The sequence below is a fragment of the Dermacentor variabilis genome, chromosome 8 (assembly GCF_050947875.1).
Source record: "Dermacentor variabilis isolate Ectoservices chromosome 8, ASM5094787v1, whole genome shotgun sequence".
Lineage (NCBI taxonomy): Eukaryota > Metazoa > Arthropoda > Arachnida > Ixodida > Ixodidae > Dermacentor > Dermacentor variabilis.
Window position 1 is genome coordinate 33,317,331 of NC_134575.1, and position 503,691 is coordinate 33,821,021.

General features: G+C 45.8%; 8 protein-coding genes, 3 long non-coding RNA genes and 1 other non-coding gene across 31 annotated transcripts in view; 4 read left to right on the forward strand and 8 right to left on the reverse strand.

Annotated features, from left to right (window-relative positions):
• Positions 1-162,056, reverse strand: part of LOC142589954 (ATP-sensitive inward rectifier potassium channel 12-like) — a 164,622-nt gene extending 2,566 nt beyond the window's left edge. Inside the window, exons 1-10 of one of the 4 annotated variants that reach the window (XM_075701690.1) lie at positions 161,879-162,056; positions 70,189-70,275; positions 14,858-15,204; positions 11,126-11,373; positions 9,235-9,489; positions 8,089-8,283; positions 7,125-7,409; positions 5,781-6,128; positions 4,620-4,870; positions 1-3,232 (exon numbers count right to left, since the gene is read on the reverse strand). The exon at positions 1-3,232 is cut by the window's left edge and continues 2,566 nt beyond it. In XM_075701690.1, coding sequence (XP_075557805.1) covers position 3,232; positions 4,620-4,870; positions 5,781-6,128; positions 7,125-7,409; positions 8,089-8,283; positions 9,235-9,489; positions 11,126-11,251 — 1,461 coding nt within the window. In that variant the 5' untranslated portion in view covers positions 11,252-11,373; positions 14,858-15,204; positions 70,189-70,275; positions 161,879-162,056 and the 3' untranslated portion in view covers positions 1-3,231. Of the gene's footprint in view, positions 3,233-4,619; positions 4,871-5,780; positions 6,129-7,124; positions 7,410-8,088; positions 8,284-9,234; positions 9,490-11,125; positions 11,374-14,857; positions 15,205-67,416; positions 67,718-70,188; positions 70,276-161,614 lie in introns of those variants that run through there. The other 3 variants (XM_075701689.1, XM_075701691.1, XM_075701688.1) reach the window with 3 other exon arrangements.
• Positions 162,057-162,925: 869 nt separating this feature from the next.
• Positions 162,926-164,329, reverse strand: EMC8-9 (ER membrane protein complex subunit 8/9). Its single transcript, XM_075701692.1, has one exon. It carries the CDS (start codon positions 164,234-164,236, stop codon positions 163,625-163,627), a length of 612 nt encoding a protein of 203 aa, XP_075557807.1. The 5' UTR covers positions 164,237-164,329; the 3' UTR covers positions 162,926-163,624.
• A 9,409-nt stretch (positions 164,330-173,738) lies between these two features.
• LOC142589960 (uncharacterized) lies at positions 173,739-188,170 on the forward strand. Its single transcript, XM_075701710.1, has 3 exons — positions 173,739-173,826; positions 178,237-178,443; positions 182,966-188,170. The coding sequence occupies exons 2-3, from the start codon at positions 178,251-178,253 to the stop codon at positions 183,847-183,849; spliced, it is 1,077 nt and encodes a 358-aa protein (XP_075557825.1). The 5' UTR covers positions 173,739-173,826; positions 178,237-178,250; the 3' UTR covers positions 183,850-188,170.
• Positions 188,171-195,041: 6,871 nt separating this feature from the next.
• LOC142589965 (uncharacterized) lies at positions 195,042-376,914 on the reverse strand. The gene is made up of 3 exons (XR_012830013.1): positions 376,798-376,914; positions 369,787-369,856; positions 195,042-197,866 (listed from the first exon to the last, which is right to left on the reverse strand). It is a non-coding gene; the product is annotated as an uncharacterized LOC142589965 (long non-coding RNA).
• Positions 206,995-207,067, reverse strand: TRNAS-CGA (transfer RNA serine (anticodon CGA)). Its single transcript has one exon. It is a non-coding gene; the product is annotated as a tRNA-Ser (tRNA).
• Positions 219,348-240,213, reverse strand: LOC142590745 (uncharacterized). Its single transcript, XM_075703172.1, has 5 exons — positions 239,590-240,213; positions 233,269-233,332; positions 230,794-231,429; positions 224,735-224,798; positions 219,348-224,630 (listed from the first exon to the last, which is right to left on the reverse strand). The coding sequence occupies exons 1-5, from the start codon at positions 240,081-240,083 to the stop codon at positions 224,146-224,148; spliced, it is 1,743 nt and encodes a 580-aa protein (XP_075559287.1). The 5' UTR covers positions 240,084-240,213; the 3' UTR covers positions 219,348-224,145.
• LOC142589958 (uncharacterized) lies at positions 262,085-302,705 on the reverse strand. Of its 10 annotated transcripts, none has more exons than XM_075701701.1 (5): positions 297,025-297,604; positions 296,410-296,517; positions 294,728-294,814; positions 292,823-293,029; positions 262,085-267,494 (listed from the first exon to the last, which is right to left on the reverse strand). In XM_075701701.1, the coding sequence occupies exons 4-5, from the start codon at positions 293,013-293,015 to the stop codon at positions 266,104-266,106; spliced, it is 1,584 nt and encodes a 527-aa protein (XP_075557816.1). In that variant the 5' UTR covers positions 293,016-293,029; positions 294,728-294,814; positions 296,410-296,517; positions 297,025-297,604; the 3' UTR covers positions 262,085-266,103. The 10 variants fall into 10 exon arrangements, 8 of the variants coding, with proteins under 8 accessions (XP_075557816.1, XP_075557812.1, XP_075557813.1 ...); XM_075701697.1 differs by lacking the exon at positions 297,025-297,604 and adding an exon at positions 296,910-297,018; XM_075701702.1 differs by lacking the exons at positions 262,085-267,494; positions 294,728-294,814; positions 297,025-297,604 and adding exons at positions 268,786-269,818; positions 279,388-279,476; positions 296,910-297,018.
• LOC142589964 (uncharacterized) lies at positions 305,783-310,038 on the forward strand. Its single transcript, XR_012830012.1, has 2 exons — positions 305,783-309,001; positions 309,076-310,038. It is a non-coding gene; the product is annotated as an uncharacterized LOC142589964 (long non-coding RNA).
• On the reverse strand, positions 316,356-332,065 carry LOC142589959 (vascular endothelial zinc finger 1-like). Of its 7 annotated transcripts, none has more exons than XM_075701708.1 (5): positions 331,918-332,062; positions 331,289-331,396; positions 327,654-327,860; positions 324,366-324,584; positions 316,356-318,016 (listed from the first exon to the last, which is right to left on the reverse strand). In XM_075701708.1, the coding sequence occupies exons 3-5, from the start codon at positions 327,844-327,846 to the stop codon at positions 317,925-317,927; spliced, it is 504 nt and encodes a 167-aa protein (XP_075557823.1). In that variant the 5' UTR covers positions 327,847-327,860; positions 331,289-331,396; positions 331,918-332,062; the 3' UTR covers positions 316,356-317,924. The 7 variants fall into 7 exon arrangements, 6 of the variants coding, with proteins under 6 accessions (XP_075557823.1, XP_075557821.1, XP_075557820.1 ...); XM_075701706.1 differs by having other exon boundaries at positions 316,357-318,016; positions 324,282-324,584; positions 331,918-332,063; XM_075701705.1 differs by having other exon boundaries at positions 316,361-318,016; positions 323,946-324,584; positions 331,918-332,063.
• On the reverse strand, positions 351,351-367,202 carry LOC142589961 (uncharacterized). 2 transcript variants are annotated; one of them, XM_075701711.1, is made up of 4 exons: positions 367,100-367,202; positions 366,471-366,578; positions 360,751-360,957; positions 351,351-357,403 (listed from the first exon to the last, which is right to left on the reverse strand). In XM_075701711.1, the coding sequence occupies exons 3-4, from the start codon at positions 360,941-360,943 to the stop codon at positions 356,688-356,690; spliced, it is 909 nt and encodes a 302-aa protein (XP_075557826.1). In that variant the 5' UTR covers positions 360,944-360,957; positions 366,471-366,578; positions 367,100-367,202; the 3' UTR covers positions 351,351-356,687. The 2 variants fall into 2 exon arrangements, with proteins under 2 accessions (XP_075557826.1, XP_075557828.1); XM_075701713.1 differs by lacking the exon at positions 367,100-367,202 and adding an exon at positions 366,971-367,058.
• Positions 368,247-437,611, forward strand: LOC142589957 (uncharacterized). Its single transcript, XM_075701694.1, has 5 exons — positions 368,247-369,866; positions 377,788-377,895; positions 381,294-381,500; positions 421,064-421,369; positions 434,453-437,611. Exons 3-5 carry the CDS (start codon positions 381,308-381,310, stop codon positions 435,673-435,675), a joined length of 1,722 nt encoding a protein of 573 aa, XP_075557809.1. The 5' UTR covers positions 368,247-369,866; positions 377,788-377,895; positions 381,294-381,307; the 3' UTR covers positions 435,676-437,611.
• A 15,946-nt stretch (positions 437,612-453,557) lies between these two features.
• LOC142589966 (uncharacterized) lies at positions 453,558-468,275 on the forward strand. Its single transcript, XR_012830014.1, has 2 exons — positions 453,558-455,240; positions 462,057-468,275. It is a non-coding gene; the product is annotated as an uncharacterized LOC142589966 (long non-coding RNA).
• The last annotated feature ends 35,416 nt before the right edge of the window (positions 468,276-503,691 follow it).

The window sequence follows — 503,691 nt, forward strand, 5'->3', positions numbered from 1 at the left end:
GCAGATATGCATGAAGATAGTCGAACCTCAATATAACAAACTCGCATATGATGAACGATAGAATATAATGAAGCAAACAATTTTTTTCGTACCAATGTTAACCTGCAACGAATATATGCATATAAAAAATACGGATATAACGAAATCAGTTTCATGTAAAATACGACTTCATTATATAACGACGTTCAGCAAGTAGTACAAAGAACACATTGAAATTTCTTGGACTGTCATTTTGACTTGAGCTATAAGAAAACATTTGAACATAATAAAATATGTCTATTCCATTAATTCCATGTGTTTTTGGAGCATGTTTTATTCTGCATAAAATGTTGCCCAGATTAACAAACTAGGCAAAGAAGGAGCTGTGCGAAAGTTTTTACAGCCTCTCCGTTTCGTTGGCGATACTATCACGCGCAGACAAAAATTAACCAGGGAAAACGTGAAGACAGGAAGCCTTTTTCAAACAGATATGATATATTGGCGGCTATCGATCCTAGCTGCATTAACTTGCGAAGTGAAGCAACAGTCTACCTTAAGGTTAAAAAAACAGGGTGTTACTTTTAGATAACCACGGTGTTACTTTACTTCATCTGCGCTTTTGCAGTTTTTGCTGTTGGTATATGAACTCCCCTATATTATGTTTCACGTGTTCACAACAGTAGATGTGTGTTAGACATGCAACATCAGCTGTTGTACTGCCCATCAACACTGTCCAGTGGTAGTATCACTGGGGTAGTGCCACTGCATAGTACGAACAGCCACTGCCTAGTGTTAGATAGCCCAACTACCCCAGACGGGAACGTTTTCAGGAACGTTTGAAGAGGAAGGTTTTCAGAAAACCGAGGCAATGCTGTCAAACTATTTGTCTTTTCCAATATCATTACACGTACCTCCACTCTCACATGGAGGGAACTAGCATTGCAACAGGTGGCACCTTCAGCGAAAAGAGTGGCAGCAGTGGACCAATACTTGGGGGATATGCGTAACTGGTACGGAGGACCCAATGCACCGCCTTGCCGTGACGTACCGCCAAAGTAAGTGGCGTTGCGAGCCTTTGTCGTGGAGCGACAATCTGGTGAGGCTGGCCTGCACTTGTGTAGTTCGCAAGGCCCACGAATGCTTGGGTGCTTGTCACTTGTTGCAATTTTCTAGTGCCTTGAGCAGTGAAGCGCGTCGCTATTGTGAGAGAGTGGAGCTTTTTGCCAAAGTGATGTTGCTAATAACAGTGTTGCAGAGATGCAGGCTCGTTCAGAACTGCTTGGCGACGCTGGCATCTTGCCCGAGCTTAGATTTAGCTTCGTAGCATTGGTGGACCTGTGCCGTGCATGCTTTTCTTTTTATAGAGTCCATCCAGGCATGATGAAGTGTGCCGAATATATTTGTAAATGTTTTATGTAATACAAGATGCCCCATTTTCAGGCATAGCAAAACCTTGCCTTCAGTGGCAAGGATGTCAAGGAATGCCTTAACAGGCTTTGTTGCGATGGGGAATTTTGTAGTTCAGCATGTCAGTTAAACAGAACTGAAGACGCATATCAAGGTTCATGTTGACCTGCAGGAATTGCATGATTAAATGCATTTATCATCCTTGATTGAACGCTATAAAAAAATTGTCCAAAAGACTTGTGCCCTTGTTGTCACTCGCCTCTTGCCCACTGCAGCAGCCCACAGTGATTGTCTCAGGCATGCATATAGAAAGCAAAGAAAGAAAAAAAAAAGCAATAATCAAGAAATAAAAAGCTACTCGTAAAATGCACCCAAATTGGGTTGTGTATTCACATGAACAATGCTTATATAATAAAGAAAGGGGCAAGAATTTCTTGGCCGATGCTGAAGGAACACGCTCAAGAGCAGGAAGGAGTACAGGCACAGTTAATTGCATCCATTGTATAGAACACAGCAATGGCGAGATAAGTTCAGTCTACATTTAGAAGGCCAGACGGTTGTGTCTTCCTTAGTCTTTTTCATGGTACTCACGGCAAATTTGGGCTACACGCTAGAGCTGTGTGCTTAAATTAGCAAGGGTCTCTCAGCGCACTGGAGTGGCACATTTTAGTGGCTTGCCCTGGTGCAACTTGAGGGTCAGGTCTGGTGCGAGTCCAGCATCTTTCTACCCTCTATTTGAGCGATGGTAGCCTTAATTAAATGTTATCCTCTTCTGAGGCAGCCTGCACCCAGCTAAAATAGCGGAGTCTAACTACTTGACTCACTGCTGTAGATTCTTCCCAGGCCCTCTGCCTAGGTCTCCTCTTTGCGCAGTTAAGTAGAGGAAAAAAAGAAAACATTTGGAACTCGTTAAAACAGAAGAAAAATTAAAAATCTAGCCACAATTTCCTACGCGACTCAACTAAAACGAACCTACCCCAGTTCACAGACGCGACAGCATCACCGCGCAAGTCCGCCGAGGGATTGCGGTCATGTGCAACGCACCACAGAAAGGCATTATCGTTCGCAAACACAACAACAGTCCGGACAACAGCGTATGTGTCAGCTGTTGGAAGGAAGTCTGTGGGTTGCATTTCCATTGCTTTTCATCGAAAGCTGTTCCTCTCGTGCTGAATGACATGCCCCTCGAGACATCTCGTCACAATGTCTCCGTCGTGACATCTCTCTCCGCCACGATCTCCATGCCGCAATGCAGTGACGTGGGCAGCAGCACGCCATGCGCCATGTGCGTTTTTCACCAGACACTGCTTCTTGGTCGGAGAGTCTGACATCCGGTCAAGTGCCCAGTCACTGACAGTGGCCCAACAGCGGGCCATGACCGGCCGTCAAAGAAGAGTCCATTTTAGCGTCTAAACAAATGCACGTTTTCCCAAGCACCGATTCAACGCAGTCCTAATACACACCAAGCAAACAGAGCGGGAGAGTGTCTCTGCTGTCAAGAAAGTGACAGAGTCTTGTTCAGTCCTCACTGGGGAACACAAGAATAAAAAGGAAAACGAAACACGATCATGGCTGCTGTATGCCAGAGCCTGTCGGCAATGTCAAGCCAGTGAAGGGCTTGCAGCAGCTTGTCAAGGCACTTTCGGAGGGACGACTTGTTCGCATCGTTCGGCTGCGAGTGTCAGCGTCGGTGCGGGACCATCACAGCTGCTCCACTCAACTGCCGAATTAGAGGCCACCACTGGTGATGTACATGTCTTGTCATGTTGCATCTTGCAGCAAGATGTACTCCTCAGAGTTGGTCATCACTGGGAAGACTCCGGCACGGAGCCTACGGAAGGTATATCTAGAACAGAGCGTAAGAAAAACAAGTGGTCATCTAGAAAGCATGCACCCAGCCTGAGAAAAGGTTGCAAAAGATAAGCAACTTCCAGACTTATTGATAATGACACAACATTTCTACTCTTATCACTCCTACATCCCCCACTGGGTGTGTGTGCTGTTTGTGTGTTCATGTTGTTGCTGTACCATACTGTAATTGTCACCCAACAACTGAAGTATCATGCCAGGTGATCAGCCAGGCTAACATCTCCAGTACATCATAAAGTCGCGTCTGTCTCTCCTACTTCCTCTGTGACACGCATTATTATTTGCACCGACAGATGTTCGAATTCAATGAACTCTCTTTGTTGAGTTTCGAGATGCAATGTTTAGGGGGCTATGGTGAAAGCAGCACAGAGGGCATTGGCTTGTGGCATCGCTAATGTAGGTGAAAAACTGTCAGCAATGACGTCAGTCAACACATTCTTGACCAGCAGATTGTCTACGGCCATTTCCCACATGGCTAGGAGGTAACAAACAGCACTGAGGTGAAAGTACTGCAGGCACAACACCGAAGAGCAAACAAAATGATACCTATTGTTTTGCGGCAAAAAGTACACTTTTGAAGTTTTAAGCTCCTCAAAAAATTTCTGGTGAGCCTTGCAGGGGTACTGCAACACTTTTGGGACACGGTAAAAAAATTTTCACAATCTACGCACAATGCTGCCACGATCATGCGAGTCAAACATTGTTTCACTTAATGCAGCAAGAAGCTCACGTCACATAAAAGATCGCTTTCTCTTGTCTGCCACTGTTTATGATGTCATTGACCACGTGACAGCCCATAGTTGCCAACCATGGGTGATACTTCACGACTATGAGTTACTAGTCCCAAGCAAAAGTGTGCTCACTCATGTACACCCCTTCAATGCTCTAGCAGAGGACAAAGTGGCAGTTAGTGCATCCTGCCCATCTTGTCACATGTTGCTCTCGGGTACCTTTGTTGGATGCCAACTGATGTCAGATATAATAGGTGCACCGTGGAAAAAAGAAAAAGTAAGAGAAGACCAATTTGGCAGGGCACTGCTATAACCACAGCCCCAGCTGAAAAAAAATGCTGTTGAACTAAGAGGAATGGGGAAGTAAACATTACACTCTGCATTATTCAATTATAATTAGCTTTTTTCCAAAAGCTTCCGCGGAAATACATTCGTCGAAATGAATTGCACTGCCTCTAGTGTGTTTTCAGACTTTAAGAAAAGGTGTTGTGGGCCCTGTTTAAGACGTGTAAATCTTTTAAAAGTGCAGTACTCCTTATAGCCAAGGCTTCACATTATGACGATGTGCCTACAGAAACCATTAGTGCAGCCTCCCATAACTAGTCACTCCCGCAATCACATTGCAATGCTCACCAAAGCTCCTTGGGCAGTTGCAAAGGTATGAGGTGCCCGGCGGTGTTGAGGAACTTTTCTGGTGTGACCCTCTTGAAAGCAGGGTGTTGTTGCTGCTGCTGTTGCTGCTGTTGCTGTGTCAGACCGGACTGGTTGCGGTCGTCGATGGTCATTGGCTGGAGAGGCGTGCCCAGCGTAACCATTCGCGGTGCATTGCGCAGCATCCGCTGGTACTCGTAGAAGTCCCGTGCGCTACACAGAGGCGTCTCCACCTGCAAACAGAGAGAATTGTTACAGGATCGCAACTTTAGTACTATACCGCTACCTTCCGGCGCTCAACCCATTTCTCTGGGTTAAGAATGTCTTGAACATTTAAGTCATCACAAGCCTCTTCACTGGTCCGTGGGTCGCTCAGGAACCCCTTGAATAAGTTTTCTAAACACAGCCATGCAGAAAAGCATGAATGTTAAATGATGCAAAATTTTATACTTCAAATATGCAACAATGCATCAGGAAAAGCTTGCAAAGATGCATGTTTTTGATACGAAACCAGAAGAAAACGTACCACTGCTACTCGCTGACTCGCTGGAAATGGCGTAACGTTGAGAACTAGCACAAATCTGAGCACAACTTCCAATATAAGGTGGCTTCTGTGGCACGCTGAAAATCTTGGAGCAGATTGTCTGGGATTTCCAACATATGTGCTAACTACCAGGTGCCTACATTATCTGGTATTTAAAGGCCATTAACATAAAATTTGCACCATCACCAGCCCTGAAGATTCACCATGACTGCCTTCAATAGTACTACACTGTCCCTTTTTTTTATAATGAAGTCACGTTCAACATACAAATACCATCATTATATTTGTGTTCATTATACCGAGTTTTTGGACCATGGATTGCAAGAGAAGGGAAGCATAGCAGGGGGCAGCAGAAAGTTAAGTGGGCAGATGAGATTAAGAAGTTTGCAGGGACGACGTGGGCACAATTAGCACGTGACCAGGGTAGTTGGAGAAGTATGGGAGAGGCCTTTGCCCTGTAGTGGGCGTAGCCAAGCTGATGATGATGATACCGAGTTTCAAATCAGTGTTGACCCACTTAGAGCCAATTTAGTCGAAGTAAAGTTTCGTCACAGGTGACACAAAAAGAAAAAAAAGCACAGAGTTATCCATGCACCCACCTCGTAGGTGTTGTTGAACTTGCTGTAGTCTACGAGGTACTCGGACGAATCCTTCTGGAAGCGCACCAGCTGCTCAAAGCGGTGTCCCCATAGGAGCTCGGACGGCAGGTAAGAAGACCTGGCCTGGATAGACTGCCCCGTGGACTCGATGGTTCCCTCAAGGATGACCACGATCTCAAACTTCTCACGCAGCACATCCTCCGCAGACATGTTGTAGAAGGGGCTGGTCTCGTTGATTTCATGCACGATGGTGGCAGGCCAGATAAAGAGGATGCTGTCTGTGCCCGCATCAAAGCGTACGTCCAGCTGTGTGTGGTAGTAGGGAATCACCTCACCCTCTGCAGTCACCTGGACAGACAGAAGGGTGCACTTATGTCACAATGTGCACATTATCTCAGGAATATATATACTGCATTTACTCGCCTAATGCTTACACGTGCATGATGGCTGCACCCCCAAATTGGCCATCATAAATTGGAATTCCCCCTCCCCGCCAAGTAATCACCGCACCATAAAAAATTGCTGCAGAGACAGTCGTCTGCTTGATCCGACATCAGTGTTGAAAGTGATTCAGAATAGGTTGGGCCAGAGTCTCATTACTTATTTGTTTAGTGACTCTACACTGAGCTAGTGTTTGCAAATAAAGGGCCTTTGCAGTTCTTACTTGTGGAGAATCTGCACTCTTATTACAAAGGTAAGCGCTATTTTGAAGTACTTACTTGAGTTTGAGTGGCTGGTGCGAGAACCCTAATTTACGGCCCCTTCATTTTCTCATTTCTTATTTTGCCAGGATATTCTCCCCCTCATAGTTATCGCACTCCCCAACTTTGCGTCAATTCTTCATGGGAAAAGTGTGATCATTATGTAAATACAGTAAGCTTCCTTGAAACACACATGCTAAAATGAAACCATATGCGTGCACCATGCACATTCACCATGGAGAGCAGATTTCATTTTGTCACCCATCAGTTGTCAGACTAGTGCTCACTTGATTCAGCAACAATACAACAGAATGCGATACTTTTTAACCGCACCAAATATGCTCAAATTTTTCGAACTTGCAGTGACGTGCAGCTCAACATGCAATGCCTAATTCACGGTAAAAAAGTTAGCGTCATATGGCCCCTTTAATTTCTGGTGAATCTAAGACCTCGGATTGCCGATTATCTGGACTTTTAGGCAGTCCTCAGCTAGTCTGAATGACCAGCCGGCATCTGTATCCGTGTTAAATATGTTGAGATTTGACTTGCTAGTACACCACTACAAGCGTCAATAACTGAACGGGCTATCAGTCTCCAGATTATGATTTTTGCTCAGGCATGGGGGGGAGAAACGGCCACTTACCTTCCTGCGGATAATCTGGGCCGAGATGGAAGTGCCGATGATGTGCGATTTGCGCATGTCGCCCACGCGGAACAGCAGGCAGAGCTTGCCGTCACGCAGGCATACGACGGCATTGCGCGAGAAGAGCAGCGTTTGCGAGCGCTTCTTCGGCCGCGACAGCTTGGCAAACACGATGCCCGCCATGAAGCACTGGATCATGACGCCCGTGATGGACTGCATGCAGAGGATGAACACGGCCTCCGGGCACTCCGGCGTGATCGCACGACTGCCGTAGCCGATGGTGTGCTGCGTGGTGAAGGACGACGATGAGAATAGATTTCTTCATTTATTTACATTTCCCTTTTTGGGAACCCAAACACCATGAATGTAAGTGGTGGCAGAGACACATTATGTACGTGTTCCAATGCCGTGTGTGTGAAGTCATATAGCCCATGACTTTTCAATGTTTATGTCGGAGCGTGGCTGTGCATTATGTCCTTCTTCATCTGTTCTCAACCTCAATCATTACATAGTTATGTTTCCTGAATGAGACGCCGCCCTCACCACATAATGTAAGCAGATAGCAATGTGACGGCCCTGTCTCTCCTTGGGGAGCACACTTACCAAGGATAGAGTAGCCCATTTGGAGCCATAAACTGCCCAATAAACATTTCTCTTGTGCCCTCTGATCCTGTGTTCTCGACCTACAACATAATTCACACACTTTACCACTTTTCCAGAGCACCCTTGGGGAGCTCTGGATCAACTTTGACTGCCCAAGGTACTTTGAAAAGTTTGGTGAAGTAGCTGCAGAGATGCTATCATTTCAAAAACAAATCACTAGATGCTCAATGTTGTGCATGAGGGGTTTCCAGCACATTCAGCTTCTTGCCTCCCCCTTCCCCCAAATCTTGACCTGTTGCATGGATCCTATGTATAAGAACTTTAGCATAGCACACTGTAACAGGTTCAACAGGCACGTTACCTGCGTCTCCAGGGAGAACAGAAATGCAGACGTGAACGAGGTGACTTCAACTATGCAAGGCGTCCACTCTCCCTCGTGTGGGTCAAAGTCGCCGTGTGCAAACATGATGAGCCACCAGATGATGGCGAACACGAGCCAGCTCAGGATGAAGCCCATCGAGAAGACCATGAGGTTCCACCTCCACTGGATGTCCACCTGGGAGCAGACAAGAGCAGAGCAAAAGACCCCATTACAAGAATAACTTTTGTTTATAGTGAAACGCTACAAATATGAGATGAAAAACCTTTCACAGAAATTCTCGAGTGTCACGCAAGAGTGCATCTTTTGTGGATCATGTTTGGTAACTATAAGGAGCATAGGGGATGCAGCATCATGCACACGTGTACTAGTTATGGTCGTGTGTGTGTGCGTGGTTGTAAAAGACAAAGAGCTCACCTCATGCCATGCACATTACACCACATGCTCCGCACTGGGCGAGCATTAGGTCTAGTATGGTGCCAGAAGTAGGATGTGCTGCCCATTGCTCACCTCCTGAAGGACACGTCAAGACTCCATCAGCCCTCACACTGGAGCCTATATACACAATAGTCCATCTAGCAACAACACCGCTGCCGCTGCTTCAGCGATTGACCCTGTCCACCGACACATGGCCATGCCATGTTTGTCAACCCAGTCAGTACGACAGACATAATGGGGGGCTCCAAATTATTTTGACTGCAGTGATTCCTCAATAACACAACTAAATCCATGTACTACACCAGCGTCATTGCATAAGCGTATACTCAATGTGTTAACCTAACTCTGAGCTAGATTTATCGGTATTTTGACGGTCGTCATGGAACGCAATGTGTACGTGTCACACCTAGACGGCGCTTAAGCCTTCAATTGGTAATTCTCTCTCAACGAACTGTTGCGAGCATGCCACTGTGTAGAGACCTGCAGGTTTTCATCCCCATAGGGTTCCTCTATTTAAACCGAGATCTCACAGTGCGTGGCTGCATTGGCACCCTGCCTGCCTCCTTTGAAGGGCAGCCACCTAAATGTCTGGGAATCGAGCCCGAGACTTAGTGCTCAGCAGTTGAGTGCAATGGCTCCAGAGCATCCTAGCTGTGAGTTCACAGTGAGTAAATTATGCCAGCCACTTACCAGTGTTGTAAAGATGTCTTGCAGGTATCGCTGCGAGCGCTTGTAGACGTGCTCTTTGGAGAGGTTGACGCTGCCATTCTTGAAGATGACCCTCTTGCGCACCCGACTTGGGATGATCTTGGCCTTCTGGTAGCGGACCACGGGCGAGTCCTCGGCGCCGTTGCCGCCGTTGCCCGCCGAGTCGGCGCATCGCGGGAAGCCGTTCAGCGACAGGTGCTTGGTCAGGATGCGCCTGCTGCTCGTGCTCGTCTCACCCTACAACAGGAGCAGGAAAGCATTTCACACAGACCACCATTTGCATGCTACAATATCCACTACACTTGAGAGCCTAGTGCAGAAGAATGAGACAGCCTCTTTCGCTTAGCGCTATCAAATAGCCCACTCATGGCTATGCAAATACAGTATTTTACAGCCTATTGCAAGAATGTGAAGGCCACTCAGCAGTTGTCAACAATGGGCAGCTGGCCTTTAATTTATCTATATTTTTGCCTTTTTTTCACAGTAGGGTGTACACTAGCATAAATTGAAGTGCAAACAATTCTGAAAATATTCCAACATATTGTTCCCTTTCCAGCTTAACTGCATTTGCAGCAGTGGCTTACCATAAGACTCGCGTAAGGGCCGCACTTTTTTTTCCATAATTTTGATGAGGTGCGGCGCTTAATGAGACTGAACAACATGGTCAAAATGATGCCGGCACAGCCTTTAACTGTGCACACCCCAGATCTACTCCTGCATCAGAGATTAACACGCAGCTCTTGCCATCTAGTAGTGGCAAGCAGAAGTGCGCAGTGAACGAAAATTCGCCGATGCAGGCGCATGTTACCGGTGCACCGAACACGATTGCTTCTCTGTTGGAAATTCTTTTTTCCGAATTTTTGGCTGCCAAATTGGTGGTGCGGCCTTTACACGGGTGCGGGCCTTACACAAGTGCATAAGGTAATTCAGACTACAAAACATATTCTTATAACTATTCCATGCTTAGAAACCACTAAAATAAAGTAAGTTATTTCCTGTTCGCATTTTAATTTATGCTGAGTGCACATACTTTAGGGTCTAACTTTGTCACGTGATACTCGCCACAAAAATTCAGAGTATCCTTCATTTCTTCAACGCTGTGTACGTTGAACTTTCCAGACAGGAACGCTGCACAGGTTAAATGCTCCCCTAGCAATGTAAACAAGAAAGCACCCAGAACACAGCAGAGGAAGAAAGGGCCACAAGAATCATGATGATAGTAGTTGGGGACAAAATTATCTCACGGGCGCTCGACAAAAACCAGTTTTCATCGACTGGCCATGATTACACTCTAGAGTGCAACATTCTAAAGAATGAATGAGTACCCTGCAACACTCATAAAAAATTTGCACCTTCAACCTCACAAAGCTTAACGTATCCTTTTTCATATGCTGAATTTGTTGATTGAAGTTCTAGAAAAACGAATTTAAAGCCCGTACTGGTGTACTTGCTATGCTGGAGGGAGTTTGCAGTTGTGGATAGTTCAGCAAATTAGTTATTAAATAATTACCCATGCTAATTAAGTTTTATCAAATATTATTTTGCTGTTTTCTTTGAACCAATATATACAGATCTCCACGGATGTGAACGAGTTGCTTTTTCTTTAATGAGACTTGGTGTTCAGGCTTCAAGTGGGGTCAGGGGTGCAACCATGTCAAGGGTCTCATTTCATAGAGGGCATCACGGCGGAACCACGCAGTAAGGGTGTCCCGCATTTAAAGAGTGTTGCAGAAGACCAGATCCCGACTCCCCCCGCTTCCTCGCGGTGCAGCCAACGCCAAGCTATTGAAACCCTCCTGCTTCGGCATAGCAGTGTCGTCAGTCGCGCCCAGAAGGCACGACTTCTTTCACACGTGCAAGGCGCGACACGTACTTGGTTGCTGGGCGTCTCGTAGTCCGAGTCACCGGCCACGCCCCCTCCGCCGGACGAGTGGACGCCGTGGCCACGTGAGATGAGCTGCTGCCACGCCTGGCCATTCTCCATCTCGACAAACTTCATGGCCGGCCGCCGCCGCAGCCAGCACGGCCTGCGCGACCCTCCCCTCCTGCCAGCACGGCCGTCGTGTTGCTGCCCGTCACTGCGGTCACGTGGTTAGGGGCCCACGTCCTGGGTCGCCCTCCCTGGGAATACCGCAAATGGGGGAAGGAAAAAGTGTTAACCCTTTGGTTGGCCACATGTGTTTTAAAAAAAAACATAAGAAGGCATATTCGTTCCTGCGAAGGTCTCCAGAGAAGGGAACTCGAAGTTAGACCTAGGTTACACTACACTAGAACAGTTGCACCCCTTGGCGTGTATATCTGCCACACAACGATAATCGTCATCTGTCCTGCTTGCGTTTCCCTTTTTGAAAACACTGTGCTCGATACTTCCCTGTCGAGACTGCTCTGTCAGGCTGATAACGCGCATGTCGTTCGTGACTTGAAACTACCGGGCTCGAAGCGTTAAAGAAAGATGCAGTCAAGACAGATGGCGATTATTGTTGTGTGGCAAATCTACACCACAAAGGGTGCAACCGTTTGTAGAGTGTATTAAAATAAATTACACCCTTTGGCGCTTATCTTGTCTCACAACGATAATCATCATCCGTACGTCTTACCCGCATTTCCTTTCTTTAACGCTGCGAGCCGCTAGTTCCAAGTAACGAATGGCTTGCGCGTTATTAACAAAACAGCATTCTCGACAGGAAAGTTGCGAGCGCCGAGTTTTCAAGAAAGGAAACAAAAGCAAGGTAGATGACGATTATTGTTGCGGGACAAATATACACCCCAAAGGGTGCAACCGTCTCAAGAGTGTAGGCCCGTTTTTAACAAGTGTTAACAATCGCTGCCACGAACGTATTCACAAAACAGTTCTGAAAGTTATTTAATCTTGCGTTACGTCGTTTGTTAGCAAAGGATATCAGTCTCTAACAATGCATTCGTAAAAAAGGGTGTGAAAGTTAGCTCCACATTGTCACGTGGTAGTGGCGGTGAACAAAGCAGCAAAACTGTGCATGGCGTAACTAGTGCTTTACTGGGCGAGCCTGTGCCCTCAAAAACAGGCTACACTCAAAGCACAACGATAGCGGCGAACACAGTTGGCGATCGTCGAAAATCTGACTTGCCGGTCAAGTGCGTCGGCTTTTATACACGAGTCATCGAAGGTTCCAGAGTAATCGGTGGTACCCGCGTGTCTTCCAGAAAGTTTACACAATTAGCGTCACACGTGCAAACAGATTACACAAGCTTCGGTGACAAAAGAGCGATCGATAACATTCGAGAAACTTCCGATACATGCGGGCGAGTCCCGCGCTGAGCGAAAAAATTTGTTAGGCGGTGAAAAGCACTCACCCGTAAAATATGAACAAGTGCACGTGTCAATACGTTAGCTCCTTTGTAAACAAGTGGCAGCAATCAAGCGGTAACATAAAAGTATTTGGGGAAAAGGAGTGAAAGTTAGTACCGTTTTACACCTTTTGTTAACACGAGGTAACAATCGCTACCAGTGGATCTTCACAAAAGGGGTGTAAATGTTAACTATCTGTTAAGCCCGTCGTTAACAAGCGGTAACAATCGTTGCCGTTGGGATCTTCAAAAAAAGTGGGCTCTGAAACTTACCTAAAGCTAGGTTAGGTCCTTTTTTTAGCAAGCGATAACAATCGTTAGGAAGGTCGTCACAAAAAGGGCGTGACAGTTAATCCTGAGCTATGCCCATCAAGAGGCAGCAATCAACAGTTGCCGCAGGAGTCTTCACAGAAAGTGCGCGAAATTGAAGCGTTATAGACACTTTGTTAAAAAGTGGCAATAATCGCTACCAGGAGGTATTCGCCAAAGGGCGTGAGAGTTAGTCCTGTGTCCCAGCCCTACAGCTGTTAACAAACCGCTACAATAGTTGTCACAAATTAGTTGGCACACTTCGCGAAGCGTTGTCACCGCAACAACAATAACAAACGTGTCGTTTCCAAGCTCTACATGGTTCCCGTCTTACGGAGCTTTCGTTTCCTTTAACGAGTTCAAACGAAATCTCGAAGCCGTGTCTGCACGGACACCCTCTTTGAGGAGCACCGCAAACTTGACGCAGTCTTTACGGGCATACCCTTTTCGGCCACACTTTTCCCTAGCGCCAACTATCATCACCATAATCACGGATAAATGTTTTAATAGAATTGAATTTCTGGGGTTTTACGTGCCCAAACCACGATTTGATTATGAGGCAGGCCGTAGCTGGGGACTCCGCATAAAGTTTGACCACCAGGGGATCTTTAACGTGCCCCCAATGCACAGGACACAGGGATTTCTGCATTTTGCCCGCATTGAAATGGGGCCGCCGCGGCCGGGATTCGATCCCGCGACTTCGTGCTTAGCAGCGCAACGCTATTGCCGCTAGGCCACCGCGGTGGGTAATAACGTTTCCAAGCTTCTACGCAACTTAAAGCGTGCTATTCTTACACGTGCATGTAGGTTTTTTTGAAAGGAAGCGCACGCTGGAAGTGTTGGATGATTGTTACGGTGGAAAGATGCACCAGAAGGAGGTGCAAAGTCTCATGAGAAAGGGAAGTACTATTTGCTGGAGTCAAAATGGTTTGCCTAAAACGTACACGAAAGTGTATTTTTATTAGCACCTTTATAACCTGGGCGACGACACCCATTCTGCGCAAAACACTCGTCTCAAATAAAGCGCGAAAATACTGCAAAGCACTCTAAGGCACTTCCTTAACATATCAGTAGCGCATATTTGCAAATGGCGTTGTAGGGAGGCCGCGTGCCCGTAAACTGCGGCACAATGCCGATGACAATTAATGCTGGCAAAATTACACCCCAATGGGAGTAGTTCGTATGAGCACGCTGCGACACCCCTCGACGATTCCTGCATGCATGAAGAGTCGCTTGAGAAAAGGACTTCCACTTTAGGAATAATTATTTACGCACTGCGAGAAGAGTGCGGAGTGCGAAATAAATTACACCCTTAAAAAGTGAGAAAGGGTGTAAATGTGACTATAACACATCCTTAGGGTGTTATATAAGTGAGACCCTGAGGGTGTGAGTTATAAACACATTTACACCCTTTTTACTTTTAAGGGTGTAAATTATTCTACAGCGTACATGCTAGCACTGGCATTTTAGCGCGTTTTGCCAACACGCAGGCCTACGCTTCAATAGAGATGTATAGATAAGCGGCCACGTTACTGCGCATGCGCAGTACCGTGGCCCCAGGCGCTAGGGGGCCCCAACGTTTGAATCCCCCTAACCTAAAACTCCCTAATAAATCTGTTGGTAGTTTGCGCTCAGGCTTTCTTCATGCTCCTCCTCTTTGTGTTGTCTGTTTCCCTTCGCGCGCAATGAGAATAGGTCTTCAATATCGAATCAACTACAGGCCTGCGCGATGTTCTGTTCAGCTACATACCCTGGTGCTGACAATTCTTGGATGCAAAAAAAAAAGATCAAGCAGATTCTGAATATTCTCACGGTCTGTGCGCAGACACTAGAACATCTGTGAAAGACTTGCTTAGTTCGCGTTAAAAAAATTATAAAAGAAACGAAGGAAAAGAAAATTAGCTTATTCAGCTGGCTTCTTCACTTCTAAAAAAAAAAAAAACACCTTTCGGAAGCTATCACATATGCATACCGTTTCTCCTTAGTCCCCAGAAGCCACGGTCAGCTGGCTGAAGGCGAGTCTCTCAAGATCATGCCGCGCGGGTGATGTCCAAGGCTGCTGTGCACAGCGTTGCCGACGCCTTCGGCCGATCTGCTTCCGCCGAAGCTTCGCCTCCCTGCCGTGCAACTGCAGACGGTGGTTGCTTCCTGGTAGCAGTCGTCCAAGAAATCTGCTTGTAGGGTATCGCGAGACCGGAAGGACGGGGCGAAAAGGGACACCTCTCGGATCAATCAGGCTTTTCAGGCCTGCGCTCCGATTCCTCTGCGAGTTCTACAGAGCAAAGTCTGGGCAACTGTCCGGCCACTGGTAGAAGCGTTCTGAAAAGATGGGTGGTAGAAAAAAGGCAGGGAGGGTACAGGTGTTATCACTTTGCTACGCTTCTTCGCCCTTATACTTAAAAAGAAAACTAGTGCAAGCAGCTACTACGTTTTCGTAGCTTTTGATAATAGTTATTAGAGTTTTTGCACTCGTCCGTAACCTTATTACTGTTTACGGATTCCCTGCTTATACACTCTAGAAACAGTTACACCCTTTGGTATGTATATCTGCCACACAACAATAATCGTCATCTGTCTTGCTTGGCTTCCTCGCTTGAAAACGCTGCGTTCGATACTTTCCTGTCGAGAATGATCTATCATGCTGATAATGCGCATGCTGTTCCTAACTTGGAAGTGCCAGGCTCGCCGTGTTAAAGAAAGGAAACACAAGGAAGACAGATGACGATTACTGCGGTGTGGCAAATTTACAACCCAAAGGGTGCAACCGTTTTTAGAGCGTAGGCTCCACTGATGGCAGTAGCATAAACGGTAGCGACATCCTGTTAAGCTTTAAATTTGTGCAACTATAATGCTTTAAAACGAATTTTCGGTCACGTGAGCGTTGTCGTAGAAAGAAAATCATAAAAAAACCACGTTAAGGATAACGCCGATACCGATGATTTACACCTGCGGTTGGGTGAAATATATGGCAGGTCACTACAGTATTAGCTTTTTGTCCACTCTGGTTAAACTTCCGTCACAGATGTTGCTACCAGCGTTGCTGATGCCGTACCCTTCCTCACCGGTAACCTGGTATTCAGCAAATAGTAATGTGGCTGTGTTCCAACACTCGCCACAGACAGCGCCCATCTTAAGTCTCGTGCCAATTTTGATGAAGACGTCAAAGAAGACAGCTTCGCGAAGACACCACCGAAGTCAGAATCGATACAGTACAGACCACCGTGTAAGAATATTCTTACACTGTGGTACAGACTACGTTGGCGTCCAAACAAGATGGCAGCTGAGCAGAAGGCTTGGAAACTCGACGGGAAGGTCGCCTGGCCACAATAAAACGTAGTCACGCTTTCGGATGCACTTATGTCACGTTGTGCTTTTCATAGGTTCGCGCGCGCAAAGAGCGAAAATACAGAAAGAATTTGTCAACGCGAGACGGCGTCCCATCGCAGAGGCGCCTTCCCATACTCTTCTCGACAGTTCCATACGCGTTCCAAGTGCTGTTTCCTTAGCTGTCATGTAGACTGCCTCAGATGCTGGCCAGAATTGGAACACACCCTACGTTTACGGACAAGCTACAACTTTCTATGATGTTTTCACGACGTACTAACATTTAGCGGGAAAATTTGTAGTTTTGATAACAGTGAAGCAGCTATATTGAAGAAAAAATTTGCAGTTTAGCCTAAAAGGCGAAGCACTGAAAGCGATAGCGTGGCGAAATATTAGACGAGAGTTTTGGCGTGTCCGGTATTCCGGTATAGGCGATGGCGTTTGCCTAACACCGGATTACTGGACGCCGGTAGGTACATATTGTGACGCTTCTACTAACCACAATGCCTTACGGAGACGTTTGCGTGTCAAATGATTTTACTCGTCGAAAGTACACATTTAAAAAGACAACGTGATCGCAATTACGTCGGTGACGAAAATTAACGCCGGCAGCGAAGTAGAACAGACTTAGTAGCTGCAATATCTGTGCTTGTCTCGTTGAGCTCTGCGCCACCGGTTGGCGCCACTAATCCCACCGCTTATCCGCTCACGTTTACGACTCCGGTAACCCGGTAATCCGCAAACGATACCGGCATACCGGACGCAGTGAGACTCTAATATTGCGCGAACGTTGGTAAATTTATGATCAGTACATATCGAGTAAATGTTCGCTTACTAACTAAACACGCGTCTCCAAATAAACACACGAAGAGCGTTCACGCGATGAGTGCAAACACATGTCGGTTACAACGCCGGCTCGGTTATAGGAGCACCGGCAATGGGACAGCACGCATGATTCTCCTCGGAGCGAACGCTCCGTGCTGGCGCTCCATTCGTAATTCCAACTGTGCCACGCCTCCGAAATGGTGAAAAGCATTTATTTTGCTTTATTTACACATGGAGTTGGCGGCTCTTCCGATGGCTTCTTCCATCTTGATTTGCAGGGTTGGTGCCCCTAGTCCAGGGCCCCACTGAGGGTAGCTGCCGTGCGAGCACGCCTTACTAGCCCTTGCTGGACTTTCAGGATGTCGCTGGAAAGCATCCTCCCCCACTGTTCCGCACTCGGGTTTTCGATTGTGGTTATTTCTTTTGCTTTTTGGCAGGCCCACGTGATATGATGAAAGTCGTGCGCATCAAGCGACTTACACCGCATGGCCGGCGCACGAGCCGTCCCACCTGGAACATCACGGCGCCATCAACGGCGGGCGGAACGCGCCTCGAGTGCCCGTATGGTTGCTATCGCACTAAAACAAAATCGGTAGCACATGTATAAAAAATTTTACTGCACGATTTCCAGCCACTTCCTACAGAAACGCTGCTTGGCTCGCAACAGTGAACGCCACGAGATTTCGCTTAGCAATTTACAGCCTGTTTTCCTTAGCGAGCCAGTACGACGTCGCATTGACACTTATTTGGTGCGCTTTTGGGCAGGCTCTGCGATTCTTTAAATAATAACAATATTAATAATATTTGGGGTTTTACGTGCCAAAACCACTTTCTGATTATGAGGCACGCCGTAGTGGAGGACTCCGGAAATTTTGACCACCTGGGGTTCTTTAACGTGCACCTAAATCTAAGCACACGGGTGTTTTCGCATTTCGCCCCCATCGAAATGCGGCCGCCGTGGCCGGGATTCGATCCCACGACCTCGTGCTCAGCAGCCCAACACCATAGCCACTGAGAAACCACGGCGGGTCCGATTATTTAAATGTAAGTAACTTAGCATGTATGCAAATACGCAAATCGAGCGCTGAGACACGTATTAAAACAACACGACTGCATGCACTTCTCGCATATCACGGCTGTCCGTCGTGATGAAGGATAATATCTGAAAGAAGAAATGTTGCTTTCAAGTGTTCATCACACGCCGACTCCAAGAAACTCACGCCAGCAGAGTTTGTCGCAATTTATGTGGATTACGAAAATGCATTAAACTACACGATCACCACGATGCCGGAGCTATAGGTAGAAAAAGAAAATGCGCCTGCCTTGGCTCCTGACGCCGCCACAACACAGGACACAGCGAGTGACAATACAACAAGCACTACCAAGACATCACACGCAGGCGTTTGTACGCAACGCTATCAGATACGATGAGGAGATCAAAACGCAAAAAAAGAACTGTAACAGCCACGCTTTAAGAGGAAGCGTTAGCTCCGGGTCTCCTATCTAAATACATGTAAAATAAGAATCCGTTTTTCTCGGCAACCACTGCACCAAATTTGACGAGGTTTGTTGCATTTAAAAGAAAAACTTAAAATCTAGTGACTGTTGGTTTCATATTTTTGAGTTATGTCGTCAATTTTCTGTTAAAAGTTAGCAAAGATAGAAAATTAAAAAAAAAACGACACTATCAAGTTTACAACTCTGTAACTCAACAACTCAGAATGATAATACAATTCTGTGAATTGCATCTAATAGTACATCTAAAGCGCACAAAATTTATATGTTACACATGAATATAAAAAAAAATTAATAATAGGGAAATACAACTTTTGCAAAACCCTTGTAACAACGTAAAAAACTCACGTAAGATGTAAAATGACATATTGAATTTGTCCGCTTTGAATGAGCTAATGGATGCCGTTTACAGAACCGCGATATTTGTTCTTGATGCAGAGTTATGACATTGTAAACTTCATGCTTCTATTTTTTTCAGACGGTCAAATATTTGAAAATTGTTTTTTAAGAAAATTCAAGCCCTAAATCGAAGTTCCGCTTCCAACAGTCACTAGAATTTAACTTTCTCTTTCACATGCAACAAATTTCATTAAACTTGGTCCAGGGGTTATCTCATAAAAACGTTTTTGCGTTTAACATGTATTTGAATAGGTCGCGTTGGAGTTGGGCCCGAGCTAAAGCTTCCTCTTAATAATCAAACAAGTAAACTGCATCACAAGTAAAAACATTTACTATTACCAAGGAAGAACAAAGGAAAATAATAAAATACAATTCTGATCGTCTTTCTAAAACGAGAGATAAACCATGTTCTATAATATGAATTAATGAAAGTCGCTATTCCAAGCGATCATAATTTGGCGTTTTAATAAATAACTATTAGATAATAAATTTAGGTAATAAATCTTTATTTGTATTAAGTTCTTGCTTCTAAAGGAACCTGTACTTAGCTGTGGTACCGGTGCACAAAAAACAAAGAAGTGTCTTTGCATTACGTTAATTGCATTAATAAGTCCACATGATCATCTGCATGCATGCCATATATGCCTGCACCGAAGCTATAAGGGCAGCGCGGCCGCGTCGTGGTGACGTCACGGCCTGTAGCTTGCGTTTACGTTGACGTCACAACGAGCTTCGCTCGATCTGCCACCACCGGCAGAAACGGCCGCCGGTAGCAGTCGCTGAACTTCACTTGCGCTAGGTTGTTGTTGCTGCCTCAAAACATGTTTGCCGAGTAACGGTCTTCTTTTTTTTTCTTCTTACACTCAAATTCAACATACAAGAATGTTATACAATTGCCAAAACCTACCGAAGCATGTGCACAGAGAGCAGGAACGAGAGAATTCACAACCAATGTCATCAGTTTACACCCTTTATCCTATTTGTCGCATTAACCCCGTGTTACACCTAACAGAGTGCCATGTCTGTTTTCTTTTTTTTTTTTTTTGCCGAAGCAGCAATCGTCACCATTATTACGAGAATTGCATTTCTCTGAATCTTGGTTCCGGCGTCAGGGCGATATAGTGACGCTTATAGAAGTGCTGACAAGCAAAGCACCCGGCATAAGCCTCTGAAGAAAAGGTAGTGAGTGACTACCATTGTTGCACCTATACCGTCGCACCGTACGCGCGGTGCAACACTTGAGTGTAAACTGACACATCGGGGTATATATCGGTGATAGCCGTCAAAATCGCACTCTGTGTAGGGAATATCCGCACGCGCACTGAGCTTGTGGGCCCGTCGCGTGAGCATGCAGACCGTGCTAAATAAAAACCGTGCATAACATCACGACGCAAAACGGGTCGAACACAGAGCCCAGCGTACGTGGATTTCAGCACTGGCGTTCTGCGCACTCTCGAAATCTTCGCACCATTTAGGGTGTCACTGTGCTCCGGATCCACAAGAAAGCAAATTAGTTCAATTATATAAAGATGACAGCACTCGTAAAAAAAAAAAAAAGAATTTGCACCCTTGTCCCCACAAAAGGAATCGTCATCTGCCTTGCTTGCGTTTCCTTCCTTGAGAAACTCTGCGCTCGTTACTTTCCTATCGTCACGCTGATAAAACGCGTGCCGTTGGCGACTTGGAAACACCGGGCGCGCAAGGAAAGGCGCGGGAGATTGATAACGATTGTTGCTTAGGGACAAGGTAAGCTCCCAAGGGTGCAATCTTTATTCTTTATATAGAGCGTGTCGTACGACGAGACGAGATATACTCGAGAAAGTGTCAGAAAGTGCAAGCATTAGGGAAGTGTAAAATAGCACCTCTATACTACAGTTTTATATAAAAAAAAAAAACATCGCCGCCCAAGCGCTCCGTACAGATGGTTAACCAGCGAAGCTGAAACGTGCGGCCCCGGTTTTTATCACTGGGTAAATCCCGACGGCTCATTAAAGTCTTTCTCAATTATTGGTTAATTAACTAACGACTACGACCAACGCGGGAACAGTGGCGCGAGCGCGTGGCGAGGTGCGCCAACGAGCCAGCTGTGGATGAAGACGACGACTCTCGAGCCATTGCTGATGTTAGTTTTTTTTTCTACACATGGACACGATACAGGGGAAGCTAGTCCTAAACAGCTTCGCTGTTAAGTGTTAGACGCGCCTCTGCAGACTAATATTCTGTTCAGCATCTCAACAATCACAATCTTCTGCCCCTTCTTTTTTTTTTTTTTTAACCTCCCAGTACTCTGTGACTAGACTGGTTTTCCCTCAGGATCACCGTGAACGCAGGAAGCGTCCCCAACAGGAAGGACCCGGTGCAAAGGGTCGAATAACTCTCTTACCAGTGCGACACATTTAACCCTTTCTGGTCCAACGACTCCTGTAGGATTCGGAATGCTTTACAGGGTATTGGACAGAAAGAAAAGAATAGTCGAAACTAACTAGAGAAATCAGAAAACCAACGGCTGTAATTACATATTTCATACAAACTTAGTGCTGCAGATCCTTGGTTTTCCCCGAAATTTCGCTAAGGTCCGCAAGTTGAGACAAGGCCTCTGTACTGCATTCTGGGAACCTGAAGCACGTAGCATTTCTCACTGCGGGCTTGTGTGTTCGGTCTCTGTCTCCGTTCTTCGCACGCTCGCGATCAAGATTAATAAGCCTGAAGCAACCCCCCCCCCCCAAATAAAAAAAAAACTCCCTGCAATACATGCTGCCTTCCTGACAGGCACAGACAGCCTCGCTATATCGTGAAAAGCTGATCAGTGAATTCATTTCGTAATCTCTGTTGCTTTCCTCGCCCAAGATCAGCAGAATAGAAGTTATTCGTTACAGCGAGAACAAAATTCGTACAGAAAAGGGTTAAGAGCCGTCGCCCAACGTACCTGGCGTGAGAAGCCGTTCATCTGAGCACCGAGGGTAAAGTGTGACTACACCAGGCTACAAGCACTACTCGTGTTTGGCTTTTCCTTACAAAGAAACGCGCGCTTTTGCTCTCTCTAACCTTTGGCGGGAAATTTTTTTAAACATGCGCGCGCCCCCAGCGCCCTCTGTGCTTCGCAATGCGTACTTCACGCTTTAAGATTGCATCTCGAGGTCGCGCATGCAAGCCTCCAGCACTTTTCTTCTTTTTTTTCGTTCGGATTCTCTCCATACACAACGGGGTCATTGGAAGCTAGCGCAATGCCGGGCAACGTCTCGGTTCCGGTTGGAACCGCACCGGACCGGATCTCAGTCGAAAGTGCAAGGGCACCGCTTCGGTTCGTTAGCACGCCACAAAGAGGCAGTCGCTGCGGTTTCGATCGCTCTGTGCGAGAAGGTCGTCCGGTTGGACGCCTCGATTCGGTCAATCGCAACCGGCATCGAAACGTGCGCTTCTTTTTTTCTCCAGTCTCTTTCGCACGTGATAGCATAGGTGGCTGAATCAATCCTTACTGTCTTGCATCCACGTCGCCGGTGTTTCTATTATGGCGAGGTCTTCCGCGATTTCATGGTCAGCGGTGTTCGAAGCACTCACACTGGAGCGAAAGGAAAGTGAAAATAATTCTGATTAGGGGACTGGCGTTTCGGGCATGTGTGACAGATTGCTGAGTGATCGATACCAGAGTTTTCAGTGTGTTCTCTTTTCCCTGCTGTCCTTGTGTACGGGCGAATGTAAGGTTAGTAGTCTAAAGCTAAATGTGAAAATGTCGTTCCATCATACCTCAACGCAAGTCGGCATAGTTATTCACTTAAAGGTTACTACTCTTCCTTCCAAGATCAATAACAGTATAGCAGTTCTTCCTATGCTTCCAGGAGTCTAATAGATTCAGTCGGCGTTTACATCGCAATGGCTACTCAAACACTCTGGACCAAGCCACTCACACGCTACACGTGCTTGCCATGCTGGTTTACAGTGGACTAAAGTGGCAAGAAATGCAATGCCTTGATTAAGGACGGTGGTAAAAGGCAGCTCATACGCGATACGCACGTGTCGACAGCCTTGCCTCATGACTGCATTACTTTGGTTGCCTCGCTGACTGGTCGGGGAAGGTCACGTGCTCAAGGTCACGTGCCTCGAGGGCGAGCCAATCGCTACCGATTCCCTTGATTTCTCGTCTGCCACGCGCGCACGAACTTCCATTTTCTACACTTCTGCTCCGACGCCCCACGATTTCGGGGTCGTCGTGTGCGCTGGGCTCGAGAACAGACGATCAGGGTGTGCCCAAACGCTCAAGCAGACGACGGCACAGCATTTCCTCACAAATAGGCGACGTATACTTGAGCACAGCGGCAACAACAGACGACAGGATTACCCCACGCTCCGTGGGTGTTTGTGCATGAAGCTTTCAAGGGATTATGCCAGCTTCGTATTTTTTTTTTACGAGCGCTTTTCCGGTACACTGCAATATTTCATGCTCTCTCTCCTCTGTCCCGCGTGGCCTGTCAAACGTTGAGCGGCCGCTAGCGTTTAAAGTATGCGCGAGTACAGAGCCTTCTCCAGCCAGTGTCTACCGGAACTCGAAGAACGTGTCTTACGCAAAGCTTCCCTCGTTCCAATAGATTAGCCTGTCGCCACTGCGCGCCGAGAAGAGTAGAAACACCGGCGCTCATCAAAGTTTCCAAGAATCCGTCGTGTCACATACTGACGTGCTAAAGAAGCGAGAGCAGAAAACAACAAGGGCAGGTAGGACTTGCGGCAAGGACACCGAACGCAGTTTTCCAAAAGAGAAGTGCTCTATATACAGGGCATGCGCCTCTTGGAATCACCTGACTGACTTTCCTCGCCAGCAGCTCATTAGAGCAGGGAGCTCCATAACTTTGCCTCACTCGCGCAGCAGGGGTGATGGGGTGGGAAGGAGGGGGGGGGGCAGGACTGGACGACGTTCTTCGTCTAGACGACTTTCAAGCGAGCGAAAATGTGGAGCGCGAACCGCGATGGCGACGCGGGGCAGTTCAGCGGTTTTTGACAGTCATTCTACCCGAGTATTCACGCGGAACGCATTTCTTCAGGAGTCTTTTGCAATCGGCGAACAATGGGCAATCTGTTTGTTAGCTTCTGTTTGTCGTCGTTCAGAAAAGCGGTGAGAGTTCCCCGATACTGACCACCTGGTGGCATCGGCGTAGCCGGGGTAAAACAACAAGAGCTTCGTGGCGCAACCCACCGCCCCATTCCAAAGAGGACGCTCATGACATCCATACATTCATCCAGGGCACACCAGGCATGTGCGCCAGCAGGGGTGATGCCTGGTGACGCCCGAGATTCCTGTGTGCCTCCCCGTTCCTGGTCAAGTACGTGACATTAACCTCCCCCCCCCCCAATCCACTGGAACAAACTTCTGGCTACACCATTGCCAGATGGCGAACGTTTATAAATACCAAGGTGATAGGTGAATATCTTAGAATGCCAAATTATTCATCCAGTCATGGGTGCTACTTTGGGTATCGTCAAATTCCACCATATTGTCAAATTCTGCAGTGGCGGCATTTTGAGTCAATCAAAGGGACCATAGCAGCCCACTGCAGGCCAATCGGAGCTGACAAAATGGCTAGTCCGACAATGTGGCGGAATTCGACAATGTCCAATAGCACTCTAGGGCCGTATAGAGAACCTCCAGCTTCCAGAAGCGCAGGGGTTCGAAGCTGATTTGAGCGGCTCAACGGTCCAGATAAACAAGAGACGTTTAGAGTATTAGTAGAAGACAAGCAGGGACGAAGCTGGGTTCTGTACAGGCACAGCTGACCTTACAGTACAAAGAAATTATTGAATTCTCAGGCAATTTACGATTTGATTATGAGGCACTCCGGATAAACTTAAATTTGACCACGAGATCTTCGACGTACCCCCAATGAGCGAGACACGGGCGTTTTTGCATTTAGCCCTTATCGATACAACTTAGAGAGAAAAGGAAAACCTCAAGAAGAGGTATAGAAATAATGCTAGCCTGCAATAGATGTAAAACCTGATTAGCGCAAGCTGGTTTACATATATATATATATATATATATATATATATATATATATATATATATATATATATATATATATATATATATATATATATATAGCCTTGATCAGCGTACCGCACATCAAGGCTATAGCCACTGAGCCACTGATCCGGATGAAGTCGCTGAAATGGCCAAGCCAACACGTACAACGACATGTCTCGGCAGATTATTTGCCTTGGCGTAATGCGGTTACCAAGTTACCAAAATGCCACGGTAACCTGCAGCTATTACATGGCGCTACGACGCTGAATACGAGGTCGCATATGATTCAGTCCATGGGGTGCGGCGGCCGCATTTCGACGGTGACCTTGAAATACTGAAATGCAGGCATTCTTGTGTACCGAAAAGTTTCGGCCCACATTAATGAGAATGTGGGATAATTCGATGAGCTCGCCGGTCAGGAGCTCACCAGTTGACAAGCCTGGACGAAATCTCAGGTACCGCGTACTTTCTTTTTTCTCTTTCGAGAAAGACAGAAAAAAAGGTCCGAAGTTTTAGACAGAACAAGATCTAACCGTCTAAAATTTTTTTGTGTAATAGACAGACGATATATTGGTATCTCTGTAAAAGAATTTACAAAAAGCGCTAAATTTCAAAACGTCGAGCTAGAACCGAGCGTCTGGCATAATTAGACCCTTAGACAAAAGCAGAATAGGTGATGCAAAAAACATGGCGGCCAAGATGTCCCTGGTCCTTTCGGCCAAGTGCAAAATCACGACCTTCGATGTATACTCCGTGCGTTACTCTGAGGGGGGCCGTATTTGGGGGGTGGGGAGTGATGTAGGGCACCACTTGTTTCACATTCCGTATCTTCGAATACTCGACTGTTGCTGAATGAAATCGCAATGATTGCTCGAGCCTACGTGGCAAAGGCACCGTGCAACGGTTGCATCAGCCTTGCCGTCGTCGTGTATCAGTTTCATATCGCCGTCGTGTCGCAGTGGCAGAAAAGAAGCGAAGAAGTCGGAGGCCAGAGCAGCATTCGATCCCGCCCACAAAGCCCATCCGGGATTCCATCCTGGCTATATCCCGGTCCAGGATCACACGGTCAGCGATCGTGGTTATATCCCGACGTGCAGGATCACACGGTCAGCGATCCTGGTTATATCCCGATGTCCAGGATCATACGGTCAGCGATCGTGGTTATATCCCGACGTCCAGGATCACACGGTCAGCGATCCTGGCTATATCCCTATGGCCAGGATCATACGGTCAGCGATCGTGGTTATATCCCGACGTCCAGGATCATACGGTCAGCGATCGTGGTTATATCCCGATGTACAGGATCATACGGTCCGCGATCGTGGTTATATCCCGACGTCCAGGATCACACGGTCAGCGATCCTGGTTATATCCCGATGTCCAGGATCATACGGTCAGCGATCGTGGTTATATCCCGACGTGCAGGATCACACGATCAGCGATCCTGGCCATATCCCGATGTCCAGGATCATACGGTCAGCGATCGTGGTTATATCCCGACGTCCACGATCACACGGTCAGCGATCCTGGTTATATCCTGATGTCCAGGATGATACGGTCAGCGATCCTGGTTTTATCCCAATGTCCAGGGCCAAAGATACAGCGACGCGTGAGACACGTATACTTATCTAGGGGATCAGCCGGAAAGGTTGAAAGGACGTAGTTCCTGGTGCTCTACGTCACTTATTATGGGCTAAGGCGCTATGAGTGATGGTAAGGAAAGAAGGCTGATCTTCACGAAAAATAAAATGAAAATAACTAAACGGTGGATGACGGGATGTCGCACTTAAACGCGAGCTTGCAAAAAAATACTGGAATAAACGAAAGATGTGCGAGACCGCTGCGTTGTTATAGCTGTTCGACACTTCAGGAGGGAATATATGTTTGGGCATGTTGGTTATTCATCGTATTAATACTAAAAAACATAGCGCAGTAAGGGACAAAGGACAAGCCGAGACGCTTGTCTTCTCTCTCCACTTGTCTTTTGTGCTTACCGCGCTGTTTTTCAATATTTATTACGCTGTTCGACGCAAACGCGCTGCCTAATTTTTCCGGGTTGTGCGGGAAAACGAAGGTGACGGCGATGCTGCAGATTAGCCTGGCGTTCTTGGCCGCAAATGTTCCGCTGAGCCTCTCTTATAACTTGTTCAGCGTGGGTTGCTGTTAGGAGAAAAAAATTACCTCTCCAGCACGGCGGTGATATCATATATATATATACAGCATGTGTCGACCGCGTCGAATCTGTCGTTTCGATCACATAATATTGGTCATTTCATTCAGCGGTGGCTTTCTAGTCCCTCTCGACGTCTGCTTAAAGGGACACTAAAGAGAAAAATGATTTCTTCCGCATCAGTAAATTACCTTTCTGCGACCCTAAAAACACCAGTCTTACCACGATAAGACGCTTGGTAAGCCAGAAAAGGCGCAAGAACGAAAGACGGGTGGCGACGCCTCCTTGAAGTTCCCTAACCTGGTCGCCGTGACGACATGGATTTTGATGGCATCTTCTAGGGCCTATTTACTTATACAGCGGTACAGATTGACTACATTGTGTTCTAAAGAAACCAAATGTTAAACACAGCAAGTTTCGGGAACTTTTACTCGGCCAGCGCCGCCCGAACGCGAAAAGCATACTTTGGAGTCTCCGACGTCACACTGACGAAGCGGCGTCGGGGTTCCGGCGCGAAATTCAAATACTGATACTTCGACCTTCATTTTCACACCTAATAATCAAACTATTCTTTTGAAATGACTGTCTGCAGGGTTCTCAGACAATGCTTTATTAGTCTGAACTGATTTATTGTTTCGCTTTAGTGTCCTTTTAACGAAATTCAGTTTTCTGACAAGGAAGAAACGTCTGTCCGCGCAGGAGCCGACAGAGCCCTCGACCTGCGCAACACGGAACGGCGCCCCAACCCGAAACAGCTGCTTGAAACATCCCATACACGGCAGTCCCGCACGGCCGTACGTAGTACGTCACTCGTCCGGGCAATACCCGAGGTTCTTGCTGGCCGAGACCGAAACGAGAAAGGCAAGTTCGGTGGAAGGCCCTGGCGCAATGCAGAATAACGCAAACGCAGCACGAGCAGTTCTCGAAAGTAAGCCGCCCACATCGCTGAAGAAAGCGTCTGTGAGTCAGTCAAGGTTACTGTAATAGCGTTCGGCTCAGACGGCGCGGCTGCGCGTTCGGCCATTTTCGCAACGGCATAGTGGAAGCTGCGTACTGCATGCGCTCCCACAGGAAGATGAGGCTGTTTTAATACTCGCCGTAGCTGGCTGAATTGGCAGCAAAGTGGACAGCCAGTGGCCATGTCAAAGGGACTGACAAACAATTTTCATGGTAACCCCCGCCCCCCCCCCTTTTTTTTTTCTTTTTAGTGCAATGGAAAGCTTACCGGTTAGAGTATCTAATCATGAAGTGGTAACGCGGGGGCAAACGCTGTGGAACAATTTTTATCAGAATTTTTTTTCGATCTGTAGTGAGGATGTGTAGTCGTTCACTGGAAGCATGCTGAGAACGCTGACAGGCGAGCGCGATAGCGATTATACGCCGCCATTAGAGGGAGGCAGACGACAAGTGAGGTCCGTAGCTGGCAGAAAGTATCATTTTTGTTTATCAAGCCGATGTTCCCGCGATTCATGTTTTACGATGTGTGAAATTATTTCTCCAATAATACGGCTACGTTATTTCGCGGTTTCCCGTCCAACTCCTTTGGTCATTAACAAGTCAAGAGCGTTCTTCTGCCAAGCCAAGTTTTCGAAAGCGAAACAACGCTTTCAATCGTCACGCGCAGTTCAGCGTGTTGCTGTAGCCACGTGTGAGATAATAGATAATTTTAGTGCGTCCGGTATTCCGGCAAGCGCGGGCGGTTTGCAGGATGAGCGGGAGCGTAAACATGAGTGGCCAGATTGGTGGCGCCAGCTGGTAGTGCGAAGCTCAACCACACAAATACAAAGCGAATTACTACATTCGGCTTAGCTGCTGGTGTATATTTTCGACAGCGGCGTAATCGTGTTCGCAATTCCGCCGCTCCCGAAAATTTGCACCAGCAGTGAAGCAGGATATAGTGGGCTACTGCAATTTTAACTCTGTTTGTCTGGTCGAACGCCACCAGGCGGCTTCACCGCTCCCGCACATCCGGCAATCCGCCCAAAGCGGCCCTGTTTGCCGGAATAGCGGACAGGCTAAATGTCTCTAATAATGTAGTGCCGGCACCCATTTACGGCACAACTAGTCGGCGTCATTTTGTACTCGCAGGGAGACCCCATACACCTCTGTTTACTTGCTCGCAAACTCGCGCGCGTACAACAGCGTGTGCGCCGCGATACAATGTGGGACGCGAGCGCCGCTCGTCAGCGCGGACTTTCTTTACTTTGTAATACGCATAGAATAAAGCTGCGAGCGTCTAGTAATATATTAACTGCAATTTTAAGCAATGAATATGATGTACGTAACAGCGGCCGACTTACGTGCAGTAGTCTTATAGACTACATCCGAGGTGCCAAGATTTCGCCGCCAGGCGGCGCCACTTAATGAGTTTTGATATTTTTCTTTCCTCGCCAACTTAAAATTATAATTCCTACTTAAATCGCGAACAGCAATGCCGGGCTGTATCATTCTAAATCGTGGCGATTTCCGTCAACATCTCGCGACACATTCTGGCGAGTTGTCAGTTCCTTTTAGTTCCAATTCTGAAGAAGTCAAGAGAAAAGCTCGAATTAAAGAAAAAGAAAACTATACTTTGCTACTTTGCCCGTCCAAACAAGATGGCGGCTGAGCAGGATACATAGACGGGAACGTAGCCTGCGCAAGAAAAACTGGTCACGCTTTCTCATACGCTTAACATAAGCCATAATGCAAGCTACGTTGTGTTTTTCGAAGGTTTGCACGCACAAAGTGTCCGAATAAAGCTGTAATATGTATTTTATTTATTTATTTATTAATACCTCAAGGGTCAAAAATAGGACATTACATGAGGGGTGAGCACGTAAAAGGCGGGATTGATGATGAAATTAGAAAGATGAGCCGGAACACTGAACAGCAGATCTAAAGCGCGCTGTATCGCGGATGAGTGCAGTTTGTCTGGGAAGGCCATTCCAGTCTCGGGCGATTCGGACGAAGAATGGCTGCAGGAACGTAGTGGTGCGAGCTTGTGGTAGGATTACTGAGTTCAGATGGCCTGTTCGACGAACACGCTGAGCCAGTTGGACCAGCTGGCTGTCACGAAGTATGGAATAAAAAAAAAACCTGTGATAGAGGCATAGGCGAGAGATGCGACGACGAGAGGCAAGAGGCGATAGGTCTAGTTTAGATTTCAGTGATGAAACGCTAGTGTGATATGAGTAACCTGAAAGAATAAATCTAGCGGCACGGTTCTGAACACTTTCAAGCCTTTAGTGAGATTAGTTTGGTAAGGGTCAAAGATAGCACATGCATATTCAAGTTTTGGTCGCACAAGCGTTTTATAGGCAACTGATTTCACGTGTGGTCGTGCCATGAAGAGATTACGGCGAAGATAACCAAGAATTTTGATAGCTGAATTAATTATGTGGCTTACATCATTTGTCCAAGACAAATCTTTGGATAGGTGAATTCCTAAGTAGTCGGTAGTAGATATAGTGCAGTTCTTAATCTTGTAGGCAGGGGGGGGGGGGTAGTTAGGTCGACGATGGAATGAAATATGCACAGTCTTACTAACGTTTAGGGACATGAGCCATGTAGCACACCAGTCTTGAATATGAAAGAGGTCCTCCTGAAGAGTAGAGACGTCAGCGACGGTATCGAGGGGGCGGTATAGGACACAATCATCAGCGAAAAGACGTATTGCAGAGGTTACAGTGAATGGCAGGTCATTAATGTAGATTGAAACGAGGAGTGGCCCAAGAACAGTGCCCTGAGGTACACCAGATAAAACAGAGGAAACGGAAGATGTAAGGTTGTTAGCATATACAAACTGTTTCCGGTTAGTTAAAAAACACTGGATCCAGTTAAGAACAAGTGGGTGGATGCTTAGGCGTGATAATTTCAGCAAAAGGCGAGAATGTGGAACCTTATCGAAAGCCTTTTCGAAATCTAAAAACAGGGCGTCAGTTGGAATGTTACAGTCGAGGTTTAAATGAATATCATGGATAAATAAATCTAACTGCGTTTCGCATGAGTGATCTTTCCTGAAGCCATGTTGATTAGGGTGAAAGAACTTCACTGAAGTTAGGAAGTTAGCAACATGAGAGTACTTTTCATAGCTTTATTCTCGTCGATGCAAGGTGGCGTAAAGTCGCTTAGACGTCTTCCAAATGCGTTACATTGCTTGGGCTCGAAGCTGTCTTCTTAGGAGACAACGTAGACTGTTTTCTATACTGGCCAGAATTGGAACACGCCCGGTGGAGCATCCGATGAGCAACTCCGAGGAGCACTTATTTGTTCGGCATCTTCTCGGCGAATACAAAAAAGTTACGTCGCTTGTGTTGAGGCACTGATTAACGCAGGATTGCGCAGAATCCTTCGCTTCGCAAAGCGCCCGACGCATGGCTTGGGCTTGAAGCTTTCTTAGGAGACAACGTAGACTGTTTTCTATACTGGCCAGAATTGGAACACGCCCGTTGGAGCATCCGATGAGCAACTCCGAGGAGCACTTATTTGTTCGTTAACTTCTCGGCGAATACAAAAAAGTTACGTCGCTTCTGTTGAGGCACTGATTAACGCAGGATTGCGCAGAATCCTTCGCTTCGCAAAGCGCCCGACGCTATCTGTCCAAACAACACACTCCAATCGAACGGCACGAAGGAGCAGAAAATACGAATAATAGATCATCAACTTTGCACAAGAAGAAAAGGAAGACAGACCGGTATCGGAAGCAGTCTTGGCGGTGGTCATCAGAGGAAGCAGCACAATGCGGCGACACGGTGGCGCTGCTGTCGCCCTTACCTGCACCCTAGTGGTACCTTCCCCGCGCTGTATAGTTGCTGCTTGAGCCACGTGACCACGTTGGGCGAATGGAAGTGCGAGCAGCGCACGGAAAGCAAAACTAGCAGCTCCGCTCGCCGTGGAGGACCGCTCTAAGCTGCAGCGATGTAGTCTGGATTTCTTTTGCGGAGGGGGGGGGGCGGAAGGCACGCACTTGACCGGATAAGGGGAGAGGGGAACGTGGGTGTTTTCGCACGTCTTTTTATGGCAGGTATACGCAGTAATTTACGGGAAATAATGGGGGCATGGGGGGCGGGGGGGGGGGGGGGAGTCGTGTCCCGGTTGCTTGAAAAACGCCTCTCTACATCAAGGCATTTGAGCAGACCGACGACAGACCCTGTTTACAATATCCTCGTTCAGGAATAGTCGCGGAGCGTCAGGACAACGAACTGAACACTTTACACCTGCGGTGATGACGTTGCCAGCACTCTCTACCTGGCAAATGAAAGGAGTGCTCACGATTGTTCGTCATTTCGTCCGTCCGTTTATACATTGCACGGTATACCACAATGTCGGTGTGGTGACGTGTTGGGAGACACGTTCAGCATCATTAATAAAGCTGTATTTTGTCGACAAGCTGCGCCGTAACAGTGCAGCATACATAGGGTAGAAACTCTTTCTCCCTTCCTCGCGGAGAATTTACCCGCTGTATGCGCAGAAATGTGCAGCCTGACGATGTGATGCACATCGCGTGGCCGGGTCAAATATGCGGAACGTTAGCGACCTCCCACCCGCACCTATAGCCGAAACACTGCCTTCGCTGCACCTGGCAGTTGTGGCACACATTCCTGCTCAGCAGCAACGGCTCCGCGATAAACATGCCTCAGCTGCGTTACCGCTGACTGCAGCAAATATCCCGGCGTGCTCCGTGCATGGTTTATGCCTATACGTCCTCGATCCCAAACAGGAGTTTCAGGTATCCTGACAAGGGGTGCTGGCGCTCCGCGGCCCAAATCACGTAGGGCAGAATTGGCTTGTGCCACGATGCGAAAATTCGAACGCAAACAGCAATCTCTGTTACGACCAGCCACACGCGGTACTGCTCTTTAAAAATCTCGAACAGATTGTATAAGCAGTTCTTGCTTATATACCAACCTCGGGATGAATAATAGAACTGTTTACAAAAAGTCCGGCTTGCCAGTTTTGTGCACGATAAAAAGAGTTCATGAACACTGCCCATTAATGAAACTCTTATTTGTTGGACAGCTGCAACAGAATAGTGCAGCAGAACTGGAATTCTTTAAGCCCTCCTCACAGGGAATTCACCACCTGCATTTGCACTGCGTACATATAGAGCCTGACGATGCGTTGCTCTCTAACGATCAAAAGCACAGATGCTTAGCTCTTTTCTTTTTAATTAACGACCTCAGGGTGATTTGAGCGTTGCCCAGAAGACCACCGGGTATAGTCAGTACATGTATGAATAACAGAGTTTGTGACCACTATAAATTCGAAATTCCACGATCAGGAAAATAACAGAGCACACTGAAACCTACATAACATTTACAAAAGCCAGTCTATCACAGTGCGGAGAATTTTGCGCTCACACAAATATGCCATTACCGATGAAAAGGAACGCCACACGCGTACTTATTTCTCCTAGAAATAACATGGTGATGGTGTCACTCACAATTGGATAACACGAGACTCGTGATACGGTCTTTCATGGCATACTGGAACAGCATGCAGTTTCTTTCGCCCACTGGAAGCACTGCTCACCTAACTGCGTTTGTGCGCTTACGCGACTTTGACAGCGAGAAGGGAACTAAAAACGGTTCCACGTAGGCGTGCGTGCTAGAAGGAGTAAGGGCGTGGAAAAACACAGACGGGTAACACTATATCCAGACGTCGTCTGCTGCACGCTGTAACAGAAGACGAAGGCACCAGATACACACCGTGGGGACCAAAATATAAAGGACGCCGTCTGCTGCGGCCGTCAAAACGTCCGTCTGCTACCACGCGCCCGGTTGCGGGCCGCCTGCTCGCCACTTCATTTTTCGTCTGCTATCTCTACGAGCGAAAGCAAGAGTAAGGGAAAGGGAAGTTCGAGGCGTCTGATATTTCTTTCTTGTTTATACATATACTTTGCGTATATATTATTTCTTTCCATATGCGCCTACGCACGTGCTTGACTCGACCATTAGGCAACCTCGCGCGTCCTTTTGTCAAGGCAACATAAGGCGCACAAAACAGACCCTTCGCGCTATATCGTGAAGAGAGCAGAATGGAATGACAGATAGGCTGGTTTCACTCGACTGAGTCCATTCGCTTCCATCCTTTTATGAGGGGGGCGGGGGGGGGGGGGCTTTCTCTCCTCTCTCCCTCTGTGCTTATCTGTCTATCCATCGCAAAGCCTTTCTCCTCGAGCCTCCAATAAGGCCGCGCGAATCTCAGGGGCAAGCGAAAGGACGCAGCCTTGAATATCGCGGGCGCTGACACTGAACTATCGCCACGGTTCGCGGGCACGGTGGCATGCGCAGAGCTCCACACAACTATCAATAGAGGAATGTAGCGGGGGAGTGTAGATGGGCGAAGGGGGGAGGAGGGTGGGCGCTGTTGCACGCGTTCGAATGCCGGGAAGCGGAGGTTTCGGATTGGCACCTTTCGCAGAGCGCAGGAGTGCGTTTTTGGACACTGCCAAATTCTGCCATATTTGTCAAAACCGCCTTCCTGTCCCTTCCGAGTGATCTTACGGGGATACACGATTTCTCTAATTGACTCAAAACGCCAAGTCGCTACATATGACAGTCTTAAAAATCACCCTAAGACACTTGAGGGTGCCGAAGTAGTATGCAAAGTACTTTTTTTATTATTGGGTGAGAACAACCTTTGCTAAAGTATAAAGTGTAAAGTGGAGCTGCTGAGATACGGCGGCGCTGCGGTCGCAGTCAATTTAGGTACAACGAACAAAAAGATATACATATATTCGACAAGCTGTACTGTCAGTTTTGTAGGAAGGCAATATATGACGACGTGTGTCGAGCGCCAGATCGCGGGTTCGACTTCCGACCGCGGAGGAGGCACTTCGATGGGAGACGAAATGCAAAAAACACGCTCGTGCACTTAGATGCACGTAAAGAAGAACCCCAGGCGCGCTCCCAGGTTTGACAGTGGCGCCGACTAGCGCCGTGTCAGGGCAGTCAAATACCTATGGGTTAAACGGGAACAATTTTTCTTCTGTTGTCGCGAGCAAACACCTAAACCCTGTCAAGTAGCATACTCACTGTCCTTTGCTGTTTCATTGCTTCCTTTTAGCTATTCACTTAGTTTGGGAGTAGTTGGGCAAGAAGTTAATATGATGTCATTTGTAAATTCTACAACGAAATTACCTAGTACGTGCACATGCTCTGGACATAGCGCACAACATATTGTGCCACGTCGTCACGTGGGTTTCTGCATTAATGCTCAAATGCCTACATTTCCTCCATCTCACACTCTCTCTCTCTCTCTCTCTCTCTCTCTCTCTCTCCCTCTCTCTCTGGGTGCAACTGCAATGTTCGCAACATACAAACGTCAGTGCGAACTCATGGTCTCTTATCTGCGATATTTCACCGGTTCAATTATTGACGCGCAGTTCGCACAAAAGATGGCGCCACTGCGTGTGTCCTTATCGTTTTCGCGACACGGCTTACCATCGCGGACACTGCCGAATTCCGCCACGACGATGAATTTTGCAACGGCGCCATTTTTAGCCAGCCAGAGCGGCTCATGCGAGCGGCCTCCGACTCTAAGCTCAAAGTGCCGCCATTACCAAATTCGAAAACGTGGCGGAACTTGAGAGCGAAAGTCCCACGGCGAGACGGAAGATTCTGCGAACTGTATACTGTGGGGAAGGGCGAAAGCAGGCAGGAAGGGGGCGATGTTCATTGGAAACAACAGCAGAGGAACCTCCTCTCCCTTTAACTTGGAAACACGGCGTCCAACGGCGCCACTGTCCAACCTGCGTGAGCGGCTTTCCCGCGCTCTCAGCCGTCGTGTAGCTCATATATGCTGAGCGCGACAGTTTGTTATCTGGATTGAGATGACGACGCGTGATCCATTTCTCACGCTATAAACGGATGAATAAGCTTTGTTGAGACGAGCGAATTATTGCGTGTCCCTAGCCTTCAAGTGCTCTCTGGTGTCACAGTTGTCGTTACTACTAATACCGCTGCGATCGCCATTGTCACCTACTGCATTCGTGACATTATAACACGTCCATTTCGTTACCTCCGACGCGAAGTATTGCAAGCAGTCAATTTAGCTTGCTGCCGACAGCTCATGCTTCGAGAAATAACTGTTAGCATTTGGAACGGACGTTGCCCAGCTATTTGCTGAAGTGTATTAAGTCGAAAGCGCACAAAATCACTCATGCTTTTTCAGATGCGGCAAATTTAAGTTCAGTTATATACAACGGCAGGAAGCGACTTGCATGCAGAAACGATCGATTGTCAAAGTGCTTCTGAAAGTGAGCGTCACCGCACTGCAGTTAAGAAGCAGACGTCTTCAGGCAACGCGCGACACCACCACGAACCAGAGTCACGAATGGACAGATGACGGCGATCAGACATCTACGCGGCTCGTCTGCTAGTCGATTTACTTGCCAGCTCGTATAGAGTAAATGTTGGCACGAACGCAAATTTAAAATCGTTTTACCGCCTTCTTGAAGCTGTCATTGTCGTAACCACAAACACCTAAGCAAAAACACATTAGGACCCGATGCAAATGAAACGTTTTTCACGATCGTCTGCTCAGCATCCACACAACCTGATGCCACATGCCACCGTGCACAGCTAACACCCCATCACCGTGTAGTAACCAGACAACCTCTGCCCAGGTTAGTTAACACACCCGCTCCCTAGTAAGTGCAGCCGTTTTCCTTTCATTAGCCATTGCCGTTGAAAGTCACGTTTTGTTTTCGTTCTTCCCGGAAGCCTACTCACGCTCGGACAAACGATTACCACGAACGTCATGACGTCAAACTACATTAACATATTGCGAAACAACGACGTCATTCAGCGCCGTCTGCTCCACCACTCTCACTAAACGCGACGGCACCTTCATATGATGTCCCCGTGACATGTCGTCTGCTTTTATTACACTTAGTCGTCTGGCAGATGTTTTCGTGTCTCTTCTTACAGCGCAGAGAGATCATAACCACACGCGTAGATTTACACGAGGACGTCGATATCGTGCCGAACAATAAAAGCCCGTCTGTCACACTGCTTGACGTCCGTCGAAGTCACCGCATCCAGTGACAACCCTCAAACGCGTTCTCCTGCAGGTGTGGCGGTCTGCTTATTACAGTCGGTGGCCGTAAAAGCCGCGTTTTCCATCGTTTAGTCTTGCAGTTGCAGAAGTCGCGGGGCGCAATCAAGGCCATCTTGCACGTTATGCAGCATCATCCCTCAATTTAGACTGGTCGCTGTAAGACGTAAGGTTTTAGCGCGCTAGCATTCTTAGGGTTCTTCACGTGCTTTCCAGGAGCCAGCCATCCATCTATGTCTGTATCTATTTATGTATGCATGTTCTCCCGGTATTTATGTATGCATGTTCAACCGGTTCTCCCGCCTACCTGGGTCCCTGGGTAGTCCGTGGTCTAATGGATAGCGCATACGGCAAGGGAACAGGGTTCGAAACCAAACGTCGGACCAACCTAGGGTCACCGAGTATCAGGCAATGTGTACATACGTGCGGCTCTTTAACGAACCTCTTTCTCACCGACCTGGGTCACTGTGGATGCGGGGCTCGGTAGGTGCCGCTGTTGGAAGAAACTTTGACGCCGACTTGGAGCACCGGGTATGCGCCACTCGGTCTGTGCTGTACCGACGCGCGACGCTTGTCGTCTCGGAGGTCACGTCCGGACTACTCGGCAGTGCCACTAGATGGCGCTGCGTGTCGAGAAAGAAGCTCGAGAGAGGAGCCCGCGATTGCCGCATGACACGTTTCTCAGCGTTCGCCCGCGGCGCGGCGTGCCACGCATTTCGGAGGCCACGCGCAGGTTTCGCGGCGGGGGCACTAGATGGCACCAGTGGCGTTAGGGAAGCGTGAAAGAGGAATACCGCTGCAGTGCACGCCTCATACGTAACTCGTTTCGAAGGTGGCAATACGATGCGCCGTCATGTTAATTCAATCCTAAACGCATTATCATAGTCAGTCATGGTGAGATGGGTTCAACCGAATCTTTCACGTTCCAAGAATAGGCAGCGGCTGCAAGAGTAGTTGTAATGAGAGGATTCTGCTTAATTATGACTACCAGGGCGGAATGGTTCTGGACATGCAGAGACATCCATTTCTGCCTTCACATGAAAAACAAAAGACTTTGCACTTACTGCTTCTGATGTGTTGGTCAAATTTAGCAGCAAGGTCGCATTTTATGATACGGATCGTTCAGTACAGCCTTTGCAACAGTTACCGATAGAAGCCATCGCTATCAGTAATCACACAAGCTAACATCATTGTTCAAAGCAGAAGACTGCCTCGCAATTAAGCGCCGAGGAATTGGCATACGGTCAGTTTTCAAGGAACGATCGCTAAATCTAATACGGCATCGCACAACAGGACGGCTAACACAGAAGATGACGTCGGTCACAACGGCATTTAGTTAATGCCCTCTCCATCGGTAGTGCTAGAGTACTTTTAAAAAATGGCGAACTGCTGCCAGCCCGCCTCCAGACGACCGTCCCCCGTCGTCTGCGGGCGTCCCTTCTCGCCTGCGAGAGCCGACAGCTCGTGCGATTCGTGACCGTGACCGACAAGACGCACGCCTGAACATTAGACGACGACAAAGCGACCGGCTCGAATCGGGACATGCATGCAGTGTCACGAGAACACCGCGACTTAGCAATATGTCCATCTTTAACGAGGTCTGAAATACGAGTGAATGAGACGAAAAGTTCACAAAAATTAACGTTTTTTGCTAACGAAACTTCAAAAAAGAAGAAGAGCATCAACATTAGGGTTCACCGGAAGTGAAGCATGGCTTCCCGAGATTATAGGTGGCGCCCGAAGCAGGGCCTCTGGCCAGCGGTTGCTCCCGACGCGGTAGAACATCTCAAAGGCAACATGCTTGGACTTACGTAATATCCGCAAACCACCAGGTGTACGCGGCCTTCTGCTCAGGTACAGTTTAAATGCGGCTAATAATTAGGAAAGCAATCTCGTTACCAGCCCTGTAGCTTTGCGAAGGTGGATCCAATAATATAAGCTACTATCTATAACCACTTTGTAGCCAAAGTTTGATGCAGTTGGCCTTTAACGATGTTGTCATCAATAGTTCTAGAGTCACAACATGTAAAAAAGAGAGAGACAGGGAGCAGCCCAGCTTAGGTGTATGGTCAGTCTACAGACTGTCTAAATATTCGTTTTTATAATGGTGTGCTACGGTTGGATGCGGCGCTGGCGTGATTCCTAAGTGTGAGCTCCAGTAAATGCTCGCGTTTTAGCAACGCCCGAGACCCTCTCCTAAGTACAGGCGACCCCAGCACCACCCGATAGGAGTAATTTAGACTACTTACACAGTTCCACTACTGCCCGCTTTGCCACATTTTAGAGTTGAGCTTTTGGGTATAGTATAACGTCCATATGCTACCGGCAGACATATTTTCTCAACAAATCGTACATTCTTCGGTCTATTACAGGTGAACTTCGAGGCGGGCCTTCTGCAGGGAGCTTATCTATAGATTCTAGGTAACAAAATCTTTTAGGCCATAAATCCACACGCTGCCTATAGAACGTTCGTAGACTTTATAAAGAATGTTATAAACTTTCTACAGACCGATAACTTAAATTTTTGTGAGCGCAAGAACTTGCGCTCACAAAAGGTGGCACAAAAGCCCGGAGCCATCTAGGTCACGCTGGGCTACACAACTTTATAGGTCGTCTGCTGCTAAACCATGTCGTCTACTGCCAAACCATGCCGTCTGCCACTCTCTATAGTGTGCCAGCACGCATATTCCGCAAGAATTAACCCTGAGAAGTAGGAGTATCCAGAAGTAAAGCTTCTGTAGACATTTCAGGCTTTCATACGCTGCCCACAGAAGCTTAAGTGACTTATAAAAACTTCTACGCACTACATTATTTTCCTTTAATTTGTGCGAAGCCTCGAGCAGGTTCAAGGTGGGGCTACACGGTTTTGCAACACACGCGGTATAATGCGCCGTCTGCTCCCGAAGTACGTAATGTCGTCTGCCACTCTCTCGCGCGTCGGCGCGCGTTTTCCTACGAGAATTAACGCAGCCGGTACATCGTTTTAGGTGTGTCGTTGTACGCGTGCTACAGCTATCATGTTCATTGCAGGCACGTCAAGTATATGCGCCAAATAACACTTGCGCAAGGCAGCGGCATAGTATACACGCACGACGTCCCACTGCCTACGCGTATAATCGCGGGCCTCGAATTTCTCCCCGCGATTATAATGACCGTGACTCAAGGACATACCAGTGACGTTCAATGTCATCGTGTTACAGAAGCACCGCATAACGGCTGCGCAGTCGTGCTAAACAAATAAGATGAAAAAAAAAAGAAACTCTAGTCGCCCCCATATCTTTGTCATCACGTGATCCACGTGCACACGTCGCGAATCGGAAATACTAAGTGTCGGCACTGTTCCTCGTGCAACTGCGCTGTACAATTTATGCGATCTAATTTTTTTATCTAATTTCATTTGTTTTGAGCTTAAAGGTCTTGCAGCATTACACAAAGGGAGTAACGAACAGAATGCAAAAATAAAGAAAGGAAGACAGAAAACAAAGAAAAGCCCTTTGTTGGAAGATTGTGACAGTATATAGGGTAAACTCGGAAGCAGGAATAGGGAAAGAATACACGAAAGAAAGAGATGCGTTGGAGTGAGGACATTGTAAGACAAGGTTATACAGCGCTAAGAAAGACTAAAATAATAAAAAGCGATATAGCCAGGGTCTGCGCTGCACACTGACTGGCTTCACTGCACCAAAGTACACATGCACGAAAGGCGCACTCACGTCAAAATGCAATACATGACGCGCAATTCAAGTCACCAATTACGCGCTCGCACGACGCATACTCTTGTTCCAGTAGTCAGTTCATACATCAGATCCGAATAGGAAGTGTGCTGTTGCAGCCATCGGCGTGTCGTATTCGAAATGCTTCACATATCTGCCTGCACTGTTGAGCCTCATGCCTACCCATGCCCGACTTCCACGCCTACACTCTATCTATCTATCTATCTATCTATCTATCTATCTATCTATCTATCTATCTATCTATCTATCTATCTATCTATCTATCTATCTATCTATCTATCTATCTATCTATCTATCTATCTATCGATGCGTGCGTGCGTGCGTGCGTGCGTGCGTCAGTCAGTCAGTCAGTCAGTCAGTCAGTCCGTCCGTCCGTCCGTCCGTCCGTCCGTCCGTCCGTAGGTCCGTCCGTCTATTTGCAGCACCGGTAGAATGCAATGATCTATCCATTCGATGACGATAAGAAATGTCTAGGAACCGTAGGCATTTGACGAAATCCACGTTGTAAAACACCACAAAATTTATTGTCGATATTTCAAAACGTATATTTACGTACACATAGCGACTAAATTTTTCAATGGGCCAAAAGTATTAAGGGAAATGAGAATCGACTTCGCGGTTATCTTCGATTTTATTTATATATCAATACGTACCAGGTGACTTTTTTTCCCTAGGCCGTACAGAATTAAAAAAAAAAGTAGCTTCTGCCGTATTGCATAATTCCAATCACTGAGCTGGGTTACTCAAAGAGGTGGACATTACTTGCACGATAAATCGAATTACATAATCGACTAATTAAGAAAAACATAGTTAATTATTTAGTAAGTCACTTAACAGAACCTATTTCAATAGAAGAACTGCACCCGGTGAGTTCGTAAGACGTGTCCATTCGCAACCGTCTTTTCGGGATGACGCCAGTTTCAAGACGATAACCACCATCATCAAGAGCCTATATTTAGGTCCGCCGCAGGACAAAGACCTCTACCGGCGATGTCCAATTACCCCTGTCTTGCGCCAGTTGAATCCGTGCTATTCCTGCAAATTTCCTAATTTCATCACCCCGACCACCTAATCTTTCTGCGGCACTCTACTCCGCTTCCCTTCTCTTGGCACCATTCTGCAACTACAATCGTCCACCAGTTATCTGCCCAACGAATTACATGGCCTGCCCAGTTTCATTGTTTTCTCTTTATGTCAGCTAGAATATCGCCTACACCTCCCCCCCCCCCCCCCCCGTTTGCTCTTTAGTCCACATCGCTCTCTTCTTGTCCGTTAACGTTAGACATATCATTTTTCGTTCCATCGCTCTTTTCGAGTTTCTTTGTTAAGCTCCACGTTTCTGGCCCATATGTTAGCACCGCTAGAATGCGATGACCGTACACTTTTCAACGACAGTGGTAAGCTCCCAGTCAGGATTTGGTAATGCCTGCCATATATCACTGCAAAAAATTTACACCCTTAAATGTTCATAAGGGTGTAAAAATCCGTCTATAACTCACACCCTTACATCCAAAAAAAGTGTAAGGGTGGGAGTTATAGACAGGTCTACAACCTTTTCCACATTTAGGAGTATAAATTATTTTTACAGTGTATGCGTTCCAACCCATTTTCATTCCTTTGTAAGTTTCCTTCTCATAATCAGGTTCCCCGGCGAGTAACTGACCTAGATAAACATATTCTTGCACAGATTGCAAAACCTGACTGCCAGTACTGAATTCTTGTTTTCTTGGCAGGGTATCGGACTTTACCTTTGCCTTCTGCACATTAAACGCTAATCATGGAATTTCTCAGCTAAGGTCCTCAACCGTTTGTTGCAATTCGTCCCCGGCGTTGCTGAACAGGACAATGTCATCTGCAGATAGTAGGTCGTTGAGATATTCGCCATAGATCTTCACTCCTAATCCTTCCCAGCCTTAATAGCTTGAATGCTTCTAAGCATGTATGCATTGGAGACACCCCATAAATGGACAATATTGTGAGATGCCAAATCAGCGCTACAGGCGCTAAAATACTTTTTAAACAAAGGACCATACTATCTGCTCGTGCTGGAAATCGTCGAACTTTATCGCAGTGCCGAGTTAAGTGGCCACGTGATCACCTTTCAATGGGTGCCTAGCCATTGTGGTGTTTTTGGTAATGAACTCGCTGACAGTGCGGCAAGATCGGCCTCCTCTTCCTCTGATGAAGTACGGATTGCCTACTCGCGACCTGACACCAACTCCATGATCAAGGCACTCATGCAGGACCTTACAAAGGCTTACAGAGCCCACTCTGATAACATTCACAGACGTCTACACATGATTGACCCAGACGGTAAATTCTGTTTGCCCCCGAAGCTTACACGGAGCAAAACATCATTGCTACACAGGATTCGGCTCGGCGTTGCTTTCACCCGTCGCTACGCACACCTCATCGGCCAATCGAACAGCCCTGATTGTGTACACTGCCAGATGCCCGAAACACTGCAACACGTACTGTGCGACTGCCCAGCATATATGCTGGAGCGAAGGACGTTAGACAGTTTCTTAGCCAGCGTTGGCAGGCAACTACTGTCGGAGGCAGCTATCCTCGGCCCATGGCCTGACACTGCAATTTCAATGCGTGCAACAAAAGTATTGTTGGAGTTTCTGCAGGACACCAAGCTCGACGAGCGGCTCTAGCGAGGCAACTGTCTCATGTACATAAGCACTCACCACTTCTCTTATCATCATCATCATCCATCCCAATACTTTCACTCCCCTTCCCTCTTCCCCAGTGCAGAGTAGCAGACTAGAGCGCACTAGCTCAGGTCGACCTCTCTGTCTTTCCTATCAATAAATTCTATTCATTCAGTGTCTCCTTGCCTGAGCCCTTTCCTGATCGGTATTTTCCCGAGATATTCAATCAGAAAGTGTGCGGCGGTTTGTTAAAGAAGTATGTGGAACAATAGCGCATTTTTACCGCAAGTTTCGCGGCGCATGTCTCGAAACTCAGGCGATCCTTAGAATTTGCTCGAAGTGGATATGCTTTGCATACTCATTGCAGCTGCGACTCGTAAATTGCAAAATGTGTTGTAAATTCATTAATACCAAAAGTTTGTTAATTTTTGTTCATTGGAAGATTATTCATTTCGATTTTCGTGTCAGTGATGTCTGCTGTGTCAAGGAATCCAGTTCAGGGACTACAATTACGCTATCTGCAACAAGGAATCCTTTAAAGAGTCTCTATGAACCAAAACAGAAAGACGAAAAAAGCACCTCGTATAATCCACTCCCCATAACGAAATCTATTTTCTCAAATCGCTTGATGTCTACACATTTACAAATCGGAACAGGCTGTTAGCAAAAAGCGTACGGTATAAGCAATAGACAGTAGAATATTGTAAGCACTTAAGTCCATGGGCTTTGTATGAATATTCTACAAGCCAGCGTTTATTGGTCAAAAGCAATTTTTTGGGGTGTAAGAATATGACAGGATTATTATTATTATTATTATTATTATTATTATTATTATTATTATTACTTCGTTTAGAAAGATGCATACAAACGAAGAGAAAAGGAAGAAAAGGGGGAAATGGCTGGCAACTGCCACCGAACGAGGCTCCGCGCCAGCTTACCCTATGAGACGAGGGAGATATGAACACTGAAGATCAGAAGAAGGAAGAAGAAGATGACAGACGTCAAAACAGTAAAGTAAAACAACGACAAACAATACAGTACGGCAGGAAACAGAACAGAAATGCAGCACTGGTCGCACTGATTACAAAAGAACAGTAAAATAAGTATAGTGTCGTCTGATCACTCGCACATATACTATTATTATAATACACACTGTAAAACAGTTTACACAATTAAAACTGAATAAGGCTGTAAATCGATCTATAACTCACGCCCTTACACTCTTTTTGAGTGTAAGGGTATCGATTTGTAGCCTTATTGACTTTGATGGGTTGTAAACCATTTTACAGCGAACGCTACAAATGTCAATCCAAAGAAGTTTCTTGTAGAAATGTAAGGATAGAGCGATGGGAGCTTGGTTGCGTCGGGAAACACAACCATTCGACGGGTATTCGGCGAATGAAATGCCCGCAGAGCTAAGTCGAGAAGTTCTACATTCGCATTCGCCATCACCCATTTGATGTACAGTAACTGAATGCGCCACCATTCTCCTTTTGATAAACGTGGAAGGTGTGAACGCGTTTTATCTATCCAATGCACCTCCTTCGTTAAGTTTAACTTACATGCCTACTTCCTGTCTACGATACTGCTTTGATGTAACGCAAAGTCAACTATATATTTCGCCAGCCTACGTCTTAATATCACTTGGTTGCTAGATCATAAAATTAAAGACAAAAAAAGACAACATCGATGCGATTTCCGTAGCTAAAGCGCTTGCGCTTTCCAGCGATCCCCCCCCCCCCCAAAAAAAAAAGAAAAATAAAATAAGAGAGAGACCATCAAGGCTTAGTTGAGGTATATGTCGTCCAAAGAAGCGGGGAAAAAACTTTTCTTTTTTATTACTGATGACAAACGAACGTAATATAAACAACGATTAAGCAACATACACAGAGCCGACGGGGAAGAAAGATCCCTAAGAAAGTTGCGTTCGATGCAGACGCCCCGTGAGTGACGACGATTCGTTCAACAGCAAGAGACAAGCGAAGAGACTCAGCAGGATGTAGGGTTGTGTTTCCCGTGTATTTTTAGCACTGTACGCATATGGCATGTGCTGTTAACAATCATCCAGCATGAATATGCAGACAACCTGCACGGTTCGTTCGAACTAAGCATATCTCTCTCTCTCTCTCTCTCTCTCTCTATCTCTATCTCTCTCTCTCTCTCTCGAATTAAACATCTAGGTTCAGAATGTTTGATCGACTAGTTCATTAATTCATTCAGTGTTTCTCAAACTTCGGGTCATGACCCGCAAACGTGTCGTGAGCCTTTTTCGGGGACTCATGGAAGGTCCAGCTACACATATGTACATCCTGCTCGCCGGAAGAGACATGAACTTTCAATTTTGGTGCCCGTACTCTTTCAGCGCCATGTTTTCTTTAGGAGTAACATAAGCGTGCACACTGTATATATGAGGTTTATTGAGCAGAACGTGACATCAATATTGGCCACAAGATGGACGGCGATACCGGCAGGACAAACAGGGCGATCTAAACTTTTGGTCACCAGAAGGAAGACTTCACCGAATAAAGCCTTCCTACCGCAGCGACTTTTGTCTCAATGAAACTGTAAAATTCGGTGTTCAGCACGTATGGTTGCGTCGAGAAAGAAGATACACATCTTTCTCATTAAAATTCACGAATAAATCAATCCTTGTTAATAAACTTGAACAAGTACTTTTGGTAGCTCTTTGCGCTGTGGTTAATGTATTTTAAATGAATTAATACGTAAATGCATCTGCGTTATTTAGAATAGCTTTCCGAAACTTTATACGGGTAGGGGGTTAGAGGGAGGGTTGCCACGGTAGGATTGATACCACCAAAAATGTTAATAATAATAATAATAATATTTGGGGTTTTACGTGCCAAAACCACTTTCTGATTATGAGGCACGCCGTAGTGGAGGACTCTGGAAATTTTGGCCATCTGGGGTTCTTTAACGTGCACCTAAATCTAAGCACACGGGTGTTTTCGCATTTCGCCCCCATCGAAATGCGGCCGCCGTGGCCGGGATTCGATCCCGCGACCTCGTGCTCAGCAGCCCAACACCATAGCCACTGAGCAACCACGGCGGGTCACCAAAAATGTTCACGATCTCGAAAAGTTTGAGAAACGCTAAACCAATTCATTCATTCTTCACATTAAGGCTTTACAGCTTTACGGAGCAAACAGCAAACAAAACAATATGGGTCAGGAATACAATTAAAAATAAATGAAAATTAATTTACAGGGTATATCATAGAAGTAACTGAACGCGATAAGATACGATGAAACAATAACGCACGAAGATGGCAAAACGTGGCTGTTAATTACAAGAACGCGGTTGATAATTAATGAAGCAAATCGGCTAAACGTAGTCTCGGGCAGGGGATAACGAAATCGGAAATTTAAACGTTTGAGGGAGGCGGCTGCAATCATCGCATGCTTTTACGGAGGGGGAGGGGGAGGGAGGGGAACGCAATTATTTTAGCGCTGCATCTTCGGACAGCAGCTTTCTGAACACGATCAATGCAAAACCACACTGCAAGCTCTTTTCTTTTCGCATTCCCTTTTTTTTTTCTTTCTGATATCTTTCGTCACGATCCTAGTGGCGTACCCGTCGACTCGTCAAAAAACGGGTACACACAAAACGAGAAATTAACCAAGAAACTGCGAGAGAACAACAACTCACCCCGAGAGGCGTTTTGCGAAGGACAGTATGTGTGTACAGAGCCAACATGGCGCGCGCGGCATGACAGAGCGTCGGTCGACGCGCAGGGTTTTCTTTTCTTTTTTCTTTTTTCGACATTAGTATTTTATTCTCGGGCGGTTTATTTCGTTGTTCCGGCGACCGCGCAATTAGGTAGACACATCTGTTCTTCTTCCCGGACGCATGATTCATGACTCGGGCAGGTGCGCATAGGCGCCATGTGAGGGTATCACCGCCGACGTCGCCCATATATACTCGAACGAAACGGTCCCGCGCACGCACGTATAGATATATCCTCCCGAGAGCCGAATACAGCTTTGCGGTACGCTCGCTCTTCAAGCTGTTTTTTTTTATTATTATTATTGCCTACTTGGTACGCTACGAACGCGAAAACGTTCTCTTTCTTTTTTTAAAGTTTAAATACCGCGATCAAAATACCAAAAGCTGCATCTCCACTGTTTAGTAGTGTGGTCTGCTGGGCCAGTTGGTGCATGGTGAACGTATAAAAGGGGTTCCAGCAAGCACTGACGCGAACCCAAGTGAAAGGAACGGACAGGACCAACGCTGGCGTTGTCCTGGCGCCAGGGTTGTCCTGTCCGTTCCTCTTACTGGTCCTGGCGCCAGGGTTGTCCTGTCCGTTCCTCTTACTGGTCCTGGCGCCAGGGTTGTCCTGTCCGTTCCTCTTACTGGTCCTGGCGCCAGGGTTGTCCTGTCCGTTCCTCTTACTGGTCCTGGCGCCAGGGTTGTCCTGTCCGTTCCTCTTACTGGTCCTGGCGCCAGGGTTGTCCTGTCCGTTCCTTTGCACTTGTGATCGCGTCCGTGCTTGCTGGAACCCCTTTTATACCTTCACCATGCATCTCCACGTATACGTAGAAGTAAACAAAAATGACATTCTAGGGGTGGGGTGGGGGAGGGGAGAGTGCCCAAAACCACGAAATAATGGAACCATCTCATCATGTTTGCTTTGGTAAAAAAAAAGAAAAGAGTGCATTTTTCATTGCCTATTATCGTGGAGATGAAGATGGCAACTATTCGTGTATTGCCACGAATATTGCCACGTTGCTTGCTGCATCCTGGATTTTTCCGCGCGCAGTCTCGAAGAATTCGAAACACAACTTTCTACAAGCTTTTGTTTTCCACCGTCAGTGACAACGTGGAGCTCTACGTCAACTTTAGAGTCAAACTTCTCTAAAGAGCACGATAATAATAATAATAATAATAATAATAATAATAATAATAATAATAATAATAATAATAATAATAGTAATAATAATAATAATAATAATAATAAAATTAATAATAATCTAGCACATCTGTAGTTTTCCACACGCACCTGATTTCATATCCAGAATTAATATTTTGAGTAATCGCTTCCCATATCGAACTTTAAAAAAAAATCGAAGCCTCTGTGCAATAAATTGTGTAGAAGTGGTCTCAGGAGGACACTGTTTTTCTCGTCGTGCCATCCAAAACCGGCCGCGTTTTGCTTCGATGCAACCTTTCGCGTTCGCATAGCGGTGCGCTTAATGGAGAGATAGATGGACACAGCTCGATTCGTCGCCTTTGAACATGCTAATTAGTTAAATTCTTTTTTTTTTTACAGCTGCCAAACCCACGCTACGATTACGAGGCACGCCGCAGTATAGCGAGGGGAGGGGTCTCGGGATCAATTTTGACCACGCGTGGGGTTCCTTATAACGTGCGACCCACACAATGCACGCGGACGTTTTATTACCGAGTTTCGCCTGGACCGAAACCCGGTCGGTTGGGATCGAACCCGCGACCTCGAAGCTCAGCAGCGCGACACCGTATATGCGTCACCGTGGGCTATACGCACAGCCTTGGCTGCTTCTCTCGATACTGCGAACTGCTCCGGAACACTGTACGCGTATAGCGTAGTCGGGCACGAATCCATAAAGAAAAATGAAAAATCTTTGGAACTAGCCGAGAATACGCAGGCCGGGCGAAATAATAATTAGCCGGACGTCGTTGCTAGCGAACCGAACGTTCGCGAAACAGATCGTCGCGACCGTGTGCATAACGCCTTTATTATTATTATTTATTTTTTTGTTTTTGCCAGCGACGTTTCACATCAAACAGCTCTTTCGTCGAAGCGTGCAATCCCGCGATCGATTAACCATCTGGACGCACGTTGCACGGCGCAGCTTGGCCGCCGTGGAATTCCGATGCGAGTACACAGGTGGGCTTTATCGGTTTTAGACCGATAAAGCATCCTCTCGAAGCTCAATGTGTCGTTAATAATTTTCTGGTGAGGATTTCATTATTCAAGCAGTGAGACGAAGGGCAAGCATAGGGGAAATTAATTGCAGTTCTTAATTGAATTGTTTTTTCTCTCTGAGTTCTAGATATATGGAAACTGAAGTGGATGAAAAAAACGGGCTGCCGGTGGCACACGAACCCGAGCCTTGGCATTATACGCGTGAGATCGCTCTTAGCAACCAAGTTTGCTGGCTTCTTATGAATGTGACTCTTTCTCTCTCTCTCATTATATATATATATATATATATAGCTTCAGGCAACTGTTTCTCTTATACATTAGTCATTTTTACTGCTGCTATGTGAAAAGCAGTCGCCGTCAATACTGTACATGTAAGGGAACTAAATCTAAGTGTTCTTTTCAGTTTACTTCGAAAAAACAAAGAAAGAAACGAACTAAGAATCTTGGGCCTGTTTTTTTTTTTTTTTTTCGGACAGTTCTGGTTACCTCCGTTCCTTGGCCATGCATAATATTTGAGGGTGAGAAAACCACACCGACTATTTCGCGTGAATTGAGGAGCCAGGCAAACACAGCAAGTATATATTGCCACTGCCGAAATTTGTATACGCGGAAATTACCGCTGTTCAAACGACAACGACTGAACTCGCTAAGCCACGTGATGACGTCGCAGCCAATCAACGCGCACACGTCGGTCGTGCAACTGGTTATGTAACGCCCACTTAGCAAGCGTCACCAAATTTTCGACCACCGGCTGTTAGGCTCAATCTAAAGTGTCCTAAAAATTTTTGCGACGGTTTTTGAAACGATTATTTTCTTTGCTGCTCGCTTTTACCTGGCGCGTGCAGTCGGTCGCGCAGAGCCTGAACATTGGATTACTTAAAGACAGGGGGGGGGGCAATCGCCCCCCTCCGCCCCCCCCCCCACAGCTCCGTGGCGTGCCAAACACGTAATGAGCAACGAGTAAATAACATCTTCTCTCTTAACTATTCGTAGCGCCTCATTACGACATTACCCGTTCAGCACAATCGCTTAAACGGCTTTAGGAACATGACGAGCCGTGCGGCATTAGTCACCTGCCTAACGTCGCCATCTTTCTTCGTCGAACGAACGGCCGTAGTTTCGCACAATTTAGTGCCGCATACGTTTGCGTTCCGGACAAATTAAATGCGCTGCAGTGATGACGCGCGAGATGCGATTAAGATTAGTAATAATAATAAAAAACATTGCAATGCGTCGGGTGACCCCGTCCTTGGCTTCAAGGTTTCCCGTTGACGCTTACAACAGGAAGTTTAAAAAAAATGTCAAACGTCTTTCGTAAAGCGTAATCCCATCATTTCACAACGAAGTTCTCCGGCGTCTACCGTATAAGCACGATTAAAAGGTTATATACCTAAACAACAAAAACTCATTCTCTTAATCTGATAGTCAAAAAGAAGAAGAAGAAAAGAAAATTGGGAGACATTTGCCGACACTAAACAAAACAGACGGTTCCCGCCGCCCTGTTCTTAAAAATGACACACAGAAAATTACACATAAGCCTGCCCCTGTACTTGCAATGGTTAATGGCGTAGTGACACGCCATTTTCGACTTGTCATTTTTTTTTCGCGTTAAGTAGATAAGTGAAAGCCCAAATTCTCTAAACCCGCAGAAATAATTACGGACAAACGTCACAGACCCATGCACAACGCCCTAAAATATATTGTATAATACTTGCGTTGCTGAGCGGAATTAAGGGCTAATGGAAACGATGTGGACAGGGCAGACGTTCACTTACGACTACAGTTTAATCGCTAGTTTCCAAGAAAGAAGCGGAGGGGACGCGCATGCGCATTGGGAAAGTAGATACAAGGCTCCAAACGGGGTCACACACGGGAAAGTTTAAAAAAAAAGACTGCTACATAAATTCTCAGAATTGTCGACTAATGCGTAAGCCTTCATTGGTCCGGCTAGTTTCTTAGCCATTGCTTACTTACGTCGCTAGCTTATGCATGTTTATACACCCACAACTTTTTTCCGGAGCCAAAGAATGCTTGGGAGCAAGACTACCCTGAAGAATCCGTCCCGGCCGCAGAAGAACACAATTACTAGAGCTCAATCAAGTTTTCACTAACAAACTAACCAGGCCATTAGTAGGCAATTCTCCGAATATCTGTAGCACTTTTTTTTTTTTCAAACGAGCGACGTCCTATAAGGTCGTTTTCGAACCACTTCTGAACACCTCCTTCCCACTTCTCACTGTTGATTATCTCCCAATTCCTGTAGGTAAACTCGTTGCTCCTGCCGCCGACTACGATATCCCCGTTGTCGTTCAGCGTTCCCATACGCCACTTCTCCGTCTCACCAATTAAGCTTACGCAGTTCCTTGGTGCCATTGCGAAAACTCACCCACCGTGGTTGCTTAGTGACTACAGTGGTGGGCTGCTAAGCACGGAGGTAGCGGGATCGAATCCCGGCCACGGCGGCCGCATTTCGATGGGGGCTGAAATCCGAAAACACCCGTGTGCTTACATTTAGGTGCACGTTAAAGAAGAATTGGGAAGATAACCGATAATAATAATATTTGGGGTTTTACGTGCCAAAACCACTTTCTGATTATGAGGCACGCCGTAGTGGAGGACTCCGGAAATTTCGACCACCTGGGGTTCTCTAACGTGCACCTAAATCTGAGCACACGGGTGTTTTCGCATTTCGCCCCCATCGAAATGCGGCCGCCGTGGCCGGGATTCGATCCCGCGACCTCGTGCTCAGCAGCCCAACACTATAGCCACTGAGCAACCACGGCGGGTAAGATAACCGATGGTCATTAAGGGTTACGGACTGGATTCCAAGGGAAGGGAAGCGTAGCAGGGGGCGGCAGAAAGTTAGGTGGGCGGATGAGATTAAGAAGTTTGCAGGGACGGCATGGCCACAATTAGTACATGACCGGGGTTCTTGGAGAAATATGGGAGAGGCCTTTGCCCTGCAGTGGGCGTAACTAGGCTGATGATGATGATGATGATGATGATGATGATGATGATGATGATGATGATGATGATGATGATGATGATGATAAAGAACCCCGGCCAGTTGGTCCAAATTTCCGGAGTCCCCTACTACGGCGTGCCTCGTAATCAGAAAGTGGGTTTGGTACGTAAAACCCCATAATTTAATTGCGAGAACAAGTCTCGGGCACACCCGATCCCTTCAAGGCGGTCGTATATAAGATGAGCCTAACCGCCACCCCAACGTTTTCTTTTTTTCTTTTGCCAAACCACATCTATCAATCAGTTATTCTTGTCATTTTATACTTCCTTTATTGCATCAAACGACTATGCCGAGGCGACGGCGACGTGACCAGACTTGTTTTAATCGATCCTAAACCTACCAATCGTCTACAGTTACTCTATTATAACGATTACATGTCTTAACTTGACCAATTACGCACCTATTTCCCCAGTTAGAAGCCATCACGGGAAGGACACGGTTTCTCCGGGGTACTCGCCATAGAATGCTTACGCATTAAAGAAACAATACCTAACGCATAAATACTACTAGATAACTTATTTCTGCTCCCGTCAGCACTACTGACGGGAAGCTTACACACCTGGCTGATTGTGCGCTTATTTGGCCCAGCCTCGATGGTTTCCCTCACCTGTCTAGCTAGTAGCGAACTGTACTTCAACAATTCCAAGGTTCGAGCTGTGGAAAAGTGACAAAGAAGGCGCATTTGCTGTCCTTCAAACGTCGCCATTCAGAGATAAAGCTCGGTCTTAGCGATCGAAGAACTTCGGGCTGCAGGACGTCACCTCTTCTAAGGCTAAGCACAACGCAGTATAGCAGGCCTCCTTCGTATGCATTAAATTTTATTTCACAATTTATTTCACAATTCATTCAGTAGTAAAAATACAGAAAATTACATGTGCGTAGTACACATGAGGAGGTCCCATAGTCAAAGACTGCATCGGGACCTCCTGTTAAAGACACTTAAGATGGTATACAATGTTTAAAGCAACAGTAGCACAGATGAGAGCTAAGAGTAATATCAAAACATGTTTGTAGCATATGAGTAATAAGAACACTTGTTAACAGCATGACAACATGAAAAAAGAAACAGAACTGGAGGGCCTTTGCCAAACAATTAAATATCCTGCAACGGTGATGTCCTCGAGGTATTTTATTCGCCGCAAAAAGAAAAAGAAAAAAAAACGCCCGAAAAGATAGTGTCCGTTCCGCACTCTATGCAAATATAGTCACGGAACATGACTGCTGGCAGCACAACGACAATTCCTTTTTGCAACGCCAATTTTCATCAATGCAAGAGAAATAAAAGAAACACTAACACAGTTCTGACACATGCGTGGAAGAATGAACTTGGGACACCCCGACGCTCAAAAGCCATAAAGAGCTTCCAAGAGCACGCGTTGACCCGAGCGCACGTTTTCCAGTTACGTCCTCGCGACCAAGGACATGTCACGAAGTTGTGCAACCGCTGTCGGATGAAGCGATTAAACGGAAGCAACCCCCACCGCCCTCTTCGCGTGCGAAATCAGAACTCAGCACTCAAATCCCGGTTTATACGTTTCATAACCTAAATTCCGTAATGGCCTCGTTCTGCGCGGCTCCGTTATGCCTGAGCGCAGCTGGTTCTTAAAAAAAACTGAAATGTAAAAAAAAAGAAAACTGACATCGCAGCTCGCGCGCAAAGTGACAATTTTTGCATTTCTGCGACCCTATGTGTTCAGAACGCAATACAGTTACTGTATTTTTTTCCCTAAAAGCCGCTTAACCGTTCCCGGCGAAAGACCTTGAAGAGCAGAGTTCCGTAACTCTGCTTAGAACTCTGGGTGCACTCGTGCATACTCTTGAGCGGCATTACACCCCTTGGGTCGTACCTTGCCAAGCAACATTAATCGCCATCTGTCTTGTCCGCATTTCTTTAACGCTGCGAGCCCGGTATACGTACTTCCAAATCACGAACGGCATGCGCGTTATCAGTACGACAGAGCATTCTCGGCAGGAAAGTAGCGAGCGCAGCGTTTTCAAGAAAGGAAACGCAAGCAAGACTGATGACGATTATCGTTGTGTGGCCAGACGCGACCCAGAGGGTGTACATTCGTTTAAGAGCGTACTTTCTAATCTGATCGAACGTAAAAGGTGCCCATTGGATATACCCAGGGTGTAAATATGTAAAACGGTGTAAATAACCCTTACACCCAATAAAGGTGTAAGGCTGTGAGTTACAGGCATATTTACACCGTTTTTCACTTTAAGGGTGTAAGTTACTCTACAGTGCGTGCCGAGAGTCTGCTCGAAAGTAAAAACATTGCGTTGGTGCGCTCGAAAAAGTGCCGTTGTTTATGCATTTGTCGAATATTGCAGGCTATAGAATGCCCATGAAGGAGGGACGCGGATAGAGAACACAGTAGTTTCAACAGTTCGGGAGGCCAAAGTGTAAAAAGAAAGCACAGAACGCACAAAATACGACAGTGCTAAAACCAAATGTACGGTTGACCGATACAAAGACAGTTACGGAAGCATAAAAAGTCAATTAACAGAGACGCCGATTTCTTCTGCTCATGGAATGCAATGTTCCAGCAAACTTTCCTGTCGGTAACTGGACAATCGGACTGAAGGAATACGTGAACAGGTTTGTCTCTTCAAAAATATGGGGGTTAATAGAGACTTTTAGCTTGTCCGCTATTGCGGTAAACGGGAGCGGTTTGGGCGGATTGCCGGATTTGCGGGGGCGTAAACGTGAGCGGCCAGAGCGGTGCAGCCGCCTGGTAGCATAGAGTTCAACCATACAAACACAGAGCTAAAACTGCAGTAACCCACTATATCCTGCTTCGATACTCGTGCGAATTTTGGCAGCGGCGTAATTGTGAACATGATTACGCCACTGTCGAAAATTTACACCAGCAGCTAAGCAGAATATAGTAACTAGCTTTGTGTTTGTGTGGTTGGGCTTTGCGCCGCCAGCTGGCGCCACCAATCTGGCCGCTCACGTTTACGCCCCCGCTAAACCGGCAAACCGCCCGCGCTTGGCGGAATACGTCCAGGAACATCGCCGCTGACAGTCTCCTGAGGCTTTTTTCGTGTTGAACAGACGAGACAAGATCTATGACGTTGTCTACTGAAGAGCGTCCGCGTCGGAAGCCTGCCATAGCGTCAGGGTATATCTTGTAGTATTCTAGATACCACTCTAGACGTGTAAGCACCCCATCCTCTCCATCACTTTTCCTACACTCTAAAAAATACGCTCTAAAACATGTTTACACCCTTTGGGGCGTATATCTGCCACACAACAACAACCGTCATCTGCCTTGCTTGCGTTTCCTTTCTTGAAAACGCCGCGCCCGCTACTTTCCTGTCGGCAATGCTATGTCATGCTCATAACGCGCATGCCGTTCGTTACTGGGTAGTACCGGGCTCGCGGCGTTAAAGAAAGGAAATGTGGACAAGACAGATCACGTTTATTATTGTGTGACAAGATACAACTCAAAGGGTGTAAACTTTTCTTAGAGTGTAGTGGTACAAAGGTACAGGGTGTAGAGTCCAGCGCAAGTTTCCGGTTCAACGAAGAACTATAGGAATGAGTCCACTGAATGTATACGTCTTCTTCGCAAAGTTATGATTTACGCCACCTTTCATAATCGGCAAGAAATGGCGCCTCAATCACGGTGTATTGCAGAATCGCGTATATGCGGCCTGGCGTTGCCAGTTCTGCCCGCACATGCGGCGGGAAGCAAGAAACCACGTGACCTTGAGGTCCGGGTCAACTGAACTTACCGAATGCTTACCACGGCTTACCCTATGTGGTTGTTGCGCACGTTTCCCTTCACTCTTCTGAGCACAGGTCGGCAGCATAAGCTTAATAACAGTATGCAACTTATAAACCACTAGTGCGCCGATGATTTTGTACGCCATGTAACTCACGTACGCACACACATCGTCAGTCTCTCTTGCTGGTCAGCAGCACTCGTTCGCTTCCGTTAACATTTAGCGGCACCAATTCACGCTCATACAAACGCCAGGCTCCCACACCCCCAACATTCATCTACCCTGTGTACCAGCTAACGTTAAACAGATTGTTCAAAGAAAAAAAAAAGGAAAAGAAGAAAGGTTTAAGTACATGGTGCAAGACACAATTATTGAACCGACTGTGTTAGGCCATCAGCGTACTGACAACCGAACACAATGGGTCATAAAATCTTATTTCGCATCATACTTTTTAGCCTTTTTTGTTTTTGTTTGAACAGCTTGGCTAGCGTTAGCTGGGACACCCTATATACTAACACTACACTGCAGTCAGGGGCTAGCCAGGAGCTTTTTCTTTCTTTCTTTTTGGGCGGGGAGGGCACCCATTTCACCGAGTATGGGGGAGGGGAGGGTATCCGCCAGGTGCGTCCCATGCAGATTTCCGATATTATGCCTCGGAGTAAAATTACCTAACTGAGACGTTTATTGACAGGCCATCATAATTTGTGACTGAGGGTGACATACACGTTGTGGTCTTACTTCGAAAAAAAAAATACTTCAGACTGCCCTTCTCTGATCATTTTTCCCCAGGGACACCAATCTTAGTCTTAGCATGCTATCCGAGTGCAATACTCCTTGTTGTCTATAGTGACGGGCCAGTCAGCCAGCCCCTACTTCCCCCCCCCCCCAGGTTCCACGTTACTCGCCAATCATTGTGTACGGGCTTTGAAACGCGGGGTCTGTAGGGAGTGCACTAAAGTTTCCTACAATAATCCCTAGAGGCCACTGGCGCTGCGATCTTTCGCCCACCATGAGAATGATGCAGTGAGTGGATTTGTCTGATCTTCGTGTTTGTGGCTTCGGACGTTCTCGCGGCTTCGTTTATCATGCTTTATCTGGGCCCAAATAAGGCTAAATTTCAAACTAATTTATACTTCTTTTTTTTTTTAAATGCAGAGGGTAATAAGGAGTCTTCAAGCACGCGTAATCGCTGCTAATCAATTTCAGTGGTTCCGCTTGTCCATGCATGCGTCCGTGGCGCAATCGTTTCCACATCGGGCTTGTGCGCTACCTTGGTTCCGTGTTCGAATGCTGCCGTCGGACAATTTTAGCAACGTTTATTTAGCTATCTATAACGAAAGCCGGTAATATCATTACTAATATGGATGAGATAATTCAAGAGGCTGAGGAGTTCTATAGAGATTTATGCAGTACCAGTGGCATCCACGACGATGATGGAAGAGAGAATAGTCCAGAGGAATTCGACATCCCACAAGTAACGCCGGAAAAAGTAAAGAAAGCCTCGGGAGCTATGCAAATGGGGAAGCCAGCTGGGGAGGACCAGGTAACAGCAGATTTGTTGAAGGATGGCGGGCAGACTGTTCTAGAAAAACTGGCCACCCTGTATACGCAATGCCTCATGACCTTGAGCGTACCGGAATCTTGGAAGAACGCCAACATAATCTTAATTCGTAAAAAAGGGGGACGCCAAAGACTCGAAAAAATTATAGACCGATCAGCCTACTGTCCGTTGCCTACAAAGTATTTACTAAGGTAATCGCAAATAGAATCAGGAACACTTAGACTTCTCTCAACCAAAGGACCAGGCAGGATTCCGTAAAGGCTACTCAACAATAGATCATATTCACACTATCAATCAGGTGATAGAGAAATGTGCGGAATATAAACAACCCTTATATATAGCTTTCATTGATTACGAGAAAGCGTTTGATTCAGTCGAAACCTCAACCAGTCATGGAGGCACTACGGAATCAGGGTGTAGGCGAGCCGTATGTAAAAATACTGAAAGATATCTACAGCGGCTCCACAGCCACCGTAGTCCTCAATAAAGAAAGCAACAAAATCCCAATAAAGAAAGGCGTCAGGCAGGGCGATACGATCTCTCCACTGCTATTCACAACGTGTCTACCGGAGGTATTCAGAGACCTGGATTGGGAAGAATTGGGAATTAGAGTTAATGGAGAATGCCTTAGTAACTTGCGATTCGCTGATGATATTGCCTTGCTTAGTGACTCAGGGGATTAATTGCAATGCACGCTCACTGACCTGGAGAGGCAAAGCAGAAGGGTGGGTCTAAAAATTAATCTGCAGAAAACTAAAGTAATGTTCAACAGTTTCGGAAGAGAACAGCAGTTTACGATAGGTAGCGAGGCACTGGAAGTGGTAAGGGAATACATCTACTTAGGACAGGTAGTGACCACGGATCCGGATCATAAGACTGAAGTAATCGGAAGCATAAGGATGGGCTGGGGTGTGTTTGGCAGGCATTCTCATATCATGAACAGCAGGTTGCCATTATCCCTCAAGAGAAAAGTGGATAATAGCTGTCTTACCAGCACTCACCTACTGGGCAGAAACCCGGAGGCTTACGGAAAGGGTTCTACTTAAATTGAGGATGACGCAACGAGTTGTGGAAAGAAGTATGATGGGTGTAACTTAAAGGTATAAAAAAAGAGCAGATTGGGTGAGGGAACAAATGCGAGTTAATGACATCTTAGTTGAAATCAAGAAAAAGAAAGGGGCACGGGCAGGGAATGTAATGAGGAGGGAAGATAAACGATGGTCATTAAGGGTTGCGGACTGGATTCCAAGAGAAGGGAAGCGTAGCAGGGGCGGCAGGAAGTTAGGTGGGCGGATGAGATTAAGGAGTTTGCAGGGGCAACATGGCCACAATAAGCACATGAGCGGGGTAGTTGGAGAAGTATGGGAGAGGCCTTCGACCTGCAGTGGGAGTAACCAGGCTGAAGAAGCAGAAGAAGAAGAAGAAGATGATGATGATGATGATTATGATGATGATGAACGATAACTCCACAAAGTCGCGATGCCATTTTTTAAAGCCAGAAAGACGAAGTTCAGGCAAAGCCATGTACTATATAGTCATCACTCCCTCGCTGACAGAAGCAGGGCCCTGCTTGCAGGTCATGTATAGACACCATACAGCGCCACAGTTCCCTGTGACGATTGTACGGAACTCTGTGGGGAGTGCAACCGAAATCGCCGCGCAGGGAATCTATTCTATTCCCGTTGAAAGGCTATGCGGGCCCGCAGCCGCGTCGATCGTTGACAGCCGAGGTGCTCGTTCCCCGCTATATGAGAAGCGGCCGTGAGATGACGGCCCCTGCGGAGGAAGCTCGACTTCCGCCACGCATTCGAGGCTTGCCGACGATACCGTCGTACACATCCGTCCCACGCGGGGGAGCGCGAACGTCGTTCGAAAGCGAAAGCCCCGCCGAGCGTATGCATCTGGGTCGGGTACGTAATTGGTGCGCACCCACCACATTCGTTGAACCGAGGTGACAGCGGTCTTTTGTACTTCTGGCTGGTCGGGACCAGTTCCTGCTGCCTCTGTGCTCACATCTATCTATCTATCTATCTATCTATCTATCTATCTATCTATCTATCTATCTATCTATCTATCTATCTATCTATCTATCTATCTATCTATCTATCTGTCTGTCTGTCTGTCTGTCTGTCTGTCTGTCTGTCTGTCTGTCTGTCTGTCTGTCTGTCTGTCTGTCTGTCTGTCTGTCTGTCTGTCTGTCTGTCGCGCGTGCGTGTGTGCGTGCGTGTTTGCTAGCTTGAGGGCTGCTTGAAACTAAAGGACACATCGCGAGGCAACACTGCATGTAACCGAAATCACGTGCCTAGAGTCGGAAACTCGTTCGCGCGAACCGACGTAGCGGCGCATCGCAGACGGCCGAGCGAGCGGCGTAGCGAGTGCCGAAACGTCACGCGACGCCCTGCTCCCACGTGACCACCTTCCTCGTCACGACGGGGCATAAGGCATGCCACACACCTGCCGGGTAACAAAGAGGCAAAATAAAATTGGCTCGTAGAAAAGGCGTCACAGCAGATGGTTTGGGGCGGGTCTGAAGCTCACCAGTGTTATTTTGTATAGGGCTTTGAGGTCGACGACCTTCATTCAACGAAAGAAATATAACGATAATAACGAAAAGTAGAAAATGTGGTGTCGAGTATATAGCTCTAACGCAGGCCTCACAACCGCAGGGCTGGCGGCGATCGCCACCCCGTGATCCGTTTATCAGTGAAACGAGAACTATAGAGAATCACGTGACGCGAATAGTTCCGGCGAAAAAAAAAAACTACTGGAGGTGTTCGACACAAAGCCGACGACCATCCCTTATGTACCGGACGTAGAAAAAAAAAAAGGCGGCCGATGCGATTAATCACACAACGAACACGCATGACTCCTCGTGCAACTTTCCACCGGACAGGCGACACACCGCGCGGATAAGCGGAGACTGCCGGTGTCATCTTCAGCGGCAGCTATATCAGGCTTTTCCGCCTCTCACGTCTTAATAACACGACGGCGCGCTTTAGGGCAATTTCGCGAGCTTCCGCCGCTGGCGAAGATACGTCGAGGCGCCTGCCTACAGATAAGAAACCGTTTCTCGGCTACCCAAACAAACACCTTCTCTATAAGGGGAGTGAAAAATAAAACGGAGCCGAAAGATGGCCCTCGACGAAGCGGCGGATACTGGGCGGAAAAGACACACACACACACTCGGACACTCCTCCCCAGGAGCTCGAATCCATTAGCCTAAGTGCCGAGAAGAGGAAGCGTGCCGTGAGAATGCTCCCTTCGTGATAACAGCCTGCGTCGCCAGCAAGCAGCTTGCATGCTCGAGAACACGCGTCCGGGGCGGGACGGCGCGTGGGTTTGCAATACTACACCCTTCAGTTATCGTTGTATAGTTGTGTGCAGTGGGGTGTACATGCGTAGTAAAGGCATACGCACCTCATTCGTACTCACTTCGCTCGCGCTCGTACTCGCGTATACTAAAACCCTGCGTGACTCACTCACGCCTGTGAAATAAGTGTGAATGAGTGCACTTACGAGTAGAGCCGACGTACACCGGGAAAAAATTTTACACCCTTAAAAGTAAGCAAGGGTGTAAACGCGTCCACAAGTCACGTCCTTGCACCCTTTTTTGGTGTAACGGCATTATTGACATATTTACACCATTATTAACGTGTAAGGCTGTTAATTATTTTACAGTGCATGTGATAAAGGTGGCTGCACTGCATCTACACACGCCATTGTAATCGTCTATATAGTGGCAGCCTGCAGTTCCCGACCCCTGTAGATTATACTTAATGAAAATTAAATTACGGGGCATTACTTACCAAAACCGCTTTCTGATAATGAGTCACGCCGTGGTGGGGGACTCCAGAAATCTGAACCACCCGGGGTTCTTTAACGCGCACCTAAATCTAAGTACACAGGTGTTTTCGCAATTCGCCCCGATAGAAATGCGGCCGCCGTGGCGGCGGGATTAAATCCCACGACCTCGTGCTCAGCAGCCCAACACCACAGCCACAAAGCAAACACGGCGCGGGTTGTAGAGTATACTCCACTTTCTGCTGCATTTAACAAGCGCAGTAACGATGAGCTCGGCTCGTGAAGCCGTTTTTAACGTCTTACGCTGAGGTATACAAGGTAGGAGGGGTACTGTGTTTGGACGCGGGTGTTCGACGGCCTAGAGAGAATGCATTAGATAGGCGTGTGTTGTTTCCGGTGCGAGGTATACACTATCTGTGCCCGCACTTGAATGGAACGCTGAAGACTGCGTAAACCGGCGAACGCAACAATCCCCTCTCAGACGCTAACCAGTATTCCTTTGCTACTTTTTTTTTCTAACAATAACGAGAACGCGGCCTCTAGCAGCAGCCTTCGCACGCGGTGGGAGGCCGCGCTGCTCAGCGCCGCCCTCGAGGATCAACTACGGGCCGCCCAGCGGGCCGAGGATGTCGCCGGGACCCACGAACTCCCGGCCGTCAGCTAGGTGGGGCCTTTGGCCCTCCCCAGCAACTCGCAGGATCGAGACACATTGAAGTTATTTCCTCCTCCTCCTTCGCCCAAACGCTCAACTCGAAGACTAATTAATTTTACTTGTACAGTCGCACACGGACTCACTCACTCGGAAAGCCAACTTGCAGATGCTGTTTGCTGCAGCACGGGGTTCGGTCTATGTAGGTGCGGATATACCGGTTTCATTCGATGTATAACCGAGCGTTTTTTTTTGTTATGTATGTTGTGGCTGCAGCATCCCGGATGTTCAGAAATTGTCGCGTGCAAGAGACGCCTCGATGCAACTTGGTCAGGTATGATCGGATTTTGACTGTAGGCAAGCAAAGACCACCCAGCCACCACAAGGCCCGTGGGACACTGTTTTATGACGTCATGCTAACAGGGCCGAAATCCCTATTGCCAAGCCCGACACGCGAGGAAAGCGGTGGCTCCAATATCACCGTGGCCTACACTCGGGCAGCATTACCGTCACATCCTACGGCAGATCGGACCGATTAGCATGACGTCATAAAGTAGTGCACGGGCCTAGCGCTATCTATGCAGCTGACTCTGATACGACACGCACTTCCTCTCACGCAATGCGCTGTAACCACCGTCCTGCGTCGCCATCAGCTTCGAATTCTCGAACACGATTTCTCGCTTACGCGAGGAATCGCCGCTATCAGCTGCACTGTCTGTCAGCGGGCTCAAAGGAGAAGATCAACAAAACCGAGAAGCCGACACAGGGAGAGGTCGCGGAAGAACGGAAGTCTCCGCCAATCGAGAGGTATCGCGACATCCGGCCGTCGACGTGTTGTGACGTCACTGTATACGCGCGCCAGATTGCGGAGCGTTGCAGAAATGGCCGTTTTGACAACAGCCAGGTGGGGGCCGGCGCCCACGTGATATTTGTTCTCGGTCGGGACGTCACTACTTAATTAAGCGATATATGGGTCTCACGCTCCGAGTGACACAGCATACGGTGCCATAAACCCGAGTCCCGTCACCGTCGTAAGGTGCATATATACCAGCCTGTTCTGTGCGTGCTGCGCACGGCCACGACAATGGCATTGGGTGGAGTTGTTTTTGTTTTGTTTTTGTTGTTTTATACAAATGGAGACAAGCGGGCAAAATAGTATATCTTATAGACGACTATATAACAAACGTTTAGAAAATCAACTCTACGCTCGACGTGATAGGCGTTCTTCTTACGCGTCAGTTTCGCTTGCAGAGAGCCTTCGAGCGTGAAATATATTTGTTCGCGCAGCTCTTGCGAGTGATTGCTTGAAGAAAATTTCTTCGCTCACCTAGCTAATGTCGAGTACGGGCTTCAAACATGCTCATTATCTTTAGGCACATCCATAAGATGAACATCAACATGTTAACGTTAATAACCTTCGTTAAGTAATTGCGCATATAACTGCCCAAATTACGCCTTATCTAGAGGGTGCCAACTGCACACTTTCATGGGGAAGATAACGTCACCTTGACTTATATTGCTTTAATTAAAGACAATGTTGCATCAAGAAAAACAAGAAGAATAGCACCCGGTATAGATTACTACAGAGGCTAGCACACCATTCATGATGTGTCGTAGAAGAATGTTTAGTTTAAGCCTCTCGAAAATGCAATTCGACTGTTTCAAGGAAGTGCGTAGAGTAGAGCGTTCAGAACACACACAAAAATAAAAAAACACACCTCACCACAAAGCCCAAAAATTGTCCAGATTTGCAATCTCAACGGTAGGTCATGTCAAGGGAGACACATAAAGTAAATAGACGCAACCTTTAAGATATTCACAGTAGTCGTCCCACAAAGGGCACCTCAGTCGACAACCTGGCATTCATCAACGTCTAAAAAAAAATGGCCAGGCTTAGCTTGGTTAAGCCAAGAATGCGTTGCATATTGCGCGGTCAGGTGGTGGCTGCGGCCGCGCGCGACCGCGCCAGTTGGGGCCCAGCTTTTCCTCCGTGACGTCACGCGCCGGCGCAGCGCCCCTAGCGGGAGGAGCGGGAGTCAGGTGGTGGCTGCGGCCGCGCGCGACCGCGCGAGTTGGGGCCCAGCTTTTCCTCCGTGACGTCACGCGCCGGCGCAGCGCCCCTAGCGGGAGGAGCGGGAGTCAGGTGGTGGCTGCGGCCGCGCGCGACCGCGCGAGTTGGGGCCCAGCTTTTCCTCCGTGACGTCACGCGCCGGCGCAGCGCCCCTAGCGGGAGGAGCGGGAGTCAGGTGGTGGCTGCGGCCGCGCGCGACCGCGCGAGTTGGGGCCCAGCTTTTCCTCCGGCTGTCGTGACGTCACGTCACGTGGTTGAGCTAAAGGTCAATGGTGGCTGCCCGGCCGCGCCCAAGGGCTGAACTGAGTGATTGCAATATGCAACGCATAAAAGGAACAAAAAAAGAAACATCGCTGCGATTATACGGTGTCGTTGGAGGCTGCCTTCTTTTACGACGGGCCATAGAACCAACACAAATTAAGCAGTCGTACACGAATCTTCATCACCGTGACCACGGCAATCGGGTATCAAGTCGAATGCTACAGCGAAAGCTGAATGGGGAGAGAGCATTGGTGAGAAACTGGCCTCGTTGGCTCCACTGCGTATCAGTGTTAGCCAGCGAAATAAATAAATAAATTCACCGCAGACAACTGTCATGGTCGCTGTTTTCAAGTGTTATTTAAACGAGAGAGAGAGAAAGAGAGAGAGACAGATAGGTTTGGCAGCTACAACTGAGGGGGGACGGGATGGACAGATTAGATAGGAGCTATTGGTGGAGCAGAGATAAATTAAACGGCGTCACTATCGGGTCTGCGGCCGTTATAAGAAGCAAATGGGGGGGAAAAAGACAAAGAAAACAAAAGTTTATGTTTACAGTTTTATCCCCTGACCAGGCGAGGACACCACAGGGCTGTCAGGGGACGATAAGATAACAGTGCAGGTTTGGGGACCGTGAATAGCGCAACGAGGCACGTATAAGGGCGATAACGAAACACCTGTCACGCGATTTAAAAATATAGAAATTACGCATAAGTCGTCCCGGCAATTTCACCGGCAAACGCTATTCCGAGTGCGAGCTCTGATACGTCACGTATACTCCCGTCTATCTCGCATAGCGATCTCCAGTGGCCGACCGGTATATATTCTGCAATAGGAACATACGCGCACACGTCGTACTATTTTAACCCTCTGATACACATGGTTATACAACATGGAGAACATTGAACGAATTGTTGACATTTATTTCTTTCCATGGAGAGTACATACGCAGCAAAAAATATATAGTTGTTTTATTGTAACCTAATTACTGCGCTAATCGACTAATGAGTAGTAATTGGTTTGTAAATTTATCCACAGCTGAAACTTCACTCCCAGCATAGTAAAAAAAAAACGCAACTACGTGTGGGCTTTGCAATGAGGTTTTCCGCGCTTCGTTCGGTATTTCGAGGGTATCAAACTGGGCGTATCACAGCCATACGATACGTTGGCCATTACAGGTATGGTTAGAGCGAAGAGTTCTCAGCGAATCGACCCTCCCAAATTTTGCTGACCCTCGCTGCTGTTGCACTCGCCGAATATAGCTCGACACAGGACAGCGCAAGATATCCCGGATCCCGACTCGGAGGAGGGACCGAACGAAACTTCAATGTCAAAATGATGGCTTTACGGTGGCTCCTTCAGTTGCGGGAGACGACGGGGGTTATGGCCGGCCCGGAGTCCCCGCTCCCTTCGCGGCTGCCTCTTGACCGTCCCGCGACCCAGACCTGAACGTCCGGGCTCGGTTAGCCGAATATTAGTGTGGCCCCCCCAACGCGATACGTGACCACGCGGTCGCGTGTCGACCGTGCAACAATTTGCCTCTATCTACTCGCTCTCCGTCCCGGTCTGTGTGGGCGCCGTGGGCTCGGAAGGCGAAAGCTCGAGCATGTTGGTGCACGGGCGGCCTCATATTGCCTTGGAGTGAGGAGTGGGCCGGGGTCCATAGGATTGGTTAGAGTTAGGTTAGGTTAGAGCGATGGTTACAGTTTTTCGTTGAGAATTTGATCAGCCATTGCGGAAATGCGTCCCTTAGAATAATTCGGAGGCATCCAATGTACATACGGCGTCTTTCATTGTCCTTGCATTTGCCCAATGAGACGTGAAACCGAATCAGTGAATGACTAGATGAATCAATCAGTATGCACCCATTGAAAGACAGATTACTGTACAGTCCGTCTACAAGGTAACGGGACGAAGGAGGTTTGAACGGGATCTATTCTTCCAGCATCTCAAGCGGCCACACGCAGTAAAATATGGGGCCAAATTAACAAAGCTTATCGCTCGTAACTGCTCTCTGCGATTGGCTGATCGTCTATACGCTAATGATATTTCCAGCGTCAGGATTGGCTGGAATTCACTCTTACGAACTATCCTAGCGTGAAAGATATCTGTGAGCACGGGCGCTGCAGGCCATTGGGTTTAAGCCATGCTCAGAACCTAAGCGCAACCATGCTTCGCGCGAACACGAAGAACAAAATTTTGAGGTGGGGAAAAGTGGTTGCTAAGAGCGGAGGGGATCATCCTGTCGCGAATACCGCGCGCTCGAGGCGGTCACCTGAGGCCGAATTCAAGAAGCTATTCGCTCATTAGGGTCATTTGTCACGATCAGCCCGGCCATGTCGACTAACGCTTTGTCCGTCGCGAAGACTGGCTGGCACTACGCTTCCGAACACGGCTTCTGAACTGTTCCACGCCACCAGGGCCGATCGAGCCAACAGAACCAGAAGGTGCGTCCTGCTTCCCCAAGTGCTGACCAAGTATACAACGCATCTTAGTTTGTGTGACTTGAAGGGAATCGACTAAATCAAAAGATTTGGGCGATTGCCTAGTCTGCGGACCCGAAATTGAAAGAAGAAATAGTAGCAGGCGTTCCCGGCAAGATGGACTCTCACTCAAGTACTGACTGAGTGACCTAGGCCCAACGGTGCATATAGCTTTCTGCGATCTCGCGAGATCCAGCGCATTCGGAATCAAGGATGACAGTGGCTCCGATTTTGTCTAAACTTCGGCTGCTGCTAAAAGAAGCCAACATACACGATCGGCTGCATATAGAGCAAGCTGGTGGGGGTCTCAAGGTACCGAACCGCAGGCGCTTGACGACAGCCTTACTCACCAAAATGAAGGAGGAGCTCTATTTCCGTGTCAACCGGCCTTCAAAAGTGGGCCCGGGCTGGCCCTTTCTTCTCAGATGTTTCTCGCAGGTGGCAACGGGGCAACGTCGCAGAAGCAGCGTCCACGTCGCGCGATCAAATGAGCGCGACCACACACCGACGCACAGCAAGCCGGCGTATAAAAAGCAGCGAAACGTCGGGTCGCTCAGCAGCAATCCGCACAAGAGCAAGCTCCCGCGACGGTCGCGTGCAAGCGACAGCGACGACTGTGTGAAGCAGTACCGCGCCCCTGGCATGGATTCACGCGACTTCATCACGGCGCGACGCTAGCCTGCGCTGCAACAAGGTCACGTGACCGCGTACGCGTGCTCCGGCCCCCCTCGTCGTCACGTCTTATCCCTCCGCCTCCTCTCCTCCCAGCTACCTTTCGTCACAGCCAATCGGTGTTTGCTTTCCACTCGGCCTCAGGAAGTAGAGTTCGCTTTTGTGGCGCGGTTCAGAAAACAAACGGCATCAACGTAAAAAGAAAAAAAAAGAAACATAAAAACGAAGGTATGATAGAACGACGAGTCTCGCTGTCTTCTGGAACCCCGTTGCCAGCCAGACGATCGACGTGCTTCTGCAACCCGCTCTCCCCTTTCACGACTCGAGTGCGTCTGCTTGTCGTCGAAACGTCGACGATGTTACGCGCGTCAGACTTGTTTTAGAAAGACAGCTTCGCATATCTATCTATCTGCATGCGTGTGTTTGCTTGCTTGCGTGCAGGTCTCGGTATCAGAGCGGTCGCGTTCTCTGAAAGCGATATAGGAAATGGTCTGATAGAAGGCAGCGTAAGAAACAAAACGCAATCAATAGAAAAATAAACGCAAGAAACGACATCCGTACACGCACCTTATCTCAAAGAAGCGCCGGCCAACCTTCTCCGCTCATCTCATTGGAAAGAAATAAACGCCGTGAAATCGCTGCCAAAGAAATCATGATTACGTGGTATATAGATATATCGTAGTGTTCGGAGCAGTGACATCACGCTCTTAGATCTACACTGGTACCACGACCGTGATGAGACTCTAAGACGAGGCCTATACAAGCATGCCACCCGTAGGGAGGCCAAGGGTTTACTGCTCGGAGCAGTGACGCCCAAACCTTAGGCCTAAAACGGTACCGTCCGCGGCCAAGACAATGCCCACGAAGACACGCGAAGGGTCCTGCCAAAACTGAAGCCACACTGAGCTGACAGTGAGGTGAGAGGGAGACAGCGCAAAAGTAAAAAAAAAAAAAGCAGAGCCAGGATTTTAGGGATTTCGCCGCGTAGCAACAACACAAAGGAGCAGCACCCTCGTGACGTCACACGTCGTGACGTAAGGGACGCGTTCACGCTTCCACCTCGCGCGTCAGGGTGAAGGCTGCGGAGCTGTAGGAGGGCGCCAAGGAGTGCAAGGGGTGTGACGGTGCGTTTAATTGCTTCAGACACCGGCAACACCCCCCCGCTACACCCAGTGCAGTCGGCGATGAGCTGAGAAAATGCGCAGCTATAGGCAAGCCAGGCAAACACACAGCTGTGCGACTCAGAATCCGCACACACCCCTTTCGACGTTTACGTACGCAAGTCCCAAAAGAATTGCCCCGTTTCTCCCTCACGAGAGGTCCGCTGATTTCAACACAACGACTCATTAACCCCTCTAGTGTTGAGCTATGTACACAAATTAATTTTCCCGAGATAACGTTCATTAACGAAGAATCCAACTAATTACTTTACGGGACGTATTGCAATTTACGAATTGCAAGGCGGTGAAGTTCGCAAGGCGATCCGCTTGGAACCAACTCTGAGGACGACACCGGTTTGATGTTTTCAAGTTTTCAAGACGGGCGCCGCCAGAATTGCAGGAAGAATGTGCTGTCGTGTCACTTAGTTTGTTTTTAATGAAACGCCGTTTTACGCACTGAAGCAGGAATGCAACTGGATCACCAGTGTATTCAGTTCGTACTTTGGGAATGTCGGAAGCGTTGTTACCTTCAGAATTTGTTCCAAGAGGGTACGCCTCGCGAACTCACTGGCTTAGGTTCGTAAATTTCGATGCATGTGCAGTGAAATAATTAGTTAAAGCCTTAAGTGATTGTTTTTTCTAATTAGTCGGCTACGCATTTCAGCTGACCGAGCAAGTAATGTACGTCTCTTCCGAGTAATACGGTTGAATGACTAGAATTGTGCTCTCTGTCTCAAGCGATCAAAAATAAATTATGTATAATAAAAAATAAAAATACGGTATACAGGACCTTCAGAACGAAACTGTTACTATACATCCAGTTTCCAAGAAACGTTCGAGTTGCGTACTGTATTACGTAGTGTACCATCGATCTGAAGCGTATATAGGCTTACTGCCTTCCACGACAACATACATACCCCAACTTTTCGAATGCCATGTTCTGACCAGCATGCAGTATATAGGAGGCCGAAAAGATTGACCCCGCGGAATTGTTTTTTTTTTCTTACAAAATAAGGAAATATAAAAGCAGTCAAGTTGAACCGACGAACAGGGTACCGCAGGGGTAAACAAGGTCGAACAAATTGGTTGGGTATACCGCGAATATTCAGCCGTCGTTGGCGAAAGAGCGCACAATCGCGTGTGTACCGTTTTTCTCCCGTTTTCTGACACAGAGGTGAACGATCACTTTGTTTTTTTCGTCACCAGCAAGCGTGCTAGGCGAGGCTGTTGCACCTAGTGGCGAACGGAACAGCTCTTCCAGTAGCGCGTTTACACTTTTCTGCATCGTACCTGTTTACAGTCGGTGAACGTTGTTCAGTCCAAGGCTGTGGCGACCGATTCTTTCTCCGTAACCACAACGGCGGCAGCTGGGTGCACCTGAGAAAAAAAAAAGAAACGGAAAGAAAAAAAAAACTTTTTTTATGCACTGCGTATATAGGGACGTACGTTATGCGCCCTTATACTCTCGTTCAACTCGGTTTCCTGTTACGAGCGGAAAACTTTTTGCAAATATTTTCCACTGACAGTGCTGCAGCGACGACCCACGTAAAAAACTGAAAAAGAAGTGTGGAACGGCGGTTCATACATTGCCATTTTCTTTTTTACTTTTCAGTTACACATGCCAGCGAATACTGAAAGCTTTGCATCCAAGTCCCCGTGCGATGTAGCCGCAGTGGTCCGAGGTGCAGTGTTACAGATACCCGCAACTTTTGTCCGGAACGTTACCTCTATAGCTGGGAACGGTGTTTTCGGCACGTAAGACCCCAGAATGTAATGTCTAATATGCAACAATACTAAAAGTGTACTACTAAAATAAATTAGGCCACACGGGCAGATGTTCGCAGGAAGGTGAAGAACTGAACTGCTGTGCCCTTGCAAGCTGCAAGAGAACGAAACTAAAGAAAGACACTTTCATCTTAGCGTTAATCTTAATCTTCCCGTAATCTCAGTTCCGTTCTCGCGCTGTTTGCGACAGCGTGTGCCTCATAACAATATTCTCAGCTAACCATAACTTTGATAACAATGGTTAGAAGAAGGGATGTCGCTGGAGACAACCATTCCGACAAGAAGACTTAGCCCTCTTTGTCAGTGCGACAAGCTGTTGCTGCACTGATGATGACAGGTCCTATTGTCAAAGCGGTGACTTGAAGATGAGATGGATATCCCTTGTACTAAACACTGTTGATCAATGGACTAAATTAGAGAATTTTAGCAACGTGGGACCCAAAGTTAGTGAACTCTAGCCACCATGCGCACAAGTCACAGCAAGACGAGTTCAAGTTGCTCTGCGCATGCGCGTTAAAACCGCTATTTCGGTATACGCTAGGCAGCTTCCGGTACGCTGTTTTCAAAGACTCCCTATTTAGCACATGCCTCGCCGGTCATACAGGGTCTACCTGCGCACTTAAAAAGAAAGAAAAGCGTGATTAAAATTCTATTCGATATAACTGCAACATTTTTTTCCGCTTTACGCAATAAGGAATGGCGGTCGATGCGACACGTTGCGCAATTATCAACAAGTGAGAGGTTGCTCCGGAGGTTTTCATGCGATGTGTTTCGTTCTTCTTTTCGTTCCTTTTTTTTGTATTATTGTTAGGGAGGGATGCTTTAAGGCACCGTATAAAAAGTTTAAAAGAAAGATGTACAATAACTGCGTTCTCCCGGTGCTAGCATATGGGGCAGAAATTGGAGGCCGACGAATAAGCTCGAGACGTTAAGCGTATCACGTTAAGATACAGCAAGAGAGCAGCGTGGATAAGAGAGAAAACGGACACAACCGATATTGTAATTGATATCAAGAGAGAAAAGAATGAAGCTGGCCAACAGGCCATGTAATGCGCAGACCATTAAGGTTACATAATAATAATAATAATATTTGGGGTTTTACGTGCCAAAACCACTTTCTGATTATGAGGCACGCCGTAGTGGAGGACTCCAGAAATTTTGACCACCTGGGGTTCTTTAACGTGCACCTAAATCTAAGCACACGGGTGTTTTCGCATTTCGCCCCCATCGAAATGCGGCCGCCGTGGCCGGGATTCGATCCCGCGACCTCGTGCTCAGCAGCCTAACACCATAGCCACTGAGCAACCACGGCGGGTGAGGTTACATAATGGGTGCCAAGAGAAGGGAAGCGCAGTCCAGGACGGCAGAGAATTTGGTGGGGCGACGAAATCAGGAAATTTTCAGGCGCAAGTTGGAATCAAGCTAGCGCAAGACAGGGCGCATATGGAGATCGCTGAGAGATGCATTCGTCCTGCAGTGGAAAAAAAATAAGCCGATGATAATAATAATATTTGGGGTTTTACGTGCCAAAACCACTTTCTGATTATGAGGCACGCCGTAGTGGAGGACTCCGGAAATTTTGACCACCTGGGGTTCTTTAACTTGCACCTAAATCTAAGCACACGGGTGTTTTCGCATTTCGCCCCCATCGAAATGCGGCCGCAGTCGCCGGGATTCGATCCCGCGACCTCGTGCTCAGTAGCCCAACACCATAGCCACTGAGCAACCACGGCGGGTAAGCCGATGATAATGATGGTGACGACGACAGCCATCTTGACTTCATTTGCTGGACTCAGCTTGCCGGCCACTACCGATGCCAGACCGCCTCCAAGCAAGAGCCTCCAGATTTGTTGCGTGCCTGCTGGGCAACACTTGACGGTGCATGCACAGACGAAACACGCGTGCGACAGCGACACGCGTGCTCCAACTACTAACCGATCTTCGTTCGAAGGTACACGTACTGTTACGATCGGCCTTCGTGGGCTGGCGATCTTCGGAGAAGCGACCTCCGAACCCTTCCCAGCCTGCTGCGACGGCTCGCTTTGTAAAGACAACAATGCGCCGCCTCAACAGCCCAACGGCGCCGGCATGTTTAGCCACGTTCGGCAGGCCGAGGATTGTTAGCTGATTCGCTGTCGCCTTCACGGTTTGCTTGGAGCGGGGGAACTCCTGGAAGGTGATGTTTTGCGGTTCTTTCCCACTGGCCCCAGAGGTCGTCACAGTCAACGGACAGACGCGGCGGCTACTGAGTGCGGGGTCAGCTCTGTGATCAAGAGGCACCTGCTGGGGTCAAGACCCGTGTTTACAAGAACCCTGTCACCTGGGTGTGCTCAGTGAAACCAAAGTGCGGAAGTGAGTGTGTGAATCCTCCCCCTCAATTGAGGAGGGTTCAATGACTTTGGACGCTCCCACTGGTCGAAGGTGGAACGGCAGTTTTCCCTCACCTAGGTTTCTAGGGAGGACAGTGTTTTTAAGTAGCCGTTCCCGGCTCTTCAGTGTGCATTCCCTTTCAGTCATGCTATAGACTGATGAAATGTAACGTTCTCCACCCTTCATACAGATATTGTAAATAAATCCCATATTCCTCGCTCTCGATGAGAACAAGTCCCTCCCTTCAACCACGTCCTTAGCTTGGATGAGTCGGACGACGGCATGGGCAAGCTACCACCTATTTCATGCCCGGCCCCAACTCTTACAGTACACGCACCCACAAGCGCACCCTGCTTGCCTGGTGATCGTGATCCCCACGGCACAAGTGCGCACCAGAAACTGAAGACTGGCACGCGCATCAACTCGAACTGAGGGAGTCGTTTATAATAGAGGCCAAGCTACAAGCATACGCTTCCCGACGAGCGAAAGTTCGCGCCCGCGCGCATGCGCACACGGCAAAGTACAGATCGTACGCGTCGAAGCGCGGCGCGAGCACGGATATCTTCTCCGGGCAAGTCTCGGTTCTCTGGCTGCCTCACAAAACCACGAAAGTACGCCTACCAAGGCGAAAATGGTGAATGCGCGCGCGCTGGCGCGCGTCTTGTGGCTTCAAACCGCGCCATCCCTCGCGAACCGCGGCGAACGCAAGGCGCGCGGTCGCGAGCTTTTGCGCGTCGGCAAGCGTGTACGTGTAGTTTGGCCTTTAAGTGAGTGAGTGAGTGAGTGAGTGAGTGAGTGAGTGAGTGAGTGAGTGAGTGAGTGAGTGAGTGAGTGAGTGTGCGTGTGCGTGTGTGTATTTGGAATCCGGCGACTGGGAGGCCCGGGCCTGGGGCCGCCTAGATGGCCACTGGGAGCTGGTGCTCCCGTGCGGCCTCCATCGCTCGCTGGACGGCCCAAAGTTGGCAATTCTGATCTTTAAGAACATCGATTTCTTTTTTCCTTCTTCAAGAGACAAGGATGTCACGCTGTCGCACTTTTAACCTTTACGTTTGACGAGATATGCCACTACATAACTTCCCTTTCCATTGTGTCTAGTCCTCTCCCGATCAGCTCGTATCTCTCAAGAACAAGAAAAGCGGGAAACAGGCGCACCCCTTTGGAGTGCGTTGTCCTTAAACTGCCGTATGCATTCTCAAGGTTTAATCTGCGCTGCCACGCCCTATAATAATAATAATAATATTTGGGGTTTTACGTGCCAAAACCACTTTCTGATTATGAGGCACGCCGTAGTGGAGGACTCCGGAAATTTTGACCACCTGGGGTTCTTTAACGTGCACCTAAATCTAAGCACACAGGTGTTTTCGCACTTCGCCCCCATCGAAATGCGGCCGCCGTGGCCGGGATTCGATCCCGCGACCTCGTGCTCAGCAGCCCAACACCATAGCCACTGAGCAACCGCGGCGGGTGCCACGCCCTATGGTAAATCAGTGTACGGTCCGTGCGACGTATGCTTTGCGCAGCTGAGCGCAATTGAACTGATCAACTCCCGTGGTGCACTCGGTGTACTTGGTGGCGTGTTTCGTGACACATGTTAGCTCACACGCTTATGGTGCATTTTAGCACGAATCTTGGAATGCTTGGAGGGAGCCGACATGCCAATGTTCAAGTTATCGACGGCTGGTTATTTTCTTCATAACATGAGACAATGCGTGCCTGTTTAAATGACCTATCTGCACGGCCTTTCTTTCCGTGCTTGTTTCATTCCTGGACGCAGGTGGTCGCACACGGGTGGCGGGCGACGGTTTCCGACACGCCGTCTCTCAGACGTATGTGTGAGTGACTATATGGCAGTTGCTTCGCTACCAGTTCACATACACCTCGTAGTGCATTTCAATTGCCATGAGGTAACACGGCAATCCGGAATGAAAAGTGGAGTTAAGGAGGTGCTGCTGGTTAGGTGAGGCTAGAATCTGTATCTACGTGTTTAGGAAAGGGCGTTTCAATCCGAACAAGATAAATGGACTCTGTCCGCTTACACGGGTTCGCTCGCGGTGCGCGTTTGCACGCGCCTGCCGTATCATCAAACAATTAGTTATTCAGATTCGTAAGGTACGGTTGACGATAAGAACCGAGTGCACGAGGCATTGCGTCCACCACAGAATTACGTTCAGTCTAAGGAGATCAAACGCGTCCTCAGTCGCGCTCCAGAAGTCGCGATATCGTTTATGCAGCGATTGGTGTGGAACAGCTTGGGCTTCTTTTTTTTCTCGAAGATCCAAGTCTCCGTCAGCCCAATCGGGGCACAGATGTTGAATGTTTGTAACGCAAACACGTCCGTGGGGAGAACTATGGCAGCGCATTCATTAACCCACGAAAAAGAAAAACGTTCACTGAAAACTTTTATGATGTTGGGCACGTATCGCGCACAAGCAGATACACCCGACAGCAGCGCACGTAATGGCCGCGGCCTTCGCTGAAGGTCGCCATGTCACGCCAAACCCGAGCCAAACGGCGACGTTGCCAAGTTGGGGGTCAACGAAAAATCGTGACGTCACAACGAGTCTCTTCACCGCGGACGACGACACTGTCACCACGACCCCGAACTCGCGGCCAACTCCTCCCCCTCCTCCCATAGAACAGGCTTTCTCCGTGACGCATAAAGACGGCTTTGTTGACATCGCGAAAGCTTCCACTCTCCCCACCCTCCCCTACGTAAGGACTGTAGGCTGTGGCCTTAGCCAATTAAGCGCCGCACACAACGCGTGAAGTCATGCACCGTCGAGAGGCTGACTGGCCTCGCAGCCACCACGTGACATCACATTGTTTCTACGGTCGCGCGCACCCCTCCCTCCCCCCCCCCCTACACACACACAAATACTGTATAAAGGTCAACTTCAGCAAATACAACCTGTATGCTAGCCAAGATAGCACAGATCTGCGTAAGTGAAATCTTGCACGAGCCAATGTAGAACTGGATGCAGATAGCTTGCCACATGTTAGAACAATCCGTGACAGCTACCTGGGTATGCGCGTGAATTATGGTTCCCTAAGTGTCCAAACGGCTATCCGTGGTCTACAAAGGTCTACATGGTCTACTAATGCGCCGTATGACAAGAATTGGTATGACATGTTAAGAGGTGCATTACAGTGGAGCTGCAGGGTGAGCGCAGTAACGCACTAATGTCATCTCAGTATTCGGTCGTTTTCGCCGCCGGCATCAAAACTGACACTCCGTGCTCAATAGCATAAACCCCTAGGCGACGGGCTGAGGTAAACTGAACCAACACGTCGTTTGTGATAATCACTACCGCCATTTTGGGCCTCCCAGTGAAACTAGCGCAGCATCAGTTGCCAGAAACCGTGAAATTATAGATGAACGCAGACGCGAGTGGATGACGAAGTATACATCAGCACAGCCACGATGCTCGCCGCAACAAAAGACCCGGCGATTATGTTCCGGACTCCAAAAGTCGCGGCTCGCGTCGCCGACAGGCCGCAGCTTATCGTGTATCAGCTATAACCTCGTAGATGTGCTCGTTTGCGGAGGCAAACGTGCACACAGTATCCGGCCTTTTGCCTCCCCGAACTGGTCCTCCAATATGGCGGTCGTGACAACGATGGTTGGATGGATGAATGTTATGAGCGCCCCCTTTGGAACGGGGCAGTGGGTTGCGCCACCAATCTCTCGCTATTATATACCGCCTAGGTCCTACCAAGATTTAAAAAAAAGAACGATCGACGTCAGTGGAGGCCACCTACCGGCCGGCACATGCACTTTTCTTGGCCGCGCACACATCTCGCGCGCGGAGAGCTTCGCGATCGAAGTCGGCCTCCGATTCGCCGACGGCAGATTATAATGGCTCCGACTCCCACGTGACCTTAATAACACTTTAACGGTGTTACGAGTTATGCGAACTTCTGACTTGCGACGGCCCCCAGCCAAACGCAACCGAAGAGCGAACCAAGAGAGAGACGGCGGGCGAGATTGAGCCGTCTGTTTACGCAGCGCAAATTGCCCCGTCACTTAAAAGGGAAGCGCGTCGGCCACTGCGCTAACGAATGGGTAATCCATCACTCAATGTAGACGGCGCCACCAACGACGCTGCCGCTTGTCGACGGTTGCGGGCGACCGGCGCAGCTAGGCAGCGCGTTCGCCTCCTCTCACGCGGAACGAAGCCACCCGGTGTCGTTGACGATAGCGATTCGCGCTTTGTTATCCGCGCTTCGGATTCTTTCTCGGTAAAAAAAAAAAACGCGTCTCTTCTTTAGTTTACTGCCATGGCGGCTCAGACGAAGGGGTAACTCGGGGTGCAGTGAAATTCCTCCCTCGTTGCTTCTGTTTACGTCGAGACAACGAGGTGGGGGAGAGGAGGGATGAAATGCGGCGGGCTCTCTCGCCCCCGAACGTGACGCAATGCGCTCTTTGGCGATTATCGTTTTTAATCACCAATGACCTTTTTCTTTCCTCTTTTTTTTTTGTTCTCCCGCAGAGCTCGGCGGTGTCGAGCATATGTAACAGGTGCATTTAGAACATTTTAGAACACCGTTACACGGCCTTGCATATACCGTTGATGTTACTGGTTACTGCCTAAAGCCATGGCGGCAGCTTCCCACAGCCCTGCCTTCACGTACAGAGCGTGAGCAGTTGTCGAAATACACTGTGATTGTGTGTAGTCAAGACGTTGCAAAGAACGGAAAGAACACGGCGTGCGAAAGAAGGACGGAAGAAGAACGAGAAAGACAACGTAAGCGCGGCGACATTCGCGCTATCCTCCTTGTTCTCCGCGTGTCCGCGTTTTTGGGCGTTTGTCGTTTCCGAACACCGTGAATCACCGTACCACCCTCGCTAAGCATCCTGTCATTCCAAGTTTTAAGAACACTTGGCAACCAGCATGGAAAAGAACCGATTAATTATGTTGAAGAGGTGTGCTTCTTTTATGCACCGCAATTAAAGTATAGTGAAAGAGACTGAAATGGTGGGGGGGGAATTTGTCCTACACTCCAATAGCATGCACATTTATGTATATATATATATATATATATATATATATATATATATATATATATATATATATATATATATATATATATATGTGTGTGTGTGTGTGTGTGTGTGTGGGTTTGTTTGTGTGTACTGTACTGCTGCAGTTACTGTATTCTGACGAAGGCTGGTCCACCAGCCGAAAACTTTCAGTTAACACGTGTTACTTCCAAAAGGTTTGTCGTCTTTTTCCTACACACACACACACACACACACACACACACACACACACACACATATATATATATATATATATATATATATATATATATATATATATATATATATATAATGTGCATGCTGTTGGAGTGTAGGACAAATTCCCCCCCCCCATTTCCATCTCTTTCACTATGCTTTAATTGCGGTGCATAAACGAAGCACACCTCTTGAACATAATTCATTGGTTCTTTTCCATGCTGGTTGCCAAGTGTTCTTAAAACTATATATATATATATATATATATATATAGAACGGGAACCTGTTGGTCCTGGGTTCATTCACCGGACGAGGAGGAATTTTTTAACTTCGAAGCTTGCATATGGGCTTTCCCTTGTAGCCGCGTCCTGTTCAGAGCGAACATGTCGGATGGATGGGCACTTCCACGTGCCATAAACTTCCTCGACATAGCAGATTTCCGTGGAACTGATCTGCCATATTCAGTGAGAGAGACCTCTCGACGGGTGATCTGTACTTATAGCCAGGGTATAGGGGAGTGATGTCAGTAAACGACACAATGTTGCAGTAAATGCGTAGTAATTGCTTTGGTGTGCTCAAATACAAATAGGGTGTTCTAGTTCGTACTGCGACGCACGCCATCTTGTCGGACTCTAATGCGCTCACACCCAGGGAACTGCTAACGGCTGACCGCTACCAGCGGCGGTGGCTCATTAGATGTGGCAGTCTGCTGCTGAGTTTGCGGTCACGAGTTCCATTCCAAGCAGTGGCAACCGCACTACGATGAGGGCGAAGTGCAAGAATACTCGCGTACACTGTAGAGAGAAATTCTACACCCTTAAATCTGATTAACGGTGTAAACCTGTCTATAACTCCCACTCCCTGCATCCATGTAGGGGTGTAAATCTGCCAAGAACTCATACTGGCACCCTTTATAGGGGTGTAAATCTGTCTATAGCTCACATTACACCCTTTTTTAGGTGTAAGAGTATGATTATAGACACATTTACACCTTTGTTCACTTTTACAGGTGTAAACTTCTCTACAGTGAATCAAGCTTTCACGGCACGTTTCAGAGCCGCTAGGTGGCCAAATACCCTCCCCCCCTCCCATGCTCACGCCGCGTTCGACACGAGATCAACGTGCGCGCTGTCGTGCCGACGGCGGCGTCGCGCTTTAATAATAATAATATTTGGGGTTTTACGTGCCAAAACCACTTTCTGATTATGAGGCACGCCGTAGTGGAGGACTCCGGAAATTTTGACCACCTGGGGTTCTTTAACGTGCACCTAAATCTAAGCACACGGGTGTTTTCGCATTTCGCCCCCATCGAAGTGCGGCCGCCGTGGCCGGGATTCGATCCCGCGACCTCGTGTTCAGCAGCCCAACACCATAGCCACTGAGCAACCACGGCGGGTGGCGTCGTGCTTTCGTCGCCGTTGTGCAGTGTTGTCGCTGCCGCTTTCGCTTCCATCGTCACATGCGTCGCCGGCTTTGCCGCAGCCATGCCTTCACGGAGGCGTTCGCCGCAAAGCTGCTCTCTTGTAGCGCTGGTACCGTCGTTGTCGTGGTTATTTTCTGTAGCCGTGCCTTTGCAATTGTATTCGTAGCGGGGACGACTACCGCGGGGACTTGGCGGGAACTTAAAGCGGTACTGAAAAGAAACACTTCATTAGTTAATACGGATCACGCACTTCGAAAACTCAATTTTCGTGAACTTCGCGGTAAGTGGCTTATTATTAGAAGACGAAATGAATGTCAAGATTACGTTTTTGTCTCTCTGGTTTTTGTTTAGTCCCTGACGTTCCCCCTGCGCCGCTACGTTAACACGATGTCACAGATTTCGAAGTATACCTTTTCGTATTATTGGTCCCATTGCGACGCATGCATTAAGAGTTTTTGAAACTTCCTAGAAGGTCAGTATTTGGCTCCTTCCGAATACAACGTAGTCGGTCTTTAGGGATAACAAAATTAATTGGGCCCGCGCACTCGCCATAAAATTACATGACGTCACGGCAAGCTAGTGCGGGAACTTAAAGACGGCGTCGCCGCCTGTCTTGATTTTCTGGTTTACGAAGCCTGCTCTCTGGTTAAGAGTGGCGTTTTCTTTTTTGTGTGTATGGAGGTGTAATTTATTAATACAGCGCTGCCTATGCATTACTTCTTTTGTTTACGTTTGAGGCCTTCGTCGACTCTCCTCCACATTCTTGTTTAAATTGACCCGAAAAAGGCCACGCGAGCTGTAATCTCGGACACGGGAGCTACATAGCGAGTCACGGCCACTGTTAAGGGTCCCAAATCGCACACTCTTGCCACGACCGTCGCTCGAATACCGATTAGGTGTTCCCTTTAACATTATCGCGCCCCACGCACATACACGTTGAAAGGCGAGATGGCGAGAGCAGATCAAATGATCCGAGAGATATCGATCAGCATTCCGTACATGATCGACCGATCAGCATTCCGTACATGATCGACAACACTTGATCCCTGTACTGACCGGTGGCGCACGACCTTTCCGGAAACTGCAGTAGCGTTCCAATGAGCGCGACACACTAATTGACGATTCAGGCATCGCTTAAATGCGTTTGAAAAATCGCAGTGGTGTAAAAAAACAGGAAAGAGTGCCGTATCATAGAGGCTTCATGAAAATTCCAGAATATATAGGTCAAGCTCCCTGACCTTGAACGCAAAAGAAAGGAGAAAGGAAGCTACGTCGTGACTCGTTAATGTCTTTTCGCGCATCGCCTTCGTCCTGGAAGAAGCCTTCACCTAATCCCTATACCATTTATCTTTGTTTGGTTGTTTGTTTGTTTGTTTATTTGTTTATTTATTTGTTTGTTTGTTTGTTTGTTTGTTTGTTTGTTTGTTTGTTTGTTTGTTTGTTTGTTTGCCGCTACGAGAGATGATAACCACCATGGAGGACTGGCGAAGAATCGGGTGAGTTATTCCTGCATTCCTCTTCTTCATACCGAAAGCAAACGGCACAGTTCTCCGATACGTATTTCGTAATTTGTTTTGCTCCCCGCGCATAGCTTAGACATTACGGAGGGGTCTAAAAAATTCGCAGTTTCTCCCCAAGGGCCAAACTTCTCATAAGGTGTTCAGATCACACGCGGGTCCAACAAACGCGGACTCGACATACGCGGCTGCGTCAACATTTTTGTCACCCTTCGTTGCACAGGTACCACGCACGCTGCCCGTAATGAGCCGCGCCTGCAAAGCTACATAACTTTCAGGTTTGAGCGTTGATACTGTTTTGCACTTTTTAATATTTAAGTCTGAGAATATTTAAGACAAAAGGCGTGAGCTATGAACGCAATGTTTCATGACACTTGTCTGTCGGCTGCCATTCTGAAGATTCTGAGGAATAAGTCAGGAACGTAAGACCTCTTGTGAGCAACATGGGCGAATGAATAGCGTAGCAATATAACGCGCACATACGGCATGGAAAAGCATATAGGATACGTATAACTAAATACATATGCGGGGCCCCACGGCGATGCCGGGACGAAAATTCACTTGGAGTGTCCGCATAGTTGTTATCGCAATAAAATCCTTCACAAATGTATGTCTATCTGAGCAACTTGATACATCGAAGACGGCGAAGCTGGATAAGCGAGTTCTCACATATTTCGGAAGTTTAGTGATCCGTTTGCTGGCTCAAAGCCTCTGGAGGAGGAAGGAGGAGGAAAGAGAAAAGAAGAAGGCAGGGAGGTTAACCAGAATAACGTCCGGTTGGCTACCCTACACCGGGGGAATGGGAAAGGGGAAAGCAAAGATCACAGGGAGAGAGAGGAGGGAAGGAAAGAATGAAATTGTGGCAAGTTCGCTGACGCGTGCGGTTTTACAGAAATTGCCGTAATAGTCACAGGTGGTCGCACAAACCCGTCGTCCTTAAGAAACACAAAAGTGCCTTCACCGCTTTATGGGCCGACGGGCGATGGGGGCGGTGTTCCAGCAGCACCTGCACAGAAAGCGGCCGATTGTCCAGTTTTTGGAAAGCTTTGGCAAGTTCTTGTCGCTCTAGGGCATATCTTGGACAGTGGCACAGCAGGTGGTCGATGTTTTCTTCGGTGCCACAGACCTCGCATGCTGCACTGTCAGTCACCCCAATTAATGTAGAGCATGCCTTTGTGAAGGCCACTCCTAACCAAAGGCGACAGAGAAGCGTAGCTTCACGTCGAGGAAGTCCGGGTGGAGGTCGGAGCTGCAGGGAGGGGTTTAGTCGATGTAGTCGTGTAAGTCGTAAGTATTGCGAGTTCCACTCGGTCACTGTGAGGCTACGTGCCAGGTGTCGAAGCTGCCTTGCAGCGTCAGTCCTCGAAAGCGGAATCGGAATGCTGTGCTCTTCTTGATGAGCTGTGCGAGCAGCGTTATCGGCGGACTCATTGCCACTGATTCCACAGTGGCCAGGTACCCACTGAAAAACGACTTCGTGGCCTTTTTGTTGGACATCGTGGTGAAGTTTCACGACTTCGTATGTCAATTGGTCATGACATCCGTGTCGGAGAACTGACTGCGTGCACTGTAATGCCGGTTTTGAATCACAGAACACAGCCCATTTTCTGGGTCTTTCCGAATCAATGAATTCCAGTGCTCGACGCAGGGCCGTTAGTTCTGCCGCCGTTGAGGTCGTGACATGCGATGTCCTGAACCGCAGTGTCATTCCTCGCGTTGGTATAACCACGGCACCAGAAGAACTGAGTTCGTAGTGAGGCAGTGGCTTTGTTCTTAGTGATGGCTCCTACGCAGGCTGCGTTGGAGCACCACGTCGTAAGCTGTAACCGCCGCGGGCGTAGTGCGACTAACTGCGTCAGACTCTTTCGGGCGCAGCGTGTAGCGGCCGCACATGCAGGAGCCCCGAAAGAACGTTGCTCACTCCTCGAGGTTCGCTCCAAGACTGAATGTCCATTGTGAGAGAGATATGGACCGAAAGTAGGAGAGAAAAGGTAAGGCATGTGAAAGACACAAGATCCACGATCCCCGATGGCCGCACCGACGCCTTCGTCAATCTCGCGGGGACACCGCGGCAATTCCACTCAGCATCCGACCGGTTCGCCGAATACATGCGGCACACGGATCAGGTTGCGGGACGGGGCGCCGTGTCGGACTCTGGCCCATCGGAGGAGAGATCTCTTCGTCGCTCCCCCCCCCCCGCCCCCAAAACAACGGGTGCAACAATCGCGCAGCAGTTGCAATTGTCAACACACCTCCAGCGTGGAATCGGTGCGACGCGATGCGAGAAATAAAATTTGCGGATTAATGGAAAAAGAAAGTAATAATAAGGAACACAACATATAACTTGTCTTTTCAGATGCAGTGTGCGCAATGGTAACCTTCAATTTATAATCACTGATCACTGCGTTCTAAAACAAACTAGGGGGAAGAAAGGGGGGAGGGGTGTCCTGACACACACGCTACGCAGCATTTACGTTTCATATCGAACTCTCGCCTTCGCACGAAACCCGTTAGGGAACCCCACGTAACAGCGTCGCTGTAAAGCCCGCTGGCCTGAAGGATGGCCAAATATAGCACTGCTTTTCTGTTACGTAATGTCAACAGTGGAAACATTCCTTTCTATCGGCACGGTTAACAGAAGCGAGTTACTTCACCGGAACATTTCACGTCTCCTGAAATACGCGCGTCCTTAATACAGCTATGTGCCAAACAGAAACTATACATACAAGGTGGCACAGCCTAACACTTCAGTACGAGCTGCGCCCAAAAAACTTGCTGCACATGTGGCGGTTATAAGGGTGTTCAAATAGTGAAATTTCTTAATCGGAGGGAATACGAATGTTCGAGAATCGCGTCGACTTCCGAATATCGGATCGAGCATTATGTGTCTAAATACAGCAAAACATCAGGCTCGCATGGACTCATTAAGAAGAAGCCTTAGCTCGAGGGCGCCTATCTAAATACATGGAAAAAGCAGAAGCCGGTTTTGTCCGTTTTAAATACTCTAACGAATGCACTTTACTCAATGGCGATATCCCCTTTTTGATGCAGAGGGACATATTTGTAAACTTCGAGCTCCATTTTTTGAAAATTACAATTAAAAAAAGATGATAGAAAAAAATATTCACATCGTAAATCGAAATTTCGCTTCGGACGTTCACTATATTTGAAGTTCCTCTTTAAGAATGCAACACATTTCATTAAAATCGGCCCGTGGCTTACCTCAGGAAACGCATTTTTGCGTCTAACACGTATCTCAAAAAATGCAGCATTGGAGTTTGGCTCGAGCTCAATAAAGCTTCCTCCTAAGGGCCGAATTCACACACACGCACTCTCTCTCTCTCTCTCTCTCTCTCTCTCTCTCTCTCTCTCTCTCTCTCACACGCACACACACACACACACACAGCTATTACGCTAGAATTCTTCGCAACGGTAAATTCCAGCCGATGTTGATGCTGGCCGCATAAATAGCGCAGGCGACCATGTCAATGGCGAGGTGCACTTACAAACGTTGTGAATTCGGCCTCGGATACACGTATAGATGAGTGTCGAGTTCGTTCAAGACTGGACTCAGTCTGGTTAACCTCCCTGCCTTTCCTTCCTCTGCTCTCTCTCTCTCTCTGGTTCAAGGAAAGAAGGGTGACACTACACAGCACCACATAAGCGGAGGCGGCAAGGCAGGACGCAGGCACGCCAGACGACTTCTGCTGCATTTTGTATTCCGCGCTGAAACTCGCATTTCGATGACCGTATCTCCGCGCGTGCATTATTTCATCAGCGTGTATTCCTCAGTCTGTTTGCCATGTTCACCGCAGTTTCCATCCAGGCCGCTTGCGCGCGTTTGTGACTCCTCATTACGTACTCAGTGCGTTTCGACTTGCTTTCTGCATTTTATACAGAGTGCTTCAGAAAACACTATCAAAAATCTTTAAAAGTTACCGGTGGCAGATATCACTATTCTTTTCATGAGCTGGTCTACTCGAAGCGGCCGGACAATACTTGCACACAAAATTGAGACGCAAAATCGACGAAGTAGTAAAAATTCACTAATTAAGTTTTTAACTAATTACATTATGGCCCATGCTGCAATATACAAATTATAACCATGGAGTCCGCAAGGCGGATCCACTTGGAAGGAATTTTCAAGATGACACCACCTTCGAGATATAAATTCCGGAACTTTGTGGAGAAATGCATTGGCGTTCCAGCTAATTTGTTAACGAAACGTCGTTTCACGCACTGGAGCACGCAAGTAACTGGAACGCCAATGCATTTCTCCGCGAAGTTCGGGAATTTATATCTCGAAGCTGGTGTCGCCCTGAGAATTTCTTCCAAATGGATCCACCTTACGAAGTCCACTGCTAGAATTTGTAAATTGCAATATGGGCCATAATGTGATTAGTTAAAAACTTATTTAGTGAATTCTTGTTTATTATTCAATTTTGAATTTCAATTTTTTGTGCAAGTAGTGGCCGCCGCTTCGAGTACACCGGCTGATAAACTAGAATTTAGATATCTGCCACAGACAACCTTTAAAAATTTTTGAAAGTAGTCGCTGAAACACCCGGTATAGGACTGTGTGCTACGGATTTTTCGGCCCTATGACGTTGTTTCTTTTTTGCCTTTTCTTACTATGCATGTGTACTTTTATATTATTGCTTCTGTTATATGCAAAAACGAATATCCGTCACCATTTATATAGGGTGACTAAATCTATTTATTTTAATTTCATTATCAAAAAAGCACTTCTGCTGCGCGAGAGGAACAGCTCCCGCTGACAGGTACCAGGCGTCTCAGAATTAATGCTGCCGCTCACAGAAGCACCGGCAGATGGCGCTGCGGTGTTACATCTATGGTCGTCGCGCGCACTTCGATCAAGGAGGATTTATATACTAAAACTTCTGGAGTGGCAGCCGCTGTGGCCGCCTGCGCGAACGAGTAAAGCCACCGGCGGCCATATTGCCGGGGGCAAAAGAGGGCGGGCCCAGCATACAGGCAGCCGCGGAATATGCGCGGCACTCGAGTGCGTTTTTGGTTACCAGATCAAAAATGCACAAAAACGTATTTGCCCTTGTTACATAAATATTTTACTTGCGGTGAGGCAGTTTAGACACAATAATATATATGATACTACATGTCTTTTCTGCGAGAATAAAAGCGTTTTAATCATTAGCTTCTTTTTATGCGTTAGCATCCTTTGGTGAGCACCCCAGTTCAGTCACGCGAAAAGTGTTGTGCCTCATACCTGCACAAGAATGCGTAATTTTCCAAGGGATTTCATCATTATAATAGTCTAAATGTAAACGACTGGTAGCTTTATAAGCGATTATAAACAATTTAAAGCAACAAGAAAATTACCAGAGCGAATACTCATAGAATATTCATGGGCTCCATAGAAATCACATGGGGAAGATATATAGTAGGGGTGGGCCAACTTAATTTAGTAGTGGGTCAACTTGAATTTTGGCGGTGGGCCAACTTAAATTTGGGGTTGGGCCACCCCCAAAGTACAGTTAGCCCCCCCCCCCCCCCAAATTTGAAGTTGGCCAACCTCGAATTTCAGTTAACCTATCCTTACTACAAGCTTCCCCGTGCATATTCTATGGAGCCCTATGAATCCCTACTTGGGTATTCTCTTTGATCAATTTTTCATTGGCTTAAATTGTTTATAACTGCTTATGAAGCTACAATTAAGTCATCTACATTTACACTGCTGCAACTAATTAAATGTCTTAACTTCGCAAATCACGCATCTTTGTGCAGATACAAGGCATTACACTTTTCGCGTGACGAAGCTGGGCCGCGAACTCGCCAAAAAATGCTTACGCATAAAAAAACTAACAATTTTTAAGGCGCATCCTCAGCTGCTTACCAGTACCCAGTAGTACTTAATCGCTCGGCATTGAACCATGTGGACATGTCCATTTCGTCTGCTGCTGAAGTGCTGACTGACTGGGAGCGCCTGCCTCCTTCTGACGCACGCCCGAGCCCAGCCAATCAGAACTTCAGCAGCAGACGAAATGGGCGTGTCCACTAGGTGGACACTTACAGATTACTCTCACACCCACTCACCCCAGTTGGCTGCGTCGCTTTTTGCAGTCAAACTCACTAGTTGCGCGTCTCTGCATGGAGAGCTGTTCAAACATCGGACACGAAATGCGCGCATGCGCCGACGATATAGCAGGACAGCACGACGACGGCGCGAGCACGCCTCGAGTTACCGAGTAACTGATATGCAGAGAAAGGAGTCAGCAGTTTCACACGAGGAACGAAGCATTGACAGCGATCAACGTATAGCGCTGCGCCTGATCTACTCGAGACGATGCTATAACGTCATGCGGGCGCGACGTGGCGCGAAGCAGCACGCAAGGCTATTTCTGAGTGCGGAAGGGACAACACCCTGGCAGCTATACCAGGCGTTTCGAAACGCTACAGCGTCGTGATCGCCACCTGGTGGCGCTGCAGGCGTATCGACGCAGCGCAAGATCACGAGACTCGGTGGTGAGAGCGACGGGAAAACCATTGGCATTATAGTCAGCGCCGAGTGAAACATGAGATTCGTAAAGCGCACCGGCTCCGGTACACACCAGTGAAATTGCATCACTTTCAGATTTCGATGCAGATTTCGCTACGTCCGTCGGTTCGGCGCAGCGAGTTTCGTTATATCGCGAGAACGCTTTAAAACGCACACCTTGCAGCCGGCATCGCGCCGACTGCTGCAGCGCGGTATAGCCGCGTGCGAGCGTTCCCAAAAGCAAGAGGATGCGGCGATTGGGCGCAATCGGACTGTCAATTGGTTGGAAGAGATCCAATTGGGAGTGCCCCCAGACGCCGGGGCATCGATGACAACCAGAGCCAGCTGGCACGCCACCGGGGTGCGCTATGTATATACACATCTAATCAATGTATTTAAAGGCAGTACGCTAGCGCATCGTTTCCGCCACGCTTATGCTCAGGAGGCTTTGTTTGTGATCGCCGTAAGCGCTTTTGCGCTGTATACTCCGTTTTATGCCTGCCAGTTGACGCTGCTGAAGCCAAGGAATTAAAGTAGTTCCGGTCAATGACGTCTCACTCCGCGCGTTTCGCAATGCGCACAGTTGTTTGTGACCGGCGACGCTTTGTACGGAATGGCTACTTCGTATATTAAAAAACTACGTGGAGGTATGGTTACGTCATAAATTCAGCACCACTTGCGCACGTTCGCGCTTCTAGCAAACGGCGCACTGCGTTTCGATCGCGGGAGCATGTGGTGCGCTGTGGCCGCTGGTCGCAGAAACGTATCACTCCGCTGGCTCTGTGGTTAAATATAGCTGCACGTCTGCGGCGCTTTTTCACGCAACAGTCGCGCCATATTTTGTGGCAAGAAAGTGCGAGACCTGCTGATGTTGCGTCGAATCGCGCGACGCGTACCTAAGCCTTCGTTTGATGCGTGACGCACTGTTTCTTTGGTCGCGCGCATTTGGGCAGCGAGAGAAGTCCCTCGGTGTCCTTCGCAGCGTTTCCCGCTATGTAGGAAACAGTGCAGCCCCCTTCCTATATTTTATTGCGGCAGCGGCTGCTCGAAACTGGCTTTACTGTGCGTCTGTCCGTCGGTCCCTTCTGCTGCGGAGTTGTGATCGGAGTTGCGGTGGGTGGTGAGACTGTGTGGTGGGGAGAGGTATTCTGCTAGTGTTCACCTCGTGGACATGTCCATTTCGTCTACTGCTGGAGTTCTGATTGGCTGGGCTATAGGGTACGCGTCAGAAGGGGGACAGGCGCATTTCGGTACTTCAGCAGAAGACGAAACGGACACGTCCACCAGGTGGACACTTACAGAACAGCCCCCCGCAGGTCACCGCTTCCGAAGAAAAGAAAGAAAACTAGTACTTTGCTGGGCACCGCCGCCAGCGGGATTCGGACTCGTTTGCCCCGAGTCAACAACGCAAGTTACGCTCGGTTTTGCACATGCACAGACTTTCAGGGCGCATGCCGCCTGTGCACATATTTCAAAGGCTACGACCCTTGCAGAAATAACGCATGATTTTTCAATTACGCATCAACCCACATTCCGTTAAAGGCAACACCAAGTCATTACAAGCACAACAGTATTTGTATATTGATTTTTGGCGAATCAGTTCTGCGGAGAACAATGCGTTGGCGGGCTAGTTGGTGCGAATCCATAATTACTTTGTTTAGCGCAACACAACGGACACGAGAAAGCCGACCCCCCCCCCCCTCCAGGACAAGGCGCTACTCTCAACTGACATCATTTTATTGCGTCGCTCCTTTATAGAGAACAGAATCTAAAAGAACATGCGCAGCGAGCACCATGTGCTAGGTACCACCAAAATCCAATCACCAGAGCGCACTCACGCGACAGAATAAAAAAAACATATTCAGCGCTTTACAAGGTTAAAGAAGGCACACTAATGCACTGTGACCGCAATGACTGTATGAAGAAAGGTCCCGATAATTCTCCGGCGGTGGTATACCACGGCGCTTTTTCACAATAGCAGTATCACGAAACACAGCTTTGCACTTGCACCTTTTACAATGTTGAGCCATGTTTCGTGATACAACGATTTTGAAAAAGAGCCGTGATACCACCGCCCGAGAATCATCGGAAGCTTTCTTCATACAGTCCTTGGGGTCACAGCGCATCAGTGTGTCTTCTTTAACCTTGTACAGCGCTGAATATGGTTTTTTGAATTCTGTCGCATGAGTGCGTTCTGGTGATCGGATGTTGGTGGTTCCTGCACATGGTGCTCACTGCGCATGTTCTTCTAGATTCTGCGCTCAATAAAGGAGTGACGCAATAAAATGATGTCAGTTGAGATGCCTTGTCCTGCCGTCTTTCTGGTGTCCGTTGTTTTGCGCTAAACAAAGTAATTATCAGTTCGGCGGAACCCCGCAAGCTGGGGGAAGTATCATGAAAAGGAAAAATCGCCATCCAGCCGAATGTAGCGCGAAGCTAACAAAGGAAACACATACAGGTTTCTCAGAAATAGGGCTTCCCAGTTGAGGAAGAAATTCGTCCTGGTCCGGTATTCGAACCCGGGACTAACGCCTTCCCGGTGCGGTGGTCCCGTAAAGGGACTTTTTCTGAGAAACCCGGATGGGTTTCCTTCGTAAAGCTCCGTGCTACATTCGGGTGGTTGACAAATCCTGGTTATACTCAGATGGTAGAGCGACCGCCCGGGAAAGCGTTGGTCCCGGGCGGTCGAATCCCGGACCGGGACGAATTTTTTCTCAACTGCGAAGCCTTTCTTTCTGAGAAACTCGTATGGGCTTCCTTTGTAGCTTCGCGCTACGTTCGCTTGGATGACAGTCCTTCGCTTACGTGTTGATTTTTGTAAGGGCTTAGGTAGTTCGTCGCGAAGTATGTAAAGTTCTCCGGAAAAGATGTTGCGGTGTGGGTTCGAAGGTTGTGGATTCGAAATGCGAAGGTTGTGGTTTCGGTTCCCACCTGCGGCAAGTTGTTTTTTTCATCCACTTTAATTTCCATTAATTTATCGTTTCTTTATTTCATTTGTTAAGCACAAGTAATTTCCCCTATGTTGTCCTTGGTGTCAGTGTTTGTTGGCTTCTCATGATATGACTACAAAATCGGGCCCCTCGGTTAACCCTCTTTCTTCTCGTTTAATACATCAACGAAGATATTCACCCACCGATTAAGAAAGGAAAGAAGAAGCAAAAAAAAACGCCACAGCATTTGGCGTACACTGCTTCGCTTCGTCAACGACACGGCTCATCAATTTGGAAACGGGTCGACTGCCAGCCTATCCGGCAGCGCGCGCCAGTACGCAAGCAGGCGCGGTGTTCGTTTTCAATTCGTCGACCAACTTATCGCCTCGGAATCACGTATTCGCAAAACAAAACTCCGCTTGACAACAACAACACCCCCCTCCGCGCATTTCTGGGCGCCACCCAGTGTGTACACTACACACACATTTGGCGCGGGTTTATTCCACGGAAGGGTACCACCGCCAGTCTAGACGGAAGGAGAAAGAAAAAAAGAAGGAAATTATAAAGAAGCCACTTCTGAGTCAGCCTCGTGTTTTGACGCACGCGGCTACTGCTACTGCTGTTGCTGCAGGGTCGCCGTTTCGACAACCGAAGGTTGCAAGTCCTTGACGCATTTTCGAACTCCACAAAAGCGCATGAGACGTGCTAGGCATCCGTGAGGCGCAAAAGAAAAATAAAGAGGGGGGAGGCTGAACGCCTAACCAAAAAGGGGGGGGGCAGGGGGAGGCTGGTCGCCTAACCCAAAATAGGGGGGGGGCGAAGGGAGGCTGAACGCCTAACCAAAAAAATAAGGGGGGGGGGGCAGAGGGAGGCTGGGCGCCTAACCCAAAATGGGGGGGCGGCGAAGGGAGGCTGAGCGCCTAACCAAAAAAAAGGGGGGGCAGGGGGAGGCTGGGCGCCTAACCCAAAAGGGGGGGGGGAGGCTGGACGCCTAAACAAAACAACGAAACGATAAGTGGGAATCCAGCAGAGCAAACCAGCAGCAAAGGTTGATTGTTGCGTTTGTTGGCACTCTTATACTTCGAAAGCATTGCAGTGTGCAAGCGAGGGGTAACAGGAAAAACTCAAGGACTCGATTTATTCTTATATATAGTTACAACAGTACGAGGCCAGCAATGATACCAAGGAGAAAGTATGAGAGACTTATCTACGTTCCTTCATTTAAATGTAGGAATGGTACGGGAAATCGAAACGAAGGGTGCATTCCAATTCTGATCATCACTGGAGAACAGTCTACTTCGACAGCTAAGAGCACAGCTAAGAGTACAGCTAAGAGGACAGCTAAGAAGACAGCTAAGAAGACAGCCAAGAAGACAGCCAAGAAGACAGCCAAGAAGACAGCCAAGAAGACAGCCAAGAGGACAGCCAAGAGAACAGCCAAGAGAACAGCTGAGGGGACAGCCTAGAGCTCAAGTAACGGAATGTACCTGGAAGGCAGCTCTGCGACTTCGCGCCACCTCACGTAGACAAGAAAAAGCTAAGGAAAACACTTATCATCGCTGTATGTCAATTTTTTTTTAGTACGAACCTACGGAAAACACAACGTAGCTTTCATCAAGCGCTTCAGAAAGCGTGAGCATAGGGGTTCATGTGCGCCAGCTACGACATATCCCGTCGAGTTTCCAATCGTCCTGCTCAGCCGCCATCTTGTTTTGACGGCATCGCGCGCGGTATGCATCGTTTCTTTTTTTTTTTTTTACTTCGTGTCCTCGCGAAGCTGCGCGTCTTTTCAAGGCTTCGTCAAAAACAGAACGAGGCTTATATAGGCCTCTGTTCGTTTATATAGCTGCCTATTTAGCCGTCTATACTGGGAGTATTGGAAAACCAGACTAAAGTGCAAGGCATGCTCGCATGCCGCCTATCGGAGGAGCCAAACACGCAGTGTACACGTGACACGAGCGTTGCTCTAAACCAGTTGAGCTGCGCACTGATTCCTACGTAACTACACGTGCATCCTAACGTCACCGATTTCTATTTAATTTCTTGTATTCTGGCTGTTATGGCGCATGAAAAGCCCTCGTAGTTTGCTAAATGTTGCTTCCTTGGTCTTTCTTTCTTTTTTTTTTTGCAGAATGCAACGTATGGTCCTCGTTAGCCGATAAACATTTAACTAGTTCTAATAGTTCATACGCTTCGCGGGCTGCGCACCAACCGTTCTTTGTGGAAGCCAGCGAAAAAAATAAAAAGGAATGAATTACTTTCAGCAAGTTCCCAATTTGAACGAGCTTTCGAACAGCGCGTTAGATGTGCTAAATGAAAAATACTCGTACTCGGAACAATTCCACTTCGCGAGTCAAAAAGAAAGAAAAAAAATGAAAAAGGAAGAAATTCCAATACCAGATTAAGTACTCCAATCCTGTACTTGCCGAATACTGGTGCAGATCCGACCGGAACCCGAAAATTCCGCTTTTGGAACTCCTCTGGCAAAAGAGGCGATATACAACGAGTGCGCAAAGGAATACGTATTCACGTTGCAGATGCGTGTGCGAAAGCAAAGAAGAAAGAAAAAAAGAAAGAAGAGAAAGCGATAAACCGACAAGCCCGTTTCGAACCGCAATCCCGGTGGTGGAAACAAACTGCGTCCTTGGTGCCGCGCTACGCACAGGCACCGCATCAGACAGCGAATACAAAAAAAAAAAAGAGAAAATGGGGGAAAAAAAAGACGCTTCCCGGCAGTGGAGAAAACAGAAAACTCGTTTTCGTCTCACCGCCACCCAACCCCCCCAACCAGCCGTGCAATAATCGCGCGCTTCATCTAGCATGCACCGGACATCGTGAAAACGAAACTGCGACAGTTGCACACAAGAAGCTGATGGCTAATAGTCGCACCGATTATGAGCAACTATACCCTGGTAACACGGCCGACTTGCACACTTGAGCGTGACTCCGAGATTCGAGGCTTTGCAGGAGCTTTGCACGAACGTAATTACGTGCCGGCGTGTACGTGGAAAAAAAAAAAAGGAAGAATGACACGCGCATCCATCCATTCTTTTCGTCATCCGAGCACGTACGGGCTTACGCTGTGTGTTTACATAATAGCTTGCACGTAAACATCACGTGCGAAGCTTGTCAGTCTCCTTGGTCCTCCATTATGGCGGCTATAGGACGACGTCCGCGCGCGATATTCATTGCCCCCTGGTAACGGGCTTCAATGTCGTGTACCCGCCGTGGTTGCTCAGTGGCTATGGTGTTGGGCTGCTGAGCACGAGGTCGCGGGATCGAATCCCGGCCGCGGCGGCCGCATTTCGATGGGGGCGAAATGCGAAAACACCCGTGTGCTTAGATTTAGGTGCACGTTAAAGAACCCCAGGTGGTCAAAATTTCCGGAGTCCTCCACTACGGCGTGCCTCATAATCAGAAAGTGGTTTTGGCACGTAAAACCCCAAACATTATTATTATTCAATGTCGTGCAGAGACGCGGTCGGAGCGTCTGCTGGCGCCTGCAGGCCAGAACCGTAGTTCTGCCACGGCGCTAGTGATGATGACGCTGAAGACGACGACTGCGTACTTAAACTGCAGGCGACCCGGTGTTTGCTTCATTGCGAACGAGTAACCCGTATGAATTCAACAAAAAATAATAACAATAATAATCACGTTCCCTAGCTTTTGACTTGGTCACACTGATCAATGTTTCTCTTCCATCTCCACTTTGTGCGAACTCGGATTTTAGGTTGCGCGCACAAGTCCAGGGAAAGAAAAGATGAAAAATACGCCCTCCCGTTTGCGGGCAAACGACACGCTCTACCAAAAAAAGAAAGAACAAAAAAAGAAGACATCTCGCTGGAAAGTTTCCCACAGTTTGGCGAGTTGAAACACGGGAGTCCTTTGACCCGGCGATGCCGTGCCTCCCGTCACCGGTGGAAAGACACCAAAAGGGGTCAAGATTCCTCGTTAACCTCGGGGCTAACGAACACTCAGCAGACGGCCGCCCGTGACAAGGGTTAAAACGTCATTTGCGCCGGAAAGCGTTTAACCAGACGATCTTCGAAGAGGGGCGCGACTTCCAGTGGAAACGAACCCGCACGGATGGCAGTGATTGAAAAGCGCCGCTGCAAAAGACCGCAAAAGGTCGAGGAGAGACTGCCGAGAGTTCGGTGGTCCGTCCCGAGTCGGTGATGTCGTGGGTGGATGGAATGGTGGGTGGGCGGACGGATGCCGCGCTACAGGCGGGCGTATATGTTTGATCTGCTGGACCAATGGCGTCATTATCTGCCATGTCTTCGAACTATGACACAGCCTCGCTGCCATGACGTGACCTTCAGCATCTCCAGTCACCCTGCTGGAATTTATTTATTTATTTATTTATTTATTTATTTATTTATTTATTTATTTATTTACTTATTTATTGTACCCTCAGGGCCGAAGCATTACAGAGGGGAGTGGCAAAAAAAAAACATTTTTGTGAAAAGATACACTTATACATGCAGTTATATAATGTACCAATACAAATACAATACTCTAGTTAACAAATCAAATCAATACAAATCACCAAACTACAAGAAAATGACTAGATGATACAGGTAAGCACAAGCAAACAAGAAAACTAGAAATAACATGAGGTAAAGAAGTAATTGGTTACTGTTAGTTAAAGCATATTTGAAACGTTGATGGTCTGTAATTTCTGCAGTAGTGGTAGGAAGATGGTTCCACTCCTCACAAGTGCTGGGAACAAATGAATACTGAAAAGTAGAAGTCTTACAAAAAGGAACGGCTACATTACGTCGGTGGTCAATGCGTGATGATACGTACTGGGGAGTAAAGATGAAATCATCGTGTAGTGAACGATGGTGAAATGTGCGGTGAAAATGACACAAGTATCTAAAGCATGACACAAGAATCTTACGGCGAGACGCTAGTGATGGTAGTTCAAGGCCCGATTTCATATTAGTCACACTTGAGGTTCGAGCATAATTAGACATAATAAAACGTACAGAGTTATTTTGAACCATTTCGAGTGAGTAGATTTGATTGTCACGGAAAGGGTCCCAAACAGAAGCGGCGTATTCCACCTTCGAAAGAATTAGTGTTTTGTAAATTAAGAGCTTGGAGGCATCATGCCTGAAGCTGTGGAACCATACGTGCGTCCTTATATGTAGTTGAACCAAAAAAGACGTTTAGGGTAGATTGCGCAGGCAAAAAAGAAAAGCTATTATGTGCTCAGTTGGGCTCGACTCTTAAGGTCTGACAGTGCTTGCACTAATTCGTGAGGGCCTCTTGTCTGAAGCTTCTTTCTGTGTCATATGTGCCTCCGAGATGTCTATAGTAACGCAACATTTCACTTGCGCAAGTTGCTGCTCGTACGTGTTTGCACTGGTTAGTGCAAACACGTACGAGTAACTCGCCGTCGCAAGCGAAACATTGCGCGGCTGGTTTTTACTGCCGCGTTCTCTGAAGTCCCATGTCTGTCGCGTCTCTGACAACGCACGAAAAATGGGTAAGTGGGAGGCGGAGACAGACAAAATACACAATACGACCACCGACATTAGTTTTATTGATTCAGTGAGTGAGTGAGTGAGTGAGTGAGTGAGTGAGTGAGTGAGTGAGTGAGTGAGTGAGTGAGTGAGTGAGTGAGTGAGTGAGTGAGTGAGTGAGTGAGTGAGTGAGCGAGTGAGTGAGTGAGTGAGTGAGCGAGCGAACGAGCGAGCGAGCGAAAGTGATCTGTCGCTTGACGGACTCACTGCGCTGATCACTCGCTCAGCTTAACGCCCCCAAAGAAATACAGGGCCCGGGGGAGACGGCTGTCGGACGACTGGCGGAGGAGGAGAAGCACGGCAAGGCAAGCGGCCCCGTCGAAACGTGGCCGCGCCGCGGAGACGAGTCGAACCCGTGACCTCGCGCTCAGTAGCGGAGACACCACAGCCACTGCGCCACCACCGCCGGTAACGCAGCCCGATCCGTCACACGCTTCCAACATAAGCAGAAAAAAAAATGCGCGGCAGCACGCCACTCGCCATGCTGTTTCAAAGGGGACAGTCCCAGGAGGCACTTGATCCGTCTGTTGTGAAGGGGCGGCTCGAAATCGAGGCGAGGTTTCTGAGAGACTGGCTCTGCAGCGATAGAAAGGGAAGCCCCATTCCGCCGCCGCCCCCATCACGTGCTTGCCATACGCCGTGTGCACACACTCGCTCGGCGTATAGCCTCTGTTAGCGCACCGCGGCTAAAAGAGCCGCCTAATGATCGCACGCGTTTTCCTCGTGGTCGACGGCGAATAAGGCTCCAACGTGCGGGGACACGCGCAGGCAGCCACTGGACTTCCGCGATCGCGACAGAAGCGCGCGCTTCTCTTTGTAATCTTGCACACTTTTTGTTGATACACCTGTAGGCGACGTCCGCGTACGCTGTGTGCGTGCGTGCGCGCGCGCGCGTGTGTGTGTGTGTGTGTGTGTGTGTGTGTGTGTGTGTGTGTGTGTGTGTGTGTGTTGTGTGTGTGTGTGTGTGTGTGTGTGTGTGTGTGTGTGTGTGTGTGTGTGCGTGTGCGTGTGCGTGTGTGTGTGTGTGCGCGCGCGCGTGTGCGTGCGCGCGCGCGCGTGTGTGTGTGTGTGTGAACGAGAATTGTATATCACGTATCAAGGTGTAGGCCATATAAAGCAGAAGCGTATACTTTGTAGGAACGTTTAAACCATATGAGCGAGAAATGTATGCCCTGGACGAATGTATAGGCCTTACGAGAGAGAAATACATATCCTGTATGAATGCGTATAGGCCACAGAATGAGAAATGCATATCCTGTACGAATGTATATAGGACATATGAACGAGAAATGCATATCCTGTATGATTGTATACAAGCCATATGAACGAGAAATGCGTGTCCTGTAATAATGTATATAGGACATATGAACGAGAAATACATATCCTGTATGATTATACACAGGCCATATGAACGAGAAATGCATGTCCTGTAGGAATGTATAAACCATATGAACGAGAAATGCATGTCCTGTAGGAACGTACAAATCATATGAACGAGAAATTTATGCCCTGTGTCAATGTATGCGCTGTATGAACGAGAAATGCATGTCCTGTATGATTGTATACAGGCCATATGAACGAGAAATGCATGTCCTGTAGGAATGTATAAACCATATGAACGAGAAATGCATGTCCTGTAGGAACGTACAAATCATATGAACGAGAAATTTATGCCCTGTGTCAATGTATGCGCTGTATGAACGAGAAATGCATGTCCTGTATGATTGTACACAGGCCATGTGAACGAGAAATGCATGTCCTGTAGGAATGTATAAACCATATGAACGAGAAATACATGTCCTGTAGGAATGTACAAATCATATGAACGAGAAATTTATGCCCTGTGTCAATGTATGCGCTGTATGAACGAGAAATGCATGTCCTGTATGATTGTATACAGGCCATATGAACGAGAAATGCATGTCCTGTAGGAATGTATAAACCATATGAACGAGAAATGCATGTCCTGTAGGAACGTACAAATCATATGAACGAGAAATTTATGCCCTGTGTCAATGTATGCGCTGTATGAACGAGAAATGCATGTCCTGTATGATTGTACACAGGCCATGTGAACGAGAAATGCATGTCCTGTAGGAATGTATAAACCATATGAACGAGAAATACATGTCCTGTAGGAATGTACAAATCATATGAACGAGAAATTTATGCCCTGTGTCAATGTATGCGCTGTATGAACGAGAAATGCATGTCCTGTATGATTGTATACAGGCCATATGAACGAGAAATGCATATCCTGTAGGAATGTATAAACCATATGAACGAGAAATTTACGCCCTGGTGTCAATGTATGCGCTGCATGAACGAGAAATGCATGTCCTGCATGACTGTATACAGGCCATATGAACGAGAAATGCATATCCTGTAGGAATGTATAAACCATATGAACGAGAAATTTACGCCCTGGTGTCAATGTATGCGCTGTATGAACGAGAAATGCATGTATGTTTGTACTACAGGCCACACTTATGCGCGTTGGCTCCGGCCGCGGGGCGTCACTGTGTACGTGCAAGAGATACATTACTATACCTCGCGGAAAACACTTTCTTTTTTAATTTCATTTCGATGAGCAGTCCCGGCACGTAGACTAGCGTCAAAAAACAGCCGACGTTCCCGCTGTAGACCGCCTAACAACTTATAACGATTATATAAAATTATAATGATGCTGATGACGTCATAACTATATTATGACTTCACTGTTTGAGTTGACTGCACGTGTTAGCGCAGCTTAGGTTTATAGGTTCCGAGTAGACTGCCTTGCCTTCTTAAATTTGTCCTTTCTAAAAAAGTGCTCAGAATAAGTTTAGTACGAGTAGTCGCTTCTTTCTTTATCTATTCATTCATTTGCTTATTTAGTTCGTTGTTTGTTTGTCTGTTTGTTTGTTTGTTTGTTTGTTTGTTTGTTTGTTAACCGGTTGATCTATCGAATGTACGAAGATGCGGCTGCTGCGGCCTCGCGATACCGTCAGCAGGACGCCACACCCACTCAGTCACCGCGCCGAGTGCTTTGATAGTGTCATGTAATAGTTGCCCTTTTGCCACATGATGTACGTGTCTGTAGGCAAGAGTGACGGTCATGCCTATATTTATTGCTGTCACGTGGTGCACAAACACACGGACGGGTTGTGCAAGTAAAAGTTTAAATAAATCCTTCGACAGTAAGTAAATGAGGCCCAGTGGCGTAGCCAGGGGAAGGGGGCTACCGGGTTTGAGCAAGCCCCCCCCCCCCTTCCCCGAATTTCTTCCGGCCGGCCTCCTGCTCCCTTTTATGCCTGGCATGTCGCTATGAACAAAGGAGCATATCCTTCCAACACCCGCCCCATACGAGTACAGGACGGCACACGTCATGCACCAAAGCACGGGAACCTTAACAGGGAATAATTGAACCTTAGCGCTCCCTGAAGAAAGAAGAAAAGATCCTGGTGATGACGCGCCTGATGATGCCACAATTAAGTCCACGAGTGACTTATGCGCACAGTGCGTCGATTTTCTTTAAGCGCGGCTCACAATGCGTCACTAACCAAGGTCGGGCGAAAGCTGGACATAATAAACACCTAAGGCCCGCATATCTCAAACAAGAGAACTCACCAAAGGCATTTTCGAGAAATGGCTGCAACCCTAATTATATATATGTAAATGTAGGTGTAGCGGAACACACGAAACGAAAACTCGAGCGCACAACAGAAACACATTGAAATACAAAGCCACAAAAATACAGCGTGAGAAAGCAAAAAAGAAGAAAAGAAAGACCAGCAGTAGGTTAACATTAGTATGCTTTTAACACCAATTATTATTTTGGCAACGCAGGATGTACCTAGTCATATTTATCCTTTAAGTTTTCTGTTGCCAACGGCTTGCACTAGCTGGCACCAGTCGGCATCGTACGAATCCACCTGACAAAAAAAAAAGGATTGCACCCTGGAGCTGCCGTTCAGGTTTCGGGACTTTGCCTAAACTGTGTAAATAATGTTTTTTTTTTCTTTCTTTTCGGCAGTTTAAAGCATTCACCCGGACACTCCGGCCCTCCCAGTGAACAGGAGACGCGCGCTGACGCTGCGGGTATCTTTTTTTTTTTTCGAGGGGGGAGGGGGGAGTGGGGGTCTGCATAAGATGACCCGCGATAGGTCACTGGAAAACCCCACAGAAGTAGAAGCAGCAGGCGTTCACGTCGCACGGACAAACGCATGCATAACCCTTTGCAAGGCACACCAGAGAAGAGCAGAGACGCCGGCGCGAGGACTGCGTCCGGTTTAGCTTTTCCAAAAGTGCGCCGTGCAGGAAAAGAAATGGGCCGGGGAGTGGGGAGGGAAGGGGGGGGGGGAGTGCTCGTGCTGACAAGCTGGAGAGACCCGACGGGCGCCGCACATATTTCACAGATTCCCACGGCGACATCCCGGCGCCGGCTTTCAGTTGCGGCCCGCCGTAGTGGGGCACGATGCGACACTGCTCGGGCAGGCAGGTATATAGTCGGACCCGCAGTATTACATGTGAACACGCACTAAGGTCCCGCGTCTGATCGTGCCTGCATGATGATGCGCGTCTCGAGCGAAGCCGCGGACCGCTTTTCTCAACGATGATTTTGCAATTTGTACATTCGGAATGCATCGCAAACTTTTGCCATCATTACAGTATGTAGTGTGGCAGCTACATGTATGCGTGGCCAACCAGCTGTGCTTACAAACTGCGACGTCGGGTGCACTTCATACACGACGGGTCGACAAACCGTCGATCGGCGGCCACGGTGCGCGGAAACAAACGAGATGCTCGATATTTTTTAAAGCGTTATAGCTTCGTTGCGATGACCCGAATACTTCAGTCAACGGTCGGGTGCTTGGCTGAGCTCTGACATGCGAGCGATCAGACAAGGGATGCGGCACGGATATGACAAGCCGGTGTTGTGATCGACCTGTCAAGTGTGAGAGACATTCAGGCGCAGGTTCCCACGACAGGACGATTTGCCTCGTCCCAGAGAAAAACTGTTACGGTAAGCCATGTAGGGATGCGCGACTCTCACGCGCCCGGCCGATATGTTGTTTTCTCGCATAGCTACCGTCTCCTGTAATCCGGCTTTGCCGCGTGGCTTTACTGCGGCGGTCGGTATGCTTGCAGGGTAGTACGAGAGATGGCGCGAGTGTTGCTCTGCTAACGCCACCTAACGGCCGGATTACTTGGGCGCGAAAAAAGGAGAACGCTCTTGCTCTTTGGCTCGGGTTCGGCTAGCGGCGCGGACGTCCTGCACGTGCGCCGATCCGTGCTTCTGCGAGACCGTCTCGCGAGGCCTACCCCGGAATGGACGAACACGATCGTTCAAACGCGCCACCGTTCGCGTGACCGTACGCGCGAACGACCAGGCGTTGGCGTCCGGCATGGGGCGAACATATTCGCTCGTTATCCGGTCGCGGTGGGTCGGACTTCCGCGATTTGTCGCACGCCCATCGGCATGTCTTGTGGACAGCAACTCGGCTAGCAGGCATTTGTCTATGAAAGGTGCAACAAATGCCCTTGTGATTGTTTGCACTACTGTGCTGTCGTTCCTTTGTCCCAAGAGGACGGGTGAGAACCCCACAGCCTGGACGTCGACCTGACAAGTGTGAGAAGCGTTTAAGCGGTCGTCCCCGTGTCGATATGATTGCCCTCTTCTCCGAAACAGCGTCACCCTCTTTTATTCACCGAGCTGACACAAAGGAAAACACGATGAGAAGACAAACCAGAAGGGCAGGAGGTCGTCGACGACAGAACCTGACGAAAGCACTAATACTTCGACAGGCTCCCCACGAAGACGTCGACAACCACAGGACCACCAGGGGTTATTTAAGGCCGTCCTGGTCCCCGTGTTAATCAGAACCGCTCGAGACTCGGATAAGAGTCACAACCATGTACCAATAAAGACAATGCAATCTTTTCTACTTTTTTGATGATCACGATGCCCGGCTTCGTCGTCGTTTCCCGATTCTTGCGGTAAAAACACACCTCACCCGGTCGAGATCGTATCACCGGCTTATGTGAAGCCGTCTATGCTGTCCCTGTACAAAAAGTGTCCAACGACCAGCTATGCTCTCCGTATAATTATGCGGAATGAAACGACAAGCGCAGTACACCTAAATATCCTCATTGCAAGAAACGTACGCCTTCTCAACCGCATAAATCCATTATGGATTTTCTCTGCAATCCTCGCTGGTCGCTTTGACGTGTCTGCCCAGGCTCGGTCGAGTGAAGTGGGCCGATCGGGCGGAGGCAGTTAACGTACGCCTTCCCTTCTTCAGTCCTGGTCTTTTGCGCCTTGTTCATTCATTTAAACTGCGGTCACGCGTTGCAGGGTCACGTGGCGGAATCACGTGGTGCAGTCACTGCGTATAGCGCTATCTGTGCTCGTGTGTACCCGGACGTGCGACGCGCTTGACCTTTTACTTCATCGTTCAGGTGACGTATATGAAGTGTCGCCCAACGGAATTACAGCGTATTTCAAGCAGGCTATAAACGCTGTCTTTGAAAATCGTTACCGATGGTTCCAACCGTAATTTTTTTTTGCTGGTGACAGGCACAAGCAACCAAAAGACAATGACAATTATTTTATTTCTCTCTGTGCCTCCATCGGTTTTATTATGCAGTGTATTCACACGGCTGATCCAACACAAACGAAATAAAAGAAAAATTTAGCACCTCGATTTGCGCAATTTGCGTAAGCACCGCAGAGAAACGTTGCGCCTCTTCGATATAGAGCGTAAATCGCCGTACCGGGTTTCGTTATAATCGGGTTTCCTTTTTTTTTTTTATCGCGACTTCTGCGAAGAGAACAGGGCAATAATAAACGCCACGATAACGGCGCGGTGACAATAAAACCTGCGACAGGCGCCGCGACGTCGACGCTGTCAAAGTCGGTTCGACGAGAATTCCGTCTGGTCAGGCGCAGTCACGGGACAGTGAAAAAGTCAAGTTGCAAACCAAAAATGCATTTCGAAGGTCCTTTAGAGGGGGAGAGAGAGCCAGTTTAAGATATGGCGGGTAAGCCTAGTCCGGAGCCTGACGCCAACAGCCTGCTATACACACTGCTTTGCGGGGAGAGGGAAATGGAGAGAACGATGGTCACGTGGGGGTGACGGTGTTTGACAGAGGCCGCGAACACTATCACAACGGAGAGTCAAGCCCAGTGTTGCGCAGGAATAGCAAGTGGTGCGGGTTCCCTTAATCCTTACGGGTTGTCTTGGTAGTGACCAGACAGATCCCGTAAAGGCTACAAAAAAATTTTTTTTTCTTAATGTGAAGCATCCTTCGTCTCCAACCAGACACTTTGCGGTCGGTCAGTCAGTTTCTCTTTTGTCTCGCTTGAGACGCGCTCAATACGAACGCGGTACGCGTCCAACGGTCGGCACCGGACGTAACAAAACATGCTGTAACGCTTCATCACAGGAGCACAATAAATCATGATTGATTGATTGATTGATTGTGTTTATAACGTCTCAAATTAAGGCTAGGGCTAACAGAGACGCCGTAGTAAAGGGCTCTGCATCAATTTTATTCCACCTTGAGTTTTTTTTTTTAACAGTGCACCTAAATCTAAGTACATGATCGTTCTTTTTTGTTGTTGTTTCGGCCGCCATCGAATTGCCGCCTTCGCGGCCGGAAGTCGAACCCGGGACCTCGTACTCAGCAGCGTAACGCCACAGCTGCTCGGCTACCGCGGCGCGTACAACGAATTAGTCGTCGCGCCATCGATATCGTAGTGCGCCGTCGCCTTGCCGCTGTGGTCACACACGCACGCAATTTCTCGCCTTAGGCAAACACGTTGCGCCATCTGGTAACGTTTTTCACAACCCAATATGTGCTGAATGGCCAGCTACCTGCAATGATGATGATGATGATCATGATGATGATATTAGAAGGCACCTACCCACTCGGGGGTATTGGCCAACAGTATCGGGCGTATTTCATAAACGCGCTAGCGCTTCGCATAACATTATTCCCACAATGCCTCCCAAGCTTGGGACGTGCGTAATCTTCCTTTCCATTTTGTTCACAGTCTGCCTCGGCCCAGTGACCGCAACAATTTTCTCCAAAACTCCGCCACCGCTGGCTGCAGTATCCTGAACAGATATCGAGGCGACTAAAAAATCCGAGACAGACCTCCCTCATGGCCTAATTCTGTAAAAGGAGGCCGTTAACAGGAGAAGCGGTGCGGTTAACTGCACAGGCCTGATTGCGTTATCTGCGTCCCGTCGACATCGGAAGGATACTTACAACCCTTTGTTTTCTTCGCCGGACGTTGTACTTCGCCGACGCAGCTGTAGGTTTGCCGCTTCGCTGCTGCTGCAGCAGCATAACGACTTTGCGGTCAATCCTGTTCGTTTTTTTTTTCCTTTCTTTTTGCGTGCTCGACACTGAACTGAGCTTCCATGACCATCAACGCGCATCGCGCACATCTCGGAGCCCACTCACCAAACACGCGAGTTTCTCACAACACACCAAACACTGCGATCTCGGAGGCCATGTACTGAACGCACCTATGCGACACACCACGATAGTCCGTCGCCGCACGAATTCTCAAGACCCGCGCTGACAACGTCCAGACAAGTCTCGGAGGAGGTACTATTTACACCGTTGTAATAAACCAGTCTGAACTTATTATTACAATGAGAGTCCCTCCAAAACACTCGCTACGGGCCCAATTCCTGCCCATCTCCTTTCCTCCCATCCTAACCATCATCATAATAATCATCATCTTTTGTTCCCTTTACCCCGACGTTGAGCCCAGGAGTGAGTGTCAAGTGGCGCCATACTGTCGAATTCGCTAATGACCGCATTCTGAGTCAATAAGAGAGGCCGCGTAGCAGCCCTCTGAGCGCCTCCGATTGGCTCAAACTGCCGCCATTTACAGAATTCAACAATACGGCTGAATTCGCCCATCGTGTCCATCAGAATGGCACCCCAGGCTTACTTTTATGCTCTTCGCTAGCGATAATCTCTCTCCTTGTCTCGCTGTACGGCTAACGAAATTATCACACACGCACAAACCTATTTTTTATTTTCCTAATTACAAAGGACACAGTAAAATAGAGAGAGAGAGAGAGAGAGAGAGAGAGAGAGAGAGAGAGAGAGAGAGAGAGAGAGAGAGGAAGAAAAGATGGCCACAGCAAAGCTGTCCTATCGCGTCGGCGCTTTAACGGAGATTGCAGCAGCACGAACGAATTGGAAACCCAGCTTGCGACTCGGTACTATATGGTTGATGCGAGATTTCGTCAAAAGCGTGGGGGGCTTATCGATTCACAAAAGGCGCCATCCGCACGTGTCTCGGCGCGCGCTTGGCGTATGCAAATGTAAACGTGAGCCCCGGCCAAATAACGAGTTCGCTGTTAATGCGTGTCCCGTGAGCGGAACAGGTTTTGAAGACAACGCCATCAACAGACCGTGTCAGTCCGTACGCTTCGGGGCGAAAGCAGCGCGCACTGGTGGTTCCCGTCAAGGCCACACGTGAAAGAATGAAAAGAAAAAAAAGAAAAGAAAGCGCCACTAAGAATAAATTTCCCGGTGGGCTGGTGCAGATTAGCCTGTGCGCTGTAAACACCCGGGTCACCGAACGGCGAAACAATCGACGTTGACACGTGATTAGCTATAATCCACCGACGTAAGAGAAATGATCGAGGTTAACCCTGTAATGCCCGAACAGAGCTCCGCATCAAGAAAAAAAAATATAGAAGAATTTGTTCCCCTTTATTTCAGGTCACAGAGAGTGCCCTTGTACAAATTAAGATGAAGTGTTATTTCAGTTAACTGTTAATTATCATAGTAATTATTTATCAATTGATTTTTTGAACTACAAACGAATGAAGCTTCGGTCCAGCATATCAACAAAGGTTACTATGTATCTTGCAATATAAGCTTCCCGAGCGTAAATATCAGCGATTTCGAAGTATCAAACTGAGCGTTGAATACATGGACGTATTATGTTAAGGGAAAATGATACATCCACCCAATCGTAGCAACTACTACAAAGGAAACCCATAAGGGTTAATTCCTCAAAAGAAATGCCTCGCAGTTGAAGAAAAATTCGTCCTGGTCCGGAACTCGAACCCGGGACCACCACCTTTTCGGGTCAGCCGCTCCACCATCTCAGCTAACCAGGCGGCTAGCAGATGGCAGGGCCAAGTCGAATTTGTCAACAACTCGAAGAAAAGGCAAGAGTTTGACGTAATAGTTACACGTAAGAGTTTGACGTACTAGTTCTCTCCACCTTGCGGGTTGGCGCAGAACTATCACGTCATACGTATTATACGTTGGGCATTGCAGGGTTAATATCATATCATCCCAATAATATGGCGCGCAATCGGTTAATTAAAGGGACGTTAACGAAGAACGCAAGCTAACGCACTTTAGCTGCTCCGTAGACAAAGAAAATTTACCCTCGTGCAATAGCAAAACGACCCTCCTTGCCATGGAAGGAGATTCGCCAGAATAGATGCAAACAAATTTTTTTTTTCGAAAGCCAGGTGGCGACGCCAGCGTGAAGTTTCCGCACTATAAAGGTCACGGTGACGTCGTCAACTTGGAGAGCGTCAGGCCGCTCGGGTCTAGTTAACTGTTTGACCGGTAAACAAGAACTACGTCGCATTCTAAAGGAACGAAATACTCCATCCATCAAGATCGGGAAACTTTTTTTTTTCTGCAACAGAACGACCTCATTACACGGTACCTCGTGACGTCACACTGACGTGTACCGGCTGCGCTGAGGTTTCCGCGATATATATATATATATATATATATATATATATATATATATATATATATATAAAGAAGAGATGTGAAGTGTGGCGGCTCACATTGTAAAGTAATAATCAACGTTATTTCGTAAAATTCATTATATTTTGGATATTGAAGCATAGTTTATCAGTCAAACCTTATGTAATTTCTGTAATGTCCTCTCGTTCTTTTTTAAAGTAGTACTCACATGACATGTGCGAAATTTCGGCCGCACTGTGTGTTTGCACGCGAACTTTTGGGCGTAGTTCTTCTTTCCGGGAAGCGAAAAAATCGGTTGAAGACTGGCGTCCTTCCCATCCTGTTGTCTTTTCCGTCTTCTTCTAGGGTGCTAACTTTTTTCCCACTAAGCGCTTGAGCCATATGAGAGCGCACGGGGCGGGAAGGGGGGCAAGCTGATCTTTGTGTGACTTTTTTTTGTGTGTGTGATTTCGTTGAATGCGAGTTTAGATTTCTCGGACCAGTAACGTCCGCCTCTCGCAATAACCCAGCTCAAGGGCAAAGAATTATGCTATCAGCCACAGGCGATTTTTTTTTTTTAAATCTCATAAAACTTGCGAAAGAAGTTATCACCGTCCATACTGCACGCGTACACACACGGCGTTTGTAGCGCATGTCAAGGGGAGGGGCGAAGGTCAGCCGGAACGCGTTAATTGGACCGTCGCTTTTTTCGCGCGCACAAGCGGAGGCCGAATGCGGTCCCTCCCATTGTGCGCGTCGCCGGCTTCGGCAGACGACGTGTGTGCATGGAACGCGGGTCCCTCTCAATGGCGCCAGTGTTCGCGCTCCCACGTTCTCGAACTAACCCCTGTCTCACAATCCGCCTCTCAACTCCAATGGGCCGCGTTGTCAAACGCACGCGACGACTGCGGCACCGCGCGAGATACGAAACTGCGGCAGCTGCCAAAAAAAAAAAAAATGGCCGCGCCGTGTATACCACGCAGCGACGGGGGAGACACTGCCTCGGTGGCGTGTGACCTTCGCACGTACGTTTTGTATAGTTGAAAAAAAAAAAAAAAGACGGAAAGGCCTATATACACCACGAAAGGTGTTCTCGCGGGAGTACACACCCAGCAGCGCACGCAAAAAAAAAAAAGAAAAACAATGTGAACGCAAACGCCGTGAACCGATTTGCACCCTTAAATGCGTTTTCTGTCTGTAACAACACGTACCCCCCTAAAGTTGTATAGGTGGGATTTATAGACAGATTTACACCCTTGAGAAGCATTGTGAGTAAATCGGTTTACAGTGCAGGCGTAGAATTACGGCGAGATCGACGTATGCACGCCCGAGACCTTATATAATCTCCTCTTGACATGCCGAGAAAGCTGAGCGATAGAGTCCTATTTTTTTTTTTTCGGGAACATTTACCGCAACGCGCATGATGAATGAAAGAAAATTAAATGAAAGCGTGTACACCCTGCAGGCACTTCTTAGCAATGCGTCCGTTAGCTTACTGTCCGTCAACGGGCGTAGTTTTCAGGTGTGCATCTGCCTTCAGTCCAGCCTTTCTTAGGACGACACATGCATCTTAGGCATGACATATATAATCACATGTTAAGTCAATTCTTCTTACCGACTGCGTATATCACGCACCTGAAAAGAAGAAAAAAACGCTGGTTCCTCAAATACGGCAGTTGGATGCAGAATAACGGTCAAAGACCCCTTACTGTTTATCATGCTTCCCGGCAACTGCAGCTCATGTAACCGTAACGTTTACCGGGAAACGCCGGCTGCGAGCTCTATGCACGAGGGCGAGCTGTCTCGTAGAAGCGCGGCCTCTTGCGTGGGTCAATCACCTGTTATTGTTTCGCGCTTTTAATATTTCAGTCTGAGAAGAGCTAGCATAAAGGACGTGCGCTGTCAGTGTTTGTTTTTTCATTACATTTGTTTGTGGGCTGCCGCTCCCAAAATTTCGAGGAATAACTTTGTAAATAGTGAAAGACAAAGCGCGAGCAACTCTGGTGGTAGAGAAGTGGTTGGGTAGGCGTGGTTCGGAATTTGGTTCGAAATTGTTTTTACCGAAGCGACGTCCAACGCCGACGCGAGACGGCGACATGGGATTTTCTGCCACACGGTCTCCAGTTTAACGCCATCGCGTTAAAGCTACATATCTCCCATTCCCAGTGTAGGGTAGCCAAACAGAGACTGATTTCTGGTTAACCTCTCTGCCTTTCATCTCTCTCTTTCATGCCGCGGGACAGGGTAACCGCCTCCTCGTGCTACATATAAGTCACGATATAAAACCCGCTTTTTCCTTGCCTAAACACGGAGGTTAAGATCTTGAGGTAACATGGCATGTTGGTGCGGCATCCCAGGTCTTTCTTTCTTTGTCATCTCGTGGTATTGAAAACACGCTTCACGGCTGCTCTTCCTATAGTCGTCTCTGACGAAACCGTTGTCTCGATGAAAGGAGCGTCAATATTTCTCGAAATCTGACGGCAAGAACATAATTAAGCTGCATCCGAGCAATTACGCATGCATCCGACTTCATGTGTCCGAGGCGAATATTTTACGCAATCCGTTCCGATCCGAGTTATAAACCTGAAAAACTTATTCAAGGCAAATGTACTATACAGGACTCTCAGGAAGAACATCGGCTTTAAGATCCTTTTCAGATTTAAACTAGACGGGGTGAACGAAACTTGAAGACGGATCCGTGGGGAACCACACGCCCAGTGGTTTAAGGCTATTCTCGCAACCAACTTTCGAGAAAAAAAAGCTGACGCCAATTCGTGTGACACAGTGGTATCGTCACGGACAACAACAACAAAAATGCATTGGCGGTGGTATACGTTTCGAATGTCGCATGACGATGTCGCAACTCGTAATGCAGCATCAACATAAATTGCCACAAGCTGTTGCACGTCTTCGTCGACACGCTATAGGTAAACAAAACGGGTTACTGTCAGAACAAACCAGAGGGTCATGCACTTCATCCACGAACCCGAAAGCACCGCTTCACCGCAGACTGCGATATTCAGACAAACAGTACGTTCCGTTTCGTATTTTGTCATTTTTTTTCTTTGTTCTTTCAGGTTCGTTACGTACCACAGTCGGCAATAAAAGAACTGAGTTTAAAGGAATATTGCGTCTACTTTCGGGCTACGCGAGGATATGAGATGATCATTTTTTTGTGACTTTTTTACGGATTTTTAAAAAGAAATCGCTTGTGGGAGAGATAGCGTAATTCTTGTCCTTGAGCTGTATCATTGGAAGGGCGGACATTACTGGCACGCGATATCGAAGCACCCATATTTAACAAATTAGCTAACACTGACTAATTAATTACCTTACGGCACATATAGCAATTTACGAATGGCAGCCGGTGAGGTTGCAAGACGTGTCCACTCCAAACGAATTCCCAGGATTACTTCAGTTGCCGGAATACTTCCCAAAAGTATGGGACGAAATAGATGGGCGTTTCAGTTGCTTTCGTGCTACAATGCAAAAAAGGGGCGTTTTTCTAAAAAAAGAAAGTGGAACAACAGTGCATTCTCACGGTGAATTTGATGGCACGTATCTCCAAACTGGCGTCATTCTGGAAATTCAGTTCTCAAGACGGCACTAGAATGACAACGAGCAGAACGAGAACAAGATGAAAGCAGGAGCCGACGTTTCGACAAACGGACCTGGTCTCTTCTTTCAGTGCGACTTATACGCCATCTTGTTCTCGTTTTGCTCGTCGTCTTGAAATTCCATCTCCCGCCTTTGCCGCGCTTTCACACGAATAACAAGAGGCTTCTCGGGGGGTGTAGCCTGCCTCGACGAGTTGTTTTGTATAGCAATTCTAAATATTGTCACTGTCCCTTAGACAAGAAAGAAAAGGAAAGAAAGAGAAACGACGAAACTGACGTTTCGCTATATGTCGTCGCACGGACTGGGTCCAAGCGTTCCCAGTCATCCTCACCTTTGAGACCCGACCGACCCCCCCCCCCCCCCTTCCTCGCGGCTTTGGGTTTTATAACTACAGTGTTCGTCACGATGCTACAAACTCTTATATATATACGAGAGAACTTATTACCACGCTCGATATTCTCTTTGCTACCACTATAGGGAAAGAGAAAGCTAAACCAAATTTTCGTTGTTTTTTTGGCACCGTTTTCGTGACGTCACTTTAAGTTGCGCCCCTTACCTATCCCGGGTACAAAAAAAAAAAAAACATGGTGCGGAGGACGAAAGGGAACATGATATAGCGAGATAAAGGAGCTTTGTAAAAAATGGGGAGGGGGGGGGGATGTGAAGCTTCGTGCAGAAAAAAAATGCATCTTCCCACGTGTTCTCCTGCAGAACGCGCGCTCCGAACGTATGCGTACTGTGCGGTACGCGAACGCCCCAGGAAAAATAAATAAAAAGAAACGAAACGAGGGGCGAATCCAATTGAATCTGGCAGCTGGCTACGTGCGCGTCAATGAAGGTCACGACAGGTCGGATCCCAAAAGAAATGTACAAAAAGGAAAAAAAAAGTGAATAGAATAACGACTGATAGTTCCACTCGTGCGCTTGCTCTCGCGTGCACGCGATATGCAGAATCGCGTGCGTATATGCATAGATGCGCATAATATGTTCGCACACGCGCGCACCACAGCCTCCATGGCGGCCAGGTCGAACCGGGCTCTCGCTACTGCTTTCTGCAACTTTTGTAGTGCGACCAAGGGTTATAAACGCCGAATACGCACTCGGCACAGAGTTTCTCGCTATCACACATAAAGGGAAATCTGGCGCCACCGTCTATGGGAGTTTCTTAAGGGGCGCTGTGGCCGTCTTGGGAATGACGGTATACGGGTGTGCGAGACTTGTGCTGGCCGGTGATTGCAAGAGGCTTCGTCCAAAACGTAGATGTGGTTACACAAATAACGCGTTCTTAAAGTGAAATCTTTATAAGGGGTTTTTATTCACCCATACTGCATCTTCCAATGAAGTTTACTCGCCTACGATGCATAAGCAAGCGTGGAAAAGCAAGAACTGAAGCAAGAACGACAAACTGTTTCAAAGCGACCGCGAATTTTGTCTGTCCTGCAACTTTAGCGGGGATACTTTTGACGTTTCATATAATTGTACGTGCAGTAACAAGTTCTCATAATTAAACAAAACCTGTTTTTGTGTAATAATAAAAGCCGACACAGCTTTTTGCGTGCGTTTCAGTAGGAAATGAATGGTTGCGACAGACGGAACGGTGCTTGCCAGGCGTTGTCTTCAAAGCGTCCTGGCTCTCCAAGAACGAAGCCGATCCGAAGTCGCAATATGCCGCCATTCCCGTGCATACCACAGTGCAGCAGCAGCGCCAGATTTCCCTCTAGGTAATATAGTGAGAAACTCTATGCCACACGGCATGAAAGCTATCGGAGTACATATATATAGTCTAGTATATATAGCGTAAAATCAAGTAGAATACAGCATGCAATCTAATGGCGTAGAAATATGCAGAATAATAGCGTAGTATAGTACAGTCTAGTATACAATCTAGCGAATAGTATGTAGTAACGTAGATGCATGCTATAAAATAGCCTACAAGTGGCATAGTAATACCTAATAACGTAATACGAACAGCGTAGTAGTCAGCGGCGTAGCCAGACCTTTTTTTTTTTCGAGGGGGCAAGCATGGGGCAGGACGCATAGTAGGACAGAAATTGCGGGAGGAGGGGGGGACTGACAGGCGCCTGATGTACCCTCCCCCCTCCTGTATAATACGCCACTGAATAGAGTATCAGCATAGTAGCGTGCAACTAGCATAGTAGTGCAATCTTATAGCCCACTAGCGGTTTAATATAGTAACGAAGATGTATGCAATTTAAAAGCGTACTAGAAGCGTAGTACTCCCAATTTTGCGTGCCGTCTAGAAGCGTAGTACTCTACAGTACTGTAGCGTACAAGCAGCGTAGTAGTAGTAGTAGTAGTAGTAGTAGTAGTAGTAGTAGTAGTAGTAGTAGTAGTAGTAGTAGTAGTAGTACAACCTATAGCTTAACAATATATACTAGCATGGCTCTGTGAAATCTAATAGCGTATAGTGGGGGGGGGGCAGTAACACAATTAAGCCCACGATATAGTATCACAATTAGTACACGAGCTAGTACAATCTGAAAATTTAGTATATGCACTTAGTATCGTAAAATCACGAAGCGTGGAAGCAGCCGCAGTAGTAAAATCTACAACAACGTATATCGTATAACCTAGTACATAGGCAGTGTTATACAATCTACATAGTACGGCTAGACGCAACAATGTAACTGCCCGACGGTCAAACCTTCCAGCCCTACGCTGTCCAAGGTACACGCGGCACGTTTGGAGTTAAGCGCAAGAACACTAACCGTTGAGTTGAACGTACGAGGCCGAACCGATTCAGAAACTATACACACTGTTACGTGTGGTTGCATGATCACGCGGAAACGCATAGCGTCGGGCGCGTGAGCGTGGCGTCGTTTGGACAACCGAAGCAGGCTCCGTTTACAGCCCGTTGCGCCACTATATTAACACCAATGAAGTCCAAACACCAACGAAGTATACATACACAAACGAAGTCCACCCCCAACCACGCGAGCAGTAAGCGGCCTGATAAGCTTGTTATTGGTAGCGGCCACAGCATATCGTAGTACGTTGAACGCGTCCGCACGCCGCTGAGCTATCACTCGAATACATTAAAAAAAACAAAATGGTTATGATAGAGTTTGATGCAACCTCATACGAGCATAATGCAGTTATCGTGGTCATGTGAGTCACAGAAGACGGGTGAAAATCGTTATTTGCTTCGTGGCTATCAATAATGTTATTTAGGAAAAAGAGATAAAGAACGACAACGAACGTTAAGTAATTAAATATTCGAAGCACATAACTAAGATCCAGACTTCAAACTGTCGGTACACGTCATCCAAGCACCCTCCAAATGGCCCTCCCATTTTCTCCATATATAATATTGCTGCTGTCTTCAGGTTTCTCATCGCAGGGAGACAGCTTTGTAAAGCGCTGCATTTATGACGCCTCCAAACAGGCAGGAAAACGAGGCTTTAGCAACTATTATTGACCTCCTAATTAAGCCACACACCTCAACACTCGCCTGCACATCACCCGTCTACCCCCCCCCCCCCTCCTCTCTCCTCGCCAACATGTCCCATGTTTCTTCTAAAAATAAACCTGGTGATTGATATAGTCATTCAACACGCCGTAAAAACACGCACACAACGTTTTAGAGCTCTTCTGGTCACACCACCAACTTCATAGTAAAATGTAAATAAAAAGAAGTAAGGCGGGGGTGAGGTACAGCTGGTGCAATCAGTCCCTGAATTTGTCTATAGGCCTTGCCCACACCTTTACCGCGCCCTTTAATACTAGCTGATTCGTATGCGCATTATACTCGAGGAACGTCGGGAGTGATAGATACCACCACATTATGAAATTCGCAATATCGAAATCTCTTATTGGCTCAGGGGGCCGCCACGGCTTCTCTGATTGGCGCAAAAAAGTCGACATAGAGGAATTCGAGAGTCCAGAATAGCAACCCCGGGTACCGCAGACGTAGACGGCAGCAATAGCACCGGCAGCGACAACTCGTGACGCTTTGTTCAACAGCAACGCGTTATAAACTTCTTGTGTGTGTTGTACATGGGTGTCCTCGTCGAAGGAAAAAAAATTTCAAAAATAAATTCACGTCGACGATAACATTGCCGCTGATGCTTTACGCCAGCAGTTAATAGGAAGCTTTAGCTAGGGCGCTCCTATCTAAATACATGTAAAAGGAGAATTCGTTTTTTTCTCGGCAACGACTGCATCAAATTGACGAGGTTTGTGCATTTAAAAGAAGAACTTGGAATCTAGTGACTGTTAGTTTCAAATTTTTGATTTCGGTCGTCAACTGTTTATAAAAAATTGTCAAAAATCGAAAATTTTCATAAAACGAAACCATCAAGTTTACGACTCCGTAACTCAGCAATGAAAAATGATATCACAATTATGTTAATTGCATCTAATAGTACATCTAAAGCGGACAAAATTGATGCGTTACACATGAATCTAAAAAAATGCATTACTACGGAAATATAGATTTTGCAGAACCCTTGTACACAAGGTAACTAGTTCATGTAAGATATAAATTGACATATCCAATTTGTCCGCTTTGAATGATCTAACGGATGCCGTTTATAGAACCGCGATAACTGTTCTTGATGCAGAGCTATTGTAATTTTTTCAGACTTTCGGATTTTGAAATTTTTTAAAACAAAATTCAGGTTTTACATCAAAATTCCGCTTCCAACAGTCACTAGAATTTAACTTTCTCTCTCAAATGCAACCGATTTCATTAATATCGGTCCAGGGGTTATCTCAGACAGACGTTCTTGCGTTTTACATGTATTTGAATAGGCCGCGTCAGAGTTGGGCCCGAGCTAAAGCTTCCTCTTAAGTGGAATGTGCTTGATTGGTCATTGCAGTAATAATTCCGTGGCTTCTGGTTGCAACTCCGCGCCACAAAGGTCGCGCCGGGAAACAGGCTCAATATCAATAATCGCCTTTACGTCTCCGGTGACACGGTACGTACGGACAGGCTAGACAAGTGGACAAGATGTAGCGGAAGGCTTATTTTCCGTTTTACTTGCCAACAGCAAAGGGAGTGCTTGGGATTCCTTCCGAAGGAAGTAATTTCGTTCCAGGCGCAACTGCCATCTTCAAGAGTTTGTACTCCTCGACGTAGCCATCTTCAAGAGTTCAAGAGTACTCCTCGACGTAACTCTGCATGAGCCCCAATGTGACCGAACGTGGCACTGCTGCTTCAATGAATATAACTGTCTAAAATGGAGTACACTGTAAAATAATTTACACCCTTACAAGTGAAAAGGGGTGTTAAATGTGTCTATAAGTCACACCCCTAGGATTTCATATCACACGAAGCCAACAAACACCGACACCAAGGACAACATAGGGGAAATGACAATTGTGCTTAATCAATGAAATAAAGAAACGATAATTAATGGAAATGAAGGTGGATGAAAAAGCAACTTGCCGTATGTGGGGAACGATCCCACAATATTCGTTCCCCACCTGCGGCAAGTTGTTTCATCCACTTTCATTTCCATTAATTTATCATTTCTTCATTTATTACGCACAAGTCATTTCCCCTATGTTGCTCTTGGTGTCGGTGTTTGTTGGCTTCGTATGATATGACTAATAAAAATCGGGCCCCACGGTTAGCCCCCTTTCTTCCCCCCTTAGGATGTCAGTTACATAAATCACACCCGAAGGGTGCGAGTTATAGACGCACTTACACCCTTTCTCACTTTTACGGGTGTAAATGATTTTACAGTGTAAAGCATGAAAATAAAGCACACCAACTCCCTCCAAAAGGGAGTTGCCTGCACTCCCTTTGGCGTGACTCGAGCGAGCCAAGCAAGGGGCCGCGGCGTATAGGCTCCAGGCTTTCGCGCCTGCGGCAGTATGACCCGCGCAGACGCTCGGTTGATATAGTCTCTGAGTTATAAGCATTTACACCCTTTTCCACTTTTACAGGTGTGAGTTACTTTACAGTGTAACGTACGGAAATAAAGCATACCAACTCCCTCCAAAAGGGAGTCGCCTGCACTCCCTTCGGCGTGACTCGAGCGAGCCGAGCAAGAGGCCGCGCCGTATAGGCTCCACGCTCTCGCGCGCCTGCGGCAACAGGACCCGCGCGGACACTCGTTTGATATCGAGTCTCCGCAACCAGCTAATGAGATAACGCCAATCTGTCGCGCCCGCCGCAGTTCACGGTGGAGTCAACGGCTTCTGACTGCGCTCGGCCGTGCAACAAATGACGATAGATGCGGCGGTCGACGGCAGCAGACGCGGGAGGAGACGCCGTGTAGGTGCGAGGCCGCGTGGCGATACACGCTGCGCCACGCGGGGGAGACGGGTGTTCCTGTAGCGGCAGCCGCAGCAACGGAATTGCCGCGATTTCGCTTTTGCAAGTTTACAGAGCGGGGCGAAGCACGGTGGAGTTGCACTAGATATCGAAGAATGCAAAATTAAATTCTGGGGTTCTAAGTGCCACGATTTGATTACGAGGCGCGCCGTAGTGGTGCACGGGGGAGGGACTCCGGGTTAATTTTGACCACTTGACAGACAGACAAGAAACTTTATTTAGTCCTAAGGAACTACGCTGTCGTAGTCGCGGGCCACACCCGTGCCGGAGGCGGAAGACTGATCTTCAGCCCTGTCGCAGGCCCTTTGGACAGCCCGAACCTGGACTTGAAGGTCGTCACACTTGGCGGCTTCTTCCCAGTCTTCTTGCCTGTTGAAAGGCAAGTGGTGCAACGCAGAACCTTGCCACAGCATGTGGTTCACCTGAGGTTCTTTAACGTGCACCGAATGCAATAGACGAAGGCGCGTACGCGAGAAATCATGCGTGTGTGTACGGAAGAGCCCATAGGTGTGTGTGTGCACGAAACGAGCATTTTTTTTTCTTCACGCAGACACCAATCCCATTAAAGAACAAATTGTTCGGCATCGTCATGACCACTGCGGGCATAATGGACATCACCTTGTACATCGTCATCGTCCCTATCTGTTCCGTATCGATATTGCGGGCATCACGGTGACAGCGACGATGATGAAGATGCCCAAATTAACGTGTACGTTCGAAGCGAGCTGAGGCTGCAGACTTACCGACAACGTCATACTGCTTCAAGCCATGAACACCTTGGCGCTAACGAAGGAATCGAAAGAGAAAACCAGTGCGGACTATGGTCCCGTGCCATGGGGACCGATGGATATACGCAGTAGGCCACAAAACATTACGGGACCCGAGGTATATGCGAAAAGACCGATTACCCGCGCAGCTTGGTCACATAGCCTCGAACACAAAGTTTTAGACGGGGGTAAAGCTTTTGAGACCTGCAGTGTGATCCATTAAATGAGTAGTTCCGTGCCTTTACAGCGCAGATTTTGGCACTTGTCGTGGAACTGACGACAGTGGGTTCCAAATTCGTACTCCTTTAAGCAAAATCACACGGACCATGGATTCCGCGATAAACCCGATTTCATTTTCCACCAATGAATCAAACTTGAAATTGAAGAGCTGCAGTCCAACACTTCGGAACTGCGAATTTCCCGGGGTGGTGGTGGTCGTGAAAAGCTTTTATTGATGATAAGGTCATAAGTAAAAACAAATTAAAAAGCAGCGTTGTGGGCACTCGCCAATTTCAGCTTTTTTTGCGTCTGAATGACAAGTACAGTTTTTGTTCGGCCAGCTTGTGCTGAACGTGTACTTTTGGTCGCGGGTGTACTGCGTCACTGAAATCACTGCACGTTTTAAATTTGAACAATTAAGTGTGCCGCAAGGTTGTTCTTGTTTTTTTTTTTTTTTTGCAGGCGACTGTACACGCGCCACCGCGCTTGTCTAGGCATACATGCGGTCACTTCAACTTTCACAGAGCATCAGGATCATCTCACTCCCGCACGTGCGTTGGTGCTATATTAAGAAGCTCACGACGACATCTGGAGATCAGAAAGCATGCCGGTGTATGTATTACAGCTATATCGCACTTTATTTCAGAGCCGCAGGTCGCGCGACGGAGAGGTCAAAACTTTCTCCATATATTCCCAGGAGAGACTGCAGGAGAGAGAACATTCCGTACACACACAGCGTCCCTTGTATGACCTTTCTCCCCTGCAGACAATCTGCAACGACCTGCGACGGACCGAATCAGGCGACGCAGGGATCTGATTTCACTTTTTTCTCTCTTGTTTCGGCACATCGCGAAGGGCGCAGACGGCGGCGGCAATACGGCGGTGGCGCGTTTCCAACGCGGCTTTGATAACGGCCAACGACAACGCGCATGGCCAGTGGTCAGGCGAGGCCCAGACAACGTATGTACAGTGAAGTCCACTGTTAAAGGGGACACTGGAGATGCACTAGTGAACTTGCGAATTCCCCCCTCCCCTCTTGCCAGTGTATATATATATATATACTGTGCATTGGTGCGTCGACATCAGGTTCGGCGCGTGCTCGCAACCGAAAAACGTGCCCGCAGAGTGACAGCCGCACCATTAGTGTTCCCTATAACAATGAACTTCGCTGTACAACCGAACTCTCGCCGAGCCGAGGCGCGTCTATATTGAGGTGAGCGATCGCCGACGGCTTTTGGCACGCGGGTCGCGGAACAAGAACCCGTCCACATGAGCACGATGATGGTGATCAGTGTTCGCAATGAGGCCGCATGGCGCAAGCAAAAACAAACACCGCCTCACAGTGGACAATAGAAATCATTGTTATCACTGGGCAGACCGCACCGTATCACACTGACCACACGGCAAGCAAGAGACGAGCGCTAAAACAATACTAGGGAAAAAATACGGAGAACTCCAAAGCACGAACGGCGGTGTGCGCGTGCGTGCGCACCAAAATATATATGCACGTCTCTGTGGATACGTCAGAAGTACAGGTGTTTGTTTTAGTGCTTGAACGCTTGCGTAATTAACGGTAGTATGTGTAGCACGTTCGTAGCATCAGCGATTGTTTGTACTTGAGCATTCATATACAAGTAGACGCGCTTGTGCGCGTGGGTTATATGCAGCATATACGTACCCGCTTGCGTGTTTGTACGGCTAGTCGTAGTGCGTACTTCCATACGCACTGCGAGCTAATTTGCAACCTTCGGTTAATAATGATGTAAATCGGTCTTGTAACTCACGCCCTCACTCCCTTTTTGGGTGGAAGCGCGGGTTATAGTTGTATACCGATTTACACCCTTATTCAAATTTTTTATTAAGCATGTAACTTAGAAAAAATATGGGCTTTTACCTGCCAAAACCACGATTTGATTACCAGGCACGCCGTAGTGGGGGACTCGGAATTAATTTGGACCACCTGGGGTTTCCTTTAACGTGCGCCTAAATCTAAGTACACACGGGTGTTTTAGCATTTCGCTCCCTTCAAAATGCAGCCGCGCCGCGTCCGGCATTCGATCCCGCGACCTCGTGCTTAGAATAAGCCCAACACCATAGCCACTAAGCAACCACGGCGCGTGACTTATTACAGTGTATTAACTGTAACTTATTTTACAGTGTATGCACGCATGTTTCAGTGGGTGCACAGAGTCACTCGACACTTTTCTTGAGGGACTCCGGGGAGGGGGGGGGGGGAGGCGTCTGCGCGCGCACCTTTCGACTCACGAAGCCTAAAGTGACAGAAAACAGCACGCGTGCGCGGCGAAGCGCTCTAACGGGTTTACCGAAACGGGTTGCGCAGTTAGTTGCTGGTTACTAAGGAAAGCGTAATAGCGCACGACGGAGGAGGAGTGTACGCGAGGACAGCAAAAAAGCCTGGCACGAGACATACACGACGACAGTGTCGTGCCGTGGCCGTCCTTAACGTTGTGCATGCGTCTGCTGCTCACGCTGCGAGCGGTGTATGCGTAGTATAGTAATTTGCTGTCGGCTGCGCTTCAACGACAACAGCGTTCGCTTCGACGTTTGACGCTCCACATGCACTCCGTCTGGAGCTAAAGTCGCGCACAAGTTTTCAAACCGCAACGAAACGCTCGTGTATGCGCTGTAATATAATTGAAACTCTTAAATGTGAACAAGGATGTAAATTTGTCTAGAATGTACACCTTTACACCCCAAAAACAGTAAGAGTAAGTTATAGACGCATTTACACCCTTTACAAAAGGGTCAGTTGTAGACACGTTTATCTTACACCCAAAAAGAGTGTAAGAGCGTGTGTTATAGACACATTTGCAGCCTTATACAAAGGGTGTGTAAGGGTGCGAGTTATAGAGACATATCTACGCGCTTATGTAATTTTAAGGGTGTAAATTATTTCACAGTGTAGTTTGCGCACAAACAACAGTGCTCGCTACCAGCGCGACATTTGTAACAATGCAGTCGGTGACAGCTAAAGAATTACATAACAAGCTCCGCCCATAAAACCGAAGTACACTTGCTCTTCACCTCTGAAAGAGAGCCAAGTCAGACGGAGTCCGCTCGAAGCTTCACGAATTTGCCCTAATATGTGTGAATACTAGGCTATAGCTGGAAAATAAGGGCTAGTTGTTTCAAGCTAAACATCACACGTTTTCATGCGCACCGATATCGGCATCACCCGTAAAATTTGTCAAAGCATCAAGCTTTCATCCCAAAAACCGGTGAAACGAAAGCAGATCTGTACGGAGGAGAAAGTTGTTTTAGACGCACAAAACCGCTTTGAAATTACGGAAGTGCAAAGCTGCTTTGAATTTACGGAAGTAAGCGAACATAATTGGCTGCCGCATAAGTGCCAACTGTGTTCGAGTTTACACAGCTTACATTCTTTATTATTTACAATATTATTGTTTACAACTTTATTATTCTTAGGCTATCGCTAATTATAATACACTTGTGACGCAGTCACTTGTGATCGCGATCGGAGTAGATCCGGATCGAGTTTCCCGATCGCGATCGACAACGATAGCACCTACGCGATTCAACGATCCCAGATCGAGCTTGGGTGAGCAACAGCCATCGCCTGCCGGTCTTGCGGAACTCTCAGAAAACTGCATGGCATCGCGGCTACAAATGCAGTTATGCAAACTGTGCGTACATTTGGATAACATGTCAATTTTTCAGCATAATATTTCTCAGAAAAGAGCTTCTTAAGGTTTTCTTTTGTTGTTGTTTTTAACGTTTTCTGGCACGTTGAGCTAAAGGGCGCGTGCATACGGATCGCGATCAAGGAGCTGGATCGCGATGGACTGTATCCGGATCGAGCAAGATCGCGATCGAAATTTAAGTGACCCTGTGACAGCGGTACAGTACGGAGTCTCGGGGATAAGGGACCCGAAATCGGGGACGCTTATCAGAGTACGGTACAAAACAACGCAGAATGTTTACAAGGTAATTACAAAGTAGTAATTTGCTAGTTTGTCTTCCGCTTTTGCGAATTTCAGGGCTTAAAAGTGTTGTATTTACTGATGTATTCTTTTGATGTCGCTGAATATTTTTCCATTGTGAACCACCTGTATTTTAAGCCCCCTACGATAATTCCGTGCAGGCGATGTAGGTATACCGAATAAAAGAAAGGGGGCTTTGGCCTGCGGATGCACAAAGGCCGCTAGGGGACGCTATTTCTAAGACTCCCTGCTTAAACCAAGCAGGCTAGGTGACTATTTGTCACCACCCCGTTTCAAAGGAGATGCCAATAAATCACCATCGATCATCATCATCATCACCTAACGGTTCTTTAGCAAACCGTCCGATCCGTCGGACGACGCATCGGATAGCTGGCTGCCTCGGCTGTTGGAGCCTCAGTCTAAAGCTTGACGGAACCTTACGCGAACTTGCAAGTGTTTCGCACGCGCTTGCGCACACTAATACATATTAGCGAGAAAGGACACCCGTGTGCGCGCTTGCGACATGCGTATACGCAAGTGTGACGCGATCGTAGACCGTGACGCAATTGAAATGAACGTGGGACTATACGCACGCACAACCCGGCTGGTCTCTCCCCTCCCGAGCACAGTGACCCGTGCTGCGTCTACGGGCCTCGGTGGCCCGTTGAAAACCGGCGTCTCACACACACACACACACTCGGCACGTCATGGGCAAAATGCCCGTCGCGCGCACTATACCACGTGCCTCCGGCAGCCACAGAACCGCCACGCGCCCGTCTCCAAAAACGCCGCTCGCCTCGCAGCTTTCCCGCCGATAGCAGCAAACGTATATCGATAGGGCGCGGGAGGGCGGGGGTGGGGGCGGTATAAACAAAACGAAAGAAGGGCTCGTCCGCCGTCCCATACGCGAGCAGTCGACGGGGAGCTCTTTATCTAGGTGTGTGTGTGTGTGTGTGTGTGTGTGTGTGTGTGTGTGTGTGTGTGTGTGTGTGTGTGTGTGTGTGTGTGTGTGTGTGTGTGTGTGTGTGTGTGTGTGTGTGTGTGTGTGTGTGTGTGTGTGTGTGTGTGTGTATACAGCATGTATAATCGGCCACTCTCCGCAGGACAAGAGGTGGCAGCTGGGAGACGCCGATAACGAATGATCTCCCGGAGCAACAGCCGCCCCCCTCCTGAAACTCGTTCGCATAGTCTGCAGTAACTTGAGGACCGCGCATTTTTTTCAAACCACTTCAAAACCCTCGCAGAGATAGCCGCGCCCAAGGACACGCGTACGTCGTGGCTTCATCTTCGCACGACGCCTGAAACTAAACGGAAGCCATGCAAGGAAGAGGCGACAGCGCGCTGCGACAAGACGGAAACCGCTACGTATCTCCGAACACTGACGCTAAAAGCCTGTGCGATACGACTTGAAATCGCAAAGATCCTGTCACACTGCTTCTGTTGCACGTACGCTCTTGTAACGCAGAGTCGTTTCGTCGCGGACGACAGTTTACATATTCGCTATATAGAAGGCGTTCGTTGCAGATGCATTTGACTGTACATCAGATGACCGCAGCTGTCTCGCCGATAGCGTCGATAGAGCTGCGGTCATCTGATGTACAGTCCATCTGGTGTACAGTCCGCCCCTGCAACAAATGCCTTCTAGGACGAAGTTACCCGCATTACGAAAGATTGACTATGTCCCGGCCAACTTCGTATCTTTTATGTGTATTGTGAATTTTCCTCTACGACAAAGACCACTACAACGATTCGCCTGTACAACGTACAGAGGCGAGACAGCTGCGGTCATCTGGCGGGTGTACAGTCGAACACCTCTGCAGCGAACGCCTTTTGTACCTAAATTACCTGTATTACGAAAGCTTTACTATCAGCCGGCCAAATGGTTATCTTTTAAGCGCATTGCGTATTTTTTTTTCTCTAGGTCAAAGACCACTACAACGAATTTGCCTGTACAACAAAAGAAGTTATACAGGCGTCCCGGACTGGCGTAGTTTCTTGTTTTACCACGAATGGTCAGGCAGCGACGCGGCCACGACCTTCGCAAACGTCACCGAAGTTCGCTCCACGCTAGCGCCAACGGCAGCGCTATAGCGAAGCACTCTAGACGAGAGTGCCGATATCGGTCAGCACAGTCCTGCTGTATACACTGCTCCAGGAATCAATCGCTCAACTCGTAGAACATTACACTTGTAACGCATCTATACGGGTGCGACGCGGCCAGCTGACCAATACGTGGCAGCTAATGACAACACGGTACTGTGTAATCGTACAACTGACGACGGGGACGACGTCTCAAAAGCCATATCTAAGGCGGAAAGACACGCGAACGTCAACGAAGGCGACGAAAAATCCCGCGAACGAGCCAATAACTCTGACGGCGACGAGGGGACGTGACGCCCAGCGACATCCGTCGACCAGCAGCTTTAATATAACATTGCCCAGCGCCCGCGTTTCGCCGCGAAGCGCACACATACTGCGAAAAAAATCGGTGCAGTAAACGTTGGCTGCATTCGCGCATTCTGTCGGACAGTGTGCGCGCAGAAAAAAAGAAAATGGCGACCGACTTCACTGTAGGTCTGTCTCGAATACGTATTAGATCGTCCTTTTGTCAAACGCGTGCTTACGGCCTGTTCTACGTCGGAACGCGGCGCGATATATCTTTACAACGAAGTGACCCGTACAACGAAATGATTCCGGACGTGCCGCGGCCGCTTCGTTATAAGGCCGTTTGACCACAAGTGCTTCGATTACGCGTGGACGCGTTAATGAATTTGACACTTGGGCGAATCGGTATGTATACACGCCGTCTGCGCGCGCGCCCGGAGTACAATTATTATTATTATTATTATTATTATTATTATTATTATTATTATTATTATTATTATTATTATTATTATTATTGTTATTATTGTTGTGGTTGTTGTGGTCGTTGTTGTGGTCGTTGTTGTGGTCGTTATCGTCGTCGTTATCGTCGTCGTCGTCGTCGTCGTCGTCGTCGTCGTCGTCGTTGTTGTTGTTGTTGTTGTTGTTGTTGTTGTTGTTGTTGTTGTTGTTGTTGTTGTTGTTGTTGTTGTTGTTGTTGAAACGTACAAGGACACGAAGGAAACAGGAAGGGAGCAAGGAAAGGAAGGGCAAGAACAAACGAATGTACGCGCTCGCGGTTAGTTCCCTCTATTCATCGCGCCGCACGTGTTGTAGCATGTACGTGCTTCGTTGGCGCATGTGCGTATTTAGCGGCACGCCAGCGACACGCTCCCTTGCACGCGCGCGCAAGGAGTATTTATCCGTATACGTTATAGTGCTTGTTTGCGCGCGTGCGCGTTAGTGTGTTCCTTAACGCGTGCACGCGTATGCACGCGAACACTGCTCGCCTGTGCGTGCACTCGTGCGAGAGTGCGCATGCGTGCTTGTGCGCGTGCCTTCAAGAAATGAATGTAACCGTACGCATAAGTGCTTACATGGGCACGCTGGTGCTTGCTCGAATGTATACGCGCATATATACAGGGATTGTTCGTGCGTCATGGTGCGCGCCTGTGTATAATACACCAGTGCGTATACATCAGTGCGGGTTTGCGCATGCGCAAACACGTACTGACGAGTGCAATTTCCGAGTGCAACGCAGCGTGCTGGCACCCCTGCGTTCTTAAAAAAAATTGTAGGGTTTTGCGTGCCAGAACCACTTTCTGATTATGAGGCACGCCGTAGTGGAGGACTCCGGAAATTTCGACCACCTGGGGTTCTTTAACGCGCACCTAAATCTAAGGACACGGGTGTTTTCGCATTTCGCCCCCAATCGAAATGCGGCCGCCGTGACCCTGCGTTCTTGTATCCGCGAGCATACAGGGTTGGTCAAAAGTTCCCAGGCCACAGCGTGTTCGGCAACGTTCACTCTCAAGCAAGTCGCGGAGCTTGCGAAGTAATTTTGGCGCTAGAAAGGCTGTGGGTGGTGACGAACAGTGTCCCTTACACCCTCTTCACACACACACACACACACAAAAGAAAACCTTGGGGTTCTCATAATTCGATACATGGCACGCCACGTGGGCACGAAGTCAACGCGTTCGCGCAAGCTGTGGCCATGGAAACTTTTGACCAACCCTGTACGTCTGTGCGTACTTGAGTTTGCGCACATGCGTGTGCGTGCGCGCCCAAGTGCGCGCTCGGGACGCGTGCGCGGGCAAATAGATGGTTTATTTATTTATTTATTTATTTATTTATAGTACCCTCAGGGCTTACAATGAAGCATTATAGAGGGGAGGGGCTAATAAATACAGATAAGTATGCAAGAAAGGAGAAAGGAAACACGAATACTAATTAGATGACAATGCATGGTACAACGTAAAAATAACTCGAGAGCGACACAAAAAAACAAAAAAGCATAATGCGGTAAAAATATAATTATACAAAGAAAAAGGGAAAACTTCAGTAATACAGATTAAATATAAATACATGGTATATAGGACAGGTTAGAGTGAGACAATAAGCAAAGAATGATAGAAAATAAAGCATAATACAATACACAATGTTTGCAGATTAGGTAGATAATAAAAAAGAAAGCTTATCAACAATAATATTATATATTAATATTAATATTATATATTATATATTATTATATATTAATAATATTATATGACACGTGTTGGCATCTATAATATGCGTGTGTAACTGTGTGCGCTAGCGTGCCCCGCGCGTGCGTGCACGTGTGTGTACGTGTACACTAGTGCGCGTGCATAATATGTGCACGTTATCGCGTTTCGCGTCTGTGCGCACAAATACGAGTGCGTGCTCGGACGTACGGACGCGAGCGCACAAGGCGCGTTATAGAGCGTAAATCAACGCGCGTGTTCGATAGCGCATTTTTGCACGCGTGCGTGTTTGTATTGCATAGCTTGCGCGCGACCTTGTACACGTGCACGTTATAGCGCGAGCACGCATGTGTGTGTGCGCTTATCAAGTGCGTGTTAGCAGATATGCGCGTTTGAGCGCACGATTAATGCGCAATCGCATGCGCATGCGCGCTATATACGAGTCTGGGTGGACACATTTATGTAATGTGCGTTCGTCCGTATACCTTACAGCGCGCACTTGTACGTATACGCGTTAGCCTGCGCGCACGAGTACGTGCGTATACATGTGCGTACACTGTAAAATAATTTGCACCCTTACAAGTGAAACGCGGTGTAAATGTGTAACTCACACGCTTAGGGTGTATCTAACGGATACCTTTTAACGGATAACTCCCACCCTTAGGGTATCCGTCAGACACACCCTAAGGTGTGTCTGACATTTACACCCTTTCTCGCTTTTAAGGGTGTCAATTATTTTACAGTGTACACATTATAGGAATGCGCTTGCATGCATATGCGCACATGTCAGCACGCACGCGCGACGCGTACACATGCGGTATACGCGACGCGCGTTTTTTTATTATTTTTTTTTTTGTACCTGCACTTTTGTTTACCAAAGTCCGATGCACAATTTTGAGCGTGACGTCACGTGGAAAGGCAGCAGCTTGCACGCAGTTCGAGGGCGGATACAAGCCTACGCCCGCGACGAGCAGGGTCATTTCCAAAGCGCGCGGTTTCTCAACGGAGGCTATAGCTCCGACCTTCCCGTAAGACCACTGTACGCAGCAGTGCGCACGCCCTTGAGCTAGCTATATAGGAGCCAGCGGGTTGGGACGGGTTGTTCCGAAATTATGCAAATAGCACGAAGGCTTAGCAGAGAGGCGGCGCAGTTACCGCGGAGGCACCACTGGAACAACGGGGCGTGAGCATTTTTTCTTAACAAAAAGCACACACGCGCGTCGTATGCATCCTCCACGCGAACGGCGAACGCAATGCTTCACTGCGATAGCAATCAAATTAGGACCTTAGTTCTAAGCGGTGGCGCAAAAACTGAAGAGAGATATCCACGGGTTCAGTAGACGAGCTCCGACTCCCAACCGATCGTGTGGGAGAAGCGATCGATGATGTGCTGGTCGCATAATGGATGTGCAAGGAAACAATGCAAAAATTATGCTTACGTCTCACACATGAGGAGAACTTTCAGAACAAGTTTGGTAGGTACGTCTACTATACCGCCTGCTCTAAGCCGCTTTTCGAACAAGCTGTGTCACTTACCAAAGCTTATGTCGAAAGGCATGTCCACGTCTCGATTCAATTACTCTCTATACACGGCCTTTGGGCTTGTAGTGACACGAAAGAGAAAAAAAAAATAAGTTGACTTATATTATTAATAAATTACCTTTCTAGAATGAAAAAAACTCGCTTTCGTTTTGTGGGGAGGACAACTAACAAGCCAGGAAATATTCAAAAACGACAGACGATAGGAGACCACGCCTTCAATTTTTAAAATTCTTATTTAAAATTCAAATTTATTGAAAATTTTCGCCTCAGCGAGGCGTGACGACATGGATTTTAACGCCGCCTGATCGGTCCTGGTTAATTTTCTTGACGGTAAAGATGGCCAACATTGAGTTCTAAAGGAGCCAAAGATTAAACTCGTCAAGTTTCGAGAACATTTTTTTACTACGCCACAACGGCCCGAATGCGAAGACACATTCTTAAATCCATGACGCCATACCGACGCATACCGGCGAAATTAAAGAGAATAAGTTTGAGCATTTTCTATTGTATAGTAAGCAACCTCTTACCACGATTACTAGTTCTTAAATATGACAGTCAGTCAAAGAACTTCCTTTGAAAGGTCCTGAGAGTTTGTGGGACGGGCAAAAGGTCCCGCCAAGGTGACGGCCACGTCTTCTCGAGCCCTGGCGCCTTCCTAGGCCTGCCTGACAGCCAAAAGTTGATCGTCAAGGCGATCGCGAGAGGCTGCATCCACGTTACTGTTTTTATGCCTCAACATTACCACGGTATATGTTCCAGAGTGGCAGTTTTAAATAAGTAATCAGGTCAAGCTAATTTAGCGTTTTCTTTTTAGGGCGGGGGGGGGGGGGACACTTTATGTAATGACGCTATTTCATGTTCAATAAGATCTACAAACGTGTCCCAAAAAAAATATTAGAAGCGATTCAGCCTCTAGTTGACATCGATGAAAGACAGTGTTGCTGAGCAAGTTGGAGGAGTGTATTGGGTGTACGAATCGAATAATTTATTACGAGAGCCCCGCCGGAAAGGCAACGCACGTTTGATCAATCGACGTCAACCAGACATTAAATCGCCTTCCTTCCATTTTTTTTTTTTGTAATCAGCTATCGTCATCATTGTCATCACATACCAGTGGCCTTAGTTGCGCATACCCTGTGACACACGAACCCAGCGTCACATACACGGCGGCCCTTATAATGGCACGTATGTTTAGACTGCACTATACCTCCGGAATCGGCACCCGACAGGGGTTACAAACATAGAGATACCCCAAAGGTGTGGGTAACTCGCCATGAAAGACTTCGTTAAAAGTTCCATCTTCTAAGTCTGCGGACCTCACCTATGTGTACTTAAGTGCATCAGAGGCGCGTCCTATGCCGACTTTTGTCGATACGCGGAAACATGTTCCGCCTTTATATGACGGGAAGGCAAACGCGCGAGACGTCCGCGCACTGCCCATAATTTCACTTCGACAAAAGCGCATTCAGGCTGCCCACTCTTCCGGGAACACGAAAGTTACCGTTACCGCTTGAAGTTTATACAGAAGTTTAACCCGCCGTTGCTGCCGAGTACGATGACGAAGACCCGATTTCCTGCCCGCAGAAACCGAATTTCGACGGGGCCCCCATCAACGCACGCGCGCGCACACTACATACATACATACATACATACATACATACATACATACATACATACATACATACATACATACATACATACATACATACATACATACATACATACATACATACATACATACATACATACATACATACATACATACATACATACATACATACATACATACATACATACATACATACATACATACATACATACATACATACATACATACATACATACATACATACATACATACATACATACATACATACATACATACATACATACATACATACATACATACATACATACATACATACATACATACATACATACATACATACATACATACATACATACATACATACATACATACATACATACATACATACATACATACATACATACATACATACATACATACATACATACATACATACATACATACATACATACATACATACATACATACATACATACATACATACATACATAGGACATTAAGCTTTAGCTCAGGCCCAACTCCGACGCGGCCTGTTCAAATACACGCAAAATGTGTTAACGTTTTTCTGAGATAACCCTTGGACCGATCTTAATGGAATTTGTTGCACTTCAGAGAGAAAGCTAAATTATAGCGACTGTTGGAAGCGGATTTTCGATTTATGGCCTGAATTTTGTTGAAGGAATTTTCAGAAATTTGGAACTTCGAAAAACAAAGCGCGAAGTTTACAAATAATAGCTCTCCATCAAGAACAGATATCGTGAGTCTTTAAACGGTGTACATTAGGTCATTCAAAGAGGACAATTTCGTTGAAAAGGTTTTAAAAAATTTGGAAGTGTGAAAAAAATAGAAGCACAATGTTTGCAAATTAATAGCTCTGCATGAAAAAACAGGCATCGCGGTTCTGTTAACGGCATCCATTAGATAATTGAAAGCGGACAAATTTGATAGGTCATCTTATATCTTACGTGAATTTGTTACGTTGTGTACGAGGGTTCTGCAAAAGCTGTATTTCCATGTTACTAAGTCTCTTGAGATTCATACATGTGTAACATATCAATTTTGTCCGCTTCAGATGCACTATTAGATGCAATCCACACAACTGTGTTATCCTTTTTTCGTCGCTGAGTTACAGAGTTGTAAACTAGGTAGTTTCGTTTTCTCAAAATTTTCGATTTTTGCCACTTTTTTAATAAAAAAAACTGACCACCTAAATCAAAAATTTCGAACCAACAGCCACTAAGTTCTTAAGTTCTCGTTTTAAATGCAACAAACTTTGCCAAATTCGGTGCAGTGGCCGCCGAGAAAAACGAATTCTCCTTTTACGTGCATTAAGATAGGAGCACCCGAGCTAAAGCTTCCTGCTAAGCGAAATGAATAAATCCGTATAGAGAAAAAGGTGGTCCGAAGACGAGCTGACCTCGTGTAACCGATACGGCACGCCCCCGCAGATATGTAACGGCGCGGTTTATATCAGGAAAGGTGACATGCGGGCTGCGTCCTTGCATTTAGACGTGATAAGAGCGATACCTTGGTTAGATCAGAGCGTTCACACCAGTGTGTTTGCAGTTGGAACGGCCGCCCTTCGCAGACGCCCGAAGCGATTAATGCCTGGGGACCACTGTTGTCACGGCCCGCGAACGTGTGTAATAATCATGCGGCTATTTTCAATATTTCGCGCCTTTTTTTTTCGTCGCTCTCTTTATAACGCGGGAGAAAGAAATATCACGCGACAGGTAGCACACTGAAAACAGCTGAATCGGGTGTTGTTATATCCCAATCACTACTTTTCCATAAAGATTAGCGCCGTCAATTGAGTAATTAAAAAGTTCGTGAATTAATTTCATCTATAATTACCGGCAGTTCGATTACGAAAAGAAATTCTCCCGGTGAATATCCCACCGGTTGCGTCCTCACATATCGTATATTTTTTTTTTATTTTGCAAAAAGCTTAGCTAACGCCAGCTATAGGACACCCCGCATGCATCTACCTCGCTACCCTTTACACATCCCCAACCTGCAGAACGCACATTATGCTCACCGCACCGAAACAACCATCACAGTGACGCGTAAAATCACTCTTATGCCTTACAATATCAGAGTCGGCAAGTAAACGAGACCCCATTCCGGCGTGTCCCGGACATAAAGGATGCAAGAAAAGCACTGCTTACGTAGCCAGCTCCTGCAGCGATAGCTGTACAGCGATAGCGGTATCGTTATCAGTTGTAGCTATCGCTGCTGCAGATACTTCTCAGCTGCACTGCCCGCGCGCGAGCGCCGTATCGATTGTTGCCACGCGCTGGTGTCTAATATAGCTCCAATTAGCTGCCCACCAATGACCATCGTACCACCCATGTCGCCATACCACGAACCAAAATTTTACACTTGACCCGGAAGAAAGAAGGCACCGAATCGGATACCACTCGAGATTTACATTTCTTTTTTAAAACCGACGCTCTATGCCAACTGCGTCAGCAAGACCCGCCGAATGCCGCTGATACAGCTGACACAGTTTTCTTCACAGCTGATAGTGCACGATACAATGCGACTCTTGCTGCGATAAATAACGCGCTATCCACCACGCTACAGCTGTATCGCTATCACCGCGTCACCATTATGAGGTGAGACCCAATTGCGATTCTTTTATTCTTCGCCGCGATGTTTTAGCAGTATAACGCAAACGGGCTTTGAATTGAATTCTGGGGCCTTTCGAGCCACAACCACGATTTGATTACGAGGCACGCCGTAAGGCTAGAGCAGAAACGAGCTTGACCTTTAATCTCTCGATTAGTGTGTAACTGACTGGCGGATTGAGGACACAGCATGCATACAGAGCTGTCAGGTGTGGAGAACGACGTAATCCGTGCAAGAATTTTTTAACTACTATTCCATGCTGTGGGCCATAGGTATATACACTGTCGAGTGAACGAATACCCACCACTTTCGCCAGCGTAAAATACGGCTCAAAGCGTACAAATGTTCACGCCACAACGCGAGCACGTGAACAACGGTTCCCATAAGCCCTTGAGCGTATAACAGTCTATATAATCTTTAAAGAAGCACTAAAAAAAGAAATTACTCAGTTAAGCTGTATTAGTCAAAATCATTCCTGCAGCACCAAAACGGCCGCTCCTGCGGTGAAAGAAAGCTTGGGTAAGCTAGAAAGAAAGAAAAAAATATACACGACGAACCGGTGGCGACGCGACCGCGAAGTTGCCGCACTATGGCAGGTGATCCTGACGTCATCGATTTCGACGGCATCGTCTCGCGCCTATAGTGAATTTTCAAAGCGTTTACAGCTTTCTTTGGGGACTAACCGCTATTTCTCGCGCGTGTCTGACCATTTTCGCTGGCCCATCCCGAAGATATAGTGCGGCCTAGAAAACCTAACTTAACCCGGCGGTAAAAAAAAAAGAGGGAGAACCTCATACGGTATACCACCGTATACCAACCCGTACTGTGGTACCGGTTGTATAACGTGCGGTATACCGTACGACGGCGCGGTGGCAAGGGGAGTGTTCTCGCATTCTTCCCTCGTGACAGCTTGCATTTTGAGACGCCATCGTTGTTGACACGTTGCGCCTCTGGTCGAAGACTCGGACGCGGTCGTCTGAGGCGCTGCTCGGAGTTTCGAAGCGGTCCTTGAGGAATTCGCGCTAGAAGTACCGGTCCGCTCCCGCGCACGGGCACAGTACGGCGGTAAGAGAAGCGCCACACAGCACATACAGTGCAAGGTAGTGCCACAAGATAACCACCTCCCGAAGCATGCTAAACGCATTCTTGGGTAGCAACCGCGGGGGAATTGATTCTTCGATGAGCCAAATACTGAATTTGAAACGTTTCGAGCACTCTTACAGAGCCACAACGGCCCGAATACTGAAAAAGACTGAAATTTTCGTGGCCTGAAACTGGCCCGCAGGCGCTGAAATTCCGGTGCGGATTTTTTTTTTAATTAACAACATAAAGTTTCTCTTCGTGTTCTCTTCGTAATCAACCTCCTGCCGCGAAGGAAAATACAGCTTTTAAGCAATGCTTCGCTATCCCAAACTGGTTCAGTGCTTCTCTTAAATGTTAATTTTAAGAGGGAGTTATATTTCAGTGGGTCAATCAATCAATCAATCAATCCTGAAATTACGTGGTTTCACATTCCGAAACTGTACATTGGGGTATGATGTAATCCGTCCGTATCTATCTATCTATCTATCTATCTATCTATCTATCTATCTATCTATCTATCTATCTATCTATCTATCTATCTATCTATCTATCTATCTATCTATCTATCTATCTATCTATCTATCTATCTATCTATCTATCTATATAAGAGTGGGGCTGAAGATTAATATGCAGAAGACAAAGATATTGATAAATAGCCGGGGAATTAAAGGAACAAGAGTTCAGGATCGCCAGTCCGCCTGTAGAGTCTGCAAGGAGTACGTTTACCTAGATCAATTAATCACAGGGAACCCTGATCATGAGAAGGAAATTCATAGAATAAAAATGGGTTGGATCGCATATGGCAGACATTGTCATTTCCTGACTGGAAGCTTACCATTATCATTGAAAAGGAAGGTGTACAATCAGTGCATTTTACCAGTGCAGACGTGTGGGGCAGAGACTCGGAGACTGACAAAGAAGCTTGAAAACAAGTTAAGGACCGCGCAAAGAGCGATGGAACGAAGAGTGCTAGGCATAACGTTAAGAGACAGAAAGAGAGCGGCTTGGATCAGAGAGCAAACGGGTATAGAGGATATTCTAATTGACATCAAGAGGAAGAAATGGAGCTGGGCAGGTCATGTCATGCACCGGTTAGGTAACCGTTGGACCATTAGGTTTACCGAATGGGTGCCAAGAGAAGTAAAACGCAATCGAGGACGACAGAGGACAAGGTGGAGCGATGAAATTAGGAAATTCGCGGGCACTATTTGGATTCGGTTGGCGCAGGACAGGGGTAATTGGAGACCGCAGAGAGAGGCCTTCATCCTGCGTGGACATAAAATAGGCTGATGATGATCATGATGATGATGATGATGTATCTATCTATCTATCTATCTATCTATCTATCTATCTATCTATCTATCTATCTATCTATCTATCTATCTATCTATCCATCTATCTATCCATCTATCTATCTATCCATCTATCTATCTATCTATCTATCTATCTATCCATCTATCTATCTATCTATCTATCTATCTATCTATCTATCTATCTGTATATATGCCTGTCTGTACATCCACTAATCTATCCTCCTATCTGCCACTTATGCAAACAAGTAACGGCTCTGTTTTAACTAGACGCATACGCCCTAGCGCAACGCCGGGGCAGTCGGGGGGGGGGGGGGGGGGAGGGGCACATCGCACAGCGACGCGACGCCGGCAACAGCACCCCGTCAGGACCGGTCGGTCGAAACCGCGCGGCCTCTCAATTTGCAGTCTCGTGGACGCGTCACACGTTGTCCTCGTCTCGAGAGCGCGGCGCGGCCTTCTCGGTATGGCAACCGCCCGTGTTTTTCTTTGCCGCGCGGGGGCTCCGGTTATCGCGTCCGATTGAGTGCGCCGCACTTCGCCACCATCTCTCTTGGAACCGACCCTCTTCGGCTCATACATGTACACCACAATCAGGAGCCTTTAAGCGCAGCACCATCTCGCGGCTGCTAATAAGGAAGCCTTCTATACGGCAGTGCCCACCGGGCTACCGCGAACGCGCGAAACGAGCGGCCGCGCGTCATACAGTCCTGCGTGGCGTTTGCCCGCCGTTACACACAATGAGCGTTGCGGCCACAACGAGTGTGTACACAGGTTGGCGGCCCTCGCTTATCGGCACTAACTGACATAGACGAAAGGCCGCGAAAACAGCGACGCCGTTACGTTACGGAGAAGCCGAAGACCATGGCCTCCGAAAGCGCTGTTTTAGGTTACCTGCGCGCGCGATCGCCGAGACCACGCATAACATATAACGCATAAGAGATGATGACGATATGTGGTTTTTTAATGGCGCAAGGGCCAGTTATGGCCAAAGAGCGCCATGAGAAATGGCAACTTTGAGGATTTACTGTGAATGGCGTGGACAGTGAATTCATCATGGTAGGTGTGACATGGCTGTATGAGGACCTAAAAATTTTCGCTGTAAATGGCGTAAATATACAGCTACTAAAATAATGGCACTGCTTGGTTATGGACGTGGACGATGGTCAATTGTGTTTCGATAAAAAAGAAAAAAACATGCGAAAACGAAACAACTGTTACACTAGAGAATCAAGACGGTCATCGAATACGAGGGCATGGTAACCACGCGTTAAAATATACTGGCCAAATTGTTCTCAGAGTGTCGATAGGCTAAGAAATCTGAGACTATTTGCAGTTTAAAAAGCGGTTCATAACTAAGAAGAAATGCAGGGTCAAGAGGTATATATTTCCCGATACGCAGAAGGCAAATACTTTTTCCTCTCTGTTTCTATTGCAGGGCACTGGATAAGAACATGGATTACTGTCAGGCTATCGCCGCACCTACGACAAGTAGGAGAACCCCCGCCAGTCAAGAGGTAGGAGTGAGTACTGTAAGTGTGTCCTGTTCTTAATCGGCAAAGAAGTACTTCCTTGTACCGTGCTGTTTTCTCACTTATCCAATTCCGAAGTTTTGGTTTTATAATGTGTAACTTATTCAATGTTTGTGTATCCCACTCTGCTTGCCAATGATTTTTCAATTTACGGCGCAGAAAGGGCTTTAGGTCTGTGGCAGGAATGGGGATATTTCCATCTGTGTCGCTAAATCTCACTGACGTAGCGTATTCGTCCGCAGCTACGTTGCCTCTTGTACCTTTATGGCCAGGTACCCAGCATAGGATAATCGCTTGGTTGCACACATATACGGAGCACAACGAGCTATACAGCTCATTTAAAACGGGATTCTTATGCTTTCGTAAGCTAATTAGGGCTCTCGCGACACTTGATGAGTCTGTAAAGACAACAGCCTCAGCGACATTTCTGCGCCTTATGTGTAGCCGAAAGTATAGCGTATGCTTCTGCCGTAAAGATACTGGTGTCTGGGTTTAGTGGCCCAGATGTTGAAAATGAGGGTCCGAGAGTTGCGTAAGCAACACCAGCAGGAGACTCCGAAGCATCTGTGTAATATTCGTCACAGGAATATTTCTCTTTAAGTTCAAGAAAATGTGATTGTATGTGAGCCTCAGGTGCTTGTTTCGATATTTGTAAGAGATGTCACATTTCATAGTCTGCCACTCCCAAGGCGGTTAAAGCCGTGTGGGAGCCATTAGGACATTGTGTAAAAGAGGGACCCCTGTTTTTTCTGACAGTGCTTCCAACCGGAGGGACAGAGGAGGCCTAGTGGCCGGGCGGTTACGAAACAGCCTGGCCATGGAGGAGTCGTGAATAGTTGAATGACCTGGATGATCCACAGCTGATTTTACCTTCAAGGCATATGAAAGACTTAAATATGTCCTTTGGTATTATAGGGACCATTAGTTAGATTCGACGTAAAAGCTTTGCACAGGACTAGTTCTAAAGGCGCCTGTTGCAAGGCGGATGCCTAAGTGGTGGACAGGATCTAGCATTTTCAGAGTACTAGGTCCAGCAGAATTATAGACTATGGCCCCATAGTCAAGGAGTGTTAATGTTAGACTTTTGTACAACTTCATAAGGCATCTCCTGTCGCTTCCTCAAGCTGTGCGTGACAGCAGCTACAGCAGATTCATAGTCTTGAGGCACTTTGCCTTAAGATACTTCAGGTGTGGCACAAAAGTTAGCTTACTGTCTAGAAGGATCCTTAAGAATTTGTGTTCACAGCTCACAGACAACCGTTCTCCAATGAGATTGATTACGGAGTCCGCCAGTATACCACTCTTGTTAGAGAACAGGACGCACGTACTTTTTTGAGGGTTTAGCTTAAAACCATTTTCGTCCGCCCACTTAGACAATTTATTTATGCAAAGCTGTACGTGTCGCTCGCAGATACTTAGATTACATGATTTAAAACCTATCTGGATGTCATCCACATATACAGAATAAAACATACTACGTGGTATGGCAGTCTGGATCGAGTTCATTTTGACAATAAAAAGAGTGCAGATCAGCACACCTCCTTGTGGAACACCAGCCTCTTGCGTAAACGGACGAGACAGAACGTTACCAGCTCTAACACGGAACGTGCGGTTAGAGAGGTAACTCTCAATCACGTTCAGCAAGATGCCTCGAACTACCATTTCAGGCAGATCACGCAGGATTCCAAAGCGCCAGGTTGTGTCGTATGCCTTCCCCATATCTAAAAATACGGACAAGAAAAGCTGTTTGTGGACAAAGGCATCACGGATATTTGTCTCGATGCGAACAAGGTGACCTGTTGTGGATCTACCCTCCCTAAAACCGCACTGTAAGGGGTCGAGTATCTTGTTGCTTTCCAGAAAATCGATGAGGCGACGGTTAATGATTTTATCAAACAGTTTGCATAGACAACTTGTCAGAGCTATAGGCCAATAAGTGTTGGGTGAGGAAGGGTCCTTGCCCTATTTAAGAATAGGGATTACGATTGCTTCTTTCCAGGTAAGCAGAATGTAGCCGGCGGAGAACATAGAGTTGAAGAGTGACAGTAGTGTTTTTTTGGGTTTCGGAGTGTAAGTGTCTGATCATCTCATACACGATTCTGTCATTTCCTGGAGCGGATTTGTTGCAGCAGTCCAGTGAGGCCTGGAACTCAGTCATTTTAAATGGACGATTGTATACTCCGTTGGATGTGCTTTTCCGATCCAAATTAATCTGTTCTGCTAGTCGCTGGTATTTTAGGAATGTATCTGTGTAATGAGATGTACTGGAAATGTGCTCGAAATGTGATCCTAGGAAATCTGCCTGATCCTCAAGAGTGTCTCCTTGTGTGTTTAATAAAGGTAAGGAATGATGTTCGCGGCCTTTTATGTTGTTCACCCTGTTCCAGGCTTTTCGTTTGTCTATATATGAATTGATGCTGCTTATGTCGTTTTTTCCAACTTTCCCGTTTAGCGCGGCGGCGTGTTCTTCTACCTTTGGACTTGATCGCCTTGAAATTAATTAGATTCTCTGTGGTTGGGGAGTTACGGAGGAGATTCCAAGCCTTGCTTTGCTTTTTCCTGGCTTCCTAATTCCACCATGGAATACGTCGTTTCGAGGGCGACCCTTTTGTTTGTGGGATACATACTGATGCAGCATCAATAATGAACGCTGTTATGTATGCTACTGCGTGGTCTAGGCTAAGTTCACAGATATCATTCCAGGGCAGCTGTGTTAGTTCGCGAAACTTCGTCCAGTCGGCTGAATCAACTTTCCATCGAGGAACATGTGCAGGACACTCACTTTGTTTTTTTTAAGGTTTAGAACGATGGGGAAGTGATCACTGCCATAAGGGTTATTAATGACATCCCACTCCAGATATGGCACAATTGTACTAGACGCTATGCTTAGGTCTGTCGAAGAAAATGTTTTATGTGTAGAGCTGTAAAATGTTGACTTTTTCTTGTTAAGCAAGAAGGAACTTCAAGTGAATAGAATGTTTTCTATAAGGTCCAAACACCCAGCATCGGCTCAACCTCCAGGATCCCCCTTTCCCCAAACACGGCTAAGCCGCGAACGGCTACGCGCGGGAGGGGCCAACCCTCGTTTACTCGGGTAGGTGGTGTCGCAACACACCAAACGACTGCTGCCGCAGACGCCCCTGAGGGGAATGCCGTAAGAGTTCTACTATCTGCAAGCCATAGAATAAAAATCTGGCAGCATATAGTGTCTATGCGAGACTTCTTCAACGAAGCGTCTGTCACTGCACGGCACCCTCACAAAATGCCGTTCTTAATTCTGGCGTCGATTGTCACGCACAAATTTAGTCTTTAATGCGGTTACAGCATTCTTTGGGAACTTCACTCAGCTTGCGGTATACATCTATAGCCTCTTTCACAAAACCAGTGACCGGAGTTGCCTGCTAGCCCGAGCCACTTGCAATAGTACGCGGCGGCTGCTGTGTTGCTAAACAGACGACACGAGCGACCACTGGGTATGCGCACAAACAGACGACAGCTTGCTGATGACTGCTGTTTGGCTTGGTATATAGACTAGGCATGTGCCACTGGGATGTGTGCCTGAACAGACAGCTTGCTGATGACCGCTGTCTGGCTTAGTATATAGACTGGGTATGTGCCATTGGGATATGTGCCTGAACAGACAACGACTTGCTGATGACTGCTGTCTGGCTTAGTATATACAGGGTGTCCCAGCTAACTTTGGCCAGAGTTTAAAAATATGCAAATGCCACGTAGCTGGATAGAACAAAGGTAATGTTCTTTGCCGTCGCTATAGGAAAAACTCAAAACTATTTTTTTTTCATTACGCCTAATCAGATAATTAGTCTTCATTAAGTAATCAACTCCAATATTACAATTAGATGAAAAATGTCAATGAGAAAATTGTAGAGCGACATGAAAACCTCCCGATACCTTTCTGTTCCTCAAAACGTGCTACATAAAAGCGTTTTTCCGAGCGTAAAAGAAGCCCGCGAATACACGCAACGTGCCTGGAGCGGCCAGTCGCGAGGCCATTGCATGACATTTGCATATATTTTAAAACTTTGGCTAAAGTTAGCTGGGAAGTCCTGTATATACAGCTACGACTATTCTCGCTGCTTACGCATCTTCGTGGATTACTACTCTCCTGCATGCTCAGCAACATCGATACTCACATGAGCCTGTGCAGACGGAGACATCTTTGATGATACGGAAAACAAAATTTACAGACTGCTCGCCCACAACCAGTGTCATCACCGAATACGCAGTATACACAGGTTACGGTACGAGCTATCTGCTCTTACGAGAAAACACAAGTACACGCAATCCAAGTTTCGCTTCCTCAGAGAACGCGCATGCGCCATCTTGGGAGTCCTGATCACTGTCAGTCTACAAACAAAGGCACCTGCGAATATTATCGCCAGCATTAACGTTCCTTTCCTTTTTTTGCTCGTGGCATTACGTCAGTGGCGACTAATAGTTCAAGAAATATTTTTTTTTTAGACGGCCCTTTCCTGCGTTTGCTCAGCCCGAGTTCTCCGCTATCGGGAAGGAGACGCCAGAAAGCTGCGCCCGATGGCGCGCTGCAGTCACGTGTTCAACGATGGCAGCGCGCATGCGCGCCTTTGGACCACGTGCTTTTCGCGCGCAGTCGTGTACTTTGCAGGCATATAGTTTTTCACTATATTACCTAGGGAAAGCTGGCGCTGCTGCTGCGCTGTGCACGGGAATTCCTGTATATTGCGACTTCAGATCGGCATCGTTCTCGGGGAACCAGGACGCCTTGAAGACAACGCCTGCCAAGCACCGTTCCGTCTGTCGCAATGATTCATTTCCTACTGAAACGGCACGCAAAAAGCCGTTTTAGCTTTTATTATTACACAAAAACGTGTTTCGCTGAATTACGAGGACTTGTTGTTGGATGTACAATTATATGAAACGTCGAAAGTACGAGCTGGACGCTGAAGTTGCGAAACAGACGACAAGATTCGCACTCGCTTTGGAACAGTTCGTCGTCTGTTCGTGCTTTTCTTCGCTTGGTTGTGCACTGTAGGTGAGCAAACTTCACTGGAAGGTGCAATGTGGGTGATTGAAAACCTTTTATCTACATTTTATTTTAAGAACGCATCATTTGTGTAAACACATCTACGTTTTAGACGAAGCCTCGTACAACACGAGCCAACACAAGCCTCGCACACCCATATACCGTCATTCCCACGACGGCACAGCGCCAGTTAGAAAACTCCCGTACACGGTAGCGCCAGATTTTCCTCTTTATAGTAATAAACTCTGTGCTTGCGAGAGAGGGAGGGAAGCACACGATTGGATCATTGGCACGCAACGATAAATGGCCACTTTCTGAAAGCCTTCTCAGAGTCCGCGGCCAAGATATCCCGCGTGTCAGCTGGCCACGAAGGCCATTGTGGCTTTTATGAGCGAAAGCGATCCACCTCTATGCAGAGTAGCGTGTAGAGGCTACATATATCTATATATACTGGAATAATTCTCTATACTTCAATAAAGAGCTCTCTCTCTCTATCTCTCTATCTCTCTGTGTCTCTCTCTCTGAGAGAAAGTCAGTTCGATATGCGACTGTAATCGTAGTCAATAGGCTTATATATATGCGTCACTTCCGATGGGCGGGAATGGCGGCATTTGCATTGCATTGGCAAACATTTTTCGGAAAACGAAACTATCAAGTTTACAACTCTGTAACTCAGCAACGAAAAAGGATGACACAATTATGTGAATTGCATCTAACAGTACATCTAAAGCGGACAACATTGATGTGTTGTTACACATTAATCTCAAAAAATTTAGTAACATGGAAATGCAGCTTTTGCGGAACCCTCGTACACAGCCTAACAAATTCAAATTATATATATATATATATATATATATATATATATATATATATCACGTGACACCTAGCCGGAACGCACGCAGTCGGCGTCCTCCTCGATGACGTCGACAAACGCAATGCGCGTATATACTTCGCCGCCTTATCTTCATGGAGGCGACGCCTCGATTACGCGCACCTAATCGCGCCACGTCAAAGCGCCGTCGTCGCTCGGCGATGCAAAAGCCTTATCGCCGGGGCTCGCGCGCCTCGTCTAAAATGCGCGTGCTGAGGGCACGGCGAGCCCCCCTGTATGCTTGCTGTCAGTGAAGAAGATAAGATAAAAAAAAAGAAGAGAGATTAGGACATGCGGAGGACCGCAGCCGATTGGAGAAGGGCAGCGCGTTCCCATACTATCGTACTGCCATTCTGACCGTGTACGTTTGATATTCCTACACAAGAATTACTGGAGGAAACGGTGGCGCTACACTGTTAAAAATAAGTTACACCCCTTACGGGTGGGAGTTATTGACAGATCTACACCCTTATTTTTTTTACTTCGGAATGTGTAAATCATTATTTTACAGGATCTGCTTGCGGGAGCTGTAAGTGTCTCGCTTGAACCAGCACGAATTTGCCCTAATGTCGTGGATATATATAGTCGACATTATATCCCCGAACACGTCGCATTGTAAACGTTGACTTCTCTATAGAGTCGTTCCACCACAGGCATCTACCGTATTCTTCTTTTTGTCTAAATCGTCTACGCCTATCTCCACCACTTCTACGAATGTTGATCTACAAAAAAATTATTCAACCGCGAATCCAGAACTTCCGATAACCTACGACCGAAAGACGTCACGGAAGAACTTTGGTACGGCGCGACGGTGCACATGCACGAAACAAACGGACGCGTACATCTAACGCTGAACAAGCGCACGAAAACACACGCGTACACACACGTGCGTGCACACACGTGCAGACACACGAGCACGCACCAGCGGCACACGTCACGTGACGCCTGCTACGCAAACACAGAGAGAGAGAGAGAGAGAGAGAGAGACAGACACGTTTGCGCACGTGCACGCAGACCTGCATGCGTGCACACACGTGCAGACACACGAGCACGCACCAGCGGCACACGTCACGTGACGCCTGCTACGCAAACACAGAGAGAGAGAGAGAGAGAGAGAGAGAGACACGTTTGCGCACGTGCATGCAGACCCGCATGCGTGCACACACGTGCAGACACACGAGCACGCACGAGCGGCACACGTCACGTGACGCCAGCACACCCAAACATACACACACATGTCGACAGATATACGCATACAGACACACGTACACGCACGCAGACACACACGTGCAGACACAGGTGCATGCACAGAGCGGCACGAAGCAAACTTGACGCCGGTGCGTGCAAGCCAGTCCACGGGCGGCAGTGCAAGCTCAGCTGATCCACGCGGTAACGGCCGATCCGCGCGGAAGATAGCATCGGCATAGAGAATGGCATCGGCGCGAGCGGCTCCATCGCGCTTCCTCGCTTTGTTGCAGAAGGGCAAACCGGTTCGCGCCGGTTCGCGCGGTGCGTTCCAGAGGTTTGTTTATCGCTCGCGCCCCTTTCTTTCTTTCTTTTTTTTTCTTCAGCATTGCCTTTTCCGTCATCGCGGTATCGATACGCGCCCCCGCCTACAGCCGCTACAGCGCGGTCACGGATCTGCAGGTGCGTACAAGAGTAGCAACACCCGCCACGGTTGCTCAGTGGCTATGGTGTCGGGCTGCTGAGCACGAGGTCGCGGCATCGAATCCCGGCCACGGCGGCCGCATTTCGACGGGGGGCGAAATGCGAAAACACCCGTGTACTTAGACTCACGTGCACGTTGAAAGAACCCCAGGTGATCGACATTTCTGGAGTCCTCCCCTACGGTGTGCCGCCTCATAATCAGAAGGTGGTTTTGGCACGTAAAACCCGATAATGAATTATTAAGAGTAGCAAAGCCAGCATCCCCTTGGAATTCCAGCTTCAAATCGCGACTGCGCATTACTGAACGAAACGGTTATAGCGCTTAATTAGTAGGCCCGAAGTGGCAGTTCCTCAAGTAGAAGCAACGACGACACATTTGCTAAGTTCATGGAGGAAAAAAAAAAGATTGAGGCCGAAACCTGAGGAGAAGGCACGTTAATGCAGCTACGAGGGGTTATATACACGTGTATACCACAGCAGCAAGGTTCCTTTTCAGCTCCCAGAATGTACGATACGTAACCGGACATGTTCCTATGGGTGGGCAGCGCAACCCGAACGAAGGACGAGAGGAAGTACACAACACGAGCGCAGACTAACAACTGGTTTATTATTTCAAGTTGTTAGTCTGCGCTCGTGTTGTGTACTTCCTCTCGTCCTTCGTCCGGGTTGCGCTGCCCACCCATAGGAACATGTTCAATCCCCAACTCGCCCAGCTCGCCGTCTTAATACGTAACCGGACACAATCCCAAGACACACCACTCGGCTTACACACACAACTTACGGGAGAGCGTTACAGTGCGTTTTTTTCAAACCTTGTTCTCGCGAATTACTCGTTGATTTTAGAACATTTATTCTGTCCTCTAGCGATAGGTGCAGTTTACGGAAATGTGATGTCGTTTTTTTTTAATTATTATTACTATTGCTGAGTTACAAAGGTTTATACTTGATGTCTCAGATCCTTTTTAAGCCTGCAATATTCGATAATTCTTGCAAAAAAAGATAAGAGAGGATGGCCTAATTAAAGCAACTTTCCAGGGTCGGTAAATCTAAACTTTTTTTATTCTTCGCTTAAGTGCAATCATCCTCGTCACAATTGGGGCAGTGGTTGCCCAGAAAAACAATTTCTTCACTCCAGTTATCAGGCAGGAGCTCCTGAGGTAAGGTATCTTCATACATGTTCAATTTCTACAACGCCCGATGAACGATAGATTCGGTCAAGGCCAAAACACGAAGTTCTCGATAATCACGAAAGCCTTTTCACCACGGTCGTTACATTGTCTTCGTGAGAGGTATATGTAGGTCACGTTCCAATGGGGGAGGGGGGAGTTTAGTGCTGTGCTCAGCAAAAGCTATACAATCCCCTGGTCAGCTCACGACGAAGCGGGACGCCCGATGAGGCATTATCCAAGTCCATTAGCAACTCGGCAGAGCAGGACCGACGCAGCAGCTGCAGCATTGACCATGCCACTCTCTCTCTCTCTCTCTTTCTTAGCACGTGTAACTGCAATACGCCATTCCGCCGAGCATGTAGATTACCAGGGTTGCGCCCTGCCGCAGTCAGCTGTAATTGCTAAGGAACAACGGGCAAGAGGGACCACCTAGCCACTCCTCGATAATGAGCCTGTGAACGTTATCGCTCTCCTTATCTCGGTGTACTCGCACCTCTTGGTGTGGCGAGAGTCGCCGTGTTTCTAACAACCCCGTCGCAGCTAGCGCTGGAGGCTTGGTGGAGCCGCAAAAGGAAAGGGGATGGCGAGGAGGAGTGGTTTCTTGGTCGCCACTGCAGCAGCAGTGCCTCCTATTGGCAGAAGCTCTCCGAGGCCGAACTTGTGCAACGTCATTCCAGAATTCGGGGAAAAACACTATTGAAGCGATAGCGTCAAGGGCCCCGTGTCCCAGAAAATCCAGCGTCCCGCATCGACCGTCGTTTTCGGGAATAGTCAATGCGAACTACGCATACCCAATCAGGCAGTCCCTCCGTGTAGCGCGAGTAAGTTACTGAACTAATTAAATTTCTCAAAGTAAAATGCGTCAGAAAAAATTGCAACGTACGACTTACACACAACCTACAGACGTGACAGCGTCGGATTGTAATCTTAACATACCAGAAAACTTGATTCCGTTGCGCGCAAACTCAAACACAAATCCCTATTGACGCGATAGCGTTTTCCAGCTGCCGTTTGAGGTCTGTCTTAGCAGGAGCGGCGCGATCCCCTCGGTTACTTGCCCACCACAAAAAAAAAAAAAAAAAAAAGCTCGCCTTCGTGTATAGCGTTCGCCGCCAACGTTTCCCGGTAAACATTACGGTAAACATTACGGTAAACATACGCTCTAGTTGGCGGGAAACTTGAGAAGCAGTCAGGGATCTTTGAATGTCATCGCATTGCACTCTTATAGGCGGAGCTTAAGCGTCCTCCAAGCTGTTGTTGTTGTTTCCTCTAAATTATCCCCCAGTGTTTCAAGATGCCTTCAGCAAGCAGTGCGCAGCACGTATTACAGGAATGCGCCATTTTTTGAACGACGCCGACGACGAAGGCCGGCGCTGGCGACAACACCGACGGAGGATTTCGTCGTCGTCGTCGTCGTTGTTGTTGTTTAACTTCAATGCATGTTCTGGTATTGGCACGCCGCAAATATAGGGGGGGAGGAGACTCCGAATCAATTTTGATAACTTGACTTAAATCTAAGTCTTCTTTCTTTTTTCTTTCTTTTTTTTTTTTTTGCTTTAACATTACCTCACGCCACGTTCAAGGCTCTGGAGCCGTGAGTATAAACGTATGAATAAATTTACACACGAGCGTATTTGCATTTCGGGCCCGTCGAAACGCGGCGGCAGTCGAACCGGCTACCTCGAACCCAGCAGCGCAACGCCATAGCCACTAAGCTATACCGCGGCGGGTACCGGCGGATGATCGAGCAGGTACCCACTGGGATTGAGTGAATGCCCCCCTCCACGCCCAAAAAAAGAAGAAAGAAACCATGGTGCGACGGCCGCCCCCTCTAAGTTGCATCCGGGATACTGATTCTAGTATGGGTATCGTTCTGGTATTTCAAGCGGACAGCAGGGTAGGGCCAACGTCATCAAGGCAACGACAGATAAGCAAAATTTTTCTGAACCACCCTCGCATACCAACTTATGAGGTACCTCCCATCCTGACACCCCGCTTCCCATTCCCTCATGGCAGAGGAGCGACAGTTCAGAGTGGAAATGCCGTTTAAGAAGTATGATAAAGAAGTTTTTCAAAGGATTTGTGCACTATAGTGAATGTTTGCCAGAAGATAGACGTGGTGTCGCCGAATTAACGAACGAGAGAACGGCCAATGCATTGATCGAGTGGTTACCAGAGTGATTAAGGCATGTGAATAGCCAACGGGCGCTCGTCAAGCTCCTTGGTAAAGTATAGCGTCTAGCGGCTGCTCCATTCTATTTTTTTTTTTTGTTACAAAAGGAAAAATAAAGTATTTGAGTGACTTCATTGAATTGGTGTGCGAAGGGTTGAGTGAGCCAGTGAGTGAGTGAGTGAGTGAGTGAGTGAGTGAGTGAGTGAGTGAGTGAGTGAGTGAGTGAGTGAGTGAGTGAGTGAGTGAGTGAGTGAGTGAGTGAGTGAGTGAGTGAGTGAGTGAGTGAGCGAGTGAGTGAGCGAGCGAGCGAGCGAGCTTCTAACTAGAGGGATCGAATGATTGAGCAAGAAAGCGAGAAAGCTGGCGAGAGTATGGTAGAGGCTTACTTGTAATAGGTTAATGGTTGACAGAGGTTATGGTAAACAGCTTACAACATTGACTCGGTTCGACGACGAGTGATTGGTTGACGTCAGAGTGATCGACGCTGTTAGGCTGTTGTTTACAAGGCCGACTGAACGTGTTAGGGGGCTGACCAAGCTATTGTTCGCAACCTACTCAATGTCGCAACGCAGCTGGCAGGGTACGAAGAAGCTGTAAGTGCTGACAAAAATAGTTAACACCTCTTCTGATGGTAATCAACGACAGGTGACGCCTGGTATCTAGTGCCCGTGTGACAAGGGCCACATGTGTCATTCTACGTGAACTACGTGTCCGTATCGCCTCACTGGCTCTCAGTAAGTTCTTTTCTTCTTTCTCTCGCATTCAGGTGTCGCCCCGAGCCTGAAAAATGTAGTGGTTGGAACGAGAATTCGAACCGATTACCATGGGTGCAGGCACCCGATGCTCCGTACCACATGTTTCAGTGTCGAATGTCTCGGCAGATAAAATGACGTGGTACTCGAGACAAGTTACAATTCTTACTGACCATGTTACACAGCAGCGGAAAAAAACTCATAATTGGCGCGACAGTCACCAATACGGCTATGATTAAATTATAACTTAAATTAATGACTTTATGGGCATGCTGCAATCGCAGAATTGAAATCAGCCAGTTGTGCAACTGCAGTGGGCGAATTTCGCGTAGCCATGACCAACTGTAGCGTGTGCAGAAAGACCAGTTCTCCGTTCTCTTTGGCAGCGCGGATGCATGACTGGATGGATGCTATGAGCGTCCACTTTGAAACGGGGCGGTGGGTTGCGCCAACTAGCTGTTTTTTCTTCGTATTTTGCGTAATGCCTTACCCATCTTTCGATGCGAAAGCATCAAATGGCCCACTGAGCGAAAAAAAAATGCCGCGGCGACGTCTGAAGCAGTGAAACGGCACCAAAATTCCCATTGGCTGAAAGGACACGTCACGAAGCCGCCTCGACGGAGTTCCCATTGGCTGCGACGCCATGCCACGAGCGCACCTCTACGGAAAATAGAGGGGGAAAGGGGCCCACCTGCTGGCACGATAGCGCGCCAGGTGTTGCGTGAGGGGAGAGGGCATCGCCGCGACGCCACGTCACCGTCGCTCTCGGAAGCCGGCGCGCGGTCCGTATCTCTCTCTCTCACTCTCTACGGACCTCACCTCTCACCTCTACGGAAAATAGAGGGGGAAAGGGGCCCACCTGCTGGGACGATAGCGCGCCAGGTGTTGCGTGAGGGGAGAGGGCATCGCCGCGACGCCACGTCACCGTCGCTCTCGGAAGCCGGCGCGCGGTCCGTATCTCTCTCTCTCTCACTCTCTCCCCTCCACTGCGGTTAGCCGCTGCGCGTGCCTGGTTCGGCCTTGGTGACCGCTGCTGCTTCCACGGTCTCTATCCGCGAAGGACGTCGGCGCGTTCGACGTTAGCACCACAGGTTGCCGCTGCTTGGTGGCTCGGGAAGCACGTACACCGCTATGGCACACTACTCGCAGCGCAAAACGCCAGGGACCGCTCTGCGGCGTTCAATTGTACATTAATGCTTCCGCATTCACAGTTCATAAGAAGTGCTTACGGTGTCCTCGGATTTTTTTTTAACGGAATACGAATTCCCAGCATCAAACTTTCTGAATCATGGGAAACTTCATTTTTGTATGCCTCCGTTGTTGGGGATTTCCGAACTTTTCTGCCACAAAATCCCCAATCGCCTTGTACTAATTGTGTTCTCATTGCACGGTTAATAGAACGGCGACGCCGCGGTTGGGGCCGGAGTATAATCCTTATAATTGCTATCGCAGCAATAACGAGAGAGAGAGAGAGAGAGAGAGAGAGAGAGCTATTGGCCTCGAGCTCCACCACTGGAAAATCTGGCGCCACCGTCGGCGTGACGTGCTAGGAGGGATCACGTGGACATAGCGGCCGCATCGGCTGCTTCGGCAGCGCCGAAGCGAGCTGAAAACGAGTTTGAATTCCCTCGTACCCTGCGGTCCTCATTTAGTGGCGAAATTTTCCCGCTTCGAGTGTCTCCTTTACAACGCTTGCAAGCACTACAATAGGTAGTGGCTGCCTTTGAAGGCGCGCAACATGGTAGGCTACTGCTCGGTGCCGCAGGGCCGGACGCACGTAGCGGAGGCCGGTGTCAGCCTTATTCACACGTAGCCGCAGGACAAGAAGCAGCGTGAAGCTTGGCTCGCGAAACATAAAACCGGCAAACAGTCATCGGCTACAACTCGAGTATGCAGCAAGCACAGACGCGAGGAAGATTTCTGCTACGGCGCCCGGTCTGCGATGTTCTGAAAACGCGCACTGAGACGCTCGCCCGAGTCTGCTGCACGACTAATGTTATGACGGTTTGGTCTATCAACTTGTCGATGCTATAGATACTGGCAAGTTCAGTGGAGAGGAAAGGCAGCGGTAAGAAGCACATTTTAAAAAAGCATGGCATATGGTCATGTTTCTGTTATGAATTAATGCACTGGATTACAAAAAAGGAGCAGCGAGAAATTGTACGCTGAGAACACCTATAAACATACAGTGCGACGCAACTCGAAAAATAATATTGAAAAGTCAAAGAATTTAGAAGAAAAAAAAGATTGAATCGTCACGACGCCACATCATAGTCCCTGTAGGCGTCGAAGTCTCTACAATGAAGTTAATTTTGAACAGCTCTGATAGCTCCCACGCAACAATGGTTGCTTGTATACTGTCAAATGCTCATATTCTGCGGCCTAAAGCTCATGGCACGGTGCGAGAACGCGCGCGCGGAGAAAGCGAAACAGTGCGCGGACAAGCATGCAGACGCGCAGTCGGTCGCTGCGAATCTGCGCGATTGCTGCATTGAGGCTTCTTTCTATTACGCTCCATTTAGTTATACAAACACTATAAGAACATATTTCACATAGTTTGCTCTCAGCGTTTACCTACCTTTCAGGCAAGACGCCGGTTCGGGAGACTCCATCGCGGCGACCGCGCGCAGTGGCGTTCACTGTACGTATTCGGTAAAGAGATAGCGTCTGTAAACGATTGTGTGCTTTCAGTTTGCCCAAGATTATTATTTAGACAGTAAACAACTTCTCTCGTTTCGAAAGTACTTACAGAAATGTCCGGGAGAGCTCGCGCGTGGTGTTTTCAGTGAGCGCTGACAGCAAAGCCCATGAGGAGCGCGCCGCGTGATCCCTCATACTACGCCAGCGAGGCGCTTCCGATAGATGGCGACTCCGTAACTCCTCTCCGCCAATAGGCCATCGACACTTCTTCCAAAGAACTCGGGAGAAAAACACATTTATCGCAGCTGGAAAATGCAACGCGTGAGAACTTCACACAGTGTAAATAATGCAAGCGTGCGACAACACGTCGTTTATCTATAGCGCGCGCTTTCCGCGGCAATTACTATTTTTCTTCTCCCGCCTAATTAACACCCACGTGTATTACAGGTGTGGGAAATTCGATGGCTGAATCAAACCCGCCTCTTTCGTGCCGCTCGCGTCGCTTCACGCAATTCCGCCATCCTCCTCCCAGTCGCGCGAAAGTGAGCGAGAATTCGCGAAACCTCCGCTACGTATACGCGCGCCTGCAGAGCCTGCAGAGCGTTTCTAATGCGCGAATAGATTGGCTCCTTGCCAACCGCACGATAATGTGCGATGAAAGCTTCCAAGCACCAAAGTACTAAGCGAAATAAACCCCACGAAGAGAAGTCCGAGAAGAAAATTCCAGAAAGAAAAACACACACAAAAAAAAAACGCCCGACGTGTTTACACTATCGTTCGAGGTGCGAAACGCTATAGCTCAGTGGCGGAAAAAAAAGCCGCGCGCGCCCGCTTCTCAAGCATGCCTCGCTCGATCACTGGAGGAATTCGCTGAACGTGCCAATTACACAGGTGCCGCCTTTCACCAGAAAAATAAAATAATATGCGCTGTATAGGTTTGCGCACGCAAAGAAACCTAAACGTATACGGAGGGGCGGCAGAAGCAATCGCATACTGCAAACCGATTTTGAACCGTGAAGGGTGCTTTCTGTCTACGCTCTTAAAGAAAAAAAAAAAGCTTGCATCCTTTGAGGCTTATGCTGTCCCACAACAACGTAATCGCCTCTCTCGAAAATCAATAAGGCTGATTCGAGGGCTAGTTGGTATACGGTTTACTCGTAGTGGCAACGCCTCTGTCACGTCCCTGTCTTTTTGAATTGCGCCAAAGGCTTTGCTCTTGAAAAAGTTTCCCTTCTTGAAAACTCTGTGCGCTTTGCACCCTTTGGAGCGATTGGCGCCCTTAAGGGTGCAAATCGGTCTACTGTGTATGGTGCTCTGCTGCAGGGAATTATGCAACGCGTAGACTCGATATACTGTAGAATTAAGGGTGGATAACTGGACTGGCATGCAGACACAGTCGAACGGCTTTAAACCGAAGTCTTTGGGACCTCCGAAATCATCGTCATCATCAGCCTGGTTACACCCACTGCAGGGCAAAGGCCTCTCCCCTACTTCTCCAACTAGCCCGGTCATGTACAAATTTTGGCCATGTTGTCCCTGCAAACTTCTTAATCTCATCCGCCCACCTAACTTTCTGCCGGCCCCTGCTACGCTTCCCTTCCCTTGGAATCCTCCGAAATCGTGCACTCTTAAAACAGTTGCATCCTTTGGGGTGATTATTCGACCCACAACGATAACCGTCGCCTGCCTTGCTTGCGTTTCCTTTCTTGAAAACTCGACGCTCGCTACTTTCCTGTCCAGAATGCTCTTCACGCCGATATCGCGCATGCCGTTCGCGACTCGCAGCGTTAAAGAAAGGAGATGCGGGAAAGATAGATGACGATTGCTATTGTGAGACAAGATACAACCCAAAGGGTGCAAACTTTTTTTTAAAGATAGTTCGTTACACAGGTCACTTCGTTGTAAAAGGTTGCGCACTGCACAGCTCACAATAGAACCGGGACAGAGTTATTAATTCGTTAATGCAGGTCATATCGTTGTAGAGGCGTTCGATTGTATTCATGATATGGAAGAGCAAAAACAGAGACCGAGAGAGCACAACCACTGGTCCTGTCTCGGTGGTCCCTGTCTGTTGTTTGTGCTTCGATACCATGACTATCGACGTACTGTTTTTTGCAGTAGCGGCGGATATCAGGAAGTTTTAGCACGCCGCTAGGGCTTCGTTTATCTGCCAGCTTTACAGACGCTCATTTATGCAGGCACAGAAGCGTGCAGTCTGGTACGTTCTACAGTATACGACTTTGCAGTGCGTTACACTCGTTACTGTTTTTGAGGATGTGGTAGATACTAGGTAGTTTTAGCATGCCGCTACGGCTTCGCAGTCACTTGCTAGTTTTCCATGTGATAACTCAAACAAAGAAAAAATCGTATGGTGGATTATATTGTATACGCGGCTTAATTTGCAGTGTGTACGTACTCGATACCGTACATTTTTTCGGTTGCACACGTTAGAGAATTTTAGCTTGTCATTACCGTTTCGCGGTAACCTGCCAGCTTCGCATGTGCTAACTCGCACAGACAAGACACAAGCAATCGTCTGCTGCACTACTGCGTGCGGCTTTCAATGCGTACAGACTCCATACATTTAGCATATCGCCACCGCTTCGCGTCATCGACCAGCTTTGCAGGTGCTAAATGAGTCATGGCACTCGCGCACCTAACGCACTTGAGCGGCAGTGGCATGCTAGAGCGTTCAAACATGCAGCTACCGACATTTTCGCTGCGGTACATATACGGTACCTGAAACGCCACCATCTCAAACTGCGTCTTCGGTTTGCTTCAGTCCGCCTTCCGGCTACACAGGCTCGCGTCGAATTGCTGAAATTTATTAACGACCACAAAACGCGATGGAACAACGTGTGTTACTTTATTAGGATAGCTTTATTAGGAGAGCTTTAGGATAGCGATTCTTCCCTATCCTTTATGTATCTGTCATCTGTCAGATTTGCGCGATAAGCAGGCTGGCGAATGGCGGAAACGGCGGCACAGCGGTAAACTTACCCCGGTATGTCAAAACTCCCTAATAAAACATACAATTAAATTAACAGAGCGGCAGCCTATCACGTACACACATAAAAATCGTACGGGGTGTGGTAGCCCAGCAAGCGCGTAATAGAACTGGTACACAATGCCATTTGCAAGTCGCGAAATAGTGTTGGCATCAACCTGTGCGTATAGTGCCAAACTAAAAAGACACTTGCGTAAGCTGTGAGCACAGAGGTGCGAAGTTCGCAGATCTTCCACAGTTGCAATTTGCAACGTTACACGAGCAAGTGGTGTTGCTGCGAGAATGTAAGTGCGCATGCACAGATAGGGATCGATAGGGATCCCTATAGGGATCCCCCGATCGATAGGGATCGCTGCGACGGATACGCGTAGATAATTGCGTCACCTATGCCATATAAAAGCCGGCAATTACTTTGGTAATAGGTTCAGCTTAACGACTAAGTGTGCCAGATTAACTGTTCACTAAGACCCTCTAATAAAAGAGGACAGTTACCTATCGAGAAAGGGGTCAGACAAGGAGACAATCTCTTAAATGCTATTCACTGCATGCTTAGAAGTATTCGAGCTGTTAGACTTGGGAAGCCTTAGGAGGGAGGACAACGGCGAATATCTCAGTAGCCTTCGGTTCGCAGATGACGTCGTCCTGTTCAGCAACACTGGGGACGAGTTACAGCAAATGATTGAGGACCTTAACCGTGAGTGTGCGGTCGAAGATTAATATGCAGAAGACAACGATACTTTCCAATAGCCTGGCAAGGAAACAAGAATTTAGTATCGCCCGTCAGCTTCTTCAGTCTGTACAGGAGTACGTGCGTCTTGGTCAATAACTCACAGACAAGGGACCCTGATCACGAGAAAGAAATTTACAGAAGAATAAAAATGGGCTGGAGTGCATATGACAGGCATTACCAAATCTTGATTGGGTGCTTACCACTGTCGTTGAAGATAAAAGTGCACAATCATTGCATTCTACCGGTGCTAACATACGCGGGAGCAACTTGGGGGTTAACAAAGAAGATCTAGAACAAGTTAAGGACCGCGCAATGAGCTCTGGAACGAAAAATGTTAGGTGTAACGTTAAGAGACAGGAAGAGAGCAGTATGGCTCAGAGAACAAACGGGGATAGCCGATATTCTACTTCACATTAAGAGAAAAAAAATGGAACTGGGCAGGCCATGTAATGCGTAGGATAGATAACAGGTAGACCATTAGAGTTACAGAATGGGTGCCAAGAGAAAGGAAGTGCAGTCGAGGACGGCAGAAAACGAGGTGGCGCTATGAAATGAGGAAATTTGCAGGCGCAAGTTGGAATCAACTGGCGCAAGTTGGAATCAGCTGGCGCAAGACGCGGTAATTGGTGATCGCAGGGAGAAGCCTTCCACCCTGCAGTGCACATAAACATAGGATGATTAAGATAATGATCCTCTAAAGCCAGTGCCCTTATCTTCAGCGGTGGTTCTTAGAAACACGACATACTGTTCGCAGACCATGGTTGGAAGTTATAGCCACGACAAACGCACGCGATAACTGACCCTGCGTGCGTTTGTCGTCTGTCCACACGGACTGGACACGCGTATATACGCTACCAAATTTACGCCTCGCTACGACTCCCTAATTGTTTGCTTAAAGGGACACTAAAGCGAAACAATAAATCAGTTTAGACTAATGAAGCATTGTTTGAGAACCCTGCAGGCAGTCATTTCAAAAAAAATACTTCGATTATTAGATGACAAAATGAAGGTCCAAGTACCAGTATTTGAATTTCGCGCCTAAATCCAAGCGCCGGTACGTCAGCGTGACGTCAGGGATTCCAAAGTATGTTTTCGCATTTGGGCCGCGTTGGCTGAATAAAGGTTCCCGAAACTTGCCGTGTTTAATATTTTGTTCCTTTAGAACACAACGTAGTGAATCAGTGCCGCTACATATAATTAGTAGGCCCTTGAAGATTCCATCAAAATCCAAGACGTCACAGCCCCCAGGGGAGAGAGCGGGGGGGGGGGGGAACATAAGTAGGCGTCGCCACTAGTATTTCGTTCTTGCGCCTTTTATGGCTTACCAAACGTCTTATTTTGGCAACAGTGGTGTTTTTTGGTGTTGTAGAACGGTAATTTACTGATGCAGAAGAAATAATTTTTCCCTTTAGTGTCCCTTTAAACTAAGGTTCACGAAAACACAACTGGTGAGCGCGTACAACATAGCTCGCCGTTTGTTATCGCTCCCCAATGTATGCAGAGCATATTTTCCTACTAAAATGACTAAAAGGTACCCTGGCGCTGCGATCGTTTAGTCACCATGGATACGTTAGTGAATGGGCGCGTCTCGTACACCTGCCATCGCCATTATTCCTTCGACAATGCCTTCTTTCTCGCTACGCACATACATATATACGTCGCACGCGCTGCATCCTCCTGATTCGACGTTTGCATTTCGACCTAGCTTAATTGTGGACCGTCTATAGCGCATAAACACACACCAAACAAAAAAAATTGCACGGAATTAAAGTTGCGACATTTGTAACGGCTAAACGAACATTGCACCAGGCTCCACGCTGCAGATGTTGTAAGCACCGTCGCTAATTAGTTGCACAGGATTTATTACACACCATTTGACTGTAAACCTTAGCTGCACGTTGATTCCAACATGTGCAGCGGATCTGCATAATTTTGTTGTTTGTCTTCCCTCGACTCGACGAATTTATTTTTTTTCATATGCAAAGCAATGCACGCGCTCGGGAAATATTTCCTAAAATCGAGACATAAATACTTGTCCACGCGCATCGTTTATTGCAAAGTATATAACCGGGATTCACTGCATTTCCGTGGCACTCGCGAATACGTATATAGACATATCGATCGCCAACCTGGAAACGACCCGGTCCGTACGCTTGGCCGGGGCGACGACGCTTACAACGAAGTTGCCGCAATAGCGAAGACTTTCCTGGCATCCGGTGTTTCGTTACAAGGGCGTATACGACTCGTACACAGATCCGGGGGAAAAAAAAAAGCGATTTATAGCTAAAAATCTTAATGAGGTGCTTTGAGGCCTCCAGTGACAATCACAAGTGGCGTTTGGAATATACTTATAAGATAAAAGCACAGCTTAATTATCACGAGGTGTCCGCGCGGCACAACAACAAGAGCAACAAAAAAAGTAAAGCAATTAGGAGTCCAAAATAGAAACCAGAAAAGCTTACGAAAAAGGGGGGAAAGAAGTCTGTTGACCAATGTCCGTGCGTTATCGCCAAACATGGGTACCCTCATCGGGACCTCCTCCCCCTCATCTGGCCTCACCCTCACGTGGTGATGTGAGGGGTGAGGTGAGGGAGGGTGCGACGACGACGTGAGATTAAATAAGGAAACGACGATTCGTGCTGTCGAAGTAGAGAAAAAGTAACTCAGATCGTATGCGTAGTGTGGATTTAAGAGAGAGAGAGAGAGAGCAAGGACAGGAAAGGCAGGGAGGTCAACCAGACGAGCACCCGGCTTGCTACCCTACACTGGGGGTGGAGGAAAGGGGAACAGAAAGAGGAAAATAGGCAGAGAGTAAGCACTGAGTGCGTCTGGGAGGGACACTATACACGGGGGCACTATAAACGGTCTCTTAAGCGTGCATTAGTACAATACTTGAAGTGTGGGTTTAAAGTCTAGCGTGTCGAAGTGCGCTGGCAGGAAGTCTCCTTGGCGCACACGTACGTCGAAGCCCACTTTCAACTGGCTAAAGTCATAAACGGATGTTGATGTCAGCTGTAGCAAAACCTATTGAAAGCTGTAGTCGCTGAAAGCGGCAGCGAGAGCGAGGGGCGATAGCAACTTCTTGGAGTCACTCCGATTTTTTTTTTCACTGATCACCACCGGTGAGCGCGTTTCTTTATTCGAAGTATCCTGGAATTCACCTCTTCTTCCTCTAATTAATTGGACCAAAAATTTGAGTTTGAGGATTTTCGGGCTGATGGCGTTTGTTGACGTAATGAACTAAAAGAAACATCAAGATGAAGGGGAATAATAATAATAATATTTGGGGTTTTACGTGCCAAAACCACTTTATGATTATGAGGCACGCCGTAGTGGAGGACTCCGGAAATTTTGACCACCTGGGGTTCTTTAACGTGCACCTAAATCTAAGCACACGGGTGTTTTCGCATTTCGCCCCCATCGAAATGCGGCCGCCGTGGCCGGGATTCGATCCCGCGACCTCGTGCTCAGCAGCCCAACACCATAGCCACTGAGCAACCACGGCGGGTCAAGATGAAGGGGAAAGAAAGCATGTCGGTAATACAGCTATAGAGCTTGTCTACAGTACAACTAAAAAAAAAACTTGTTTGCTTTAATCTTGAGCTCGCGTGTGGCAATCGACTGGTCGAGTGACTCTTTTTACAGTAAGCATTCAGCTTACAGTAACCTTCCGCCCAGCTTCCACAACGTCGAGCTGTATATTGCAGCGATTCTCAATGATAAGAACAGCAGAATAGTTGAACAGATTAACACGACGTACTTGCTTAGTATACATTCAGGAATTCCGACAAATTCTCTGTTTTCAAATCCAAGTAACCAGCCTGAAACATTCGGCACGAAAAAAACACCGCTAGCGATTTGTTAGAAACGCGACAGCATTCTAGCACATACAATTCACGTTCCATCTAGTTCACCATCCATAGGCATACAATGTAAGAAATAATGGTTAGCTTCATGCTGTAAACAAACATACTTATTGCTGCAAACGAGAAGAAAGGGGGTTAATCGAGGGGCCCCATTTTTATTAGATGGGGAAACGGCGGCGCTGTAGCTCAATTGGTAGAGCATCGCACGCGAAATGCGAAGGTTGTGGGTTCGGTTCCCACCTGCGGCAAGTTGTATTTTCGTCCACTTTAATTTGCATTAGTTTATCGTTTCCTTATTTCATTTATTGAGCACAAGTAATTTCCCCTATGTTGTCCTTGGTGTCAATGTTTGTTGGCTTCTTATGTTATTGCAGCAAAGGCATTCGCTTAGGCATTTCAGTGTATTAATTTAGGCTTATTTAACCACCAGTAAATTGTCGTAATTACTACTGCAGTTTGATTTCTTGTTCGTTTTTGTTTTTTTTAACTTTGCCAACAGACGATATGCGCAGCCGCTGTGGCGTAAGTGGAAGATGAGGCCAAACTCGTGCTTGACAGAAGCAGCGGTGCATAGTTTCCGAGTCACCCCCCGCTGGCACGCGCTCGGAAAAATTCGCCTTTGCTCGACGCGCACGTTCGCACCTTGAGTGGCGTTTCGCATTTCTGCAAATTTCTACAAACTTAACACCGCAGTCGGACGAAGTTTACCGCCACGAAAGCAAGAACGCAACATCGTCATGCTGTTACGCGGTGCTGGTGCATGAACGCGACAACCAGGCAGAGAGAAAGATCGCGGGGTTTGCGATGAACCGCTTCACATGCGATCGATTGGCTGGGCTGTTCGGTACCCCTGTATACATGTATATTCGGTAAACGCATTCTTTCTTTTCCACCGTGAGGGTGAAGTGAGGCCGGATAATTCTTCCTTTTTTTTTTTTTTTAAGGACGATGGTGAGGGAGGGGGGTCAAATTTCTTCAACGGCAGGGTGAGGACGGTACTTATGTCGTGAGGGTGAGGGAGAAAAAAAAAGAAATGAAGTAAGTCATTTGCCCACCTCTCGTACATTACAGTCTGCCAGCGAGGTATACCCCGATTTGACGATGAAATTGCAGTCATTAGGTTGCTAGACTAAAAACATATTTCTTCACGTCAAAAGACAAACAAGGACGCCGACCCTAGAAAAAAAGTGTTCAAATAAATAAATATTAGACGTTTCGGCTTCCGTAAAGCGCAACGTCTAATGCTTATCAACACATCCATGGCCGGCGTCTTTCTCTTTTCTTTTGTCATGAATGTACAACACCACCGGACGAGGTGTCGTCAAACCATCGATTTTAATTCATTACGTCATAATGTGTCTGGTTGTTTCTTCACGCAAAGTATATATATATATATATATATATATATACATACATATATAAAGAGAGAGAGAGAGAGAGAGAGGCGAAGTAGAACATTGAATCGGATGCATCAGATGCTCGACAGTTAAGAGGCCTGCCGCGAAACATCGTCCGTGAAAACCTGATTACGCTTGCGAGTCAGCACCCAACTCATCTCAGCTGTTCAGGAAAACGCATCCACGGGCTTATCGCCGGCGCTCTATAGTGGTTCCTTATCTCTACTGCAAGCTCTGCATTGCAACGACTGCACAGGTCGTTAGAGCGTGACGAAACGCAGGCCTATTTCTTCGCAAGCGTAACGACTTCTTCGCGCGTACGCGTTTCGCACAACTACACCAACAGACCTGCGCGACAGTTTTCTCCCTGTCTCGTGCTCGTACCGTTCTTAGCTGCCTACCCGAAGGCAAACGACGCCTTTTAGCAGCAATTCGCACTGCGGCAGCGCAATTGACGATGTCGTCTGCATCTCGCACGTACGGAAACGCACGAACTTCTGTTTCCGGCACTTGTTTTCCGCGTTTCTCTCCAGGAGGTCACCGATGCGACAAGAATAACGGCGTCGAGATAGACACTCGTGGCGCTCGCGTAATTTGGTCGAAATATATAGCAACACGTTCGCGCGTTCCGCATCAGGAAAGTCGATGTCGTCTGGTAGCTGCTGCACGCCATTGTGTGTCGTCTGCAGTGCTCTGCACCATGCGCGGGAATGCCCCGAACGGCCCGTCGTCTGCTTTAAAAAAAAAAAAAAAAAAACGAAGAAGTGAAGTCGTCTGCGACGCTCGGGCAAAAATACAAAAAAAAAGATCGTCTGCCACTTAGCGCAGACGACGCCAGACTGTGTTCGCGCCATCTTCCTTCAAGGGTCTCGTCCGGCAGCCTAATCTTTTGAGAATGGGGTGCCGCTCCACTACGCGTCATAATGATAGGAGATAGACGCAACGGGGAGACGGGTGTTCGTACGGTGCCAGAGCGCAAAAATGGGAGAAGCGGTGCCATCAAAAAGTGATGCAGCAGAACAGAAGGATGGCCGCCATTTATTTCGTAGAACACTTGGACAGAAGAGAAGCTGCGTAAGCTACTGTTCCATGGATAGAATCCATAAAGAAAAAAAAAACACTTTCGCTTTGTTTCTGCGGGAGGTACGAGCGTTACGGCTTGCCATACACAGCATGCCTTCCCTATAGCTGAGGGTTGTGGGAAAGTCCTCGGCACAGGACGACACAGAAAACTCACTCGCGATGGGCGCAGCGAACGGTACTTCACGGCTTCGACGGTAATGTCGCTCTCCTCTCTTTCCGTTCGAATGTCCGGAGAGAAAAATAAGAAAGAAAGAAAATGTCGCCAGCCCCGTCCTAGATACACGACGCGAGAACCTCTCGTGCACGCTCGTAGTAGTATGTACCCGACCAGCCGCAGCCATCAACACGCACTGGCCCGAGATATCTAGTTAGCGCGACCATTACATTGTGCGCGCTCGCGTCCAAGGACAGATCACTCAGAGCGATATACACTCCTCATGCAGTGGGACGCCGAAGAAGGTATGGCGCGCGCGCTCTCAAGTCAACGTCAGCGAGATAACGGCGTGGCATCAATCCACGTCTGTCGATACTGTGCCATGCACACACGCATGCGCTCACAACATAATCGCATGAGAAGTGACGCAAGGGAGGAATTTGTAGTTGAGAAGTCGTTGGAAATGGGTGGTTCGGCGCGCATCTGCACCAACGTGCTTGCGCAAAGCACGCAACGAAGGAACCAGCAACAAGTGTCTGGGAAAGGAGTCAGCTGCAGAACGTGCACACTAAGCTGGAAATTGTTCTAGAAAGCTCGGTGGCAGACACTTTTGGAGCATCGACTATCGTTTCGTCGGCTCGTGAAAAGCAGACGAAACAAGAACAGACGATCGAGGTGTACTGCGTGAATTCTTGACGTTCTCCGGGCGAGCAGACGAAAAGACGCACACCGCGGCGTGACAATGCATAACTAGTTGTAACGTCAGATTTCACGAAACTGGTAGCGAATGACAAGCAGGAAGCACCGTAAGCGTACGTGAGTGAATCTTTGCTCATGAACCATCCAGTCGTCGGCTTCGACCCTGAAGCACACACATATACAGGCGTCGTCCAGGCGCACGCACGCTTCCAGCTTTCAAAACCAGACAACGCCAACCTTGATGTAACCGAAACTTGCGAGAAATAAGAGAAACTATCACTCACCCCTACACAGCTGCGGCGGCGATCTCGCACTTGCTTTCGCTTGGGAGAAGGCTTCTCTCCGTATTTCTGTTTTTTTGGTCGCGCTTCGTCGAAACGGCACCAGCGCGAGCGCGCTCCGAGGTCGAGCTTCCTTCGAACGAATCCGACGGGACGGTTTCACCCGCGCCGAAGCGAACAGCTGCGCCTAGGCCACGCCGCGACGGGACGGTACGTCCGCGCTCGCTTTACGAACGGGCGCCAGTGGAAGACAAGGCACACACTCACGGTTGCGACGACGCCACGAGGCAAAAGGTTCGTCCCAAGGGCCCATCAACGAGCCAGCGCAGCACTCCAACACCAAACAGAAGACAACAAAACTTGTTCGCTAGAGCAACCCCCACTTCTTCCGGCCGATGGCGCACGAGAAAAACTTTTGCCCCCTCCACTACACCACCACACCAGGCAGCAGCTTCCCTCGGGGCCGAAACTTGCAACGAGGCAGCAACACTGGGAAGCCCGAAGCCGCTCCCCGATTGGCCGAGAGTGGCGCTGACGTCATCGTCCCGCAATCGGCCGTCGTCTGCGAGCGAGGCGCAACAAGTGTGATAGCAGACGACAAAAACGCGGTTCGGCCGTCCCGCTCCCAGTGCGAGTGAGGAAAGGGCTAGAAAGATTGATTTCTCGAGAAAGAGGCGCCGCGTCATTCTATTAAGTGTAGTCTTTTGGACAGCAGCTGATGTTCTCAGCTAAAAGAGAATTGACTCTACAACCAAAATTTTCTTGCAAGTACAGATTGTAACTGTTGCTGACACCTGTGAAGCGTGTTTTCAAAACCTCCGACAAGTATTTTAAATGGGCGGAATTTACTAAGTTTGCTGTATTCTGCATATGTAAGACATTCAAGAGTTCCTGACGGCACGTAGGGTTAGCTTATATAATTCTCAACTCAACTGTCACCACTTCACGAATGATTTCAAGGCTTCTTTTCGGTTCAGTGTGTGCTCGCGACTCCCGCACTTTCTTCTTTTCGCCATTAGGGCGATCTGCGTGCATATAACGCGTAGACAGCAAAGACCATAACGCGTTACGAAACTGCCATCGAAAGCACTTCTCGTCGCAAAGCGCAATGCAAATCGATGCTTCGACTTAGCCTTGGCCCCTACGTTGGTAGGCTTCCTGAAGCGCGCTAATGGGTGGTGCGAGATATTTCTACGCGAAGCTCGACTTTGACAGTTCTAGCCTCACCTTAAATATAGCGGCCACCATTAAAGCGTTATATAGTTACGGATCACAAAAATAAGCACGCATCAACGAAGACATGCAGACAATAAATAGAAGTGCCAATCATTTTAATCATCTCTCAAAACAAACAAGTTATCTAAGAAAACAACAAAAGTTCAACAGACAATAAACAGATCCGGGCAGAGCTGTAAAAGTGCAGCAAGTAGACAACTGTGGATATGAATTGCACCAAGTGTGCACAAATTGTTCTTTGGGTCCCCATGACAACAGAAATTCGTCTGCAACTTATTACAGGCGCTTTCAATCAAGTTCGCTACCAAGTCTGTGTTTCAGTGCCAGTAGATGCGAATAGATTAAAACTACACTTTCGTTCAATGCGGTTAAACTGATAATTTATTTAGTACTCTTTATTAGTTCTTTACACTTACGTACTCAGGCGTCATCTTTACGCTACGCCAGCGAGAAGATGCCGCTCCGTCGCCGGGTCAAGTTGCAGACGGAATCGAAACCACAGCCATTCACACCGTACCCGCCGTTGCGCGCGAGAAAATGTTACCATGTTGAACGCGACGCTCCACAAGCTGTCCTCCCAACAGAGAAACAAAAACGTACAACGAAAGCAGTCCTGGTGTCACATTCCGTGCTTTGACCCCTGCCCCAACACCACCAACATCGGCGAAAGAAAAAAAAAACGAAAATGTTCCTATGAAACCACGCAGTCGCTCCTGCTAGCCACTGCAGACAACTGGTGACGTCTGGTGGTGGCGTCGCGAACTTCATGAGCGGAAACTAGAGGCACCTGGCGATCTCCTCGTTAATCTCGCGATTGCACCAGTCCCGTCGGATGTCGTCCAAGTGGTTATCGAAGTCGGCAAGCGCGCGGTACGCCTTGGCCCGAAGTAGAGACGCCGTCACGCCCAGCGTCTTTTCGGCCAGCGCGAACGGTTTCTCACGCCAGCGACCGTCCTGACTGCCGTACAACACGACGGGCGCCTTGTCGCAGTCCAGCGACACCAACTGGTTGTCGATCATGACCAGGCAGGCGTCCGCGAAGTTCTCGGCCACCTTGTCCGCGACGCGCAGCGCGATTTGGTCGGGTGCCGAGTCCCTGAGGTGCTCGTTGGCCTGGTAGTAGCCGGCGATCACCAGGCCCGCGTTCTTGCAGTGCTGGTCGATTTGTACGAGCGCCACTTCAAGCATCGGCGTCAGTCCTAGGCACTGGTGGAACAGGGGCACGCTGTCTACGATGTGCAGTTGCGACGATGGCTGGTCGCCCGCGCGACGGCGTTCGTCGGCAAGCAGCACGCCGTTGACGGAGCTCTGCGGGTACTTGAGGCAATGCATGATCATCTTGCTGAAGGCGCGGACGCCAAATTGCACGTCCGCGCTGCCGCCGGCCATGTTTCACTCGCGTCGGTGGCCCCGAGGAAAACGGAAGTGACTTCGATTGGGCCAAAAGCAGGAAGTCGATCGCCGGCGTTTGCGGACTAGTTTATCAGACGGCCGCAACAAAATAAATAGGCGCTGATCGTCGTTTGCGATCGTCCTGCTGCCTTGCATATGAATATTAAAAGTCTCAAAAGCGAGAAAACTTATGTGAGATATGTCTCTACACAAATCATTACTTGCCATATACGCATCTGGCCCTTTGTTGAATAGAACGTAAAAAAAAAAAGAAGTCATCTAGGCAAAAATTACGTGCGAAGATAGCAGACGACACTACAGGTTTATAGCAAGACGCGTTCTTGAAAGACTGCACACAGCAGCACAAATATCGTTTCTTTTGTTATTTGAAATGGAGAACACGCCAAGTTCAAAACGTTGTATGGGTGATTGTTTGGCGTGATTCGTAATAAATCGTAAAGCTATCGGACGACCGGCCCTGTGGCGCACTGCATTGTACCTACCGTAGTTTCTCCAGGCAGACAATGTGCTGCAGTTTCTCGACAAATTGTACACAAGCTGAGCAAAATGGAATTTAGCTTCTTCACAGCAATTTTTCACCGAGTAAAAGGGTGTCCCGTTTCATACCTATAAACGTCCGTAAGTACTTTGCGACTTACGTTGTACGCAAACAATAATTACCGACATCTGTCTTAATTGCGTGAGCTTCCTTCCCTTAACACTTTCCTTGCCTGTCAAGAACAGGGTACACAGCGTTAAAAAACATAGCTTTCAGTTCGCTACCCTGCACTGGGGAAGTGGTAATTAAGAGGAGAGAGAAAGACGAACAGGAAAAACATAGATGGCGATTATTGCTTGGGGACAAGCGCCAAAAGGTGAAAACTTTTCTTAGGGTGTATATTAAGCAAGCCTGCTGGCACTATATCAAACGAAAGCGGCTTCAGCAATAAATATTTCATACACAAACATGAATAATGCAGACAAAAGGATGTAGATGAAATGCGTCGAACCGGCATGTCCATATTTGTTGTTCTCGCGACTTCAACATGTTGACATTGAGGAAATTGCTCCACACAATCAAGAGTTAACATAAGGCCGGTTAGACGAAGTGAGTTGCATCGTTACCGTTTCACCTACCGCTGCCCCACCCCTTCCCCAACTACGCATGCGCAGCCGTCAGCAGGCGGCATCGGTAATGTTTTTGTGCTAAAGCATCCTGCTGCCCTCTTTTACTAGTGAATCTGCAACTACTACTTCGCACAGTCGGCCATGACGATGAACCCTTTGTTACACGTGCAGGTCTATACTGCACGTGTAATAAATGCTACTGGCCGAGTCCACAGCTAGTAGCCATCTTTTGTAAGCCCTACTCTATGCCTAGACTTCTACAAGCTAGGTGGTAGCTCAGCTAATGCCCTCTCCACTTATGGCTAGTAGCCACTTTGGCAAGCACGGCTGGAGCTGCGGTGCAGATATTCAATGTGCAGACTTGTTTCAGCTTCGCAGGTGCTATAGTTAGCTCTACTTACCATGTTTACGATCCTGGAAGGTTGAATTCTTATTTTACGCATCACTACAAAAGCACAAGAAAAGCAACGACCACAGTAAAATTATCACTTTGAATGTGGTCAGTGTCTTTCTTGTGACAAGCTAATTTCTAACAAGATGAGCTGTTGTCGAGCCCTTGATTTCGTGCCACTGAATTATTGCACAAATACCAAATTGATAATAATTTAAACAAGTAATAAATACAGTGCAACAGAAAACTTTTAATACAAAGCACCAGTACCGAAATAGTTATCCCAACATTCACAAAGAAATGTATTTGCGCTTTATGTATTGTACTCCCACTCCTTGTAAACTGCTCCTCGTAAACTGCAAGACAATACTTTTAACCTAAGCTCGTGCAAGTATGAGCATTTTCAGTGATCAAATGGCATCAGCACTAACGAACTTCAATGTTGTAAGGGTTGGGGTCGGGCATTAAATTGATGGTAGCTGGCCCAGGCCGTCGTCCAACTCAGCCACGCTGAGGACATTGTTGAAGGGAGAGACTTGTTCTCATCGAGAACGAGGAATATAGGATTTATTTACAGTATCTACATCAGAACGTTACAGTTCACCAGTCTAGCATGACTGAAAGAGAATGCACACTGAACAGCCGACGACGGCTGCTTAAGTATACTCTGTCCTCCCAGGACCCCTAGGTGTCGGAAAGCGGCCGTTCAACCATCGACCGATGGGAGCGTCAAAAGTCATCGTAGCCGACCCGCCTTTGAGGGGGAGGGTTTACGCACTTCCGCACATGTTTCACTGACCACACCGAAGTGAGATGGTTCTTGCAGACAAGGGTACTGCCCCGAGCAGGCGCCTCTTGATCCCAGTGTTGACTCCGCAGACAGTGGTCGCCGCGTCTGTCCATTGACTGACGACTTCTCAGACCCATGAGACGGCGCCGCAAAACACCTTCTTCCAGGAGTACCCCTGCTCCAAACAAACCGTGACAGTGACGGCGAATCCACTAACAATACTTGGTCCACCGACTGCGTCCAGACATACCGGCACCGCTCGCTTGGGGACGCGGCGTATTGTCGTCCTTACAAAGCGAGTAGCCGCAGCAGACATGCCGGCGCCAACGGGTTGTTGACGAGGCGCATTCTTTATTTCCCAAAGCGAGTCATCGCAGCGGGCCGGGCAGAGTTCGACGGTCGCTTCCCCGAAGTTCGCCAGCCCCTGCAGGCCGATCGTATCAATGCGTACCAAAGTTGGCAATGAAACATCATTGGAGGTTTTGATACAACGTATGACATCTGTCGCTACACATGTGCAGCAGAAAAAGCGACTTTTCATTCTTCCCCTTTATTTTTAAGAATTGAAGATAGAGCTTAAAAGAGTGTAGCAGTTCAGCCTAAGCACACACTGAGTGCATATGCCGCATTGCAGTCCACCCATTTTGTTTAGCCATTTTCAACATTCGGCCACCATGCCCGTAAATAGCTCTACCTTTTCATTTTCCAGAGTCAGAAAGGACCATTGTTTTGTGATAGAAGTGTATCAGTATTAGCACACCATACCATGCATGACGGCTATAGCAGCGCACTTAATAAGCATGTCTGTCTAAAATAGTTCAACGATTTTAGACAAACAGATTAGCACGATTCTGTTTCCCTTGTTCCACAGGCCATGAGCAGGTTCCACTGCATGTGCTCCTATCTGCCAGTAGACTTGCACAGGTATGAAAATGCATGGATCCATATGCAAAAACTGCATATACCATTTCCAAGATTAGCACTCTAAACAGTTACATGCAGTACTAATGGCAGCAGAACTGAGTGCAAGTGTGTGGAGAGTGAATTATTAGAAAGATAAAACAGGATTTTGAAAGGCTGTTTGCTATCTCCACACAGACACAACCTTGCACAATGGCCCATAGATGTTTAAGGAAGCAGTAAAAAATGAAGTTTATGTGATTTAGTATGGATGCCATGAATATGACTAGTACAGTGGGCCCTTAGTAAATGCTCCTTCTTTACAGAGAACTTAGAAGTCTTAATTATCAATGCAACAAAAAACAAAAATGTCTTAGTTAACTTGGTAACTAAAATATTTATAAAATGCATACAGGGACCAAGAAGCTTTTTTGAGAGCATTATTAAATGTAGTACACTTGATTTTCAGATAAAGCAAGCAGTGCAGAAAAATAACAGGCTATGACTTTGACAGGACTATTAACTTAAAAGGCTGGAAAGGTGCGTTCACAATGCTCCCTTGAATATATCTTTACAGTCACAAATGTTCTAAAAGACTTATTTTGCTTAAATCATGGCTGTAAAATGCGTACCATTGTCACAATGCACACATAAAGACTGATTTGTGGTGCTTTCAAAATTTACAATTTGGAATTACAACTTAACTGTGGTTGGCCTACCACAAAAAGCTTGTGGGCCCTTGAGTCATGTTTTGATTAGGAGGTCCACTATTTCTGTTCACCAGAAATGCTTGATTTTCACCCTGCAATAAATTGTTGTAATCGTCTACGGACAACTGGAATTTCTATGCAGAAACCTGGTCGATGAAATCACAGCTGCAGATCTTCCTTGGAAAGGTGCAGCTGCTTACACAAGGATTTGCAGGCTCAATGATTTCTAGTATTGTGCACGAGTTAAAACAAGACATCAACAGTATAAAAAAAATTGTGCATCAGAATTATTAGTCTCTTCCAAAATCAATCAATGCACCTAGGAGAAGTTCTTTAAGGGAGTACTGACACAAAAATTTTGTGTCCCACTTTCGTGCTTTTTTAGGCATACAGTTGCCAACTCCACACTTATGACATGGAGCCTCAATTCCTTGACTAGCACAAATAATTATTACCTCACATTTTATGCAGCTAGTTGAAAATGCACTCCAAGTGCAGCACTATTTTCTACGAGAATCAGGAGACTATTCGCGTCACCCAAACCATAGTTTGAGTTCATACGATGTCACAAACAACTCGAGCACGAGACAGTTGACTCAATGCAGTAGTCGTGACAAAAGGCCGTCAAAGTGACCCTTCCAATTGTGTACTTCTTTTTGAAATACAGGAGGACTCTTTCGCTTGTTATCCTGTCGAGTGTTGAAAGATTTCTGTTTTCGCAGCATGTCAGTTGCGTCTGGCACAATGAGACCGCCACATCGAGTATTGGCGACATGAATAGACTGTTACACGTCCAAAGCCGCACTACACTTCGCACATATTTTGAGCTTTCGCACTAAGAGGTAATACATTAATTAATAATATTTCTGTATTATTACACAGGTAATTGAGGCTCCATAGCATAACTACTGAGTTGACGTCTATCCATCCTCGGTATAAAAGCGAGACGAAGAGTTCGTGGTACACTTCTAAAGAACTGCTCTCTCGTCAGCACACACAATGACAAACAACCTTATGATTATTCTTTTGATGTCAAATTCACATTGAATATTGGGGAGTTCAAAATGGAAAGGTCATTCTCTTTACTGACAAATAGCACAACATAAATCTCCCTTTCCTGATGCTGACAGCATTTAAACATTGCAATTTGGCTAGCTAGAGTTCAGACTTATATTTATAACTAACCTTAAAAAACTAGAGGTTCCCCATCGATAAATTCAAGCATCGCTTGCTTTCGAAAATACGCCAGAAAACACAGTAAGAATTCCATGCAACTAAGGTTATAAAAATGCATCACGTTTACATTAGAGGTGCAGATGACGCTCAAGCAGCAGTTTTGTCAACCGGCCTGCCGCTGTTTTGATAGTGTGACAGAATATTATTATTATTATATTCAGAAAAAATTGATCAGCTGATCCAAGCAGCACATACAGCTACTTAAATTAAAACAGCAAACTAATAACACATTGGCTATTAACAGCTTTAAGAGGAAACTTTAGCTCAGGCCCAACTCCAACGCGGCCAATTCAAATACATGTAGAAACAATACAGCAAAAACATTTTTCTGAGATAACCTCTGGACCGATTTCAGTGAATTTTTTGCACTTGAGAAAGTTAAATTCTAGTGACTGTTTGAATCGATATTTCGATTTAAGGCCTAAATTTTGTTTAAAAATTATTAAAAATTTGAAAATTTGAAAATTTGAAAATAATAGAAGCACGAAGTGTACAAATTAATAGCTCTGCATCAAGAACAGATATCGCGGTTCTGTACAGGCATCCATAAGATCATTCAAGACGGACAAATTAGATATGTCAATTTATATTTTAGGCGATTTTGTTACGTTGTGTACAAGGGTTCTGCAAAAGCTGTATTTCCAAATTACTGAATTTTTTTTTAGAATCATGTGTGACATATCGATTTTGTCCGCTTTAGATGTACTATCAGATGCAGTTCACCGAATTGTGATATCATTTTTCTTTGCTGAGTTAGGGAGTTGTAAACTTGATAGTTTCGCTTTCTGAAAATGTTTGATGTTTGCCAATTTTTAATAAAAAATGACAATCTAAATTGAAAATTCGAAACCAACAGTAACTAGATTCTAAGTTTTTCTTTTAAACGCAACGAACTTTGTCAAATTTGGTGCAGTGGCTGCCGAGAAAAACGAATTCTCCTTTTGTATGTATGTAGATAGGGGCACCGGGGCTAAAGCTTCCTCTTAAGCTGCACTGGCTTATGTAAAGGAAACAGATTAAATGTGATGGCTCACTACTCAACAAACAAAATGAACTTTGTTTTGGCCTTGTTTCTTGTCCCAAACTTGTCATTGGTTTTTCTCTGCAGCCAGATTAATCGTACATTACTTCAAGCTCACATTCCATGATAGCTACGAATCCCTTCCTCCAGTGTTTTCCTCTTGCAATGAGAAAGGTAGAATCTCATATGAACAGTGACAGCTTACACAGAAATTCAAATTAGACCTCCGAGTGAAAACAGGTGCTCCGTAAAAAAAAAAAAAAAAAACTTAATATGCTCGGAACAATAAAAATGGAAAAAAATGCAGACTATATTGACCGCACGTTGCACTGTGACAACACTGCGACACAGCTGTCTTGACAGTGATATGGGATAGTGCAGCGAAGAAACCATTCAGTAAAAACAGAACAAGGGTCAACTGATGGTTAGGGTATCTTACATCAGCAAATTTTTCAAAATAAATTATATGCATTCAACCAAACAATACAGACAAAAGTACTCTAAAGTTCACCAGGATTTGCGGATAGGCTTTTCACATTTCAGACCGGAACATTGAAAGAATCACACAGTATTGAATTTATTAACCTTGAAATTGCAAGTTTCATTTAGCTAATGTGCAACGGTGACTTTTTTTTCTTTGCACTCAAAATAGCATGCAGTGCCGGACAAATTTTTTTTATCGACCTTAAAATTTAAATTTTCATAAAATGTTGCATATGCATGCCTTTGAGCTGCTGACGGTTTTGTTTTACTCCCTTGTGGCTTCCCTTGAAACAGCATAACAAACTCATCATCATCATTGTGCAAGAAAGGCCTCAGCTACAGGTGGCTAAGGTGGCCGTTGGCTTTGGCGACTGCACTTGTTTTCGGCCTACCGTTGGTATTATTTGCATTGCCGTAATGCCTACTAATTGGATGGACACCGTTCCATCAGCTAAATGTGGAGTCATTAGCAGTATGCTTTTTTTTTTCCGGTTTGGGGAGGTCAACGAACGGTGTTGCGGCGACTGTCATGCGATATTGTTTTGGTTTCGCTTATTTTCCCTCTGCCTTCGAAGCCTGCACGAGTGTTATTTACGCGATCATGTTTTAAAACAGTGCATGCATCGTGATGAATATAGTGTCACAACCGCATATCGAGTCGGTAACGGAAATACAAAGCTCCCGTCGTAGCCTCAAAGCCAGTACCATATTCAAGTTGCAAAGAGGCAAAAGAAAAAAAAATTGGCAGTGGCTTAGCTCGGATATACGCCAGGATATACGTAGCGAAAGCTAAGGCATAGCATGGTTAGCCTTGGTTAATCTTGATTGCAAGTCCAAGTTAGTCTGGTTGTCTAGCTATGTCGCGGCGTTTAGCCAGTCGTTCGGCGCGCTGTTCGTCTGTTTCCTGGGCGATTCGTTTCCTCTTCATATCGTTCCGATGTCGATTCCAGGCCTCCTCCTGCTTATCAGAATTGTCGCCGTACGTTTTGCCGCCTCAACTGTGGTTACGGCGCACGCGAGCTCTCCTTTTCAATCCTTTGATATGTTATCAGGAATGCGACGCAGCTGGCGAACCGAGCGGAGGCGAGCGCAACGACGAGGAACGCGGTAGGACGTCATACCAACGGCGCCGGCGGAAAGGCGGGGTGCTGCGCAGCGGCGGAACACCTGTGCTACTAGTGGCGCATGACCAGTAGTGACTAGGGAGCCAGAGAGAGAGAGAGAAATGTGCGCGGCGAGGCGCGCGTTGCGACGTCATGTGCCTTCTCGGAGCACCGCCACGGCGAAATCGCAAGTTCGTGGCCAGTAAAGCTTTCACTTTAAGATGCTGCTAAGAAAACGAAAAAAAAAAACCTTGCAATCTGAAACAGCCTTTGAACTCGACAATCCTAAACGTTAACTGACGTTCGTGCCGTATCCCTTCAGTCATGTAATAAGATCACTCACCGAACCGAAATGAAGCGGTGTTGTTGCAGCCGTTCTCGCAAACATGATCCGAAGTTCTTCACTCGAAAACCCATATCACTTTAAGCAAGCGAACAGCACGAATGAACCACCGTCACCGCTGCCGAAAGTTTCAAAATCGGCAAAAAGAGCGCAAAGCGGCACCGTGTGATAGGCGGATGGATGCTATGAGCGTACCCTTTGGAACGGGGCGGTGGGTTGCGCTCCCAAACACTTGTTCTTATATTGCCTAATGCCCTACCTATGTTAAAAAAGAAAAGAATAAGCAAAAAGAATAGCATGGAGAATTCTCATTACCAAACTTTCTGAACGCTTATTGGGAACTTTGTTTATGTACGCCTCTGTTTGTCGTTTCCCTACACACTATAAGAACAGTTTACACCCTTTGGAGTGCCCCTTCTGCCACACAACGATAATCGTCATCTGCCCTGCTTGCGTTTCCTTTCTTGAAACTCGGCGCTCGCTACTTTCCTGTCGAGAATGCTGCGTCACACTGATAACGCGCATGCCGTTCGTAACTGGGAAGTACCGGGCTCGCAGCGTTAAAGAAAGGAAACGCAGGCAAGACAGATGACGATTATCGTTGTGGGACAAGATACGCCCCAAAGGGTGTAAGTTTTTCTAAGAGTGTAAGAAAAGTTTACACCCTTTGGGGCGTATCTTGTCCCACAACGATAATCGTCATCCGTCTTTCCCGCGTTTCCTTTCTTTAACGCTGCGAGCTAGGTACTTCCCAGTCACGAACGGCATGCGCGTTATCAGTGTGACGCAGCATTCTCGACAGGAAAGTAGCCAGAGCCGAGTTTTCAAGAAGGGAAACGCCAGCAAGGCAGACGACGATTATTGTTGTGGGACAAATACATACCCCAAAGGTTGCAGCCGTTTTAAGAGTGTGTAAGCAAATTACACCCTTTTGCCCCTTGGGAATGCCGGCATATTGTGACTTTGGATTAGCGTCGTTCTCGGAGGGCCAGTCCTTACATTTTGGTCCTAATTCATTAATAAGCCTAACGGGAGCGAGCTCGTCTAGCCCTGTGCCTGTGCGCTTAGGAATTTTCACTTTGGCTTTCTTCCAGTTGAAATTTGTCAGCACCAGCTCCTTTTCCACCTGGGTCTCTGTCAGACTCTTTTTTTCTTCAAATACAACCTCGTAATTGCCTTGGAAAGATTCGGCTGTTATTTTTCCGATGTAGTTTAGTGCGGCTTCCCCATCCAGTTTGTTCCAGATTGTCGCCATAGGTGTTCTGTGGCGCCACGTCGCGGCCGCAAATATTTTCCGGATTATCTGCTTCACGCGCGCGCATTGCATGGGCCTCCGCATCGACCTACTGATGATACTCTAGTACACGAGAATTTATTCTATGAGTGAGCTGTCATGCTGTGATGGGCGAGCAGGTAAACAAACTCGCTTCCCTGCTGCTGTCGCTGTTGTAGCAGCACGTTTGTACACACGAAGGAGAAAAGGTGCGGGGGAAGAGGAGGACTTTGTTTTTGCTCTGGCGGCCTCCCTCCATCCAGTGCTTTAGTGCCGAGCCCTCTAAATTGATGCCTCCCGCCTTGTAACAGTATGTCATGCGCGTAACTTTGCATCTGTGGTCGACATTGTAATAACACTAATACGGTATATTACACAGGTAGTCTGTCTGCTGTTTTTAGGACATCTGTTACGAGCTACGCGGACGAACTCTACACACTCGGGATGTTTACAGCTAAAAGAACATTTTTCCTGGTTGCGTGAGGAGCACATGTACTTTGTGGCAGTCACGCGATGAAGTGCTCAAGGCAGACATCCCTGCATGTTTGTACCGTCATTTGTCCAATTTGTTTTACTTTGCCACTGCTGTCGTTACAGCTTCTGCTGATGTTAATTGTGCCCGTCAAGATCTAGCCAATCTTTGCACCGTTGACAACAATTAGCTGCAAGTGCTGATTGCTGCTGGTTGGCTCAGTTCAGAATCTGGCAGGTATATCCATTTGCTCTAGGCATGCTGATGCTTCTAATACTTGAGCTGCTACAATAAAGGAAGGTTGAATTAAATGTTGTTTGAGTGATGCGTGACACCCTATCACTGTTGTGCTATACAGGTGGCAAGGCATCTTCAGATTTAGGCCATGAAGGCTGGCCAGTTATCTGTTGGAAGTTCCCACAATGCATTAAATGCGCATATAAAATTGTCTAGGCCAGAACTCTTATAATACTGTAGTGCCCTTGGTGCCTGATGCCATCACAAAAGAAACTAGAAGAATCCAGAAAATTTGTGTCCAGCGAATAGCTCATGAGGAATCGCATAATACAGGTCTTCAACGTCCTGTGAAAACGCGTACACATTGGCTCCAAGTTCCATGTTCTAAAGTCAGCATGACTTCTCTAGAGCTCTGCACAAGGAAAGGGTCATCTAGGGGTAACTGGCATAAATGGCGCTTCAGGTAGTGCCCTACTTGCATCTGCCATGTCTTCTTCTCTGAGACAATAGCCCTAAATGGGCAGTCAGGCCTCGTGACGGAGTGCTCAGCGCCATTAGGAACAAAATCGAAGACTTTGGTGAAGTTAGCTTCAGTTGTGCAACCGGAGTGAATAGTGGCCAGTTTCTATAACTGTTGAGCTTTTATCTTCATTCCACTGTCGTTAGTTTCAACAACCAACCGTATGTACAACGCAAGGGTATTTGCATTGGATCATCGCTCGCTCCTATTCTTTCAGACATCTTTCTCAGCACCTTTGACAAGTGTGTAAATAGCATTCTGAATCAGTCATGTGCTCCTTCTATAATGAGGTATGTCGATGACTACCTGGTGGTCGTTAACGAGGTTCCAGGGTCTAGGCTAGATGACACTGTAGAATCTATAATTAACACATTTAGACATGTGTCGGAGGCTCTAAACTTAACGTGCAAAAGGCCTTGTGATAACAGCATTCGCTTTCTGGACCTCAATCTCACTCTAATGAACACGCATGTCTGTTTTGAATACCAGCCGAGGGTGAACAAGCAGCTAATTTCATACGACACTGCGCACTCCAAGCTAGTAAAAAGAGGAGTTGCAATGACTTGTCTAATAGAAGCTCTAAATAAGTCTTGCAATCACAAAGTAGAAAGCAGTTTCAATAACCAGGTTTCAAGGCTACGCCTAGCCGGTTTCACTTCACTCTTGATCTCTAGTGTCTGTGATAAGCTTCTTCAAAATATCAAACAGGCAAGAGAGGGCACTAACACAAAAAAGCCATTTGATAGGAAGAGAGTACATGTGATTCCATATTGGCACAGGGTGTCCTTAAGAAGGTGGCGCAGAGGCACAGTGTTGATCTTCTCTTCAGTGCACCGTGTAAGTTGGACAAGATATTCCCTATGCTGACAAAGGCAAAACCCGAACCATGCGTTAAGAAACATGCAGCGCAGTACACGGCTTGCAAAAGTAATGTCGTATATGAGATACCCCCAAGTTGCCAACAGGTTTATGTCGGCCAAACCGGACGGTGTCTTAATGAAAGGGCCCGTGAGCACAATTGGGCCATAAATAACAATGCGGGGGGCCATCTGGCAGAACACTGTAAACATCACAATTGCCGCCCGTATCTTCGTGACACCAGGTTTCTGGCACGGTCTAGAGATAGGCTAGAACGGGAGATATTAGAAGCTTTCTACGTTGCAAAGGCCGAGAGCATGCGAATTAGCTGCCCTTCAGTGACGCTTACCGAAGAGAGCATTTCTAATGAGATAGGGAGGTCGGGATGTCACGATGGGCCATTCTAGGTTCTATCTATTTAAAAGCCTGTTTCTTCAAAAAAACATTTAGTTGGAAGTAGCGCCTTGTCCGCCGTACATGTTCCTCTTTTAGTCCGCATCTTCGTAGCGCTCTTTTCTTCAAGTATGCAAAACCAACTCGCCCACATCAAGCTTCTGCTGCTTCCCCATAGAAAACTTACAAAAGCTTATGGTGCAGCAGCTTTTCATTGTTATAACCGATATATTGTTAAAACCGGTATAGTTATAAGTGGGTTCGACTGTACATCTCTCTTGCGGTGGTGCAAAGTAAAACAAAAGCACTGCGGACATTCGGGCTACATGTTATATTATTTCACTGAACTTTAATTCGTCTCTTGAAACAATAAATTACACAAATAACACATGTTGCCTTGAATAATTCTTGAAGTGTCACTATGAGCAACACCACAGCATACACATGTACGTAGGCACTCTTTTTTTTTGGGGGGGGGGGGGGGGGTTTAAATGCCAAAACCATTTTCTGATTATGAGGCACGCCGTAGTGGAGGACTCCGGAAATTTCGACCACCTGGGGTTCTTTAACGTGCACCTAAATATAAGTACACGGGTGTCTTCGCCCCCATCGAAATGCGGCCGCCGTGGCTGGGATTCGATCCCGCGACCTCGTGCTCAGCAGCCTAACACCATAGCCACTGAGCAACCGTGGCGGGTGTAGGCACTTTTGCTGATATAAGTCATCCCCTCATGTTGGGGCACAGGCCCATGAGGAAAAGGGCAAACGGTGTTTAGTTTGAAATGTGAGGTCTTTCCGCGGTGTGTAGCGATGTAATTTTAGCATCCTTGATTATAAGCGCACATTGTATGCACTGCGCTTGTCAGCTCAAGATGGCCAGACCTCGAGGGGCCCCTTAATGCAAAAGTGAAGGAATATTGGGTGGGGGAACAAGTGACTGGCAATTATGTCATGAACTCTAGAATTAGAAGATGAGAGATGTGGCAGACTTCATGGAAAAAAAATTGCCTTTGAGTTATGAACACTGAACACCTTCTTCTGGAAGGGAAATAACAGGAAGTCGACCTGGAAAAGTCGTAATGGGGACACAGGAAATGAAATAGATTTCATACTCTGTGCCAACCCTAGCATAGTGCAATTTGTAGAAGTGTGAGGTAGGGTAAATAGCAGTGATCATAGTTTAGATAGGTATAGGATTGTCCTCAATTTGAAGAGAGAAAGACCAAATTAGTTAAGAGGAAACAGGCCAGCCAACCTAGACAAAGTCAGGGTAAATGTGGATGACAAGACAGGGGTAATTGGAGATCACTGGGAGAGGCTGCTCAGGGTCATTGAACAATAGCACATACTGAGTGCCGCATACCCAGTGACCCAACCCAGAATCAAAGAAGTTTGTTGAATAGCAGCACATACCCATTGTTACATGCTCAGCGACCGAAGTTGGTCCGGCAGTTAGTTTTGAACCCAGTTCCCAGGGACAGGCGGCAACCAAATGCTCTACCCATTTGACCATAGACTACACACCGACCCAAGTTGGCAGGAAAGAGGGTATGTGTAGTCATAAATACATACGTACAGACCTACCGCTAAGTGGGTAAAGTTCTTAAAGACCGCTGTTGCATTAAAAATGAACTTTGGACAAGCAATGTAATGTGTAGGGCAGGTAACCGACGGCCTATAGGGGTTACTGAATTGGTGCCAACGGAACTGACGTGCAATCGTGGACAGCAGACAGCTAGTGTGAGGAAATAGAAAATTTACTAGCACGGGATGGTATCATCTGGCGCAAGACATGGGGTGACTGGAGAACCTAAAGTTGACATTAAATAGGCTGATGGCAATGACCCTAGGATGTTGCAATAACTTTTCATTAGTTAGACTACACCAATAGCTTTAAAATGCATGAGATGAAAAAGTGTCTCAAATATGTTCTTCTGTCGTAAGCCTTCCACAAGAAAGAGGTTGCCCTGCTTTCGAGTATTCAATGTGGATTGTCCTTAGTAGCCCTTTAGGAATACTGAACCGGAAGGGTTATTTTGTGTTCCTCGGCTATGCATTGCGAAGTTCCCCTGTATTTATTCTATACCTTTTGGTCTGATGCTGTAACAGGACTGCAATCGCCCCACTTGTTTTTTGCAGGCCTCACAAATGCAATGAGCCTAGCTGAAAGTATCACTGCCAAAATGGCATGCCACACCCCTTCAAAGGTCGTTGGTCATGTCGATGTTGGCATGCAGTGCAGCTTGCCTGTGGCTGACAAGTCTGTCGGCTGCTCGTTGAAACCAGGGAGGGAGTCTAGGAGCGTGCAGACTACGGAGGCTGTGGAACAGTTAAGCTCCAGCTCAGGTAGGCAGTGACCGGCACTTACATTCGCTTGCTTGTGTGGTAAATGGCCAAGTCTGCCTAGCTTGGCACGACTTGCTCAAGTGTGTGTGACGTGCTGCTGAGGACAAATTAGCAGGTTTTTTATTCTTGTCTGTATACTTATTGAGGCAAAATGCAAAAATAATGCTCTGCTGAGTACATTGAAGCACCTTAGATTGCAGGGCTTAATGCAGAGCCATCTTGACCTGGTGTTGTTGTAGCCCTTACATCGCTTTATGATAACCTTACACCCAGTGAGTCTCTTAGTTATGTATAGATCGGTGTATGAGTGTAAGAACATGAATATAGATCAATGCAGAATGTAAGCTTACCTCTGGGTTTGATGTGAGTAAAATTCAAACAAATTTATTTAATGCAGTCAACTATAAAACATACCTTGTCTTGTCAATATGCTCATTCATTGAGGGAGGCAAATACTGCTCGGGAAATGTAAGGATTCTTGTCCTGGGACAGGTTTTGGTCATGACATCCTCCAGCACATCATTGGTGATGACTAAGCTGGACTGGCAAGGACTGGCACCCAAGGTGCATGCAAGCAATCACTTCAGGCGACCTGTACAAGTCTTGAGATGAACGCTGGCTATACGTTGGTTTTGGTCCTCTCCCGTCGATAACAGCTTCAGGTTTTCTGTGCCGTGTTTACAGACTGCAGTGGCCGTTGGGACCTCTCTCTCTTTTGGACCACCAGTTTGTCCCAGTGGATAGTTATTCTTCCTCAGCAGTTTTGTTAAAATGTGCTATCAACCTTTGCTGATGTGAAAACGGAAGCCTCTTCCCTCTGAGAAATGGGGCACTAGTGAGCAATTCAAGTGCCTTTGCCATGAATTGAATCTGCCGTCATCAGGAGAACTTGTGCACGGTGCTCACAAAAGAATTCTATCACAGTGTGTTCAAGTTGACTGTCAACAGGGTAGCCTTTTGCACAACAAAGCCTCCAGTGAAAATCGACATTTGCTCTGTTTTACATTCTATTCACAGAAATGGAACGACGCACTGCCACAATCTTGCTTTGCACTTCCAACCATTTTATCACATTGTTTTCAAATGCACTTGTAAAGCCCTGACATTTTATTTGCACCTCTAGCAGTATTAACTTGTGTTTGGAGGGAGAGAGAGAGACAACTTCATGTAGTCGCCTGCAGAACGACACCATGACTAAATGGCGCCGTGACGCGGGCCCTGACGTCTTCTCAGCAGGTGGTCTCTACTCAATTCCAGCGCGTGTTACTCCCGCGGTCGGTCGCCCTGAGGGGCAACGTTCCGTCAGTTTCGCTCGGCCTTTGTCTTTCAAGAGCCGCCGAGACCTGCAGGACGGCCCAGGTTTGACTTTCGTGGTCGTAGCATTCCGCCACAGCCGCGAGTTGCGGCGGAATCGTTGTACTTGTCGAAGCCTCATTGGGGAACTTGGTGCAATCCCATAGGATGTGCGTCAGGGTGGCCCTCTCCCGCTGGCACACGCGGCACACATCACTCACATATAATTTAGGGTATAGATGAGTCATTAACACTGGGGTGGGTAAAGAACCAGTTTGCAATTGTCTGAACAGCACCGCCTCCGCTCGGCTCAGCCCCGGTTGCGGGGGTGGGAAAGTCCTTCGAGCCAGGCGGTGGAACTGTGTAAGTTCATTGAACGTCGTCATGCGGTCCTTTGCACTACACCACGTTGGACGGTCGGTTGCAGCGGTGCGGTTGGTTAGCGCTCGCGCCACTGCGTGTACTGTCTCGTTGTGGTTATCGTGCTTCTCGGACGCATCGTTGCCCGCGTGCTTGGACAGAGTTTGCAAATTTGGCATGTTTGTCACAATAATGACAAGAACGATGATCCTTTCTCCACTTTGACAACTACAAACGAGAAAACATTGTTTTGTTTCGCTGTATACTACATGACAGACACAGGAAGATTGTGCTAGTTATTTTGCGACAACTGACCAAAGCCCAACCCTTCCTTGGTAATTCAGGTGCATGCGGTTGCAGCGTAAGATTTGCAGAAATGTTTACGAAATGTTTAATAAAACAAAGTGGAATTTGAATATGTTCTTTTTCACAGCATAATAATGATACAATCACGGACCGATCTTTTGGACACCCTATATTCTGGGCCTGCCCGAATATTTCGACTGCTATAGTATTGCCACGTACTCCATATAGTGATCACCATGCAAGTGCCGGTGTCCGGTGATGTTTTAAATCAAAAGGCAGAAACTGTAGCGCTTCAGATGAACATTGAGGGTTTTCAACTTAGTGTAAAATGTTAAGGGGCCCCTCACCAGCTGTGGCCATTTTGAGCTGACAAGCACCTTGTATACAATGTGTGCTAGCGATTGTGTCTGCTAAGTATTACATCGCTATGTGCCGCGGAAAGAGCTGAAATTTCAAACCGGACGCTGTTTGCCCTTCTCGCGGGCTTTGCGCTCCCAGCTGGAAAGTTGACGTATATCTCACAAGTGCGCCTACGTACATTGCACTGCTGTAACGTCGCTCATAGTGACGCACGACTCTGTCTGGTCGATGGCAAATTTGTCCAAGAAAGGCGCTCGAGACAAAGAGAGGCCGGCGTGTGACTTAGTGCTAGCACTCAAGCAGGGTGACTCCGATGCGGCACATGGGGTACTCAACTGCGATCGGGATGAAAAGGGGCCAGCGAGCGGGAACACCATGTTGGAGGGGCTAGTAGGCACCTGCTCCACGCGCGCCTCAAAGAGTTGAGGAAACCCGAAATTCGCATGGCTAGGACTAGAGCACACATCCGGGCGGTCGACATGACGAAAGGGCTGTCCAAAGAAGAGATGGCTCCTGGTGGCCGAAAGCAGAGGGTACATACCTCATGCTGTAGGTGTTATCCACGTCGAAGGACATTAAGTCCGTGGCCAGGGGATCAAGCAGGGACGACGGCCGTAAAGGGGCCTGCAGTGATACTTCAGTGAGCACGCTGGAACAGAGTTGGGTGGCAGTTATATGGAAGTGGATCAAAACGACAAGTGCGGCCCAGTTGGTTGGGATTTATAGTAAGGTTTGTTACAGCTCAACACAAGACAAGGACAACGGAAGCTATAAAATGACGACACGGCACTGATTCTCAACTGATATTTTATTGAAGATATGTGTAACATATATGTAGGTGCCATTTGATAACCATGACATGCACAAGATGCAGAGATGCATCGAGGCAACTGTGACAAACTGATGCATAATCAAAATTGACATAGGTAATGCAGTTCCTTGTCATGAAGAGTGATAGATGGTTCACTGATACATGCTTTGTCCCTAATCTTTGTATTGTGAGATTCGGCGTTTTCCCTTGTCAATTGGCTGACGTTTTTAAAAATGACACTAGTTTTTTTAAATTCGGGGCGTCAACCGCACAACTTGCAGTGCTCCGGGAGGTGAAGTGGAGCAACCCCTTGATGAGAGAGCTCATGCTCCCGAAGTCAAACATTCACACATCGCTTTGTGATCACATCGCTACCACAAGATAATAGAATGGCACACACAACCTGCGTAGCAAAAGTCATGTACCTGTTCACATGTTTGACAGTGCATTTTCCCTTCACTTGCTTATCCTTCAGCAAATTATCAACTAACGGGCATATGCAACCTATCTTATGTTTCGCAGAAAAACGAACATTGCTCATTAAGGATAAGAGAGCAAGCTTGGTCCTAGGATTTTTAGCATTTTCTAAGAGTGATAAGAATCCCAGAGAGTAGTTACACACTCCACATTCTCACGATAAGCCATGCTTAATGGCCCAGCACCAGTCTCTGAAAACAGCAAAGCAGAGTCACTGGCTGAAGATACAATGTGGACAAGTTGTTTATCCTCAAATGGATGCAGTTATGGTAAACATCTAAGGGTTGTATGCAGTTATTTCCATATGTTATATGCACATTATTTTTTTCCTTCTGGGCTGTTCTGAAAGAGGATGTAGCTTGTACGTGTTTGTGGGTTATATGGGGAAAAATATGTTATTTCCTAGCCAGCTCCTTGCAATCTCAACTTATGAAAACATTGCCAAAGTTCAATGTGTGATCAAGTGCAAACCCGCTGATGAAGTCTCATACGAGACAAATTTTTTGTGCCAGAGAATCGCAACAACTTTTGCAAGTGCCAAATTAGGCCTCCAGGCCTCAAGTGCTCATTGAGGATAAAAGAGCAAGGTTGGTCCTAGCATTTTTAGTCTTTTCTAAGAGTCGTAGGAATCCATGACAGCAGTTAAACACTCCACATTCCCTCATTTGTGATTTTTTAGCCTTCTGAAAAAAAAAACTTTTTGTAAGCAGACTTCACAACCGGCGACATAAAGCATTCCAAATGCAGAAATATTGAGTAAATTAAAAAGGGCCATTAGTAGTTCCTTGTTTCATCCTACTTAAAATCACCATGAAGATCTCAATAAAAAAAGGCAGCTTGTTATTAAATTTAGCATCTGTGTTCTTTTTTCGCATTTCATAATAACTCGTAAGTGATTTTGTTTTACTTGTGCAGCGTCAAGGCCCTGTATTTCTCCATCCACTGCCAAACGTGACAACTCAAGGCGAGGATGCCTCCACCGATGTCACCTGTGTCACTATGAGGCCGATGAACTATTTCTTCTGGAAGCACATGCCAGCGTCCATACTGCCAAGAAGCCGTTTGAGTGCCCTTCATGCCCTCGGAGGTACTCGGACAAATACAGGTTAAAATTTCACCTGCGCAGCCACCCAGGCAAGAAGCCACATCACTGCCCTTCATGTTCTCGGAGCTTCTCACGCAAGCATAGCCTGAATGCCCATGCAATCACCCACACTGGTGAGAAGCCATATCGGTGCACTTCATGCTCTCGGGGCTTTTTTCTCAAAAGCCGCTTAATTGCTCACATGCACAGCCACACAGCTGAGAAGCCATATCAGTGTCCTTCATGCTCTCGGAGCTTCTCACGAAAGAGCTACCTCAATGACCACCTGCTCATCCACACAGGCGAGAAGCCATTTAAGTGCCCTTCATGCTCCGAGAGCTTCTCACTCAAGGTCCACCTGAAAGCCCACCTGCGCACCCACACAGGCGAGAAGCCATATCAGTGCTCCGTATGCTCTCGGAGCTTCTCGGCAAAGCACCACCTGGAAGTCCACGTGCGCACCCACACAGGCGAGAAGCCATATAAGTGCCCTTCATGCTCTCAGTGCTTCTCACGCAAGTGTTACATCAAAATCCATATGCGCACCCACACAGGCGAGAAGCCATATCAGTGCCCTTCATGCTCTCAGAGGTTCTCATTCAAGTCCAACCTCAGGAGACACATGATGCGGGAAGCCATATCAGTGCCCACTCTGCTTTCAGAGATTTTCGTTACAGAATGCCCTGAAGACACACCACTGCATTCATACAGGTGACTGGCCATATAGTTTCACCATCTGCTCCAGGTCCTCATCACTTGAACAGACTTAAAAGAGCACAGCACCATGATACTGTAGGGTAGGTCAACAATCTCTTTGAACTAGAGTCGCAATTAAAAATCTACATACGTGCAGCATGTTACGTAGTGTTCAACAGCATCAGGTAGCACAAGCGTCTCCACATGCTCCTAAGCGGAAGCTTTCGCTCGGGCCCCACTCCGATGCTGCCTATTTATACGCATGTAAAACACAGTAATGCTTTTCTGAGATAACCAGTGGGCCAATCATAACGAAATTTCTTACATCCGAGACATAAGACTGAATTCTGGCGACTGCCGGAAGGAGATTTTTGGTTGAAGGCCTGAATGTTATAACAAGAATTTACAAAGATTGTTCAGCTTCAAAAAAACATTGAAGCACGATGTTTATAAATTTGTAGCTCTGCACCTGGAATAGGTATCATAGTTCTGTAAGCTGTATATGATAATCATCCAAAGCGTACAAATTTGTTGTATCAATTTATATCTTTCGCAAACTTGTTACATTGTTTACGGGGACTTTGCAAATGTCATCACCATCAGCCTATATTACGTCTACTGCAGGTTGAAGGTCTCTCCCTGCGACCGGCAATTACCCCTGTCCTGCGCCAACCGATTCAAACTAGCGCCTGCGAATTTATTTATTTCATCAGCCCTCTTTGTCTTCTGCCATCCTAGACGGTGCTTCCCTTCTCTTGGTACCCATTCTGTTACCCTAATGGTCCAACGGTTATCTAACACATTGCATGACCTGCCTGGCTCCATTTTTTTCTCTTAATGTGAATTAGAATATCGACTATCCCCATTTGCTCTCTGATTCAAACTGCTCTCTTTCTGTCTCTTAATGGGATGCCTAGCATTCTTTGTTCCATCGCTCTTTGCGCGGTCCTCAACTTATTCTCAAGCTTCTTTTTCAATCTGTAAGTCTCTGCCCCATATGTCAGCACCAGTAAAATGCATCGATTGTGCACCTTCCTTTTCAATGATAAGGGCAAGCTTCCAGTGAGGAGCTGACAATGCTTTCCATATGCAATCCAACCCATTTTTATTATTCTATGAATTTCCTTCTTATGGTCAGGTTTCCTTGTGATTAGTTCACCTAGGTAAACATACTCCTTCACGGACTCTAGAGGCTGACTTGCGATCCTGAACACTTGTTCCCTTGCCAATCTATTCATCATTATCTTTGTCTTCTGCTTATTAATCTTCACCCCAGTTTTACATTCTCCCTGTTAAGGTCCTCAATCATTTGTTGTAACTCGTCTGCTATCTTGCTGAATAGAACAATGTCATTGGCAAACCGAAGGTTGCCGAGGTATTTGCTGTCGATCCTTAATCCTAAGCCTTCCCAGTTTATGCCTTTTCAGTTGGATGAAGCTTGAATGCTTCATCCATGCATGCAGTGGAGAGATTGTTTCCCTTTCTGACCCCTTTCTTAATAGGTTTCTTTCTACTTTTCTTGTAAAGAATCAAGGCAGCTGTGGAATCTTTGTAGATATTTTCCCAAGATATTCACACAATCCTCCTGTACTCCTTGATTATGTAATGCCTCTGTCTGCTCGTGTCTCTGCTGAATCAAATGCCTTTTCGTAACCTATGAAAGTCATGACGGATGTGATCCATTGTATAGAATATCCCTTCCTGAAACCTGCCTGTTCCATTGGTTGACTAAAGTCCAGTGTTGCCCTTATTCTACTGGAGATTATTTTGATGAATATTTTGTATAATACTGGGTGTAAGCTAATGGGCCTATAATTTTTCAATTCTTTAACGTCTCCCTTTCTATAGATTAGTATAATGTTTGCATTCTTCCAGTTTTCTGGGACCCTTGCAGTCGATAGACGCTTTGTATAAAGAACCGCCAGTTTTCCAAGCATTGTGTCGCCTCCACCTTTGATTAAATGGACTGTTACTCTGTCTTCTCTTGCTGCTCATCCTTGTTTCATGTCATGTAAGGCCCTTCTGACTTCATCGCTAGCTATAGGAGGAGTTCCTGTATTCTGTTCATTACTGTTTCTAATTGAGGTATCCTGACTCCTCTGGGTACTGTACAGGTCAGTATAGAATACTTCCGCTGATTTTACTATATCTTCAAGATTGCTGGTGATATTACCCTGCTTATCTTTCAGTGCATATATCTTGGTTTGTCCTATGCCAAGTTTCATTCTCACCGATCTCAGGCTGCATCCATTTTTTATGACTTCTTCAGTCTTTCTCACATTATAGTTTCGAATATCTCTTATTTTCGCTTTTTGATCACTTTTGACAGTTCCACGAATTCTATCCTTTCTCTTGAGTTGGACACTTTCATTTTTTGTCATTTCTTTATTAGGTCCTTTGTTACATGGGAGAGCTCGTCTACTAGTTACGTTGGCGCCTTGCCTCCCACTTTAATTGCTGCATATGCAGCCAACCTAGTTACGGTTTCATTCATTAGCTCTACGTCATCATCATCTCTCTGTTCTAAGGCGGCATATTTGTTTGCAAGTACCAGCCTGAATTTGTCTGCTTTTACCCTTACTGCCTCTAGGTCGATCTGTTGCTTGAGCAATTTAGCTCTTTTTCTCTTCAAATTGAGGTGAATCCTAGCCCTCACTAACCTATTATCACTGCACTTTACCCTACCTATCACTTCTACATCCTGCACTATGATGAGATCAGCAGAATGTATGAAGTCAATTTCATTTCTTGTTTCACCATTATTGCTTTTCCAGGTCCACTTTAACAAGTTAAGGACCGCACAAAGAGCGATGGAATGAAGAATGCTAGGCATAACATTTAAAAGACAGAGACAGAGCGGTTTGAGTCAGAGAGCAAATGGGTATAGGCTATATTTTAATAGACATAGAGGGAAAAAAAATGGTACTAGGCAGGTCATGTAATGCATAGATCAGATAAGCATTGGACCATTAGGGTGACAGAATGGGTACCAAGAGAAGGAAAGCGCAGTAGAGGATGGCATAAGACTACGTGGTGCGACAAAATTAAGAAATTTGCTGGTGCTAGTTGGAATCGTTTGGCACAGGACAGTAGCAATTGCAGATCGCAGGGAGAGGCCTTTGTCCTGCAGTGGACATAAATAGGCTGATGACGATGATGATGACTGGTACCCTCTCATTAATGCTGTAGAATTCATCAATGTTGCCTGCTATGTCCCTATGGATTAGGAATCCCACCTCGTATTGCTTCTTTTCTCGGATGACTTCTATAGCAGAGGACATCGCCGTTATTCATCAATGTATAAGCCTCACCAGCTTTTGTAATCTTTCTGAGGCCGAGGATATGCCAAAAATGTCTGATAGTTCCTCAAAGAGTCCTGCTATGCTAGCCTCACTCGACAGAGCTCGGCTGTTAAATGTTGACAGGGTGCCACTTATTAGTGGCATATTTGAAAGCCTTGCTTATTACATCAATTTTGTCTGTTTTAGATTTCCTATTCGATGCATTTTACAGAACTTCGATATAATTTTCATTGCTGAGTTAGAGTTGTAAACTTGACGGTTTCATTTTCTGAAGATTTGTGATTTTCAACAAGGTTTATTATGAAATTGATGGCCTAAATAAAAATTATGACCAACAGTCACCAGATTGTATTTCCTTTAACTGCAACAAACCTTATCAAGTTTGGTGTAGTAGTTGTCGAGAAAAACGATTTCTTCTTTCCTATGTATTTAGATGGGAGCGCCTGAGCTGAAGCTTCCTCTTAAAGGGTGCCTGAAACACTTTTTTGGAGTCGCGATGTTTTCTCTAGATCTTTTCTCAACATGTTACAGAGCGAAATGAGTTATGAGAACTGATCCACACAAAGGCTTTTATAGCTGAGAAAAATTTCAAAATACAGTTATATCTTGATATTATGAAGTGGATAAAATCAGCAATTTATTTTGTCTTATTGTGGCTTTTCATTATTAGAAAACTAATCGATGTTCTTTCCTATCTCAAAAACTACTGTTTGCATGCCCCTGCAAACTATGTATGTAATTGTATGTTATATTATTTTTACATTACAGATAACTGAATTATCTGCTTTTTGAGCTCTCTTTCTTTTCCCAGTATTCTCATTGTTACCTATGAAATTGTTCTGTTTGACCAATTCAAGTATTTGTTGGCTCTAGGTTCTGGTTTATGTGGTTCATCCTGGAATATTTGGAGCTTATTCTATTCACTTTTTTTTTTTTTACATGTGGGTGCTTTTCTAGTGGAATTGCTTGTTCACTACGTTAAAACTTTCGACTGTCTGTTTCATCAGAGCATCAAATAAATACCAGTGTTTGTTTGTATTCATTGTCTGTTGTTGGTATTTTTATACTTGAATGACAGCATCCAATAAAGGGATGTTAGCATTTTATTGTATCTGGAGCTGGAAGAGAAGTTTAGTGACGACATTTGGAAGTTCATTATTAGCATAAAAAGAAGCTGTTATAAGTAACATAAATGAGTAATTGTAGATTTGAGTCGAATGTCAAGTCCACCATGCCTAATTCATTCATACATTTAATTGCAACTAATGTACCAGGATTTCTTAAGCACTAGTATGACATATATTTGTAGAAATATTTGTATCAACTTGACATTTTGAGTTGGGCTTATAAACCTGCACTGTATAATATGTTCGTGCTCAGAAGGCAAGAAATTGGGCCAATCCTGTTTTTCGAAATTTGAAAAGGTTCTTTGTGAATTCCAGTTGCGCTGGTCTCTCATCAGGAATTTCCTCACCAACAAAATTGTGCACAGGACATGCTTTTCAAATAACAAATACAAGGATTAACTGTTTTGATTAAGGGTGTGCAAATAGTTGATGCTTTATAGTAGGCACTTTGTAATTGCAAATATATCCTAATGGCCTTCAAACACTTAAAAAGATTACCTGTACAGAAATAAACCTCAAATTGAAGCGAAGGCATGCCTTCAGACACACATGCCTTCAGACTGCGGCACATTGGACAGGAAACTACGAAAACATGTGACTATTATTGCACAAATAATTTAACAAATCAGAAAACATGAATCGCAGGAATATAGACTTGACAAACAAAAGTGTACTTTGTTGCAGCTATATCCGCACTTGTCATCTGCCTCTCACCATTGCTGGTGTATAATCGCTTTTGTGCTTACCTATCACTGTTTTCAGCATGCTTCCAGTGAACTACATCCTTAAGGCAGATTGAAAAATTTTGATAAAAGATGTTCCACGGTGTTTTCCACAGTAGCATTTCTTGATTAGACATTCTGACCGGTAAGTTTTCCATTGCACTAAAAAAAAATAAAAAAAATAATGGGTACAATGAACATTGACTGTCAGTCCCTTTAAAGTCAGACCACACACGTGGGGACACTTGGGTGCAACTCTAAAGCAGCTCGTTTCCTTGTGCCTTGCAGTGCGTTTGTGGTCGGTAGATTGGTCGTGTGCAGCTTTTATCTTTTATTGAGTGCTGTTGCTCTTCTTTGTTGAATTTGCCTTTGTGAATGGGGTGCATTCGGGCTTTCAGCTTGGCCAATTTCTTCTCTTACGGTGCAAAGGTTTAAACTGGTTCTTACGCTTGTTGCTATTGTTGCCAATGAGTTTTGTGCATAGATCAAGAAAAAAAAATTTCTCCATTGTGGGGCTTCCTCTTGCAGATAATGCGTGAGTAGGTGAGCGCTTGCAAATTTTAATGGCACTTTATGTAGCATTTATTGCCTGTTTCTTGACTGTTTCTTGCCTTGCATTTCATACTGTTACTCTGTCTATCTCGAATTTTTGTGGCTAGTGAATCGACGACTTGCTTCAGCAACTGCTCGCCATAATGCAAAGGGCACATGTTCAGTAACCCAAATCTAAACAATGAAGGCGAATATTAAGTAATGTGGCCCGACCACTGATTTACTCGAGCTCAATTTCGCTCTAAAGATTTGGCTTTCTTGAAGTCCAAGAAATTTTCTTAGATTTATGCCAGCTAGATTGCTAAGCTGCTATTTAGTATTGCTTCATTTGATGGTGCTATGCAAGATACTATGTTTGCACAATGTTCCTCACATCTTTTATGTGTGAATATGACCGGTGTAGGCTTGTAGGCCCATACCACTCTTTGTGACCGCACAGAAAGACAGACGCCTGACACGCTCAATTCCAATCGAGCAAATGCCCCCTTTATTCTAAGGCCAGTACATATACAGTCAATCAACATCAAGAGGGAGCCACAAACTTTTGGTGTACAAAGCAGTGACATCCTCTACATCTCCCTTGTTAAATACCAGAGGAGAGAGGTGAGGCCAGGAAGCAATTCAAAGTTTAGGTGATCTGGGGAAAAAACGCGTTGGCCACTACTTGTCCACACTACTCGATCACTGTCCATAGAGGACTGTCCCTGCGCAGTTCCTGAACCTGCTGTGCTGGAAGACGGTGGTTCTCGTACTGCAACAAGATGCTGCGGTAGCTCTTGTATACATGGTGAAGTTGTCTGCTGTTCTCTTGCAGGAACACAGATGGCGCCAGTTACGCTGCAGGACACTGCCTCGCTTTGTTTCAACCATGTATCATCATGGCCTTTGGGCCAAGGTCAACACTGTAGCGTGTGCTTGGTTGGGTCACACCTACACCCTCACACCTGTTAGTAGTAGAGGCAGATTTACGGCTCGGTGGCACATATTGAAGTCACTAATCTGCTTGTACTTGTACTCTGTTTGTACTTCTTTTTGCGTTCCCCCTTCCTGTGCACCGTGCTACACACACAACTGCACATTTTGGCCACTAAGAAACAGACATTTTATAGGCGTGCTTTGATTACAAATAATTAAGGAGGGATGTGGCACTGGCTATACTGGTGATGCATGTGACAATGTTGCTCGCCACATCTCCCTTTCTTTAGTGAAAGAAAATGACTTTTGGAACTAAGGCTTCAGTCGCACTCCACATAGCATCGTGGCTTTCGGGAGCACGTGGCTTTCAGCGCTTTCTTGAGCTTCACTTTCGTGCCAGGGGTTGGGGTCCTGTAGGCTGTGACATCGTTGCTGCTGTTGATGTGGAGCTGTGGGAGTGGGGATGCTCTCTGTTGCAACAAAGCTCTTGACCATATTCGTTTGCCACGATGTAGGAACTGGGTATACAGTTTTCTGTGACCACACCTGTTCGGCTGTCACACAGAGCCAGGGTGCAGACTCTCCAGGTCTCTTGCACCTCAGCTGTAGTATGTCTGTTTGCACTGGCATATCTCCTTAAATCTTGCAGTCACTTGCTGGGGTGGCACTGTCTCAAGCTCTAGAAGCTTGGTGTGCTAGGCAGCTGCGTCCTTGTCCTTCCTGTCAGACACTTGACTGGAAACTGCAGGAGCTTGTCTCTTGACATGTTTCTCTTCTCCAATATGGCACTATAGAACTCTGTGGTGTGGTACGGTGTCTTGTTCAGAAGTTTCTTCACCTCTTGGACGGCTCGCTTTGCCATTCTGTTTAAACGGGGGAAGTGTGGGCTCATTGTAGTGTCGATATTGTCAGGTAGCTCCATGTACTCAGCCAACTTGTGTCTCTTAAACGGTCGTTCATTGTTGCTCATAAGGTTGTGGGGAATGCCATGCGTAGCGAAGACCTCTTAACATTACTTAATGACAGCTTCTGCCGTTGTTTCCATACTCCTCTCCCACTCGGTAGAAAAAGGTGATGCCAACTGTTTGCCAGGGGAGTTCGAAAACTTCATGCCTCTTAAGACAACTATGGTATGGTATGAAGAACCTTATTTAGATCCCGAGTAATCAGTCTGGGGACTGATGCGAGCCGCTCCCATGTCGGTACAGAGTGGCCGAGCCCCTCTGCCATGACACCGGCCCTCTGGACAGGCCTGAGTTGGTCCGCCAGCGCTTCACTACATAGCATCTGCTGCCACCGCTGTTCACCTTGAGAACCATCACCGGCCAACGCCAAGCAGCGCCAAAACATGTGTTCCATCAGTGTAGATATTAGGGCTTGTTGGTGTAACATTTTGCTGTTTTTTTTTTCTGTAACAGAAATAGCACAAAGTCTTAGCAGAGAATGCAGGCACACACAGGCGCTAACTTCCAACAACCATTTATTTGCAGGACGGTTGCCACTTTTATACCCTCACTTTCTTCTCCCGCTTTTTTTTGTAAGCATGTATCTACTAACGACGTATTGGAGCAAATGATAGTACAACTCACTTGCAGACTAAGCAAAAACTGTTATCTTTATCGCATGCACAGGAATTTCAGCTCCTTCTTTGATAGTGACATGGACGATTGGCTAACACAAGCATCACCAAACTCTTCGAATTTCGAGCACTTTCATTGATGAGATAAGTTAATTCGCGTTTGCTTCTCCCGATAATAATGTATCTTCAAATTGCGGAACGCATCTGCACTTACGATAACGCATTGCGAGATAGCCATCCGGCAAAGGCTTGTTAACTTTATTGGAGTGCTCTGTAAGCCTGTCATTAATGCATCTGCTGGTTTGTCCTACATAACTCTTTCCACAGGGCAACGTACCCTTTTCTATGCCGCATTTTGCATTCGCCCTTTGTTTTTCTATATGGTCTTGATTTTGCACAAAAGGTGATAAGCTTGTTTGGAGCTTAGGGCGAAATTTTTCTTTTTAACAGACTGCGCTGTCTAACGTTGAGAAACCAGTTAATCCCGACTGTGTTGCTCTCAGCAGTGTTTCAGCAATTGACGCAATCAAACTGTGTGTAAAACCAGCCTCACTCAACCGCAGTACCTGTTGTTGAAAACTGGAAGAAATTAAGAGGTTACAACTTCTTTAGTGCATTGTTCACACATTTTCGCTACATGCCCCTTTTAGTGAAAAAGGCTGTAAGCCTTCAAGGTTATCTGTGTGTTGCGCAGCTTCGTATTTAGTAGATAATTCTTTGTGCGTTGCGCCCGCTGACAAGGAGGGTGGGCTTGCAGCCATGACTCATAGCTCTTTTTTTTTCCTCAAAGGCTAATGAAGCAATCTCAGGCGTGTTTAGGCAAGATAAAAGCGTCTCGTTAGCTAAAGTCCAATAGCTAAAGCCTTTGAAATGTGCAAAAAAACATAAATCTGAATAAGGTTGTAAAAGGCACTGAGAAAAACAGCGGGAAGTGTTTAGAGGTATATTTTAGTGCAAAGGACACACAAAAGTAACGTCCCCTTCAGGCCTTCTGGGTAATCATATATGAGAAAGGGACCTGGCAGAAGTAAATAGCCACTTACCTGCTAAAAATACTAAATCTTCTCAACATTAATGACCCCTTCTTTGTGAAGAGTTCAGAGCGAGTTTTAGAATTTGTTAAAGTGCACTCTGACAAGAGGCTGAATGTATTGTCTGCTGACAGAAAAGGCCTGAATTATTCTATTCCTCAGTCCGACCTGTTAACCTGCATTGAAGAAAGCATTGACAAATGTGGCGCAGTGCGGTTTTACAATGAAGCCGCAACTTCTGCTCAGAGTTTTTTAGCATTACTTGAGCAGTACCTGACCTCAGCGTTTATCCACTGGAATAATGTTCTATTTCTATAGAAACAAGGTGTATGTATCGGGTGTTGTTTGGAACTTGTCCTGCGCAACCTGTATCTTGCAAAAGTAGTGTCTAGGCAGACAGGCATAAGGGAGCCTCAATCTACAGAGCATTGTGATATGTTGATGAATTCCTTTTGTTTCTTGACTGCACTTCTCGTTGTTTTCAAAAAGAATGGGAAAGTGTTAAAAGCATAATTTGCGAATTTCTTAGTCCCCTTGATGTGACCTTCGAAATGCCAATGCTTTTTCGATCTACAATTTGTGTTGTCTGAGGATCACATCTGCTGGTGTTACCAACCTGGAGCTAATAGTAAGCCTTTTTTATCGTACAGCTCTGCTCATTCCAACCTTATTAAAAGGGGCATAACAAAAATGTGTTTGAACAATGTACTAAAGAAGTCGTGCCTACATTTTTCTTCCAGTTTTCAACAGGTGCTGTGGTTGAGTGAGGCTGGTTTTCCAAGCAATTTGATTGTGTCAATTGCTAAAGCACTGCTCAGAGCAACGCAGTCAGCAGAGGCTGGTTTCTCGACGTCAGCTAGTGCAGAGTCTGCTAAAAAGAAATATTTTGCTGTAATTCCTTACATCCACAGCTTATCGCACAACCTGAAGAAGGTAGGATTGTGCGGATAGGTTGACGGTATTCACAGCTCCAAACAGGCGTATCCCCTTGTGTTCAAAAACAAGACCATATAGTAAAACAAAGGATGCATGCAAAAAGCAGCACAGAAAAGGGTACATTAAATGTAGGACCTGTGTTATGTAACAAATTTCACTGTCTTGTGGATAGAGTTATATTAGATAAACCGGCAGATGTATTAATGACAGGTTTAGGGAGCGCTCCAATATAGTTGACAAGCCTTCACTGGATGAGTTCTGTGATTTGAAGATGCAGTTATTATAGAGAGAAGCAAATGCGAATTAACTCGTCTCATCATTGAAAGTGCTCACATTGAAGAGTTTGGCGATAATTGCGTTACCCAGTCGTCCATGTCACTATCAAAGGAGTTGTAATTCCTGCACATGGGTTAAACAGAACAGTTTTTGCCTAGTCTGCAAGTGAGTTGTATTGTCATTTGCGCTGTTGCCTTGTCAGTAGGCATGTTCTTACGAAAAAAAGAGAGAGAAAGAAGTGAGGGTATAAAAGTGGCGTCCATCCCAGAAATAAATTGTTGGAAGTTAGCGCCTGTGTGTGTCTGTTTTGTCTTCAACGTCCTTGTGCTATTTGCGTTACAGGAAAAAGCTGCAACATGTGTTCTAAATCGAGCAAACCCCCACACTTACTACAATAAACTGAAACCCCGCAGTCCGAATTAATATTATTCATGACAACCCGGTTAGGGTATGTTCGTGTCTGCAGAAGCCTTAATGTAACCGCCCGTGGCATACTTAATTTAGAATGTGGCAGGGGGAATGCTCGGTGCGCTAAGTTACAGTGCTTGGTGATCTCGTAGGTTAACAGCAGGTCCCTGAACTCGGGAGCAGGAGATCCAGCCCCTTCAGGGAGTACATGGCACACTAATCCTCGTGCCTCCCTTTGTGCCACCTCGTTGAGGTGTCGGGGCTCCCTCCAGACTCCCTGTGCACCGAGAACCAAGTAACTTAAGTGTATGCGAAGTGATATCTCTACCCTGCAGCAGTCTGTAAGACGGTTCCGCAACGAGTCCCCTCTAGGAGGCTTTAATCGCAGATTGCGAGTCACTAAACACCAAAAGTATTCCTGAATCAGTCAGTGCTGGAGCAATAGCCACCTGCTCAACAATCCCCAGCTCTTTTGTATAAAAAGTAACGGCATTTCGAACGCTCCCTTTGCCATCTACCACCACCACCGAATAAGCATCTTTCCAATTAAAGGTGTGGAGACATCAAAATTTTCGTTCATGCGTTTGTTGATTCAAACGTTGCGTCATGCTTCAGGGAGCACGATACACACAGCGGGATTCATGTATATCCGATAAATAATTTAATAATATCAATATTATACCGAGCGATTTCGGTTTCGGTTTGTGGGCTCCGGGCCAAAATAGACAAACCATGATATTGGTCCTAAGGTTTACATTCAACACGTGTAGCAGTGCCTCATCCTCCAATTGCCACCGATCGTCAATCAATTTCCACCGATCCTCCAATCGACTCCTGCGGATCATCGTCATACCATGTGGCATGTTGAATCTCTGGGCCACGCCAATGGCCGGTGGTATGATTCGTATGATGTCTCCACAGTAGGTTCAGTACTTGTTGGCGAAAAGTCGTACAGTAGTAGTGGTGTGGCATTTGGCTTTTGGTCTCGGTGAACTCTGGTGGTCTGAGACCCGTATTTCTGAAGAATTCAGTGGTGCTGACGATCGAAATATTCAAGTGGCGTAGCGCCTTGGCAGTGCAATTTGCGAACCAGCGCTGTGCAGCAGCGTCACCGTGTTCGCCCTTTTCGGAAGCATGATCACATCGCACATGCACCTTTATTTGGCGGGCGTTGTAGGGAGAGACATTGTACGTGTTTTGCGCCACGACTTACGTGAGTAATATAATAAGGTGGTGTTCACTCACAACTTTTCACGCGTCTTTGAAGTGGGGCAGCGCATGTTTTCAATCGTGTTCAGCGCTAGTGCGCTATCCGTGACTTTATGCGATTTACTTTTATCGTGGGCTTTACCACAGTTATCGCATAGTGCTGTGAACATAACGGAGCTTTAGTGACATCACATGGTCTGCCAGGAATCCACGAACTAAAATGCAGAGTAGATGTTTAATATTATTGGTACTAAGGGCGCGATACACACAGTGAAGTGGAGCTTAATACTGTGCCCTTTACTGTGCCCCGTTTTTCGTGCTCTTAGATTTAGCTATGGCACGCAGGGTTCTGTGCAAAGTTGGGGTGAATGAACGTGTATATGCGTCTGCAATAACTTCACCGCAACACATTTGTGTAATGCGATGAAGGAAACAGTGTATTGCAGTGACGGGATGTATGGCAGCCCTAGTTCCAGCTTTGATGTCCCCGTTGCCCTGAATATACTGCTCCGCCCACTTTACTATAATCTCAGGTACTCTCGAACTCTCTATTTGCCGGTATTTTTATTTTGACATACTGAATGGTCCCACCGCATAACATATATGTAGTGAGGCGAAGCTCATTAAAGTTGCCAAATGCTTTGACAGTGTCAGACCTAACAGTTTTAGAATGACATGGCCAATACAACAGCCAAGACCTTCACTTCAACAATTTTATTGGGACTGTCAAACTAATCTTACAGCACAGAAAAACAATGTAACCACTTCAAGACTTGAACAGTAATAATGTAAAGCACAAGTCTAGTGACCAAGGGTGTAGTGAAGTGCTTTAAACAATCAACTGACATGCCTTAAGTGCTTCGAAATTTCTAGCATATTGATGCAGATTCATCAGACTTACTGTGATATTGGTTGCTTTACAATGAAAATAATAGTAATGGATAAGAGGTGCAAGCAACTCGTGTGCTGCTTGGTTATGCAAACCACACAGGTCCCAGAAATAGCCAAAAGGGCTCTTGTTTATGCATGCTGCTTACGTCCACTAAATCTAAATCTCTCTAACGTCAGCAATATAAAGAGAGGCTGTCAAAATAGGGCTTTGAACTTCACAACTCCAATTTTGTTTCTTCTATACTCATACAATCTAAACACTATGCTGTCGTGACAGCATCTGCCTAGCTCATTGCCACATTTTGTGAAAAAAGCAATGATCACGCAGTTACAGTTGCTTGTCCTAATATTACTCCAAGACTTCTTTAAACCGTTCATTTTTAAGCACTAAGCATGTCATGCCCAACTAAAATATTAGCCAATTAAGGAATAAGCTACTAGAAGTAGCTAAAAAATCTGCAGTCTTCTGAAGTCAACTTGATTAGCAGCTCCTAAAATTGGCTATTACCGAATGAGGGCAGGGAAAGAACAGGTTGAATAAACATATGTCTGATCAGAAAGTTGTGGTGGTGTGCTGCAGGCTAAGGCAGTGAATGCAAGCCGTTTTGGCGTTCGTCTAAGTCTGTCCCAAAACCAGGCACCGCAGCCGAGGCGACATCACTTGGCTTTGACATCTTCAAGTTCGCTTTCCTGAGCACAGAATACTCAGTCGAGGTGAGCTGAACGCACACCACCCACATTGGGGATGCAAAGACGTACGGCCAAGAGGATGCCACCTTGATGAAGCAGACACCACAGACCTGAAATTAACAAATGACACCATCTGTCCCAACTGCCACACCCTCCATTAAAACCAGAAGGGCAGTACACTTACCTAGCATGGGCAACTGGGGCCTTCATTCAGAATGTCAGTGTGACTCTGCCCCAAGAGGCAGCGACCATTATCCAATATAACACTTGATGTCAGTGTGAAAATGTGCCACATTTACAAAATCAGGGTTTCAGGCTGGAACCATTTCTGTGATGCACTTGAGTGTGCAGAATGTGAAGGTGTTGAAGAATCGCTAGCAACACGCTTCCTTTACACACTGCAAAGAGCGACATGTGAACTAGAGTTTACTGGGGCAGCATCCAGCCCTGACAAGCAGCTGCTGCAACTTTGGAGTTGCATACTGCATACTTAATTGTGGCTGCACACAACAAACCCTGATCAATGTTCTGCACAAGCCTGAGCAGGCAAGATGTCATGCTAAGAAATTTGCCAGAGAGTAGTGGATGGACCAATGCACGTCGTTTGAATGTATAGGTCTCGGTAAGCTGTGACACACTCTCGGCTATAACAGGATGAATTAAGTACTGTAATATTATTGAAAACATGCTGCTCGATATTCAGTGCACACATGAGAAATTTGAGGAACAAGCTGCAGATGCTTTCCCCCGACCACTTCACAGTGACCGACCGTCACTAGAGTTGTACGCACCTTACTGACCACTTGCAAAGGAAGGAACGGAAAGCCTCTTTACGATGGCAGAACCTGTTGTTGCTCTCGAACATGTCAGCATTTAAAGTACACGTGGTAAAAATGGAGTCATTTTGCAGATGTTGAGGAATCTTGCCGAAATGAGGAAGCAAGCACTATTGCATGTAATTAATGGAATTTGGAATATTGGAATTCCCCACAGAGTGGAAACACTTGGTCATGATGGCACTACAGAAACCAGGAAGAAACCCGACACCATAGCCAACCTTCGATCAGTCTCACTCACATTGACAGTGTGCAAATTGACTGAAGGAATGTGCCTCGCGAGGCTGAACCACCATATGGGAAAGACAAGACTATTTCCACCTGCGCCAGATTGGTTTCTGGCCTAAGGTTGACATGTGTGACAATAGCCACTTTCTGCATCAAAGCATTGCCAATACCAGCCGCTTCGGAGGAAGGATATATGGGTTCTTAGTTACAGTCGAACCAAGAATGTTGAGCAGTCTACAACGAGGAGGTACTGGTGGCCTTTCGTGAAGCCTGCCCAGGCATTAGGGTTACCAGTGTTGCCAAAGGCTCTTTTGCAGCCAAATGTTTGAAATATGGAGTTACAGTAAACAGCCAGACTTTTACCAACTGCACAGGTGGAAATGCAGGTAAAACCCAGACCAGCACACTTGGGTGCAGGAGTGATTTGATGAGGCAAGAAGGTGACTTAATAGTTGGTGATAAGGTATAGCAAATGCAGGTATGTGCAGTATGTATATGTACTGTTTGGCCGAAACAGATGAATTTCTTCGAAAGCAATATCAAAAGCTCACTTCTTTTTTTCAGGATGCCACTCATGTGCTTTAGGCAAGTGTGGACAGGGTTATATAAAGCTGCATATGCAAAATGATACAACTAGATACAGCTGTTCAGCGTAATATTTTTTTCTGGGCTAAATTCTTGCTCCTTGAACTCATTCGAGATCAATAACTGTAGCACCAAAATAGTGGACCACCACTAGAACAAAGGCATGTAGTGTGCCCATCTCAATTCTTCTGCTTATGCCAGTCTTCTTTTCTAAAACAATAGCTGCTATGGGCTGATTCCCCTGGTTGTTTTGATGTCTACTGGTGGTGTCAATAGAATTCCCAAATTTTTTGCTAGAACATTGCAAATAAAGTTCTCATTCTGCTGTGAGGATTCAAACATACGATCAAAAGATTGGCAGTCCACAATTCTATATTTGAGCCACTCTGCTGAAGGTACAGTCGTGGTAAATACTGATCCTGGAGAGCGCAATCAAACCAACAGGTGCCATGATTGGCTAACACCTGCTCGATGTCTGCATACTGTATATACACTGTAACATACTGTAAGTGGACATACTGTGCTGGGCGATAGCGGCTCCCTCCCACTTTGAGTATGCTTCACCGCGTAACTAAAATGTACTGCACCCGCCGTGGTTGCTCAGTGGCTATGGTGTTGGGCTGCTGAGCACGAGGTCGCGGGATCGAATCCCGGCCACGGCGGCCGCATTTCGATGGGGCCGAAATGCGAAAACACCCGTGTGCTTAGATTTAGGTGCACGTTAAAGAACCCCAGGTGGTCAAAATTTCCGGAGTCCTCCACTACGGCGTGCCTCATAATCAGAAAGTGGTTTTGGCACGTAAAACCCCAAATATTATTATTAAAATGTACTGCGGCGAAAAAGCAGTGAATTTGTATTGAGTGAATAAACCGTTTTTACAACATTACGGAAATAAACGCGCACCATGCATCAGTCTACCATACGGAAGAGCGCCGCAACAAAAGGTAGCCGATTCACACAGGCCGTGTAGCCCACTCATCAATCGTAAAGGGTATTATGCGTAATTCAAAATTTCAGACGCACAGAAATATGTTTATATGTTTACGTTCGTACTCCTTGCGTAGTAAGACTGCCAGAACTTCCACAAGAGAAAGTAATTTACAACATACAAATGCTAATACAGACATATGCCTCGTTTTCAACTCGGTCGTCATGTAAAGGGTATCTAGCAGGGAAGAACGTGAACAAGTTGTGTGCTAGCATCGTAAACTTCATACTAGGCAAGCAGCACACCACAATCCCGCGACAGCCGCTAATTAGACCAAAACGGGAGCACATGTCTGTGAACGCGCAAATGGAGCCCCTAAGCCACTCTGCTCCTCCACCAACCCCGCTGCACGGCCGCACTACTCGTTTCAAGCACAGCACACCAACCACACATTCAGCGCTGAACAGTGGGCGGCCGACGCAGTCGCGTTTACATGACTTGTAGCGAGCAGCACATTCTCGGTGTCCGTTAAGCAAAGTCGGACGCGGCGACGCCGCATCGCGGTTCGTAGAACTTCGCTGCCGAGGCGCTAGACCACTTCGACATTTCAATAGTCAAGGAAGCACGGGACGCACAACGCAGATTCTGTACTGCCCGAACTCACCGAGGCGAAAGCCGCACTGCCGCACTACCACTACTCGCGGCTTTCCGCCAAGTAACACACAGAACCTACAACCAACACACAAGCAACGCAAGCACAATCATATAAGCAACGTTGAACAACGCGCGGTCCGCGCGAGCCGGAGAACGATCACGCCGAAAACGAATACGCCACGGCGTCGCTCGGCGCCATTATCATTCCTTCTCAAAAATCCCTAAACGATCCTGTCCCTAGGCACCTAAGATCAGGTCACGTGAGAGATTTTTGTACGCCTTTTTGTACGGCCTTTGTACGACCAGGCACTGGTACGACCAGGGACCTTAGTACGACCATGGTACGACGCACGCGATGGTTGAACGATCGCAGCGCCATATTTCCCACTAGTTATACTAACATGAAACTCTATGGCCATAACCACGATCTACTGGAACTCCAGACCTGTACAGATATCCGGCTTCTATGGGAGCAGCTTGCGCCCACTTTCGTTCAACCGACGGCCGTAGGTGGCGCTTTTATAACCTGTTCGTCTGCTACGCGGTGGGCGGCTGTGCGGCGTTGTAATTAGTACGGCAGCTGTTGTGTTGTGACGACCTGCTTCTCTAGTTGATGATCTTTGCTAACACAGTGACAGTGATGTCACAAGGCTTTGATCGGTTACTTGGCTCCAAAAGTTGACTGCCGAACCTAAAAAATGTCGGAGCATGTATAGTCCGCTGCTCTCTAAAATAGCGTTAAATAGCCGCTCCTATTGCCTTTTTCAAGCAGATTATTATAAATCACATTGTGTATAGAGTTCGCAACGTACACAACAGTTTCATTGTACACGTTGTAAAATTCGCTTCTGCACTCTTTAGAAACTTGAAGCCACCATAATGTTCGACGACAGAACGATTACCACTCATTTTAACTCTTAAAAGCTGTCCGTGAATGCGTCGCGAGTTCAAAATGTGAATTATGCACACAGCTTCACTGCGTACGTATCTTAAGCACCAACGTTATGCTGCCGCCGTACCACGCAGAAAAGCTAGCTTTACAGTTTGAAAAGAGTTCCGTGACACGATCTTTAAGGCCTGCAGTGCAGCACGTTTAGCACTGGGATCGCTTAATTTTTTGCAAGCTTTCCACTGAGCTAGACATCCAACGACATTAAAAACAAGATGTGCTCACCTTCCCTTGAAACAGAATCGATCAGCCTATTGCACATATCGGGCGGAGGACTTACTCGTGAATACTTTTACTAGATCATCTGCCTTTCACTACGGCACACAGCAGCAAATCCTAATGTCATCTACGACATTAGGCTGTCTGTAATCAACTAAAAAAGGCTAGATTATCCTATGAATTTTTTAAAACAATTTTTCCAGTCTCTTACGGAGGCTAGGAAAGGGAAATTTATGCTGTCGATCTAGCATTGCAGCGGCCACCTATGCTCGTTGTTTACATTTCTTGCACCGCTCCTCCTCTTCTAGTTTCACTATTAAAACGCAAAGCATTCGTAAATATGTCTTCTTTTGTATATTTGTGAATATATTCATTTACCGCCAATAGAAGCGCTCTGTGCCTGCCGAAATGGCAAGACAAGCGCTGAACAGAACGCAGAAGCAGACAACAGCGAACAGGTTATAACTAGCGCCAGTTTGCTCGTACGTTCTTTCCCTAGCGGCAAAAGGGGCGAACTAGACCAGGCGTGCTGGAGGAGGGAGATCTGTGCAGGTCTGGAGTTCAGTAGGTCGTGGCCATAACACGGCCCGCGCTTTCCTTCTTACGGCCTTCGCATTAGCCGCGGAAGCAATGCGAGTTTTTCTCCAGGAGTTACGCCTTTCGCCGCCGCCAGGGGCGCGACCACCCTACTGCTAGGGAACGCTCTCTGCCCGCCTGCTTCTGCGGCGGCGGGCGGTGATCGCCTGGTTTCGTGCTGTGTTTCCGCTGCTTCTTGTTCAACGATTCACGAAAGAAAACGAAAGAAAGCAAAACGCAAATGATTTATCTACATGTCAGCCAATAAGTTCACACCTGAACGGAGTTTTCATAGATAGAAAACTGCGTTCACGTGTTATAATAGATAGATTTCATAGAAATGGCTCAGTAGCTTAGCACTCCAACCACTGAGCCATCGCGGCGGATTCATATAAGTTTCAATGCCGCCATATTCATTGCTTTCTTTCTCTCGCCACATTGTCAAGAAGAGGGGGTATCGTCTCCTGACTCGGCTACCTGACGACGCCATTGTCGCCGCTGCTTCCGCGAACGGCATTCCTCGCAGCTGCGTGTTGAATTATGTCTCGAATTCCGATTCATCCGACTTTACGCTGGTTTTCTAAGAATCCTCCCAAGGTCCGAATTCGCCGATCTTAACAATGTGCAGAAAAGCCTGCCAACTTGACTTCCCTCTTATGTGCGAAGCGCAAACGTCCACGAGACGGTCATTAGAGGAAACGCCAGTTCACGGGATTGGCCAGTCGTTCCAAAACTCTGCCAGGCGAAGATCCACTCGGCCAGGGAAAAGCGAATGCGCACCGAACGGCACCGCGCGGTGGTCAGAGCAACACGAGAAAAACGCATGCGCTCTGGCTGGCTCTGACAGCCCGCGAGTAGGGGAGGGAGGACAAAAAAAAATTAGGAGGCTTAATGTATCCTCGCGAATAAAAGTCGAAGTAGAAAAAATAAGTAAGAACGTAGTTACCCTGGCTGGCTTTGGTTTCTTGATATGGATGCTTTGGCGTAGGTGAGAAAAAAAAAAGACATTTCTTTATGTGTTGGACGGCACAAATGAACCACCACAACGCTTCATCTCATCGGACCTCGCTGCTGGCTTTGTCAACTTGTCTGATAGTGTGTTTATTTGGCTTGTCTCGTGGTATGGTCCGATGTAAGGCTTTAGTAAAGTCAATGCACCTTTGGCGTTCAATATACGAACATTAACCCACAAAGGTCCGCAATTGAAGATCTAAAGCACAACTTTGGAAATGTCAATGCACCTTTCACATCAAAAGTTTATGACGTACAACTTTATACCCATAAACTTCGGAATTGACATCCATGCGCTCCGTGGATTCCGTGGCCTCCGCAAGATGCCGCGGCGAGCCCGTTCGCCATCAAAACGTTCTTGAAACTTTGTACTCGGATGGGGCTGCTTGGCGTTATGTGACTCCCGGTGCATGGGCGTTGCCGCGAAATCCAGCCCGAGTTCGCAATGTTCGTGGTGAAATGTCTTTTCGAGCATGAAAAAGACATTCTAGACAAAATTCAGAATGATTTCCGGCACCGGGGATCGCTTTGGTGGGCGGTGCATAGACAGCACGAAAATATTTCGGGGGGGAGGGGGGCTGAAGCCTCATAAGCCCCCCCCCCCCCTGGCTGCGGCCCTGCAGGGAGGACCTTTTGAGTTTCTGTCATGGAAATGGGTAGTATGGCCACCTAGGCATAAACAAATCGAAGGAAAGATTGCTTATGGAATACTACTGGCCTAGCCGTTTCAAAGACATAGAAAACATTGTAAGATCATGCGACGCCTGCCAGTGCTCGGGTAAACCAGGAGAAACATGGAAAACTCCACTAAAAGTAGTGCCCTTAAGGAAGCTTTACCTCGGGTGTTCCTATCTAAATGCATGTAAAAGGAGAATTCGTTTTTCTCGACAACCACTGCACCAAATTTCACAAGGTTTGTTGCATTTAAAAGAAAAATTTTAAATCTAGTGACTGTTGGCTTCTTATTTTTGATTTAGGTCGTAACTTTTTTAGTAAAATTTGGCAAAAATCGAAAATTTACAAAAAACGGAACTATCAGGTTTACAACTCTGTAACTCAGCAACAAAAATTGATAATACAATTCCGTGAAAAGCAGCTAACAGTACATCTAAAGCGGACAAAATTGATATGTTACACATGAATATAAAGAAAAATTTAGTAATATGGAAATACAGCTTTTGCAGAACCCCTAATTGTAAACAACGTAACAAATTCACCTAAGATGTAAAATCACACATCGAATTGTCTGCTTTGAGTGATCCAATGGATGCCATTTACAGAACCGCGATATCTCTTCTTGATCCAGAGCTATGAATTTGTAAACTTCGTGCTTCTATTTTTTTCAAACGGACGAATATTTGAAAATCTTTTTAACAAAATTCAGGACATATATAGAAATTCCGCGACCAACAGTCACTAGAATTTAACTTGCTCTCTCAAATGCAACAAATTTCATTAAGATCGGTCCAGTGGTTATCTCAGAAAAACGTTTTTGCGTTCTTACATGTATTTGAATGGGTCGCGTCGGAGTTGGGCCCGAGCTAAAGCTTCCTCTTAATTTCAGAACCTTTCAGACCACTTGTGATGGACACGGTAGGGCCTCAACCAAAAACAAAGTCGGGTTACAGGTACTTGTTTACCATGCTGTGTCCGGCTACAATGTTTCCAGAAGCAATCCCTCTGAAAGAGCTCAGCTCCACCGAAGTAGTAGACGCGCTTTTGAAAGTATTCGCACTGGTTTCCAGCCGAAATTCAGGCGGATCAAGGGTCAGTATTCATCAGCGCACTGACTTCTACCTTCTTACAAAAGTGTGGGGTAAAGTTGATACACAGTTCCGTCTATCAGCCTCAGTCAAATAGTGTAGAGAGGTGGCATTCTGTGCTTCAGCGAGTTTTGCGGGCGCTCTGTTACGAGCACAAGGAGGACTGGGAGAATTGTCTTCCGGCCACTTTGTTTGCTTTGAGAACGGTTCCTCATGAGGCTACAGGGTTCTCGCCAGCAGAACTAGTGTATGGGAGGACACTCCGTTCTCCACTGAGAATGTTAAGAGAGATGTGGGAGGAAAGAGGAGAGTCCAACAGTGGTAGAATACGTGCTAAATCTGCAGAACGCCTAAGTGCAACCCAAGAACTAGTCGAAAGGAACATGGGAGCAGTTCAAAAGAACGCCAAATTCTATTACGACAAGAATGCGAGGCTTCGTGCGTTTAACGCCGGAGACCAGGTAATGATCCTCAAACCTTCAAGAAAGAACAAGCTTGAAGTTCACTGGGATGGGCCCGGTAAAGTGTTGCACAAACTTTCAAATACTAACTATGCTCTGAAAATGCCCGGTCGCAGGAAGGAGGTGAGGATATATCACTGCAATTTGATGAAGCCGTATATAGAGCGGAGCGAGGTCGTTAACTATACCATCAAAGAGCAGGACGGCACTAGTACCGAGTTTAATGAGTATAAGGCAAACTCCAACTCTGAAATCAGCCTGGAAGAAGTGGTAAAACATGCGGTAAGCTCGCACGCCCTTAGACCCGAGCAGCTAGATGAGCTGGGAGGGCTGTTAGGGGAATATCTCGATAGGTTCAGGGATCGGCCAGGTAGAACCGAACTAATAACGCATGAAATAGAGCTTACATCAACCGAATCCGTAAGATTAAAGCCTTACAGGGTGTCTCCGCGACAGAGAGAAATTATGGAGGCAGAGATACAGCGCATGCTAGAGTTGGGAGTTATTGAGCCCGCTGAGAGTGACTACACGTCACCGCTAATACTTGTAGAAACCCCTAATAAGGACCCTCGTCCGTGTGTTGACTACAGGAAGTTAAATTCCATCACTAGGGACCAGCTGTACCTGATACCCAACATTGAGGAACGAATTGAAAGAGTTAGCGCTGCGAAATACATTTCAACTATATATCTCCCAGTACCCTTTCAGAAAGTGCCAGCCGCTATGCCGCATTTATCTCGCCTGTAGGCACTTTTCACCATCTCGCTCTCAGCTTCGGACTGAAGAACGCGCCGTTTAGCTTCTCTAAGTTAATGGATATTGCCCTAAAATACTTTCAGGAGTTCGCCTTGCCATATCTTGATGATGTACCAATCTTTTTCGGAGAGCTGGGAACAGCACGTATCGCACCTCAAACAGGTGTTCTCACGGTTGAGGGAAGCCGGCTTAACGATGAAGGTGGATAAGTGCAGGTTTGGCTGCTCGCAGGTTACTTATGTGGGCCTTGTCGGCCAGGGCACGAGTCGGCCGGCCGAGCTGAAAACAGCTGCGACTAGAGATTTTTCACAGCAGCGCACGGAAACAGACATCCGTTCATTTTTGGGACTTGTGGGTTACTATCAACGGTACATTCCGAATTACTCTCAAATAGCAGAGAAGAAAGGGGTTAACCGAGGGGCCCGATTTTTATTAGTTATATCATAAGAAGCCAACAAACACTGACACCAAGGACAACATTGGGGAAATTACTTGTGCTTAATAAATGAAATAAGGAAACGATAAATTAATGGAAATTAAAGTGGATGAAAAAACAACTTGCCGCAGGTGGGAACCGAACCCACAACCTTCGCATTTCGCGTGCGATGCTCTACCAATTGAGCCACCGCGGCGCCGTTTTCCCATCCACTTTCTTGGGTATTTATGTGTCCTAGTAGAACCCTGGGAGTGTTAGCCAGCGCCACCACTCACAGACCTTGGCGGCGGACGTGGAATGTCCTTTTTGCCGCAGGCGTCACGAGAACGTGATCTTTTTGGGCGAAGGCAACTGGTCAATAAACCCACACATATGCTACCTGAAGGCATCAATGTTGCCGGATTCGAGACCCTCGTTATGTAATAAACGAGAAGAAAGGGGTTAACCGAGGGGCCCGATTTTTATTAGTCATATCATACGAAGCCAACAAACACTGACACCAAGGACAACATTGGGGAAATTACTTGTGTTTAATAAATGAAATAAGGAAACGAAAAATTACTGGAAATTAAAGTGGATGAAAAAACAACTTGCCGCAGGTGGGAACCGAACCCACAACCTTCACTTTAATTTCCATTAATTTATCGTTTCCTTATTTCATTTATTAAGCACAAGTAATTTCCCCAATGTTGTCCTTGGTGTCAGTGTTTGTTGGCTTCTTACGATATCTCAAATAGCAAGTCCTTTAACGGACGCCCTCCGAAAGGGAGCACCGAATAGCGTGCACTGGGATAAGGACAAATAGAACGCTTTCCAAAGTTTGAAAACGCTATTGGTTTCTCGTCCTGTGCTTCGCACGCCAGATTACACTACGAAATTCATAGTTCAGTGCGACGCAAGCGACAGAGGTACGGGCGTGGTACTTAGTCAGGTCTGCGACGATAACGAGGAGCATCCTATCCTCTATGCCAGCCGTAAACTAACTGTAAGAGAGGAAGCCTACAGCGCTTCAGAGAAGGAAAGCGCTTGTTTAGTTTGGGCCGCCAAGAAGTTGTCGTGTTACTTGTACGGAGCGAGGTTCATCTTCGAGACCGACCACTGTCCTCTGACGTGGTTCAATCAAATGTCACACAAAAATTGCCGCTTGCTCCGGTGGAGCCTCACTCTTTAAGAGTACAACTTCTCCGTTAGATACAAGAAGTGAAAGTTGCATAGCAATGCGGATGGTTTGAGCAGGCTAATTTGAATTCTGCGTTTAAGGATCCCGCCTAAATATTGGAGTTATGGTTAATTTTGTTAGAAGATGCCCTCTCATTTAGCAGGACTCCATCCATGATTGCTCAATTCGTCAGCACGAAATTCCTTCAAAAATTTGGCGTAGCGAAATACAGCATTTGTTGCTTTTGCACTTATGTTTCTTTCTTTTTTTTTTGAAGCCTAGCGGGTCTAAAGTAAGATCCAAGATACGTCATCTCGGCGCAGAGCCGTGTTGTGCAGTTCGTTTTGCAGTTGCCTGTCCTTGTTGGATGTTTTGGGGCGGTGTCACCATTTCACAGCTGGTCGCTGCAAGCCAAGGCATCCCCCCCCCCTTGCCACCAGCCATTCTCTTCCTGCCCAGCGGTTATCAGCACTGGCCAGTTGAGATTTTTCGGGCCATCGAGGAGTTGTTACGAACGGCCTGCAAGGGTACCGACCTACAAAATTTTCCCAGGCAGCCGCAGTGGCGGGGGTGGCGATATTCAGAGAACCAGACCTTGAAACGCGCTCGGCCTGCTGCAATGACTCGCTCTGGGGAAAACAACAATACGCCGCGTCCCCAAGCGAGCGCCGCCGCTATGACTAAACGCGGCCGGTGGACCAAGTATTGTTCGTGGATTTGCCGTGGCCGTCACGGCTTGTTTGAAGCTGTGGGACTCCTGGGAGAAGATGTCTTGCGGCCGTATCACGGGGCTTAGAAGTCATAGACAGACGCGGCGGCCTTTGTCTGCGGAGTCAACACTGGGATGAAGAGGCGCCTGCTCGGGGCCAGACCCGTGTCTGCGAGAACCCACTCATCTCGGCGTGGTCAGTGAAACCTGTGCGGAAGTGTGTGTAAACCCTCCCCCTCAGAGGCGGGTCGGCTACGATGACTTTGAACGCTCCGAATTGGTAGCAGGTTGAACGGCCGTTTTCCCTCATCTAGGGAGGACATAGTGTATTTGAGGAGCCGTGCATTCCTCTTTCAGTCATGTTAGACTGAAGAACTGTAACATTCTCATGTAAATCCTGTAAATAAATCCCATATTCCTCGTTCTCGATGAGAACAAGTACCCCTTTCAACAACGTCCTCAGAGTGGATAAGTTGGACGACGGCATGGGCCAGCTACCATCTATTTCATGCTCGACTCCAAACATTACAAGGGACATAGAAGAGAAAACAGACACGCACAGGGCACTAACTTCCAGCAATTTATTTACGGGATAGATGCCACTCTCTTTTTTTTATAAGCAAGTGTCTACTGACAAGGTAACAGAGCAAATCATTCTGCAACTCACTTGCAGACAAGGCAAAAGCTATTATGTTTAACGCATTCACATGAATTCCAACTTCTTCTTTGATAGTGGCATGGACCATTGGCTAACAGAAGCATCGCCAAACTCTTCAATGTGAGCACTTTCAATGATGAGACGAGTTAATTCGCATTTACTTCTCTCGATAATAACTGTATTTTCAAATCTCAGAACGTATCCACACTTACGATAATGAATTGCGAGGAAGCCATCCGACGAAAGCCTGCCAACTTTGTTGGAGTGCTCCCTAAACCTATCATTAACACATCTGCCAGATTATCTGATATAACTCTTTTCACAGGTCAATGGAATTTGGTAAATAACACAGGTCCTACACTTAACGTACCCTTTGTTTTACTATATGCACACATCCTACGTTTTATTATATGGTCTTGTTTTTGCACACAAGCTGATAAGCTTGTTTGGAGCTGTGGATACTATGTCAACCTATCCCCGTAGTCCTAGCTTCTTCAGGTTATGCGATAAGCGGTGGATGTAAGGAATTATGGTGAAAATTTTCTTTTTAACAGACTCTACGCTGGCTGACGTCGAGAAACCAGCCTCTCCTGACTGCGTGGCTCTGAGCAGTGCTTCAGGAATTGACACACTCAAATTGCTTGGAAAACAAGCCTCAGTCAACCGCAGTACCTGTTGAAAACTGGAAGAAAATATTCTTTAGTACATTGTTCAAACACATTTTCGCTATGCCCCTTTTAATAAGGTTGGATGAGCAGAGCTGTACGATAAAAGAGGCTTATTAGCTCTAGGTTGGTAACACCAGCAGATGTGATCCTCAGATGACACAAATTGTAGATCGACAAAGCGGATAATCCTATCTGTTGGCATTTCGAAGGTGACATCAAGAGGTCCAAGACATTCACAAATTATGCTTGTAACACTTTCACATTCCTTTTGAAAACAATGAGAAGTGCAGCCAAGAATGAAAAGGAAATCATCAACATATCGGAATGCTCTATAGACTGAGCTTCCCTAAGCCTCTGTGCCTAGACTCTACTTTTGAAAGATACAGGTCGCTGAAGACGGGTGCCAAACAAGATTCAATATATACACCTTGCTTCTGTAGAAACGGAACATTATTCCAGTGGATAAACGTTGAGGTCATGTATTGCTTAAGTAATGCCAAAACACTCTGAACAGAAGTTGCGGTTTCATTGTAATATCACACTGCACCAAATTAGTGAATGCTTTCTTCAACACCGGTTAACAGGTTGGATTGAGGAATAGAATAATAAAGGTCTTTTATGTGTGCAGAGAATACGTTCAGCCTTTTGTCAGAGTGCACTCTAACAAATTCTAAAACTTGGTCTGAACTCTTCACAAAGAAGGGGTCATTGATGTCGAGAAGATTTAGCGTTTTTAGCAGGTAAGTGGATTTACTTCTGCCAGGTCCCGTTCTCAGACATGACTACCCTGAAGCGGACGTTACTTTTGTGCCATCGCGCTAAAAAATACCGCTTAACATTTCCCACTATTCTTCTCAATGCCTTTTACAACATTATTCAGATTTATTTTTCTGCAAATTTCAATGGCATTAGCTTGCACTTTAGCTAACGAGACGCTTTTATGTTGCCTAAACACACCTGAGATGGCTTCGTTAGCGTTTGAGAGAAAAAAAAAGAGCTACGAGTCATGGCTGCAAGCCCACCCTCCTTGTCAGCGGGCGCAACGCACAACGAATTATCTACAAAATACGAAGCTGCGCAACACACACATAACCGTGCAGGCTTACAGCGTTTTTTATTAAAATGGGCATGTAGCGATAATGTGTGAACAATGCACTAAAGAAGTCGTATCCTCTTAATTTCTTCCAGTTTTCAACAACAGGTACTGCGGTTGAGTGAGACTGGTTTTTCACACAGTTTGATTGGGTCAATTGCTGAAACACTGCTCAGACAACACAGTCAGGATAAGCTGGTTTCTCGAGGTTAGACAGCGCAAAGTCTGTTAAAAAGAAAAATTTCGCCGTAATTCTTTACATCCATCGCTTATCGCATAGCCTGAAGATAGGACTACATGGAAAGGTTGTCATAGTATTCACAGCTCCAAACAAGCTTATCACCTTTTGTGCAAAATCAAGACCATATAGAAAAACAAAGGACGCATGCAAAACGCAGCATAGAAAAGGGTATCTTGCCCTGTGGAAAGAGTTATACAGGACAAACCGGCAGACGCATTAATGATAGGCTTAGGGAGCACTCCAATAAAGTTAACAAGCCTTCGCCGGATGGTTATTTCTCAATGCGTTATCGTAAGTGCAGATGCATTCCGCGATTTGAACATACAGTTATTATCGGGAGAAGCAAATGCGAATTAATTCATCTCATCATTGAAAGTGCTCGCATGGATGAGTTTGGCTATGCTTGTGTTAGCCAATCCTCCATATCACTATCAAAGAAGGAGTTACAATTCCTGCGCATGCGTTAAAGATAACAGTTTTTGCATAGTCTGCAAGTGAGTTGTACTATCATTTGCTGTGTTACGTTGTCAGTAGTTATGTGCTTATAACAAAAAAAAAGCAGGAGAAGAAAGTGAAGGTATAAAAGTGGCACCCGTCCCGCAAATAAATTGTTGTTGGAAGATAGCGCCTGTGTGTGTAGGCTTTCTCTTCTAAGTCTCTGTGCTATTTGTGCTACAAGAGAAAAGAGCGAAATGCTACACCAACAAGCCCAAATATCTCACTGATGGAACACATGCTTTGGCGCTGCTTGGCGTTGGCCGGTGATGGTTCTCAAGGTGAACAGTGGTGGCAGCAGATGCTATGCAGTGAAGTGCTGGCGGACCAACTCAGGCCTGCCCAGAGGGCCTGTGTGATGGCAGAAGGCCTCAGCCTCTCTGTACCGACGTGGGAGCAGCCCGCATCAGTTCCAGACCGATTCCTCAGGACCTAAATAATGTTCTTCATACCATAACATAGTTGTCTTAAGAGTCACAACGTCCTCGGACTCCCCTGGCACACAGTTGCCATCACCTTTTTCTACCGAGTGGGAGAGGTGTATGGATGCATCGTTGTCTTTTACCAGTTATATTTTGAGCTTCTGCACTTGAAGCACACAACGGCAGAAGCTTTCATTAAGTAATGCCAAGAGGTCTTCGCTACGCATGGCGTTCCCCGCAAACTTGTGAGCGACAATGAACCACCGTTTAATTAAGAGGCACAAGTTGGCTGAGCACATGGAGCAACCTGACACTATCCACACTACATTGAGCCCACACTACACCGTTTAAACAGAATGGCAGAGCGAGCCATCCAAGAGGCAAAAAAGCTTGTAAGCAAGACACCCTGCCACACCACAGAGTTCTATAGTGCCACACTGGAGTGGAGAAACATGCCATGAGCCAAGCTCCTGCAGTCTCCAGTCAAGCATCTAACTGGAAGGACATGGACGCAGCTGCCTATGCACACCAAGCTTCTAGAGGCTGAGACAGTGCCACCCCAGCAAGTGACTACAAGACTTAAGGAGATACATCAGTGAAAACAGACATACTACAACTGAGGTGCAAGAAACCTGGAGAGTCTGCATCCTGGGTCAATAGTCTGGTTGGGTAGCCAACCAGACTATTGACTGGTTAACATCCCTGCCTTTCCTGAATTCTCCCCTCTCTCTCTCTCTCTCTGCATCCTGGGCCTGTCCAACAGCCGAACCACCAAGTGGTCCCCAGTAGGCGCGGACACACAAAACCTTACACCCAGGCACTACATCACGGCTAACGAACATGGTTAACAGCTTCGTTGCAACAGAGAGCATCTCTGCTCCCACAGCCAAACATCAACAGCAGCAATGATGCCACAGACCACGGGACCCGAACCCCAGGCACGAAGGTGAAGCTCAAGAAAGCGCTGAAAGCCACGTGCTGCCGAAAGCCACGATGCTACGTGGGGTGTGACTGAAGCCCTAGTTCCAACATAGTCAATTTCCTTCACTAAAGAAAGGCACTGTGGCCAGCAACATCGTCATATGCATCACCAGTATAGCCAGTGCCACATCCATCCTTAATTATTTGTAATCAAAGCGAGCCTATAAAATGTCTGTTTCTCAGTGGCCAAAATGTGCAGTTGCCTGTGTAGCAGGGTCTACAGGAAGGGGAAACGTAAAGCAGTACAAGCAGAGTACAAGTAGAAGCAGATTAGCGACTTCAATCTGTGCCACCGAGCTCTAAATCTGACCCCACTACTAACAGGTCAGAGGTTGTAGGGTGCGACACGATCAAGTACATGCTACAGTGTTGAACTTGGCCCAAAGGCCATGATGCCACGTGGTTGAAGCACAGTGAGGCGGCGTCCTGCAGCGTAACTGGCGCCACCTGATCCCCTTAGTTCCTGCCAGAGAACAGCACATGTCTTCATCAGAACGCCAACGCCACCACCGCAGGCCGTGGCACCAGTGCAGCAAAACACAGAGGAGAAAAGCTTTAATGATGAAATCAGGAATTTCATGACTAGCGTGCAAAACCAAATGCAACAGATGCAAAATCAGATGCAACAAACGCAACAAAAGATAGCTCTGCAGGACCAGAGCTTCCGTAACTACGTCAAAAATCAAAACACGCAGAAAACCACTAATGACGCCAGGGATAGGCTATACAATGACAGGAGATTCGGATCAGAAACCCAAGGTACAAGCAACAACAGTAACAACGCAACATGGCAGGACAAAACCAACTAGAAGTATGGCACTGGAACTGCAGAGGGTACAAGCGCAAGCAAGGGCTCCTGCAACAGTTCATATCTACGCGAGAAAATCCACCAGATATAATCATGCTACAGGAAACCAATAATACCCCCGCACTCAGGGGCTACACGTGCCAGGAGAGTGGCCGCACCGCGACTCTCATAAGTAACAAAGTAGTAACCATAGCGCATAAAGAAATCGAGGACACCCAGATAGAACACGTGATCACGGAGGTGATTCCCAAAAGGAAAAGAAAGGCAAGAAGTACGTACATAGTAAACTTATACAGCCCACCTAAACAGACAAAAGGAAACTTTATTAAACTTTTCGCGGAGGCCAAAAAATTGGCGGGACAAAACACCCTAATCATAGCGGGAGACTTTAACGCTAAAAGCCCGCGCTGGGGCTATAAAAAGGAAGACAAGAAGGGACGAGGCATCTGCACGGCGGCAGAAAACACCGGGTGCGAGCTGCTAACCGATGAAAACCAGCCGACTAGACAGGGAAACAGCGTCAGTCCAGACACGTGTCCCGACCTAACCTTTATCAGGGGCGCCAAGCAGGCAGAGTGGGAAAACCTGCTCGAGAACCTTGGCAGCGACCACCACATAATAAGAGTCAGCACGGTGGCAGACAATGTCAAGAGGAAAATTGGTACGGCTCGGCTGACGGATTGGGACGCCTTTAGAGCACACTGTCGACAGCTAAAGGGTAACATTACCTCGGTTGAAGAGTGGAGCCAGCAACTCAAGCAAATTCAGAAAATGTACACGCAAGAAGTGCATAGAACCGAACAAACACCGGAGGTAGACAAGCGGCTCCTCAGGCTCTGGGAGGCTAGACGCGGGCTCACCAAGAGATGGAAAAGACAAAAGCTAAATAAGAAGCTAAAGAAGAAGATAGCGGACATCACTAGGCAGACGGAGGAGTACGCGACGCAGCTGGCCAGACAGGGGTGGCAACAGTTTAGCAACTCGCTGAACGGGACCCTAAGTACGGCCAAAACGTGGCGCATCCTCAAGGCCCTAATGGACCCTAGCAAGAACAAGTCCGAAAGCGGCAAATCGATCCAAAGACTGGTCCACCAGTACGAAGGTTCCGAAGAGCAGCTCCTGAAAGAAGTCCGAGAAAAATGCTACGGGAAAGACCAAATCGAAGGTTACAAAGGAGATTATCTCGGTGAGGAAAACCCGAAAATGGACCGACCCATCACGAGAGAGGAGGTCACCGAGGCCGTGAGAGCGGCCACCAAGAATACAGCGGCGGGAGCGGACAAGATTCGAAACTCGCTCATAAGAAACCTCAGCGACGAGGCAGTCGATCAGCTGACGTCGTACCTCAACACGCTCTGGCAAGAGGGGAAGGTACCGGCGGAATGGAAACACGCCATCGTGGTCATGATACCCAAGCCGGGCAAGAAACTACAGATCGAGAATCTCAGGCCGATCTCGCTTACGTCGTGCCTGGGAAAACTGTATGAGAGAATAGTCACCAGAAGGATCCAGCAGCACCTGGAGAACGGGAGGTGGTACCCTGACAGCATGTATGGCTTCAGGGCCAACCTATCGACGCAGGACGTCCTCCTGCAACTCAAAGAGGAGGTACTCGACACAATGCCCAAGGCGGGTGAAAACGTTGTGATGGCGCTCGACATCAAAGGCGCCTTCGACAACGTCAGCCACGCGGCCATAATGGAGGGCCTCAACAACACCAACTGCGGAAGGAAAGTACACGACTACGTCAAGGACTTCCTAACCGACAGAACGGCAACGGTAGGACTGGGGGAGTTGAGGAGCGACACCTTCTCCACACCGTGTAAAGGCACACCCCAAGGCTCCGTGATATCGCCCGTGCTATTTAATGTGGCGATGATCAGCCTGGCAAAACGACTCGGCGAGATTCAGGGCATCCAACACGCGATGTACGCGGACGACGTCACGGTTTGGGTCACGCAGGGTTCACTGGGAGAAAAACAAGAGAAGCTACAAGAGGCTGCGCGCTGTGTCGAAAAGTACACCAGAGAGAGGGGACTGGTATGCTCCACAGAAAAATCCGAATTACTGAGAGTAGGTAGACACCCCACCCAAGCAACGCTGGAAGTAACGCTTGATGGTCAAAACATCCCGGAAAAGAATATGATCAAAATCCTGGGCATGTGGCTACAGGGCAGCAGAAAATGCAGCCACACCATCAACCTGCTAAGCAAAGTGACGGAGCAGGTGGGCCGGATGATCAACAGGGTCTCCCAAAAAAGATACGGCATGAAAGAGGAAGACACACTCAAACTCGTCGGCAGCCTGGTCGTCAGCCGAGTCATCTACTCGCTACCGTACCACGCGATGACCAAAGGAGAGAGGGAACAGGCGGACACGATAATCAGGAAAGCATAAAAGACGGCTCTCCATCTGCCAAAAAACACTTCAAACGAAAAACTGCTCCAACTGGGCATCAGCAACACTTTCAGCGAACTGGCGGAAGCCCTGCTTGAAACGCAAAAAGCCAGACTCAAAAGCACCCCTGCAGGGAGAGCGCTCCTGACTAGGCTGGGACGGGACACGAGTGGACACGTAGATAGATACGCAGACGTGCCCGACTGCTTAAGAAAAACAATAAGCGTTAGGCCAGTACCTAAGAACATGGACCCCAACCTCCACGAGAGCAGAAGGCAGGCGCGAGCCGAATACGTGGAAAAGACACTCGCGCTACTAGAGAACACGGTGTACACGGATGCTGCCACGTACCCGCGAGAAGGGAAGCGCACGGCCACGGCGGTGGTGGTGGACGGCGACGGGAATCTGATCACATGTGCGACGGCAAAGGCAGCCGACACAGCGGAGGCCGAAGAAATTGCCGTGGCGCTGGCGGCAGTAGAAGGATATAGGACAGGCAGGCCTCTAAACATCTTAACAGACTCAAAGGAAGCGTGCAGAAATTACACGAGGGGCAGGATTAGCAAAGCCGCCCTCAGAATTCTTGGCGGAGCCAACTTCGCCGAGAGGAACGTTACGCACAAGTTAATTTGGATTCCGGCCCACGCAGGCATACAGGGTAACGAAAGGGCAGACAGCCTAGTTCGAGAGACCACGTGCCGAGCAGAGCAGTCGCGCGCCCCGGAGTATCACCCACACGCTTGTGAGGGAGGATACACAGAAATCTTAAAACTTATACAGAGGGACGAGAGCCAAATATCCCCCACCCCACAAAGCTCTAACGCAGGAGGAAGCAACGAGTTGGCGCAGATTGCAGACAAACTCCTTCCCAAATTTATACATCCTAAACAAAATGTACCCAACACAATACAGAGACACCTGCCCGTGGTGCGGGGCCACACCCACACTATACCATGTCACATGGGAATGTAAACACAATAAATCATTCCACCAACACAATAACCCGAGTGCGGAGCAATGGGAGAGTCGGCTTACCAGCTGCGAGCTCACGGCCCAAAGGGCCTTAGTGCAGCACGCTAGTCAGGTAGCTAGGCTCAGTGGAGCCCTGGAATAGGGGCCCACCCTTGCTGGAAGAGGCTCCAAGTCGCCGGCGCCCAAGACGACCGAGACCTCGAGACGCTAAATCCTTGAAGGAACCAAAATAAAGTTTCTCTCTCTCTCTCTCTCTCTCTCTCACCAGGTATACAATAGCCACCACAGCATCTCGTTACAGTCCAAGAACCACTGTTTTCCAGCACAGCAGGGTCAGGAACTGCCCAAGGACATTCCTCTATGGACAGTGATCGAGTAGTGTGGACATGTAGTGGCCAACGTGTCGTTTCCCCACATCACCTACACCTTTGTTTCCTGGCCTCAACTCTCTCCTCTGGTCTTTAAGAGGGGACATGTAGAGGATGCCACTGTTCTCTATGCCAAAAGTTCGTGGTTCCCTCTGGATGTTAGTTGACTGTATACGTACTGGCCTTAGAATAAAAGTCGTACTTCTTCGTTTGGAATTGAGCGTGTCAGGCGTCTGTCTTGCTGTGCGGTCACAACCAGTGGTATGGGCCTACAAGCCTACGCCGGTCATATTTGCGCAAATCCTACATGTACAAAATAGTGCAGGCTCCTGTAATGAACCTACATTGTGTTTGCACAAAAGATGTGAGAAACATTGTGCAAACATGGTATCTCGCATAGCATCATCAAAAGAAGCAACACTAAATAGCAGCTTAGCAATCTAGCTGGAATAAATATAAGAAAATTTCTTGAACTTCAAGACAGCCAAACTTTAGAGCGCAATTGAGCGTGAGAACTAACAGTGGTCGGGTCACATTACTTAATATTCCTTTTCATTGTTTACATTTGGGTTATTGAACACGTGCCCTTTGCATTACGGCAAGCAGTTGCTCAAGCAAGTCTTTGATTCACTAGCCACAAAAATCCGAGATAAACAGGGTAACATTATGAAATGCAAGGCAAGAAACAGCACGTAAACACTACATAGAGTGCCATTAAAATTTGCAAGAGCCCACCTACTCGCGCATTATCTGCAACAGGAAGCCCCACGAAGAAGGAAATTTTTTTTTCACGTTCGATGCGCAAAACCAAGTGGCAACAACAGCAACAAGCGTAAGAACCAGTTTAAACCTTTGCACCGTGAAAGAAGAAAGGCCAAGCTAAGAGCCCACGTGCGCCCCATTCACAATGGCAAACTCGACAAAGAAGAGCAACAGCACTGAATAAAAGATAAATGCTGCACAGGACCAATCTACCGACCACAAACGCACTGCAAGGAACAAGGAAATGAGCTGCTCCAAAGTTTCACCCAAGTGTCCCAATGTGCATGTGGTCTGATTTTAAAGGGACTGACAATCAATGTTCATTGTACCCATATGTTTTAGTGCAATGGAAAGCTTACCGGTCAGAGTGTCTAATCAAGAAGTGCTAATGTGGAAAAAGCCGTGGAACAACGTTTATAAGAGTTTTTCAATCTGCGGTAATGATGTAGTTCACTGGAAGCATGCTGAAAACAGTGATAGGTGAGCGCAAAAGCGATTATACACCGGCAATAGTGGGAGGCAGACGACAATTGTGGCCGTAGCTGTAAGAAAGTACGATTTTGTTTATTAAGTCGATATTCCTGCGATTCATCTTTTCCGAATTGTTAAATTATTTGTGCAATATCTACGTTTTTTCGTAGTTTCCTGTCCAACGTGCCAAAGTCTGAAGGCATGTGCGTCACTGAAATGGCTGAATGGATGTGGAGGTAATCCTTAGGAGAAGAACTTGCAAAGAAAAGAAAGCCTGACACGCTTGTTTATTACATGCAGGTACATTGTCGCGCAATATAGAAATAATGTTCAGATTAAATGGAATAAAATTCTAATAGTGCCAGAAGTGAAACCAATGTAGAATACGTTTAAAATAGTTTTAAGAAATGAACAGCTATTACCAAAATATGCGTGAAACAATGTGCACGTCCTGGTGTTCATAACATTAGCAAGTTCTTTTAGTTTCATTGCACATTATGAAGCACTGTTTATTAAAAGCACAAATGGAGCAGAAGGAATGAATCAGGAAATCACTCACATACAAAAGGCTCTTCAGAGAGTGAAAATGGTCTCTGTATAGCCAGGAAAGTCTAGCTGCCCGAGAAGTGTATCCAGCCTCTACTACGCACGCTCTCATGTGTTATGCCTAGACTATGCCTACGGGGGTGGCATTTATCATGCTTTTGCTTCAATTTGAGGTTTATTTCTGTACACGTAATGTTTTAAGTGTTCGAAGGCTATTGGAAAATGGTTTTATTGACAAAGCGCCCGCTTTAACGTATCAAATATTTGCATGCCCTTAATCAAAACAGTGAATCCTTGTATTTATTATCTTAAAAGCATGTCCTTTGCACAATTTTGTCGGTGAGGAAATTTCTAATGAGAGACTGGCCCAATTTCTTGCCTTCTGCACACAAATGTATTGCACAGTGCAGGTCTATAAGCCAAACTCAAAATGTAATGTTTATACAAACATTTGTACAAATATATGTCATACTAGTGCTTATAGAAATGCCGGTACATTAGTTGAAATTAAGTATAGGAATGAATAAGGCATGGTGGACTTGACATTAGACTAAAAAAAATTGCTCATTTATGTTACTTATAACAGCTTCTTTTAATGCTAATAATGAACTTCCGAATGTCGTCACTAAACTTCTCTTCCAGCTCCAGATACAATAAAATGCTAACATCTCTTATTGCATGCTATCATTCAAATATAAAAATGCCAACAAGAGACTATGAATACTCACAAACACTGGCATTTATTTGATGCTGTGATGAAACATGCCGTCGAAAGCTTTAATTTAGTGAACAAGCAATTCCACTAAAAAAGTACCCATTGGCAAAAAAAAAGATGTGAATAGAATAAGTTCTAAATAATGCAGGATGAACCATGTAAACCAGAACTTAGAGCCAAGAAATACATGAATTGGTCAAACAGAAAACTGTCATATTACCAATGAGAATACTGAACAAAAAACAGCTTAAAAAGCAGATCATTCATACATCTGTAACGTAATAATAATATTACATACAATGACATACATAGTTTGTAGGGGCATGCAAACAGTAATTTTTGAGATAGGAACGAACATCGATTAATTTTCGAATAATGAAAACCCACAACATGACAAACCAAATTGCTGATATTGCCGACTTCAAGAAAAGTGTTTCAGGCACCCTTTAAAAGGAAGCTTCAGCTCCTGGGCTGTTTGAGGAACTATCAGACATTCTTTAGGACATCATCGGCCTAAGACAGATTAGAAACACTGGTGAGGCTGATACATTGATGAATAACGGCCATGTCTTCTGCTATAGAGATCTCCCAGAAAAGAACCAATACGGGGTGCGATTCCTAATCCATAAGGACATGCCGGGCAACATTGATGAATTCTTCAGCATTAATGAGAGGCTAGCAGCAGTCGTAATCAAACTTAATAAGAGGTATAGACTAATGATAGCACAAGCCTATCCTCCCACATCCAATCACGATGTTGAGGAAGTAGACCGGTTTTATAAAGATGTTGAATCAGCAATGAGAAACGTGCACTCAGCATACTGTAGTAATGGGCGACTTCAATGCAACAGGGGGAAAAAGCAGGCTGGTGAACAAGCAACTAGAAACTACGGTGTCGATTCTAGGAACGCTTGAGGAGAGATACCGGTAGAATTGGCAGAAAGGAATAAGCTTCGAATAATGAACACCTTTTTCAGGAAGCGTAATAAAAGAACGTGGACCTCAAAAAGCCCTAATGGTGATAAAAATGAAATTGATTTCACACTTTCTGCCGATCCCAGCACAGTGCGGGATGTAGAAGTAATAGGCAAGGTAAAGTGCAGTGATCATAGCCTAGTATGGACTAGGATTCACTTAATTTGAAGAAAGAAAGAGTAAAATTGGTCAAGAAGAAACAGGTCAACCTAGAGGTAGTAAGGGTAAAAGCAGACGAATTCAGGCTGGTACTTGCAAACAAATATGCAACCTCAGAACAGAGAGATGAAGATGACATAGAGGTAATGAATGAAACCATAACTAGACTGGCTACAGAACCAGCAATTGAAATGGGAGGCAAGGCACCAAGGCAACCAGTAGGCAAGCTCTCCGAAATAACAAAGGACCTAATAAAGAAACGACAAAGAATGAAAGTGTCTAACTCAAGAGATAGAATTCGCGGAACTGTCAAAACTGATCAAAAAGGCCAAAATAAGTGATATTCCAAACTATAACGTGAGAGACTAAGGAAGCCATAAAAAATGAACGCAGCTTGAAATCCGTGATGAAGATACTTGGCATAGGACAAACCAAGATGTATGCACTAAAAGATAACCAGGTTAATATCATCAGCAATCTGAAAGGTATAGTAAAAGCAGCGAAATAATTCTGTACGGACCTGTAAAGTACCCAGGGGAAAAAGAATACCTCCACTCAAACAGTAATGGACAGGATTCAGAAACTCCTCCTATAACTAGCGATGAGGTCAGAAGAGCCTCGCAAGACATGAAACGAGGAAGCGCGGCAGAAGAAGATGGAACAACAGTCAATTTAATCAAAGATGGAGGAGACATAATGCTTGGAAAACTGGCAGCTCTACGTATTTACAAGGTGTCTACCGACTGCAAGGGTTCCAGGAAACTGGAGGAATGCAAACATTATAGCAATCCTCAAAAAGGGAGACGTGAAAGAATTGAAAAATAGGCCTATGTAGCTTACTCCCTTATTTTTTATCATATAAAATATTCACCAAAATAATCCCCAATAGAATAAGGGCAACACTGGACTTTAGTCAACCAAGGAAACAGGCTGGCTTCAGGAAGGGGTGCTCTACAATGGATCACATCCACGTCATTATTCGGGCAACCGAGAAATCCGCCGAATACAATAAGCCTCTCTGTATTGCTATCATAGATTACGAAAAGGCATTTGATTCAGTAGAGATACCAGCAGTCATAGCGGCATGACGTAATCAAGGAGTATAGACCACTTCCGTAAATACCTTGGAAAATATCGAGAGATTCCATAGCTACATTAATTCTACACAAGTAGGAAGGTACCTATAAAGAAAGGGGTCAGAAAGGGAAACAATCTCTCCACTGCGTGCCTGGAAGAGCCATTCAAGCTATTAAACTGGGAAGGCTTAGGAGTAAGGATCGATACCCAATATCTCAGCAACCTTCGGTTTGCTGATGACATTGTTCTATTCAGCAACATAGCAGACGAGTTACAACAAATGATTGAGGACCTTAAGAGAGAGAATGTAAAAGTGGGGTTGAAGATTAATAAGCAGAAGACAAAGATAATGATGAATAAATTGGCAAGGGAACAAGAGTTCAGGATCGCGAGTCAGCCTCTAGAGTCCGTGAAGAAGTATGTTTACTTAGGTCAACTAATCATGGGGAACCCTGATCATGAGGAGAAAATTCATAGAATAATAAAAATGGGTTGGATCGCATACGGGAAGCATTGTCAGCTCCTGACTGGAAGCTTACCATTAACATGGAAAAGGCAGGTGTACAATCAGTGCATCTTACTGATGCTGACATATGGGGCAGAGACTTGGAGATTGACAAAGAAGCTCGAGACCAAATTGAGGACCGCACAAAGAGCGATGGAACGAAGTATGCTAGGCATCACATTAAGAGACAGAAAGAGAGCAGTTTGTATCAGAGAGCAAATGGGGATAGTTGATATTCTAATTCACATTAAGAGAAAAAAATGGAGCTAGGAGGTCATGCAGTGTGTTAGATAACCGTTGGACCATTCGAGTTACAATATGGGTACCAAGAGAAGGGAAACGCAGTGAAGGACGGCAGAAGACTAGGTGGAGCGATGAAATTAGGAAATTCAGATTGATTCGGAGGAAATTGCAGATTGCAGGGAGAGGTCTTGAACCCGCAGTGGACATAAAATAGGCTGATGATGATGACATTTGCAAAGTCTCCGAAAACAATGTAACAAGTTCACGAAAGATATAAATTGATACAACAAATTTGTACGCTTTGGATTATTATCATATACAGCTTACAGGACTCCGATACCTATTCAAGGTGCAGAGCTACAAGTTTATAAACATCTTCAATTTTTTTCAAGCATAACAATTTTTGTAAATGCCTGTTGTAACATTCAGGCCTTCAACCAAAAATCTGCTTCCAACAGTCACCAAAATTCAATTTTTTCTCTCATATGTAACAAATTTTGTTATAAACTGTCCACTGGTTATCTCAGAAAAGCATTGCTGTGTTTTAAAGCATTAAGCGTTTGAATAGGCGGCATGGGAGTGGGGACCGAGCTAAAGCTTCCTCTTAGGAGCATGTGGAGACACTTGTGCTACCTGATGCAGTAGAACACTACGCAACATGCTGTACATTTGTAAATTTTGATTCAGACTCTTCTTCAACATGATCGTTGACCTACCCTACAGTATCATGGTGTAGTGCTCTCATAAGTCTCTTCAAGTGATGAGGACCTGGAGCAGACGGTGCAACTATATGGCGGATCACCTGTATGAACGTGATTGTGTATATTCAGGGCATTCTTCAACGAGTATCTCAGACGGCAGAGTGGGCACTGAAATGGCTTCTCGCCTCGTGTTTCCTAAGGTTACTGCTTTCTGAGAAGCTCTGAGAGCAAGAAGGGCACTGATATGGCTTCTCGCCTGTGTGGGTGCGCAGGTGGCCTTTCAGGTGACCCTTGCGTGAGAAGCTCTGAGAGCATGAAGGACACTGATATGGCTTCTCGCCTGTGTGGCTTCGCAGGTGATCAATAAAGCGGTATCTGTATACAAAGCCACGAGAGCATGAAGCGCACTGATATGGCTTCTCGCTGGTGTGGGTGGTGATCACATGGGTACGCAGCCTACCCTTGCGTGAGAAGCTCTGAGAACATGAAGTGCAGTGATACGGCTTCTCTCCAGTGTGAGTGTGCAGGTGGTAATCCAGAGAACACTTGTGTGTGAAGCTCCGAGCACATGAAGGGCATCGATATGGTTTCTCGCCTGTGTGGGTGCGCAGGTGAACTTTTAAGTTGTATTTGACTCAGAAGCTCCGAGGGCACGAAGGGCACTCAAACCGCTTCTTGGCGGTATGGACGCTGGCATGTGCTTCCAGAAGAAATAGTTCATTAGCCTCATAGTCACACAGGTGACATCCTTGCCTTGAGTTGTGACGTTTGGCAGTGGATGGAGAAACACAAGGCCCTGACGCTGCACGAATAAAACAAAAGCACTTAAGAGTTATTATGAAATGTGAAAAAAAACACAGGTGCTAAATTTAATATCAAGCTGCCTTTTTTATTTAGGAGATCTTCAGGGTGATATTAAGTAGGATGAAACAAACAACTTCTAGTGGCCCTTATTAATTTACTCAATCCTTGTGCATTTGAATGCTTCATGGCGCCGTTTGCGGAGTCCGCTTATAAAAACATTTTTTTCAGAAAGCTAAAAAATCACAAATGAGAGGATTTGGACTGTTTAACTACTCTCTTTTATTCCTAGGATTCTTAGAGAACACTATAAATGCTATGACCAAGCTTGCTCTTTTAACCTCAATTAGCACTTGAGGCCCGCAGGCCATATTTGGCACTTGCAAAACTGGTTGCGATTCGCTTACACAAAAAATTTCTCTCATACGAGACTTCATCAGTGGCTTTCCTCTTGATCACATACTGAACTTTGTCAATGCTTTCGTGAGTTGAGATTGCAAGGAGCTGGCTAGGAAATAACGTATTTTTCCCCATATAACCCACAAACACCCGCATCCTCTTTCAGAATAGCCCAGAAGGAACAAAATAATGTGTGCGTATAATGCATGGAAATAACTGCATACAACCCTCACATGTTTACAATAACAGCATCTATTTGGGGATAAACGACTTGTCCATGTAGCTTCAGCCAGTGACTTAGCTTTACTGTTTTCAGAGACTGGAGCTGGGCCATTAAGATGGGAGGCTACCCTGGAGACCGAACTTTTTTTATTTATTAAGGTATCCGAATTAAACTTTCAGGGTAGGTTCACACCACCGAATTATGAGGAAATGCAAAGTTTCATGAAGATGTCTTTTAGTTCCAGAGTTATTGAGGTCTGACAGGTATGACAAAACATAACTTAAACAGTTGGATTCGACGAGTGACAGCAGTGGCTACACCAATTCAATCAAAGTCATTGCGTGGATGTCAAATAATAGCGCTGTGTACAACCGGAAGCTACAGATAAAAGAATTGAACGGTGATCGAAAGGACTGCATTTTATTTTATTTTTTTCTGTGCGCAAATGGTTGAAGCGTAGCACCAATCGCTGTCCAGGCAACCAGCACCAAAGAAATGCGGGTGAGTGCCTTCAGAACTTGTGCCAGGCGCGCGGCCAACCGCAAGCAACACATGTAACTGGTTGCCTTGGCTACCAAAATACCGGTTCTTTTTTCTCGGCCACCAGCATGATCGTTGCTCCGTGGGCTTGTTACTTTATCTGGTCGCTGCAAACAATGGTGTTTTCACTTCTGAATGTTTCTTGCTCCATGGCTAGGGCTAACCGAGAAGCGGTCAACCAAGTGCAAGAACGAGAGGCCGCGGAAGGAAAGGTCCCACGTAACCACCTCGCTGCGGGCCTTTGAGCACCTTCTGCGGCGATGAAGCGCTCAGAGGAGGAGAGCTCGGGTGGAGAGGGCACCCGGGGGCCGCCACTCGGGAGGCCAATCAGGGCTCGTTCCACTAACCCTTGCTCGCGCAGTGATTCGACCCCAGGAGGGAAAAGCACGGCTTGCGCAGGAAATCAGCTCCAGTGCGCTAGCCGTGTCCGCCACGTTGCCGTTACGGCGGCAGTTCCCGGAGATCGCGCCAAGCACAATGCGCGAGCTGGTGGTCGGGGCACGGGAAGGCACAGATTTGATTGTGTCAATCGCTGACACACTGCTCAGAGCAACACAATCAGGATAAGCTGGCTTCTAGCCGTCAGTCAGCGCAATGTCTGTTAATAAGAAAGTTTCGCCGTAATTCTTTACAGCCACCGCTTATCGCACAACCTGAAGATAGGACTACGTGGAAAGGTTGCCATAGTATTCACAACTCCAAACAAGCTTATCAGCTATTGTGCAAAATCAAGACTATATAGAAAAACAAAAGGACGTATGCAAAACGCAGCACAGAAAAGGGTACATTGCCCTGTGGAAAGAGTTATATAGGACAAACCGGCAGATGCATTAACGATAGGCTTAGGGAACACTCCAATAAAGTTAACAAGCCTTCGCCAGATGGCTACCTCGCAATGCATTATCATAATTGCAGGTGCGTTCTGCGATTTGGAGATACAGTTAATATTGGGAGAAGCAAATGCAAATTAACTCATCTCATCATTGAAAGTGCTCCCATTGAAGAGTTTGACGATGCCTGCGTTAGCCAATCGTCCATGTCACTATCAAAGAAGGAGTTAAAATTCCTGCGCATGTTCAGTTCAGTTTATTACTTTAAAAGTCCCCCGTAGGAGCATTACATAAGGGGTGGGTTTTTATAAGATAGCAAAAACATCGTGAGAAATAATTATTTAACAAGATGGTAGGTTACAAATTCTGTGAACGAAGATGGACAAGTGGTAGTAGCGATGTTGGTGGGAAGGCCGCTCCAGTCTGTGGCGGTAGGGAAGAAAAAGGAGGCGGCGAAGGTGGTTGTCCGTGCACGTGGGCGCGCTACTTGAAGTGGATGGCTGGTGCGATGAGATGTGCGTGCTGCTGCTGTGATGTAAGGCTCTTGATTAAGGGAAGACAAGAAAAACTTGTGGTACAGGGAAAGAATGGAAATGCGACGTCGACATGAAAGCAGTGACAAGCCAGATTCTGATTCCAGAGATGAAACGCTAACGTCGTATGAGTATGAGGTATGAATGAATCACCCTGCCCGATATTAAACTGATTCTAATGCGTCGGTGAGACATGCTTGATGCGGGTTCCAGATGGCTGACGCGTATTCTAGTTTCGGCCTGACAAGTGACTTATATGCTAAAATCTGATGGGACCTGCCATAGATTGTTTTAGAAAACCTAAGGTTTTGTTAGCTGCGGAGATAATGCTAGTGACATGTGCGTGCCAAGACAAATCGCGAGATAGGGTTACACCTAGATATTTATATGATTGTACTGATTCTAATGGTGTGTTATTAATTGTATATGGGAAGAAGGAAGGGTTGCGACGGCGGGAGAAGGACACGAATTTACATTTGTTGGCGTTAAGGGTCATCAGTGAATTGCTGCACCATTCTAAAACACTATGAAGATCGTTTTGGAGAGCCGTATGGTCAGAGGAGTTATTGATAGCGCGGTAGATGACGCAGTCGTCTGCAAACATGCGTATATTACAGGAGACACACTGAGGTAAATCATTAATATATATTAAAAATAACAGGGGACCAAGAACAGATCCTTGGGGCACCCCATAGGTTACTGGGAGGGGACTTGATAGGTTACTGTTGACTAAAACCATTTGTGTGCGATTAGACAAAAATTCCTTTATCCAGATTAGAATTTTAGGGTCCAAGTTCAACAGTTGAAGTTTTATTAGCAAATGTCGGTGGGATACTTTATCAAATGCCTTCGCAAAATCTAAAAAGACTGCGTCAGTTTGTACATTGATGTCAAGGTTAGTATGCAAGTCATGAACGAAAAGAGCTAATTGAGTTTCACAAGAGAAACCTTTGCGAAAACCATGTTGTGAAGGGTGAAAAAAGTGATTACTGTACAAGAAGGCAATGATTTGAGAGTAGATGACATGTTCCATGATTTTGCCCGGCACGCTTGTTAGTGAGATGGGTCGATAATTTAATGGAGAATTCCTATTACCTGTTTGTACACTGGAACGACCTTTCCTACTTTCCAATCACCCGGCATGTTTCCTGAAGAAAGTGACTGTGAGAACAGTAAGGACAAGTATGATGCAGCCATGTGTCTTGTGTTTCTTAGAAGTTTAGAGTTAATTTCATCAATGCCAAATGAAGATGATAGCTTAGTCTTCTGGATTATGGATGAAATTCTGTCAGCACAAAATATGATGCACGGCGTGTGACCTTCAATATTGTACAAACGTGAAGAAATGTTTGCTTCGATTTCTTTCGTGAATACCGTTGCAAATGCGGAATTAAAAGCGTCAGCGCATTAAGTATAGGTAATCGTCTCCTGTGAGTCATTGGTGAGCGTAATAGTGCGAACAGGATGAGGATTTATTACTTGCCAAAATTGCCTTGGGTTAGTGCGCAGCAAATTTGGGAGTTTGGTGCCATAAAAGGAACGCTTTGCGCTGCGGATAGCAATGAGATATTCGTTTTCAGCTTTGTAGTAGATTTCCCATCAATGCGAATTCCCGTTATCTTTAGCCGCTCGGTAAAGGCGTTTATTTTCTAGTTTTTTTAAGGCGTTAGGAAACCATGGTTTTTGATTACTGGGGCGAATGTGAACTTTAGGAATATATTTGTTAGCCAAATCTGTGAACTTATCCGTAAACATCGACCAGTTATCAAATATTGACTGATTGCGATACGCGGCTTCAAACGTGGGGAAGAAGGTCTCAAGTTCGCGGTTAATTGCGTCATAGTCACCCTTTTCCTAAAGCCTTATAGTTTTCTTATGTGTCTTATTTGGTGTTAGAGGAAAAGAGAAAGTAGCATGAATGACATTATGGTCACTAATTCCTCGGAGGTGTGTAATTGATGAGAGGGTACTGGGATTATGAGTCGGAATTAGGTCCAGCATGGTTGCGGATTCTGGTGTGACGCGCGTTGGCGCTGAAACTAATTGTGTCAGATTAAAGTTCAAACAAATGTCGATAAAATTCCTTGTCTCTGGGGGACCTACTATTAAGTTGCTCCAGTCTACGTTTGGGAAATTAAAAGTCCCCGAAAAGTAGGATGGAGGCATTAGGGTAGGTTGTCGTAAGTTGTATTAAATTGTTATTGAACTCCCCACAGAATTCAGGAGTGGCATGGGGAGGCCTGTAGCAAACCCCCAGCAGCACTGTAAGCAGTGATGCGCAATATAATAGCCATGGTATTTCGAGTTTTGATGCGATGTTAATAGCTGAACACAAAAATTGCCGCTGGATTGCTACAAGAACACCGCCGCCCATTGTGCTTAAGCGGTCAGTTCGATAAACTTGGAATTCGGGTAGCTCGGCCAAAACTTCGGTATCAGTGACGTCATTGCGTATATCCAAGTTTCTGTTAGAATGAGCAAGTTGCTGCCTGTTGATGATATGGTGTTAGATACAAGCTCGCGCTTCGGAAGATAACTGCGTGCGTTATTAAAGACTGCGGAAAACGAAAGATCATTTCTAGGTGCAAGTTCTGGTTGATTCTTTTTTTGTAGAGGACGAGAAGATTGCTGCACAATTTCGTTTACAGAGATAGATGATTCGTCAAAAACATATCGTTTAGGACTAATGTACAAGGTTTTATAGCGTAGAGAGTATACAAGTGATTTTGGCGAAATGCAAAAGAGCCTTCCGTGCATTCCGAGTCAGGCGGGAGAAATCTTCACCTACATTATAATTAGTTCCTTTCAGCATTCGGCCTTCTAACAGAAGGGCGTCTTTCGTTTTCCAATGTGCAAATTTTACTATTATTGGACGATTTCGATCTTTGGTGTGTTTTCCTAAGCGATGCGCCCGTTCTATATCTGTGGGGTTGATGTCGGCTTGTAAATGATTACTACGGCAGATCTGAATTATTAATTCTTCAGACTTAGTAAAAGTTTCAGTTGTAGTGGGGTCAGTAATTCTGTAGAAGACCAGGTTATTGCGGTTTTCGGCGGCGTCGAAACGGGCTTCTAACGCTGTGACCAGGCGTGTTGTTTCAGTTGATGTCTGCAGTATTTCTATGTCTTGGTGTAGAGGCATGAGAGCCTGATAATGGGCCTCTAAGTCGGTCATGCGCTTATTCAGGTCGCTGATTGTTTTGTCTGTGGTGGTCAGCTGCAGTTTCAGGCCCTTAAATTTAGCTCCTGCACAAGTGTTGTTTGGCCTGCGGTTAGTTTCTGCAATTCTGCCAGTACAGTGTCTAGGTTGGCAGCACCAGGGTTAGTCTCGACATCACCAGATATGATTAGTAGCAGACGGATGACATAAATGCATTCAATGGCAATCACGACACAGCACCGTGGGCTTGGGAGCTGTACCAGAAGATAATTGCTTGATTTTTTTGCAAGAAGTGCATATGTTTGACTAACCTGCATGGCGAGAGCAAAGCGGTTAGCGAACTGCACCAAGGTATAGTCACCGGGCCCACAGAGCTGTATCGACGGTGGTGGTTGCTTTATAGCTGGTAGGGCTGTCGATGGCGATGATTCTTTCCAAGATGGCTGCAGAACCGGTAGGTCGTATTCAAACGGAGAGGCAGATCGAAATGGTGATGTGTTGAAACCAGGCAAAGCATGACAGGTGGCCGCCCCGTCTCCGTGACAAGGGGAAGCCTGCACTGACGAGGCATCCGACAATGCCCATGCCAGAACAGGAAGCAGCAGGTTGGAGATGAGATAGACGACCATCTGCATGGTGAGGGCAAAGCGGTTAGGGAACTGCACCAAGGTACAGTCACCGGGCCCACATAGCTGCGTCGACGGTGGTTGTTGCTTTATAGCTGGTAGGGCTGTAGATGGCGATGATTCTTTCCAAGATGGCTGCAGAACCGGTAGGTCGTATTCAAACGGTGAGGCAGATCCAAATGGTGATATGTTGAAACCAGGCAAAGGATGGCACGTGGCCGCCCCGTATTCATGACAAGGGGAAGCCTGCACTAACGAGACATCCGAGGATGTGCATGCCAGAACAGGAAGCAGCAGGTTGGAGATGAGATAGACGACCATCTGCATGGCGAGAGCAAAGCGGTTAGCGAACTGCACCAAGGTACAGTCGCCGGGCCCACCTGTGTTAAACATGTGTTAAACATAGTAGTTTATGCCTAGTCTGCAAGTGAGTCTTACTATCATTTGCTCTGATACGTTGTTAGTAGATATGGACGTATAAAAAAAGCGGGAGAAGAAAGTGAGGGTATAAAAGTGGCAACCGTCCCACAAATAAATGCTTGTTGGAAGTTAGCACCTGTATGTGTATGCTTTCTCTTCTAAGTCTTTGTGCTAATTGTGCTACAGGAAAAAACAGCAAAATGTTACACCAACAAGCCCAAATGTCTACACTGATGGAACACATGCTTTGGCGCTGCTCGGCGTTGGCCGGTGATGGTTCTCAAGGTGAACAGTGGTGGCAGCGGATGCTACGCAGTGAAGAGCTGGCGGGCCAATTCAGGCCTGTCCAGAGGGCCCGTGTCATGGCAGAGGGGCTTGGACTCTCTGTACCGACGTGGGAGCGGCTCGCATTAGTCCCAGAATGATTCCTCAGGACCTAAATAAAGTTCTTTGTACCATACCATAGTTGTCTTAAGAGCCATGACATTATCGAACTCCCCTGGCAGACAGTTGGCATCACCTTTTTCTACCGAGTGGGAGAGGAGTATGGAAGCATCGTTGACTTTTACCTGTTATATCTTGAGCTTTCTTGAGCTTCGGCACTTGAAGCACATAACGGCAGAAGCTGTCATTAAGTAATGCCAAGAGGTAAGCGGTAAGTAACGCATGGCGTTCCCCGTAAACTTATGAGCAACAATGAACCACCGTTTAAGAGACACAAGTTGGATCAGCACATGGAGCTACCCGACAATATTCACACTACATTGAGCCCACACTACCACCGTTTAAACTGAATGGCAGAGCGAGACCTGTGCCTACACCGAGCGTACACCCCTGCCTACTTCCGTCTCCCATTATTGTATTTTTTTTCTCTGTCGAAGCTGCCTAGTCATAATAAAATGTGCCTCAGAGTTCCAGAGAGTTCCACAGTGCCATATTGGAGTAGAGAAACATGCCAAGAGACAAACTCCTGTAGTCTCCAGTCAGGCGTCTCATGGGAAGGACAAGGATGTAGCTGCCTATGCACACTAAGCTTCTAGAGCTTGAGACAGTGCCACCCCAGCAAGTGACTGCAAGACTTAAGGAGATATACCAGTGCAAAAAGACATACTACAACTGAGGTGCAAGAGACCTGGAGAGTCTGCACCCTGACTCTGTGCAACAGCCGAACAGGTGTGGTCACAGAAAACCGTATACCCAGTTCCTACATCGTGGCAAACGAACATGGTCAAGAGCTTTGTAGCAACAGAGAGCATCCCCGCTCCCACAGCCCCACATCAAGAGCAGCAACGATGCCACAGCCTACAGGACTCCAAACCCGAATACGAAGGTGTAGTTCAAGAAAGCGCTGAAAGCCACGATGCTACGTGGAGTGCAAATGAAGCCTTAGTTCCAAAATAGTCATTTTCTTTCGCTAAACAAAGGGAGATGTGGCCAACAACATCATCATGTGCATCATCAGTACAACTAGTGCCACATCCTTCCTTAATTACTTGTAAACAAAGCGCACCTATAAAATGTCGGTTTCTTAGTGGCCAAAATGTGAAGTTGCGCATGTAGCAGGGTCCACAGGAAGGGCGAACGCAAAAAGTACAGAGTACAAGTAGAAGCAGATTAGTGACTTCAATATGTGCCACCGAGCCGTAAATCGGCCTCCACTACTAACAGGTCCGAGGGTGTAGGTGCGACCCGACCAAGCACACGCTAGTGTTGAGCTTGGCCCAAAGGCCGTGATGCTACATGGTTGAAGCACAGTGAGGAGGTGTCCTGCAGCGTAACTGGCACCATCAGATCCCCTTTGTTCCTGCAAGAGAACCACAGACAACTTCACCAAGTATACGAAAGCCACCACATCTTGTTGCAGTCCAAGAGCAACCGTCTTCCAGCACAGCAGGTAAAGGAACTGCCTAGGGACAGTCCACTGTGGACAGTGATCGAGTAGTGTGGACATGTAGTGGCCAGTGTGTTGTTTCCCCAGATCACCTCCACTTTAATTGTTTCCTGGCCTCACCTCTCTCCTCTGGTCTTTAAGAGGGGAGATTTAGAGGATGCCACTGTTTTGTGAGCCAAAAGTTCGTGGCTCTGGATGTTGGTAGACTGTATATGTACTGGCCTTAAGAGTAAAAGTGGTACTTGTTCGCTTGGAATTGAGCATGTCAGGCTTCTGTCTCTCTGTGTGGTCACAAGTGGTATGGGTCTACAAACCTACACCGATCATATTTGCACACAAAAGATGTGAAGAACGTTGTACAAACATAGTATCTTGCATAGCACCATAAAACGCAATACTAAATAGCAGCTTAGCAATCTAGCTGGCATAAATCTAGGAAAATTTCTTGAACTTCAAGAAAGCCAAACTTTAGAGTGAAATTGAGCCTGAGTAAAACTATCAGTGGTCGGGTCACATTACTTAATATTCGCTTTCATTGTTTAATTTTTGGTTACTGAACATGTGCCCTTTGCATTATGGCGAGCAGTTGCTCAAGCAAGTCTTCGATTCATAGCCACAAAAATCCGAGATAAACAGGGTAACAGTATGAAATGCAAGGCAAGAAACAGCACATGTAAACACTACATAGAGTGCCAATCAAATTTTAAACAGGTCACGCACCGCGCATTATCTACAACAGCAAGTCCCACGAAGAAGGAAAAATTTTTTTCATGATCGATGCGCAAAACCAAGGGCCAACAACAGCAACAAGCATAAGAACCAGTTTAAACGTTTGTACCGTGAGAGAAGAAAGGCCAAGCTGAGAGCCCACATGCGCCCCATTCACAATGGCAAATTCAACAAAGAAGAGCAACAGCACTGAACAAAAGATAAAAGCTGCACCGGACCAGCGTACCAACCACAAGCGCACTGCAAGGCACAAGGAAATGAGCTGCTCCAGAATGGCGCCCAAGTGTCCCAACGTGTGTGGTCTGACTTTAAAGGAACTGACAATCAATGTTCATTGTACCCATTTTATTTTTACTGCAATGGAAAGCTTACCGGTCAGAGTGTCTAATCATGAAGTGGTGACGTGGAAAAAGCCGTCGAACATCATTTATCACAATTTTTCAATCTGCGGTAAGCATGTAGTTCAATGGAAGCATGCCGAAAACAGTGATAGGTGAGCACAAAAGCGATTATACATCGGCAATAGTGGGAGGCAGACGACAATTGTGGCCGTAGCTATAAGAAAGTAGGATTTTGTTTATCAAGTCTGTATTCCTGCGATTCATATTATGCAAATTGTTCAATTATTTGTGCAATAACAGCTACATGTTTTCGCAGTTTCCTGTCCAACGTGCCACAGTCTTAAGGCAGCCGTGTCACTGAAATGGCTGAGTGTATGTAGAGGTAATTCTTAAGAGTGGAACTTGCAAAAAGAAAAAGAAAGCCTCACAGGTTTTATTATGTGTAGGTACGTTGTTGCCCAATATAGGACTAATTTCTCAGATTGAATACAATAAAAGTGGAATAGCGCCCGAAGTGAAACAAATGTAGAATACGTTTCAAATAGTTTTCAAAAGATGAACAGGTATTATCGAAATATGCGTGATAAGATGTACACGTGCTGGTGTTCATAACATTGGCAAGTACTTGTAGTTCGATCGCACATTAAGAAGCTCTGTTTATTAAAAGCGCAAATGGAGCAGAAGGAATGAATGAGGAAATCACTCGCATACAAAAGGCTCTTCAGAGAGCGAAAATGGTCTCTGAAACAAACTCTCTGAAAGGAGAGATCGTTTTTCTTGACAACTACTGCACCAAACTTGATGAGGTTTGTTGCAGTTAAAAGAAATACAATCTAATGGCTGTTGGCAGTGAATTTTTTACTTAGGCCACCAATCTCATAATAAAAATTGTTGAAGATCACAAATCTTCAGAAAAAGAAACAATCAAGTTTACAACTCAGCAATCAAAATGATATCAAAGGTCTGTAAAACGGATCGAATAGGACATCAAAAGCAGACAAAATTGATGTATTAAACAAGGCTTTCAATTACGTCACTAATTTATGGCACCCTGTCAACGTTTAACAGCCGAGCTCTGTCGAGTGAGGCTAGCATAGCAGGACTCTTTGAGGAACTATCAGACATTCTTTGGGATATCCTCGGCTTTAGAGACATTAGGAAAACTGGCGAGGCTTATACACTGATTAATAACGATGATGCCCTCTGCTATAGAGGTCATAGAAACAATAGAAGGTTGGATTACTAATCCACAAAGACATAGCAGGCAACATTGACGAATTCTACAGCAATGAGAGGGTACCAGTCATCATCATCATCACCAGCCTATATATGGCCACAGCAGGACGAAGGCCTCTTCCTGTGATCTGCAATTACCCCTGTCCTGCACCTACACATTCCAACTAGCACCAGCAAATTTCCTAATTTCGTCGCACCACCTAGTCTTCTGCCATCCTCTACTGCGCTTCCTTTCTCTTGGTACCCATTCTGTCACACTAATGGTCCAACGGTTATCTGATGTACGCATTATATGACCTGCCCAGCACCATTTTTTTTCTCTCCATGTCTATTAGAATATCATCTAAACCCATTTGCTCTCTGATCCAAACCACTCTCTTTCTATCTCTTAAAAGTTATGCCTAGCATTCTTCGTTCCATCGCACTTTGTACGGTCCGTAACTTGTTTTCAAGCTTCTTTGTCAGTCTCCAGGTCTCTGCCCCATATGTCAGCACTGGTTAAATGCAATGATTGTATACTTTCCTTTTCAATGATAATGTGGGTAGCAGCGGTCGTAGTCAAACTTAACGAGCATAGATTAAAGGTAGTACAAGCCTACACGCCAACATAAAGTCACGATAATGAGGAATTAGATCAGTTTTATGAAGATGTTCAATTAGCGATGAGAAAAGTGCAAACTCTATATACTGTAGTAATGGGTGACTTCAATGCAAAAGTGGGGGAAAAGCAGGCTGGTGAACAAGCAATTGGCAACTACGGCATAGATTCCTGGAACGCTAGAGGGGATATCCTGCTGGAATTCGCAGAAAGCTTCGAATAATGAACACCATTTTCAGCAAGCGTAGCAACAGCCCTAATGGTGAAACAAGAAGTGAAATTGACTTCATACTTTCTGCTGATCGCAGCATAGTAAAGGATGTAGAAGTGAAAGGCAGGGTAAAGTGCAGTGATCATAGGCTAGTAAGGGCTAGGATTCACTCCTTTTGGAGAGAGAAAGAGTAAAATTGGTCAAGAAGAAACAGGTCAACCTAGAGGCAGTAAGGGTAAAAGCAGACAAAGTCAGGCTGGTACAATATGCAGCCTTAGAATAAAGATGAAGATGACATAGAGGTAATGAATGAAATCATAACTAGGCTGGTTACAGAGGCAGCAATTGAAATGGGAGGCAAGGCATCAAGGCAATCAGTAGGCAAGCGTTGTGAAGTAACAAAGAACCTAATAAAGAACTGAAAAAGAATAAAAGTGTCCAACTCAAGAGATAAGAAAAACTTTGCAGAACTGTCAAAACTGATCAAAAAGGCGAAAACAAGTGGTATTCGAAACTGTAATGTGAGAAAGACTGAAAAAGCCGTAAAAAATGAATGCAGCCTGAAATCAGAGAGAAAGACACTTGGCATAGGACAAACCAAGATGTATGCACTAAAATATAAGCAGGGTAATATCATCTGCAATCTCAAAGGTATAGTAAAAGCAGCGAAGGAATTCTATACGGACATGTACAGTACCCAGAGGAGACAAGATACCTCCACTGAAACGGTAAAGAACAGGATTCAGAAACTTCTCCTATAACTAGCAATGAAGAAAGAAGAGCCTTGCAAGACATGAAACGAGGAAGCGCGGCAGAAGAAGATGGAACAATAGTCAATTTAATCAAAGATGGAGGAGACGTAATGCTTGGAAAACTGGCAGCTCTACGTATTTACGTGTCTATCGACCGCAAGGGTAGTAGAAAAATGGAGGAATGCAAACATCATACTAATCCACAAAAGGAGAGACGTTAAAGAATTCAAAAATTATACGCACATTAGCTTACTACCAGTATTACATAAAATGTTCACCAAAATAATCTCCAGTAGAGTAAGGGCAACACTGGGCTTTAGTCAATCAAAGGAACAGGCTGGCTTCAGGAAGGGGTACTCTACAATGGATCACCCCCATGTCATTATTCGGGTAATCAAGAAATCTGCAGAGTAAAATAAGCCTCTCTGCATTGCTATCATAGATTACGAAAAGCCATTTGATTCAGTAGAGATACCAGCAGTCATAGCGGCATTACGTAATCAAGGAGTATAGACCGCTTCCGTAAATACCTTGGAAAATATCTTGAGAGATTCCATAGCTACATTAATTCTACACAAGTAGGAAGGTACAGGCGCCCAAATCTTTAACTGGCGTGCGCGAGCGGTGACTTTTCCATGCGTCAGCGCCGTATGACGGGGCGAGGCTAGAAACAGTGTGAGGCAAAGCGCATGCCGACAAAGCGCACTCAGCTAGGCCCATCGTCTGCTAGGCTGTTTCCAGCCTCGCCCCGTCATATGGCGCTGACGCACAGAAAAGTCACCGCTGGCGCACGCCAGTTAAAGATTTGGGCGCCTGTACCTATAAAGAAAGGGGTCAGAAAGGGAAACAATCTCTCCACTGCGTGCTTGGAAAAAGCATTCAAGCTCTTAAACTGGGAAGGCTTAGGATTAAGGATCGAAGCCGAATATCTCAGCAACCTTCGGTTTGTCGATGACGTTGTTCTATTCAGCAACATAGCAGACGAGTTACAACAAATTATTGAGAACCTTAACAGAGAGAATGTAAAAGTGGCGTTGAAGATTAATAAGCAGAAGACAAAGATGATAATGAATAGATTGGCAAGGGAACAAGAGTTCAGGATCGCAAGTCAGCCTCTAGATTCCGTGAAGGAGTACATTTACCTAGGTCAACTAATCGCAGGGAACCCTGACCATGAGAAGGAAATTCATAGAATAATAAGAATGGGTTGGATTGCATACGGAAAGCATTGTCAGCTCCTCACTGGGAGCTTACCATTATCACTGAAAAAGATGGCGCACAATCGGTGCATTTTAGTGGTGCTGACATATGAGGCAGAGACTTGGAGATTGACAAAGAAGCTTGAGAATTTGTTGAGGACTGCGCAAAGAGCGATGGAACGAAGTATGCTAGGCATCACACTAAGCGACAGAAAGAGAGCGGTTTGGAACAGAGAGCAAATGGGGATAGTCGATATTCTAATTCACATTATGAGAAAAAAACGGAGCTAGGCAGGTCATGCAATGTGTTAGATAACCGTTGGACCATTAGGGTTACAGAATGGGTACCAAGAGAAGGGAAACGCAGTCAAATACGGTGAAAGACTAGCTGGAGTGATGAAATTAGGAAATTCACGAGCGCTATTTGGAATCGGTTGGCGCAGGAATGGGGTAATTGCAGATCGCAGGTAGAGGCCGTCAACCCGCAGTGTACATAAAATAGGCTGATGATGATGACATTTGCAAAGTGCCCGAAAACAATGTAACAAGTTCACGAAAGATATAAATTGATACAACAAATTTGTACACTTTGGATTATTATCATATACAACTTTCAGAACTACGATACCTATTCCAGGTGCAGAGCTACAAATTTATAAACATCTTGCTTCAATTTTTTTTCAAGCTGAACAATCTTTGTAAGTTCCTGTTATAAAATTCAGGCCTTCAACCAAAAATCTGCTTCCAGAAATCGCCAGAATTCAATCTTATCTCAAAGACCTAAGGTATTTCCTTACAATCGGCCCACTGGTTATCTGAGAAAAGCATTACTGTGCTTTACATGCGTTTAAATAAGCGTAATCCGAGTGGGGCCCGAGCGAAAGCTTCCCCTTAGGAGCACGTGGAGACACTTGTGCTACCTGATGCTGTAGAACACTACGTAACATGCTGCACATATGTAGATTTTTAATTCAGACTCTAGTCCAACGAGATTGTTGACCTACCCTACAGTATCATGGTGCTGTGCTCTTTTAAGTATGTTCATGTGATCAAGACATGGAGCAGACGGTGCAACTATATGGCCAGTCACCTGTATGAATTCACGGTGTGTCTTCAGGGCATTCTGCAACGAGAATCTCTGAAGGCTGAGTGGGCATTGAAATGGCTTCCCGCTTCATGTGTTTTTGGAGGCTGGACTTCAGTTTGAACCTCTGAGAGCATGAAGGGCACTGATATGGCTTCTCGTCTGTGTGGCTGAGCAGGTGGGCTTCCAGGTGGCCCTTTACCAAGAATGTCTGAGAGCATGATGGGCAATGATATGGCTTCTCATCTGTGTGGCTGCGCATATGGGCTTTCATGTACCACCCGCTTGAGAAGCTCCGAGAGCATACAGAGCACTGATATGGCTTCTCGCCTGTGTGGGTGCGCAGGTGGGCTTTCAGGTGGACCTTGAGTGAGAAGCTTCGAGAGCATGAAGGGCACTTAAATGGCTTCTCGCCTGTGTGGATGCGCAGGTGCTGATTAAGGGTGTTCTTTCGTAAGAAGCTCTGAGAGCATGAAGGACACTGATATGGCTTCTCGCCTGTGTGGCTGCGCATGTGATCAATTAAGCGGTTTTTGTGAAAAAAGCCCCGAGAGCATGAAGTGCACTGATATGGCTTCTCGCCGGTGTGGGTGATCACATGGGCATTCAGGCTAACCTTGTGTGAGAAGCTCCGAGAACATGAAGGGCAGTGATATGGCTTCTCACCAGTGTGGGAGCGCAGGTGCCTATTCAGATAACACTTGTGTGAGAAGCTCCGAGAACATGAAGGGCATTGATGTGGCTTCTTGCCTGTGTGGGTGCGCAGGTGAACTTTTAAGTTGGATTTGACTGAGAAGCTCTGAGAACATGAAGGGCACTCAAACGGCTTCTCGGCAGTATGGACGCTGGCATGTGCTTCCAGAAGAAATAGTTCATCGACCTCATAGTCACACAGGTGACATCGGTGGAGGCATCCTTGCCTTGAGTTGTCACGTTTGGCAGTGGATGGAGAAATACAGGGCCTCGACGCTGCACAAATAAAACAAAAGCACTTAAGAGTTATTGTGAAATGCGAAAAAAGAACACAAATGCTAAATTTAATACTAAGCTGGCTTTTATTTAGATCTTCTGGCCGATTTTAAGTAGGATGAAACAAAAAACTTCTAATTGCCCTTTTTAATTTACTGAATACTTTTGCACTTGAATGCTTCATGTGGCCGTTTGTGAAGCCCGCTTACAAAAAGTATTTTTTTTTCAGAAGGCTAAAGATCACAAATGAGAGAATGTGGAGTGTTTAACTGCTGTCATGGATTCCTACGACTCTTAGAGAAGACTAAAAATGCTAGGACCAAGCTTGCTCTTTTATCCTCAATGAGCACTTGAGGCCTGGAGGCCTAATTTGGCACTTGCAAAAGTTGTTGCGATTCTCTGGCACAAAAAATTTGTCTCGTATGAGACTTCATCAGCGGGTTTGCACTTGATCACACATTGAGCTTTGGCAATGTTTTCATAAGTTGAGATTGCAAGGAGCTGGCTAGGAAATAACATATTTTCCCCGTATAACCCACAAACACTTATAAGCTACATTCTCTTTCAGAACAGCCCAGAAGGAAAAAATAATGTGCATATAACGTATGGAAATAACTGCATACAACCCTTAGATGTTTACCATAACTGCATCCATTTGAGGATAAACAACTTGTCCACGTTGTATCTTCAGCCAGTGACTCTGCTTTGCTGTTGTCAGAGAATGGTGCTGGGCCATTAAGCATGGTTTATCGTGACCCAAGTTATACTTTGCCAGTGCCATGTGCACTATTCACTAACTCCTAAACGCTAAATGGTGACCCATGTAGAGGAGGAAAATGACCGACAGTGCAGGAGGATAGAAGAGATCTTCCACACACAGGTGGGAAAAACTGTGGGGCTACTCAGGATAACAAAAGTGTAGGTAGTAAAGAACTTTGCCCGGAAGAGTGGCTATATGTCAGCGCAGGAGAAGACGACGAAGTCGAAGATTGCGGACGTGCTTCGCATGGGCTCCCGCTTTGAGACCGTTTTTCGGTGGAACTCCCTGTGCTGTGGACTTGCTTTTTGTGGGGTTGTCCACAAGAAGTTGCCCTCTCCCTGCGGACACCTAATTTCGGCAAGTTTGCCCCCTTTTTAGGGGTTTTTCCACGCTTTTCGTGCTCAACCACCGCGCGGCACAGTTAGGCCTCATCATTAGGCCGAGCCGCCGCCGACGGCACCGGGCTCCGGGACGGTGACTTGTGGTTGTGGGCCTCTGTGAGGCTGAAGACAATGGAGTACTCCGTTGAGGGGGAGACTATAACGCCCGAAGAGTTCGAGGCGGGAGAATGGGCCTGGGTTTTGCGGGCTCAAGATAGATTCAAGAAATCTGTATACGGGAACAATCCCGAGAGTAGGCCTAGCGAGAAGCAGGCGGGCAGCGACGGGCGCCAGACGCACGGAGCAGAACAAGTCAAGCGCGGAAAAGCGCCGGTGTGGAAGAAACGGGGACCGTTTCTGAAGATGCCAGCCAAGGACTTCAAGGTTGTGTGCCGACCCAAGAATTGGGACTTGAGTATGGTGACGTCGAGGGAACTCGGATATGCCTTGAGAGCGGCAGCGGAGCTGACGAATGCGACTGCGGCGGAGGAAGACCTGGTGCGGGTCAACGAGACAAATAACACGATGACGGTGAGCACGCCGTGTATGCATCGCTGTGGGGCATATGCGAATGTAAAGACGCTCAAGCTGAGCGGTCATGACCTTGAGATTTCGGCGTACGTGGCGGCGCCGGAGAACTCTGTGCGCGGAGTCATTTACAACGCGTACAACGGATGCCCACTGGCAGAAGTTCGGGCGGGATTCTTGAAGAGGAATGACGGCATAGAAATTTTGGATGCCAGACCTTTGGGAAAGTCGAAGGCGATTCAGATAACGTTCGGGGGGAAGCATGTTCCCTGGCAGGTTATTTACTGGAACTGTTTGTACGCGGTGATTCCGTACAGAGAGTTAGTCGAGACCTGCTATAACTGCAGACGAGTGGGACATCGGGCGGACGTTTGTTATCGTCCGAAGACTAATCTGTGTCGCCGTTGCGGAAAGGATCATCCTGCGCCACCGGAAGGAGAGCCGCTGACCTGCACTCCGGACTGCATCGTGTGCCATGGGGCGCACAACACGGGGAGCCGGAACTGCAAGTTTCGTCTAGCCCGTAAGCAGCTGACGGGCCTGCAGCAGGCCAGTGAGGACAACGGCCAAACTGACAAGGAGGAGCGGCGCTCGAGGCCCAGGAAGCGGTCATCCAGCGGTGCGAGAGACGATAACAAGAGCAGGGACCGGTCCACTTCCTTCCCACCACTGCCCGGACCCGAGCGTGGCAAAGGAGTACAGGGTTCCAGTCATGGAAGAAGTCCCAGTGCCACGAGAAAAAAGGTGAGCTGGCCCTACGTGGCCTCCCAGAGTGAGACTTCTCGAGAGAAGGAGCTACAAAGGCAGGTGCAGCAGCAGGCTGAGACGATTAAAAAGATGGAAGTCAGGATAGCAGAGATGGAACGCGCGCTTAAAAGCGACAAAGGACAAAGGGTACAGACGCCGGTGGTCCAGGCCCCACTGAAAGCGGCACAGGCGACTGCTTCTCGCGAGAGCGAGAGCACAGCTATGGAGGTGGAGAATCGGGGGAAGCTTAAGAGGCCGCCATCGGCGGATGATGGAGCTAATGCAAAAAGAGTGGCAGAAACTTCAACGGCGGACACGCCGCAGCCAGTCGTTAAAGTCACTAGTCTTAGGGGGGAAATGTCTGCCCTTGCGGACAGAATAGGAAAACAGGAGGAAAGACAGGATAGGTTGGAAGCTCGGGTCGACAGGATCGAAGCCAGACTAGACAAGATTGAGGAGCGTCTTGACGCCTTCACCAATGATATGCGGGCTTTCCAAACACAGGTTATGGGCATGTTTCAACAGCTCAATGCTACGCTACAGGCTAGATTGCCTCCCGTAGTCGGCCAAGCGCCGATGTTAGTGAACCTAGTGCCTAATCATGGCCCCTCGCCAGCAAATTGAGGTTTGGCAGTGGAACTGCAGGGGCTTCCGTCGCAAGCGGGGGAACCTGCAATTGCACATACAAAATCTGGACAGTAAGCCTGACATTATAGCTTTGCAAGAGGCTAGTGGCTGGGTGAAATTACCGGGATTTAAGGCATTTACACCGCCAGAGATTGATCGGGGGGGTGTATCGAGCGTCTTCACGGCCGTGCTAGTCCATCGGAACGCCACGGCGATTCAGCATACCATAGATAGCAGCAGAGAGGACTACGTCCTGCTAGAGGTTCTGCCCAAAAGAAAGGACGATAAGAGTCTCTTTGTACTTAATGTATATTCTTCTCCTAAAGATAAAGGGCTGGGCTTGCCAGACCTATTGATAAAGACGCAACGGCTAGCGGCTAGGGCTCAACTCATCGTGGTTGGAGATTTCAACGCGCCTCATCCGGAGTGGGGCTACATCCGAGCCACTCCAAAGGGAAATAGGCTTTGGCGGGTAGCTCAGGACCTACAATGGACAACTTTGAATAACCCGCTCGATCATACGAGGATAGGCAACAGCGTTAGCACAGACACATCTCCGGACCTCACATTTGTTAAAGGTATTAGGGATGCAAAGTGGGTAAACACGGGACAGCCACTGGGCAGTGATCATTATATCCTTTCCACGGTATTTCGTACTGCTAAGCACAAAGACAGGGTAAAAGGAACTAGAGTGACGGATTGGGACAGATTTCGGAAAGTCAGGAAAGACACAGTGAGCGGGGAAATCGAGGACTTGGGAGCCTGGGTTGAGGCGCTCAAGCAGGACGTGAAGGGTACCACAGAAGAGGTTCCGACGGTGGAGGAAGGTTTTACGGCGGACTCTAGACTGTTACACATGTGGGAAGCGCATGCGAGTCTCCTTCGGAGGTGGAAGAAACAAAAGCATAATGGGGTCCTCCGTAGGAAGGTGGCCAAGCTAGAACGAGAAATCGAAACCTACACGTTGGACTTGCAGTGCAAACAATGGGGGCAGATTTGTGACAGGATGAATGGGCAATTCGGATGCAAAAAAACATGGCAGTTGTTGAGGCACCTTTTAGATCCGGCGGCAACCAAATCGGCGCAGAAGGGTCAAATGGCTAGGTTAGTTCATCAGTATCAAGGCACGACTGGGGAGTTCATTCAAGAACTCCGAAGTCGTTACATAAACGGCGAGGCGGGCGGTTTCTTGCCGGATTACTCGGGAGAGGAAAACCTCGAATTAGATGCGGACTTTACGGTGGCGGAGGTGGAGTTTGCAATGGGGCAGCTTCGTACTACGTCGGCAGCGGGTCCGGACGGGGTCACTAATAAAATGCTGAGGAACCTGGATTTCAAGTCAGTGGGGGCGCTCACGGACTTGATGAACAAATATTGGGCGGCCGGGGAGATCCCCGCAGAGTGGAAGCATGCTAGGATTACATTTATTCCTAAACCAGGGAAGAAGATCTGTATTGAGAATCTTCGACCCATCTCGCTGACGTCCTGCTTGGCCAAATTGATGGAGCATGTGGTCCTCAACAGGCTTCAGGGTTATGTGGAGGACAAGGAGTTGATACCTAAAACGATGATTGGCTTTAGGGCTAATTTATCAACGCAGGACGTCATGATACAGCTCAAAAAGGACGTAGTTGATCCTGGGTACGGCACGGGCACCAAGGCTATCTTGGGGCTCGACCTTACAAAGGCCTTTGACAATGTCACCCATGAGGCAATATTAAGGAACCTATCGTACATAGGACCGGGGGGTAGAACCTTCCGATACATCAGATCATTTCTGGAGGATAGGACTGCGGAGATTGTAGTCGGAGAATTTAAATCGGATCCTTTCCCGTTGGGGGGCAGGGGGACACCACAAGGGTCGGTTTTATCGCCGTTCTTGTTTAATCTCGCCTTGATCAAGATACCGCCCAGGCTGGCAATGATATCGGGACTTAAACATACATTTTATGCGGATGACATTACTCTGTGGGTAACAAGGGGAAGCGACGCACAATTGGAGGAAACTTTACAACAGGCAGTGGATATTGTGGAGGAGCTAGCGGGGGAGGCAGGACTCTCGTGTTCTCAGCCCAAGTCCGAGCTTTTTGTGCTTAGGCATAAACCAAGAGGGATACATGCGAGGCACTATGTGCCGCCACCACCGCTGAAGGTGAAAGTGGGGGGTGCACCGGTCGCTGAGGTCCAAACGATCAGGATCCTGGGGCTGTATCTGCAGACTAACAGGAAGAATAGGGAGGCCTTGGAAAGGCTCAAAAATACTGTCAATGCTACCGTGAGACTTATCAGGAGAGTCGCCAATCGTAAACAAGGCGTCAAGGAAAAGGACTTGTGTAAGCTGGTACAGGCGTTTGTGCTCAGTAGAATAGTGTATGCGACGCCTTATATGAAGATGGACGCGACGGAGAAAGGCAAGGTGGAGGCTATGATTAGACAGGCGTATAAGGCGGCCCTTGGGTTGCCTAACAATACTTCTACCGAAAGGCTGCTGGGATTAGGGGTGCACAACACCTTGGAAGAACTGCGGGAGGCACACTTGGCGATGCAACTCAGTAGACTTTCCAAAACGAAAGTAGGGAGGGATATATTGGAAGGGATCGGCATTGGAGTTGATCCTCCAGCTGGGGACATGAAAATTCAGGTGAAGCGAGAAATGCACAAGGGCTTGTACATAAAACCTTTACCTAAAAATATGCATCCGATACATCACGAGAACCGTAGGAGGGCAAGAGCCAGAGCTTTACATGCTAAGTACGGGAAGTACAACGGGGCAGTCTACGTAGATGTCGCCGAGTATAAGAACAAGGACGCATTTGCAGTTGCGGTGGTGGACGGCCGGGGACGCTTACTCACCTCTGGATCAGTCAAAACCCGCTCCTCAGAAACTGCAGAGGAGGCGGCGATAGCGCTAGCTATAGGTAATACTGAAGCTGACCTGATTTTCAGCGACTCTAAAACAGCCATCCGAAATTTGGCGAGGGGCAGAATCTCTGCCACAGCGGCAGGATTACTAAATCGGGCCACGGGGCGAGGGACTACGGAGGTAGAAATTGTCTGGGTACCGGCCCACTCTGGGAACCCTGGGAACGAGGCGGCTCACATGAATGCTCGAGGTTTCGTCAGCCGAGCAGGTGAGCCGGACGTTCCAGGGAGGTCCACGAGAGATGGGCTGGTGTCCTTTCACGACATTACTAACCATTACAAACTTGAGCGGCGAATTTACCCTCCACCGGACAAGCAATTGGTGAAGGCGCAGGAAAGCGTCTGGCGAAGATTGCAGACGAGATCTTTCTATAGCCCATACGTGTTAAACAAAATCTACCCGGACGTTCAGCCGGAATGCAAATGGTGCCAGGAACTGGCCACCTATGACCACATATTATGGAGCTGTAGCATAGCGCCGCCACCGGCGGATATTATGCGTGATCCTTCTCTCGAGCAGTGGGAGGCCGTGTTGGCCAGCTCAGACCCGGTCGTCCAGACCAGGGCCGTGGAGTGGGCCACCCAGGTCGCCGTCAGCCATGAGCTGATGGCCATCTAGCACGGAATCGTCCGCACATGCGTTCTGACGAAAATAAAGTTTTTCCATCCATATATGTCAGCGCACATTGCACTGCCATGGACCCACACCTCAAATCCAAATCCCAGTACTTCATACCCTGATCCTCACCTCACAGTAAAATTTTTCCGTTGTTTGGTGTGGGTTATAGGTGCACAAATAGAGCAACATCTTTTTGCTCTGCCATCACAAAATAGTGCCAAATGATTGCTGGCACCGACAAGGAATAGTGCAGGTCAACCGCTCCCTTTGCAAAGCGCAATGCATTTTAACACACTAACAGGTGAAAGTACTGTAGTATTTTCAAAGGGAGGAACCGACCACCGTCGGTGGCTCCGACGGAACGACATGTACACTAGTTTCATACCCCGCGCCCAACTTACCCCTGAGTTGCAGTGATATATATATATATATATATATATATATATATATATATATATATATATATATATATATATACGCGGATCGACCCAGAATTAAGCTTTCCATCAATTTTATAAATAGACAACATTGTTTATTCTCATAGAAATTTATATCATTGGAAAAATGAAACTTTCCTCTATTTTCAGACATAATCGGCATCTCTCTCTCGGCATTTTTGTAAAAGGTGCTCCAATTTCTGTATCCCAATGTCACAGAACTCTGCCACAAACCCGTTGAGGCGTTTCACCTCTTCTTTGACTTCATAGTCACCACAGAAGCGTTGGCCATTCAAATGTTCCTTTAACTTGGGCAACAAGTGATAATCGCTAGTCAGGAGGTCTGGACTGTACTGTGAGTGGGGCATGACAGTCCACCCAAAGTTTGTCAAAATGTCATGGGTTTGATGGGAGAAGTGAGGTCGGGCGTTGTTGTGAAGCAGCATTACACCGGCTGCCAGTCGTCCTCGCTGGCAGTTCTGGATAGCTCGCCCGAGTTTCATTAGTGTTGCACAATAACTGTCCTGAGTTGACTGTTGCCCCACGTTCGATGAAATCCATCAGCAGTATCCCGTTACGGTCCCAAGAAACACTGGCCATGACTTTGCCAGCAAAAGGAGTTCATTTGAATTTCTTTGCGACTGCCGACTCTGGGTGACGCCACTGTTTGGACTTTTGTTTCGTTTCAGCCACATTTCGTCTCCCGTGACAATCGAGTAACTACACTTCCTTATCTTCTTGACACTCTTGAAGAAACTGGCAAGCACAGTCAAAGCATTTCTTCTTGTGGTCTGATGTCAATAGCCATGGTACCCATTGAGCACAACACTTGTGATACCCCAATTTTTCAGTCAAAGCACTTTGCACTGTACTGTAAGAACTCCCAGGAATCTGAGCAACAAGTTCACGGACGCTGATCCTTCTGTTTTGAAGCACTTCGCATTGGATCATATTGATAACAGCCTCCTAAACTGATGGTCTTCCACTCCGTTCTTCATCGTGGACTTCCTTCCGACCGGCACTAAACTCCGTGCACCACTTTCGGACCTGTTGAATGGACGTACAATTGTCGCCATACACCTCAGACAACTGACGATGAATATCCACGGGTGGAGTCCCTTTGGCGTGCAAAAAGCGAATTACAGAACGAATCTCACACTTGGCGGGATCAACAATGGGAACCTCCATATCGCACGGTTGCTGAGCCAAGAATGAGCCGCCCAGCGAAGCGTGGCCAGGGAAAATCGAGAGTGGGGGAACAGCTGCGAGTAGCAGTGTTGCCAGACTTCACCTTGCACCTTAAGTATACAACAGGTATAACAAAACATGACCTAGACAGTTGGATAAAAACAAGGGAGGCAATTGTAGGCAGTGATGGAAGTGGCACTTGGTCTTTTTCAGCAGCTTCCAGCGAAAAAAATCACAGTTTGGAGCAGAAATATATGCTTTTAGAGCAAGAAAAGAATGCTTTTGAGCAGCAACTTACTACTTCAGTGCAAGGAAGACACACTGTGTAAGTCAGTACTATCTGAAACATTGCATACAACACGTATTATGCTGAGATGCCAGTATTTTTTCTGCAACTTGCTGTTCCATATTTTTTTATACAAGATGGTGAAGATAAGTGCTAGCTTAATCCTAATTCACAGTTAAATCTGCATTCAAATGAAGAGTTAACCTCCCCATCAAGCCACGCATCATAATTGGGTGGCTGTACCATATCGACACTATATATCTCTACCATTGAAATTACTAGCTGAGCAAGTTGGTAGATGATCAGAAGAATGACTTAGCAGTGAAAATACAGATGGAACAGAAACAATCATGTTATTTTAACTGCCTTCGCAGGAATATATTCAACAGCGTCTGTGTTGCGTGATTTGTACACCCATGCCTACCTCCGTCTCCCATTATTGTATTTTTTTTCTATGTCGAAGCTGCCTAGTCATAATAAAATGTGCCTCAGAGTTCCAGAGAGTTCCACAGTGCCATATTGGAGCAGAAAAACATGCCAAGAGACGAGCTCCTGCATTCGCCAGTCAAGCGTCTCATGGGAAGGACAAGGACGCAGCTGCCTATGCACACCAAGCTTCTAGAGCTTGAGACAGTGCCACCCCAGCAAGTGACTGCAAGACTTAAGGAGATACGCCAGTATTAACAGACATACTACAACTTAGGTGCAAGAAACCTGGAGAGTCTGCACCCTGGGTCTGTGCGACAGCCAAACAGGTGCGGTCACAGAAAACCGTACACCCAGTTCCTACATCATGCCAAACGAACATGGTCAAGAGCTTTGTTGCAACAGGGAGCATCCCCGCTCCCACATCCCCACATCAAAAGCAGCAACAATGTCACAGCCTACAGCACCCACACCTCTGACACGTACGTGAAGCTCACGAGAGTGCCGAAAGCCACGTGCTGCCGAAAGCCACGATGCTGCGTGGAGTGCGACCAAAACCTTAGTTACAAAATAGTTATTTTCTTTCACTAAACAAAGGTATAGATGTGGCCAGCAATATCGTTATAAGCATCACCAGTATATCTAGTGCCACATCCCACCTTAATTAGTAGTAATGAAAGCGCAGCTATAAAATGTCTGTTTCTCAGTGGCCAGAATGTGCAGTTGCGTGTGTAGCACAGTCCACAGGATAGGGAACGCAAAAAGAAGTACAAACAGAGTACAAGTAGAAGTATATTAGTGACTTCAATATGTGCCACCGAGCCATAAATCTGCCTCCACTACTAACAGGTCCGACGGTGTAGGTGCGACCCGACCAAGCACATGCTACAGTGTTGAGCTTGGCCCAAAGGCCGTGATGCTACATTGTTGAACACAGCGAGGCGGTGCCCTGCAGCGTAATTGGTGCCATCTGATCCCTTTTGTTCCTGCAAAAGAAGCGCAGACAACTTCACCAGGTATACAAGAGCCACCGCAGCATCTTGTTGCAGTCTGAGAACCACCGTCTTCCAGCACAACAGGTTCAGGAAATGCCCAGGGACAGTCCTCTATGGACAGTGATCGAGTAGTGTGGATATGTAGTGGCCAACGTGTTTCTTCAGATCACCTACACCTTTACTTGGTTCCTGGCCTCACCTCTCTCTGCGGGTCTTTAAGAGGGGAATGCCACTGTTCTGTACACCAAAAGTTCGTGGCTCCCTCTGGATGTTGGTTGACTGTATATGTACTGGCCTTAGAATAATTGGTACTTGTTCATTTGGAATTGAGCGTGTCAGGCGTCTGTCTTTCTGTGCGGTCACAACAAGTGGTATGGGCCTACAAGCCTGCACCGGTCATATTCACATGTAAAAGATGTGAGGAACCTTGTGCAAACATAGTAGCTTGCATAGCACCATCAAACGAAGCAATAATAAATAGCAGCTTAGCAATCTAGCTGTCATAAATCTAGGAAAATTTATTGGACTTCAAGAAAGCCAAACTTTAGAGCAAATTTGAGCCTGAATAAAACTATCAGTGGTCGGGCCATATTACTTAATATTTGCTTTCATTGTTCACATTTGGGTTACTGAACATGTGCCATTTGCATTATGGCGAGCAGTTGCTCTAGCAAGTGTTCGATTCATAGCTGCAAAAATCCGAGATAAACAGGGTAAAAGTACGAAATACAAAGGAAGAAACAGTGCATGTAAACGCTAGATAGAGTGCCATTAAAATTTGCAAGAGCCCACCTACTCGCGCATTATCTGCAACAGGAAGCCCCACGAAGAAGGAAATTTTTTTTTGACGTTCGATGCGCAAAACCAAGTGGCAACAACAGCAACAAGCGTAAGAACCAGTTTAAACCTTTGCACCGTGAAAGAAGAAAGGCCAAGCTGAGAGCCCACGTGCGCCCCATTCACAATGGCAAACTCGACAAAGAAGAGCAACAGCACTGAATAAAAGATGAATGCTGCAAGCGACCAATCTACACACCACAAACGCACTGCAAGGCACAAGGAAATGAGGTGCTCCAGAGCTTCACCCAAGTGTCCATGCGTGCATGTGGTCCAACTTTAAACGGACTAACAATCAATGTTCATTGTACCCATTTTATTTTTACTGCAACGGAAAGCTTACCGGTCAGAGTGTCTAATTATGAAGTGTTAACATGGAAAAAGCCGTGGAACATCTTTCATCAAAATTTTTCAATCTACGGTAAGCATGTAGTTCACTGGAAGCATGCTAAAAACAGTGATAGGTGAGCACAAGCGCGATTATACACCGGCAATAGTGGAAGGCAGATGACATGTGTGGCCGTAGCTGTAAGGAAGTACAATTATGTTTATCAAGTCTATATTCCTGTGATTCATGTTTTGCAAATTGTTAAATTATTTGTGCAATAACAGCTACATGTTTTCGCAGTTTCCTGTCCAACGTGCCACAGTCTGAAGGCAGCCGTGTCACTGAAATGGCTGAGTGTATGTAGAGGTAATCCTTAAGAGTGGAACTTGCAAAAAGAAAAAGAAAGCCTCACAGGTTTTATTATGTGTAGGTACGTTGTTGCCCAATATAGGACTAATTTCTCAGATTGAATACAATAAAAGTGGAATAGTGCCCGAAGTGAAACAAATGTAGAATACGTTTCAAATAGTTTTCAAAAGATGAACAGGTATTATCGAAATATGCGTGAAACAATGTGAACGTCCTGGTGTTCATAACATTGGCAAGTTCTTGTAGTTCCTTCGCACATTATGAAGCACTGTTTATTAAAAGCACAAATAGAGCAGAAAGAATGAATGAGGAAACCATTCGCATACAAAAGGCTCTTCAGAGAGTGCAAATGGTCTCTGTATAGCCAAGAAGGTCTAGCTGCCTGAGTGTATCCAGCCTCTACTACGCACGCTCTCAGGTGTTATGCATATACTATGCCTTCGGGGGTGGCATTTATCACGCTTTTGCTTCCATTTGAGGTGTTTATTTCTGCACAGGTAATGTTTTACGTGTTTGATGGCTATTAGAATATATATGCAATTACAAAGTGCCTACTTTAAAGCAACAAATATTTGCACACCATTAATCAAAACAGTTAATCCTTGTATTTGTAATCTGAAAAGCGTGTCCTGTGCACAATTTTGTTGGTGAGGAAATTCCTGATGAGAGACTAGCTCAACTGCAATTCAGAAAGAATAATTTCAAATTTTGAAAAACAGGACTGGCCCAATTTCTTGCCTTCTGCACACAAATGTGTTACACAGTGCAGGTCTATAAACCCAACTCAAAATGTAAAGTTTATACAAACATTTTTACAAACTTGGAAAGCATATTTAGCGCCAGCAAGCAAGCACAGATGGGAGACGACACCACAATGCGCTTGTGGTGTCGCATTGTGGTGTTGTCTACCTCTGTCCTTGTTTGCTGGTGCTAAATATGCTTTCCAAGTCAGTTTACCAACACACCCAACAAATGACAATGCTGAAATTTCTACCAATATATGTCATAGTAGTGCTTATAGAAATGCTCGTACATTAGTTGCAGTCACATGTGGGAATGAATTAGGCATGGTGGACTTGCCATTCGACTCAAAACTTAAATTACTCATTTATGTTACTTATAACAGCTTCTTTCTATGCAAATAATGAACTTCCAACTGCCGTCACTCAACTTCTCTTGCAGCCCCAGATACAAGAAAATGCTAACATCACTATATTGCATGCTGTCATTCAAGCATAGAAATACAGTACAGTAAAACCTCGTTAAACCGTACCTGCTTAAACAGTAGTTTCGTTTTAAAAGTAGTAAAGTCAAATCCCCGACTCAGCGGACATTGAACATAATGTGTTTTGTATCTGCATAAACCGTACCAGCTTATTGCGTACGGATCGGTTAAAACGTAGCGTTTGAACTTTTCGTAGCGCAAACACGGCGGTGCGCAGTCTCCATCGGGCGGCCCGGCAGAACAAGCCTCAGAGATCAAAACAACGGCCTCCAAGCGCCCTGTTCGTTTGCGCGTGAAGCCACATCAACATCAACATCATGTCGACGCCGTGCCACGTGGAGACGGAGCCGAGACGGACGGATGCCGACAGCTAAGTTCTATTTCTATTTTTATTTCTAAATGCAGCGGCGGGAAATCTGAATGGAGATAGGGCCAGCATAGAAACGTAGGTTGCAGAGAATTGGAGCACTGCGAAGCCAGAACACTTAGCCAAAGTAGGGCGATAAAGTAGGTCGTGGCCAACACATAACAGTTAGGGCTAATGGTTTAGTAATTAGGGCTAAAAGGGTTTTTTTTTCCTATTTTTTCTGTTTTCCCCTGGTTATTGGTTTGGTTATTTTACTAGCTGTCTTTATTCTTCTAGAGATTCCCAGTGGTCTTTATTATAGTTAATTTTTTCCTCGCTTGTACACTGTTAAATAACAGTAGGACAAGAGAATTCATGGGACGGCCGTCTAGAAAAGCCAAGGAGGAAGGTGGGGACCTCGTCCAGTGTGAGAGGTGTGAACGATGGTGTTATTTGGATGAAACGACATTCAAAACCGTGGCGGAGGCGGAAGGGAATGGCTTCGTGTGCAGGCTGTGTAAGGTGATTGAGAAATTGGAGAAGCAGCTAAAGAGTGAAATGGCGAGGACAAAGGAGGAACTCGAGAAAGAAAAAACGAAACGCGCAGAGTTTGAGGAAAGGGTCGAGAGGGAGTGGGCCTCAAGAATGGAGGCTGTAGAACGGAAATGGAGTGACGAGCGAGAGAAAGGGCAGCAATTGTAAAAACAATTGAAAGAGATGAGAGAGAAGCTGAGAGGGAGGCACAGCAGGAACTGAAGGAAAAGGAAGCAGGAGTATCACCCAGTGGAGCAGAATTGGGGGCGGACACGTTAACGTGGGGACCGCGGGAGACGCAGGTACAGAGGGATGAGACGACAGGAGGCACAGAAGGCAAGGAGGCAGGGAAGACCCAGCCGACAGAGACAGGAGGGAGGCAAGATTTGCTTGAAGACAGAAAGGTCTGGGTCGTTGGAAGCTCCAACGTATCACGAATGCAAACAGCACTCCTCAGAACAGTGCAGTATGACAGACGAGTGAAGGTCAAATGCATGCCGGGGGCTCGATTCGAAGCAGTGGCGAAGAGAGCCAAAAGCAAACTGAATGAAAACAGAGAGGGAAGAAACCTGGTAATTTTGCACGCTGGGGTGAATGACGTCCTGCAGAATAGGGGGCGAATGCTGGGCAGACAAATTCAAGAGGGAGTGGCGAAATTAAGGGCGACCTCTGAGGCGGTGCACATTGCCCTATGTACTGTCCCAGATATCAGGGGACAGGGCTCTTTCATTGAAGAACAGGTAGTTGCGGCAAATGTAGTGATTAGGGAGTTTGGGCGAGCCCTCAAGTGTGATGTGGTGGAGGTGAACAGAATGATTGGGGGGAAAAACTCCCCCCCTTTCGGCCCGGATGGCATTCACTACACTACACCGGCGGGATGGCAGGTAGGAACGAGGGTGGGTTGTAGGGCTCAGGCTTTTTTGCAGGCACACAGGGCGACCCTGCAAGCCAAAACGTAAAAGATGAAGGACGGGGGGGGGGGGGGGGGGCAGGACAGGAGCACGGAGGAGGAAGAGGAAGAAGAAGGCAGTAAATGTGGGGTTCATCAACATGCAGGGGGGAAGAAATCGAATTAAGTGGGACGAAATAGAAGAACAGTTACAAAAGGAAAATTTTCAGGTATATGGAGTTGCCGAAACCCATTTAAGAGATGAGGATGAGCCACCATTCATTGCGGGATTCACCTGGGTTGGGTGCAACAGAAAAAGGAAACAACACAGAGGAGGAGGCCTTGGGGCGCTAGTGAAGGGACAGGACTGGGAAAGGGTAAGGGAGAGCTGCAGTGAGCACATGTGGCTCAAGGGCACCGTAGGGAATGTTGAGACAATCCTGGGAGTTGTTTATCTGAAAACGGGGAATGAGTCGAAAGAGGAGAATGCAAAACATTTCAAATGTATGTCCAAGGACATCAGGGAGTTAGCTATGAAACGGGAGATAATCATCCTAGGGGACATGAATGCACATTTGGAATACTTTGATGGGGCGACAGATACAACAGGGCAGATGTTAGTTGATTTTTGTGAGGCTCCTGATTTTGTGATAGTTAATACTGAAATTAAATGCGACGGGAAAGTAACATGGGAAAGAAATAACACCCACTCGACAATCGACTACTGCCTAATGTCCCACAAGCTGTATGAACGGTTGGGATGTATGGAAATTGATGAGGAAGGTAGAAAAAGCCTGGGGAGTGATCACAAACGAATCAAAATCAGTTTTGGAAGGACAGTACCACTCGTAGAAACTAAAGAAAGGAAAGGTATGAGCAAATTGAATGACAGGCAGCTACAAGAAGTGGCCAAAAACATTGAAAGCATGGTATCCAAGCAACCGCAAAGGGCATGGACATACGACGAGTTAATAGGTATTTTTAAACGAGAGCTAGAGAAGGGACAGATTAGGAAACTAGGAAGTAAACAGGGAAAATATAAACCGAAAAGCTGGTGGGACCGAGAAGTTAAGGAGGCCATAGAGCAACGCAAAGATGCGTGCAGAAAACACAGAGCAGCGAAGAAAAGGGGAGCCACACCAGAAGAGGTGGAGACAAAATGGGAGGATTACCTTGCAATGAAAAGAGAAGCATTGGCATTAATTCAAGCCAAGATAGCAAAAGTTGGGGTACAGTGGATGTTAGAGATACGAAAAAAAGACAGAAATGCCTCTAAGAAATTTTGGGAACACATAAAGCAACAGAGTAAGAAGACAGAGGTGGTTCAGCACTCACTGACCACACCAGGAGGAACAAAGGTAGAGGGAGAGGAAGCTCAGGAATATATTAGGTTAACAATAGAGGCAGCATTTGCAGAGCCAGTGGGTAGCAAAATGGAGAACAATGACAACAGCAGGACAGAATTAGAGGAGGAGTACAGAAGGATGACAAGTAAGGAATGGGACAGAATTGAACACAAGGTTCCCGTGGGAACAGCGACAGGACCTGATGGCATACCTATGAAAGTGATAAGCATATTAGGCCAGAAAAGTAAATTAAAATTACGACAACTTATTGAACAAATAGTAGTAGGGGGAGATGTTCCACAGGACTGGAAATCAAGCAGAATGATATTAGTTTACAAAGGTAAGGGAAGCAAGGACAACATTAAATCCTACAGGCCAATAACTATCACATCAGTCATATACAGAGTAGCAATGCAGATGGTGAAAAAGAGAATGGAGGAATGGGCAGAACGTGAAGAGATCTTGGGAGAACTGCAGAATGGATTTAGAAGGAACAGAAGGCTAGATGATAATTTATTTGTTATAACACAGTGCATAGAGATAGCGACAGCCAGGCAGAAACTGCTATGGATAGCTTTTTTAGACATTAGAGGAGCCTATGATAATGTAAACCGAGAAAAGTTATGGAGCCAGTTGAGGGAATATGGTCTAGATAGAAAGATGATTGAGTTCCTACAACAAGTTTATACAGATGAGGTAGAGATAACATGGGAGGGGGAAACTACAAAGCCAGCTAAAATAAGAAGAGGTCTCAGGCAGGGCTGTCCATTGTCGCCTCTGCTTTTTATGATCTACATGAGCCAAATGGAAAAGAGACTAGAACAGAGCACAATAGGAACTGACATAAGCTATATGCTGGAAGGGCAGAAGGTAGCTCAAGTACTAGCCGGACTGATGTATGCAGATGATATTGTACTGCTTGCTGACACCCGAGTAGGGCTACAGGAAGTAATGAGTATATGTGGAGAGGAGGGAGAAAAATTGGGACTGCAATTCAGTAGAGAGAAGTCTGGGATAATAGTATACAATGAATAAAAGGGGGAACCATTGGAAATACAAAGCACTAAGATTGATAATGTTGAAAAATACAAGTATTTGGGCATATGGCTAAACGAGGGCAAAAAGTACTTGGAAGAACAGGAAAAAATTATGATTGAAAAAGTGAAAAGGAACTCAGCTGTAATGAAACACAAGGCACTTTGGAACTATAATAGGTACGAGGTGGTTAGGGGCGTATGGAAAGGGGTTATGGTACCTGGCCTCACATTCGGAAGTCAGTTGCCGCTTGACGAGGAAACGAAGAACATATTGGTCGTAAACACTCCGAAAGGCCTGTTTTGCTTTAATAGGCTTCCTTTTGGTGTAGCCTCTGCTCCTGCGATTTTTCAGAGACGTATGGACGGCATCCTGCAAGGCATTCCGGTCATTCAAGTATATTTGGACGATGTGGTAGTCGCGGAGAAACGCGACAACTGCGAGACGCTGCGTGAAGTTTTCAGACGTTTCCGGCAACACGGTGTCAAGCTGAATCCGCAGAAATGCAAGTTCCGACAAGCAGAAGTTGAATTTCTGGGACATCGTATAAATACGAACGGATTGTTGCCTAAGATGGACAACATTGCTGCAATAATGAAAATGCCGAAGCCAACCGGTGTAGCGGAACTACGGGCGTTTTTGGGCTTTGTGACCTACTACCACTCATTTCTGGGAAACCTGGCTACTGTTCTAGAGCCGCTGCATGAACTGCTAAGGAAGAACACACGCTGGCAGTGGGGAGCGAGACAAGATAACGCGTTCCGAGCAACAAAGCGGCTGCTAGAGGAAGCTAAGTTCTTGACGCACTACGATCCAAGTAAGCCGCTTATCTTGGAAACCGATGCGTCGTCGTGTGGCGTCGGCGCAGTGCTATATCACAGAGTAAATGGGCAAGATTGACCAATTGGGTTCCGGTCGCGAACGCTTTCAGCTGCTGAGCGTAATTACGTGCAAATTGAAAGAGAGGCATTGGCAGTTGTCTTCAGGGTTACAAACTTCCGGGGATATCTGCTCGAGAATCATTTCACGCTTGTTACAGATCACAAACCTCTTCTGAGCCTTTTCAGCCCCGACAAGCCCATTCCCGCCATGGTTGCTGCCCAGATTCAGTGTTGGTCCCTCTTGCTAAGCGCCTACAACTACAAAATTCAGTTCAAGTCAGGAAAGACGTTGAATCCTGCAGACACCCTCAATCGTTTACCGGTGCGGCAGGAGCATAAGAACACTAAGGCTGCAGAATATGACGCTCGTGAGTATGTTCTTCTGACTGATCATCTCAATACCTGTCCTCTGTCGGTGAGTGACTTGGCTAAAATGACTGTTGACGACAGCGACCTTGCACATGTCCGCGATTACATTCAGAATGGCTGGCCACGGTACTTGCAACCGGCTCAGGAGCCGTTACGCGTGTACATGCACAGGAAACACGAACTGACGTACAGCCATGGAATTGTGTACTGGGGCCATCTAGCGGTTATTCCAACAAGTGCGCGGCAGTCAATGCTGCGTATGCTGCATGATGCACATCAAGGGATAACGGCTATGAAGAACCTGGCACGTTCTGTTTTCTGGTACCCAGGGCTCGATCTGGACATTGAGAAGCTGGTCAACGCGTGTCCAACATGCATAGAATGGGGCAGCATGCCCCCTGCCCAACAACCCGTGCCTTGGCCAGACACAGAGGAGCCATGGTCTAGGGTCCATGTCGATTTTGCGGGTCCTGTAGAAGGTAACATGTTGTTGATCGTGGTTGATTCCCATATGAAATGGATTGAGGTTACCGCCATGAAGACCGCCAGTTCGGCAAAGACAATTGATGCACTGCAGACTGTGTTCAGCCGGTTCGGTTTGCCGAGGCCCCTGGTGACGGACAACGGGCCGCAGTTTACTAGCGAAGAGTTCAGGGCATTTATGAAGCACAATGGCATCGCTCATTTGCGGACAGCTCCCTACAAACCGCAGTCTAATGGCCTGGCGGAAAGAGCAGTATGGACTGTCAAACAGGGGTTAAACAAAAACACACGCGGCAGTTTGCAAGCTCGGCTGGACCACATTCTTTCGCATTATCGGCACACTCCCTTGCCAAATAGGCAAACCCCAGCTTCTATGCTTCCCGGATATCAGCCACGTTCTTTATTGCACAACGTCGTGTCACGACCATTCCCTTCTGCAGGTGCGTACAACAGTGGCCCACCGCTGAGCAAAGACGTCTGGTTCAAGAACTACGGAGTGGGTGACAAATGGAAACCAGGCGCGGTTGAGTCCACCGAAGGCTCGCGAATGGCAACGGTAAAGACTGCAGATGGGGAGCAACATCGCCGCCACCTCGACTAGCTAAAAACCAGGAGGACCAGCGTGGGAGGAGAAGCGGTGGAACCCAAGGCCCCCATGCAAGTACCAACGACTAAACGCAGCCAGAATGCAGCGGCAGACTCGCAGTCTCAAGGACACGACAGTAGTCACAGTCAGGCTCAAGTAGGCACTGTTGCGTTTCGCCTGCGACACGTGGTTTTGCCGGCGCGACTGCGGCGGGGCGGCAGACATTTTGGCCCGATCGTCGTCGCCGCAACACTCATCGGCAGGTGTTTCCAGGCGCGACTGCGGCGATGCGACCGCAAAGGATCACCCTCTCATTCCAGTCATTGTGCCCGAAACAGGCGATGCCAAAGCAGGGATCATCCTCTCATTCCAGTCATTGTGCCCGAAACAGGCGATGCCAAAGCAGGGATCATCCTCTCATTCCAGTCATTGTGCCCGAAACAGGCGATGCCAAAGCAGGGATCATCCTCTCATTACAGTCATTGTGCCCGACCGGCAGCGCTACAACAGGGTGCTACGAGATCGTGCTCGACATGGTGCTACGGCAGCGCTACAACAGGGTGCTACGAGATCGTGCTCGACAGGGTGCTACGAGATCGTGCTCGTCATGGTGCTACGGCATCGCTACGACAGTGTGCGTCACCATTAGCCCATTGTTCATTCACGTGCTCGTCTTTTGAGGGGTTCCTTCTTGCCCTCAACTGCGAGAGTATAAAAACAGCTGCCCCCGGACGCCAAAAGGAGGGCTCCGATTTCTTCTGTTGAGTGAAGTGCTCTCCCGTCTCTCTACTTCGGTCAAACCTGACCGCCGACTCTTTGCGATGTTAAAATAAACAAGTTGTTTTGTTGTTACCAGTCGACTCATGCTTTGCCGGGACCTTCGGATGCTTCCAGTTGTACCCCAGGCCGCCAGGCCAACGCTACCCTTGGGGCTTGCGACCCAGGTACAACCACGGGCGTCAGCGCCGAGTTCCCAACCGATCGCTCCAGTGTCGCGATCCAAAACAGCACCGACATTCGAACGCCGTCAGACGGGCGGGCTGAAGCCGAGGTTGCTACCAGCGAGCCGCAAGTGACTAACCGGGCTGAAGTGACACTGTGTAGGTTGAAGCGGAAGCCCCGGCCCCCAGACTGCTTCACTCCTTAAGGGGGAAGAATTGTTGTGAATCGGCATGCGCCGCTGACACGTGTTTGTTTTGTTAGATTCACCGGCCATGGCTCTTGTGAATCGGCAGTGGCTTCGGTGATGTCACAAGATAAAGACTATAAAAGCTACACTAACCTTTAATAAAGCGTTTGTTCTTTGCCAACTGCTTCTCGAGTTACTTCACGAACTCCGGCACCCGGCAATGAAAAAGGCACCCCCGGGACTTCTGCAGCACTCGTGCGCGCGTGCACGGACAATACGTAACCCCAACGAGGAATCTGCCATGCGAGTGTTTGCCGAGAAGACGGGGCTGGCTGAAAAGCTGGCACGCAGCTTCAGTAAGTATGAGGCCGCTGTCGTCGTCGTGCTAGGCCGCGCGACATCAAACGAAAATAACACTTATGTCACGCGAAGTGAATAAATACTGCATGTTTTTTCCCCTTTCATCGCACTCTCTCTGAGTTCCGTTTTCTACAGGTAAGTGGGCGATCTCATGCTATTCAGTTAAACAGTACTACCGTTTAGTACGTACCTTTTCCGAGCTCCGGTCAACTACGGTTTAACGAGGTTTCACTGTACCAATAACAGACAACGAATACTCACAAACACTGGCATTTATTTGTTCCTCTGATGAAACAGAGAGTCGAATGCTTTAACTTAGTGATCAATCAATTCCTCTAAAAAAGTACCTATTCGTAAAAAAAAAAAAAAGAGATGTGAATAGAATAAGCTCAAAATAATCCAGGGTGAAGTAAGAAAATCAGAACCTAGAGCCAACCAATACATGAATTGGTCAAACAGAACAATTTATAGGTACCAATGAGAATACTGGAAAAAATAAACAAACATAGAATTACATATATAGTTTAAACGGGCATGCAAACAGTAATTACTCAGATAGGAACAAACATAGATTACTTTTCAAATAATGAAAAGCCAGAATATGACAAAGCAAATTGGTGATTTTACAGACTTCATAATATCAAGGTTTAACTGTATCTTGAAATTTTTCTCAGCTAGAAAAGCCTTTGTGTGGACCAGTTCTCATAACTCATTTTGCTCTGTGCTCTGTAACGTGTTGAGAAATGATCTAGAGAAAATATGGCGACTCCAAAAAAGTGTTTCAGGCACCCTTTAAGCTTCAGCTCAGGAGTTGCCGTCTAAATACGTGGGAAAAAAGAGATAGCTTTTCTCGACAACTACTGCACCAAACTTGATGATGTTTGTTGGAGGTAAAAGAAATACAATCTAATGGATGTTGGTAGTGAATTTTTTATTTAGGCCACCAATCTCATAACAAAAATTGATGAAGATTACAAATTTTCAGAAAACAAAACCATGAAGTTTACAATTCAGCAATGAAAATGACATCAAAGTTCTGTAAAATGCATCGAATAGGACATCTAAAGCAGACAAAATTGATGTATTAAACAAGGCTTTCAACCGTGCGGTTAATTACTGGCACCCTGTCAACGTTTAACAGCCGAGCTCTGTCCAGTGAGGCTAGCATAGCAGGACTCATTGAGGAACTATCAGCCATTCTTTGGGGTATCCTCGGCCTTAGAGAGATTAGAAAAACCAGTGAGGCTTATACATTGATGAATAACGGCCAAGTCCTCTGCTATAGAGGTCATCCCAGAAAAGAAGCAATACGTGGTGGGATTCCTAATCCATAAGGACATAGCGGGCAACATTGACGAATTCTACAGCATTAATGAGAGGGAAGCAGTCATCTTCATCAACAGCCTATTTATATCCACTGCAGGACGAAGGCCTCTCCCTGTGATCTGCAATTACCCCTGTCCTGCGCCAACCGATTCCAACTGGCACCAGCAAATTTCCTAATTTCGTCACACCACCTAGTCTTCTGCCGCCCTCTACGGCCCTTCCGTTCTCTTGGTACCCATTCTGTCACCCTAATGGTCCAACGGTTATCTGATATGCGCATTATATGACCTGCCCAGCGCCATTCTTTTCTCTTGATGTCTGTTAGAATATCGTCTGTACCCGTTATCCAAACTGCTCTCTTTCTTTCTATTAAAAGTTATGCCTAGCATTCTTCGTTCCATCGCTCTTTGTGTGGTCCTTAACTTGTTCTCAAACTTCTTTGTCAGTCTCCAGGTCTCTGTCCCATATGTCAGCACTGGTAAAATGCCCTTATTGTATACTTTCCTTTTCAATGATAATGGGGGTAGCAGCGGTCATAATCAAACTTAACAAGAGGTATAGATTAAAGGTAGTACAAGCCTACACTCCAACATCAAGTCCCGATAATGAAGACGTATATCAGTTTTATGAAGATGTTCAATTAGCGATGAGAAAAGTGCAAACTCAATATACTGTAGTAATGGGCGACTTCAATGCAAAAGTGGGGAAAAAGCAGGCTGGTGAACAAGCAATTGGCAAGTACGGCATAGATTCTAGGAACGCTACAGCAGATATCCTAGTAGAAATCGCAGAAAGCTTCGAATAACGAACACCTTTTTCAGCAAGCGTAGCAACAGCCCTAATGGTGAAACAAGAAGTGAAATTGAATTCATACTTTCTGCTGTCGCAGCATGGTGCAGGATGTAGAAGTGATAGGCAGGGTAAAGTGCAGTGATCATAGGCTAGTAAGGGCTAGGATTCACTCCATTTGAAGAGAGAAAGAGTAAAATTGGTCAAGAAGAAACAGGTCAACCACGAGGCAGTTAGGGTAAAAGCATACAAATTCAGGCTGGTACTTGCAAATAAATATGCAGCCTTAGAACAGAGAGATGAAGATGACATAGAGGTAATGAATAAAACTATAACTAGGCTGGCTATTGAGGCAGCAATTGAAATGGGAGGCAAGGCACCAAGGCGATCAGTAGGCAAGCGCTCCGAAGTAACAGAGGACCTAATAAAGGAACGACAAAGAATGAAAGTGTCCAACTCAAGAGATAAGATAGAATTCGAGGAACTGTCAAAACTGACCAAAAAGGTGAAAATAACTGCTATTCGAAACTATAATGTGAGAAAGACTGAAGAAGCCATAAAAAATGGATGCAGCCTGAAATCAGTAAGAAAGAAACTTGGCATAGGACAAAGCAAGATGTATGCACTAAAATATAAGCAGGGTAAATATCATCAGCAATCTCAAAGGTATAGTAAAAGCAGCGCAGGAATTCTATAAGGTCACGTACAGTACCCAGAGGAGACAGGATACCTCCACTCAAACAGTAATGAACAGGATTTTGAAACTCGTCCTATAACTAGCAATGAGGTCAGAAGAGCCTCGCAAGACATGAAACGAGGAAGCGCGGCAGAGGAAGGTGGAATAACAGTCAATTTAATCAAAGAGGGAGGAGACAATGCTTGGAAAACTGGCAGCTCTACGTATTTACAAAGTGTCTATTGACTGCAAGGGTCCCAGAAAACTGGAGGAATGCAAACATTATACTAATCAACAAAAAGGGAGACGTTAAGGAATTCAAAAATTATGCGCCCATGAGCTTACTCCCAGTATTACATAAAATATTCACCAAAATAATCTCCAATAAAGTAAGGGCAACACTGGACTTTAGTCAACCAAGGGAACAGGCTGGCTTCAGGAAGGGGTACTCTACAATGGATCACGCCCACGTCATCATTCGGGTAATCGAGAAACCTGCAGAGTACAATAAGCCTCTCTGTATTGTTATCATAGATTACGAAAAAGCATTTGTTTCAGTAGAGATACCAGCAGTCATAGCGGCATTACGTAATCAAGGAGTATAGACCGCTTCCGTAAATACCTTGGAAAATATCTTGAGAGATTCCATAGCTACATTAATTCTACACAAGTAGGAAGGTACCTATAAAGAAAGGGGTCAGAAAGGGAAACAATCTCTCCACTGCGTGCTTGGAAAAAGCATTCAAGCTATTAAACTGGGAAGGCTTAAGATTAAGGATTGAAGGCGAATATCTCAGCAACCTTCGGTTTGTCGATGACGTTCTATTCAGCAACTTAGCAGACGTGTTATAACAAATGATTGAGAACTTTAACAGAGAGAATGTAAAAGTGTCGTTGAAGATTAATAAGCAGAAAACAAAGATAATGCTGAATTGATTGGCAAGGGAACAAGAGTTAAGGATCGCAAGTCAGCCTCTAGAGTCCGTGAAGGAGTACGTTCACCTAGGTCAACTAATCACAGGGAACCCTGACCATGAGAAGGAAATTCATAGAATAATAAAGATGGGTTGAATTGCATACGGAAAGCATTGTCAGCTCCTCACTGGGAGCTTACCATTATAATTGAAAAGGATGGTGCACAATCTGTGCATTTTACTGGTGCTGACATATGAGGCAGAGACTTGGAGATTGACAAAGAAGCTTGAGAATTTGTTGAGGACTGCGCAAAGAGCGATGGAACGAAGTATGCTAGGCATCACATTAAGAGACAGAAAAAGAGCAGTTTGGATCAGAGAGCAAATGGGGATAGTCGATATTGTAATGCACATTAAGAGAAAAAAATGGAGCTAGGCAGGTCATGCAATGTGTTAGATAACCGCTGGACCATTAGGGTTACAGAATGGGTACCAAGAGAAGGGAAACGCAGTCAAATATGGTAAAAGGCTAGGTGGAGCGATGAAATTAGGAAATTCGCAGGCGCTAGTTGGAATCGGTTGGCACAGGAATGGGGTAATTGCAGATTGCAGGGAGAGGCCTTCAACCCACAGTGGACATAAAATAGGCTGATGATGATGACATTTGCAAGGTCCCCGAAAACAATGTGACAATTTCACAAAAGATATAAATTGATAAAACAAATTTGTACACTTTGTATTATTATCATATACAGCTTACAGAACTACAATACCAATTCCAGGTGCAGAGCTACAAATTTATAAACATATTGCTTCAATTTTTTGTTTCAAGCTGAACAAACTTTGTAAATTCCTGTTATAACATTCAGGCCTTAACCAAAAATCTGCTTCCAGCAATCGCCAGAATTCAATCTAATCTCTCAGATGTAACAAATTTCCTTATAATCAGTCCACTGGTTATCTCAGAAAAGCATTACTGCGTTTTACATGCGTTTATAGGCGGCATCGGAGTGGGGCCCGAGCGAAAGCGTCCGCTTAGGAGCATGTGGAGACACTTGTGCTACCTGATGCTGTTGAACACTACGTAACATGCTGCACGTATGTAGATTTTTAACTGAGACTAGTTCAAAGAGATTGTTGACCTACCCTAGAGTATCATGGTGCTGTGCTCTTTTAAGCCTGTTAAAGTGATGAGGACGTGGAGCAGAGGGCGAAACTATATGGACACTCATCTGGATGAAGGCACTGGTGTGTCTTCAGGGCATTCTGCAACGAGAATCTCTGAAGGCTGAGTGGGCATTGAACAGGCTTCCCGCTTCATGTGTTTTTGGAGGCTGGACTTGAATGAGAACCTCTTAGAGCATGAAGGGCACTGATATGGCTTCTCGCCTGTGTGAGAGCGCATATGGACTGTCATGTGACTCTTGCGTGAGAAGCGCTGAGAGCATGAAGGGCACTGATATGGCTTCAAGCCTGTGTGGGTGTACAAGTGGGATATCAGTTGGCCCTTTAACACGAATCTCTGAGAGCATGAAGGGCACTTAAATGGCTTCTCGCCTGTGTGGGTGCGCAGGTGCTGATTGAGGGCGTTCTTTCGTGAGTAGCTCCGAGAGCATGAAGGACACTGATATGGCTTCTCGCCTGTGTGGCTGCGCATGTGAACAATTAAGCGGCTTTTGTGAAAAAAGCCCCGAGAGCATGAAGTGCACTGATATGGCGTCTCGCCTGTGTGGGTGTACAGGTGGGCTTCCAGTTGGCCCTTTACCAAGAATCTCTGAGGGCATGAAGGGCACTTAAATGCCTCCTCGCGTGTGTGGATGGGCAGGTGCTTATTGAGGGCGCTCTTTCGTGAGTAGCTCCGAGAGCATGAAGGACACTGATATGGCTTCTCGCCTGTGTGGCTGCGCATGTGAACAATTAAGCGGCTTTTCTGAAAAAAGCCCAGAGAGCATGAAGCGCACTGATATGGCTTCTCGCCTGTGTGGGTGTACAGGTGGGCTTCCAGTTGGCCCTTTACCAAGAATCTCTGAGAGCATGAAGGGCACTTAAATGGCTTCTCGCGTGTGTGTTTGCGCAGGTGCTGATTGAGGGTGCTCTTTCGTGTGAAGCGCTGAGAGCATGAAGGACACTGATATGGCTTCTCGCCTGTGTGGCTGCGCATGTGAACAATTAAGCGGCATTTCAAGAAAAAGCCACGAGAGCATGAAGTGCACTGATATGGCTTCTCGCCGGTGTGGGTGATCACATGGGCATTCAGGCTAACCTTGTGTGAGAAGCTCCGAGAACATGAAGGGCAGTGATATGGCTTCTCACCAGTGTGGGAGCGCAGGTGATTCTCTAATTTGGATCTGTAGACGAAGCCCTTAGAACAGAAAGAGCACTGATATGGCTTCTCGCCGGTGAGGTTGTTGATCACATGGGCTTGCAGGTGACCCTTGCTTGAGAAGCTCTGAGAAAATGAAGGACACTCAAACGGCTTCTCGGCAGTATGGACACTGGCATGTGCTTCCAGAAGAAATAGTTCATTAGCCTCATAGTCACACAGGTGACATCGGTGGAGGCATCCTTGCCTTGAGTTGTCACGTTTGGCAGTGGATGGAGAAATACAGGGCCTCGACGCTGCACAAATAAAACAAAAGCGCTTAAGAGTTATTATGAAATGCGAAAAAAGAACACAGATGCTAAATTTAATAACAAGCCGCATTTTTTTTATTTGAGATATTCTGGGTGATCTTAAGTGGGATGAAACAAAAATCTTCTAATGGCCCTTTTTAATTTACTCAACATTTTTGCACTTGAATGCTTCATGTCGCCGTTTGTGAAGTTCGCTTACAAGAAGTATATTTTCAGAAGGCTAAAAAATCGCAAATGAGAGAATGTGGAGTGTTTAACTACTCTCTTGGATTCCTACGACTCTTAGAGAAGAATAAAAATGCTAGGATCAAGCTAGCTCCTTTATCCTTAATGAGCACTTGAGGCCTGGAGGCCTAATTTGGCACTTGCAAAAGTTGTTGCGATTCTCTGGCACAAAAAATTTGTCTCGTATGAGACTTCATCAGCGGGTTTCCACTTGATCACACACTGAACTTTGGCAATGTTTTCATAAGTTGAGATTGCAAGGAGCTGGCTAGGAAATAACATATTTTTCCCCATATAACCCACAAACACGTACAAGCCGTATCCTCTCTCAGAACAGCGCAGAAGGAAAAAAATAATGTGTGTATATAACGTATGGAAATAACTGCATACAACCCTCAGATGTTTACAATAACAGCATCCGTTTGGAGATAAATGACTTGTCCACGTAGTATCTTCAGCCAGTGACTCTGCTTTGCTGTTTTCAGAGACTGGAGCCGGGCCATTAAGCATGGCTTATTGAGACCCAAGTTATACTTTGCCAGTGCCATGTGCACTATTCACTAACTGCTAAACGCTAAATGGCGACCCATGTAGAGGAAGAAAATGAAAATGAAAGTGCCGGAGGGGAGAAGCGAGCTTCCACACAGAGGTGGGAAAAACTGTGGGGCTCCTCAGGAGATAACAAAAGTGTGGGTAGTCAAGAAATTTGCCCGGAAGTGTGGCTTTATGGCAGCGCACATTGCACTGCCATGGACCCGCACCTCAAATCGAAATCCCAATAATTCATACGCTGATCCTGTCCTCACAGTAAAATTTTTCCGGGAACCGACAAGGAATAGTGCAAACCAACCGCTCCCTTTGCAAAGTGCAATGCATTTTAACATACTAACAGGTGAAGGTATTGTAGTGTTTGCGCAGGGAGGCACCGAGCACCGTCGGTGGCTCCAAAGGAACGACATCCACACTAGTTTCATACCCTTCGCCCAACTTATATATATATATATATATATATATATACGACGATCGATCCAGAATTAAGGTTTCCATGAATTTTATAAATAGACAACATTTGCTATTAGCATAGAAATTTACATCATTGGAAAAATGAAACTTTGCTCTATTTTCATACATAATCGCCATCTCTTTCTAGGCATTTTTGTAAAAGGTGCTCCAATTTCTGTATCCTAGTGTCGTAGGACTCCGCCGCCAACCTGGTGAGGAAGCGTTTCACCTCTTCTTTGGCTTCATAGTTGCAACAGAAGCGTTGGCCATTCAAATGTTCCTTTAACTTGGGGAACAAGTGATAATCGCTAGGCGCAAGGTCTGGAGTGTACAGTGAGTGGGGCAAGACAGTTCACCCAAAGTTTGTCAAAACTACGTGGCTTTGATTGGAGAAGTGAAGTCGGGCGTTGTCGTGAAAAAGCATTACACCGGCTGCCAGTCGTCCTCGCTGGCAGTTCTGGATAGCTCGCCCGAGTTTCATTAGTGTTGCACAATAACTGTCCTGAGTTGACTGTTGCCCCACGTTCGATGAAATCCATCAGCAGTATCCCGCTACGGTCCCAAGAAACACTGGCCATGACTTTGCCAGCAAAAGGAGTTCGTTTGAATTTCTTTGCGACTGCCGACTCTGGGTGATGCCACTGTTTGGATTTTTGTTTCGTTTCAACCACATTTCGTCTCCCGTAACAATCGAGTAACTACACTTCCTTATCTTCTTGACACTCTTGAAGAAACTGGCAAGCACAGTCAAAGCATTTCTTCTTGTGGTCTGATGTCAATAGCCATGGTACCCATTGAGCACAACACTTGTGATACCCCAATTTTTCAGTCAAAGCACTTTGCACTGTACTGTAAGAACTCCCAGGAATCTGAGCAACAAGTTCACGGACGCTGATCCTTCTGTTTTGAAGCACTTCGCATTGGGCCATCCGAAACTGACAGTCTTCCACTACGTTCTTCATCGTGGACTTCCTTTCGACCGGCACTCAACTTCTTGCACCACTTTCGGACGTGTTGAATGGCCATACACTTGTCACCATACACCTCTGATAACTGACGATGAATATCCACAGGTGGAGTCCCTGTGGCATGCAAAAAGCGAATTACGAAACGAATCTAACACTTGGCAGAAATCAATAATGGAAACCTCCATATCGCACGGCTGCTCAGCCAAGAATGAGCCAACAGCGAAGCGTGGCCGGGGGGAATCAACAGTGGGGGAACAGCTGCGCGCAGCAGTATTGCCAGACTTCACCTTGCGCGTTAAATATGCAACAGGTATAACAAAACATAACCTAAACAGTTGGATAAAAGGAAGGCAGGCAACTGTAAGCAGTGATGGAAGTGGCACTTGGTCTTTTTGAACAGCTTCCAGCAGAAAAAAATCGCAGTTTGGAGCAGAAATAGATGCTTTTAGAGCAACAAAAGAATGCTTTTGAGCAGCAACTTACTACTCCAGTGCAAGAAAGACACACTGTGTAAGTTAGTACTTTCTGAAATATTGCATACAACACGTGTTATGCTAAGATGCCAGTATTTTTTCTCCAACTTGCTCTTCCATTTTTTTTTTATACAAGACGATGAAGATAAGTGCTAACTTAATCCTATTTCACAGTTAAATCTGTATTCAAACGAAGAGTTAATCTCCCCATCAAGCCACGCATCATAATTGGGTGGCTGTACCATATCGACACTATATATCCCTACCATTGAAATTACTAGCTGAGCAAGTTGGTAGATGATCAGAAGCATGACTTAGCAGTGAAAATACAGATGGAACAGAAACAATCATGTTATTTTAACTGCCTTCGCAGGAATAGATTCAACAGCATCTGTGTTGCGTGATTTGTACACCCGTGGCTACCTCCGTCTCCCATTATCGTATTTTTTTTTCTATGTCGAAGCTGCCTAGTCATAATAAAATGTGCCTCAGAGTTCCACAGAGTTCCACAGTGCCATATTGGAGTAGAGAAACATGCCAAGAGACGAGCTCCTGCCACTCTAGTCAAGCATCTCACGGGAAGGACAATGACGCAGCTGCCTATGAACACCAAGCTTCTAGAGCTTGAGACAGTGCCACCCCAGCAAGTGACTGCAAGACTTAAGGAGACACGCCACTGCAAACAGACATACTACAACTGAGGTGCAAGAGACCTGGAGAGTCTGCACCCTGGGTCTGTGCGACAAGTGAACAGGTGCGGTCACAGAAAACCGCACACCCAGTTCCTACATTGTGGCAAATGAACATGATGAAGAGCTTTGTTGCAACAGAGAGCATCCCCGCTCCCACAGCCACACATCAACAGCAGCAATGATGTTACAGCAGACAGGACCCCAACCCCGGGCACGAAGGTGAAGCTCAAGAGAGTGCTGAAAGCCACGTGCTGCCGAAAGTCACGATGCTACATGGAGTGCGGCTAAAGCCTTAGTTACAAAATAGTAATTTTTTTTCACTAAACAAAGGTAGATGTAGCCAGCAACATCGTCATACACATCACCAGTATAACTAGTGCCACATCCCTCCTTAATTAGTTATAATCAAAGCGCACCTGTAAAACGTCTGTTTCTTAGTGGCCAAAATGTGCAGTTGCGTGTGAAGCAGGGTCCACAGGATAGGCAACGCAAAAAGAAGTACAAACAGAGTACAAGTAGAAGCAGATGAGTGATTTCATAATGTGCCACCGTGCTGTATATCTGCCTCTACTACTAACAGGTACAAGGCTCAAGGTGTGACCCGACCAAGCACACACTACAGTGTTGAGCTTGGCCCAAAGGCCATGATGCTACATGGTTGAACACAGCGAGGCGGTGTCCTGCAGCGTAACTGGTGCCACCTGATCCCCTTTGTTGCTGCAAGAGAACCGCAGACAACTTCACCAGGTATGCAAGAGCCACCGCAGCATTTTGTTGCAGTCCGAGGACCACCGTCTTCCAGCACAACAGGTTCAGGAACTGCCCAGGGACAGTCCTCTATGGACAGTGATCGAGTAGTGTGGACATTTAGTGGCCAACGTCTTCTTTCCCCAGATCACCTACACCTTTGTTTCCTGGCCTCACCTCTCTCCTCTGGTGTTCCAAGAGGGGAGATGTAGAGGATGCCACTGTTCTCTATGCGAAAATTTCGTGGCTCCCTCTGGATTTTGGTTGACTGTATATGTTCTGGCCTTAGAATAATTGGTACTTGTTCATTTGGAATTGAGCGTGTCAGGCGTCTGTCTTTCTGTGTGGTCACAACAAGTGGTATGGGCCTACAAGCCTACACCGGTCATATTCACACATAAAAGATGTGAGGAACATTGTGGAAACATAGCATCACGCATAGCACCATCAAAAGAAGTAGCACTAAATAGCAGCTTAGCAATGTAGCTGGAATAAGTCTAAGAAAATTTCTTGGACTTCAAGACAGCCAAACTTTAGAGCGCAATTGAGCGTGAGTAGAACTATCAGTGGTTGGGCCACATTACTTAATATTCACCTTCATTGTTTACATATGGGTTACTGAACACGTGCCCTTTGCATTACGGCGAGCAGTTGCTGAAGCAAGTCTTCGATTCTCTAGCCACAAAAATCCGAGATAAACAGGGTAACAGTATGAAATGCAAGGCAAGAAACAGTACATGGAAACGCTACATAGAGTGCCATTGAAATTTGCAAGAGCTCACCTACTCATGCATTATCTGCAACAGCAAGCACCACGAAGAAGGAAAATTTTTTTTAATGATCGATGCGTAAAACCAAGTGGCAACAACAGCAAGAAGCGTAAGAACCAGTTTAAACCTTTGCACCGTGAGAGAAGAAAGGCCAAGCTGAAAGCCCAAATGCACCCCATTCACAATGGCAGATTCAACAAAGAGCAACAGCACTCAATAAAAGATAAAAGCTGCACACAACCAATCTACCAACCACAAACGCACTGCAAGGGACAAGGAAACAAGCTGCTCTAAAATTGCACCCAAGTGTCCCAACGTGCGTGGTCTGACTTTAAAGGGACTGACAATCAATTTTCATTGCACCCTTTTTTTATTTTACTGCAATGGAAAGCTTATCAGTCAAAGTCTGTAATCATGAAGTGCTAACATAGAAAAAGCCATGCACCAACTTTTATCAAAATTTTTCAATCTGCGGTAAGCATGTAGTTCACTGGAAGCATGTTGAAAACAGTGAAAGGTGAGCATACGCGCGAGTATACACCGGCAATAGTGGGAAGCAGACGACAAATGTGGCCGCAGCCATAAGGAAGTATGATTTTGCTTATCAAGTCTATATTCCAGCGATTCATGTTTTCTAAATTATTAAATTATTTGTGCAATAACAGCTACATGTTTTCGCAGTTTCCTGTCCAACGTGCCACAGTCTTAAGGCAGCCGTGTCACTGAAATGGCTGAGTGGATGTAGAGGTAATTCTTAAGAGTGGAAATTGCAAAAAGAAAAAGAAAGCCTCACAGGTTTTATTATGTGTAGGTATGTTGTTGCGCCATATAGGACTAATTTCTCAGATTGAATACAATAAAATTGGAATATTGCCCGAAGCGAAACAAATGTAGAATATGTTTCAAATAGTTTTCAAAAGATGAACAGGTATTACGAAATATACCTTACAAAGAGATTAAAGATGCCAATGATCAAGTGATCCTGAGTAAGTCTTACTGCGATTTCTGACTGGTGCGACACCTGGGAAATGAAACTTATTGAAGAAAAAACGGTTTTTATGCGCATTACCTACAAAAAACACCCTCTAGCATATCAATACACTATTAATCAATCCGCGGTCTCTGAAACAGACTCCTTTAAATATTTGGGTGTAACCATCAACAATCGTCTAACCTGGTCGCAACATGATAATGTTTGTGCGTCTGCTCGACGTAAACTCGGCCTACTGAGACACAAGCTGAAACATTCTCCTCAGTCCGTGAAACAATTGGCATTCGACACACTAGTAAGGTTTCGAATAGAATATGCTTGCATCGTCTAGAACCCATTCATGAAAAAAAATGTTTAAAAACTGGAAAACAAACAGGCTTGCCGTCCACTACATATATACTTCTTATGGACGTTACGACTCCCCCTCTCAATTGATTAATGAAAATAATATTGCCACCCTAGAATCCCGAAGAAAGGTAGCACGCCTAATGTTGCTTTTCCACCTTTGGAAAAGGGAACTACAAATTTGTCATTCACCCTTTCTCCAGCCGCTACCAGCTAGAGGTACCAGAAATTATCACCCCGACAAGATAACCCCTATTTTCGCGAGTACAAATTGCTTTAAATATTCCTTTTTTCCTAGAACAATCAATGACTGGAACTCTCTGCCGGCCGATGTATTCCTGTCCAATAACATATTACATGCCATTCAAAAACTGCATTTCAAATAAATGTGTGACCGCATGAGTAGTTTCATGCATGTTAGCATGAAAAAAAAAAAGAAACCTGCGTGAAAACTGTGTAATCTGGTACTGTAAATATTTCTCTCCTTTCAATTCAATCCCTTGCATTGTATGCTTGTAGAATGTGTTTTTTATGGATTTATATCATCCTTCAATGTATCTCATATTTCATATGCACTTCTTTTTTTTTTAACGTATTTAATTGCATTACTGTATGAACGAATTCCCTCCTGCCTGGGTCACAAGCTGGCCTGCAGTATTCTGTAAATAAAGAAATAAAAATAAAAAAGAAACTATGTGCACGTCCTGGTGTTCATAACATTGGCAAGTTCTTTTAGTTCCATCGCACATTATGAAGAACTGTTTATTAAAAGCACCAATGGAGCAGAAGGAATGAATGAGGAAATGACTCGCATACAAAGGATCTTCAGAGATTGCAAATGGTCTCTGTATAACCAGGAAAGTCTAGCTGCCGCAGAAGCATATACAGCCTCTACTACGCGCGCTCTGATTTGTTATGCCAATACTATGCCTACGGCGGTGGCATTTATCACGCCTTTGCTTCCATTTGAGGTTTATTTCTGTACATGTAATCTTTTTAAGTGTTTGAAGGCTATTAGGATATATTTGCAATTACAAAGTGCCTACTATAAAGCATCAACTATTTGCACACCCTTAATGTAAACAGTTAAGCCTTGTATTTGTTATCTTAAAAGCATGTCCTGTGCACAATTTTGTTGGTGAGGAAATTCCTGATGAGAGACCAGCGAAACTGGAATTCACAAAGAACCTTTTCAAATTTCAAAAAGAAAGGATTGGCCCAATTTCTTGCCTTCTGAGCACAAACATATTATACAGTGCAGGTTGATAAGCCCAAATCAAAATGTCAAGTTGATACAAATATTTCTACAAATATATGTCATACTAGTACTTAAGAAATGCTGGTACATTAGTTGCAATTAAATGTATGAATGAATTTGGCATGGTGGACTTGACATTCGACCCAAACTTAAATTACTTATTTATGTTACGTATAACAGCTTCTTTCTATGCTAATAATGAACTTCGAAATGTCGTCCCTCAACTTATCTTGAGCCCCAGATACAATCAAATGCTAACATCGCTATATCGCATGCTGTCATTCAAGCATAGAAATACCAACAACAGACAATGATTACTCACAAACACTAGCATTTATTTGATGCTCTGATGAAACAGACAGTCGAAAGCTAACTTAGTGAACAATCAATTCCTCTAAAAAAGTACCCATTTGTAAAAAAAAAAACATGTGAATAGAATAAGCTCAAAATAATCCAGGGTGAGGCAAGAAAACTACAACCTAGAGCCAACCAATACATGAATTGGTCAAACAGAACAATTTCATAGGTACCAATGAGAATACTGGAAAAAATAAACAGAGCTTAAAAAGCAGATCATTCAGTCATCTGTAATGTGAAAATAATACAACATACAATTACATGCACAGTTTGCAGGGGCATGCAAACAGTAATTTTTGAGATAGGAACAAACATAGATTACTTTTAAAATAATGAAAAGTCACACTATGACAAAGCAAATTGGTGATTTTACAGACTTCATAATATCAAGGTTTAAATGTATCGTTAAATTTTTCTCAGCTATAAAGGCCTTTGTATGGATCAGTTCTCATAACTCATTTTGCTCTGTGCTCTGTAACGTGTTGAGAAACTATCTAGAGAAAATATGGCGACTCCAATAAAGTGTTTCAGCCACCCTTTAAGAGGAAGCTTCAGCTCAGGGGCTCCCATCTAATTACATGGGAAAGAAGAAATCGTTTTTCTCGACAACTACTGCACCAAACTTGATGAGGTTTGTTGCAGTTAAAAGAAATACAATCTAATGGCTGTTGGCAGTGAATTCTTTACTTAGGCCACCAATCTCATAATAAAAACTGTTGAACATCACAAATCTTCAGAAAACGAAACCACAAGGTTTACAACTCAACAATGAAAATGATATCAAAGTTCTGTAAAATGCATCGAATAGGACATCTAAAGCAGACAAAATTGATGTATTAAACAAGGCTTTCAAATATGCCACTAATAAGTCGAGCTCTGTTGAGTGAGGCTACCACAGCAGGACTCTTTCAGGAACTATCAGACATTCTTTGGTATATCCTCGGCCTTAGAGAGATTAGAAAAACCGGTGAGGCTTATACATTCATGAATAATGGCCATATCCTCTGCTATAGAGGTCATCCCAGAAAAGAAGCAATATGAGGTGGGATTCCTAGTCCATAAGGACATAGCAGGCAACATTGGCGAATTCTACAGCAATAATGAGGGGGAAGCAGTCATCATCATCATCAGAGTATTTATGTCCATTGCAGGACGAAGGCCTCTTCCTCTGATCTGCGATTACCCCTGTCCTGCGCCAACCGATTCCAACTAGCACCAGAAAATTTTCTAATTTCGTTGCACCACCTAGTCTTCCGCCATCCTCTAGTGCGCTTCCTTTCTCTTGGTACCCATTCTGTCACCCTAATGGTCCAACGGTTATCTGATCTACGCATTATATGACCTGCACAGCATCATGTTTTTCTCTCCATGTCTATTAGAATATTGTCTCTACCCGTTTGCTCTCTGATCCAAATCACTCTGTTTCGGTCTCTTAAAAGTTATTTGCCTTGCATTCTTCGTTCCATCAATCTTTGTGTGGTCCTTAACTTGTTCTCAAGCTTCTTTGTCAGTCTCCAGGTCTCTGCCCCATATGTCAGCACTGGTAAAATGCACTCATTGTACCCTTTCCTTTTCAATGATAATGAGGGTAGCAGCGGTCGCAATCAAACTTAACAAGAGGTATAGAATAAAGGTAGTACAAGCCTATGCTCCAACATCCAGTCACGATGATGAGGAAGTAGATCAGTTTTATGAAGATGTTGAATCAGCAATGAGAAAAGTGCAAACTCAATATAGTGTAGTAATGGGCGACTTCAATGCAAAAGTGGAGGAAAAAGCAGGCTGGTGAACAAGCAATTGGCTACTACGGCATAGATTCTAGGAACGCTAGAGGAGATATCCTGGTAGAATTTGCAGAAACCTTGGAATAATGAACATAATAATGAGCAAAATAATAATGAGCAAGCGTAGCAACAGCTCTAATGGTGAAACAAGAAGTGCAATTGACTTCATACTTTCTGCTGATCGCAGCATAGTGCAGGATGTAGAAGTGATCGGAGGGTAAAGTGCAGCGGTCATAGGCGAGTAAGGGCTAGCATTCACTTCATTTGAAGAGAGAAAGAGTAAAATTGGTCAAGAAGAAACAGGCCAACCACGAGGCAGTAAGGATAAAAGCAGACAAATTCAGGCTGGTACTTGCAAACAAATATGCAACCTTAGAACAGAGAGATGAAGATGACATAGAGGTAATGAATAAAACTATAACTAGGCTGTCTATTGAGGCAACAATTGAAATGGGAGGCAAGGCACTAAGGCAATCAGTAGGCAAGCGCTCCGAAGTAACAGAGGACCTAATAAAGAAACGACAAAGAATCAAAGTGTCCAACTCAAGAGATAAGATAGAATTCGAGGAACTGTCAAAACTGATCAAAAAGGCGAAATAAGTGCTATTCGAAACTATAATGTGAGAAAGACTGAATAAGCCATAAAAAATTGATGCAGCTTGTGATCAGTGAGAAGGAAACTTGGCATAGGACAAACCAAGATGTATGCACTAAAACATAAGCAGGTTATTATCATCACCGATCTCAAAGGTATAGTAAAAGCAGCGAAGGAATTTTATACGGACACGTGCAATACCCAGGAGACAGGATACCTCCACTGAAACAGTAACGAAAAGAATTCAGGAACTCCTCCTATAACTAGCAATGAGATCAGAAGAGCTTCGCAAGACATGAAACAAGGAAGCACAGCAGAAGAAGATGGAACAACAGTCAATTTAATCAATAATGGAGGATACACAATGCTTGAAAAACTGGCAGCTGCACGTATTTACAAAGGGTCTATTGACTGCAAAGGTCCCAGAAAACTGGAGGAATGCAAACATTATACTAATCCACAAAAAGGGAGACATTAAAGAATTGAAAAATTATATGCCCATTAGTTTATTCCCAGTATTATATAAAATATTGACCAAAATTATCTACAATACCACAAGGGCAACACTGGACTTTAGTCAACTAAGGGAACAGGCTGGCTTCAGGAAGGGGTACTCTACAATGGACCACGCCCATGTCATTATTCGGGTAATTGAGAAATCTGCAGAGTACAATAAGCCTCTCTGTAATGCTATCATAGATTACGAAAAGGCATTTGATTCAGCAGAGATACCAGCAGTAATAGTGGCATTACGTAATCAAGGAGTACAGATCGCTTACGTAAATACTTTGGAATATATCTAGAGAGATTTCACAGCTCCATTAATTATACAAAAGAAAAGTAGGAAGATACCAATAAAGAAAGCAGGCAGAAAGGGAAACAATCTCTTCACTGCGTGCTTGGGAGAAGCATTCAAGCTTGGGAAGGCTGGGAAGGCTTAGGCTGGGAAGGCTTGGGAAACTGGGAAGGCTTAGGATTAAGGGTCGAAGCCGAATATTTCAGCAACCTGCGGTTTGTCGATGACGTTCTTCTATTCAGCAACATAGCAGACGAGTTACAACAAATGATTGAGAACCTTAACAGAGAGAATGTAAAAGTGGGGTTGAAGATTAATAAGCAGAAGACAAAGATAATTATGAATAGATCGGCAAGGGAACAAGTGTTCAGGATCGTGAGTCAGCCTCTAGAGTCCGTGAAGGAGTATGTTTACCTAGGTCAACTAATCACAGGGAACCGTGACCATGAGAAGAAAATTCATAGAATAATAAAGATGAGTTCGATGGCATACGGAAAGCATTGGCAGCTCCTGACTGGACGCTTACCATTATAATTGAAAAGGAAGGTGCACAATTGGTGCATTTTACTGGTGCTGACATATGAAGCAGATACATCGAGATTGACAATGAAGCTTGAGAACAAGTTAAGGACCGTGCAAAGAGCCATGGAACGAAGAATACTAGGCATCACGTTAAGAGACAGAAAGAGAGCAGTACTCAGAAAGCCCTGAGAGCATGAAGCGCACTGATATGGCTTCTCGCCAGTGTGTGTGTTGATCACATGGGCTTGCAGGTGACCCTTGCTTGAGAAGCTCTGAGAACATGAAGGACACTCAAACGGCTTCTCGGCAGTGTGGACACTGGTATGTGCTTCCAGAAGAAATAGTTCATTAACCTCATAGTCACACAGGTGACATCGGTGGAGGCATCCTTGGCTTGAGTTGTCACATTTGGCAGTGGATGGAGAAATACAAGGCCTCGAAGCTGCACAAATAAGACAAAAGCACTTAAGAGTTATTATGAAATGCGAAAAAAGAAGACAGATGGTAAATTTAATAACAAGCTGCCTTTTTTTTAATTTAGGAGATCTGGGTGATTTTAAGTAGGATGAAATAAAAAGGTTCTATTGGCCCGTTTTATTTTACTCAATACTTCTGCATTTCAATGCTTCATGTCGCCGTTTGTGAAGTTCACTTACAAGAAGTATTTTTTCAGAAAGCTAAAAAATCCCAATGAGAGAATGTGGAGTCTCTCTTGGATGGCTACGGCTCTTAGAGAAGACTAAAAATGCTAGGACCAAGCTTGCTCTTTTATCCTCAATGAGCACTTGAAGCCCCGAGGCCATATTTGGCACTTGCAAAAGTTGTTGCAATTTTCTGGCACAGGAAATTTGTCTCGTATGAGACTTCATGAGTGGGTTTCCACTTGATCCCGCACTGAACTTTGGCAATGTTTTCGTAAGCTGAGATTGCAAGGAGCTGGCTAGGAAATAATGTATCTTCCCCATGTAACCCATAAATACGTACAACCCGCATGCTCTTTCAGAAAAGCCCAGAAGGAAAAAAATAATGTGTGCATATAACGCGTGAAAATAACTGCATACAACCCTCATATGTTTACAATACCAGCATCCATTTGGAGATAAACGAGTTGTCCATGTAGTATCTTCAGCCAGTGACTCTGCTTTGCTGTTTTCAGAGACTGGTGATAGGCCATTAAGCATGGCTTATCATGACCCAAGTTATACTTTGCCAGTGCCTTGTGCACTAGTCATCGTCATCAGCAGCAGCAGAACCCTGGTTATGCCCACTGCAGGGCAAAGGCCTCTCCCATACTTCTCCAACTATCCCGGTCATGTACTAATTGTGGCCATGTTGTCCCTGCGAACTTCTTAATCTCATCCACCCACCCAACTTTCTGCGCGCCCCCTGCTACGCTTCCCTTCCCTTGGAATCCATTCCGTAACCCTTAATGACCATCGGTTATCTTCCCTTCTCATTACATGTCCTGCCCATGCCCATTTCTTTTTCTTGATTTCAACTAAGATGTCTTTAACTCGCATTTGTTCCCTCACCCAATCTGCTCTCTTCTTATCTCTTAACGTTACACCCATCATTCTTCTTTCCATAGCTCCTCCAGTCGTCCTCAATTTATCTTTATTTCACAATGCGCATCGCACCTTATATTCTTCCTCCTACACGCATATCTCACTGCACCAGCCATCAGCTACAGGTTGCCCGTCCACGATCACGCACTGTCATGTTTTCAAATTCCTTTTTTTCTCGCACAGCTGCAGACTGGAACGGCCTTCCTAACGACATTGCTGTCATGTGCGCACCGAAGTTCATCGAAAATGTAAAAAACTTCCTGTTATTGTAACTATGTATTTTTATTCTTGCCACCCCTTATGTAACGTTCCATTTATTGGAGCCTTTAAGGTAATAAAATGAAATTAAATGAAATGTAGAACCCTTTTCATAAGCCTCTAGGTTTCTGCCCCATACATGAGACACCATCTCATCCAGTTGTTATACAGTTTTCTCTTGAGGGATAATGGTAACCTGCTGTTCATGATCTGAGAATGCCTGCCAAACGCACCCCAGCCCATTCTTATTCTTCTGATTATTTCAGTCTCATGATCCGGATCTGCAGTCACTACCTGCCCTAAGTAGATGTATTCCCTTACCGTTTCCAGTGCCTCGCTACCTATAGTAAACTGCTGTTCTCTTCCGAGACTGTTAAACATTAGTTTAGTTTTCTGCAGATTAATTTTTAGACCCACCCTTCTGCTTTGCCTCTCCAGGCCAGTAAGCATGCATTGCAGTTGGTCCCCTGAGCTTAATTATTAAGCAAGGCAATATCATCAGCGAATCGCAAGTTACTAACGTATTCTCCATTAACTCTTATCCCCAATTCTTCCCAATCCAGGTCTCTGAATACCTCCTGTAAATACGCTGTCAATTGCATTGGAGAGATCGTATCTCCCTGCCTGACGCCTTTCTTTATTGGGATTTTGTTGCTTTTTTATTGACGACTACAGTGGCTGTGGAGCCGCAATAGATATCTTTCAGTATTCTTACATACGGCTCGTATACAGCCTGATTTCGTAATGCCTTTATGACTGCTGAGGTTTCGACTGAATCAAACGCTTTCTCGTAATCAATGAAAGCTATATATAGGGGTTGGTTATATTTTGCACATTTTTCTATCACCTGATTGATAGAGAAATGTGCGGACTATAACTGCTAAACGCTAAATGGCAATCCATGTAGAGGAGCAAAATGACCAACAGTGCAGGAGGGGAGAAGGGAGCTTCCACACACAGGGGAGAAAAATGATGCGGCTCCTCAGGAGATAACAAAAGTGTGGGTAGTCGCGAACTTGGCCCGGAAGTGTGGCTTTGTGGCAGCGCACGTTGCACTGCCATGGACCCACACCTCAAATCGAAATCCAAAGTAATTTACACACCGAGCCTGGCCTCACAGTAAAATATTTCCGGTGTTTGGTGTGGTTTACAGGTGCAAAAATATGGCAGCTTCTTTTTGCTCTGCCATCACAAAATAGTGGCAAATTATTGCTGGAACCGACAAGGAATAGTGCAAAGAAACCGCTCCCTTTGCAAAGCGCAATGCATTTTAACACACTAACAGGTGAAGGTATTGTAGTGTTTGCAAAGGGAGGCACCGAGCACCGTCGGTGGCTCCGAAGAAACGACATCCACACTAGTTTCATACCCCGCGCCCAACTTGCCCCTCGGTTACAGTGAGAACGTTAATATATTAGGCCCCACTACAGAACAGCTGCTAAAAGAGCTTATTGATGGTCAAAACAGCATTCATCAAAGATTCGACAACATCGAAGCTGAACTAAAGGAGGTCGAAGCGTCTGTGGCAATAGCGAAGGAAGCTGGGGTGAAAGTTTGTTGCCTCGAGAAAGCTATACAAGACGTGGAGAGAAAACTAGTGGATGTGGAAGACAGAAGCCGCCGAAATAATCTTTTTCTCTTTGGCATCCCCGAGTGTACAGAACAAACAACGGCATCCCTGACAGATACCGCGGTTACTGCCTGATTTATGGACACACTCGGTATTCAGGTATCCTTGGTTGAGAGAACACATTGGTTTGGCAGGAAAAGGTTGAGCAAACCACGACCAATAATATTGAAGCTAATTGACTACCGAGAAAAAGTAAACGTGTTGAGAAACAGCTCAAAGCTAAAGGGAAAGAACATATCCATATCGGGAGACTTTTCTGCTACCACTAGGTCAATTAGGAAGAAATTTTGGGATAGCACAGCTGAAGTTAGGAAAGAGGGTGGCAAAGTAAAACTCATCTACAACAGAATTAAAATTGGCAATGATACGTTTCAATGGGACTGTTCCAAAATGCAAAGAGTATGTGCCTTCAGGGAAGCACCCACTCACGACCAGTCGCCACGACCCGCGAACCTCACAACATTCTGTTGCCTTAATATAAATGCTAAAAGCATAGTTAACAAAAGAGCCTACCTTGAAAGTTCTCATTATTGCACACAAACCACACTTCTCAGTTATCACCGAGACATGGTTACATCAAGACGTTGCCGATTTCGAGATTACACCTACTGGCTACGGCATTTACTGAAAAGACCGAGATTCCAGAGGCAGTGGTGTTGCAATAATTTTCGAAGAGTCATTAACTGTGTTTCGGTTGCCTGATATTGCAGGAATTGAATGCGTTATCTTGAAGGCCAACTTGCACAATTCGTGTTTAATTATCGGAGCTTTTTATCGCCCTCCAACCGCTAAAGCAATTTCTTTGAAAGCCTAAACGAGTTTTTGTGTGGGCACAGGAATAATTCGAGTTACATTTTGTTGGCCGGCGACTAATGTCTCAGATGTTAACTGGTCAGACGAATTTCCCGAGGCACTTTCACAAACGGCCGAACACCTTATCGACATCGTTCTGCTTCACGATCTGTCACAATTGGTCAAGCTGCGAACAGTAAAATACCACTTGAACGAACTTCATTTAAACGAAGTATTCAGTTGTACGAACTATTTTTAAAACCCTCACTGTCGCGCCATTGAACCCTATGCAAACGCCCTTCAGTTTAACGAAATTCAGTGCACTGCGCATTTCACTTCTACGAACAGTTTCCGAGGCGTCATGCCATGTCTCCTAGGTCATACTGAGCACTTCAACAAGTATAAACCGCCCTTATTGCCGCGCTTTTTTACGTTGAGAACCGCGCCGACCACGCTCCATTACTGCGTTACCGCTTACCGCCGCCATTTAGCGGTTTAGCTTTGAACTGGATTGGCTACCTAAGCCGTAGGCAGCTGAAACTATTGCTTTTTTTTCACGTTTAGTGCGTTTAGTTGGCTCCACAGCCATAGCTAGCCATAGCGAGAGCCAGCCACAGCTTCAGCCGTAATAGCCCTTTGTCTTTTGAGGAGTATGCCGCCTGTGACACCATGTTGGAGACATGCGCTGCACTCACTACGGAAGATATTGTAGCAAGTGCATTACCTGAAGAAGGCAAAGACAAGGAAGATTCTACCAGTGATGATGAAGCGCCAAATATATCTGCCAAAGAGGCACTAATCGCCCTGGAAAAAGTTAAAGCCACTGCTGCCCAGCAGCCCGCTCTAGTCCCATTCTGCAGGCTGTCACAGCGCACCTGTACAAGAGAGCAACTCCGCGGCAAAAGTATGACGTCGTCCGCGGCAATACGTAAGCGAGGTTGTTGTTGCTTCTGATGGGTGACATCTGAACTCGTGGCAAATGTGACGCTTCTGTTAATCACGGTGCCGTACTCACGTAGGAAATCCATGCCCAATATAAGTTCTTTACAACACTCAGTAAGGATGACGAGGGTGGCGACGAAGGTTGAACCGGCGATTAAGAGTCGGGCCGTGCATTTCCCGACAGGTGTCATCAACTGACCTCCGGCAGTTCTTATGTTGGGCCCGTGCCACGGTGTCTTCACCTTCCTTAGTTTGTCGGCGACCTGTAAGCTTATGATTGAAAAATGGGAGCCAGTGTCAACCAGAGCGGCTACTTCGTGGCCGTCAATGCAAACGATGAGCTCGGCGCCGACAATATCAGTTACGTCTTTCGTACTTGTATCCGTCGTATTCGTCGTATTTGTCGTATTTGTCGTTGTACTGGGCGTCTTTTTCGTCAACGTAGTCTTCACGTCGTCGTTCGTCGATAATGGGGGATATGGAGAAGTTAGAGTATTGGCAACCTCACGCCCGGAGGTCGCTGCGGCTAGTTTCCCCGTCGAGCGCTAGGGGATCTGCCCCTAGTGCCATCGAGAAAACTGCGATGAGTTGGCGAATTGTAGCGCGCCAAAGATGGAGAAGGCGAATGTGGTCTGGGAGTCGTCGTATTTTGTGGCTGACTGTTCACAGGAGCGTCGTTGTAAGCGCGTCGACCGTCGTATGGAGAATAAGCATAGTTGGCAGGAAAGCTTGGAAGTTGAGCGGCGTGACAGTTGTTCCATTTGTGGCGAACTCTATAGACATGTCCAGCTTCACCACAATGGTAGCACACTGGTCGACGGTCGACGGTGCGCCACAAATCGGTTTTCCGACGCGGATAGTTCGGCGGTAACTCTCCATGGAGCCAAGGAGTGGCGTGAGCATGACGAAAATACGGCATTGTTTGTGCTGGCATGATCAGCGGGGTCGGTAGAGTCGACAAGGGTGAAGATGTTGGCCCTGTTTGTGGCATAGGTGGTGTTGTAGTTATGGGTGTCAACGGCGTTGAAGTTGCGTTGAGTGGACGGCGAACAGCCTCCGCATAAGTGAGGCGCCGCGGAACGTTCCCACAGTCTGGTGCTGAAAAAGCTTGCCAGACTTCCTCCCGGATCACATCAGCAACAAAAGATAACGCTGGCATCGGTTCCGTAGGTGCAACAACAAAGCCGAGCTGCCAAAGCTCTTCTCGCACCACCTCTCGGACAACTTCACGCAGAGACATGTCGTTACTCGAACACGAAGTGTTCGCCACCGAGTTACTTGTCACGCTGGCGGTATCGTTGCTGCAGGGCCCGTTCAATGGCTGTAGCCTCTTTTGTGAACTGTGCTACTGTTGTCGGTGGATTTCTCACAAGGCCAGCAAACAGTTGCTCCTTCACTCCTCGCAAGAGATATCGCAGCTTTCTTTCCTTTGGCATGTCTGGGTCTGCCCTACGGAAAAGGGAAATGACAGGCCGTGTCTTCCGAGAACATAGTAACACTCTCGTTGGGTTTTTGAACGCGGATTTCAAGGAGACGCTGCGCGTTTTCCCTTCTGTCGATGCTTGAAAAGGTCTCCAGCAGCTGTGCACGGAAGTTGTCCCACGTGGCAAAGCTCCTCTTCCGGTTTACGTACCACGTACGAGCATTGTCCTTTAATAGAAATAGACACTCGAGAGTTTGTCCGCTGAGCTGGTCTTATAGTTGTACTGGGCGACGCGTTCGAACTGGTCTAGCCAATCTTGGACGTCTTCAAAGGCATCACCATGAAAGCTCTCCGGGACCATAGAATTCTGTAGTGTTACTTGCAATGGAGCTGCGGTGGCCATGTTATTTGTAGGAGGCAAACATTTTTTCGAAGTTTCTTGCAGGGGACTGGACTCGGGCGCTAAGCCTAGCAGGCGACGAATGAACCGGTGGACCGGTGTTTCGATGCGCGATGGTGATTCCAGGCTTGATCGTCGGCTCTGCGAAGGGGTGCCAAGCATGAAGAATACCCCGCACCTCCACCAGAGTAACGACGTGGGATCGACGAGTATGCGGAGCAGCACCGCCAGGAAATACACTTTATCAGTCGTCCAAGGGAAAACGTCTTCTTCGTTTCCTCGCTTCACCTAAAAACCCGCGCTACTTCAGCGTCGTCCCCACTGGCGCATACCCGCTGCATTATGGTTGTGCCAAATATAGTGTCAATATATATATATATATATATATAGTGGGGAGCCCCTGGGGCCATCCAATATAACAAAGTACTAAAATATACAACAGGCATGACAAAACATAACCTGAACAGTTGGATAAAAACAAGGGAGGCAATTTTGCACAGCATGTAGCAGGATTTTCTTCCTGACACAATCAGCGCAGCAATTCAATCACTGACAATGTTAGTTTCTGGATACATTTGGGTCCACCCTCATGCTTGGTTTTTGCAAGGCATAGTTGACCAATGAGCACTTAAAATTTTGTTGCATCTTCACATGAAGAAATGCAACATGAACATGGCAGCTAGAATGGCAAAAAAGCATTGGCTTGACTTGTATACTACCAAAGCAGTTGAACAGGAAATGACAACTTAATGCAGCCGTTATGCAGCAGTTCAGAAGTTTTCACCCACATGAACATCACCTCAATAAAAAGAAAGATTAATTTGCTATGGCTAGACCACATTCATCATATACTTCTCCCCGTCTGATATTGCTCGATTCTTATCACACTCAGCTCTACCAACTGTGGAGATGGGTTTCACATGAGACTCACCCTACCGGCAATTGGTCAGGAAAAGGCACGACACTCCTCCACTCCACAATGCACAAAGGCGTAACAGCAGGGTTCGTCGACTCTCTGACACATGGCGCAGAGAAGGCTCTAGAGTCAAATCACCAACAAGCATGGGTTTATTCACCCAAGATACAGCACAGTGCGACAGTTACAGTGCTTAAGGGCAAAGGCCCACCGCAACACAGATCAAGTATGTGCGCCAGCTGCACCAGGGCCATGGAGGAATATTTAGGAGTTGAAACTCCTGTCAGCAAGGGCACGTGCACGCGACCAGATAGTAAGAAAAATAGCACACGCAGACAAGGGCACATGAAGTGGCGGTGCCTTCCGGCGCATCATGCAAGCCACAGTGGAAAAAAAAAAAAGCAGATGCCCGAGGGGGCAGCGTCGGCATGCTCTCTCTAGTGGCATCCATGTCTTCTGATCAAAGCAGACAAGCAGACACAGATTTTCGCTTCAGCGGGCACATCGTAACGTTGTTTCTTCGCCCTTAAGTCAAACAGTAACAGTGTCTGTTAGAGCGCCGTTATATTAACAGCGCTGCTAGGTGCAAATGCCCTTCTTCAATATTTACTAGCATAAGACAGGACGCAGGTGATTCACTGAAAACTGCAAAAGGGGGTACAACCCTTGGAGCGAAAAGGTGAGCATCTTGAAGGCACCAAATCAATCAATCAATCAATCAATCAATCAATCAATCAATCAATCAAAGGAACTTTTATTTCTCCACAAGATTATGGAAGTGAGTGGGGAAAAGCCGCTAACTGCCACTTGTCAAGGCTGCCACCCCCTAGAAAGTCCAGCAGCAAATGAACCACGGTAACAGTTCTAAATAAATGTGAATGGCAAACAACTAAACATATTTATTGAAAAAAGATGCAATTTGACAAAAGATAAACAAATAACCTATAATTTACACAAACAAGGAGCAGAATGGTTTTCAATTTTTCATACAAATTGGGAATATTAGAAGTACAGGATCAAAATGAATGGCAAAGTTGTGAAATAAGAATGAACATATAATAAATAAGTAAAAAAAGTATCACAATATAAGTGGTTGAAGAATCAGTGTCATATTGAGCGTGTGAAATCTAAAAACGGAAAGAGGCAACACAAACATTTTGCCATTTGCAAGAATAGAGATCAAGAAAACGCCAGAAAGACCCATAGTAGTAAGTTAGTACCACGAAAAAATAAAAAACAGTTTTCAAGAAAAAGGAATGAGACAGTCATTGACAAATACATGTGCTACAAGTACAATTGATAGCGTACTGTGACTGCTGAGATAAATAATACAAAGTGTAACCGAAACTAAGCAAGCAGAAGGCAGCAAAACGGCTTGATGGGTATGTAAACAAAATGATACCTTGACCTGATAAGAACAAATAAAACGTGCACATGGATGAAGTCTCAGTGATTATCCCGCGTTTGGCATATCTGTTTAAGGGCACAGGTAGTTGGAATCATAGCGACTGATTTCCGTAATTTGTGCGGCATAATCGCTGAAGCCAAGGATCCTGAATTCTTGTGTTGTATAGATAGTGTCGCTTTGCTAAACGAAAGGAACCGATAAAGTCAGTGTTATTGGTTTTAAGCTTGAATCGCTAGTGATGACAAATCACTTTGTTTAGTGTGAGCGCTGCAGCCATCATTCGTGCACGTCTTCAATGGCAGAAGTGAAAGCGTCAGTAAATAAGTTTAAATCACTCAACTTTCCTAACTTATATCGCAGAGTCATTAATGATCCCAACTCATAAGCTCTGTTCAGTGTCCTTGTACTTGTATGTGTCGTAGCGTCATGAACGTCAAACAAAAAAACTTTTTTAAACATAGATTCAGTTATGATAACTAGGAGATGCAGTAATGCAGTCACTAGTGATCACGGATCACATATTTCTTTATGACAGTGGCAGACATCCCTCGTGCAAGTCCTCATTGGTATCTATCAAAATGTCATTACATGAGGACTTTCTTCTGCTACCACTGGTAACTGATAATGCAGACGGATTAGTCATCAGTAGTGATAAGCTCCGTTCTGTGTTTTTGTACTTTTACACAGCATAAAGTCATGGGTATGAAATTAAAGATGAGCCAAATGACTATTCAAGTTTAATCCCTAGGAGATGCTAGGGCTTTGTCACTAGTAATCACGAACCACTTTGTTTGGTGTGATAGCGGTAGCCATCAATCGTAAACATAGTCATCAATATCTATCAAAATGTCATTAAAGAAGCACTTCTGCGACCACTGCTACCTGATTATGAATAATGTTTAGTGACCACTAGCTATAAGCTCAGTTCAGTATTCTCTTACTGTTAATAGTGTCAACGAGGTCAAATGACAAGTAATTTGAATGGCAATTCAGAATTAATAATTGGGAGATGCTAAGAATTAGTCACTAGTTATCTCGAATCAGTTTGTTTGGTAAGACAGCGGTGGCCATCATTTATTCATTTTGCCACACGTATGGGCATGTTTCTTCAGAAACTTTCCTTTATTTAATATTGCAGATGTGGTCGAAACAGTGGTGCTCACTAGTGATTATGTTCACTTCAATTTTCCCAACTACTTGCAAATCAGAGCGTCAAGACCATAAAGTGAAAGGTCGTTTAAAAGGCGATTAAATTATGCGAATTAGGAACTGAGTAGTTTGGGCCAGTAGTAAATATCAATAACATTCTCACCGTGATAGTATTTACTTCTACATGCTACTGTTGAGTAGAACAAAGTGTCGATACACCAGCGGTTAGCTGAAGAATATAAAGAATATCAGCTAATCATTAGTGACAAGCATTGATTTTGCACAGCTCTGTGTTGTTGGCATTTACAATCCTTCACTGTAAGGGTTTCACATGAACATTCGTTTACAGGGTTATTAAATTATGTCATGTAGGATCTCATATGCTTAAGTCCATAGAGATGACAAGTGAACACAGCATTGATGGTGCTTTGCAGTGCAGATGGCAGCTGTGATGCGTACAGGACTATTTTGCAAGTCTCGTATGTTCAGAGAATGGTGGCCGATTTGACCTTTTCGTATTATAAATTTCTTGAAATGGCGTATGGTGCGAAGCAGTAAAAAGGTGAAAACAAAGGATGAAATGCCCAATAGGTCTGTAAGGAATGAAGCGACTGCATGACTAAGTTATGATTGCTCGGTGCGACTGCTCTAATGGAACCCCGTTTTGCCTGGCCTGTGCAAATGGTTATTTCACACTTGTTCTGTTCACAACACGCTGCTACGTGTGAGGAAATGGACGATTCGGTCGATTATGCGAGTGCTCCTTCTATTTGATGTTGTTCAGTTAGCTGTGGATGAGGAAGTCCTTGACATTGTCCACATTTTCTTGGTGGCTTCTTTAAGCGCATTGTCCTTACAAAGTTCTTCAGGTGCGGGCAGTTGAATCGGTGCAAGTTGTACCTGCTCTCTTTGTTACTTCTCGAGTCTGCAACAGGCTGACATGCTCGCTGCGGTGGCGACTGCGGTACCTACTGGCGTCCCACCAGACTGGAAGGGAAGCCCAGCAATTACGTGACAGTGTCCGAGCAACCGCAGAGTTGTTAGAGGGGTTTGTTTCCTTTTCTTTTCAGACCAGTTCATCAATAGCAGGTCGTCCATGTCATTCTTGTTCTCGACTTAGGTGCCAGGAAGATGTCCGCTGATACACCAGCATGACAATCTGCTGTACATCATGACAGTACCGCAGCACTTTCGATCAAACTTGACTTAAGTTGTCTAACGTTGAGTCGTTGGCGCCTTTGGCGGTAGTGGACTCTGCGGTGCAGTTCGCGGAAAATACCTCTGCCAATCGATAAAGGTGATCCTTTTGGTCAAATAATGATGTGGGGATTGAGGTGCCTTTCCGCACCTCATCCCCCAGTTCCCGCGCTGTGTTTATCTTGATCTCCAAGAACCGCCACCGTAACAGTAACATGGCTGACAAAGCTAGCGCGCTGAAGCTAATTTCCTGCGCAAACTGTGCTTCTCCCTCCCAGAGTCGAATCACCGGGCGAGCTAGTGTCACCAAGACGCGCCCCAATCGGCCTCCCGAGTGGTGGTCCCCGGGCACCCTCTCCACCCAAGCTCCCTTCCACTGAGTGCTTCATTGCCACGGAAGATGCTCACAGGCCTGCAACGAGCTGGTTACAAGGACCTTTTCTCCCAAAATTTCTCGTTCTCACGCTTGGTGCACCACTTCCCAGTTAGCCCTAGCGCAGCGGCCGCGCATACTCGATCAGTCTTGCATTTAGCCGTTGACCATAAGAGCAATGACTGTCATACTGTGCTCTACCTTGGTTGAATAAACCCGTGCTTGTTGGCAATCTGACTCTGGAGCCTTGTCTGCGCAGCATCAGAGTCGATGAAGCCTACCCAAGTGCCTTTGTGCGTTGCGGAGTGGAGGAACATCGTACCCTTCGCTGACCGTCGCTTGTAGAGTGAGCCTTGTGCAAATGCACTTCCACATTCATAGTAAGGTTTGTTATGGCGCAACACAAGACAAGGACAACAGGAGGTATAAAACGACGACACGATGCTGACTCTCAACTGATATTTTATTGAAGATATGTCTAACATATATATAGGTGGCATTTGATAACCATGACATGCACAAGATACAGAGATGCATCAAGGCAACTGTGACAAACTGATGCATAATCAAAATTGACGTAGGTAATGCAGTTCCTTGTCATGAAGAGTGATAGACGGTTCACTGATACACGCTTTGTCCCTAATCTTTATATTGTGAGCTTCGGCGATTTCCCTTGTCAATTGGCTTAAGTGTTTAAATATGTCACTAGTCTTTTAAAATTCGGGGCGACAACCGCACGACTTGCAATGCTCAGGGAGATGAAGTGGTGCAACCCCTCAAAGAGAGAGCTCATGCTCTTAAGTCGAACATTCACACATCGCTTCGTTTGTCCCACGTACTCTACCACAAGATAATGGAATGGCATACAGAACATGCTTAGCACAAGTGATGTATCTGTTCACATGTTTGACAGTGCATTTTCCCTTCACTTGCTAATCCTTCAGCAAATTATCAACGACCGGGCATATGCAACCTATCTTATGTTTCGCAGAAAAATGAGCAGGCTTTTCTTTTGAGGAACCCGTATGGGTTTCCTTTGTAGCAAATGCTACGAATGACTGGATGTCCGATTTTCCCTTTATTAATTACTTCTCTTCACCTTGCGGATTTCCGCAGAACTACTACGTCAAACACTTGCCTTTGTCTCGTGTTGTCCACAAATTCGACTTTGCCCTGCCATCTGCTAGCTGCCTGGCTAGGTCAGATGGTAGAGCGGCTGCCCCAGAAAGGTGGTGCTCCCGGGTTCGAGTCCCGGACCAGGACGAATTTTTCTTCAACTCTGAGGCTTTTCTTTCGAGGAACCCACATGGGTTTCCTTTGTAGCAATTGCTACGAACGGGTGGATGTCTGATTTTCCCTTTATTTATTAAACCCGGAGGTCAGCTTACATTCTGCATTGATCTATATCTTCTTACACTCATACACCGATCTCTACATAACTAAGGGACTCACTGGGTGTAAGGTTATCATAAAGCGATGTAAGGGCAACAACGACACCAGGTCAAGATGGCTCTGCATTAAGCTCTGCAATCTAAGGTGCTTCAATGTGCTCAGTAGAGCATTATTCTTGCATTTTGCCTCACTCAGTATACAGACAAGAATAAAAAAACTGCTAATTTGTCCTCAGCAGCACGTTACACACACTTGAGCAAGTCGTGCCAAGCTAGGCAGACTTGGCCATTTACCACACTCACTCAAGCAAGCGAATGTAAGAGAAGTGCCGGTCACTGCCTACCTGAGCTGGAGCTTAACTGTTCCACAGCCTCCGTAGTCTGCACGCTCCTAGACTCCCTCCCTGGTTTCAACGAGCAGCCGACAGACTTGTCAGCGAGAGGCAAGCTGCACTGCATGCCAACATCGACATGACCAACGACCTTTGAAGGGGTGTGGCATGCCATTTTGGCAGTGATGCTTTCAGCTAGGCTCATTGCATTTGTGAGGCCTGCAAAAAACAAGTGGGGCAATTGCAGTCCTGTTACAGCATCAGACCAAAAGGTATAGAATAAATACAGGGGCACTTCACAATGCATAGCCAAGGAACACAAAATAACCCTTCCGGTTCAGTATTCCTAAAGGGCTACAAAGGACAATCCACATTGAATACTCGAAAGCAGGGCAACCTCTTTCTTGTGGAAGGCTTACGACAGAAGAACATATTTGAGACACTTTTTCGTCTCATGCATTTTAAAGCTATTGATGTAGTCCAACTAATGAAAAGTTATTGCAACATCCTAAGGTCATTGCCATCAGACTTCTGATGTCAACTGCAGAATCTCCAACCACCCCATGTCTTGCGCCAGATGATACCATCTCGTGCTAGTAAATTTTCTATTTCCTCACACTACCTGTTTGCTGTCCACGATTGCACGTCAGTTCCAGTGGTACCAATTCAGTAGCCCTGATAGGCCCTACACATTACAATGCTGGTCCAGAGTTCATTTTTAATGCAACAGCATTCTTGAAGAACTTTACCCACTTAGAAGTAGGTCGGTACGTATGTATGTATGATCGCACATAACCTCTTTCCTGCCAACTTGGTGCGGTGTGTAGTCTATGCTCAAATGGGTAGAGCATTTGGTTGCTGCACTGTCCCTGGGAACTGGGTTTAAATCTAACTGCTGGCCCAACTTCAGTCGCTGAGCATGTAACAATGGGTATGTGCTGCTATTCAACAAACGTCTTTGATGCTAAGGTGGGTCACTGGGTATGTGCCATTGTTCAATAACCCTGAGCAGCCTCTCCCAGTGATCTCCAATTACCCCTGTCTTGTCATCTACATTTACCCTGACTGTGTCTAGGTTGGCTGGCCTGTTTCCTCTTAACTAACTTTCTTCAAATTGAGAACAATCCGAGAGGTCTCTAACCTATGATCACTGCTATTTACCCTACCTCACACTTCTACAACTTGCACTATGATAAGGTTGGCACAGAGTATGCAATCTATTTCATTTCTTATGTCCCCATTACGACTTTTCAAGGACCACTTCCTGTTATTCCACTTCCAGAAGAAGGTGTTCATAACTCGCAGGCAATTTTTTCCATGAAGTCTGCCACATCTCTCATCTTCTAATTCTAGAGTTCATGACATAACTGCCAGTCACTTGCTCCCCCACCCAATTTTCCTTCACTTTTGCATTAAGGGGCCCCTCGAGGTCTGGCCATTTTGAGCTGACAAGCGCAGTGCATACAATGTGCGCTCATAATCAAGGATGCTAAAATTACAGCGCTACGCACCGTGGAAAGAGCTTAAATTTCGAACTAAACACTGTTTGCCCTTTTCCTCACGGGCCTGCGCCCCAAGATGAGGGGATGACATTATATCAGCATAAGCGCCTACGTACATGTGTATGCTGTGATGCTGCTCATAGTGACATGTGACACTTCAAGAATTATTCAAGGCAGCATGTGTTATTTGTGTATTCTGTTGTCTCAAGAGACGACTTAAAGTTTAGTGGAATAATATAGCACGCAGACCGAATGTCTGCAGTGTTATTGTTTTACTTTTCACCACAGCAAAAGTACGGGTACAGTCGAAACCACTTATAACTATACCGGCTTCAACAATATATCGGTTATAACAATGAAAAGCTGCTGCACCATGAACTTTTTTAAGTTTTCTATGGGGAAATAACCTGCTTACTTCAATGTCCTCATGACGCCTTTTCATTTATAACCACGAGGTATGGTTGCTGGGCGTCCATACCGAAAGGTAATGGAATGCGAAATCCTTGAAAAGAAAAAATAGAAAAGTGAAATAAGAGCCGGTGCATGATCGCCCGGCACCCCAAGTGCCGTCTCATGCTTCTCTTCATGAGATGCACACCAGCCTTGCGCGCATTTCTTCCGGCGCCCTTCCACCCCTCCGAACACAAATGGACTCTGCCCATAGCGCTGTACTGCACCACCCTACAAAACACAAACATACCGTGCCAAACACGCTGACAACGCTGCCGGCGGTGCTCCTAGATTGCTCACTCGGTCCTCACAATTGGTTCTTTATTCTTTGGCCCTCATTCTGAGCAGTTCTACTAACGGATTAAGCCACTCGTGCTTCTCTTTGTTCGTTGCATTGAAGTCATTCCTGACTACATTGTTTCTCAGCCTTGTTTGACTTGCCACTGAAATGGGAGATGGCTGATCCACCCGCTGATCATCAGCAATGCACGACATTGCCGGTGAAAAGAAAGTGTACTGCTATAGATTTGGAAACGAAGTGGTTTCTGTAGTAACAGTGGGTTGACAAAACTTTATCAAAAATGTGCAACGTTAGCAAGCAAGAGTGGAAGTCCTGAGCTATTGTTGGTAAGGTTGCTGGCAAATTAGAGTGTGAACTTGAGTGAAGAAAATGTGCAGGAACCATAGATGATGACTGTCAATGTAAGCAAATAGCCTAAAGGAATGAAAGGGTGAACAAACAAAAGAACAAGCAGATGAAAGAACAAGAAAGAGCGAAAATGTTTTCCTTGCAGAGTCAGACCACCAAGCAACAACGAAAATGGTCGAAAGAGCCAAAGAAATTCACTTCAAAAGGTTTCACTGCAGCCACACGACCATGTAAGAATGAAATGCAGAGTACACCACACTGCTACACATGAAGCCCAGAGCAAGTGGCAAAGTTTAAATAATATACCACCATAAGAACAATACAGCAACAGTTGCCCATCACAACTCAGACAAACACCGAAACATACATCTAAGCATACCTACAGGCTAGCAGAGCTATTTCTGATGCTGAAACAATTTAAGCAATTGTTTCGGCCGACTGGCATTTCCTATGTATGAGACCTAATCTATACTAACATTTTCACCACCACTCACAGGCATCACTTGTGGTGCAGGAACTGCATTGTACAGATAGACAGTCTTACGGCAATGAGTCAGACAGTGAGGATGGAACTTGCAAGTGATAATGCACCTGACACAAAAGATGTTGGAAAGCAACAGTATTCCCACAGGGAAATTACTCACAGCTGCAGATGCTCAGTCGTAGTTCGCAACACAATTATTTCTGTACAATTTATTGTCTTGAGACAGCTCTACACAAATTTTCTGGATTCTTCTAATTTCTTTTGTGATGGCATTAGGCACCAAGGGCACTACAGTATTGCTAGAGTTCTGGCCTAGACAATTTTATATGCACATTTAATGCATTGAGGGAACTTCCAACAGATAACTAAATCTGAAGATGCCTTGCCACCTCTATAGCACAACAGTGATAGGGTGTCACGCATCGCTCAAACGACATTTAATTCAATCTTTCTTTACTGGAGCAGCTCAAGTATTAGAAGCATCAGCATGCCTTAAGCAAATGGATATACATACCAGATTCTGGACTGAGCCACCCAGCCGCAATCAGCACTTGCAGCTAATTGTTGTCAACGGTGCAAAGATCGGCTAGATCTTGACGGGCACAATTAACATCAGCAGAAGCTGTAACGACAGCAGTGGCAAAGTAAAACCAATTAGACTAATGACGGTACAAACATGCAGGGATATCTGCATTGAGCACTTCACCGCGTGACTGCCACAAAGTGCAACATGTGCTCCTCGCGCAACCAGGAAAAATGTTCTTTTAGCTGTAAACATCACGAGTTTGTAGAATTCGGCCGCGTAGCTCGTAATAGATATCCTAAAAACAGCAGACAGACTACCTGAGTAATATACCGTATTAGTGTTATTACAATGTCGACCACAGATGCAAAGTTACGCGCATGACATACTGTTACAAGGCGGGAGGCATCAATTTAGAGGGCTCGGCACTACAGCACTGGATGGAGCGAGGCCGGCAGAGCAAAAACAAAGTCCTCCTGTTTCCACCGCACCTTTTCTCCTTCGTGTGTACAAACGTGCTACGACATGCTACAACACCGCCACCCTTGACCGAGCGCTTCAATGAAACCAACGGACGTAGGTATGATAAGCTAAAGCACGACCTACTGCATAAAGGGCGACCTGCGCATCCCGTGGTCGCCTACGGCAGCGCGCGGCCCAAGAAATACCACGTGATCATTGAGTAGGGACCAAGCGTGCCGGTAGAGGCCTCCAGTGCTCATCCTCACAGCAACGCCCGAAACGCTCCGGCCCTGTCTTTAGAGTACGGCGATGACGGTGATAATTCGCAGAGGAGCTGCAGTAAACTCGGCATTTCACATTATTGACAGGGTGCGGCTAGAAAAATCCGCGTCGATACATGCGATACATGCCCCAGATATTTGGTATCTTTCGCTGTGCAGTGCAATGAAATTTTAAACTACGTTGAAGGCGCGGCCGCGCGGCTGCTAGGATTGAAATAGTGCATAATCCCTTAGAGCTTTTTTTTTTTTCCCTCATTGTCTGCTAAAATGTTGGTTAGTGCTGTGGTGCCAATAAGGTCTGGTGCGCACTTTCCGCGCTAGCCGAGGTCTGAGCGCGCCCGCACTTCATTCTCCCGTAGGTTTCGCTAGTCCCGAGCCGGACGCAATGAACGCACTACGTACCGCTTTGCAGGGCCCACGCGTTCCTTTGCTGCATTCGACACATTCACTGAAGTGACGTGCCGTTGAGAGCGCGGCAGAACGTGAGCTGTGAGTGCATGCCACAATCGTAAAAATGTGCTGTATTGACGTATTTATTTAGGCCACTTTACCAAATGATAACGAAAGTCTACCTTGAAAAATTCCAAGGGCGCTTATTGTGCCATTACACAGATAGTCACTACACTTTAAGCACTTTTCTGGAGTTGGGCTTTTGAAACGAAAAGCTTCGCGCGAGCCGGCGTACGTCGGAATTGGCTCCGTAAGCGTGTTCGGAGTCGGCGCAGGTGGCCACTGCCGCGCGCTATGCGTCGTCGTTTGACGTTCGCCGCAAGCGCGTGTTTATCGCGGAGGCCGACTATATAACCGCTTGCCAGAGAACAGGCGTGCGCATTCAACATGGAACGAGAAGAGAGTGACACTACCGATACAGAGAGCTGTGTTTATGGCTGTACAGAAATCGCAAGACAATGTGCCCAACAACGATGAATAAAGATTAATAATCCTGCATAACTTATGGTATATATCATTCATAAGCAATTTGCATCACTACACAAGGCACACGTATAGCATAACCATAAGCTTACCAAAGCATATATCCATAAGTGAAACCATAAGCATATCCATAAGTTAAACCGTAAGCATATCCATAGGCTAAATCATAAAGCATAACCATAAGCTAAACCGTAAGAATAATCATAGGCTCATAAAGCATAACTATAAGCTAAACCATAAGCACCACCGAACCTTTTCGCTTCGAGATATCCAGGCTTAACCTTAGCCAAGCCCCAGCCATTTTTTTTTTGTTGTTGTTGTTCAGGTTTCAACCATTGGTTTCTAATATCGGTCACGGGGAACTCATGAAATCAAATTCCTCTTGATGCTCGGCCGCTTGACTTTCACAACGGTATGTAGAAGTAAACCATTGTGCATGAAGAAGCCGCAAACGCGAAAGCCGGCGCCCACGGGGCTGAGAATCACAGTGTCACTGAAATAGAATCTGGTAATCAAGACCTAGCGACACCAACAGATCACCAAGCACTCAGCTAATCGATTGTTTCGCGCGCGTGCGTTTGCGTACGTCCTTCCGTGCTCTCGCTGAAAATGCTTGCTGCCCGTGCGTGCGGCCGGCCACGGGGTTGGGGGTAGGTGGGGGTGAGCACTAGCGCCACTGTTCGCGGCGGCGGTTTGGAAAACTCAAAAAAGCCACACAAGCAAAAGCAAATCAGCGGCGCTGGCGCAGCGCCGCACGCGCAGGTCCGTGAGCTAAAGCACGACCTACTGTATGACATGAGCTAAAGCAACACTGAGTTGAGTGTCACACATTACTCACCCTATGGTGGCTTACTCACACGAGACTGGCCAATCCCGTGAACTGGCGTTTCCTCTAATGACCGTCTCGTCAAACGTCCATGTTGGTCTGCGCTTGCTTTTTCTTTTTTTTTTTTTTTCCGAGCCTCGCATATATCTCTCTTGGACGGGGAGTGCTGTCATCGCACTGTGTGCCGGCAGGCAGCGTGGCCTTTAGTGTGAGCGCTGGTGCACATTTCTACCCGTTTCTTCCACGGATTAAGTTATTTGCTGTGCGACGGTGTTTATTGCCCGCCGTTGATCATCCAGTATGCTAGATTATGCTAGAAGGGCATACTCACCCCCCGCTCCTTTGGCTCTGGGTTGGGTTGGCGCGGCTCGCTACGTGCTTGCGCGCGCTTTTTTGAGCGCGGATTGCTGTACGCCTGGTTTCTGCACTGCGCTTTTGTACAGTTGCTTTTTCGAGCGCAGATCGGTGTGCGTCTGGTTCTTGCACTAGGCTTTTATACGATCGCTTGTCGCTGCTTTCCATTCGGCGCTGTTTTGTGCAGGCGCACAGACTTGGTGCGCGCCTGCTTTTTGCGCTGGTCTTTGAACACATCGCTCGCTGCTCGCACTTATATATTAATACGAAGTGAGCGTCGCTTAGCGCGGAAGTGCTGCGCCGCGGGCGTACCGTGTATGTAAGCGCGCAGCAATGCCGGGCAACATTCATGCAAAAGCAAAGGGTCAGGAAACTGCGCTTTGTTTTCCATTACTTTGTCATGTACCTTCACACTGCGTAGCGCCGAGCGATCGCAACGAACGCAGAAATAAGTCTTTGCAGCGCGTGTGGCCATTAATTGGCTCCCACCCCACAGCCATATGCGAGGTGCGACTCCAGCAGCGGTGCATGCGCAGTTACCCTGCAGCTGGCTGAGAGGAGGTGGCGATTCAGTTTCTGCATGCCAATAACATTCCATTTTTTTGCGTGTCAACGCCCGTGATTGGGTCCACAAAGTTCACACTGTGGTTTAGTTTCCCATTGCAGATTGAGGCTCGCTCCGTTAGCATCCACTAAGTTCGGCATGCAGTTGTATTCACTGTGGATGGTCGTCCCCGGTTCGACGTAGGCTGCAATAATGGGGCCTAGCGTCGCCGCGTCTCGTCTGTCGACTTTAGTCGGAGCTGCCCGGTGGTCACGCAGATTATGCCGAATACCCATGCATGGTCCACGATCTGCAATGCCGCCGTGATTTTGGCGGCTCGGCGGAACGTTGTCGCCCGTCATCAGGCGGCCTCGATTGTATTTTCGCTTGCCGCGAAGGAGGCATTCATCAATTTGCACAATCCTCCCGGGGCCACAGAGTGGGGGTCGCGCCAGCAGCTCATCCCGCACAACCTCACGAGCTATCACGGGCGTGCAGCAAGCAAAAAAATATATATATATATATAATATATATATATATATATATATATATATATATATATATATATATATATATATATATATATATATATATATATATATAGATAGATAGAAAGTTATTGGCAGAAAGTGAAGCGCCACCTCCTCTCCGCCGGCTGCAGAGTAACTGCACCGCTGCTGGAGTCGCACCTCACATGGCTGTGGGGTGGGAGTCATTTAATGGCCACACGCGCTGCAAAGACTCATTTCTGCGTTTGTTAGAAGCGATCGCTCGGCGCTACCCAGAGTGAAGGTACATGACAAAAATGGAAAACAAAGCGCAGTTTTCTGACCCTTTGCTTTTGCATGAATGGTTCCCGGCATTGCTGCGCGCTTACATACACGGTACGCCCGCGGCGCAGCACTTCCGCGCTAAGCGACGCTCACTTTGCTCACTTCGTATTAATATATACGTGCGAGCAGCGAGCGATGTGTTCAAAGACCACAGTGCAAAAAGCAGGCGCGCACCAAGTCTGTGCGCCTCTACCAAGCGGCGACGAATGGAAAGCAGCCACAAGCGATCGTATAAAAGCCTAGTGCAACAACCAGACGCACACCGACCTGCGCTCAAAAAAGCGCGCGCAAGCACGTAGCGAGCCGCGCCAATCCAATCCAGAAGCCAGAGCAGGGGGTAAAGTCATAGAGTTTCTCACTATAATACCTAGAGGGTAATCTGGCGCCACCGTCTATGGGAGTTTCTTTAGGGGGCACCCATAGAGTTTCTCATTATTACCTAGAGGGAAATCTGGCGCTGCTGCGCTGTGGTATGCATGGGAATGCCGGTATATTGTGACTTCGGATTGACATCGTTCTCGGAGAGACAAGACACCTTGAAGACGCGCCTGGCAAGTACCGTTCAGTCTGTCACAACGATTCATTTTCTACTAAAACAGCGCGTAAAAAGCTGTTTTAGCTTTATTATTACGCGAAAACATGTTTTGTTTAACTATGAAAACTTGTTATTGCGTGTACGACTATACGTCACGTAAAAAATATCAGCGGGCCGCTAAAGTTGGAGGACAGACGACAAGGTTCGCGTTCGCTCTGAAACAGTTGGTCGTCTGTTCTTGCTTTTCTTCGCTTGGCACCCGCCGTGGTTGCTCAGTGGCTATGGTGTTGGGCTGCTGAGCACGAGGTCGCGGGATCGAATCCCGGCCACGGCGGCCGCATTTCGATGGGGGCGAAATGCGAAAACACCCGTGTACTTAGATTTAGGTGCACGTTAAAGAACCCCAGGTGGTCAAAATTTCCGGAGTCCTCCACTACGGCGTGCCTCATAATCAGAAAGTGGTTTTCGCACGTAAAACCCCAAATATTATTATTATTATTTCTTCGCTTGGTGATGCAGTGCGGGTGAGTAAAGATGTAATATGCGTGAATGGAAACATTTCATTAAGATTTTACTTTGAGAACGCGTTATTTATGTAGCCATATCCACGTTTTAGACGAAGCCTCTTACAACACCAGCCAACACGAGCCTCGCAGACACATATACCGTCATTCCCATGACGGCACGGTACCCCCTTAAGAAACTCCCATAGACGGTGGCGCCAGATTTCCCTCTAGGTATTATGGTGAGAAACTCTATGGGGGCACCGTGCCGTCATGGGAATGACGGTATGTGTCTGCGAGGCTCGTGTTGGCTGGTGTTGTAAGAGGCTTCGTCTAAAACGTGGATATGGCTACGCAAATAACGCGTTCTCAAAGTAAAATCATAGGTAAAATCTTCATAAAATGTTTCCATTCACGCATATTACATCTTTACTCACCCACAATCCATGAACAAGCGAAGAAAAGCAAGAACAGACGACCAACTGTTTCAAAGCGAGCGCGAACCTTGTCGTCTGTCCTCCAACTTTAGCGGCCCGCTGATACTTTTTACGTAACATATAATCGTACACGCTATAACAAGTTCTCATAGTTAAACAAAACATGTTTTCGCGTAATAATAAAGCTAAAACTGCTTTTCATGTGTGTTCTAGTAGAAAATGAATCATTGTGACAGACGGAACGGTACTTGCCAAGCGCGTCTTCAAGGTGTCCTGTCTCTACGAGAACGATGCCAATCCGAATCCACAATATACCGGCATTCCCATGCATACCACAGCGCAGCAGCGCCAGATTTCCCTCTAGGTAATGTAGTGAGAAACTCTATGGGTAAAGTTATGTGTAACCATGTGTGTGACACTACATGTGATTGTCTAGAAAGCGCAACCAATGTTCCCTATTACAATGAACCAACTTGCCCAACAACGCATCCTGCTAAACTAAGCTCAGTGTTATCATAAGCTAAATCTTGAGCTGATCCATATTTACCTCTGAAGGTGCTCGTAAGCGACATCAGCAGGGAACTGAGTTTGTTTACCTGCTCGCTCACCACCATATGCTCACCACGTACTTAAACACAGCATGACAGCTCGCTCACAAAATAAATGATAGTGTACTAAAGTAGCACAGTGGATCGATGGAAAGGCGCATGCAATGCGCGCGCATATTTGCGGCCGCGATGCGGCGCCACAGAACACTTATGGCCACGGCCGGTCTCGAGGGGAGCGCGCGCTACTCTTCTTACGGCCTTCACAATGGGGGTCTGTTTCCGCCTCCCACCGCACCGCGGTGGGGTCGCCACTGCCCTACTGCTCGCCGCTACGACCGCCGTTCTATAGTGCCTAGAATATACCGGCTAGTGTGCCGTCCGCGGCCTCCCGGGTGGCACCAAATGCAATGAATGTCGGCGGCTGCCGCTAGGGGCGCTGCAGTGCAGGTGGGTGCCGCGGCACCATCTGGTCTTCGTAGCCCGCCGTGTTTCCACAGCATCGGCAAGCGGGCTGCTGTGCTTTTTGTTTTTATTAAGCTGTAGCAGCAGCACAGTTCTAATGTGGGCAGCTGATTTATAAATCAGGGTTTGTTTTGATTACAACAGGCTTCTATAGCGCTTGTCGCTTGCACGAAAAGCGTGTGCTAGCTCAGCTGGGCTTCGAGCGGGGAACTTGATGTGTTTCTATGCTGGCGAAGAGAAAACGTAATTTTTAAGGCAAATGCCTTGATCTCCATGTTCCAAGGCCGTGTTGCGAGCTACAGAACATATCACACGATCCAAGGAAGGCCAGAAACGAACGAAAGCATGTCCAGCCGTGTATAAGAGATGCTATAATCATTAGCAAATTTTATTATTGATTATAGTGATTGGATTAAGGGGGATTAGGCTGAATTAGAGGGATTAAGGTGTATTAATTAAGGAGGATTAGGGTGGATGAAGGAGGACTAGAGTGAATTAGAGTAGGCTTTACAAGGCGTTCGCCTTCGTACGTGTACGTCTCTTCGGCGATAGATAAGGACACCTGTTTTTTTATTCTAGCGATGATTGCAACGTAATTTTTTAAGGGTAAGTTTTAGGTTACATTTTTCATTCTAATAAAGTAAAGGAATATTAATGCATAACCATTCAAAACCGCTGTAACCGATCATCTTTTGAAATGACTTTAATTTCTCTGTTCTTTCTTTTTATTTTATTTGCTGCTATTTCTGCCTATTATCTTATTGTTGTCCTCATAGGTTTGAATGTTTTCGATTGTTTGTAAATCATGTACCCATCTCATTATAATTCCCATTGGGCCCCGAGGATAGGATAATATGCAAAAAAAAAAAGTTGCCTGTAAAAGGGACTGCACGTGGTGTTCCGTGTACTATACATTTTTTTATACTTGGTAAATACGTGCAAATTTCTTTTTATATGTCTGATATACGTGAACAAAAATAGGAAACAGATCTTTCATTAAAGTGTAACAAAGATTTTATTTATGCGTAACAACAGTCAAACGCAGGCATATAAGACAGCCCTAGATGGGATAATGCACACATACATGAAGAAAATAGATCGCGCAGTGACGCAGTTTAAGGAGCTTCTGCCGTTGCCTTTGCGCTTCCCTCTCTTTGTTGATGCCTTTTACAAAAAAACCGAAACCTCAAGAAAACAAAGAAGTTTGCAAGCGCTGTCAAAGCTGGCTTTTCAAATATATGCTCTGGGCACCCTACTTGGGGAAAGGCCAGCTGTCTGCAGCTGACCTGAAAAATCAGCTACACTCGCTACATGTAACTTGTTTCTGCTGAAGAACACAGTAAAATCATCTTCCACGGCCTTCACAGCGGTTGACAACGTCTGGCTAAGATAGACAAGCAAGGCCTCCATTGTCAAAATGGGAAGTGCAATATAATGAAGCAGCGTCGTTACTAGCTTCAGCTTTACTTACGCAAAGGAAGCCTGCACAATTTGGTCAAGAATTTTGGGCAGTGATCTTTCGTGCAACATAACCTGCAGTATAGTAGATCAAAGCACTACTGCTCGTTTTTTCTTGTTTTTTTTCCCTGGTACTCAGGAAAAGTAAGCTGAATGCTTAGCATACTCAGGGAATATCGTGGGTATAGCTTAAGGTTTCAGGCGTGGTCACGATGGAAGAATACTTCCACCGTGGGCGTGTTTTATCGCGGGGAATCTCGTGGACAACGTCATTCACGGTGATAGAGAACGCGCGCTCGACTAACCTGTTTTCGAAATGTTTTTCACAAACCGCAGCAGTTGGTGCCGGACTTCTGTCCGTTCTCCTGATCATTCTTGCCCATTCTGCTGCCGGTTCGTATCAGATGGTAGAGTGAACAAGGATACACGCCCTTTGTTCGTGCGGTAACCGGTTCTACACAACGGCACAAAGCAGGTCCTCTCCTTGCACTGTTTCTATAGCTTCGGCATTTTTTCACCGCCGCCGCATGATTCTCGCAATGACAGGCACACGAACATAACAGCCACGCACTCACTCTTTGACAACACCAAGAACAAGAACGCAACGCTGCTATAACACTGAAAACGCGAACACAGAAACCGACGCAACAGCTGCGAAACTGATATGCGAAGCAGACGACACGCGCAGTCTGCACCCACCCGTGTGGCAGCGACCTCTGCCGGCCATAGTGGGCATTCATTGCAGGCGGCGCCACGCTCGTCCATTGAAAAGAGCTGGTGCACGGCACACTAGCCAGTATATTCTAGGCACTATAGCCGTTCACGCGGAAGGAAAACGCGCGCCCGCTCCAAGTCCGTCCCGCGAGAGTGGTAACCGTCAGGTCCTGATATTTCACCCATATGCATTACGCAAAGACCGCGCAATCAGCCTCTTCGATTTGACAGCTAATGGCGTTTTTCACTGGTCGATCTGGAGCGGGTTCGCGCGTTCCACTGGTCGTTTCGGATGAACTCGCTCCGCGCCGGATCGCTCTCACTTGCTCCGCCGCCGAGGCGCGGATTCGGGCGGAAATAGCTCGCGTCACTTCAGTTTTCAAGGGAAATCGGTACCCGGTTTGTACGCACAACATTGTGTTGCTTCGCAAAATGGCTGCGTTCGGTGCGAAGGCCGTAAGAAGGAAAGCGCGGGCCGTGTTGTGGCCATAGAGTTTCATGTTAGTATAACTAGTGGGAAATATGGCGCTGCGATCGTTCAACCATCGCGTGCGTCGTACCATGGCCGTACTAAGGTCCCTGGTCGTACCAGTGCCTGGTCGTACAAAGGCCGTACAAAAAGGCGTACAAAAATCCCTCACGTGACCTGATCTTAGGTGCCTAGGGACAGGATCGTTTAGGGATTTTTGAGAAGGAATGATAATGGCGCCGAGCGACGCCGTGGCGTGTTCGTTTTCGGCGTGATCGTTCTCCGGCTCGCGCGGACCGCGCGTTGTTCAACGTTGCTTATATGATTCTGCTTGCGTTGCTTGTGTGTTGGTTGTAGGTTCTGTGTGTTACTTGGCGGAAAGCCGCGAGTAGTGGTAGAGCGGCAGTGCGGCTTTCGCCTCGGTGAGTTCTGGCAGTACAGAATCTGCGTTGTGCGTCCCGTGCTTCCTTGACTATTGAAATGTCGAAGTGGCCTAGCGCCTCGGCAGCGAAGTTCTGCGAACCGCGATGCGGCGTCGCCGCGTCCGACTTTGCTTAACGGACATCGAGAATGTGCTGCTCGCTACAAGTCATGTAAATGCGACTGCGTCGGCCGCCCACTGTTCAGCGCTGAATGTGTGGTTGGTGTGCTGTGCTTGAAACGAGTAGTGCGGCCGTGCAGCGGGGGTATGTGGAGGAGCAGAGTGGCTTAGGGGCTCCATTTGCGCGTTCACAGACATATGCTCCCGTTTTGGTCTCATTAGCGGCTGTCGCGGGATTGTGGTGTGCTGCTTGCCTAGTATGAAGTTTACGATGCTAGCACACAACTTGTTCACGTTCTTCCCTGCTAGATATCCTTCACATGACGACCGAGTTGAAAACGAGGCATATGTCTGTGTTCTTTGCATTTGTATGTTATAAATTACTTTCTCTTGTGGAAGTTCTGGCAGTCTTATTACGCAAGGAGTACGAACGTAAACATATAAACATATTTCTGTGTGTCTGAAATTTTGAATTACACATAATACCCTTTACGATTGATGAGTGGGCTACACGGCCTGTGTGAATCGGCTACCTTTTGTTGCGGCGCTCTTCCGTATGGTAGACTGATGCATGGTGCGCGTTTATTTCCGTAATGTTGTAAAAACCGTTTATTCACTCAATACAAATTCACTGCTTTTTCGCCGCAGTACATTTTAGTTACGCGGTGAAGCATACTCAAAGTGGGAGGGAGCCGCTATCGCCCAGCATAGTATGTCCACTTACAGTATGTTACAGTATATATACAGTATGCAGACATCGAGCAGGTGTTAGCCAATCATGGCACCTGTTGGTTTGATTGCACTCTCCAGGATCAGTATTTACCACGACTGTACCTTCAGCAGAGTGGCTCAAATATAGGATTGTGGACTGCCAATCTTTTGATCGTATGTCTGAATCCTCACAGCAGAATGAGAACTTTATTTGCAATGTTCTAGCAAAAAATTTGGGAATTCTATTGACACCACCAGTAGACATCAAAACAACCAAGGGAATCAGCCCATAGCAGCTATTGTTTTAGAAAAGAAGACTGGCATAAGCAGAATTGAGATGGGTACACTACATGCCTTTGTTCTAGTGGTGGTCCACTATTTTGGTGCTACAGTTATTGATCTCGAATGAGTTCAAGGAGCAAGAATTTAGCCCAGAAAGAAATATTACGCTGAACAGCTGTATCTAGTTGTATCATTTTGCATATGCAGCTTTATATAACCCTGTCCACACTTGCCTAAAGCACATGAGTGGCATCCTGAAAAAAAGAAATGAGCTTTTGATATTGCTTTGGAAGAAATTCATCTGTTTCGGCCAAACAGTACATACTGCACATACCTGCATTTGCTATACCTTATCACTAACTGTTAAGTCACCTTCTTGCCTCATCAAATCACTCCTGCACCCAAGTGTGCTGGTCTGGGTTTTACCTGCATTTCCACCTGTGCAGTTGGTAAAAGTCTGGCTGTTTACTGTAACTCCATATTTCAAACATTTGGCTGCAAAAGAGCCTTTGGCAACACTGGTAACCCTAATGCCTGGGCAGGCTTCACGAAAGGCCACCAGTACCTCCTCGTTGTAGACTGCTCAACATTCTTGGTTCGACTGTAACTAAGAACCCATATATCCTTCCTCCGAAGCGGCTGGTATTGGCAATGCTTTGATGCAGAAAGTGGCTATTGTCACACGTCAACCTTAGGCCAGAAACCAATCTGGCACAGGTGGAAATAGTCTTGTCTTTCCCATATGGTGGTTCAGCCTCGCGAGGCACATTCCTTCAGTCAATTTGCACACTGTCAATGTGAGTGAGACTGATCAAAGGTTGGCTATGGTGTCGGGTTTCTTCCTGGTTTCTGTAGTGCCATCATGACAAAGTGTTTCCACTCTGTGGGGAATTCTAATATTCCAAATTTCATTAATTACATGCAATAGTGCTTGCTTCCTCATTTCGGCAAGATTCCTCAACATCTGCAAAATGACTCCATTTTTACCACGTGCACTTTAAATGCTGACATGTTCGAGAGCAACAACAGGTTCTGCCATCGTAAAGAGGCTTTCTGTTCCTTCCTTTGCAAGTGGTCAGTAAGGTGCGTACAACTCTAGTGACGGTCAGTCACTGTGAAGTGGTCGGGGGAAAGCATCTGCAGCTTGTTCCTCAAATTTCTCATATGTGCACTGAATATCGAGCAGCATGTTTTCAATAATATTACAGTACTTAATTCATCCTGTTATAGCCGAGAGTGTGTCACAGCTTACCGAGACCTATACATTCAAACGACGCGCATTGGTCCATCCACTACTCTCTGGCAAATTTCTTAGCATGACATTTTGCCTGCTCAGGCTTGTGCAAAACATTGATCAGGGTTTGTTGTGTGCAGCCACAATTAAGTATGCAGTATGCAACCCCAAAGTTGCAGCATCTGCTTGTCAGGGCTGGATGCTGCCCCAGTAAACTCTAGTTCACATGTCGCTCTTTGCAGTGTGTAAAGGAAGCGTGTTGCTAGCGATTCTTCAACACCTTCACATTCTGCACACTCAAGTGCATCACAGAAATGGTTCCCGCCTGAAACCCTGATTTTGTAAATGTGGCACATTTTCACACTGACATCAAGTGTTATATTGGATAATGGTCGCTGCCTCTTGGGGCAGAGTCACACTGACATTCTGAATGAAGGCCCCAGTTGCCCATGCTAGGTAAGTGTACTGCCCTTCTGGTTTTAATGGAGGGTGTGGCAGTTGGGACAGATGGTGTCATTTGTTAATTTCAGGTCTGTGGTGTCTGCTTCATCAAGGTGGCATCCTCTTGGCCGTACGTCTTTGCATCCCTAATGTGGGTGGTGTGCGTTCAGCTCACCTCGACTGAGTATTCTGTGCTCAGGAAAGTGAACTTGAAGATGTCAAAGCCAAGTGATGTCGCCTCGGCTGCGGTGCCTCGTTTTGGGACAGAGGTAGACGAACGCCAAAACGGCTTGCATTCACTGCCTTAGCCTGCAGCACACCACCACAACTTTCTGATCAGACATATGTTTATTCAACCTGTTCTTTCCCTGCCCTCATTTGGTAATAGCCAATTTTAGGAGCTGCTAATCAAGTTGACTTCAGAAGACTTTCCTTGGCTAATATTTTAGTTGGGCATGACATGCTTAGTGCTTAAAAATGAACGGTTTAAAGGATTCTTGGAGTAATATTAGGACAGGCAACTGTAACTGCGTGATCATTGCTTTTTTCACAAAATGTGGCAATGAGCTAGGCAGATGCTGTCACGATAGCATAGTGTTTAGATTGTATGAGTATAGAAGAAACACAATTGGAGTTGTGAAGTTCAAAGCCCTATTTTGACAGCCTCTCTTTATATTGCTCACGTTACAGAGATTTAGATTAGTGGACGCAAGCAGCATGCATAAACAAGAGCCCTGTTTGGCTATTTCTGGGACCCATGTGGTTTGCATAGCCAAGCAGCACACGAGTCGCTTGCATCCTCTTATCCAATACTATTATTTTAATTGTAAAGCAACCAATATCACAGTAAGTCTGATGAATCTGCATCAATATGCTAGAAATTTTGAAGCACTTAAGGCATGTCAGTTGATTGTTTAAAGCACTTCACTACACCCTTGGTCACTAGACTTGTGCTTTACATTATTACTTACTGTTAAACTCTTGAAGTGGTTACATTGTTTTTCTGTGCTGTAAGATTAGTTTGACAGTCCCAATAAAATTGTTGAAGTGAAGGTCTTGGCTGTTGTATTGGCCATGTCATTCTAAAACTGTTAGGTCTGACACTGTCAAAGCATTTGGCAACTTTAATGAGCTTCGCCTCACTACATAAATGTTATGCGGTGGGACCATTCAGTATGTCAAAATAAAAATACCGGCAAATAGAGAGTTCGAGAGTACCTGAGATTATAGTAAAGTGGGCGGAGCAGTATATTCAGGGCAACAGGGACATCAAAGCTGGAACTAGGGCTGCCATACATCCCGTCACTGCAATACACTCTTTCCTTCATCGCATTACACAAATGTGTTGCGGTGAAGTTATTGCAGACGCATATACACGTTCATTCACCCCAACTTTGCACAGAACCCTGCGTGCCATAGCTATCTAAGAGCACGAAAAACGGGGCACAGTAAAGGGCACAGTATTAAGCTCCACTTCACTGTGTGTATCGCACCCTTAGTACCAATAATATTAAACATCTACTCTGCATTTTAGTTCGTGGATTCCTGGCAGACCATGTGATGTCACTAAAGCTCCGTTATGTTCACAGCACTATGCGATAACTGTGGTAAAGCCCACGATAAAAGTAAATCGCATAAAGTCACGGATAGCGCACTAGCGCTGAACACGATTGAAAAGATGCGCTGCCCCATTTCAAAGACGCGTGAAAAGTTGTGAGTGAACACCACCTTAAGCATTATATTACTCACGTAAGTCGTGGCGCAAAACACATACAATGTCTATGCCTACAACGCCCGCCAAATAAAGGTGCATGTGCGATGTGATCATGCTTCCGAAAAGGAGCGAACACGGTGACGCTGCTGCACAGCGCTGGTTCGCAAATTGCACTGCCAAGGCGCTACGCCACTTGAATATTTCGATCGTCAGCACCACTGAATTCTTCAGAAATACGGATCTCAGACCACCAGAGTTCACCGAGACCAAAAGCCAAATGCCACACCACTACTACTGTACGACTTTTCGCCAACAAGTACTGAACCTACTGTGGAGACATCATACGAATCATACCACCGGCCATTGGCGTGGCCCAGAGATTCAACATGCCACATGGTATGATGATGATCCGCAGGAGTCGATTGGAGGATCGGTGGAAATTGATTGAGGATCGGTGGCAATTGGAGGATGAGACACTGCTACACGTGTTGAATGTAAACCTTAGGACCAATATCATGGTTTGTCTATTCTGGCCCGGAGCCCAGAAACCTAAACCGAAATCGCTCTGTATAATAATGATATTAAATTATTTATCGGATATACATGAATCCCGCTGTGTGTATCGTGCTCCCTGAAGCATGACGCAACGTTTGAATCAACAAACGCATGAACGAAAATTTTGATGTCTCCACACCTTTAATTGGAAAGATGCTTATTCGGTGGTGGTGGTAGATGGCAAAGGGAGCGTTCGAAATGCCATTCCTTTTTATACAAAAGAGCTGGGGATTGTTGAGCAGGTGGCTATTGCTCCAGCACTGACTGATTCAGGAATACTTTTGGTGTTTAGTGACTCGCAATCTGCGATTAAAGCCTCCTAGAGGGGACTTGTAGCGGAACCGTCTTACAGACTGCTGCAGGGTAGAGATATCACTTCGCATAGAGTTATGTTACTTGGTTCTCGGTGCACAGGGAGTCTGGAGGGAGCCCCAACACCTCAACAAGGTGGCACAAAGGGAGGCACGAGGATTAGTGTGCCATGTACTGCCTGAAGGGGCTGGATCTCCAGCTCCCGAGTTCAGGGACCAGCTGTTAACCTACGAGATCACCAAGCACTGTAACTTAGCGCGCCGAGCATTCCCCCTGCCACATTCTAAATTAAATATGCCACGGGCGGTTACATTAAGGCTTCTGCAGACACGAACATACCCTAACCCGGTTGTCATGAATAATATTAATTCGGACTGCGGGGTTTCAGTTTATTGTAGTAAGAGTGGGGGTTTGCTCGATTTAGAACACATGTTGCAGCTTTTTCCTGTAACGCAAATAGCACAAGGACGTTGAAGACAAAACAGACACACACAGGCGCCAACTTCCAACAATTTATTTCTGGGATGGACGCCACTTTTATACCCTCACTTCTTTCTCTCTCTTTTTTTCATAATAACATGCCTACTGACAAGGCAACAGCGCAAATGACAATACAACTCACTTGCAGACTAGGCAAAAACTGTTCTGTTTAACCCCTGCGCAGGAATTACAACTCCTTTGATAGTGACATGGACGACTGGGTAACGCAATTATCGCCAAACTCTTCAATGTGAGCACTTTCAATGATGAGACGAGTTAATGCGCATTTGCTTCTCTCTATAATAACTGCATCTTCAAATCACAGAACTCATCCAGTGAAGGCTTGTCAACTATATTGGAGCGCTCCCTAAACCTGTCATTAACACATCTGCCGGTTTATCTAATATAACTCTATCCACAGGACAGTGAAATTTGTTACATAACACAGGTCCTACATTTAATGTACCCTTTTCTGTGCTGCTTTTTGCATGCATCCTTTGTTTTACTATATGGTCTTGTTTTTGAACACAAGGGGATATGCCTGTTTGGAGCTGTGAATACTGTCAACCTATCCGCACAGTCCTACCTTCTTCAGGTTGTGCGATAAGCGGTGGATGTAAGGAATTACAGCAAAATTTTTCTTTTTATCAGACTCTGCACTGGCTGACGTCGAGAAACCAGCCTCTGCTGACTGCGTTGCTCTGAGCAGTGCTTCAGCAATTGACACAATCAAATTGCTTGGAAAACCAGCCTCACTCAACCACAGCACCTGTTGAAAACTGGAAGAAAAATGCAGGCACGACTTCTTTAGTACATTGTTCAAACACATTTTTGTTATGCCCCTTTTAATAAGGTTGGAATGAGCAGAGCTGTACGATAAAAAAGGCTTACTATTAGCTCCATGTTGGTAACACCAGCAGATGTGATCCTCAGACAACACAAATTGTAGATCGAAAAAGCATTGGCATTTCGAAGGTCACATCAAGGGGACTAAGAAATTCGCAAATTATGCTTTTAACACTTTCCCATTCTTTTTGAAAACAACGAGAAGTGCAGTCAAGAAACAAAAGGAATTCATCAACATATCACAATGCTCTGTAGATTGAGGCTCCCTTATGCCTGTCTGCCTAGACTCTACTTTTGAAAGATACAGGTCGCTGAAGACGGGTGCCAAACAAGATTAAATATATACACCTTGCTTCTGTAGAAACGGAACATTATTCCAGTGGATAAACGTTGAGGTCATGTATTGCTTAATTCATGCCAAAACACTCTGAACAGAAGTTGCGGTTTCATTGTAATATCGCACTGCACCAAATTAGTCAATGCTTTCTTCAACACAGGTTAACAGGTCGGACTGAGGAATAGAATAATTCAGGTCTTTTCTGTCAGCGGACAATACATTCAGCCTCTTGTCAGAGTGCACTTTAACAAATTCTAAAACTCGCTCTGAACTCTTCACAAAGAAGGGGTCATTAATGTTGAGAAGATTTAGTATTTTTAGCAGGTAAGTGGCTATTTACTTCTGCCAGGTCCCTTTCTCATATATGATTACCCTGAAGGCCTGAAGGGGACGTTACTTTTGTGTGTCCTTTGCACTAAAATATACCTCTAAACACTTCCCGCTGTTTTTCTCAGTTCCTTTTACAACCTTATTCAGATTTATGTTTTTTTGCACATTTCAAAGGCTTTAGCTATTGGACTTTAGCTAACGAAACGCTTTTATCTTGCCTTAACACGCCTGAGATTGCTTCATTAGCCTTTGAGAAAAAAAAAGAGCTATGAGTCATGGCTGCAAGCCCACCCTCCTTGTCAGCGGGCACAACGCACAAAGAATTAACTACTAAATACGAAGCTGCGCAACACACAGATAACCTTGAAGGCTTACAGCCTTTTTCATTAAAAGGGGCATGTAGCGAAAATGTGTGAACAATGCACTAAAGAAGTTGTAACCTCTTAATTTCTTCCAGTTTTCAACAACAGGTACTGCGGTTGAGTGAGGCTGGTTTTTCACACAGTTTGATTGCGTCAATTGCTGAAACACTGCTGAGAGCAACACAGTCGGGATTAACTGGTTTCTTAACGTTAGACAGCGCAGTCTGTTAAAAAGAAAAATTTCGCCCTAAGCTCCAAACAAGCTTATCACCTTTTGTGCAAAATCAAGACCATATAGAAAAACAAAGGGCGCATGCAAAACGTGGCAGAGAAAAGGGTACGTTGCCCTGTGGAAAGAGTTATGTAGGACAAACCAGCAGATGCATTAATGATAGGCTTAGAGAGCACTCCAATAAAGTTAACAAGCCTTTGCCGTATGGCTATCTCGCAATGCGTTATCGTAAGTGCAGATGCGTTCCGCAATTTGAAGATACATTATTATCGGGAGAAGCAAACGCGAATTAACTTATCTCATCATTGAAAGTGCTCGAAATTTGAAGAGTTTGGTGATGCTTGTGTTAGCCAATCGTCCATGTCACTATCAAAGGAGGAGTAGAAATTCCTGTGCATGCGATAAAGATAACAGTTTTTGCTTAGTCTGCAAGTGAGTTGTACTATCATTTGCTCCGATACGTCGTTAGTAGATACATGCTTACAAAGAAAAGCAGGAGAACAAAGTGAGGGTATAAAAGTGGCAACCGTCCTGCAAATAAATGGTTGTTGGAAGTTAGCGCCTGTGTGTGCCTGCTTTCTCTGCTAAGACTTTGTGCTATTTCTGTTACAGAAAAAAAAACAGCAAAATGTTACACCAACAAGCCCTAATATCTACACTGATGGAACACATGTTTTGGCGCTGCTTGGCGTTGGCCGGTGATGGTTCTCAAGGTGAACAGCGGTGGCAGCAGATGCTATGTAGTAAAGCGCTGGCGGACCAACTCAGGCCTGTCCAGAGGGCCTGTGTCATGGCAGAAGGGCTCGGCCACTCTGTACCGACATGGGAGCGGCTCGCATCAGTCCCCAGACTGATTACTCGGGATCTAAATAAAGTTCTTCATACCATACCATAGTTGTCTTAAGAGCCATGAAGTTTTCGAACTCCCCTGGCAGACAGTTGGCATCACCTTTTTCTACCGAGTGGGAGAGGAGTATGGAAACACAACGGCAGAAGCTGTCATTAAGTAATGCTAAGAGGTCTTCGCTACGCATGGCATTCCCCACAAACTTATGAGCAACAATGGACAACCGTTTAACAGACACAAGTTGGCTGAGTACATGGAGCTACCTGACAATATCGACACTACAATGAGCCCACACTTCCCCCGTTTAAACAGAATGGCAAAGCGAGCCGTCCAAGAGGTGAAGAAACTTCTGAACAAGACACCGTACCACACCACAGAGTTCCATAGTGCCATATTGGAGAAGAGAAACATGCCAAGAGACAAGCTCGTGCATTTTCCAGTCAAGTGTCTGACAGGAAGGACAAGGACGCAGCTGCCTAGCACACCAAGCTTCTCGAGCTTGAGGCAGTGCCACCCCAGCAAGTGACTGCAAGATTTAAGGAGATATGCCAGTGCAAACAGACATACTACAACTGAGGTGCAAGAGACCTGGAGAGTCTGCACCCTGGCTCTGTGTGACAGCCGAACAGGTGTGGTCACAGAAAACCGTATACCCAGTTCCTACATCGTGGCAAACGAACATGGTCAAGAGCTTTGTTGCAACAGAGAGCATCCCCGCTCCCACAGCTCCACATCAACAGCAGCAACGATGTCACAGCCTACAGGACCCCAACCCCTGGCATGAAAGTCAAGCTCAAGAAAGCGCTGAAAGCCACGTGCTCCCGAAAGCCACGATGCTATGTGGAGTGCGACTGAAGCCTTAGTTCCAAAAGTCATTTTCTTTCACTAAAGAAAGGGAGATGTGGCCAGCAACATTGTCACATGCATCACCAGTATAGCCAGTGCCACATCCCTCCTTAATTATTTGTAATCAAAGCACGCCTATAAAATATCTGTTTCTTAGTGGCCAAAATGTGCAGTTGTGTGTGTAGCAGGGTGCACAGGAAGGGGGAACGCAAAAAGAAGTACAAACAGAGTACAAGTACAAGCAGATTAGTGACTTCAATATGTGCCACCGAGCCGTAAATCTGCCTCTACTACTAACAGGTGCGAGGGTGTAGGTGCGACCCAACCAAGCACACGCTACAGTGTTGACCTTGGCCCAAGGGCCATGATGCTACATGGTTGAAACACAGCGAGGCAGTGTCCTGCAGCGTAACTGGCGCCATCTGTGTTCCTGCAAGAGAACAGCAGACAACTTCACCACGTATACGAGAGCTACCGCAGCATCTTGTCGCAGTACGAGAACCACCGTCTTCCAGCACAGCAGGTTCAGGAACTGCGCAGGGACAGTCCTCTATGGACAGTGATCGAGTAGTGTGGACAAGTAGTGGCCAACGCGTTTTTTCCCCAGATCACCTAAACTTTGAATTGCTTCCTGGCCTCACCTCTCTCCTCTGGTATTTAACAAGGGAGATGTAGAGGATGTCACTGCTTCGCACACCAAAAGTTCGTGGCTCCCTCTTGATGTTGGTTGACTGTATATGTGCTGGCCTTGGAATAAAGGGGGCATTTGCTCGATTGGAATTGAGCGTGTCAGGCGTCTGTCTTTCTGCGCGGTCACAAAGAGTGGTATGGGCCTACAAGCCTACACCGGTCATATTCACACATAAAAGATGTGAGGAACATTGTGCAAACATAGTATCTTGCATAGCACCATCAAATGAAGCAATACTAAATAGCAGCTTAGCAATCTAGCTGGCATAAATCTAAGAAAATTTCTTGGACTTCAAGAAAGCCAAACTTTAGAGCGAAATTGAGCTCGAGTAAATCAGTGGTGGGGCCACATTACTTAATATTCGCCTTCATTGTTGAGATTTGGGTTACTGAACATGTGCCCTTTGCATTATGGTGAGCAGTTGCAGAAGCAAGTCTTCGATTCACTAGCCACAAGAATCCGAGATAAACAGAGTAACAGTATGAAATGCAAGGCAAGAAACAGTCAAGAAACAGGCAAGAAATGCTACATAGAGTGCCATTAAAATTTGCAAGCGCTCACCTACTCGCGCATTATCTGCAAGAGGAAGCCCCACAATGGAGAAATTTTTTTTTCTTGATCTATGCACAAAACTCACTGGCAACAATAGCAACAAGCGTAAGAACCAGTTTAAACCTTTGCACCGTAAGAGAAGAAATTCGCCAAGCTGAAAGCCCGAATGCACCTCATTCACAAAGGCAAATTCAACAAAGAAGAGCAACAGCACTCAATAAAAGATAAAAGCTGCACACGACCAATCTACCAACCACAAACGCACTGCAAGGCACAAGGAAACGAGCTGCTTTAGAGTTGCACCCAAGTGTCCCCACATGTGTGGTCTGACTTTAAAGGGACTGACAGTCAATGTTCATTGTACCCATTTTTCTTTTTTTTTTTTTTAGTGCAATGGAAAACTTACCGGTCAGAGTGTCTAATCAAGAAGTGCTACTGTCTAATCAAGAAGTCTAATGTCTAATCAAGAAGTGCTACCAGCTAGAGGTACCAGAAATTATCACCCAGACAAGATAACCCCTATTTTCGAGAGTACAAATTGCTTTAAATATTCCTTTTTTCCTAGAACAATCAATGACTGGAACTCTCTGCCGGCCGATGTATTCCTGTCCAATAACATATTACATGCCATTCAAAAACTGCATTTCAAATAAATGTGTGACCGCATGAGTAGTTTCATGCATGTTAGCATGGAAAAAAAAAAAGAAAACTGCGTGAAAACTGTGTAATCTGGTACTGTAAATATTTCTCTCCTTTCAATTCAATCCCTTGCATTGTATGCTTGTAGAATGTGTTTTTTATGGATTTATATCATCCTTCAATGTATCTCATATTTCATATGCACTTCTTTTCTTTGAACGTATTTATTTGCATTACTGTATGAACGAATTCCCTCCTGCCTGGGTCAGAAGTTGGCCTGCAGTATTCTGTAAATAAAGAAATAAAAATAAAAAAGAAACAATGTGCACGTCTTGGTGTTCATAACATTGGCAAGTTCTTTTAGTTCCATCGCACATTATGAAGCACTGTTTATTAAAAGCACAAATGGAGCAGAAGCAATGAATGAGGAAATCACTCGTATACAAAAGGCTCTTCAGAGAGTGCAAATGGTCTCTGTATAGCCAGGAAAGTCTAGCTGCCGCAGAAGCCTCTACCACGCACGCTCTCATGTGTTATGCCTATACTTTGCCTATGGCAGTGGCATTTATCACGCCTTTGCTTCCATTTGAGGTATATTTCTGTACAGGCAATCTTTTTAAGTGTTTGAAGGCTATTAGGATATATTTGCAATTACAAAGTGCCTACTATAAGGCATCAACTATTTGCACGCCCTTAATCAAAACAGTGAATCCTTGTATTTGTTATCGTAAAAGCATGTCCTGTGCACAATTTTGTGGGTGAGGAAATTCCTGATGAGAGACCAGCGCAACTGGAATTCACAAAGAACCTTCTCAAATTTCGAAAAACAGGATTGGCCCAATTTCTTGCCTTCTGAGCACAAACATATTATACAGTGCAGGTTTATAAGCCCAACTCAAAACGTCAAGTTGATACAAATATTTCTACAAATATATGTCATACTAGTGCTTAAGAAATCCTGGTACATTATTGCAATTAAGTGTATGAATGAATTAGGCATGGTGGACTTGACATTCGACTCAAATCTTCAATTACTCATTTATGTTACTTATAACAGCTTCTTTCTATGCTAATAATGAACTTCCAAATGTCGTCACTAAACTTCTCTTCCAGCTCCAGATACAATAAAATGCTAACATCCCTATATTGGATGCTGTCATTCAAGTATAAAAATACCAACAACAGACAATGAATACAAACAAACACTGGCATTTATTTGATGCTCTGATGAAACAGACAGTCGAAAGCTTTAACGTAGTGAACAAGCAATTCCACTAGAAAAGCACCCATATGTAAAAAAAAAGCATGTAAATAGAATAAGCTCAAAATAATCCAGGATGAACCACGTAAACCAGAACCTAGAGCCAACAAATACATGAATTGGTCAAACAGAACAATTTCATAGGTACCAATGAGAATACTGAAAAAAAAAAAAACAGCTTAAAAAGCACGTCATTCATACATCTGTAATGTAATAATAATATTACATACAATGACATACATAGTTTTTAGGGCATGCAAACAGTCATCTTTGAGATAGGAACAAACATCGAATACTTTTCGAATAATGAAAAGCCACAACATGACAAACCAAATTGCTGATTTTACTTATTTTAAGAAAAGTGTTTCAGCCACCCTTTAAGAGGAAGCTTCAGCTCAGGGGCTCCCATCATTACATGGGAAAGAAGAAATCGTTTTTCTCGACAACTACTACACCAAACTTGATGAGGTTTGTTGCAGTTAAAAGAAATACAATCTAGTCACTGCTGCCAGTGCATTTTTTATTTAGGCCATCAATTTCATAATAAACCTTGTTGAAAATCGCAAATCTTCAGAAAATGAAACCATCAAGTTTACAACTCTAACTCAGCAATAAAAATTATATCGAAGTTCTGTAAAATGCATCGAATAGGACATCTAAAGCATACAAAATTGATGTAAACAAGGCTTTCAACCACGCGGTTATTTACTGGCACCCTGTCAACGTTTAACAGCCGAGCTCTGTCCAGTGAGGCTAGCATAGCAGGACTCTTTGAGGAACTATCAGCCATTCTTTGGGATTTCCTCGGCCTTAGAGAGATTAGAAAAACTAGTGAGGCTTATACATTGATGAATAACGGCAATGTCCTCTGCTATAGAGGTCATCCCAGAAAAGAAGCAATACAGATTGGGATTCCTAATCCCTAAGGACATAGCAGGCAACATTGATGAATTCTACAGCATTAATGAGAGGGTACCAGTCATCATCATCATCAGCAGCAGCCTATTTATGTCCAGTGCAGGACAAAGGCCCTGCGATCTGCAATTACTCCTATCCTGTGCCAAACGATTCCAACTAGCACCAGCAAATTTCCTAATTTCGTCACACCACCTAGTCTTCTGCCATCCTCTACTGCGCTTTCCTTCTCTTGGTACCCATTCTGTCACCCTAATGGTCCAATGCTTATCTGATCTACGCATTATATGACCTGCCCAGTGCCATCTTATTTCTCTCCATGTCTATTAAAATATCGTCTATACCCATTTGCTCTCTGATCCAAACCACTCTATTTCGGTCTCTTAAAAGTTATTTGCCTTGCATTCTTCGTTCCATCGCTCTTTGTGTGGTCCTTAACTTGTTCTCAAGCTTCTTTGTCAGTCTCCAGGTCTCTGCCCCATATGTCAGCACTGGTAAAATGCACTCATTGTACACTTTTCTTTTCAATGATAATGAGGGTAGCAGCGGTCGCAATCAAACTTAACAAGAGGTATAGAATAAAGGTAGTACAAGCCTATGCTCCAACATCCAGTCACGATGATGAGGAAGTAGATCGGTTTTATGAAGATGTTGAATCAGCAATGAGAAAAGTGCAAACTCAATATAGTGTAGTAATGGGCGACTTCAATGCAAAAGTGGAAGAAGAAGCAGGCTGGTGAACAAGCAATTGGCAACAACAGTGTCGATTCCAAGAACGCTAGAGGGGAGATGCTCTTAGAATTCTTAGAAAAAGAAAAAGAATAAGATAATGAAAACATTTTTCAGGAAGCGTAGCAACAAAAAGTGGACCTGGAAAAGCAATAATGGTGAAACAAGAAATGAAATTGACTTCATACATTCTGCTGATCTCATCATAGTGCAGGATGTAGAAGTGATAGGTAGGGTAAAGTGCAGTGATAATAGGTTAGTGAGGGCTAGGATTCACCTCAATTTGAAGAGAAAAAGAGCTAAATTGCTCAAGCAACAGATCGACCTAGAGTCAGTAAGGGTAAAAGGAGACAAATTCAGGCTGGTACTTGCAAACAAATATGCCGCCTTAGAACAGAGAGATGATGATGACATAGAGCTAATGAATGAAACCGAAACTAGGTTGGCTGCACATGCAACAATTAAAGTGGGAGGCAAGGCACCAAGGTAACTAGTAGGCAAGCTCTCACATGTAACAAAAGACCTAATAAAGAAATGACAAAAAATGAGAGTGCCCAACTCAAGAGAAAGGATAGAATTCGCGGAACTGTCAAAACTGATCAACAAGGCGAAAATAAGAGATATTCGAAACTATAATGTGAGAAAGACAGAAGAAGCCGTAAAAAATGGACACAGCCTGAAATTGGTGAAAATGAAACTGGGCACAGGACAAACCAAGATGTATGCACTGAAAGATAAGCAGGGTAATATCACCATCAATCTCGAAGATATAGTAAAAGCAGCGGAAGTATTCTATACTGACCTGTACAGTACCCAGAGGAGTCAGGATACCTCAATTAGAAACAGTAATGAGCAGGACACAGGAACGCCTTGCAAGTCATGAAACGACGATGAGCGGCAAGAGAAGACAGAGTGGGAGTCCATTTAATCAAAGATGGAGGAGACATAATGCTTGGAAAACTGGCGGTTCTTTATACAAAGCGTCTATCGACTGCAAGGGTCCCAGAAAACTGGAAGAATGCAAACACTATACTGATCTATAAAAAGGGAGACGTTAAAGAAATGAAAAATTATAGGCCCATTAGCTTACACCCAATATTATATAGAATATTCACCAAAATATTCTCCAGTAGAGTAAAGGCAACACGGGACTTTAGTCAACCAATGGAACAAGCTGGCTTCAGGAAAAGGTACTCTACAATGGATCACGCCCATGTCATTATTCAGGTAATCAAGAAATCCTCAGAGTATAATCAGCTTCTCTACATGGCTTTCGTAGATTATGAAAAGGCATTTGATTCAGAAGAGATATGTGCAGACAGAGGCATTACATAATCAAGGAGTACAGGAGGCATACGTGAATATCTTGGAAAATATCCACAAAGATTCCACAGCTGCCTTGATTCTCCAGAAGAAAAGTAGAAAGAAACATATAAGGAAAGGGGTCAGAATGGTAAACAATCTCTCCACTGCATGCTTGGATGAAGCATTCAAGCTATTAAACTGGGAAGGCTTAGGATTAAGGATCGACAGCGAATATCTCAGCAACCTTCGGTTTGCCGATGACATTGTTCTATTCAGCAAGATAGCAGACGAGTTACAATGAATGATTGAGGACCTCAACAGAGAGAATGTAAAACTAGGGTTGAAGATTAATAAGCAGAAGACAAAGATAATGATGAATAGATTGGCAAGGGAACAAGGGTTGAGGATCGCGAATCAGCCTCTAGAGTCCGTGAAGGAGTACGTTCACCTAGGTCAACTAATCACAGGGAACCCTGACCATGAGAAGGAAATTCATAGAATAATAAAAATGGGTTGGATTGCATACGGAAAGCATTGTCAGCTCCTGACTGGGAGCCTACCATTATCAGTGAAAAGGATGGTGCACAATCGGTGCATTTTACTGGTGCTGACATATGAGGCAGACTTAGAGATTGAGAAAGAAGCTTGAGAATAAGTTGAGGACTGCGCAAAGAGCGATGGAACGAAGAACGCTGGGCATCAGGTTTAGAGACAGAAAGAGTGCAGTCTGTATCAGAGAGCAAATCAGCATAGTTTATATTCTAATTCACACCATTAAGAGAAAAAGAAATGAAACTGGGCAGGTCATGTAATGTGTTAGATAACCGTTGGACCATTAGGGTAACAGAATGGGTACCAAGAGAAAGGAAGCACCGTCTAGGACGGCAGAAGACAAAGAGGGCTGATCAAATAAATAAATTCGCAGGCGCTAGTTTGAATCGGTTGGCACAGGACAGGGGTAATTGCAGATCGCGGGGAGAGGCCTTTAACCCAGAGTGGACGTAATATAGGCTGATGATGATGACATTTGCAAAGTCCCCGAAAACAATGTAACAAGTTCACGAAAGATATAAATTGATACAACAAATTTGTCCGCTTTGGATGATTATCATATACAGCTTACAGAACTAGGAACAGGATATTACAGGTGCAGAGCTATAAATTTATAAACATCTTGCTTCAATTTTTTTTCAAGCTGTACAATCTTTGTATGTTCTTGTTATAAAATTCACGCCTTCAACCAAACATCTGCTTCTAGCAGTCGCCAGAATTCAATCTTATCGCTCAGATGTAACAAATTTCCTTATAATTGGCTCAATGGTTATCTCAGAAAAGCATTACTGTGCTTTACATGCGTTTAGATAGGCAGCATCAGAGTGGGGCCCGAGCTAAAGCTTCCGCTTAAAAGCATGCGGAGACACTTGTGCTACCTGATGCTGCAGAACACTACGTAACACGCTGCACGTATGTAGATTTTTAATTCAGGCTCTAGTTCAATGAGATTGTTGACCTACCCTACAGTATCATGGTGCTGTGCTCATTTAAGTCGGTTCAAGTGATCAGGACCTGGAGCAGACGGTGCAACTATATGGCCAGTCACCTGTATGAATGCACTGGTCATTCAGGGCATTCTGCAACGAGAATCTCTGAAGGCAGAGTGGGCATTGAAGCGGCTTCCCGCTTCATGTGTTTTTGGAGGCTGCACTTATAAGTAAACCTCCGCGAACATGAAGGGCACTGATATGGCTTCTCGCCTGTGTGGGTGCGCATATGGATTTTGACGTTATACTTGTGTGTGAAGCACCGAGAGCATGAAGGGCACTTATATGGCTTCACACCTGTGTGTGTGCACAGGTGGGCTTCCAGCAGGCGCTTTACCGAGAAGCTCTGAGAGCAAGAAGGGCACTGATATGGCTTCTCATCTGTGTGCGTGTACATATGGACTTTCAAGTACCACTTTCGTGAGAAGCTCTGAGAGCATGCAGGGCACTGATATGGCTTCTCACCTGTGTGGGTGTACAGGTGGGATTCCAGATGGACCTTGAGTGAGAAGCTCTCGGAGCATGAAGGGCACTTAAATGGCTTCTCGCCTGTGTGGATGCGCAGGTGATCATTGAGGTAGCCCTTTCGTGAGAAGCTCCGAGAGCATGAAGGACACTGATATGGCTTCTCAGCTGTGTGGCTGCGCAGGTGACTGTTTAAGAGGGATCTGTAGAAGAAGCCCCGAGAGCATGAAGTGCACTGATATGGCTTCTCGCCGGTGTGGGTGATTACATGGGCATTCAGGCTATGCTTGCGTGAGAAGCTCTGAGAACATGAAGGGCAGTGATATGGCTTCTCACCAGTGTGGGAACGGAGGTGTTCAATAAGGTAATACTTGTGTGAGAAGCTCGAAGAACATGAAGGGCATTGATGTGGATTCTTGCCTGTGTGGCTGCGCAGGTGAAATTTGAACTTGTATTTGTCCGAGTACCTCCGAGAGCATGAAGGGCACTCAAACTGCTTCTTGGCAGTATGGACGCTGGCATGTGCTTCCAGAAGAAATAGTTCATCGGCCTCAAAGTCACACAGGTGACATCGGTGGAGGCATCCTTGCCTTGAGTTGTCACGTTTGGCAGTGGATGGAGAAATACAGGGCCTCGACGCTGCACAAATAAAACAAAAGCACTTAAGAGTTATTGTGAAATGCAAAAAAAGAACACAGGTGCTAAATTTAATAACAAGCTGCCTTTCTTTATTTAGATCTTCATGGTGATTTTAAGTAGGATGAAACAAGGAACTTCTAATGGCCCTTTATAATTTACTCAATATTTCTGCATTTGAATGCTTTATGTCGCCGGTTGTGAAGTCCGCTTATAAAAAGTATACATTTTTTTTCAGAAAGCTAAAAGATTACAAATGGGAGAATGTGGAGTGTGTAACTACTCTCTTGGATTCTTATCACTCTTAGAAAACGCTAGAAATGCTAGGACCAAGCTTGCTCTCCTATCCTCAATGAGCAATGTTCGTTTTTCTGCGAAACATAAGATTGGTTGCATATGCCCGTTAGTTGATAATTTGCTGAAGGATAAGCAAGTGAAGGGAAAATGCACTGTCAAACATGTGAACAGGTACATGACTTTTGCTATGCAGGTTGTGTGTGCCATTCCAATATCTTGTGGTAGCGATGCGATCACAAAGCGATGTGTGAATGTCTGACTTCGGGAGCATGAGCTCTCTCTTCAAGAGGTTGCTCGACTTCATCTCCCGGAGCACTGCAAGTCGTGCGGTTGATGCCCCGAATTTAAAAAAACTAGTTTAATTTTTAAACACGTAAGCCAATTGACAAGGGAAAATGCCGAAGCTCGCAATACAAAGATTAGGGACAAAGCATGTATCAGTGAACCGTCTATCACTCTTGATGACAAGGAACTACATTACCTATGTCAATCTTGATTATGTGTCAGTTTGTCACAGTTGCCTCGATGCATCTCTGCATCTCGTGCATGTCATGGTTACCAAATGGCACCTACATATATGTTACACATATCTTCAAAAAGATATCAGTTGAGAGTCAGTGCCGTGTCGTCATTTTATACCTTCTGTTGTCCTTGTCTTGTGCTGATTTGTAACAAACCTTACTATGAATCCCACCCAACTGGCCCCACTTGCCGTTTTGATCCACTTCCATAAAACTGCCGCCCAACTCTGTTCCAGCATGTTCACTGAAGCGTTTTGATCCACTTCCATAAAACTGCCGCCCAACTCTGTTCCAGCGTGTTCACTGAAGTATCACTGCAGGCCCCTTTACGGCCGTCGTCCCAGCTTGATCCCCTGGCCACGGACTTATGTCCTTCGACGTGGATAACACCTACAGCATGACGTATGTACCCTCTGCTTTCGGCCACCGGGAGCCATCTCTTCTTTGGACAGCACTTTCGTCACGTCGACCACCCGGATGTGTGCTCTAGTCCTAGCCATGCCAATTTCGGGTTTCCTCAACTCTTTGAGGCGCGCGTGGAGCAGGTGCCTACTATCGCCTCCAATGTACTGTTCCTGCTCGCTGGCCCCTTTTCATCTCGAGCGCAGTTGAGTACCCTGTGTGCGACATCGGAGTCACCCTGCTTGAGTGCTGGCACTAAGTCACTCGCCGGCCTCTCTTTGTCTTGAGCGCCTTTCTTGGACAAATTCGCTGTGGACCAGACAGAGTCGTGCGTCACTGCGAGCGACGTTACAGCAGTGCGATGTACGTAGGCGCCCTTGTGAGATATATGTCAACTCTCCAGCTGTAAGCGCAAAGCCTGCGAGAAGGGTAAACGGCATTCGGCTCGAAATTTCAGCTCTTTCCGTGGCACATAGCGATGTAATACTTAGCAGACACGATCGCTAGCACACATTGTATACACGGTGCTTGTCAGCTCAAAATGGCCACAGCTGGTTAGGGGCCCCTTAACATATTACACTAAGTTGAAAACCCTCAATGTTCATCTGAAGCGCTACAGTTTCTGCGTCTTGATTTAAAACACTACCGGACACCGGCAATTGCATGGTGATCACTATATAGAGTACGTGGCAATACTACAGCAGTCCAAATATTCGGGCAGACCCAGAATATAGGGTGTCCAAAAGATCGGTCCGTGACTGTATCATTATTATGCTGTGAAAAAGAACCCATTAAAATTGCACTTTGTGTTGTTAAACATTTTGTAAACAATTCTGCAAATCTTACGCTGCAACCGCATGCCCCTGAATAACCAAGGAAGGGTTGGGCTTTGGTCAGTTGTCGCAAAATAACTAGCACAATCTTCCTGTGTCTGTCATGCAGTATACAGCGAAACAAAACAATGACGGCAGATTCAATTCATTGCAAAGGCACTTGAATTGCTCACTAGTGCCCCATTTCTCGGAGGAAAGAGGCTTCCGTTTTCACATCAGCAAAGGTTGATAGCACATTTTAACAAGACTGCTGAGGAAGAATAACTATCCACTGGGACAAACTGGTGGTCCAAAAGAGAGAGAGGTCCCATCGGCCACTGCAGTCCGTAAACACGGCACAGAAAACCTGAAGCTGCTATCGATGGGAGAGGACCAAAACCAACGTATAGCCAGCGTTCATCTCAAGACTTGTACTGGTCGCCTGAAGTGATTGCTTGCATGCACCTTAGGTGCCAGTTCTTGCCAGTCCAGATTAGTCATCACAAATGATGTGCTGGAGGATGTCGTGACCAAAACCTGTCCCAGGACAAGAATCCTTACATTTCCCGAGCAGTATTTGCTTCCCTCAATGAATGAGCATATTAACAAGACAAGGTATGTTTTATAGTTGACTGCATTAAATAATTTTGTTTGAATTTTATTCACATGAAACCCAGAGGTCAACTTACATTCTGCATTGATCTATATTCATGTTCTTACACTCATACACCGATCTATACATAACTAAGAGACTCACTGGGTGTAAGGTAATCATAAAGCGATGTAAGAGCTACAACGACACCAGGTCAAGACGGCTCTGCATTAAGCCCTGCAATCTAAGGTGCTTCAATGTGCTCAGCAGAGCATTATTCTAGCATTTTGCCTCAATCAGTATACAGACAAGAATAAAAAACCTGCTAATTTGTCCTCAGCAGCACGTCACACACACTTGAGCAAGTCGTGCCAAGCTAGGCAGACTTGGCCATTTACCGCACTCACACAAGCAAGCGAATGTAAGAGAAGTGCCAGTCACTGCCTACCTGAGCTGGAGCTTAACTGTTCCACAGCCTCCGTAGTCTGCACGCTCCTAGACTCCCTCCCTGGTTTCAACGAGCAGCCGACAGACTTGTCAGCGAGAGGCAAGCTGCACTGCATGCCAACATCGACATGACCAACGACCTTTGAAGGGGTGTGGCATGCCATTTTGGCAATGATGCTTTCAGCTAGGCTCATCGCATTTGCGAGGCCTGCAAAAAACAAGTGGGGCGACTGCAGTCCTATTACAGCATCAAGAGCAAAAGGCAAATACAATGGAATAAATACAGGGGCACTTTACAATGCATAGCCAAGGAACACAAAATAACCCTTCCGGTTCAGTATTCCTAAAGGGCTACAAAGGACAATCCACAGTGAATACTCAAAAGCAGGGCAATCTCATTTTTGTGGAAGGCTTACGACAGCAGAACATATTTGAGATACTTTTTCATCTCATGCATGCTAAAGCTATTGGTGTAGTCCAACTAATGAAAAGTTATTGCAACATCCTAGGGTCATTGCCATCAGCCAATTTAATGTCAACTGTAGGATCTTCAATCACCCCATGTCTTGCGCCAGATGATACCATCCCGTGCTAGTAAATTTTCTATTTCCTCACACTAGCTGTCTGCTGTCCACGATTGCACGTCAGTTTCATTGATACCAATTCAGTAACCCCGATAGGCCGTCGGTTACCTGCCCTACACATTACATTGCTTGTCCAAAGTTCATTTTTAATGCAACAGCGGTCTTTAAGAACTTTACTCACTTAGCGGTAGGTCAGTACATATGTATGCATGACCGCACATAACCTCTTTCCTGCTAACTTGGGTCGGCGTGTAGCCTATGATCAAATGGGTAGAGCATTTGGTTGCTGCACTGTCCCTGGGAACTGGGTTTAAATCTAACTGCCGGCCCAACTTCGGTCGCTGAGCATGTAACAATGGGTATGTGCTGCTATTCAACAAACTTCTTTGATGCTAAGTTGGGTCACTGGGTATGTGCCACTGTTCAATGACCCTGAGCAGCCTCTCCCAGTGATCTCTAATTACCCCTGTCTTGTCATCTACATTTACCCTGACTGTGTCTAGGTTGGCTGGCCTGTTTCCTCTTAACTAATTTGGTCTTTCTCTCTTCAAATTGAGAACAATCCAACACGTCTCTAACCTATGATCACTGCTATTTACCCGACCTCACACTTCTACAACTTGCACTATGCTAAGGTTGGCACAGAGTATGAAATCTATTTCATTTCTTGTGTCCCCATTACGACTTTTCCAGGCCCACGTCATGTTATTCCACTTCCAGAAGAAGGTGTTCATAACTCGGAGGCAATTTTTTCCATGAAGTTGCCACATCTCTCATCTTCTAATTCTAGAGTTCATAACATAACTGCCAGTCACTTGCTCCCCCACCCAATTTTCCTTCACTTTTGCATCAAGGGGCCCCTCGAGGTCTGGCCATTTTGAGCTGACAAGCGCAGTGCATACAATGTGCGCTCATAATCAAGGATGCTAAAATTACAGCGCTACGCACTGTGGAAAGAGCTGAAATTTCGAACTAAACACCGTTTGCCCTTTTCCTCACGGGCCTGCGCCCCAAGACGAGGGGATGACTTATATCAGCATAAGCGCCTACGTACATGTGTAGGCTGTTATATTGCTCATAGTGACATGTGACACTTCAAGAATTATTCAAGGCAGCATGTGTTATTTGTGTAATCTGTTGTCTCAAGAGACGACTTAAAGTTTAGTGGAATAATATAACACGCAGACCGAATGTCTGCAGTGTTATTGTTTTACTTTGCACCACAGCAAAAGTACCAGTACAGTCGAACCCACTTATAACTATACCGGTTTAAACAATATATCGTTATAACAATGAAAAGCTGCTGCACCATACACTTTTGTAAGTTTTCTGTGGCGAAATAACCTGCTTACTTCAATATCCTCATGACGCCTTAACATTTATGACCACGAGGTATGGTTGCTGGGCGTCCATACCGAAAGGTAATGGAATGCGAAATCCTTGAAAAGAAAAAATAGAAAAGTGAAACGTGAGCCGCTGCATGATCGCCCGGCACCCCAAGTGCCGCCTCATGCTTCTCTTCATGAGATGCACACCAGCCTTGCGCGCATTTCTTCCGGCGCCCTTCCACCCCTCCGAACACAAATAGACTCCGCCCATAGCGCTGTACTGCACCACCCTACAAAACACAAACATACCGTGCCAAACACGCTGACAACGCTGCCGGCGGTGCTCCTAGATTGCTCACTCGGTCCTCACAATTGGTTCTTTATTCTTTGGCCCTCATTCTGAGCAGTTCTACTAACGGATTAAGCCACTCGTGCTTCTCTTTGTTCGTTGCATTGAAGTCATTCCTGACTACATTGTTTCTCAGCCTTGTTTGACTTGCCACTGAAATGGGAGATGGCTGATCCACCCGCTGATCATCAGCAATGCACGACATTGCCGGTGAAAAGAAAGTGTACTGCTATAGATTTGGAAACGAAGTGGTTTCTGTAGTAACAGTGGGTTGACAAAACTTTATCAAAAATGTGCAACGTTAGCAAGCAAGAGTGGAAGTCCTGAGCTATTGTTGGTAAGGTTGCTGGCAAATTAGAGTGTGAACTTGAGTGAAGAAAATGTGCAGGAACCATAGATGATGACTGTCAATGTAAGCAAATAGCCTAAAGGAATGAAAGGGTGAACAAACAAAAGAACAAGCAGATGAAAGAACAAGAAAGAGCGAAAATGTTTTCCTTGCAGAGTCAGACCACCAAGCAACAACGAAAATGGTCGAAAGAGCCAAAGAAATTCACTTCAAAAGGTTTCACTGCAGCCACACGACCATGTAAGAATGAAATGCAGAGTACACCACACTGCTACACATGAAGCCCAGAGCAAGTGGTAAAGTTTAAATAATATACCACCATAAGAACAATACACCAACAGTTGCCCATCACAACTCAGACAAACACCGAGACATACATCTAAGCGTACCTGCAGGCTAGCAGAGCTATTTCTGATGCTGAAACAATTTAAGCAATTGTTTCGGCCGACTGGCATTTCCTATGTACGAGACCTAATCTGTACTAACACTTTCACCACCACTCACAGGCATCACTTGTGGCGCAGGAACTGCATTGTACAGATAGACAGTCTTACGACAATGAGTCAGACAGTGAGGATGGAACTGGCAAGGGATAGTGCACCCGACACAAAAGACGTTGGAAAGCAACAGTATTACCACAGGGAAATTACTCACAGCTGCAGATGCTCAGTCGTAGTTCGCAACACAATTATTTCTGTATGATTTATTGTCTTGAGACAGCTGGACACAAATTTTCTGGATTCTTCTAGTTTCTTTTGTGATGGCATTAGGCACCAAGGGCACTACAGTATTACAAGAGTTCTGGCCTAGACAATTTTATATACACATTTAATGCATTGTGGGAACTTCCAACAGATAACTGGCCAGCCTTACTGGCCTAAATCTGAAGATGCCTTGCCACCTCTATAGCACAACAGTGATAGGGTGTCACGCATCGCTCAAACGACATTTAATTCAATCTTCCTTTACTGGAGCAGCTCAAGTATTAGAAGCATCAGCATGCCTTAAGCAAATGGATATACATACCAGATTCTGGACTGAGCCAACCAGCAGCAATCAGCACTTGCAGCTAATTGTTGTCAACGGGGCAAAGATTGGCTAGATCTTGACGGGCACAATTAACATCAGCAGAAGCTGTAACGACAGCAGTGGCAAAGTAAAACCAATTATACTAATGACGGTACAAACATGCAGGGATATCTGCATTGAGCACTTCACCGCGTGACTGCCACAAAGTGCAACATGTGCTCCTCGCGCAACCAGGAAAAATGTTCTTTTAGTTGTAAACATCACGAGTGCGTAGAGTTCGTCCGCGTAGCTCGTAACAGATGTCCTAAAAACAGCAGACAGACTACCTATGTAATATACCGTATTAGTGTTATTACAATGTCGACCACAGATGCAAAGTTACGAGCATGGCATACTGTTACAAGGCGGGAGGCATCAATTTAGAGGGCTCGGCACTACAGCACTGGATGGAGCGAGGCCGGCAGAACAAAAACAAAGTCCTCCTGTTCCCACCGCACCTTTTCTCCTTCGTGTGTACAAACGTGCTGCTACAACATGCTACAATACCGCAACCCTTCACCGAGCCCTTCAATGAAAGCAACGGACGTAGGTATAATAAGCTAATTCGTGAGCTCATCCATATTTACCTTTGAAGGTGCTCGTAAGCGACAGCAGCAGGGAAGTGAGTTTGTTTACCTGGTCGCTCACCACGTACTTAAACCACAGAACACCTATTGCTTAAACACAGCATGACAGCTCACTCACAAAATAAATGATAGTGTACTAAAGTAGCGTCAGTGGGTCGATGGGGAGGCGCATGCAATGCGCGCGCATATTTGCGGCCGCGATGCGGCGCCACAGAACTGTTATGGTGGCTAGGCTAGGTGGCGCGCGCCGCCGCCGCCCGATTCAAAGGGTTGAGCCACAATCATCCATCCATCCATCCATCCACGGCCGTTCTCGAGACCGGCCGTGTTACCATAGTTATGGTCATAGAGTTTCATGTTAGTACAACCATAGAGTTTCCTACAAACTCTATGAGTATAACTATGTGGAAATATGACGGCGCTGCGATCGTTCAATCGGTACGTCGGAGAGGGATAGCTCGGTCAACCCACTGCTTTCGCTTGGACAAAAAGAGTGAGAAAGGGCTGAGAAGAGGGTACAAGGTAGCACATCGGCAGTCCCCGATGGTATTCCAATTATGTTAACAAAGAAATTGGGCCCGAAATCTAAGAAAGCATTGAGGCAGGTGGCGAGCAAAATGCTAGTGGATGGTAAAGTACCTGACGAATGGAGGCTAAGTAGGATGAGAATGATATATAAGGGAAAGGGGGACAAAGCTGACATAAATAACTACCGGCCTATAACAGTGACGTCAGTGGTTTACAGGGTGGTTATGCAGATTATAAAGGACAGACTGCAGGCATGGACAGAGAACGAGGGGGTACTTGGAGAGCTACAAAATGGGTTCCGGAAGCATAGGAGGGAAGACGATCTGTTCTCACTAACACAGTGCATTGAACTAGCTGAAAAGGAACACAGACCCCTATGGCTGGCTTTTTTGGACATCAAGGGAGCCTATGACAGTGTACTTCAAGAGGGCTTATATAATTGTGGGGCATTCTGGAAACTTTAGGAGTGCAAGATGGAGTAACTAATTTCTTAAAAGATATCTGTAAAGGTAACCGGGTGATTATACAGTGGGAAAAGCAGGTTTCGGAGCCTGTAATGAATCGGCGGGGGCTTAGGGGGATGTTTATGCTGTACCTAGAAGGTTTAGAGGCCAAAATATACAGCAAAGCGGACTCGGCTTCAACCTATCATTTTTCAAACAAGGAAAATTGATTGAACAGTCATTACCAGGACTGATATGTACGCGGATGATATTGTATTAATGGCTGACAATTCAGAAGATCTGCAGGAATTAATGGACATGTGGTATAGAAGGAGACAGATTAGGCTTGAAGTTTAGCAAAGAAAAATCAGCAGTCATGATTTTTAATGATAACATTTGCGGCGAGCATAAGATACAGGAGGCCACGCTGGAGATAGTCGATAAATACAAGTACCTTGGGTGTGGATAAATAATGGCATTGAGTATCTGACAGAATACGAAAAATATCTAACGACTAAACGTAACAGAAGTGTAGCGATTATGAAGAGTAGGGCACTGTGGAACTACAATAGGTACGAGGTAGTACGAGGGATATGGAAGGAGGTAATGGTTCCAGGCCTGACTTTTGCCAATGCAGTTCTATGTATTAGAGCAGAGACCCGGCAACAGTTGGAAATTAGGCAACGTGGTGTGGGTATATGGCTCGCTCTGGGAGCACATGGCAAGACACCAAATCTTGGAGTCCAGGGGGATCTGGGATGGTCTTCTTTCGAGGGCAGAGAGGCTAGTAGCAAGGTAGCATTTGAGGAGCGATTGAGAAAAATGGGGGAAATTCGGTGGGCTAGGAACGTTTTCAGTTACTTATACACGAGGAATGTTGACACGAGGTGGAGGAAGCGAACTATAAAATTGACAAGCAAATACTTGGGCAGTAGCAGGGGGACAAGTAAGGAATCATCTGTCAAGAAAAAGGTTAAGGAGACAGAGAGGGGTATGTGGAGTACAGAGATGCAAACCAAATCGGCATTGGAGACATACAGGACGTTTAAGCAAGAAATAGCCAAAGAAAATATTTACGATAACTCTAAGGGAAGCTCATTGTTGTTTGAAGCCAGGACAGGTGCATTGCGGACTAAAACGTACAGAGCGAGATACCAGGAAATAGATTTGGTGCGCGATCTAGGCGTGTGGAGAGGAGGAGGAAACGGCTGAACACCTGATGCTTGTAAACAACTTCACCCTGCAGTTGAATCTAACGGGGAACTATTCAAAGCTTTGAGTTTTAAAGACAGTGAAAGTAGAATAGACTTTGAACAGGTAGAAATAACTAAACGGAGACTATCTGAGTGGTGGATAATATGAACGCAAAAGTAAAGGAGTAAATACATAGGTATGCATGCATAGAGAACCATTAAAGGCTAGGTGGCGCGCGCCGCCGCCTCCCGAATCAAAGGGTTGAGCCGCGTGCGTCTATTTGTCGTACAAAAATCCCTCACGTGACCTGATCCTAGGTGCCTAGGGACAGCATCGTTTAGGGATTTTTGAGAAGCGCGATGCTGGCGCCGAGCGACGCCGTGGCGTGTTCGTCCTCGGCGTGATCGTTCTCTGGACCCCGCGTTGTTCAACATTGCTCATGTCATTGTATGTGCGTTGCTTGTGTGTTGGTTGTAGGTTCTGCGTTACTTGGCGGAAAGCCGCGAGTAGTGGTGGTGCGGCAGTGCGGCTTTCGCCTCGGTGAGCTCTGGCAGTAGAGAATCTGCGTTGTGTGACCCGTGCTTGCTTGACAATTGAAATGTCGAAGTGGCCTAGCGCATCGGCAGCGAAGTTCTGCGAACCGCGATGTGGCGTCGCCGTGTCCGACTTTGCTTAACGGACATCGAGGGATGTGCTGCTCGCTACAAGTCATGTAAATGCGACTGCGTCGACCGCCCACTGTTCAGTGCTGAATGTGTGTTAGGTGTGCTGTGCTTGAAACGAGTGGTTCAGCCGTGCAGCGGGGGGTGGTGGAGGAGCAGAGTGGCTTAGGGTCTCCATTTGCACGTTCACAGATATGTGCTCCCGTTTTGGTCTCATTAGCGGCTGTCGCGGAATTGTGGTGTGCTCCTTGCCTAGTATGAAGTTTACGATGCTAACACACAGCACGTTCACGTTTTTCCGTGCTATATGTCATTTGCATGACGACCGAGTTGAAAACAAGGCATATGTATCTGTTGTTTTCGTTTGTGTGTTGTAAATTACTTCCTGTTGTGGAAGTTGTGGAAGTCTTATTACGCAAGGAGTACGAACGTAAACATATAAACATATTTCTGTGTGTGTGAAATTATGAATTACCCAGAATAGCCTTTACGACTGATAAGTGGGCTACACAGCCTGTGTGAATCAGCTACCTTTTGTTGCGACGCTCTTCCATGTGGTAGACTGATGCATGGTGCGCGTTTATTTCTGTACTGTTGTAAAAACCATTTGTTTATTCACTCAACACAAATGTACTGCTTCTTCGACGCAGTGCATTTTAGTTACGCGGTAAAGGATACTAAAAGTGGGAGGGGGCCGCTATCACCCAGCATAGTATGTCCACTCAGGCGACCTGAGAGGCGGCGGTTGCGCGAGTGTATAATCATAGGGTATAATTAAATAACTCTTTTTATGTCCAGTGACAGTGGCCCCTTTCCACTTTTAGTATGCTTCAACGCAGTACATTGCTTAGGCTTCACCGCAGAACATAGGTGTATTGCAAAAAAGGTAATCTTAAAAAGCTCAATTATGCAAAGTTTCTTTCGTAGCTTGCTACACCGCAATACAGAGGTGGAAATAAGCATCGTGCAGTAAAGCATACTAATAGTGGAAAGGGCACATAGGTTTGCTCATTATTTTCAATTGTGATATAATTTGCAAGTGCATCTGTGCTCTTGGTAAGCTTAATTGACAATTCTTTGTACATTACAAATTCATATTGCAGGGAAGCTTACTAAGGCACATTCGTCATTTTGTAACGCATTATTCACCTTCAATGCAGGAGCACAATGCGGATTCATACCTATGCTTCTGGCTGGACTGCACATGCTCTTTGAGAATTGATTCGTTTTTCATAAGTGCACTGGTACTTTACTCTAAACTGGAGGGCTGAAGTTTATACGGAAGCACAATTTTTATTAAGGGGACAAGATGTTGCCAAGATCGCTGCAGCACAGCTTTTTTTTCTTCCAGGCACCTTTTCTATTAGAAGCTTCCATTGCATTGTTTCGAGCATCTTTGAGCCAGCATATAGTGTATATAAAAATCGGACATCGATTGGGAACATCACCTATGTTCTCTGCAGTAAGCTGTGCACAGGATAAGTTCATGCCTATGTATAGAAAGAAATGTAGCATGACCAGACAAAATAAAAGGGGTGGGCTGCAGCAATACTAGGTGGTAAATGGTGCCTTATCCTTTCCCTTCAGTTTTCTGTTTTGTGCTTTTTATTATGGATCCTCCACAGTAACCACACGAGTGCTGAACTTGAGCTTGTTGGTTTCAGATCTGATGGTTGTTACTAACAGAACAGTGTGATACACGAACAAGGGCTTGGAGACATCCGGTGACCTTGCTTGTCTCATGGTGTCGCTTTGTGAGCACCATGAGCCTCCAGACCAACTCGGAAGAAAGGTTTCTTGCAATCGCTTCTGAACTGTATTGCCACCAAACCAACAGTGCTCTCAATGACAACTTTTGGACAGTAGAATGCTTGCACCCAGCAAAGTCTAAGAAGGAAGCATTCAGGATGTGCCAAGTGGGCCTTTTGAAGCTGGCAGCATTGCTGGAGGGGCTTTGCCTATCCGCCCTCTTTATGGACGCACAAGGATGATTTCTTCTTTCAGAAGGATTGTTTCAGAGGTGTCACGTGGCAACAGTGTTGGGTGTTTAGTAGCAGATAAGCTTGCCTTTGGCCACTGTCAATAATCTGTTTCTTCTCCAGTGCCCCTGTGAAGTGCCTACTTTTTGGACACAATGTGCGCTCCATGCATGCATGCGTTTTTAGCTTGTAAAGATGTATATTACCCCTTGCCTAAAGCCGGTCCTTGCTGATGTCAACCAAGAAGGCAGTGAAGAGTATGGCGATGCATACTTACAAAGCACTGCTGATACCAGTGAAACCAGATTAGTGGAGCTGCCGTTTTTTTTTGTCCACTCCATCTTCATCAGTTACAATGAGCAGTTCTTTGTCCAAACAGAAGGCATATGTAGTTGGTCATGCATAGCCTGCGCACTAAGATTTGTTGGCGTGTTACAAGAGATGTGCCTGAGAACCTTAGCAGTGCCTATACGCAAAAACCTTCTGATGTGTTGATGACTTCCTTCTCTTTATCACAGTTTGCCTGATGAAGCCAGCAACTTGGTCAATTAGATGTTCAACAGGGTTCCCACTAGTTTTCCCAGCGTCTCCTTTACCAGTGTGCTGCTCATAGATATCTGTTTTCTTGACCTTGCACTGCACTTCAACCATGGCCACACCTGCTGAACCTATAGTATGCCATCAGTAAAGTGCTGTACATCACGTTGCTCCAAACTCATGACAAGCTAGAAGGCCTTGAGGAACACCTTCATTAATTTCCGTCCTCATCATACTGTAGGAAGCTTCGCATGACAAATGCAACAATTAACATCTGGTTTTTCAGTGCTATTCCTGTCCAGCTTGCTGAAAGCTATCCTGAGTGTTTCAAAAGCAAAACTGCTGCCAGACAAGAAGTGCATAAAGCAAGAGTAGCTATAACCATATGTCACACAAAATGAAGAAGGCCACCGAGTGTACAGGCGGTTTAATTCATATCCAACAAGCTTGGTTCTCTCTTTGCGAGTAAACCCAACTTGCCCCAAAAACATGGCCTGTGACAAACTATGTGCCAGATGCTGTGTCCCCTGCAAAGCTGAAGATGTGTACAAGATCCTGACACCCGCAGTGGCTTCTACACTGCGCAAACAGTTTACTATAAGAACGACTGCCTCAACTAGTATGCTAATAACATGAAAACGGGCAGAAATTTGGCTGTTCATTGGGCCCCAGTGCAGCTGCAAGCCACTCTTCCGCCAGATGCATGTTGTTCACAGGAACTGGAGCTATACAAATGCAGATAAAAACAATGATGTTTGAAAGTAGTAGAGTTGAACTATATTCTGCAAAAACAGTGCTACTTGCAGTGCTGGTAACTTATAGCTACAATTCATGGCTACCCCACCATGCAAAGGCACTATTCTTGAATTAACTTCTATTTATGGAGGCCATATATTGCAAGTACATATCATCCACATTGTGTGCAATATGATTAAATGATGTCAACTGTGATAGCCATTCCTAATCTGAGATACAACAAAAAAACTAATATAGGCAACAAATTGTACTTCAAAAAGACAACCAGTGCACAGGATAAGTGACAGACTTCCTTTTATTGAACAAAAGTCACATGTGTGTCACATGTCAACAGTAGTGGGTAGCAAGCTTGGGTGACAGAGGCAAAACTTAGCGAAATGCTACACTCGTACTCAAATGTAAAACGGCCTACGACACAAAAAACGACATTATATTGTACTGAATGAAAGGGCAAGACTCCATCCAAGAACACACTATGGCACCACATAATTGACATGGTGTAAAAGATGTTAACATGCCCTCTCCATAAACAAAAGAAACACTTGAAACATGCCTTAAAAGGCAATGTGCAGAGTCTGAAAGCAAGGAAAAACAACCCAAAAAAGGTTTCGCTAAGTCTTTCAATGATTAAAATTGTCAAACTGTCTTGTCACTTCTTAATAAATCTACACAGCGGAAAAGGATGAAAAGAAAGCCCAATAGCAGGGCCACAGGAAATGTTACCAAATAAATAAACCTTGCTTACAAAGGATACTGGTTTAGTTGTCTGACTCTGCACAATAATTGTGTATGAGCTTTTCTTGTTTAGAATGGTTTAGCAGATAGCGGAAAAAATGGACATGAGAGCACCAGGTGCATGCATAGTCGATGCACAAAGAGCCACTGTTTTCTTACTTTTTTTCTCTACTACTATTCACGAATATGCAAGTGCCTTAATAGCACTGCTAAAATCCTACTGCAAAACACAAGATTGGGGAAGTTGTGGCATAACGAAAATTGGAGTTTCACTCATACTGTGAAAGTGATGCAATAAATGGTGAAATATGCGCAGGAAGCTTGCTTCATTCGGTGTTTGTTGAAGTGAACACTTGCCAGTGCAAGTCAGTAATCTCCTTTAAAGTAAAATAAGTGGGAGTTGTGCCTCCCAGTGTTGAAGTGGAAAGACAAGTTTTGTTCCTCCTCTTTCACATCCAGACTTGGTCTCTGGTCTCCAGAAAAACAACCCTTTAGCTTCTTACTGCTGAGTTAATTTGGTTTTCTCAAATCTATATTTGAGCTACCCATTGCTAGGTCTCTCGCTCTGCCCCATCAACCAGCCCCATCCAGTAAATCTGAGAAGCCAAGCACTAGAAGATTAATAAAGCAGATGCACCCAATCACTGTCATTACATGTAAGAAGAAAAATTAACATAGTACTGCCTTCACAAAGAAAAATTAACATAGTACTGCCTTCACAAGTGGGGAAAGTGATGAGTAAGAATTTGAAGGCGTGGACGTCAGCTCTATATACAGCACGCAGACACTGAACAGGTGTTAACCAATCATGGCACCTGTTGGCTAGATCGCACTCTCCAGGATCGGTATTCGCCACGACTGTACCTTCAGCAGAGTGGCTGAAATGTAGAATTGTGGACTGCCAATCTTTTGATCATATGTTTGAATCCACACATCACAATGAGAACTTTATCTGCAATATTCTAGCAATAAATTTGGGAATTAGAGTGACAACACCAGTACACATCAGAACCAGGGGAGTTGGCCCATAGCAGCTATTGGTGTAAAAAAGAAGACTGGCATAAGAAGAATTGAGGTGTGCACGCTACATGCCTTTGTTCGGTAGTGTTCCACTACTTTGGTGCTACAGTTAATGATCTCTAATGAGTTCAAGGAGCAAGAATTTAGTCCAGAAAAAAATATTGCGCACAACAGCTGTACCTAGTTGTATCATTTGCCTATGCCACTGTATATAACCCTGTCCACACTGCTAGGAAGGGAAGCGTAGCAGAGGGCGGCAGAAAGTTGGGTGGGCGGATGAGGCTAAGAAATTTGCAGGGACAACATGGCCACAATTAGTACATGACCGGGGTAGTTGGAGAAGTATGGGAGAGGCCTTTGCGCTGCAGTGGGTGTAACCAGACTGATGATGATGATGTCCACACTTACCTAAAGCACATGAGTGGCATCCTAAACAAAATTGAGCTTTTGATATTGCTTTGGAGAAAATTAATCTGTTTCAGCCTAACAGTATGTATACATACTGCGCATACCTGCATTCGGTGTGCCTTATCACCAACTGTTAAGTCACCTTCTTACCTCATCAGCGAATCACTCCTGCAACCAAGTGTGCTGGTCCGGGTTTTACCTGCATTTCCACCTGTGCAGTTGGTAAAAGTCTTTGGCTGTTTACTATAACTTCATAGTCAAACATATGGTTGCATTAGAGGCTTTCACACCACTAATGACTGGGCAGGCTTCACGAAAGGCCACCAGTACCTCCTCATTGCAGACTGTGCTCAACATCCTTCTTGGTTGGACTGTGACTAAGAACCAATACATCTTTCCTCCAAAGCGGCTGGCATTGACGATGGTTTGATGCAGAAAGAGGCTATTGTCTTTCCCAGATGCTGGTTCAGCCTCGCGAGGCACATTCCTTCAGTCAATATGCACACTGTCAATGTGAGTGAGACTGATCAAAGGTTGTCTATGGTGTCAGGTTTCTTGCCTGGTTTCGGTAGTGGCATCATGACCAAGTGTTTCCACTCTGTGGGGAATTCCAATATCCCAGATTTCATTGATTACAAGCAATAGTGCTTGCTTCCTTGTTTCGGCAAGATTCCTCAACATCTGAAAAATGACTCCATCTTTGCCATGTGCACTTTAAGTGTTGACATGCTCGAGAGCAACAACAGGTTCTGCCATCGTATACAGAGGCTTTCCATTCCTTCCTTGGCGAGTGGTCATTAAGGTGCGTACAACTCAGGCGACGGTCAGTCACTGTGAGGTGGTCGGGGAAAACATCTGCCGCTTGTTCCTCAAGTTTCTCAGATGTGCACTGAAAATCGAGCAGCATGTTTTCAATAGTATTACAGTATTTGGTGCATTCTGTTATAGCCAAGAATGTGTTACAGCTTACTGAGGCCTATATGTTTAAATGACGCGCCCAGTAAGCTCTAGTTAGCATGTCGCTCTTTGCAGTGTGTAAAGGATGCGTGTTGCTAGCGATTCTTCAACACCTTCACATTCTGCACACTCAAGTGCATCACGGAAATGGTCCCAGCCTGAAACCCCGATTTTTAAATGTGGCACATTTTCACCCCTACATCAAGTATTATATCACATAATGGTCGCTTCCTCTTGGGGCAGAGTCGCATTGACACTCTGGATGAAGGCCCTAGTTGCCCATGCTAGGTAAGTGTACTGCCCTTCTGGTTTGAATGGAGGGTATACCAGTTGGGATAGTTGGTGTCATTTGTTAATTCGAAGTCTGTGGTGTCTGCTTCGTCAAGGTGGCATCCTCTTGGCCGTATGTCTTTGCATCCCCAGTGTGGGTGATGTGCATTGAGCTCACCTCGACTGAGTATCACGTGCTTGTGAAAGCGAATTTGAAGCTGTCAAAGCCAAGTGAAGTCGCCTTGGCTGTGGTGCCTGGTTTTGGGACAGAGGTAGACCAATGCCAAAACGGCTTTTAGCCTGCAGCACACCACCGCAACTTTCTGATGAGACATATGTTTATTCAAGCAGTTTCTTCCTTGCCCTAATTCAATAATAGCCAATTTTAGCAGCTGCAAATCAAGTTGACTTCAGAAGACTGCTGATTTTTTAGCCACTTCTAGTAGATTATTGCATGGTTAATTTTCTAGTTGGGCATGACATGCTTCGTGCTTAAAAAATGAACTGTTTAAAGAATTATTGGAGTAATATTAGGACAGGGAACTCTGACTGAATCATCACTGCTTTTGTCGCAAAATGTGGCAATGAGCTAGGCAGGTGCTGTCACGAAACCATAGGTTGTACAAGTACAGAAGAAACAAAATTGGAGTTCTGAAATTTAAAGCCATATTTTTACAGCCTCTCTTTATACTGCTGACATTAGAGAGCTTTAGATTAGTGGACGCAAGCAGCGTGTGTAAACAAGCACCATGTTTGGGTATGTCTGGCACCCATGTGGTTTGCATAACCAAGCAGCACACGAGTCGCTTGCGTCCTCTTATGCAGTACTATTATTTTCATTGTAAAACAACCAATATCAAAGTAAGTCTGATCAGCCTGCATCAATATGCTAGAAATTTTTAAGCACTTAAGGTGTGTTGGTTGAATGTTTAAAGCACTTCACCACACCCTTGGTCACTAGACTTGAACTTTCCAGTATTACTTGCGAATCAACTCTTGAGGTGTTTACGTTGCTTTTCTGTGCCGTAAGATTAGTTTGACAGTCCTAATAGAATTGTTAAAGTGAAGGTGTGAGCTGTTGTATTGGCCATGTCATTCTATAACTGTTAGATCTGACACTGTCAAAGCACTTGGCAACATTAATCAGCTTCACCTCACTATATATATGTATTGCGGTAGGACCATTCAGCACGTGAAAATAAAAATACCGGCAAATAGAGAGTTCGAGAGCACCTGAGATTATAGTAAAGCGGGCGGGGCAGTATGTTCAGGGTAACAAATGTGTTGCGGTGAAGTTATTGCAGAAGTATATACACATTCATTCGTCCCAACTTTGCACCGAACCCTGCGTCCCGTCCTAAGAGCGCGAAAAACGGGCACAAATGCAGCTGAAGATTACAGGGCACAGTATTCGGCTCCACCTCACTGTGCTTATCGCGCCCTTAGTAGGAATAATATTAAACATCTGCTCTGCATTTCGTGGAATTCTGGCAGATCATGTGACGTTACTAAAGCTCCGTTATGTTCACAGCGCTACGCGATAATTGTCGTAAAGCCCACGATAAAAGTATATCACATGAAGTGACGGATAGTGCACTAGCGCTGAACACGATTGAAAACATGCGCTGCCCTATTTCAAGGACGCGTGAACAGTTGTGAGCAAACACCACCTTAAGCATTATATTACTTACGTAAGTCGTGGCGAAACACACGTGCAATACCTCCGCCTACGAGTCCCGTCAAGTAAAAGTGCATGTGCGATGTGATGACGCTGCCGAAAAGGGGCGAACACGACGACGCTGCTGCACAGCGCCGGTTCGCAAATTGCATTGCCGAGGCGCTACGCCACTTGAATATTTCAATCGTCAGCACCAATGAATTCTTCAGAAATACGGATCTCACACCACCAGAGTTCACCGAGACTTAAAGCCGACATGCCACACCACTACTACTGCGCGACTTTTAGCCAACAAATACTGAACCCACTGCGGAGACACACGACCAGCGGTCGGCGTGGGCCGGAGATTCAACGCACGCCACGGCATCGCGGTTCGCAGAACTTCGCTGCCGAGGCGCTAGGCCACTTCGACATTTCAATTGTCAAGGAAGCACGGGTCACACAACGCAGATTCTGTACTACCAGAGCTCACCGAGGCGAAAGCCGCACTGTCGCATCACGACTACTCGCGGCTTTCCCGCTACAACGCTACAACCAACACACAAGCAACGCAAGCACAATCACATAAGCAACGTTGAACAACGCGCGGTCCGCGCGAGCCGGTGAACGATCACGCCGAGAACGAACACGCCGCGGCGTCGCTCGGCGCAACCATCATGCCTTCTCAAAAGTCCCTAAACGATCCGGTCCCTAGGCACCTAGGATCAGGTCACGTGAGGGATTTTTGTACGACAATTAGACGCACGCGGTTGAGCCTCAATCATCCGTCCACTCATCCATCCATCCATCCATCGCGTGCGACGTACCATTGGACGTACCATGGTCGTACCAGTGCACGACCGGCTTTATTAATAAAGCCGGTCGTGTACCAGTGCCTGGTCGTACAAAAGCCGTACAATAAGGCGTACAAAAATCCCTCACGTGACCTGATCTTAGGTGCCTAGGGACAGGATCGTTTAGGGATTTTTGAGAAGGAATGGTGGTGGCGCCGAGCAACGCCGTGGCTTGTTCGTTTTCGGCGTGATCGTTCTCCGGCTCGCGCGGACCGCGCGTTGTTCAACGTTGCTTATATGATTGTGCTTGCGTTGCTTGTGTGTTGGTTGTAGGTTCTGTGTGTTACTTGGCGGAAAGCCGCGAGTAGTGGTGGTGCGGCAGTGCGGCTTTCGCCTCGGCGAGTTCTGGCAGTACATAATCTGCGTTGTGCGACCCGTGCTTCCTTGACTATTGAAATGTCGGTAACACTGAACTTAGTGTCACACATTATTTCCCCCCTTTCTCTGGCTTCTGGATTGGATTGGCGCGGCTCGCTACGTGCTTACGCGCGCTTTTCTGAGCGCAGATTGATGTGCGCCTGGTGTCAGCACTAGGCTTTTATACAGTCGCTTTTTCGAGCGCAGATTGGTGTGCGTCTGGTTTGTGCACTGCGCTTTTATACGATCGCTTGTCGCTGCTTTCCTTTTCTCTGGCTTGATTCGGTGCGGCTTGGTGCAGGCGCGCATACTTGGTGTGCGCCTGCTTTTTTTTTTTTTGCGCTGGTCTTCGAACACATCGCTCGCTGCTCACACTTATATATAAGGAAGTGCTGCGCCGCGGGCGTACCGTGTATGTAAGCGCGCCAGAAAACTGCGCCTTGTTTTCCATTACTTTGTCATGTACCTTACCACTGGGTAGCACCGAGCGATCGCTTCTAACAAACGCAGAAATGAGTCTTTGCAGCGCGTCTGGCCATTAATTGACTCCCACCACAGCCATGTGAGGTGCGACTCCAGCAGCGGTGCAGTTACCCTGCAGCCGGCGGAGAGGAGGTGGCGCTTCAGTTTATTAACTTGCTAGTTTTTGCGTGTGAATGCCCGCGATAGCTCATGAGGTCGTGCGGGACGAGCTGCTGGCGCGACACCCACTCGGTGGCCCCGAAGGATTGTGCATATTGATGAACGCCTCCTTCGCGGCAAGCGAAAACACAATCGAGGCCGCCTGATGACGGGCGACAAGGTTCCGCCGAGCCGGCAAAATCACGGCGGCATTGCAGACCTTGGACCATGGGTATTCGGCATGACCTGCGTGACCACCGGGCAGTTCCGACTATTCAAGGTCGACAGACGAGACGCGGCGACGGTAGGCCCCATTATTGCAGCCAACGTTGAACCGGGGACCACCATCCACAGTGATGAATGGGCCGCATACAACTGCATCCCGAACTTAGTGGATGCTAACGGAGTGAGCCTCAATCTGCAATGGGAAACTAAACCAGACAGCATGAAATTTGTGGACCCGATCACGGGCGTTCACACGCAAAAAAATGGAAAGTTATTGGCATGCAGAAAGTGAAGCGCCACCTCCTCTCCGCCTGGAGTCGCACCTCACATGGCTGTGTTGGGTAGTCAATTAATGGCCACACGCGCTGCAAAGACTCATTTCTGCGTTTGTTAGAAGCGATCGCTCGGCGCTACCCAGTGTGAAGGTACATGACAAAGTAATGAAAAACAAAGCGCAGTGTTCTCACCCTTTGCTTTTGTATGAATGTTTCCCGGCATTGCTGCGCGCTTACGTACACGGTACGCCAGCGGCGCAGCGTTTTCTTATATATAAGCGCGAGCAGCGAGCGATGTGTTCAAAGACCAGCGCAAGAAAGCAGGCGCACACCAAATATGCGCGCCTGCACCTAACCGCGCCGAATCAAACCAGAGAAAAGGAAAGCAGCGACAAGCGATCGTATAAAAGCCTAGTGCAAAAACCAGACGCACACCAATCTGCGCTCGAAAAAGTGATGGTGTAAACACCTAGTGCAGAAACCAGGCGCGCATCAATCTGCGCTCGGAAAAGCGCGCGCAAGCACGTAGCGAGCCGCGCCAATCCAATCCAGAAGCCAAAGGAGAGGGGGGAAGTAATGTGTGACGCTAAGTTCAGTGTTACCGAAATGTCGAAGTAGCCTAGCGCCTCAGCAGCGAAGTTCTGCGAACCGCGATGTGGCGTCGCCGCGTCCGACTTTGCTTAACGGACATCGAGAATGTGCTGCTCGCTACAAGTCATGTAAATGCGACTGCGTCGGCCGCCCACTGTTCAGCGCTGAATGTGTGGTTGGTGTGCTGTGCTTGAAACGAGTGGTGCGGCCGTGCAGCGGGGGGTGGTGGAGGAGCGGCGTGGCTTAGGGGCTCCATTTGCGCGTCCACAGACATGTGTTCCCGTTTTGGTCTCATTAGCGGCTGTCGCGGGATTGTGGTGTGCTCCTTGCCTAATATGAAGATTACGATGCTAGCACACAGCTTGTTCACGTTCTTCCCTGCTAGATATCCTTTACATGACGACCGAGTTGAAAACGTGGCATATGTCTGTGTTCTTTGCATTTGTATGTTGTAAATTACTTTCTCTTGTGGAAGTTCTGGCAGTCTTATTACGCAAGGAGTACGAACGTAAACATATAAACATATTTCTGTGTGTTTGAAATTTTGAATTACACATACTACCCTTTACGATTGATGAGTGGGCTACACGGCCTGTGTGAATCGGCTACCTTTTGTTGCGGCGCTCTTCCGTATGGTAGACTGATGCATGGTGCGCGTTTATTTCTGTAATGTTGTAAAAACCGTTTATTCACTCAATACAAATTCACTGCTTCTTCGCCGCAGTACATTTCAGTTACGTGGTGAAGCATACTCAAAGTGGGAGGAAGCCGCTATCGCCCAGCATAGTATGTCCACTTACAGTATTTTACAGTATATATACAGTATGCAGACATTGAGCAGGTGTTAGCCAATCATGGCACCTGTTGGTTTGATTGCGCTCTCCAGGATCAGTATTTACCACGACTGTACCTTCAGCAGAGTGGCTCAAATATAGAATTGTGGACTGCCAATCTTTTGATCGTATGTTTGAATCCTCGCAGCAGAATGAGAACTTTATTTGCAATGTTCTAGCAAGAAATTTTGGAATTCTATTGACACCACCAGTAGGCATCAAAGCAACCAGGGGAATTAGCCCAGAGCAGCCTTTGCTTTAAAAAGGAAGACTGGCATAAGCAGAATTGAGATGGGCACACTACATGCCTTTGTTCTAGTAGTGGTCCACTATTTTGGTGCTACAATTATTGATCTCAAATGAGTTCAAGGAGCAAGAATTCAGCCCAGAAAGAAATATTACGCCGAACAGCTGTATCTAGTTGTATCATTTTGCATATGCAGCTTTATATAACCCTGCCCACACTTGCCTAAAGCACATGAGTGCATCCTGAAAAAAAAATGAGCTTTTGATATTGCTTTGGAGAAAATTCATCTGTTTTGGCCAAAGTTGGGCATGACATGCTTAGTGCTTAAAAATGAACGGTTTAAAGGATTCTTGGAGTAATATTAGGACAGGCAACTGTAACTGCGTGATCATTGCTTTTTTCACAAAATGTGGCAATGAGCTAGGCAGATGCTGTCACGATAGCATAGTGTTTAGATTGTATGAGTATAGAAGAAACACAATTGGAGTTGTGAAGTTCAAAGCCCTATTTTGACAGCCTCTCTTTATATTGCTGACGTTATAGAGATTTAGATTAGTGGACGCAAGCAGCATGCATAAACAAGAGCCCTGTTTGGCTATTTCTGGGACCCATGTGGTTTGCATAACCAAGCAGCACACGAGTCGCTTGCATCCTCTTATCCAATACTATTATATTAATTGTAAAGCAACCAATATCGCAGTAAGTCTGATGAATCTGCATCAGTATGCTAGAAATTTTGAAGCACTTAAGGCATGTCAGTTGAGTGCTTAAAGCACTTCACCACACCCTTGGTCACTAGACTTGTGCTTTCCAGTATTACTTACTAGTCAACTCTTGAGGTGGTGACATTGTTTTTCTGTGCTGTAAGATTAATTTGACAGTCCCAATAAAATTGTTAAAGTTAAGGTCTTGGCTGTTGTATTGGCCATGTCATTCTAAAACTGTTAGGTCTGACACAGTCAAAGCATTTGACAACTTTAATGAGCTTCATCTCACTACATATATGTATTGCGGTGGGACCATTCACCATGTGAAAATAAAAATACCAACAAATAGAGTTCGAGAGCACCTGAAATTATAGTAAAGCGGGCGGAGCAGTATCTTTAGGGCAGCGGGGACATCAAAGCTGGAACTAGGGCAGCCATTCATCCCGTCACTGCAATACACTGTTTCCTTCATCGCATTACACAAATGTGTTGCGGTGAAGTTATTGCAGATGCATATACACATTCATTCATCCCAACTTTGCACAGAACCCTGCATGCCATTGTTAAATCTAAGAGCACGAAAAACAGGCAGAGATGCAGCTGAACATCACAGGGCACAGTATTAAGCTCCACTTCACTGTGTGTATCGGGCCTCAGTACAAATAATATTAAACATCTACTCTGCATTTTAGTTCGTGGAATTCTGGCAGACCATGTGATGCCACTGAAGCTCTGTTATGTTCACAGCACTACGCGATAATTGTGGTAAAGCCCACGTTGAAATAAATCACATTAAGTCACGGATAGTGCACTAGCGCTGAACACGACTGAAGACGTGCTGCCCCATTTCAAGGAGGCGTGAAAAGTTGTGAGCGAACACCACCTTAAGCATTATATTACGTAAGTCGTGGCGAAAAACACATACAATACCTCCGCCTACGACCGCCAAATAAAGGTGCATGTGCGATGTGATCACGCTGCCGAAAAGGGCAAACATGGCGACGCTGCTGCACTGCGCCGGTTCGCAAATTGCATTGCCGAGGCGCTACGCCACTTGAACATTTCGATCGTCAGCACCACTGAATTCTTCAGAAATATGGGTTTCAGACCACCAGAGTTCACCGAAACCAAAAGCCAACATGCCACACCACTACTACTGTACAACTTTTCGCCAACAAATACTGAACCCACTGTAGAGACATCATATGGATCATACCACCAGCCGTCGGTGTGAGCCGGAGATTCAATGTGCCACATGGCGCCATGTGATGCCATGCACCATGTGGCGCGTTGAATCTCCGGCCCATGCCGACGGCTGGTGGCATGATCCGTATGATGTCTCCACAGTAGGTTTAATATTTGTTGGCGAAAAGTCGTGCAGTAGTAGTGGTGTGGCATGTCAGCTTTTGGTCTCGGCGAACTCTGGCGGTCTGAAAAGGACATAGAAGGACATGTCTCAGGTTACGGGTGACAAGGTCGGAAGTCTTTAAATTGGGTTGCTATGGTATGCTGCAGGGATCTGTACTCTCGCCTATGTTATATTCTGGTGATATCGAAGTTGGCTAATATACTGGAGACTGTGCAGGGTATTGGCTATTCTATCTACACGGATGACGTTACTATATGGAGTGTCGGTGGTAGTGATGGAGAGCTTGATGCTAGGCTGCAGGAGGTGGTAACGCTTACAGAAGGGTATTTGGGTCTTATGTGGCTCAAGTGCTCCACTAAAAAGTTCGAGTTATTGATCTTCAAATCTAAGAAGCTAGGTGGCAGGCCGAAGGACTGGGTAGCAGAAGTTGAGCCTTGCATTAGAATCTACACTAGTGAAGGGTTGTTGATACCCAAAGTTGAGGCAATCAGCGTCCTGGGTTTGATAGTTGAAGCGAATGGATCGAATAATAGAAACATTCAGCGTATTACCAAGATGGAGCAGGCCGTAAGAATTATCAGAAGGATCTCTAACAAGCATAGGGGTTTAGGAGAAGGTGCGATGCGGCTAGTTCCCACATTTATTCTGCATCATTTCTCATATGTGGCAGCTATGCTACATTGGAATAGGAGGGAAGAAGACGAATCGGAAGCTTTAGTCAGAAAAGCTGTTAAGGTGGCGCTTAGTCTACCTGTGAGTATGCCAAACAATGTTGTTGCGACTGGGTTTGCATTATGCTTTAGATGAAATTGCCGAGGCTCAGCGTACGGCACAGAGAGAGCAGTTGCTAGGTACACCAGCGGGTAGGTATATCTTAAGAGTCAGTTGGAGAATCGGTGGCTGTGTTGTGCGATGCGGCACAGCTACACAAGTTTAACTAGAACCTTAGGGCCAATATCATGGTTTGTCCATTTTCGCAGAATGTGCACCCTGTGCACAATGTAGGGAGGCGGAGGCAAGAGATAGGGCTTTGTTGCGAGAGGCAAAGGAACAGGAGGGGGAGTCTGCGTTTATTGAAGCGGCATGGATTAATTGGAAAGATTCTTATTCAGTGGTGGTGGTAGATGGCAAGGGGGGCGTTTGAATGCCGTTCCTTTTTATACAAAATATCTTGGGGTTGTTGAACAGGTGGCTATTGCTCCAGCACTAACTGATTCAGGAATACTTTTGGTGTTTAGTGACTCGCAATCTGCGATTAAAGCCTCCTTGAGGGGACTTGTTGCGAAACCGTCTTACAAACTGCTGCAGGGTAGAGATATCACTTCGCACACAGTCAAGTTACTTGGTTCTCGGCGCACAGGGGGTCAGTGGAGGGAACCCTGCAATCTCAACAAGGTGGCACACAGGGAGGCACGAGGATTAGTGTGCCGTGTACTCCCTGAAGGGGCTGGATCTCCTGTTCCCGAGTTCAGGGACCAGCTGTTAACCTACGAGATCACCAAGCACTATTACTTAGGGCGCCGGGCATTGCCCCTGCCACATACTAAATTAAATATGCCACAGGCGGTTACATTAAGGCTTCTGCAGACATGAACGTACCCTAACCCGATCGTCATGAATAAAATTGATTTGGACTGCGGGGTTTCAGTCTACTGTAGTAAGTGTGGGGATTTGCTCGATTTAGAACACATGTAGCAGCTTTTTCCTGTAGTGCAAATAGCACAAGGACGTAGAAGAGAAAACAGACACACACGGGCGCTAACTTCCAACAATTTATTTCTGGGATGGACGCCACTTTTACACCCTCACTTCTTTCTCTCTCTTTATTTTTATAAGCACATGCCTACTGACAAGGTAACAGCGCAAATGACAGTACAACTCACTTGCAGACTAGGAAAAAAGTATTGTGTTTAACCCATGCGCAGGAATTCCGACTCCTTCGATAGTGACACGGACGACTGGGTAACGCAAGCATCGCCAAACTCTTAAATGTGAGCACTTTCAATGATGAGACGAGTTAATTCGCATTTCGACTCAAATCTTCAATTACTCATTTATGTTACTTCTAACAGCTTCTTTCTATGCTAATAATGAACTTCCGAATGTCGTCACTAAACTTCTCTTCCAGCTCCAGATACAATAAAATGCTAACATCCCTTTATTGGATGCTGTCATTCAAGTATAAAAATACCGACAACAGACAATGAATACAAACAAACACTGGCATTTATTTGATGCTCTGATGAAACAGACAGTCGAAAGCTTTAACGTAGTGAACAAGCAATTCCACTAGAAAAGCACCCATATGTAAAAAAAAAGCATGTAAATAGAATAAGCTCAAAATAATCCAGGATGAACCACGTAAACCAGAACCTAGAGCCAACAAATACATGAATTGGTCAAACAGAACAATTTCATAGGTACCAATGAGAATACTGAAAAAAAAAAAAAAACAGCTTAAAAAGCAGATCATTCATACATCTGTAATGTAATAATAATATTACATACAATGACATACATAGTTTTTAGGGCATGCAAACAGTCATTTTTGAGATAGCAACAAACATCGAATACTATTCGAATAATGAAAAGCCACAACATGACAAACCAAATTGCTGATTTTACTGATTTCAAGAAAAGTGTTTCAGCCACCCTTTAAGAGGAAGCTTCAGCTCAGGGGCTCCCATCTAAATACATGGGAAAGAAAAAATCGTTTGTCTCGACAACTACTACACCAAACTTGATAAGGTTTGTTGCAGTTAAAAGAAATACAATCTAGTCACTGCTGACAGTGAATTTTTTATTTAGGCCATCAATTTCATAATAAACCTTGTTGAGAATCACAAATCTTCAGAAAATGAAACCATCAAGTTTACAACTCTTAACTCGGCAGTGAAAATTATATCAAAGTTCTGTAAAATGCATCGAATAGGACATCTAAAGCAGACAAAATTGATGTAAACAAGGCTTTCAACCACGCGGTTATTTACTGGCACCCTGTCAACGTTTAACAGCCGAGCTCTGTCGAGTGAGGATAGCATAGCAGGACTCTTTGAGGAACTATCAGCCATTCTTTGGGATATCCTCGGCCTTAGAGAGATTAGAAAAACCGGTGAGGCTTATACATTGATGAATAACGGCCTCGTCCTCTGCTATAGAGGTCATCCCAGAAAAGAAGCAATACGAGGTGAGATTCCTAATCCATAAGGACATAGCGGGCAACACTGACGAATTCTACAGCAATAATGAGAGGGAAGCAGTCATAATCATCATCATCAGCCTATTTATGTCCACTGCAGGATGAAGGCCTCTCCCTGTGATCTGCAATTACCCCTGTCCTGTGCCAAACGATTCCAACTAGCACCAGCAAATTCCCCATTTCGTCGCAACACCTAGCCTTCTGCCATCCTCTACTGCGCTTTCCTTCTCTTGGTACCCATTCTGTCACCCTAATGGTCCAATGCTTATCTGATCTACGCATTATATGACCTGCCCAGTGCCATTTTCTTTCTCTCCATGCCCATTAAAGTATCGTCTATACCCATTTGCTCTCTGATCCAAACCACTCTATTTCGGTCTCTTAAAAGTTATTTGCCTTGCATTCTTCGTTCCATCGCTCTTTGTGTGGTCCTTAACTTGTTCTCAAGCTTCTTTGTCAGTCTCCAGGTCTCTGCCCCATATGTCAGCACTGGTAAAATGCACACATTGTATACTTTCCTTTTCAATGATAATGAGGGTAGCAACGGTCGCAATCAAACTTAACAAGAGGTATAGATTAAAGATAGTACAAGCCTATGCTCCAACATCCAGTCACGATGATGCGGAAATAGATCGGTTTTATGAAGATGTTGAATCAGCAATGAGAAAAGTGCAAACTCAATATAGTGTAGTAATGGGCGACTTCAATGCAAAAGTGGAGGAAGAAGCAGGCTGGTGAACAAGCAATTGGCAACAACAGTGTCGATTCCAGGAACACTAGAGGAGAGATGCTTTTAGAATTCGCAGAAAAGAATAAGATTCAAATAATGAAAACATTTTTCAGGAAGCGTAGCAACAGAAAGTTGACCTGGAAAAGCAAGAATGGTGAAACAAGAAATGAAATTGACTTCATACGTTCTGCTGATCCCATCATAGTGCAGGATGTAGAAGTGATAGGTAGGGTAAAGTGCAGTGATAATAGGTTAGTGAGGGCTAGGATTCACCTCAATTTGAAGAGAAAAAGAGCTAAATTGCTCAAGCAACAGATCGACCTAGAGTCAGTAAGGGTAAAAGCAGACAAATTCAGGCTGGTACTTGCAAACAAATATGCCGCCTTAGAACAGAGAGATGATGACATAGAGCTAATGAATGAAACCGTAACTAGGTTGGCCGCATATGCAGCAATTAAAGTGGGAGGCAAGGCACCAAGGTAACTAGTAGGCAAGCTCTCTCATGTAACAAAAGACCTAATAAAGAAATGACAAAAAATGAGAGTGCCCAACCCAAGAGAAAGGATAGAATTCGCGGAACTGTCAAAACTGATCAACAAGGCGAAAATAAGAGATATTCGAAACTATAATGTGAGAAAGACAGAAGAAGCCGTAAAAAATGGACGCAGCCTGAAATCGGTGAGAATGAAACTTGGCATAGGACAAACCAAGATGTATGCACTGAAAGATAAGCAGGGTAATATCACCATCAATCTCGAAGATATAGTAAAAGCAGCGGAAGTATTCTATACTGACCTATACAGTACCCAGAGGAGTCAGGATACCTCAATAAGAAACAGTAATGAACAGGATACAGGAACACCTTGCAAGTCATGAAACGACGATGAGCGGCAAGAGAAGACAGAGTGGGAGTCCATTTAACCAAAGATGGAGGAGACATAATGCTTGGAAAACTGGCAGTTCTTTATACAAAGTGTCTATCGACTGCAAGGGTCCCAGAAAACTGGAAGAATGCAAACAATATACTGATCTATAGAAAGGGAGACGTTAAAGAAATGAAAAATTATAGGCCCATTAGCTTGCACCCAATATTATATAGAATATTCACCAAAATATTCTCTAGTAGAGTAAGGGCAACACTGGACTTTAGTCAACCAATGGAACAAGCTGGCTTCAGGAAAAGGTACTCTACAATGGATCACGCCCATGTCATTATTCAGGTAATCGAGAAATCCTCAGAGTACAATCAGCTCCTCTACATAGCTTTCGTAGATTACGAAAGGGCATTTGATTCAGAAGAGATACGTGCAGACAGAGGCATTACATAATCAAGGAGTACAGGAGGCATACGTGAATATCTTGGAAAATATCTACAAAGATTCCACAGCTGCCTTGATTCTCCACAAGAAAAGTAGAAAGAAATGTATAAGGGGCCAGAATGGGAAACAATCTCTCCACTGCATGCTTGGATGAAGCATTCAAGCTATTAAACTGGGAAGGCTTAGGATTAAGAGGAAGCTTTAGCTCAAGTGCTCCTATCTAAATACATGTAAAAGGAGAATTCGTTTTTCTCGGCAACCACTGCACCAAATTTGACGAGGTTTGTTGCATTTAAAAGAAAAACTTAAAATCTAGTGACTGTTGGTTTTGAATTTTTGAGTTAGATCGTCAATTTTTTATTAAAAATTGGCAAAAATAGAAAATTTTCAAAAAACGAAACTATCAAGTTTACAACTCTGTAACTTAACCACTAAAAATGATAATACAATTCTGTGAATTGCATCTAATAGTACATCTAAAGCGGACAAAATTGATATGTTACACATGAATATAAAAAAAATTTAATCATAGAGAAATACAACTTTTGCAAAACCGTTGTAACCAACGTAACAAATTCATGTAAGATGTAAAATGACATGTTGAATTTGTCCGCTTTAATGATCTAATGAATGCCGTTTACAGAACCGCGATATCGGTTCTTGATGCAGAGCTATGAATTTATAAACTTTGTGCTTCTATTTTTTTCAAACGGTCAAATATTTGAAAATCGTTTAAGAAAATTCAAGCCCTAAATCGAAATTCCGCTTCCAACAGTCACTAGAATTTAACTTTCTCTTTCAGATGCGACAAATTTCATCAAAATCTGTCCAGGGGTTATCTCATAAAAACGTTTTTGCGTTTTTACATGTATTTGAATAGGCCGCGTCGGAGTTGGGCCCGAGCTAAAGCTTCCTCTTAAGGATCGACAGCGAAAATCTCAGCAACCTTAGGTTTCCCAATGACATTGTTCTATTCAGCAAGATAGCAGACGAGTTACAACGAATGATTGAGGACCTCAACAGAGAGAATGTAAAACTGGGGTTGAAGATTAATAAGCAGAAGACAAAGATAATGATGAATAGATTTGCAAGGGAACAAGGGTTGAGGATCGCAAGTCAGCCTCTAGAGTCCGTGAAGGAGTATGTTTACCTAGGTCAACTAATCACAGGGAACCCTGACCATGAGAAGGAAATTCATAGAATAATAAAAATGGGTTGGATTGCATACGGAAAGCATTGTCAGCTCCTGACTGGGAGCCTACCATTATCAGTGAAAAGGATGGTGCACAATCGGTGCATTTTACTGGTGCTGACATATGAGGCAGAGACTTAGAGATTGACAAAGAAGCTTGAGAATAATTTGAGGACTGCGCAAAGAGCAATGGAACGAAGAATGCTGGGCATCAGGTTTAGAGACAGAAAGAGTGCAGTCTGTATCAGAGAGCAAATCAGCATAGTTTATATTCTAATTCCCATGAAGAAAAAAAAAAGTGAAACTGGGCAGGTCATGTAATGTGTTAGATAACCGTTGGACCATTAGGGTAACAGAATGGGTACCAAGAGAAGGGAAGCACCGTCTAGGATGGCAGGAGACAAAGGGGGCTGATGAAATAAATAAATTCAAAGGCGCTAGTTTGAATCAGTTGGCACAGGACATGGGTAATTGCAGATCGCGGGGAGAGGCCCTCAACCCGCAATGGACGTAATATAGGCTGATGATGATGACATTTGCAAAGTCCCCGAAAACAATGTAACAAGTTCACGAAAGATATAAATTGATACAACAAATTTGTCCGCTTTGGATGATTATCATATACAGCTTACAGAACTAGGAATAGGATATTACAGGTGCAGAGCTATAAATTTATAAACATCTTGCTTCAATTTTTTTTCAAGCTGTACAATCTTTGTATATTCTTGTTATAACACTCACGCCTTCAACCGAAAATCTGCTTCCAGCAGTCGCCAGAATTCAATCTTATCGCTCAAATGTAACAAATTTCCTTATAATTGGCTCAATGGTTATCTCAGAAAAGCATTACTTCGCTTTACAAGCGTTTAAATAGGCGGCATCAGAGTGGGGCCCGAGCTAAAGCTTCCGCTTAAAAGCATGCGGAGACACTTGCGCTACCTGATGCTGTAGAACACTACGTAACACGCTGCACATATGAAGATTTTTAATTCAGACTCTAGTTCAACGAGATTGTTGACCTACCCTACAGTATCATGGTGCTGTGCTGTATTAAGTCGGTTCAAGTGATCAGGACCTGGAGCAGACGGTGCAACTATTTCGTGGATCATCTGTATGAACGTGATTGTGTATATTCAGGGCATTCTGCAACGAGAATCTCTGAAGGCAGAGTGGGCATTGAAGTGGCTTCCCGCTTCATGTGGTTTTGGAGGCTGGACTTATAAGAAAACCTCCGCGAACATGAAGGGCACTGATATGGCTTCTCGCCCGTGTGGGTGCGCATATGAATTTTGAAGTTATACTTGTGTTTGAAGCACTGAGAGCATGAAGGGCACTTATATGGCTTCTCGCCTGTGTGGGTGCGCAGGTGGGCTTCCAGCAGGCGCTTTACCGAGAAGCTTTGAGGGCATGAAGGGCACTGATATGGCTTCTCACCTGTGTGGGTGTACATATGGACTTTCATGTGCCACTTGCGTGAGAAGCTCTGAGAGCATGCAGGGCACTGATATGGCTTCTCACCAGTGTGGGAACGCAGGTGTTCAATAAGATAACACTTGTATAAGAAGCTCGAAGAACATGAAGGGCATTGATGTGGCTTCTTGCCTGTGTGGCTGCGCAGGTGAAATTTGAACTTGTATTTGTCCGAGTACCTCCGAGAGCATGAAGGGCACTCAAACGGCTTCTTGGCAGTATGGACGCTGGCGTGTGCTTCCAGAAGAAATAGTTCATCAGCCTCATAGTCACACAGGTGACATCGGTGGAGGCATTCTTGCCTTGAGTTGTCACGTTTGGCAGTGGATGGAGAAATACAGGGCCTCGACGCTGCACAAATAAAACAAAAGCACTTAAGAGTTATTGTGAAATGCGAAAAAAGAACACAGATGCTAAATTTAATAACAAGCTGCCTTTCTTTATTTAGATCTTCATGGTGATTTTAAGTAGGATGAAACAAGGAACTTCTAATGGCCCTTTATAATTTACTCAATATTTCTGCATTTGAATGCTTTATGTTGCCGGTTGTGAAGTCCGCTTATAAAAAACTTTTTTTTCAGAAAGCTAAAAGATTACAAATGGGAGAATGTGGAGTGTGTAACTACTCTCTTGGATTCTTATCACTCTTAGAAAACGCTAGAAATGCTAGGACCAAGCTTGCTCTCTTATCCTCAATGAGCAATGTTCGTTTTTCTGCGAAACATAAGATAGGTTGCATATGCCCGTTAGTTGATAATTTGCTGAAGGATAAGCAAGTGAAGGGAAAATGCACTGTCAAACATGTGAACAGGTACATGACTTTTGCTATGCAGGTTGTGTGTGCCATTCCATTATCTTGTGGTAGCGATGCGATCACAAAGCGATGTGTGAATGTTTGACTTCGGGAGCATGAGCTCTCTCTTCAAGGGGTTGCTCCACTTCATCTCACGGAGCACTGCAAGTCGTGCGGTTGACGCCCCGAATTTAAAAAAACTAGTTTCATTTTTAAACATGTAAGCCAATTGACAAGGGAAAATGCCGAAGCTCGCAATACAAAGATTAGGGACAAAGCATGTATAAGTGAACAGTCTATCACTCTTGATGACAAGGAACTACATTACCTATGTCAATCTTGATTATGTGTCAGTTTGTCACAGTTGCCTCGATGCGTCTCTGCATCTCGTGCATGTCATGGTTATCAAATGGCACCTACATTTATGTTAGACATATCTTCAATAAAATATCAGTTGAGAGTCAGTGCCGTGTCGTCATTTTATACCTTCTGTTGTCCTTGTCTTGTGTTGAGCTGTAACAAACCTTACTATGAATCCCAACCAACTGGCCGCACTTGTCGTTTTGATCCACTTCCATATAACTGCCGCCCAACTCTGTTCCAGCGTGTTCACTGAAGTATCACTGCAGGCCCCTTTACGGCCGTCGTCCCTGCTTGATCCCCTGGCCACGGACTTATGTCCTTCGACGTGGATAACACCTACAGCATGACGTATGCACCCTCTGCTTTCGGCCACCGGGAGCCATCTCTTCTTTGGACAGCCCTTTCGTCACGTCGACCGCCCGGATGTGTGCTCTAGTCCTAGCCATGCCAATTTCGGGTTTCCTCAACTCTTCGAGGCGCGCGTGGAGCAGGTGCCTACTATCGCCTCCAATGTACTGTTCCCGCTCGCTGGCCCCTGTTCATCCCGAGCGCAGTTGAGTACCCTTTGTGCCGCATCGGAGTCACCCTGCTTGAGTGCTAGCACTAAGTCACTCGCCGCCTCTGTTTGTCTTGAGTGCCTTTCTTGGACAAATTTGCCATCGACCAGACAGAGTCGTGCGTCACTATGAGCGATGTTACAGCAGTGCAATGTACGTACGCGCACTTGTGAGATATACGTCAACTTTCCAGCTGGGAGCGCAAAGCCCGCGAGACGGGCAAACAGCGTCCGGTTTGAAATTTCAGCTCTTTCCGCGGCACATAGCGATGTAATACTTAGCAGACACGATCGCCAGTGCGCATTGTATACACAGTGCTTGTCAGCTCAACATGGCCACATCTGGTGAGGGGCCCCTTAACATTTTGGACCCAGCTATCACTAAGTTGAAAACCCTCAATGTTCATCTGAAGCGCTACGGTTTCTGCCTTTTGATTTAAAACATCACCGCACACCAGCACTTGCATGGTGATCACTATATGGAGTACGTGGCAATAATATAGCAGTCCAAATATTCGCGCAGGCCCAGAAAATCGGTCTGTGATTGTATTATTATTATGCTGTGAAAAAGAACCTATTCAAATTCCACTTTGTGTTGTTAGACATTTTGTAAACCATTCTGCAAATCCTACGCTGCAACCACATGCACCTGAATTACCAAGGAAGGGTTGGGCTTTGGTCAGTTGTCGCAAAATAACTAGCACAACCTTCCTGTGTCTGTCATGTAGTGTACAGCGAAACAAAACAAAGTTTTCTTGTGTGTAGTTGTCAAAGTGGAGAAAGGATCATCGTTTTTGTCATTATTGTTGCAAACATGCCAAATTTGCAAACTCTGTCCAAACACGAGTTAATACTGCTAGGGGTGCAAAAATAAAATGTCGGGGCTTTACAAGTGCATTTGAAAACAATGTGATAAAATGGTTGGAAGTGCAAAGCACGATTGTGGCAGTGCATCGTTCCATTTCATCGTTCCAAAACAGAGCAAATGTCGATTTTCACTGGAGGCGTTGTAGTGCAAACTGCTACCCTGTTGACAGTCAACTTGAACATACTGTGATAGAATTCTTTTGTCAGCACCGTGCACAAGTTCTCCTGATGACGGCAGATTCAATTCATGGCAAAGGCACTTGAATTGCTCACTAGTGCCCCATTTCTCGGAGGGAAGAGGCTTCCCTTTTCAGATCAGCAAAGGTGGATAGTACACTGTAACAAGACTGCTGAGGAAGAATAACTATCCACTGGGACAAACTGGTGGTCCAAAAGAGAGAGAGGTCCCATCGGCCACTGCAGTATGTAAATATGGCACAAAAAACCTGAAGCTTCTATCGACGGGAGAGGACCAAAACCAACGTATAGCCAGCGTTCATCTCAAGACTTGTACAGGTCGCCTGAAGTGATTGCTTGCATGCACCTTGGGTGCCAGTCCTTGCCAGTCCAGCTTAGTCATCACCAATGATGTGCTGGAGGATGTCGTGACCAAAACCTGACCCAGGTCAACAATCCTTACATTTCCCGAGCAGTATTTGCTTCCCTCAATGAATGAGCATATTGACAAGACAAGGTATGTTTTATAGTTGACTGCATTAAATAATTTTGTTTGAATTTTATTCACATGAAACCCAGAGGTCAACTTACATTCTGCATTGATCTATATTCATGTTCTTACACTCATACACCGATCTATACATAACTAAGAGACTCACTGGGTGTAAGGTAATCATAAAGCGATGTAAGAGCTACAACGACACCAGGTCAAGACGGCTCTGCATTAAGCCCTGCAATCTAAGGTGCTTCAATGTGCTCAGCAGAGCATTATTCTAGCATTTTGCCTCAATCAGTATACAGACAAGAATAAAAAACCTGCTAATTTGTCCTCAGCAGCACGTCACACACACTTGAGCAAGTCGTGCCAAGCTAGGCAGACTTGGCCATTTACCGCACTCACACAAGCAAGCGAATGTAAGAGAAGTGCCAGTCACTGCCTACCTGAGCTGGAGCTTAACTGTTCCACAGCCTCCGTAGTCTGCACGCTCCTAGACTCCCTCCCTGGTTTCAACGAGCAGCCGACAGACTTGTCAGCGAGAGGCAAGCTGCACTGCATGCCAACATCGACATGACCAACGACCTTTGAAGGGGTGTGGCATGCCATTTTGGCAATGATGCTTTCAGCTGGGCTCATTGCATTTGTGAGGCCTGCAAAAAACAAGTGGGGCGATTGCAGTCCTGTTACAGCATCAGACCAAAAGGTATGGAATAAATACAGGGGCACTTTACAATGCATAGCCAAGGAACACAAAATAACCCTTCCGGTTCAGTATTCCTAAAGGGCTACAAAGGACTATCCACAGTGAATACTCAAAAGCAGGGCAATCTCATTTTTGTGGAAGGCTTACGACAGCAGAACATATTTGAGATACTTTTTCATCTCATGCATGCTAAAGCTATTGGTGTAGTCCAACTAATGAAAAGTTATTGCAACATCCTAGGGTCATTGCCATCAGCCAATTTAATGTCAACTGTAGGATCTTCAATCACCCCATGTCTTGTGCCAGATGATACCATCCCGTGCTAGTAAATTTTCTATTTCCTCACACTACTTGTCTGCTGTCCATGATTGCACGTCAGTTCCATTGGTACCAATTCAGTAACCTCGATAGGCCGTCGGTTACCTGCCCTACACATTACATTGCTTGTCCAAAGTTCATTTTTAATGCAACAGCGGTCTTTAAGAACTTTACTCACTTAGCGGTAGGTCAGTACATATGTATGCATGACCGCACATAACATCTTTCCTGCTAACTTGGGTCGGTGTGTAGCCTATGATCAAATGGGTAGAGCATTTGGTTGCTGCACTGTCCCTGGGAACTGGGTTCAAAACTAACTGCCGGCCCAAATTCGGTCGCTGAGCATGTAACAATGGGTATGTGCTGCTATTCAACAAACTTCTTTGGTGCTAAGTTGGGTCACTGGGTATGTGCCACTGTTCAATGACCCTGAGCAGCCTCTCCCAGTGATCTCCAATTACCCCTGTCTTGTCATCTACATTTACCCTGACTGGGTCTAGGTTGGCTGGCCTGTTTCCTCTTAACTAATTTGGTCTTTCTCTCTTCAAATTGAGAACAATCCGAGACATCTCTAACCTATGATCACTGCTATTTACCCTACCTCACACTTCTACAACTTGCACTATGCTAAGGTTGGCACAGAGTATGAAATCTATTTCATTTCTTGTGTCCCCATTACGACTTTTCCAGGCCCACTTCGTGTTATTCCACTTCCAGAAGAAGGTGTTCATAACTCGCAGGCAATTTTTTCCATGAAGTTGCCACATCTCTCATCTTCTAATTCTAGAGTTCATAACATAACCGCCAGTCACTTGCTCCCCCACCCAATTTTCCTTCACTTTTGCATTAAGGGGCCCCTCGAGGTCTGGCCATTTTGAGCTGACAAGCGCAGTGCATACAATGTGCGCTCATAATCAAGGATGCTAAAATTACAGTGCTACACACCGTGGAAAGAGCTTAAATTTCGAACTAAACACCGTTTGCCCTTTTTATCACGGGCCTGCGCCCCAAGACGAGGGGATGACTTATATCAGCATAAGCGCCTACGTACATGTGTAGGCTGTTATGTTGCTCATAGTGACATGTGACACTTCAAGAATTATTCAAGGCAGCATGTGTTATTTGTGTAATCTGTTGTCTCAAGAGACAACTTAAAGTTTAGTGGCATAATATAACACGCAGACCGAATGTCTGCAGTGTTATTGTTTTACTTTGCACCACAGCAAAAGTACCGGTACAGCCGAACCCACTTATAACTATACCGGTTTCAACAATATATCGGTTATAACAATGAAAAGCTGCTGCACCATAAACTTTTGTAAGTTTTCTATGGGGAAATAACCTGCTTATTTCAATGTCCTCATGACGCCTTAACATTTATGACCACGAGGTATGGTTGCTGGGCGTCCATACCGAAAGGTAATGGAATGCGAAATCCTTGAAAAGAAAAAATAGAAAAGTGAAACGTGAGCCGCTGCATGATCGCCCGGCACCCCAAGTGCCGCCTCATGCTTCTCTTCATGAGATGCACACCAGCCTTGCGCGCATTTCTTCCGGCGCCCTTCCACCCCTCCGAACACAAATGGACTCTGCCCATAGCGCTGTGCTGCACCACCCTCCAAAACACAAACATACCGCGCCAAACACGCTGACAACGCTGTCGGCGGTGCACCTACATTGCTCGCTCGGCCCTCACACTTGGTTCTTTATTCTTTGGCCCTCGTCCTGAGCAGTTCTGCTAAGCGATTAAGTCGCTCGTGCTTGTCTTTGTTCGTTGCATTGAAGTGATTCCTGACTATATTGTTTCTCAGCCTTGTTTGACTTGCCACTGAAATGGGAGATGGCTGATTCACCCTCTGATCATCAGCAATGCACGACATTGCTGGTGAAAAGTAAGTGTACTGCTATAGATTTGGAAACGAAGTGGTTTCTGTAGTAACAGTGGCTTGACAAAACTTTACCAAAAAGTGCAATGTTAGCAAGCAAGAGTGGAAGTCCTGAGCTATTGTTGGTAAGGTTGCTGGCAAATTAGAGTGTGAACTTGAGTGAAGAAAATGTGCAGGGACCATAGATGATGACTGTCAATGTAAGCAAATAGCCTGAAGGAATGAAAGGGTGAAAAAACAAAAGAACAAGCAAATGAAAGAACAAGAAAGAGCGAAAATGTTTTCCTTGCAGAGTCAGACCACCAAGGAACAACGAAAATGGTCGAAAGAGCCAAAGAAATTCACTTTGAAAGGTTTCATTGCAGCCACACAACCATGTAAGAATGAAATGCAGAGTACACCACACTGCTACACATGAAGCCCAGAGCAAGTGGCAAAGTTTAAATAATATACCACCATAAGAACAATACACCAACAGTTGCCCATCACAACTCAGACAAACACCGAGACATACATCTAAGCGTACCTGCAGGCTAGCAGAGCTATTTCTGATGCTGAAACAATTTAAGCAATTGTTTCGGCCGACTGGCATTTTCTATGTACGAGACCTAATCTATACTAACACTTTCGCCACCACTCACAGGCATCATTTGTTGTGCAGAAACTGCATTGTACAGATCACGACCTACTGTATAAAGGGCGACCTGCACATCCCGTGGTCGCCTTCGGCAGCGCGCGGCCAAAGAAATACCACGTGATCATTGAGTAGGGACCAAGCGTGCCGGTAGAGGCCTCCAGTGCTCACCCTCACAGCAACGCCCGAAACGCTCCGGCCCTGCCTTCAGAGTACGGCGATGACGGTAAAAATTTGCAGAGGAGCTGCAGTAAACTCGGCATTTCACATTATTGACAAGGTGCGGCTAGAAAAATGCGCGTCGATACATGCCCCAGATATTTGGCATCTTCGCTGTGCAGTGCAATAATATGAAATGTTAAACTACATTGAAGGCGCGGCCGCGCGGCCGACATCTTCGCAGAGGAGCTGCAGTAAACTCGGCATTTCACATTATTGACAGGGTGCGGCTAGAAAAATGCGCGTCGATATGTGCGATACATGCCCCAGATATTTGGTATCTTCGCTGTGCAGTGCAATGAAATTTTAAACTACTTTGAAGGCGCGGCCGCGCGGCTGCTAGGATTGAAATAGTGTAATCCCTTAGAGCTTTTTTTTTCCCCTCATTGTCTGCTAAAATGTTGGTTAGTGCTGCGGTGCCAATATGGTCTGATGCGCACTTTCGGAGCTAGCCGAGGCCGGAGCGCGCCTGCACTTCATTCTCCTGTAGGTTTCGTTAGTCCCGAGCCGGACGCAATGAACGCACTACGTACCGCTTTGCAGGGCCCACGCGTTCCTTTGCTGCATTCGACACATTCACTGAAGTGACGTGCCATCGAGAGCGCGGCAGAACATGAATAGTTTTAATTTCAGTGCATGCCACAATCGTAAAAATGTGCTGTTATTGACGTATTTATTTACGCCGCTTTACCAAATGATAACGAAAGTCTAGCTTGAAAAATTCCAAGGGCGCTTTATTGTGCCATCAAACAGATAGTCACTACACTTTAAGCACTTTTCTGGAGTTGGGCTTTTGAAACGAAAAGCTTCGCTACGCTATAGGTCAACATTGTGCTTCGCGCGAACCGGCGTATGTCGGAATTGACTCCGAAAACGTGTTCGGAGTCGGTGCAGTAGCCACTGCCGTGCGCTATGCGTCGTCGTTTGACGTTCGCCGCAAGCGCGTGTTTATCGCGGAGGCAGACTATATAACCGCTTGCCAGAGAACAGGCGTGCGCATTCAACATGGAAGGAGAAGACAGTGATACTACCGATAGAGAGAGCTGTGTCTATGGCTGTACAGAAATCGCAAGACAATGTGCCCAACAACGATAAATAAAGAAGATTAATAATCCTGCATAACTTATGGTATATATCATTCATAAGCAATTTGCATCACTACACAAGGCACATGTATAGTATAACCATAAGCTTACCGAAACATATCCATAAGTGAAACCATAAGCATATAACCATAAGCTAAACCGTAAGCATATCCATAACTTAAACCATAAGCATATCCATAAGTTAAACCGTAAGCATATCCATAGGCTAAATCATAAAGCGTAACCATAAGCTAAACCGTAAGAATAATCATAAGCTAAATCATAAAGCATAACTATAAGCTAAACATAAGCTTCACCGAACCTTTTCGCTTCGAGATATCCAGGCTTAACCTTAGCTATGCCCCAGCCAATCTTTCTTTTTTTCAGGTTTCAACCATTGGTTTCTAATATCGGTCATGGGGAACTCATGAAATGAAATTCCTCTTGATGCTCGGCCGCTTGACTTTCACAACGGTATGCAGAAGTAAACCATCCTGCATGAAGAAGCCGCAAACGCGAAAGCCGGCGCCCACGGGGCTGAGAATCACAGTGTCACTGAAATAGAATCTGGTAATCAAGATCTAGCGACACCAACAGATCACCAAGCACTCAGCTAATCAATTGTTTCGCGTGCGTGTGTTTGCGTCCTTCCGTGCTCTCGCTGAAAATGCTTGCTGCCCGTGCGTGCGGCTGGCCACGGGGTTGGGGGTAGGTGGGGGTGAGCACTAGCGCCACTGTTCGCGGCGGCGGTTTGGAAAACTCAAAAAAGCCACACAAGCAAAAGCAAATCAGCAGCGCCGACGCAGCGCCGCACGTGCAGGTCGCCCTTATACAGTAGGTCGTGGTACAGATAGTCAGTCTTACGACAATGAGTCAGACAATGAGGATGGAACTGGCAAGCGATAGTGCACCCGACAGAAAAGACATTGGTAAGCAACAGTATTACCACAGGGAAATTACTCACAGCTGCAGATGCTCAGTCGTAGTTCGCAACACAATTATGTCTGTGTGATTTATTGTCTTGAGACAGCTTGACACAAATTTTCTGGATTCTTCTAATTTCTTTTGTGATGGCATTAGGCACCAAGGGCACTACAGTATTGCTAGAGTTCTGGCCTAGACAATTTTATATGCACATTTAATGCATTGAGGGAACTTCCAACAGATAACTAAATCTGAAGATGCCTTGCCACCTCTATAGCACAACAGTGATAGGGTGTCACGCATCGCTCAAACGACATTTAATTCAATCTTTCTTTACTGGAGCAGCTCAAGTATTAGAAGCATCAGCATGCCTTAAGCAAATGGATATACATACCAGATTCTGGACTGAGCCACCCAGCAGCAATCAGCACTTGCAGCTAATTGTTGTCAACGGTGCAAAGATCGGCTAGATCTTGACGGGCACAATTAACATCAGCAGAAGCTGTAACGACAGCAGTGGCAAAGTAAAACCAATTAGACTAATGACGGTACAAACATGCAGGGATATCTGCATTGAGCACTTCACCGCGTGACTGCCACAAAGTGCAACATGTGCTCCTCGCGCAACCAGGAAAAATGTTCTTTTAGTTGTAAACATCACGAGTGCGTAGAGTTCGTCCGCGTAGCTCGTAACAGATGTCCTAAAAACAGCAGACAGACTACCTGTGTAATATACCGTATTAGTGTTATTACAATGTCGACCACAGATGCAAAGTTACGCGCATGACATACTGTTACAAGGCGAGAGGCATCAATTGAGAGGGCTCGGCACTAAAGCACTGGATGGAGCGAGGCCGGCAGAAGAAAAACAAAGTCCTCCTGTTCCCACCGCACTTTTTCTCCTTCGTGTGTACAAACGTGCTGCTACAACATGCTACAACACCGCAACCCTTCACCGAGCCCTTCAATGAAAGCAACGGACGTAGGTATAATAAGCTAATTCGTGAGCTCATCCATATTTACCTTTGAAGGTGCTCGTAAGCGACAGCAGCAGTGAACTGAGTTTGTTTACCTGCTCGCTCACACAGCATGACAGATGACAGCTCACCCACAAAATAAATGATAGTGCACTAAAGTAGCATCAGTGGGTCGATGGGGAGGCGCATGCCATAGAGAAACTCTATGGCGCACGCAATGCGCGCGCATATTTGCGGCCGCGATGCGGCGCCACAGAACCCTTATGGCCACGGCCGGTCTCGAGGGGAGCGCGCGCTACTCTTCTTACGGCCTTCGCAATGAGGTCTGTTTCCGCCTCGCACCGCACCGCGGTGGGGTCGCCACTGCCCCACCTTCCGCCGCTGCGACCGCCGTTCACGCGGAAGGAGAACGCGCGCCCGCTCCAAGTCCGTCCCGCGTGAGTGGCAACCGTCAGGTCCTGATATTTCACCCCTATGCATTATGCAAAGACCGCGCAATCAGCCTCTTCGATTTGACAGCTAAGAGTTATCAACAACAGAATAACTACTGCGCGCCATCGCGTGCTCTTCTTCAAAATATGACTGCATGGTCGCATATGACGCTTACTGAACGGTTTTAACCAGTGTGTAGAATTATAAGCGAGCTGAAGTGTTTATATGACAGATTCCTTAGAATTCCGAAGCGTATAAAATATAGCTCCTGAAATCTCAGGCGCTGCCGTTTTTGCTTTGCACGAAAGCGGATTTAGCATGAATTCATGACGCTGGACGGATTCAGAGAAACGAAAACAAATTTATTCACAGCTAAATTCAATGTGTCCAATGCGGTGCGCTCAGATCCATAACTTCAACGTCAAATGTAGTCACTCGCGAGGAAATGCCGGCTGCAAATCACACTCGATGCCGACTTGTCGTTGAAGACGAAATTTTCTCTGGAGATGTTCTTGAGCCGCTTTGCAAACAATTCTGAATCACTCGGGAATTGATGAAAAGAGACGCCCTGAGTCTTACCCAACTGCGACTTGCAAAGCGGTACGCAGCAGTACACCATCGCCGCGTTGGATGATCAACGGCGGGCAATAAACACCGTCGCACAGCAAATAACTTAATCCGTGGAAGAAACGGGTAGAAATGTGCACCAGCGCTCACACTAAAGGCCACGCTGCCTGCCGGCACACAGTGCGATGACAGCAATCCCCGTCCAAGAGAGATATATGCGAGGCTCGGAAAAAAAAAAAAAAAAGAAAAAGCAAGCGCAGACCAACATGGACGTTTGACGAGACGGTCATTAGAGGAAACGCCAGTTCACGGGATTGGCCAGTCTCGTGTGAGTAAGCCACCATAGGGTGAATAATGTGTGACACTCAACTCAGTGTTGCTTTAGCTCATAACATACAGTAGGTCGTGCTTTAGCTCACGGACCTGCGCGTGCGGCGCTGCGCCAGCGCCGCTGATTTGCTTTTGCTTGTGTGGCTTTTTTGAGTTTTCCAAACCGCCGCCGCGAACAGTGGCGCTAGTGCTCACCCCCACCTACCCCCAACCCCGTGGCCGGCCGCACGCACGGGCAGCAAGCATTTTCAGCGAGAGCACGGAAGGACGCAAACGCACGCGCGCGAAACAATCGATTAGCTGAGTGCTTGGTGATCTGTTGGTGTCGCTAGATCTTGATTACCAGATTCTATTTCAGTGACACTGTGATTCTCAGCCCCGTGGGCGCCGGCTTTCGCGTTTGCGGCTTCTTCATGCACAATGGTTTACTTCTGCATACCGTTGTGAAAGTCAAGCGGCCGAGCATCAAGAGGAATTTCATTTCATGAGTTCCCCGTGACCGATATTAGAAACCAATGGTTGAAACCTCAACAAAAAAATATGGCTGGGGCTTAGCTAAGGTTAAGCCTGGATATCTCGAAGCGAAAAGGTTCGGTGATGCATATGGTTTAGCTTATAGTTATGTTTTATGATTTAGCCTATGATTATTCTTACGGTTTAGCTTATGGTTATGATTTAGCCTGTGGATATGCTTACGGTTTAACTTATGGATATGGTTATGGTTTAAGTTAGGGATATGGCTTACGGTTTAGCTTATAGGCTTTATGATTTAGCCTATGGTTATATGCTTATGGTTTCACTTATGGATATATGCTTTGGTAAGCTTATGGTTATGCTATACGTGTGCCTTGTGTAGTGATGCAAATTGCTTATGAATGATATATACCATAAGTTATGCAGGATTATTAATCTTTATTCATCGTTGTTGGGCACATTGTCTTGCGATTTCTGTACAGCCATAAACACGTACAGCTCTCTGTATCGGTAGTGTCACTCTCTTCTCCTTCCATGTTGAATGCGCACGCCTGTTCTCTGGCAAGCGGTTATATAGTCGGCCTCCGCGATAAACACGCGCTGGCGGCGAATGTCAAACGACGACGCATAGCGTGCGGCAGTAGCCCCCTGCGCCGACTCCGAACACGCTTAATTACGGAGCCAATTCCGACATACGCCGGCTCGCGCGAAGCGTGGTGTCGACTAACGTAGCGAAGCTTTCCGTTTCAAAAGCCCAACTAGAGAAAAGTGCTTAAAGTGTAGTGACTATCTGTGTGATGGCACAATAAAGCGCCCTTGGAATTTTTCAAGCTAGACTTTCGTTATCATTTGGTAAAGTGCCGTAAATAATTACGTCAATAACAACACATTTTTACGATTGTGGCATGCACTGCAATTAAAACTACTCACGTTCTGCCGCGCTCTCAGCGGCACGTCACTTCAGTGAACTTGCCGAATGCAGCAAAGGAACGCGTGGGCCCTGCAAAGCGGTACTGTTTGGGATCGCACCGCTGGTACGATCTGTTGGGAACTCGGCGCTGACGCCCGTGGTTGTACCTGGGTCGCAAGCCCCAAGGGTAGCGTTGGCCTGGCGGCCTGGGGTACAACTGGAAGCATCCGAAGGTCCCGGCAAAGCATGAGTCGACTGGTAACAACGAAACAACTTGTTTATTTTAACATCGCAAAGAGTTGGCGGTCAGGTTGACCGAAGTAGAGAGACGGGAGAGCACTTTACTCAGCAGAAGAAATCGGAGCCCTCTCTTTTGGCGTCCGGGGCAGCTGTTTTTATACTCTCGCAGTTGAGGGCAAGAAGGAACCCCTCAAAAGACGAGCACGTGAATGTACAATGGGCTAATGGTGACGCACACTGTCGTAGCGCTGCCGTAGCACCATGTCGAGCACGATCTCGTAGCACCCTGTTGTAGCGATGCCGTAGCACCATGTCGAGCACGATCTCGTAGCACCCTGTTGTAGCGCTGCCGGTCGGGCACAATGACTGTAATGAGGGGATGATCCCTGCTTTGGCATCGCCTGTTTCGGGCACAATGACTGGAATGAGAGGATGATCCCTGCTTTGGCATCGCCTGTTTCGGGCACAATGACTGGAATGAGAGGGTGATCCTTTGCGGTCGCATCGCCGCAGTCGCGCCTGGAAACACCTGCCGATGAGTGTTGCGGCGACGACGATCGGGCCAAAATGTCTGCCGCCCCGCCGCAGTCGCGCCGGCAAAACCACGTGTCGCAGGCGAAACGCAACAGACCGCCCCGCCGGGGGAAGGAGATCCCGATGGACAGGGGACTGCATCCGCTGGCCGGAGGGATGTCGCTCGATGATGCTCATAACCGAAGTCGGGCGTCCCTCGACGTTTCTTGAGCGCAGCGCACAGAGAAGGCCTCGTTCTCTCGTTCAGGTTCGCACGGGACACTGCAAAGTGACTTCGGGAGAGTTCACATTTTTGTTCTCGTTCCCGGCAAGCGTTAGAACTACGCTGAAACTCAACCGCTCAGTCAGCAAGCACGGCACAACCCTCACTAAGCCCTGCCAGGCTCTTTCCCCTTTTTATACCACTGCCTAGTTCCTTACAGTAGTCTAGCATCACTCAGAACGCGTCCACAAATTGAAAAATTGCACTAGAAAGCATATCATCACTTTGAAACACTAAACAAAAGCAATATGTAAAAAAAAATCCTGCCTCAGGAAGAAAAACATCAGTAACAAACAATTTTGAGGCTGATTCCTACGTTAGGGGCTTCGACTTAAGCCATCGGCGTTACCGTTGAGACTCCCCTTTTTGTAACGCACCTCAAAGGAATATTGTTGTAAAGCGAGGCTCCAGCGCAGGAGGCGGCCATTTTTGGGAGAGATGGTCTGCAGCCATTGGAGAGGGCAGTGATCAGTCTCAATGATAAACCTCGAGCCGGCTAGATAGCATGACAATTTCTGAACGGCCCACACGAGACACGCGCACTCTTTCTCGGTGGCGCTATACGCCTGCTCACGACTGGTCAGCTTACGACTAGCATACAGGACGGGGTGTTCTACTTCTCCATTTTCCCGTTGGCACAGTACAACGCCCATGCCTCGCTCACTAGCATCGCACTGAACAATGAACCCTGTTGTATAGTCTGGCGATCGTAGCACAGGCTGGTTTGTTAGGGCACTCTTTAGGGCGCTAAAAGCTCTTTCCTTTGTCTCGTCCCAGACGACTGTTTGAGGCTCTGTTTTTCTTAGAGCATCCGTCAGGGGAGCCGCGATATCAGAGTACCTAGGGATGTACCTCTGATAGTAGCCGGCGACACCCAAGAACGACCGAATATCGGTCTTTGTGCGCGGTTGCGGAAAGTCTCGCACAGCGGCCACTTTTATTTCAGAGGGGCGGCGACGACCCTGACCAATCACGTGACCGAGGTAGACAACCTCGGCCTGTGCTAACTGGCACTTAGGAGCCTTGACTGTCAAGCCCGCTTCGCGCAGGCGGGTTAGCACTGCCCGCAAGGGTGCCATATGCTCAGACCAGGATGCGGAGAATATCGCTACGTCGTCTAGATACGGTAAAGCGAATTCTTGCTGTCCCCGCAACACTTTATCCATGAGGCTTGAAAAACAGTATGGCGCGTTCTTCAAACCGAAACTCAACACTTTAGGACGGAATGTTCCCATTGGTGAAATGAACGCCGCATACCTACTAGCCTCTTCTGTAAGTGGAACCTGCCAATAACCCCTGACAAGATCTAGGGTGGAAATAAACTGAGCGCTACTAACTTTCTCAAGGCGCTCCTCGATGTTAGGGATCGGATAAATTTGATCCTTAGTGATGGAATTAAGCCTGCGGTAGTCGACGCAAGGACGAGGTTCCTTGCCCGGTACCTCAACTAAAATCAAAGGGGAGGTATAATCACTCTCACCTGCCTCAATAACACCGAGCTGTAGCATTTTCTTTACCTCAGCCTCCATAATATCGCTCTGGCGGGGTGACACCCGATACGCCTTGGATCGTACTGGCTCTGGGGAGGTAAGTTCTATATCATGAGTAAGTACAGAAGTCCTACCAGGCCTCTCAGAGAACAGACCTTGAAACTCTTGTAATAGCTGGTGTAGTTCGGTTTTCTGCTCAGGCGACAGCGGTGCTTTACTGATAAGGTCACTAATGACTTGACCGATGTCTTCCCTGTTCGTCACTGAGCCTAGTCCCGGAAGCTCGACCGGAAGCTCTTCAGGAACGTTTACCATCATGCACACCACTGCTTCCCTTTGTCTATAAGGTTTGAGCAGATTACAGTGGTAAACTTGCTGTGCTTTCCGCTTTCCTGGCAGACTTACCACGTAGTTAACGTCCGACAGTTTCTGAACAATTCGTGCTGGGCCCTCCCACTGCACGTCTAGTTTGTTGTTTAGCGATGTGCGCAATATCATGACCTCATCGCCAACCTCAAAACGACGGGCCCTGGCTGTCCGATCATAATAAACCTTGGCCCTCTGCTGGGCCTTTGTCATTGCTTCACCTGACAACTCCTGTGCCCTTCTTAAGCGTTCGAGGAGCTTAAGTACGTACTCCACCACGACTGGGTCGTCGCCCCTACCTTCCCATGATTCTCGAAGCATGCGAAGCGGAGATCGAAGCGAGCGACCGTACACCAGTTCAGCTGGCGAAAACCCCGTAGCTGCATGCGGCGCGGTCCTTAAAGCAAACATCACCCCAGGCAGACACAGCTCCCAGTCAGTTTGATGTTCAAAACACAAGGCTCTCAACACGCGCTTCATGACGGAGTGGAGCTTCTCAACGGAATTCGACTGTGGGTGGTACACTGAGCTGTGTAACAGCTTTACCCCACACCTTTCGAGAAAAGTTGTCGTCAAAGCGCTAGTAAACACTGTGCCCTGATCTGATTGGATTTCCGCAGGGAAACCAACTCGCGCAAATATGGACAGTAGTGCATTAACTATCTCAACTGAGCTGAGTTCTTTAAGCGGCACTGCTTCAGGGAACTTTGTCGCTGGGCAGATCACAGTCAAAATGTGTCTGTACCCCGTGGCTGTTACCGGCAGAGGTCCCACAGTATCAATAACGAGCCGTCTAAAAGGCTCCGTAATGATAGGTACCAATTTCAACGGCGCCCTCGATTTATCCCCTGGTTTGCCCACCCGCTGACAAGTGTCACATGTCCTCACGAAATGGTCTGCGTCCCGAAAACACCCTGGCCAATAGTACTCTTGCAAGAGACGGTCCTTAGTTTTCTTAACTCCTAGGTGTCCGGACCACGAACCCCCGTGTGACAAGCGCAACAGATCCTGACGATAGCATTGAGGCACGACCAGCTGATCGAACTCCACTCCTCTGCGGTCTAGATACTTCCGGTACAGGACTCCACCTCTTTCCACAAAACGCGCAGTTTTCCTGGCGATACCTTCTTTGACATTGCAGCGTATGTTTTCTAGGCTACCATCCTTTTTTTGCTCGGCTATCAAAGCCGACCGGCTGACTTTTAGCAACCTATCAAGTCCGTCTGACGTAGGCGCGATGAGCAAATCAGTAGATAGCTCTTCTAACTTTCCCGTGTCGGGCGTTTCCTCTCCAGTATCTGGCGCCTTTAACGTTACAGACTCAAGTTTATTCAGTTCGGGCGTGCTCGGAATATCAGCTTGCTGCGCCTCTGACCCTTTTTCGTTGTTTGATAACGTCGGCCCCGCAACTACCGCCTTTGCAGCGAGCTCCCGAACCTTCGATCTGGTTAAGGCCTGAACACTAGCTTCACCAAACAAAAGCCCCTTCTCGCGCAGGAGGTGATCGGACCTGTTTGAAAATAGGTACGGGTACTGGGGTGGCAGCATAGATGACACTGCCGCCTCTGTCTCAAGCGCTCCGAAAGGTCCTTCAATAAGCACTTTTGCTACCGGCGGACACACGCTATGAGCTTCCACGGCTTGCTTGATCCATGCGCACTCGCCCGTGAACATATGGGGTTCTACGTAAGACGGGTGAACTACATCCATCGTAGCTGCGGAATCGCGAAGCACTCGGCACTCTTTCCCGTTCACGAGGAGGTCTCGCATGTAAGGCTCGAGAAGCTTCATGTTCTCGTCAGTGCTGCCTATTGAAAAAAACACAACTTTTGGTGTTGTTTCCGGACACTGCGCCGAAAAGTGACCCGGCTTCTGGCACGTATAACAAACGCCCGCTCGCCTCATCTCGAACCGCTTTCTGCGTTCGGCTTCGGCTGCCGCCGTCTCCTTAGGTTCGGTCGCACTGCTTCCACTCGCATCCGCACTACGCGTGTTCCCCTTTGCTCTCATGGGTGTGAACTTCGGCCTCTCGAACTTCGAGCCAAATTCACCCTTTTGACCATCCTTAGCTCCGCGAGCCCGACGCGTCACAAACTCCTCGGCTAGCTCAGCGGCTTTAGCCACCGTACAAACGTCTGGCCTATCCAAGACCCAGTATCGCACGTTCTCCGGTAACCGACTATAAAACTGTTCTAGCCCGAAGCACTGCAGAACTTTATCGTGGTCACCAAACGCTTTCTCTTCTTTGAGCCACTCCTGCATGTTCGACATAAGCCTATACGCAAACTCTGTATATGACTCACTTTTGCCTTTCTCATTTTCCCGAAACTTCCGACGGAACGCCTCCGCAGACAGCCGGTACTTTTTTAGAAGACTCGATTTCACTTTGTCGAAATCCTCTGCCTCCTCTCTATCCAAGCGAGCGACTACGTCGGCCGCCTCGCCGGGTAACAAAGTGAGCAAGCGCTGTGGCCACGTTTCCCGAGAGAACCCCTGCTTCTCGCACGTTCGCTCAAAGTTAACCAGGAACAAACCAATGTCCTCTCCAAGCTTAAACGGCCGCATCAGGTCAGTCATTTTGAACAATACGCGTTCTCCTGCACCGTGTGCCTGACTTCCATTACGAGCGCGTTCCATCTCTACCTCGAGACGCTTCATTTCCAAAGCGTGTTCGCGCTCTTCTTTTTTCTCTTGTTGCTCTCGCTCTTTCTGTTCTTTACGTTCACGCTCTTCTTTTTCTTTCTGTTCTTTAAGTTCGCGCTCCTGTCTCTCTTTTTGCTCTTTAAGTTCGCGCTCCTGTCTTTTTGACCTCTCCTCAATAGTCTCAAGGCATTCCGACAGCTCGTCATCCTCAGCCTCTAACTCAAGAATAGTCCTTAGCAGTTCAGGTTTTCTTAGTTTGTCTGAGACATCCAGACCCAACTCTCTTGCAAGCTCCAACAATTTCGGTTTGCGCAACGACTTCAAATCCATGGCTGCTCTGAATGCTGCTTTCTCTACTGCTTACTATTGTCTTGCCGCAAACTAACCCGGCAGCAACGACAACCACAATTACCAGCTCTGTTTCTGACACTAACAAAAAGCCTGGCAAAGCTCAGAAGAAGAAAGTCCCGCACTCACCAAACCTCGCAGGCAGGAATTCCGCGCAGTCGTTCCGCTGCAGGCAACCAGTCGTCACACAGGGCTCGTTGCACTGCTCCCGGATCGTCGTTGAGCTGCTCAGCATACAGTCAACTGCATCTGTTTGCTGCTGGCCTCCGTTGTCGCGATCTCACCGCTGGCAGACAGTTGTTTGAAGTCGGAGGCGATCTCACCGCTGCCAACCAGATGTTTGGGATCGCACCGCTGGTACGATCTGTTGGGAACTCGGCGCTGACGCCCGTGGTTGTACCTGGGTCGCAAGCCCCAAGGGTAGCGTTGGCCTGGCGGCCTGGGGTACAACTGGAAGCATCCGAAGGTCCCGGCAAAGCATGAGTCGACTGGTAACAACGAAACAACTTGTTTATTTTAACATCGCAAAGAGTTGGCGGTCAGGTTGACCGAAGTAGAGAGACGGGAGAGCACTTTACTCAGCAGAAGAAATCGGAGCCCTCTCTTTTGGCGTCCGGGGCAGCTGTTTTTATACTCTCGCAGTTGAGGGCAAGAAGGAACCCCTCAAAAGACGAGCACGTGAATGTACAATGGGCTAATGGTGACGCACACTGTCGTAGCGCTGCCGTAGCACCATGTCGAGCACGATCTCGTAGCACCCTGTTGTAGCGATGCCGTAGCACCATGTCGAGCACGATCTCGTAGCACCCTGTTGTAGCGCTGCCGGTCGGGCACAATGACTGTAATGAGGGGATGATCCCTGCTTTGGCATCGCCTGTTTCGGGCACAATGACTGGAATGAGAGGATGATCCCTGCTTTGGCATCGCCTGTTTCGGGCACAATGACTGGAATGAGAGGGTGATCCTTTGCGGTCGCATCGCCGCAGTCGCGCCTGGAAACACCTGCCGATGAGTGTTGCGGCGACGACGATCGGGCCAAAATGTCTGCCGCCCCGCCGCAGTCGCGCCGGCAAAACCACGTGTCGCAGGCGAAACGCAACAGTACGTAGTGCGTTCATTGCGTCCGGCTCGGGACTAGCGAAACCTACGGGAGAATGAAGTGCGGGCGCGCTCAGACCCCGGCTAGCGCGGAAAGTGCGCACCAGACCTTCTTGGCACCACAGCACTAACCAACATTTTAGCAGACAATGAGGGGAAAAAAAAAGCTCTAAGGGATTACACTATTTCAATCCTAGCAGCCGCGCGGCCGCGCCTTTAAAGTAGTTTAAAATTTCATTGCACTGCACAGCGAAGATACCAAATATCTGGGGCGTGTATCGCATGTATCGACGCGGATTTTTCTAGCCGCACCCTGTCAATAATGTGAAATGCCGAGTTTACAGCAGCTCCTCTGCGAATTATCACCGTCATCGCCGTACTCTAAAGACAGGGCCGGAGCGTTTCGGGCGTTGCTGTGAGGATGAGCACTGGAGGCCTCTACCGGCACGCTTGGTCCCTACTCAATGATCACGTGGTATTTCTTGGGCCGCGCGCTGCCGTAGGCGACCACGGGATGCGCAGGTCGCCCTTTATGCAGTAGGTCGTGCTTTAGCTTATCATACCTACGTCCGTTGGTTTCATTGAAGCGCTCGGTCAAGGGTGGCGGTGTTGTATCATGTCGTAGCACGTTTTACACACGAAGGAGAAAAGGTGCGGTGGAAACAGGAGGACTTTGTTTTTGCTCTGCCGGCCTCGCTCCATCCAGTGCTGTAGTGCCGAGCCCTCTAAATTGATGCCTCCCGCCTTGTAACAGTATGTCATGCGCGTAACTTCGCATCTGTGGTCGACATTGTAATAACACTAATACGGTATACACAGGTAGTTTGTCTGCTGTTTTTAGGATATCTATTACGAGCTACGCGGACGAATTCTACAAACTCGTGATGTTTACAGCTAAAAGAACATTTTTCCTGGTTGCGCGAGGAGCACATGTTGCACTTTGTGGCAGTCACGCGGTGAAGTGCTCAATGCAGATATCCCTGCATGTTTGTACCGTCATTTGTCTAATTTGTTTTACTTTGCCACTGCTGTCGTTACAGCTTCTGCTGATGTTAATTGTGCGCGTCAAGATCTAGCCGATCTTTGCACCGTTGACAACAATTAGCTGCAAGTGCTGATTGCTGCTGGGTGGCTCAGTCCAGAATCTGGTATGTATATCCATTTGCTTAAGGCATGCTGATGCTTCTAATACTTGAGCTGCTCCAGTAAAGAAAGATTGAATTAAATGTCGTTTGAGCGATGCGTGGCACCCTATCACTGTTGTGCTATAGAGGTGGCAAGGCATCTTCAGATTTAGGCCAGTAAGGCTGGCCAGTTATCTGTTGGAAGTTCCCAAAATGCATTAAATGTGCATATAAAATTGTCTAGGCCAGAACTCTTGTAATACTGTAGTGCCCTTGGTGCCTAATGCCATCACAAAGGAAACTAGAAGAATCCAGAAAATTTGTGTCCAGCTGTCTCAAGACAATAAATCATACAGAAATAATTGTGTTGCGAACTACGACTGAGCGTCTGCAGCTGTGAGTAATTTCCCTGTGGTAATACTGTTGCTTACCAACGTCTTTTGTGTCGGGTGCACTATCACTTGCCAGTTCCATCCTCGCTGTCTGACTCATTGTCGTAAGACTGTCTATCTGTACAATGCAGTTCCTGCGCCACAAGTGATGCCTGTGAGTGGTGGTGGAAGTGTTAGTATAAATTAGGTCTCGTATATAGGAAATGCCAGTCGGCCGAAACAATTGCTTAAATTGTTTCAGCATCAGAAATAGCTCTGCTAGCCTGCAGGTACGCTTAGATGTATGTCTCGGTGTTTGTCTGAGTTGTGATTGGCAACTGTTGGTGTATTGTTCTTACGGTGGTATATTATTTAAACTTTGCCACTTGCTCTGGGCTTCATGTGTAGCAGTGTGGTGTACTCTGCATTTCATTCTTACATGGTTGTGTGGCTGCAATGAAACCTTTTGAAGTGAATTTCTTTGGCTCTTTCGACCATTTTCGCTGTTCCTTGGTGGTCTGACTCTGCAAGGAAAACATTTTCGCTCTTTCTTGTTCTTTCATTTGCTTGTTCTTTTGTTTTTTCACCCTTTCATTCCTTTAGGCTATTTGCTTACATTGACAGTCATCGTCTATGGTCCCTGCACATTTTCTTCACTCATGTTCACACTCTAATTTGCCAGCAACCTTACCAACAATAGCTCAGGACTTCCACACTTGCTTGCTAACATTGCACTTTTTGGTAAAGTTTTGTCAAGCCACTGTTACTACAGAAACCACTTCGTTTCCAAATCTATAGCAGTACACTTTCTTTTCACCGGCAATGTCGTGCATTGCTGATGATCAGCGGGTGGATCAGCCATCTCCCATTTCAGTGGCAAGTCAAACAAGGCTGAGAAGCAATGTAGTCAGGAATGACTTCAATGCACTGAACAAAGAGAAGCACGAGTGGCTTAATCCGTTAGCAGAACTGCTCAGAAAGAGGGCCAAAGAATAAAGAACCAACTGTGAGGGCCGAGTGAGCAATCTAGGAGCACCGCCGGCAGCGTTGTCAGCGTGTTTGGCACGGTATGTTCGTGTTTTGTAGGGTGGTGCAGCACAGCGCTATGGGCGGAGTCTATTTGTGTTCGGAGGGGTGGAAGGGCGCCGGAAGAAATGCGCGCAAGGCTGGTGTGCATCTCATGAAGAGAAGCATGAGGCGGCAGTTGGGGTGCCGGGCGATCATGCACCGGCTCTTATTTCACTTTTCTATTTTTTCTTTTCAAGGATTTCGCATTCCATTACCTTTCGGTATGGACGCCCAGCAACCATACCTCGTGGTTATAAATGATAAGGCGTCATGAGGACATTGAAATAAGCAGGTTATTTCCCCATAGAAAACTTAAAAAAGTTTATGGTGCAGCAGCTTTTCATTGTTATAACCGATATATTGTTGAAGCCGGTATAGTTATAAGTGGTTTCGACTGTACCCGTACTTTTGCTGTGGTGCAAAGTAAAACAATAACACTGCAGACATTCGGTCTGCGTGTTATATTATTCCACTAAACTTTAAGTCGTCTCTTGAGACAACAGAATACACAAATAACACATGCTGCCTTGAATAATTCTTGAAGTGTCACATGTCACTATGAGCAGCATCACAGCATACACATGTACGTAGGCGCTTATGCTGATATAATGTCATCCCCTCATCTTGGGGCGCAGGCCCGTGAGGAAAAGGGCAAACAGTGTTTAGTTCGAAATTTAAGCTCTTTCCACGGTGCGTAGCGCTGTAATTTTAGCATCCTTGATTACGAGCGCACATTGTATGCACTGCGCTTGTCAGCTCAAAATGGCCAGACCTCGAGGGGCCCCTTAATGCAAAAGTGAAGGAAAATTGGGTGGGGGAGCAAGTGACTGGCGGTTATGTTATGAACTCTAGAATTAGAAGATGAGAGATGTGGCAACTTCATGGAAAAAATTGCCTGCGAGTTATGAACACCTTCTTCTGGAAGTGGAATAACAGGAAGTGGTCCTTGAAAAGTCGTAATGGGGACGTAAGAAATGAAATAGATTGCATACTCTGTGCCAACCTTATCATAGTGCAAGTTGTAGAAGTGTGAGGTAGGGTAAATAGCAGTGATCATAGGTTAGAGACGTCTCGGATTGTTCTCAATTTGAAGAAAGTTAGTTGAGGAAACAGGCCAGCCAACCTAGACACAGTCAGGGTAAATGTAGATGACAAGACAGGGGTAATTGGAGATCACTGGGAGAGGCTGCTCAGGGTTATTGAACAATGGCACATACCCAGTGACCCAACTTAGCATCAAAGAAGTTTGTTGAATAGCAGCACATACCTACCCATTGTTACATGCTCAGCGACTGAAGTTGGGCCGGCAGTTAGATTTAAACCCAGTTCCCAGGGACAGTGCAGCAACCAAATGCTCTACCCATTTGAGCATAGACTACACACCGACCCAAGTTGGCAGGAAAGAGGTTATGTGCGATCATACATACACACGTACCGACCTACTTCTAAGTGGGTAAAGTTCTTCAAGAATGCTGTTGCATTAAAAATGAACTTTGGACCAGCATTGTAATGTGTAGGGCCTATCAGGGCTACTGAATTGGTACCACTGGAACTGACGTGCAATCGTGGACAGCAAACAGGTAGTGTGAGGAAATAGAAAATTTACTAGCACGAGATGGTATCATCTGGCGCAAGACATGGGGTGGTTGGAGATCCTGCAGTTGACATCAGAAGTCTGATGGCAATGATCTTAGGATGTTGCAATAACTTTTCATTAGTTGGACTACATCAATAGCTTTAAAATGCATGAGACGAAAAAGTGTCTCAAATATGTTCTTCTGTCGTAAGCCTTCCACAAGAAAGAGGTTGCCCTGCTTTCGAGTATTCAATGTGGATTGTCCTTTGTAGCCCTTTAGGAATACTGAACCGGAAGGGTTATTTTGTGTTCCTTGGCTATGCATTGTGAAGTGCCCCTGTATTTATTCTATACCTTTTGGTCTGATGCTGTAACAGGACTGCAATTGCCCCACTTGTTTTTTGCAGGCCTCACAAATGCAATGAGCCTAGCTGAAAGCATCACTGCCAAAATGGCATGCCACACCCCTTCAAAGGTCGTTGCTCATGTCGATGTTGGCATGCAGTGCAGCTTGCCTCTCGCTGACAAGTCTGTCGGCTGCTCGTTGAAACCAGGGAGGGAGTCTAGGAGCGTGCAGACTATGGAGGCTGTGGAACAGTTAAGCTCCACCTCAGGTAGGCAGTGACCGGCACTTTTCTTACATTCGCTTGCTTGAGTGAGTGTGGTAAATGGCCAAGTCTGCCTAGCTTGGCACGACTTGCTCAAGTGTAAATTAGCAGGTTTTTTATTCTTGTCTGTATACTTATTGAGGCAAAATGCAAAAATAATGCTCTGCTGAGTACATTGAAGCACCTTAGATTGCAGAGCTTAATGCAGAGCCGTCTTGACCTGGTGTCGTTGTAGCTCTTACATTGCTTTATGATTACCTTACACCCAGTGAGTCCCTTAGTTATGTAGAGATCGGTGTATGAGTGTAAGAAGATATAGATCAATGCAGAATGTAAGCTGACCTCCGGGTTTAATAAATAAAGGGAAAATCAGACATCCACCCATTCGTAGCAATTGCTACAAAGGAAACCCATGTGGGTTCCTCGAAAGAAAAGCCTCAGAGTTGAAGAAAAATTCGTCCTGGTCCGGGACTCGAACCCGGGAGCACCACCTTTCTGGGGCAGCCGCTCTACCATCTGACCTAGCCAGGCAGCTAGCAGATGGCAGGGCAAAGTCGAATTTGTGGACAACACGAGACAAAGGCAAGTGTTTGACGTAGTAGTTCTGCGGAAATCCGCAAGGTGAAGAGAAGTAATTAATAAAGAGAAAATCGGACATCCAGTCATTCGTAGCATTTGCTACAAAGGAAACCCATACGGGTTCCTCAAAAGAAAAGCCTGCTCATTTTTCTGCGAAACATAAGATAGGTTGCATATGCTTGGTCGTTGATAATTTGCTGAAGGATAAGCAAGTGAAGGGAAAATGCACTGTCAAACATGTGAACAGGTACATCACTTGTGCTAAGCATGTTCTGTATGCCATTCCATTATCTTGTGGTAGAGTGCGTGGGACAAACGAAGCGATGTGTGAATGTTCGACTTCAAGAGCATGAGCTCTCTCTTTGAGGGGTTGCGCCACTTCATCTCCCTGAGCATTGCAAGTCGTGCGGTTGTCGCCCCGAATTTTAAAAAAACTAGTGTCATATTTAAACACGTAAGCCAATTGACAAGGGAAATCGCCGAAGCTCACAATATAAAGATTAGGGACAAAGAGTGTATCAGTGAAACGTCTATCACTCTTCATGACAAGGAACTGCATTACCTATGTCAATTTTGATTATGCATCAGTTTGTCACAGTTGCCTTGATGCATCTCTGTATCTTGTGCATGTCATGGTTATCAAATGGCACCTATATATATGTTAGACATATCTTCAACAAAATATCAGTTGAGAGTCAGCATCGTGTCGTCGTTTTATACCTCCTGTTGTCCTTGTCTTGTGTTGCGCCATAACAAACCTTACTATGAATGTGGAAGTGGATTTGCACAAGGCTCACTCTACAATCGACGTTCAGGGAAGGGTGCGATGTTCCTCCACTCCGCAACACACAAAGGCACTTGGGTAGGCTTCATCGACTCTGATGCTGCGCAGACAAGGCTCCAGAGTCAGATTGCCAACAAGCGCGGGTTTATTCAACCAAGGTAGAGCACAGTATGACAGTCATTGCTCTCATGAGCAAAGGCTAAATGCAAGACTGATCGAGTATGCGTGGCCGCTGCGCTAGGGCTAACTGGGAAGTGGTGCACCAAGCGTGAGAAGGAGAAATTTTGGGAGAAAAGGTCCTTGTAACCAGCTCGTTGCAGGCCTGTGAGCATCTTCTGTGGCAATGAAGCACTCAGCGGAAGGGAGCTTGGGTGGAGAGGGTGCCCGGGGACCACCACTCGGGAGGCCGATTGGGGCGCGTCTTGGTGACACTAGCTCGCCCGGTGATTGGACTCTGGGAGGGAGAAGCACAGTTTGCGCAGGAAATTAGCTTCAGCGCGCTAGCTTTGTCAGCCATGTTACTGTTACGGTGGCGGTTCTTGGAGATCAAGATAAACACAGCGCGGGAACTGGGGGTTGAGGTGCGGAAAGGCACCTCAATGTCCACATCATTTCTTGACCAAAAGGCTCACCTTTATCGATTGGCAGAGGTATTTTCCGCGAACTACACCACAGAGTCCGCTACCGCCAAAGGCGCCAACGACTCAACGTTAGACAACTTAAGTCAAGTTTGATCGAAAGTGCTGCGATACTGTCATTATGTACAGCAGATTGTCATGCTGGTGTATCAGCGGACATCTTCCTGGCACCTAAGTCGAGAACAAGAATGACATGGACGACCTGCTATTGATGAACTGGTCTGAAAAGAAAGGAAACAAACCCCTCTAACAACTCTGCGGTTGCTCGGACACTGTCACGTGATTGCTGGGCTTCCCTTCCAGCCTGGTGGGACGCCAGTAGCAACCGCAGTCGCCACCGCAGCGAGCATGTCAGCCTGTTGCAGACTCGGGAAGTAACAAAGAGAGCAGGTACAACTTGCACCGATTCAACTGCCCGCACCTGAAGAACTTTGTAAGGACAATGCGCTTAAAGAAGCCACCCAGAAAATGTGGACAATGTCAAGGACTTCCTCATCCACAGCTAACTGAACAACATCAAATAGAAGGAGCACTCTCATAATCGACCGACTCGTCCATTTCCTCACACGTAGCAGCGTGTTGTGAACAGAACAAGTGTGACATAACCATTTGCACAGGCCAGGCAAAACAGGGTTCCATTAGAGCAGTCGCACCGAGCAATCATAACTTATAGTCATGCAGTCGCTTCATTCCTTACAGACCTATTGGGCATTTCAGCCTTTGTTTTCACCTTTTTACTGCTTCGCACCATACGCCATTTCAAGAAATTTATAATACGAAAAGGTCAAATCGGCCACCATTCTCTGAACATACGAGACTTGCGAAATAGTCCTGTACGCATCACAGCTGCCATCTGCACTGCAAAGCACCATCAATGCTTTGTTCACTTGTCATCTCTATGGACTTAAGCATATGAGATCCTGCACGACATAATTTAATAACCCTGTTAACGAATGTTCATGTGAGACCCTTACAGTGAAGGATTGTAAATGCCAACAACACAGAGCTGTGCAAAATCAATGCTTGTCACTAATGATTAGCTGATATTCTTTATATTCTTCAGCTAACCGCTGGTGTATTGACACTTTGTTCTACTCAACAGTAGCATGTAGAAGTAAATACTATCACGGTGAGAAGGTTATTGATATTTACTACAGGCCCAAACTACTCAGTTCCTAATTCTCATAATTCAATCACCTTTTAAACGACCTTTTACTTTATGTCCTTGACGCTGAGATTTGCAAGTAGTTGGGAAAATCGAAGTGAACATAATCACTAGTGAGCACCACTGTTTCGACCACATCTGCAATATTAAATAAAGGAAAGTTTCTGAAGAAACATGCCCATACGTGTGGCAAAATGAATAAATGATGGCCACCGCTGACTTACCAAACAAATTAATTCGAGATAACTAGTGACTAATTCTTAGCATCTCCCAATTATTAATTTTGAATTGCCATTCAAATTATTTATCATTTGACCTCATTGACACTACTAACAGTAAGAGAATACTGAACTGAGCTTATAGCTAGTGGTCACTAAACATTATTCATTATCAGGTAGCAGTGGTTGCAGAAGTGCTTCTTTAATGACATTTTGATAGATATTGATGACTATGTTTACGATTGGTGGCTACCGCTGTCACACCAAACAAAGTGGTTCGTGATTGCTAGTGACAAAGCCCTAGCATCTCCTAGGGATTAAACTTGAATAGTCATTTGACTCATTTTTAATTTGATACCCATGACTTTATGCTGTGTAAAAGTACAAAAACACAGAACGGAGCTTATCACTACTGATGACTAATCAGTCTGCATTATCAGTTACCAGTGGTAGCAAAAGAAAGTCCTCATGTAATGACATTTTGATAGATACCAATGAGGACTTGCACGAGGGATGTCTGCCACTGTCATAAAGAAATATGTGATCCGTGATCACTAGTGACTACATTACTGCATCTCCTAGTTATCATAACTGAATCTATCTTTAAAAAAGTTTTTTGTTTGACGTTCATGACGCTACGACACATACAAGTACAAGGACACTGAACAGAGCTTATAAGTTGGGATCATTAATGACTCTGCGATATAAGTTAGGAAAGTTGAGTGATTTAAACTTATTTACTGACACTTTCACTTCTGCCATTGAAGACGTGCACGAATGATGGCTGCAGCGCTCACACTAAACAAAGTGATTTGTCATCACTAGCGATTCAAGCTTAAAACCAATAACACTGACTTTATCGGTTCCTTTCGTTTAGCAAAGCGACACCATCTATACAACACAAGAATTCAGGATCCTTGGCTTCAGCGACTATGCCGCACAAATTACGGAAATCAGTCGCTATCATTCCAACTACCTGTGCCCTTAAACAGATATGCCAAACGCGGGATAATCACTGAGACTTCATCCATGTGCACGTTTTATTTGTTCTTATCAGGTCAAGGTATCATTTTGTTTACATACCCATCAAGCCGTTTTGCTGCCTTCTGCTTGCTTAGTTTCGGCTACGCTGTGTATTATTTATTTCAGCAGTCACAGTACGCTATCAATTGTACTTGTAGCACATGTATTTGTCAATGACTGTCTCATTCCTTTTTCTTGAAAACTGTTTTTTATTTTTTCGTGGTACTAACTTACTACTATGGGTCTTTCTGGCGTTTTCTTGATCTCTATTCTTGCAAATGGCAAAATGTTTGTGTTGCCTCTTTCCGTTTTTAGATTTCACACGCTCAATATGACACTGATTATTCAACCACTTATATTGTGATACTTTTTTTACTTATTTATTATATGTTCATTTTTATTTCACAACTTTGCCATTCATTTTGATCCTGTACTTCTAATATTCCCACGTTGTATGACAAATTGAAAACCATTCTGCTCCTTGTTTGTGTAAATTATAGGTCATTTGTTTATCTTTTGTCAAATTGTATCTTTTTTCAATAAATATGTTTAGTTGTTTGCATTCACATTTATTTAGAACTGTTACCGCGGTTCATTTGCTGCTGGACTTTCTAGGGGGTGGCAGCCTTGACAAGTGGCAGTTAGCGGCTTTTCCCCACTCACTTCCATATTTCTTGTGGAGAAATAAAAGTTCCTTTGATTGATTGATTGATTGATTTGGTGCCTTCAAGATGCTCATCTTTTCGCTCCAAGAGTTGTACCCCCTTTTGCAGTTTTCAATGAATCACCTGCGTTCTGTCTTATGCTAGCAAATATTGAAGAAGGGCATTTGCACCTAGCAGCGCTGTTAATATAACGGCGCTCTAACAGACACTGTTACTGTTTGACTTAAGGGCGAAGAAACAACGTTGCGGTGTGCCCGCTGAAGCGAAAATCTGTGTCTGCTTGTCTGCTTTGATCAGAAGACATGGATGCCACTGAAGAGAGCATGCCGACGCTGCCCCCTCGGGCATCTGTTTTTGTTTTTTTTTCCACTGTGGCTTGCATGATGCGCTGGAAGGCACCGCCACTTCATGTGCCCTTGTCTGCGTGTGCTATTTTTCTGACTATCTGGTCGCGTGCGCGTGCCCTTGCTGACAAGAGTTTCAACTCCTAAATATTCCTCCATGGCCCTGGTGCAACTGGCGCACATACTTGATCTGTGTTGCGGTGGGCCTTTGCACTTAAGCACTGTAACTGTTGCACTGTGCTGTATCTTGGGTGAATGGCTTGTTGGTGATTTGACTCTAGAGGCTTCTCTGCGCCATGTGTCAGAGAGTCGACGAACCCTGCTGTTATGCCTTTGTGCATTGTGGAGTGGAGGAGTGTCGTGCCTTTTCCTGACCAATTGCCGGTAGGGTGAGCCTCATGTGAAACCCATCTCCACAGTTGGTAGAGGTGAGTGTGATAAGAATCGAGCAATATCAGACGGGGAGAAGTATATGATGAATGTGGTCTAGCCATAGCAAATTAATCTTTTTTTTTATTGAGGTGATGTTTATGTGGGTGAAAACTTCTGAACTGCTGCATAATGGCTGCATTAAGTTGTCATTTCCTGTTCAACTGCTTTGGTAATATACAAGTCAAGCCAACGCTTTTTCTTGCCATTCTAGCTGCCATGTTCATGTTGCATTTCTTCATGTGAAGATGCAACAAAATTTTAAGCGCTCATTGGTCAACTATGCCTTGCAAAAACCAAGCATGAGGGTGGACCCAAATGTATCTAGAAACTAACATTGTCATTGATTGAATTGCTGCACTGATTGTGTCAAGAAGAAAATCCTGCTACATGCTGTGCCAAATTGCCTCCCTTGTTTTTATCCAACTGTTCAGGTTATGTTTTGTCATGCCTCTTGTATATTTTAGTACTTTGTTCTATTGGATGGCCCCAGGGGCTCCTCATTATATATATATATATATTGACAAAATATTGGGCACAACCACAATGCAGCGGGTATGCGCCAGTGGGGATGACGCTGAAGTAGCGCGGGTTTTTAGGTGAAGCGAGGAAACGAAGAAGACGTTTTCCCTTGGACGACTGATAAAGTGTATTTCTTGGCGGTGCTGCTCCGCATACTCGTCGATCCCACGTCGTTACTCTGGTGGCGGTGCGGGGTATTCTTCATGCTTGGAACCCCTTCGCAGAGCCGACGATCAAGCCTGGAATCACCATCGCGCATCGAAACACCGGTCCACCGGTTCATTCGTCGCCTGCTAGGCTTAGCGCCCGAGTCCAGTCCCCTGCAAGAAACTTCGAAAAAATGTTTGCCTCCTACAAATAACATGGCCACCGCAGCTCCATTGCAAGTAACACTACAGAATTCTATGGTCCCGGAGAGCTTTCATGGTGATGCCTTTGAAGACGTCCAAGATTGGCTAGACCAGTTCGAGCGCGTCGCCCAGTACAACTATAAGACCAGCTCGGCGGACAAACTCTCGAGTGTCTATTTCTATTAAAGGACAATGCTCGTATGTGGTACGTAAACCGGGAGAGGAGCTTTGCCACGTGGGGCAACTTCCGTGCACAGCTGCTGGATACCTTTTCAAGCATCGACAGAAGGGAAAACGCGCAGCGTCTCCTTGAAATCCGTGTTCAAAAACCCAATGAGAGTGTTACTATGTTCTCGGAAGACACGGCCTGTCTTTTCCCTTTTCCGTAGGGCAGACCCAGACATGCCAAAAGAAAGAAAGCTGCGATATCTCTTGCGAGGAGTGAAGGAGCAACTGTTTGCTGGCCTTGTGAGAAATCCACCGACAACAGTAGCACAGTTCACAAAAGAGGCTACAGCCATTGAACGGGCCCTACAGCAACGATACCGCCAGCGTGACGAGTAACTCGGTGGCGAACACTTCTGTTCTGGCTGCGAGTAACGACATGTCTCTGTGTGAAGTTGTCCGAGAGGTGGTGCGAGAAGAGCTTTGGCAGCTCGGCTTTGTTGTTGCACCTACGGAACCGATGCCAGCGTTATCTTTTGTTGCTGATGTGGTCCGGGAGGAAGTCCGGCAAGCTTTTTCAGCACCAGACTGTGAGAACGTTCCGCGGCGCCTCACTTATGCGGAGGCTGTTCGCCGTCCACTCAACGCAACTTCAACGCCGTTGACACCCATAACTACAACTCGCGAAATGTTCGTCTTTCTCGCGTAGCTGCGATGGGCGACGGGTGGGTGTGCTAATGGTGGCATCGGTGGACGACGAAATTGTGGCGTTAAGGCGGAACCGCATGGCGCGATTTCAGACGCGATTGACGCGCGGATGGTGGGACGCGTGCATCATTTTGACGCGTACCTAGCATGATCCGTCACGAAATCGCACCGCCGCATGCTGCTGCTCGAAGTAGAAAAAAAATGCCTCGTGCGGCGCGTCTGCCAATCAGAGTTCAGGTAAGTCATGTGGCATTTGGTCACATGGCATTTTGGTTTTTGCTTTTGCCACCAGATGGTACTGCTCTCTGCACATCTCGACGGAACCTCTCTGGCGCATTTTTTTTTCTTAGTAGAACTGGCGCGTGCGTCAAAGAAAGCACGTGCTACATGATTTCATTAGCGCATCGTGTTGGTTCGCGCATCGTGTTCACCTAAAATAGACAAAGCAACCTTCAACAAGGTCGTAATAACGGAAGTGGAGAAGTGTCGCGTTCTGTGGGACGTACGCGATCGCAATTGCAAGAACAACATCAAACGTGACCAGGCTTAGCGAACTATAGCAGATACCCTCAACGTAGACGGTGTTGCAGATGCCCTCAGCATCCCCCTTAATAGTAGCAATCGCCGCTTCTGCTCGGTAGTAAGCGGCCGACACTCTATTTTCTACGTGAAGTTGTAAGCAAGCAGCGGCCTCTCAGCATGCGGAAGGTACATAGTCGCAGTTTCGCACACAATCTTGCTGCTTGAAATTAAGCTTTATAAATACACTTCGCACAAAAATGTCGCCATTTAATTACACTAAGATTACTTTTATTGTAGTGTTCTGAAAGCTTAAGGGCATACTATATATGCGGTAACAGAGAGAATTCATGTTGTTGGGAGTTATGTTGTCTGGCAACGCGGAAAACGCGAAAGCATCGCCACGCCGCGCCGCTCCCTTTTTTCCTGCAGGTGCTCGCGCGTCGGCGGCAACGCGGGCGTTTGCTGCGAGTCGTGTCTTTCGCTCGCGAAAAATGTGCCATGCGGTTCCAGCTTTATAGGGCCCTGGCATTGTCGCGGAGGGGGACCTTGACGGCAGGCGACGGCGGCATAGGTCGTCGCTTCCGACTGAGGTTGCACTGATCGTGGTTGCACCTCAGGGACTCCAAGCGATCGCTGAACCTCTTCTTTGATGATTTCAGCGATTGAATCCACTTGGGACTGCGACCTTGGGTAGAACTTCTGCAGCTCCTCCAGTACGACCGCTCTGATAGTCTCGCTTAGTTTGTAAAGTTTGTTTGCCGGTTGAATTGCTGGTTTCGCATCTCGAGTGTCTTCTCGATGCTGGTCGCCTTTCGGAAGAAACATGTCGATGGTCTTTGGTGGGCTTCGTACCATTCTGGCAAAAAGTTCCTCTTTCACACCACGCATGAGTAGGCGGACTTTTTTCTCCTCAGGCATTTCAGGGTCGGCGTGATGGAATAGACGGCTCATTTCATCCGTGTACATCGGGGTTGTCTCATTAGGTAGCTGCACCCGGGTTTCTAATAGTGCTTGGGCTCATTCTCGGCGTACGACGCTTGCGAATGTCTGCAGGAAGCCGCTTTGGAACAGGTCCCAGGTCGTTAAGATGGCTTCTTGGTTCTCGAACCATGTCCTGGCAGCGTCTTCCAATGCGAAGAAGACATGTCGCAGTTTGTCGTCACTCTTCCAGCTGTTAAATGTAGCGACTCTCTCATACGCCTCAAGCCAGCTTTCCGGGTCCTCGAACGTTGAACCGTGGAACATCGGAGGCTCCCTGGGCTGCTGCAGCACGATGGGAGACGCTGAAGCTGCCATTGGGGTGGAGTTGGTGACAATCTTCCTGCTCATCTCAGGCAAAAGTCCGTGCTCCGGGGGCAGTCCTTGCAGCCTGCGGCTATTGCGCTGGCTCTTGTTAACGTTGGTGATGTCTTTCGCGTTCGGGCTTGGGTCACGGCTTTGTGGGGGCGTTCGGTACATGAACACAAAGCACCTCCACCAGATGTGGTGGAGGTGCTTTGGGAGGCACCGACGGTGCTCGGTGCCTCCCTTCGCAAACACTACGATACCTTCACCTGTTAGTGTGTTAAAATGCATTGCGCTTTGCAAAGGGAGCGGTTTGTTTGCACTATTCCTTGTCGGTTCCAGCAATAATTAGCCACTATTTTGTGATGGCAGAGCAAAAAGAAGCTGCCATATTTTTGCACCTGTAAACCGCACCAAACACCGGAAAAATTTTACTGTGAAGCCAGGCTCGGTGTGTAAATTACTTGGATTTCGATTTGAGGTGTGGGTCCATGGCAGTGCAATGTGCGCTGCCACAAAGCCACACTTCCGGGCCAAGTTCGCGACTACCCACACTTTTGTTATCTCCTGAGGAGCCGCATCGTTTTTCTCCCCTGTGTGTGGAAGCTCCCTTCTCCCCTCCTGCACTGTTGGTCATTTTGCTGCTCTACATGGATTGCCATTTAGCGTTTAGCAGTTATAGTCCGCACATTTCTCTATCAATCAGGTGATAGAAAAAATGTGCGGAATATAACCAACCCCTATATATAGCTTTCATTGATTACGAGAAAGCGTTTGATTCAGTCGAAACATCAGCAGTCATAAAGGCATTACGAAATCAGGCTGTATACGAGCCGTATGTAAGAATACTGAAAGATATCTATTGCGGCTCCACAGCCACTGAAGTCGTCCATAAAAAAGCAACAAAATCCCAATAAAGAAAGGCGTCAGGTAGGGAGATACGATCTCTCCAATGCTATTCACAGCGTGTTTTCAGGAGGTATTCAGAGACCTGGATTGGGAAGAATTGGGGATAAGAGTTAATGGAGAATACGTTAGTAACTTGCGATTCGCTGATGATATTGCCTTGCTTAATAGCTCAGGGGACCAACTACAATGCATGCTCACTGGCCTGGAGAGGCAAAGCAGAAGGGTGGGTCTAAAAATTAATCTGCAGAAAACTAAACTAATGTTTAACAGTCTCGGAAGAGAACCGCAGTTTACTATAGGTAGCGAGGCACTGGAAACGGTAAGGGAATACATCTACTTAGGACAGCTAGTGACTGCAGATCCGGATCATGAGACTGAAATAATCAGAAGAATAAGAATGGGCTGGGGTGCGTTTGGCAGGCATTCTCAGATCATGAACAGCAGGTTACCATTATCCCTCAAGAGAAAACTGTATAACAATTGGATGAGATGGTGTCTCATGTATGGGGCAGAAACCTAGAGGCTTATGAAAAGGGTTCTACATCTCATTTAATTTCATTTTATTACCTTAAAGGCTCCAATAAATGGAACGTTACATAAGGGGTGGCAAGAATAAAAATACATAGTTACAATAACAGGAAGTTTTTTACATTTTCGATGAACTTCGGTGCGCACATGACAGCAATGTCGTTAGGAAGGCCGTTCCAGTCTGCAGCTGTGCAAGAAAAAAGGGAATTTGAAAACATGACAGTGCGTGATCGTGGACGGGCAACCTGTAGCTGATGGCTGGTGCAGTGAGATATGCGTGTAGGAGGAAGAATATGACGTGCGATGCGCATTGTGAAATAAAGATAAATTGAGGATGACTGAAGGAGCTATGGAAAGAAGAATGATGGGTGTAACGTTAAGAGATAAGAAGAGAGCAGATTGGGTGAGGGAACAAATGCGAGTTAAAGACATCTTAGTTGAAATCAAGAAAAAGAAATGGGCATGGGCAGGACATGTAATGAGAAGGGAAGATAACCGATGGTCATTAAGGCTTACGGAATGGATTCCAAGGGAAGGGAAGTGTAGCAGGGGGCGCGCAGAAAGTTGGGTGGGTGGATGAGATTAAGAAGTTCGCAGGGACAACATGGCCACAATTAGTACATGACCGGGATAGTTGGAGAAGTATGGGAGAGGCCTTTGCCCTGCAGTGGGCATAACCAGGGTTCTGCTGCTGCTGATGACGATGACTAGTGCACAAGGCACTGGCAAAGTATAACTTGGGTCATGATAAGCCATGCTTAATGGCCTATCACCAGTCTCTGAAAACAGCAAAGCAGAGTCACTGGCTGAAGATACTACATGGACAACTCGTTTATCTCCAAATGGATGCTGGTATTGTAAACATATGAGGGTTGTATGCAGTTATTTTCACGCGTTATATGCACACATCATTTTTTTCCTTCTGGGCTTTTCTGAACGAGCATGCGGGTTGTACGTATTTATGGGTTACATGGGGAAAGATACATTATTTCCTAGCCAGCTCCTTGCAATCTCAACTTACGAAAACATTGCCAAAGTTCAGTGTGTGATCAAGTGGAAACCCGCTGATGAAGTCTCATACGAGACAAATTTCCTGTGTCAGAAAATTGCAACAACTTTTGCAAGTGCCAAATATGGCCTCGGGGCCTCAAGTGCTCATTGAGGATAAAAGAGCAAGCTTGGTCCTAGCATATTTAGTCTTCTCTAAGAGTCGTAGCCATCCAAGAGAGACTCCACATTCTCTCATTTGGGATTTTTTAGCTTTCTGAAAAAATACTTCTTGTAAGTGAACTTCACAAACGGCGACATGAAGCATTGAAATGCAGAAGTATTGAGTAAAATAAAAAGGGCCAATAGAACCTTTTTATTTCATCCTACTTAAAATCACCCAGATCTCCTAAATAACAAAAAAAAGGCAGCTTGTTATTAAATTTACCATCTGTCTTCTTTTTTCGCATTTCATAATAACTCTTAAGTGCTTTTGTCTTATTTGTGCAGCTTCGAGGCCTTGTATTTCTCCATCCACTGCCAAATGTGACAACTCAAGGCAAGGATGCCTCCACCGATGTCACCTGTGTGACTATGAGGTTAATGAACTATTTCTTCTGGAAGCACATACCAGTGTCCACACTGCCGAGAAGCCGTTTGAGTGTGCTTCATGTTCTCAGTGCTTCTCAAGCAAGGGTCACCTGCAAGCCCATGTGATCAACACACACACTGGCGAGAAGCCATATCAGTGCCCTTCATGCTCTCAGGGCTTCTTCTACAGATCCCACTTAAACAATCACCTGCGCTCCCACACTGGTGAGAAGCCATATCACTGCCCTTCATGTTCTCGGAGCTTCTCACGCAAGGGTAGCCTGAGTGCCCATGTGATCACCCACAACGGCGAGAAGCCATATCAGTGCGCTTCTTGCTCTCAGGGCTTTTTATACAGATCACACTTCAACAATCACCTGCGGAGCCACACAGGTGAGAAGCCATATCAGTGCCCTTCATGCTCTCAGAGCTTCTCACGAAAGGGCAAGCTCAATCAGCACCTGCGCATCCACACAGGCGAGAAGCCTTTTAAGTGCCCTTCATGCTCTCAGAGCTTCTCACTCAAGGCCTACCTGAATGCCCACCTGCGCACCCATACAGGCGAGAAGTCGTATCAGTGCCCTTCATGCTCTCGGAGCTTCTCACACAAGGGTCACCTCAAAGTCCATACGCGCACCCACACAGGTGAGAAGCCATATCATTGCCCTTCATGCTCTCAGAGCTTCTCGGTAAAGAGCCACCTGGAAACCCACTTGCGCACCCACACAGGCGAGAAGCCATATCAGTGCCCTTCATGTTGTCAGCGCTTCTCACGCAAGTGTCACATGAAAGTCCATATGCGCACCCACACAGGCGAGAAGCCATATCAGTGCCCTTCGTGCTCTAAGAGCTTCTCATTAAAGTGCAGCCTTAGGAAACACATGAGGCAAGAAGCCATTTCAGTGTCCACTCTGCCTTCAGAGATTCTCGTTGCAGAATGCCCTGAAGACACACCAATGCCTTCATCCAAATGAGTGTCCATATAGTTTCACCGTCTGCTCCAGGTCCTGATCACTTGAACAGGCTTAAAAAAGCACAGCACCATGATACTGTAGGGTAGGTCAACAATTTCGTTGAACGAGAGTCTGAATTAAAAATCTACATACCTATGTGCGACATGTTACGTAGTGTTCAACAGCATCAGGTAGCACAAGTGTCTCCACATGCTCCTAAGCGGAAGCTCTTGCTCGGGCCCCACTCCGATGCCGCCTATATAGACGCATGTAAAACGCAGTAATGCTTTTCTGAGATAACCAGTGGGCCGATTATAAGGAAATTTCTTACATCTGAGAGATTGGATTGAATTCTGGCGATTGCTGGAAGCAGATTTTTGGTTGAAGGCCTGAATGTTATACTAGCAGGAATTTACAAAGATTGTTCAGCTAGAAAAAAAATTGAAGCAATATGTTTATAAATTTGTAGCTCTGCGCCTGGAATAGGTATTGTAGTTCTGTAAGTTGTATATGATAATAATCCAAAGTGTACAAATTTGTTGTATCAATTTATATCTTTCGTGAACTTGTTACATTGTTTTCGGGGACTTTGCAAATGTCATCATCAGCCTACTTTATGTACACTGCGGGTTGAAGGCCTCTCCCTGCGATCTGCAATGACCCCATTCCTGCGCCAACCGATTCCAACTAGCACTCGCGAATTTCCTAATTTCACCACTCCACCTATTCTTCTACCGTATTTGACTGCGTTTTCCTTCTCTTGGTACCCATTCTGTAACCCTAATGGTCCAACGGTTATCTAACACAATGCATGACCTGCCTAGCTCCATTTCTTTTTTTTGATGTGAATTGGAATATCGACAATCCCCATTTGCTCTCTGACCCAAACTGCTCTCTTTCTGTCTCTTAACGTGATGCCTAGCATTCTTCGTTCCATGGCTCTTTGCACGGTCCTCAACTTTTTCTCAAGCTTCATTGTCAATCTCTAAGTCTCTGCCTCATATGTCAGCACCAGTAAAATGCACCGATTGTGCACCATCCTTTTCAATTATAATGGTAAGCGTCCAGTCAGGAGCTGACAATGCTTTCCGTATGCCATCGAACTCATCTTTATTATTCTATGAATTTTCTTCTCATGGTCACGGTTCCCTGTGATTAGTTGACCTAGGTAAACATACTCCTTCACGGACTCTAGAGGCTGACTCACGATCCTGAACACTTGTTCCCTTGCCGATCTATTCATAATTATCTTTGTCTTCTGCTTATTAATCTTCAACCCCACTTTTACATTCTCTCTGTTAAGGTTCTCAATCATTTGTTGTAACTCGTCTGCTATGTTGCTGAATAGAAGAACGTCATCGACAAACCGCAGGTTGCTGAAATATTCGGCTTCGACCCTTAATCCTAAGCCTTCCCAGTTTCCGAAGCCTTCCCAGCCTAAGCCTTCCCAGCCTTCCCAAGCTTGAACGCTTCTCCCAAGCACGCAGTGAAGAGATTGTTTCCCTTTCTGCCTGCTTTCTTTATTGGTATCTTCCTACTTTTCTTTTGTATAATTAATGCAGCTGTGAAATCTCTCTAGATATATTCCAAAGTATTTACGTAAGCGATCTGTACTCCTTGATTACGTAATGCCACTATTACTGCTGGTATCTCTGCTGAATCAAATGCCTTTTCGTAATCTATGATAGCATTACAGAGAGGCTTATTGTACTCTGCAGATTTCTCGATTACCCGAATAATGACATGGGCGTGGTCCGTTGTAGAGTACCCCTTCCTGAAGCCAGCCTGTTCCCTTAGTTGACTAAAGTCCAGTGTTGCCCTTATGGTATTGTAGATAATTTTGGTCAATATTTTATATAATACTGGGAATAAACTAATGGGCATATAATTTTTCAATTCTTTAATGTCTCCCTTTTTGTGGATTAGTATAATGTTTGCCTTCCTCCAGTTTTCTGGGACCTTTGCAGTCAATAGACCCTTTGTAAATACATGCAGCTGCCAGTTTTTCAAGCATTGTGTATCCTCCATCTTTGATTAAATTGACTGTTGTTCCATCTTCTTCTGCTGTGCTTCCTTGTTTCATGTCTTGCGAAGCTCTTCTGATCTCATTGCTAGTTATAGGAGGAGTTCCTGAATTCTTTTCATTACTGTTTCAGTGGAGGTATCCTGTCTCCTGGGTATTGCACGTGTCCGTATAAAATTCCTTCGCTGCTTTTACTATACCTTTGAGATCGGTGATGATAATAACCTGCTTATGTTTTAGTGCATACATCTTGGTTTGTCCTATGCCAAGTTTCCTTCTCACTGATCACAAGCTGCATCAATTTTTTATGGCTTCTTCAGTCTTTCTCACATTATAGTTTCGAATAGCACTTATTTCGCCTTTTTGATCAGTTTTGACAGTTCCTTGAATTCTATCTTATCTCTTGAGTTGGACACTTTGATTCTTTGTCGTTTCTTTATTAGGTCCTCTGTTACTTCGGAGCGCTTGCCTACTGATTGCCTTAGTGCCTTGCCTCCCATTTCAATTGTTGCCTCAATAGCCAGCCTAGTTATAGTTTTATTCATTACCTCTATGTCATCTTCATCTCTCTGTTCTAAGGTTGCATATTTGTTTGCAAGTACCAGCCTGAATTTGTCTGCTTTTATCCTTACTGCCTCGTGGTTGGCCTGTTTCTTCTTGACCAATTTTACTCTTTCTCTCTTCAAATGAAGTGAATGCTAGCCCTTACTCGCCTATGACCGCTGCACTTTACCCTGCCGATCACTTCTACATCCTGCACTATGCTGCGATCAGCAGAAAGTATGAAGTCAATTGCACTTCTTGTTTCACCATTAGAGCTGTTGCTACGCTTGCTCATTATTATTTTGCTCATTATTATGTTCATTATTCCAAGGTTTCTGCAAATTCTACCAGGATATCTCCTCTAGCGTTCCTAGAATCTATGCCGTAGTTGCCAATTGCTTGTTCACCAGCCTGCTTTTTCCTCCACTTTTGCATTGAAGTCGCCCATTACTACACTATATTGAGTTTGCACTTTTCTCATTGCTGATTCAACATCTTCATAAAACTGATCTACTTCCTCATCATCGTGACTGGATGTTGGAGCATAGGCTTGTACTACCTTTATTCTATACCTCTTGTTAAGTTTGATTGCGACCGCTGCTACCCTCATTATCATTGAAAAGGAAAGGGTACAATGAGTGCATTTTACCAGTGCTGACATATGGGGCAGAGACCTGGAGACTGACAAAGAAGCTTGAGAACAAGTTAAGGACCACACAAAGATCTATGGAACGAAGAATGCAAGGCAAATAACTTTTAAGAGACCGAAACAGAGTGATTTGGATCAGAGAGCAAACGGGTAGAGACAATATTCTAATAGACATGGAGAGAAAAACATGGTGCTGTGCAGGTCATATAATGCGTAGATCAGATAACCGTTGGACCATTAGGGTGACAGAATGGGTACCAAGAGAAAGGAAGCGCAGTAGAGGATGGCGGAAGACTAGGTGGTGCAACGAAATTAGAAAATTTTCTGGTGCTAGTTGGAATCGGTTGGCGCAGGACAGGGGTAATCGCAGATCAGAGGAAGAGGCCTTCGTCCTGCAATGGACATAAATACTCTGATGATGATGATGACTGCTTCCCCCTCATTATTGCTGTACAATTCGCCAATGTTGCCTGCTATGTCCTTATGGACTAGGAATCCCACCTCATATTGCTTCTTTTCTGGGATGACCTCTATAGCAGAGGATATGGCCATTATTCATGAATGTATAAGCCTCACCGGTTTTTCTAATCTCTCTAAGGCCGAGGATATACCAAAGAATGTCTGATAGTTCCTGAAAGAGTCCTGCTGTGCTAGCCTCACTCGACAGAGCTCGGCTGTTAAACGTTGACAGGGTGCCACTTATTAGTGGCATATTTGAAAGCCTTGTTTAATACATCAATTTTGTCTGCTTTAGATGTCCTATTCGATGCATTTTACAGAACTTTGATATCATTTTCATTGCTGAGTTGTAAACCTTGTGGTTTCGTTTTCTGAAGATTTGTGATGTTCAACAGTTTTTATTATGAGATTGGTAGCCTAAGTAAAAAATTCACTGCCAACAGCCATTAGATTGTATTTCTTTTAACTGCAACAAACCTCATCAAGTTTGGTGCAGTAGTTGTCGAGAAAAACGATTTCTTCTTTCCCATGTAATTAGATGGGAGCCCCTGAGCTGAAGCTTCCTCTTAAAGGGTGGCTGAAACACTTTTTTGGAGTCGCCATATTTTCTCTAGATAGTTTCTCAACACGTTACAGAGCACAGAGCAAAATGAGTTATGAGAACTGATCCATACAAAGGCCTTTATAGCTGAGAAAAATTTAACGATACAGTTAAACCTTGATATTATGAAGTCTGTAAAATCACCAATTTGCTTTGTCATAGTGTGACTTTTCATTATTTTACAAGTAATCTATGTTTGTTCCTATCTCAAAAATTACTGTTTGCATGCCCCTGCAAACTGTGCATGTAATTGTATGTTGTATTATTTTCACATTACAGATGACTGAATGATCTGCTTTTTAAGCTCTGTTTATTTTTTCCAGTATTCTCATTGGTACCTATGAAATTGTTCTGTTTGACCAATTCATGTATTGGTTGGCTCTAGGTTGTGGTTTTCTTGCCTCACCCTGGATTATTTTGAGCTTATTCTATTCACATGTTTTTTTTTTTTTTACAAATGGGTACTTTTTTAGAGGAATTGATTGTTCACTAAGTTAGCTTTCGACTGTCTGTTTCATCAGAGCATCAAATAAATGCTAGTGTTTGTGAGTAATCATTGTCTGTTGTTGGTATTTCTATGCTTGAATGACAGCATGCGATATAGCGATGTTAGCATTTTATTGTATCTGGGGCTCAAGAGAAGTTGAGGGACGACATTTCGAAGTTCATTATTAGCATAGAAAGAAGCTGTTATACGTAACATAAATAAGTAATTTAAGTTTGGGTCGAATGTCAAGTCCACCATGCCAAATTCATTCATACATTTAATTGCAACTAATGTACCAGCATTTCTTAAGTACTAGTATGACATATATTTGTAGAAATATTTGTATCGACTTGACATTTTGATTTGGGCTTATAAACCTGCACTGTATAATATGTTTGTGCTCAGAAGGCAAGAAATTGGGCCAATCCTGTTTTTCGAAATTTGAGAAGGTTCTTTGTGAATTCCAGTTGCGCTGGTCTCTCATCAGGAATTTCCTCACCCACAAAATTGTGCACAGGACATGCTTTTACGATAACAAATACAAGGATTCACTGTTTTGATTAAGGGCGTGCAAATAGTTGATGCCTTATAGTAGGCACTTTGTAATTGCAAATATATCCTAATAGCCTTCAAACACTTAAAGAGATTGCCTGTACAGAAATATACCTCAAATGGAAGTAAAGGCGTGATAAATGCCACCGCCGTAGGCATAGTATATGCATAACACCTGAGAGCGTGCGTAGTAGAGGCTGGATACACTCGGGCAGCTAGACTTTCCTGGCTATACAGAGACCATTTGCACTCTCTGAAGAGCCTTTTGTATACGAGTGATTTCCTCACTCATTGCTTCTGCTCCATTTGTGCTTTTAATAAACAGTGCTTCATAATGTGCGATGGAACTAAAAGAACTTGCCAATGTTATGAACACCAAGACGTGCACATTGTTTCTTTTTTATTTTTATTTCTTTATTTACAGAATACTGCAGGCCAACTTCTGACCCAGGCAGGAGGGAATTCGTTCATACAGTAATGCAAATAAATACCTTCAAAGAAAAGAAGTGCATATGAAATATGAGATACATTGAAGGATGATATAAATCCATAAAAAACACATTCTACAAGCATACAATGCAAGGGATTGAATTGAAAGGAGAGAAATATTTACAGTACCAGATTACACAGTTTTTACGCAGTTTTTTTTTTTTTTTTTCATGCTAACATGCATGAAACTACTCATGCGGTCACACATTTATTTGAAATGCAGTTTTTGAATGGCATGTAATATGTTATTGGACAGGAATACATCGGCCGGCAGAGAGTTCCAGTCATTGATTGTTCTAGGAAAAAAGGAATATTTAAAGCAATTTGTACTCGCGAAAATAGGGGTTATCTTGTCGGGGTGATAATTTCTGGTACCTCTAGCTGGTAGCGGCTGGAGACAGGGTGAATGACAAATTTGTAGTTCCCTTTTCCAAAGGTGGAAAAGCAACATTAGGCGTGCTACCTTTCTTCGGGATTCTAGGGTGGCAATATTATTTTCATTAATCAATTGAGAGGGGGAGTCGTAACGTCCATAAGAAGTATATATGTAGCGGACGGCAAGCCTGTTTGTTTTCTAGTTTTTAAAAAATTTTTTTCATGAATGGGTTCTAGACGATGCAAGCATATTCTATTCGAAACCTTACTAGTGTGTCGAATGCCAATTGTTTCACGGACTGAGGAGAATGTTTCAGCTTGTGTCTCAGTAGGCCGAGTTTACGTCGAGCAGACGCACAAACATTATCATGTTGCGACCAGGTTAGACGATTGTTGATGGTTACACCCAAATATTTAAAGGAGTCTGTTTCAGAGACCGCGGATTGATTAATAGTGTATTGATATGCTAGAGGGTGTTTTTTGTAGGTAATGCGCATAAAAACCGTTTTTTCTTCAATAAGTTTCATTTCCCAGGTGTCGCACCAGTCAGAAATCGCAGTAAGACTTACTCAGGATCACTTGATCATTGGCATCTTTAATCTCTTTGTAAGGTATATTTCGTAATACCTGTTCATCTTTTGAAAACTATTTGAAACATATTCTACATTTGTTTCGCTTCGGGCAATATTCCAATTTTATTGTATTCAATCTGAGAAATTAGTCCTATATGGCGCAACAACGTACCTACACATAATAAAACCTGTGAGGCTTTGTTTTTCTTTTTGCAATTTCCACTCTTAAGAATTACCTCTACATCCACTCAGCCATTTCAGTGACACGGCTGCCTAAAGACTGTGGCACGTTGGACAGGAAACTGCGAAAACATGTAGCTGTTATTGCACAAATAATTTAACAATTTGCAAAACATGAATCACAGGAATATAGACTTGATAAACATAATCGTACTTTCTTATGGTTGCGGCCACATTTGTCGTCTGCTTCCCACTATTGCCGGTGTATACTCGCGCGTATGCTCACCTTTCACTGTTTTCAACATGCTTCCAGTGAACTACATGCTTACCGCAGATTGAAAAATTTTGATAAAAGTTGGTGCATGGCTTTTTCTATGTTAGCACTTCATGATTACAGACTTTGACTGATAAGCTTTCCATTGCAGTAAAATAAAAAAAGGGTGCAATGAAAATTGATTGTCAGTCCCTTTAAAGTCAGACCACGCACGTTGGGACACTTGGGTGCAATTTTAGAGCAGCTTGTTTCCTTGTCCCTTGCAGTGCGTTTGTGGTTGGTAGATTGGTTGTGTGCAGCTTTTATCTTTTATTGAGTGCTGTTGCTCTTTGTTGAATTTGCCATTGTGAATGGGGTGCATTTGGGCTTTCAGCTTGGCCTTTCTTCTCTCACGGTGCAAAGGTTTAAACTGGTTCTTACGCTTCTTGCTGTTGTTGCCACTTGGTTTTACGCATCGATCATTAAAAAAGTTTTCCTTCTTCGTGGTGCTTGCTGTTGCAGATAATGCATGAGTAGGTGAGCTCTTGCAAATTTCAATGGCACTCTATGTAGCGTTTCCATGTACTGTTTCTTGCCTTGCATTTCATACTGTTACCCTGTTTATCTCGGATTTTTGTGGCTAGAGAATCGAAGACTTGCTTAAGTAACTGCTCGCCGTAATGCAAAGGGCACGTGTTCAGTAACCCATATGTAAACAATGAAGGTGAATATTAAGTAATGTGGCCCAACCACTGATAGTTCTACTCACGCTCAATTGCGCTCTAAAGTTTGGCTGTCTTGAAGTCCAAGAAATTTTCTTAGACTTATTCCAGCTACATTGCTAAGCTGCTATTTAGTGCTACTTCTTTTGATGGTGCTATGCGTGATGCTATGTTTCCACAATGTTCCTCACATCTTTTATGTGTGAATATGACCGGTGTAGGCTTGTAGGCCCATACCAGTTGTTGTGACCACACAGAAAGACAGACGCCTGACACGCTCAATTCCAAATGAACAAGTACCAATTATTCTAAGGCCAGAACATATACAGTCAACCAAAATCCAGAGGGAGCCACGAAATTTTCGCATAGAGAACAGTGGCATCCTCTACATCTCCCCTCTTGGAACACCAGAGGAGAGAGGTGAGGCCAGGAAACAAAGGTGTAGGTGATCTGGGGAAAGAACACGTTGGCCACTAAATGTCCACACTACTCGATCACTGTCCATAGAGGACTTTCCCTGGGCAGTTCCTGAACCTGTTGTGCTGGAAGACGGTGGTCCTCGGACTGCAACAAAATGCTGCGGTGGCTCTTGCATACCTGGTGAAGTTGTCTGCGGTTCTCTTGCAGCAACAAAGGGGATCAGGTGGCACCAGTTACGCTGCAGGACACCGCCTCGCTGTGTTCAACCACGTAGCATCATGGCCTTTGGGCCAAGCTCAACACTGTAGTGTGTGCTTGGTCGGGTCACACCTTGAGCCTTGTACCTGTTAGTAGTAGAGGCAGATATACAGCACGGTGGCACATTATGAAATCACTCATCTGCTTCTACTTGTACTCTGTTTGTACTTCTTTTTGCGTTGCCTATCCTGTGGACCCTGCTTCACACGCAACTGCACATTTTGGCCACTAAGAAACAGACGTTTTACAGGTGCGCTTTGATTATAACTAATTAAGGAGGGATGTGGCACTAGTTATACTGGTGATGTGTATGACGATGTTGCTGGCTACATCTACCTTTGTTTAGGGAAAAAAAAATACTATTTTGTAACTAAGGCTTTAGCCGCACTCCATGTAGCATCGTGACTTTCGGCAGCACGTGGCTTTCAGCACTCTCTTGAGCTTCACCTTCGTGCCCGGGGTTGGGGTCCTGTCTGCTGTAACATCATTGCTGCTGTTGATGTGTGGCTGTGGGAGCGGGGATGCTCTCTGTTGCAACAAAGCTCTTCATCATGTTCATTTGCCGCGATGTAGGAACTGGGTGTGCGGTTTTCTGTGACCGCACCTGTTCACTTGTCGCACAGACCCAGGGTGCAGACTCTCTAGGTCTCTTGCACCTCAGTTGTAGTATGTCTGTTTGCAGTGGCGTGTCTCCTTAAGTCTTGCAGTCACTTGCTGGGGTGGCACTGTCTCAAGCTCTAGAAGCTTGGTGTTCATAGGCAGCTGCGTCCTTGTCCTTCCCGTGAGATGCTTGACTAGAGTTGCAGGAGCTCGTCTCTTGGCATGTTTCTCTACTCCAATATGGCACTGTGGAACTCTGTGGAACTCTGAGGCACATTTTATTATGACTAGGCAGCTTCGACATAGAAAAAAAAATACGATAATGGGAGACGGAGGTAGCCACGGGTGTACAAATCATGCAACACAGATGCTGTTGAATCTATTCCTGCGAAGGCAGTTAAAATAACATGATTGTTTCTGTTCCATCTGTATTTTCACTGCTAAGTCATGCTTCTGATCATCTACCAACTTGCTCAGCTAGTAATTTCAATGGTAGGGATATATAGTGTCGATATGGTACAGCCACCCAATTATGATGCGTGGCTTGATGGGGAGATTAACTCTTCGTTTGAATACAGATTTAACTGTGAAATAGGATTAAGTTAGCACTTATCTTCATCGTCTTGTATAAAAAAAAAATGGAAGAGCAAGTTGGAGAAAAAATACTGGCATCTTAGCATAACACGTGTTGTATGCAATGTTTCAGAAAGTATTAACTTACACAGTGTGTCTTCCTTGCACTGGAGTAGTAAGTTGCTGCTCAAAAGCATTCTTTTGTTGCTCTAAAAGCATCTATTTCTGCTCCAAACTGCGATTTTTTTCTGCTGGAAGCTGTTCAAAAAGACCAAGTGCCACTTCCATCACTGCTTACAGTTGCCTGCCTTGCTTTTATCCAACTGTTTAGGTTATGTTTTGTTATACCTGTTGCATATTTAACGCGCAAGGTGAAGTCTGGCAATACTGCTGCGCGCAGCTGTTCCCCCAGTGTTGATTCCCCCCGGCCACGCTTCGCTGGTGGCTCATTCTTGGCTGAGCAGCCGTGCGATATGGAGGTTTCCATTGTTGATTTCTGCCAAGTGTTAGATTCGTTTCGTAATTCGCTTTTTGCATGCCACAGGGACTCCACCTGTGGATATTCGTCAGTTATCAGAAGTGTATGGTGACAAGTGTATGGCCATTCAACACGTCCGAAAGTGGTGCAAGAAGTTGAGTGCCGGTCGAAAGGAAGTCCACGATGAAGAACGTAGTGGAAGACCGTCAGTTTCGGATGGCCCAATGCGAAGTGCTTCAAAACAGAAGGATCACCGTCTGTGAACTTGTTGCTCAGATTAATGGGAGTTCTTGCGGTAAAGTGGAAAGGCCTTTGACTGAAAAATTGGGGTATCACAAGTGTTGTGCTCGATGGGTACCATGGCTATTGACATCAGACGACAAGAAGAAATGCCCCGATTGTGCACGCCAGTTTCTTCAAAACTGTAAAGAAGATAAGGAAGGGTAGTTACTCCATTGTTACAGGAGACGAAATGTGGGTGTTTCATTTAACTCCTGAAACGAAATAAAAATTCATACAGTGGCGTCACCCAGAGTCGTCTGTCGCAAAGAAGTTCAACCGATCTCCTTTTGCTGGCAAAGTCATGGCCAGTGTTTCTTGGGACCGTAGCGGGATACTGCTGATGGATTTCATCGAACGTGGGGCAACAGTCAACTCAGAACAGTTATTGTGCAACACTAATGAAACTCGGGCGAGCTATCCAGAACTGCCAGCGAGGACGACTGGCAGCCGGTGTAATGCTTTTTCACGACAACGCCCGACTTCACTTCTCCAATCAAACCCACGTAGTTTTGACAAACTTTGGGTGAACTGTCTTGCCCCACTCACTGTACAGTCCAGACCTTGCGCCTAGCGATTATCACTTGTTCCCCAAGTTAAAGGAACATTTGAATGGCCAACGCTTCTGTTGCAACTATGAAGCCAAAGAAGAGGTGAAACGCTTCCTCAACAGGTTGGCGGCGGAGTCCTACGACACTAGGATACAGAAATTGGAGCACCTTTTACAAAAATGCCTAGAAAGAGATGGCGATTATGTATGAAAATAGAGCAAAGTTTCATTTTTCCAATGATGTAAATTTCTATGCGAATAGCAAATGTTGTCTATTTATAAAATTCATGGAAGCCTTAATTCTGGATCGATCGTCGTATATATATATATATATATATATATAAGTTGGGCGAAGGGTATGAAACTAGTGTGGATGTCGTTCCTTTGGAGCCACCGACGGTGCTCGGTGCCTCCCTGCGCAAACACTACAATACCTTCACCTGTTAGTATGTTAAAATGCATTGCACTTTGCAAAGGGAGCGGTTGGTTTGCACTATTCCTTGTCGGTTCCCGGAAAAATTTTACTGTGAGGACAGGATCAGCGTATGAATTATTGGGATTTCGATTTGAGGTGCGGGTCCATGGCAGTGCAATGTGCGCTGCCATAAAGCCACACTTCCGGGCAAATTTCTTGACTACCCGCACTTTTGTTATCTCCTGAGGAGCCCCACAGTTTTTCCCACCTCTGTGTGGAAGCTCGCTTCTCCCCTCCGGCACTCTCGGTCATTTTCATTTTCTTCCTCTACATGGGTCGCCATTTAGCGTTTAGCAGTTAGTGAATAGTGCACATGGCACTGGCAAAGTATAACTTGGGTCTCAATAAGCCATGCTTAATGGCCCGGCTCCAGTCTCTGAAAACAGCAAAGCAGAGTCACTGGCTGAAGATACTACGTGGACAAGTCATTTATCTCCAAACGGATGCTGTTATTGTAAACATCTGAGGGTTGTATGCAGTTATTTCCATACGTTATATACACACATTATTTTTTTCCTTCTGCGCTGTTCTGAAAGAGGATACGGCTTGTACGTGTTTGTGGGTTATATGGGGAAAAATATGTTATTTCCTAGCCAGCTCCTTGCAATCTCAACTTATGAAAACATTGCCAAAGTTCAGTGTGTGATCAAGTGGAAACCCGCTGATGAAGTCTCATACGAGACAAATTTTTTGTGCCAGAGAATCGCAACAACTTTTGCAAGTGCCAAATTAGGCCTCCAGGCCTCAAGTGCTCATTAAGGATAAAGGAGCTAGCTTGATCCTAGCATTTTTATTCTTCTCTAAGAGTCGTAGGAATCCAAGAGAGTAGTTAAACACTCCACATTCTCTCATTTGCGATTTTTTAGCCTTCTGAAAATATACTTCTTGTAAGCGAACTTCACAAACGGCGACATGAAGCATTCAAGTGCAAAAATATTGAGTAAATTAAAAAGGGCCATTAGAAGATTTTTGTTTCATCCTACTTAAGATCACCCAGAATATCTCAAATGAAAAGATGCGGCTTGTTATTAAATTTAGCATCTGTGTTCTTCTTTCGCATTTCATAATAACTCTTAAGCGCTTTTGTTTTATTTGTGCAGCGTCGAGGCCCTGTATTTCTCCATCCACTGCCAAACGTGACAACTCAAGGCAAGGATGCCTCCACCGATGTCACCTATGTGACTATGAGGCTAATGAACTATTTCTTCTGGAAGCACATGCCAGTGTCCATACTGCCGAGAAGCCGTTTGAGTGTCCTTCATTTTCTCAGAGCTTCTCAAGCAAGGGTCACCTGCAAGCCCATGTGATCAACAACCTCACCGGCGAGAAGCCATATCAGTGCTCTTTCTGTTCTAAGGGCTTCGTCTACAGATCCAAATTAGAGAATCACCTGCGCAGCCACACAGGCGAGAAGCCATATCAGTGTCCTTCATGCTCTCAGCGCTTCACACGAAAGTGCTCCCTCAATCAGCACCTGCGCGTACACACAGGCGAGAAGCCATATCAGTGTCCTTCATGCTCTCAGAGATTCTTGGTAAAGGGCCAACTGGAAGCCCACCTGTACACCCACACAGGCGAGAAGCCATATCAGTGCGCTTCATGCTCTCTGGGCTTTTTTCTGAAAAGCCGCTTAATTGTTCACATGCGCAGCCACACAGGCGAGAAGCCATATCAGTGTCCTTCATGCTCTCGGAGCTACTCACGAAAGAGCGCCCTCAATAAGCACCTGCCCATCCACACACGCGAGGAGGCATTTAAGTGCCCTTCATGCCCTCAGAGATTCTTGGTAAAGGGCCAACTGGAAGCCCACTTGTACACCCACGCAGGCTTCAAGCCATATCAGTGCCCTTCATGCTCTCAGCGCTTCTCACGCAAGAGTCACATGACAGACCATATGCGCACCCACACAGGCGAGAAGCCATATCAGTGCCCTTCATGCTCTAAGAGGTTCTCATTCAGTTCCAGCCTCCAAAAACACATGAAGCGGGAAGCCCGTTCAATGCCCACTCAGCCTTCAGAGATTCTCGTTGCGGAATGCCCTGAAGACACACCAGTGCCTTCATCCAGATGAGTGTCCATATAGTTTCACCCTCTGCTCCACGTCCTCATCATTTTAACAGGCTTAAAAGAGCACAGCACCATGATACTCTAGGGTAGGTCAACAATCTCTTTGAACTAGTCTCAGTTAAAAATCTACATACGTGCAGCATGTTACGTAGTGTTCAACAGCATCAGGTAGCACAAGTGTCTCCACATGCTCCTAAGCGGACGCTTTCGCTCGGGCCCCACTCCGATGCCGCCTATAAACGCATGTAAAACGCACTAATGCTTTTCTGAGATAACCAGTGGACTGATTATAAGGAAATTTGTTACATCTGAGAGATTAGATTGAATTCTGGCGATTGCTGGAAGCAGATTTTTGGTTAAGGCCTGAATGTTATAACAGGAATTTACAAAGATTGTTCAGCTTGAAACAAAAAATTGAAGCAATATGTTTATAAATTAGTAACTCTGCACCTGGAATTGGTATTGTAGTTCTGTAAGCTGTATATGATAATAATACAAAGTGTACAAATTTGTTTTATCAATTTATATCTTTTGTGAAATTGTCACATTGTTTTCGGGGACCTTGCAAATGTCATCATCATCAGCCTATTTTATGTCCACTGTGGGTTGAAGGCCTCTCCCTGCAATCTGCAATTACCCCATTCCTGTGCCAACCGATTCCAACTAGCGCCTGCGAATTTCCTAATTTCATCGCTCCACCTAGCCTTTTACCATATTTGACTGCGTTTCCCTTCTCTTGGTACCCATTCTGTAACCCTAATGGTTCAGCGGTTATCTAACACTTTGCATGACCTGCCTAGCTCCATTTTTTTCTCTTAATGTGCATTACAATGTCGACTATCCCCATTTGCTCTCTGATCCAAACTGCTCTTTTTCTGTCTCTTAATGTGATGCCTAGCATACTTCGTTCCATCGCTGTTTGCGCAGTCCTCAACAAATTCTCAAGCTTCTTTGTCAATCTCCAAGTCTCTGCCTCATATGTCAGCACCAGTAAAATGCACCGATTGTGCACCATCCTTTTCAATTATAATGGTAAGCTCCCAGTGAGGAGCTGACAATGCTTTCCGTATGCAATTCAACCCATCTTTATTATTCTATGAATTTCCTTCTCATGGTCAGGGTTCCCTGTGATTAGTTGACCTAGGTGAACGTACTCCTTCACGGACTCTAGAGGCTCACTTGCGATCCTTAACTCTTGTTCCCTTGCCAATCTATGCAGCATTATCTTTGTTTTCTGCTTATTAATCTTCAACCACACTTTTACATTCTCTCTGTTAAGGTTCTCAATCATTTGTTATAACTCGTCTGCTATGCTGCTGAATAGAACGTCATCGACAAACCGAAGGTTGCTGAGATATTCGCCTTCAATCCTTAATCTTAAGCCTTCCCAGTTTAATAGCTTGAATGCTTTTTCCAAGCACGCAGTGGAGAGATTGTTTCCCTTTCTGACCCCTTTCTTTATAGGTACCTTCCTACTTGTGTAGAATTAATGTAGCTATGGAATCTCTCAAGATATTTTCCAAGGTACTTACGGAAGCGGTCTATACTCCTTGATTACGTAATGCCGCTATGAGTGCTGGTATCTCTACTGAAACAAATGCTTTTTCGTAATCTATGATAACAATACAGAGAGGCTTATTGTACTCTGCAGGTTTCTCGATTACCCGAATGATGACGTGGGCGTGATCCATTGTAGAGTACCCCTTCCTGAAGCCAGCCTGTTCCCTTGGTTGACTAAAATCCAGTGTTGCCCTTACTTTATTGGAGATTATTTTGGTGAATATTTTATGTAATACTGGGAGTAAGCTCATGGGCGCATAATTTTTGAATTCCTTAACCTCTCCCTTTTTGTTGATTAGTATAATGTTTGCATTCCTCCAGTTTTCTGGGACCCTTGCAGTCAATAGACACTTTGTAAATACGTAGAGCTGCCAGTTTTCCAAGCATTGTCTCCTCCCTCTTTGATTAAATTGACTGTTATTCCATCTTCCTCTGCCGCGCTTCCTCGTTTCATGTCTTGCGAGGCTCTTCTGACCTCATTGCTAGTTATAGGACGAGTTTCAAAATCCTGTTCATTACTGTTTGAGTGGAGGTATTCTGTCTCCTCTGGGTACTGTACGTGACCTTATAGAATTCCTGCGCTGCTTTTACTATACCTTTGAGATTGCTGATGATATTTACCCTGCTTATATTTTAGTGCATACATCTTGCTTTGTCCTATGCCAAGTTTCTTTCTTACTGATTTCAGGCTGCATCCATTTTTTATGGCCTCTTCAGTCTTTCTCACATTATAGTTTCGAATAGCAGTTATTTTCACCTTTTTGGTCAGTTTTGACAGTTCCTCGAATTCTATCTTATCTCTTGAGTTGGACACTTTCATTCTTTGTCGTTCCTTTATTAGGTCCTCTGTTACTTCGGAGCGCTTGCCTACTGATCGCCTTGGTGCCTTGCCTCCCATTTCAATTGCTGCCTCAATAGCCAGCCTAGTTATAGTTTTATTCATTACCTCTATGTCATCTTCATCTCTCTGTTCTAAGGCTGCATATTTGTTTGCAAGTACCAGCCTGAATTTGTATGTTTTTACCCTAACTGCCTCGTGGTTGACCTGTTTCTTCTTGACCAATTTTACTCTTTCTCTCTTCAAATGAAGTGAATGCTAGCCCTTACTCGCCTATGACCGCTGCACTTTACCCTGCCGATCACTTCTACATCCTGCACTATGCTGCGATCAGCAGAAAGTATGAAGTCAATTGCACTTCTTGTTTCACCATTAGAGCTGTTGCTATGCTTGCTGAAAACGGTGTTCATTATTCCAAGATTTCTGCAAATTCTACCAGGATATCTCCTCTAGCGTTCCTAGAATCTATGCTGTAGTTGCCAATTGCTTGTTCACCAGCCTGCTTTTTCCTCCACTTTTGCATTGAAGTCGCCCATTACTACACTATATTGAGTTTGCACTTTTCTCATTGCTGATTCAACATCTTCATAAAACTGATGTACTTCCTCATCATCGTGACTGGATGTTGGAGCATAGGCTTGTACTACCTTTATTCTATACCTCTTGTTAAGTTTGATTGCGACCGCTGCTACCCTCATTATCATTGAAAAGGAAAGGGTACAATGAGTGCATTTTACCAGTGCTGACATATGGGGCAGAGACCTGGAGACTGACAAAGAAGCTTGAGAACAAGTTAAGGACCACACAAAGATCTATGGAACGAAGAATGCAAGGCAAATAACTTTTAAGAGACCGAAACAGAGTGATTTGGATCAGAGAGCAAACGGGTAGAGACAATATTCTAATAGACATGGAGAGAAAAACATGGTGCTGTGCAGGTCATATAATGCGTAGATCAGATAACCGTTGGACCATTAGGGTGACAGAATAGGTACCAAGAGAAAGGAAGCGCAGTAGAGGATGGCGGAAGACTAGGTGGTGCAACGAAATTAGAAAATTTTCTGGTGCTAGTTGGAATCGGTTGGCGCAGGACAGGGGTAATCGCAGATCAGAGGAAGAGGCCTTCGTCCTGCAATGGACATAAATACTCTGATGATGATGATGACTGCTTCCCCCTCATTATTGCTGTACAATTCGCCAATGTTGCCTGCTATGTCCTTATGGACTAGGAATCCCACCTCATATTGCTTCTTTTCTGGGATGACCTCTATAGCAGAGGATATGGCCATTATTCATGAATGTATAAGCCTCACCGGTTTTTCTAATCTCTCTAAGGCCGAGGATATACCAAAGAATGTCTGATAGTTCCTGAAAGAGTCCTGCTGTGCTAGCCTCACTCGACAGAGCTCGGCTGTTAAACGTTGACAGGGTGCCACTTATTAGTGGCATATTTGAAAGCCTTGTTTAATACATCAATTTTGTCTGCTTTAGATGTCCTATTCGATGCATTTTACAGAACTTTGATATCATTTTCATTGCTGAGTTGTAAACCTTGTGGTTTCGTTTTCTGAAGATTTGTGATGTTCAACAGTTTTTATTATGAGATTGGTAGCCTAAGTAAAAAATTCACTGCCAACAGCCATTAGATTGTATTTCTTTTAACTGCAACAAACCTCATCAAGTTTGGTGCAGTAGTTGTCGAGAAAAACGATTTCTTCTTTCCCATGTAATTAGATGGGAGCCCCTGAGCTGAAGCTTCCTCTTAAAGGGTGGCTGAAACACTTTTTTGGAGTCGCCATATTTTCTCTAGATAGTTTCTCAACACGTTACAGAGCACAGAGCAAAATGAGTTATGAGAACTGATCCATACAAAGGCCTTTATAGCTGAGAAAAATTTAACGATACAGTTAAACCTTGATATTATGAAGTCTGTAAAATCACCAATTTGCTTTGTCATAGTGTGACTTTTCATTATTTTAAAAGTAATCTATGTTTGTTCCTATCTCAAAAATTACTGTTTGCATGCCCCTGCAAACTGTGCATGTAATTGTATGTTGTATTATTTTCACATTACAGATGACTGAATGATCTGCTTTTTAAGCTCTGTTTATTTTTTCCAGTATTCTCATTGGTACCTATGAAATTGTTCTGTTTGACCAATTCATGTATTGGTTGGCTCTAGGTTGTGGTTTTCTTGCCTCACCCTGGATTATTTTGAGCTTATTCTATTCACATGTTTTTTTTTTTTTACAAATGGGTACTTTTTTAGAGGAATTGATTGTTCACTAAGTTAGCTTTCGACTGTCTGTTTCATCAGAGCATCAAATAAATGCTAGTGTTTGTGAGTAATCATTGTCTGTTGTTGGTATTTCTATGCTTGAATGACAGCATGCGATATAGCGATGTTAGCATTTTATTGTATCTGGGGCTCAAGAGAAGTTGAGGGACGACATTTCGAAGTTCATTATTAGCATAGAAAGAAGCTGTTATACGTAACATAAATAAGTAATTTAAGTTTGGGTCGAATGTCAAGTCCACCATGCCAAATTCATTCATACATTTAATTGCAACTAATGTACCAGCATTTCTTAAGTACTAGTATGACATATATTTGTAGAAATATTTGTATCGACTTGACATTTTGATTTGGGCTTATAAACCTGCACTGTATAATATGTTTGTGCTCAGAAGGCAAGAAATTGGGCCAATCCTGTTTTTCGAAATTTGAGAAGGTTCTTTGTGAATTCCAGTTGCGCTGGTCTCTCATCAGGAATTTCCTCACCCACAAAATTGTGCACAGGACATGCTTTTACGATAACAAATACAAGGATTCACTGTTTTGATTAAGGGCGTGCAAATAGTTGATGCCTTATAGTAGGCACTTTGTAATTGCAAATATATCCTAATAGCCTTCAAACACTTAAAGAGATTGCCTGTACAGAAATATACCTCAAATGGAAGTAAAGGCGTGATAAATGCCACCGCCGTAGGCATAGTATATGCATAACACCTGAGAGCGTGCGTAGTAGAGGCTGGATACACTCGGGCAGCTAGACTTTCCTGGCTATACAGAGACCATTTGCACTCTCTGAAGAGCCTTTTGTATACGAGTGATTTCCTCACTCATTGCTTCTGCTCCATTTGTGCTTTTAATAAACAGTGCTTCATAATGTGCGATGGAACTAAAAGAACTTGCCAATGTTATGAACACCATGACGTGCACATTGTTTCTTTTTTATTTTTATTTCTTTATTTACAGAATACTGCAGGCCAACTTCTGACCCAGGCAGGAGGGAATTCGTTCATACAGTAATGCAAATAAATACCTTCAAAGAAAAGAAGTGCATATGAAATATGAGATACATTGAAGGATGATATAAATCCATAAAAAACACATTCTACAAGCATACAATGCAAGGGATTGAATTGAAAGGAGAGAAATATTTACAGTACCAGATTACACAGTTTTTACGCAGTTTTTTTTTTTTTTTTCATGCTAACATGCATGAAACTACTCATGCGGTCACACATTTATTTGAAATGCAGTTTTTGAATGGCATGTAATATGTTATTGGACAGGAATACATCGGCCGGCAGAGAGTTCCAGTCATTGATTGTTCTAGGAAAAAAGGAATATTTAAAGCAATTTGTACTCGCGAAAATAGGGGTTATCTTGTCGGGGTGATAATTTCTGGTACCTCTAGCTGGTAGCGGCTGGAGACAGGGTGAATGACAAATTTGTAGTTCCCTTTTCCAAAGGTGGAAAAGCAACATTAGGCGTGCTACCTTTCTTCGGGATTCTAGGGTGGCAATATTATTTTCATTAATCAATTGAGAGGGGGAGTCGTAACGTCCATAAGAAGTATATATGTAGCGGACGGCAAGCCTGTTTGTTTTCTAGTTTTTAAAAAATTTTTTTCATGAATGGGTTCTAGACGATGCAAGCATATTCTATTCGAAACCTTACTAGTGTGTCGAATGCCAATTGTTTCACGGACTGAGGAGAATGTTTCAGCTTGTGTCTCAGTAGGCCGAGTTTACGTCGAGCAGACGCACAAACATTATCATGTTGCGACCAGGTTAGACGATTGTTGATGGTTACACCCAAATATTTAAAGGAGTCTGTTTCAGAGACCGCGGATTGATTAATAGTGTATTGATATGCTAGAGGGTGTTTTTTGTAGGTAATGCGCATAAAAACCGTTTTTTCTTCAATAAGTTTCATTTCCCAGGTGTCGCACCAGTCAGAAATCGCAGTAAGACTTACTCAGGATCACTTGATCATTGGCATCTTTAATCTCTTTGTAAGGTATATTTCGTAATACCTGTTCATCTTTTGAAAACTATTTGAAACATATTCTACATTTGTTTCGCTTCGGGCAATATTCCAATTTTATTGTATTCAATCTGAGAAATTAGTCCTATATGGCGCAACAACGTACCTACACATAATAAAACCTGTGAGGCTTTGTTTTTCTTTTTGCAATTTCCACTCTTAAGAATTACCTCTACATCCACTCAGCCATTTCAGTGACACGGCTGCCTAAAGACTGTGGCACGTTGGACAGGAAACTGCGAAAACATGTAGCTGTTATTGCACAAATAATTTAACAATTTGCAAAACATGAATCACAGGAATATAGACTTGATAAACATAATCGTACTTTCTTATGGTTGCGGCCACATTTGTCGTCTGCTTCCCACTATTGCCGGTGTATACTCGCGCGTATGCTCACCTTTCACTGTTTTCAACATGCTTCCAGTGAACTACATGCTTACCGCAGATTGAAAAATTTTGATAAAAGTTGGTGCATGGCTTTTTCTATGTTAGCACTTCATGATTACAGACTTTGACTGATAAGCTTTCCATTGCAGTAAAATAAAAAAAGGGTGCAATGAAAATTGATTGTCAGTCCCTTTAAAGTCAGACCACGCACGTTGGGACACTTGGGTGCAATTTTAGAGCAGCTTGTTTCCTTGTCCCTTGCAGTGCGTTTGTGGTTGGTAGATTGGTTGTGTGCAGCTTTTATCTTTTATTGAGTGCTGTTGCTCTTTGTTGAATTTGCCATTGTGAATGGGGTGCATTTGGGCTTTCAGCTTGGCCTTTCTTCTCTCACGGTGCAAAGGTTTAAACTGGTTCTTACGCTTCTTGCTGTTGTTGCCACTTGGTTTTACGCATCGATCATTAAAAAAGTTTTCCTTCTTCGTGGTGCTTGCTGTTGCAGATAATGCATGAGTAGGTGAGCTCTTGCAAATTTCAATGGCACTCTATGTAGCGTTTCCATGTACTGTTTCTTGCCTTGCATTTCATACTGTTACCCTGTTTATCTCGGATTTTTGTGGCTAGAGAATCGAAGACTTGCTTAAGTAACTGCTCGCCGTAATGCAAAGGGCACGTGTTCAGTAACCCATATGTAAACAATGAAGGTGAATATTAAGTAATGTGGCCCAACCACTGATAGTTCTACTCACGCTCAATTGCGCTCTAAAGTTTGGCTGTCTTGAAGTCCAAGAAATTTTCTTAGACTTATTCCAGCTACATTGCTAAGCTGCTATTTAGTGCTACTTCTTTTGATGGTGCTATGCGTGATGCTATGTTTCCACAATGTTCCTCACATCTTTTATGTGTGAATATGACCGGTGTAGGCTTGTAGGCCCATACCACTTGTTGTGACCACACAGAAAGACAGACGCCTGACACGCTCAATTCCAAATGAACAAGTACCAATTATTCTAAGGCCAGAACATATACAGTCAACCAAAATCCAGAGAGAGCCACGAAATTTTCGCATAGAGAACAGTGGCATCCTCTACATCTCCCCTCTTGGAACACCAGAGGAGAGAGGCGAGGCCAGGAAACAAAGGTGTAGGTGATCTGGGGAAAGAACACGTTGGCCACTAAATGTCCACACTACTCGATCACTGTCCATAGAGGACTTTCTCTGGGCAGTTCCTGAACCTGTTGTGCTGGAAGACGGTGGTCCTCGGACTGCAACAAAATGCTGCGGTGGCTCTTGCATACCTGGTGAAGTTGTCTGCGGTTCTCTTGCAGCAACAAAGGGGATCAGGTGGCACCAGTTACGCTGCAGGACACCGCCTCGCTGTGTTCAACCACGTAGCATCATGGCCTTTGGGCCAAGCTCAACACTGTAGTGTGTGCTTGGTCGGGTCACACCTTGAGCCTTGTACCTGTTAGTAGTAGAGGCAGATATACAGCACGGTGGCACATTATGAAATCACTCATCTGCTTCTACTTGTACCCTGTTTGTACTTCTTTTTGCGTTGCCTATCCTGTGGACCCTGCTTCACACGCAACTGCACATTTTGGCCACTAAGAAACAGACGTTTTACAGGTGCGCTTTGATTATAACTAATTGAGGAGGGATGTGGCACTAGTTATACTGGTGATGTGTATGACGATGTTGCTGGCTACATCTACCTTTGTTTAGTGAAAAAAAATTACTATTTTGTAACTAAGGCTTTAGCCGCACTCCATGTAGCATCGTGACTTTCGGCAGCACGTGGCTTTCAGCACTCTCTTGAGCTTCACCTTCGTGCCCGGGGTTGGGGTCCTGTCTGCTGTAACATCATTGCTGCTGTTGATGTGTGGCTGTGGGAGCGGGGATACTCTCTGTTGCAACAAAGCTCTTCATCATGTTCATTTGCCGCGATGTAGGAACTGGGTGTGCGGTTTTCTGTGACCGCACCTGTTCACTTGTCGCACAGACCCAGGGTGCAGACTCTCCAGGTCTCTTGCACCTCAGTTGTAGTATGTCTGTTTGCAGTGGCGTGTCTCCTTAAGTCTTGCAGTCACTTGCTGGGGTGGCACTGTCTCAAGCTCTAGAAGCTTGGTGTTCATAGGCAGCTGCGTCCTTGTCCTTCCCGTGAGATGCTTGACTAGAGTTGCAGGAGCTCGTCTCTTGGCATTGTTTCTCTACTCCAATATGGCACTGTGGAACTCTGTGGAACTCTGGGGCACATTTTATTATGACTAGGCAGCTTCGACATAGAAAAAAAAATACGATAATGGGAGACGGAGGTAGCCACGGGTGTACAAATCACGCAACACAGATGCTGTTGAATCTATTCCTGCGAAGGCAGTTAAAATAACATGATTGTTTCTGTTCCATCTGCATTTTCACTGCTAAGTCATGCTTCTGATCATCTACCAACTTGCTCAGCTAGTAATTTCAGTGGTAGGGATATATAGTGTCGATATGGTACAGCCACCCAATTATGATGCGTGGCTTGATGGGGAGATTAACTCTTCGTTTGAATACAGATCTAACTGTGAAATAGGATTAAGTTAGCACTTATCTTCATCGTCTTGTATAAAAAAAAATGGAAGAGCAAGTTGGAGAAAAAATACTGGCATCTTAGCATAACACGTGTTGTATGCAATGTTTCAGAAAGTACTAACTTACACAGTGTGTCTTCCTTGCACTGGAGTAGTAAGTTGCTGCTCAAAAGCATTCTTTTGTTGCTCTAAAAGCATCTATTTCTGCTCCAAACTGCGATTTTTTTCTGCTGGAAGCTGTTCAAAAAGACCATGTGCCACTTCCATCACTGCTTACAGTTGCCTGCCTTGCTTTTATCCAACTGTTTAGGTTATGTTTTGTTATACCTGTTGCATATTTAACGCGCAAGGTGAAGTCTGGCAATACTGCTGCGCGTAGCTGTTCCCCCACTGTTGATTCCCCCCGGCCACGCTTCGCTGGTGGCTCATTCTTGGCTGAGCAGCCGTGCGATATGGAGGTTTCCATTGTTGATTTCTGCCAAGTGTTAAATTCGTTTCGTAATTCGCTTTTTGCATGCCACAGGGACTCCACCTGTGGATATTCATCGTCAGTTATCAGAGGTGTATGGTGACAAGTGTATGGCAATTCAACACGTCCGAAAGTGGTGCAAGAAGTTGAGTGCCGGTCGAAAGGAAGTCCACGATGAAGAACGTAGTGGAAGACCGTCAGTTTCGGATGGCCCAATGCGAAGTGCTTCAAAACAGAAGGATCACCGTCTGTGAACTTGTTGCTCAGATTAATGGGAGTTCTTGCGGTAAAGTGGAAAGGCCTTTGACTGAAAAATTGGGGTATCACAAGTGTTGTGCTCGATGGGTACCATGGCTATTGACATCAGACGACAAGAAGAAATGCCCCGATTGTGCACGCCAGTTTCTTCAAAACTGTAAAGAAGATAAGGAAGGGTAGTTACTCCATTGTTACGGGAGACGAAATGTGGGTGTTTCATTTAACTCCTGAAACGAAATAAAAATTCATACAGTGGCGTCACCCAGAGTCGTCTGTCGCAAAGAAGTTCAACCGATCTCCTTTTGCTGGCAAAGTCATGGCCAGTGTTTCTTGGGACCGTAGCGGGATACTGCTGATGGATTTCATCGAACGTGGGGCAACAGTCAACTCAGAACAGTTATTGTGCAACACTAATGAAACTCGGGCGAGCTATCCAGAACTGCCAGCGAGGACGACTGGCAGCCGGTGTAATGCTTTTTCACGACAACGCCCGACTTCACTTCTCCAATCAAACCCACGTAGTTTTGACAAACTTTGGGTGAACTGTCTTGCCCCACTCACTGTACAGTCCAGACCTTGCGCCTAGCGATTATCACTTGTTCCCCAAGTTAAAGGAACATTTGAATGGCCAACGCTTCTGTTGCAACTATGAAGCCAAAGAAGAGGTGAAACGCTTCCTCAACAGGTTGGCGGCGGAGTCCTACGACACTAGGATACAGAAATTGGAGCACCTTTTACAAAAATGCCTAGAAAGAGATGGCGATTATGTATGAAAATAGAGCAAAGTTTCATTTTTCCAATGATGTAAATTTCTATGCGAATAGCAAATGTTGTCTATTTATAAAATTCATGGAAACCTTAATTCTGGATCGATCGTCGTATACATATATATATATGTATATATATATATATATATATATATATATATATATATATATATATATATATAAGTTGGGCGAAGGGTATGAAACTAGTGTGGATGTCGTTCCTTTGGAGCCACCGACGGTGCTCGGTGCCTCCCTGCGCAAACACTACAATACCTTCACCTGTTAGTACGTTAAAATGCATTGCACTTTGCAAAGGGAGCGGTTGGTTTGCACTATTCCTTGTCGGTTCCCGGAAAAATTTTACTGTGAGGACAGGATCAGCATATGAATTATTGGGATTTCGATTTGATGTGCGGGTCCATGGCAGTGCAATGTGCGCTGCCATAAAGCCACACTTCCGGGCAAATTTCTTGACTACCCACACTTTTGTTATCTCCTGAGGAGCCCCACAGTTTTTCCCACCTCTGTGTGGAAGCTCGCTTCTCCCCTCCGGCACTTTCATTTTCATTTTCTTCCTCTACATGGGTCGCCATTTAGCGTTTAGCAGTTAGTGAATAGTGCACATGGCACTGGCAAAGTATAACTTGGGTCTCAATAAGCCATGCTTAATGGCCCGGCTCCAGTCTCTGAAAACAGCAAAGCAGAGTCACTGGCTGAAGATACTACGTGGACAAGTCATTTATCTCCAAACGGATGCTGTTATTGTAAACATCTGAGGGTTGTATGCAGTTATTTCCATACGTTATATACACACATTATTTTTTTCCTTCTGCGCTGTTCTGAAAGAGGATACGGCTTGTACGTGTTTGTGGGTTATATGGGGAAAAATATGTTATTTCCTAGCCAGCTCCTTGCAATCTCAACTTATGAAAACATTGCCAAAGTTCAGTGTGTGATCAAGTGGAAACCCGCTGATGAAGTCTCATACGAGACAAATTTTTTGTGCCAGAGAATCGCAACAACTTTTGCAAGTGCCAAATTAGGCCTCCAGGCCTCAAGTGCTCATTAAGGATAAAGGAGCTAGCTTGATCCTAGCATTTTTATTCTTCTCTAAGAGTCGTAGGAATCCAAGAGAGTAGTTAAACACTCCACATTCTCCCATTTGCGATTTTTTAGCCTTCTGAAAATATACTTCTTGTAAGCGAACTTCACAAACGGCGACATGAAGCATTCAAGTGCAAAAATATTGAGTAAATTAAAAAGGGCCATTAGAAGATTTTTGTTTCATCCTACTTAAGATCACCCAGAATATCTCAAATAAAAAAAATGCGGCTTGTTATTAAATTTAGCATCTGTGTTCTTTTTTCGCATTTCATAATAACTCTTAAGCGCTTTTGTTTTATTTGTGCAGCGTCGAGGCCCTGTATTTCTCCATCCACTGCCAAACGTGACAACTCAAGGCAAGGATGCCTCCACCGATGTCACCTGTGTGACTATGAGGCTAATGAACTATTTCTTCTGGAAGCACATGCCAGTGTCCATACTGCCGAGAAGCCGTTTGAGTGTCCTTCATTTTCTCAGAGCTTCTCAAGCAAGGGTCACCTGCAAGCCCATGTGATCAACAACCTCACCGGCGAGAAGCCATATCAGTGCTCTTTCTGTTCTAAGGGCTTCGTCTACAGATCCAAATTAGAGAATCACCTGCGCTCCCACACTGGTGAGAAGCCATATCAGTGTCCTTCATGCTCTCAGCGCTTCACACGAAAGTGCACCCTCAATCAGCACCTGCGCAGCCACACAGGCGAGAAGCCATATCAGTGTCCTTCATGCTCTCGGAGCTACTCACGAAAGAGCGCCCTCAATAAGCACCGGCCCATCCACACACGCGAGGAGGCATTTAAGTGCCCTTCATGCCCTCAGAGATTCTTGGTAAAGGGCCAACTGGAAGCCCACTTGTACACCCACGCAGGCTTCAAGCCATATCAGTGCCCTTCATGCTCTCAGCGCTTCTCACGCAAGAGTCACATGACAGACCATATGCGCACCCACACAGGCGAGAAGCCATATCAGTGCCCTTCATGCTCTAAGAGGTTCTCATTCAGTTCCAGCCTCCAAAAACACATGAAGCGGGAAGCCCGTTCAATGCCCACTCAGCCTTCAGAGATTCTCGTTGCGGAATGCCCTGAAGACACACCAGTGCCTTCATCCAGATGAGTGTCCATATAGTTTCACCCTCTGCTCCACGTCCTCATCACTTTAACAGGCTTAAAAGAGCACAGCACCATGATACTCTAGGGTAGGTCAACAATCTCTTTGAACTAGTCTCAGTTAAAAATCTACATACGTGCAGCATGTTACGTAGTGTTCAACAGCATCAGGTAGCACAAGTGTCTCCACATGCTCCTAAGCGGACGCTTTCGCTCGGGCCCCACTCCGATGCCGCCTATAAACGCATGTAAAACGCAGTAATGCTTTTCTGAGATAACCAGTGGACTGATTATAAGGAAATTTGTTACATCTGAGAGATTAGATTGAATTCTGGCGATTGCTGGAAGCAGATTTTTGGTTAAGGCCTGAATGTTATAACAGGAATTTACAAAGATTGTTCAGCTTGAAACAAAAAATTGAAGCAATATGTTTATAAATTTGTAGCTCTGCACCTGGAATTGGTATTGTAGTTCTGTAAGCTGTATATAATAATAATACAAAGTGTACAAATTTGTTTTATCAATTTATATCTTTTGTGAAATTGTCACATTGTTTTCGGGGACCTTGCAAATGTCATCATCATCAGCCTATTTTATGTCCACTGTGGGTTGAAGGCCTCTCCCTGCAATCTGCAATTACCCCATTCCTGTGCCAACCGATTCCAACTAGCGCCTGCGAATTTCCTAATTTCATCGCTCCACCTAGCCTTTTACCATATTTGACTGCGTTTCCCTTCTCTTGGTACCCATTCTGTAACCCTAATGGTCCAGCGGTTATCTAACACTTTGCATGACCTGCCTAGCTCCATTTTTTTCTCTTAATGTGCATTACAATGTCGACTATCCCCATTTGCTCTCTGATCCAAACTGCTCTTTTTCTGTCTCTTAATGTGATGCCTAGCATACTTCGTTCCATCGCTGTTTGCGCAGTCCTCAACAAATTCTCAAGCTTCTATGTCAATCTCCAAGTCTCTGCCTCATATGTCAGCACCAGTAAAATGCACCGATTGTGCACCATCCTTTTCAATTATAATGGTAAGCTCCCAGTGAGGAGCTGACAATGCTTTCCGTATGCAATTCAACCCATCTTTATTATTCTATGAATTTCCTTCTCATGGTCAGGGTTCCCTGTGATTAGTTGACCTAGGTGAACGTACTCCTTCACGGACTCTAGAGGCTGACTTGCGATCCTTAACTCTTGTTCCCTTGCCAATCTATTCAGCATTATCTTTGTTTTCTGCTTATTAATGTTCAACCACACTTTTCCATTCTCTATGTTAAGGTTCTCAATCATTTGTTATAACTCGTCTGCTATGTTGCTGAATAGAACGTCATCGACAAACCGAAGGTTGCTGAGATATTCGCCTTCAATCCTTAATCTTAAGCCTTCCCAGTTTAATAGCTTGAATGCTTTTTCCAAGCACGCAGTGGAGAGATTGTTTCCCTTTCTGACCCCTTTCTTTATAGGTACCTTCCTACTTGTGTAGAATTAATGTAGCTATGGAATCTCTCAAGATATTTTCCAAGGTATTTACGGAAGCGGTCTATACTCCTTGATTACGTAATGCCGCTATGACTGCTGGTATCTCTACTGAAACAAATGCTTTTTCGTAATCTATGATAACAATACAGAGAGGCCTATTGTACTCTGCAGGTTCCTCGATTACCCGAATGATGACGTGGGCGTGATCCATTGTAGAGTACCCCTTCCTGAAGCCAGCCTGTTCCCTTGGTTGACTAAAGTCCAGTGTTGCCCTTACTTTATTGGAGATTATTTTGGTGAATATTTTATGTAATACTGGGAGTAAGCTCATGGGCGCATAATTTTTGAATTCCTTAACGTCTCCCTTTTTGTTGATTAGTATAATGTTTGCATTCCTCCAGTTTTCTGGGACCCTTGCAGTCAATAGACACTTTGTAAATACGTAGAGCTGCCAGTTTTCCAAGCATTGTCTCCTCCCTCTTTGATTAAATTGACTGTTATTCCATCTTCCTCTGCCGCGCTTCCTCGTTTCATGTCTTGCGAGGCTCTTCTGACCTCATTGCTAGTTATAGGACGAGTTTCAAAATCCTGTTCATTACTGTTTGAGTGGAGGTATCCTGTCTCCTCTGGGTACTGTACGTGACCTTATAGAATTCCTGCGCTGCTTTTACTATACCTTTGAGATTGCTGATGATATTTACCCTGCTTATATTTTAGTGCATACATCTTGCTTTGTCCTATGCCAAGTTTCTTTCTTACTGATTTCAGGCTGCATCCATTTTTTATGGCTTCTTCAGTCTTTCTCACATTATAGTTTCGAATAGCAGTTATTTTCACCTTTTTGGTCAGTTTTGACAGTTCCTCGAATTCTATCTTATCTCTTGAGTTGGACACTTTCATTCTTTGTCGTTCCTTTATTAGGTCCTCTGTTACTTCGGAGCGCTTGCCTACTGATCGCCTTGGTGCCTTGCCTCACATTTCAATTGCTGCCTCAATAGCCAGCCGAGTTATAGTTTTATTCATTACCTCTATGTCATCTTCATCTCTCTGTTCTAAGGCTGCATATTTGTTTGCAAGTACCAGCCTGAATTTGTATGCTTTTACCCTAACTGCCTCGTGGTTGACCTGTTTCTTCTTGACCAATTTTACTCTTTCTCTCTTCAAATGAAGTGAATGCTAGCCCTTACTCGCCTATGACCGCTGCACTTTACCCTGCCGATCACTTCTACATCCTGCACTATGCTGCGATCAGCAGAAAGTATGAAGTCAATTGCACTTCTTGTTTCACCATTAGAGCTGTTGCTATGCTTGCTGAAAACGGTGTTCATTATTCCAAGGTTTCTGCAAATTCTACCAGGATATCTCCTCTAGCGTTCCTAGAATCTATGCTGTAGTTGCCAATTGCTTGTTCACCAGCCTGCTTTTTCCTCCACTTTTGCATTGAAGTCGCCCATTACTACACTATATTGAGTTTGCACTTTTCTCATTGCTGATTCAACATCTTCATAAAACTGATCTACTTCCTCATCATCGTGACTGGATGTTGGAGCATAGGCTTGTACTACCTTTATTCTATACCTCTTGTTAAGTTTGATTGCGACCGCTGCTGCCCTCATTATCATTGAAAAGGAAAGGGTACAATGAGTGCATTTTACCAGTGCTGACATATGGGGCAGAGACCTGGAGACTGACAAAGAAGCTTGAGAACAAGTTAAGGACCACACAAAGATCTATGGAACGAAGAATGCAAGGCAAATAACTTTTAAGAGACCGAAACAGAGTGATTTGGATCAGAGAGCAAACGGGTAGAGACAATATTCTAATAGACATGGAGAGAAAAACATGGTGCTGTGCAGGTCATATAATGCGTAGATCAGATAACCGTTGGACCATTAGGGTGACAGAATGGGTACCAAGAGAAAGGAAGCGCAGTAGAGGATGGCGGAAGACTAGGTGGTGCAACGAAATTAGAAAATTTTCTGGTGCTAGTTGGAATCGGTTGGCGCAGGACAGGGGTAATTGCAGATCAGAGGAAGAGGCCTTCGTCCTGCAATGGACATAAATACGCTGATGATGATGATGACTGCTTCCCCCTCATTATTGCTGTAGAATTCGTCAATGTTGCCTGCTATGTCCTTATGGACTAGGAATCCCACCTCATATTGCATCTTTTCTGGGATGACCTCTATAGCAGAGGATATGGCCATTATTCATGAATGTATAAGCCTCACCGGTTTTTCTAATCTCTCTAAGGCCGAGGATATACCAAAGAACGTCTGATAGTTCCTGAAAGAGTCCTGCTGTGCTAGCCTCACTCGACAGAGCTCGGCTGTTAAACGTTGACAGGGTGCCACTTATTAGTGGCATATTTGAAAGCCTTGTTTAATACATCAATTTTGTCTGCTTTAGATGTCCTATTCGATGCATTTTACAGAACTTTGATATCATTTTCATTGCTGAGTTGTAAACCTTATGGTTTCGTTTTCTGAAGATTTGTGATGTTCAACAGTTTTTATTATGAGATTGGTGGCCTAAGTAAAAAATTCACTGCCAACAGCCATTAGATTGTATTTCTTTTAACTGCAGCAAACCTCATCAAGTTTGGTGCAGTAGTTGTCGAGAGAAACGATTTCTTCTTTCCCATGTAATTAGATGGGAGCCCCTGAGCTGAAGCTTCCTCTTAAAGGGTGGCTGAAACACTTTTTTGGAGTCGCCATATTTTCTCTAGATAGTTTCTCAACACGTTACAGAGCACAGAGCAAAATGAGTTATGAGAACTGATCCATACAAAGGCCTTTATAGCTGAGAAAAATTTAACGATACAGTTAAACCTTGATATTATGAAGTCTGTAAAATCACCAATTTGAAATGTCATAGTGTGACTTTTCATTATTTTAAAAGTAATCTATGTTTGTTCCTATCTCAAAAATTACTGTTTGCATGCCCCTGCAAACTGTGCATGTAATTGTATGTTGTATTATTTTCACATTACAGATGACTGAATGATCTGCTTTTTAAGCTCTGTTTATTTTTTCCAGTATTCTCATTGGTACCTATGAAATTGTTCTGTTTGACCAATTCATGTATTGGTTGGCTCTAGGTTGTGGTTTTCTTGCCTCACCCTGGATTATTTTGAGCTTATTCTATTCACGTTTTTTTTTTTACAAATGGGTACTTTTTTAGAGGAATTGATTGTTCACTAAGTTAGCTTTCGACTGTCTGTTTCATCAGAGCATCAAATAAATGCTAGTGTTTGTGAGTAATCATTGTCTGTTGTTGGTATTTCTATGCTTGAATGACAGCATGCGATATAGCGATGTTAGCATTTTATTGTATCTGGGGCTCAAGAGAAGTTGAGGGACGACATTTCGAAGTTCATTATTAGCATAGAAAGAAGCTGTTATACGTAACATAAATAAGTAATTTAAGTTTGGGTCGAATGTCAAGTCCACCATGCCAAATTCATTCATACATTTAATTGCAACTAATGTACCAGCATTTCTTAAGTACTAGTATGACATATATTTGTAGAAATATTTGTATCAACTTGACATTTTGATTTGGGCTTATAAACCTGCACTGTATAATATGTTTGTGCTCAGAAGGCAAGAAATTGGGCCAATCCTTTTTTTTGAAATTTGAAAAGGTTCTTTGTGAATTCCAGTTGCGCTGGTCTCTCATCAGGAATTTCCTCACCAACAAAATTGTGCACAGGACATGCTTTTAAGATAACAAATACAAGGCTTAACTGTTTACATTAAGGGTGTGCAAATAGTTGATGCTTTATAGTAGGCACTTTGTAATTGCAAATATATCCTAATAGCCTTCAAACACTTAAAAAGATTACCTGTACAGAAATAAACCTCAAATGGAAGCAAAGGCGTGATAAATGCCACCGCCGTAGGCATAGTATATGCATAACACCTGAGAGCGTGCGTAGTAGAGGCTGGATACACTCGGGCAGCTAGACTTTCCTGGCTATACAGAGACCATTTGCACTCTCTGAAGAGCCTTTTGTATACGAGTGATTTCCTCATTCATTGCTTCTGCTCCATTTGTGCTTTTAATAAACAGTGCTTCATAATGTGCGATGGAACTAAAAGAACTTGCCAATGTTATGAACACCAAGACGTGCACATTGTTTCTTTTTTATTTTTATTTCTTTATTTACAGAATACTGCAGGCCAACTTCTGACCCAGGCAGGAGGGAATTCGTTCATACAGTAATGCAAATAAATACGTTCAAAGAAAAGAAGTGCATATGAAATATGAGATACATTGAAGGATGATATAAATCCATAAAAAACACATTCTACAAGTATACAATGCAAGGGATTGAATTGAAAGGAGAGAAATATTTACAGTACCAGATTACACAGTTTTTACGCAGTTTTTTTTTTTTTTTTTCATGCTAACATGCATGAAACTACTCATGCGGTCACACATTTATTTGAAATGCAGTTTTTGAATGGCATGTAATATGTTATTGGACAGGAATACATCGGCCGGCAGAGAGTTCCAGTCATTGATTGTTCTAGGAAAAAAGGAATATTTAAAGCAATTTGTACTCGCGAAAATAGGGGTTATCTTGTCGGGGTGATAATTTCTGGTACCTCTAGCTGGTAGCGGCTGGAGACAGGGTGAATGACAAATTTGTAGTTCCCTTTTCCAAAGGTGGAAAAGCAACATTAGGCGTGCTACTTTTCTTCGGGATTCTAGGGTGGCAATATTATTTTCATTAATCAATTGAGAGGGGGAGTCGTAACGTCCATAAGAAGTATATATGTAGCGGACGGCAAGCCTGTTTGTTTTCTAGTTTTTAAAAAATTTTTTTCATGAATGGGTTCTAGACGATGCAAGCATATTCTATTCGAAACCTTACTAGTGTGTCGAATGCCAATTGTTTCACGGACTGAGGAGAATGTTTCAGCTTGTGTCTCAGTAGGCCGAGTTTACGTCGAGCAGACGCACAAACATTATCATGTTGCGACCAGGTTAGACGATTGTTGATGGTTACACCCAAATATTTAAAGGAGTCTGTTTCAGAGACCGCGGATTGATTAATAGTGTATTGATATGCTAGAGGGTGTTTTTTGTAGGTAATGCGCATAAAAACCGTTTTTTCTTCAATAAGTTTCATTTCCCAGGTGTCGCACCAGTCAGAAATCGCAGTAAGACTTACTCAGGATCACTTGATCATTGGCATCTTTAATCTCTTTGTAAGGTATATTTCGTAATACCTGTTCATCTTTTGAAAACTATTTGAAACATATTCTACATTTGTTTCGCTTCGGGCAATATTCCAATTTTATTGTATTCAATCTGAGAAATTAGTCCTATATGGCGCAACAACATACCTACACATAATAAAACCTGTGAGGCTTTCTTTTTCTTTTTGCAATTTCCACTCTTAAGAATTACCTCTACATCCACTCAGCCATTTCAGTGACACGGCTGCCTTAAGACTGTGGCACGTTGGACAGGAAACTGCGAAAACATGTAGCTGTTATTGCACAAATAATTTAATAATTTGCAAAACGTGAATCACAGGAATATAGACTTGATAAACATAATCGTACTTTCCTATGGCTGCGGCCACATTTGTTGTCTGCTTCCCACTATTGCCGGTGTATACTCGCGCGTATGCTCACCTTTCACTGTTTTCAACATGCTTCCAGTGAACTACATGCTTACCGCAGATTGAAAAATTTTGATAAAAGTTGGTGCATGGCTTTTTCTATGTTAGCACTTCATGATTACAGACTTTGACTGATAAGCTTTCCATTGCAGTAAAATAAAAAAAGGGTGCAATGAAAATTGATTGTCAGTCCCTTTAAAGTCAGACCACGCACGTTGGGACACTTGGGTGCAATTTTAGAGCAGCTTGTTTCCTTGTCCCTTGCAGTGCGTTTGTGGTTGGTAGATTGGTTGTGTGCAGCTTTTATCTTTTATTGAGTGCTGTTGCTCTTTGTTGAATCTGCCATTGTGAATGGGGTGCATTTGGGCTTTCAGCTTGGCCTTTCTTCTCTCACGGTGCAAAGGTTTAAACTGGTTCTTACGCTTCTTGCTGTTGTTGCCACTTGGTTTTACGCATCGATCATTAAAAAAAATTTTCCTTCTTCGTGGTGCTTGCTGTTGCAGATAATGCATGAGTAGGTGAGCTCTTGCAAATTTCAATGGCACTCTATGTAGCGTTTCCATGTACTGTTTCTTGCCTTGCATTTCATACTGTTACCCTGTTTATCTCGGATTTTTGTGGCTAGAGAATCGAAGACTTGCTTCAGCAACTGCTCGCCGTAATGCAAAGGGCACGTGTTCAGTAACCCATATGTAAACAATGAAGGTGAATATTAAGTAATGTGGCCCAACCACTGATAGTTCTACTCACGCTCAATTGCGCTCTAAAGTTTGGCTGTCTTGAAGTCCAAGAAATTTTCTTAGACTTATTCCAGCTACATTGCTAAGCTGCTATTTAGTGCTACTTCTTTTGATGGTGCTATGCGTGATGCTATGTTTCCACAATGTTCCTCACATCTTTTATGTGTGAATATGACCGGTGTAGGCTTGTAGGCCCATACCACTTGTTGTGACCACACAGAAAGACAGAGGCCTGACACGCTCAATTCCAAATGAACAAGTACCAATTATTCTAAGGCCAGAACATATACAGTCAACCAAAATCCAGAGGGAGCCACGAAATTTTCGCATAGAGAACAGTGGCATCCTCTACATCTCCCCTCTTGGAACACCAGAGGAGAGAGGTGAGGCCAGGAAACAAAGGTGTAGGTGATCTGGGGAAAGAACACGTTGGCCACTAAATGTCCACACTACTCGATCACTGTCCATAGAGGACTGTCCCTGGGCAGTTCCTGAACCTGTTGTGCTGGAAGACTGTGGTCCTCGGACTGCAACAAAATGCTGCGGTGGCTCTTGCATACCTGGTGAAGTTGTCTGCGGTTCTCTTGCAGCAACAAAGGGGATTAGGTGGCACCAGTTACGCTGCAGGACACCGCCTCGCTGTGTTCAACCACGTAGCATCATGGCCTTTGGGCCAAGCTCAACACTGTAGTGTGTGCTTGGTCGGGTCACACCTTGAGCCTTGTACCTGTTAGTAGTAGAGGCAGATATACAGCACGGTGGCACATTATGAAATCACTCATCTGCTTCTACTTGTACTCTGTTTGTACTTCTTTTTGCGTTGCCTATCCTGTGGACCCTGCTTCACACGCAACTGCACATTTTGGCCACTAAGAAACAGACGTTTTACAGGTGCGCTTTGATTATAACTAATTGAGGAGGGATGTGGCACTAGTTATACTGGTGATGTGTATGACGATGTTGCTGGCTACATCTACCTTTGTTTAGTGAAAAAAAATTACTATTTTGTAACTAAGGCTTTAGCCGCACTCCATGTAGCATCGTGACTTTCGGCAGCACGTGGCTTTCAGCACTCTCTTGAGCTTCACCTTCGTGCCCGGGGTTGGGGTCCTGTCTGCTGTAACATCATTGCTGCTGTTGATGTGTGCCTGTGGGAGCGGGGATGCTCTCTGTTGCAACAAAGCTCTTCATCATGTTCATTTGCCGCAATGTAGGAACTGGGTGTGCGGTTTTCTGTGACCGCACCTGTTCACTTGTCGCACAGACCCAGGGTGCAGACTCTCCAGGTCTCTTGCACCTCAGTTGTAGTATGTCTGTTTGCAGTGGCGTGTCTCCTTAAGTCTTGCAGTCACTTGCTGGGGTGGCACTGTCTCAAGCTCTAGAAGCTTGGTGTTCATAGGCAGCTGCGTCCTTGTCCTTCCCGTGAGATGCTTGACTAGAGTTGCAGGAGCTCGTCTCTTGGCATGTTTCTCTACTCCAATATGGCACTGTGGAACTCTGTGGAACTCTGAGGCACATTTTATTATGACTAGGCAGCTTCGACATAGAAAAAAAAAATACGATAATGGGAGACGGAGGTAGCCACGGGTGTACAAATCACGCAACACAGATGCTGTTGAATCTATTCCTGCGAAGGCAGTTAAAATAACATGATTGTTTCTGTTCCATCTGTATTTTCACTGCTAAGTCATGCTTCTGATCATCTACCAACTTGCTCAGCTAGTAATTTCAATGGTAGGGATATATAGTGTCGATATGGTACAGCCACCCAATTATGATGCGTGGCTTGATGGGGAGATTAACTCTTCGTTTGAATACAGATCTAACTGTGAAATAGGATTAAGTTAGCACTTATCTTCATCGTCTTGTATAAAAAAAAATGGAAGAGCAAGTTGGAGAAAAAATACTGGCATCTTAGCATAACACGTGTTGTATGCAATGTTTCAGAAAGTACTAACTTACACAGTGTGTCTTCCTTGCACTGGAGTAGTAAGTTGCTGCTCAAAAGCATTCTTTTGTTGCTCTAAAAGCATCTATTTCTGCTCCAAACTGCGATTTTTTTCTGCTGGAAGCTGTTCAAAAAGACCAAGTGCCACTTCCATCACTGCTTACAGTTGCCTGCCTTGCTTTTATCCAACTGTTTAGGTTATGTTTTGTTATACCTGTTGCATATTTAACGCGCAAGGTGAAGTCTGGCAATACTGCTGCGCGCAGCTGTTCCCCCACTGTTGATTCCCCCCGGCCACGCTTCGCTGGTGGCTCATTCTTGGCTGAGCAGCCGTGCGATATGGAGGTTTCCATTGTTGATTTCTGCCAAGTGTTAAATTCGTTTCGAAATTCGCTTTTTGCATGCCACAGGGACTCCACCTGTGGATATTCATCGTCAGTTATCAGAGGTGTATGGTGACAAGTGTATGGCAATTCAACACGTCCGAAAGTGGTGCAAGAAGTTGAGTGCCGGTCGAAAGGAAGTCCACGATGAAGAACGTAGTGGAAGACCGTCAGTTTCGGATGGCCCAATGCGAAGTGCTTCAAAACAGAAGGATCACCGTCTGTGAACTTGTTGCTCAGATTAATGGGAGTTCTTGCGGTAAAGTGGAAAGGCCTTTGACTGAAAAATTGGGGTATCACAAGTGTTGTGCTCGATGGGTACCATGGCTATTGACATCAGACGACAAGAAGAAATGCCCCGATTGTGCACGCCAGTTTCTTCAAAACTGTAAAGAAGATAAGGAAGGGTAGTTACTCCATTGTTACGGGAGACGAAATGTGGGTGTTTCATTTAACTCCTGAAACGAAATAAAAATTCATACAGTGGCGTCACCCAGAGTCGTCTGTCGCAAAGAAGTTCAACCGATCTCCTTTTGCTGGCAAAGTCATGGCCAGTGTTTCTTGGGACCGTAGCGGGATACTGCTGATGGATTTCATCGAACGTGGGGCAACAGTCAACTCAGAACAGTTATTGTGCAACACTAATGAAACTCGGGCGAGCTATCCAGAACTGCCAGCGAGGACGACTGGCAGCCGGTGTAATGCTTTTTCACGACAACGCCCGACTTCACTTCTCCAATCAAACCCACGTAGTTTTGACAAACTTTGGGTGAACTGTCTTGCCCCACTCACTGTACAGTCCAGACCTTGCGCCTAGCGATTATCACTTGTTCCCCAAGTTAAAGGAACATTTGAATGGCCAACGCTTCTGTTGCAACTATGAAGCCAAAGAAGAGGTGAAACGCTTCCTCAACAGGTTGGCGGCGGAGTCCTACGACACTAGGATACAGAAATTGGAGCACCTTTTACAAAAATGCCTAGAAAGAGATGGCGATTATGTATGAAAATAGAGCAAAGTTTCATTTTTCCAATGATGTAAATTTCTATGCGAATAGCAAATGTTGTCTATTTATAAAATTCATGGAAACCTTAATTCTGGATCGATCGTCGTATACATATATATATATGTATATATATATATATATATATATATATATATATATATATATATAAGTTGGGCGAAGGGTATGAAACTAGTGTGGATGTCGTTCCTTTGGAGCCACCGACGGTGCTCGGTGCCTCCCTGCGCAAACACTACAATACCTTCACCTGTTAGTACGTTAAAATGCATTGCACTTTGCAAAGGGAGCGGTTGGTTTGCACTATTCCTTGTCGGTTCCCGGAAAAATTTTACTGTGAGGACAGGATCAGCATATGAATTATTGGGATTTCGATTTGATGTGCGGGTCCATGGCAGTGCAATGTGCGCTGCCATAAAGCCACACTTCCGGGCAAATTTCTTGACTACCCACACTTTTGTTATCTCCTGAGGAGCCCCACAGTTTTTCCCACCTCTGTGTGGAAGCTCGCTTCTCCCCTCCGGCACTTTCATTTTCATTTTCTTCCTCTACATGGGTCGCCATTTAGCGTTTAGCAGTTAGTGAATAGTGCACATGGCACTGGCAAAGTATAACTTGGGTCTCAATAAGCCATGCTTAATGGCCCGGCTCCAGTCTCTGAGAACAGCAAAGCAGAGTCACTGGCTGAAGATACTACGTGGACAAGTCATTTATCTCCAAACGGATGCTGTTATTGTAAACATCTGAGGGTTGTATGCAGTTATTTCCATACGTTATATACACACATTATTTTTTTCCTTCTGCGCTGTTCTGAAAGAGGATACGGCTTGTACGTGTTTGTGGGTTATATGGGGAAAAATATGTTATTTCCTAGCCAGCTCCTTGCAATCTCAACTTATGAAAACATTGCCAAAGTTCAGTGTGTGATCAAGTGGAAATCCGCTGATGAAGTCTCATACGAGACAAATTTTTTGTGCCAGAGAATCGCAACAACTTTTGCAAGTGCCAAATTAGGCCTCCAGGCCTCAAGTGCTCATTAAGGATAAAGGAGCTAGCTTGATCCTAGCATTTTTATTCTTCTCTAAGAGTCGTAGGAATCCAAGAGAGTAGTTAAACACTCCACATTCTCCCATTTGCGATTTTTTAGCCTTCTGAAAATATACTTCTTGTAAGCGAACTTCACAAACGGCGACATGAAGCATTCAAGTGCAAAAATATTGAGTAAATTAAAAAGGGCCATTAGAAGATTTTTGTTTCATCCTACTTAAGATCACCCAGAATATCTCAAATAAAAAAAATGCGGCTTGTTATTAAATTTAGCATCTGTGTTCTTTTTTCGCATTTCATAATAACTCTTAAGCGCTTTTGTTTTATTTGTGCAGCGTCGAGGCCCTGTATTTCTCCATCCACTGCCAAACGTGACAACTCAAGGCAAGGATGCCTCCACCGATGTCACCTGTGTGACTATGAGGCTAATGAACTATTTCTTCTGGAAGCACATGCCAGTGTCCATACTGCCGAGAAGCCGTTTGAGTGTCCTTCATTTTCTCAGAGCTTCTCAAGCAAGGGTCACCTGCAAGCCCATGTGATCAACAACCTCACCGGCGAGAAGCCATATCAGTGCTCTTTCTGTTCTAAGGGCTTCGTCTACAGATCCAAATTAGAGAATCACCTGCGCTCCCACACTGGTGAGAAGCCATATCAGTGTCCTTCATGCTCTCAGCGCTTCACACGAAAGTGCTCCCTCAATCAGCACCTGCGCGTACACACAGGCGAGAAGCCATATCAGTGTCCTTCATGCTCTCAGAGATTCTTGGTAAAGGGCCAACTGGAAGCCCACCTGTACACCCACACAGGCGAGAAGCCATATCAGTGCGCTTCATGCTCTCTGGGCTTTTTTCTGAAAAGCCGCTTAATTGTTCACATGCGCAGCCACACAGGCGAGAAGCCATATCAGTGTCCTTCATGCTCTCGGAGCTATTCACGAAAGAGCGCCCTCAATAGGCACCTGCCCATCCACACACGCGAGGATGCATTTAAGTGCCCTTCATGCCCTCAGAGATTCTTGGTAAAGGGCCAACTGGAAGCCCACTTGTACACCCACACAGGCTTGAAGCCATATCAGTGCACTTCATGCTCTCGGGGCTTTTTTCACAAAAGCCGCTTAATTGTTCACATGCGCAGCCACACAGGCGAGAAGCCATATCAGTGTCCTTCATGCTCTCGGAGCTACTCACGAAAGAACTCCCTCAAACAGCACCTGCGCACCCACACAGGCGAGAAGCCATTTAAGTGCCCTTCATGCTCTCGGAGATTCGTGTTAAAGAGCCAACTGATATCCCACTTGTACACCCACACAGGCTTGAAGCCATATCAGTGTCCTTCATGCACTCGGAGCTTCTCACAAAAGAACAACCTCAATGTGCACTTGCGCACCCACACAGGCGAGAAGCCATATCAGTGCCCTTCATGCTCTAAGAGGTTCTCATTCAAGTCCAGCCTCCAAAACCACATGAAGCGGGAAGCCTGTTCAATGCCCACTCAGCCTTCAGAGATTCTCGTTGCGGAATGCCCTGAAGACACACCAGTGCCTTCATCCAGATGAGTGTCCATATAGTTTCACCCTCTGCTCCACGTCCTCATCACTTTAACAGGCTTAGAAGAGCACAGCACCATGATACTCTAGGGTAGGTCAACAATCTCTTTGAACTAGTCTCAGTTAAAAATCTACATACGTGCAGCATGTTACGTAGTGTTCAACAGCATCAGGTAGCACAAGTGTCTCCACATGCTCCTAAGCGGACGCTTTCGCTCGGGCCCCACTCCGATGCCGCCTATAAACGCATGTAAAACGCAGTAATGCTTTTCTGAGATAACCAGTGGACTGATTATAAGGAAATTTGTTACATCTGAGAGATTAGATTGAATTCTGGCGATTGCTGGAAGCAGATTTTTGGTTAAGGCCTGAATGTTATAACAGGAATTTACAAAGATTGTTCAGCTTGAAACAAAAAATTGAAGCAATATGTTTATAAATTTGTAGCTCTGCATCTAGAATTGGTATTGTAGTTCTGTAAGCTGTATATGATAATAATACAAAGTGTACAAATTAGTTTTATCAATTTATATCTTTTGTGAAATTGTCACATTGTTTTCGGGGACCTTGCAAATGTCATCATCATCACCCTATTTTATGTCCACTGTGGGTTGAAGGCCTCTCCCTGCAATCTGCAATTACCCCATTCCTGTGCCAACCGATTCCAACTAGCGCCTGCGAATTTCCTAATTTCATCGCTCCACCTAGCCTTTTACCATATTTGACTGCGTTTCCCTTCTCTTGGTACCCATTCTGTAACCCTAATGGTCCAGCGGTTATCTAACACTTTGCATGACCTGCCTAGCTCCATTTTTTTCTCTTAATGTGCATTACAATGTCGACTATCCCCATTTGCTCTCTGATCCAAACTGCTCTTTTTCTGTCTCTTAATGTGATGCCTAGCATACTTCGTTCCATCGCTCTTTGCGCAGTCCTCAACAAATTCTCAAGCTTCTTTGTCAATCTCCAAGTCTCTGCCTCATATGTCAGCACCAGTAAAATGCACAGATTGTGCACCATCCTTTTCAATTATAATGGTAAGCTCCCAGTGAGGAGCTGACAATGCTTTCCGTATGCAATTCAACCCATCTTTATTATTCTATGAATTTCCTTCTCATGGTCAGGGTTCCCTGTGATTAGTTGACCTAGGTGAACGTACTCCTTCACGGACTCTAGAGGCTGACTTGCGATCCTTAACTCTTGTTCCCTTGCCAATCTATTCAGCATTATCTTTGTTTTCTGCTTATTAATCTTCAACCACACTTTTACATTCTCTCTGTTAAGGTTCTCAATCATTTGTTATAACTCGTCTGCTATGTTGCTGAATAGAACGTCATCGACAAACCGAAGGTTGCTGAGATATTCGCCTTCAATCCTTAATCTTAAGCCTTCCCAGTTTAATGGCTTGAATGCTTTTTCCAAGCACGCAGTGGAGAGATTGTTTCCCTTTCTGACCCCTTTCTTTATAGGTACCTTCCTACTTGTGTAGAATTAATGTAGCTATGGAATCTCTCAAGATATTTTCCAAGGTATTTACGGAAGCGGTCTATACTCCTTGATTACGTAATGCCGCTATGACTGCTGGTATCTCTACTGAAACAAATGCTTTTTCGTAATCTATGATAACAATACAGAGAGGCTTATTGTACTCTGCAGGTTTCTCGATTACCCGAATGATGACGTGGGTGTGATCCATTGTAGAGTACCCCTTCCTGAAGCCAGCCTGTTCCCTTGGTTGACTAAAGTCCAGTGTTGCCCTTACTTTATTGGAGATTATTTTGGTGAATATTTTATGTAATACTGGGAGTAAGCTCATGGGCGCATAATTTTTGAATTCCTTAACGTCTCCCTTTTTGTTGATTAGTATAATGTTTGTATAATTAGTATAATGATTAGTATAATATAGTCCAGTTTTCTGGGACCCTTGCAGTCAATAGACACTTTGTAAATACGTAGAGCTGCCAGTTTTCCAAGCATTGTCTCCTCCCTCTTTGATTAAATTGACTGTTATTCCATCTTCCTCTGCCGCGCTTCCTCGTTTCATGTCTTGCGAGGCTCTTCTGACCTCATTGCTAGTTATAGGACGAGTTTCAAAATCCTGTTCATTACTGTTTGAGTGGAGGTATCCTGTCTCCTCTGGGTACTGTACGTGACCTTATAGAATTCCTGCGCTGCTTTTACTATACCTTTGAGATTGCTGATGATATTTACCCTGCTTATATTTTAGTGCATACATCTTGCTTTGTCCTATGCCAAGTTTCTTTCTTACTGATTTCAGGCTGCATCCATTTTTTGTGGCTTCTTCAGTCTTTCTCACATTATAGTTTCGAATAGCAGTTATTTTCACCTTTTTGGTCAGTTTTGACAGTTCCTCGAATTCTATCTTATCTCTTGAGTTGGACACTTTCATTCTTTGTCGTTCCTTTATTAGGTCCTCTGTTACTTCGGAGCGCTTGCCTACTGATCGCCTTGGTGCCTTGCCTCCCATTTCAATTGCTGCCTCAATAGCCAGCCTAGTTATAGTTTTATTCATTACCTCTATGTCATCTTCATCTCTCTGTCCTAAGGCTGCATATTTGTTTGCAAGTACCAGCCTGAATTTGTATGCTTTTACCCTAACTGCCTCGTGGTTGACCTGTTTCTTCTTGACCAATTTTACTCTTTCTCTCTTCAAATGGATTGAATCCTAGCCCTTACTAGCCTATGATAACTGCACTTTACCCTGCCTTTCACTTCTACATCCTGCACTATGCTGCGATCAGCAGAAAGTATGAAGTCAATTTCACTTCTTGTTTCTCCATTAGGGCTGTTGCTACGCTTGCTGAAAAAGGTGTTGGTTATTCGAAGCTTTCTGCGATTTCTACTAGGATATCTGCTGTAGCGTTCCTAGAATCTATGCCGTACTTGCCAATTGCTTGTTCACCAGCCTGCTTTTTCCTCCACTTTTGCATTGAAGTCGCCCATTACTACAGTATATTGAGTTTGCACTTTTCTCATCGCTAATTGAACATCTTCATAAAACTGATATACGTCTTCATTATCGTGACTTGATGTTGGAGTGTAGGCTTGTACTACCTTTAATCTATACCTCTTGTTAAGTTTGATTATGACCGCAGCTACCCCCATTATCATTGAAAAGGAAAGTATACAATAAGGGCATTTTACCAGTGCTGACATATGGGACAGAGACCTGGAGACTGACAAAGAAGTTTGAGAACAAGTTAAGGACCACACAAAGAGCGATGGAACGAAGAATGCTAGGCATAACTTTTAATAGAAAGAAAGAGAGCAGTTTGGATAACGGGTACAGACGATATTCTAACAGACATCAAGAGAAAAGAATGGCGCTGGGCAGGTCATATAATGCGCATATCAGATAACCGTTGGACCATTAGGGTGACAGAATGGGTACCAAGAGAACGGAAGGGCCGTAGAGGGCGGCAGAAGACTAGGTGGTGTGATGAAATTAGGAAATTTGCTGGTGCCAGTTGGAATCGGTTGGCGCAGGACAGGGGTAATTGCAGATCACAGGAAGAGGCCTTCGTCCTGCAGTGGATATAAATAGGCTGTTGATGAAGATGACTGCTTCCCTCTCATTATTGCTGTAGAATTCGTCAATGTTGCCCGCTATGTCCTTATGGATTAGGAATCCCACCACGTATTGCTTGTTTTCTGGGATGACCTCTATAGCAGAGGACTTGGCCGTTATTCATCAATGTATAAGCCTCACTGGTTTTTCTAATCTCTCTAAGGCCGAGGATACCCCAAAGAATGGCTGATAGTTCCTCAATGAGTCCTGCTATGCTAGCCTCACTGGACAGAGCTCGGCTGTTAAACGTTGACAGGGTGCCAGTAATTAACCGCACGGTTGAAAGCCTTGTTTAATACATCAATTTTGTCTGCTTTAGATGTCCTATTCGATGCATTTTACAGAACTTTGAGGACATTTTCATTGCTGAATTGTAAACTTCATGGTTTTGTTTTCTGAAAATTTGTAATCTTCATCAATTTTTGTTATGAGATTGGTGGCCTAAATAAAAAATTCACTACCAACATCCATTAGATTGTATTTCTTTTACCTCCAACACACATCATCAAGTTTGGTGCAGTAGTTGTCGAGAAAAGCTATCTCTCCTTTCCCACGTATTTTGACGGCAACTCCTGAGCTGAAGCTTAAAGGGTGCCTGAAACACTTTTTTGGAGTCGCCATATTTTCTCTAGATCATTTCTCAACACGTTACAGAGCACAGAGCAAAATGAGTTATGAGAACTGGTCCACACAAAGGCTTTTATAGCTGAGAAAAATTTCATGATACAGTTAAACCTTGATATTATGAAGTCTGTAAAATCACCAATTTGCTTTGTCATATTCTGGCTTTTCATTATTTGAAAAGTAATCTATGTTTGTTCCTATCTGAGTAATTACTGTTTGCATGCCCGTTTAAACTATATATGTAATTCTATGTTTGTTTATTTTTTCCAGTATTCTCATTGGTACCTATAAATTGTTCTGTTTGACCAATTCATGTATTGGTTGGCTCTAGGTTCTGATTTTCTTACTTCACCCTGGATTATTTTGAGCTTATTCTATTCACATCTCTTTTTTTTTTTTACGAATAGGTACTTTTTTAGAGGAATTGATTGATCACTAAGTTAAAGCATTCGACTCTCTGTTTCATCAGAGGAACAAATAAATGCCAGTGTTTGTGAGTATTCGTTGTCTGTTATTGGTACAGTGAAACCTCGTTAAACCGTAGTTGACCGGAGCTCGGAAAAGGTACGTACTAAACGGTAGTACTGTTTAACTGAATAGCATGAGATCGCCCACTTACCTGTAGAAAACGGAACTCAGAGAGAGTGCGATGAAAGGGGAAAAAACATGCAGTATTTATTCACTTCGCATGACATAAGTGTTATTTTCGTTTGATGTCGCGCGGCCTAGCACGACGACGACAGCGGCCTCATACTTACTGAAGCTGCGTGCCAGCTTTTCAGCCAGCCCCGTCTTCTCGGCAAACACTCGCATGGCAGATTCCTCGTTGGGGTTACGTATTGTCCGTGCACGCGCGCACGAGTGCTGCAGAAGTCCCGGGGGTGCCTTTTTCATTGCCGGGTGCCGGAGTTCGTGAAGTAACTCGAGAAGCAGTTGGCAAAGAACAAACGCTTTATTAAAGGTTAGTGTAGCTTTTATAGTCTTTATCTTGTGACATCACCGCAGCCACTGCCGATTCACAAGAGCCATGGCCGGTGAATCTAACAAAACAAACACGTGTCAGCGGCGCATGCCGATTCACAACAATTCTTCCCCCTTAAGGAGTGAAGCAGTCTGGGGGCCGGGGCTTCCACTTTAACCTACACAGTGTCACTTCAGCCCGGTTAGTCACTTGCGGCTCGCTGGTAGCAACCTCGGCTTCGGCCCGCCCGTCTCACGGCGTTCGAATGTCGGTGCCTACTTGAGCCTGACTGTGACTACTGTCGTGTCCTTGAGACTGCGAGTCTGCCGCTGCATTCTGGCTGCGTTTAGTCGTTGGTACTTGGATGGGGGCCTCGGGTTCCACCGCTTCTCCTCCCACGCTGGTCCTCCTGGTTTTTAGCTAGTCGAGGTGGCGGCGATGTTGCTCCCCATCTGCAGTCTTTACCGTTGCCATTCGCGAGCCTTCGGTGGACTCAACCGCGCCTGGTTTCCATTTGTCACCCACTCCGTAGTTCTTGAACCAGACGTCTTTGCTCAGCGGTGGGCCACTGTTGTACGCACCTGCAGAAGGGAATGGTCGTGACACGACGTTGTGCAATAAAGAACGTGGCTGATATCCGGGAAGCATAGAAGCTGGGGTTTGCCTATTTGGCAAGGGAGTGTGCCGATAATGCGAAAGAATGTGGTCCAGCCGAGCTTGCAAACTGCCGCGTGTTTTGTTTAACCCCTGTTTGACAGTCCATACTGCTCTTTCCGCCAGGCCATTATACTGCGGTTTGTAGGGAGCTGTCCGCAAATGAGCGATGCCATTTCGCTTCATAAATGCCCTGAACTCTTCGCTAGTAAACTGCGGCCCGTTGTCCGTCACCAGGGGCCTCGGCAAACCGAACCGGCTGAACACAGTCTGCAGTGCATCAATTGTCTTTGCCGAACTGGCGGTCTTCATGGCGGTAACCTCAATCCATTTCGTATGGGAATCAACCACGATCAACAACATGTTACCTTCTACAGGACCCGCAATATCGACATGGACCCTAGACCATGGCTCCTCTGTGTCTGGCCAAGGCACGGGTTGTCGGGCAGGGGGCATGCTGCCCCATTCTATGCATGTTGGACACGCGTTGACCAGCTTCTCAATGTCCCGATCGAGCCCTGGGTACCAGAAAACAGAACGTGCCAGGTTCTTCATAGCCGTTATCCCTTGATGTGCATCATGCAGCATACGCAGCATTGACTGCCGCGCACTTGTCGGAATAACCGCTAGATGGCCCCAGTACACAATTCCATGGCTGTACGTCAGTTCGTGTTTCCTGTGCATGTACACGCGTAACGGCTCCTGAGCCGGTTGCAAGTACCGTGGCCAGCCATTCTGAATGTAATCGCGGACATGTGCAAGGTCGCTGTCGTCAACAGTCATTTTAGCCAAGTCACTCACCGACAGAGGACAGGTATTGAGATGATCAGTCAGAAGAACATACTCACGAGCGTCATATTCTGCAGCCTTAGTGTTGTTATGCTCCTGCCGCACCGGTAAACGATTGAGGGTGTCTGCAGGATTCAACGTCTTTCCTGGCTTGAACTGAATTTTGTAGTTGTAGGCGCTTAGCAAGAGGGACCAACACTGAATCTGGGCAGCGGCCATGGCGGGAATGGGCTTGTCGGGGCTGAAAAGGCTCAGAAGAGGTTTGTGATCTGTAACAAGCGTGAAATGATTCTCGAGCAGATATTCCCGGAAGTTTGTAACCCTGAAGACAACTGCCAATGCCTCTCTTTCAATTTGCACGTAATTACGCTCAGCAGCTGAAAGCGTTCGCGACCGGAACCCAATTGGTCAATCTTGCCCATTTACTCTGTGATATAGCACTGCGCCGACGCCACACGACGACGCATCGGTTTCCAAGATAAGCGGCTTACTTGGATCGTAGTGCGTCAAGAACTTAGCTTCCTCTAGCAGCCGCTTTGTTGCTCGGAACGCGTTATCTTGTCTCGCTCCCCACTGCCAGCGTGTGTTCTTCCTTAGCAGTTCATGCAGCGGCTCTAGAACAGTAGCCAGGTTTCCCAGAAATGAGTGGTAGTAGGTCACAAAGCCCAAAAACGCCCGTAGTTCCGCTACACCGGTTGGCTTCGGCATTTTCATTATTGCAGCAATGTTGTCCATCTTAGGCAACAATCCGTTCGTATTTATACGATGTCCCAGAAATGCAACTTCTGCTTGTCGGAACTTGCATTTCTGCGGATTCAGCTTGACACCGTGTTGCCGGAAACGTCTGAAAACTTCACGCAGCGTCTCGCAGTTGTCGCGTTTCTCCGCGACTACCACATCGTCCAAATATACTTGAATGACCGGAATGCCTTGCAGGATGCCGTCCATACGTCTCTGAAAAATCGCAGGAGCAGAGGCTACACCAAAAGGAAGCCTATTAAAGCAAAACAGGCCTTTCGGAGTGTTTACGACCAATATGTTCTTCGTTTCCTCGTCAAGCGGCAACTGACTTCCGAATGTGAGGCCAGGTACCATAACCCCTTTCCATACGCCCCTAACCACCTCGTACCTATTATAGTTCCAAAGTGCCTTGTGTTTCATTACAGCTGAGTTCCTTCTCACTTTTTCAATCATGGGCTGCTGAGCACGAGGTCGCGGGATCGAATCCCGGCCACAGCGGCCGCATTTCGATGGGGGCGAAATGCGAAAACACCCGTGTGCTTAGATTTAGGCGCACGTTAAAGAACCCCAGGTGGTCAAAATTTCCGGAGTCCTCCACTACGGCGTGCCTCATAATCAGAAAGTGGTTTTGGCACGTAAAACCCCAAATATTATTATTATTACTTTTTCAATCATAATTTTTTCCTGTTCTTCCAAGTACTTTTTGCCCTCGTTTAGCCATATGCCCAAATACTTGTATTTTTCAACATTATCAATCTTAGTGCTTTGTATTTCCAATGGTTTTCCCTTTTATTCATTGTATACTATTATCCCAGACTTCTCTCTACTGAATTGCAGTCCCAATTTTTCTCCCTCCTCTCCACATATACTCATTACTTCCTGTAGCCCTACTCGGGTGTCAGCAAGCAGTACAATATCATCTGCATACATCAGTCCGGCTAGTACTTGAGCTACCTTCTGCCCTTCCAGCATATAGCTTATGTCAGTTCCTATTGTGCTCTGTTCTAGTCTCTTTTCCATTTGGCTCATGTAGATCATAAAAAGCAGAGGCGACAATGGACAGCCCTGCCTGAGACCTCTTCTTATTTTAGCTGGCTTTGTAGTTTCCCCCTCCCATGTTATCTCTACCTCATCTGTATAAACTTGTTGTAGGAACTCAATCATCTTTCTATCTAGACCATATTCCCTCAACTGGCTCCATAACTTTTCTCGGTTTACATTATCATAGGCTCCTCTAATGTCTAAAAAAGCTATCCATAGCAGTTTCTGCCTGGCTGTCGCTATCTCTATGCACTGTGTTATAACAAATAAATTATCATCTAGCCTTCTGTTCCTTCTAAATCCATTCTGCAGTTCTCCCAAGATCTCTTCACGTTCTGCCCATTCCTCCATTCTCTTTTTCACCATCTGCATTGCTACTCTGTATATGACTGATGTGATAGTTATTGGCCTGTAGGATTTAATGTTGTCCTTGCTTCCCTTACCTTTGTAAACTAATATCATTCTGCTTGATTTCCAGTCCTGTGGAACATCTCCCCCTACTACTATTTGTTCAATAAGTTGTCGTAATTTTAATTTACTTTTCTGGCCTAATATGCTTATCAATTTCATAGGTATGCCATCAGGTCCTGTCGCTGTTCCCACGGGAACCTTGTGTTCAATTCTGTCCCATTCCTTACTTGTCATCCTTCTGTACTCCTCCTCTAATTCTGTCCTGTTGTTGTCATTGTTCTCCATTTTGCTACCCACTGGCTCTGCAAATGCTGCCTCTATTGTTAACCTAATATATTCCTGAGCTTCCTCTCCCTCTACCTTTGTTCCTTCTGGTGTGGTCAGTGAGTGCTGAACCACCTCTGTCTTCTTACTCTGTTGCTTTATGTGTTCCCAAAATTTCTTAGAGGCATTTCTGTCTTTTTTTCGTATCTCTAACATCCACTGTACCCCAACTTTTGCTATCTTGGCTTGAATTAATGCCAATGCTTCTCTTTTCATTGCAAGGTAATCCTCCCATTTTGTCTCCACCTCTTCTGGTGTGGCTCCCCTTTTCTTCGCTGCTCTGTGTTTTCTGCACGCATCTTTGCGTTGCTCTATGGCCTCCTTAACTTCTCGGTCCCACCAGCTTTTCGGTTTATATTTTCCCTGTTTACTTCCTAGTTTCCTAATCTGTCCCTTCTCTAGCTCTCGTTTAAAAATACCTATTAACTCGTCGTATGTCCATGCCCTTTGCGGTTGCTTGGATACCATGCTTTCAATGTTTTTGGCCACTTCTTGTAGCTGCCTGTCATTCAATTTGCTCATACCTTTCCTTTCTTTAGTTTCTACCAGTGGTACTGTCCTTCCAAAACTGATTTTGATTCGTTTGTGATCACTCCCCAGGCTTTTTCTACCTTCCTCATCAATTTCCATACATCCCAACCGTTCATACAGCTTGTGGGACATTAGGCAGTAGTCGATTGTCGAGTGGGTGTTATTTCTTTCCCATGTTACTTTCCCGTCTCATTTAATTTCAGTATTAACTATCACAAAATCAGGAGCCTCACAAAAATCAACTAACATCTGCCCTGTTGTATCTGTCGCCCCATCAAAGTATTCCAAATGTGCATTCATGTCCCCTAGGATGATTATCTCCCGTTTCATAGCTAACTCCCTGATGTCCTTGGACATACATTTGAAATGTTTTGCATTCTCCTCTTTCGACTCATTCCCCGTTATCAGATAAACAACTCCCAGGATTGTCTCAACATTCCCTACGGTGCCCTTGAGCCACATGTGCTCACTGCAGCTCTCCCTTACCCTTTCCCAGTCCTGTCCCTTCACTAGCGCCCCAAGGCCTCCTCCTCTGTGTTGTTTCCTTTTTCTGTTGCACCCAACCCAGGTGAATCCCGCAATGAATGGTGGCTCATCCTCATCTCTTAAATGGGTTTCGGCAACTCCATATACCTGAAAATTTTCCTTTTGTAACTGTTCTTCTATTTCGTCCCACTTAATTCGATTTCTTCCCCCCTGCATGTTGATGAACCCCACATTTACTGCCTTCTTCTTCCTCTTCCTCCTCCGTGCTCCTGTCCTGCCCCCCCCCCCCCCCCCGTCCTTCATCTTTTACGTTTTGGCTTGCAGGGTCGCCCTGCATGCCTGCAAAAAAGCCTGAGCCCTACGACCCACCCTCGTTCCTACCTGCCATCCCGCCGGTGTAGTGTAGTGAATGCCATCCGGGCCGAAAGGGGGGGAGTTTTTCCCCCCAATCATTCTGTTCACCTCCACCACATCACACTTGAGGGCTCGCCCAAACTCCCTAATCACTACATTTGCCGCAACTACCTGTTCTTCAATGAAAGAGCCCTGTCCCCTGATATCTGGGACAGTACATAGGGCAATGTGCACCGCCTCAGAGGTCGCCCTTAATTTCGCCACTCCCTCTTGAATTTGTCTGCCCAGCATTCGCCCCCTATTCTGCAGGACGTCATTCACCCCAGCGTGCAAAATTACCAGGTTTCTTCCCTCTCTGTTTTCATTCAGTTTGCTTTTGGCTCTCTTCGCCACTGCTTCGAATCGAGCCCCCGGCATGCATTCGACCTTCACTCGTCTGTCATACTGCACTGTTCTGAGGAGTGCTGTTTGCATTCGTGATACGTTGGAGCTTCCTACGACCCAGACCTTTCTGTCTTCAAGCAAATCTTGCCTCCCTCCTGTCTCTGTCGGCTGGGTCTTCCCTGCCTCCTTGCCTTCTGTGCCTCCTGTCGTCTCATCCCTCTGTACCTGCGTCTCCCGCGGTCCCCACGTTAACGTGTCCGCCCCCAATTCTGCTCCACTGGGTGATCCTCCTGCTTCCTTTTCCTTCAGTTCCTGCTGTGCCTCCCTCTCAGCTTCTCTCTCATCTCTTTCAATTGTTTTTCCAATTGCTGCCCTTTCTCTCGCTCGTCACTCCATTTCCGTTCTACAGCCTCCATTCTTGAGGCCCACTCCCTCTCGACCCTTTCCTCAAACTCTGCGCGTTTCGTTTTTTCTTTCTCGAGTTCCTCCTTTGTCCTCGCCATTTCACTCTTTAGCTGCTTCTCCAATTTCTCAATCACCTTACACAGCCTGCACACGAAGCCGTTCCCTTCCGCCTCCGCCACGGTTTTGAATGTCGTTTCATCCAAATAACACCATCGTTCACACCTCTCACACTGGACGAGGTCCCCACCTTCCTCCTTGGCTTTTCTAGACGGCCGTCCCATGAATTCTCTTGTCCTACTGTTATTTAACAGTGTACAAGCGAGGAAAAAATTAACTATAATAAAGACCACTGGGAATCTCTAGAAGAATAAAGACAGCTAGTAAAATAACCAAACCAATAACCAGGGGAAAACAGAAAAAATAGGAAAAAAAACCCTTTTAGCCCTAACTATTAAACCATTAGCCCTAACTGTTATGTGTTGGCCACGACCTACTTTATCGCCCTACTTTGGCTAAGTGTTCTGGCTTCGCAGTGCTCCAATTCTCTGCAACCTACGTTTCTATGCTGGCCCTATCTCCATTCAGATTTCCCGCCGCTGCATTTAGAAATAAAAATAGAAATAGAACTTAGCTGTCGGCATCCGTCCGTCTCGGCTCCGTCTCCACGTGGCACGGCGTCGACATGATGTTGATGTTGATGTGGCTTCACGCGCAAACGAACAGGGCGCTTGGAGGCCGTTGTTCCGATCTCTGAGGCTTGTTCTGCCGGGCCGCCCGATGGAGACTGCGCACCGCCGTGTTTGCGCTACGAAAAGTTCAAACGCTACGTTTTAACCGATCCGTACGCAATAAGCTGGTACGGTTTATGCAGATACAAAACACATTATGTTCAATGTCCGCTGAGTCGGGGATTTGACTTTACTACTTTTAAAACGAAACTACTGTTTAAGCGGGTACGGTTTAACGAGGTTTTACTGTACTGTATTTCTATGCTTGAATGACAGCATGCAATATAGTGATGTTAGCATTTTCTTGTATCTGGGGCTGCAAGAGAAGTTGAGTGACGGCAGTTGGAAGTTCATTATTTGCATAGAAAGAAGCTGTTATAAGTAACATAAATGAGTAATTTAAGTTTTGAGTCGAATGGCAAGTCCACCATGCCTAATTCATTCCCACATGTGACTGCAACTAATGTACGAGCATTTCTATAAGCACTACTATGACATATATTGGTAGAAATTTCAGCATTGTCATTTGTTGGGTGTGTTGGTAAACTGACTTGGAAAGCATATTTAGCACCAGCAAACAAGGACAGAGGGAGACAACACCACAATGCGACACCACAAGCGCATTGTGGTGTCGTCTCCCATCTGTGCTTGCTTGCTGGCGCTAAATATGCTTTCCAAGTTTGTAAAAATGTTTGTATAAACTTTACATTTTGAGTTGGGTTTATAGACCTGCACTGTGTAACACATTTGTGTGCAGAAGGCAAGAAATTGGGCCAGTCCTGTTTTTCAAAATTTGAAATTATTCTTTCTGAATTGCAGTTGAGCTAGTCTCTCATCAGGAATTTCCTCACCAACAAAATTGTGCACAGGACACGCTTTTCAGATTACAAATACAAGGATTAACTGTTTTGATTAATGGTGTGCAAATATTTGTTGCTTTAAAGTAGGCACTTTGTAATTGCATATATATTCTAATAGCCATCAAACACGTAAAACATTACCTGTGCAGAAATAAACCTCAAATGGAAGCAAAAGCGTGATAAATGCCACCCCCGAAGGCATAGTATATGCATAACACCTGAGAGCGTGCGTAGTAGAGGCTGGATACACTCAGGCAGCTAGACCTTCTTGGCTATACAGAGACCATTTGCACTCTCTGAAGAGCCTTTTGTATGCGAATGGTTTCCTCATTCATTCTTTCTGCTCTATTTGTGCTTTTAATAAACAGTGCTTCATAATGTGCGATGGAACTACAAGAACTTGCCAATGTTATGAACACCAGGACGTTCACATTGTTTCACGCATATTTCGATAATACCTGTTCATCTTTTGAAAACTATTTGAAACGTATTCTACATTTGTTTCACTTCGGGCACTATTCCACTTTTATTGTATTCAATCTGAGAAATTAGTCCTATATTGGGCAACAACGTACCTACACATAATAAAACCTGTGAGGCTTTCTTTTTCTTTTTGCAAGTTCCACTCTTAAGAATTACCTCTACATCCACTCAGCCATTTCAGTGACACGGCTGCCTTCAGACTGTGGCACGTTGGACAGGAAACTGCGAAAACATGTAGCTGTTATTGCACAAATAATTTAACAATTTGCAAAACATGAATCACAGGAATATAGACTTGATAAACCTAATTGTACTTTCTTACAGCTACGGCCACACATGTCGTCTGCCTTCCACTATTGCCGGTGTATAATCGCGCTTGTGCTCACCTATCACTGTTTTTAGCATGCTTCCAGTGAACTACATGCTTACCGTAGATTGAAAAATTTTGATGAAAGATGTTCCACGGCTTTTTCCATGTTAACACTTCATAATTAGACACTCTGACCGGTAAGCTTTCCGTTGCAGTAAAAATAAAATGGGTACAATGAACATTGATTGTTAGTCCGTTTAAAGTTGGACCACATGCACGCATGGACACTTGGGTGAAGCTCTGGAGCATCTCATTTCCTTGTGCCTTGCAGTGCGTTTGTGGTGTGTAGATTGGTCGTTTGCAGCATTTATCTTTTATTCAGTGCTGTTGCTCTTCTTTGTCGAGTTTGCCATTGTGAATGGGGCGCACGTGGGCTCTCAGCTTGGCCTTTCTTCTTTCACGGTGCAAAGGTTTAAACTGGTTCTCACGCTTGTTGCTGTTGTTGCCACTTGGTTTTGCGCATCGAACGTCAAAAAAAAATTTCCTTCTTCGTGGGGCTTCCTGTTGCAGATAATGCGCGAGTAGGTGGGCTCTTGCAAATTTTAATGGCACTCTATCTAGTGTTTACATGCACTGTTTCTTCCTTTGTATTTCGTACTTTTACCCTGTTTATCTCGGATTTTTGCAGCTATGAATCGAACACTTGCTTGAGCAACTGCTCGCCATAATGCAAATGGCACATGTTCAGTAACCCAAATGTGAACAATGAAAGCAAATATTAAGTAATATGGCCCGACCACTGATAGTTTTATTCAGGCTCAAATTTGCTCTAAAGTTTGGCTTTCTTGAAGTCCAATAAATTTTCCTAGATTTATGACAGCTAGATTGCTAAGCTGCTATTTGTTATTGCTTCGTTTGATGGTGCTATGCAAGCTACTATGTTTGCACAAGGTTCCTCACATCTTTTACATGTGAATATGACCGGTGCAGGCTTGTAGGCCCATACCACTTGTTGTGACCGCACAGAAAGACAGACGCCTGACACGCTCAATTCCAAATGAACAAGTACCAATTATTCTAAGGCCAGTACATATACAGTCAACCAACATCCAGAGGGAGCCACGAACTTTTGGTGTACAGAACAGTGGCATTCCCCTCTTAAAGACCAGCGGAGAGAGGTGAGGCCAGGAACCAAGTAAAGGTGTAGGTGATCTGAAGAAACACGTTGGCCACTAAATGTCCACACTACTCGATCACTGTCCATAGAGGACTGTCCCTGGGCATTTCCTGAACCTGTTGTGCTGGAAGACGGTGGTTCTCAGACTGCAACAAGATGCTGCGGTGGCTCTTGTATACCTGGTGAAGTTGTCTGCGCTTCTTTTGCAGGAACAAAAGGGATCAGATGGCACCAATTACGCTGCAGGGCACCGCCTCGCTGTGTTCAACAATGTAGCATCACGGCCTTTGGGCCAAGCTCAACACTGTAGCATGTGCTTGGTCGGGTCGCACCTACACCGTCGGACCTGTTAGTAGTGGAGGCAGATTTATGGCTCGGTGGCACATATTGAAGTCACTACTCTACTTCTACTTGTACTCTGTTTGTACTTCTTTTTGCGTTCCCTATCCTGTGGACTGTGCTACACACGCAACTGCACATTCTGGCCACTGAGAAACAGACATTTTATAGCTGCGCTTTCATTACTACTAATTAAGGTGGGATGTGGCACTAGATATACTGGTGATGCTTATAACGATATTGCTGGCCACATCTATACCTTTGTTTAGTGAAAGAAAATAACTATTTTGTAACTAAGGTTTCGGTCGCACTCCACGCAGCATCGTGGCTTTCGGCAGCACGTGGCTTTCGGCACTCTCGTGAGCTTCACGTACGTGTCAGAGGTGTGGGTGCTGTAGGCTGTGACATTGTTGCTGCTTTTGATGTGGGGATGTGGGAGCGGGGATGCTCCCTGTTGCAACAAAGCTCTTGACCATGTTCGTTTGGCATGATGTAGGAACTGGGTGTACGGTTTTCTGTGACCGCACCTGTTCGGCTGTCGCACAGACCCAGGGTGCAGACTCTCCAGGTTTCTTGCACCTAAGTTGTAGTATGTCTGTTAATACTGGCGTATCTCCTTAAGTCTTGCAGTCACTTGCTGGGGTGGCACTGTCTCAAGCTCTAGAAGCTTGGTGTGCATAGGCAGCTGCGTCCTTGTCCTTCCCATGAGACGCTTGACTGGCGAATGTAGGAGCTCGTCTCTTGGCATGTTTTTCTGCTCCAATATGGCACTGTGGAACTCTCTGGAACTCTGAGGCACATTTTATTATGACTAGGCAGCTTCGACATAGAAAAAAAATACAATAATGGGAGACGGAGGTAGGCACGGGTGTACAAATCACGCAACACAGACGCTGTTGAATATATTCCTGCGAAGGCAGTTAAAATAACATGATTGTTTCTGTTCCATCTGTATTTTCACTGCTAAGTCATTCTTCTGATCATCTACCAACTTGCTCAGCTAGTAATTTCAATGGTAGAGATATATGGTGTCGATATGGTACAGCCACCCAATTATGATGCGTGGCTTGATGGGGAGGTTAACTCTTCATTTGAATGCAGATTTAACTGTGAATTAGGATTAAGCTAGCACTTATCTTCACCATCTTGTATAAAAAAATATGGAACAGCAAGTTGCAGAAAAAATACTGGCATCTCAGCATAATACGTGTTGTATGCAATGTTTCAGATAGTACTGACTTACACAGTGTGTCTTCCTTGCACTGAAGTAGTAAGTTGCTGCTCAAAAGCATTCTTTTCTTGCTCTAAAAGCATATATTTCTGCTCCAAACTGTGATTTTTTTCGCTGGAAGCTGCTGAAAAAGACCAAGTGCCACTTCCATCACTGCCTACAATTGCCTCCCTTGTTTTTATCCAACTGTCTAGGTCATGTTTTGTTATACCTGTTGTATACTTAAGGTGCAAGGTGAAGTCTGGCAACACTGCTACTCGCAGCTGTTCCCCCACTCTCGATTTTCCCTGGCCACGCTTCGCTGGGCGGCTCATTCTTGGCTCAGCAACCGTGCGATATGGAGGTTCCCATTGTTGATCCCGCCAAGTGTGAGATTCGTTCTGTAATTCGCTTTTTGCACGCCAAAGGGACTCCACCCGTGGATATTCATCGTCAGTTGTCTGAGGTGTATGGCGACAATTGTACGTCCATTCAACAGGTCCGAAAGTGGTGCACGGAGTTTAGTGCCGGTCAGAAGGAAGTCCACGATGAAGAACGGAGTGGAAGACCATCAGTTTCGGAGGCTGTTATCAATATGATCCAATGCGAAGTGCTTCAAAACAGAAGGATCTGTGTCCGTGAACTTGTTGCTCAGATTCCTGGGAGTTCTTACAGTACAGTGCAAAGTGCTTTGACTGAAAAATTGGGGTATCACAAGTGTTGTGCTCAATGGGTACCATGGCTATTGACATCAGACCACAAGAAGAAATGCCCTGATTGTGCACGCCAGTTTCTTCAAGAGTGTCAAGAAGATAAGGAAGTGTAGTTACTCGATTGTTACGGGAGACGAAATGTGGCTGAAACGAAACAAAAGTCCAAACAGTGGCGTCACCCAGAGTCGGCAGTCGCAAAGAAATTCAAACGAACTCCTTTTGCTGGCAAAGTCATGGCCAGTGTTTCTTGGGACCGTAACGGGATACTGCTGATGGATTTCATCGAACGTGGGGCAACAGTCAACTCAGGACAGTTATTGTGCAAAACTAACGAAACTCGGGCGAGCTATCCAGAACTGCCAGCGAGGACGACTGGCAGCCGGTGTAATTCTGCTTCACAACAACGCCCGACCTCACTTCTCCCATCAAACCCATGACATTTTGACAAACTTTGGGTGGACTGTCATGCCCCACTCACAGTACAGTCCAGACCTCCTGCCTAGCGATTATCACTTGTTGCCCAAGTTAAAGGAACATTTGAATGGCCAACGCTTCTGTGGTGACTATGAAGTCAAAGAAGAGGTGAAACGCCTCAACGGGTTTGTGGCAGAGTTCTGTGACATTGGGATACAGAAATTGGAGCACCTTTTACAAAAATGCCGAGAGAGAGATGCCGATTATGTCTGAAAATAGAGGAAAGTTTCATTTTTCCAATGATATAAATTTCTATGAGAATAAACAATGTTGTCTATTTATAAAATTGATGGAAAGCTTAATTCTGGGTCGATCCGCGTATATATATATATATATATATATATATATATATATATATATATATATCACTGCAACTCAGGGGTAAGTTGGGCGCGGGGTATGAAACTAGTGTAGATGTCGTTCCGTCGGAGGCACCGACGGTGGTCGGTTCCTCCCTTTGAAAATACTACAGTACTTTCACCTGTTAGTGTGTTAAAATGCATTGCGCTTTGCAAAGGGAGCGGTTGACCTGCACTATTCCTTGTCGGTGCCAGCAATCATTTGGCACTATTTTGTGATGGCAGAGCAAAAAGATGTTGCTCTATTTGTGCACCTATAACCCACACCAAACAACGGAAAAATTTTACTGTGAGGTGAGGATCAGGGTATGAAGTACTGGGATTTGGATTTGAGGTGTGGGTCCATGGCAGTGCAATGTGCGCTGACATAAAGCCACTCTTCCGGGCAAAGTTCTTTACTACCTACACTTTTGTTATCCTGAGTAGCCCCACAGTTTTTCCCACCTGTGTGTGGAAGATCTCTTCTATCCTCCTGCACTGTCGGTCATTTTCCTCCTCTACATGGGTCACCATTTAGCGTTTAGGAGTTAGTGAATAGTGCACATGGCACTGGCAAAGTATAACTTGGGTCACGATAAACCATGCTTAATGGCCCAGCACCATTCTCTGACAACAGCAAAGCAGAGTCACTGGCTGAAGATACAACGTGGACAAGTTGTTTATCCTCAAATGGATGCAGTTATGGTAAACATCTAAGGGTTGTATGCAGTTATTTCCATACGTTATATGCACATTATTTTTTCCTTCTGGGCTGTTCTGAAAGAGAATGTAGCTTATAAGTGTTTGTGGGTTATACGGGGAAAATATGTTATTTCCTAGCCAGCTCCTTGCAATCTCAACTTATGAAAACATTGCCAAAGCTCAATGTGTGATCAAGTGCAAACCCGCTGATGAAGTCTCATACGAGACAAATTTTTTGTGCCAGAGAATCGCAACAACTTTTGCAAGTGCCAAATTAGGCCTCCAGGCCTCAAGTGCTCATTGAGGATAAAAGAGCAAGCTTGGTCCTAGCATTTTTAGTCTTCTCTAAGAGTCGTAGGAATCCATGACAGCAGTTAAACACTCCACATTCTCTCATTTGTCATTTTTAGCCTTCTGAAAAAAAAATACTTTTTGTAAGCGGGCTTCACAAACGGCCACATGAAGCATTCAAGTGCAAAAGTATTCAGTAAATTAAAAAGGGCAATTAGAAGTTTTTTGTTTCATCCTACTTAAAATCGGCCAGAAGATCTAAATAAAAGCCAGCTTAGTATTAAATTTAGCATTTGTGTTCTTTTTTCGCATTTCACAATAACTCTTAAGTGCTTTTGTTTTATTTGTGCAGCGTCGAGGCCCTGTATTTCTCCATCCACTGCCAAACGTGACAACTCAAGGCAAGGATGCCTCCACCGATGTCACCTGTGTGACTATGAGGCCGATGAACTATTTCTTCTGGAAGCACATGCCAGCGTCCATACTGCCGAGAAGCCGTTTGAGTGCCCTTCATGTTCTCAGAGCTTCTCAGTCAAATCCAACTTAAAAGTTCACCTGCGCACCCACACAGGCAAGAAGCCACATCAATGCCCTTCATGTTCTCGGAGCTTCTCACACAAGTGTTATCTGAATAGGCACCTGCGCTCCCACACTGGTGAGAAGCCATATCACTGCCCTTCATGTTCTCGGAGCTTCTCACACAAGGTTAGCCTGAATGCCCATGTGATCACCCACACCGGCGAGAAGCCATATCAGTGCACTTCATGCTCTCGGGGCTTTTTTCACAAAAACCGCTTAATTGATCACATGCGCAGCCACACAGGCGAGAAGCCATATCAGTGTCCTTCATGCTCTCAGAGCTTCTTACGAAAGAACACCCTTAATCAGCACCTGCGCATCCACACAGGCGAGAAGCCATTTAAGTGCCCTTCATGCTCTCGAAGCTTCTCACTCAAGGTCCACCTGAAAGCCCACCTGCGCACCCACACAGGCGAGAAGCCATATCAGTGCTCTGTATGCTCTCGGAGCTTCTCAAGCGGGTGGTACATGAAAGCCCATATGCGCAGCCACACAGATGAGAAGCCATATCATTGCCCATCATGCTCTCAGACATTCTTGGTAAAGGGTCACCTGGAAGCCCACCTGCTCAGCCACACAGACGAGAAGCCATATCAGTGCCCTTCATTCTCTCAGAGGTTCAAACTGAAGTCCAGCCTCCAAAAACACATGAAGCGGGAAGCCATTTCAATGCCCACTCAGCCTTCAGAGATTCTCGTTGCAGAATGCCCTGAAGACACACCGTGAATTCATACAGGTGACTGGCCATATAGTTGCACCGTCTGCTCCATGTCTTGATCACATGAACATACTTAAAAGAGCACAGCACCATGATACTGTAGGGTAGGTCAACAATCTCGTTGGACTAGAGTCTGAATTAAAAATCTAAATATGTGCAGCATGTTACGTAGTGTTCTACAGCATCAGGTAGCACAAGTGTCTCCACGTGCTCCTAAGGGGAAGCTTTCGCTCGGGCCCCACTCGGATTACGCTTATTTAAACGCATGTAAAGCACAGTAATGCTTTTCTCAGATAACCAGTGGGCCGATTGTAAGGAAATACCTTAGGTCTTTGAGATAAGATTGAATTCTGGCGATTGCTGGAAGCAGATTTTTGGTTGAAGGCCTGAATTTTATAACAGGAACTTACAAAGATTGTTCAGCTTGAAAAAAAATTGAAGCAAGATGTTTATAAATTTATAGCTCTGCACCTGGAATAGGTATCGTAGTTCTGAAAGTTGTATATGATAATAATCCAAAGTGTACAAATTTGTTGTATCAATTTATATCTTTCGTGAACTTGTTACATTGTTTTCGGGCACTTTGCAAATGTCATCATCATCAGCCTATTTTATGTACACTGCGGGTTGACGGCCTCTACCTGCGATCTGCAATTACCCCATTCCTGCGCCAACCGATTCCAAATAGCGCTCGTGAATTTCCTAATTTCATCACTCCAGCTAGTCTTTCACCGTATTTGACTGCGTTTGCCTTCTCTTGGTACACATTCTGTAACCCTAATGGTCCAACGGTTATCTAACGCATTGCATGACCTGCCTAGCTCCGTTTTTTTCTCATAATGTGAATTAGAATATCGACTATCCCCATTTGCTCTCTGTTCCAAACTGCTCTCTTTCTGTCGCTTAGTGTGATGCGTAGCATACTGCACCACTAAAATGTGCGCCATCTTTTTCAGTGATAATGGTAAGCTCACAGTCGGGAGCTGACAATGCTTTCCGTATGCAATCCAACCCATTCTTATTATTCTATGAATTTCCTTCTCATGGTCAGGGTTCCCTGCGATTAGTTGACCTAGGTAAATGTACTCCTTCAAGGAATCTAGAGGCTGACTTGCGATCCTGAACCCTTGTTCCCTTGCCAATCTATTCATTATCATCTTTGTCTTCTGCTTATTAATCTTCAACCCCACTTTTACATTCTCTCTGTTAAGGTTCTCAATAATTTGTTGTAACTCGTCTGCTATGTTGCTGAATAGAACAACGTCATCGACAAACCGAAGGTTGCCGAGATATTCGGCTTCGATCCTTAATCCTAAGCCTTCCCAGTTTAATAGCTTGAATGCTTTTTCCAAGCACGCAGTGGAGAGATTGTTTCCCTTTCTGACCCCTTTCTTTATAGGTACAGGCACCCAAATCTTTAACTGGCGTGCGCCAGCGGTGACTTTTCTGTGCGTCAGCGCCGTATGACGGGGCGAGGCTGGAAACAACCTAGCAGACGATGGGCCTAGCTGAGTGCGCTTTGTCGGCATGCGCTTTGCCTCACACTGTTTCTAGCCTCGCCCCGTCATACGGCGCTGACGCATGGAAAAGTCGCCGCTCGCGCACGCCAGTTAAAGATTTGGGTGCCTGTACCTTCCTACTTGTGTAGAATTAATGTAGCTATGGAATCTCTCAAGATATTTTCCAAGGTATTTACGGAAGCGGTCTATACTCCTTGATTACGTAATGCCGCTATGACTGCTGGTATCTCTACTGAATCAAATGGCTTTTCGTAATCTATGATAGCAATGCAGAGAGGCTTATATTACTCTGCAGATTTCTTGATTACCCGAATAATGACATGGGGGTGATCCATTGTAGAGTACCCCTTCCTGAAGCCAGCCTGTTCCTTTGATTGACTAAAGCCCAGTGTTGCCCTTACTCTACTGGAGATTATTTTGGTGAATATTTTATGTAATACTGGTAGTAAGCTAATGTGCGTATAATTTTTGAATTCTTTAACGTCTCTCCTTTTGTGGATTAGTATAATGTTTGCATTCCTCCATTTTTCTACTACCCTTGCGGTCGATAGACACGTAAATACGTAGAGCTGCCAGTTTTCCAAGCATTACGTCTCCTCCATCTTTGATTAAATTGACTATTGTTCCATCTTCTTCTGCCGCGCTTCCTCGTTTCATGTCTTGCGAGGCTCTTCTTTCTTCATTGCTAGTTATAGGAGAAGTTTCTGAATCCTGTTCTTTACTGTTTCAGTGGAGGTATCTTGTCTCCTCTGGGTACTGTACATGTCCGTATAGAATTCCTTCGCTGCTTTTACTATACCTTTGAGATTGCAGATGATATTACCCTGCTTATATTTTAGTGCATACATCTTGGTTTGTCCTATGCCAAGTGTCTTTCTCTCTGATTTCAGGCTGCATTCATTTTTTACGGCTTTTTCAGTCTTTCTCACATTACAGTTTCGAATACCACTTGTTTTCGCCTTTTTGATCAGTTTTGACAGTTCTGCAAAGTTTTTCTTATCTCTTGAGTTGGACACTTTTATTCTTTTTCAGTTCTTTATTAGGTTCTTTGTTACTTCACAACGCTTGCCTACTGATTGCCTTGATGCCTTGCCTCCCATTTCAATTGCTGCCTCTGTAACCAGCCTAGTTATGGCTTCATTCATTACCTCTATGTCATCTTCATCTTTATTCTAAGGCTGCATATTGTACCAGCCTGACTTTGTCTGCTTTTACCCTTACTGCCTCTAGGTTGACGTGTTTCTTCTTGACCAATTTTACTCTTTCTCTCTTCAAAAGGAGTGAATCCTAGCCCTTACTAGCCTATGATCACTGCACTTTACCCTGCCTTTCACTTCTACATCCTTTACTATGCTGCGATCAGCAGAAAGTATGAAGTCAATTTCACTTCTTGTTTCACCATTAGGGCTGTTGCTACGCTTGCTGAAAAAGGTGTTCATTATTCGAAGCTTTCTGCGAATTCCAGCAGGATATCCCCTCTAGCGTTCCAGGAATCTATGCCGTAGTTGCCAATTGCTTGTTCACCAGCCTGCTTTTCCCCCACTTTTGCATTGAAGTCACCCATTACTACAGTATATCGAGTTTGCACTTTTCTCATCGCTAATTGAACATCTTCATAAAACTGATCTACTTCCTCATTATCGTGACTTTATGTTGGCGTGTAGGCTTGTACTACCTTTAATCTATGCCTCTTGTTAAGTTTGACTACGACCGCTGCTACCCACATTATCATTGAAAAGGAAAGTGTACAATCATTGCATTTTACCAGTGCTGACATATGGGGCAGAGACCTGGAGACTGACAAAGAAGCTTGAAAACAAGTTACGGACCGTACAAAGAGCGATGGAACGAAGAATGCTAGGCATAACTTTTAAGAGATAGAAAGAGAGTGGTTTGGATCAGAGAGCAAATGGGTTTAGATGATATTCTAATAGACATGGAGAGAAAAAAAATGGTGCTGGGCAGGTCATATAATGCGTACATCAGATAACCGTTGGACCATTAGTGTGACAGAATGGGTACCAAGAGAAAGGAAGCGCAGTAGAGGATGGCAGAAGACTAGGTGGTGCGACGAAATTAGGAAATTTGCTGGTGCTAGTTGGAATGTGTAGGTGCAGGACAGGGGTAATTGCAGATCACAGGAAGAGGCCTTCGTCCTGCTGTGGCCATATATAGGCTAGTGATGATGATGATGACTGGTACCCTCTCATTGCTGTAGAATTCGTCAATGTTGCCTGCTATGTCTTTGTGGATTAGTAATCCAACCTTCTATTGTTTCTATGACCTCTATAGCAGAGGGCATCATCGTTATTAATCAGTGTATAAGCCTCGCCAGTTTTCCTAATGTCTCTAAAGCCGAGGATATCCCAAAGAATGTCTGATAGTTCCTCAAAGAGTCCTGCTATGCTAGCCTCACTCGACAGAGCTCGGCTGTTAAACGTTGACAGGGTGCCATAAATTAGTGGCGTAATTGAAAGCCTTGTTTAATACATCAATTTTGTCTGCTTTTGATGTCCTATTCGATCCGTTTTACAGACCTTTGATATCATTTTCATTGCTGAGTTGTAAACTTGATTGTTTCTTTTTCTGAAGATTTGTGATCTTCAACAATTTTTATTATGAGATTGGTGGCCTAAGTAAAAAATTCACTGCCAACAGCCATTAGATTGTATTTCTTTTAACTGCAACAAACCTCATCAAGTTTGGTGCAGTAGTTGTCAAGAAAAACGATCTCTCCTTTCAGAGAGTTTGTTTCAGAGACCATTTTCGCTCTCTGAAGAGCCTTTTGTATGCGAGTGATTTCCTCATTCATTCCTTCTGCTCCATTTGCGCTTTTAATAAACAGAGCTTCTTAATGTGCGATCGAACTACAAGTACTTGCCAATGTTATGAACACCAGCATGTGTACATCTTATCACGCATATTTCGATAATACCTGTTCATCTTTTGAAAACTATTTGAAACGTATTGTACATTTGTTTCACTTCGGGCACTATTCCACTTTTATTGTATTCAATCTGAGAAATTAGTCCTATATTGGGCAACAACGTACCTACACATAATAAAACCTGTGAGGCTTTCTTTTTCTTTTTGCAAGTTCCACTCTTAAGAATTACCTCTACATACACTCAGCCATTTCAGTGACACGGCTGCCTTAAGACTGTGGCACGTTGGACAGGAAACTGCGAAAACACGTAGCTGTTATTGCACAAATAATTGAACAATTTGCATAATATGAATCGCAGGAATACAGACTTGATAAACAAAATCCTACTTTCTTATAGCTACGGCACAATTGTCGTTTGCCTCCCACTATTGCCGATGTATAATCGCTTTTGTGCTCACCTATCACTGTTTTCGGCATGCTTCCATTGAACTACATGCTTACCACAGATTGAAAAATTGTGATAAAGGATGTTCGACGGCTTTTTCCACGCCACCACTTCATGATTAGACACTCTGACCGGTAAGCTTTCCATTGCAGTAAAAAAAAAATGGGTGCAATGAAAATTGATTGTCAGTTCCTTTAAAGTCAGACCACACACGTTGGGACACTTGGGTGCCATTCTGGAGCAGCTCATTTCCTTGTGCCTTGCAGTGCGCTTGTGGTTGGTAGGCTGGTCCGGTGCAGCATTTATCTTTTATTCAGTGCTGTTGCTCTTCTTTGTTGAATTTGCCATTGTGAATGGGGCACATGTGGGCTCTCAGCTTGGCCTTTCTTCTCTTACGGTACAAACGTTTAAACTGGTTCTTATGCTTGTTGCTGTTGTTGGCACTTGGTTTTGCGCATCGATCATGAAAAAAAATTTTTCCTTCTTCGTGGGGCTTGCTGTTGTAGATAATGCGCGGTGCGTGACCTGTTTAAAATTTGATTGGCACTCTATGTAGTGTTTACATGTGCTGTTTCTTGCCTTGCATTTCATACTGTTACCCTGTTTATCTCGGATTTTTGTGGCTATGAATCGAAGACTTGCTTGAGCAACTGCTCGCCATAATGCAAAGGGCACATGTTCAGTAACCCAAAATTAAACAATGAAAGCGAATACTAAGTAATGTGACCCGACCACTGATAGTTTTACTCAGGCTCAATTTCACTCTAAAGTTTGGCTTTCTTGAAGTTCAAGAAATTTTCCTAGATTTATGCCAGCTAGATTGCTCAGCTGCTATTTAGTATTGCTTTTTATGGTGCTATGCAAGATACTATGTTTGTACAACGTTCTTCACATCTTTTGTGTGCAAATATGACCGGTGTCGGTTTGTAGACCCATACCACTTGTGACCACACAGAGAGACAGAAGCCTGACATGCTCAATTCCAAGCGAACAAGTACCACTTTTACTCTAAGGCCAGTACATATACAGTCTACCAACATCCAGAGCCACGAACTTTTGGCTCACAAAACAGTGGCATCCTCTAAATCTCCCCTCTTAAAGACCAGAGGAGAGAGGTGAGGCCAGGAAACAATTAAAGTGGAGGTGATCTGGGGAAACAACACACTGGCCACTACATGTCCACACTACTCGATCACTGTCCACAGTGGACTGTCCCTAGGCAGTTCCTTTACCTGCTGTGCTGGAAGACGGTTGCTCTTGGACTGCAACAAGATGTGGTGGCTTTCGTATACTTGGTGAAGTTGTCTGTGCTTCTCTTGCAGGAACAAAGGGGATCTGATGGTGCCAGTTACGCTGCAGGACACCTCCTCACTGTGCTTCAACCATGTAGCATCACGGCCTTTGGGCCAAGCTCAACACTAGCGTGTGCTTGGTCGGGTCGCACCTACACCCTCGGACCTGTTAGTAGTGGAGGCCGATTTACGGCTCGGTGGTACATATTGAAGTCACTAATCTGCTTCTACTTGTACTCTGTACTTTTTGCGTTCGCCCTTCCTGTGGACCCTGCTACATACGCAACTGCACATTTTGGCCACTAAGAAACCGACATTTTATAGGCGCGCTTTGATTACAAGTAATTAAGGAAGGATGTGGCACTAGTTGTACTGATGATGCACATGTTGATGTTGTTGGCCACATCTCCCTTTGTTTAGCGAAAGAAAATGACTATTTCGGAACTAAGGCTTCATTTGCACTCCACGTAGCATCGTGGCTTTCAGCGCTTTCTTGAACTACACCTTCGTATTCGGGTTTGGGGTCCTGTAGGCTGCGGCATCGTTGCTGCTGTTGATGTGGGGCTGTGGGAGCGGGGATGCTCTCTGTTGCTACAAAGCTCTTGACCATGTTCGTTTGCCACGATGTAGGAACTGGGTATACGGTTTTCTGTGACCACACCTGTTCGGCTGTTGCACAGAGTCAGGGTGCAGACTCTCCAGGTCTCTTGCACCTCAGTTGTAGTATGTCTGTTTGCACTGGTATTTCTCCTTAAGTCTTGCAGTCACTTGCTGGGGTGGCACTGTCTCAAGCTCTAGAAGCTTAGTGTGCATAGGCAGCTACATCCTTGTTCTTCCCATGAGACGCCTGACTGGAGACTACAGGAGTTTGTCTCTTGTCATGTTTCTCTACTCCAATATGGTACTGTGGAACACTGTGGTGTGGTAGGGTGTCTTGTTCAGAAGCTTCTTCACCTCTTAGATGGCTCGCTCTGCCATTCAGTTTAAACGGGGGTAGTGTGGGCTCAATGTAGTGTGAATATTGTCGGGTAGCTCCATGTGCTGATCCAACTTGTGTCTCTTAAACGGTGGTTCATTGTTGCTCATAAGTTTACGCGGAACGCCATGCGTTACTTACCGCTTACCTCTTGGCATTACTTAATGACAGCTTCTGCCGTTATGTGCTTCAAGTGCCGAAGCTCAAGATATAACAGGTAAAAGTCAACGATGCTTCCATACTCCTCTCCCACTCGGTAGAAAAAGGTGATGCCAACTGTGCCAGGGGAGTTCGATAATGTCATGGCTCTTAAGACAACTATGGTATGGTACAAAGAACTTTATTTAGGTCCTGAGGAATCATTCTGGGACTGATGCGAGCCGCTCCCACGTCGGTACAGAGAGTCCAAGCCTTTCTGCCATGACACGGGGCCTCTGGACAGGCCTGAATTGGTCCGCCAGCTCTTCACTGCGTAGCATCCGCTGCCACCACTGTTCACCTTGAGAACCATCACCGGCCAACGCCAAGCAGCGCCAAAGCATGTGTTCCATCAGTGTAGACATTTGGGCTTGTTGGTGTAACATTTTCCTGTTTTTTCCTGTAGCACAATTAGCACAAAGACTTAGAAGAGAAAGCATACACACACAGGTGCTAACTTCCAACAAGCATTTATTTGTGGGACGGTTGCCACTTTTATACCCTCACTTTCTTCTTCTGCTTTTTTTATACGTCCATATCTACTAACAACGTATCAGAGCAAATGATAGTAAGACTCACTTGCAGACTAGGCATAAACTACTATGTTTAACACATGTTTAACACAGGTGGGCCCGGCGACTGTACCTTGGTGCAGTTCGCTAACCGCTTTGCTCTCGCCATGCAGATGGTCGTCTATCTCATCTCCAACCTGCTGCTTCCTGTTCTGGCATGCGCATCCTCGGATGCCTCGTTAGTGCAGGCTTCCCCTTGTCACGAAGACGGGGCGGCCACATGCCATCCTTTGCCTGGTTTCAACATATCACCATTTCGATCTGCCTCACCGTTTGAATACGACCTACCGGTTCTGCAGCCATCTTGGAAAGAATCATCGCCATCTACAGCCCTACCAGCTATAAAGCAACAACCACCGTCGACGCAGCTATGTGGGCCCGGTGACTGTACCTTGGTGCAGTTCCCTAACCGCTTTGCCCTCACCATGCAGATGGTCGTCTATATCATCTCCAACCTGCTGCTTCCTGTTCTGGCATGCGCATCCTCGGATGCCTCGTCAGTGCAGGCTTCCCCTTGTCACGAAGACGGGGCGGCCACGTGCCATCCTTTACCTGGTTTCAACACATCACCATTTCGATCTGCCTCACCGTTTGAATACGACCTACCGGTTCTGCAGCCATCTTGGAAAGAATCATCGCCATCGACAGCCCTACCAGCTATAAAGCAACAACCACCGTCGATGCAGCTCTGTGGGCCCGGTGACTATACCTTGGTGCAGTTCGCTAACCGCATTGCTCTCGCCATGCAGGTTAGTCAAACATATGCACTTCTTGCAAAAAAAATCAAGCAATTATCTTCTGGTACAGCTCCCGAGCCCACGGTGCTGTGTCGTGATTGCCACTGAATGCATTTATGTCATCCGTCTGCTACTAATCATATCTGGTGACGTCGAGACTAACCCTGGTGCTGCCAACCTAGACACTGTACTGGCAGAATTGCAGAAACTAACCGCAGGCCAAACAACACTTGTGCAGGAGCTAAATTTAAGGGCCTGAAACTGCAGCTGACCACCACAGGCAAAACAATCAGCGACCTGAATAAGCGCATGACCGACTTAGAGGCCCATTATCAGGCTCTCATGCCTCTACAAAGACATAGAAGTACTGCAGACATCAACTGAAACAACACGCCTGGTCGCAGCGTTAGAAGCCCGTTTCGACGCCGCCGAAAACCGCAATAACCTGGTCTTCTACAGAATTACTGACCCCACTACAACTGAAACTTTTACTAAGTCTGAAGAATTAATAATTCAGATCTGCCGTAGTAATCATTTACAAGCCGACATCAACCCCACAGATATAGAACGGGCGCATCGCTTAGGAAAACACACCAAAGATCGAAATCGTCCAATAATAGTAAAATTTGCACATTGGAAAACGAAAGACGCCCTTCTGTTAGAAGGCCGAATGCTGAAAGGAACTAATTATAATGTAGGTGAAGATTTCTCCCGGCTGACTCAGAATGCACGGAAGGCTCTTTTGCATTTCGCCAAAATCACTTGTATACTCTCTACGCTATAAAACCTTGTACATTAGTCCTAAACGATATGTTTTTGACGAATCATCTATCTCTGTAAACGAAATTGTGCAGCAATCTTCTCGTCCTCTACAAAAAAAGAATCAACCAGAACTTGCACCTAGAAATGATCTTTCGTTTTCCGCAGTCTTTACTAACGCACGCAGTTATCTTCCGAAGCGCGAGCTTGTATCTAACACCATATCATCAACAGGCAGCAACTTGCTCATTCTAACAGAAACTTGGATATACGCAATGACGTCACTGATACCGAAGTTTTGGCCGAGCTACCCGAATTCCAAGTTTATCGAACTGACCGCTTAAGCACAATGGGCGGCGGTGTTCTTGTAGCAATCCAGCGGCAATTTTTGTGTTCAGCTATTAACATCGCATCAAAACTCGAAATACCATGGCTATTATATTGCGCATCACTGCTTACAGTGCTGCTGGGGGTTTGCTACAGGCCTCCCCATGCCGCTCCTGAATTCTGTGGGGAGTTCAATAACAATTTAATACAACTTACGACAACCTACCCTAATGCCTCCATCCTACTTTTCGGGGACTTTAATTTCCCATACATAGACTGGAGCAACTTAATAGTAGGCCCGCCAGAGACAAGGAATTTTATCGACATTTGTTTGAACTTTAATCTGACACAATTAGTTTCAGCGCCAACGCGCGTCACACCAGAATCCGCAACCATTCTGGACCTAATTCCGACTAATAATCCCAGTACCCTCTCATCAATTACACACCTTCGAGGAATTAGTGACCATAATGTCATTCATGCTACTTTCTCTTTTCCTGTAACACCAAATAAGACACATAAGAAAACTATAAGGCTTTAGGAAAAGGGTGACTATGACGCAATTAACCGCGAACTTGAGACCCCACGTTTGAAGCCGCGTATCACAATCAATCAATATTTGATAACTGGTCGATGTTTACGGATAAGTTCACAGATTTGGCTAACAAATATATTCCTAAAGTTCACATTCGCCCCAGTAATCAAAAACCATGGTTTCCTAACGCCTTAAAAAAACTAGAAAATAAACGCCTTTACCGAGCGGCTAAAGATAACGGGAATTCGCATTGATGGGAAATCTACTACAAAGCTGAAAACGAATATCTCATTGCTATCCGCAGCGCAAAGCGTTCCTTTTATGGCACCAAACTCCCAAATTTGCTGCGCACTAACCCAAGGCAATTTTGGCAAGTAATAAATCCTCATCCTGTTCACACTATTACGCTCACCAATGACTCACAGGAGACGATTACCTATACTGAATGCGCTGACGCTTTTAATTGCGCATTTGTAACGGTATTCACGAAAGAAATCGAAGCAAACATTTCTTCACGTTTGTACAATATTGAAGGTCACACGCCGTGCATCACATTTTGTGCTGACAGAATTTCATCCATAATCCAGAAGACTAAGCTATCATCTTCATTTGGCATTGATGAAATTAACTCTAAACTTCTAAGAAACACAAGACGCATGGCTGCATCATACTTGTCCTTACTGTTCTCACAGTCACTTTCTTCAGGAAACATGCCGGGTGATTGGAAAGTAGGAAAGGTCGTTCCAGTGTACAAACAGGTAATAGGAATTCTCCATTAAATTATCGACCCATCTCACTAACAAGCGTGCCGGGCAAAATCATGGAACATGTCATCTACTCTCAAATCATTGCCTTCTTGTACAGTAATCACTTTTTTCACCCTTCACAACATGGTTTTCGCAAAGGTTTCTCTTGTGAAACTCAATTAGCTCTTTTCGTTCATGACTTGCATACTAACCTTGACATCAATGTACAAACTGACGCAGTCTTTTTAGATTTTGCGAAGGCATTTGATAAAGTATCCCACCGACATTTGCTAATAAAACTTCAACTGTTGAACTTGGACCCTAAAATTCTAATCTGGATAAAGGAATTTTTGTCTAATCGCACACAAATGGTTTTAGTCAACAGTAACCTATCAAGTCCCCTCCCAGTAACCTATGGGGTGCCCCAAGGATCTGTTCTTGGTCCCCTGTTATTTTTAACATATATTAATGATTTACCTCAGTGTGTCTCCTGTAATATACGCATGTTTGCAGACGACTGCGTCATCTACCGCGCTATCAATAACTCCTCTGACCATACGGCTCTCCAAAACGATCTTCATAGTGTTTTAGAATGGTGCAGCAATTCGCTGATGACCCTTAACGCCAACAAATGTAAATTCGTGTCCTTCTCCCGCCGTCGCAACCCTTCCTTCTTCCCATATACAATTAATAACACACCATTAGAATCAGTACAATCATATAAATATCTAGGTGTAACCCTATCTCGCGATTTGTCTTGGCACGCACATGTCACTAGCATTATCTCCGCAGCTAACAAAACCTTAGGTTTTCTAAAACAATCTATGGCAGGTCCCATCAGATTTTAGCATATAAGTCACTTGTCAGGCCGAAACTGGAATACGCGTCAGCCATCTGGAACCCGCATCAAGCATGTCTCACCGACGCATTAGAATCAGTTTAATATCGGGCAGGGTGATTCATTCATACCTCATACTCATACGACGTTAGCGTTTCATCTCTGGAATCAGAATCTGGCTTGTCACTGCTTTCATGTCGACGTCGCATTTCCATTCTTTCCCTGTACCACAAGTTTTTCTTGTCTTCCCTTAATCAAGAGCCTTACATCACAGCAGCAGCACGCACATCTCATCGCACCAGCCATCCACTTCAAGTAGCGCGCCCACGTGCACGGACAACCACCTTCGCCGCCTCCTTTTTCTTCCCTGCCGCCACAGACCGGAGCGGCCTTCCCACCAACATCGCTACTACCACTTGTCCATCTTCGTTCACAGAATTTGTAACCTACCATCTTGTTAAATAATTATTTCTCACGATGTTTTTGCTATCTTATAAAAACCCACCCCTTATGTAATGCTCCTACGGGGGACTTTTAAAGTAATAAACTGAACTGAACATGCGCAGGAATTTTAACTCCTTCTTTGATAGTGACATGGACGATTGGCTAACGCAGGCATCGTCAAACTCTTCAATGGGAGCACTTTCAATGATGAGATGAGTTAATTTGCATTTGCTTCTCCCAATATTAACTGTATCTCCAAATCGCAGAACGCACCTGCAATTATGATAATGCATTGCGAGGTAGCCATCTGGCGAAGGCTTGTTAACTTTATTGGAGTGTTCCCTAAGCCTATCGTTAATGCACCTGCCGGTTTGTCCTATATAACTCTTTCCACAGGGCAATGTACCCTTTTCTGTGCTGCGTTTTGCATACGTCCTTTTGTTTTTCTATATAGTCTTGATTTTGTACAATAGCTGATAAGCTTGTTTGGAGTTGTGAATACTATGGCAACCTTTCCACGTAGTCCTATCTTCAGGTTGTGCGATAAGCGGTGGCTGTAAAGAATTACGGCGAAACTTTCTTATTAACAGACATTGCGCTGACTGACGGCGAGAAGCCAGCTTATCCTGATTGTGTTGCTCTGAGCAGTGTGTCAGCGATTGACACAATCAAATCTGTGCCTTCCCGTGCCCCGACCACCAGCTCGCGCATTGTGCTTGGCGCGATCTCCGGGAACTGCCGCCGTAACGGCAACGTGGCGGACACGGCTAGCGCACTGGAGCTGATTTCCTGCGCAAGCCGTGCTTTTCCCTCCTGGGGTCGAATCACTGCGCGAGCAAGGGTTAGTGGAACGAGCCCTGATTGGCCTCCCGAGTGGCGGCCCCCGGGTGCCCTCTCCACCCGAGCTCTCCTCCTCTGAGCGCTTCATCGCCGCAGAAGGTGCTCAAAGGCCCGCAACGAAGTGGTTACGTGGGACCTTTCCTTCCGCGGCCTCTCGTTCTTGCACTTGGTTGACCGCTTCTCGGTTAGCCCTAGCCATGGAGCAAGAAACATTTAGAAGTGGAAACACCATTGTTTGCAGCGACCAGATAAAGTAACAAGCCCACGGAGCAACGATCATGCTGGTGGCCGAGAAAAAAGAACCGGTATTTTGGTAGCCAAGGCAACCAGTTACATGTGTTGCTTGCGGTTGGCCGCGCACCTGGCACAAGTTCTGAAGGCACTCACCCGCATTTCTTTGGTGCTGGTTGCCTGGACAGCGATTGGTGCTACGCTTCAACCAGAAAAAATAAAATAAAATGCAGTCCTTTTGATCACCGTTCAATTCTTTTATCTGTAGCTTCCGGTTGTACACAGCGCTATTATTTGACATCCACGCAATGACTTTGATTGAATTGGTGTAGCCACTGCTGTCATTCGTCGAATCCAACTGTTTAAGTTATGTTTTGTCATACCTGTCAGACCTCAATAACTCTGGAACTAAAAGACATCTTCATGAAACTTTGCATTTCCTCATAGTTCGGTGGTGTGAACCTGCCCTGAAAGTTTAATTCGGATACCTTAATAAATAAAAAATGTACGGTCTCCAGGGTAGCCTCCCATCTTAATGGCCCAGCTCCAGTCTCTGAAAACAGTAAAGCTAAGTCACTGGCTGAAGCTACATGGACAAGTCGTTTATCCCCAAATGGATGCTGTTATTGTAAACATGTGAGGGTTGTATGCAGTTATTTCCATGCGTTATACGCACACATTATTTTGTTCCTTCTGGGCTATTCTGAAAGAGGATGCGGGTGTTTGTGGGTTATATGGGGAAAAATACGTTATTTCCTAGCCAGCTCCTTGCAATCTCAACTCACGAAAGCATTGACAAAGTTCAGTATGTGATCAAGAGGAAAGCCACTGATGAAGTCTCGTATGAGAGAAATTTTTTGTGTAAGCGAATCGCAACCAGTTTTGCAAGTGCCAAATATGGCCTGCGGGCCTCAAATGCTAATTGAGGTTAAAAGAGCAAGCTTGGTCATAGCATTTTTAGTGTTCCCTAAGAATCCTAGGAATAAAAGAGAGTAGTTAAACACTCCAAATCCTCTCATTTGTGATTTTTTAGCTTTCTGAAAAAAATGTTTTTATAAGCGGACTCCGCAAACGGCGCCATGAAGCATTCAAATGCACAAGGATTGAGTAAATTAATAAGGGCCACTAGAAGTTGTTTGTTTCATCCTACTTAAAATCACCCTGGAGATCTCCTAAATAAAAAAGGCAGCTTGATATTAAATTTAGCATCTGTGTTCTTTATTCACATTTCATAATAACTCTTAAGTGCTTTTGTTTTATTCGTGCAGCGTCGAGGCCTTGTCTTTCTCCATCCACTGCCAAACGTGACAACTCAAGGCAAGGATGGCTCCACCGATGTCACCTGTGTGACTATGAGGCTAATGATCTATGTCTTCTGGATGCACATGCCAGCGTCCATACTGCCAAGAAGCGGTTTGAGTGCCCTTCGTGCCCTCGGAGCTTCTCAGTCAAATACAACTTAAAAGATCACCTGCGCGCCCACACAGGCGAGAAACCATATCAATGCCCTTCATGTGCTCGGAGCTTCACACACAAGTGTTCTCTGGATTACCACCTGCACACTCACACTGGAGAGAAGCCGTATCACTGCACTTCATGTTCTCAGAGCTTCTCACGCAAGGGTAGCCTTCGTACCCATGTGATCACCACCCACACCAGCGAGAAGCCATATCAGTGCGCTTCATGCTCTCGGGGCTTTGTATACAGATACCGCTTTATTGATCACCTGCGAAGCCACACAGGCGAGAAGCCATATCAGTGTCCTTCATGCTCTCAGAGCTTCTCACGCAAGGGTCACCTGAAGGGCCACCTGCGCACCCACACAGGCGAGAAGCCATATCAGTGCCCTTCTTGCTCTCAGAGCTTCTCAGAAAGCAGTAACCTTAGGAAACACGAGGCGAGAAGCCATTTCAGTGCCCACTCTGCCGTCTGAGATACTCGTTGAATAATGCCCTGAATATATACAATCACGTTCATACAGATGATCCGCCATATAGTTGCACCGTCTGCTCCAGGTCCTCATTACTTGAAGAGACTTATGAGAGCACTACACCATGATACTGTAGGGTAGGTCAACGATCATGTTGAAGAAGAGTCTGAATCAAAATTTACAAATGTACAGCATGTTGCATAGTGTTCTACTGCATCAGGTAGCACAAGTGTCTCCACATGCTCCTAAGAGGAAGCTTTAGCTCGGGCCCCACTCCCATGCCGCCTATTCAAACGCTTAATGCTTTAAAACACAGTAATGCTTTTCTGAGATTACCAGTGGGCAGTTCATAACGAAATTTGTTACATATGAGAGAAAAAATTGAATTTTGGTGACTGTTGGAAGCAGATTTTTGGTTGAAGGCCTGAATGTTATAACAGGCATTTACAAAAATTGTTAAGCTTGAAAAAAATTGAAGATGTTTATAAATTTGTAGCTCTGCACCTTGAATAGGTATCGGAGTCCTGTAAGCTGTATATGATAATAATCCAAAGCGTACAAATTTGTTGTATGAATTTATATCTTTCGTGAACTTGTTACATTGCTTTCGGAGACTTTGCAAATGTCATCATCATCAGCCTATTTTATGTCCACTGCGGGATCAAGGCCTCTCCCTGCAATCTGCAATTTCCTCCGAATCAATCTGAATTTCCTAATTTTATCGCTCCACCTAGTCTTCTGCCGTCCTTCACTGCGTTTCCCTTCTCTTGGTACCCATATTTTAGTTCCTAGAATCGACACCGTAGTTTCTAGTTGCTTGTTCACCAGCCTGCTTTTTCCCCCTGTTGCATTGAAGTCGCCCATTACTACAGTATGCTGAGTGCACGTTTCTCATTGCTGATTCAACATCTTTATAAAACCGGTCTACTTCCTCAACATCGTGATTGGATGTGGGAGGATAGGCTTGTGCTATCATTAGTCTATACCTCTTATTAAGTTTGATTACGACTGCTGCTAGCCTCTCATTAATGCTGAAGAATTCGTCAATGTTGCCCGGCATGTCCTTATGGATTAGGAATCGCACCCCGTATTGGTTCTTTTCTGGGAGATCTCTATAGCAGAAGACATGGCCGTTATTCATCAATGTATCAGCCTCACCAGTGTTTCTAATCCGTCTTAGGCCGATGATGTCCTAAAGAATGTCTGATAGTTCCTCAAACAGCCCAGGAGCTGAAGCTTCCTCTTAAAGGGTGCCTGAAACACTTTTCTTGAAGTCGGCAATATCAGCAATTTGGTTTGTCATGTTTTGGGTTTTCATTATCCGAAAATTAATCGATGTTCGTTCCTATCTCAAAAATTACGGTTTGCATGCCCTTACAAACTATGTATGTCACTGTATGTAATATTATTATTACATTACAGATGTATGAATGATCTGCTTTTTAAGCAATTTTTTTTCAGTATTCTCATTGGTAATATGAAATTTTTCTGTTTGACCAATTCATGTATTTGTTGGCTCTAGGTTCTGGTTGACGTGGTTCATCCTGGATTATTTAGAACATATTCTATTCACATCTCTTTTTGCCAATGGGTACTTTTTTAGTGGAATTGCTTGTTCACTAAATTAAAGCTTTCGACGGCATGTTTCATCAGAGCATCAAATAAATGCCAGTGTTTGTGAGTATTCATTGTCTCTTGTTGGCATTTTTATATTTGAATGATAGCATGCTATAAGAGATGTTAGCATTTTATTGTATCTGGAGCTGGAAGAGAAGTTTAGTGACGACATTCGGAAGTTCATTATTAGCATTAAAAGAAGCTGTTATAAGTAACATAAATGAGCAATTTTTTTTAGTCTAATGTCAAGTCCACCATGCCTTATTCATTCCTATATTTAATTTCAACTAATGTACCGGCATTTCTATAAGCACTAGTATGACATATATTTGTAGAAATGTTTGTATAAACTTTACATTTTGAGTTTGGCTTATAGACCTGCACTGTGCAATACATTTGTGTGCAGAAGGCAAGAAATTGGGCCAGTCTCTCATTAGGAATTTCCTCACCGACAAAATTGTGCAAAGGACATGCTTTTAAGATAATAAATACAAGGATTCACTGTTTTGATTAAGGACATGCAAATATTTGATACGTTAAAGCGGGCGCTTTGTCAATAAAACCATTTTCCAATAGCCTTCGAACACTTAAAACATTACGTGTACAGAAATAAACCTCAAATGGAAGCAAAAGCATGATAAATGCCACCCCCGTAGGCATAGTCTAGGCATAACACATGAGCGCGTGCGTAGTAGAGGCTGGATACACTTCTCGGGCAGCTAGACTTTCCTGGCTATACAGAGACCATTTTCACTCTCTGAAGAGCCTTTTGTATGCGAGTGATTTCCTGATTCATTCCTCCTGCTCCATTTGTGCTTTTAATAAACAGTGCTTCATAATGTGCAATGGAACTAAAAGAACTTGCTAATGTTATGAACACCAGGACGTGCACATTGTTTCACGCATATTTTGGTAATAGCTGTTCATTTCTTAAAACTATTTTAAACGTATTCTACATTGGTTTCACTTCTGGCACTATTAGAATTTTATTCCATTTAATCTGAACATTATTTCTATATTGCGCGACAATGTACCTGCATGTAATAAACAAATGTGTCAGGCTTTCTTTTCTTTGCAAGTTCTTCTCCTAAGGATTACCTCCACATCCATTCAGCCATTTCAGTGACGCGCATGCCTTCAGATTTTGGCACGTTGGACAGGAAACTACGAAAAAGCGTAGATATTGCACAAATAATTTAACAATTCGGAAAAGATGAATCGCAGGAATATCGACTTAATAAACAAAATAGTACTTTCTTACAGCTACGGCCACAATTGTCGTCTGCCTCCCACTATTGCCGGTGTATAATCGCTTTTGCGCTCACCTATCACTGTTTTCAGCATGCTTCCAGTGAACTACATCATTACCGCAGATTGAAAAACTCTTATAAACGTTGTTCCACGGCTTTTTCCACATTAGCACTTCTTGATTAGACACTCTGACTGGTAAGCTTTCCATTGCACTAAAAAATATGGGTACAATGAACATTGATTGTCAGTCCCTTTAAAATCAGACCACATGCACATTGGGACACTTGGGTGAAACTTTGGAGCAGCTCATTTCCTTGTGCCTTGCAGTGCGTTTGTGGTGGGTAGATTGGTCCCGTGCAGCTTTTACCTTTTATTGAGTGCTGTTGCTCTTCTTTGTTGAATTTGCCATTGTGAATGGGGCGCATGTGGGCTCTCAGCTTGGCCTATTTTCTCTCACGGTGCAAAGGTTTAAACAGGTTCTTACGCTTGTTGCAGTTGTTGCCACTTGGTTTTGCGCGTCGAACTTCAAAAAAAAATTTCCTTCTTCGTGGGGCTTCCTGTTGCAGATAATGCGCGAGTAGGTGGGCTCTTGCAAATTTTAATGGCACTCTATGTAGTGCTTACATGTGCTGTTTCTTGCCTTGCATTTCATAATGTTACCCTGTTTATCTCGGATTTTTGTGGCTAGTGAATCAAAGACTTGCTTGAGCAACTGCTTGCCGTAATGCAAAGGGCACGTGTTCAATAACCCAAACGTAAACAATGAAAAGGAATATTAAGTAATGTGGCCCGACCACTGTTAGTTCTCACGCTCAATTGCGCTCTAAAGTTTGGCTGTCTTGAAGTTCAAGAAATTTTCTTATATTTATTCCAGCTAGATTGCTAAGCTGCTATTTAGTGCTGCTTCTTTCGATGATGCTATGCGAGATACCATGTTTGCACAATGTTTCTCACATCTTTTGTGCAAACACAATGTAGGTTCATTACAGGAGCCTGCACTATTTTGTACATGTAGGATTTGCGCAAATATGACCGGCGTAGGCTTGTAGGCCCATACCACTGGTTGTGACCGCACAGCAAGACAGACGCCCGACACGCTCAATTCCAAACGAACAAGTACGACTTTTATTCTAAGGCCAGTACGTATACAGTCAACCAACATCCAGAGGGAACCACGAACTTTTGGCATAGAGAACAGTGGCATCCTCTACATGTCCCCTCTTAAAGACCAGAGGAGAGAGTTGAGGCCAGGAAACAAAGGTGTAGGTGATGTGCGGAAACGACACGTTGGCCACTACATGTCCACACTACTCGATCACTGTCCATAGAGGAATGTCCCTGGGCAGTTCCTGAACCTGCTGTGCTGGAAAACAGTGGTTCTTGGACTGTAACGAGATGCTGTGGTGGCTATTGTATACCTGGTGAAGACATGTGCTGTTCTCTGGCAGGAACTAAGGGGATCAGGTGGCGCCAGTTACGCTGCAGGACACCGCCTCACTGTGCTTCAACCACGTGGCATCATGGCCTTTGGGCCAAGTTCAACACTGTAGCACGTACTTGATCGGGTCGCACCGTACACCCTCTGACCTGTTAGTAGTGGGGTCAGATTTAGAGCTCGGTGGCACAGATTGAAGTCGCTAATCTGCTTCTGCTTGTACTCTGCTTGTACTACTTTACGTTTCCCCTTCCTGTAGACCCTGCTACACAGGCAACTGCACATTTTGGCCACTGAGAAACAGACATTTTATAGGCACGCTTTGATTACAACTAATTAAGGATGGATGTGGCTCTGGCTATACTGGTGATGCATGTGACGATGTTGCTGGCCACATTGCCTTTCTTTAGTGAAGGAAAATGACTATTTTGGAACTAGGGCTTCAGTCACACCCCACGTAGCATCGTGGCTTTCGGCAGCACGTGGCTTTCAGCGCTTTCTTGAGCTTCACCTTCGTGCCTGGGGTTCGGGTCCCGAGGTCTGTGGCATCATTGCTGCTGTTGATGTTTGGCTGTGGGAGCAGAGATGCTCTCTGTTGCAACGAAGCTGTTAACCATGTTCGTTAGCCATGATGTAGGACCTGGGTGTAAGGTTTTGTGTGTCCGCGCCTACTGGGGACCACTTGGTGGTTCGGCTGTTGGACAGGCCCAGGATGCAGACTCTCCAGGTTTCTTGCACCTGAGTTGTAGTATGTCTGTTTTCACTGGTGTATCTCCTTAAGTCTTGTAGTCACTTGCTGGGGTGGCACTGTCTCAGCCTCTAGAAGCTTGGTGTGCATAGGCAGCTGCGTCCTTGTCCTTCCCGTTAGATGCTTGACTGGAGACTGCAGGAGCTTGTCTCATGGCATGTTTCTCCACTCCAGTGTGGCACTATAGAACTCTGTGGTGTGGTAGGGTGTCTTGCTCACAAGCTTTTTTGCCTCTTGGATGGCTCGCTCTGCCATTCTGTTTAAACGGTGTAGTGTAGGCTCAATGTAGTGTGGATAGTGTCAGGTTGCTCCATGTGCTCAGCCAACTTGTGCCTCTTAATTAAACGGTGGTTCATTGTCGCTCACAAGTTTGCGGGGAACGCCATGCGTAGCGAAGACCTCTTGGCATTACTTAATGAAAGCTTCTGCCGTTGTGTGCTTCAAGTGCAGAAGCTCAAAATATAACTGGTAAAAGGCAACGATGCATCCATACACCTCTGCCACTCGGTAGAAAAAGGTGATGCCAACTGTGTGCCAGGGGAGTCCGAGGACGTTGTGACTATTAAGACAATTATGTTATGGTATGAAGAACATTATTTAGGTCCTGAGGAATCGGTCTGGGACTGATGCGGGCTGCTCCCACGTCGGTACAGAGAGGCTGAGCCCTTCTGCCATCACACAGGCCCTCTGGGCAGGCCTGAGTTGGTCCGCCAGCACTTCACTGCATAGCATTTGCTGCCACCACTGTTCACCTTGAGAACCATCACCGGCCAATGCGAAGCAGCGCCAAAGCATGTGTTCCATCAGTGTAGACATTTGGGCTTGTTGGTGTAACATTTTGCTGTTTTTTCCTGTAGCACAAATAGCACAGAGACTTAGAAGAGAAAGCCTACACACACAGGCGCTATCTTCCAACAACAATTTATTTGCGGGACGGGTGCCACTTTTATACCCTCACTTTCTTCTTCTGCTTTTTTTTTTGTTAGAAGCACATATCTACTGACAACGTAACATAGCAAATCATAGTAGAACTCACTTGCAGACTATGCAAAAACTGTTATCTTTAACTCATGCGCAGGAATTGTAACTCCTTTGATAGTGACATGGAGGATTGGCTAACACAAGCATAGCCAAACTCATCAATGCGAGCACTTTCAATGATGAGATGAATTAATTCGCATTTGCTTCTCCCGATAATAACTGTATCTTCAAATCGCGGAATGCATCTGCACTTATGATAATGCATTGAGAGATAACCATCCGGCGAAGGCTTGTTAACTTTATTGGAGTGCTCCCTAAGCCTATCATTAATGCATCTGCCGGTTTGTCCTATATAACTCTTTCCACAGGGCAAGGTATCCTTTTCTATGCTGCGTTTTGCATGCGTCCTTTGTTTTTCTATATGGTGTTGATTTTGCACAAAAGGTGATAAGCTTGTTTGGAGCTGTGAATACTATATGACAACCTTTCCACGTAGTCCTATCTTCAGGCTAAGCGATAAGCGATGGATGTAAAGAATTACGGCGAAATTTTTCTTTTTAACAGATTTTGCGCTGTCTAACCTCGAGAAACCAGCTTATCCTGACTGTGTTGTCTGAGCAGTGTTTCAGCAATTGACGCAATCAAACTGTGTGAAAAACCAGCCTCACTCAACCGCAGTACCTGTTGTTGAAAACTGGAAGAAATTAAGAGGATACGACTTCTTTAGTGCATTGTTCACGCATTTTCGCTACATGCCCCTTTTAATAAAAAATGCTGTAAGCCTTCAAGGTTATCTGTGTGTTGCGCAGCTTCGTATTTAGTAGATAATTCGTTGTGCGTTGCGCCCGCTGACAAGGAGGGTGGGCTTGCAGCCATGACTCGTAACTCTTTTTTTCTCTCAAAGGCTAACGAAGCCATCTCAGGTGTGTTTAGGCAGCATAAAAGCGTCTCGTTAGCTAAAGTGCAAGCTAATGCCATTGAAATTTGCAGAAGAATAAATCTGAATAATGTTGTAAAAGGCATTGAGAAGAATAGTGGGAAATGTTAAGCGGTATTTTTTAGCGCGGTGGCACAAAAGTAACGTCCGCTTCAGGGTAGTCATGTCTGAGAACGGGACCTGGCAGAAGTAAATCCACTTACCTGCTAAAAACACTAAATCTTCTCGACATCAATGACCCCTTCTTTGTGAAGAGTTCAGACCAAGTTTTAGAATTTGTTAGAGTGCACTCTGACAAAAGGCTGAACGTATTCTCTGCACACATAAAAGACCTTTATTATTCTATTCCTCAATCCAACCTGTTAACCTGTGTTGAAGAAAGCATTGACTAATTTGGTGCAGTGCGATATTACAATGAAACCGCAACTTCTGTTCAGAGTGTTTTGGCATGAATTAAGCAATACATGACCTCAACGTTTATCCACTGGAATAATGTTCCGTTTCTACAGAAGCAAGGTGTATATATTTAATCTTGTTTGGCACCCGTCTTCAGCGACCTGTATCTTTCAAAAGTAGAGTCTAGGCACAGAGGCTTAAGGAAGCTCAGTCTACAGAGCATTCTGATATGTTGATGTTTTCCTTTTCATTCTTGGCTGCACTTCTCATTGTTTTCAAAAGGAATGTGAAAGTGTTACAAGCATAATTTGTGAATGTCTTGGACCTCTTGATGTCACCTTCGAAATGCCAACAGATAGGATTATCCGCTTTGTCGATCTACAATTTGTGTCATCTGAGGATCACATCTGCTGGTGTTACCAACCTAGAGCTAATAAGCCTCTTTTATCGTACAGCTCTGCTCATCCAACCTTATTAAAAGGGGCATAGCGAAAATGTGTTTGAACAATGTACTAAAGAAGTCATGCCTACATTTATTTTCTTCCAGTTTTCAACAGGTACTGCGGTTGACTGAGGCTCGTTTTCCAAGCAATTTGAGTGTGTCAATTCCTGAAGCACTGCTCAGAGCCACGCAGTCAGGAGAGGCTGGTTTCTCGACGTCAGCCAGCGTAGAGTCTGTTAAAAAGAAAATTCTCACCGTAATTCCTTACATCCACCGCTTATCGCATAACCTGAAGAAGCTAGGACTACGGGGATAGGTTGACATAGTATCCACAGCTCCAAACAAGCTTATCAGCTTGTGTGCAAAAACAAGGTCATATAATAAAACGTAGGATGTGTGCATATAGTAAAACAAAGGGTACGTTAAGTGTAGGACCTGTGTTATTTACCAAATTCCATTGACCTGTGAAAAGAGTTATATCAGATAATCCGGCAGATGTGTTAAATGATAGGTTTACGGAGCACTCCAACAAAGTTGGCAGGCCTTCGTCGGATGGCTTCCTCGCAATTCATTATCGTAAGTGTGGATACGTTCTGCGATTTGAAAATACAGTTATTATCGAGAGAAGTAAATGTGAATTAACTCGTCTCATCATTGAAAGTTCTCACATTGAAGAGTTTGGCGATGCTTCTGTTAGCCAATGGTCCATGCCACTATCAAAGAAGAAGTTGGAATTCATGTGAATGCGTTAAGCATAATAGCTTTTGCCTTGTCTGCAAGTGAGTTGCACAATGATTTGCTCTGTTACCTTGTCAGTAGACACTTGATTATAAAAGAAAGAGAGTGGCATCTATCCCGTAAATAAATTGCTGGAAGTTAGTGCCCTGTGCGTGTCTGTTTTCTCTTCTATGTCCCTTGTAATGTTTGGAGTCGAGCATGAAATAGATGGTAGCTGGCCCATGCCGTCGTCCAACTTATCCACTCTGAGGACGTTGTTGAAAGGGGGGACTTGTTCTCATCGAGAACGAGGAATATGGGATTTATTTACAGGATTTACATGAGAATGTTACAGTTCTTCAGTCTAACATGACTGAAAGAGGAATGCACGGCTCCTCAAATACACTATGTCCTCCCTAGATGAGGGAAAACGGCCGTTCAACCTGCTACCAATTCGGAGCGTTCAAAGTCATCGTAGCCGACCCGCCTCTGAGGGGGAGGGTTTACACACACTTCCGCACAGGTTTCACTGACCACGCCGAGGTGAGTGGGTTCTCGCAGACACGGGTCTGGCCCCGAGCAGGCGCCTCTTCATCCCAGTGTTGACTCCGCAGACAATGGCCGCCGCGTCTGTCTATGACTTCTAAGCCCCGTGATACGGCCGCAAGACATCTTCTCCCAGGAGTCCCACAGCTTCAAACAAGCCGTGACGGCCACAGCAAATCCACGAACAATACTTGGTCCACCGGCCGCGTTTAGTCATAGCGGCGGCGCTCGCTTGGGGACGCGGCGTATTGTTGTTTTCCCCAGAGTGAGTCATTGCAGCGGGCCGAGCGCGTTCCAAGGTCTGGTTCTCTGAATATCGCCACTCCCGCCACTGCGGCTGCCTGGGAAAATTTTGTAGGTCGGTACCCTTGCAGGCCGTTCGTAACAACTCCTCGATGGCCCGAAAAATCTCAACTGGCCAGTGCTGATAACCGCTGGGCAGGAAGAGAATGGCTGGTGGCAAGGGGGGGGGGATGCCTTGGCTTGCAGCGACCAGCTGTGAAATGGTGACACCGCCCCAAAACATCCAACAAGGACAGGCAACTGCAAAACGAACTGCACAACACGGCTCTGCGCCGAGATGACGTATCTTGGATCTTACTTTAGACCCACTAGGCTTCAAAAAAAAAAAAAAGAAACATAAGTGCAAAAGCAACAAATGCTGTATTTCGCTACGCCAAATTTTTGAAGGAATTTCGTGCTGACGAATTGAGCAATCATGGATGGAGTCCTGCTAAATGAGAGGGCATCTTCTAACAAAATTAACAATAACAACTCCAATATTTAGGCGGGATCCTTAAACGCAGAATTCAAATTAGCCTGCTCAAACCATCCGCATTGCTATGCAACTTTCACTTCTTGTATCTAACGGAGAAGTTGTACTCTTAAAGAGTGAGGCTCCACCGGAGCAAGCGGCAATTTTTGTGTGACATTTGATTGAACCACGTCAGAGGACAGTGGTCGGTCTCGAAGATGAACCTCGCTCCGTACAAGTAACACGACAACTTCTTGGCGGCCCAAACTAAACAAGCGCTTTCCTTCTCTGAAGCGCTGTAGGCTTCCTCTCTTACAGTTAGTTTACGGCTGGCATAGAGGATAGGATGCTCCTCGTTATCGTCGCGGACCTGACTAAGTACCACGCCCGTACCTCTGTCGCTTGCGTCGCACTGAACTATGAATTTCGTTGTGTAATCTGGCGCGCGAAGCACAGGACGAGAAACCAATAGCGTTTTCAAACTTTGGAAAGCGTTCTATTTGTCCTTATCCCAGTGCACGCTATTCGGTGCTCCCTTTCGGAGGGCGTCCGTTAAAGGACTTGCTATTTGAGATATCGTAAGAAGCCAACAAACACTGACACCAAGGACAACATTGGGGAAATTACTTGTGCTTAATAAATGAAATAAGGAAACGATAAATTAATGGAAATTAAAGCGAAGGTTGTGGGTTTGGTTCCCACCTGCAGCAAGTTGTTTTTTCATCCACTTTAATTTCCAGTAATTTTTCGTTTCCTTATTTCATTTATTAAACACAAGTAATTTCCCCAATGTTGTCCTTGGTGTCAGTGTTTGTTGGCTTCGTATGATATGACTAATAAAAATCGGGCCCCTCGGTTAACCCCTTTCTTCTCGTTTATTACATAACGAGGGTCTCGAATCCGGCAACATTGATGCCTTCAGGTAGCATATGTGTGGGTTTATAGACCAGTTGCCTTCGCCCAAAAAGATCACGTTCTCGTGACGCCTGCGGCAAAAAGGACATTCCACGTCCGCCGCCAAGGTCTGTGAGTGGTGGCGCTGGCTAACACTCCCAGGGTTCTACTAGGACACATAAATACCCAAGAAAGTGGATGGGAAAACGGCGCCGCGTTGCTCAATTGGTAGAGCATCGCACGCGAAATGCGAAGGTTGTGGGTTCGGTTCCCACCTGCGGCAAGTTCTTTTTTCATCCACTTTAATTTCCATTAATTTATCGTTTCCTTATTTCATTTATTAAGCACAAGTAATTTCCCCAATGTTGTCCTTGGTGTCAGTGTTTGTTGGCTTCTTATGATATAACTAATAAAAATCGGGCCCCTCGGTTAACCCCTTTCTTCTCTGCTATTTGAGAGTAACGGAATGTACCGTTGATAGTAACCCACAAGTCCCAAAAATGAACGGATGTCTGTTTCCGTGCGCGGCTGTGAAAAATCTCTAGTCGCAGCTGTTTTCAGCTCGGCCGGCCGACTCGTGCCCTGGCCGACATGGCCCACATAAGTAACCTGCGAGCAGCCAAACCTGCACTTATCCACCTTCATCGTTAAGCCGGCTTCCCTCAACCGTGAGAACACCTGTTTGAGGTGCGATACGTGCTGTTCCCAGCTCTCCGAAAAAGATTGGTACATCATCAAGATATGGCAAGGCGAACTCCTGAAAGTATTTTAGGGCAATATCCATTAACTTAGAGAAGCTAAACGGCGCGTTCTTCAGTCCGAAGCTGAGAGCGAGATGGTGAAAAGTGCCTACAGGCGAGATAAATGCGGCATAGCGGCTGGCACTTTCTGAAAGGGTACTGGGAGATATATAGTTGAAATGTATTTCGCAGCGCTAACTCTTTCAATTCGTTCCTCAATGTTGGGTATCAGGTACAGCTGGTCCCTAGTGATGGAATTTAACTTCCTGTAGTCAACACACGGACGAGGGTCCTTATTAGGGGTTTCTACAAGTATTAGCTGTGACGCGTGTAGTCACTCTCAGCGGGCTCAATAACTCCCAACTCTAGCATGCGCTGTATCTCTGCCTCCATAATTTCTCTCTGTCGCGGAGACGCCCTGTAAGGCTTTAATCTTACGGATTCGGTTGATGTAAGCTCTATTTCATGCGTTATTAGTTCGGTTCTACCTGGCCGATCCCTGAACCTATCGAGATATTCCCCTAACAGCCCTCCTAGCTCATCTAGCTGCTCGGGTCTAAGGGCGTGCGAGCTTACCGAATGTTTTACCACTTCTTCCAGGCTGATTTCAGAGTTGGAGTTTACCTTATACTCATTAAACTCGGTACTAGTGCCGTCCTGCTCTTTGATGGTATAGTTAACGACCTCGCTCCGCTCTATATACGGCTTCATCAAATTGCAGTGATATATCCTCACCTCCTTCCTGCGACCGGGCATTTTCAGAGCATAGTTAGTATTTGAAAGTTTGTGCAACACTTTACCGGGCCCATCCCAGTGAACTTCAAGCTTGTTCTTTCTTGAAGGTTTGAGGATCATTACCTGGTCTCCGGCGTTAAACGCACGAAGCCTCGCATTCTTGTCGTAATAGAATTTGGCGTTCTTTTGACTGCTCCCATGTTCCTTTCGACTAGTTCTTGGGTTGCACTTAGGCGTTCTGCAGATTTAGCACGTATTCTACCACTGTTGGACTCTCCTCTTTCCTCCCACATCTCTCTTAACATTCTCAGTGGAGAACGGAGTGTCCTCCCATACACTAGTTCTGCTGGCGAGAACCCTGTAGCCTCATGAGGAACCGTTCTCAAAGCAAACAAAGTGGCCGGAAGACAATTCTCCCAGTCCTCCTTGTGCTCGTAACAGAGCGCCCGCAAAACTCGCTGAAGCACAGAATGCCACCTCTCTACACTATTTGACTGAGGCTGATAGACGGAACTGTGTATCAACTTTACCTCACACTTTTGTAAGAAGGTGGAAGTCAGTGCGCTGGTGAATACTGACCCTTGATCCGCCTGAATTACGGCTGGAAACCAAACGAATACTGTCAAAAGCGTGTCTACTACTTCGGTGGAGCTGAGCTCTTTCAGAGGGATTGCTTCTGGAAACATTGTAGCCGGACACAGCATGGTAAACAAGTACCTGTAACCCGACTTTGTTTTTGGTTGAGGCCCTACCGTGTCCATCACAAGTGGTCTGAAAGGTTCTGATATTAAGAGGAAGCTTTAGCTCGGGCCCAACTCCGACGCGACCTATTCAAATACATGTAAAAACGCAAAAACGGTTTTTCTGAGATAACCCCTGGACCGATCTTAATGAAATTTGTTGCATTTGAGAGAGCAAGTTAAGTTCTAGTGACTGTTGGTCGCGGAATTTCTATATATGTCCTGAATTTTGTTAAAAACATTTTCAAATATTCGTCCGTTTGAAAAAAAATAGAAGCACGAATAAGTTTACAAATTCATAGCTCTGGATCAAGAAGAGATATCGCGGTTCTGTAAATGGCATCCATTGGATCACTCAAAGCAGACAATTCGATGTGTGATTTTACATCTTAGGTGAATTTATTACGTTGGTTACAATTAAGGGTTCTGCAAAAGCTGTATTTCCATATTACTAAATTTTTCTTTATATTCATGTGTAACATATAAATTTTGTCCGCTTTAGATGTACTGTTAGCTGCTTTTCACGGAATTGTATTATCAATTTTTGTTGCTGAGTTACAGAGTTGTAAACCTGATAGTTCCGTTTTTTGTAAATTTTCGATTTTTGCCAATTTTTACTAAAAAAGTTACGACCTAAATCAAAAATAAGAAACCGACAGTCACTAGATTTTAAGTTTTTCTTTTAAATGCAACAAACCTTGTGAAATTTGGTGCAGCGGTTGTCGAGAAAAACGAATTCTCCTTATACATGCATTTAGATAGGAACACCCGAGGTAAAGCTTCCTTAAGGGCACTACTTTTAGTGGAGTTTTCCATGTTTCTCCTGGTTTACCCGAGCGCTGGCAGGCGTCGCATGATCTTACAATGTTTTCTATGTCTTTGAGACAGCTAGGCCAATAGTATTCCATAAGCAATCTTTCCTTCGATTTGTTTATGCCTAGGTGGCCATACTACCCATTTCCATGACAGAGACTCAAAAGGTCCTCCCTGCAGGGGCGTAGACGGGGGGGGGGGGCTTATGAGGCTTCAGCCGCCCCCCTTCCCCGAAATTTTTTGACAGCCTCGCACCCAGACTAACCGAACGCATACTCTCGCACCCGGGTTGCCCGATCGACCGGCGCCATCTTGTACTGGGCTGCCAAAGGCGTGCGTCTAATTGTCGTACAAAAATCCCTCACGTGACCTGATCCTAGGTGCCTAGGGACAGGATCGTTTAGGGACTTTTGAGAAGGCATGATGGTTGCGCCGAGCGACGCCGTGGCGTGTTCGTTCTCGGCGTGATCGTTCACCGGCTCGCGCGGACCGCGCGTTGTTCAACGTTGCTTATGTGATTGTGCTTGCGTTGCTTGTGTGTTGGTTGTACGTACTTAGCGGGAAAGCCACGAGTAGTGGTGATGCGACAGTGCGGCTTTCGCCATCTGTGCTTTCGCCTCGGTGAGCTCTGGCAGTACAGAATCTGCGTTGTGTGACCCGTGCTTCCTTGACATTTGAAATGTCGAAGTGGCCAAGCGCCTCGGCAGCGAAGTTCTGCGAACCGCGATGCCGTGGCGTGCGTTGAATCTCCGGCCCACGCCGACCGCTGGTCGTGTGTCTCCGCAGTGGGATCAGTACTTGTTGGCTAAAAGTCGCGCAGTAGTAGTGGTGTGGCATGTCGGCTTTAAGTCTCGGTGAACTCTGGTGGTGTGAGATCCGTACTTCTGAAGAATTCATTGGTGCTGACGATTGAAATATTCAAGTGGCGTAGCGCCACGGCAATGCGATTTGCGAACCGGCGCTGTGCAGCAGCGTCGTCGTGTTCGCCCCTTTTCGGCAGCGTCATCACATCGCACATGCACTTTTACTTGACGGGACTCGTAGGCGGAGGTATTGCACGTGTTTTTCGCCACGACTTACGTAAGTAATATAATGCATAAGGTGGTGTTTGCTCACAACTGTTCACGCGTCCTTGAAATAGGGCAGCGCATGTTTTCAATCGTGTTCAGCGCTAGTGCACTATCCGTCACTTCATGTGATTTACTTTTATCGTGGGCTTTACGACAATTATCGCGTATTGCTGTGAACATAACGGAGCTTTAGTGATGTCACATGATCTGCCAGAATTCCACGAAATGCAGAGTAGATGTTTAATATTATTCGTACTAAGGGCGCGATAAGCACAGTGAGGTGGAGCCTAATACTGTGCCCTGTAATCTTCAGCTGCATTTGTGCCCGTTTTTCGCGCTCTTAGTTTTAGCAACGGGACGCAGGGTTAAGTGCAAAGTTGGGACGAATGAATGTGTATATACGTCTGCAATAACTTCACCGCAACACATTTGTTACCCTGAACATACTGCCCCGCCCGCTTTACTATAATCTGAGGTGCTCTCGAACTCTCTATTTGCCGGTATTTTTATTTTCACGTGCTGAATGGTCCTACCGCAATACATATATATAGTGAGGTGAAGCTGATTAATGTTGCCAAGTGCTTTGACAGTGTCAGATCTAACAGTTATAGAATGACATGGCCAATACAACAGCTCATACCTTCACTTTAACAATTCTATTAGGACTGTCAAACTAATCTTACAGCACAGAAAAGCAACGTAAACACCTCAAGAGTTGATTAGCAAGTAATACTGGAAAGTTCAAGTCTAGTGACCAAGGGTGTGGTGAAGTGCTTTAAACATTCAACCAACACACCTTAAGTGCTTAAAAATTTCTAGCATATTGATGCAGGCTGATCAGACTTACTTTGATATTGGTTGTTTTACAATGAAAATAATAGTACTGCATAAGAGGACGCAAGCGACTCGTGTGCTGCTTGGTTATGCAAACCACATGGGTGCCAGAAATACCCAAACATGGTGCTTGTTTACACACGCTGCTTGCGTCCACTAATCTAACGCTCTCTAATGTCAGCAGTATAAAGAGAGGCTGTAAAAATATGGCTTTGAATTTCGCAACTCCAATTTTGTTTCTTCTGTACTTGTACAACCTATGGTTTTGTGACAGCATCTGCCTAGCTCATTGCCACATTTTGCGACAAAAGCAGTGATGATTCAATCAGAGTTGCCTGTCCTAATATTACTCCAATAATTCTTTAAACAGTTCATTTTTTAAGCACAAAGCATGTCATGCCCAACTAGAAAATTAACCATGCAATAATCTACTAGAAGTGGCTAAAAAATCAGCAGTCTTCTGAAGTCAGCTTGATTTGCAGCTGCTAAAATTGGCTATTATTGAATTAGGGCAAGGAAGAAACGGCTTGAATAAACATATGTCTCATCAGAAAGTTGCGGTGGTGTACTGCAGGCTAAAAGCCGTTTTGGCATTGGTCTACCTCTGTCCCAAAACCAGGCACCACAGCCAAGGCGACTTCACTTGTCTTTGACAGCTTCAAATTCGCTTTCACAAGCACGTAATACTCAGTCGAGGTGAGCTCAATGCACATCACCCGCACTGGGGATGCAAAGACATACGGCCAAGAGGATGCCACCTTGACGAAGCAGACACCACAGAGTGCACATGGCAAAGATGGAGTCATTTTTCAGATGTTGAGGAATCTTGCCGAAACAAGGAAGCAAGCACTATTGCTTGTAATCAATGAAATCTGGAATATTGGAATTCCCCACAGAGTGAAAACACTTGGTCATGATGCCACTACCGAAACCAGGCAAGAAACCTGACACCATAGACAACCTTTGATCAGTCTCACTCACATTGACAGTGTGCATATTGACTGAAGGAATGTGCCTCGCGAGGCTGAACCAGCATCTGGGAAAGACAATAGCCTCTTTCTGCATCAAACCATCGTCAATGCCAGCCGCTTTGGAGGAAAGATGTATGGGTTCTTAGTCACAGTCCAACCAAGAAGGATGTTGAGCACAGTCTGCAATGAGGAGGTACTGGTGGCCTTTCGTGAAGCCTGCCCAGTCATTAGTGGTGTGAAAGCCTCTAATGCAACCATATGTTTGAATATGAAGTTATAGTAAACAGCCAAAGACTTTTACCAACTGCACAGGTGGAAATGCAGGTAAAACCCGGACCAGCACACTTGGTTGCAGGAGTGATTTGCTGATGAGGTAAGAAGGTGACTTAACAGTTGGTGATAAGGTACACCGAATGCAGGTATGCGCAATATGTATACATACTGTTAGGCTGAAACAGATTAATTTTCTCCAAAGCAATATCAAAAGCTCAATTTTGTTTAGGATGCCACTCATGTGCTTTAGGTAAGTGTGGACATCATCATCATCAGTCTGGTTACACCCACTGCAGCGCAAAGGCCTCTCCCATACTTCTCCAACTACCCCGGTCATGTACTAATTGTGGCCATGTTGTCCCTGCAAATTTCTTAACCTCATCCGCCCACCCAACTTTCTGCCGCCCTCTGCTACGCTTCCCTTCCTAGCAGTGTGGACAGGGTTATATACAGCGGCATAGGCAAATGATACAACTAGATACAGCTGTTATGCGTAATATTTTTTTCTGGACTAAATTCTTGCTCCTTGAACTCATTTGAGATCATTAACTGTAGCACCAAAGTAGTGGAACACTACCAGAACAAAGGCATGTAGCGTGCACATCTCAATTCTTCTTATGCCAGTCTTCTTTTTTACACCAATAGCTGCTATGGGCCAACTCCCCTGGTTCTGATGTCTACTGGTGTTGTCACTCTAATTCCCAAATTTATTGCTAGAATATTGCAGATAAAGTTCTCATTGTGATTCATTCAAGCATATGATCAAAAGATTGGCAGTCCACAATTCTACATTTCAGCCACTCTGCTTAAGGTACAGTCGTGGCGAATACCGATCCTGGAGAGTGCGATCTAGCCAACAGGTGCCATGATTGGCTAACACCTGTTCAATGTCTGCGTGCTGTATATAGAGCTGGCGTCCACGCCTTCAAATTCTTACTCATCACTTGCCCCACTTGTGAAAGCAGTACTATGTTAATTTTTCTTCTTACATGTAATGACAGTGATTGGATGCATCTGCTTTATTAATCTTCTAGTGCTTGGCTTCTCAGATTTGCTGGTTGGGGCTGGTTGATGGGGCAGAGTGCGAGACCTAGCAATGGGTAGCTCAAATATAGCTTTGAGAAAACCAAATTAATTCAGCAGTAAGAAGCTAAAGGGTTGTTTTTCTGGAGACCAGAGACCAAGTCTGGATGTGAAAGAGGAGGAAGAAAACTTGTCTTTCCACTTCAACACTGCGAGGCACAACTCCCACTTATTTTACTTCTTTAAAGGAGATTACTGACTTACGCTGGCAAGTGTTCACTTCAACAAACACCGAATGAAGCAAGCTTCCTGTGCATATTTCACCATTTATTGCATCACTTTCACAGTATGAGTGGAACTCCAATTTTCGTTATGCCACAACTTGCCCAATCTTGTGTTTTGCAGTAGTATTTTAGCAGTGCTATTAAGGCACTTACATATTCGTGAATAGTAGTAGAGAAAAAAAGTAAGAAAACAGTGGCTCTTCGTGCATCGACTATGCATGCACCTAGTGCTCTCATGTCCATTTTTTCCGCTATCTGCTAAACCGTTCTAAACAAGAAAAGCTCATAGACAATTATTTTGCAGAGTCAGAGCAGAGTCAGACAACTAAACCAGTATCCTTGGTAAGCAAGGTTTATTTATTTGGTGACATTTTCTGTGGCCCTGCTATTGGGCTTTCTTTTCATCCTTTTCCGCTGTGCAGATTCATTAAGAAGTGACAAGACAGTTTGACAATTTTAATCATTGAAAGACTTAGCGAAACCTTTTTTGGGTTGTTTTTCCTTGCTTTCAGAATCTGCACATTGCCTTTTAAGGCATGTTTTAAGTGTTTCTTTTTTTATGGAGAGGGCATGTTAAGATCTTTTACACCATGTCAATTATGTGGTGCCATAGTGCATTCTTGGATGGAGTCTTGCCCTTTCATTCAGTAAAATATAATGTTTTTTGTGTCATAGGCTGTTTTACATTTGAGTATGAGTGTAGCATTTCGCTAAGTTTTGCCTCTGTCACCCAAGCTTGCTACCCACTGTTGTTGACATGTGACTTTTGTTCAATAAAGGAAGTCTGTCACTTATCCTGTGCACTGGTTGTCTTTTTGAATTACGATTTGTTGCCTATATTAGTTCTTTTGTTGTATCTCAGATTAGGAATGGCTATCAAAGTTGACATCATTTAATCATATTGCACACAATGTGGATGATATGTACTTGCAATATATGGCCACCATAAATAGAAGTTAATTCAAGAATAGTGCCTTTGCATGGTGGGGCAGCCATGAATTGTAGCTATAAGTTACCAGCACTGCAAGTAGCACTGTTTGTGCAGAATATAGTTCAACTCTACGACTTTCAAACATCATTGTTTTTATCTGCATTTGTATAGCTCCAGTTCCTGTGAACAACACGCATCTGGCGGAAGAGTGGCTTGCACCTGCAGTGGGGCCCAATGAATAGCCAAATTTCTGCCCGTTTTCATGTTATTAGCATATTAGTTGAGGCAGTCGTTCTTATAGTAAACTGTTTGCGCAGTGTAGAAGCCACTGCGGGTGTCAGGATCTTGTACACATCTTCAGCTTTGCAGGGGACACAGCATCTGGCACATAGTTTGTCACAGGCCATGTTTCTGGGGCAAGTTGGGTTTACTCACTTGCAAAGAGAGAACCAAGCTTGTTGGATATGAATTCAACCGCCTGTACACTCGGTGGCCTTCTTCATTTTGTGTGACATATATGGTTATAGCTACCCTTGCTTTATGCACTTCTTGTCCGGCAGCAGTTTTGCTTTTGAAACACTCAGGATAGCTTTCAGCAAGCTGGACAGGAATAGCACTGAAAAACCAGCAGATGTTAATTGTTGCACTTGTCATGCGAAGCTTCCTACAGTATGATGAGTACGGAAATTAAAGGGCCCCTGAAACGGTTCGGACAAATTTTGTAGACGCGTAGGGTTCAGCTTAGGTAGAACATTCGCACCACAATTTAAGTGAAGCGTTACGTATTAATGGAGCTACAAGCGATTAGAAGTTACCCTCCTCCCTAGGCATGCTTTTCCTCCTCAACTCGTTCGCCAAGCGAGCGGGGCTAAGCTCCGCCTTCACTGGTTCAGCGTCACGATGCGACGTCACATCGTCCACTTCCGGTTGTTTTGGAGCCCGCCCGCGCGAGACCTCTCCGCTAGCCGCTTGGCCGTCGACCCCAAGCGAGAGCTATCGAAGCAGCGTGCGTTGCGAGCATTCTGTCGTAGCGCCGAACGTCTGGTATTCCGTTAACCACACACTAGCGGTAACCACAGGCAAGCTGGTCATTTCGGCAAATGACTGAAGGCATAAACTCAAGCTGATGAAGGAACTTTAGCGTAGACGTACGTGAGCGGCCTGATCGGTCTGCACGGTCCATACACTTGTTGGCGCAGCGCTTAACCAGCCAAACACAGCGCTAATATTGCTCTAACCAAGTGTAAAACATTTTAAACATTTATAAAAACAACGTGTTGATGATTACACTCCTGCGAAAAATACACACCAGCAACAAAGAAGAATACACTTCTTGCTGCTACTACCCGCCGTGGTTGCTCAGTGGCTATGGTGTTGGGCTGCTGAGCAAGAGGTCGCGGGATCGAATCCCGGCCACGGCGGCCGCATTTCGATGGGGGCGAAATGCGAAAACACTCGTGTGCTTAGATTTAGGTGCACGTTAAAGAACCCCAGGTGGTCAAAATTTCCGGAGTCCTCCACTACGGCGTGCCTCATAATCAGAAAGTGGTTTTGGCACGTAAAACCCCAAATATTATTCTTGCTGCTACTGTGTATGGTTGAGCTCTGTGCCACCAGGTGGCTGCACCGTGCAGACCATTCACATTTGCCCTTCTGCTCATCTCGTGGGTCATCCCGTTACGGCACAGTCAAGCGGCCAAACCATGGCCAAACTCTGTCCCCTTGCGCTTGCGTTTGCCCTAATACCGGACTCGCGAAACGCTATTGCGTTAGTAATCTTACGGTGTAAAGTGACGGCCACAAACGCGCAAATCCTGGGGCCGATCGGATAGCGGCAGTCCGATGCCCAGCAGCCAGTTCGCTCGTACGCTGCCTTGCAGAGGGACACGATGTCGCAGCTTGACACATTGCCACTCGCTACGTTTGCAGTCCACAAGGCAACAAAGTCGAATCATAGTGCTCGCGAAAAGACTGAGACTGATTCTGACCGCGGAGCTCTCGACAAAATGGAGTACGTTGTAACACAAGCAGACGACACTTGCTGTGTGCCGGAAGTGCTCAAGTGCACTGAAAAATTATTCTTGTGCATTCTCTTTATGTTACTTTCTTTTCATAAAAACAAATTAGGTAACATTCCAACTATTATGAAGATCATTTGTTTACCATAAAGTTGGAAAAATTATCGATCACGCGCCCTTGTCAGCCAATCGGATAGCTCGCCCCACTGACGTCATATGGGTGATTTCGGTCATATGGGTAGGGGCGGCTTAAAATTCCGCCGAGCACTGAGCTGCGATCGGCAGCGATGTGCATTTTTAAAACCTTATAAATTACACGCTTTACGTGGGGCACTTAGATGTGTCAATTAATGATCAGAAGGACCTACTCTAACGACTCAGTACGTTTGTAGAAAATCGTCAAAAGCGTTTCAGGGTCCCTTTAATGAAGGTGTTCCTCAAGGCCTTCTAGCTTGTCATGAGTTTAGAGCAACGTGATGTATAGCACTTTTCTGATCGCATACTATAGGTTCAGCAGGTGTGGCCATGGTTGAAGTGCAGTGCAAGGTCAAGAAAACATATCTATGAGCAGCACACTGGTAAAGGAGACGCTGGGAAAACTAGTGGGAAGCCTGTTGAACATTTAATTGACCAAGTTGCTGGCTTCATCAGGCAAACTGTGATAAAGAGAAGGAAGTCATCAACACATCAGAAGGTTTTTGCGTATAGACACTGCTAAGGTTCTCAGGCACGTCTCTTGTAACACGCCAACAAATCTTAGTGCGCAGGCTATGCATGACCAACTACATATGCCTTCTGTTTGGACAAAGAACTGCTCATTGTAACTGATGAAGATGGAGTGGACAAAAAAAAACGGCAGCTCCACTAATCTGGTTTCACTGGTATTAGCAGTGCTTTGTAAGTATGCATCGCCATACTCCCCACTGCCTTCTTGGTTGACATCAGCAAGGACCGGCTTGAGGCAAGGGGTAATAGACATCTTTACAAGCTAAAAATGCATGCATGCATGGAGAGCACGTTGTGTCCAAAAAGTAGGCACTTCACAGGGGCATTGGAGAAAAAACAGATTATTGACAGTGGCCAAAGGCAAACTTATCTGCTACTAAACACCCAACACTGTTGCCATGTGACACCTCTGAAACAATCCTTCTGAAAGAAGAAATCATCCTTGTGCATCCATAAAGAGGGCGGATAGGCAAAGCCCCTTCAGCAATGCGGCCAGCTTCAAAAGGCCCACTTGGCACATCCTGAATGCTTCCTTCTTAGACTTTGCTGGGTGCAAGTATTCTACTGTCCAAAAGTTGTCATTGAGAGCACTGTTGGTTTGGTGGCAATACAGTTCAGAAGCGATTGCAAGAAACCTTTCTTCCGAGTTGGTCTGGAGGCTCATGGTGCTCACAAAGTGACTCCATGAGACAAGCAAGGTGACCGGATGCCTCCACGCCCTTGTTCGTGTATCACACTGTTCTGTTAGTAACAACCATCAGATCTGAAACCAACAAGCTCAAGTTCAGCACTCGTGTGGTTACTGTGGAGGATCCATAATAGAAAGCACAAAACAGAAAACTGAAGGGAAAGGATAAGGCACCACTTAACACCTAGTATTGCTGCAGCCCACCCCCTTTTATTTTGTCTGGTCATGCTACATTTTTTTCTATACATAGGCATGAACTTATCCTGTGCACAGCTTATTGCAGAGAGCATAGGTGATGTTCCCAATCGGTGTTCGATTTTTATATACACTATATGCTGGCTCAAAGAGGCTCGAAACACTGCAATGGAAGCTTCTAATAGAAAAGGTGCCTGGAAGAAAAAAAAGCTGTGCTGCAACCATCTTGGCAACATCTTGTCCCCTTAATAAAAATTGTGCTTCCATATAAACTTCAGCCCTCCAGTTTAGAGTAAAGTACCAGTGCACTTATGCAAAATGAATCAATTCTCAAAGAGCATGTGCAGTCCAGCCAGAAGCATAGGTATGAATCCGCATTGTGCTCCTGCATTGAAGGTGAATACTGCGTTACAAAATGACGAATGTGCCTTAGTAAGCTTCCCTGCAATATTAATTTGTAATGTACAAAGAATTGTCAATTAAGCTTACCAAGAGCACAGATGCACTTGCAAATTATATCACAATTGAAAATAATGAGCAAACCTATGTGCCCTTTCCACTATTAGTATGCTTTACTGCACAATGCTTATTTCCACCTCTGTATTGCGGTGGAACTACGAAAGAAACGTTGCATAATTGAGCTTTTTAAGATTAACTTTTTTGCAATACACCTATGTTCTGCGGTGAAGCCTAAGCAATGTACTGCGTTGAAGCATACTAAAAGTGGAAAGGGGCCACTGTCACTGGACATAAAAAGAGTTCTTTAATTATACCCTATGATTATACACTCGCGCAACCGCCGCCTCTCAGGTCGCCTGAGTGGACATACTATGCTGGGTGATAGCGGCCCCCTCCCACTTTTAGTATCCTTTACCGCGTAACTAAAATGCGCTGCGGCGAAGAAGCAGTACTTTTGTATTGAGTGAATAAACAAATGCTTTTTACAACAGTACAGAAATAAACGCGCACCATGCATCAGTCTAACACATGGAAGAGCGTCGCAACAAAAGGTAGCTGATTCACACAGGCTGTGTAGCCCACTTATCAGTCGTAAAGGCTATTCTGGGTAATTCATAATTTCACACACACAGAAATATGTTTATATGTTGACGTTCGTACTCCTTGCGTAATAAGACTTCCAGAACTTCCACAACAGGTAGTAATTTACAACACACAAACGAAAACAACAGATACATATGCCTTGTTTTCAACTCTGTCGTCATGCAAATGACATATAGCACGGAAAAACGTGAACATGCTGTGTGTTAGCATCGTAAACTTCATACTAGGCAAGGAGCACACCACAATCCCGCGACAGCCGCTAATGAGACCAAAACGGGAGTACATATCTGTGAACGTGCAAATGGAGACCCTAAGCCACTCTGCTCCTCCACCACCCCCCGCTGCACGGCTGAACCACTCGTTTCAAGCACAGCACACCTAACACACATTCAGCACTGAACAGTGGGCGGTCGACGCAGTCGCATTTACATGACTTGTAGCGAGCAGCACATCCCTCGATGTCCGTTAAGCAAAGTCGGACACGGCGACGCCACATCGCGGTTCGCAGAACTTCGCTGCCGATGCGCTAGGCCACTTCGACATTTCAATTGTCAAGCAAGCACGGTCACACAACGCAGATTCTCTACTGCCAGAGCTCACCGAGGCGAAAGCCGCACTGCCGCACCACCACTACTCGCGGCTTTCCGCCAAGTAACGCAGAACCTACAACCAACACACAAGCAACGCACGTATACAATCACATGAGCAATGTTGAACAACGCGGGGTCCAGAGAACGATCACGCCACGGCGTCGCTCGGCGCCAGCATCGCGCCTTCTCAAAAATCCCTAAACGATGCAGTCCCTAGGCACCTAGGATCAGGTCACGTGAGGGATTTTTGTACGACAAATAGACGCACGCCTGCCAAAGTGTGTTCGCCGGCGACCGGCACACATGGCGAGCGTCAGCTCTAGGACTCCAAAGTGCGGAAATGTGCCCGTTCACGCGGATCCAAAGTACAAGAAGTCATCTGGGCATCATTGCGTCGTGTTTGGATGCCAAAACAACCAGCGCAAAAGGAGCAGGTTGCTTAGCGCTGTTTGCGAAGAACACAACACACGTAGGGAATCGTGCCGGTGCGGTGTTTTCAGCCTGCACCGATTTCCATCCGCAACGAAGAATGCCAAGCTGCGCCACCGGTGGATAGCTGCAGTGAATAGGAAGAACTACCAACCCAGTGAAAATGCATGAGTGAGTATTCGATCTCTGTATATTTTGGTGCCACGTTCAACTTTGCGCCCTACGAACGTAATATGAGTAACACGCAGGTTTGCTCCGAGCACTTTCTGGGCAACAAGCCTACAGAGCAGAATCCCGTGCCGATGCTTCGCCTTGGCTATAACAAAAAGACAAGCCTTTTCGTGTTTTTAGTCATGCAGAGCTCCCGACGGTTAAGCGGAACAGTTGAGTTTGCGGTTAGCGATACTTGCAGCTGGTGCACGGCATGACCATTAAGCGTGAACGACAAGTTGTAGGCAATAGAATGTTACCCTGCTGGTGAGCGTTATTGCTATGAAAGTAAACCGAAGTCTGCTCGTCACGTAGCATGCGTCCACAAAAACGTAAACGACGACTGCTCGTCGCCGAAGGTGTTCGTGCAGCGCGCCTGTCTTTACGAGCCGGTGTTGCAGGTGTCATTGGTAACGAATTCATTTGAGCTTCCTGAACTCTAAACTGCGCGCGGGCTGTTATGCGGGGTAAAGCGCAAGATTTTTCCGTTCATATAGCGAGGAAAATAAGGTGGTTAGTTATTGTTGTATTTTGTAACAAAATTTTGCTCGGTCTCGCCAGTTTTTTTTATTTTACTGTTTTCTTTTCTAAGGGAGCGCCAACAATCCGATATGGCCTCGCACAGGCGAAACAGGTCTGATACCAGGTAGCTGCAGTTGGTGGGGCTAATTTAATGCAGGTGCGGTTGTTGCATTGTACAAAGGGGTCCCTGATGATGCAGCTTAAAGTAGGGATGGTAATTTTATGTGCCCTGTCATGGTTTTTGCAGCAGCTGTACAACACCTGTATCTGGCATGCTCACCCTGTTATACGGGCTTTGACTGCACATGTAGTTGAGCATTATAACTACTGTAGTTCCTCATTTTCCATTGAGTGCAGGTTTAGCTTCGTATGCTGCTTGTTCGAGTGCTGTAGGCTTGTGTTCTCAATGTTGTACTCTTAAGTGGTTGCACGATACAATTTGCCTGGTGTATTTTTCATATCGAGAGGACTTTATATCTTCGCAATAGTGATGGCATGGGAAAGAACTACAGCCGTTCTTACTATAACATATATTTTGTTTTCAATGTGCAGGTGGTGAAGGGCAGGCGTCTGCTAATCAGGCAGTCTATAAGCCCAGTCATACGACCTCGCCAGTTGGTTGCCAAACGCAGCCAACCCTGTAGTGACCATGACAAACAAGACCAAACTGAAAGTGCAGAGGACAATGTTCTGCGTGCTTTATTAATATATGGCACTAACACAGTGCTGTATATTTCTTCACAGGTTACGTGCCAAAAATGCGGAGATATTACAGCTCACACGTGTTCTAGCATATAGCGCGCGGTTTGTACAAACGTAATAGCGTACTTGCCCGATGTATTCGCTTCTGCAGCCTGCACAGCACTCAGTGTGGCCATTGTGGACTTGCATGATGTCTTGAAGTTTGATTGGATCGAGACAGCGAAAATTACAGGTTAGCAAAAACGCGACACACGCCTTCCGCCCAGCTGAAAAGCCCAAGTTTCGCTTATGCGCCGGGTCGCATCTCCCGGCGTGGCAGCCCAGACCTGCTACTTCGCGGCGCTTGGGATAGATGGCGCGACGAGCGCTCATCAATATGGCGGCGCGCTTTGAATTCACGGTGTTCTGGTGTATGCACCGCCCACCGAAGCGATCCCTGGTGCCGGAAATCATTCTGAATTTTGTCTAGAATGTCTCTTTCGTGCTCGAAAAGACATTTCACCACGAACATTGCGAACTCGGGCTGGATTTCGCGGCAACGCCCATGCACCGGGAGTCACATAACGCCAAGCAGCCCCATCCGAGCACAAAGTTTCAAGGGCGTTTTGATGGCGAACGGGCTCGCCGCGGCATCTTGCGGAGGCCGCGGAATCCACGGAGCGCATGGATGTCAATTCCGAAATTTATGGGTATAAAGTTGTCATAAACTTTTGATGTGAAAGGTGCATTGACATTTCCAAAGTTGTGCTTTAGATCTTCGATTGCGGACCTTTGTGGGTTAATGTTCGTATAAATATTGAACGCCAAAGGTGCATTGACCTCACTAAAGCCTTACATCGGACCATACCACGAGACAAGCCAAATAAACACACTATCAGACAAGTTGACAAAGCCAGCAGCGAGGTCCGATGAGATGAAGCGTTGTGGTGGTTCATTTGTGCCGTCCTGACACATAAAGAAATATCTTTTTTTTTTTTCACCTACGCCAAAGCATCCATATCAAGAAACCAAAGCGCCAGCCAAGGTAACTACGTTCTTATTTATTTTTTCTACTTCGACTTTTATTCGCGAGGATACATTAAGCCTCCTATTTTTTTTTTTGTCCTCCCTCCCCTACTCGCGGGCTGTCAGAGCCAGCCAGAGCGCATGCGTTTTTCTCGTGTTGCTATGACCACCGCGCGGTGTACTTCGGTGCGCATTCGCTTTTCCCTGGCCGAGTGGATCTTCGCCTGGCAGAGTTTTGGGCGCTTTCGGGCTAGCATACGAGAAAAAGAAACTATCGTCGCTCACCGCCATCACTGTGGGGACTCGACGAATTGCACCGCGTTCGCTTGAGCGCAAACCTCTCCGGATAGTCTTGTCTCGCCAGCGTAGGATACCGAGCACTATGCGTATGGTTCTCGGTGAACCAAGCGTCTCACGTTTCCTTCGATATTCCTTCGGTAGCCACATTAGGTGCCCAAAGTAGGCATTTGATTGTGGCCAACATACTTTGCGCTTTTTCATTTCAGTGCCCCGGCCACACAAAAGAAAAGAAAAAGACATTGTTGCGGCGCAGCGAATTGTCGCATGGTGAAAGTTCGATTTTGTTACTTCTTCTTTTGCGGACAGTAATGGGCCACGGGACGCTTTAATTACCGGATACTCTTATTATATAATATTGCGACAGCAATTATATGGACACTCCAGGCCCATTTCTGGCGTCGCCGTTGCCCTCATGTTCCAGTCCAAGGGCGATAACATCGGGACCGCGCGCCGCATACTGTATGTGCAAGTGAAAGCGTAGGGAGGGGGGTGGGGGGCTGGAATGGGTGAGACGACGATGGTGGCTCAGTCTTGTGTGCGCAAAGGAGAAAAGTGGGGAGGAAGCGTGCCGCCTTCCATCGCGCGCGATACGTCGGCGGGAGTGGATGGAATGGGGGCGGGATCTAGGATTCCGTGGATCTCCGATTGCGCAACGTGTTTATTTGCCTTGTTTGACGCATTATATACAGTGACTTTATTTAGATACGTAGATTTATTGGAGACATATACGTATATTTAAATATCTCGTTGCGAGGTTTTGTGTATACGTGCAGTGAACTTTGTTTCCAGTGATACTTTTTGGCCTTTTATCAAGCTGTATCTTCGCATTTGTATATTCCATTGCGTCTTCGTATTTCTGATGTACGAAGGCGAGTAAAATGAAAGTGATCCAACCAGCCCCGCGCAATAATGGTTCGGTTCATTATCTGCGAGACATATGCGTGTAGCACACAGGCATCTCTCATTTACAGAGGTGACACGCAGGTGCGAGGAGAAATTTTTTTAATGCACTCATACACTGGGTTGAACATGGTTTTATGACGTAATGGACGCTCCAGAAGTTGAGCAGCGTGGTGTCCTGAGGTTTTTGACAGCTGAATGTATTTCCCAAAAGAAATTAGTCGCCGTATGGCTGCCGTGTACGTTGAACATTGCATTTCATTGGCCACTGTGAAGCGTTTGAGCAAACGGTTCAAAGAAGGACGTGAAACTTGCAAAGACGATCCAAGTCCGGGCCAAAGCCATCGTGCAATCACCCCTAACAAAATTGCAAAGCTTGATGAGCTGATGAAGCAGTTGTAATGGTTGGGGTCGGGCATGAAATAGATGGTAGCTGGCCCATGCCGTCGTCCAACTCATCCACGCTGAGGACGTTGTTGAAGGGAGAGACTTGTTCTAGTAGAAAACGAGAAATATGGGATTTATTTAAGGTATCTACATGGAGATCGTTATAGCTCATCAGTCTAGCATGACTGAAAGAGAATTTACACCCAGCAGCCGCGCCACGGCTGCTTATAAACATTCTGTCCTCCCTAGATCCCTATGTGTGGGAAAACGGCCGTTCTACCGTCGCCCAATTCGGAGCGTCCAAATTCATCGTAGCCGACCCGCCTTTGAGGGGGAGGGTTTACACACACTTCCGTACAGGTTTCACTGACCACACCAAGGTGAGAGGGTTTTCGCAGACACGGGTCTTGCCCTGAGCAGGTGCCTCTTGGTCCCAGAGTTGACCCCGCAGACAGTGGCCGCCGCGTTTGTCGATTGTCTGACGACTTCTAAGACCCGTGAGACGGCGCCGCAAAACACCTTCCAGGAGTTCCACCGCTTCAAACAAACCGCGACGGTGACGGCGGATCCCCTAACAATACTTGGTCCGCCGACTGCGTGTACACATCCCGGCGCCGTTCGGTTGGGGAGTGTCGTATTATCGTCCTTACAAAGCGAGTCGCCGCAGTAGACATCCCGACGCCGCTCGGTTGGGGACTGTCGTATTGTCGTCCTTACGAAGCGAGTCGCCGCAGTAGACATCCCGGCGCCGTTCGGTTGGGGACTGTCGCTTCCCCGAAGATCGCCAGCCCCCGCAGGTCGAACGTAACAACTCCTGTGACCGCATACCGCTGAAAACCGCATACCGCCGGAAACTTCAACAAGATCATACTTCGGTTGCAAACTGCCACCTGCACGGCCAACGTCGACCACACCCACACCATCCCGCAGCATAGAATAAATCAACTTATAAAGCCGAAATACACCGCTGCACGCACAACACATCACCACACTAGAAACGAGACGCCATGCTGCTACTGTTGCCAGAATAAAACTGACTACTGTCACCAAGTCTAGCAAGCGTCTCAGGAGCTAGCAACCTCAGCGCGTACACTCTTAAGCAAAATTACATCCTTTTGCCACACAACGATAATCGCCATCTGTCTTGTCCGCATTTCCTTTCTTTAACACGGCGAATCCGGTACTTTCCAGTAACGAACGGCATGCGCGTTATCAGTGTGACGCAGTATTCTCGACAGGAAAGTAGCGAACGCCTAGTTTTCAAGAAAGGAAACGCAAGCAAGGCAGATGACGATTATTGTTGTGGGGCAAATATACACCCCAAAGGATGCAACCGTTTTAAGAATGTAGAGTGTATGTATACACGCCAGAGGGTGTACATTTGCTTAAGAGTGTACTTTTCTTCCACCACACTCTCTGACAAAGGTAGACCCTTTGGGGTGTATATCTGCCACACGATACACTTAGAAAAATTTACACCCTTTGGGGCTTATCTTGTCCCACAACAATAATCGTCATCTGTCTTGCCCGCGTTTCCTTTCTTTAACGCTGCGAGCCCGGTACTTCCCAGTCACGAACGGCATGCGCGTTATCAGTGTGACGCAGCATTCTCGACAGGAAAGTAGCGAACGCCTAGTTTTCAAGAAAGGAAACGCAAGCAAGGCAGATGACGATTATTGTTGTGGGGTAAATATACACCCCAAAGGGTGCAACCGTTTTAAGAATGTAGAGTGTATGTATACACGCCAAAGGGTGTACATTTGCTTAAGAGTGTACTTTTCTTCCACCACACTCTCTGACAAAGGTAGACCCTTTGGGGTGTATATCTGCCACACGATACACTTAGAAAAATTTACACCCTTTGGGGCTTATCTTGTCCCACAACGATAATCGTCATCTGTCTTGCCCGCGTTTCCTTTCCTTAACGCTGCGAGCCTGGCACTTCACAGTCCCGAACGGCACGCGCGTTATCAGTGTAATGCAGCATTCTCGACAGGAAAGTAGCGAGCGCTGAGTATTCAAGAAAGGAAACGCAAGCTTTTATAGGCAGATGAGGATTATTGTTGTGGGACAAATATGCACCCCAAAGGGTGCAACCGTTTTTAAGAGTGTAATCGTCATCTGCTTGCTAGCGTTTCCTTTCGCCGCGCCTGCTACTTTCCTGTCAGGAATGCTATATGTCATGCTGATAACGCGCATGCCGTTCGTATGGGAAGTACCGGGCTCGCCGCAGTAAAGAGAGGAAATGCGGACAAGACGGGATGTCGTTTATTGTTGTGTGGCAAGATACAACCCAAAGGGTTGTTTTAGAGTGCAACATTCTTAAAACGGTAGCACCCTTTTGGGGGTATATTTGTCCCACAATAATCGTCATCTACCTTGCTTGTATTTCCTTTCTTGAAAACGCGGCGCTCGCTACTTTCCTATCGAGAATGCTGTGTCACGCTGATAACGCGCACACCGTTCGTGACTGGTAAGTATACCGGGCTCGCAGCGTTAAAGAAAGGCGGGCAAGACAGATGCCGGTTATTGTTGTGGGACAAGATGTGCCCCAAAGAGTGTACATTTTTTAAAGAGTGAATCTTCCAATCGCATCTTAACTAATCTCTATTGCGGACATGTTTACTTTCCTCCTGCTCTCGCTGAACCCAAGGGTTTCAAGGAGGCCATCGATCGCTGGGCAGTCATCGTCATATTCTAAAAAAACATGCTCCACCGCTTCCCTAGCTTTACCGCAGCAAGCACATGCTTCTTCTTCCTTGTGTCTCGCTTTATAACTGCATGTTCCGAGATCCTGATCTCGCTTCGATTAATTTTTTTTTTTCATTTAAGTATGGTTACTCATGGCAGGTTTCTTTATCATTGCAGCCACCCTTGAGATTATTTCCGCCTCACTCGCTTTCCGATCAACATTCTTTGTTGCCATGCTGCTCACCATACCGCGGTCGCACACTTGGTAAGCTTTCTAGTTCTTTTCCTCCATTGTTAATGTTTTTTCCTGTACAAATATCTGAACACTCTCCCAGCCCACTTACTTTCTGCCATATTCTTAATTCGTTCTTCATACTCAATTTTACTGTGAGCTTCCCTAACTACAAAACTTGTCCAGCCCATATCACCCTGCACAGCTTCATATGTAGTCCTCCCGTGAAAACCCAATGAGAGGCGCCCCACTGACCTTCGGCAGTCGGCACCTCTGTGTGAGGCGCCACCCTCTGCTACCCGTGCTGCGCTTAAAGAAAGCTGTTTATATAGTCTCCCCTCATGCTTACGTATTTTAACTTTACTCACTCTTTATGTTCATTTTAAATTGCGCACCTCCTTTGCAGGCTGCAAGTCGCAGCACGCTATTAATGTGTCGCCAGATTTGAACCGGCGAACGTAAGTGCTAATTTCAAAGCATGCATAGGAAATCTACTAACAACCAGATTCCGCGAGCTCAATTTGTGGTGCTGATTATGCTACAAGGGGTCTCATATGCCCTATCAACACAACTATCTCCTCACCTTTTCTGAAGCATGCCGGTAGCTACAAAATTGACCGTGTCGCCCCTCCCTCCAATTTGTTGAGGCTTTCTTGGATCTTCTCTGACAATGCCTTCGAAATTTGGACACTTTTTCTAAGCAACCGACTTCACAATGGCTAGAAGCATATGGCTTGTAGACA

Excerpts from the sequence above, each read along its gene's own strand:
- EMC8-9 (XM_075701692.1), bottom strand. The coding sequence starts at position 164,236 with ATGGCCGGCGGCAGCGCGGACGTGCAATTTGGCGTCCGCGCCTTCAGC.
- LOC142589960 (XM_075701710.1), top strand. The coding sequence starts at position 178,251 with ATGAGCCTAGCTGAAAGTATCACTGCCAAAATGGCATGCCACACCCCT. Across the intron at positions 178,444-182,965 it reads ACAGTTAAGCTCCAGCTCAG|CGTCAAGGCCCTGTATTTCT; the intron begins GTAGGCAGTGAC and ends TTACTTGTGCAG.
- LOC142590745 (XM_075703172.1), bottom strand. The coding sequence starts at position 240,083 with ATGCGCAGCCACACAGGCGAGAAGCCATATCAGTGTCCTTCATGCTCT. Across the intron at positions 231,430-233,268 it reads CCTCACTGTGCTTCAACCAT|ATGGTCGTCTATCTCATCTC; the intron begins GTAGCATCACGG and ends CTCGCCATGCAG. Across the intron at positions 224,799-230,793 it reads GCTTTGCTCTCGCCATGCAG|CGTCAGGGCCTTGTGTTTCT; the intron begins GTTAGTCAAACA and ends TTATTCGTGCAG.
- LOC142589958 (XM_075701698.1), bottom strand. The coding sequence starts at position 293,015 with ATGAGCCTAGCTGAAAGCATCACTGCCAAAATGGCATGCCACACCCCT. Across the intron at positions 267,495-292,822 it reads ACAGTTAAGCTCCAGCTCAG|CGTCGAGGCCCTGTATTTCT; the intron begins GTAGGCAGTGAC and ends TTATTTGTGCAG.
- LOC142589959 (XM_075701704.1), bottom strand. The coding sequence starts at position 327,846 with ATGAGCCTAGCTGAAAGCATCATTGCCAAAATGGCATGCCACACCCCT. Across the intron at positions 324,585-327,653 it reads ACAGTTAAGCTCCAGCTCAG|CGTCGAGGCCCTGTATTTCT; the intron begins GTAGGCAGTGAC and ends TTATTTGTGCAG.
- LOC142589961 (XM_075701711.1), bottom strand. The coding sequence starts at position 360,943 with ATGAGCCCAGCTGAAAGCATCATTGCCAAAATGGCATGCCACACCCCT. Across the intron at positions 357,404-360,750 it reads ACAGTTAAGCTCCAGCTCAG|CGTCGAGGCCCTGTATTTCT; the intron begins GTAGGCAGTGAC and ends TTATTTGTGCAG.
- LOC142589957 (XM_075701694.1), top strand. The coding sequence starts at position 381,308 with ATGAGCCTAGCTGAAAGCATCACTGCCAAAATGGCATGCCACACCCCT. Across the intron at positions 381,501-421,063 it reads ACAGTTAAGCTCCACCTCAG|CGTCGAGGCCCTGTATTTCT; the intron begins GTAGGCAGTGAC and ends TTATTTGTGCAG. Across the intron at positions 421,370-434,452 it reads TCACCTGCGCTCCCACACTG|CGTCGAGGCCCTGTATTTCT; the intron begins GTGAGAAGCCAT and ends TTATTTGTGCAG.